The 576716-nt window shown below is 41.9% G+C and overlaps 3 protein-coding genes and 1 non-coding gene across 4 annotated transcripts; 2 read left to right on the plus strand and 2 right to left on the minus strand.

Annotated features, from left to right (window-relative positions):
- Positions 1-35935: 35935 nt before the first annotated feature.
- On the minus strand, positions 35936-36010 carry Trnat-ugu (transfer RNA threonine (anticodon UGU)). The gene has a single exon. It is a non-coding gene; the product is annotated as a tRNA-Thr (tRNA).
- An 86443-nt stretch (positions 36011-122453) lies between these two features.
- LOC126212713 (protein shuttle craft) lies at positions 122454-406176 on the plus strand. Its single transcript, XM_049940125.1, has 20 exons — positions 122454-122724; positions 130033-130384; positions 142516-142977; positions 160687-160895; positions 188113-188374; positions 202857-202974; positions 212351-212536; positions 227486-227768; positions 248298-248455; positions 254806-255023; positions 274185-274434; positions 280136-280299; positions 302088-302241; positions 313243-313442; positions 328008-328229; positions 345308-345486; positions 355502-355700; positions 366287-366439; positions 377339-377448; positions 404824-406176. Exons 2-20 carry the CDS (start codon positions 130058-130060, stop codon positions 405005-405007), a joined length of 4038 nt encoding a protein of 1345 aa, XP_049796082.1. The 5' UTR covers positions 122454-122724; positions 130033-130057; the 3' UTR covers positions 405008-406176.
- A 44068-nt stretch (positions 406177-450244) lies between these two features.
- On the minus strand, positions 450245-509757 carry LOC126213224 (synaptobrevin homolog YKT6). Its single transcript, XM_049940868.1, has 4 exons — positions 509139-509757; positions 480775-480875; positions 478359-478529; positions 450245-450867 (listed from the first exon to the last, which is right to left on the minus strand). Exons 1-4 carry the CDS (start codon positions 509323-509325, stop codon positions 450730-450732), a joined length of 597 nt encoding a protein of 198 aa, XP_049796825.1. The 5' UTR covers positions 509326-509757; the 3' UTR covers positions 450245-450729.
- A 39-nt stretch (positions 509758-509796) lies between these two features.
- On the plus strand, positions 509797-549510 carry LOC126213223 (inhibitor of growth protein 5-like). Its single transcript, XM_049940867.1, has 5 exons — positions 509797-510021; positions 515375-515613; positions 532433-532544; positions 542803-543143; positions 547128-549510. The coding sequence occupies exons 1-5, from the start codon at positions 509985-509987 to the stop codon at positions 547227-547229; spliced, it is 831 nt and encodes a 276-aa protein (XP_049796824.1). The 5' UTR covers positions 509797-509984; the 3' UTR covers positions 547230-549510.
- Positions 549511-576716: the final 27206 nt, after the last annotated feature.

Below are 576716 nucleotides of genomic sequence, written 5' to 3' on the forward strand. Positions count from 1 at the left end.
CCTTTCACAAATCACTTACCTCACAAAAATCTTGGTTACTCGAACTACTGCAATACAGCTGCGCCACTACTGCCAGATAAATAAAAGATTCAAACTATGGAAGGCACTAACTACTGATAGGGATAGTTAGCAAATGAAAGATATTAATAGAGAACAAACACTGTATTTACCTTAATAGTCATAATATATGTAGCAGTTCATGACAAATTACAAAACTCCGCCATCTCCCCCCCACATCCACCACTGCTGGCGGCTCACCTCCAACTGCCCAATGCTACGCGCTGTTCACAGCCAGCTGCCTAACACTACAATGGCGAGTATTACAACAATGCAAAGCAGCCACAGACTGCACACAGCACAGCCAGTGATTTTCATACAGAGGTGGCGTTACCAATAAAAAAACCTAAACAGCCTACTTACAAGGTGTAAAACTTTGCGTCGTGTTCCAAAAGCCCATAGCGATGATGTTTCGTTGAATGATTCGCACGCTGACGCTTGTTGATGGCCCAGCATTGAAATCTACAGCAATTTGTGGAAGGGTTGCACTTCTGTCGCGTTGAACGATTCTCTTCAGACATCGTCGGTCCCGTTCTTGCAGTATCTTTTACCGGCCGCAGCGATGTCGGAGATTTGATCTTTTATTGGATTCCTGGTATTCATGGTAGACTCGTGAAATGGTCCTACGCGAGAATCCCCACTTCATCGCTACCTTGGAGATGCTGTGTCCCATCGCTCGTGTGCCGACTATAACACTGCGTTCGAACTCAAATCTTGATAACCTGCCAGTGTAGCAGCAGTAACCGATCTAACAACTGCGCCAGACACTTGTTGTCTTACACAGGCGTTGCCGACCGACTTCTGCGTGTTCTCGGGGGCTCTACACAATGTTACGCAGGTGTACCAGTTGCTTTGGCTCTTCTGTGTAAGTGAACATGGTGAAATGGTTAGCCAGATACGACAAGAGGTACATATCCGGCATCGCATGCTTTTGAGTTTCACAAGGGTACTAATGCAACAGTTGCTACCAAAAACACCGACTTCTGCGTGTTCTCGGGGGCCCTACACAATGTTACGCAGGTGTACCAGTTGCTTTGGCTCTTCTGTGTAAGTGAACATGGTGAAATGGTTAGCCAGATACGACAAGAGGTACATATCCGGCATCGCATGCTTTTGAGTTTCACAAGGGTACTAATGCAACAGTTGCTACCAAAAACACCGACTTCTGCGTGTTCTCGGGGGCCCTACACAATGTTACGCAGGTGTACCAGTTGCTTTGGCTCTTCTGTGTAAGTGAACATGGTGAAATGGTTAGCCAGATACGACAAGAGGTACATATCCGGCATCGCATGCTTTTGAGTTTCACAAGGGTACTAATGCAACAGTTGCTACCAAAAACACCGACTTCTGCGTGTTCTCGGGGGCCCTACACAATGTTACGCAGGTGTACCAGTTGCTTTGGCTCTTCTGTGTAAGTGAACATGGTGAAATGGTTAGCCAGATACGACAAGAGGTACATATCCGGCATCGCATGCTTTTGAGTTTCACAAGGGTACTAATGCAACAGTTGCTACCAAAAACACCGACTTCTGCGTGTTCTCGGGGGCCCTACACAATGTTACGCAGGTGTACCAGTTGCTTTGGCTCTTCTGTGTAAGTGAACATGGTGAAATGGTTAGCCAGATACGACAAGAGGTACATATCCGGCATCGCATGCTTTTGAGTTTCACAAGGGTACTAATGCAACAGTTGCTACCAAAAACACCGACTTCTGCGTGTTCTCGGGGGCCCTACACAATGTTACGCAGGTGTACCAGTTGCTTTGGCTCTTCTGTGTAAGTGAACATGGTGAAATGGTTAGCCAGATACGACAAGAGGTACATATCCGGCATCGAATGCTTTTGAGTTTCACAAGGGTACTAATGCAACAGTTGCTACCAAAAACACCGACTTCTGCGTGTTCTCGGGGGCCCTACACAATGTTACGCAGGTGTACCAGTTGCTTTGGCTCTTCTGTGTAAGTGAACATGGTGAAATGGTTAGCCAGATACGACAAGAGGTACATATCCGGCATCGCATGCTTTTGAGTTTCACAAGCGTACCAATGCAACAGTTGCTACCAAAAACACCGACTTCTGCGTGTTCTCGGGGGCCCTGCACAATGTTACGCAGGTGTACCAGTTGCTTTGGCTCTTCTGTGTAAGCGAACATGGTGAAATGGTTAGCCAGATACGACAAGAGGTACATATCCGGCATCGCATGCTTTTGAGTTTCACAAGGTACTAATGTAACAGTTGCTACCAAAAACATGTTTTATGTTTATCCAAATGCGTTATACGTTCGTACATGCCAAAGGTGGTTTTCTTATCCGATAATTTTGATCTTTACTTCTCGTGTCGATCGTGTTAAGGTCGGAAGTGGAAGCAAATCCGTGTCAGACAATCGAGGAAATGTCAGGCATTCATTACAGATCCTGGCCGACCATCCAAGAACATTTGCGGTAGATTGATAAAGACAAATAAGGCTAACCGATCGACGAACATGCTGCAGCTTATTGCTTCAGCGGCACAGTACAGAAGCGTTTCTTGATCGCTCGACCACTGGAGATTAAAAATGCGTCCTCTATGATAATGCAAAACGCAAAAGGCCGTGGCTCTCTCTCTCTCAACTAATTGTTACGAAGTACAACTAAGCCAGGTTTACACCCCAAAAAGGCTTTTTCTTTATGTTAGGTTGAGGGTTCGCGGGGTCGCTCATTTTGAAGTGCCGAAACCTGGACAAACTGTGAATGGAGATCATTACTGTGAACAGTTGGATCTAGTAAATCAGTCTTTGATTCTAAAGAACCCAGAGTCTGTCAACAGAAAAGGAGTTCATATGCAATAAGATAAAGCAAGAAGGCGGACCCTGCAAAAAATTAAAGAACTGGAGTGGCAGAGATATTGTCTCACCCACCTTACTCGATTGAAAAATTTGGAAAAGCAGGGTGTCCGCAGCTCGTGGCCGTGCGGTAGCGTTCTCGCTTCCCACGCCCGGGTTCCCGGGTTCGATTCCCGGCGGGGTCAGGGATTTTCTCTGCCTCGTGATGACTGGGTGTTGTGTGCTGTCCTCAGATAGGTCTAAGTAGTTCTAAGTTCTAGGGGACTGATGACCATCGCTGTTAAGTCCCATAGTGCTCAGAGCCATTTGAACCATTTGAAAAGCAGGTGATGTCCAAAACGGCATCTCGAAACGTTTTTCTCAGAAATCGATTGATTTTTTATCGATCAGCCATTGAAAATTTACGTACTAGATGGCCAACGTAGTTGATAACGAGGGTGATTGCATCATTGATTAAAAATGAGAATTTGTTGACAATTTATCTCTTAGAATTTAATGTAAAAACGAGATGACTTTCCGGTCCCCTAACATAAACGAGCGAATTTCCTGTGTGAAGTTATATGATATATCTCTACTATCCTGCCCGGTCGAGCGAAAAATATATTTGTCCTCTCTGGCACTAGTCGTGTGGATCCAGCACAGCGTTGAGAATGTGGTGTCACCGCCAGACACCACACTTGCTAGGTGGTAGCCTTTAAATCGGCCGCGGTCCGTTAGAATACGTCGGACCCGCGTGTCGCCACTGTCAGTGATTGCAGACCGAGCGCCACCACACGGCAGGTCTAGTCTAGAGAGACTCCCTAGCACTCGGCCCAGTTGTACAGCCGACGTTAATAGCAATGGTTCACTGACTACATACGCTCTCATTTGCCGAGACGATAGTTAGCATAGCCTTCAGCTACGTCATTTGCTACGACCTAGCAAGGCGCCATTACCAGTTTATATTCAGTGTAATAATGTCTAAACAAGAGCGATGTTCTCCAATTGTGGATTAAAGTTAAGTATTCCAAGAACTACGTTCTTTTCTTTATAGGATAATTACTTTACCTTGTTCCAGACCTCGCGCCAGCCTGCGTGAGCTTAAGCGTGTGCCTTTCGGCTTCCTCTCATAGTGACTTGGCTGTCTTGCCAAGTCACAACAGAGAAGGGCCTCAAGAACCAACCAGTACCACATTCGTATGACAGTCGTGGGTTCACGACCAACGTGAGCAGCAGTACAGAGGAACCATAAACCACATCCTAGAGAGGCCGTGGTACTTCTGACACATGCTGGAGGGCGTTTCGTCTTTTTGCACAACACGTGTTAGGATTTTCTCACGAACAACCAACATTCAAATGAGATTTGTGAACGGGAAACCCGTTGTTTAATCATTCCCAATATACAAGACGTGGGTTGTGTTAGGCCTACCTTCTTTGTGCGGGCGTGCTGAAATGTTAAACCTTTAAACACTGGAGCGCCAAAGCAAGTGGTATAGACATGCGTATTCAAATACAGAGATATGTAAACAGGCAGAAAACAGCGCTACAGTCGGCAACGCCTACATAAGACAAGTGTCTGGCGCACTTGTTAGATCGGTTCCTTCTGCTACAATAGCAAGTTATCAAGATTTAAGTGAGTTTGAACGTAGTGTTACGAGGTGTGGCTAGAAAAAAACCGGACTAGTACTGGTGAAACAATAAAACGAATGCAATAAGGCTGAAAGTCGCGTGGCCTGTCACGTGACTCTCGCTCCGCCTACTGTTCGAGTTTCATCTGCCTCCTGCGCTCAGTCTGCCCGTGGCGTCTGTTTTAAGTAGATGACGTTTTGTCTGTGCGTCGGAAAATGTTGAGTGTACAGAAAGAACAGCGTGTTAACATCAAATTTTGTTTCAAACTAGGAAAATCTGCAAGTGAAACGTTTGTAATGTTACAACAAGTGTACGGCGATGATTGTTTATCGCGAACACAAGTGTTTGAGTGGTTTAAACGATTTAAAGATGGCCGCGAAGACACCAGTGATGACACTCGCACTGGCAGACCATTGTCAGCAAAAACTGATGCAAACATTGAAAAAATCGGTAAACTTGTTCGACAAGATCGCCGTTTAACAATCAGAGCAGTGTCTGAGTTAACAGGAGTTGACAAGGAAAGTGTCGAACAAGTTTACCGATGTTTTTCAATGTTTGCATCAGTTTTCGCTGACAATGGTCCGCCAGTGCGAGTGTCATCACTGGTGTCTTCGCGGCCATCTTTAAATCGTTTAAACCACTCAAACACTTGTGTTCGCGATAAACAATCATCGCCGTACACTTGTTGTAACATTACAAACGTTTCACTTGCAGATTTTCCTAGTTTGAAACAAAATTTGATGTTAACACGCTGTTCTTTCTGTACACTCAACATTTTCCGACGCACAGACAAAACGTCAACTACTTAAAACAGACGCCACGGGCAGACTGAGTGCAGGAGGCAGATGAAACTCGAGCAGTAGGCGGAGCGAGAGTCACGTGACAGGCCACGCGACTTTCAGCCTTATTGCATTTGTTTTATTGTTTCACCAGTACTAGTGCGTTTTTTTCTAGCCACACCTCGTATAGTCGGCGCACGAGTGATGGGTCACAGGATCTCCGAGGTAGCGATGAAGTGGAGGTTTTCCTGTACGAGCATTTCACGAGCGCGCCGCGATTATAGGAATCCGCTAAAACATGAAATCTCCGACATCGCTGAGGCCGGAAAAAGATCCTACAAGAACGGGACCAACGACGATTGAAAAGAATGGTTCAACGTGACAGAAGTGCTACCCTTCCACAAATTGCTGCAGATTTCAATGCTGGGCCACCAACAAGTGTCAGTGTGGGAACGAAACGTCATCGATATGGGCTTTCAGAGCTGAAGGCCCACTCCTGTACCCTTGATGACTGCACGACACGAAGCTTTATACCTCGCCTGGGCCCATCAACACCTACACTGGACTGTTGATGACTGGAAACATGTTGCCTGGTTGGACGAGTCTCATTTGAAATTGTGTCGATCAATGGACGTGTTCGGGTATGGAGACAACATAATGAATCCACGGACCCTCCATGTCAGCAGGGGACTGTTCAAGCTGGTGGTGGCTCTGTAATGGTGTGGGGTGTGTGCAGTTGGAGTGATATGGGACACCTGATACGTCTAGATACGACATGTGACATGTACGTAAGCATGATATCTGATCACCTGCATCCATTCATGTCCATTGTGCATTCTGTAGGATTTGGGCAATTCCAGCAGGACAATGCTACACCGCACACGTCCAGAATTGCTACAGAGTGGCTCCAGGAACACTCTTCAGGGTCTAAACACTTCCACTGGCCACCAAACTTCCCAGATATTAACATTATTGAGCATATCTGCGATGCCTTGTAACGTCCTGTTCAGAAGTGATCTCAACCCCAACCCTACCCTGCTTACTCTTTCCAATTTATGGACAACTCTACAGGATTCTTGGTATCAGTTCTCTCCAGCACTACTTCACACATTAGTAGAGTCCACGCCACTTCGTGTTGCCGCACTTAGGCAGGTGTATCAGTTTCTTTGGATCTTCAGTGTATTTGCAAGCACGTGCGAGGTCTGTTCAAAAATTCCCGAACTTTGTCCACAAAATTTTTCTACGCTTACCGTTTACTTGTTGTGCATGGTCTCCGAAATACTCTGCTCCACAACTGACACACCGCTTCCATCGCCGTTTCCACTTCTAGAAGCAGTCTTCATGCGCCCCTTGCTGGATCATGCGAAGCGTCGTCTGAGAATTTTCTTTTATCTCGTCTATCGTTGGAAATCTTCGGCGTTTCAACGGGGTTTCCAACTTTGGAAATAAAAAAACGTCAGCATTGACCAGATCTGGAGAGTACAATAGTCACGCAACAACGGGGATGAGTGTGTGGGTGCGATATCGTGATGCCGGTTTCTTCTCACATTTTCTCTCAGGCGTCGCAAAAAGTCCCAATAGTACCATCGGTTAACAGTTTGTCCCTGTGGCACGAATTCATGATGGACTAACTATCAGCATGGCTTTGACATTTGACATGACCTTTCCTTGGTCTTGGAGAACTTTTCCGACCCTTTGCGAAGATTGCGTCGTGGTCTCAACATCATAAGCGTAGACCCACGCCCCATCAACCAGTTATGATTCTCTTATGTTACATCTCGTTCTCATTTGCGCAATCCAAAGCATCTTGACAGATTTCGAGGCGAAGGTCTTTCTAGTCTTGACTTTGACGGACGAACTGTTATGAGCCATGGGACGAACTTGGCGGCAACATGATGCATTCCAAGTTTCTGTGTCAGGACTTCATGACATGATCCAACTGAAATGTGACATTCTTCTGCAATTTCTCGGGCAGTCGTTCTTCTATTGACAGGTACAATTTCGTCGACGTTCCTGACATGAGCGTTGTCTGTAGACGTCGAAGGGCGTCCTGAACGAGGCCATTTATAAACCGTGTGAACCATTCGTAGAACACCGACTACGGCTGAAGCACTCATGAACGTAGGCTTCCTGCATCACTTTTTGTGTCTCTGTAAAGGTTTTCCTGAGTTTCACGCAAAATGTAATGCAGACGCGTTGCTCCTCTAACCCTGCCGTCTCGAAATTCGCAGACTGAGAGACACAAAGCTCTACTCAATACAGCACTGAACAATAACTAACAGGCATACAACACTGAAACTTCTGACAGTTACTCACGAAACACAGGCGTGTCCAGGGATTCCTACCGCATTTCACTCCATCTCACCATTGGTGCGAAATTGCGAATGTTCCGGAAGTTTTTGAACAGACCTCCTAGTGTACTCCGTGGCAATTTGACGTTTTTCGCGTGCTGCCTACAAGCTGTTGCTGTTCTAGAGGTCAACAGTATAGACAGAAAGCAAGCCAGTCAAACAGAAGAATTGTTCCATCAGTGACTATTTCACTCGAAAAGACTCCCATGAAATGAGTTACTGCTTCACGCAATAATATGATTATGGCTTTGCAACCAGTACTGTACAGTAACCAGGAAAAAAGTATGTTATACATTTATCCAGTCGTAAAATGACGTCATTTAAAAAATTTGAGGTACAGACTGAAATCACGTTCATTTTTAGCTTTGTTATTAGCTTTGTGTTGATATTTCAACTCAATACCTTTCTGTCCATCTCAGTTGTACATCACAACATTATCTTTTTAAATTCTGTCAGGCAATACTTGAGTGTAACACTTTGAGGGGATATGGAATGGAATGACCACATGGGATGAATCATAGGTAAAGCAAATGATGGTCGAACTAGAGAGATAAAATGTAGACTCGAAATAGTGAGGAAAGTATACCTGAGAAAGAGAAATTTTTTCACATTGAAGGTAAATCTAAATGTTAGGAAGTCTTTTCTGAAGGCATTTGAGAGTTCAAGGAAGTATACCTGAGGAAGAGAAATCTTTTTCGCATTGAAGGTATATCTAAATGTTAGGAAGTCTTTTCTGAAGGCATTTGAGAGTGCAAGGAAGTATACCTGGGAAAGAGAAATTTTTTCACATTGAAGGTATATCTAAATGTTAGGAAGTCTTTTCTGAAGGCATTTGAGAGTGCAAGGAAGTGAATTACAGAAGATAAGTAGTTCAGACAAGAGAAAGAGAGGAGGTTTTGAAAATGTGGTAAGACAGAGGATGCTGTAGATGGGTATATCGAATAGCTAATGAGGAAGTCCTGAACCGAATTGCCGAAAAAAGAAATTTAAGAGACGAATTGACTGAAAGAAGAGATCACTTCATAGCACACGTCCTGAGGCATCAAGAAATCGCCAATTTGGCAATGAGGGAACTGTGGGAGAGGAGAGCAAAACCAAGGGCTGTGTGCAGTAACCAAGTTCTGGTAGATGGTAGGTTGCAGCAGTTATGCGGAGATGAAAAGAGCTGCACAGGAGACCAACGTGTGGAGCTGCGTCGTTCAGAAATCTAGGATCCAGTGTCCCCTCAAACTGCGATGCACTTCTGGTGCTCATGCCAGGGGAAATGCAGTTTGGCCCAAGTGGAGGAGGTTCACTGAAAGGCTCCCTCTGTCTACATGCTGTTAAAAAAAGTGTTGAATATTTTCAGAGTTGGTTTTCCGTAGTGAAATAAGAAAAACATGTCCAATAAACATGAGCCTGGAGAGGCATGCTTCTTCTCTCTCAGATCTGGACATTTGACTGTAGGAGGGACTGAAAGTCCTTTAGCTGTAGACATCACCACAGTGGTTCAATTGGCGCCCTGTCGACAGCGTCTACAGAATGTTTTGATGTCTGTATGCATGAGTGATTCAGTACATTTCCCTTCCTCTTTTCCACCACTTGTTACCAATAGAAGCCTACTGCTCCACATCAATCGCCGCGTGAATGAGACATCACTATCTAAAAACGGCTCGAGCGACGTAGCTGATTTTTTAAATTGTTGTTGTTGTTGTTGTGTTCGTGACTGTCAGGGACAGGTTTGCATGAAACTTAAATTTTTGGAAAATCTCCCGGAAAAGTCGGTAATTTGGGTGGTATTTTAGCACGAAAATCTCAGTGAAAGAAATGTGATGGTCGGTTCGAGAGTACTGCTGTAGGTATAATATTCTGCTTCATGTTCTCAATACTGGAATATGGCTGCGAGCCCATGCCTTCTACACAGAGAGTACCCATGGTGTAGAGCGCTGTCTAGCATGTTCGTGCGAGTTTTCAAGAGTCTTGAGCAAAGGTTGTGTTCTCTAGCACCCTAAAAGGTAAAGGGTGGACGATGTTTCTCTTCTGTTTGTTTCTAGAAGTACCGTCATCTCTCAAAATACTCTACGCTTTTTTTACACCCTAAGTATCTACGTATATCACTAACAGGGTGAGTCACCTAACGTTACCGCTGGATATATTTCGTAAACCACATCAAATACTGACGAACCGATTCCACAGACCGAACGTGAGGAGAGGGGCTAGTGTACTTGTTTATTACAAACCATACAAAAATCCACGGAAGTATGTTTTTTAACACAAACCTACGTTTTTTTTTTTAAATGGAACCCCGTTAGTTTTGTTAGCACATCTGAACATATAAACAAATACGTTATCAGTGCCGTTTGTTGCATTGTAAAATGTTAATTACATCCGGAGATGTTGTAACCTAAAGTTGACGCTCGAGTACCACTCCTCCGCTGTTCGATCGTGTGTATCGGAGAGCACCGAATTACGTAGGGATCCAAAGGGAACGGTGATGGACCTTAGGTACAGAAGAGACTAGAACAGCACATTACGTCCACATGCTAACACCTTTTTATTGGTCTTTTTCACTGACGCACATGTATATTACCATGAGGGGTGAGGTACACGTACACGCGTGGTTTCCGTTTTCAATTACGGAGTGGAATAGAGTGTGTCCCGACATGTCAGGCCAATAGGTGTTCAATGTGGTGGCCATCATTTGCTGCACACAATTGCAATCTCTGGCGTAATGAATGTCGTACACGCCGCAGTACATCTGGTGTAATGTCGCCGCAGGCTGCCACAATACGTTGTTTCATATCCTCTGGGGTTGTAGGCACATCACGGTACACATTGTCCTTTAACGTACCCCACAGAAAGAAGTCCAGAGCTGTAAGATTAGGAGAACGGGCTGGCCAATTTATGCGTCCTCCACGTCCTATGAAACGCCCGTCGAACATCCTGTCAAGGGTCAGCCTAGTGTTAATTGCGGAATGTGCAGGTGCACCATCATGCTGATACCACATACGTCGACGCGTTTCCAGTGGGACATTTTCGAGCAACGTTGGCAGATCATTCTGTAGAAACGCGATGTATGTTGCAGTGCTCTCCGATACACACGATCGAACAGCGGAGGAGTGGCACTCAAGCGTCAACTTTAGGTTACAATATCTCCGGATGTAATTAACATTTTACAATGCAACAAACGGCAGTGATTACGTATTTGTTTATATGTTCAGATGTGCTAACAAAGCTAACGTGGTTCCATTTAAAAAAACGTAGGTTTGTGTTAAAAAACATACTTCCGTGGATTTTTGTATGGTTTGTATTAAACAATTACACTAGCCCCTCTCCTCACGTTCGGTCTGTGGAATCGATTCGTCAGTATTTGATGTGGTTTACCAAATATATCCAGCGGTAACGTTAGGTGATTCACCATGTATAAAGAAAAGTCGTGGTTTAAAGTTGTTACCAAAAATCTCAAAAAGTTCTTTGCCAGTTTGCTTCAGATTTTTACACGTTGCTCTAATAAACGTCTGGGGGCACACAAGATATATATTTTTTTATATGAATAAATGATTTCTGTTCTTTCGGACATGTACGTGAGAACAGACACTAAGCAGAATCCGCAGCTGTGAAACATTGCATGTAAATTAAAGGGGATCACTGCTGTCAGCTGCAGCGGGACATTACGCGGAATGAGCGGAGACTAGCACCGGACCGGGATTCGAACTGGGGATCTCCTGCTTACGAAGCAGGTGCATTAACCGCTGTACCATCTGGGACATAGAGTTATTACAACTGCACGGGCTATCTTGGCAAGCCTGAAGGCTGATCCACATTCCCACAGAGTACCACCTACCTGCAGTCCCTCTCCATTGACTCAGTGTTCGCTACTCTGAGATTCTCACAGGAGGTCGGGCGTATCTGTGCGTCCGCACTGAAGGTGGGTCCATTGACCAGCTAGGCGTTCTGTTCTTTCGGGCATGTCAGTCACACAACTACGTACAATTACCATTTGCCCATCTGTTAGATCCTTGGTCGACCATTAATTACGAGGGGCGTTCAGAAAGTAAGCTCCGATCGGTCGCGAAATGGAAACGACTATGAAAATCCGATAAAGCTTTGCACAGATGTGTTGGGTAGTGTCTCTAGTATAACCCCAGTTAGCATCACGTCGCTCTTCTCATTTCTGAGCTCGCAGTGAGTGCGTAAAGATGTCTAGAAAATAGTGTCTGCCGCCAAGTACGAGGGCCTGGTGAGAAATTTCGCCTGAAGCTATGCAGCTAACATTACATAACTGTCGTGCTGTTTCTTCTTCAAGACAATTCTCAGCCGCATTCTGCAGGGGCAATGAAGATGCTCCTGCATCGTTTTCAAATGGAAATGTGAGATTACCCACAATACAGTCCGCAATTGTCTCCCCCTGAGTTTCATCTCTGGTCACATGAACCGCTGTCTTTGAAGACAACATTTTGACACAGACAACGAGGTGTAGGCCAGCGTGGAGAATTGGCGGAAAGCACTGGCGGCTGCCTTCTATGATGAGGCTATTGAAAAGTTGGTACAACGCTATGACAAAAGTCTAAGTCAGAACGGCGACTACGTAGAGAAGTACCTGAAAGGTGTAGCTAATTGTTACAAGTAAAACATTTCTGATGTTCACTGTGGTTTCAATTTGGCAATCAATCGGAGCTTACTTTCTGAACAGGCCTCGTATGTTTACCTTTGCCTATGATATTCTTTATTCCGTTACCGTTACGTCCATTATAGTACCGTAATAAAGAACAATAAAGCAAGAACGAGTTAACCCTTTCCTTATTTTTCACTGTGTGTTACTGGACATCTCTATTGTTTCCAGTCTCCTTAATAACAGCGTAAATGTCAATAAGTACAGCGTTTGTTTCGTCGTAGTACGTCAATCGATCGCGATTACAAGCAACATGCAGTTCACACTTCCATCTTGGGATGTGCAATAGTGACGTGTTCCGTTTATTTCAAGCGTCAATTTCACTTTGCAATTTCTCGGGATGTAATTGACGTATTGCGATGCAACCAAAACCATTCTTTTTGTGATTTTTTTTTTGTGTTATTGATTGTGTCATAAATAATACAACGTGTCCATTAAAAACATAAATTTGCGATGTAAATAATATTTGCATACGTTTTAAAATGTCCCGTACTATTTACTTTCACACATACACACCCACACACCCACACCCACACACACACACATATATATATATATATATATATATATATATATATATGTGTGTGTGTGTGTGTGTGTGTGTGTGTGTGTGTGTGTGTGTGTGTACAACGTTTCACTTCCATGCACTCTACACACACACACACACACACACACACACACACACACACACACACACAAACATGAAAGTAAAATGGCTCAAATGGCTCTGAGCACTATGGGACTTAATTGCTGAGGTCATTAGTCCCCTGTAATTTAGAACTAGTTAAACCTAACTAACCTACGGACATCACACACATCCATGCCCGATGCAGGATTCGAACCTGCGACCGTAGCGGTCGCGTGGTTCCAGACTGTAGCGCCTAGAACGGCTCGGCCACTCCAGCCGGGCATGAAAGTAAATATGAAAGTGTGTGTGTGTGTGTGTGTGTGTGTGTGTGTGTATACAACGTTTCTCTTCCATGCACTCTCCACACACACACACACACACACACACACACACAGGCTCACACACACACACACAAACATGAAAGTAGATAGTATGAGACATTCTAAAACATACGCAAAATTATTTTCAACGCAAACTTACTTTTTTTTTAATGGACACCTGGTATTACTTATTACAGAATCAATAACACAAAAAACTCACAAAAAGAATAGTGTTGGTTGCATCGCAATACCTCAGTCACATCCCAATAAACTGCAAAGTGAAACTGACGCTTGAAACAACTAACTATTGCTACCTATAATAAGTACGAAAGTATGATAGTAGTTGAAATTTGTGGGGCAAATGTTGCATGGGACAATGGGGCCATAATATGGCGTTGGTTTTTTGTTGCTAGGTGCGGTCGCTTCAGAGGTATGAAGGTTAATTTTGTTTTAAATGGGATGCTATAGTTTGGTACTTATTTTCTGATAGCGGCTATCAAGACGAATCCAATGATGTGTAACAGTAAGGTCTTTGAATGTCAACGAAGGTCACAAAGCTTTCATGAATGTCCATTTAAAGAAGGTGTTCGAAGTGATGACCATTGGTATCAATGCAGTGCTGCAATCTTCCTATCATGGATTGAGTGGTATTCCTTATCACATCGGCACTTATCGAAGCACATGCTCTGATAATTATCTCTCGCATATCGTGCAGATAGTAAATATTCACCGAATGCGGCAAATCCATATAACGTGCCATTGACATGTAAACACCATTCGACGGTTTCGCAATACAACACTAAAAGAAACGGTAAGACTAGTATCGTGGAATCAAGCCAATGTGAATGATGTATTCCTTCGAATAACAAGTCGGTATGCTTCTCATTTACGGAGAGTGCCAACAAAATTTAGTGAGAGCTAGAGACTTATAAGCTGAAAGATATCCTCAACGTACTCACCCTACACATTTAAATACACTCGTGGAAATTGAAATAAGAACACCGTGAATTCATTGTCCCAGGAAGGGGAAACTTTATTGACATATTCCTGGGGTCAGATACATCACATGATCACACTGACAGAACCACAGGCACATAGACACAGGCAACAGAGCATGCACAATGTCGGCACTAGTACAGTGTATATCCACCTTTCGCAGCAATGCAGGCTGCTATTCTCCCATGGAGACGATCGTAGAGATGCTGGATGTAGTCCTGTGGAACGGCTTGCCATGCCATTTCCACCTGGCGCCTCAGTTGGACCAGCGTTCGTGCTGGACGTGCAGACCGCGTGAGACGACGCTTCATCCAGTCCCAAACATGCTCAATGGGGGACAGATCCGGAGATCTTGCTGGCCAGGGTAGTTGACTTACACCTTCTAGAGCACGTTGGGTGGCACGGGATACATGCGGACGTGCATTGTCCTGTTGGAACAGCAAGTTCCCTTGCCGGTCTAGGAATGGTAGAACGATGGGTTCGATGACGGTTTGGATGTACCGTGCACTATTCAATGTCCCCTCGACGATCACCAGTGGTGTACGGCCAGTGTAGGAGATCGCTCCCCACACCATGATGCCGGGTGTTGGCCCTGTGTGCCTCGGTCGTATGCAGTCCTGATTGTGGCGCTCACCTGCACGGCGCCAAACACGCATACGACCAACATTGGCACCAAGGCAGAAGCGACTCTCATCGCTGAAGACGACACGTCTCCATTCGTCCCTCCATTCACGCCTGTCGCGACACCACTGGAGGCGGGCTGCACGATGTTGGGGCGTGAGCGGAAGACGGCCTAACGGTGTGCGGGACCGTAGCCCAGCTTCATGGAGACGGTTGCGAATGGTCCTCGCCGATACCCCAGGAGCAACAGTGTCCCTAATTTGCTGGGAAGTGGCGGTGCGGTCCCCTACGGCACTGCGTAGGATCCTACGGTCTTGGCGTGCATCCGTGCGTCGCTGCGGTCCGGTCCCAGGTCGACGGGCACGTGCACCTTCCGCCGACCACTGGCGACAACATCGATGTACTGTGGAGACCTCACGCCCCACGTGTTGAGCAATTCGGCGGTACGTCCACCCGGCCTCCCACATGCCCACTATACGCCCTCGCTCAAAGTCCGTCAACTGCACATACGGTTCACGTCCACGCTGTCGCGGCATGCTACCAGTGTTAAAGACTGCGATGGAGCTCCGTATGCCACGGCAAACTGGCTGACACTGACGGCGGCGGTGCACAAATGCTGCGCAGCTAGCGCCATTCGACGGCCAACACCGCGGTTCCTGGTGTGTCCGCTGTGCCGTGCGTGTGATCATTGCTTGTACAGCCCTCTCGCAGTGTCCGGAGCAAGTATGGTGGGTCTGACACACCGGTGTCAATGTGTTCTTTTTTCCATTTCCAGGAGGTCCATGGAGAATAAAAACGTTGAGGTTCGCCGATGACATTGTAATTCTGTGTATATATATATATATAAAATGTGTGTGTGTGTGTGTGTGTGTGTGTGTGTACAATGTTTCTCTTCCATGCACTCTCCACACACACACACACACACACACACACACACACACACACACACACACACACACACAAACATGAAAGTAAAATGGCTCAAATGGCTCTGAGCACTATGGGACTTAACATCTGTGGTCATCAGTCCCCTAGAACTTAGAACTACTTAAACCTAACTAACCTAAGGACATCACATACATCCATGCCCGAGGCAGGATTCGAACCTGCGACCGTAGCGGTCGCGTGGTTCGAGACTGTAGCGCCTAGAACGGCTCGGCCACTCCAGCCGGGCATGAAAGGAAATATGAAAGTGTGTGTGTGTGTGTGTGTGTGTGTGTGTGTGTCTGTGTCTATACAACGTTCCTCTTCCATGCACTCTCCACACACACACACACACACACACACAAACATGAAAGTAAATAGTATGAGACATTCTAAAACATACGCAAATATTATTTTCAACGCAAACTTACTTTTTTTTAATGGACACCTGGTATTACTTATTACAGAATCAATAAAACAAAAAACTCACAAAAAGAATAGTGTTGGTTGCATCGCAATACCTCAGTCACATCCCAATAAACTGAAAGTGAAACTGACGCTTGAAACAACTAACTATTGCTACCTAGAATAAGTACGAAAGTATGATAGTAGTTTGTGGGGCAAATGTTCCATGGGACAATGGGGCCATAATATGGCGTTGGTTTTTTGTTGCTAGGTGCGGTCGCTTCAGAGGTAAGAAGGTTAATTTTGTTTTAAATGGGATGCTATAGTTTGGTACTTATTTTCTGATAGCGGCTATCAAGACGAATCCAATGATGTGTAACAGTAAGGTCTTTGAATGTCAACGAAGGTCACAAAGCTTTCATGAATGTCCATTTAAAGAAGGTGTTCGAAGTGATGACCATTGGTATCAATGCAGTGCTGCAATCTTCCTATCATGGATTGAGTGGTATTCCTTATCACATCGGCACTTATCGAAGCACATGCTCTGATAATTATCTCTCGCATATCGTGCAGATAGTAAATATTCACCGAATGCGGCAAATCCATATAACGTGCCATTGACATGTAAACACCATTCGACGGTTTCGCAATACAACACTAAAAGAAACGGTAAGACTAGTATCGTGGAATCAAGCCAATGTGAATGATGTATTCCTTCGAATAACAAGTCGGTATGCTTCTCATTTACGGAGAGTGCCAACAAAATTTAGTGAGAGCTAGAGACTTATAAGCTGAAAGATATCCTCAACGTACTCACCCTACACATTTAAATACACTCGTGGAAATTGAAATAAGAACACCGTGAATTCATTGTCCCAGGAAGGGGAAACTTTATTGACATATTCCTGGGGTCAGATACATCACATGATCACACTGACAGAACCACAGGCACATAGACACAGGCAACAGAGCATGCACAATGTCGGCACTAGTACAGTGTATATCCACCTTTCGCAGCAATGCAGGCTGCTATTCTCCCATGGAGACGATCGTAGAGATGCTGGATGTAGTCCTGTGGAACGGCTTGCCATGCCATTTCCACCTGGCGCCTCAGTTGGACCAGCGTTCGTGCTGGACGTGCAGACCGCGTGAGACGACGCTTCATCCAGTCCCAAACATGCTCAATGGGGGACAGATCCGGAGATCTTGCTGGCCAGGGTAGTTGACTTACACCTTCTAGAGCACGTTGGGTGGCACGGGATACATGCGGACGTGCATTGTCCTGTTGGAACAGCAAGTTCCCTTGCCGGTCTAGGAATGGTAGAACGATGGGTTCGATGACGGTTTGGATGTACCGTGCACTATTCAGTGTCCCCTCGACGATCACCAGTGGTGTACGGCCAGTGTAGGAGATCGCTCCCCACACCGTGATGCCGGGTGTTGGCCCTGTGTGCCTCGGTCGTATGCAGTCCTGATTGTGGCGCTCACCTGCACGGCGCCAAACACGCATACGACCATCATTGGCACCGAGGCAGAAGCGACTCTCATCGCTGAAGACGACACGTCTCCATTCGTCCCTCCATTCACGCCTGTCGCGACACCACTGGAGGCGGGCTGCACGATGTTGGGGCGTGAGCGGAAGACGGCCTAACGGTGTGCGGGACCGTAGCCCAGCTTCATAGAGACGCTTGCGAATGGTCCTCGCCGATACCCCAGGAGCAACAGTGTCCCTAATTTGCTGGGAAGTGGCGGTGCGGTCCCCTACGGCACTGCGTAGGATCCTACGGTCTTGGCGTGCATCCGTGCGTCGCTGCGGTCCGGTCCCAGGTCGACGGGCACGTGCACCTTCCGCCGACCACTGGCGACAACATCGATGTACTGTGGAGACCTCACGCCCCACGTGTTGAGCAATTCGGCGGTACGTCCACCCGGCCTCCCGCATGCCCACTATACGCCCTCGCTCAAAGTCCGTCAACTGCACATACGGTTCACGTCCACGCTGTCGCGGCATGCTACCAGTGTTAAAGACTGCGATGGAGCTCCGTATGCCACGGCAAACTGGCTGACACTGACGGCGGCGGTGCACAAATGCTGCGCAGCTAGCGCCATTCGACGGCCAACACCGCGGTTCCTGGTGTGTCCGCTGTGCCGTGCGTGTGATCATTGCTTGTACAGCCCTCTCGCAGTGTCCGGAGCAAGTATGGTGGGTCTGACACACCGGTGTCAATGTGTTCTTTTTTCCATTTCCAGGAGTGTATTCACCGAATGCGGCAAATCCATATAACGTGCCATTGACATGTAAACACCATTCGACGGTTTCGCAATACAACACTAAAAGAAACGGTAAGACTAGTATCGTGGAATCAAGCCAATGTGAATGATGTATTCCTTCGAATAACAAGTCGGTATGCTTCTCATTTACGGAGAGTGCCAACAAAATTTAGTGAGAGCTACAGACTTATAAGCTGAAAGATATCCTCACCGTACTCACCCTACACATTTAAATATGTGTATGATCATTTGAGAACAAGTGAATCTTTCATGCATCGTAAACATATCCGGCAAAGGGAAGTTACTAACGAGGAAACGGAAATTGGTACTCTCGCCACTGTGGTTCGAGATCCTTGTGTTAGTTCGCCTCAATTCGGAAGGGAATCTGGCATGAGCCAGGGTAGTGTTGTTCGTGTTCTGCAACGCCATAAATATCATTCTTACCATATCAGTCTCCACCAAGAATTAGCTGGTACGGATTGTATGCGTCGCAATGAATTCTGCCGATGGACTCAACTTCAGATTCAGAGGGATGGCACATTTATTAATTTGGTTTTATTTACTGATGAGGCTACATTCACAAACCGTGTTAATTTGCATAACATGCATTACTGGGCAACTGAAAATCTACTTTGGCTGCGGCAAGTTGCACACCAAAAACCGTGGTCGGTGAATGTATGGTGTGGGATTCTGGAGGACAGAATTATAGCCCCCATTTCATCGAAGGAAAAGTTAATGGTAAGAAGTACACCATATTCCTGCAAGAAACATTAGATCAGTTATTGGAAGAAATACCTTTAGGAACAAGGAACAGAATGTGGTATCAACACGATGGGTGTCCGGCACATTTTTCGCTGATGGCCAGAAATGAGTTGCAGAGAGAATTCCCAAATCGTTGGATTGGACGCTGAGGAGATATGTCGTGGCCGGCTCGTTCGCCAGACTTGACGCCTCTGTATTTTCTTCCTGTGGGGATTCGTAAAAGACGTTGTTTATAAAGACCTTCCAAATACACCTGGAGATATGTGAGAGAGAATTGTCAGAGCATGAGCTTCGATAAGTGCCGATGTGATAAGGAATACCACTAAATCCGTGATAAGAAGATGGCAGCACTGCATTGATACCAATGGTCATCACTTCGAACACCTTCTGTGAATGGACGTTCATGCCACCTTTTTGACCTCCGCTGACCTTCAAAGACTTTACTGTTACACATCGTTGGGTTCGTCTCGATAGCCGGTTGCAGAAAATAAGTACTAAACTATAGCATCCCATTTAAAAAAGAAAGTTGACCATATCCCTGAAGCGAACCCACCTAGCAACAAAAAAACAGGCGGCCGGAGTGACCGAGCGGTTCTAGGCGCTACAGTCTGGAACCGCGCGACCGCTACGGCCGCAGGTTCGAATCCTGCCTCGGGCATGGATGTGTGTGCTGTCCTTAGGTTAGTTAGGTTTAAGTAGTTCTAAGTTCTAGGGGACTGATGACCTCAGAAGTTGAGTCCCATAGTGCTCAGAACCATTTGAACCATTTTTTTTTTACAAAAAACCAACGTCATATTATGGCCCCCGTTATCCCATGCAACTTTTGTCCGACAAACTTTTCAGCTCCTATCATACTTTCGGAGTTATTCTTGGTGGCAATAGTTAGTGACTCACCCTGTATATATAAAAGAGAAACGTTGTTGGTAAAAATCTTTTGCACAATACTCTGAAACATGTTCGGTGTACAAATATGTGCATACTACATGAAAGAGAAACGTTATTAACAAATATCGAAATGTCCTTGACTGAATTACTTGAAATTTTTAGACTATACCGGAATAATCGTTTCGGCAGATATGTCCCTCCTAAGGGTCGTCAGGCGCATTTTCTCTTGTGTTTCGACAGATATGTGCAATTCTGTCTTTGTATTGTGTATCTGACGTCAGCCAAGACAATTACTACACGTCACGTCTTTCATGCGGCGCCCAGTTTCCACAGAAACCGTCGGTTTGTTCCCATTTTCCTGTTGTGGTCTTCAGTCTAAAGACTGGATTGATGCTGCTTTCCATGCTACTCAATCCTGTGCAAGCCACTTCATCTCCCATCCTTCCGAATCTGCTTACTGTATTCATCTCTTGGTTTCCCTCTACCATTTTTAACCCCCTACACTTCCGTACAATACTAAATTAGTGATCCCTTGATGTCTCAGAACGTGTCCTGTCAACCAATAACTTCTTTTACATAAGTTGTGCTACAAATTTCTTGTCCCCCCAGTTTCATTCAGTACTTTCTCACTATTTATGTGATCTACTCATCTGATCTTCAGCATTCCTCTGTAGCCCACATTTCAAAAGCCTCCATTCTCTTCTTGTCTAAATTGTTTGCCGTCGATGTTTACTTCCATACTTTGCTACACTGCAGAGAAAACCTTCAGAAAAGACTTCCTAACACTTATGTCTATATTTTATACTAACAAATTTCTTTTCTTCATAAACGCTTTTCCTGCCATTGCAAGTGTATATTTTATGTCACCTCTACTTCAGCTATTTATTTTGTTAATCTAATTCGACTATGTTCCATTATTCTTGTTCCGTTTGTGTTGAGCCGGCCGGAATGGCCGAGCGGTTCTAGGCGCTAGAGTTTGGAACCGCACGACCGCTACGGTCGCAGGTTCGAATCCTGCCTCGGGCATGGATGTGTGTGATGTCCTTAGGTTAGTTAGGTTTAAGTAGTTCTAAGTTCTAGGGGACTGATGACCTCAGATGTTAAGTCCCATAGTGCTCAGAGCCATTTGAACCATTTGTTTGTGTTGACATTCATCTTATATCCTCCTTTGAAGACCCTCTCCAGTTCGATCAGCTACTCTTCCAAATCCTTCGTTGTCTCTGACACAATTACAGTGTGACTCGCAAATCTCAAAATTTTTGTTTGTTCTTCCTTAACTTTAATTTCTACTCCAAATTTGTCTTTGGTTTCCTTTATTGCTTGCTCAGTATACACAATAATATGGGGGATAGCTACAGCCCTGTCTCACTCTTTCTCAATCACTGCTTCCCTTTCATGCCCCTTGACTTTTAGGACTGTCCTCTGTACTAGCTGTAAGTAGCCTTTCGCTCAATGTATTTTGCCCTTGCTACCTTTCTCATTCCAAACAAAATGATTTTCAAATCGTAATTATACGTGCCCAACTTAATCCAGACGTTTTATTCAAATGTATTGACAGGGACAGTAAAACTCGAAGAATAACAAACAGTAGTGCAGTAGCGACAGCACCACACTGACTGCTACTGCCAAGCATGCAGCACTGCTCAGTCGCTACTGCAGTACTGTTTGTTATTCTTCGAGTTTTACTGTCCCTGCCCGGATTAAGTTGGAACCGCTCTATCTAATGGGCACGTGAAATTCCTGTTAGGTCGGCCCGTGTGGCCGTGCGGTTCTAGGCGCTTGAGTCTGGAACCGCGTGACCGCTGCGGTCGCAGGTTCGAATCCTGCCTCGGGCAAGGATGTGTGTGATGTCCTTAGTTAGGTTTAAGCAGTTCTAAGTTCTAGGGACTGATGGCCATAGATATTAAGTCCCATAGTGCTCAGAGCCATTTGAACCAACCAAATTCCTCTTAGAAAATCACTGTTTGTTTCGGCTGACTCCAGCTACACAATGCAGAAACAAAATTGCAATTATCTGCTGAAAGAGACACTCTCTATACCATAGGAATGCTAAAAGTTATCAGCAAAACTCTCGAAAATATCTTGAGCAGTTTACTTCAGATTTTTACTCAACAAAGGTTGGGGTGGACATAGACTACAGTTATATAAATCCATGGTATATAAATATCCTATACCTGACGTAAATGGGTAAGATTTGTACCCGTGGTGTAGAGCCAGTGTCTTTGATTCCTAATCAAAACGACGTAATTCCCGGTTCCAAACTTGCCACTACTTAAATTTTGATTAACCCATTAGGTACCAGTGTCCTATTTTGAGGACAGAGCACGTATTTATGTATAAATAGACAATAAATTATTAATTTGCAACTATTACTGTTCTATGTCATTTGTTGATGCTTTTTATAACAAATGTATGCTTACAGGAAATTGAAAGCAATAAATCCTACCATTAATTGATTATTGAATACTAAGGCACACTTTTCGTGATTATAGGTATTTACTTTATCGACAATTTAGTAATATTTGAGATATGTGGCAAAGATCTTTTTGTGATTATTTATAGTCAACAATGTGTCTTTTAAACTACTTGCATTGTTAGCTCAATTGGAGTTATATTCACTGTTTTCCATTGTTATAAAATTTGGTGTACTCGAAATAGGACACTGGGACTTGGTGTTATCATTTCAGTTATTTGTATTTGTATCTTCTGATTCACCTGACAAATTTCGGTTTTCGAGCAACTGGGACTGTCACGAGAGAATCGAGTTTGTGACTGTCCACTACTGAGCAGCAACGAACTGAAAAAGACAGTTCGAGGGAACTATGCCTACCAGTTCGACAGGAATGGTGAAGTCTTATTTGTTAGATGGCACGACAACAGATGCGTTACAATTGGTACAAATTTTGACAAAGTTGGACCTCTGGGAGCAGCTACGCGGTACAGTAGACAAGCAAGTAAGAAGACACAAGTGCAGCAACCTGCCGTTTTGAAGTCGTATAACGCGTACATGGGAGGTGTTGACCACCATGACTGGTTAGTTGGAAAATATGCGACGGTAATTAGAGGGAGAAAATGGTACTGGGTCCTATTTACACGTATGCTGGAAATGGCCCTCGTAATGCCTGGCTCTTCTACGCACTAGTACATGGGAAAAATGCACTGGATTTACTGGATTTCAGACGTGCTGTTACAGTTACATACCTGAAATTGGACACTGGATGACCGAATATTGGACGTCCAATGGAATACCCATCAAGTCAGTTGAGAGTGATACTAGACATCAGGTTTGATGGAATTGGCCATATGATTGACAAAAGAAGCACGCAAAGATGTGTAAGAGGTAAATGCAATGGGAAGCCGAAAACGTGTTAAATGCCGTGTAACACTGTGTATGAAGTGTTCTGTACCATTTCACAAGAAATAAATGGTTAAGACTTGAAAACAGTTTAGTGTGCTATACGATACTGTTAGATCCCAGCGTCCTATTTTGAGGACGGCCATTATATCAGCATGTATAAATATTCTTTGGCTACTTTTGTACTTATTGTGGTTCATACAGTATGTACATTATAATTAAGGAATAAAAAATTCAATTTTTAAAAAAAATTAATTTGGGACTTAATGGGTTAATAATCAGCTTTGGCGGCCGACCACTTCCGGCATAAGACGGCACCCACACTCTGCCAAGGGCCTTGTCAAAGATGGTGGAGGAGTGGACAGAGGTTCAGGGCACTCTCTTGTCCTTGGAATGGGAAACTGCCGCTAAAGGCGGAAGAATCATCAATGATTAACGGCATGAGGATGCAGAAGGCAATGGAAACCACTGCATCAAAGACACATAACGTGCATCCACAGGACATGTGGCCTGTAACTAAAAAAGTGTCATGATGATCTCTCCTTTAGCAAAAGATTCCCGAATGGTTCTCAGTTCTGATTTCCAGGAAGGGATTGCCAAGGGGGAGGTGACCATGAGAAAATGATTGAATAATCAACAAAAGGATATACACTCCTGGAAATTGAAATAAGAACACCGTGAATTCATTGTCCCAGGAAGGGGAAACTTCATTGACACATTCCTGGGGTCAGATACATCACATGATCACACTGACAGAACCACAGGCACATAGACACAGGCAACAGAGCATGCACAATGTCGGCACTAGTACAGTGTATATCCACCTTTCGCAGCAATGCAGGCTGCTATTCTCCCATGGAGACGATCGTAGAGATGCTCGATGTAGTCCTGTGGAACGGCTTGCCATGCCATTTCCACCTGGCGCCTCAGCTGGACCAGCGTTCGTGCTGGACGTGCAGACCGCGTGAGACGACGCTTCATCCAGTCCCAAACATGCTCAATGGGGGACAGATCCGGAGATCTTGCTGGCCAGGGTAGTTGACTTACACCTTCTAGAGCACGTTGGGTGGCACGGGATACATGCGGACGTGCATTGTCCTGTTGGAACAGCAAGTTCCCTTGCCGGTCTAGGAATGGTAGAACGATGGGTTCGATGACGGTTTGGATGTACCGTGCACTATTCAGTGTCCCCTCGACGATCACCAGTAGTGTACGGGCAGTGTAGGAGATCACTCCCCACTCCATGATGCCGGGTGTTGGCCCTGTGTGCCTCGGTCGTATGCAGTCCTGATTGTGGCGCTCACCTGCACGGCGCCAAACACGCATACGACCATCATTGGCACCGAGGCAGAAGCGACTCTCATCTCTGAAGACGACACGTCTCCATTCGTCCCTCCATTCACGCCCGTCGCGACACCACTGGAGGCGGGCTGCACGATGTTGGGGCGTGAGCGGAAGACGGCCTAACGGTGTGCGGGACCGTAGCCCAGCTTCATGGAGACGGTTGCGAATGGTCCTCGCCGATACCCCAGGAGCAACAGTGTCCCTAATTTGCTGGGAAGTGGCGGTGCGGTCCCCTACGGCACTGCGTAGGATCCTACGGTCTTGGCGTGCATCCGTGCGTCGCTGCGGTCCGGTCCCAGGTCGACGGGCACGTGCACCTTCCGCCGACCACTGGCGACAACATCGATGTACTGTGGAGACCTCACGCCCCACGTGTTGAGCAATTCGGCGGTACGTCCACCCGGCCTCCCGCATGCCCACTATACGCCCTCGCTCAAAGTCCGTCAACTGCACATACGGTTCACGTCCACGCTGTCGCGGCATGCTACCAGTGTTAAAGACTGCGATGGAGCTCCGTATGCCACGGCAAACTGGCTGACACTGACGGCGGCGGTGCACAAATGCTGCGCAGCTAGCGCCATTCGACGGCCAACACCGCGGTTCCTGGTGTGTCCGCTGTGCCGTGCGTGTGATCATTGCTTGTACAGCCCTCTCGCAGTGTCCGGAGCAAGTATGGTGGGTCTAACACACCGGTGTCAATGTGTTCTGTTTTGCATTTCCAGGAGTGTAGTTCTATGAGACGGGGCGTGGAATGTCAGAAACTTGAAAGTGGTAGGAAAGCTAGAAAATCTGAAAAGGGAAATGCAAAGGCTCAGTCTAGATATAGTTGGGATCAGTGAAGTGAAATGGAAAGAAGACAAGGATTTCTGGTGTGATGAGCACAGGGTAATATCAACAGCAGCAGAAAATGGTATAAAGGGAGTAGGATTCGCTATGAATAGGAAGGTAGGGAAGAAAGTGTGTTACTGTGAGCAATTCACTGAGAGGGTTTTCCTTATCAGAATCGACAGCAAACCGAAACTGACAGCGATAGTTCAATGCCGCCGTCGCAAGCTGAAGATGCAGAGATAGAGAAAATATATGAGGATACTTAAAGGGTAACATCGTACATAAAGGGAGATGAAAATGTAATTTTTCATGGGGGAATGGAATGCACTTGTAGTGGAAGGAGCAGAAGAAAACGTTACAGGAGAATATGGCCTTGGGACAAGGAACGAGTGAGGAGAAAGACTAATTGTGTTCTGTAATAAATTTCGGTTTGTAGTACCGAATACTCTGTTCAAGAATCACAGGAGGAGGAAGGATATCAATGATACATCTCGCTGAATACATTGCTAACCTGAGTGAAAGCGAAGAAGAATTGTGTGATCTGCTGAATGGAGCGAACAGTCTAATGAGTACAGAATATGGACTGCAAGTAAATCGGAGAAAGATGGAACTGATGAGAAGTAGGAGAAATTAGAACAGCGAGAAAATCAACATTGGGATTGATGATAATGAAGTAGATGAAGAAATTCTGCTGCCTTAGGCAGCAAAAGAACAATGACTCATGGACCAAGGAGGACATCAAAAGTGGACTGCGACTGGCAAAAAGGGCATTCCTGGTCAAGAGAAGTCTATTAGTACCAAACATAGACCTTAATTTGAGGAAGAAATTTCTGAGAATGTAGGTTTGTACAGTGATGAAGCATGGACTGTGGGAAAACCGGAACGGAAGAGAATCGAAGCATTTGAGATGTGGTGCTATAGACGAATGTTGAAAATTAGGTAGACTGATAAGGTAAGGAATGAGGAGGTTCTACGCAGAATCGGAGAGGAAAGGAATACGTGGAAAACACTGATAAGGAGAAGGGACAGGATGATAGGACATCTGCTAAGACATGAAGGAATGACTCGCATGGTACTAGAGGGAGCTGTAGAGGGCAAAAACTGTAGAGGAAGACAGAGATTGGAATACGTCAAGCAAATAATTGAGGACATAGGTTGCAAGTGCTACTCTGAGATGAAGAGGTTAGCACAGGAAAGGAATTCGTGGCGGGCCGCATCAAAACAGTCAGTAGACTGATGGCGCCAAAAAAAAAAGTACGAAGGGGTAAGAACAATAGGCAAACGTTGTTAGCAAAAATGTCGAAAAGTTCTTCACTGATTTACTTCAAACTTTTGTACAATACTCTAATAACATTCAAACTAACATAGGACATAAATTTTTTGAACAACGCTGTACAGGTTTTCTGCTGAAAATCGACTGTGAGAAAAAAATGCTGTGCTACATTTTCCTTTTTCACATTCAGTTTTAACTATGAGATCAAGGCATTTACACCATTAGACGTATTCATATTCTTTCCCCTTATAGGTAATTTTAAACAGTATTTGCATACACGACATTGTGCCGTTTTGTTTTCTTCCACACTGTCATTTTAACAATCAAAATGCAGCCACAGTATGAAAGTTGTTCTGAGGCTAGTGCAATCACCTTTCCCCGCGCGGGGGCGAACAGAGAGACACGATTGGTGGGTTCCATTTTGAACGGAGTTTCAGTTTGTTCCAGAACATTCTAGGCGCAGTAAGGCGCAGGATGTTTTAATTGGCTGGAAGGAGCCAGGAAATAATAGCGGGAGTGAACTATGCTGGTCTAGAGCCACGGGACTGGTCAGCTCGAAAAATAACGGGGGGGGGGGGGGTGTTACGGATTTTTGCAGAGGGAAGCTTTTGGAGCTGTTATCGAGGAGAAACGTGTTAGCTCCTGCAGGGAGCGGACGTCGTGCTTTCGGCTCTGCTATAGGAGAGTAAATTCTTTTCAGTGTGCTGTGCAGGACTTTGAATAAGTCTGCCAGCTGCAACTGAAACGTATTCAGTTAGGGGAACTGTCGTGTTTTACTGTTAGAGACGGGCTGATTCCGCCAGTTACGGTTGGGGGTACTGTCTCACAGGAAGCAGACAGGAGCAGAGCAATTTCCTTGAGCCACACTTTATTAAAGACGTTACTGGATTCCGCCTTTGGGCTGGTCAGTCCCGTCTGAACGAGTGCGAGACGATTGGAAAGAAAGCAGAATTAGCTTTTGAATAGGAGTTTACGAACAGGAAGCCTGTTCGCGAAAATAAATTCATTTTTTGTTGCAATTGAGGCTCCTCGACGACGCAGACGCCATCGGCAGCTTGCTGACCTGTCCACGAAGCTGCATTTGGTAACGTGATGTTCAGTTTCGGCATTTAATCCGATATTACGCACGCCTGCGATTACCGAAGCTCAGTTTTCCCGCCACGCTCTTATTGAGAATTTGTTAATTTCAGTAGGTTTGTCTGGCGTATTTTATGCCGTCTGACAAGGTAGGAGAGTAGAAAATAACAAGTACAGATGCGTCATCCGACCTTAAGAGTTAGTTTTGGAATTTAAGGCCCATTGCCATTACTAGCTTAATTTTATCACTTTTAAATGTACAGGGTGATTCAAAAAGAATACCACTACTTTAGGAATTTAAAACTCTGCAACGACAAAAGGCAGAGCTAAGCACTATCTTTCGGCGAATTAAGGGAGCTATAAAGTTTCATTTAGTTGTACATTTGTTCGCTCGAAGCGCTGTTGACTAGGCGTCAGCGTCAGTTGATGCTAATATGGCGACCGCTCAACAGAAAGCTTTTTGTGTTATTGAGTACGGCAGAAGTGAATCGACGACAGTTGTTCAGCGTGCATTTCGAACGAAGTATGGTGTTAAACCTCCTGATAGGTGGTGTATTAAACGTTGGTATAAACAGTTTACAGAGAATGGGTGTTTGTGCAAAGGGAAAAGTTCTGGACGGCCGAGAACGAAGGTGCTACTGTAACTGGACTACAGTATCTGGAGATGTTAGAGAATTGGCTGTTCCCTCAGCTCGAACAAGAAGCACAACAATTCATATTTCAGCAGGATGTAGCGCCACCACATTTGCACTTATCTGTCCGTAACTACCTGAACGTCAACTACCCGAGGCGATGGATCGGCCGCCAGGCAGCCCGTGACAGAGCACTTCATCACTGGCCTCCAAGAAGCCCTGATCTTACCCCCTGCGATTTTTTCTTATGGGGGTATGTTAAGGATATGGTGTTTCGGCCACCTCTCCCAGCCACCATTGATGATTTGAAACGAGAAATAACAGCAGCTATGCAAACTGTTACGCCTGATATGCTACAGAGAGTGTGGAACGAGTTGGAGTATCGGGTTGATATTGCTCGTGTGTCTGGAGGGGGCCATATTGAACATCTCTGAACTTGTTTTTGAGTGAAAAAAAACCTTTTTAAATACTCTTTGTAATGATGTATAACAGAAGGTTATATTATGTTTCTTTCATTAAATACACATTTTTAAAGTTGTGGTATTCTTTTTGAATCACCCTGTATATCATTGTTCAGTTTGATGTTAGGAAGATTGGCGTTCAATACATGTGTTCAACGGTATCCTTGTTTGTTTAGTACTGATCAGTTCCCTGAACACTATTTAATTATTAAATATTAATCAAAATTAGTGAAGGGGCAGTTTTAATTAACAGGTTGGGTCTCATAACAGGCCTTCAGCCAGAGCCAACGACCCGATCCAGTAGGCAAAGTGAACAAGTAAAAGCATTCTTGTTAAAACCCCCAGACATTTGGCTGACTTGCCTAGGGTCCCTAATCATCATTTTATACACTCCTGGAAATCGAAATAAGAACACCGTGAATTCATTGTCCCAGGAAGGGGAAACTTTATTGACACATTCCTGGGGTCAGATACATCACATGATCACACTGACAGAACCACAGGCACATAGACACAGGCAACAGAGCATGCACAATGTCGGCACTAGTACAGTGTATATCCACCTTTCGCAGCAATGCAGGCTGCTATTCTCCCATGGAGACGATCGTAGAGATGCTGGATGTAGTCCTGTGGAACGGCTTGCCATGCCATTTCCACCTGGCGCCTCAGTTGGACCAGCATTCGAGCTGGACGTGCAGACCGCGTGAGACGACGCTTCATCCAGTCCCAAACATGCTCAATGGGGGACAGATCCGGAGATCTTGCTGGCCAGGGTAGTTGACTTACACCTTCTAGAGCACGTTGGGTAGCACGGGATACATGCGGACGTGCATTGTCCTGTTGGAACAGCAAGTTCCCTTGCCGGTCTAGGAATGGTAGAACGATGGGTTCGATGACGGTTTGGATGTACCGTGCACTATTCAGTGTCCCCTCGACGATCACCAGTGGTGTACAGCCAGTGTAGGAGATCGCTCCCCACACCATGATGCCGGGTGTTGGCCCTGTGTGCCTCGGTCGTATGCAGTCCTGACTGTGGCGCTCACCTGCACGGCGCCAAACACGCATACGACCATCACTGGCACCAAGGCAGAAGCGACTCTCATCGCTGAAGACGACACGTCTCCATTCGTCCCTCCATTCACGCCTGTCGCGACACCACTGGAGGCGGGCTGCACGATGTTGGGGCGTGAGCGGAAGACGGCCTAACGGTGTGCGGGACCGTAGCCCAGCATCATGGAGACGGTTGCGAATGGTCCTCGCCGATACCCCAGGAGCAACAGTGTCCCTAATTTGCTGGGAAGTGGCGGTGCGGTCCCCTACGGCACTGCGTAGGATCCTACGGTCTTGGCGTGCATCCGTGCGTCGCTGCGGTCCGGTCCCAGGTCGACGGGCACGTGCACCTTCCGCCGACCACTGGCGACAACATCGATGTACTGTGGAGACCTCACGCCCCACGTGTTGAGCAATTCGGCGCTACGTCCACCCGGCCTCCCGCATGCCCACTATACGCCCTCGCTCAAAGTCCGTCAACTGCACATACGGTTCACGTCCACGCTGTCGCGGCATGCTACCAGTGTTAAAGACTGCGATGGAGCTCCGTATGCCACGGCAAACTGGCTGACACTGACGGCGGCGGTGCACAAATGCTGCGCAGCTAGCGCCATTCGACGGCCAACACCGCGGTTCCTGGTGTGTCCGCTGTGCCGTGCGTGTGATCATTGCTTGTACAGCCCTCTCGCAGTGTCCGGAGCAAGTATGGTGGGTCTGACACACCGGTGTCAATGTGTTCTTTTTTCCATTTCCAGGAGTGTAGAAAGAAACCCCTTCCAATTGTATGGCCGAAACCGGTTATGACTGTGTCATAAACATGTGATTTCGTCTATAAATAAACAAAAAAATTTTTACACGCTATAAAACAAAGCTTAGGCTATAGATAGAAAAATTCTGAATGAAACGCGTTTGGTTGTCAAGAGAGCAACATGATGCCTTCATTGACTGCCATAGCAAATATTGTCAAGTGATTTTTCACAGAACCCAAACAAATTCTAGTCATGTGCAGCAAACGAGACAGGAACTGAAATTGACCATAGGAAAGCAAAATCTGGAATGGTTAACTCCGTTTTCAAATGCTTCCTTACAAAGGTAAACCCAGGAGGATTGCCCCAATTTAATACTTGTGCCATTGAAAAGGTGAATGAAGTAAGTCTTAGTGTCCGCAGTGGCGAGAAAGCTAAAATCCTTAACATTCGACAAAGCTCAAGGCCCCAGCGGAATCCCTGTCAGATTGTATACTGAACTTGCGGCTGAGTTAGCCCCTTTCTGATTATAATTATAGAACACCATGCCCAGTAGCTGGGGCAAAGCACAGGTAACACCCGTCTACAAAAGGAGTAGCAGGAGTGGTCCACGAAGCTACCGTCCAGTACCCTTGACGTCGATATGTTGTAGAATCTTAGAACGTATTCTGAGCTCAAGCATAATGAGACACCTTGAACAGATTGACCTCCTCAGAGCCAAACAGCATGGATTTCGAAAACATCGATCATGTGAGACCCGACTCGCATTTTTCTCACATGACGTACTGAAAGTTTTGGATCAAGGTAGTCAGGTTGCGGGCTTTCAAATAAAAATGTGGAATGTGATGGTGGTGGTGGCTCCCAACTACATACCCTCCGACTCAGAGTTGAAATATTAGAAGTTTTGGCTGGTTTCGTTGTCTAGGGTCTGGGATACGTAGTTTATGTAGTTACATACTGCTGAGTCTGCAGTATACAATATGAACAGACATATGAATCGAATAGTCGAAGTTTCCTATCACTCGGCAGTTGCGAATTTTGAACGTGATGTAGACACTTATAAATGAAAGATTGCAATTAAATAAAATCTGCAAGTACTCTCTTAACGATTTTAAATGATGAGTACGATAGTAGAAGTACTTTTGAGAATGCGGTATATTTCTGCAAAACACTTATTGGTGTCGATGGTCCATCAATTAAAAAATATATAAGTTGAATAACGGGTAAACAATAGATTCCTACTTCACGTAATTAGTTATGAACAACAACATAGCTAGCGAGATATTCACTTCCAAACTCGTACTACGTCTTCACTGCAGAAGCCACGGAAATCTTACAAGTACACAAGATGGCACTCCGAAGTATTTCTATTTCTCGCGATCACGCGCAAACTGTTCCACTCCAAGACTTTCCCGCGACTGTCCGTCGCTCCTTCGCGTCCAGCACTCTCTGTGTCCTCTGTGACTGTCCCCTGCGCCGCGCTGCCCAGAACTCCCCAGAACTCCCCCGTGTCCTCTCCGGAAACCATGCTCCTCCCTAACATCCATACGTCTCTCTTAGTAACGAGCTCTGTGATTGGCTAGAGCGCTCCCTCCATGTCTCCAAGCCAACGTACACTCACAAACATGTTGAAATGTCCATTATAATTATCCGGGCTGTTATGCCGTGGTCGGTTGATGAATTCTGTGTCGATTCCCAACGTTTCGTCTCCGACTGCGGGAGACATCTTCAAGGGGGTCCGTAGCTCGATGGAAGGTCCAACACACCCACTGGCTCGCTACTGACTGCCGCTAAATTCCGTGTCCGCGCGCTCCCATGCCGCGGCGTGACGTCACGTCTTTTGAAAACGTCAGTGCAATTGGCCGCTGTCCGCTGCCATCACCCAGTGGTGGACGGGTGGTACACATCTTCTTCAACACCAGCATCCATATACCGTTTAATTTCACGTCCTCCTCCTTTCGGTTGAAATTATTTGGGTGTTTAGCGATTTCGATTGCCTCCCTGTAGAGCCTTTCGTAATATCCGCTTGTGGCCGCTAGTACTTGCGTCTCCTCGAAACGAATATGATGGTTCCTTGGCTGGAAAGCATGCTCCGCAACAGCTGATCGTTCCGTTTCCCCTCTTCTACAATTGCCCTTGTGCACTTCCAAACGTTTTGAAACAGTTCTTTTAGTGGTACCAACACAAACATCTCCACAGCTGCATGGAATCCCATGCACTCCAGCTTTTTCCAATGGTCTTGGCAGGCTTAAGGTATTCCTCTATCTTCCTGGTGGGCTTGTAAATTACGGTAATATTTTGCTTCGTCAAGATCCTCCCTATTCTTTCCGTTACATTTTTAACAAACGGCAGGAAAACCTTAGATTTAGCAGTAGCCTGTACATCACTATGATTTCTGCGTGGCTGTCTCAACTCACGTTTTATTTCGCCGGACGAATACCCGTTCTTTATTAGTGCATTGTGGAGATGTTCCATCTCAGCGTCGAGCAACTCAGGTTCACAAATATTTCTAGCTCTGTCCGCTAACGTCTTGATAACACCCCGCTTCTGTTGTGGGTGGTGGTTCGAATCCCGGTGCAAATAACGGTCTGTGTGCGTGGGTTTGCGGTATACTCCACAATGCAATGAGCTAGAAACATTTGTGAACCTGAGTTGCTCGACGCTGAGATGGAACATCTCCACAATGCACTAATGAAGAACGGATATTCGTCCGCCGAAATAAAACATGCGTTGAGACAGCCACGCAGAAATCATAGTGACGTACAGGCTACTGCTAAATCTAAGGTTTTCCTGCCGTTTGTTAAAAATGTAACGGAAAGAATAGGGAGGATCTTGACGAAGCAAAATATTACCGTAATTTACAAGCCCACCAGGAAGATAGAGGAATACCTTAAGCCTGCCAAGACCATTGGAAAAAGCTGGAGTGCATGGGATTCCATGCAGCTGTGGAGATGTTTGTGTTGGTACCACTAAAAGAACTGTTTCAAAACGTTTGGAAGTGCACAAGGGCAATTGTAGAAGAGGGGAAACGGAACGATCAGCTGTTGCGGAGCATGCTTTCCAGCCAGGGAACCATCATATTCGTTTCGAGGAGACGCAAGTACTAGCGGCCACAAGCGGATATTACGAAAGGCTCTACAGGGAGGCAATCGAAATCGCTAAACACCCAAATAATTTCAGCTGAAAGGAGGAGGGCGTGAAATTAAACGGTATATGGATGCCGGTGTTGAAGAAGATGTGTACCACCCGCCCGCTACTGGGTGATGCAACGGCGAACGACGGCGACGGACAGCGGCCAATTGCACTGACGTTTTCAAAAGACGTGACGTCACGCCGCGGCGTGGGAGCGCGCGGATACGGAATTTAGCGGCAGTCAGTAGCGAGCCAGTGGGTGTGTTGGACCTTCCATAGAGCTACGGACCCCCTTGAAGATGTCTCCCGCAGTGGGAGACGAAACGTTGGGAATCGACACAGAATTCATCAACCGACCACGGCATAACAGCCCGGATAATTATAATGGACATGATATTTCCGGCCGTGAAAGTCTACATTTTAGTAAACATGTTGAAACACATACGAAATACTGGATTTACATTTAAATAACTTGAAATTAAATAAATATTCCTATGGCTCGACCATAAACACGCTCTAACTCACATTATTAGATACATAAACAATTAAATAAACATACATCAGAAGAAGCAGAAGGTAGGCCGGGAGCCTAATGTCTCTGCGCTTTCTAACCAATATATTTTTGAATAGTGTATATCAAATATAAACAAAGACATATACGAATAGCACTCCGTCTTCAGGCCACGAGTGGCCTATCGGGACCATCCGAACGCCGTGTCATCCTCAGCTGAGGATGCGGATAGGAGGGGCGTGGGGTCAGCACACCGCTCTCCCGGTCGTTACGATGGTTTGCTTTGACCAGAGCCGCAACTAATCGGTCGAGTAGCTCCTCAATTGGCGTCACGAGGCTGAGTGCACCCCGAAAAATGGCAACAGCACATTGCGGCCTGCATGGTCACCCATCCAAGTGCCGGCCAAGCCCGACAGCGCTTAACTTCAGTGATCTTACTGGAACAGGTGTATCCACTGCAGCAAGGCCGTTGCCCATAGACGAATAAATATATTTATAAACATGCTGCTAGCGTTTTTTGTGTCACTGTGGAGTACTTATGGCCTGACACGATCGATAGTAATCGAACACTTTGACCTGCAATAACTCATGTTCTATTTAAGATAGATGCCTGTAATTCATACCAATTTAGGTTTACACTGATAGCTTTCTAAAGACACGTCAATCCACAAAATCAGATGAACCGTTTAGATTTTGGAAATTCTTTGCTGGGTGTTACTTGTATAATTTACAGTAAGATACTAAAGTATAAACTAATAAAGATATTGAAAATCTGATTATACCATCAGAATCGACGTGCAAATAATGGTAATGTACATGTTTCTTTTTGAGGTATCATGATTCTTCTGGCTACTATTAATTTCTATATGAACTGTGAAATGTCTGCCATTAAGGTCTGACAAAGTCCGCCATCTTTGGCACTCCCCACATACGAGTCTCTTTCATCAACACAGCGTCACCAAGGAATTCCCAGCCATGCGGCCGATGCACCATGTGCTGGGGCTACTCCTCTTGCAACGGCCTGCTGAGCCCCGGCTAGCCCAGCAGCACGTGCAGTCACGCCAACTGCAAACTTAGAATATTTTCAGGGTGCCACACTCGCTCGTTACAAGGTAGATACAGTATTTCTTTATTTCAGGAAAGCATTTAACTCAATACCACACTTACGCTTACTGTCAAAAGTACGATCATAATGGGTATTAAGTAAAATTTGTGACTGGACTGAGGACTTTCTGGTAGGGAAGACACATGTAATTCTGGATGGAGGCTCAATGGCAGATGTAGAAGTAACTTAGGGTGTGACTCAGGGAAGTATGTTGCGACCCTAGCTGTTCATGTTGTATATTACTGACCTCCCAGACAATATTAATAGTGAAATGATAATTAAATAGACACCCTAGCTGCAAGCAGGCGTTGATACACTTCATTGGGGACATGTTGAAAATGTGTGCCCCGACCGGGACTCGAACCCGGGATCTCCTGCTTACACGGCAGACGCTCTATCCATCTGAGCCACCGCGGGCACAGAGGATAGTGCGTCTGCAGGGACTTATCCCTTGCACGCTCCCCGTGACATCCACATTCCCAACATGTCCACACCACTACATTCGTAGTGCGCCTAATAGATGTTTGCCCATCATACTCAGTACTCGTGGCAGATTAATCTACCAAGTCCCGCACGAGTTCGGGCATAGCGTGTGCGTTCGCACAAGAAGGTCAAAGGCCGGGAACCCATATTTTTAACTATATATGACGGTAGTATCTGTTCCCGAAAGAACAGTTACCGTCGATGACCATGCAGCTTTGCTAGAAATGAAATGATAATTAAATAGACACCCTAGCTGCAAGCAGGCGTTGATACACTTCATTGGGGACATGTTGAAAATGTATGATGGGCAAACATCTATTAGGCGCACTACGAATGTAGTGTTGTGGACAGGTTGGGAATGTGGATCTCACGGGGAGCGTGCAAGGGATAAGTCCCTGCAGACGCACTATCCTCTGTACCAGCGGTGGCTCAGATGGATAGAGCGTCTGCCATGTAAGCAGGAGATCCCGGGTTCGAGTCCCAGTCGGTGCACACATTTTCAACATGTCCCCAATGAAGTGTATCAACGCCTGCTTGCAGCTAGGGTGTCTATTTAATTATCATTTCATTTCTAGCAAAGCTGCATGGTCATCGACGGTAACTGTTCTTTCGGGAACAGATACTACCGTCATATATAGTTAATATTAATAGTAATATCACACTTTTGCAGAAAATGCAGTTATTTGTAATGAAGTACTATCTAAAATAAGCTGCATAAATATTCAGCCAGATTTTGACAAGCTTTCAAAGTGGAGCAGAGGTTGGCAACTTGCTTTACCTGTTCAGAAATATAAAATTGGGGACTTCACAAAACAAACAAATGTAGTATGACCATAACATCAAAGAGTCACTGTTGGAATCGGCCAACTCATATAAATACCTGGGTGTAACACTGTGTAGGGATATGAGGTGGAATGATCACATAGTCTCGGTTGTGTGTAAAGCAGGTGGTAGACTTTGGTTTATTGGTAGAATACTCGGGAAGTGCAATCAGTCTACAAAGGAGATTGCTTACAAATCACTCATGCAATAGGTTCTAGATTATTGTTCAAGTGTGCGGTACCCACACCAGATAGGACTGACAGGGGATATCGACTGTAAATAAGATACATAAAACAGCAACCAGTCACTTTCTGAATAATTATGTTTTATTCCATGAACCAAATTCCAAACCTTTTCAGGTTTAAATTCAGATGGTTTCTGGAGGTTACATCATTATTTCTAGCATAAGATGGTTGTCACAGAGCCAGTACTCAGCATTACACTGGAAATAATAATGAAAACTCCAGAAACCATCTGAAGATGAACCTGAATAGGTTCCAAAAGTGACTGGTCCCTGTTTTATGTAATTTGTTTATATTCAATTAACAGTCACAGGTTCTAAAATATCTGCTGTAGATAAGCTAAATATATCTAATGTATACAAAAAAGGGGTAGCATGAATGGTCACAGGTTTGTTTAACTCGAGGAAGCACGTCACAGAGATAATGAAGGAACTGAATTGGAAGACTCTTCAAAGTACACATAAACTACACTGAGAAAGGCTATTAACGAAGTATTAAGCATCAACTTTAAATGACGACTCCAGGAATATATTACAACCCTGTACGTATCGCTCATGTAGGGATTGTCTGGATCAGATTAGAATAATTACTGCACACAAAGAGATATTCAAGCAATCATTCTTCCCTCACTCCATATTTGAATGGAGAAGCAGTAAACCCTAATTACTGGCATAGTGGGACATACGCATTGCCATGCACCACATGGTAAGTTGCAGAGTATAGAGGTAGATGTAGAACAGAAAACAAGAAATTTGTATTTATGGCTTACTAGTTTATGATTAGAATACTAGTGTGGCAATTGAATCTTCCAAAACTTTGTAACGTAACCCACTCGCAGATTAAAACCATGCGAAATACTACCATTGAAGCTGTTATCGTCTCATATCCAGCAGCAGGAGAGGTCTCTCTCTTACCTCCTATATCAATGATCCCAACCGATTCATCCATTCTTTTTAAGTGACTTTAATATCCAATTTGAACTGTCGTTTTCCTGAATGAGAGTCCAGTGTGCTAACCACTGCGCTACCCCACTCGGTTTTGATGATTGGATCACTTTCAAATCACCCTCATCACTGCACACACACAAACTGAGAAGAGGTCGCCATTGTCAATTCCTGTTGTAATCATGACATCACATAACACCTTCAAAGGTGCGAGAAATTGGTATGAACGAAACTGGAAAAACGTACATGTGCCATTTAAAGAAACGTAACTTTCTTTTGCAAGTGATGCTTGTTTCCACTTACGGATTGTGTGTGAGGTGCTGAGAACCATAAGGGTCCAATGGACAGAGACGAAGCTTTGAGACAAACAGATGTTTGTGAAAACCAGATCTGTAGGCAAACCACCATTCTCATAGATTTGATATTTTTTTAACCTCAGCGCCATACATTTCTTATAAAAGAAACAATGTATCAACTTAATATTATGTAATTTTAATTAATATTTAGGATTGTTCTCATTAATGTTGATTCTTAAAATTTTCATTTATGGACCAGTGTCATTAATGTCTATCATGACTGTTGTATGGTTTGTAATTAATGTGAAACAAGAAGCAGAACATAAAGAATAGAACATAAATGCACCACGCATTCAATTATGATCTACTTCATGATTCCCACTATCCTCATTTTCATTAAGCACATTCTCTGCCTTGAGGCTCAGACAAAGCTGTCTGTTCACTTCAGGCATGAAATCTAATTGTTTTGTTAAATCTATATATTTCAGATTTGATTTAGCAATCTTCCTAAGTTTTTGCGTTTGAAGGTTGATGTTTCCCTTCCTCCTACATGTTTGGCCGCTAGATTGTGCAAGGCATCTACAAAGTATGGGAACATGACAAATTGTGGTCTTTCTCAATGTGACTTAAAAAAATTGTGACCCCTGTGGCTCCAATGAAGAATATGCTACCTTAACCAATAGATCATGACAACATGTTGAAAACTTTATCACTTTAAAATTTCTGAAAAGTGCATTGGTACCATGAACACCAACTTTTGGTTTGGTAATGAGGTCCATAACACTCTTAAGGCTTTTGAAATCCTCCGCATCCATTTTAAACCCCTGAATGCTGAAAACATGGAACATGATATGGTGATGGATTCCTTCTAGATCTTACAGCTTTTATGAAGAAGTGGGCATCAATATACCCAGTGTGTGTTCCTACAGCAATGAAAATTTGTGCTTTAGACCCATATGGAAGTGAATAGCAGAGAAGATGTTCAGACAACTTTTTTGCAGATGTTCATACATTCCAGTATATGGGTACAGCACAGCAAAGCTGTTTCACCATAATATCAACAGGTCAGGCGCATGGATTCTGAAAAGCATTCAACCACACTACAGACTGTTAACGAAGGTACATTCATATGGAATAGGCTCCCAGATATGTAACTGGCTCAAAGACTTCTTAAATCATATAGCTCAGTGGTCATTGGAGATAAGGGTAACACCAGGAGTACCTCAGGGAAGTGTGATAGGACCGTTGCTATTTTCTGTGAACATACTGATCTGGCAGACTGGATTTGCAGCAATCTGCAGTTGTTCGCTGATGAAGAAAGGCAGCACATTTTGTATTATCGCGAAATATGGGAGATAGAGTCACAGAAATGATACATAATTTGGGCTGGAAATCATTAAAAGAAAGGCGTTTTTCGTTGCGACGGAATCTTCTCACAAAATTCCAATCACCAACTTTCTCCTCCGAATGCGAAAATATTGACACCGACCTACATAGGGAGGAACGATCACCACGATAAAATAAGGGAAATCAGAGCTCGTACGGAAAGATACAGGTGTTTGTTCTTCCCGTGCGCTATACGAGATTGGAATAATAGGGAATTGTGAAGGTGGTTCGATGAACCCTCTGTCAGGCACTTAAATGTGATTTGCAGAGCATCCATGTAGATGTAGATGTAGATGCTGTGGTGTACAGGAAGGTGTTGAAGGTAAGTCATTGTACGTAGATGCATAATGACCTAGACACAATTTCTAGTTGGTGTGATGAATGGCAGCTGGCTCTTCATGCAGAAAAACATAAGTTAATGCAGGAGTAGGGAAAACACATCTGTAATGTTTGGATACAGCATTAGTACTGTCCTGGTTGACACAGTCACATTGCTTAAATATTTGGGCATGACATTACGAAGCGATATGAAGTGGAATGAGTATGTGAGGAGTGTGTTAACAAGGCAAGAGGGAGAATTTTAGGAAAGTGTGGTTCAGCTGTAGAGGAGACCTTATGTAGAACATTAGTGTGACCTATTCTTGAGTACTGCTGAAGTGTTTGTGATCCACACTATGTCAGATTGAAAGAAAGCAGCTGCTAGATTTGTTACTGGTAGGTCGGTCAGCATGCAAGTATTACAGATATACTATGCTGAGCTCAAATACGAATTCCTGTAGGAAAAAAGACATTCCTTTCGAAGAACACTATTGAAAAAGTTTTGAGGCTGACTGTAGAACGATCCTACTGCCGCCGACATACATTTCACATAGCGGCTATGAAGACAAGATATGAGAAATTAGGGCTCATAAGGAGGCATATAGACAGTCCTTTTTCCCTCGTACTATCTGCTAGTGGAACAGGAAAGGAAACGACTAGTTATGATACAGGGTACCCTCCGCCACGCAGCATACAGTGGCCTGCAGAGTATGATGTAGATGTAGATCTAGATGTAGATACACTCTAAAGTCTCAAAATCGATGACGGTGTGCTTTAGACACTTATGGTTATCAGTACCTCAGGGTGATTCACAAAGATATGCAAATATTTTAGTATGGTATTCTACAAGTAAAACTAAAGAAAAAAGTGCATATGAACGTAGGTAATCAAATATTTAGTTACAGAGTTACAGCTAATAAAAGATTTTGCCTGAAATTTAGTAACTTCGGTAATATGAAGCCATCGCAAAACTGTACGAGGTTAGAGTAAAGCACAATTTCCATTTATTTTGTTGTTATTGGTCTGGTGAGTCTAATAAAACATGTCCCAGACGTGTATCTGCAGTAGTTTTCCAGAAAATCCAGAGAAGCAAAGATTATTATACAAGTAAATTTGTTTAATTTCCACTAAGAATGTAGAAGCGTTTGTGTCATTGTTCACAACCGTTACTGAGTTGTTTCAGTCTTTTCCAAACAGTAAAACGAGTTAGGTTCCTGTATTGTTCAGTGAAAGAACATAATAACTTCCATAACACTGAGATTTGTTTTGTCTGGTTTCAAACGAATTCACGTGTGCTATGGTATTAATAAAAGCAGATTATGTGACATATTAATACAGTTTCAATTAACGTTATTACCATCATTTTTCTGAAATTAAATTTTCTACAACATCTGTTGAAAGCTTTGTGCAATTCTCTGGAATTTAAAAAACAAATTGGGCCAAGTAGTTAACAAATTAAAAATTTTACGAAATTACTTCTTTGCTTCCCTGGATCTTCTGGAAAACTACTGCAGATACACGTCTGCGACATGTTTTATTAGATTCACCAGACCAGTGACAAGAAAATAACTGGAAATTGTGCTTTACCTCGTACAGTTTTGCGATGGCTTCATATTAGCAAAGTTGCTAAATTTCAGGCAAAATCTATTACTAGCCATAACTCTGTAACTAAGTATTTGACGACCTATGTTTATCTGAACTTTTTTCTTTAGTTTTACTTGTAGAATAACATATTAAAATATTTGCATATCTTTGCGAATCACCCTGAGGTACTGATAACCATAAGAGTCTAAAGCACACTGTCATAGATTTTGAGACTTTAGCATGTATCTACATCTAGATCTACATCATACTCCGCAGGCCACCGTACGATGCGTGGCGGAGGGTACCTGTACCACAACTAGTCGTTTCCTTCCCTGTTCCACTAGCAGATAGTACGAGGGAAAAAGGACTGTCTATATGCCTCCTTATGAGTCCTAATTTCTCATATCTTGTCTTCATAGTTCCTATGTGAAATGTATGTCGGCAGCAGTTGGTTCGTTCTGCAGTCAGCCTCAAAACTTTTTCAATAGTGTTCTTCGAAATGAATGTCTTTGTTCCTTCAGTAATTCGCAATTGAGCTCCCATAGTGCATCTGTAATACTTGCATGCTGACCGACCTACCAGTAACAAATCTAGCAGCTCGCCTTCTTTCAATCTGACATAGTGTGGATCACAAACACTTCAGCAGTACTCAAGAATAGGTCACACTAATGTTCTACATAAGGTCTTCTTTACAGCTGAACCACACTTTCCTAAAATTCTCCCAATAAACCGAAGTCGACCTCTTGTCTTCCTGCCACACTCCTCACATACTCATACCATTTCATATCGCTTGTAATGTCATGCCCAGATATTTAAACGATGTGAATGTGTCTAGTAGGACATAACTAATGCAGTATCCAAACATTATGGGTTCTTTCTTCCTACTCATCCGCATATCTTACATTTTTATACCTTAAGAGCCAGCTGTCATTCATCACATCAACTAGAAATTTTGTCTAGGTCGTCACCTACAATCACTTATCTTCAACACCTTTCTGTACACCGTGGCATCATCAGCAAACAACTGCAGACTGCTGCCAACCCGGTCTGCCAGATCAGTATGTTCACAGAAAATAGTAACGGTCCTATCACACTTCCCTGGAGTACTCCTGGTGTTACCGTTATCTCTAATGACCACTTGCTGTCGAGGACAACATACTGAGCTATATGATTTAAGAAGTCTTTGAGCCAGTTACATATCTGGGAGCGTATTCCAGATGAATACACCTTCATTAACAGTCTGCAGTGCAGTACTATGTCGAATGTATGTCCCTGTATAATCAGCTCTGTTGTCAATGACCTAGTGAGGAACCAATAGTACATGCTGATACAGCTTCCGCTACCTTGGCTCCAGCGGCAGCAGACCCAGTGCAGACGAAGACGGCCATGCTCAGCTCCTCGAGGTCTTGCGGGGTCTGGAGGCACAGCTTCAGGAGCGCCGTGGTGGCGGTGAGCGCATAGGCGGCAGTGATGGCGGCCGCAGCCAGACGGCGGCGCCACCCTCCTGTCGCCTGCAGAGGCGCTCCGCCCTCCCCCGGGGCTCGGGGGTTCTCCCACAAGCCGAGCGCGGACAGCCCCGAGCAGCAGGGGCCCAGCAGGCGCCGGAACTCCCGCTGCCCCACTACTGCCGGCTGCGGCTGCAGCTGCGTCACGCGTGAGACAAACGAGCAGCATTTTATTATACGGATCACACGTAATACAAAGCCTACCTGATTTCAGTCTCAGTAACACATCACAATTTTTTGTCAAGAAAATTAGTCCAGATGCCAGAATGAGATTTTCACTCTGCACATGGAGTGTGCGCTGATATGAAACTTCCTGGCAGATTAAAACTGTGTGCCCGACCGAGACTCGAACTCAGGACCTTTGCCTTTTGCGGGCAAGTGCTCTACCATCTGAGCTACCGAAGCACGACTCACGCCTGGTCCTCACAGCTTTACTTCTGCCAGTATCTCGTCTCCTACCTTCCAAACTTTACAGAAGCTCTCCTGCGAACCTTGCAGAACTAGCACTCCTGAAAGAAAGGATGCTGCGGAGACATGGCTTAGCCACAGCCTGGGGGATGTTTCCAGAATGGAGGAGAGCTTCTGTAAAGTTTGGAAGGTAGGAGACGAGATACTGGCAGAAGTAAAGCTGTGAGTACCGGGTGTGAGTCGTGCTTCGGTAGCTCAGATGGTAGAGCACTTGCCTGCAAAAGGCAAAGGTCCCGAGTTCGAGTCTCGGTCGGGCACACAGTTTTAATCTGCCAGGAAGTTTCATAGTCCAGATGCGTTTCTAACAGGTGATTTTGCATAGCAGATCTCCGACTGAAGGCGATTCTGGACTGATCCATTAAACTTTGGGAATGCAGCTGATCATTTCAGAGTGAGCCGATAGACTGAAGCTGTAGTACTCGCTCTGTACCGAGTCAGGTGGCTCTGTGGTTACCACACTGGACTCGCATTCGGGAGGACGACGGTTCAAACCCGCATCCGGCCATCCTGATTCACTTTTTCTGTGCAAAAAATGTTCAAATGTGTGTGAAATATTATGTGAGTTAACTGCTAAGGTCATCAATCCCTAAGCTTACACACTACTTAACTTAAATTATCCTAAGAACAAACACACACAGCCATGCCCGAGGGAGGAATCGAAACTCCGCCAGGATCAGCCGCACAGTCCACGACTGCAGCGCCCTAGACCGCTCGGCTAATCCCGCGCGGCACTTTTTCTGTGATATCCCTAAGTTGCTTTGGGCACTTGCTGGAATGGTTCCTTAGAAAGGGCACAGCCAGTTTCCTTCCCCACCCTTCCCTCATCTGATGGGACCGACAGCCATGCTGTTTGCTCCCCTCCCCCCAACCAACCAACCAACCAATTAATTGAATACAAATTATGATAAAACTAATTTCGATGAAGATTTAGAAGTAAATTAAAAGTTCGCTGCACCTGATGAGGAACCCACAACGTCCTGCATGTGAAGCTATTATCCTGTCCATTACACCAGAGAACGGCACTATGTAAATCAACTCTTTTAACGGTACTGAGTATCACACAAAACCCCGAACTTTCTTTTTTTCATCAGTTACTCTCAAACGAGGACCCACGAGGGTGAATGGCTGTGGTATGATAGCTGGGATCTTAACGTACATAACAGTACAGATGGTGTCAAAAAGTCGACACTGCCAGGGCCTCTCTTTGTAAGTCTATTATGATTAACATTATGTGACAAAGGAATGGAAATGAAAAATCAAATTTAAATCGGTTAAATGAAACGAGACAGGTGGCGCAGTGGTCGATACACTGCATTCGCATTCCGGAGGACGACGGTTCAGGCCTGCGTCCAGCCATCCTGATTTAGGTTCTCCATGATTTCCCTAAATCGCTTTGCCAAATGCTGGGCTGGTTCATTTGAAAGGGCACAGCCTATTTCCTTCCCCATCCTTCCCTAATCCGAAAGGACAGACGGCCTCGCCGTTTGGTCCCTTCCCCCAAATCAACCAAGCAGCGAACTCGTTTCGTTCTTAACCACAGATGTACAAGTGGCAAATGCTCTGCATAAATTGAAATTGTGCTTACACGGTTGATCCATGCTATGATGCCGGTGTATTGCCATCAGCTGCACTGTAGCAACAATTGTGCGAGCTTATCAACGAAAGCGCCGGATTCCTCGATTTGTCTAAATTGAAACCACTATCTCTGTTAACTAAATTCTTCACCAAACGAATTTCAGACGTGTTTTTCACCATCGAATCTGAAAAAAATGAAGTCGGCGCTATAATTTCTATATTTTCGTTCTGAGGAGAGTGACCCATTTCGATGCAGTGCTCAGCCCCAATCGACTTATTGGGCTTCAGACATCTGGTGTGCTACAGTGTTCCATGCATCTCTCATCTGCCTGATTTACGAAAAGCAACCCTCGCAGGCGACGTTTAAACCCTGGCCTTTCATCTTCGTCGGAATCAGGAAGAACTGATGTCCTTGGTGAAGCCTGAAAAATCACTTTGAGTTCAGCAAGGATTCCTCTTATTTTTAAGGAAATACTTCCCGCATATGGCATGAAAGCTTTGGATTTAAATTTCTTTCACAACTCACCAGGTCCAGATGGAATCTCAGTGCTGTTTTACAAACAGTACTCTACGACACTGGTCGCTTAGCTTGCATTCATCGTGAATCTCTCACTCAGCACAACTGGAAAAAAGCGCAGGTGACTCATGTATATAAAAAGTGTAAAGGAACGGACCCACAAAATTACAGACCAATATCCCTAACTTCTGTTTGCTGCAGAATCCTTGAACATATTCTCAATTCGAACACAATAAACTTTCTTGAGACTGAGAAGATTATGTGCACGAATCAGCATGGTTTTAGAAAGCAGCACTTCTGCGAAACTCAGCTTGCCCTTTTCTCACATGACATACTGAGAACGAAGGCTGAAGGGCAGTAGGCTGATTCCATATTTCTAAGTTTCCGGAAAGCATTTGACACGGCGCCCCATTACAGGCTGTTAACGAAGGCATGAGCATACAGAGTAAGTTCACCAGTATGAGAGTGGCTCGAAGACTTTTTAAGTAATAGAACCCACTGTGTTGTCCTCGACGGCGAGAGTCCATCAGAGAAAATCGTATCGTCAGGAGTGCCCCAGGGAATTGCGATAGGGCCGTTGTTGTTCTCTATGTATGAGGTGCATTCAAGTTCTAAGGCCTCCAATTTCTTTTCTCTGGACTGGAAAGAGATAGAAACATGTGCATTGTTTTAAAATGAGGCCACGTTCATTGTCAATACATCCCAGAGATGGCAGCACCGTACGGCAGATGGAATTTTACCGCCAGTGGCGAGAATGAGAACTGTTTTAAATACTTAAAATGGCGACGTTTTCCTTACTTGAACAGCGTGCAATCATTCGTTTTCTGAATTTGCGTGGTGTGAAACCAATTGAAATTCACCAACAGTTCAAGGAGACATGTGGTGACGGAGTTACGAGATGTGTCGAAAGTGCGTTCGTGGGTGCGACAGTTTAATGAAGGCAGAACATCGTGTGACAACAAACCGTAACAACGTCGGGCTCGCACAAGCCAGTCTGACGACACGATCGAGAAAGTGGAGAGAATTGTTTTGGGGGATCGCCGAATGACTGTCGAACAGATCGCCTCCAGAGTTGGCATTTCCGTGGGTTCTGTGCACACAATCCTGAATGACGACCTCAAAATGCGAAAAGTGTCATCCAAGTGGGTGCCACGAATGCTGACGGACGACCACACGGCTGCCCGTGTGGCATGTTGCCGAGCAATGTTGACATGCAACGACAGCATGAATGGGACTTTCTTTTCGTCGGTTGTGACAATGGATGAGTCGTGGATGCCATTTTTCAATCCAGAAACAAAGCGCCAGTCAGCTCAATGGAAGCACACAGATTCACAGCCACCAAAAAAATTTCGGGTAACCGCCAGTGCTGAAAAAATGATGGTGTCCATGTTCTGGGACAGCGAGGGCGTAATCCTTACCCATTGCGTTCCAAAGGGCACTACGGTAACAGGTGCATCCTACGAAAATGTTTTGAAGAACAAATTCCTTCCTGCACTGCAACAAAAACGTCCGGGAAGGGCTGCGCGTGTGCTGTTTCACCAAGACAACGCCGGCCGCGGTGGTCTAGCGGTTCTAGGCGCGCAGTCCGGAACCGCGCGACTGCTACGGTCGCAGGATCGAATCCTGCCTCGGGCATGGATGTGTGTGATGTCCTTAGGTTAGTTAGGTTTAAGTAGTTCTAAGTTCTAGGGGACTGATGACCACAGATGTTAAGTCCCATAGTGCTCAGAGCCATTTAAACCATTTTAGCTACCAAGACAACGCACCCGCACATCGAGCTAACGTTACGCAACAGTTTCTTCGTGATAACAACTTTGAAGTGATTCCTCGTGCTCCCTACTCACCTGACCTGGCTCCTAGTGACTTTTGGCTTTTTCCAACAATGAAAGACACTCTCTGTGGCCGCACATTCACCAGCCGTGCTGCTATTGCCTCGGCGATTTTCCAGTGGTCAAAACAGACTCCTAAAGAAGCCTTCGCCGCTGCCATGGAATCATGGCGTCAGCGTTGTGAAAAATGTGTACGTCTGCAGGGCGATTACGTCGAGAAGTAATGCCAGTTTCATCGATTTCGGGTGAGTAGTTAATTAGAAAAAAAATCGGAGGCCTTAGAACTTGAATGCACCTCGTACATAAATGATTTGGCATACATGGTGGACAGCAATCCGCGGTTGTTTGCTGATGACGCTGTGGTATATGGTAAGATGCCGAAGTTGAATGACTGTAGGAAGACACAAAACGACTTAGACAAAAATTCTAGTTATCGTGACGAATGGCAGCTAGTTCTAAATGTAGAAAAATGTAAGTTAATGCGGGTTGGTAGGAAGAGGAATCCTGTGATGTTCGAATACAGTATTAGTAGTGTCCTGGTTGGCGCAGTCATTTCAATATCTGCGCGTCGTGTTGCAAAGTGATATTAAATGGAACGAGTATGTGAGCGCTATGGTAGGGAAGGCAAACGGTCGACTTCAGTTTATGGGCAGAATTTTAAGGAAGTGTGGTTCACATGTAAAGAAGACCGTATGTGCAACGCTGTTATCACCTATTCTTAACTACTGCTCGAATGTTTGGGATCCACAGCAGATCAGATTGTGGGAGGACATCGAGGCAGTTCAGAAGCGGGGTGCTAGCTTGAACAACACGTATGTATTACAGAGATGCTTTGGGAATTTAAATGGGAATCCCTGGTGCAAAGGCGACGTTCTTTTCGAGAAACACTACTGAGAAAATTTAGAGAACCGGTATTTGAAGCTGACTGCGCACCGCCCCATACATTGCGGGTAAGGAACACGAAGATAAATACGAGGAATTAGAGCTCGCCCGGGAGATATACACTCATGCTAATTTTTTTTTTTTTTTTTTTTTTTTTTTTTTTTTTTTTTTTTTTTCATCAGTCTACTGATTGGTTTGATGCGGCCCGCCACGAATTCCTTTCCTGTGCTAACCTCTTCATCTCAGAGTAGCACTTGCAACCTACGTCCTCAATTATTTGCTTGACGTATTCCTCTACAGTTTTTGCCCTCTACAGCTCCCTCTAGTACCATGGAAGTCATTCCCTCATGTCTTAGCAGATGTCCTATCATCCTGTCCCTTCTCCTTATCAGTGTTTTCCACATATTCCTTTCCTCTCCGATTCTGCGTAGAACCTCCTCATTCCTTACCTTATCAGTCCACCTAATTTTCAACATTCGTCTATAGCACCACATCTCAAATGCTTCGATTCTCTTCTGTTCCGGTTTTCCCACAGTCCATGTTTCACTACCATACAATGCTGTACTCCAGACGTACATCCTCAGAAATTTCTTCCTCAAATTAAGGCCGGTATTTGATATTAGTAGACTTCTCTTGGCCAGAAATGCCTTTTTTGCCATAGCGAGTCTGCTTTTGATGTCCTCCTTGCTCCGTCCGTCATTGGTTATTTTACTGCCTGGGTAACAGAATTCCTCAACTTCATTGACTTCGTGACCATCAATCCTGATGTTAAGTTTCTCGCTGTTCCCATTTCTACTACTTCTCATTACCTTCGTCTTTCTCCGATTTACTCTCAAACCATACTCTGTCCTCATTAGACTGTTCATTCCGTTCAGCAGATCATTTAATTCTTCTTCACTTTCACTCAAGATAGCAATGTCATCAGCGAATCGTATCATTGATATCCTTTCACCTTGTATTTTAATTCCACTCCTGAACCTTTCTTTTATTTACATCATTGCTTCCTCGATGTACAGATTGAAGAGTAGGGGCGAAAGGCTACAGCCTTGTCTTACACCCTTCTTAATACGAGCACTTCGCTCTTGATCGTCCACTCTTATTATTCCCTCTTGGTTGTTGTACATATTGTATATGACCCGTCTCTCCCCATAGCTTACCCCTACTTTTTTCAGAATCTCGAACAGCTTGCACCATTTTATATTGTCTAACGCTTTTTCCAGGTCGACAGATCCTATGAAAGTGTCTTGATTTTTCTTTAGCCTTGCTTCCATTGTTAGCCGTAACGTCACAATTGCCTCTCTCGTCCCTTTACTTTTCCTAAAGCCAAACTGATCTTCACCTAGCGCATTCTCAATTTTCTTTTCCATTCTTCTGTATATTATTCTTGTAAGCGGCTTCGATGCATGAGCTGTTAAGCTGATTGTGCGATAATTCTCGCACTTGTCAGCTCTTGCCGTTTTCGGAATTGTGTGGATGATGCTTTTCCGAAAGTCAGATGGTATGTCGCCAGACTCATATATTCTACACACCAACGTGAATAGTCGGTTTGTTGCCACTTCCCCCAATGATTTTAGAAATTCTGATGGAATGTTATCTATCCCTTCTGCCTTATTTGACCGTAAGTCCTCCAAAGCTCTTTTAAATTCCGATTCTAATACTGGATCCCCTATCTCTTCTAAATCGACTCCTGTTTCTTCTTCTATCACATTAGAGAAATCTTCACTCTCATAGAGGCTTTCAATGTATTCTTTCCACCTATCTGCTCTCTCCTCTGCATTTAACAGTGGAATTCCCGTTGCACTCTTAATGTTATCACCGTTGCCTTTAATGTCACCAAAGGTTGTTTTGACGTTCCTGTATGCTGAGTCTGTCCTTCCGACAATCATATCTTTTTCGATGTCTTCACATTTTTCCTGCAGCCATTTCGTCTTAGCTTCCCTGCACTTCCTATTTATTTCATTCCTCAGCGACTTGTATTTCTGTATTCCTGATTTTCCCGGAACATGTTTGTGCTTCCTCCTTTCATCAATCAACTGAAGTATTTCTTCTGTTACCCATGGTTTCTTCGCAGCTACCTTCTTTATACCTATGTTTTCCTTCCCAACTTCTGTGATGGCCCTTTTTAGAGATGTCCATTCCTCTTCAACTGTACTGCCTACTGTGCTATTCCTTATTGCTGTATCTATAGCGCTAGAGAACTTCAAACGTATCTCGTCATTCCTTAGTAGTTCCGTATCCCACTTCTTTGCGTATTGATTCTTCCTGACTAATGTCTTGAACTTCAGCCTACTCTTCATCACTACTATATTGTGATCTGAGTCTATATCTGCTCCTGGGTACGCCTTACAATCCAGTATCTGATTTCGGAATCTCTGTCTGACCATGATGTAATCTAATTGAAATCTTCCCGTATCTCCCGGCCTTTTCCAAGTATACCTCCTCCTCTTGTGATTCTTGAACAGGGTATTCGCTATTACTAGCTGAAACTTGTTACAGAACTCAATTAGTCTTTCTCCTCTTTCATTCCTCGTCCCAAGCCCATATTCTCCTGTAACGTTTTCTTCTACTCCTTCCCCTACAACTGCATTCCAGTCGCCCATGACTATTAGATTTTCGTCCCCCTTTACATACTGCATTACCCTTTCAATATCCTCATACACTTTCTCTATCTGCTCATAAATTAAGGATAATGTTGACACATGGTGAAAAAACGCTCTGGTGGGCGGTTTGCGGGTTTAAATCGCCTCGGGGTATGACCATGTGGTGCATTTGACCTGCGGCTGTCGCACGGAGGCGCTGGCAGCAGTCCACATACTCAGATGTGTGTTGTTGCATGTCAGAGTATGGAGCAGCGAGTAAGTGTTCAGACGTTTTCAAACGTGCTAATGGCGACTGTGTGTTGAAAATGGCTCAAAGAACACATATTGATGACGTTATGAGGGGTAGAATGCTAGGGCGACTGGAGGCTGCTCAAACGCAGCAGGTCGCAGCACGGAACCTCTGTGTGACACAAAGTGTGATCTCAAGATTATGGCAACGATTCCAGCAGACAGGAAACGTGTCCAGGCGCCACAGTACGGGACGTCCACAGTGTACAACACCACAAGAAGACCGATATCTCACCATCAGTGCCCGCAGACGGCCACGGAGTACTGCAGGCAGCCTCGCTCAGGACCTTACCGCAGTCACTGGAACAGTTGTCTCCAGACACACAGCCTAGAGACGACTGAACAGACACGGTTTATTCGCCTGGAGACCTGCAAGGTGCATTCCACTGACCCCTGGCCACAAGAGAGCCCGTAAAGTCTGGTGTCAAGACCACAGTAAATGGTCATTGGAACAGTGGTCCCAGGTAATGTTCGCGGACGAGTCCAGGTATAGTCTGAACAGTGATTCTCCACCAGGTTTTCATCTGGCATGAATCAGCAACCAGATACCGACCCCCTAATGTCCTTGAAAGGGACCTGTATGGAGGTAGTGGTTTGATGGTGTGGGTTGGGATTATTATTGGTGAGCTGGCCGCGGTGGCCGTGCGGTTCTAGGCGCTTCAGTCCGGAACCGCGCTACTGCTGCGGTCGCAGGTTCGAATCCTGCCTCGAGCATGGATGTGTGTGATGTTCTTAGTTAGGTTTAATTAGTTCTGATGACCTCAGATGTCAAGTCCCATAGTGCTTAGAGCCATTTGAACCAGTTATTATTGGTGCACGTACACCCCTGCATGTCTTTGACAGAGGAAGTGTAACAGGTCAGATGTATCGGGACGTCATTTTGCACCAGTATGTCCGCCTTTTCAGGGATGAAGTGGGTCCCACCTTCCTACTGATGTATGATAACACACGACCCCACCGAGCTGCCATCGTGGTGGAGTACCTTGAAACAGAAGATATCAGGCGATTGGAGTGGCCTGCCTGTTCTCCAGACCTAAACTCCATCGAGCACGTCTGGGATGCCCTCGGTCGACGTATCGCTGCACGTCTTGAAACCCCTACGACACTTCAGGAGCTCCGACAGGCACTGGTTCAAGAATGGGAGGCTATACCGCAGCAGCTGCTCGACCACCTGATCCAGAGTATGCCAACCCGTTGTGCGGCCTGTTTACGTCTGCACGGTGATCATATCCCATATTGATGTCGGGGTACATGGTCAGGAAACAGTGGCTTTTTGTAGCACATGTGTTTCGGGACGGTTTTCTCAACTTATCACCAATACCGTGGACTTGCAGGTCTGTGTCGTGTGTGTTCCCTATGTGCCTATGCTATTAGCGCCAGTCTTGTGTAGAGCCACGTTGTGTGGCACCACATTCTGTAATTATCCTTAATTTATGAGCATGAGTGTAGATAGTCGTCTTTCCCTTGCTCTGTTTCTGATTGGAGGATTGGAGCGTATGACTCATAGTAGTATTTGGTACCCTCCTCCACTCACCTACGGTGGCCTGCGGAGTATCTATGTAAATGCAGATGTAGAGGTAGATCTATGTCTTCTTCCCTATTTTGTATGCCAAGGTTAGGTTTTATTCGTTGTGGAGAACACCCATTTACTTCGAAAACCGACTTTAAGTGCAGAAGTTCATCGTGCCGAAATATCAGAAGAAGGAGAAGAAACAAGAGTCTATATGGCTGTGCTCTTCATAATTGAATGGAAAAATTATTGTGCCGTGAAAACATCAAGATTGAGTGATTGAGAGTCAACGACTTTCTAGGTAGAGACAGGCGGCAGTGCCTGGCGAACGAATTCGTGACGTATCCGGTTGGCGACATAGGAAGCGTGATTTACACCGGAGTGAATGGAGACTGACACTAGCGAACGAGCATTCGCAGACAAGTCGGCAGCGTTCGCTAACATTCGCATGTATTTGTGAACGAGGGCTTACACACCAGACGGAACAGAAGGGTACACGACATAACGGGCACAGTCTATGGAGACTGCGTTATTGTCGTTAATAATAATTGGCGCAAGTGATACAATACTATGTAGTTAGAGGCACGACGCAAGACTCTGAGATTCAGAGAGGATCATATTGCATGGCGAGCGCACTGTTTCTGACGACGTACCAGTAAGCAGAATAGCGTAGCAGAACAAGAACTGAAGTGTCTGTATTTGTATGTAAGTCTGACACGTGTGGAGTCAGTGCACTTAATATTGAATTGCAGCTCCAGTTTTCCAAAACTCTGCACACATTTCGGCTCACGCTTTTCGCTGGCTGCTCATTACATGGAGGAGGAAATTTAAAAGCAAAAGTCCAGTTAACGACGACCAACATAACTTGAACAAACGCTGTCATTTCCACTCTGGTTATTACGAGGAGACATCAGAAAGTCCTTCCCTTCTTTTTTTGTCGAATTATGGCTGTAAAGCAGAAGTCAATATATCCATTCTCAGCGTTGGACCTTTCTTGGTTCGTGGCGGACTAATCTGCCAGTAACTGCGCCGCACAGCGCTGCTGTCAGTTGTTAAAGATGGTGGTTGTGCTTCACACGTCCACGGTGTTAGAAAAAGGAGGGTGATTCGTTTTCTATGGAGCAAGAGACGAGCACCAAACATTCCTCGCGTTGATGCAATAATGAAAGCAGTTGGGCCATGCACATCATGCCCATTTTCCGAGAGCTAAGAATATACACTCATGTTCATAAATTAAGGATAATTGCCACACAACGTGGCACCGTCCCGAAACACATGTGCTACAAAACGCCACTGTTTCCTGTGCATGTACCCCGACGTCAATATGGGATATGATCACCGTGCACACATACACAAGCCACACAACGGGTTGGCATACTCTGGATCAGGTGGTAGAGCAGCTGCTGGGGTATAGCCTCCCATCCTTGCCCCAGTGCCTGTCGGAGCTCCTGAAGTGTCGTAGGGGTTTGAAGACCAGCGATACGTCGACCGAGAGCATCCCAGACGTGCTCGATGGGGTTTAGGTCTGGAGAACAAGCAGGCCACTCCATTCGCCTGATATCTCCTGTTTCAAGGTACTCCTCCACGATGGCAGCTCGGTGGGGCCGTGTGTTATCATCCATCAGCAGGAAGGTGGGACCCACTGCACCCGTGAAACGGCGGACATACTGGTGCAAAATGACGTCCTGATTCACCTGACCTGTTACAGTTCCACTGTCAAAGACACCAATTATCTAAACACCACACACCATGAAACCTTGACCTCCATACAGGTTCCTTACGAGGACATTAAGGGGTTAGTATCTGCTACCTGGTTCATGCCAGATGAAAACGGGGCGAGAATCACTGTTCAGACTATACCTGGACTCGTCCGTGAACATAACCTGGGACCACTGTTCCAATTACCATGTACTGTGTTCTTGACACCAGGCTTTACGGGCTCTCCTGTGACCAGGGGTCAGGGAAATGCACCTTGCAAGTCTCTGGGCGAATAAAGCATGTCTGTTCAGTCGTCTCTAGGCTGTGTGTCTGGAGACAACTGTTCCAGTGGCTGCAGTAAGGTCCCGATCGAGGCTACCTGCAGTACTCCGTGGCCGTCTGCGGGTTCTGATGGTGAGATATCGGTCTTCTTGTGGTGTTGTACACTGTGGACGTCCCGTACTGTAGCGCCTGGACACGTTTCCTGTCTGCTGGAATCGATGCCATAATCGTGAGATCACACATTGTGGCACACGGAGGGCCCGTGCTACGACCTGCTGTGTTTGACCAGCCTCCAGTCGCTCTAGTATTCTGCCCCTCATAACGTCATCAATTTGTGTTCTTTGAGCCATTTTCAACACACAGTCACCATCAGCACGTCTGGAAACGTCTGCACACTTACTCGCTGCACCGTACTCTGACATGCACAAACACACCTCTGCGTATGTGGACTGCTGCCAGCGCCACCGTGCGACGACCGCAGGTCAGATGCACCGCCTGGTCATACCCCGAGGTGATTGAAACCCGCAAACCGCCCACAAGAGCATTGTTTCACCATGTATCAGCATTATCCTTAATTTATGAGCGTGAGTGTAGTTCAGTAATTGTCACCCTGTATGATGTGTAAGTAGGCTGTTTAGGTTTTGATGTTGGTAACACCACGTAGCGCTCTGTATGAAAATCAATGACTGTGCTGTGTGCAGTCTGTGGCTGGTTGGCATTGTTGAAATATTCGCTATTGTAGTGTTGGGCAGTTGGATGTGTATAGCGCGTAGCGTTGCGCAGTTGGAGGTGAGCCGCCAGCAGTGGTGGGTGGATGTGGGGATGGAGATGGCAGAATTTTAAGAGTGGACGATCTGGACGTGTGTCCGCCAGAAAGAGTAAATTTGTAATACTGGATATCATGAACTGATATATATATATATATATATATATATATATATATATATATATATATATATATATACTCCTGGAAATGGAAAAAAGAACACATTGACACCGGTGTGTCAGACCCACCATACTTGCTCCGGACACTGCAAGAGGGCTGTACAAGCAATGATCACACGCACGGCACAGCGGACACACCAGGAACCGCGGTGTTGGCCGTCGAATGGCGCTAGCTGCGCAGCATTTGTGCACCGCCGCCGTCAGTGTCAGTCAGTTTGCCGTGGCATACGGAGCTCCATCGATGTTGTCGCCAGTGGTCGGCGGAAGGTGCACGTGCCCGTCGACCTGGGACCGGACCGCAGCGACGCACGGATGCACGCCAAGACCGTAGGATCCTACGCAGTGCCGTAGGGGACCGCACCGCCACTTCCCAGCAAATTAGGGACACTGTTGCTCCTGGGGTATCGGCGAGGACCATTCGCAACCGTCTCCATGAAGCTGGGCTACGGTCCCGCACACCGTTAGGCCGTCTTCCGCTCACGCCCCTACATCGTGCAGCCCGCCTCCAGTGGTGTCGCGACAGGCGTGAATGGAGGGACGAATGGAGACGTGTCGTCTTCAGCGATGAGAGTCGCTTCTGCCTTGGTGCCAATGATGGTCGTATGCGTGTTTGGCGCCGTGCAGGTGAGCGCCACAATCAGGACTGCATACGACCGAGGCACACAGGGCCAACACCCGGCATCATGGTGTGGGGAGCGATCTCCTACACTGGCCGTACACCACTGGTGATCGTCGAGGGGACACTGAATATTGCACGGTACATCCAAACCGTCATCGAACCCATCGTTCTACCATTCCTAGACCGGCAAGGGAACTTGCTGTTCCAACAGGACAATGCACGTCCGCATGTATCCCGTGCCACCCAACGTGCTCTAGAAGGTGTAAGTCAACTACCCTGGCCAGCAAGATCTCCGGATCTGTCCCCCATTGAGCATGTTTGGGACTGGATGAAGCGTCGTCTCACGCGGTCTGCACGTCCAGCACGAACGCTGGTCCAACTGAGGCGCCAGGTGGAAATGGCATGGCAAGCCGTTCCACAGGACTACATCCAGCATCTCTACGATCGTCTCCATGGGAGAATAGCGGCCTGCATTGCTGCGAAAGGTGGATATACACTGTACTAGTGCCGACATTGTGCATGCTCTGTTGCCTGTGTCTATGTGCCTGTGGTTCTGTCAGTGTGATCATGTGATGTATCTGACCCCAGGAATGTGTCAATAAAGTTTCCCCTTCCTGGGACAATGAATTCACGGTTTTCTTATTTCAATTTCCAGGAGTATATATATATATATATATATATATATATATATATATATATATATATATATATATATATAATGAGTTATGAACACTATTAAGGTAAATACATGTTTGTTCTCTATCAAAATCTTTCATTTGATAACTATGCCTATCAGTAGTTAGTGCCTTAAGTAGTTAGAATCTTTTATTTAGCTGTCAGTACTGGCGCTCGCTGTATTGCAGTAGTTTGAGTAACGAAGATTTTTGTGAGGTAAGTGATTCATGAAAGGTATAGGCTATTGTTAGTCAGGGCTATTCTTTTGTAGGGATTATTGAAAGTCAAATTGCGTTGTGCTAAAAATATTGTGTGTCAGTTTATTGACGATCTGAATAAGTAAAGAGAGTAATGTCTGAGTACGTTCAGTTTTGCTCACCTGTTTGAAAACCAATTAAAGTAGAGGTTTACCAGCACAGTAATTCATTAATTTTTGTAAGGGGACGTTTCATATGTCGACCCTTAGCCGAGGATACCTCACTGGAATCTTCTGACTTTTTTCTTGTAGTTTGTGTAATTATTATTTATTGCTAGCGCGTAATTATAGAGAGAATTTCCTTTGTAGTTGTAGTTTTTCGTTGTTGTACTGTAAAACATTTGTGGCATGCATGTGATTTGCACCAAGTATTTCGCAGCTGCGCTTGCAGTTAACGAGATATTATTTTCAGTGCTATGCTAATGTGTTTTCTTGTTTTTGCTCTTCAAATTGTGCTTTTCTTGTTATCGTGTGAAATACGTGATAATTATGGCGCGTGAAAAACGTAACACTAGGTTCCAAAGTAAATTGAGAAATGATAGTGACGACGATTGTAGCTTATCAGCACCACCGTATGATGAATTAACAGACATTCAACGTAGTAATTTGGTAATTGTGCATAGGGAAATGGAGCGGGCGGCAAATAATGGTGTAGACAGTGAAACAATTAGTGAATAGGGAAGCATTATCGATCGATCGGTCGGCAACAGCTCGCCTCAGGAATCCGAAATGACGGGACACATTCTTGCAAATACTGTAGATTCAGGTTTTGGGTCCTCACCGTTTTCTCAAATAAGTCAAGACACATTTTCTGCTTGTCAAAATGTGAATGTTGACGGTGCAAATGTACTGCCGAAAAGCATAGAGGAACAGATTCCAGACACTAATACATTATTATTGCAATTAATGCAACAAATGAAACAAAATCAGAGAAAACCACAGCAACAGTTAGACACAATGGAACAAAATCTTCAAAAGTTAGACACAATGGAACAATACTAGAGACAAACACAGTAACAGTTAGACGCAATGGAACAAAATCAAAAACAGTCACAGCAACAAATGGAGCAAAATCAGAAACAAATTAAAGAAACACTTCAACAAACACGTCAAGGTTTAACTACAGAGTTACATAACATCGAATCAAACTTCAAAAAGTCTGTAATGACGTAAAAACACAAATTTGTGAGCATTTTCAACCTATTTTTTCACGGCATGAAAATGCATTACAGAATCACGAAGCAGCCATGAAAGAACTTCAAACTATTGTTCACGAAAATCACGAGACCTTGCAGGCTAAAATTGACTCAGTGGCATCTACTGATTCGGTTACACAACTTGCAAAAACTCAGGATAACTTGAAGGACACAGTAGATACTCTGAAAATTGGTTCAGAAAGACACATGGAGGAAATTAGTTCATTATCAGAGAAAGTAGTCGAACTTTCGCATCAGCTAAATAATTTATCTATGAAGGTAGATGATACTCTGAATGACACAAGACCGGTAGTCTTTAATGACACGGAAGAGTGTGAACAAATTAGGAAATTCAAACAAAATCAGATCAATGCACAGTACAAAAGAGAAATCCGGGAAGTACAAGATCAGCTGACACAGGTGATACAAGAATTACATATTTCAGAGGACACTCGCGCTCCAATACGGGAAGAGGGACATAGAAATACGGAACAGCCACAAAATAATAACACAGGGCACTTCGGAAATTATGAAAGAAATTGGCAAGGTACACCGACATTTGAGATGGAACCGCCGAAAAGAAGCAAAAATGACCGATATGCGACTCGCCGACATGATGATTTTGACTATAAGCTGTTTATTACTACACGTAAATTCAAAACATTTAAGGATTCCGGCAACGACATTCATCCACAAGCGTGGCTTCATCAATTCTCTCATTGTTTTCCTCCCAACTGGTCATTAGAGCACAGATTAGAATTTATGTGTAGCTATTTAGAGAATGAACCAGCTGTAAGAATGCGATCGGTCATTCACGATTGTCACAGTGAAGGAGATTTTTATCATGCCTTCCTCTCAGCATATTGGTCTCAAGCTACACAAGACCGAGTAAAACATAGCGTCATAATGATGAAACATTTCGATCAATCTGAATTTTCCAGTCTTGTGAAATATTTTGAAGACATGTTGCACAAGAATCAGTACCTGTCAAACCCATACAGCCCCTCAGAACTCATCCGTATTTGCTTAATCAAATTGCCTGAACATTTACGACATATTACTTTGACAGGACGTTGCTAAGACGACATTGAAGCTTGACACTGACAATCGCGGGACGCGAAAACAGGAACACAACAATTACAGGTCACATCCGTCACAATTCCGCGATGAAAGAAATAATAACTGGACACGACAAGGCTATCCTTACAACGTAAATCGTGACAAAAACAGACACCACCCGTATGACAACCGTTGGCACAGTAGTAACAACTACAGGAAAAGATCACCTTCCGCGGTGATGACTATCACAGAGACAATCAGAGAAACAGACAATATGGGAACCAAACCAATTATTATCAAGGGAGACAGAATAACTTAAGACGCAACGGTCCAACGCGCAGTTACGATTCCGGGAGAAATTCTCCACCACATGACCGACAAAAAAGAAACTATGTAAACAACCGACAAAACGACAGACCTGAACTTCATCAGAACTGGCGGGATCCAAACAGGGCAGGGCCCTCTCGACAAGGTGAATTTGTAGAAGTTAGATCCCCAAATCCCAATAACGACGCGCGCCAACAAAGAGACAATAGGCAATGACACACTGCTGGCAGCCACAAAACTTATGAAGCTGACGACGTAGCTGCCGTGGCTACTAATTACGTAAAAATGGAAGACATTAGGGACATCTTACTCCAGGAACACGACGTAAAACATAACAACATTGCATATCCTGTAATTCACATTACAGTGAATGACGTAAAATTTACGGCAGTACTTGACTCCGGCAGTCCCATTTCAATAATTAGTGAAACAGCCTACTTACAGATGGTGTTTACATGCGACTGATTTGACGAGCACAAACCTCCATGACCCGATTTCTGTATATATAAATCAAGATACGAGGCGTGTTTTTTAAGTAAGTAATGTTTTGAAATCAAAAAAATACGTGCTAAGATATCTCAATAATTTTAGTTTTACATGAAAGCCTGTACCTTAATCTACTTTTCTAGATAATTTCTGTCAATATTGAGACACTTGCCATAACGTTGTACCAGTTTTTGAGTACCCTCCTCATAGAAGTCTGCCGCCTGACTTGTTAACCACTGCATCACCACTGTTTTGACTTCTTGAAGACGCTGACCGCCCAGGTGTTTCTTCAAGTGCAGAAACAGATGGTAGTCACTGGGCGCAAGGTCGGGGCTGTACGGAGGATGATCTAGAGTTTCCCATCGAAAATATGTGATGAGATCTTTGGTCTGATTCGCGACATACGGACGGGCATTGTCTTGCAGCAAAACGATGCCCTTCCTCAACTTCCAGGAACTGCTGCTTTGATTCTGGTGTGACGTAGGCCACGCACGTCTCATCGCCCGTAACAATTTGGCTTAAGAAATCATCACTGTTGTTGTGGTAGCGCTCAAGGAAAGTCAATGCACTGTCTAAACGTTTGGTTTTGTGCACATCCGTCAACATCTTTGGTACCCGACGTGCGCACAGTTTTCGGTCATTCAAGTACTCGGTCACAGTGCCATACGAAACACTACGAGAAGCATTAGGAAAGTCATCCCGCAAGGAGGAAATCGTAAAGCGTCTGTTTTCTCTCGCCTTATTGTCCACTTCCTGCACCAAACTTTCAATAATGACCGAAGGACACCCACTCCGTTGTTCATCGTGCACGTTTGTGCCGCCATCTTTAAATGCTCTCACCCACTTCCTTACCATTCCACCACTCATAAAGTGTTCTCCGTAAACTGCACAGATCTCACGATGAATATCGATCGCTTTTAGGCCTTCAGCACTAAGAAATCTTATAACAGCCCGTACAGCCCATATTATGAGCAAATTGATGTAGTGCTACGGGAAGCTCTCTCTCTTTTGCGGTAGCTAATTTATTTGTGGAAAACTGAGGACAAGTCACTGGACTCGGCTAAAAATTTTACTGGCACATTTGTGTGATATATCTTAAAGTGTAACACGTGCAAAAATATCAACATTATATATGAAAACGTAGCTTCTCTTGCAGCTTATTAACCTTAGAGACCGATATTATATGTGAAAGCTTTGCATTTTTTTGTAGCAACACTATGTATATTAATTTAAAACCTTAACTTTTCCTGTTTGTGTATCTGCGCTACTTTACAGTGATGCTGGTTGACTACATCACGTGTCCTATGCTCTGAATATCCGCTGTCATGGGCTGGCGGGACCACGTGACGTGAGCTGTGACTGGCTTGCAAAAGCGCATTGCAATCTCGATTACAATGGTTCGGAAAGTAACATGCGGTGTTTGGTGGAATTCGAATTTATACCGGTGTTTGGTGGAATTCGAATTTATACTTTCGTAATACGAAAATATGCTGCACATCAAAAATCTTTCCAAAAGGAGTTTTCTTCCCTGAGTTTCGTTTTCTAAAGTGCCGTTGTAAGAGGTCCGAGCAGATGTAATTTTATGTAAGAGGTCCGAGCAGATGTAATGCAGATGTAATTTTATGTAAGAGGTCCGAGCAGATGTAATTTCGATGTATTGCTCATGCGCTGCCTGTGATATGCAAAGTATAAGAGAATCGCTGACCAGAGAGCAGTGTTGACTGCAGTAGGAACTGTGTAGCTGTAGCAGTAAGTTGTTGCTAGTCTGGAGTCTGCTCTGGTCTGGTATGGTGTATCTTGTTGGCTGGCGGGTCGCGGTGCAGCGATGCCGGAGCCTGAGTATTATTGCATAAGGTAAAAAGCAGCCTCGCGCATATCTAGTAATGTTATCTGAACTACCATGCAAATGTTTTAAAAAATGTCCTAATAATAATCTTTGTCACATAAAGTAATTTTTTTAACAAGCATTCATTTCAACTTAAAGAATTTACTAATTTCTCCAATCCATGATCATTCCGGTTGTTGCAAAAGAAAAATCAGTTGCTTCCTTTCATAAATGAAAAATCTATCGGCCAGCATTGCACAGAGCTGTGCCGGAAAAATTTATTGTAAGAGCAGATATATTCGACAATTTTATTGAGGTAAGAATTTTTCCTTTTTTTGGCTCTGAGCACTATGGGACTCAACTGCTGAGGTCATTAGTCCCCTAGAACTTAGAACTAGTTAAACCTAACTAATCTAAGGACATCACAAACATCCATGCCCGAAGCAGGATTCGAACCTGCGACCGTAGCGGTCTTGCGGTTCCAGACTGCAGCGCCTTTAACTGCACGGCCACTTCGGCCAGCTTTCTTTTTTTTTTTTTTTTTTTTTTTTTTTTTTTTTTTTTTTTTTTTTTGAGAATGATCTTACATGGCCATGACGCAGCACTGCTGTCGTCCAAAATTTACCAGGTTACTGAATTTAATTTTTATGACGAGGTTTAGGAATTTTTCTGTTTCGAGCTTACATTAGATGAGAAAAGAATTTTGTGGGTACATTAAATGGGAAACAAATTTTGTGTGGAGGTTAAATGTGAATGAATTTCTGTAGAGAGGTTATAAATGGGAACCAATTTTGTTCCGAGCTTACACAAAAAAAATTAGAATCATATTATTATTCATATTATTATTTAGACAATTTTGTGGGGAGGTTACACTAAAATTAGAATCATATTCATTATTATTAATTATTCAATTACACTCCTGGAAATTGAAATAAGAACACCGTGAATTCATTGTCCCAGGAAGGGGAAACTTTATTGACACATTCCTGGGGTCAGATACATCACATGATCACACTGACAGAACCACAGGCACATAGACACAGGCAACAGAGCATGCACAATGTTGGCACTAGTACAGTGTATATCCACCTTTCGCAGCAATGCAGGCTGCTATTCTCCCATGGAGACGATCATAGAGATGCTGGATGTAGTCCTGTGGAACGGCTTGCCATGCCATTTCCACCTGGCGCCTCAGTTGGACCAGCGTTCGTGCTGGACGTGCAGACCGCGTGAGACGACGCTTCATCCAGTCCCAAACATGCTCAATGGGGGACAGATCCGGAGATCTTGCTGGCCAGGGTAGTTGACTTACACCTTCTAGAGCACGTTGGGTGGCACGGGATACATGCGGACGTGCATTGTCCTGTTGGAACAGCAAGTTCCCTTGCCGGTCTAGGAATGGTAGAACGATGGGTTCGATGACGGTTTCGATGTACCGTGCACTATTCAGTGTCCCCTCGACGATCATCAGTGGTGTACGGCCAGTGTAGGAGATCGCTCCCCACACCATGATGCCGGGTGTTGGCCCTGTGTGCCTCGGTCGGATGCAGTCCTGATTGTGGCGCTCACCTGCACGGCGCCAAACACGCATACGACCATCATTGGCACCAAGGCAGAAGCGACTCTCATCGCTGAAGACGACACGTCTCCATTCGTCCCTCCATTCACGCCTGTCGCGACACCACTGGAGGCGGGCTGCATGATGTTGGGGCGTGAGCGGAAGACGGCCTAACGGTGTGCGGGACCGTAGCCCAGCTTCATGGAGACGGTTGCGAATGGTCCTCGCCGATACCCCAGGAGCAACAGTGTCCCTAATTTGCTGGGAAGTGGCGGTGCGGTCCCCTACGGCACTGCGTAGGATCCTACGGTCTTGGCGTGCATCCGTGCGTCGCTGCGGTCCGGTCCCAGGTCGACGGGCACGTGCACCTTCCGCCGACCACTGGCGACAACATCGATGTACTGTGGAGACCTCACGCCCCACGTGTTGAGCAATTCGGCGGTACGTCCACCCGGCCTCCCGCATGCCCACTATACGCCCTCGCTCAAAGTCCGTCAACTGCACATACGGTTCACGTCCACGCTGTCGCGGCATGCTACCAGTGTTAAAGACTGCGATGGAGCTCCGTGTGCCACGGCAAACTGGCTGACACTGACGGCGGCGGTGCACAAATGCTGCGCAGCTAGCGCCATTCGACGGCCAACACCGCGGTTCCTGGTGTGTCCGCTGTGCCGTGCGTGTGATCATTGTTTGTACAGCCCTCTCGCAGTGTCCGGAGCAAGTATGGTGGGTCTGACACACCGGTGTCAATGTGTTCTTTTTTCCATTTCCAGGAGTGTATTTTGTGGGGAGGTTACACCGTACAGTGGTCAGTCTATTGTCAGCAGCTGAGAATAATACGCGCGACAGGAATTGGGAAGCCAAATGTGCTTTGTGAGAGGAAGAGTTCACGTCATTCGGAAAAAATTGTCATGAATGTAGATCTGCCTTTGTCAGCAATACAGTTCAACAAATTAAATGTATCAAATCACCACACTCTTTCGAGATACTCATACTTTCTAAATAACGCCGAAGACTACTTTATTAGCGTAGCTTGTTGTATAATTAGTTTCTTAATAACGATAAAGTGTACGCAACCACAGAAAAGCTTTTCATTGTCACGATGAGCCAATTAAAACAGTGTCATTCGTGAGGGTTTGTCGGCTGTTTGTAGCTTGCACTGTAAATGTCCCCATCTACGTAGTGCAATGTCTCTTATTACATCCATATCCAAGTAATCAGAGTGAGACTTCAGAATGAGATTTTCACTCTGCAGAGGATTGTGCGCTGATATGAAACTTGCTGGCAGATTAAAACTGTGTCCCAGACCGAGACTGGAAATCGCGACCTTTGCCTTTCGCGGGCTAAGCCATGTCTCCGCGATATCCTTTCTTCCAGGCGGCACGGTAGCTCAGCGTGTTCGGTCAGAGAGCCGGTTGGCCTCTGTAATACAAAACTGAGTGGAAGGATCAACCACCGAACTTGAACAGGATGTCTTGCGACGTCCGCAACGACCAAACACAACGATCAATAACGAACAAAATGCAAAAAAAAAAAAAAAAAAGTTGGTAGAGCACTTGCCCGCGAAAGGCAAAGAAAGGTCCCGAGTTCAAGCCTCGGTCCAGCACACAGTTTTAATGTGCCAGGAGGTTTCAGAGTGAGACTGATGTACGAGGGGCGTTCAGAAAGTAAGCTCCGATCGGTCGCGAAATGGAAACGACTATGAAAATCCGATAAAGCTTTGCACAGATGTGTTGGGTAGTGTCTCTAGTATAACCCCAGTTAGCATCACGTCGCTCTTCTCATTTCTGAGCTCGCAGTGAGTGCGTAAAGATGTCTAGAAAATAGTGTCTGCCGCCAAGTACGAGGGCCTGGTGAGAAATTTCGCCTGAAGCTATGCAGCTAACATTACATAACTGTTGTGCTGTTTCTTCTTCAAGACAATTCTCAGCCGCATTCTGCAGGGGCAATGAAGATGCTCCTGCATCGTTTTCAAATGGAAATGTGAGATTACCCACAATACAGTCCGCAATTGTCTCCCCCTGAGTTTCATCTCTGGTCACATGAACCGCTGTCTTTGAAGACAACATTTTGACACAGACAACGAGGTGTAGGCCAGCATGGAGAATTGCCGGAAAGCACTGGCGGCTGCCTTCTATGATGAGGCTATTGAAAAGTTGGTACAACGCTATGACAAAAGTCTAAGTCAGAACGGCGACTACGTAGAGAAGTAGCTGAAAGGTGTAGCTAATTGTTACAAGTAAAACATTTCTGATGTTCACTGTGGTTTCAATTTGGCAATCAATCGGAGCTTACTTTCTGAACAGGCCTCGTACTTCATATCGTGGACGCTTTTTGCCAGGATCACAAAGGTTTCACACCTGTGGAAATTACCCCTTTTCGGCTTATTGTAACACATACACCAGCATAATACGCAGCAAGTAGATAACCTTGTTTTATTTGCTGCCTTGCTTCTTGATCACATGATTGTATAACATTCCTTACTTCCTTCTTCACTACTCTCACGACGAATCGTCTTTCCATTCTTACGATCACAAAAAATTGTGGAAGCAGAATATGTAATACCAGCGGCTAATGGCCCACCACTTATTGATGACAAAAGAAAAAACAAAACTGTACAGATACAATTAACTGAAATATATAATGTACTAAAGGAAAGAGATGGAGCTCTTAAATGGCGAAAAACGAAACCATACTCAGTGACAATAAAATTCAGTATGCTGTAAGGCTGTACTTTTCGGATGGGCAATACTTCCACTGCCCATGTGCGCCATACCATAGTGAGCACATTATGGCAGGACCGCTATCCCGCAGCTCATCTCAGCCTCCTGTAGTGTTAGCTTCGCGCGCGGCGCGAGAAAGTTTTTTTTTTTTTTATGTTATCAGTTGTTGTTGTTGTGGTCTTCAGTCCTGAGACTGGTTTGATGCAGCTCTCCATGCTACTCTATCCTGTGCAAGCTTCTTCATCTCCCAGTACCTACTGCAACCTACATCCTTCAGAATCTGCTTAGTGTATTCATCTCTTGGTCTCCCTCTACGATTTTTACCCTCCACGCTGCCCTCCAATGCTAAATTTGTGATCCCTTGATGCCTCAAAACATGTCCTACCAACCGATCCCTTCTTCTAGTCAAGTTGTGCCACAAACTTCTCTTCTCCCCAATCCTATTCAATACCTCCTCATTAGTTACGTGATCTACCCACCTTATCTTCAGCATTCTTCTGTAGCACCACATTTCGAAAGCTTCTATTCTCTTCTTGTCCAAACTGGTTATCGTCCATGTTTCACTTCCATACATGGCTACACTCCCTACAAATACTTTCAGAAACGACTTCCTGACACTTAAATCTATACTCGATGTTAACAAATTTCTCTTCTTCAGAAACGATTTCCTTGCCATTGCCAGTCTACATTTTATATCCTCTCTACTTCGACCATCATCAGTTATTTTACTCCCTAAATAGCAAAACTCCTTTCCTACTTTAAGTGTCTCATTTCCTAATCTAATCCCCTCAGCATCACCCGATTTAATTTGACTACATTCCATTATCCTCGTTTTGCTTTTGTTGATGTTCATCTTATATCCTCCTTTTAAGACACTGTCCATTCCGTTCAACTGCTCTTCCAAGTCCTTCGCTGTCTCTGACAGAACCACAATGTCATCGGCGAACCTGAAAGTTTTTACTTCTTCTCCATGAATTTTAATATTTACTCCGAATTTTTCTTTTGTTTCCTTTACTGCTTGCTCAATATACAGATTGAATAACATCGGGGAGAGGCTACAACCCTGTCTCACTCCTTTCCCAACCACTGCTTCCCTTTCATGCCCCTCGACTTTTATAACTGCCATCTGGTTTCTGTACAAATTGTAAATAGCCTTTCGCTCCCTGTATTTTGCCCCTGCCACCTTCAGAATTTGAAAGAGAGTATTCCAGTTAACGTTGTCAAAAGCTTTCTCTAAGTCTACAAATGCTAGAACGGCTGCAAAATAGTAACACGAATTCTTTACAGACGAATGGAAAAACTGGTAGAAGCTGATCTTGGGGAAGATCAGTTTGGATTCCGTAGAAATGTTGAAATACGTGACTTATCTAATTTCGTAGAAATATTGGAATACGTGAGGCAATACTGACCCTACGGCTTATCTTAGAAGACAAATTAAGAAAAGGCTAACCTACGTTCCTAGTATTTGTAGACTTAGAGAAATCTTTTAACAATGTTGACTGGAATACTCTCTTTCAAATTCTTAAGGTGCTAGGGGTAAAACACAGGGACCGAAAGGCTATTTACAATTTGCACAGAAACCAGATGGCAGTTATATGGGTTGAGGGACATGAAAGAGAAGCAGTGGTTGTAGCAGGGTTGTAGCCTCTCCCCGATGTTATTCAATCTGTATATTGAGCAAGCAGTAAAGGAAACAAAAGAAAAATTCGGAGTAGGTATTAATAAAAATGTTGAGGTTCACCGATGACATTGTAATTCTGTCAGCGAGCAAAGGACCTGGAAGAGCAGCTGAACGGAATGGACAGTGTCTTGAATGGACGTAATAAGATAAACATCAACAAAAGCAAAACGAGGATAATTGAATGTAGTCGAATGAAATCGGGAGATCCTGAGGGTATTAGATTAGGAAATGAGACGCTTAAAGTAGTAAATGAGTTTTTCTATTTGGGGAGTAAAATAACTGATGATGGTCGAAGGAGAGAGGATGTAAAATGTAGACTGGCAATGGCAAGGAAAGCGTTTCTGAAGAAGAGAAATTTGTTAACATCGGGTATAGATTTAAGTATCAGGAGTCGTTTCTGAAAGTATTTGGAGTGTAGCCATGTATAGAAATGAAACGTGGACGATAAATAGTTTAGACAAGAAGAGAATAGAAGCTTTCGAAATATGGTGCTACAGAAGAATGTTGAAGATTAGATGGGTAGATCACATAACTAATGAGGAGGTACTGAATAGAATTGGGGAGAAGAGGAGTTTGTGGCACGACTAGAAAAGAGTATCGGTTGGTAGGACATGTTCTGAGGCATCGAGGGGTCACCAATTTAGTATTGGAGGGCAGCGTGGAGGGTAAAAATCGTTAGGGGGAGACCAAGAGATGAATACACTAAGCAGATTCAGAAGGATGTAGGTTGCAGTAGGTACTGGAAGATGAAGAGGCTTGCACAGGATAGAGTAGCATGGAGAGCTGCACCAAACCAGTCTCTCGACTGAAGAGCACAACAACAACAAACACAAAAATTGAGTTATCGATTTTTAATATCATACAAGGACGCCAATGAAAATACTACATTTCGAGAGATACTTTGTCAAGGATGTGTGGAAACAAAAAATAATGTCTATTCGTAGCGGTTAAAAGTGGTAAAAGGAAGTAGATGCTTTAATATTGATAACTCTGATTATACCTTCTCTATGATGCATTAAAATCTACAATACTTGAACGTCGAAAATTGGAGTTGTACCAAATTCCGCTCTGCGTACCGATCAGGCGCTTTGGTAGAAATGACACACGAAAGTAACACCGTTTTGTGAAATCCCATTCTAGGGACATTCATGTTTAAATGCTGCAAGTAGTTCATTTGCGGTAACGTACGCATACTGGGCAGCTACAATCACGCAATTCCTGCACCGTAGATGTTGCCAGCAGTGGAAAATAAACAGGCCGTAGGGACAACAAACGATATGCATCAGCATCGTTTTTTCACCTACTTTCTTCTAAGAGTGAACTGGGCTTACTTTGTGTTTGTTTACCACCATAACCACAAAATCTGAATTGTACCCAATTTTCAATTTCTTCATTTCCCTTATTAAACAGAAGCTATATTTATTTTAGATTATACCTCGAACACTAAGGATTTGAGTGAAAGACGAAGAGCTAGATAGAGGCAATTTTTGTGTAGAGAAAGCAATAGGAATAATGTACACAATTCTATTGTTGTTTTGAAAAATAAATTTAAATGTGCATTGAACGTAATTCCAGATAATTTTGAGAGCTACAAAAACGATTTGATGAATTTATATGGCAGATTTTGTAACGCAAGTCGTTTCGCATCTGAGGTTACTTTACGCTATACGACGGCATCCACATTGTGTTGTCATGAAGGAAAACTTAGTTTGCCGCTGTTAACACAAAATTTGTTTTGCAACGCACTATATCAAAGTTTCACGTAAAATGAGTGAAGAATTAAAGGGAAATCGGAGAATTATTTCGAGAATTCTCGTAGCTGCACTGTAGCATTTGCTGTGGGTCAGTTCTGAGACTAAAATTTCAGATAGTTTCACAGGGACTGTATCACATTCAGATAAATGTGTGGTGGCAGCCCACCGAGTAAGCGCTTGGTTTCCTATGATGGAGGACTCTGCATCGAATCTCGCTCCACCTTCAGCTCATCATTCATTCTTTTCTAACATTACAGTCGCATTCCTACAGGTACGTTTCAGCCCACCATGACCCCATTTTCCCGATGTAGGAACAGGTACAGTACGAGTCAAGAGATGTTGATAAAATATCGATACATCGATAATTCTCCCAAATGATACATATATACGAGGCGTGTTTTTTAAGTAAGTACCGTTTTGAAATTAAAGACGTGCTAAGTAGCTAAGATATCTCAACAATTTTATTTTTACATGAAAGCCTGTACCTTAATCTACTTTTCTTCATAATTTCCGTCAATATTGAGGCATTTCTCATAATGTTGTACCAGTTTTTGAGTACCCTGCTCATAGAAGTCTTCCGCCTGACTTGTTAACCACTGCATCACCACTGTTTTGACTTCGTCATCGTCTTGAAGACGCTGACCACCCAGGTGTTTCTTCAAGTGCAGGAACAGATGGTAGTCACTGGGCGCAAGATCGGGGCTGTACAGAGGTCAGATTCACCCAGAAAAGTGAAGCTTAAGCAAACAATTTCTGCCCGGAAAATCACGTGCACAGATTTTTGGGACAGAAAAGGAGTATTGCTTGTGGAATTTCTGCCTCGTAATGAGACAATCAATCCAGCAGCTTACTATAAGACATTGCAGAATCCGCGCCGTTCAATTCAGAACAAAAGACGTGGCAAGTTGAGCAAGGGCATCGTTTTGCTGGAAGACAATACCCGTCCGCATGTGGCGAATCAGACCAAAGATCTCATGACATCTTTTCGACGGGAAACTCTCGATCTTCCTCCGTACAGCCCCGATCTTGCGCCCAGTGACTACCATCTGCTCCTGCACTTGAAGAAACACTTGGGCGGTTAGCGTCTTCAAGACGATGACGAAGTCAAAACAGTGGTGACGCAGTGGTTAACATGTCAGGCGGCAGACGTCTATGAGGAGGGTATACAAAAACTGGTACAATGTTATGACAAGTGCCACAGTATTGACGGAAACCATGTGGAAAAGTAGATTAAGGTACTGGCTTTCGTCTAAAAAGAAAATTATTGAGATATCTTAGCACGTCTTTTCTTCCAGAATGAGATTTTCACTCTGCAGCGGAGTGTGCGCTGATATGAAACTTGCTGGCAGACTAAAACTGTGTGCCGGACCGAGCCTCGAACTCGGGACCTATGCCTTTCGCGGGCAAGTGCTCTACCAACTGAGCTACCGAAGCATGACTCACGGCCCATCCTCACAGCTTTACTTCTGCCAGTATCTCGTCTCCTACGTTCCAAACTTAACAGAAGCTCTCCTGCCAACCTTGCACTCCTGAAAGAAAGGATATTGCGGAGACATGGCTTAGCCACAGCCTGGGGGATGTTTCCAGAATTAGATTTTCACTCTGCAGCGGAGTGTACGCTGATACGAAACTTCCTGGCAGATTAAAACTGTGTGCCGGACCGAGACTCGAACTCGGGACCTTTGCCTTCCGCGGGCAAGTGCTCTACCAGTGGTCTCGGTCCGGCACACAGTTTTAATCTGCCAGGAAGTTTCACGTCTTTTCTTAATTTCAAAACGGTACTTACTTAAAAAAAACACGCCTCGTATATTGGAGACACATTTTTCGGCGATATAGCGACATATCGATATCGAAATGGCAATTCGGGTGCCGATATTTTTATTTTACATTATATTTTTTCGCAGTTTTCGGTAAATATTGAAAGCTTTTCTTCTGAAATTGTAGTATAACATAATTTTACTTTCACTCTGTGAATAACTCTTACTACTTTCTGAGCTGCCATCACGTCCAGTTTTTCTCCCTGCGTGTGAGAAGCAAGTATAGGTGACGCAAATGATGAAGTCTTGGTGCAAATGATGAAGTCCGATTGCACTGGGGGGTGGCAGTGTGAATGGAATAACAAGATTTCCGATGTGACAAACAATTTTAACGCAACTAATATGCTGTTTCTTCACAATGGCATTCTTCAAAAACAGTTGCTGAAAAAGATTACCACAATCTAAGTGACACGATTGGTCTTTGCGGTAGGCGGTGACGTGGGCGGGGAGAGGGGGGGGGGGAATGCTGACGTAATCAGCGCTCAGTGCTACCAACAGAAACTGCAGCGTTCACCATGCAGTTTTGACACTACGACCACTAGGTCGCTTGCATTGGCAGAAAGGGGAATGTCCACGTTAAGTGTTCAAGACAAATCCGATGTGTGACGAATCCGAACGACGGACACATGAGACACCTTTTATTGTGCCACTGACACGCAGTTACCATTGTTAGCAATGGTTATCTATTCTTATTCTAAGGCGATGTTAATGTACAGAATATCTAATAATAAATCAATACTCGAAGATACAGCTCTAAAACCAGTGCAGCCGTTATTTTTATAGGCCGGTGCGTCGGTATTCTCTCGTCGATATATCGATAGATCGATAATTTTTGTATACGTCGAAGGTCAATAGTGATATTTTTTAAAAAAAATTACAACTATCGGATTCCCGATACTCTTAAAAATATCAACAGTCCTAGTATGAACCCATTTTCCCGGTAATCCTGCAGTTACTTTTCACGCACCAGGAAGATCTAATTTTGCACAAAAAGCTTTCGGTTGGTGAAGGGAGAAAGGGAACTGCGTTTACAAACACAAAGACTACTTCATTCTTTTGTTAAGCCCCGATGCTGTTACATTTGCGATGTTTTACAGAAGCTCGAAATTTAACGCGGACTTCAGAGCAAGATGCTTATAATAGTGTTCACAACGAAACTTTCTCTAGCAACCTGGCAGAAAATCCAATGAGATTGTTGTCGTATGTGAAGAATGGTAGCGGCAAGACACAATCAGTGCCTTCTCTGCGCGATAGCAGTGGAGATACTATCGACGATAGTGCTGTCAAAGCAGAGTTACTAAGCACAGTCTCCCGAAAGTCCTTCACCAAAGAATACGAACTAAATATTCCAGATTTCGAGTCAAGAACAGCTGCCAACATGGGTAACGTAGAAGATATCCTCGGAGTAGTGAAGCAACTTAAATCTCTTAATAAAAGCAAATCTTGTGGTCCAGACCATATTCCAATTAGGTTCCTTTCAGTGTATGTTCAATACTTCACAATCATATACAACCACTCGCTCGACAAAAAATCCGTACCCAAAGATTGGAAAGTTGCCCAAGTCACACGAATAATCAAGAAGGGTAGTAGGAGTAACCCACTAAATTACAAGCCCATATCATATGCAGCAGGATTTTGGAATATATATTGTGTTCGAACATTATGAATTACCTCGAAGAGAACGGTCTATTGACACAGTCAACATGGATTTAGAAAAGATTGGTCTTCTGAAACACAAATAGGGCCTACCTCCTTACGCACATGAAGTGTCCAAAAGACTTTTGACACTGTACCACACAAGTGGCTTGTTGTGAAACTCCGTGCTTTTGGAATATCATCTCACTTATGTGCATGGATTCGTAATTTCTGGCCAGAGAGGTCACAGTTCATAGCAATTGAGTGAAAGTCATCGATTAAAACAGAAGTGATTTCTAGCGTTCCCCAAGGTACTGTTATAGGCCTTTCGCTGTTCCTTATCTACAGGGCTATTACAAATGATTGAAGCGATTTCAAGAATTCACTGTAGCTCCATCCATTGACATATGGTCACGACACACTACAGATACGTAGAAAAACTCATAAAGTTTTGTTCGGCTGAAGCCGCACTTCAGGTTTCTGCCGCCAGAGCGCTCGAGAGCGCAGTGAGACAAAATGGCGACAGGAGCCGAGAAAGCGTATGTCGTGCTTGAAATGCACTCACATCAGTCAGTCATAACACTTCAGGACGAAGTTCAACAAAGATTCACCAACTGCTAACTCCATTCGGCGATGGTATGCGCAGTTTAAAGCTTCTGGATGCCTCTGTAAGGGGAAATCAACGGGTCGGCCTGCAGTGAGCGAAGAAATGGTTGAACGCGTGCGGGCAAGTTTCACGTGTAGCCCGCGGAAGTCGACGAATAAAGCAAGCAGGGAGCTAAACGTACCACAGCCGACGGTTTGGAAAATCTTACGGAAAAGGCTAAAGCAGAAGCCTTACCGTTTACAATTGCTACAAGCCCTGACACCCGATGACAAAGTCAAACGCTTTGAATTTTCGGCGCGGTTGCAACAGCTCGTGGAAGAGGATGCATTCAGTGCGAAACTTGTTTTCATTGATGAAGCAACATTTTTTCTTAATGGTGAAGTGAACAGACATAATGTGCGAATCTGGGCGGTAGAGAATCCTCAAGCATTCGTGCAGCAAATTTGCAATTCACCAAAAGTTAACGTGTTTTGTGCAATCTCACGCTTTAAAGTTTACGACCCCTTTTTCTTCTGCGGAAAAACCATTACAGGACACGTGTATCTGGACATGCTGGAAAATTGGCTCATGCCACAACTGGAGACCGACAGCGCCGACTTCATCTTTCGACAGGATGGTGCTCCACCGCACTTCCATCATGATGTTCGGCATTTCTTAAACAGGAGATTGGAAAACCGATGGATCGGTCGTGGTGGAGATCATGATCAGCAATTCATGTCACGGCCTCCACGCTCTCCCGACTTAACCCCATGGGATTTCTTTCTGTGGGGCTATGTGAAAGATTCAGTGTTTAAACCTCCTCTACCAAGAAACGTGCCAGAACTGCGAGCTCGCATCAACGATGCTTTCGAACTCATTGATGGGGACATGCTGCGCCGAGTGTGGGAGGAACTTGATTATCGGCTTGATGTCTGCCGAATCACTAAAGGGGCACATATCGAACATTTGTGAATGCCTAAAAAAACTTTTTGAGTTTTTGTATGTGTGTGCAAAGCATTGTGAAAATATCTCAAATAATACAGTTATTGTAGAGCTGTGAAATCGCTTCAATCATTTGTAATAACCCTGTATATAAAAGATGTAGGAGACAATAGGAGCAGCTGTCTTAGGTTGTTTGCAGATGACGCTGTTGTTTATCGTCTAGTAAAGTCATCAGAAGATCAAAAAAATTCCGAAACGATTTGGATAAGATATCTGTATTGCGCAAAAATTGGCAATTGACGCTAAATAATAAAAAGTGTGAGGTCACATGAGCGCTAAAAGGAATTCGTTAATCTACGGTTAGACGATAAATCAATCAAATCTAAAGGCCGTAAATTCAACTAAAAACCTAGGAATTACAATTACGAACAACTTAAATTGGAAGGAACACACAGAAAATTTCGTGGGGAAGGCTAACCAAAGACTGCGTTTTATTGACAGAAGAGAAAATGTAAAAGATTTACTAAAGAGACTGTCTACACTACACTTGTCCATCCTCTTTTAGAATACTGCTGCGCTCTGGGATTCTTACCAGAGTGGACTGACGGAGTATATCAAGAAAGTTCAAAGAAGGGCAGCACATTTTGTGTTATCGTGAAGTAGGGGAGAAAGTGGCATTGAAAAGATGTAGGATTTGGGGTGGACGTCATTAAAACAAAGGCGTTTTTCGCTGCGGCAGAATCTTCTCACGAAATTTCATTCACCAGCTTTCTCCTCCGAATGCGTAAATATTTTCTTGACGTTGAGCTGCATAGGGAGAAACGATCATCCTAGTAAAATAAGGAAACTCTAAGCTACAGGTGTTTCTTTTGTGACGGCCTTCGTAGCGACAACACTTCACTGTAGAAACGGCCTACGAAGTCACCGCCACACTTTTAATAGCGGGCCGACCGGTCCGCTGGAACAGTGAACAGAAAGATGAAAACCCCAACACTCGGATTAAATGAAAGTCGGTACTTATCTTTATTAACGACGATACAGAACACAGTGGTGAACATGGTCTACAGAAATCTGTCTAGTTCGAGTCGGAGCGGCTTGGTCAGCGTTGGCTGACGACAAACAACAACTCTGCTGCGATGAACACACAACTGACTAGCAGGTACACAATTCGGTGGCGAGTATACAACTGAGCGGCGAATCCAGAACTGCCCTAGCGCTCGCGACTCCAGCGCTTAAGAAGCCAGAAGCCAGCGGTGGCGCGCGCAGACTTGCGGTGATTTCCTGTATCGCTGGCGCTGCTTATGCGGACGGCGTCCGGACTTTGGTGCTGCCAACCTTTTTGGCAGCGGGCTCGGTTGGCATTACTGGCTAGGATATAACAGTTTCTTTTTTCCGCGCAATGTTCGAGACTGGAATAATAGAAAATTATTGTGAAGGTGATTCGATGAACTCCCTGCCAACCACTTAACTGTGATTTGAGGTGTATACATGTAGATGTAGATGTCAACGCTCTAAGACGTCCGATTTTACGAGTAACTGTATCGATGTGCCTGGTATTTCGACATCAAGAAAACGTGACTCCGTTTGTGTAGCCGAATCGCTTTGCAGTGAAGTTTTGAAAGTACGGTTAAAATGGCACTTGTGTACAGTGATCAGTTCCTTCTCCAAAACAATCTCATCGCTTTGAAACCTTCTGCAGTAGTAACGCAAGAACACGCGGAACTTCGACAAGAAATATTTCGCAGAATTCTCGAAATGATAAAGCAGGAACAACTTCTGCTACAAGACGAATTAACTGCCCACCAGGCCATCGTTGAAGACGGAGGCCATGAAGACAATGAAGAAGTCGCCTCACCTTCATCAGACGATTACAGGCTGAGGAGAAGTGGTCGAAAGTGGACAGTGATTGCGTTCCACAGTATTACAATGTTAGAGTCGTCAGCCCCCCTCCCCCCCCCACTCCATGGACCTGGCCATCGGTGGGGAGGCTTGCGTGCCTCAACGATACAGACAGCCGTACCGTAGGTGCAACCACAACGGAGGGGTATCTGTTGAGAGGCCAGACAAACGTGTGGTTCCTGAAGAGGGGCAGCAGCCTTTTCAGTAGTTGCAGGGGCAACAGTCTGGATGATTGACTGATCTGGCCTTGTAACACTAACCAAAACGGCCTTGCTTTGCTGGTACTACGGACGGCTGAAAGCAAGGAGAAACTACGGCTGTAATTTTTTCCGAGGGCATGCAGCTTTACTGTATGGTCAAATGATGGTGGCGTCCTCTTGGGTGAAATAATCCCCCATTCAGATCTACTACTCAAGAGGACGTCGTTATCAGGAGAAAGAAAACAAGCGTTCTACGGATCGGAGCTTGGAATGTCAGATCCCTTAATCGGGCAGGTAGGTTAGAAAATTTAAAAACGGAAATGAACACGTTAAAGTTAGATATAGTGGGAATTAGTGAAGTTCGGTGGCAGGAGGAACAAGACTTCTGGTCAGGTGAATAAAGGGTTATAAAGACAAAATCAAATAGGGGTAATGCAGGAGTAGGTTTAATAATGAATAGGAAAATAGGAATGTGGGTTAGCTACTACAAACAGCATAGTGAACGCATTATTGTGGCCAAGATAGATACGAAGTCCACGCCTAAGACAGTAGTACAAGTTTATACGCCAACTAGCTCCGCAGATGACGAAGAGATGGATGAAATGTATGATGAGATAAGAAAAATTATTCAGATAGTGAAGGGAGACGAAAATTTAATAGCCATGTGTGACTGGAACTCGATAGTAGGAAAAGGAAGAGAAGGAAACGTAGTAGGTGAATGTAGAATGGGAGTAAGAAATGAAAGAAGCCACCGGCTGGTAGAATTGTGCACAGAGCTTAGCTAACACTTGGTTGAAGAATCATGAAAGAAGGTTGTATACATGGAAGAAGCCTGGAGATACTAGAAGGTTTCAGGTACATAATGGTAAGACAGAGACTCAGGAACCAGGTTTTAAATTGTAAGACAATTCCAGGGCCATATGTGGACTCTGACGACAATCTGTTGGTTATGACCTGTAGATTAAAAATGAAGAAACTGCAAAAAGGTGGGAATTTGAGGAGATGGGACCTGGATAAACTGAAAGAACCAGAGGTTGTACAGAGTTTCAGGGAGAGCATAAGGGAACAATTGACAGGAATGAGGGAAAGAAATACAGTAGAAGGAGAATGGGTAGTATTTAGATTAAAGTTCAGTCTTGATCACGTTATGTCTGTTTTAATGAGTAACCGGTTTCGGTTTTTTTCTATAAAACCATCATCAGACCTATTGGCTCCCTTGGGTTGGTAGGTGAAGCTCTCCTTGCTGCTGTGCAGTTGACTGCACAGCAGCAAGGAGAGCTCCACCTACCAACCCAAGGGAGCCAATGGGTCTGATGATGGTTTTATAGAAAAAAACCGAAACCGGTTACTCATTAAAACAGACATAACGTGAACAAGACTGAACTTTAATCTAAATATAACAATTAATTGATCACTGTATTCCAAAAATGTTCACCAAAATTGTGAGAATGGGTAGCTTTGAGAGATGAAAGAGTGATGGCAGTAGAGGATCACGTAGGTAAAAAGACGAAAGGTAAAATCCTTGGGTAACAGAAGAGATATTGAATTTGTGAAAGGAGAAAATATAAAAATGCAGTAAATGAAGCAGGCAAAAAGGAATACAAACGTCTCAAAAATAAGATCGACACGAAGCGCAAAATGGCTAAACAGGGATGGCTAGAGGACAAATGTAAGGATGTAGAGGTGCATATCACTAGGGGTAAGATAGATACTGCCTAAAGGAAAATTAAAGGGACCTTTGGAGAAAAGAGAATCACTTGCATGAATATCAAGAGCTCAGATGGAAACCCAGTTCTAAGCAAAGAAGGGAAAGCAGTAAGGTGGAAAGAGTATATAGAGGGTCTACACAAGGGCGATGTCCTTGAGGACAATATTATGGAAGTGGAATAGAATGTAGATGAAGATGAAATAGGATGAAGAGTTTGACAGAGCACTGAAAGACCTAAGTCGAAACAAGGCCCCGGGAGTAGACAACATTCCATTACAACTACTGACAGCCTTGGGAGAGCCAGGCCTAACAGAGCTCTACCATCCAATGAGCAAGATGTAATGGCGAAATACCCTCAGACTTCAAGAAGAATATAATAATTCCAATCCCAAAGACAGCAGGTGCTGACAGATGTGAAAATTACGGAACTATCAGTTTAATAAGCCACAGCTGCCAAGTACTATCATGAATTCCTTACAAACGAATTGAAAAACTGGCAGAAGCCGACCTCGGGGAAGATCAGTTTGGATTCAGTAGAAATGGAACACGTGAGGCAATACTGACCCTACGACTTATCTTAAAACATAGATTAAGGAAAGGCAAACCTACGTTTCTAGCATTACAGAAAGCTTTTGACACCATTAGAGAAAACTTTTGACAATGTTGACTGGAATGCTCTCTTTCAAATTCTGAAGGTGGCGGGTTAAAATACAGGGAGTGAAAGGCTATTTACAATTTGTACAGAACCCAGAAGGCAGTTATAAGAGTCGAGGGGCATGAAAGGGAAACTGTGGTTGGGAAGGGAGTGAAACAGGGTTGTAGCCTGTTCCCGATGTTATTCAATCTGTATATTGAGCAAGCAGTAAAGGAAACAAAAGAAAATTCGGAGTAGGAATTAAAATCCATGGAGAAGAAATAAAAACTTTGAGGTTCACCAATGACATTGTAATTCTGTCAGAGACAGCAAAGGACATGGAAGAGCAGCTGAACGGAATGGACATGGTCTTGAAAGGAGGATATAAGATGAACATCAACAAAAGCAAAACGAGGAAAATGGAATTTAGTCGAATGAAATCGGGCGATGCTGAGGGAATTAGGTTAGGAAATGAGACAGTTAAAGTAGTAAATGAGTTTTGCTATTTGGGGAGCAAAATAACTGATGATGGTCGAAGTAGAGAGGATGTAAAATGTAGACTGGCAATGGCAAGGAAAGCGTTCCTGAAGAAGAGAAATTTGTTAACATCGAGTATAGATTTAAGTGTCAGGAAGCCTTTGGTGAAAGTATTTGTATGGAGTGTAGCCATGTATGGAAGTGAAACGTGGACAATAAGTATTTTGGACAAGAAGAGAGTAGAAGCTTTCGAAATGTGGTGCTACAGAAGAATGCTGAAGATTAGATGGGTAGATCACATAACTAATGAGGATGTATTGAATAGAAATGGAGAGAAGAGAAATTTGTGGCACAACTTCGCTAAAAGAAGGGATCGGTTGTTAGGACATGTTCTGAGACATCAAGGGATCACAAATTTAGCATTGGAGGGCAGCGTGGAGGGTAAAAATCGTAGAGGGAAATCAAGAGATAAATACACTAAGCAGATTCAGAAGGATGTAGGCTGCAGTAGGTACTGGGAGATGAAGAAGCTTGCACAGGATAAAGTAGCATGGAGAGCTGCATCAAACCAGTCTCAGGACTGAAGACCACAACAACAACAACAACAAGTGGTATGTTAGCCTATGGACCGATGACATCGGCAGTTTGGTCTCACAGTATAGAGGCATCGAGTATAGATCTAAGTGTCAGGAAGTCGTTTCTGGAAGTATTTGTATGGAGTGTAGCCACGTATGGAAGCGAAACGTGGACGATAAATAGCTTAGACGAGAAGAGAATAGAAGCTTTTCAAATGTGGCGCTACAGAAGAATGCTGAATATTACATGGGTCGATCACATAACTACTGAGGGGGTATTGATTAGAATTGGAGAGAGAAGAAATTTGTGGCCCAACTTGACTAGAAGAACGGATCGGTTGGTAGGACATGTTTTGAGGCATCAAGGGATCACCAATTTGGTATTGGAGGACAGCGCGGAGGGTAAAAATCGTAGAGGGAGACCAAGAGATGAATACACTAAACAGATTCAGAAGGATGTAGGCTGCAGTAGGTACTGGGAGATGAAGAAACTTGCACAGGATAGAGTAGCATGGAGAGCTGCATCAAACCAGTCTCTGGACTGAAGACTGCAACAATAAGCAGAGTCGTCAGGTTAGCGAGCGAGCATCCAGGAAGGAGGTTAGCCACTCTTTGTAGAAGTGGAGCACCATGCCCCAGAAGCATGAAATGTTTGAAAAGATTGGAAGAACGTATAAAACAGAGTGGGATAAGTTGTGGACAACTTAGAACAAATTATTCGTGGTCTTGTGACACTTTCATAGAAACTCGAGAACGTAATCAGCAGGTGACGACGAGAAACCTGGAGCAATGGAGTCTTGGTGCTGCTAGCCAATTTCCTGATTTGAATTGGCAAGTTTCTGACTCGTGGGTGGTGCTCTTCAAACGAAGACCACGGATTCGTCAGAGAAAAATCACCCTATTTGTTTCCGAGAGGGAAAGCGCTTTGCTGCAGCAAGTCGTTGATGCAGCAGCAAATCCCCGAATGCAGACTCGAACCCTCATACAAAAATACGGCAATTATTTTCATATTAACACGGATCAAAGAGGTGTTACACATAAAAGTACCTCATTCATTTACATCAGTTAAAATGCTACTTTTATAGACCATACGATGCTAATATGTAATGTTTGTTCTCCCGCAAATACACTACTGGACATTAAAATTGCTACACCAAGAAGAAATGCAGATGATAAATGGGTATTCATTGGACAAATGTAATATACTAGAACTGACATGTGATTTCATTTTCACGCAATTTGGGTACATAGATCCTGAGAAATCAGTACCCAGAACAACCACCTCTGGCCGTAATAACGGCCTTGATACGCCTGGGCATTGAGTCATACAGAGCTCGTATGGCGTGTACAGGTACAGCTGCCCGGCAGCTTCAACACGATACCACTCTTCATCAAGATACGTGACTGGCGCATTGTGACGAGCCAGTTGCTCGGCCACCATTGACCAGACGTTTTCAATTGGTGAGAGATCTGGAGAGTGTGCTGGCCAGGGCAGCAGTCGAACATTTTCTGTATCCAGAAATGCCCGTACAGGTCCTTCAATATGCGGTCGTGCATTATCCTGCTGAAATGTAGGGTTTCGCAGGGATCGAAAGAAGGGTAAGGCCACGGGTCGTAACACATCTGAAATGTAACGTCCACTGTTCAAAGTGCCGTCAGTGCGAACAAGAGGTGACCGAGACGTGTAACCAATGGCACCCCATACCATCACGCCGGGTGATACGCCAATATGGCGATGACGAATACACGCTCCCAATGTGCGTTCACCGCTATGTCGCCAAATACGGATGCGACCATCACGATGCTGTAAACAGAACCTGGATTCATCCGATAAAATGACGTTTTGCCATTCGTGCACCCACGTTCGTCGTCGAGTACACCATAGCAGGCGCTCCTGTCTGTGATGCAGCGTCAAGGGTAACCGCAGCCACGGTCTCCGAGCTGATAGACCGTGCTGCTGCAAACATCGTCGAACTGTTCGTGCAGATGGTTGTTGTCTTGCAAACGTCCCCATCTGTTGACTCGGGGATCGAGACGTGGCTGCACGATCCGTTACTGCCAGGCGGATAAGATGCCTGTCATCTCGACTGCTAGTGATACGAGGCCGTTGGGATCCAGCACGGCGTTCCGTATTACCCTCCTGAACCCACTGATTTGATATTCTGCTAACAGTCATTGGATCTCGACTGACGCGATCAGCAATGTCGCGATACGATAAACCGCAATCGCGATTGACTACAATCCGACCTTTATCAAAGTCGGAAACGTGATGGTACGCATTTCTCCTCGTTACACGAGGCATCACAACAACGTTTCACCAGGCAACGCCGGTCAACTGCTGTTTGTGTATGAGAAATCGGTTGGAAACTTTCCTCGTGTCAGCACGTTGTAGGTGTCGCCACCGGCGCCAACCTTGTGTGAATGCTCTGAAAAGCTAATCATTTGCATATCACAGCATCTTCCTCCTGTCGGTTAAATTTCACGTCATCATCGTGGTGTAGCAATTTTAATAGCCGGTAGTGTATTTAGAAAAGGTACTGTATGGTGGGAAAATTGACAAATGACCCTAAATAAGTAAATGTCTGAGGTCAGCCACATGAGTGCTAAAATGAATCCGTTAAACTTCGGTTACACGATAAATCAGTCAAATGTAAAGGCCGTAATTCAATTAAATACCTAGTAATTACAATCACCAACAACTTAAATTGGAAGGAACACATAGAAAATGGCGTGGGGAAGGCTAACCAAAGGCTGCGTTTTATTGGCAGAACACTTAGAAAATGTAACAGACCTACTAAGGAGACTGCCTACACTACGCTTGTCCGTCCTCTTTTAGAATACTGCTGCGCGATGTGGGATCCATACCAGATAGGACTGACGGAGTACATCGAAAAAGTTCGAAGAAAGGCAGCACGTTTTGTATTATCGCGAAATACGGGAGGGAGTGTTACAGAAATGATACAGGATTTGGGCTGGACATCATTAAAAGAAAGGTGTTTTTCGGTTCGACGAAATTTTCTCACGAAATTCCAATCACCAAGTTTTTTCTCCGAATGCGAAAATATTTTTTTTGACACCGACCTACATAGAGGGAGGAACGATCACCACGATAAAATAAGGGGAATCAGAGCTCGTACGGAAAGATATAGGTGTTCATTCTTTCCGCCCCGCGCCCGGGTTCCCGGGTTTGATTCCCGGCGGGATCAGGGATTTTCTCTGCCTCGTGATGACTGGGTGTTGCGTGATGTCCTTAGGTTAGGGGACTGATGACCATAGATGTTAAGTACCATAGTGCTCACAGCCATTCTTTCCGCGCGCTATATGACATTGAAATAATTGTGAAGGTGGTTCGATGAACCTTCTGCCAGGCACTTAAATGTGATTTGCAGAGTATCCATGTAGATATAAATGAATATAAATTTATGACAGAGCTATCTTCGAACTCAGAACAGAGGTGGTTCTTGTGCAGCGAAAGGTTTTTCCCAGTGTGCAGTGCACAGTGTACTGTCACCTTATCTGGAAAATCACTGCCACCCGTTTTGGTCCGCTGGTAAGAGACCACTGGCTCATTTGGACCAAGGGTGCAAAAAGCAGCTGACGAGTACGCACACAAATACAAAAAGGTTATGACAACATCTCCAGAGTAATGTAAGCTCACAACAGTACTACAAAGGAAATTTGTAACTGACGTCTTGAAGCCATATGTGGTGGAAGAAAAATTTCTTTCGCTCCCCGATTTATGGAGAGGGCAAACGAACTCGATTTCGTCCGACGAAATTTTTAAAGTCAGATGGGGTCTGCCAACGTGCAGTATTAAAATAATTCCTCCAAAATATACTCCGTTGGTGCAGCCCTGCGAGTTTATTTTTACAGGCAAGTGAAGAACCTTATAAAGCGACTAGAAAAGCGCACGTACATCATCGACCACTATAGAGAGATAGCTTCAAGAGAAGATTGCTTAAAACTTCAATTAATCAGACACCAACAGCTGCCTACAGCAATACCCGATGATATGACCTGATATGCTTGGTATGCCTCGAAACTGTGTGATGACCGAGAACCGCTTATGACTGTAAATCAAGTTTGTTTTGCAGTAGCGACACTGACAAAACCATGCTCATGGAAAAAGTTGGCGTTCGTTACATATGCACTATGCAGCAATAATTATTGTTTTACATGTTTCTACGATCAGCATCAGTCTGATTCGTGCGGTACTCCATACATGTCACAAAAGTATACTGTCAATAAAAAGACTATACCGATTTGATTCAAAATGGTCATGTATTTCCAATGCCCATACAAAAATACTTTGTTTTCCTATTTTCCAAGATAAATATTGTGCAAAAAAATAGATGCATCACTAAATACTGATAATTTGGACAGTCATGATAAATCTCTTCATAGAGTTACGTGGGAATAAAAAAACAATGGCACCAGCAACGACATTCGATTCAGAGATCTTGTGCTTATGTAACTAAAAACTAAATAACTTGGCAAAGAACAGCTTGCCTGTCAATGACCACACAATAGTATATACACTGGAGCGCCAAAGAAACTAGTATAGGCATGTGTTTATTATTATTATAGTTATTATTTATTTTATGGCCTTCATTGGACCACTCTGGTCAAAAATACAAAGTTGTAAACAAGTTGTTACACAGGGATACAATTTGGCTCAACAATAACTTAATATGATATTTAGGTAATATAATTATTAGAGTCTATTCTTATACGAACGGTGTTTTGCTCTTCTGTCTGCCCAATATTTCTTCATTCTTTTAGATATTTTCTTTCTTACTTCAACTGAGACCACTCTTCCTGTACTCCTTTTATTGATTTTCATTTGTAGTCTGGCTTGCGCGTTTTGCAGTATTCTGGTTTTCTGTGTCTTGTTTTTTAGGTCATCTACTGTAATCTGGAGTTCTTTCATATCTTCCTTAATTTCTGTGATCCATTTAATGTCGCTCTTGCTATTCCACAATTTTTGTATTATTTTTTTTACTAATTCTGTTTTCTGGAGTTCCCATCAGATGTCCAAAGAATGAGATGCGTTTCTTCCTGATCGTGCTCATGACTGGTTCTATTTTATTATATACTGTTTCATTTTATCCTATTCTCCAATGTCCATTTATTTTATACTGTTTATTTATACATGTCCTAATTATTCTTCTTTCTATTTTTAGTATTCCCGGCGGGGTCAGGGATTTTCTCTGCCTCGTGATGACTGGGTGTTGTGTGACGTCCTTAGGTTAGTTAGGTTTAAGTAGTTCTAATAGTGCGTTTACACTGCGATTTGTATCGGCACATGTATGAGATACATGTATATGCGACTTTGCGACATGCATCGCGACTTGTATGAGTTGACAAGTATCAACCTCATACATGTATGAGCGTGCGTTTACACTGGTTGATATGTATCACTGTGCGATAGCTTCCGACGACGATTTGGAAGATTTCACATTTTTATGTGCTGATACACTTGCTCTTTTGGAAGATGATAGGAAGAAAAGGCGGAGGAAGCGTAGATGGTGGCACAGAGAGTTTCTTGCGAATTAACGCTTGAGGATGGCGCATATTTTAGAAATTATGTTAGGATGAGTATGGAGGATTTCCGCGGTTTGTTATCACTTGTGGCTCCTCTTGTGTCCAAAACCAACACAAACTTTTGGGAAGCGATTCCACCAGAGGATCAGTTGGTAGTAACACTTCGTTTTTTAGCCACTGGGGATTCCTCGTAAAACGAAGATTTCATGACAAAACATTTGCATTGTCGCGCGATTGCTAATGCCAACGTCTCACACACGATTGTCGGCATCCGTTGTCAACATTATCACGCGAGGCCGCCGGAATAATAGCAAAACATTGATATACGTGCCAGATGCATGAAAAAATTATATAGTGTATTACATACACTGATATATATATATATATATATATAAAACTTTTACCTTCACTTCTTGGGATAAAACTTGCACAATGGCCTCGCAAACACGAAGAATAATGTTGCATATGGCACTTTTTGATATTCTATGCAGATACATTAACGTCGAAACGACAGTCGGCACCTTCAAAACTCAAACAGCCGCCAAAGAGCCTGGTACTACGCATGCGCTAATCGTCGAAATAAGCGGCAGTCGACGACAGGAAATGATAGTACTGCGCATGCGCGAGTTCTTCAAATGTCGCTCATACATGTCGCGTATATGGCCAAAAAGCGATATACAAAATGTATACGCGACATGTATGAGCTGGAGGGTCCGCATACAAGTTCCGTGAATTTTTGTATGAGGTGATGTATCGCGACATGTCAAATTTACATGTCGCTCATACATGTCGCGATACATGTATCCCAGTGTAAACGTACCTTAAGTTCTAGGGGACTGATGACCATAGATGTTAAGTCCCATACTGCTCAGAGCCATTTGAACCATTTTTCTATTTTTAGTATTCTGTCAATTTCTGCTGTATTAGTTGTTTCAGCTGCATACGTTAATTCTGGTTGTGTAACTGTTTTATAGTGTTTTAATTTTGCATCTATAGATAGGCTTTTTTTGTTGTATGTAGTTTTGGTAATGTAATTTGCATAGTTCAGTTTTTTTTTATTCTATTCTGCCATGATGGTTTCTCATTTAGATTGTATGTTATTATTTCGCCTAAATATTTAAATTTATCAACAATTTTGATTTCCTGTTCTCCTATTGTAATTTTGTTTGCAAGTGGTGGATCAGTTAGCATAAACTCCGTTTTTTCAAATGATATTCTAGGGCCTACTTTCTCTGCTATTTCTTGTAGTGATTTCACTTGTTGCCTGGCTTCTTGAACGGTGTTGGCTAGGAGAGCAAGATCATCAGCGAATCCCAAGCAGTTTAAGCTAATATTATCTTTTGCACTTCCAATTCTTATTATCTTTGGATTGTCCTTGTACCATTCTCTCATTATGTATTCCAGTGCACAGTTGAACAGTAATGGTGATAGGCAATCACCTTGTCTTAAGCCTGTTTTTACGGGGAATGGTTCCGAAATTTCTCCTCTAAACTTCACTTTTGATTTGGTGTTGGTTAGAGTGAATTGTATTATTTTCATTAGTTTTGGATGGAGTCCTAGATTTCTTAAAATTTTTAATACTGAAGGTCTGTGGAGACAGTCATATGCCTTCTTAAAATCTACAAATGTTATTGCCAGAGGTTTGTTCCGTTTCTTGTAGTATGCCATAATCAATTTTAAACTAATTATCTGCTCTGCACAGCTTCTCCATGGTCTGAAACCTCCCTGATTCAAATACAGAGAGATGTCAACAGGCAGAATACGACGCTGCAGTAGGCAACGCCGATTTAAGACAAGTGTCTGGCGCAGTTGTTAGATCGGTTACTGCTGCTACAATGGCAGGTTATCAAGATTTAAGTGAGTTTGAACGTGGTGTTATGGTCGGCGCATGAGCGATGGGACACAGCATCTCCGAGGTAACGATTAAGTGGGTATTTTCCCGCTCGATTGTTTCACGAGTGTACCGTGAACATCAGGAATCCGATAAAACATCACATCTGCGACGTCGCTGCGGCCAGAAAAAAGGGCCTGCAAGAACGAGACCAACGACGACTGAAGAGAATCGTTCAAGGTGACAGAAGTACAACCCTTCCGCAAATTGCTGCAGATTTCAACGTTGGGGTATCAACAAGCGTCAGCGTGCGAAACATTCAACGAAACATCACCGATATGGGCCTTCGGAGCCGAAGGCCCACTCTACTCTTGATGACTGCACGACACAAAGCTTTACGTCTCGCCTAAGTCCGTAAACACCGATATTGGACTGTTGATGACTGGAAACATGTTGCCTGGTCGGACGAGTCTCGTTTCAAATTGTATCGAGCGGATGGATGTGTACGGGTATGGAGAGAACCTCATGAATCCATGGACCCTGCATGTCAGCAGGGGACTGTTCAAGCTTGTGGAGGATCTGTAATAGTGTGGGGCGTGTGCAGTTGAAGTGATATGGGACTCCAGATATGTCTAGATACGACTCTGACAAGTGACACATGCGTAAGCATCGTGTCTGATCACCGGCATTCATTCGTGTCAACTGTGCATTCCAACGGACTTGGGCAACTCCAACAGAACAATGTGACACGCCACACATCCAGAATTGCTACAGAGTGGCTCCTCGAACACTCTTCTGGGTTTAAACACCCCCTCTGGCCACTAAACTTCTCAGACGTGAATATTATTGAGTATGTCTGAGATGCCTCGCAACGTGCTGTTCAGAAGAGACCTCCACCCCCTCGTACTGTTACGGATGTATGGACAGACCTGCAGTATTAACAATGTCAGTTTCCTCCAGCACCACTTCAGACATTAGTCGAATCCAAGCCACGCAGTGTCGCGGCATTTCTGCTTTTTTTCTGAGGCCCTACACGATATTAGGCAAGTATAAAAGTTTCTTTAGCTCTATATATAAATATATATACACTACTGGCCATTAAAATTGCTATACCAAGAAGAGATGCAGATGATAAACGGGTATTCATTGGACAAATATATTATACGAGAACTAACATTGTAATCACAATCACGCAATTTGGGTGCATAGATCCTGAGAAATCAGTACCCAGAACAACCACCTCTGGCCGCAATAACGGCCTTGATACGCCTGGGCATTGAGTCATACAGAGCTTGGATGGCGTGTACAGGTACAGTTGCCCATGCAGCTTCAACCCGATACCACGGTTCATCAAGAGAAGTGACTGGCGTATTGTGACGAGCCAGTTGCTCGGCCACCATTGACCAGACGTTTTCAGTTGGTGAGAGATATGGAGAATGTGCTGGCCAGGGCAGCAGTCGAACATTTTCTGTGTTCAGAAAGGTCCGTACAGGACCTGCAACAGGCGGTCGTGCATTATCCTGCTGAAATGTAGGGTTTCGCAGGGATCGAAAGAAGGGTAGAGCCACGGGTCGTAACACATCTGAAATGTGCCGTCAATGCGAACAAGAGGTGACCGAGACGTGTAACCGATGGCACCCCATACCTTCACGCTGGGTGATACGCCAGTATGGCGATGACGAATACACGCTTCCGATGTGCGTTCACCGCGATGTCGCCAAACACGGATGCGCCCATCATTATGCTGTACACAGAACCTGGATTCATCCGAAAAAATGACGTTTTGCCATTCGTGCACCCAGGTTCGTCGTTAACTGCACCATCGCAGGCACTCCTGTCTGTGATACAGCGTCAAAGGTAACCGCAGCCACGGTCTCCGAGCTGATAGTCCATGCTGCTGCAAACGTCGTCGAACTGTTAGTGCAGATGGTTGTTGTCTTGCAAACGTCCTCATCTGTTGACTCAGGGATCGAGACGTGGCTGCACGATCCGTTACAGCCGTGCGGATAAGATGCCTGTCATCTCGACTGTTAGTGATACGAGGCCGTTGGGAATCAGCACGGCGTTCCGTATTACCCTCCTGAACCCACCAATTCCATATTCTGCTAACAGTCATTGGATCTCGACCAATGCGACAGCAATGTCGCGATACGATAAACCGCAATCGCGATAGGCTACAATCCGACCTTTATCAAAGTCGGAAACGTGATGGTACGCATTTCTCCTCCTTACACGAGGCATTACGTTTCACCAGGCAACGCCGGTGAACTGCTGTTTGTGTATGAGAAATCATTTGGAAACTTTCTCAATGTCAGCACGTTGTAGGTGTCGGCATCGGCGCCAACTTTGGGTGAATGCTCTGAAAAGCTAATCATTTGCATATCACAGCATCTCCTCCCTGTCGGTTAAATCTCGCGTCTGTAGCACGTCATCTTCGTGGTGTAGCAATTTTAATGGCCAATAGTGTAGTTCGTCCATCCTGGGAACTGAGAATCTCAACGAATTTTGCCAGTTTTCCATGAAGACACTGGCAAAATATTAGTTTCGACAATTCCAAGAGCAAATCTAAATTTCTACAGTACTTCCTCATATTAGCCCCAACATTCAAATTGAAGATGGCACGTGGCTTCTGTTTGTACTGGTAGATATACAAGATACAATAAAATATCTTTCATTTCTACTAAAATGTGACTAAAACTTACCCTTCATGTTTGTCGGCAGTTACGTTCGTCTAGTGTGGTTTTGACGGATGATGAATGTTACATATGTTTTAAAGACAAAAAGATATTTTTTGTGTGATATTTACATTTTAACAATTTTCACATTTTTTACTGTATTCGTACTGTGGAACTTTACTTCTGGCCGAAATTCATGATTCTACGTCAACAGGAAGTACCCTTTTGTTTTGATGAGTGAGTTTGCGGGTGTCAAAATATGTGAGGTAGATGACCGAATCTTTTGATTGCACTGACTTAGAAGCTTAAATTTTTTTCACCCTTAAGGGACCTTAGACCTTTATAAGTGACTTAAATTTGAATTTGATACGCCAACCTGTTTACGAGTAAAAGGAGTGTTAATAGACGAACAGACAAGCAGACGGACGAAAAATTACAAAACATATTTTTGTTGTTATGTAATTACAAATTAAAAATTTTCGATTATTTTTCCTTTACTTGTACTATGAAACTTTGCTTCTTGCCAAATTTGATGATTCTAGGTCAACAGGAACTACCTTATAGTTTTTGATGAGTGAGTTTTCGAGTACTAAAATATGTGACACAAATGGCAGTGCCTTTTGATTGCATTGACTGAGAAGCTTAATAGTTTTTCACTGCCAAGAGACCTTAATATATGACATAAATTTGAATTTGATACGCCAATCTGTTCAAGAGGAAAAGAGCTCGTAACACAGGTACGGACAAACAGATGGACGAAAAATGAAAAAAAATATTTCTTCGTTTATACAATTACAAATATATATTATATAATTATGATATAATTACAAACTGCAAGAAGATGGGAATTTAAGGATAGGGGTCCTAGATAAACTGACTACACCAGAGGTTGCAGAGAGTTTCAGGGAGAGCATAAGAGAACAATTGACAGGAATGGGGGAAAGAAATACATTAGCAGAAGAATGGGTAGCTTTGAGAGATGAAGTAGTGAAGGCAGCAGAGGATCAAGTAGGTAAAAAGACGAGGGCTAACAGAAATCCTTGGGTAACAGAAGAAATATTGAATTTAATTGATGAAAGGAGAAAATATAAAAATGCAGTAAATGAAGCACGCAAGAAAGGAAACAAACGTCTCAAAAATGAGATCGACATGAAGTGAAAATGGCTAAGCAGGGATGGCTAGAGGTCAAATGTAAGGATGTAGAGGCTTATCTCACCAGGGGTAAGATATATACTGCCTGAGGGAAAATTAAAGAGACCTTTGGAGAAAAGAGAACCACTTGCATGAATATCAAGAGCTCAGATGGAAACCCAGTCCTAAGCAAAGAACGGAAAGCAGAAAAGTGGAAGGAGTATATAGAGGGTATATACAAGCGCGATGTACTTGAGGACAATATTATGGAAATGCAAGAGGATGTAGATGAAGATGAAATGGGTGATATGATACTGCGAGAAGAACTTGACAGAGCACTGAAAGACCTAAGTCGAAACAAGGCCCCGGGAGTAGACAACATTCCATTAGAACTACTGACAGTCTTGGGAGATCCAGTCCTGAATTAAAGAGACCTTTGGAGAAAAGAGAACCACTTGCATGAATATCAAGAGCTCAGATGGAAACCCAGTTCTAAGCAAAGAACGGAAAGTAGAAAGGTGGAAGGAGTATATAGATGGTCTATACAAAGGCGATGTACTTGAGGACAATATTATGGAAATGGAAGAGGATGTAGATGAAGATGAAATGGGAGATATAATACTGCGTGAAGAGTTTGACAGAGCACTGAAAGACCTGAGTCGAAACAAGGCCCCGGGAGCAGACAACATTCCACTAGAACTACTGACAGCCTTGGGAGATCCAGTCCTGACAAAACTCTACCATCTGGTAAGCAATATGTATGAGACAGGCGAAGTACCCTCAGACTTCAAGAAGAATATAATAATTCCAATTCCAAAGAAAGCAGGTGTTGACAGATGTGAAAATTACCGAACTATCAGTTTAATAAGTCACGGCTGCAAAATACTGACGCGAATTCTTTACAGACGAATGGAAAAACTGGTAGAAACCGACCTCGGGGAAGATCAGTTTGGATTCCGTAGAAATATTGGAACACGTGAGGCAATACTGACCCTACAACTAATCTTATAAGATAAATTAAGGAAAGGCAAACCTACGTTTCTAGCATTTCTAGACTTAGAGGAAGCTTTTGACAATGTTGACTGGAATACTCTCTTTCAAATTCTGAAGGTGGCAGGGGTAAAATACAGGGAGCGAAAGGCTATTTACAATTTGTACAGAAACCAGATGGCAGTTATAAGAGTCGAGGGACATGAAAGGGAAGCAGTGGTTGGGAGGGGTGTGAGACAGGGTTGTAGCCTCTCCCCGGTGTTATTCAGTCTGTATATTGAGGAAGAAGTAAAGGAAACAAATGAAAAATTTGGAGTAGGAATTAAAATCCATGGAGAAGAAATAAAAACTTTGATGTTCGCCGATGACATTGTAATTCTGTCTGAGACAGCAAAGGACTTGGAAGAGCAGTTGAACAGAATGGACTGTGTCTTGAAAGGAGAGTAAAGATGAACATCGACAAACCTAAAATGAGGATAATGGAATGTAGTCGAATTAAATCAGGTGATGCTGAGGGAACTAGATTAGGAAATGAGACAGTTAAAGTAGTAAATGAGTTTTGCTGTTTGGAGGGCAAAATAACTGATGATGGTCGAAGTAGAGAGGATATAAAATATAGACTGGCAATGGCAAGGAAAGCGTTTCGGAAGAAGAGAAATTTGATAACATCGGGTACAGATTTGTCAGGAAGTCGTTTCTGAAAGTTTAGTGTATGGAATGTAGCCATGTATGGAAGTGAAACATTGATGATAAATAATGTGGACATGAAGAGAATAGAAGCTTTCGAAATATGGTGCAACAGAAGAATGCTGAAGATTAGATGGGTAGATCATATAACTAATGAGGAGGTATTGAATAGAATTGGGGAGGAGTTTGTGGCACAACTTGACGAGAAGACAGTATCGGTTGGTAGGACATGTTCTGAAGCATAAAGGGATCACAAATTTAGCATTGGAGGGCAGCGTGGAGGGTAAAAATCGTAGAGGTAAACCAAGAGATTAATACACTAAGCAGATTCAGAAGGATGTAGGCTGCAGTAGGTACTGGAAGATGAAGAAGCTTGCACAGGATAGAGTAGCATGGAGAACTGCATCAGACCAATCTCAGGACTGAAGACCACAACAACAACAACAATTACAAATTAACAATTTCGGGATTTTTTCGTTTACCTGTACTGTAAAGTCTTGTTTCTTGCCAAATTTGTGATTCTAGGTCAACAGGAAGTGCCGTATAGGTTTTGACGAGTAAGTTTTTGAGTATTAAAATATGTAACATGAATGGCCCTGTCTTTTGATGGCATTGACTTAGAAGTTTAAAATTTTTGCTCTGCCGAGGAACCATAGACCTTAATATATTACATAAAGTTGAACTTGACATGTGTACCCGTTTCTGAGAAAAATAGTTATTAACATCCAGACAGCCAGGACAACAAAAGCGATCCTGCCAGGGTCGCTGTTTTACAGATTAGGTTACGGAAGCCTAAAAAGTAGCGACAGATTTCGGCATAGGCGAAGTGGCAGTAGATGAACAGCGACGAAACAGATCCAAACTAGAGGAGCGGTATTCTTCCAAAGCGTCTTGTTCTTCTTCTAAAAACATCAGATTTGATGGATCATTAAACCATGGTAACAGCAGATTACAAAAAGGTTAGTGAAGCCCTTTATTTGTGATTTATTCAGTAGCGAGCTAAAGATCCGATGATTCAGGGGAAAGTATTAGAATTAGCACTGCGCTACGTAGAACAATAGAATATAGAGACACCAATTGACGTTATGCTTCTACGAAGATGGCAGGACTATACTGCTAAGAACAGATGTTCTTCACAAAACATAACCCCACAGATTCTACGAGGTGCATTCAAGTTCTAAGGCCTCCGATTTTTTTTCTCCGGACTGGAAAGAGATAGAAACATGCGTATTGTTTTAAAATGAGGCTGCGTTCATTGTCAATACGTCCCAGAGATGGCAGCACCGTACGGCAGATGGAATTTTACCGCCAGTGGCGAGAATGAGAACTGTTTTAAATACTTAAAATGGCGACGTTTTCCTTACTTGAACAGCATGTAATCATTCGTTTTCTGAATTTGCGTGGTGTGAAAACAATTGAAATTCATCGACAGTTGAAGGAGACATATGGTGATGGAGTTACGGATGTGTCAAAAGTGCGTTCGTGGGTGTGACAGTTTAACGAAGGCAGAAAATCGTGTGACAACAAACCGAAACAACCTCGGGCTCGCACAAGCCGGTCTGACGACACAATCGAGAAAGTGGAGAGAATTGTTTTGGGGGACCGCCGAATGACTGTCGAACAGATCGGCTTCAGAGTTGGCATTTCTGTGGGTTCTGTGCACACAATCCTGCACGACGACCTGAAAATGCGAAAAGTGTCACCCAGGTGGGTGCCACGAATGCTGACGGACGACCACACGGCTGCCCGTGTGGCGTGTTGCCGAGCAATGTTGACGCGCAACGACAGCACGAATGGGACTTTCTTTTCGTCGGTTGTGACAATGGATGAGACGTGGATGCCATTTTCAATGCAGAAACAAAGCGCCAGTCAGCTCAACGGAAGCACACAGATTCACCGCCACCAATATACAAACTGAGTAGTCCATGCGGAAGATATGTCACATCAAGGAAAGTGTGAGCTCAGGAGCGCCGTGGTCCCGTGGTTAGCGTGAGCAGCTGCGGAATGTGAGGTCCTTGGTTCAAGTCTTCCCTCAAGTGTAAAGTTTAATTTCTTTATTTTCGCAAAGTTATGATCTGTCCGTTCGTTCATTGACGTCTCTGTTCACAGTAATAAGTTTAGTGTCTGTGTTTTGCGACCGCACCACAAAACGGTGCGATTAGTAGACGAAAGGACGTGCCTCTCCAATGGGAACCGAAAACATTTGATCGCAAGGTCATAGGTCAACCGATTCCTCCACAGGAAAACACGTCTGATATATTCTATACGAGACTGGTGACGGCATGTGCGTCACATTTCAGGAATATGTTGTCGACCCACCTAACTTGTACACTTGGCGAATGGGTAAAAAGGTTCTTCTACCTTGCCTGACTTAGGTTTGCTTGTGGATGTGATAATCACTCACAAAAAAAGTGATGAAAACAAACTACAACAAATGAATGCAAGTTTCACAGTAGCATAGTTTTCCCTGTGCTCTGTCAAAACATATGTTTTTAACGTTTTCAAATTTTTCCGTGTGTAGACCGTCAAATCCTGCATATGTCCAAGCAAATCTGAACATGTGCTGAAAATAAAAAATTAAACTTTTCACTCGAGGGCGGGCTTGAACCTAGGATAACTTGTTCAGCAGCTGCTCACGCTGACCACGGGACCACGGCGCTCCTGTGTTTTCATTCTCATTGATGTTGCCTATCTTCAACATGGACTACTCAGTTTGTATATTTTGCTTATTTTTTTATAGTTCCACACAACTTCTTCCTGTTTTCTTGATTGATCTGTGTTCAGTTTTTCGAGGCCTATCCACTGTACCAACTTATAACTAAATCTGAGGGGGGTGCGATGGGGAGGTTCCCTTGTGAGTATCGTCTTCACCCAACAATGCCTGCAATTCGTTGTCTTCGAATTTTTTCGGTTGTTTCCCGCGTTCGCCGTGTCTCACGTCAAAATCATCACTTTTGAATTTTTTGAACCACTCGAAACACTGTGTTTTCCGAAGAGCATGTTTGCAGAAAGCGTCGACAAGCATTCGATGCGATTCTGCAGCAGTTTTCTTCAAATGATAGAAGAAAACCAACGCTGTCCGCTCGTAGGCATAAAGCTCGACATGTTTACAAATTTGAAACAGGCACCAATGCATGTGCGAGGGTAATCCTAAAAGTAAGATCTCCTATTTTTGTATAAGTACAGAACTCTGTTCGTGTGGCAGTTGGTCACACTGTTATGAAGAGTGCTTCACGCGCTGTGTGTAAACATGCGCACGCCGCGCTAGGCGCTCACAAGGGAACCTCCCCATCGCACCCCCCTCAGATTTAGTTATAAGTTGGCACGGTGGATAGGCCTTGAAAAACTAAACACAGATCAATCGAGAAAACAGGAAGAAGTTGTGTGGAACTATGAAAAAAATAAGCAAAATATACAAACTGAGTAGTCCATGTGCAAGATAGACAACATCAGTGAGCTAGTAAGCTCAGGAGCGCCGTGGTCCCGTGCTTAGCGTGAGCAGCTGCGGAGAGGGAGGTCCTTGGTTCAAGTCTTCCCTCAAGCAAAAATTTTAAATTTTTTATTTTGAGACTATTATCTGTCCATGATCGTGTGTCAATTATCGAAGTTCAGGACCTCACACATAACCAACTTCGCTCTCCTAAATTGCAGGACATGTTCAGATTTGCTTGGACATATGCAGGATTTGACGGTCTCCACACGGAAAAATTTGAAAACGTTAAAACATATGTTTTGACAGAGCACAGGGAAAACTGTGCGACTGTCAAACTGTTGCATTCATTTGTTGCAGTTTATGTGACAAACTCTTATGTTTTCATCAATTTTTTGGGAGTGATTATCACATCCACAAGAAAACCTAAATCGGGCAAGGTAGAAGAATCTTTTTACCCATTCGCCAAGTGTGCAAGTTAGGTGGGTCGACAACATATTCCTGTCATGTGAGGCACATGCCGTCACCAGTGTCGTATAGAATATATCAGACGTGTTTTCCTGTGGAGGAACCGGTTGACCTATGACGTTGCCATCAAATGTTTTCGGTTCCCATTGGAGAGGCACGTCCTTTCGTCTATTAATCGCACGGTTTTGCGGTGCGGTCGCAAAACAGACACTAAACGTATTGCAGTGAACAGAGACGTCAATGAACGGACGGACAGATCATAACTTCGCGAAAATAAAGAAAGTAAAATTTTCACTCGAGGGAAAACTTGAACGAAGGACCTCCCGTTCCGCAGCTGCTCACGCTAACCACGGGACCACGGCGCTCCTGAGCTTACTCTGTCCTCAGATGTTGCGTATCTTGCGATTGGACTACTCAGTTTGTACATTTGGCTTATTTTTTTCGTAGTTCCACACAACTTCTTCCTGTTTTCTCGATTGATCTGTGTTCAGTTTTTCAAGGCCTATCCACTGTGCCAACTAAATCTGAGGGGGGGGGGGGGGGGGGGCGATGAGGAGGTTCCCTTGTCAGTCTTGGCTTGGCAGCCGTTGAAAATGGAGCTCACGTTGGATGTTACCAAAAAGTGCGAACTGCGCGCAGTTATTCGCTTTTTGAACGCAAAGGACACTGCGCCGATTGAAATCCATCGCCAATTGACGGAAGTGTATGGTGAGTCGTGCATGGATATGAAAAATGTTCGTCAGTGGTGTAGAGAGTTTGCAGCTGGTCGGACCGAAATTCACGACGAACAAAGGAGCGGGAGACGGTCAATTTCTGAGGAGACAGTGTTGAAGGTTGAGCAAAGCATGCGTGAAGATCGGCGGATCACCCCGGATGATCTCTGCACGTTGGTTCCTGAGGTTTCCCGAAGCACCGCTCACAGAATTTTTACGGAAACATTGAACCACCGGGAGGTGTGCAAAAGATGGGTGCCACGCATGCTGACTGAGGACCAAATGCGGCAACGAGTTGATGCTTCCCGCGCATTTCCTCACCGCCTTGCAGCCGAACAGGACAACTTTCTGGACTCAACTGTCACGGGTGACGAAACCTGGGCATACACCTGGGACTAAGCAACAATCACGCCAGTTAATAACTTTCTGAACGGCATGGCGGCGAGCTGGTATGGCATGGGCATACAAAAACTTCCACAGCGTCTACAAAAATGCATCGACAGAAATGGTGATTATGTCGAAAAATTGCTAAATGTTCAAGCTGTAAACTGATGTAAACAAAAAAATGTTCAAATGTGTGTGAAATCTTATGGCACTTAACTGCTAAGGTCATCAGTCCCTAAGTCCGCGGCTCGTGGTCTTGTGGTAGCGTTCTCGCTTCCCGCGCACGGGGACCCGGGATCGGTCCCCGGCGGGGTCAAGGATTTTCTCTGCTTCGAGATGAGTGTGTCTTGTGTGTCTTTCATCATGTCATCCTCATTCACTCGCAAGTCGCCGTAGTGGCGTTAAAGAACTTGTGGCGCGGCGGCCGAACCGCCCCACGAGGGGTCTCCCGGCCACCAATGCCATTCGCTCATTATTATTATCAGTCCGAAAGCTTACACACTACTTAATCTAAATTATCCTAAAGACAAACACACGCACCCATGCCTGATGGAGAACTCGAACCTCCGCCGGGACCAGCCGCACAGTCCATGACTGCAGCGCCTGAGACCGCTCGGCCAATCCCGCGCGGCAAACTGATGTAAACCATTGTAGAAATAAACAGGTCTGTGTACTTATAAAGAAATAGGAGACCTTACTTTCGGGATTACCCTCGTAACTTGGGTTACTGTGTGTTGACATTCCTCGTCAGCCGTTATAGGGAGCAGATGGCGCTGCAGATGCGGTCACGGAGATGGCGTTGCAGATGCGGTCAAACGGGCCGTATGCTTACGGCTAGCACCATCGATAGGGAAATTCCTCTTTCATACTTTTTCTAGCATTTGTAGACTTAGAGAAAGCTTTTGACAATGTTGACTGGAATACTCTCTTTCAAATTCTAAAGGTGGCAGGGGTAAAATACAGGGAGCGAAAGGCAATTTACAATTTGTACAGAAACCAGATGGCAGTTACAGAGAGTCGAGGGGCATGAAAGGGAAGCAGTGGTTGGAAAGGGAGTGAGACAGTGTTGTAGCCTCTCCCCGATGTTATTCAATCTGTATATTGAGCGAGCAGTAAAGGAAACAAAAGAAACATTCGGAGTAGGTATTAAAATCCATGGAGAAGAAATAAAAACTTTGAGGTTCGCCGATGACATTGTAATTCTGTCAGAGACAGCAAAGGACTTGGAAGAGCAGTTGAACGGAATGGACAGTGTCTTGAAAGGAGGATATAAGATGAACATCAACAAAAGCAAAACGAGGATAATTGAATGTAGTCGAATTAAGTCGGGTGATGCTGAGGGAATTAGGAAATGAGACACTTAAAGTAGTAAAGGAGTTTTGCTATTTGGGGAGCAAAATAACTGCTGATGGTCGAAGTAGAGAAGATATAAAATGTAGACTGGCAATGGCAAGGAAAGCGTTTCTGAAGAAGAGAAATTTGTTAACATCGAGTATGGATTTAAGTGTCAGTAACTCGTTTCTGAAAGTATTTGTATGGAGTGTAGCCATGTATGGAAGTGAAACATGGACAATAAATAGTGTGGACAGGAAGAGAATAGAAGTTTTCGAAATGTGATGCTACAGAAGAATGCTGAAGATTAGATGGGTAGATCACATAACTAGTGAGCAGGTATTGAATAGAATTGGGGAGAAGAGGAGTTTGTGGCACAACTTGACAAGTAGAAGGGACTGGTTGGTAGGACATGTTGTGAGGCATCAAGGGATCACAAATTTAGCATTGGAGGGCAGCGTGGAGGGTAAAAATCGTAGAGGGAGACCAAGAGATGAATACACTAAGCAGATTCAGAAGGATTTAGGTTGCAGTAAGTACTGGGAGATGAAGAAGCTTGCACAGGATAGGGTAGCATGGAGAGCTGCATCAAACCAGTCTCAGGACTGAAGACCACAACAACAACTTCCACACCTGGTAACTTTGTTTTCTGTAATAACACTGTGAACACCACGTTCTGAATCTATTTTTAAATAAAAGGTCTCTAAAACTGGCACTCTCGGGTACTTCGAGATTTTGCAAATTCGAGCTCTACTCGGTCCTAGTTACCTCGAATACCAGGTCTTACTATCTAGACCACTGTCCCTCCTACCCTCCGCCTCACTCCTCCCCTTCCTGCTGTACAAAGATTAGATTAGAGATTAGATTAGATTAGTATTTGTTCCATAGATCATGAATACGACACTTCATAATGATGTGGAACGAGTCAGGTTAATAAAAGGTGTCTATACAAGATATTACATTACACGAAATATTACATGACACTTAAAAAAAATTGTTGGGTTTGGGGAAATTACCCACTTACTATATCCAAAAATTCATCTAATGAGTAGAAGGAGTTGCTATTAAGAAATTCCTTTAATTTCCTTTTAAATGCTATATGGCTATCTGTCAGACTTTTGATCTATTAGGTAAGTGACCAAAGACTTTTGCGGCAGCATAATTTACCCCCTTCTGAGCCAGATCATCCTTTCTCCTAGTGTTGTAGCCATGTACTCTGGTATTACTTTTGAATTCGTTTGGATTGTTAATAACAAATGTCATAAGTGAATATATATATTGTGAGGATGAGCTCCAGCAATTATTCTGATTACACTCTTTTGTGCAATGAACACTCTTTTATTCAATGATGAGTTACCCCAGAATATGATGCCATACGAAAGCAGAGAATGAAAATAGGCGTGGTAAGCTAATTTACTCAGATGTATATCGCCAAAATTTGCAATGACCCTAATAGCATAAGTAGCTGAACTCGAACGTTTCAGCAGATCCTCAGTATGTTTTTTCCAGTTCAACCCCTCATCAATGCATACACCTAGAAATTTTGAATATTCTACCTTAGCTACCGATTTCTGATCGAAGTCTATATTTATTAATGGTTTCAGTCCATTTACTGTGTGGAACTGTATATACTGTGTTTTGTCAAAGTTTAATGAGAGCCCGTTTGCAGAGAACCACTTAATGATTTTCTGAAAAACATTGTTTAAAATTTCACCACAAACTTGCCGCACCCGCGTCCAAGATTTCTGAAAACGCCAAGTGACTGATATGATGGTAAAATGACTGCCAAACCTACCTCAACCATAGAAGCCATTGCCCGTGTGCGCTTAATCTATTACGAAGAACGTGCGTGGATAAAGAGGGACCCGTCGGACACGTTGAAATTTATAGCGAGTGTATCATGCGTCAGGCGAGCAAAAGAACTTCCAGCCGACGAAACTTATTTCTACTGTTGTTGCGGGAATTTTAACAGCATCGGAGTTACACGGTGAATAATTCCCGCGCAAAGGCCGCTATATGTAATACCGTGGCGTGAATAATTGACGTGTGAAGCCGTCAGGCCGTGTCCACAGGTGGTCACATACTGACGCACCGCTCGGTGCAGCTTTGTTCATCGAGACAGCTGCTGAGAACTTGGCTACTCCGTTCACCGTTCAAACGTGTGCAAAATAGTACATTAAAGACTTTGCCAAAACTTTATAATGATAAGACATCTACATCCACGTCCATGTTACATTCGTCCATTCAATACTTTTGTGTCTATGCCTCTGTTCTTGATCAACATTTTTACCCTGTTTGGCACTGTGTTTATCAGCTTTTCATATCATATTTTAATGTCATTATCGTCGCAGAAAGGTGCAAGGAGTACATAGAGGGTCTATACATGGGCGGTGTACTTGAGGACAATATTATGGAAACGGAAGATGATGTAGATGAAGATGAAATGGGAGATACGATACTCCATGAAGAGTTTGACAGACCTGAGTCGTAACAAGGCCCCGGGAGTGGACAATATTCCATTAGAACTACTGACGGCCTTAGGAGAGCCAGTCCTGACAAAACTCTACCGTCTGGTGAGCAAGATGTATGAGACACGCGAAATACCCTCACACTTAAAGAAGAATGTAATAATTCCAATCCCAAATAAAGCAGGTGTTGACAGATGTGAAAATTACCGAACTATCAGTTTAATAAGTCACAGCTGCAAAATCCTAACGCGAATTCTTTACACACGAATGGAAAAACTGGTAGAAGCCGACCTCGGGGAAGATCCGTTTGGAATCCGTAGAAATATTGGAACACGTGAGGCTATACTGACTCTACCACTAATCTTAGAAAAAAGATTAAGGAAAGGCAAACCTACGGTTCTAGCATTTGTAGACTTAGAGGAAGCTTTTGACAATGTTGACTGGAATACTCTCTTTCAAATTCTGAAGGTGGCAGAGGTAAAATACAGGGAATGAAAGGCTATTTACAATTTGTACAGAAACTGGATGGCAGTCATAAGAGTCGAGGGGCATGAAAGGGAAGCAGTGGTTGGGAAGGGAGTGAGACAGGGTTGTAGCCTCTCCCCGGTGTTATTCAATCTGTATATTGAGCAAGCAGTAAAGGAAACAAAAGAAAATTTCGGAGTAGGTATTAAAATCCATGGAGAAGAAATAAAACCTTTGATGTTTGCCGATGACATTGTAATTCTGTCAGAGACAGCAAAGGACCTGGAAGAGCAGTTGAACGGAATGGACACAGTCATGAAAGGAGGATATAAGATGAACATCAACAAAAGAAAAACGAGAATAATGGAATGTAGACAAGTTAAGTCAGGTGATGCTGAGGAAATAAGATTAGGAAATGAGACACTTAAAGTAGTAAAGGAGTTTTGCTGTTTGGGAAGCAAAATAACTGATGATGGTCGAAGTAGAGAGAATATAAAATGTAGACTGGCAATGGCAAGGAGAGCGTTTCTGAAGAAGAGAAATTTGTTAACATCTAGTATAGATTTAAGTGTCAGGAATTCGTTTCTGAAAGTATTTGTATGGAGTGTAGCCATGTATGGAAGTGAAACATGGACAATAAATAGTTTGTACAAGAAGAGACTAGAAGCTTTCGTAATGTGGTGCTACAGAAGAATGCTGAAGATTAGATGGGTAGATCACATAACTAATGAGGAGGTATTGAATAGAATTGGGGAGAAGAGGAGTTTGTGGCACAACTTGACAAGAAGAAGGGACCGGTTGGTAGGACATGTTGTGAGGCATCAAGGGATTACAAATTTAGCATTGGAGGGCAGGGTAAAAATCGTAGAGGGAGACCAAGAGATGAATACACTAAGCAGATTCATAAGGATGTAGGTTGCAGTAGGTACTGGGAGATGAAGAAGTTTGCACAGGATAGAGTAGCATAGAGAGCTGCATTAAACCAGTCTCAGAACTGAAGACCACAACAACAACAATCGTGGACCAGATGTCTTGTACGACAGTTGTCCAGAAAGTAAGCTCCCATCGGTCGTGAAATGGGAACCACAGTGTAAATCAGAAATGTTTTATCTGCAACTGTTAGCTACAGCTTCCAGTCACTGCTCTACATAGCCACCACTCCGACTTAGACAGCGTTGGAGCAACTTTCCAATACCCTCGTCATAGAAGGCAGCCACCTGTGCTTTCCACCAATTCTCTACTCTCATCTATAACTCGCTGGCTGTGCGAAAATATTGTCTTCATAGCCAAAATTTAATGTGAACAGAGATGAAACGCAGAGGGAGCCAATTACGGGCTATAGTGCGGGTAATCAAACACTTCCCATCGAAAACGCTGCAGGAGTATTTTCATTGCCCCTGCAGATTGCGACCGAGAATTGTCACGAAGTAGGAACCGTATGACAGTTCTGTAATGTGTGCTGCATAACATCAGGCGAAGTCTCTCAGCAGGACTTCATACTTGGCGGGAGACACTACAGGGTTATTACAAATGACTGAAGCGATTTCACAGCTCTACAATAACTTTATTATTTGAGATATTTTCACAATGCTTTGCACACACATACAAAAACTCAAAAAGTTTTTTTAGGCATTCACAAATGTGCGATATGTGCCCCTTTAGTGATTCGGCAGACATCAAGCCGATAATCAAGTTCCTCCCACACTCGGCGCAGCATGTCCCCATCAGTGAGTTCGAAAGCATCGTTGATGCGAGCTCGCAGTTCTGGCACGTTTCTTGGTAGAGGAGGTTTAAACACTGAATCTTTCACATAACCCCACAGAAAGAAATCGCATGGGGTTAAGTCAGGAGAGCGTGGAGGCCATGACATGAATTGCTGATCATGATCTCCACCGCGCCGAAAATTCAAAGCGTTTGACTTTGTCATCGGGTGTCAGGGCTTGTAGCAATTGTAAACGGTAAGGCTTCTGCTTTAGCCTTTTCCGTAAGGTTTTCCAAACCGTCGGCTGTGGTACGTTTAGCTCCCTGCTTGCTTGATTCGTCGACTTCCGCGGGCTACGCGTGAAACTTGCCCGCACGCGTTCAACCGTTTCTTCGCTCACTGCAGGCCGACCCGTTGATTTCCCCTTACAGAGGCATCCAGAAGCTTTAAACGGCGCATACCATCGCCGAATGGAGTTAGCAGTTGGTGGATCTTTGTCGAACTTCGTCCTGAAGTGTCGTTGCACTGTTATGACTGACTGATGTGAGTGCATTTCAAGCACGATATACGCTTTCTCGGCTCCTGTCGCCATTTTGTCTCACTGCGCTCTCGAGCGCTCTGGCGGCAGAAACCTGAAGTGCGGCTTCAGCCGAACAAAACTTTATGAGTTTTTGTACGTATCTGTAGTGTGCCGTGACCATATGTCAATGAAAGGAGCTACAGTGAATTTATGAAATCGCTTCAATCATTTGTAATAGCCCTGTATTTTCTACGCATCTTTATGTGCTCACCATGCGCTCAGAACTGAAAAGAGAGAAGTGATGCAACCGACAGGCATACTAGAGGCACTGTCCAACACGTATGTACAAAGCTTTATTAGATTATCACAGTGCTTTCCATTTCTTGACCGATCGGAACTTACTTTCTGGATAACCCCAGTGGTTTGTCCATGAGATCTTGTTTGGTGATTACTGTAAATCTCCTCATCCTCAGCTTGACAGTAACCCATAAATGTTCAATGGGATTCATATCAGGGCTATTGTCTAGACAGGGCACCACTTTCAGTTGCTTTTCTTCCAAACACCTGGAAGCACTTTTTGCTTTGTGGCAACGTGCCCAAACATGCATAAAAATAGCATCTTTATTAGGGAACCACTCATTTATCTGGCATAAAAGTTCCTTTCCTGCATCTGCATGAATACTCAGCAAATCACACTGAAGTGCTTGACAGAGGGTTCACTGAACCACTTTCACAATAATTCTCTACTGTTCCAACTTACAAACAGCGCGAGAAAAGAACGAACACCTGTATCTGTCAGTGCGAGCTCTGATTTCCCTTATTTTATTGTGGTGATCGTTTCTCGCTTTGTAGGTCGGCGTCAACAAAATAGAGGGTGTATCAAAAATAACCACCCGATTTTTAAAAAATCATAACTATTACACTCCTGGAAATGGAAAAAAGAACACATTGACACCGGTGTGTCAGACCCACCATACTTGCTCCGGACACTGCGAGAGGGCTGCACAAGCAATGATCACACGCACGGCACAGCGGACACACCAGGAACCGCGGTGTTGGCCGTCGAATGGCGCTAGCTGCGCAGCATTTGCGCACTGCCGCCGTCAGTGTCAGCCAGTTTGCCGTGGCATACGGAGCTCCATCGCAGTCTTTAACACTGGTAGCATGCCGCGACAGCGTGGACGTGAACCGTATGTGCAGTTGACGGACTTTGAGCGAGGGCGTATAGTGGGCATGCGGGAGGCCGGGTGGACGTACCGCCGAATTGCTCAACACGTGGGGCGTGAGGTCTCCACAGTACATCGATGTTGTCGCCAGTGGTCGGCGGAAGGTGCACGTGCCCGTCGACCTGGGACCGGACCGCAGCGACGCACGGATGCACGCCAAGACCGTAGGATCCTACGCAGTGCCGTAGGGGACCGCACCGCCACTTCCCAGCAAATTAGGGACACTGTTGCTCCTGGGGTATCGGCGAGGACCATTCGCAACCGTCTCCATGGAGCTGGGCTACGGTCCCGCACACCGTTAGGCCGTCTTCCGCTCACGCCCCAGCATCGTGCAGCCCGCCTCCAGTGGTGTCGCGACAGGCGTGAATGGAGGGACGAATGGAGACGTGTCGTCTTCAGCGATGAGAGTCGCTTCGGCCTTGGTGCCAATGATGGTCGTATGCGTGCTTGGCGCCGTGCAGGTGAGCGCCACAATCAGGACTGCATACGACCGAGGCACACAGGGCCAACACCCGGCATCATGGAGTGGGGAGCGATCTCCTACACTGGCCGTACACCACTGGTGATCGTCGAGGGGACACTGAATAGTGCACGGTACATCCAAACCGTCATCGAACCCATCGTTCTACCATTCCTAGACCGGCAAGGGAACTTGCTGTTCCAACAGGACAATGCACGTCCGCATGTATCCCGTGCCACCCAACGTGCTCTAGAAGGTGTAAGTCAACTACCCTGGCCAGCAAGATCTCCGGATCTGTCCCCCATTGAGCATGTTTGGGACTGGATGAAGCGTCGTCTCACGCGGTCTGCACGTCCAGCACGAACGCTGGTCCAACTGAGGCGCCAGGTGGAAATGGCATGGCAAGCCGTTCCACAGGACTACATCCAGCATCTCTACGATCGTCTCCATGGGAGAATAGCAGCCTGCATTGCTGCGAAAGGTGGATATACACTGTACTAGTGCCGACATTGTGCATGCTCTGTTGCCTGTGTCTATGTGCCTGTGGTTCTGTCAGTGTGATCATGTGATGTATCTGACCCCAGGAATGTGTCAATAAAGTTTCCCCTTCCTGGGACAATGAATTCACAGTGTTCTTATTTCAATTTCCAGGAGTGCTCCTAGAAATGGAAAAAAGAACACATTGACACCGGTGTGTCAGACCCACCATACTTGCTCCGGACACTGCGAGAGGGCTGTACAAGCAATGATCACACGCACGGCACAGCAGACACACCAGGAACCGCGGTGTTGGCCGTCGAATGGCGCTAGCTGCGCAGCATTTGTGCACCGCCACCGTCAGTGTCAGCCAGTTTGCCGTGGCATACGGAGCTCCATCGCAGTCTTTAACACTGGTAGCGTGCCGCGACAGCGTGGACGTGAACCGTATGTGCAGTTGACGGACTTTGAGCGAGGGCGTATAGTGGGCATGCGGGAGGCCGGGTGGACGTACCGCCGAATTGCTCAACACGTGGGGCGTGAGGTCTCCACAGTACATCGATGTTGTCGCCAGTGGTCGGCGGAAGGTGCACGTGCCCGTCGACCTGGGACCGGACCGCAGCGACGCACGGATGCACGCCAAGACCGTAGGATCCTACGCAGTGCCGTAGGGGACCGCACCGCCACTTCCCAGCAAATTAGGGACACTGTTGCTCCTGGGGTATCGGCGAGGACCATTCGCAACCGTCTCCATGAAGCTGGGCTACGGTCCCGCACACCGTTAGGCCGTCTTCCGCTCACGCCCCAACATCGTGCAGCCCGCCTCCAGTGGCGTCGCGACAGGCGTGAATGGAGGGACGAATGAAGACGTGTCGTCTTCAGCGATGAGAGTCGCTTCTGCCTTGGTGCCGATGATGGTCGTATGCGTGTTTGGCGCCGTGCAGGTGAGCGCCACAATCAGGACTGCATACGACCGAGGCACACAGGGCCAACACCCGGCATCATGGTGTGGGGAGCGATCTCCTACACTGGCCGTACACCACTGGTGATCGTCGAGGGGACACTGAATAGTGCACGGTACATCCAAACCGTCATCGAACCCATCGTTCTACCATTCGTAGACCGGCAAGGGAAATTGCTGTTCCAACAGGAAAATGCACGTCCGCATGTATCTCGTGCCACCCAACGTGCTCTAGAAGGTGTAAGTCAACTACCCTGGCCAGCAAGATCTCCGGATCTGTCCCCCATTGAGCATGTTTGGGACTGGATGAAGCGTCGTCTCACGCGGTCTGCACGTCCAGCACGAACGCTGGTCCAACTGAGGCGCCAGGTGGAAATGGCATGGCAAGCCGTTCCACAGGACTACATCCAGCATCTCTACGATCGTCTCCATGGGAGAATAGCAGCCTGCATTGCTGCGAAAGGTGGATATACACTGTACTAGTGCCGACATTGTGCATGCTCTGTTGCCTGTGTCTATGTGCCTGTGGTTCTGTCAGTGTGATCATGTGATGTATCTGACCCCAGGAATGTGTCAATAAAGTTTCCCCTTCCTGGGACAATGAATTCACGGTGTTCTTATTTCAATTTCCAGGAGTGTATAATGGATAGGTACTTCAGTAGCTCAATGCATAGATATCTGCTCTTGCCCATGCTCCTCCACACGCACGATTGACAACCGTGCTGTGTGTGCTGCTGCATTATGCATTGGGACAGTTGGGGATGTCAGGGTAGGAGCACACATCACGATCTGTGCTTAAGTGAACAGGCAGACACATGAGGGCAACTGGCATTATTGCTCACACAGCAGTTTACTTACTATCATTCACTTTAACAAAACTACTGATATGAAAGTTTAGCAAGTAATAGCTAGTGTAATATATAAAAATTAACATTTGTTTGTTCATCTTCCATGCATTTATCATGCCTACACCATTTATACAACGGCAATTAATTTTGGTGTGTTGTCATGCACACACCTGTGAAGGCTTCTGTGGAGAAAAAAACACCTACCACCCATAGGAGTCAGAGTGAAAAGGAGGTGATATGTAGAAGTTTAATTCTGTAAATTTCAGTCAGATTCTGTGTATACAGGATGGCTCCATGGTGATGTTACAACTTTCAGGAGTGAAACAATGGAAAATCCAGATAGAATGTAACAATATTATGAAATGGATGGTTGCTACTCACCATATAGCACAGATGCTGAGTCAGCATGTGGTGAGTAGCAACAATCCTTTTCATAATATTGAAACTTTCAGCGGTGATGCAGAAGGCCAAAGAAATCAATTTGAGGTAAGGGACACTGGTTCAAAAATGACCGAGTCCAAAGTGAAAATCGTTCTGATACCTCTGACAGTGGATACACGTACTGCTAGTGTTGTTGCTAACATTATAGGGTATGCAACTTTCCGAGGTGGTAGATGGACCGTGCAAGGAAAAAAATTCTTGTAGACATGGTCTCTAAAATACATAACTTAAGCGCTATGAACACTTGATCATCTCTACTATTGTGAAACACATCTTTTCTACTTAACAAGTACCCATAGCTCCTAAGGTATGCATTGTTTATTCATTTTTTGATCCATACTACCTCCATCAAAAATATGGGGATTGCACTACAAGAGATGTTGTTCACAGTATTGAAGATGAGCAAGTGCTCATGGCTCTTAAGGTACACATTAGGGAGCCTATTATTTTTTCCTTCTTTTAGTCCATGCTACCACCTGTGAAAGTTGACTACCTACTTGTTTGGCAACAACAGTACCGGTACATGTGTTCTACTGTCAGAGATATCAGAATGGCTTTCACTTGCAACTTTTGACTCTCTTATGAAACTTCCTGGCAGATTAAAACTGTATGCCGGACCGAAACTCGAAGTCAGGACCTTTGCCTTATGCATGCAACTGCTCCACCATCTGAGCTATCCAAGCACTGCTCATACTCACAGCTTTACTTCTGCCAATACCTCTGTCTCCTTCACAGAAGCTCATCTACGAACATTGCAATATCCTTTCTTCTGGGAGTGCTAGTTCTGAAAGGTTCGCAGGGGAGCTTCTTGGAAGTTTGGAAGGCAGGAGACGGAGGTACTGGCAGAAGCAAAGCTGTGGGTAAAGGGTGTGAGTCGTGCTTGGGTAGCTCAGATGGTAGAGCACTTGCCCGCGAAAGGCAAAGGTCCCGAGTTCGAGTCTCCGTCCGGCACACAGTTTTAATCTGCCAGGAAGTTTCATATCAGTGCACACTCCGCTGCAGAGTGAAAATCTCATTCTGGAAACATCCCCTAGGCTGTGGCTAAGCCATGTCTCCGCAATATCCTTTCTTTCAGGAGTGCTAGTTCTGCAGGGTTCGCAGGAGAGCCTCTGTAAAGTTTGGAAGATAGGAGACGAGGTACTGGCAGAAGTAGAGCTGTGAGGACGGGGTGTGAGTCGTGCTTGGGTAGCTCAGATGGTAGAGCACTTGCCCGTGAAAAGCAAAGGTCCCAAGTTCGAGTCTCAGTCCGGTACACAGTTTTAATCTGCTGGGAAGATTCATATCAGTGCAAACTCCGGTGCAGAGTGAAAATCTCATTCTGGAAACATCCCCCAGACTGTGGCTAAGTCATGTCTCCGCAATATCCTTTTCCCAGGAGTGCTAGTTACGCAAGACTCGCAGAAGAGCTTCTGTGAAGTTTGGAAGGTAGGAGACGAAGTATTGGCAGAAGTAAAGCTGTGAGTATGGGGCGTGAGTTTTGCTTGGTTAGCTCAAATGGTAGAGCACTTGCCCGTGAAAGGCATAGGTCCTGAGTAAAAGTTTCGGTGGGGCACACAGTTTTAACCTTTTGACTCTGTTGTTTCTTGAGCAGGGCCCTTCACCTCAGATTGATACATTTGCCCTTCTCCACCACCCTTGAAAGCTTAACATCATCGTGGAATCGTCCTGTATATGTGATTCATTATTTACATAATTATTTACATAAAAATACATACAAACAATCCACTCGTAATGGTGGAAATGGGAATGAGAACACATACAATGTAAAAGTATTTGATAACAACCGATATTAGACAATGACGTATCAGCATATCTTTGTAAGCCTGAAGGAATTTCTACAATAACATGTGTCATTTGTTACCTGGAAAAATTTACATTGACATTAATTTTGGGATGAAATGATGTGACACCATTGTGCAATGGAGCCAGGCTCTCTGTCAAAAATCTTATGCCTGATTTCATCAAAGTGACAGTTCTAAATGGCAAGTCAGAATGAGAAGATATGGTGATTCCACATATTCTCACCATTCACAGTAGCATACCATTTGATTTCAAATGACTTCAGTTCCTCAGCTGCCTTTCATTCTCAATGACCATCAACAAGATGCAACATCAATTGGTTCAAGTGTGTGCATTAAATGTGTAATATCCATGCTTGCCAGTTGATTTCTGCAGAAGACAGAAAGACCAAAAATTCCGTATATCCCAAAGCGCTTGAATATTTTTTTTTTTTGAGATCACATGTAATGCAGAAAAAATCATTGCCTTTCATTTATTTTCTGCATGCGAATGTGTCTGCTTTGTATATGTGTATCCACTTAAAAACAAAAACAAGCACTGCAATGCATGCCAGGCACAGCTAATACTGTTATAAAGTAGTCTGTTGTTTATTTATTGTTCATTCCCATAAAAAGAATGTGGGTCATTTATTACACACTCATGGACCTCCTGAAATTAAAATCCTTTACTTTTCATCCATTGCACAAGACTAGTTTTAAATTTGTTTACTGGCACTGTGTTCACAATTTCAGGTAACTTCTTGAAGTCGACAAAATCAAGATATTGGTAGCTGTTATGAGTCTTTGGCAGCCTAGTACATGGCATGTTAATTGATGTCTATTTATTGTGTTATGGTCATATTGTCCCCCATATGTCATATTTCCTTAGGTTTTCTTTAACAAAGGTATACAGACTATGTATGTCTATATTTAACTTCTTGAAATAATCTCTGCTTGATTCAAGTGTGCTAAGATTCTGCAGTGAATTGATAGCTTTCTTTTGCCATTTATACATTAATTTTGAGCCTAAGCAATTATCCCATAACAGCATCTCACAACTCAGGTGGCTGTGCAAGAATGCGAAATATGAGTATAACAGAAGTTCTTTACTGGCACTGCTCCTCAACTTGAACTGGGTTTGCCTTCCAAATGAGGAGTCTTTAACATCCCATTGACAATGAGGTCATTACAGATGGAGTACAATCTCGGATTAGGGAAGGATGGAAAAGGAAAGCAACTTAGCGCTTTCAAAGGAATCATCCCAGAATTTGTCTTAAGCAATTTAGGGAAAGCAAAGAAAACCTAAATCTCGGTGGCCGGAAGAGTATTTGAACCTTTGTCGTCCTGAATGCAAATTCAGTATAATAACCATTGTTTTCCCTCCTGATGAGAATAAATGAATAGCAGAACTGTTATTGTTTGTAGGCTACATTTTGCAGTAACAAATACACCGCACTGTAATCTCAGTCAGTACTACCCACAGAAACTGCTCAACACAAAAGCAATAATTCTTTCCTTAAACAAGTGAGAACATTGTTCATTTTTCAGCTTATACATTGTCACGTAGAAGAAGGTGTAAGTAGATGAATGATGAACACTAACTTCACTTAACGAAGGTTTATTCAGCACTTGCACACAGAAGAGCGCAGAGAGAACTGACTCCAGCCGGAACACATACGGTATACAAGGTGCATTCAAGTTCTAAGGCCTCCGATTTTTTTTCTCCGGACTGGAAAGAGATAGAAACATGCGCATTGTTTTAAAATGAGGCCGCGTTCATTCTCAATATCCCAGAGATGGCAGCACTGTACGGCAGATGGAATTTTACCGCCAGCGGCGAGAATGAGAACTGTTTTAAATACTTAAAATGGCGACGTTTTCCTTACTTGAACAGCGTGCAATCATTCGTTTTCTGAATTTGCATGGTGTGAAACCAATTGAAATTCATCGACAGTTGAAGGAGACATGTGGTGACGGAGTTATGGATGTGTCGAAAGTGCGTTCGTGGGTGCGACAGTTTAATGAAGGCAGAACATCGTGTGACAACAAACCGAAACTACCTCGGGCTCGCACAAGCCCGTCTGACGACACGATCGAGAAAGTGGAGAGAATTGTTTTGGGGGATCGCCGAATGACTGTCGAACAGATCGCCTCCAGGGTTGGCATTTCTGTGGGTTCTGTGCACACAATCCTGCATGACGACCTGAAAATGCGAAAAGGGTCATCCAGGTGGGTGCCACGAATGCTGACGGATGACCACACGGATGCCCATGTGGCATGTTGCCGAGTAATGTTGACGCGCAACGACAGCACGAATGGGACTTTCTTTTCGTCGGTTGTGACAATGGATGAGACGTGGATGCCATTTTTCAATCCAGAAACAAAGTGCCAGTCAGCTCAATGGAAGCACACAGATTCACTGCCACCAAAAAAAATTCGGGTAACCGCCAGTGCTGAAAAAATGATGGTGTCCACGTTCTGGGACAGCGAGGGCGTAATCCTTACCCATTGCATTCCAAAGGGCACTATGGTAACAGGTGCATCCTACGAAAATGTTTTGAAGAACAAATTCCTTCCCGCACTGCAACAAAGACGTCCGGGAAGGGCTGCGCGTGTGCTGTTTCACTGAGACAACGCACTCGCACATCGAGCTAACGTTACGCAACAGTTTCTTCGTGATAACATCTTTGAAGTGATTCCTCATGCTCCCTACTCACCTGACCTGGCTCCTAGTGACTTTTGGCTTTTTCCAACAATGAAAGACACTCTCCGTGGCCGCACATTCACCAGCCGCGCTGCTATTGCCTCAGCGCTTTTCCAGTGGTCAAAACAGACTCCTAAAGAAGCCTTCGCCGCTGCCATGGAATCGTGGCGTCAGCGTTGTGAAAATTGTGTACGTCTGCAGGGCGATTACGTCGAGAAGTAACGCCAGTTTCATCGATTTCGGGTGAGTAGTTAATTAGAAAAAAAATCGGAGGCCTTAGAGCTTGAATGCACCTCGTATATACAGCGACAGAACATTCCAGTACAATGGTTCTAGAATCTACTCGAACCGAATATAGAACTTAAAATGTTCAGTTCAGAGGAGTTTTGAAGTCACGGCCCTCCATGCAACAGTCTAGTACCATAACCACTACACTAAGGTGACTGTGCTAGTCAGGTTCTTCTGCGACATTGCTCCCTCCTTAAGAGAACAGAGTCTCAGTGTTACGTCCTCCTAGTCCAGGAACGTCATCCGTCCTGCGTACTCCGACTCCTGATGACTGATGTTCGCCCTGGCGGTGATCTTAGAACTTCCCTTGCCGCTAAGTTCTTCGTCACCTTTCTGCTTGCTGCCTGTCGCTGGAGCTTCGAATTTACCCTGGGTTGCAGGATCCTTATAGGGCTTCATCCGAAGGACGTGGACCGTATCTTTCGTCGTTTTGTGTCGGGGTCGAAATCTTCAACTTCATAAGTAACATCAGACAACTGTCTTACAACCTTATAAGGTCCAAAGTAGCGCCTGAGGAGTTTCTCAGAGATAACAATCTTCCGAACAGGAGTGAAGATGGTTCAGAATGGTTCAAATGGCTCTGAGCCTGCCCGCGGCAGGATTCGAACCTGCGACCGTAGCGGTCGCTCGGTTCCAGACTGTAGCGCCTAGAACCGCACGGCCACTCCGGCCGGCAGGAGTGAAAAAATCCAGACGAGATCACCAGTCTGGTGGACAACAGGGCGGTGGCTCACGTCCTTGGACGATCGTTTCCTCGAGCCTTCAGCGTGCAGAGTCGAGCTAACTGCCGAGCTTCCTCAGCTCTGGCCGATGTAGTCGTCGTCCAAGTCATCAGGATGTAACGGAAACACAGTGTCCATCGTCGTAGTCGCCTCACACCCACGCACCAGGAAAAATGGCGTAAATCCTGTGGTGTCTTGTTTGGCGGTGTTGTAGGCAAACGCCACGAAAGGTAGCACCTCATCCCAGTTGCTCTGCTCAACATTGACGAACAATGATAGCACGTCGGCCACGGTCTTATTAAGGAGTTCAGGAAGCCCGTTAGTTTGTGGATGGTAGGCAGTCGTCATATGATGAGTAATGTTCCATCGACGGTTTTTCTCTTTCACAAGATTCGATTGGAAAACTTTCCCTAGATCCGTAATTAGCGACCTTGGGCCACCGTGTTTTAATACAATGTCTTCTATGATGAATTTGGCTACCTCGAATGCTTCGTCTGTTCTCACGGCTTTTGTAACAGCATACCGCGTCAAATAATCAGTGCAAACAATAATCCATCTATTGCCACCAGCAGACGTTGGAAATCGTCCGAGGAGGTCGTCCCAACACGCTGGAAAGGCGGTTCGGCTGGTGGAATTGGTATGAGTCGGCCAGGTGGTTTCTGAGGACCTGCCTTTCTCCTCTGCCACTCTCGACAGTGCGACACATAGTGACGGACACTCGTAAATAAATCTGGCCAGAAAAATCTCTTGCAGATCCTGTCGTATGTCTTAATAAATCCTAAATGTCCGGCCTCAGGTGTGTCATGGAATTTCTGTAGAACATCTAAGCGCATGTGTTTAGGAATAACTGGTAGCCACCTCTTGCCATATGGATCAAATTTTTTCTTGCAAAGTAATCCATAAACTACCTTAAATAGTCCTTTCCCATCCTCTGACCGATTTAAGGCAACCATAATTTGAGATATCTTGGCGTCCTTCTTCTACTCAGCAGAGAGATACTGGAGTGCAGCGAGACAGTCACTATCTTCAGCAAAGTTTAATGGTCTTGCACAGGGTTTCTTGAGAGACAGTCGGCATCTTGGTGTTTTCTTTCACTTCTGTACACTATGGTAATGTCATACTCTTAAAGACGTAGTGCCAACTGGCGAGTCTTCCTGTTGGATCCTTAAGACCTGTCAACCAACAAAGTGAATGATGGTCTGCAACAACTGTGAATGGCCTTCCATAGAGATACTGTCGAAATTTGCACATGGTCCAGATCACAGCAAGACTTTCTCTTTCTGTAGTTGAGTAGTTTCTCTCGGCTTTTGTAAGTGTCCTAGATGCATAAGTTGTAACCTCTTTTCCATCCGAAATCTGCACCAGAACAGCACCGATCCCGTACCCACTGGCATCTGTGAGTAGTTCTGTAGGTGCTCTCTCATCATACAGACCAAGTACAGGGTCAGTCGTCAGAGCTTGTCGCAGTACATCGAAAGAATCTCGTTGAGCACCACCCCAGATAAATGTAGCATCAGCTTTTAACAATTCTTGGAGTGGCCTGGCTTTGATACAAAAGTCTTTGATAAAACGACAGTAATAAGATCACAATACGAGGAAGCTTCTCACATCTCTTATACTTTTAGGAATAGGAAATTCCGTTATAGCTTTCGCCTTTTCCGGGTCTGGCCGCACACCTTCGTTTGACCCAAGGTGCCCAAGTATTTTGATTTCTTTTGCTCCAAAAAGATACATTCTTGGATTAAGTTTCAGTCCAGCTTCTTGGAGACACCTAAGAACGGCCCTCAGTCTTTTTATATGTTCATCAAATGTCTCTGAGAAGCCGGCCGCGGTGGTCCCGCGGTTCTAGGCGCGCAGTCCGGAACCGTGCGACTGCTACGGTCGCAGGTTCGAATCCTGCCTCGGGCATGGACGTGTGTGATGTCCTTAGGTTAGTTAGGTTTAAGTAGTTCTAAGTTCTAGGGGACTGATGACCACAGCAGTTGAGTCCCATAGTGCTCAGAGCCATTTGAATTTATCTCTGAGAACACTATAATGTCATCTAAATAACAAAGACATCGTCCACTTCGGGTGCATTAGAAGATTATCCATCATTTGTTCAAAAGTTGCTGGTGCATTACACAAGCCAAACGGCTTTACCTTAAACTTATACAGGCTCTCAGGGGTGATGAATGCAGTTTTCTCACGATCATCCTCATCTACTTCGATTTGCCAGTATCCCGAGTACATGTCCGTGGTTGAGAAAAACTTAGCCCGCTTCAGACAATCTAGTGCATCGTCAATTCGTGGAAAAGCGTAAATGTCCTTTTTAGTTATCTTATTAAGCTTCCTGTAATCAGCACAAAAGTGCCAACTGCCATCCTTCTTCCTGACGAGGACCACTGGTGACGACCGTGGGCTCTGCGAAGGCTGAATGCTGTCATTCTTCATCATTTTCTCTACCTCGTCGCGAAATATTCGACGTTCCGTTGCTGACACACGGTATGCTCTCTGGCTTATTGGTTGATGGTCTCCAGTGCTAATAGGGGGCTTCACCGTCGATTTGTCTAATTTTCTCTTCACCTGTGGATTGAAGCATTCAGAGAACTCTTGAAAAATGGCAAGTAGCTTCTTCTGTTGTTCCTTAGTGAGATCTGGTGATAATCGAGCTAGAAGATCTGATTTCAGAGTGGTAGCGCTAATTTCGCCCACAGACTCGGCATAGGAGGTTTGTATGTTGTTCAGCTGTTCCGCAATTAACAGCTGAACGTTTGCAACGCACATGCGTCTTGGAAGCATCAGCGGTTGTCGGCGACAGTTGACTATCCACAGTTCACCGAATCCGTTCTTAGACGAGACGTCAGAGGCTGCGATGACCAAGTTATTCTTCAGTGGTATGCTTCTCTTACATTCCACTACGAGATCCATGGGTTGATGCATGGCATGACACATGACAGTTACCTTTCTAATGCTGTCTGCTGGAATGCTCACCTCATCCGGCACATATAGTCTCCACACACTCGGATGCGCATCTTCCTGTCCGCAGTATCTCATCTCGTCTAGCATAATCTTCGAGTGACCACAACCTACAGGGTGGTCCATTGATCGTGACTGGGTCAAATATTTCACGAAATAAGCGTCAAACGAAAAAACTACAAAGAACGAAACTTGTCTAGCTTGAAGAGAGAAACCAGATGGCGCTATGGTTGGCCCGCTAGACGGCGCTGCCATAGGTCAAACGGATATCAACTGCCAATTATCCTTCCTCCCATAATGCCGCACCATACATTAACCCACCAAGGTCGCTGATGTTCCACTTGTCGCAGCCATAGTGGACTTTCCGTTGCCCAATAGTGCATATTATGCCGGTTTACGTTACCGCTGTTGGTGAATGACGCTTCGTCGCTAAATAGAACGCGTGCAAAATAATCTGTCATTGTCCCGTAATTTCTCTTGTGGCCAGTGGCAGAACTGTACACGACGTTCAAAGTCGTCGCCATGCAATTCCTGATGCATAGAAATATGGTACGGGACAATCGATGTTGATGTAGCATTCTCAACACCGACGTCTTTGAGATTCCCGATTCTCGCGCAATTTGTCTGCTACTGATGAACGGATTAGCCGCGACAGCAGCTAAAACACCTACTTGGTCATCATCATTTGTTGCAGGTCATGGATGATGTTTCACACGTGGCTGAACACTTCTTGTTTCCTTAAATAACGTAATTAACCGGCGAACGGTCTGGACACTTGGATGATGTCGTCCAGGATACTGAGCAGCATACATAACACACGCCCGTTGGGCATTTTGATCTTTTTTTTTTTTTTTTTTTTAGAGGTTGAGCCCCTCCACGCCCACCACACCGGCATGATGGCCAACACAAAAGGTCTACTGCCATCTCTGCATAAGGGTTAGTATTCACTAAAGTGAGGTGTCGCAGGATGTGCGTACGTCTGGTTAGGATTAACCATTAATACGCGCTCATCTGGAGATAGATTGGTCGAAATCTGACGAAGGGTAGCGGTTTGAAGGGCAGAGGAAAAAAAGTTCCAAAGCAAGAGCCAAGGGAAAAAAACCTCTGCGAAAGTTAGGTCGGGCGGCAAGAGCAGTAGCGGTTGTCTTGCTGCCTGCGATAGGTTGTGCAAGGATAGGCTTTGTTAGTAGTGGGAATCATGCATGCCGATACCTTGACGTGCGTTTGTGCTGCTCGGCGGCTGGCGCTGGGTGCTGGTACAGAGTCCTCGTTCAGCGTCCTGCAACCTGCAACAGTTAGGTTTGTTATCGGTCTTGTGTCCGATAGGTCATATACCGGAGGCACAGTGTGAGGGAGTGTTGGCAGATTGTTCGTGCGTCTGTGGGCGAGCTCGTCGGTGTCCCTGCTGTGGCCTGTTGGTCGGCTCTAATAGCAGCTGGTAGTTGCCAGTCAGTGTTGCTGATATGCAGGGGCTTACCGACGTTTGTCGCTGTTTGCGTATGTTAGTTTACCATAGGTGGTTATGCCCTAGCTAGCAGTGTCTTTGGCCGCTTGTGTTTCCACCTGTGGTTGTGATCGTAGTTTCCCAGAGTGAGGATGAAAGGATTGTTCGAGTGTCTCGATTTCCTGTATAGTCGTGTGGCGTGTTTCTTGAATACTTCCTTGAGGGTATCAAGGCGGTATTCATGGTGAAGATCCACGGTGCGTGTGTAGCGTGGAGCATTGCTAATGATTCGTAGCACCTTGTTCTGTATGATCTGCAGGCGGCGCAGTCGTGTGGGAGCTGCATATCCCCAGACGGGAGCTGCGTACGTCATCAGAGGTCTAATCAGTGTCATGTATAAGGACCTCGACACCCTCCTATTCAGTGTGCTTTCCCTGTTGAGCATTGGGTAGAGCTGTTTGAGCCTCGCGTGCGCTCGGTTGGCAACGTATTCGATGTGGTCCCCCCATGTAAGTTTCCGGTCCAGCCAGACACCAAGGTATCTGACTTTCTCTCGGAAACGTATTGGGCGTGTATGTAGTGTTATCGGTCTACAGTGTTGGTGTTTGCGCAGTAGTTTCGGTCTGCGTGTGAACCGAACTGCTTCGCACTTGTCGACGTTTACTTTAATACGTCATCGCTCCAGCCAAGGCTCAGCTGTTCTGAGTGCTGTCTGTATTCGTGAGTTGATGTTCGACGGTTTCCAGTCTTGCGCGAGGATGGCTGTGTCAACCGCGTAGACGGCTAACGTCGTGTTTCGTGTCGCTGGGAAGTCATTAATGTACAGGTTAAACAAGATGGGCCCTAGGATGCTTCCTTGGGGTACTCCAGCTTGGATACCGTGTTGTGTTGATTGTTTATCCTGCACGCTAGTGTTGAAACATCTGTTCGTGAGATATGAGTGTATGAGACGTAGGAGTCCGTCCGGGAAACCAGCTTCGCTTAGTTTGCGTATGAGTCCGTTGTGCCAGAGACGATCGAAAGCCTTTTCGATGTCTAGGAACACGGCCCCTGTGGCTTTGTTCATGTTGTAGCCGAGTGTTATATGTTCGACTACGCGGAGGAGTTGTTGTGTTGTCGAGTGGTGATTCCTAAAGCCGAATTGCTCCGGTCTTAGGGTGTCTTTGGCGATGCAATGCCTAGTGATACGTTTTAGTATTACCTTCTCAACAATCTTGCTGAGCGAGCACAGCAGACTGATGGGTCGGTAATTTTGTGGGAGGGAGTGGTCTTTCCCTGGCTTCCTGAACATCAGGACCTTGGCCGCCTTCCAAAAGTCAGGGAAGTGTTGGTGTGTCAGGATAGCATTCGTTAAGTGTGTGAGGTCTTTTTCGCAATTGGTAAACGGTCCATTTTTAAACGGGTAATGTATCACGAAGCAAATACCGTCCGCCGGCCGGAGTTCGCAGGCACGATAGCTTAGCGTGTTCGGTCAGAGGGCTAGCTGCCCTCTGTAATAAAAAAACTGAGTTAATGGATCAACAACGAACTACTTCGGGTGTCTTTCGACGTCCGCCCAGAGCAGATACAACGAACGAAAACAAACAAAATGAGATTAAAAAAAAAAAAAAAGTTGCCGTGCGATTCTAGGCGCTACAGTCTGGAGCCGAGCGACCGCTACGGTCGCAGGATCGAATCCTGCCTCACGCATGGATGTGTGTGATGTCCTTAGGTTAGTTAGGTTTAATTAGTTCCAAGTTCTAGGCGACTGATGACCTCAGAAATTAAGTCGCATAGTGCTCAGAGCCATTTTTGAAATACCGTCCGCACTGGTGGAATGTTACGTGATACCACGTACTTATATACGTTTATGACTATTACAGCGCCATCTGTCACAAAGCGAATAAAGTGGTCCAACTAAAACATTCATATTTCTTTACGTCCTACACGAATATGTAATAAAAAATGGGGGTTCCTATTTTTTAAAAAACGCAGTTGATATCTGTTTGACCTATAAAGCAGAGTCAACTAATGCAGAGGTATTTTGTGACAATATTTTGTCCAGGGTTTCAAAAATGGTCATCTTCCATTTCGTCATCACCTTCCTCATACATTTGTTTCATTAAATTATCGACGTCTGCATCTGGACCACCAAACCGATGTGCCTTTCGAACTTTAACTGACTAGCTATCTTCTGAGTTTGGGTCGGCTGGGGCTATATAATACCACGAAAGTTTTAGTACGAAAACCAACACGTTGTGACTTTTATCATCCAGCAGAAATCTTCAACAATCATTTCTACAACAAACTATTAATTTTTGCTATAAAGTCTTTCACTTTCACGATGCTTGAAAATTCAGTACAAATGCACTGAATATTTGTTAGACGCGACTTAGTTTTGAATGTGAGACATATATTAACAGAATTATGTGATTGGCCGTATGCATTGTTTCTGAAGCTTATAACATCGGATAACTGTATTTTTCCTTCAACGACAAATATGTCTCCGTTTTCGTGATTTCAAGTAAGATAAAATCTTTCACTTTTTTCTAATCTGTCTAATTACAAGGTCCCTTTAGCGTATCAACTAAGGGCCGATCGTACAAACTCCGGTTATCAGCCGTTTAACTCTATTCTTGGAATAGGGCAGGAAACGCAGTATGTCAACTCGGAACAACGCGTAAATGGAGTGTAAACTTGGGATAATTTAACCGGTGATTTCGGCCCAGGTTAGCTAGTTTATCTGAAAAATAGGTTTTGACGATGGCAGGAATAGTTATAGAATCAGGCAGTGATCGCGAGATCTTGGCAGAATTGTTTGTTATACTGAAAAATAAGAAGAAAGTGAGACATCGTCTCAATTATTTCGAAAAATACGATTCCGAATTTATATCTGGATTTCGTCTGTCGAAGGAAGTCGTACTTCGTCTTAAGATCTCGTAAGTGAGAAACTGGAGCATATGACTGACAGGTGAGGCTATTTCTCTGTTTCCCAACATAAACAGTTTGTAGCAATACGCATTTCTGTTTTCGCTAAAAGTGACATCTCGTCATTGTGCTTAATCTCAGGTAACACTCAAATAAAATAGCGGAAATAGATAAACTGACATGATCCTATAAGCCCCGGAGCTCTGGGTACTCCATTTCTGGTCGTTACAAAACCGTCTCCACTTTACCATTTTGAAGATCCTGCCTATTGAGCCAACTGTAACAACGTGTCAAAGACAAATAAATTTGACTGTTATTCTAGGCAAAAATGTTTCACGAAAATTGAAAGCTATTTGTTCTTTCGGTTGACTTGAAGCTTCGACAGTTGCTCTTTTTATTTCGACGTAGAATTTTTCCTTTAAATATCGCAACGTGGCGACTTTTCAAAGCCTACCAAAACTTGTAGCATCTTTCTGCAGTCTGTACCCCGGGGTTTCATTTGTCGTCGATGGCACATGGTTGCCAACACTTGTATTTTATTCTATTGTCAACAACGGATGCCGAAATGATGGTAGCGATTTGAAAATGTGGTCATATGAAAATTCTGTACCTTGGTCTGTTAGATGATGACTAGTGTTATTGACCTAGTCATGGCTAATCCAAAAAGACGTGCAATTTTATCTTATTTTGTGACGTCATAATAATTGTTTCATCGAACTTGTGAAATTGCCTTTGAGCCGAAGTAACCTGTGACATCAATTCCAGCTGTTGAAAGGTTAGGAAACGTGTATTCTTTCGAAACTCATAATTTCGAGCACTGTTTTAAAGGTGAGCCAATTCCATATATCTGCCTAATTTAACATTATTTTCCTTCTGCCCTGTTGTGACATATAGGGTATTAATGTAGCTTTCACCATATAGTACATCTGCATGATACTTTATTTGACAAATCTCGGTGTTGTTTTGCTGCTTCGAAATTTTCTTTCTTGATAGTTATATTTAAAAGAGTGAAAGCGCTTATTTGGCTTGCTGTACGTTTTGGGTGGCTTCTAGGTTTTCGCAATCCCGCCTTAATAAAGTTCGTTACAGTATGTGTAGCATTCTGTTAATCCAAATTTGTATCAGTGAAGTGAATGTCGGCACGCCAGTGCCAGAGCGAAATAAAAAACGAAACCATCAATTGTCGCAAAAGTAGCATCTTAATACAGTGGTGTTGCCGACATTTAGTAAATATTGCAATCTACAGAACTTGTTTTCAGAACTACATTAGTAGGTTTCCAGTGTGTTATGAAGTTGAATCTGGTGGAGGGGGGGGGGGGGAAGAGGGAGAGATTACATAAAAAATTATTGTAGTAAAAGTATGTATTTGTTCTGTGTGTTATTCGGGGCACAAACCAATCTGTGGTGACATTTGTAACTTACGTTGTGTTGTTCTTGGGCATCCTAGTGATCCTTGACCCACTTTGGTGGTACAATCTGCTGACAAAAAGACAATAAGTGAATTGGTAACATTTCAGTATTTCATCTCACTCATTTTGAATGTTTCTCACGTATGAGAGTTCAGTGAGAGCTGTCAGCAGATTATAATTTGACATCCACTGTTTATTAGAGCCCTCCTTTAGACTTATCTATGCATTTTGGTCTAGCAGTGTGCATATGCTTATTGCTCATACATTTTTTCCAATGTCATGTACCCACCTTCCACCTGATCATTGTTTTGGTCTGTTTGTATCTTGCGAAATCAAGAAAAACAGACCATTCATTTACCTAACTGCATGCCCCCACTCACCATTATTTCACTCTCTATACAGTTATATCTTCCTCCACAATGCAATGTTTGTGTGGTTAAAGAGACGTATCAGATATGCATAGAAAATTCAGTAAGGCACATTGTATGCACATAACTGTGTGGTGCAACTGGTATCTAAGATCACATGCTCTCTTCACAGTGAAAGTTACGTAGTGGACCCCTTGCATTTTTTGTAGTTCTTGTATGATAGATGTGCATAATATGCATTGAAGTACTCATTGGAGACTTGTTCATATCATTTTCTGAATTTCCTTTTGCAATTTTAATGCCTTCAAATGTGGTGTGAACGTAAACATTTAGCTACACCACACATCAGTCTGACACAACAACCTTTACTTGGAACTCACATTTGTTGACTTTGCCAAATCACAACCAGATCATTTCATTGTAACCTAGATCTTGGGTTATATTATAGACCTGTCAGTTACCACAACTGAGATTTCAGAGGAGGTCCAGTGACACCCTTGAGCCCTCGACACTTGCAGATGTTTGAAATTCAAATACTGTGCTGAAGAACCATAGTAGTTACATGACTGCAAGACCATAAATCCGAATGTGTCGTGTATGAATACCTGAGTGTTCTGGGGTGGATTTTTTCCACTGGGAGCAGGATTTGACTTCTATATTGCCCTATGCTTGGCCTAGACGAAAAATGCCTGTTTTCGAATGTGCTACTGAAACGTTTTAATTGTTCTGGATTCCATGAGAACATTGCCAAACATTTTGATCACCAGTGAAAACTGAATAAACAACTAAATAGGCTTCTAGATATGTTATCACCCATTCTGTTTTGCTAGTGTTAAATTTATAGTAAGGGGAGCACACCAGCTCAAAAGGGTAAAGCCAAATAAAAATTAGTTTAAAATGTGAAATTGTCTGTTCTCTGGTTCATCAAGATCATGTATCTGTAGAACTCTGTGTTTGTGTGCAACCAGTGTTCGAAATTCAACAAATATAGAGACTAGGGAAACACAAGCTGATGAAGATAATAGCCTTGCGCAACAAAAAATTGATTTTTGTATCTTATTTATTGATAGAAAGACCATTCAGTACAACAGCATGGGACATGGAACTTAATAGCAAAATATATACATATATAAAACATAAACAAATTAGGAAAGGATTTGGTGAGGATAGGGCAGAAAGTTGGCCATGGCCTAATCAATAGAATCAACCAAGTATTCATCTTAGCAATTTGCAAAAAGTCAAGTCTGGATGGCCGGATGGGGAATAAAACCCACTCCTCGTGAATACTAGTCCAGGGTGTTAAGACTGGCATAGCCACACGATTTGAAGGGAAATTACAAATACGTAATCTACACCGAGATTGTGACATGCACAAGAAGTCAAATCACTGACATAAGTATATCCGAATTAAAAGTACTTTGTGAATGACATTTCAGCAAGTTGAGTGGTGGAGGACAGCTGCCATCCAATCCTAGTTCTTTCTCAGATGCTGTACGCGTGCTGTGTTGCATGTTTTGTGTTACGTGCAGTAATTTTAATGTGAGAGTTTTGATATTAAACACTTACAAAAACTAAAAACACATGAACATTTTATACATCACTGCTGCAAAATATAACACGCAAGAAACGTGGTGCCACTCTATCCATCTAGCATCAGATCTCCTCTCGGAGGTGGTGTATTGCACAGCATCTGAAGCAGAGGAAACAGAAAACCAACTGTAGAAACAATTCTTTTGCAAAGAAAAATGCCGCATAGATGTTACCTCAGCTAACAAAACTCGACAGTGAATAAGGACTTAGTATTCTTGCGAACTAACTTACTTAGATTGTAAAAATGCTTCTCAATAAGAAATAATTTTAACTCTTCACTAAAAGCTGTTTCTGTCTCCAACATCTTTATGTAAGTTCGCAGTGCATTTGCAAGTCATAAACAGGGTATCTGACAAAAATCTAAATCTTTGTTTCAGAGTGAAAATGTTAACACATTGAGTAATTAGTCATATTTACCAAGTTCTCGTCAGGTGTGCAGAGTGTGCCATCTGCTGTTTTTTACTCACTTCTCTGAAACTTCACATTTGCACTTTGTTGACAAATAAAGGGAAGAACATACAATAAGACACTAATTTCTCTGGGTCGACAGAAGCGTCCGATCCCACGCGTCGGCTTTGACCCGTGGCGTAAGGGTGTTGTCGTGTGTGACGTCATGACGGCGCGGAGTTTGGTTTGAGTGTGGCTGTCTCCAGTTCTGTTTTATCTTATTTTATTTACTTTTATGATCTGTTCGTTCTATCTCGTGAGATTTTTTTTCTAAAAAAGACAAAAAACACTAATCAGCTACTGAAGCATCTTTATCTTCTATGGGTTGCAGGGGTTACGACCCCTGGGGAGGTGGGTGGGTATTCATGCATGGCTGTCTTCACTTACACGTTGTAGCTACGCAAGGCATCTAAATTTGTTTATATTTAGTTTGCCCCCCACCCAAAACACCCCATTTCCCGCGCTTGTCCCGTTAGTGTCATTAGGCTTCTTGTGGAAAGTGTGTGTGTTTGTTTTTTGTTTCCGCCATATTTGTGACGTCATGGGTCAAAGCAGACGGGTGGGATCGGACGCTTCCGTATTTCCATTTCTCTTTTGCAATGTGTGAGTATTACATGTGTTTATGTATATTATTTGAAAACAGTGTTTAAAGTGTTATGCTATGCAGTTTGATGCTGCTGTGTTGATTGGGCAGATAAAAAGGTAGGACTCTTCTGTTTTGTGCTGGCCTCTTTGTCTCTTTGTGACTATCTGCTGCAAAGTGTTTTCACAATTTGATTTCTTTCAAAACTTTTTCAGTGAGTGTCCAGTCATTGTCATTAGCCGCTTCAAAGCCACATTTCCGTCCCTTCTTAGCCCTTTCTTTCTGTTTGCAACAATGTCCAAATTTCACAGTCATACATACAGTGAGTCAAGATTAAAATCTAGATGATTTCCTTTCTCTTTTATATGAAACCACTTTTTCACTAATATCTGTCTTCTGTCATCATGGTGCCTAAATAACAAAATTCCTTAACTTTTCCCATTTAATTTTGTTCGATTTTATCCGTTATCCTTCTTATCTTTGATTTGCTTTAATCACTTGTTTGAGTTTTTCCTGTAAATGTTAGGTTCTACCTATCTCAGGCTGGCAGAAAATTGCAAAGTATATTCTGCATATGTTTTTTACGGAAATACGGAAGCATCCGATTCCACCTGTCTGCTTTGACCCATGACGTCAGGAATATGCCAGAAACGACCATCCACTAAGACTCCAATATGGCACCTATGATGTGATTACGTAAACATAAACACAAAAATACATCGAAAAACCAACACACACACCTTCCACAAAAAACCTAATCAAACTAACGGGACAAGCATGGGAGGTTTTTTGGTTGGGGACAAACTAAATATAAACACACACCATTACACAAACGACAAAAAACACTAAAATAACAAGACCCCACAACCTTCCCAAATTCCACTACACACAAAATCCACTGGAATCGATCACTTACCTTGACCTATATAGGTCAACAAGAACTACCAATACCACACCATAAATCTCAAAACATTCACCACCACCCCACTTAATACTACCCCAAAAATACACCCAGAAAATCAAAATTACAATCGAACACTTCCCTTGACCTGTTATTTTTAACATCATCTCCACATATAGCTGTCCCTGGTCAGAGACGCCGGAATTTTAGTAAGCCTCATTTCTTCACGACACACTGAACACTTCATGACTTCAGCCAACAGGCCGAATAGCTGAAGAAATTTTATTAGACACAACGCACTGTCCCCCATCATCGCCGACACCCAAAAACTGTTGACCTTGTCAGTCATATCCATACATACCAAAGACATAAACAATTCAATTTACCAAAATTCACACACGATGAACAGAAAAAAAACTACAATAACGTCGACATAACAAAACCAAAATCGTTAACTCACTGAAAAATATTCCGCTGAAAGCACAGTCACCACCGATACCACACAGTGCAATGCTACCACGCAAGTGAACCCCATAGGCCACATAACACGCTACCCATAAACATACCACCAGAGAGAACCACCGACCACAACAGTACGCCACGTATAAACATGCCACATACGCAAACTAAACCAAAAACATCACCTAACACACAACACACCACCAGAGAGCACCACCGATCACATCAAAATGACACCTACAAACACGCCACTCTCACAAACTAAACTCTGCGCCGTTACAACGTCACACACCACAACAGCCTCACGTCACTGGTCAAAGCCGTCAGGTGGGATCGGACGCTTCTGTCAACCTTTTTTTACTATCAGATGTTTGGGCAATATCGTCCTGAGTTTGTATGCAGTGAATGAGAATTCCTTCACTATAATTTCAGACATTTTAGCTTTGAAGGTGTTTATAGATTCTTTTCTGGAATGCTGAAACATATGTGGTGCTAATGAGCACATTGTTTTGTTGCTTCTTTTAAAAAAAGTCTGTACCCTCCAAGTTAGTTGGTTATTTGCATGCCAGTGGACCATAATGGCAAACTCTTGCCATAATATGCCAACAGTCAGTTTTACACTTTCTCGCAGCTAAAAATGTGGCAACATGCTGACTGATTATGTGATTTCTTAACTTGCCTTTTTCCCCTCTCACACCTACTGTGATTTATTTCTGTGTAACAGGAGTTATCAAGGAGATAGGATTTCAACTTGTGTTTCAAGTTACTTTTTTTTATCTTCTTGGCTATTTATATTACTGGGTATTTGGGCAATGATTTTTGTGGCCGAAAACATCACTTCTTTCTCTGTTTCACTAAGACTGTCTGATAAATAGTATACATCATTTTTGCTTCCAGTGCTGTATTTATGAATTCACTGTTGTTTTCAAACTATGATTGGTTATTGACAGCAAACTTTCTAAGGATATACATACATTGTGAGGCTGGTGTTATGTCCAACCGTTTAAAGAGCTGTCTACAAGAGATGGTTAGAACCAGTTGTTACACATTTCATCAGTGACAAGTCACTAATGACTGAAAATAGGAAGGTTACCTCTCCAGATTTTCATCTACAAGATCTGATATTTCAAATGTAGTACTCCAGAGCTTAGATATTTAAGATGCTCAGTAACATGCGATGTTTAGTTAAGGTTGTTACCAAGAATTTAAAATATTCTGTTTTATTTATTAGTTTACTCTCCTGCATTATTACTAATGGTGTAATCAGGCATTGTGCAATTGTGTTGCATGCGTTATGTTTTATCTAAACTTAGTGACATACCATATGCAAAGAAACAGTTATTAATTTTCAAGATTATTATTATTATTATTATTATTATTAATGTTTCATATTGTTGTTGTTGTTTCTTTTCGTTCTAATAATGGGACCATAGGGACAGGCCCTCTTTGGTTATTTTCTTCGTGCTTACAGAACCTGAAATTCATCACCCAGACCTGAATTTCCTAAAGCAGTAGAACACAATTATCAAAAACGTATGAAAAAAATACCTTCAATGATCAGTAGATTTCAGAGTGCTGTTAAGCAGAACACACTTGTAATTTATAAACACTGTTGTCTGTAGCCGACTGGTAGCATAATTCTTGCGGATGTAGTGTTGCTGGTTTGACTCTCACTAGCAGCTTTATTACTTTCTTAGATTTCCATACTTATTAATAAATAGAAACATTAATCAACAAGTGTTGACAAATAACTTTTATATAAAAAAAATCTTTATATTTTTAGTAACAGATCACTTGAAAATGCCAGTATTCACAACACAATTAAAATTTGGGGGAAAATATCAAATAGAAAATAAAATATTTTTTTAATTTTTGGAGATTGAGCAGTGTTACTAATGTATGTAATTACTTTGCATCATTTTTGCATGTCTACACCAGATTGTTATTTTCTTTTCATGTTACCAGTGATGAAAACCAAAACAAGAAAAAGCATTAAAAGTTATGAGTCTTTGTCGACAAACATAGATTTTTTAAAAAAAAAAAAGCCATGCTATTAGCAAGATTGTGCCATGATAACAAGACTTTTATGCCACACAATTAGGTGATGGCAACCAAGTTAATAAATTACAAATGTCTGATACTTTCCAGCACTTGAAAAACCAAAATTGTCCACAATTTGAATTCTTTGATCTCTTGGTAGATGTCAGCCACCAAATTTTGGTTCTTATGTCCACTTAACAGTCTTTACAAGCTGTCTTTGAGTCAAAATCATGCAGTTTGTCACCAGTTTTCCATAAAGCTGACCTAGATTTAAATCTGTTTGTAGGGAGCAGCCCACTGAACTATCAGCTATGGACAACTGGAACAACTCGACATCGTGGCAGCAACAGTACCAGCGCGGCGGGCAGGCTTCGGCAAATGAGTACGCTAGTGGCGGCGGTGGAGATTCGCCAGTGACGAGACAGGACCGCCCAGCCCGGGACTTCCGCTCGTCGGGGGAGGCGTATGGCGGGGGACGGGGCACACGGGGGCGGCACCGTGGAGGTCCACCACCTCGCGGTGCATTCCCTGGCCGTCGTGGCAGGGGGAGGCAGGCACCCGCCCCCTTCTCTGTCGATGCCGAGGAGTTCGTTCCGCGCAGCCAGCAGAGTGGCCAAGTCAATGGCACCAACTGGGAGGTGAGACTGCAGTGTTTCCTCTTTTCTGATGCTTATCCAGGGTGTATACGACCCGGGACAGCTGGGAGATCTGGGAAAGACCCGGGAATGTTTTCATCCGGGAGAAAGCCAGGATAAACCTGGGAATTGTTTAGAATTCCGGGAATTTTTTTGTTTTGTTTTAATTTTCAGTTAAATTTTTGAAATTTTGAGTGGTAAGAAACAATTATCTAACAAAGGATTTTGTGTATCCCACTACTTCAGAGTAATACTGCAGCAATAAAACATGAATGAGAGAGAAAAAAAAAGAACGAAAATGAAACTTAAGTTGCAAAGGAAATGTGCCATATACCGTATTTACTCGAATCTAAGCCGTACATTTTTCTGGTTTTTGTAATCCAATAAACTGCCTGCGGCTTAGAATCGAGTGCAAAGTAAGCGGAAGTTCTGAAAAATGTTGGTAGGTGCCGCCACAACTAACTTCTGCCGTCGAATATATGTAGCGCTACACAGGGATGCTTTGCAGGCACGAAGATAAATACTGGCACCAAAACCTCTGCATTAGCAAATAAATTAAAAGAAAAGGTAGAAGAATGTAAACATTATGCCGCGTATTCTTTCGTGTTTGCTGCTATCTCATTTAAATCCTGTCTGCCTAATAAACTACAAAACTAGAGTGAGACAACAGCAAACACGGAAGAATATACATGTCATATCATGTCATGTTTATATTCGTATTATTCTTATGCTGAATAGTGATGGTCAGAAATGAAGCACGGCAACTGACTAGATTTTTAAATCTAAAATATTTCTAATTTCTGTGCAGAATGTAATGTACTAAAGAGGCATCTGCAAAGATTTTCAAATGGAGAAAAATGTTCACTAAACTCTCGTTCAGAACATCTTCTATCATACGCCGTCTATCATTTGGTTCTTGTTGATCATTATCAAAGAAAGCAGCAGTGTAAGTAATAACAAATTGCAGTCTATTGCTTTTGTTTCGCTTATGAGAACATTCCTCTCTCTCTCTCTCTCTCTCTCTCTCTCTCTCTCTTTTTATTTAAAAAAACAGCGGTAGAGAGCCATGCCGCGAGCAGCTACAGGTCGTAAACACTCATTATCAAAATGCGACAAACAATGTATGACACAGTACAATAATGCATTTTCAGCTTAGAGTGACGTAAACACCTATAACAAGAGAAAGGCACTTATCAGATCAAAGCAAAATAAGCAATTGATTCAAACCAGATGAAGCACGTGAAAAAGGAAGGGTACCCGTATGAATACGGATGGAGCGCCTGACACATAGCAATGGCTACTTGGTAAATCTTAACTGTTAAGCTTACGACTCGAACCAAACTACTGTAGCTGTATCTTCATCCTTTCTACCTAAATTTTGTGTCGTGCTACAATGGATCAACTTTGCTTCAGTTTGGAGATGCGGTCTACAATTTTTCTCTACCCTTGAATTTTGAGTCTCAGATTTCAGGTGCGGCTTAGATTCGGGATTTCGAGTCTCATTTTTCAGGTGCAGCTTAGATTCGAGTAAATACGGTACAACAACGAAACACTGTGCTCATACAAGCGTCTGCCAACAGCAAAATGTGTCAAAGACCTCAGGAAGGCTGTGCAGTGCTTCATAACAACAAATTGCCTCCAATGAGCGTGACATCTTAACTGTTTATATTAGATTCGTTTGAGCAGTTGCTGGCGGGCTCATATGCATGCACAGTTGAGTCACGCATGTGTAGTACGTTCTCCTGCTAGTGGCTACAGAAATGTAGCTGTTACCTGTATAAGCAGCAGCAATATCATGCAAGCTGCCAGATTCATTGCGCAAAAACCGGGGTATCTACCACAGGCGGCAATTTCAGGGAAAGAGAGGGGGGCCACCAAATTCATATTCTTGAGGGGGGAAAAAACAGTGTTTCACAAAGCACCAGTATGCAGCACACGTTGGTCTGTTGATTAGTCATATGATTTTGAAACGCATCCATGTTGGTTTCTGAACGTATTAAATTTATTTCTGAATGAATCATAAGTTGATTTTTTAATGTGTGCATATTGTACATCATGTCTCTGCCAAGGGAATCCCCGTCTCATCTAAAAATAAACTTTCCTGCAGACAGAAGAGGACAGGGCTATACAAGCTGAGCAGAATAAAGCTGAACGGGTGAATGGCAGTCGCTGTTTGTTTATGTGATTGACTGGGTTTGCGAATGATCAGCGTTGTTATAATTACCAGCGAAATCCACAGATTCAGACTATCAGAGTGGAAATGAATGATTAACAGGAATAATAGGTAAGAAAGATTATGCATGATCTTCTTGGTGTATCCAAAAAAAATGAGATTTCGATTGAAAATTTTAGGCCAGACCGCTACACAAGTAAGGGCCAGTTGTACTGTCCCCGGTAGCAGCCGCCTGAACTCTTTTCTGGGAGTAACATACGTTGTATGAGCACTTAATAATGCCTAACTGGAGAATAAACCATTGATTGTGGCAGGGATAGTGAAGTTAACCGCAGTATAAGTTACAGAATTAGTGATAAGATTGTTAGTTAGAACAAGGAAGAAGAAGAAATGGGGACATCATACAAATTATGGGAGAATAAGGTGATTCCAAATTTATATAAAAATTTCATACTACTACTTATCAATCTCATGCTTGAGAAGTTGGAGCATATGGATGAAATGTGAAACTATTTCCGAACATAAAGCTTTTTGCTTATAATAGGCCTAATAGGCATTTGATATTGGTACTTCATGAATTATATTCTGTCTTGTTATAAAAATGATGATTTGTGCCAAAAGAATGTCATTTATTTGGTGTGTTTTACAGTTGCTGCAATACTAGACAGACCTATTTCGTTTTATCTAGCGGACAGTGACAAAATACAGATAATCAGATTGAGAAACCAAACAAGTCTTGGGTACTGTTTGTATTAAGAGCTCTTTCAGTGTTAGACAACATTTCGTTTTTTCATTTAGCAAAACATTTGATGAACTTTGATGAGGTAATAGGTTCTTTTGCAGAAAGGAGAGCACACCATGGAAAGCTGAGCAAAGTTAGAGAAAAAAAAAAAATGCTAGGACTTAAGGATTTCAGAAATCTGTATTGTGTTGCTTTTCTCTTCTACTAGTTTCATGTATCCTATATTTAATTTTATGTCACACGGAAAAGAAAGTTATTAGCTATAGGAAATAAGGAATGCAAATTTTCTGAAGAGTTCTTGTTATCACGGTATGGTTGTTTTAGAAGGGCTACTTTCAAAGTAAATTTCCTGTCGTGCAAGATTAACTATGTCTGAGAATGTACCATGAATTTTGTAAATCACAGAGCATTTGACTCTCATTTAAAAATCAGCTCTTTGAGGATGACCATTTGAAAAATTTCGAGCCCAGAATTTCAGACATTTATGTCTTTATTAAAAATTTTACTGTCACATTTGTGTGCTGTTCTTAAAGTGTAACAAGCACAAAAAAGATCAACATAATATATGAAAGCTTTGCTTCTGCTGCAGCTTATTAATCTTGGGGACCAATATTATATGTTAAAGCTTTGCTTTTCTTGTAGCAACCCTATGTATATTAATTTAAACCATTAACTTTCCCTATTTGTGTTTACACGCTACTTAACAGTGATGTTGCTATTAGCTGACTACATCTCGTGTCCTGTGCTCTGAATATCCGTTTGGTGGAAATTTAAATTTACACTTTTGTTATATGTTATATGAAAATATGCAAGCGTACATGTTGCTGCATATCAAAGATCTTTCCTTAATGCTTTTTTTTTTTTTTTTTTTTTTTTTTTTTTTTTTTTTTTTTTTTTTTCCCACTGAGTTTGGTTTTCTAAAGGGCTGGGATGTTAAATGCTAGTGTATAAAACTATAACCATTCAGAGGATTGATAAGTTTTACAGTTCCAAGGAAGAGTATACTGTCACTTAACAAGGAAAATGTGTATTTTCACCCAGGAGAAAGTTAATTTTAGCTGAGAAAAATCCGGGAATTATTTTTTTCTTGTCTGCGTAGCTTTGTGGCTGGAGTCCTTCCTATTGTCTAGTAAGCGAAGGGAGGGAAGATGTGCGCACCATCTGTCTGTGATGGGTTAACTGTCGCCAGTGTGCAGCAGTCTTTGACTTTTCAGTGTTACCGTATTTACTCGAATCTAAGCCGCACTTTTTTCCGGTTTTTGTAATCCAAAAAACCGCCTGCGGCTTAGAATCGAGTGCAAAGCAAGCGGAAGTTCTGAAAAATGTTGGTATGTGCCGCCACAACTAACTTCCGCCGTCGAATATATGTATTATGTAGCGCTACACAAGCATGCTCTGTGGGCACAAAGATAAATACTGGCGCCAAAACCTCTGCATCAGTAAATAAATTTAAAAAAAAAGGTAGAAGACGAGCCTTTTTTTTTCTCCGCCCCGAGTTTCGACCACTGCATTTTCATACATTATCCAACGAAGTAAATACAAATTCCGTATTGTTCATCTTCGAATGTAGCAGAATTTCAATGTACTAAGAAAATCCGACTGGCAAAGACTGTTAGGGATGTTTGTCAATATGGCCAACTCTACATTCCGAGTTTTTTCCTACCTGTGAGAAGAGATGGTTGCTAATAGGAACCTGATGAAATGTGAATCACATGCAGTATTCTTTTCACCATAAGAATAATACGAATATAAACATTTTGACACGTATTCTTCCGTGTTTGCTGCTATCTCATTTAAATCCTGTCTTCCTAATAAACTACGAAACTTGAGTGAGACAACAGCAAACGCGGAAGAATATACGTATCGTGTCATGTTTATATTCGTATTATTCTTATGCCTAATAGTGATACAGTCAGAAATGAAGCACGGCAACTGACTAGATTTTAAATGTAAGATGACTAATTTCTGTGCAGAATTTGATGTAGTAAAGAAGCGGCCGCAAAGATTTTCAAATGGAGAAAAATTTTCGCTAAACTCTCGTTCAGAACATGTTCTATCATACGCGGTCTATTATTTGGTTCTTGTTAATCATTATCAAAGAAAGCAGCAGTGTAAGTAACAACAAATAGCAGTCTCTTGCCATTGTTTCGCTAATGAGACGATTCCTCTTTTTTTTTTAAGCGGCGGTAGCGCGCACAAAAGCAAGTCATGCCGCGAGGGGCGACAGGCCGTAAACACGCACAATCAAAATGCGACAAACAATGCATGACACAGTACAGTAATGTACTTTCAGCTTAGTGACGTAAACACCTATAACAAAGAAAACGGCACTTATCAGATCAAAGCAAAATAAGCAATCGATTCAAACCAGACGAAGCACGTGAAAAAGGAAGGGTACCCTTATAAATACGGACGGAGCGCCTGACGCATAGCAATGGCTACCTGGTAAAGCTTAACTGCTAAGCTTACGACTCGAACCAAACTACTGTAGCTGTATCGTCTTTAATTCGACCTAAATTGTGTGTCATATTACAATGGACCAACTTTGTTTCGATTTGGAGGTGCGGCCTAAAACTTTTCTCTCCCTTGAATTTCGAGTATCAAATTTCAGGTGCGGCTTAGATTCGGGAATTTTTTTCTCCTTTATTTCGAGTCTCATTTTTCAGGTGCGGCTTAGATTCGAGTGCGGCTTAGATTCGAGTAAATACGGTACCTAGATATTGGGCTAAGCTACTCAGCAGTGCAGCACTATATCAAAGGATTCTATTCACATTTGTTAACTTTACCATCTCACAATGAAAATGTCTTTTTCTTACAAAACCTGACCAGTGAACTATGCCACAGGTCAGTATGTCACATCAACCAACATTCCAAAAACTAATTCAGGCAGAAAATAAACTATGGTAATATCTAATCAGGTGAGTTGTGGCACCACCAACAGAACGGATCACTCCTGTCATTTTTGTGATTGCAAAATCCCACATTGTGCTGAGTTGAATACTGCTGTCCCAGTTATTTCTACTGCCTCTATGCCGATAGTCCCAGAACCCGTTGGTACTGTATAGTTCCTCACTGATGCTCCATTCTGCCACTGTGGACTCGTCTGTCTTCTCTAGTCGAACATTCCTGCTGTGCTCCGTACAGCACTGTGAGGTGCACAACTGAGTCTATCCCGTGTACTGCTTCCCACATTCACACTCATTACTGTAAACGTCCAGCATCTGCAGACCTAACCTGTCATTGGTCACACCAAGCATCTTAATTTTCTGCGTTACGTGCAGAATGGTCTTTATTTGATGTTTCTCCATTATTCTCGCAAAATAATATTCTGTTAAACTTTCTTTTTGTTTTTGTGTACGTGTCACATCAGCATTACATTATGAGAGAAACCTAACAACTGACATTCAGTTGACCTCTGTGAATCGTTTGTCTGGTATCCCCGTCCGACAATTTGGACAGCCTGCCAGAAGGCGTGGACGTAGAGGACAGCCGCTAGGCAGTGCCCCTATAATCTGAAAGCTGTTGCTGTTACTGCTGCGGCACTCTGCACGGGCCACGCCCACCGTGACGGCCTGTCTGCGCTCACGGGGGCTGTATAAAGCAGGCACGCAGAGGCTCAGAAGCCAGCCTTGTTCTGACAGCACTCTTGTATCGTATGTCGTACGCATTGTTGTTCAGTTCCTGATCTTGCTGTGTCTAGGTTCTCAGTTTGGTTCACTCTTCAGACTTGCCATTCTGCTGTATCCATCCACAACTGTCGTCGTCGTCTTCACTGTTGTCCACAGCTGTTGTCTTTCTGTGGTTTTTGGTGACTCACCGTCAACACATTCGGCCGTTTAGCCTGTCTCTCGTAGTTGTCAGATTCTGGTTACTAGAGTTTAAACTTTGTTGTGTGTTGTTGTTGTTGTTGTTGTTGTGTTCTTCAGTCCTGAGATTGGCTTGATGCAGCTCTCCATGCTACTCTATCCTGTGCAAGCTTCTTCATCTCCCAGTATCTACTGCAGCCTACATCCTTCTGAATCTGCTTAGTGTATTCATCTCTTGGTCTCCCTCTAAGATTTTTACCCTCCACACTGCCCTCCAATACTAAATTAGTGATCCCTCGATGCCTCAGAACATGTCCTACCAACCGATCCCTTCTTTTAGTCAAGTTGTGCCACAAACTCCTCTTCTCTCCAATTCTATTCAATACCTCCTCATTAGCTACGTGATCTACCCATCTAATCTTCAGCATTCTTCTGTAGCACCACATTTCGAAAGCTTCTATTCTCTTTTTGTCTAAACTATTTATCGTCCACATTTCACTTCCATACATGGCTACACTCCATACAAATACTTTCAGAAACGACTTCCTGACACTTAAATCAATACTCGACGGTAACAAATTTCTCTTCTTCAGAAACGCTTTCCTTGCCATTGTCAGTCTACATTTTATATCCTCTCTACTTTGACCATCATCAGTTATTTTGCTCCCCAAATAGCAAAACTCCTTTACTGTTTTAAGTGTCTCATTTCCTAATCTAATTCCCTCAGCATCACCCGACTTAATTCGACTTCATTCCATTATCCTCGTTTTGCTTTCATTGATGTTCATCTTATATCTTCCTTTCAAGACACTGTCCATTCCATTCAACTGCTCTTCAAAGTCCTTTGCTGTCTGACAGAATTACAATGTCATCGGCGAACCTCAAAGTTTTTTTTTCTTCTCCATGGATTTTGTTGTGTGTATCACAATTTAACTGTTAGTGTATCATGCTTTGTGAAGTGGGGATTGGGGAACAACTCAGCATTTGCCTTAATGAGTGTGGAAAAGTGCCTAAAAGACATAATTACAAATTAAAAACTTTTGTAATTTTTTTTACTTGTACTACAAAACTTTGCTTCTTGTCAAATTTCACGATTCTAGGTCAATGGGAAGCACACTACAGGTTTCATTAAGTGAGTTTGTGAGTATCAAAATATGGCATAAATGATCATATCTTTTGATTGCATTGACTTTGAAGCTTAAATTTTTTGCTCTGGCGAAGGACAACAGACCTTAGGGCATGATTCACACTGGTTCAAAGTTATGACACCGTGACTCATCTCCAGCCACCACTCGTGCCAGATACGCATTCCCTTCCCGAGCATAGCACTGCAGGTGAGTAATAAGACAGTAGGCCATTTGACATGCTTCCTGGTGTGGTTGAAGACTGTCGGGCAACACATTGGGTACACACTTTGCTCACGGGCAGTCGTCCCTTCGTGGTGGTGTGAAGACTTCAGACACTCAATCCGACCACGGCGGCTGTGGCTTTCACTGTCACTCGGAGGTCCCGGGTAATGAGTGCATCCACCAGCTGGATGATGTCATCGGTAATGCAGTGTGGTGCTCCATCATCGGCTAATGACACCCTTCCTTCCCTGAAGCACTTGTGCCACTCCTTGACCCTTACGAGGGACATGCAGTGTTCGCCGTACACTTGTGACGCTTGTCGATGAATGTCCATTCCTCCTTATCCTTCCGCTGTCAGAAAATGAACGACACCTCTTTGTTCTTCTTTCGTGACGCCTCCGTGTCACTGTTTGCAATGCTACTGGCAGCGTCGGACGATCGATGTGTGCTGCTGCTCGCTCTCTGTAGTCACGTGATGTGCACACGTGGCCTCTAGCGACAGGCTGTGAACTTCCACCCTCTGGTCGGAACCACACCTCGTCACACGCGCCACGATATTACCCTCCTGTCACTGGATTGTGCATTCCAGACTCCGGTTTGTTTCTTTTTGTACATCCATTATAATTAAAAATAGAGGCCTTACCGTATTTACTCGAATCTAAGCCGCACTTTTTTTCCGGTTTATGTAATCCATAAAGCCGCCTGCGGCTTAGAATCGAGTGCAAAGTAAGCGGAAGTTCTGAAAAATGTTGGTAGATGCCGCCACAACTAACTTCTGTCGTCGAATATATGTAGCTCTACGCATGCATGCACAAAGATAAATACTGGCGCCAAAACCTCTGCGTCAGTAAATAAATTTAAAAAAAAGGTGGAAGATGAGCTTTTTTTCTTCGCCCCGAGTTTCGACCACTGCATTTTCATACATTATCCAACGAAGTAAATACAAATTCCGTATTGTTCATCTTGGAATGTAGCAGTGTTGCAATGTACTAAGAAAATCCGACTGGAAAGACTGTTTGGGATGTGTGTCAATATGGCCAACTCTGCGTTCTGAATTTTTTCCCACCTGTGAGAAGAGATTGTTGCTAATAGGAACTTTTACGAATTGTGAATCACCGGCAGTATTCTCTTCACCATAAGAATAATACGAATATAAACATTTTGCCATGTATTCTTTCGTGTTTGCTGCTCTCTCATTTAAATCCTGTCTGCCTAATAACCTACGAAACTAGAGTGAGACAACAGCAAACGTGGAAGAATGTACGTATGATGTCATGTTTGTATTCGTCTTATTCTTATGCCTAATAGTGATACAGTCAGAAATGAAGCACGGCAATTGACTAGTTTTTTAAATCTAAGATAACTCTAATTTCTGTGCTGAATTTAATTTACTAAAGAGGCGTCTGCAAAGATTTCCAAACGGAGAAAAATTTTCGCTAAACTCTCGTTCACATCTCATACGCAGTCTATTATTTGGTTCTTGTTGATCATTATCAAAGAAAGCAGCAGTGTAAGTAACAACAAATAGCAGTCTCTTGCCACTGTTTCGCTAATGAGACGATTTCTCTCTCTTTTTTTTAATTGTAAGTGGCGGTAGCGCGCACAAAAGCAATCCATGCCGTGAATGCATTATCAGAATGCGACAAACAATGCATGACACAGTAAAGTAATGCATTTTCAGCTTAGAGTGACGTAAACACCTATAACAAAGAAAACGGCACTTATCAGATCAAAGCAAAATAAGCAATCAATTCAAACCAGACGAAGCACGTGAAAAAGGGAGGGTACCCGTATAAATACGGACGGAGCGCCTGACGCATAGCAATGGCTACCTGGTAAAACTTAACTGCTAAGCTTACGACTCGAACCAAACTACTGTAGCTGTATCGTCATTCATTCGACCTAAATTGTGCCTCATATTACAATGGACCAACTTTGTTTCGATTTGGAGGTGCAGCCTAAATCTTCTCTCTCCCCTTGAATTTCGAGTCTCAAATTTCAGGTGCGGCTTGGAATCGGGAAAATTTTTTTCCTCGATTTCGAGTCTCATTTTTCGGGTGTGGCTTAGATTCGAGTGCGGTTTAGATTCGAGTAAGTACGGTATTTTATTATTTTGCAGTTAGCCAATTTCATACACGCAGGCATTATCGAGGTACATCACGTTAAAAATTGTTACGGTTATAGCGTATTCAATGCAAGTGTGTGGCGGGTGAAGCAACGTGTGACGGCGCCCTCGTGACAGTTTTGCACAACTGTAGTAGGCAGGGCACAATTCACACGTGTGAACCCCTTGTGCAATAAAGGAAAAGTGCAACCCTCGTGCAGGTGTTGTCACTGTGCCAGCATACAGAAAACATTAAAAGATGTTAGTGTAAGTATTTGAGTGTAAACAGACATCTGTGGTAGTGCTGTCTGTACCACCTACAGTTATGCAAAACTATTATTTGGTCACCATAACGCGTTGCTTTATCTACCTGCATAGACGAGGATGCTAATGCGTGCTCTCAACTCTAAGGGAAGCTGATTCGGATGCTGGTGACAGATGAAATTTTCACTGCTGCTATTTGGCCAGTAGGGGGAGAACAGGTTTTGGTTTCAAGTTCCTGACCACCATTCTTTGTGCACGTCACCTGGACTAAATTCCAAACCTCTCTGCAGTCTCTCTTGAAGACATGTGATACTGTTTATGGTGATCTGTCCATCAGATGGAGACATTAAGTTGGCCGCCACCGTGGTCGTGTTCATGAGAACTAAGCTGTGTGTTAGCAACAGGTTTTACTCTCTTCCTTCTCTCATCACCACCATCACCACCACCATCATCATTATCTTTATACAACAATGTAACACTACACTGTACATGCAGCCATTACTCTCACACTCCACAAATACAAATATGACACAAGTCTTGCGTACCCACAAGGACAGGGGCCAGTCTGCATGGAGGAAGAACACCCTTTTTGACAGCTAACAGTGTCATATGACTCTTACATTATTTTTGCTTGTTGCTTTTTATCCTATGCTTCTGTGTGGATTATAACATGTCGTAAGCATAACAAGAGGGCTAAAATTAGCTAACTGCTAAGTGATAAAATAAAGTGAAACTTTCTGGCAGATTAAAACTAAATGCTTCACCAGGACTCGGATCAGTGACTTTTGCATTTTGTGGACAAACATTTCACCGTCCGAGCAATACTCAGAATCTGAGAGTAGAGATTGTGTGAAGTTTGGAAGGTACGAGAAAAGGACTGGCACAAGTAAATTGTGAGTGCAGGTTGTGAATCGTGTGTGGGCAGCATCACAGAGCTCTTGCTCCGAAAAGACAAAGGTCCTAGGTTCGATTCCTAGTGTGGCACCCAGTCGTAATCTGCCAGTAAGTTGCAAACGAGTGCACTCTCTGCTGTAGAGTGAAAAGTCATTCTCAAAGTCAAAATAACCCCATACTTCCGGAACTGAACATACGGTGGCAAATATAAAGATCCTGGTTCGCTGTTGTAGGTGGGGTCCTAGTCGAGATGGTTTGTCATTGCCTTCCTCTGTTCTGTTATGAAGTTTCATACAGTGTAGCGTTGGGTTTGTCTTATGAATGAAGGGAAGGGTGAGGATGAAACTTGGTGCTGGCACCCTTACTCCTCTCAAATAGCACCGAGGAGCCGCCGAGATTAACTATCTCATTCGCTGTGTAGATCACCGTCGACAGTTTCACATCCGCTCACTTAATGAGGCACTGCAATGTGGTTTGGAATTTAATCCAAGACACTGGAATAAAGGCAGGCGTTCAGGAGTTTCACACCACACCCTCGACCACTCACCAACCGGATACAGGTAATGAAGATTTTTCGCAAATGATATTCAGACAGACTTAACTAAGAGTCGAGTGCCATCACACAGATATGGTTTAATGTCCTTGGCTACGAGGGTGGGTAAAAGTCCTTCTGGAAGGAAATGAATATATATTTCAAAACAAAAGAACAACAACATGCAGGAAAATATTTTTTAAGAAATTTACAGCAGCTGGAGAACTATACGTAAAAAAGTGTAGTTGCTAACTTCTGTTTCTCACTCAGGATGCTCCTGAATTCGTCCCAGCAGCCCAACAGCAGCAGGGGGCAGGCTCAACACAAGACAAGTCTGCTGGCAGGGCCGACGTGTCAACTGAGAACTGTAGCTGTGTGAATGGGATCGTCAGTGAGAGCAACACCACAGACAACAACAGCAGCAGCAGCAACAACAACAACAACAGCAGCAGCAAGGGTAATGGTGACAGCGAGAAGGGCGGAGACGGTGACGGCGGGCTCGCGCCACGCCGTGCCCCTTTCGGGCAGGGTGCCAAGAGGCGGCCGGACACGCAGTGGCGCGGCTCGGCCAGGGGCCGGGGGAGGGGCGGGGGTGGGAGGGGCGGCTGGCAGCCGCAGCAGCGCCGGCAGCCCGCGGGGGCGGACGACGCCCGCAACCGCAACTGGCGGGAGCCGGCGCCCGAGTACGACCGGCCACCGTCACCGGCGCGCCGTCCCACCTCGGATTCGCCGGTGAGTACCGCCGATGTACGGTGTGGAGTGAAATTTTCATTCTGTGGTGGAGTGACTGTTTCTGTAAGTGGGTCATCAGTTACATAATTTCTATTAGCCGCCAAGGCAAACTGGCTTGAAGCACCGTCACATTTCACCCGAGAAGTAGCGTGGGGAGGTGGTAATGGCGTGCTCTCCATCACTCCTACAAGTGTAGTACTATCACACACTGCTGAATGAAGTGCCCATTTGGAGTATACAGTACATCTCACCGTGGGCGCTCGCAGTACTTCACTGCCATTGTCCATAAAACTATTTTCTCTAGTGGTGTAGCTGTTTTCCTCAGCGGTGCCTGTTGATTCGGCATCTGCTGTTTGTTCCTGATGATAATGGTGACTCTTTGTTCAAATCTGACTGATCTTGCTGTGCGGGGGTAGACAAAAATATGGGAACACCAAAACTAAAACAAATTACCGTGACTAACACGTGTGTAGGAAAACCGTCGGCTGTCAAAACAGCATCCAGTTGTCCTTCAAATGAATAAATACAGGTCGTGTATGGTTTCCAGGGTATGAAAGGGAAGCAGTGGTTGGGAAGGGAGTGAGAGAGGGTTGTAGCCTATCCCCGATGTTATTCAATCTGTATATTGAGCAAGCAGTAAAAGAAACAAAAGAAAAGTTCGGAGTAGGTATTAAAATCCACGGAGAAGAAATAAAAACTTTGAGGTTCGCCGATGGCATTGTAATTCTGACAGAGACAGCAAAGGACTTGGAAGAGCAGTTGAACGGAATGGACAGTGTCTTGAAAGGAGGGTATAAGATGAACATCAACAAAAGCAAAATGAGGATAATGGAATGTAGTCAAATTAAATTGGTTGATGCTAAGGGAGCCGGCCGAAGTGGCCGCGCGGTTCTGGCGCTGCAGTCTGGAGCCGCGAGACCGCTACGGTCGCAGGTTCGAATCCTGCCTCGGGCATGGATGTGTGTGATGTCCTTAGGTTAGTTAGGTTTAACTAGTTCTAAGTTCTAGGGGACTAATGACCTCAGCAGTTGAGTCCCATAGTGCTCTGAGCCATTTTTTGATGCTAAGGGAATCGGATTAGGAAATGAGACACTTAAAGTAGTAAATGAGTTTTGCTATTTGGGGAGCAAAATAACTGATGATGGTCGAAGTAGAGAGGATATAAAGTGTAGACTGGCAGTGGCAAGGAAAGCGTTTCTGAAGAGGAGAAGTTTGTTAACATCGAGTATACATTTCAGCGTCAGTAAGTCGTTTCTGAAAGTATTTGTATGGATTGTAGCCATGTATGGAAGTGCAACATGGACGATAAATAGTTTGGACAAGAAGAGAATAGAAGCTTTCGAAATGTGGTGCTACAGAAGAATGCTGAAGATTAGATGGGTAGATCACGTAACTAATGAGGAGGTATTGAATAGGATTGGGGAGAAGAGAAGTTTGTGGCACAACTTGATTAGAAGAAGGGATCGGTTGGTAGGACATGTTCTGAGGCATCAAGGGATCACAAATTTAGCATTGGAGGGCAGCGTGGAGGGTAAAAATCGTAGAGGGAGACCAAGAGATGAATACACTAAGCAGATTCAGAAGGATGTAAGTAGGTACTGGGAGATGAAGGAGCTTGCACAGGATAGAGTAGCATGGAGAGCTGCATCAAACCAGTCTCAGGGCTTAAGACCACAACAACAACAACACAACATTATTTCCAAGGGAGTCTTACACAATTCTTGCAAAACAGTAGATGCGGGTAGCAATCACACACCCTTCTCTCCTAAGTAGACCACAAAGGGTCAATAATATTGAGATCTGGTGACTGTGGTGCCCAGGCAAGATGTGACAATTCACCCTCTTACTAAACCAGCCGTGGACATTGTGAGCTGTGTGAATGGGGCCTGTCATCTCGGAACATAGCATCGCTGTTGGAAGACAAACAGTGTAGCATGGGATGGACCTGACAGCAAAAATGGTCACATAATCTGTGGTAGCTGACTACGGGGCTTACGGAATACCGTGATATGGCTGCCCAAATTATCATCAAACATACAATACTTCGATCTCATGATACGAAATCAATCAGAGGTTGTTAACACTGTAAAACAAGATTAAGCCAATTAAATTACACTCTTTCACTGCTCTGTAATCAAAGATTTATGGCTGTGGCACCAAGTTTTCTTATTACAGGTATTTGCAACACTTAGGAGTGGTTGCAGAATTCTAACTTGCGCTGAAATTTCCTGCTTGTGGAGCTCCCATCACTTTGTCTTTTTAAAGGCTGAGCGGCGTCGATGCGATTGCGTAACCACATGCAATGTGAGAGGCCCCTGAGGGGGGGGGGGGGGCGGCAGAGAGCATCCCAGGGTGCCCCAGGGAGCTACAACACTAAGAAGAATCGCTTCTCGGCTTTTGGCAAGATCAATGTGTAGTTTTTATTAATGATAATATATCACACAATCACCAACAAATTTACGATCTTCCATATTAGATGTACCACTTATCTTAGACCAAATATAAATCTTTTCATCACAATTAACCTTACGCCTAGTCCTACAATTAAGAGACAATGGACCATAAGGTACTAGATAAGAACCTTCACTCAATACAAGAATTTCAGCCAAATGTACAGTACGAAATGCCAAAACTTCACGTGACGTAAAACCTTCCAAACCAGTCCTAGAAGCATCATGACACACAACAACAGCAAAGGTAATCCAACCATTACCTATAGTACTTGATTCAGATGCTTTTGAAATGCAAAAATTCAATTTTAGTCCTAAAAAGTAATTAGGACCTGACAATACAGGTAAAGAAGCAATTTTCTTGAGATTAGTTATCTTCTTACTCGTACCAGGAGCTGGAACAGTACCATACGTGCCAGATATATTCACCAATTGTTTGTAGACCAGCATTCGCGAGTACAACATTCAATTCTGTAGTGACTTTTGCAGGTGTCATTAATTTTTCGTCTCAATCCTTTTCAATAACTGTCTTTTGTGTTCACTCGACTCACACTTTCATCCGTGTTGTGACTTGTGGATAATGATTTCCTGCTTTCCCTGTGTGCAGTTTAAATCTTTGATACGATGCCTTTTGAAACACCAAACATTTTGACTACCTTGGTTACGGAAACACCCGCTTTACGAGCACTGACGGTTTGCCCGTGTTTGAATTCGCTTAGCTCCGACTTAGTGCACAGCTACGAGAACACTGTTCGGATCACGACTGACACTTGCAATGTATCGAGGACATTGCACAGGTGTCATTCGTGATCAAATACAGCAGAAAGACCTGCAGGCTTGGGTAGTAGAGATGGGAAAAGTCGTTCATCCTTGGGAACTAGTTCACTGGTGATCGCTCTTTTTTTGGGAACCGTTCATTTTTACTTGTTCACCGTTCATTGTACTCGGTATATGGTTCTTATGAAAAATTGAAAATTAGTAGCATAGGTGACTGAAGGTTGGAAGGCGCCAAGAGGGGGCACTTTAACAGAATTCTCTCACTCTTTTAAGTTTCGAGATTCTGCGAAACATCTCGTTTAGCGGACTGTAGCGTTATGTCTCTGATAGCAGTGAAATAATATAAGGTAGCGCACAAAAAGTCGGCACCGAGTACAGACTGTTGCCAATTATGCACGATCTGTTAACCCTGAAACTTCCCCTTTGAATGTAAAAAATGACGTTATTAGATTTTCAAACAGCTGAGCAAAACTGAATGTATTCAGACATTTCTCTCTTTACTTATTCTGATCAACACTAAACTGACACACAATATTTTTTAGCGCATCGCAATCTAACTTTCAATAATCCCTAAAAAGGAATGGCCCTGACTAACAAAAACCTATACCTTTCATGAATCACTTACCTCACAAAAATCTTCGTTTCTTGAATTACTGCAATACAGCATGTACCAATACTGCCAGCTAAATAAAAGATCCTAACTACTGAAGGCACTAACTACTGATAGGCATAGTTACCAAATGAAAGATTTTGATGGAGAACAAACAATGTATTTACCTTAATAGTGTTCAAAAGTCATAATATATATATCAGTTCATGACATCCAGTTTTACAGACGTCTAGATCATCCGCTCTCAAAACTCCGCCATCTCTCTCCCCACATTCACCACTGCTGGCGACTCACCTCCAACTGCGCAACGCTATGCGCTTTTCACATCCAACTGCCCAACACTACAATAGCAAATATTCCAACAACGCAAACCAACCACAGACTGCACACAGCACAGTCAGTGATTTTCATACAGAGCGCTACGTGGCGTTACCAACATAAAAACCTAAACAGCCTATTTACAACTGCTACGAGCAGAATAGATAAACATGTAATAATTAGGCAGTGAAGAAATAACAAATAAGCTAATGAAACAACTTTGAAACAATAGATGAGGATTGGTAAGCGACAATGAGCAGTCTAGTACTCAGGGCCGACTTTTCGTGCTCCACTGAAATAATATTGTAGGAGTTATATTCTCTTTACAAAATGTGACACCAGACACTCGATTATGGAACACGGGCTTCATTCGATTGTAAGTCCGTCTACCTTCCATAGCAATGAACATGCTCTTTTACCTTGGATCGAAAAAAGATGGAAAATGGCCACTGGTGTGTGCTGTGCCTACTTCCTTTGCATGTGTAACAACAAAAATTCTTGCCTTTTTACAAGAATTTCTTCTGCTGTTTATCGAAATAGTGAAGTAAGCTCATACGCCATTTTGTTACCAGGAAAGACGTATGTATTACTTACCACGTAGTTGTAAAATTAATTATGTAATTTTAATTATCGGTCTTGGGCGCTGAATAGAATACGAAAAGAACCAGAAGTTTAGAGTTCAAAAAAGGTTTGACACAGATCTAGAATGGGCGTGCAAAGAGAACGAAACAAACAACTACTACTCTATACTGAACTACGAGCAGTCGGCAGTGGAACTGCGACAAGCGGGCACCCGAAGGGGGACTAGTCCGGCCGAGCAAGACAGAGACCGAGACAGAGAGGCAAATGGGACCAAGGCTGGAACGAGACCGGCTGACATGCCGTTTGGAAACGAGACCGACCGTTTCCCGTTCCTGGGAACTATTAAGTAGAAAGCCGCGACCGAAGTGAACTATGAAAGACGGTTCCTTAGAATTCGTTCCTCGCTCATTCCGTTCATCTTGGTGAACCGTTCCTTTAGACCTGTTAGTTCGCGAACGAACCATCTCTGTTGGGTAGCATCTGCATTTACTCTGTATGATCAAAAGTATCTGGACACCTGGCTGAAAATGACATAAAAGTTCATGGTGCCCTCCATCGGTAATGCTGGAATTCAGTTTGGTGTTGGCCCAGCCTTAGCTTTGATAACAGCTTCCACTCTCGCAGGCATACGTTCAATCAGGTGCTGGAATGTTTCTTGGGGAATGGCAGCCCATTCTTCATGAAGTGCTGCACTGAGGAGAGGTATCGATGTCGGTCGGTGAGGCCTGACACGAAGTCGCCGTTCCAAAACATCCTAAAAGTATTTTATAGGATTCAGGTTGGGACTTTGTGCAGGCCAGTCCATTAGAGGGATATAACATGTAACCACTCTGCCACAGGCCGTGCATTATGAACAGGTGCTCGATTGTGCTGAAAGATGCAGTTGCCATCCCCGAATTGCTCTTCAACAGTGGGAAGCAAGAAGGTATTTAAAACATCAGTGTAGGCCTGTGCTGTGATAATGCTGTGCCAAACAACAAGGGGTGCAAGCCCATTCCACGAAAAACACAACCACGCCATAACACCACTGCCCATACCCACACCCTGCCTTCGGATTGCCACATTGTGTACCGTGATTCGTCACTCCACACGATGTTTTTCCACTGTTCGGTTGTCCAATATTTACGCTCCTGACACCTAGCGAGGCATCTTTGGGAATTTACCAGCGTGATGTGTGGCTTACGAGCAGCTGCTTGACCATGAAATCCAAGTTTTCTCACCTCCCGCTTAACTGTTATAGTACTTGCAGTGGATCCTGATGCAGTTTGGAATTCCTTTGTGACGGTGTGGATAGATGTCTGCCTATTACACATTATAACCCTCTTCAGCTGTCGGCGGTCTGTCAGTCAACAGATGAGGTCGGCTTGTACGCTTTTGTGCTGTACATGTCCTTTCATGTTTCCACTTCACTATCACATCAGAAACAGTGGACCTAGCGATGTTTAGAAGTGTGGAAATCTCATGTACAGACGTATGACACAAGTGACACCCAATCACCTGACCAGGTTTGAAGTCCGAAAGTTCTGCAGAGCTCCCCATTCTGCTCTCTCACGATGTCAAATGACTACTGAGGTCACCGGTATGGAGTACCTGGCAGTAGGTGGCAGCACAATGCACCTAATTTGAAAAATGTATGTCTTTGGTTGTGTCCGGATATTTTCGATGACGTAGTGTATTAGAATTTTGGGACATGTACTGTGTTCCAGCATAATGAAACACCTCAAAGAAAATGATCCATTGACGTAGAAAGTGGACTCAGAAAATACAGTTCTCGTGAAACACAACTGCCTCTTTATTCGCACGATGTAATGAGTGCTGTCGACAGGGGAATTAAAGTTGGTTTCATATTTCTAGATTTCCAGAAGGCTTTTGACAATGTTTCTCACAAGCAGCTTGTAATGAAATTGTGGGTCTACAGTGTGTTGCCTCAGTTCTGTCACTGGATCAGTGATTTCCTGGTGGAATGCTCGCAGTTCAGACTAATTAGTGTGAAGTTGTCTGCTGTATATTAAATACCTTACAGGCAATATTAACAGTAACTTCAGACTTTTTGCAGATGCTGCACTTATCTATAGCAAAGTACCATCTTAAAGAAGCTACGTAAATGTTCAGTCAAATCTCGATAAGGTTTCAAAGTGGTACAGAGATAGAAATGTAGAATTGTGCACTTGACAAAACAGAAAACCTCATGTCCTATAACCATATTGTCAGTGAATTGCTTAGGAATAAAGAGACAACTCACCGAAAGGTAGAAGTGCTGTGTCGTCAACAGACACACAAACAAAAGATACAGAGCTTTGCTAACTTTCAGAATGAAATTCCTTTCTCAAGCTGTAGAAGAAATGTGTGCGTGCACGCACACACACACACACACACACACACACACACACACACACACACAGTAGATTAAAGTCACCACCAACTAGTATTGCATAATCTAGGTATTTATGAACAACTGACCATGGAGTTTCTTTGAATGACTCTATAACAGTCACAGCTGGGTCAGGTGGTCAGTAAAAACATTCAACAATTAACTTGGTTTCACCTGGACCTATTATGCATGCAATGTAATTTCACTATCGCACTCAATGTCAACCTCAGCAAAGACAATATTTTTGTCAACTGCAATGAACACCCCCGTAATCTGTCAGTCTGATAAACATTCCATGATTCGCAAAATATCTCAGAGCTTTACTGTGGGTTTTAGTCAGCTCCCAGTCCTGAGACTACATTGAGGTTGAGAACTTTTCTGGAGGGCAGTAAACTCGGGAAATCTGCTGTGCATACTTTGACAGTTTACTGATAAAGTTTTTACAGTCAAACAGTCTTTACTCTGAAGACAGTCTGATTTCGCTATGTGCGTATCGACTGGTGAGTGTTCGTGAGAGTACCTCAAACTACTGCGTAGCCTGAAAACCCTCCATGTGCACTCCACAAGTACTCTTTCCTTTGTGTAGTGCTCCCCTGATCTATCAAAGGGAGTCCTAGAAATCCACACCAGATAACGCATATCCAGAATTTGCGTCCGACACCATTACACAGACGATTAATCATTTGGCTGAGACATTTCACACAGCTCCAAACCAAAGGACCCCAGTCGACTCTTGGAATGATCCTGCAAATAGCAAGCTCAGTTTGCGCCCTGCGTGTGAGGCCAACAATCTTTACCACCCCTGCCAGCTGCTTGTAACATCTGAAGATGGCCTCAGAACCTGTGCAAAAGGCATCGTCGGTGCCGATGTGAGCAGAAGACTGCAGCCTGCGTGCTCGACAGCCTCGGGCGAGGCCACCTCCACATCTCGGGTGAGGCCGCCCTGGCAGACGTACTGAGTGTGCATTGGCTATCTTTCCAGCCCCGAAAGCTATCTCCCTGAGGGGCTCTATAACCGCATCTAATTGCTCACTGTGTGTTCGTATGTCAATTGGACCTCCACCCCCTTTCTTGTGTATAACCATGATTTTTGTCTTCTTGATATTTATTTTTAGTTGAAGACCCCAACCATTTTATTTAGTTCCTTCTCTGAGTGTGCCAATGCTGCAAATCAGCAGCAAATCTGATGCAGTAAATATGCACACCATTAATTTTGATTCCAGTCATCTTTTCTTTCATTGTTGTTAGGATATCCTTTATGAGTGTACGACATAACGTAATAAAGGGCATCCCTGTCTCACTCTCCTCATATTTTTTTCTTTCTTTTTTACCATTAATATCCAGACCCTTAGGGGTCCGCCGGCTCTTTCTAGGGGATCCGCGGTCACCTTTCACCAAATCGTTTAAAATAATGAGTAAAATTATTGAATAAAAATGTGAAAATTAAATTCATCACAACTCCCCCCCCCCCCCCCCCCCATGTGAAAAACGTGTGCTTTCACCTCAGGTCGTATCCCCAAGCAGCCACCATTGCGGTTCCTAAGTGAGAACGTATACACTGTTTAATGCCGGAGAATGCGGCTTCTCTGATAGACTGTTTAGCAACAATACGGGGGTCGTTTGTGCGCTGGCCCACGGCGCTAGATGCGTTGAAACCTTTTACGCATGCGCGGAGCGAGCTTTGTCGACCAATCACAGCGCTCGCTGGCACGTATGCAGCCCCAGGCATCATTAAATGTTAAACTTGCCTTGTCAGTGCACTACCTGTTTCATAAGTCGATTTTTGACCAGTTTATTACTTCTAACATGGATCGGTGGCTGAAGTCAGGATCATTGAAGAAGGCTGCAGTTTCTCCATCGCCTTCACAGCAAGGGAAGTTTCCAGTTGAAATGAATGAGGAGGGAGGACGACCGAAGGAAGACTTTACATACATTTGAACATTTTTCTTTGGATTTCACAAAAAATCACACACACACACACACACACACACACACACACACACACACACACACACACACACACACACACACACACGACTGTTACGAAATATGCATGCTCCTTACACAAGAGTAGCCAAATAGTGGAAGTGAACAGACCATAAGCGACAGCTTGTCAACAGCGAACAGTTTGGACGTGATGTTGATTGCTCTTGGAAGAAGACAGCTCCAGCGTGTGAAATGTTAATTACCAAAGGGAGTAAATCCACTAGTGTGTGTCTGGATACAGTGGGAATTAAAATTGGATCGTTAATTTCAAGTTGTTTTCATTCATCTCTGAACCAAAGACTATCGATACTTGGTGGGGGGGGGGGGGGGGGGCATTGGGAACATTGCACCTGCATTAAGAAGCTTTCAGTTCCCATGGGTTTCGTTCTGAAATTTGAAGTTACTGTGCTCTTGACTGACTAGGGGTCTGCCATGGATTTTCGACTGAAGAAGGGGTCCACCAGCTGAAAAGGTTGGGAAGCCCTGCTCTAAGTAATAACTTCCATTCAACCGTATCATATGTCTTTTCTACATCAATAAATTATGTACTTTTTTGTCTACTTCTAATCTTCTCCCCAAAATTTAACATAGTGCCAATATTGCTTCTCTTGTTCGTTTCCCAAATCTAAAACTGATAAGATTTAAAAAATTACAACATGGAAAATAATTCGGATATTTCATATGTGTATGGTGTACATGCCAAAGTAAAGCAATCGTCAATATGAAAATTGTTTTGAACACCACAGTGCTATACTAGTCATGGTCATTTTGGAAGGGGTATGCAGTTACCTTCTTCCAACCTTTGAACTAACTTACCCTGCCATTTATATGGGGGCCTGCAGTTTAATGCGGATTCAGAACTGTGGGGCAACTCAATATTTTCCACAACTAAACATTGTCAGAAGTAAAGGAAGTGATAAATGACAGATAAAAATTCTAGGATTTGACCAGGGATTGAACCCAAGACCTTTGTGTTTGTAGTGTGGCACTTTACGACCGAGCAACACATGGTGTATAAGTCAATTAAATAAAACACGAAAGAGAAGCAAAAATAGTATTTATATTAGGAGTGTTATCAGAGCAAGTGGATCAGTTCCGGATTGCTACATTTCAAGGACCGTGCCTAATGTAGCACTGTGCTGTCTGAACCAGTCTCTGGCTTTAAGGACAATTTACTTTTTGAAGAAATTTGTGTTAGCACCATGAGCTGCTTTTAGTGAATAGTGCTTTATTGATAACTACACTGTCCAGTCACATTGTGACCACCTGTCAAAGCCATATTTTGCAGTGTAGACATGTAGGGAGAGAACTGGGATGTGCCAGATGCGCTAGGTTTTTCGATTGAGGATACGTGCCACGAACAGCTCATTTTGAGGTGGTCCCACAGATTCTCAGTTGTTTAAAATCTGGGGAGTTTGTTGACAAGAGGAGTATGGTAAATACATTCTAATGCCCTTAGTCATGCATGTACACAATGAGCTGTGTTACACGATGCAGCCGGTAACTGCCATTGTATTGAGGAAAAACAAACTGCATGTAATGGTGGACATGATCTGCAAGGATAAATCCATACTTGTGTTGATCCGTTGCACCTTTCAGAACGACAGGAATCACCCAGGGAATGCCTTCTGGCTTGGAACCTTCTGTAGATGGTTGCAGGGTGTTTGCTTTCAGGCGTTTCATGCCGTACACGCCAACAGCCGTGCGTCCAGTGAGGGCTAAAACCTGATTTGTCTGAAAAAGCCACCTTTCGCCACTCGGTAGATGTCCAGCTGCGGCACTGGTGTACGAATTCCGGCCTTCATCGGTGATGAACACCAGTCAGCACGGGTGCGTGAGCAGGTACCTGCTGCAGAGGCCCATAAGCAGCAGTGTTTGCTGAACAGTAGTTGAGGAGGCACTCATAGTAGCCTCTTGGTTTGTATGGGCCGTCAATTGCTCAACAGTTGCATTTCTATTTGCCCATATATGGATCTGCAGCCATTGTTCATTCCTGTCATCTGTGTCCCATGGTGCAACTGCTTGCTTAGACACTTGTTTTGGAGAGTGCTGTTTTGTCATACGCAGTGAACTTTAAACAGGATGGCGTGCAAACAATTTAAAAACTTGTCGTTTCGGAAATGCTTCCACCCTAGGCTTGGAATCCAATGATCATTCCCTATTGGACGTCAGATAAATAGCTCTATTTTTGCATTATGAGAATGATTACACTGTTGTATGTGTTCTCCAGACATGCTTTATATAGCCTCCACAACTAGTATTGCCACTTGCCATCTGTAAGTAGTTATTGCACGGTCATGTTGAACATGCAGGGTGTACATAGAGTCTGGAAACACTTTCAATTATTTATTACATAAGAACCAAACATTGTACAGATATCATACAAATGTCATTTTGAAGAGAAACCCTTAAAGGGTTTTTTTTTTCTCATGTATACCGCTACAGCGTACTTTGGTAACCTGCCGATAGTCAGCGCTAGGTGCAAACATGGCGAGTTCAGGTGCGGAGCGAGCTTTCTGTGTGTTGGAGTTCGACAAAAACAAGTGTGCTACAGCTGTTAAACGGATGTTTAGAGCCAAGTACAGTAAGAAGCCACCAACAAGGAAGGCCAATTATCACTGGCACAACAAATTCATTACAACGGGTTGCTTGTGCCCGGCAAAGAGAAGCGGACGTCCCAGTGTGAGTGAAGCGAATGTGGAGCGCGTACGAGAGACATATGTAAGGAGTCCAAAAAAAAAACGGTGTGTCCTGTATCCCACGAACTTGAAATGGCTCCATTGATAGTGTGGAAAGTCCTGCGACGGGAGTTGTTTGTGATACCATTCAAATTGGAGCTAGTGCAGAAGCTCAGTGACAATGACAAAGAGAACTGTTTTGAGTTTTGTTCGCAGTTGCAATAATTCAATGGGGATGGGGATGGCATTGTTGATCGATTAATTTTTAGCGACGAAGCCACTTTTCACACTAATGGGAAAGTGAACAGGCACAATGCTCAAATCTGGGGTGCAAAGCATCCACACGATTGCACTGAATTTGAGCGTGATTCCCCAAACGTAAATGTTTTTTGTGCCTCGTCACATCGAAAACTGTACGGGCCATTCTTCTTTGCGGAGAGCATTGTCACTGGATATTCCTACATGTTGCAGCAATGGCTGATGCCTCAAACGCAATCAGACTCTCCATTCATCTTTCAGCAGGATGGGGCTGCACCCCATTTTCATCATGAAGTTTGAGGGTACCCGAACACGGAGCTGCCGCATCGATGGATCAGCCCTGCTACAGAAGGGGACAGCTGTTTCACGTAATGGCCTCCCCAATCACCAGATCCCACTCCGTGTCGCTTTTATCTGTGGGGATACATTAAGGATCTGGTGGATGTACCGCCTCTACCACGTGATGTAGCAGAGCTCCGGGAGAGAATACGGGAAGTGACTGCCACAAGTCGACGATGCCATGCTGGGATGGGAATGGCAAGAATTCGATTACCATATTGACATCTGCCGGATCACTCGTGGTTGGCCTATCAAATGTTTGTAAAAAAAAAAAAAAAAACTTCCAGAGTTTCTCTTCAAAATACAATATGTATGACGTCTGTACAATGTTTAGTTCTTGTGCAATAAATAATTGAAAGTGTTCCCGGACTTCATGTGCACCCTGTAGGTGGTAGCGACATTAATGTGGCTGGGCCATGTAGTTTCACTGGCAAGTACCATTTTGAAGTTGACATAAAAATAAATTGTAATAAAGCGTATTGGTTTTTATAGATTAACATGTGAATCATCATATCCAAGTTAACGGTTGTCTTGTCTCCACACTTGATGAGTTTCAGCTTCTTCCTACGGTGTGCAAATATAGCTCATTGTGCCTGGCCTGGCAAAGACCAACATCTTTTTTGTAAAACATGCTCCACACTATTTGATGTTTTGGGGAAGTCTGCAGCTGTGTAATTCATGATTTAAATAATGAAAACTACACCAGTCACTTATTTTTTCATGCTTAACCCAACATGTATTGAGAATTTATTCTCATTTTAAAAGCATTTCTTTACATGAATATTTTTGGCATTGTTTGTATGTGTAATTTTCTGCCTCTTTTACATCTTCTTGAGGTTATGCCGCAATCGGAAAATTAGACAAAATGAATCTGAGTATTTTTGATGGTAATGTTAGAAGTGGTATTTTTTGCTGCTTACAGATATTGTGCCTCCTCTGTTATATAGAATGTCACACACGTAAAATGTACTTTTATGACTGGATTATTGATTAGGTTTTTTTTCTAATGAGGAAATGTACACATTTATGAAAATTACTACACTTATCATATGCAGGAGAAACATTTGAAAAAATTACCTGATTCACTACCTAGTTTATCATTGAGAATTTTTTTCTCCTTGCTTTTTGTGTTCTAAAAAAATTCCAAGCTCCTCCCTTAAATCCATTGTATATGATCTTTGGAAGTAGTGGAGTATTTTAAGATCTTCTATGTTTTCGATTGGGTGTCTAGTGTTTCTTACGTGTGTTTCTTTTGCTGATTTTGTTAATTTGTTATGTGTGTAACAGTTGATGTGTTCAGTGTATTTAATTTGAAAATTCCTACCAGTTTGTCCTATGCAGTAGCTACCACATAGGGCAAACTGGAAGGAATTTTCAATATATACTATTTCTAACTTTGGCATTTAAAAACACTGAAATATTCATTTTGTCAGATTTTCAGATTGCAGTATAACAATATCAAATAGTGTCAAGAGAGGCAGAAAATAACACATGAAAACACCACCAAAAATATTCATGTAAACAAATTCACTTGAAAATGAGAATAAATTCTTGAAACGCTCTGTGCTAAGCCTGAAAAAACAAGTAACTGGTGTAGTATTCATTATTTAAACCGTGCTCCACAGCCTTAATGTATTCGAAGAATTTCGTGTTACTGGTGACTAGTGCTGTATTGACGACTAGATTTGGTATGACAAAAAATTTTCAACTAAAGTCATTTTAGCAGTATCATATGTTGGAGTAACACAATATGTTGACACTGTTTATTAGGCCTGCACATTTGATGATGGGCTCCCACAAGGTAGTGTTTTGTCCCCTCCACTTTTCAAACTGTACACAAATGACCAACCAGTTGGGCCAACGACAAGAAGTTTTATCTACGTTGATGATGTAGCCATTGCCTGCCTATCCAGATCAATCAAACATATTGAGAGAAACCTAGCAGATGCCTTAGAAGTATTAACTAAATATTAGAATGGGAACCAGCTTCGACTGAATCCGGCAAAGACACAGACTTGTTTATTTCATCTGAACAATAAGGAAGCAAACAGGGAGTTACAATTGGAATGGCACTCAGTTAAACTTAAACACTGCCCAAACCCAGTTTATCTTGGAATCACATTAGGCTGAACATTGTCTTACAAGAAACATGTAGAAAAAACTAGAGCGAAAGCCAACTCAGTGAACAGTATAATCCGCAAACTTATCAACTCACACTGGGGAGCAAATCCTGAAATTCTACGTGCATCATCACTGGCATTGTGCTTTGCTCCAGCTGAATATGCATGCTCCGTATGGAGAAGATCGACACATGCCCCGAAACAAGATGCAGCACTGAATGACTCTTGTCTATTAATTATGGGATGCCTGAAGTCTACAAACTGCGATCTCCATTATATGTGTTCTGGAATAGCCCCCCGCCCCCCCTCCCCCCACAGATCAGACGACAAACGTTGGTGATGGCTGAATGAAGCAGGCAGTGCGAAGATAGAAGACATCTACTGTACGCACGCCAGCCAGCGGTGGAGAGATTTAAATCTAAGAAAGATTTGATAAAAGTTGAACATCCACTAAATGAAAGTCAACCTACAACCAGAGAACCAATGTGGAAACAGAAATTGAATAAAGGCAGCCTGAAAAGTTGGAACATTAAATAAAAACTTCCTGCTGGATCACAGTTGGAATGGAGAGTGTGGAGGAGCCTAAATAGACTTACGTGTCAAATGGTAAGATCAAAGGATAACGCTTTAAAGTGGAATAACCAAAGAAGAGTCCTGCCAATGTGGAAAAAACAAACGATGACACACCTGTTGACCTGTCCATCCTTGCTGGCCGCATACACTTTCTAAGACCCATGGTTGGCCAACAATGCTGCAGTGAAGTGTGCCGAGCACTGGAGAGAGATATGAGCCTTGCTATAGACAATAATGATGACTTAAGATATGTGAAGATCATGACTGTATATATGAAAGCGTTGGTATGTTGATAGAGACACTAACAGACACAAACACACACACAAAATTCAAGCTTTCGCAACCCACGGTTGCTTCATCAGGAAAGAGGGAAGGAGAGGGAAAGACAAAAGGATGTGGGTTTTAAGGGAGAGGGTAAGGAGTCATTCCAATCACGGGAGCGGAAAGACTTACCTTAGTGGGAAAAAAGGACAGGTATACACTCGCGCACACACACGCACATATCCATCCGCACATATACAGACACAAGCAGACATATATAAAGGCAAAGAGTTTGGGCAGAGATGTCAGTCGAGGCGAAAGTACAGAGGGAAAGATGTCGAATGACAGGTGAGGTATGAGCGGTGGCAACTTGAAATTAGCGGAGGTTGAGGCTTGGTGGGTAACGGGAAGAGAGGATATATTGAAGGGCAAGTTCCCATCTCCAGAGTTCTGACCAGCAACAAACTGTCCATTCGCATGAACGGACACAGGCAGACGTGTTTGTTGGTAATGAGGATCACCCTGTGGCTAAACATGCCTCGGTGCACGGCCAGCACATCTTGGCACAGTGTTACACCGTCCGGGTTATCTGGATACTTCCCACCGACACCAACCTATCAGAACTCCGGAGATGGGAACTTGCGCTTCAATATATCCTCTCCTCCCGTTACCCACCAGGCCTCAACTTCCGCTAATTTCAAGTTGCCGCCGCTCATACCTCACCTGTCATTTGACAACGTCTTTGCCTCTGTACTTCCGCCTCGACTGACATCTCTGCCCAAACTCTTTGCCTTTACATATGTCTGCCTGTGTCTGTATATGTGCAGATGGATGGATGCTTGCGTGCGCGCGTGCGTGCACGAGTGCGAGTGTATACCTGTCCCTTTTTCCCCCTTAGGTAAGATTTCTGCTCCCGGGATTGGAATGACTCCTTACCCTCTCCCTTAAAACCGACATCCTTCCCTCTTTCCCTCTCCTTCCCTCTTTCCTGATGAAGCAACCGTGGGTTGCGAAAGCTTGAATTTTGTGTGTGTGTTTGTGTCTCTATCAACATACCAACACTTTCGTTTGGTAAGTTACATCATCTTTGTTTTTAGATATAACTATTATTTAGTTGTATTTGTAACCTAGTACAGGGTGATTCAAAAAGAATACCACAACTTTAGGAATTTAAAACTCTGCAATGACAAAAGGCAGAGCTAAGCACTATCTGTCGGCGAATTAAGGGAGCTATAAAGTTTCATTTAGTTGTACATTTGTTCACTTGAGGCGCTGTTGACTAGGCGTCAGCGTCAGTTGATGCTAAGATGGCGACCGCTCAACAGAAAGCTTTTTGTGTTATTGAGTACGGCAGAAGTGAATCGACGACAGTTGTTCGGTGTGCATTTCGAACGAAGTATGGTGTTAAACCTCCTGATAGGTGGTGTATTAAACGTTGGTATAAACAGTTTACAGAGAATGGGTGTTTGTGCAAAGGGAAAAGTTATGGACAGCCGAGAACGAGTGATGAAAATCTAGCACGCATCCAGCAAGCATTTGCTCGCAGCCCGGGAAAAATTGGCTGTTCCCTCAGCTCGAACAAGAAGCACAACAATTCATATTTCAGCAGGATGGAGCGCCACCACATTGGCACTTATCTGTCCGTAACTACCTGAACGTCAACTACCCGAGGCGATGGATCGGCCGCCAGGCAGCCCGTGACAGAGCACTTCATCACTGGCCTCCAAGAAGCTCTGATCTTACCCCCTGCAATTTTTTTCTTATGGGGGTATGTTAAGGATATGGTGTTTCGGCCACCTCTCCCAGCCACCATTGACGATTTGAAACGAGAAATAACAGCAGCTATCCAAACTGTTACGCCTGATATGCTACAGAGAGTGTGGAACGAGTTGGAGTATCGGGTTGATATTTCTCGTGTGTCTGGAGGGGGCCATATTGAACATCTCTGAACTTGTTTTTAAATGAAAAAAAAACCTTTTTAAATACTCTTTGTAATGATGTATAACAGAAGGTTATATTATGTTTCTTTCATTAAATACACATTTTTAAAGTTGTGGTATTCTTTTTGAATCGCCCTGTATATATAGCCTATTAATTAATTACAAATGTAACTCAGAGATAATTAAATAAATGAATAAATTTGCTGATTATCAACAGTTTAATGTGACTTGGTCACATGCCACCATTACAATAAGAGTTTACTCGTAAATGGTACTGTCTGCCAAAACTAGTTATAATAAAGCAGCTTATGGTGGTAACATGAATTTCTTCAGATATACTATAAATGTGAAGCATGCTTTTAGACAATGAAAAATTAAATCTGTTTGTTTTGTGATTAATTTTGAAGTGTCTTTTAAGATCAGTTACATACTTGTTTGCACCACAGGTGATAAACGGGGAAGATGCAGACAACACACACGGTTCGCCAGCTTACGGTGGCGGTAGCCGCGGCGGCAGGGTGAGGGAGCGGCAGTGGAGAGGAGGAGGCGGCGACCGACCCCGACAGGTGGGCAGCGGGCGGTTCACGGACAGTGGAGGGCGGCGGGTGCAGGACGGCGGCCGCTACAGCGACTGGCAGGCCGGGGAGGGCAGCAGGTGAGGCGGGTGTGTGTGTGTGGGGGGGGGGGGGGGGTGTAAATGCAACATCCTTGGTGTAGTGCTCAATTTTCAGTGATGTAAAATATGACAGATGTATCTCGTTTTACCTACTCCGTGTTAACTCGGTCGTGCGTAATTGTGTGTGTTGGACAGGTTGCAGAACATCATATCTAGCACATCGGTAGTTACACAACAAGTAATCTGTTTGTTTACTGTTGTAATTTTTGCTTTTTTGCCATCTTTATGTAGTATTTTCACATATAACAACAGATTATTAAAAACAGTAAAAATCTAGCAACTGTATATTCAGATTTTTTAACATGTAAGTAATAAATTTCACTGCAATATTCTAATTATAATATATTTTTCCAAAATTTTGCATTTTGTCGCACCTTGAAATCAACCGAAAACATGGTGCTCTATACCCAGGTATTGTTGGAATAACCATTTTTTACACTTTGGAAACATTTTGCATTTTTAGAATGTGGGTATTGCACGTAGCTCTACTTAAGGGTCACTGATTTTGCTCATGTCTTGTGCAACTTCAGTACATGCAATGCCTAAAAAAATATGAAACACTCACAAGGGGAGGATAAAATGGAATGGAACTTTACAGGTTGAGTGGGAATTTGTTCTTATTTCAGTGATCAAAAAATCAAGTCAAATTTACAAAGAACATAGCAGACGGTAGAGCACTTGCTCATGAAAGGCAAAGGTCCCAAGTGTGAGTGTCGGTCCGGCACACAGTTTGAATCTGCCAGGAAGTTTGATATCAGCACACACTGGGCCACAAAGTGAAAATCTCATCTGGAAACATCCCCCAGGCTGTGGCTAAGCCATGTCTCCGCAATATCCTTTCTTCCAGAAGTGCTAGTTCTGCAAGGTTTGCAGGAGAGCTTTTGTTAAGTTTGGAAGGCAGGAGTCGAGGTACTGGCAGAGGTAAAGCTGTGAGGACGGGGCATGAGTTGTGCTTCGGTAGCTCACATGGTATAGCACTTGCCCGTGAAAGGTAAAGGTCTCGAGTTCGAGTCTCTGTCTGGCACACAGTTTTAATCAGCCAGGAAGTTTCATATCAGGGCACGCTCCGCTGTAGAGTGAAAATCTCATTCCGAATATAATTCCACTAATCAGTATGACACTGCACCTCCTGCAACCTAGTAGGTTTATGCACTGATTCATTTGGGAAAGGTGTTATAAATGAATTGTGGATTCATTGCTGGACACAATATTGTGCCACTAATCAGCAGTCCTTGCTTCCCAGTCATGGCACCACCCTGAAAACAGTGTTTCCTGGAGTGTTAACAGCAGCCTACATGTAGGACTGGTAATTCCTCAGGGTTGCCGTTAGTGATCAGACACGATTGATTGGAACCTTGATAACATGAATGCCTGCCCCCATATTCACATGCCAGCATTGGGCCACTGTTGCATCCAAATACTCCACCAATGTGGATATTGCACGATTTCACCAGCCGGCCAAATGGATACCCACAACGAAGTTCCTTTCAAACTCCTTGAGGGAGCTGGTAATTCTGTGTCTCACGAGTACCGTATTTACTCGAATCTAAGCTGCACTTTTTTTCCGGTTTTTGTAATCCAAAAAACCACCTGCGGCTTAGAATCGAGTGCAAAGCCAGCGGAAATTCTGAAAAAAGTTGGTGGGTGCCGCCACAACTTACTTCTACCGTCGAATATATGTAGCGCTACACAGGCATGCTTTGTAGGCACAAAGATAAATCCTGGCGCCAAAACCTCTGCGTCAGTAAATAAATTAAAAAAAAAAAGGTGGAAGACGAGCTATTTTCAATGTACTACGGAAATCCGACTGGCAAGACTGTTTGGGATGTTTGTCAATATGGCCAACTCTACGTTCTGAATTTTTTTCCTATCTGTGAGAAGAGATGGTTGCTATAATAGGAACTTTTATAAATTGTGAATCACATGCAGTATTCTCGTCACCATAAGAATAATACGTATATAAGCATTTTGCCATGTATTGTTTCATGTTTGCTGCTATCTCATTTAAATCCGGTCTGTCTCATAAACTATGAAACTAGAGTGAGACAACAGCAAACGCAGAAGAATATAAGTATCATGTCATGTTTATATTCATATTATTCTTATGCTTAATAGTGATACAGTCAGAAATGAAGCACGGCAATTGACTAGATTTTTAAATCTAAGATGACTCTAATTTCTGTGTAGAATGTAATGTACTAAAGAGGCGCCTGCAAAGATTTTCAAACGGAGAAAAATTTTCGCTAAACTCTCGTTCAGAACATCATCTATCATACGCAGTCTATTATTTGGCTCTTGTTGATCATTATCAAAGAAGGCAGCAGTGTAAGTAACAACAAATAGCAGTCTCTTGCCATTGTTTCGCTAATGTGACGATTCCTCTCTCTCTCTCTCTCTCTCTCTCTCTCTCTCTCTCTCTCTCTCTCTCCCCCCCCCCCCCCCCCCCCTTCTCAATCTTTTAAATTGGAAACGGCAGTAGCGGGCACAAAAGCAAGACATGCCGCGAGCGGCGACAGGCCGTAAACACGCACTATCAAAATGCGACAAACAATGCATGACACAGTACAGTAACACATTTTCAGCTTAGAGTGACGTAAACACCTACAACAAAGAAAACGGCACTTATCAGATCAAAGAAAAATAATATATCAATTCAAACCAGACGAAGCGCGTGGAAAAGGAAGGGTACCCGTATAAATACGGACGGAGCGCCTGACGCATAGCAATGGCTACCTGGTAAAGCTTAATTGCTAACTTAAGACTCGAACCAAACTACTGTAGCTGTATCGTCATTCATTCGACCTAATTGTGTCTCATATTACAATGGACCAACTTTGTTTCGATTTGGAGATGCGGCCTATAATTTTTCTCACCCCTTGAATTTCGAGTTTCAAATTTCAGGTGTGGCTTAGATTCGGGAAAATATTTTTTCCTTGATTTCGGGTCTCATTTTTCAGGTGCGGCTTAGGTTAGAGTGCGGCTTAGATTCGAGTAAATACGGTACCCTCATTTTCGTGTCCTTGAAGTTGTCGCATGACGTCAGACACTGTGCGTGCCCCTTATATACCCTACGACAGGGCTGGCCACGGCACACCAAACTTCGTGTGTGCAGGGTGTACGGGCCACAGGTGGGTCGAGGCTCTGCCTACGTCACATTTGTTCCGTCCTTCCAGGAAATACTAGGTACAGTGTGACATGTAATTTAGTAGTGCAGTGTGGCATTTTTCAGCCAGCTCAACTCCCTTCATTTCTGCAGAGTTGTGATATCAGCACTTTTTACCAAGTGCTACTTGCTCGTTGTATGAAGAGCATTTACAGGTTCAGAGGGTGTTGGCACAAAAAGAGGCAGTCTAGCAATCTATCATTACAAGCCTGTACAAGTAAATGTGTATGACAGATGAGAATTCTCAGTATATATTATGCACTCACATAAGTGACAGGTGCTACAAATTTACTATGAAATGCTTTTACAATACAGTGCGGAAAGAATTTAAACTTATAGTTGACAATGAAAGTGCTAACACTTAGAGTGATTGTCAGACACGATTCATTGTCAAGTAATAGGGGGGAGTTGGAAAACAAGATTCTCCTGTTGAATGTGGGCAGAGTTGTGTGATACAGGTGAAAGACGACGTGGCAGGTGAATGTGAACGTGCGAGACACCGATACACCATTTTGGGTAGAGGTCGAGCGTGATCAAACAGAGGGCGCTGTCACAGTGCCTGCGCAAAGCGGAGGCCAGCCGCTCAGTCTTTTCCCGGAGCTATGGAGAGGAGGTGTGTTTTGGAGTTGTGGTCAAAGGTGGCAGTGAGAGCTGTTATCCGTTATGAATGGGCACATGGAGTATCAGACACAGAAATTCATAACTGCCTTGTTGAGGTGTACGGGTCAGGTGTGAAGTCGATGCAAATGGCGTGGAGATTGTGCCAGCAATTTAGTGACGGACGTCAGCTAGTGCAGGACAAACAGACCTGGATGGACGCACAGGGCCACTACAGATGCAATGTCAGGAATGTGGATGACATGATTAAAGCGAACTGGCATTCAATGTTTCTTCCATATGCAACGCCCAGATTTTTTCCTGGAAGGCTTGTTGAAGCTTATAAAGCGGTATGGCAAATTTCTCAATGTACTTGGAAATTAGGTAGAAAAATAAAGGTATATCTTATCTTTAATGTCTCTCTCTCTCTCTCTCTCTCTCTCTCTCTCTCTCTCTCTCCCTCCCTCTCTCCCTCTCTCTCTCTCTCTCTCTCTCTCTCTCTCTTTTCCCCATTTCACACACAACTCTGACCACAGTCGACAGGGGAAACTTATTTTCCAACTCCCCCACGTACATCAAGAACAACTTAGGCCGAGTCCTACGTGAGCGACAGAAGTAAGCGACTTCTTGATACGCAACACTCCAGTGACAAGCAGCAGCATCAGGCGGAAAGCTCGGGTGTCCTGCGTGCGAGCGACCTCTCGCGTTACATGGCTGCTTAGAGCCAACCAGCTGTATCTGTAAGACGGCACCCCTAAACTGTAGAGTACTGTAGCTGGAGGGTAAGGCTACAAAATTAGTTTTACTTAAGAAAACAAAGTGAAAAGGAATGGTGTGCGTGAAATTTACAAAGGGAGGAATCTCCATGGATAATTTCATAATTTATATCATCAACTACGAAGATCACCAGACAAATTCCTCGAATACACGTGAATGCGTGAAAGATCAGAGGAGCATTTGACTATCTCATCAATAAATTAAAGACGAATGTTTTTTACATGATCAAGAACTTTTAACAGCCAATATAGGCAGAAGAATGACTGACTACGTAAATAAATACATTGATACCAGTGAGCATCAGTGAACTGTGGTGTAGCAGTAGTGTTACAGGCAGTAATTAGGGTTACCCGAAGGTCCTAGGTTCGATCCCAGTTACTTTCTTCTACTTTAAGCGACTTTTTATATTTTAATTGACTCAGTTACAGTTCTGTGTACTAAGTTTTATGTATATTGTTTACACTGCACTGCTAAGTATATGTTAAAGGTCTTGCCAAAGTACTTGATCTCTAAGTGTATACACTCCTACCCCAGTGTATCACACACATTAAATTCCTAATAAATGTCAGTGAACCATGAAATTTTACAGATGTTTGATGTTGCGAACGTAATTCATCAGCAGTCAGTGTTAAGGCCAAGCGTTTCAATTAATCCAAATAGTCTGTAAAAGCAAAGCATGCAAAATTTTGAAAAGAAAGTGAAAAGTTTTCTGAAATGATTTGTCTAGAAGTATGAAATAAAAAATATTGGGAAAAAGTTTGGTGCACCTCATTTTCTGCTCATCATTTCATAAAATATTAAGAACCGATTTCTTTCATTCTTTTTATTTTCAAGTTTCATTCAAAAAGCATGATCCTACTGTCTGCTTGTTTGCCTTTATAACGTCTTCTGTTCTCAAAAATCCTAACTTTATACTTGATTTGAAGGAAGCCTTTTAGACATTTAAATACCACACCAATCTATCTTTTTATGTGCAAAATAGCTAGGCCTTGAACAGATGAAATTTTTGACATTTCATTTACATAGCTTGGCAGCAGCTTTTTGTGGAATATTTCAATTTTTCCTCAACTCATTAATTAAGTTTTCATTAATTACCCTGATTACTTTCAAGCAGTTAAACATTTTCATGCAAAACTAGACCCCACGCTGGTCACTTTGATACCTTGTTTAATTGTTTCTCTCTCTTTGTTTGGCTATGAAAATTTGGACAAAACCTCATGGTGTAATTTATAGGGAGTTTTGTTTCCGCTCTGCTCATGTGTTTAAAAAAATGTATGGAGTGTTAATCATATGATAAAATAGTCCTTTCTGCATGCTGTCATTTCCAAAAATCGACACTTCGATATCATGAATGGTTTATGAGAAAAGATGGTTTTTACGACCACTTGATTCCCGAAGCACAAGAAAGGTTTGGACATGCCATGAGCAGCCCGTTAGCGCATATAACAACCAATATCTCAAGAATGAAAAGAGATATCATTCTGGTCTCTAAAATTTAGATATATCGGTTTCATTTCATACGCAATAATGTATGGTCTCAACTGAACTATACGGAAAGTCTACGCAGTGTGATTTTCCCCTCTGCAAATTCTTAAAAATTTCGTGCCGCCATGTACTCAATTTTGTGCATCACAGTCACTATGACGAATAATGAAAATAAATTCAGACCTTTATCGAGTAAAGATGTCAAAAATACTTTTCTTAAAATTGAATGATAAGTATTTCATAGCTGCCACCATGTCCGCTCCACTGCTTTGCTGAGAAGACATGTGGCTGTCATGCGAGCTGCAGCGACAAGATTCAAAAACTTTTGAATTCAAACGTCCACAGTTGCAGTGGAAGATTAGCAGCGACACAGATGTTGCTCACGTAGGACACTTCCATAACTACACCTGCTTTGTGTTTTGTCACCTGAAGCTGTCGCTCGCTTCCTTCACTTACGAAGGACGCGGCCTTAGTCCTAAATTTTCAGGCACATGGCATGCGAAGAGATTGATGGTATGAATAGTGAAATTTATGAAGTTATGTGCAATATTCCACTGCCATTTGCATTAGGTTTCGACAGAGTTGAATGGAGAGTATGAGCCCCTTATATATTACTGCCAAGTATGTTGGTTAAGTTGAGGTGTATGTCTGGAACAATTTTTCGATTTAAAATGTGCTGGATAACATGCTTTTCCTCCCTATCAAAAAGTCCTCAATCCAGTCAAAAATTTCGCTTGATATCCCCCCATATGGTCATACTTTTGACAATAAGCATAAGTGTGGTTCTGAGTCAAATGCTTTCCAGAAATCAAGAAATACAGCATCTACCAGGTTGCCTTGATGCAAAGCTTTCAGTATGTCATGTGAGAAAAGTGCAATTTGGGTTTCATGTGATCAGTATCCTTGCTGGTTGGCATTGAGAATGTCATTTTGCTCAATATACCTCATTATGCTTGAGCTCACAAGGGAACCTCCCCATCGCACCCCCCTCAGATTTAGTTATAGGTTGGCACAGTGGATAGGCCTGGAAAAACTGAACACAGATCAATCGAGAAAACAGGAAGAAGTTGTGTGGAACTATGAAAAAAATAAGCAAAATATACAAACTGAGTAGTCCATGATCAACATATATAACATTAAGGATAATACTACATCAGTAGCGCCGTGGTCCTGTGGTTAGCGTGAGCAGCTGTGGAATGAAATGTCCTTGGTTCGAATCTTCCCCCGAGTGAAAATTGTAATTTTTTTATTTTCAGACAATTATCAAAGTTCAGGCACACACACACACAATCAACTTCGCTCTCCAAAATTCCAGGACATCTTCAGATTTGCTTGGACATATGCAGGATTTCACGGTCTACACACGGAAAAATTTCAAAATGTTAAAAACATATGTTTTGACAGAGGACAGGGAAAACTGTACGACTGTTGCAGTCATTTGTTGCAGTTTGTGTGGCAAACTCTTTATGTTTTCATCACTTTTTTGGGAGTGATTATCACATCCACAAGAAAACCTAAATCGGGCAAGGTAGAAGAATATTTTTACCCATTCGCCAAGTGTTCAAGTTACGTGGGTCGACAACATATTCCTGTCATGTGACGCACATGCCGTCACCAGTGTCGTATAGAATATATCAGACGTGTTTTCCTGTGGAGGAATCGGTTGACCTATGACCTTGCGATCAAATGTTTTTGGTCCCCATTGGAGAGGCACGTCCTTTCGTCTACTAATCGCTCGGTTTTGCGGTGCGGTCGCAAAACACAGACACTAAACTTATTACAATGAACAAAGACGTCAATGAACGAACGGACAGATCATAACTGCGAAAATAAAGAAATTAAATTTTTCACTCGAGGGAGGACTTGAACCAAGGATCTCTCGTTCTGCAGCTGCTCACGCTAACCACGGGACTATGGCGCTCCTGGTCTCACACTGTCCTTGATGTTGCATATGTTGCACATAGACTACTCAGTTTGTATATTTTGCTTATTTTTTTCATAGTTCCACACAACTTCTTCCTGTTTTCTTGATTGATCTGTGTTCAGTTTTTCAAGGCGTATCCACTGTGCCAACTTATAACTAAATCTGAGGGGGTGCGATGGGGAGGTTCCCTTGTCAGAATATGTTCAAAGATTCTGCAACAAATCTGTCAAGGATATTGGACAGTAATTTTGTGAATTATTTCTTCTACCGTTCTTGCAGACGAGTGTGACCTTGTGCTTTTTTTGTGTAGGGATTGACGATAGATTATAGTGAGAAAGAGGCTAACTTAGCAGCAAATTCAATATAGAATCTGACAGGGATTTCATCAGGGCCTGGAGCTTTGTTCAGTTGTAACAATTTCAGCAGTTTCTCAACACCAGTGACACTAATACTAATTTCATATGTCTTTTTAGTGGTACAAGCATTACATTGGGACTATTCTCATGGGTTTTCCTTTGTAAAGGAACATTTGGAATGGAGTGAAGTATTTCAGATTTTGCTTTACTACCCTCAAATTCAGTTCCTGCTCATTCGTGAGTGACTAGATACTAACTTTGGTGCCACTAACAGCCTTTACATCCAACCAGAATTTCTTTGAGTTTTGTGGAAGATCATCTGATAGTATTCTGCTACAGTAGTCAGTGGAGGCTTCATACATTACTCTCTTGACAGCTAAACACATTTCATTCAACATCTCTCTATAGCCCATGCTTTGTTTTACACCTATTATGCAGTAATCTCTGTTCCTTTAGAAGTTTCTTCACAGTAACCATATACCATGGGGGGTACCTCCCATTATGAGTCGGTTATGGCAGCTTTTCAAATTCTTATTGGTCCTGGATACTGTTAGACAAGTAAACTGGAACTGGGACTGTGCTCTACGAAACATTTTAACCATTTAGTACTAATAAATGCCGTAGTTCATTTAATTTACACTGGTCTGAAATATTTTCAATATTGAACTGTTATTAATGTGTAAATATGTTTTAGATCTATAATGAATTTTACTAGCGACGAAGTTATGCAAAATTTTAGCAAATGCACGAAAAGCGTGTGAACACACTGGGAGTTATGGCCTGGAACCAAAAAGCCACACAGTTTCATCTGCAATAAATGCGGCAGTTGAAAAAGTCAGAGGGAAACTGCAGTTTGCTATTTTATGAGGCCAGTGACAGTATTCGCAAGATATGCTCCATTACCGTATTTACTCGAATCTAAGCCGCACTCGAATCTAAGCCGCACCTGAAAAATGAGACTCGAAATAAAGGAAAAAAAAAATTCTCGAATGTAAGCCGCACCTGAAATTTGAGATTCGAAATTCAAGGAGAGAGAAAAGTTGTAGGCCGCACCTCCAAATCGAAACAAAGTTGGTACATTGTAATATGAGACACAATTTAGGTTGAATGAATGACGATACAGCTACAGTAGTTCGGTTCGAGTCGTAAGCTTAGCAGTTAACCTTTACCAGGTAGCCATTGCTATGCGTCAGGCGCTCCGTACGTATTTATACGGATACCCTTCCTTTTTGACGTGCTTCGTCTGATTTGAATCGATTCCTTATTTTGCTTTGATCTGATAAGTGCCGTTTTCTTTGTTATAGGTGTTTACGTCACTCTAAGCTGAAAATGCATTACTGTACTGAAATGCATTGTTTGTCGCATTCTGATAGTGCGTGTTTACGGCCTGTCGCCGCTCGCGGCATGGCTTGCTTTTGTGCGCGCTACCGCCACTTACCATTTAAAAATAAAAAAAAAGAGAAAGAGAGAGGAATCTTATCATTAGTGAAACAATGGCAAGAGACTGATATTTGTTGTTACTTACACTGCTGCTTTCTTTGATAATGATCAACAAGAACCAAATAATAGAGTGCGTATGATAGAACATGTTCTGAACGAGAGTTAGGAGAAAATTTTTCTCCATTTGAAAATCTTTGTGGCCGCTTTTTTAGTACATCAAATTCTGCACAGAAATTAGTCATCTTAGATTTAAAAATCTAGTCAGTTGCCGTGCTTCATTTCTGACTGTATCACTATTAGGCATAAGAACAATACGAATATAAACATGACATGATACGTATATTCTTCCGCGTTTGCTGTTGTCTCACTCTAGTTTCGTAGTTTATTAGGCAGACAGGATTTAAATGAGATAGCAGCAAATGCAGTGGTCGAAACTCGGGGCGGAGAAAAAAAGCTCGTCTCCCACCTTACTTTCTTTCTTTCTTTTTTTCTTTCTTTCTTTTTTTTTTCTTTTTTTTTACTGATGCAGAAGTTTTGGCGCCAGTATTTATCTTTCTTTGTGCCTACAAATCATGCCTGTGCAGCGCTACATGTATTCGACGGCAGAAGTTAGTTGTGGCAGCACCTACCAACATTTTTCCGAACTTCCGCTTCCTTTGCACTCGATTCTAAGCCGCAGGCGGTTTTTTGGATTACAAAAACGGGAAAAAAAGTGCGGCTTAGATTCGAGTAAATACGGTACTTGTGCACAGTACGCTGTCCGCTACACATCTGCAAATATTTCCAGTGCAGGCATTGCAGAAATGAACATGTCCTACAGAAATTGTTCTTTAGGCACACTGTAGGTCAATCCCATTAACGGTGCTTGAAGTAAAGCTCGAGCTGGTGCAAAACATGGCCATTAACATTAAAATCCCCTAAATGGGATGTTTGACTTCAGCCTGGAAACTGTAAGCCAATAAATTGCAGAACAGGTGTCAAGTCGGTCATAAGCAGTAAGCAACAGCAGCAGCACACACATAAAAGAAGGTTATAATTATGCATACTATCAGAGCCTGTGGCAGCTCTTTCCAGCAGTAGGCTGAAGATGAAGGAAGAGGGGTGAAGGAAAAAGACTGGAGGGGTCAAGGAAAAAGGGTAGATTTCGGAAAAGTCACCCAGAACAGCATGTCTGGGGAGACTTACCAGGTTATCGAGTTATATTATATTGTCAAAAATTGATTGTTCTCGTTGTTATATAAGCAGTACGAAGGTACTCGTAGTTGTGTTCAAATTGAAGTCTGAGTTCACAGTGAGTAGATTGACACAATACTATAATCTACATCCACATATACGTAGGTACTTCGCAAGTCACCATATGGTGCATGGCGGATGGTATCCGGTAACCTGTACCACGTGTAATGGTGTGTTTCTCGTATAGTATGAGAACTGGTTTCCCAGGTATGGTGCACACTTAATTTAAAGCAGCTGATAAGCCGAGGAGTTTATCCACCTAACAACAAACCATCAGTTTTCTTCATAAGTAGAGAGGGGTTGAATTGTGTGGGGGAGGAGACCAGACAGCGAGGTCATTGGTCTCGTCGGCTTAGGGAAGGACAGGGAAGGAAGTCGGCCCTGCCCTTTCAAAGGAACCATCCTGGCATTTGCCTGGAGCAATTTAGGGAAATCACGGAAAACCTAAATCAGGATGGCCGGATGCGGGATTGAACCGTTGTCCTCCCAAATGCCCTAAGTAGAGAATTGGTAGCTGAATACCCAAATGTAAATTTCCTAAGCAGTACGATGCAATTCTTAAACACTCTTTATAACTGCCTTTAAAGATCAAATTTCCGACCACTGTTAATTACATAACTTTTGACACATTGTCAGACTTGCTCGTTGATGAATGCAGAGTATGAAAGTTTGGCAGTCTACAGCTGCTGGTTTGAATATCTCGCGTACCAAATTCTTTTCTGTACTCCTATTTAAATTGAATATTTTAATATGTGGAGATTTTAATTCACAGATATTGGATCAAATTTTTTTAATAAAAATAAAACTGGTTTATTTTAATTACCAATTGCCTGAAAATGCTAGTACCAACAATAAATTAAAATTGGTGCAAAAATGAAATATGTCAAATAGAAAATAAAATACTTTCTTCTTTCTGGAGAATGAGCATGGTTGTTCAGTGTATAATTTTCATTTAACAATAAAGCATTTTGCACATCTGTATCAAAGTTTGATTTATTTTTAAATGAATAATAATTAAAATACTGAAATGATATTTTTATTAAAAACTGTGATTCAGCATGTGTTAATTAAATTTATCAATGAAAAAGTTTCCAACTTTTGCTGTATTGGGGCACTGAGACAAATAAAAATTTGTGCCGGCCCTGTATTTGAACCCGGATTTCCTGCTGCATACGAGCAGTCACCTTAACCATTTCAATTATCAGAATATGTCCCCTGTCTGAGTAATGGCTGCGGATTGGCACAATGGTGTGTCTTCTTTTGCCATACCTGTGTAATTAAGTTCTATTTGTTAGCCCTTTTACTGCTGTGGGTGTGTATACACATCCTGCTTTGCTGTTTCCCAGTTGCTGCACGCATGTATACATGTACTGCTTGGGTTTTTTTTACTTGTTGTGGACATCCATAAAAGTCCTGAGCTGTCAATCTCTCACTATTGTGGACGAGTTACTTCTATATCTCGGTGAATAAAAAAGTTTAGAGTATTTATCATATGACATATTTGTGTCATTGCATGCTACCATTTGCAAAATACCTTGTATTGATATCTTGAATTGTTTATCAGGTATGATGGTTGTTATAGCCACACGATTCACTGCACACAAGGACGCGAGTGGGCAAATAGCGTGTGAACCTCCTACGGATTTAAAATCCAATTACTGAAGAAAGAAATAAGATAGCATTCTGGTCTCAGTTTTAAATAATATTTTGATACATTATCGTCATTTTATTCACTGGTAATATACGAGCTAAAATCAATTGTACACAACGTTGATACACTGTGTTTTTACCTCTGCAAAATCTTTAAAATTCTGTGTAATGTTTTACTTAATTTACTTCAGTGCAGTAACTGTGGCATATAATGAAAAGAAATTTAGCGCTTTATAGAGTGAAGGCATCGGACTGTAAAACGTGCAAAAATGAAATTTTTTGTTTTAATAGTTTTCAGACAATTGGATGACAAGTATTTCATTCTGAGCAGAACACTGCCTCTTGGCACAGGCACCAGCATTTGGCGAGCAGTACAGTTGTAAAAAAAAGCTGTCTGAGTATGGAGTGCAGAGAGTACGTCCATGACAGCAAAAGGCTTAGTAAATATTGAATCTTAAAAAAATTGTACTGCTAGTGGCATTCAAACTAACACAATTACCATACTGTTTGAGAATTGCAGATGGGTACAACAAAAAGATTTTCACACTTAAAGCTTTGGCCAGTGGCCTTTGTCAACAACAATAACAACAACAACAAAAATAAAACACACACACCTCTGGAGTCTCAGGCAACTGAAACCACTGCCTGAAACTGCAGTGTGTGTGTGTGTGTGTGTGTGTGTGTGTGTGTGTGTGTGTGTGTGTTGACAAAGGCCATTGGCCGAAAGCTATAAGTGTGAAAATCTTTTTGTTGTGCCTATCTGCGACTCAACATCTGCGCTATTTGGTGAGTAGTAACTTTCCTTCTCAGAATATTGTTACATTCCAACCTGGATTTTCCATTGTTTAATACTGTTACAGAACATACTCAGCTACTGATGATCATTTTAATAGATTGTAAATAAACTGCCTGACGAAAAAAGTGAAGCCCCCAATACGGGAGGGAGATACGTATCACGAGTTGAGAGGGTATGTAATGTTGTTTCAGCGATTACAAAATTGAGTCAAATTTACAAAGAACTTGTCAGTATAAGTCCAATTATCAGTATTATGTTGCACGTTCTCTGGTCCGGGTGCACTCACTGATGCAGTTAGCAAGGATGCTAAAAAGGCATTGTATCATTCCGTAAGCAAGTTGACCCCCAACTGTTGTAACTGATCCTCAGTATCTTGGGTACTAGCACGAGGCGGTCCCACACTCTTTTTGTCAGAGACAGACCTGGGTACCTTGCTGGCCACAGGAGTACCTTGACATCAAGTATGTAGTTCATAGAAACACTTGCCATGTGTGGACAAGCTCTGCCCTGTTGAAAACTGGTACCACAATACTTTTGCACGAGAGGTGACACATGAGGATGCAGGATGGCTGTAACATACCAGTGTTCTGTCAGTTTCCTGAATAACTACTGGCCGTGCCCTGAGGTTGTACCCGACAGCTGCCTCACAGTGGTGTCAGGACTCGCACTGCCGTGCCTCTCCAAAATGTTGTACGGATGGATTTCTCCCCAGATAGCTGCCGTACTAGCCGACGGTGGTCATCTGTGGTAGTGCCAGACCGCAAGCATTCGCCGGACACAGTACGGTGCCATTTATTGGCAGTCGGTGCTTCCCGGTCGAGGTGACACTTCGAACACAGCCATTTGTGTTGTGACTGCGGATGAGAATTTCCTAGTGCTGCTGCCGCTAGTCTCCAACCGCTGGTGTGGGATGACACAGAATGTAGCTGAGAGCACACTCCTTATTCTCATGTGGCAGGTACCGAGCGAGGTGATGCAGTGGTTAGCACGCTGGACTCTCATTTGGGAGGATGACTGTTCAAATCCGTGTTCAGCCATCCAGGTTTAGGTTTTTCATGATTTCCCTAGATTGCTCCAGGCAAATGCCGGGATGGTTCCTTTGAAAGGGGACGGCGAATTTCCTCCCCTATCCGTGACAGAATCCGTGTTTGTTCTCTGTCTCTGGTGACCGCATTGTCGACAAGACGTTAAGTCCAGTCTTCCTTCAGACGGCAAGTACACAGATGGAGTAGTTACAGTGTTCTCGGTGGGCAATAAAGTGATCTTCCCTTAAAGTGGTTGACGAGAAACTTTGACGATGAGAAGGCTTACATTCATGTTCCCATGCAGTCCGACTGTGGATCTGCAGCTCGTGATCTAGTGTCTAGCATTGCTGACTCTGGATGGCAGTTAGATTCCTGACCAGCTCGAGGATTTTGTCCACCCGGGGACTGTGTGTTTGTGTTGTCCTCATCATTTCATAATCATTCAGAAAAAGTGGCGGGATTGGACAGTGAAAAGATTGGAAATTTGTACCGGTGCTAATAACCGTGCAGTTGAGTGCCCCACAAGCTAAATATCACTACCTTCATCATAAATATGGATATTGCTCAATTCAGCTTATCCGGTGGAAGAACCACAAAGATGTCTTTTACCGAGTGGGGTAACACAGTGGTTAGCACGCTGGACTCTCATTTGGGAGGACAGTCATTGGAACTTGTGTCCGGACTTCCCGATTTACATTTTCCATGTTTTTCCTAAATTTCTTAAGGTAAATGGCGGGGTGGTCCCTTCGAAAGGGCACAAACACTTTCCTTCTCCATCTTTCCCTAACCTTACCTGGAGCTCTGTCTCCAATGGCCTCATTGTCAACGAGACGTTAAATGCTAATCTCCTCCTCCTCCCCCCCCCCCCCTTCTCCTCCAAAGAGGCCTCTTTCAAAATTTGTCAGTTGCTGATAACTCTGTCTCAGTTCAGTATGCAGCATCTCTGTGCTCTTAGAGTGATCACTTGACATGTGACACCATTTACGGCCCTTACCTCTCTCACCGGTCCTCGTAACGACCCTAAACGCGAACAGCGCTAGTGCACTCTGGTGGCGGTTCTTCCTGTCACTGGTAGCTGAACTCTAATTAAATATCCGCTGGTAGTGGATACGTGTAAGAATTTACATTAACATCATACTCAGACTTTTGTCAGGCAGTATATTTTGCACTTAAAAATTCTTGGAAATCTTCGAATCTGCGAAGACAATTGTGTAGAGTTTGTTTGAAAACTACGTCGTCTCGCTTGAGGGAACGGATGTCCGAGCAATAATCTTTAAATCGTATAAGTATGAAGAAAATTGACAGTTAGTAAGATCCTTTTGTAAGTTGCGCTCCCTGCTCTGCCACGCGGCTCGTGTCCCTGTTCCTCCCCCCTAAGGAAGCGACTAATCGATTCTACTTCCGCATCGCTATCTGTGGGTGTGATATCGTCACCGCTCCTCGGAAGAGCTACAGTATATTGTACGTGTCTTAATTGGCTGGCAATTACCTTTGTGGATTTCCTTAAGTCTCTGTACATATGTCAGTATGTATTGTTCCTTTCAGGTGGTTTTGTTTACAATCTTCTGTCTGAATGCCTTACCAGAGGTGAGTTGTATGGTAATGATGTGTGCTTTGTGGGGTGCTCCACTGCACAGTTATCAGCGCCCGTACAAATTCCCAACCTTTGCTCACCCCAATCTCACTACTTTCGTGAATGGTGATGAAATGATATCCCACCAAATTTACATTTCAAGGGGGAACAGTGTTTAAAATTTTGTTTTGTAGTAATAGTAAAATGCTTCCATCTGCTTATGAATGCAAATATAGAAGCTGTATCCGTAACGAATAAGATCTGTCTTAACTGCCACACAGCATGTCAGCCAGCACGGATCCTAAAAATGTTGCTCGTTTGGTACTACCTCGTGCTTTTCTCGCGTGACATCCTGAAAGCCGCGGGCTGGCCACAGTGGCCGAGCGGTTCTAGGCGCTACAGTCCGGAACCGCGCGACCGCTACGGTCGTAGGTTCGAATCTTGCCTCAGGCATGGATGTGTGTGATGTACTTAGGTTGGTTAGGTTTAAGTAGTTCTAAGTTCTAGGGGACTGATGACATTAGAAGTTAAGTCCCATGGTGCTCAGAGCCATTTCAACCTGAAAGCCGTGGATTGAGGCAATCACATAGCTGCAGTATTTCTTGACTTCCAGATGGCATTTGACAAAATATCATACCAAATCTTGTTGCAATGAAGTACAGTTAAATGGGGCAGCAAACAAAATTTGTGACTCAGTTGAGGGTTTCTCGGTAGGGGGAATGTAGTAGTTTGTTTTGGATGCAGAGATGTCTGTGGACGAAGTAACTTTTGATGTGCCTCAGTAACCTCAAATATTTTGCAAGTGATGCAGGTATCTATTAAAAAAAAATTAGACACCTCAAAATATAGCGTCTATTTTCTATGAAATTTGCACTTTTTTATGATAAAATGTACACGTTAAAAAAGTTGTTACATTATGCCTGAATATAAGCCTTAATTCTATGAAATAACTTTCTGGTAATTGGTGAGCTTTGTGACTGGAATCTTTGCTTTTTCGAAAACCTCCATATTTTTTTTTCAAAATTCTCTTTGCTTGTTTTCTTGTTTTGCATTTATTTAAGTATTCAAAAAAGGTAGTTTCTGTTGAGAAGCAGCACCATTTTCCCATCAGTGAACAGAGTACTTCTCTGATGTATGGTGTATCCTGACTTTTTTTTTCTTTTTCAACCAATTCAGTAATTATGCAATCAGCAGAATATTAATTTCTACTTTTTCTGGGCATTCATAGCCGTGTGATCCACACTTGACAGTGCTACATATAAAGCAGACAAGCCAATTACTGTAGAAGTAACTGAACATAATTTTTATTTGAAAGCTAGGGTAAGAATTCTGATGCAGTTCAGATACGTGGAAAGCTCTTGTTCTTCATTTGCTATTGCACTTTACGTAGTCACCAATGTTCTCATCCCATTTCTCCCGTCGTGCTAGCAGTTTCAATATGCACGGTCAGTAGAAATCCCTTTGGTCGGAGTATAGCCATCTGAGGATTGCCAATTTCAATTCCGTACTGTCGCAAAGCATTGGCTGCCCAGGAATTTCTTCATAGAGTCAAACATATGAATCGGATGGTGCAAGGTACGGACTATACAGTGGATGCTGCAGCACCTCCCATCCAAATTTGACAATTTTCTCATGTAAAGGAGCAACAGCATGGGGCCAAGCATTGTCGCATAGAAATTTGACACCATCAACGTTAATGTTGTGCAGTTTGTCACAAAGCGTACGGCACAACTTAACCAAAAGTTTTAATGTAGGCTGCAGCATTTCACAATGGTTCCGTGTTCAGTAAAGTCCATCAATAACACACCGTGCATAACATCATGGATACCCCAAAACAATGTCACAAGCTCTTTCCTACTAGATTGAATCACTTTGAATTTATTTTATACTGGGGAACAATTATGTTTCCACTCCATAGAGGCCTGCTCAGTTTTAGGCCTGTGGTGGTATGTGCATAACCTCTCAGAATGTCACACACTTCTGCAGTGTAACACGTTAAGTGACCTGAGCGTATCATTACTTGCTGGCCCTTGTGGTTATCTGTCAGGTTGTCCGACACTCGGCGAACACCAACCTCACAAAATTTCAACGTGTCGCGAACAGTATTGTACACCACACCATAGATAACGTCGAACTGCTGTGGTAAGGTTTGCAGTTGCACACACTGGCCACTCAAAATTGCTGCTTCAGTCGCTCCAGCATTCTGTGGGGTTGCAGCTGTTACTGGCTGGCTGGAGCATGGCGAATCCCTGTGGTCCACATGGCCCTCTAGGAAGAATGCACACACCACCTGGACATATACAGTTCTCCATATACATGCCACCAGTGCCCTCTGAATTCCACTCAGTTTATACTCTTAGCCCACAAATATCAATCTACAATTTGCTGCCCTTTACAAGTTGACAATAGTAATGTGCGTGCCATGTTTGTTTCTCAGTTCAGACTTCTCTTGCGAGAGTCAACAAAATACCACTTATTGTACGAACTTCAAGCTGTTCCGTCAAGCAATTTCAACATTCCAGCTGCAATACCAGAGTAGAAACTTTACAGTCCTCCCTCGTATAATTATGACAACCAGAGAGGAGAAGAGTGGTCCCAGCCAACCTTCACCCGTGTTCTGCATTTCTACGAAAGCAGCATTGACACGGGCCTGCTGAGATCACCGATACCCTCTGGAATGTGAGGGTTGTATTTAGAATCCTGATGAGAAAAGACAACAACTAGTAATCCACAACATAAAACATTCAGTAGTATCTACTGTGCTGTTACTTGCTGGGGTTGGGAGTTCTGTACATGAGATAATTCAGACTCAACGTCTATTGGTATACAGCCACACTTCAAAACACCTACTCCCTACAACTGAAATGTTAAAAGTGGCCATGTTATACCAATTTTTGAACTTTATCTAGTAGACAGACATATGCATTTCTTTCTTCTAACAAGGGAACCTCCCCATCGCACCCCCCTCAGATTTAGTTATAAGTTGGCACAGGGATAGGCCTTGAAAAACTGAACACGGATCAATCGAGAAAAGAGGAAGAAGTTGTGTTGAACTATGAAAAAAATAAGCAAAATATACAAACTGAGTAGTCCATGGGCAAGGTAGGCAACATCAAGGAGAGTGTTAGCTTACGAGCGCCGTGGTCCCGTGGTTAGCGTGAGCAGCTGTTGAACGACAGGTCCTTGGTTCAAATCTTCTATAAGGGGAAAATTTTAATTTTTTATTTTCAGATAATTATCAAAATCAGGCACTCACACATAATCAACTTTGCTCTCCAAAATTCCAGGACATGTTCAGATTTGCTTTGACATATACAGAATTTGACGGTCTACGCACGGAAACATTTGAAAACGTAAAAAAAACATATGTTTTGACAGAGCACAGGGAAAATTGTGCGACTCTGAAACTGTTGCATTCATTTGATGCAGTTTATGTGACAAACTCTTATGTTTTCATCACTTTTTTTGGAGTGATTATCACATCCACAAGAAAACCTAAATCGGGCAAGGTAGAAGAATCTTTTTACCCATTCGCCAAGTGTGCAAGTTAGGTGGGTCGACAACATATTCCTGTCATGTGACGCACATGCCCTCACCAGTGTCATAAAGAATATATCAGACGTGTTTTCCTGTGGAGGAATCGGTTGACCTATGACCTTGCGATCAAATGTTTTCGGTTCCTATTGGAGAGGCACGTCCTTTCGTCTACTAATCGCACGGTTTTGCAGTGCGGTCGCAAAACACAGACACTAAACTTATTATAGTGAACAGATACGTCAATGAATGAACGGACAGATCGTAACTCTGCGAAAATAAAGAAAGTAACATTTTCGCTCGAGGGAGGAGTCGAACCAAGGACCTTTCATTCTGCAGTTGCTCACTCTAACCACGAGACCATGGCGCTCATCAGCTATCATTGTCCTTTATGTTGCCTATCTTGCACATGGACTACTCAGTTTGTGTATTTTGCTTATTTTTTCATAGTTCCACACAACTTCTTCCTGTTTTCTCGATTGATCTGTGTTCAGTTTTTCAAGGCCTATCCACTGTGTCAATTTATAACTAAATCTGAAGGGGATGCGATGGGGAGGTTCCCTTGTAAGATGCCAGATCACTTGGCTAAGTAGTATGTTTGACCACTTGGTATGTATTTTATACAGATCATCCAACCACTCAGAGCTAGTGTGGCACCAGAGCATCGAGTGCACATTATCTTTCCAAATTGGGCATTGCCAAAATGATGTGGAACATAAAGTACCTTAGCACGTGTTGCAGAAGTATGGTTTACCACAGAAGATTTTAAACATCACCAAAGATCTGTACGAAGGCTATTAATATGTGCTCCGCAAAGGAAATCTCACAGATCCAGTAGAATAACAGCCGAAGTCCAGCAGGGTTGTATTTTGTCACCAACGCTCTTCCTATGTGTCCTCGACTCGATTATGAGGAGAGTCGTAGCCAGCAGTAGATGAGGAATCCAGTGGGGGATCCGTGAACATCTGAAGGATTTGGATTTCGCAGATGACATAGGTTTACTAGCTCAAAGGCTGACAGATATGGAGGCTAAATTAAACATACTGGAAGAAGAAGCTGAGGCTGGGCTCAAGATAAATGTAGGTAAAACAAAGGAAATAAGGATAAATTCTGGGAATGTGAAAGTGCCACTGCTTGTAAGGCAGCAGCAAGTCGAGATTGTCAATTCATTCTTTTATAGGGGTAGTGTGATGATATAAGATGGTGGAGCCAGAGATGATTGAAGAACCACATAAAGGAGACAGATGGTGGCTTGCACAACCGTGTCCAATATGGTAAAACAGAAACGTCACCTGCAAAAGATTTGTATTTTTAATGCAAATGTGAAGGCTGTGCTTTTGTATGCCAGTGAAAATTGGAAACTGTTTTCCAAGTTCAGCCGCTCAATGAAGCTCTAACATCACTGTTACAGAGCTTCATAAATAGGTCCCTCCTGCACATAATGAATATCTGGTGGCCAGAAAAAATAATGAGGATCTCTCAAGACAAACAAACTAGTAGCACCTACTGAAGAACAGATACACGATAGAAAGCGGAGATCGCTGGGGCACACACTGAGAAAGCCAGATGGAGCAGTCGAAAAGAAGACATTGCAATGCAATCGCCAAGGTACGAGGAAGAGAGGCAGACCTAGAGGTACATGGAAGAGGATGGTGGAAGGGGAAGTGGGTAGAGTTGGCAAGAGCTGGGCATAATTGAGGGAAATGGCCGAAGGCAGAGATGGGTGGCAAGTTCTCCTGGATGTGCTATGCCCCCATAGGTACCAAAGGAATTAAGTAAGTCAAATAAATGACTTGCGGTACCAGTAACCAAAAATTGGTTACATTTGCTATATTTGTATGTAGAAAATAAAGCTGTTCCAAACTATCTCTGATGAAATAATTCGCCTGGTTACAGTCTGCTATGAATTATTATCTGTTATATAATTTTGTGTTTTGAGGCATAATTCACCTCTACATTTGCATTTATCACAAAATGCAAATTTTTTTAGTCCCTGTTTGCAATGCACTGTTTGAAAGATGCTGCTCAAATGTTCATTCAGATCTTGATAATATTTCAAAGTGATGCAAAGACTGGCATATTGATTTAAATGTTCAGAAGTATATCTCAAAACAGAGAAAAGCCACATTTTGTGATAACACTGAATACTACTCACTGTGAAGATGACATGTGGAGTTGGAGACAAGCAAAACGAAAAGACTTGTACCATTAAGTTTTCTTAAAAACTCATCAGAAAACACACACACACACACACACACACACACACACACACACACACACACACCAGCTATCTCTGGCTGCTCAGGCCAGATTCTGCTTTAATCAGAAGGTAATTTTTCATGCATATAAAGCTTCATGTTGTCATATCTCCTGAACAGTGTGCTGTATAATAATATAATTTTGCATATGCACTCACTAGTATGTGCAGATACTCTCTACAAAACCATGTGGCGAATAGTCGGTAGTGAAGAAGCAATAAATTAAAATGTCATGCCTTGCTCTGAAGTATGGCTGCGTGGACAGTGAAAATGTAATAACTGATAAACTTTTTTCTTTTGTCATTTTGTGGTTAGTCAGCAAGGAGTAGTTTCGTGAAGGTTTGAAATTGTGAAGGTTTGGAATTGTATGTAAATTTTTTTGTAAGTCGCCGAGTGCTGTTAGTGTCAAATACTTAACATAGTCCGGTTATTTGCACACCATCAGCTACATTGTATCAAGATACACACAGTTTCTAACCATAATATGCATCTTATTGTATCAAACTTTTACCATAGGATATACTCCTTAATGAGTACATTATGACAGCATTTCAAATTTGTAACTTAAGGCAGTAAAATACTACAGACCAAACATTTGTTGCCCCTGGAAGCCATTACATAAGCTGCTAGATTTTTAGTAATGTATACGCTCTTTCCATTTGTTCCTCTACTTCCCTGTTTCTTTTATCAGATTAAATGTTTATGATATCTTTATTTCTCTATTATGTACCATGCAGCCAGGTAGCGCGCCCAGAAATCTCACCTATGCACTTCATCATATTTTAAGTTTCAAGCATTCAGATTTGTGCAGCATTGGTACTGCTGTTACTTCAATGTAGTTTGAGGAATTTATCTCTACTGCTGTTTGTAAATGCTGTTTGATTGTGTGTCATAGATGCTGGAGGTTCTCCATGGTGATACTTCTAAATGGGGACAAACGACAGGAAACAGTCCCTGAGACGATAAGGAAACAGACATATATGGTTTAAAATGTTCAATGGCAGATACACCCCAACTTAGAGGTGGAGATAAAAGGTCTATCACAGCGTTGGTTTCAGTCATTGAAAGAGTATGTGAGAACATGCCGGGCGAGTGGGAATGCTGTCGCTGTACTAGTGTTTTAGCTCCACTCTCGAGAGGGCAGTAATGTTGTTGGTGACCAGAGTGAGTAACAGTGAATCGATACCCTCCTGCCCAGTACCAGTGTGTGAGCATGTTGCTATCGTGGGAACGTTAGTGCCCTCTTGAATGTGGAACTAAAACACTAGTACAAGAACAACTTATCTGGATGCCTGGTATGTTTCCATATTGACATCTACACTATCAAAGATCTCTTAGCTCCACCTTCAAGTGGGTTTACCTTTCCTGGAATCCATTTCCACCCATAAGTCTCTATGACCTTTTTAGCTTGTTACCCTCTCAGGGATTATGTACATGTGGTGCCTGTTGTTTTGGACATGTCCAAAAGAACAGACACCATTTTTGATCCCGCACCTGTCCATATACATGATGAAATAAATTATAACATGAGCCGCAGTTGGGCATTGAAATTACCGTATTTACTCGAATCTAAGCCGCACCTGAAAAATGAGATTCGAAATAAAGGAAAAAAAAAATTTCCCAACTCTAAGCCACACCTGAAATTTGAGACTCAAAATTCAAGGGTAGAGAAAAGTTTTAGGCCGCACCTCCAAATCGAAACAAAGTTGGTCCATTGTAATATGAGACACAATTTAGGTCGAATGAATGACGATACAGCTACAGTAGTTTGGTTCGAGTCGTAAGTTAGCAGTTAAGCTTTACCAGGTAGCCATTGCTATGCATCAGGCACTCCGTCCGTATTTATAAGGGTACCCTTCCTTTTTCACGTGCTTCGTCTGGTTTGAATCGATTGCTTATTTTGCTTTGATCTGATAAGTGCAGTTTTCTTTGTTATAGGTGTTTAACGTCACTCTAAGCTGAAAGTACATTACTGTACTGTGTCATGCATTGTTTGTCGCATTCTGATAGTGCGTGTTTACGGCCTGTCGCCGCTAGTGGAATGGCTTGCTTTTGTGCACGCTACCGCCGCTTACAATTTAAAAAAAAAAAAAAAAGAAGAGAGGAATCGTCTCATTAGTGAAACAATGGCAAGAGACTGCTATTTGTTGTTACTTACACTGCTGCTTTCTTTGATAATGATCAACAAGAACCAAATAATAGACTGCGTATGATAGAACATGTTCTGAACGAGAGTTAGGCGAAAATTTTTCTCCGTTTGAAAATCTTTGCGGCCGCTTCTTTAGTACATCAAATTCTGCACAGAAATTAGTCATCTTAGATTTAAAAATCTAGTCAGTTGCCGTGCTTCATTTCTGACTATCACTATTAGGCATAAGAATAATACGAATATAAACATGACACGATACGTATATTCTTCCGCGTTTGCTGTTGTCAATCTAGTTTCGTAGTTTATTAAGCAAACAGGATTTAAATGAGATAGCAGCAAACATGAAAGAAAACATGGCAAAATGTTTATATTTGTATTATTCTTATGGTGAAGAGAATACTGCATGTGATTCACATTTCATCAGGTTTCTATTAGCAACAATCTCTTCTCACAGGCAGAAAAAATTCAGAACGTAGAGTTGGCCATATTGACAAACATCCCAAACAGTCTTACCAGTCGGATTTTCGTAGTATATTGAAATTCTGCTACATTCGAAGATGAACAATACGGAATTTGTATTTACTTCGTTGGATAATGTATGAAAATGCAGTGGTCGAAACTTGGGCGGAGAAAAAAAGCTCGTCTTCGACATTTTTGTAAAATTTTTTTACTGACGCAGACGTTTCGGCACCAGTATTTATCTGTGTGCCTACAAAGCATGCCTGTGTAGCGCTACATATATTCGACGGCAGAAGTTAGTTGTGGCGGCACCTACCAACATTTTTCAGAACTTCCGCTTACTTTGCACTCGATTCTAAGCCGCAGGCGGTTTTTTGGATTACAAAAACCGGAAAAAAAGTGCGGCTTAGATTCGAGTAAATACGGTAATTCATTGGTGACAAGTGAAAATTTGTGCCGGACTGGGACTTGAACCCGGATTTCCTGTTTTACACGAGCAGTTGCGTGAACCACTTTGGACATCTGAACACGCTCTCCGTCCGATCCGAACTCTTGCGCAGGCAATGAGTACGGTAAACAGGGGATGCTATGTAGGTAGAGTGCACCAAGTTGTGAATTTGAGTGAGACGGAAAGCATGCTCAGATAATCAGAGCAGTTACAGTGACCACTTGCACAGAGTTGGAAATCTGGGTTCAAGTCACAGTCAAGTATAAATTTTCACTTGTCACTATTGAATTACTTTCAGTGCTCAGTTGCAGCTGATGTCAGAATTCATTTAATTTCGTCTCATCTCTCAGTAGTCCCCATTTAACAAAATCGCCTGTATAGCTTTGTCTTCACATTGTCATTTTAAGTGTAAGCAACATCACAGCCAATATAGAGGAATTCGTGAACTTGCTCTAATGCTTCATTATCAATGACTGTTTTGGTTCTAACTGGATCATATTCTGTAAGTGCCACAACTTCTGTTTTAGACATGGAGATATTTAAATTAACCTGTGCTGCACGATTTTCATCGCAGTGGACAGTTTTTAACGGTCCCTTCTCTGGCGTCTTCAGTCAGTTGTGAGGTTGCAAACGCGTGCACGGCACAACACTGGTAGGGAGTGGACTTTCTACTAGGGCTATCCACAAAGTACATTATGTTTTGGAATTAAAAATAAATAAAGTATTGTAAATTTTTTTTATTATATACAGATGAAAGCCACACTTAAATACTATTTTTCTACATAGTTTCCATTTAAATTAAGGCACTTATCGTAGCGATGGACGAGCTTGGAAATTCCTTCGTCGTAAAATTCGGCCGCCTGCGCCTTCAACCACGTGGTTACCTCTTCTTGAAGCTGTGCGTCGTCATCAAAACGCTGCGTAGCCAACCACTTCTTCATTGCTGGGAATAAGTGGAAGTCGCTCGGTGCCAGGTCGGGACTGTACGGCGGATGAGGAAACAACTCCCACTTAAAAGATTCGAGAACTTCACGAGTGGCATTTGCCGTGTGGGCCCGGGCGTTGTCGTGAATCGACGAGATCTTTGAGCCCAACTTTCCCCTGCGCTTGTTTTGTATTGCTCTTCTGAGGTTGTGCAGAGTTTGGCAATACCTTTGAGAGTTTATTGTAGTGCCTATTTCCAGGAAATCCACAAAAATCACACCTTTTCTGTCCCAAAAGACAGTCGCCATCACCTTCCTTGCCGACATTGTCTGCATGCATTTCTTGGGTTTTTGGGGGGAAGTTGTGTGCCCCCCACTGCATTGACTGCAATTTTGTCTCGCAGTTCACATGCTTAACCCGTGTTTCGTCACCACTAACGATGCGATCGAGTAATGAGTCGCCATCTTTCTCGTAAGCGTCCAAAAACGTTAACGCTGCAGCCATTCGCTGATTTTTGTGAATCTCTGTCAAGACTTGTGGTATCCATCTTGCACAAAACTTGTGGTAACCGAGCTTTTCGGTAATGATTTCGTGCAACAAACTTCATGAAATTTGTGGAAAACTCATAGAGAGTTCCGTTATTGTGAAATTATGGTTTTCACGGACCGCGGCATCGACTTTTTCGACAAGTTCGGCAGTCACTATGCTGGGTCTTCCACTTTGCTCTTCGTCGTGAACGCTAGTTTGGCCATTTTTAAATTTTATGACCCATTGACGCACTCCACCTTCAGTGATTACGTTGTCCCCACACACTTCACAAAGCTGCCGTTAGATTTCTATCAGTGTACAGTTTTTTGCAGTCAGAAACCTTATTACAGCAAGCACTTCACACTTCGCGGCATTTTCAGTTAACGCTGACGTTTCAAACTGTCACAGTAACTCAACGGAGTACAGCACGAACCTCTCACTAGCACGGCAAGATGCCGACTGAGCGGCGGAATGCCATGACACCAAGATGGCCGCACTAGCCCCGCCCCTAACGGACACAAACGAAAACGTAACCTACTTTGTGGATAGCCCTCGTATATTTGTAAATTCAGGAGTGATTGAAAACGCAAAAAAAAAAGAAGACCATTAAGACAAGTCCACTGAAATGGACATTACATGCCACAGGGTTAATTTTAAAAGCTGGTAAAGCCCAGTCTGTAAATCATCTTCAGTTTCAGCTAAAATATTGAATAATAAATATTACAAATACAAAAATTACTTGTCATTCAGGTGCAAAAGAGCTCAGTATCACCGCCTCAGATTTGTGATACTACAGTCATACCATTCCTTACCCCCTTTCTCCCAGACCACCTTCCTTTTCTGTGTTCAAAGTGTCACTCGAGATCTGCTCGAATAGGGACAGAGGCAGAACGGCACCGGACGGTGGGGGGTCCGGCCCAGTCGAGCGAGAAGCCGAAAACGGCGAGACGGAAGTACGAAGAGATGCGCCAGACGGCAGGCGGAAGACGGCGCCCGCTCAGCACGGGAGGTCTGACTCGAAGATGTGGAGGGGCGTTACTGGCGGGAGCAGCAGGGGCCACGCGGAACAGCCGGCTGCAGCCAGCGGGGAGGAGGCGGAGGCGGCGGTGGCAGTAGACGCGGCAGCAGCTCAGGGCCCGGTAAGGCAGCTCTTCCTACTACTCTCTTCATTTATTTTTATTTCCACTATGAATCTTTCATTTTGCAGTGAAGTGTGCACCAGTTTGAAACTTCCTGATTGATTTAAACTGTGTTGCTGGGACAGAACTTGTCATGGGCAGCACTCTTGCTGACTGCGTTATCAAGCTGCAACTCATGGTTGTCACCCCCCCTCCCGCCCCATCCCTCTCTCCCTCCCCTCCCCCCCCACTCTCTTTATTGGCCCCCCTCCATCCACCACCTACTCCCCCTCCATGTCTTTGGCAACCACTTTATACCCCAGAATGAGATTTTCACTCTGCAGCAGAGTGTGCACTGATATGAAACTTCCTGGCAGATTAAAACTGTGTGCCGGACCGAGACTCGAACTCTGCACCTTTGCCTAATGCAGGCAAATGCTCTACCATCTGAGCTACCCAAGCACGACTCACGCCCCGTCCTCACAGCTTTACTTCTGCCAGTATCTGGTCTCGTACTTTCCAAACTTCACAGAAGCTCTCCTGCAAACCTTGCAGAACTAGCATTCCTGGAAGAACGGATGTATCCGTTCGTCCAGGAGTGCTAGTTCTGCAAGGCTTGCAGGAGACCTTCTGTGAAGTGTGGAAAGTAGGAGACGAGGTACTGGCAGAAGTAAAGCTGTGAGGACGGGGCGTGAGTCGTGCTTGGGTAGCTCAGATGGTAGAGCACTTTCCCGTGAAAGGCAAAGGTCCCATGTTCGAGTCTCGGTCCGGCACACAGTTTTAATCTGCCAGGAAGTTTCTCTTTATACCCGCTAGGATTACTCAGGTGGGGTAGGATTGAGGCACACACATCACTTAAGTGGTATCCAATTGAGAGACCTGCACTAGGCCATCATAGCATGGGGAATCTTTTCTCTCTAAATTTGGGCCTCTTGTGGAAAAGATATAATAATTACTTATGATTTAAACTTCCGCCTTTTCTAATTTTCCATTCAGCACAGTGCTGTTGTTTCCAAACATCAGACTGCTTTGGTCCATTGTTGACTCTCTCTCTCTCTCTCTCTCTCTCTCTCTCTCTCTCTCTCTTTCTTTCTCTTTCTCTTTTTCCAGGAGATGAAAGTCTAAGGCATTCTTTCGCAACATTATCTCTGTTTAGAATTTCATATTATTTAATCCTCATCTCTTTTAGGTCACTTCTGATTTCTTGGAGCCACTTGCCATGAGGACATTCTTTTGCAATTGACATGTTCAAAAATTCTCTTTCGTATCCTGTTTTCATTCATCTAAACCAAATGCCTGTGAAACATCAGTCTGTTTTCTCATTGTTACATTTAGTTGCTCAGTTTTCTTGTGTAAATTTTCATTATTGCTTGTAAGTGTTCCTTCTCGTGTTACACTTACACCTCTGTTCGTGACTCTGTATACAGTGTGTTTGCTCATTAAAGGTAGAAACAAAAGAGGCAAGTAGAGAGGGTATTGAAACAAACTATTGTAATAAACGTAGGTCCAGAAACCAACAGCTCCCTCAGTAAGACAAATGTGCAAGTGTCCGTAATGCCAGTGTTAAAACACATAATGTCTAGGTATATGTTGATTTCAAAACAACACAAGCAAGGCATAAGTAAAGATGTGATAAACTGCCCACGTTTTATTTTATCATCATACCAGATACCGCCCAGGGGGTCCACAACTCTTTTTGTGGATACGTACATGGCGAGCATGGGACCCTGAGCTTGTGCGGCTCTTCCCTTTCCGGGCTGCATTACTTCCTTTTCCACATACTTCCCCATCCCCCATCCTCCTCCCCCCACTCACCTTCATCTCTTCCCTTCCCCTTCTCCCCCTTATGGGAGTATGTTTCGTGCCTACATCCGGAGACGGACGCTTGTAACTGTAAGACATAGTCTGTCTTCTTTGCTTTCTATGCTGGAACGTCTCTGTCCTTCCTTTGTCCTTATCTTTTCCTTGCCTCTTCTCTTTACCCTCTTCTCCACTGCAGCATTTGAGACCTCTCTTCTTTCCTTTCCGTTTCTTTGTTCCTCCCTGTGCGTGTCTGAAGGCCAACCCATGCATTCCCACGCGTAGCCGGTGACAGGCTAACGCGTAATTCCCCGCCCCAGGTAGACAGGTAGGACACGTACGCAAACTGGTAACTGCCAGGCCCAGGGAGGGGTGATTGCCCGAGCTCGTACCTTCCGAACATGCCGATTGTTCCCTCCGTCCGTTTCTCGTGTGGTGTGACCTGACCTAAGGCGGGAGTGCCCTCAGAGAGGGCCCCCGCAAGGAAGGAGCGTGCCATCGGACACGCCAATAATCATGGGGGATACTTTCGCAATGGTTTCCTCTACGTCTACAATTTCTGCTCACAAGCGAAAGTTAGACGAGTCTCAGCCACGGACAATTCTTCAGTCAGTGCCACAGTTCCTTGTTGTTTCTCGGTCGGACAAAGGTCCAAGACTTCTCTACAGTCAACCCTTTCATTATTCAGAAAGGTGTCGATGCAATTGCAGGTCCTGTAAAGTCTTGTTCCCGATTACGAAATGGCACCTAGTTGTTAGAAACAGTCGGTGCTCTCCAGGCACAAAAATTGCTGCGAACTCCACTGCTACACACCTTCCCTGTTAGGGTGGAAGCACACCGCACTTTAAGTTCATCACGCAGGGTGGTTTATACACGCTCACTCGACGGCTTGTCTGACGAGGTAATTCAAAACTACCTGTCTGACCAGGGCGTAATGGCTGTTCATAGAGTCATGAAAAGGGTTGACAAGGACTTGGTACCAACCCATACTATCTTCTTGACATTTGACATAGTTCAACTTCCATCGAACATTAAAGTGGGCTGTGAGATAATTTCAGTTCGCCCTTACATCCCTAACCCTGCGCGTTGCTATCAGTGTCAGCAGTTTAATCGTACCAGCCAGTCGTGTTCCAATCTGGCCAAATGTGTTACGTGTGTCAAGGATGCCCATGAGGGTTCTTGTCCACCTCCATCCCCTCGTTGCATCAACTGTATGGGTGACCACTCTGCTTCCTCTAGAGATTGCCCCATTTTCAAAGATGAACGGCTTATTCAGGAAATCAGAGTGAAGGAAATGGTGTCTACACTTGCTGCGCGTAAGTTATTCACCAGTCGAAAGCCCACTGTACCTCCAGCAGGTAAATATAGCACTTTCCTTGCATCTCCTCAGCCTACTAAGGAGGCAGCCACGCAGACTTGTGATCTCAGCTTTAGTGCCACGGTCGTCAGATCGGCCAGCGCAAAGATCACCTGTTCGACCTCCCCACTATCGCCAGCTCACCCTTCATCGGTTCCTGCTAAATCACGAGCCCCAAAATCAGACACCCGGACTTCCAAAAAAGTGTCTACTTGCGAAGATTTTTTATGTACCCCGACTTTACAACCGTCAATTCCTCCCTCATCTCAACGTCCTGTTTCCAAGAAGGCTCATAAGAAACCAAGTTCCTCTCCTTCTCCGCCACGGCGTGTCTCATCTACAGTGCCACCTGGCGGTAACCGCCCTCGGCCGTCTTCCGTGTCACCTTGGCGCACTGCTGGCAGACGATCACTGGTGGCAGGAGATGCCCCCTAACAACCTATGGATCAGGATCCTCTGCCTTTGGCTGACTGCCATTCCACACTGTCAGCCACCGGCTCTCAGCAGTTGTTGAGTTGAGAGCAACCGTGGTAAGATTCTTCCCTGTTCTGTCCACCCTATGTCCATTATCCGTTGGAATATCTGCAGCATTAGAGCCAATCGAAATGAATTGTCAATCCTCTTACGATCCTACTCGCTGGTCATCTTCTGTCTTCAGGAAACAACGCTGCATCCCCACGATCGCCTTGTTTTTCCTCATTTCCAGTCAGTCCGGTTTGATCTCCCCTCTGCCGCTCCACGTTGTCAGCCACCGGCTCTCAGCAGTTGTTGAGTTGAGAGCAACTCGGGACTTATGATTCTTCTCCATGATACTGTCCATTATCACCCAATCCCCTTAAACAGTTCTTTCCCAGCTGTTTCTGTCCATCTTTCTGTTTCTGGATACACCTTCTCTCTTTGTACCGTATACATTCCAACATCCACACCGATGGCAAGAGCTGATCTCCTTCATCTCCTTGGTCAGCTCCCGTTCCCTGTTTGCTGGTTGGGGACTTCAACGCCCCCCACCCGCTTTGGGGATCTCCGCGTCCTTGTCCACGAGGCCGTCTGTTGATTGACCTCTTCCACCAAGTGGATCTTGTGTGCCTCAACACTGGGTAACCAACATTTTCGTCTGCCTCCACGACAAATTTCTGTAATTTGGACCTTTCGGTCGGTACTGTTCTGCTAGCTCGGCGCTTCGAATGGTTCGCTTTTGCCGATAGAAACTCGAGTGACCAGTTTCCGTGTGTCCTTCGATTGCGGCCACAACTGCCATCTATGCACCCAAGGTGCTGGAAGTTTGCACAGGCTGATTGGACACTTTTTTCGTCTCTAGCGACATTCGATGACCGTCACTTTCCTAGCGTCGACGATCATGTCACTCGTGTCACAGAAGTTATTCTTACAGCCGCAGAATGTTCAATACCTCGCACCTCCGATTCTGATATTGAGAAGGCTATCTACACTTACAGTGAAAATGTGCTTAATTCATTAGACAAAAAATTGCAGGCAACTGGTATATTTTGTGATCTGTCAAAGGCATTTGACTGTGTAAATCACAATATCCTTTTAAGTAAACTAGAATATTATAGTATAACAGGAAATGCTGCAAAATGGTTCAAATCTTATATCTCTGGCAGGAAACAAAGGGTGTTATTAGGAAAGAGACATGTATCAAGCTATCAGGCCTCATCCAACTGGGAACTAATTACATGTGGGGTCCCACAAGGTTCCATTTTGGGGCCCTTACTTTTTCTTGTGTATATCAATGACCTTTCATCAGTAACATTACCAGATGCCAAGTTTGTTTTGTTTGCCGATGATACAAACATTGCAATAAATAGCAAGTCAAATGTAGTCTTAGAAAGATCAGCCAATAAAATATTTGTGGACATTAATCACTGGTTCCTAGCCAATTCTTTGTCACTAAACTTTGAAAAAACACACTACATGCAGTTCAGAACTTGTAAGGGGTGTCCCAAGAGTATATGTCTAACATACGATGACAAGAAGATAGAAGAAGTGGACAGTGTTAAATTCTTGGGATTACAGCTTGATAATAAATTCAACTGGGAGGAGCACACCACAGAACTGCTGAAGCGTCTTAACAAATCTCTGTTTGCAGTGCGAATTTTGTCAGACATAGGGGATATAAAAATGAAAAAGCTGGCATACTATGCTTACTTTCATTCCTTAATGTCATATGGGATTATTTTTTGGGGTAATTCATCAAGCCAAGCTAAAGTTTTCTGGGCACAAAAACGTGCAGTGAGAGTTATATGTGGTGTGAACTCAAGAACATCCTGCAGAAGCCTGTTTAGGGAACTAGGGATACTAACTACTGCTTCCCAATATATTTATTCCTTAATGAAATTTGTCATTAAAAATATATCACTTTTTCAAACCAACAGCTCAATTCATGGAATCAATACTAGAAATAAGAATAATCTTCACAAGGATTTAAAGTCACTTAGTCTTGTACAAAAAGGTGTGCATTATTCAGGAACACACATTTTCAATAACTTGCCAGCAGCCATAAAAAGCTTAACAACCAATGAAATTCAGTTTAAGAGAAGCCTAAAGGATTTATTGGTGGCCAACTCCTTCTACTCCATTGATGAATTTCTTAGTAAAACCAACTGATTTGTATATAAGTACAACATAACTTCTGCACAATTTCAGTGCAGTAATGTGTTCATTGAAAATTTGTGTGTGTGTGTGTGTGTGTGTTAGTATAATCTAACTTCTGCACCATTTCAGTGCAGTAATGTGTTCATTGTAAATAAGTATTACAGTAGTTGTATTACCTTATAAATAAATAAAAAACTTTTTTATTTTAAATTCAGTGCATTAGTATTTGTAAAATGACTCTTAGTGTTCATTAAAAAATGACGATCATTCCACTTGGGACCTGTGGAATGGTACATTAGCTTATTTGTTTTAGTTGTAAATATTTGTCATGTATTGTTGTTTTTCTGACATGTTCCACATCCTGGAGGACCTCCTCACTACGGATCAATTGGAATGAAAGTAAATCTAATCTAATCTAAAATCCCCAGCGCTCCCCAGTTCCTTGGTGAAACGAGGCGTGCCGTGAGGCGATATGTGAGCAGAGACATGCTCTTCGCGTTTTCTGCCACCATCCTACTTCGGCCAACTGTATCCGCTATAAGCAGTTACGTTCGTGATGTTGTTGTGTCATCCGCAATAGCAAGAAGGCAAGCTGGGACTTCTTTACTAGTTCTTTTAAAACCTTCACTGCCTCCTTAGAAGTTTGGAGTCGAATTCGACGGTTCTCAGGCGCGCCTAGTTGCTCCCCGGTCTCTGGGCTCACTGTCGCGCATGACACATTCGTGGACCCAGTCGCAATTTCTATCTCATTGGGTCAACACTTTGCTGCGATTTTAAGCTCTTCAAATTATCCACCAGCCTTTCTCCCGAAGAAACGTGCAGCGGAAGTGCGACCACTTCCTTTCTCCTCTCAAAATAGCAAAAGCTATTACTCTGTTTTCTCCATGTGGGAACTCCAACACGCACACTCTTCTTCTCACTCTTCCGCCCCAGGACCAGATGGTGTCCATGTCCAAATGTTGCTGCATTTATCATACCATAGTCTGCGTTACCTCCTTCGTCTTTATAATCCATTTTGGACCGACAGTACTTTTCCCAGAAGATGGCAGGAAGCTATCGTCGTTCCTGTTCCGAAACCTGGAAAGGACAAACATCTCCCCTCTAGCTATCGCCCCATTTCTCACACAAGTAGCGTATGTAAGGTTTTGGAGCATATGGTGAATTGCCGTTTAGCCTGAGGCCTCGAGTCCCGAGGCCTTTTTAACACCTGCGCAATGCGGTTTCTGAAAGCATCGTTCTGCAGTTGGCCATCTTGTTGCTCTCTCCACTTATATCATGAACAGTTTTCTCAGGAACCACCAAACAGTAGCAATATTTTTTGATCTGGAGAGAGCATCCAATACCTGTTGGAGGACAGGCATCCTCTGCACACTCTTCTCTTAGGGCTCTTGAGGTCGCCTACCCCTTTTTATTCATGAATTTATGACAGCACGCACATTTAAAGTGCAGGTGGACACTACTTTCTCTCGTACTTTCTCCCAAGAAAACGGGGTCCCCCAGGGATCCGTGCTGAGTGTTGTACTGTTTGCCATCGCAATAAATCCAATTATAGATTGTCTCCTTCCCAATGTCTCATGCTCCCTCTTTGTGGACGATTTTTCGATCTTCTACAGCTCTCCACGGACCAGCCTTCTTGAACGGCATCATCAAGGATGTCTCGATCGCCTCGTCTCTTGGAGCATCGAAACCGGCTTCCGCTTTTCTCGTAGTAAGACCGTTTGTGTCATTTTTTGGCGTTGTATGTAGTTTCCTCTGCCTTCCCTACATCTAGGCCCTGTCGACCTTCCGTTCGCGGACGTCGTTTAATTCTTGGGACTTACGTTTGACAGAAAACTGTGCTGGTCCTCCCACGTATCGTATCTTTCGGCTCGCTGTCTGCGATCCGTCAACACCCTCTGTGTTCTGAATGGTACCTCCTGGGGAGCAGACCAAGTGGTCCTTCTCCGCCTCTGTCGCGCCTTAGTGCACTCGACATTGGACTATGGAAACATAGTTTACTCCTCTGCTTGGCCGTCTGTTCTTTGGCGTCTCGACTCAGTCCACCATCGTGGATTGCGTTTAGTGTCTGGAGCTTTTTACACCAGCCCTGTGGAAAGCCTTTATGCTGAGACTGCTGAACCTCCGCTGTCTCAACGGCAAGCTGTCCTCCTGAGTCGTTATGCTAGCCAACTGTCTTCCACGCTTGCTAATCCGGCCCATGACCTTTTTTGCGCCGCCTCCTTGGATTTAGTGTATGCAGGCCGCCCTTCCTCTCTACTACCCTTGGGAGTCTGCTTCTGTCAACTGCCACGTTCTCTTTCTTTCCACTTTCCTAAAACTTTCTTGACAACCGGGGGTACAGCACTGCCTTGGCTCCGCCCCCGGATCTGCCTGCTCTGTGACCTTTGTCAACTTCCCAAGGATGGTACCCCTTCTCTCGTTTATCGTTGGGCATCTGCTGCTCTATGCGCACAAATGAAGGGTGCCACATTTATTTACACTGACAGTTCAGAAACATCATTTGGTGTTGGGAGTGCCTATATTGTTGGCAATACCCCTAATAGATTTCTGCTTCCCGACCAGTGTTCGGTTTTTACTGCGGAGCTTTATGCTGTTCTCCAGGCTGTCCAATACATCCATTGCCATCAGCGGATACAGTATATTATATGCTTAGATTTGCTCAGCTCTCTCCTCAGTCTCGAAGCTCTTTACCCTGTCCACACTCTGGTCAACCAGATTCAGGACTGCCTCCACTTGCTCCACTTGGGGGCGTCTCTGTGGCATTCCTCTGGATTCCAGGACATGTTGGTATCCGTGGAAATGAGGCGGCCGATATAGCGGCCAAGGCTGCAATCTCTCTTCTTCAACCTGCTGTTTGCATGTTTCCCTTCGCCAATCTACAGAGTGTTTTATGTCGTCGTGTTGCTCCTTTATGGCACGCACATTGGTCTACACCTCCAATAATAAATTGTGGGACTTGATAGCTCTTCCCTGTGCTTGGACCTCTTCCTCCTGAACTCGTAATTGGGAGGAGGTAATTTTAACTAGACTCCAGATAGGGCACTGTCTTTTTAGCCATAGACATCTTTTAAAGTGGCAATTCTCACCCGCTTTGTCCCCACTGCTCTCAACTGTGGAGGGTGAGACACCTTTTACTTCAGTGCGTCCGTTTACAGCTGTCACCTGATAAATCTTCCATTTAGCAGATCACATCCTCGAGTTTATCAGTGTCCGTGTGATGACGTCGGTCGTTTAAAGTTCTTTTTTTGGTTTTCTAAGCTTTCCTTCTGTTTTTTAGTTTCCCCACTTTTTGAGTTTAGCTCCCATTGCTGCTGATTTACCCTTCCGTAAGCCATAGAATGGGTGCTAATGGCCGTAGCAGTTTTGTGCCCTAAAGCCATAACAAATAAAAATTAAAAAAAAAATCACATCAGATACCTAACTACAGGTAAACAGCGTTTTGACAAGTGTATCAGTTGTGGCTTACCGATACTTTGGCCTCATAGATCCGCTGATGTTAACCTGTTGGTGGTGGTTTTCTTGTGTAACGGGGAGGGGGAATATTTAAAAGCTTTGGTGTATTCCAGCCCTGGTGATGGTATTGACCAATTCCAGCATGAGTGGTTGTCAGAGCATTCAGAACACACCTGGGATATTTGAATGTGTGCAAGCATCATTGAGAAGACATGCTGAAGCCTGCCTTCACATGATCGGTGGCATGGGGAACACTTGTTGTAATGCGTTAGTCATTAAGTGCACATCTGCAGTTTGGATCCTCAGGGACTCTGGTAAAAGATGCTCATGTACTCTGAAGGAGAGCTCCCCAGTGGTGTGATGTACTTTTTGAAACTATCTATATGGTCATATAGGTTAAGATCCCATGTACCACACATTTCAGCCATTCACCCTGGTGCACCCTCGCTCATCAGTAATTGATTAAAAAAAATTCTGAAATTTGTGTGGCACTCAGTAGTGTTAAATAAGTTGAATTAAATAGCTTCATTTGCTCTCATTTTCCTTTGTATCTTGTTCATGTGTTTTAATTAATTTTGGTTAAATTTATTTTGTTTTATGACCCTTTTTTTCATCTACATTATTGTGTTTATTATATCTAATTCTCATTATGTTTGAATTTCGTTTCATTTGTAAACCTGTCTTTCGATAAAATTTTCATCTGCATTTTTTGTCCATAGTACAGTAGATATTTAGGTTGTGTTTTAAATGTTTCTATGGTATTTACCATAAACAATCCACATCTGGTAACAAAACTACATTTTTCACTCCATTGCACAAATGTAAATAGATTATTTCATCTTTTATCAATATAATAGAGGGAAACATTCCACATGGAAAAATATATCTAAAAACAAAGATGATGTGACTTACCGAACGAAAGCGCTGGCAGGTCGATAGACACACAAACAAACACAAACACACACACAAAATTCAAGATTTTGCAACAAACTGTTGCCTCATCAGGAAAGAGGGAAGGAGAGGGAAAGACAAAAGGATGTGGGTTTTAAGGGAGAGGGTAAGGAGTCATTCCAATCCCAGGAGCGGAAAGACTTACCTTAGGGGGGAAAAAAGGACGGGTATACACTCGCGCGCGCGCACACACACACATATCCATTCACACATATACAGACACAAGCAGACATCTCACAAGCAGACATATTTATTTCATCTTTTGTTTTTTTAAATGACATATCGAAATTTTCATATAATTGAATATTATAATAGTTAAATATAATGAAATTCATATTCACAAATGAAAGGGTTCATTTGGTGTTTAAAATTGTCATAAAGGAATAGAAACAAAAAAATACATTTAAACCAGTTAATTGAATAAAAATATCGATCAAAATTATTTTGATGAAGATTTTTAAAAAAATTAAAATTTAATACATCTGATGGAATTCAAACTCACAACCTCCTGAATGTGAAGCTATTTCCTATCAATTACACCATGCAACCAGACTATATAATGCAACTTATTTAACACTATTGAGTGTCACACAAAATTCAAATATTTTTAAAAAAAATTTTACCAATTATCTGCAAAGGGGAAGGCACCAGGGCAAATCACTGCAGTGTGCTGTATGTGGGATCTTGTCTCCATCATCGTATAGATTGTTTCAAAATGCCGATCACACCATTAGGAACCTTGTCAGGTGTGATAGTCATATCAGGGAAACTATTGCTTTCCAAATCTATATTAGGATTATTAGCTTCTTTCAGTGTCTTCTATTGCCTCTCTCACTTGTATTTATAATAGTCAAACATCCTGTATTTTTGATGAAATACAGTTTTGTCTGAAACACTGTTAATTAATGAAGGATGCTACTTCCATTGTCACATAAATAAAAAATACATCGTGACTAGTACTATGTGCCATGATTGCACTCAAATGGTTAATTGGGAATAAAGCTACATTTCGAACATTGCCAGCCTGTGGCTCACACAGAGGTGATGCATTTGCTGTGCTTCCTGGAAAACCTTGCTGGCATCAGTGGTAAACTAAATGTTACAGGATATGTTACACTCATATCCTGTACAATAGTCATGAAACATGAGAGTACTATATACTTAGATGCTCTTCGTCTATTTTTCTTTGTATTTTACTAGTGAACCTAGCAACGCTTCGCAATTGGTAAATAATATACAAATTGGATGTACATTCTAAACTCCTGACCCTCTCTTTGTCCGTCTGCTCCTCTTCCTCCTCCCTCTCTGTGTGCATCACCTGCTCCTCTCTCCGTTTCCCTCGACCCCCACCTGCCGTTTCCCTCGACCCCCACCTGCCGTTTCCCTCGACCCCCACCTGCCGTTTCCCTCGACCCCCACCTGCCGTTTCCCTCGACCCCCACCTGCCGTTTCCCTCGACCCCCACCTGCCGTTTCCCTCGACCCCCACCTGCCGTTTCCCTCGACCCCCCACCTCCCGTTTCCCTCGACCCCCCACCTCCCGTTCCCCTCGACCCCCCACCTCCCGTTCCCCTCGACCCCCCACCTCCCGTTCCCCTCGACCCCCCACCTCCCGTTCCCCTCGACCCCCCACCTCCCGTTCCCCTCGACCCCCCACCTCCCGTTCCCCTCGACCCCCCACCTCCCGTTCCCCTCGACCCCCCACCTCCCGTTCCCCTCGACCCCCCACCTCCCGTTCCCCTCGACCCCCCACCTCCCGTTCCCCTCGACCCCCCACCTCCCGTTCCCCTCGACCCCCCACCTCCCGTTCCGCCCGACGCCCCCCCCTCCCATTCACCTCGACACCCCCCACCCGTTCCCCACGACGCCCACCCCCTCCCGTTACCCTCGACCACCCCTCCGGTTCCCCACGACCCTCCCTCCCGTTCCCCTCGACACCCCCCCTCCCGTTCCCCTCGACACCCCCCTCCCGTTCCCCTCAACACCCCCCCACCCCTATCCCTTGACTCGACTCCCCCCCTTCCCGCATCCCTCGACTCCCCCCCCCCCCCAATCCCGTTTCCCTCAACACCCCACCCATTTCCCTCGACACCCCCCCCCCCCCCCCCCCGTCACGTATCCCTCGACTCCCGCCCTCCCGTCACGTATCGCTCGACACCCCCCCCCCCACACACACACACACACGGATCGTTCGACACCACCACACCCCCCGTCACGTATCGCTTGACACCCCACCTGTCACGAATCGCTTGACACCACCCCCCCCCAGTCACGAATCGCTTGACACCACCCTCCCAGTCACGAATCGCTTGATACCACCCCCCCCAGTCACGAATCGCTCGACACCACCCCCCCAGTCACGTACCGCTCGACACCACCCCCCCAGTCACGTACCGCTCGACACCCCCCCCAAGTCACGTACCGCTCGACACCCCCCCCCCCCCCCCCCGTCACGTACCGCTCGAACCCCCCCCCCCAGTCACGTACCGCTCGACACCCCCCCCCAATCACGTACCGCTCGACACCCCCCCCCCCCAGTCACGTACCGCTCGACACCCCCCCCGCCCCAGTCACGTACCGCTCGACACCCCCCCCTCCCCAGTCACGTACCGCTCGACACCCCCCCCTCCCCAGTCACGTACCGCTCGACACACACACCCCCCAGTCACGTATCGCTCAACACACACACACACACACACACACACACACACACACACACACCAGTCACGTATCCCTCGACACACACACACACACACACACCAGTCACGTATCCCTCGACTCCCCCCGCCACCGTCACGTATCCCTCGACTCCCCCCGCCACCGTCACGTATCCCTCGACTCCCCCCCGCCACCGTCACGTATCCCTCGACTCCCCCCCCCCCCCGCGCCACCGTCACGTATCCCTCGACTCCCCCCGCCACCGTCACGTATCCCTCGACTCCCCCCGCCACCGTCACGTATCCCTCGACTCCCCCCCGCCACCGTCACGTATCCCTCGACTCCCCCCCCCCCCCCCCCGCGCCACCGTCACGTATCCCTCGACTCCCCCCCCCCCGCGCCACCGTCACGTATCCCTCGACTCCCCCCCCCCCCGCGCCACCGTCACGTATCCCTCGACTCCCCCCCCGCCCCGCGCGCCACCGTCTCGTATCTCTCGACTCCCCCCCCCCCCGCGCGCCACCGTCTCGTATCTCTCGACTCCCCCCCCCCGCGCGCCACCGTCTCGTATCTCTCGTCTCCCCCCCCCCCGCCCCGTCACGTTTCCCTCGACTCCCCCACCGCCCCGTCACGTATCCCTCGACTCACCCCCCCTCCGCCCCGTCACGTTTCCCTCGACTCACCCCCACCCCACCGCCCCGTCACGTATCCCTCGACTCACCCCCACCCCACCCCTGTCACGTATCCCTCGACATACCCCCCCCCCCCGCAACGTTACCCTCGACTCCGCCCCCCCTTCTTCGACTGTCCCCCCCCCACCCGCCTTCTTCGACTGTCCCCCCCCACCCGCCTTCTTCGACTGTCCCCCCCCACCCGCCTTCTTCGACTGTCCCCCTCCCCACCCGCCTTCTTCGACTGTCCCCCTCCCCACCCGCCTTCTTCGACTGTCCCCCTCCCCACCCGCCTTCTTCGACTGTCCCCCTCCCCACCCGCCTTACACGACTGTCCCCCCCCCTCCTTCTTCGACTGTCCCCCCCGTCTTCTTCGAATGTCGACTGTCCCCCCCCCCCCCTTCTTCGACTGTATCCTCGTCTCCTCCCACCAGCATGATGAAGAAGGTATCAGGATTCATGAGACAATGTAGCACTCTGCCACTGCCCCAATGTCCAGTGCCAGTGATCATTGCACATTTCAGTCATAGTTACCAATGTCATGGTATTAACATTGGCACATGCATGGGTCATTGACTAGGTGATGCTGCTGTCGCCTGGATGGGTTTATATCAATAGTAGGTCATTGGTGGTCATAATTTCTGACTGATCAGTGTAATATGGCAGTGATGTTTCTTCTACATTTGGTTGGGTATATATGACATAAATGTATTTTTGATCCATTGATGTACACTGTTTTTCTCCTGTGAAGATGATTGTACCGGCAATACTCGATATCGGTAGGGAATGTGCGTACAACTGTACTGCTGGTGGCAGAAATACGTTTTGTTCAAAAATATTTGACTCCTACCGACATTTGGGGAAATGACCAACAGGAAACAGCTTACCAAATACATTTGTGTGTAGTTTCTGCCTTCTTTTTTTAAAAATAAATAACTGCATGTGCTTCTATGGAGCCATTGACAAAGGTTTACATTGTGTCATAAGATGTTGTTATGCAGGTGCCAGCTGATAGACAACCTGAAGAAGACAGCCGGAGTAGGAGGGGGCAGCCAGCCGACAGCGGTGGAAACCGCAGTGTGGGCAGCCCACGGAACCGCGCCCACCAGCCCTACCGAGGTGAGCCTCTGGGATACAACTGATCATTGAGGGACTTCAGTGTAGGAGCAAATGTTTGAACAAATCTCTCTTCGACAGACTTTGACCTGAGTACCTTTCTACGGCCAATGAAATTATTACTATAAATAACTCAACGTTTGGCACAGCCCTTGTAGCAAACTTTGCTTCACATTCAATTACAGACCTTAAACTTACAGTTTACTCCAGACCACAAAAAGGAGACCCAAGTCTTCATACAACTCGAGGTTACTAACGCTTTCACTGCTCTGCTCTGCGTGCACGTGTGTGTGTGTGTGTGTGTGTGTGTGTGTGTGTGTGTGTGTGTGGAGGGGGGGGGGAGGAGATACACGTCCTGCTGTGCTATTTCCCAGGTGCCGTGGCACCGCTTGTGTTTTCCTACAATGATACGGACATCTGTATGCGTTCTGAGCTGCCGACTTCTCACTGCTGTGGACATGTTACTTCCGTACTTTCGAGAGTAAAAAAGTTTCAAGTTTTATCGTACACCATAATTATGTGCCTCATTTCACGCTATCAATTGCAAAAAAAAACCTTGATTAGTTATATAGGATCATTTATAAGATATGACGACTCAATTGACAATGTGCAGGAACGTAGACACACATGCTTTCATGAGCGTCTGTCAAAGAGAAAACCCATTAATTCAAGAATCAAATGGGCATATACCAAAATAAATGCCCAGGTAAGGTATGTAAACTAATGCGTACTTCCACTCTATTTGCCAATTAAGCTATAAATAGGACTTTGACATGATGTTATAAACAGCACACAGTGCATACATATCTAAACTGTGAACTATGAACAAATGATGTATAATATTTTACAACAATTACCCATTCACAATTCTAAATATTATGTACCAAACGTTTTGCTAAATGTTAATATGTAACAACAGTTTTACATAGAAGATACGAAATAACCCACTGAAGATAGCACAAAAAGTGTTGAAACATGTCTTGGTGAACCAAAACAGAAAAAGGTGTCTTGCATAAGGCTGAATTCCTTGTCCTATTTTCATAGCAAGCACAGACTTAAGAAGAAGAACTGCAAGATGATTAATGTAGGGGTACATTGTGTGCAAAGCAGCAGTGCACGGTACTGTTGAGTATTACAGCTGACGAACGAAAATTTCCACTGTATGTGGTTTTTAATTGTAAAACTGTCCCCGAGGCAGAAAGCTTCCCAGCTGGTTTTATTATAAGAGCTTCTGACATTATGCTGCAGTGATGTGTAATGACATTAAGTTGAACCGCCAAGATGTGTACATGTCATTTTGAAATTGACAATTTATGATCTGATGGGAAAAGATCTCCATTATAGGCTGCACCATGACTTTTCCGGCCGAAATTTAGGAACCCGCCTACACTCGCACAAATACGATAACTTGAGTATTGTTGACTCTTTTTCTACACGAGCCTGTTCCATAGAGTATATATGTCATTAAATAATTATCTGAATATACCGTATTTACTCAAATCTAAGCCGCACTTTTTTTCCGGTTTTTGTAATTAAAAAAAAAAAAAACTTCTGCGGCTTAGAATCGAGTGCAAAGTAAGTTGAAGTTCTGAAAAATGTTGGTAGATGTCGCCACAACTTAACTTCTGCCGTCAAATATATGTCTCGCTATACAGGTATGCTTTGCAGGCACAAAGATAAATATTGGCGCCAAAACCTCTGCGTCAGTAAATAAATTAAAAGGTAGAAGAATGTTAACATTATGCCATGTATTCTTTCGTGTTTGCTGCTTTTTCATTTAAATCGTGTCTGCCTAATAAACTACGAAACTAGAACAGCAAACGTGGAAGAATATACGTATCATGTCATGTTTATATTCGTATTATTCTTATGCTGAATAGTGATGCAGTCAGAAACTAAGCACGACAACGGACTACATTTTTAAATCTAAGATGACCCTAATTTCTGTGCAGAATGTAATGTACTGAAAAGTTGTCTGCAAAGATTTTCAAACGGAGAAAATTTTTCGCTAAAGTCACGTTCAGAACATCTTCTATCGTACGTAGTCTATTATTTGGTTCTTGTTGATCATTATCAAAGAAAGCAGCAGTTTAAGTAACAACAAATAGCAGACTCTCGCCATTGTTTCGCGTATTAGACAATTCCTCTCTTTTTTTCTTTTCTTTTTAATTGTAAGCCACAGTAGCGCGCACAAAAGCAAGACATGCCGCGAGCGGCGACAGGTCGTAAACACGCACTATCAGAATGCGACAAACAATGCATGACACAGTACAGTAATGCATTTTCAGCTTAGAGTGACATAAATACCTATAACAAAGAGAACGGCACTTATCAGATCAAAGCAAAATAAGCAATCGATTCAAACCAGACGAAGCACGCGAAAAAGGAAGGGTACCCGTATAAATACGGACGGAGCACCTGACACATAGCAATGGCTACCTGGTAAAGCTTAACTGTTAAGCTTACGACTCGAACCAAACTACTGTAGCTGTATCTTCATCCATTCGACCTCAATTGTGTTTCATGTTACAATGGACCAACTGTTTTTCAATTTGGAGGGGCGATCTAAAACTTTTCTCTCACCTTGAATTTAGAGTCTCAAATTTCAGGAGCGGCTTAGATTCGGGAAATTTTTTTTTCCTTGATTTCGAGTCTCATTTTTCGGGTGCGGCTTAGATTCGAATAAATACGGTAAGGTCCGTAGTTGGAGGTCTTCGGTCACGATTCCACAGTGGCTGGCCCAAAGCCAGGATATTACGATATGAGTCAGCCTGTCTGTAAATGCTACCTCCGCCACTCACTGTCACTCTCCAACTCCCAGGGACCTTTGAAGTATCATCGAAACTAACTACCAGCAGTAGCTGTTCCAAAATAAAATCATCGTACAGATAATTACTCAAAATAACTCTGTGATAGTATCAAGCCCCACTTGATTATACCTTGCTCTGGTGTCATATGTGGTGGCATTTGCAGCATAAATTGTGTGTGCAAATACATGCCCTCACATGGTCTTACAGTGGTGTGTATGTGAGAGAGCACATGGTAGCCCAATTTACGTAGTAGCAAGAACCAGTGTTCCACAGTGCTAAAGCCAATAGCATCATTCTGCCACGTCTATCTGGCTGCGTGGTGTTTCGGTTTTTGATGATAAATCTCAGCAGCGAAGATTACATCTTGGAGATATATATCACACCAGCCCTGTTCAACAAGATGCATAACTTTCATCTTCTGTGGATGCACGCAGGGCTATGTACAGAGAGTTGCTTTGTTTCCACTCAACCATTCCTTTCTTTTCCTTACATTAGCATAAAGACACCATTCCCCATCACCAGTAATGATACCTGGATAGGAATGGTCAGTGCTGTACACGAGCCAACTGCTGAAGAGCAAGCAGAGATGTGCATATGGCCACCTGCTGATTTTTGTGATTTTGACTTAGACCATACATCCAATCTTTATAACTTTCCCCGTTGGATGCAGTTGTAGCACAATGGTGTAATGATCACAGTTCATTACATTTGCCAGTTCTTGAGTACAAAGTGTAGTGGTTAATAAAAAAGAAAAAGTGAAGAAAAGAAAAGGTTAAAAATGTGGGAAGAAATGGTGAATAAAAAGGTGTTTTAAAATCGTAAATGACCGTAAAAGGGAAAGAATGAAATGCAAATTGGACTTCGTATTACAGAAAAGCTAACGGACTTCGTGATTCGAAAAAGCTATTGTTGGGGTGGTCCTTGTGGTGTTTCTGAGCAAAAGTCAAACCAATTTCCACTACAAAAATTATTTGAAAGGAACAGAGAATAACGAAATGTAACTGACAGTGGGAAATTGTGTAGATAAGAGTTCATTCTTTACCATGTTAACATGTCTTCTTTTTTCGTGCAGCGTCCAGGTCTTCAAAAATCTCCTACTTCATTTCTGCATGAAAAGTCTGCTCCGAAATCTTGCAATAAGTTTCATTGTCCAGGAATTTCTAATGTACACAAAACCGTCTTGATATTAAATGCAATTTATTTTACGTTGCTTCCCTCCTCCAAATTTCATAACAACTTCCTCAATATGTCTACACATTAAAATCAGATCAAGACTAGCTAATAAGTTTTTTTACGTCAGCATTAAGCTTCCGCTCTTGAGAGACAAGAGAAACAGATAGAAAAAAAAAGAGTTACAATTTTATTATTTTCTCTGCCGTCGAGCGCTCATACCGCTGCGACGGTATAATTTATGTCTGAGGGAACGAGTGTCGGTGAAATTCAGAGTCCCGTTACAAAAGACATGAATCATTGTGGATTAATGCAATTAAACGTTCATCAAACCCCGAAGGTCCTCCTGAACAGGGAGAGTCAGTAATGACAAAATTATCCTCCTTAAAAAAAAAATCTTGCCATGCTCTGTCCAATGGCATTATCCCCATACATAACACAAATGTTTCTTGCTACCTGTGCTGCTGTCACCCCCGATTGAATTGGAACAGAAGACTGTGAAGGAAAATATTCAAATTTCTGCACTTAGTACTCCATTTTCTAGCATCCACAGCTCCACTCAGTATTTTCGAATGACAATATGTTAACTCAAATAGCAACAGTGAACTACAAATAAAACAGGACAATCGATAAATAAGCCCATAGCAACCAGAATAGCTTGCAAAAGAAGAACGCTATGAACTTATTCACCAGCCTAATATTTTAGCTTATGTTAATATGTTAACGAATTTATGGCAGCGTATTTGACAGTTGCACCAGCGATGCTGTATGGTTACAAAGTTGCATAAGTGTGTGAAGTTAGTTGATTAATCATTTAATCTTTGCTGCTAATTTTATCTTTGACCAAGAAATGTCTGTTTAATCCTTTATTGTAATACAAGATTTCAATAAAATTTCACAATCAAAGATAAAATTAGCAGCAAAGATTAAACGATTAATCAACTAAGTTCATAGACTATGTAAAGCAAATTTGTAATGACACAGCATCACTGTGCAACTTCCAAATATGCTCTTAGAAATTCATCAACATATAAACTAAAATACGTTGGACAGCATCTACTGATGCTGAAAAGGACCAACAAGCTGTCACAAACATACACCACTGGCCATTACAATTGCTACACCATGAAGATGACGTGCTACAGACGCGAAATTTAACTGAGAGGAAGAAGATGCTATGATTTGCAAATGATTAGCTTTTCAGAGCATTCACACAGGGTTGGCGCCGGTGGTGACACCTACAACGTGCTGACATCAGGAAAGTTACCAACCGATTTCTCATACACAAACAGCAGTTGACTGGCGTTGCCTGGTGAAATGTTGAAATGTTGTTGTGATGCCTCGTGTAAGGAGGACAAATGCGTACCATCACATTTCCGACTTTGATACAGGTCGGATTGTAGCCTATTGCAATTGTGGTTTATTGTATTGCGACATTGCTGCTCGCGCTGGTCGAGATCCAATAACTGTTAGCAGAATATGGAATCGGTGGGTTCAGGAGGGTAATACAGAACGCCGTGCTGGATCCCAACGGCCTCGTATCAGTAGCAGTCGAGATGACAGGCATCTTATGCGCACGGCTGTAACGGATCGTGCAGCCACATCTCGATCCTTGAGTCAACAGATGGGGACGTTTGCAAGACAACAACCACCACCACAAACAGTTCGACGACGTTTGCAGCAGCACGGACTATCACTCGGAGACCGTGGCTGCGGTTACCCTTGACGCTGCATCACAGACAGGAGCGCCTGCGATGGTGTACTCGACGACGAATCTGGGTGCACGAAAGGCAAAACGTTGTTTTTTGGGATGAATCCAGGTTCTGTTTACAGCATCATTATGGTCGCATCCGTGTTTGGCGACATCGCGGTGAACGCACATTGGAAGCGTGTATTCGTCATCGCCATACTGGCGTATCACCCGGCGTGATGTTATGGAGTGCTATCGGTTACACGTCTCGGTCACCTCTTGTTCGCATTGACGGCACTTTGAACAGTGGACGTTACATTTCAGATGTGTTATGACCCGTGGCTCTACTCTTCATTCGTTCCCTGTGAAACCCTACATTTGAGCAGGATAATGCACGACCGCATGTTGCAGGTTCTGTACGGGCCTTGCTGGATACAGAAAATGTTCGACTGCTGCCCTGGTCAGCACATTCTCCAGATTTCTCACCAAATCAAAACGTGTGGTCAATGGTGGCCGAGCAACTGGCTCGTCACAATACGCCAGTCAGTACTCTTGATGAACTGTGGTATCGTGTTGAGGCTGCATGGGCAGCTGTACCTGTACACACCATCCAAGCTCTGTTTGACTCAATGCCCAGACGTATCAACGCCATTATTACGGCCAGAGGTGGTTGTTCCGGGTACTGATTTCTCAGGATCTATGCACCCAAATTGCGTGAAAATGTAATCACATGTCAGTTCTAGTATAATATATTTGTCCAATGAATACCCGTTTATCATCTGCATTTCTTCTTGGTGTAGCAATTTTAATGGCCAGTAGAGTAGATCACAAATTCATAGACAGCAATTTAACAGACAGCAGTACCTACCAAGAATAACTACACATAAGTACCAATGTATACACACACACCAAATAGCCATAACATGTAACTGCTAAAAATTTTAGCAAATAATGATAAAATTCTGTGTATTATTCACACGTAGCTTGACATTCGCAGCTGTATCCAAAATAGGCCTATTGCAATAAAGACATATACTGATGAGCCAAAACATTATGACCACCAGCTTAATAGCTCATTTTTCTCTGTATCAAGAATCCAATAGTTTGTGGAAGTATGTGACATTGGATGTCTATGCACAGGTCATGTAATTCACATAAATAACAGGCTGCTGATTTGCATACGTGATGGTGGCAACCTATATGGGCTCTGTAGAATTTACGTCAGGTGAATTTATTCACTGAGACATCAACATGAGTTCACTATAATTCTCCTCAGAACACTGTAGGATGCCAAATGTTGAAAATACTGCTACGGTTGTAAGGTTCATCTTCAGGTGTCGTACTGAAAATAGCAATCTGTTTTCAGTACGACACCTAAAGATGGTCATATAAGGGCCTGAAATTGGTCGTGTTCCAAATAAGAGAACCTTACACTGTTGCGATATTTTCGACCTCTGGTATAGTGCTTAGTTGCGGATATTCCTACAACAGGATTCATAGCTGTCTGCTTGTCATCGATTACTACCACAGGTCTCGTGCAAGTGCAGGAGAATGTCTCCCATAGCATAATACTTTCCTCACCGGCCTGTATCCGTGGCATGCTGCATGTTTCGGGCCACTGTTCACCTCGATGACAGCATTTGTGGAGACAACCGTCGACCTTGTGTAGCAAAAATATGATTCATCCGAAGAGTAGACATGTTTCCGTTGATTGGTGGTCAAATCCCGACATTTGCACGACCACTGTAATCATAACTGACAATGTCGTCGGATCGACCTGTGAACACTTAGGGGTAGTCCACCGCAGAGCTCCGTGTTCGGCAATGTACGATGAACGGAGTGCCCCGAAATGCTTCTGTGTGCACCAACATTGTGCTCTTTCGGCAGAGATGCCACAGGTCACCATCTGTTCCACTTTACATAACAGACAAGCCTCTGAACCCCACGTTCTATGGAGAGTCGTGGACATCTAACCATTTAGCACGTACTGGTAGTTTCACTGTCCTCCTTACATACTTTTGTCACCGCGTCACATGCCCTCAGTGCCACCAGGCGGCATCCAGCGTCTCGGTGGGCAGTGGTCATAAAGTTTTCAGTTGAAACATCGGACTTCGATTGATATCAAATGTTAAAAGTTTGAGACTGATGGATTTTCTTTTTGAAATCGAAAAAAAATTAAATTTGAATTTTTACAGTTTTCAAATAAATCACAATATTCAACAATGGCTTAATATATGAGGGTAAGTCAATTAGTATCCACAATTTAGGTATATTTTTGCTTATTTTAGTAGTACTGTTGTTTTGTGGTGATGATACATGCTTTGTTTATTTGTTGTTATATCTTCACAATTTTCAAGCTACTAGGTTAGTTTAGTTATTGCTGCCATGCTGTTAATCATGGCTGTCTATTTGCACCAAAGAAGAGCAACGTTCAGTGGTCCATTTTTTGTAGTCGGAAGGTGTATTGGGCCAAAATTCATTGAAGACTTTGGGTACAGTACGGGAATAGTGTTTTGCCTCAACGTAGTGTCTACGAGTGGATTGAAAAAATTTCTAAATGGTCGCACAAGTGTTACGCACGACGAAGGAGCAGCACAACCGTTTACAACCACAGATGAAGAAACCATTGAGCATTCATGTGAAATGATCCTCTTAGACAGATGATTAACTATTGACAAAGTGGCACATGGTCATGGTTCTGCCTACAAATTCATTCACAACAGAATTGGGTTTCATAAAGTTTGTGCAAGATAGGTCCCAAAACAACTCACACAGTTGCATAAACAGACGCACTTGGACGTCTGCAAAAAACATTTGGATCACTATGGTAACAAAGGGGACAACTTCTTAGACAGGATCATTACTGGTGACGAGAAACATGGATCCATCATTAAGAGCTGGAGAGTAAATGCCACAGTACGGAATGGAAACCTCCAAATTTGCCGTGCGAGAAAAAGTTCAAGAACCAACCGTCCCCAGGAAAACTGATGCTTACGGTTTTTTGGGATGCACAAGGTCCAGTACTGGAACATTATGGGGAAAGGGGCACAACAATAAACAGTGTACGTTGCAATGAAATGCTTACTGCCAGGCTAGAGCCTGCAATTCGAAGCAGTCGCCAAGGATTGTTGTCAGAATGTGTTGCGTTATTGAATGACAATGCCCGTCCGTATACTGCTGCCCACACTGCCGAAATGCTCCAGAAACTCAAGTTTGAAGTACTGGATCATCCTCCATATAGTCCCGATCTTGTCCCTTCTGACTATCACCCGTTTGGTCCACTCAAACAGGCATTAAGGGGCCGTCGATTTGTCTCGGTCGAAGCAGTGAGAGAAGCGGTGCATTCCTGGCTCGTAGCTCAACCGAGAACCTCCTTTTATGAGGGCATCGGGAAGCTTGTAAAACATGGACCAAGTGCGTTGAAACGCAAGGAGACTATGTCGAAAAATGATGTTCCTGTAAGTTTCCTATTTGCTTACAATAAAATTTTATAACTATATAGCGGATAATAATTGACTTACCCTTGTATGTCAGAATAAAGTGGTATTCTCATCATAAGCAGATGTAGAACTCCCTGTCCACCTCCCAGACAGATGTCCTGCAGAACACAAAGTGAAATGATGTTCTCATCTAGGTGCTAAGTAAATATCCTTCACTCGTAATATTACACTCGTACTGAGGTGAGCGTCGGTTTCGCTGATGTCTGCAGGTGAGGATGGGGCCTCGGACTCGGGGCACCGCGAGCGGCTCTCGGTCCAGCTGATGCGCAGCACGCTGGAGTGCCTGGTGTGCTGCGAGCGACTGCGGCCGCGGGACCCCGTCTGGAGCTGCGCAGCCTGCCACCACGTGCTGCACCTGGGCTGCACGCGCCGCTGGGCCCGCTCCGGCCGCACCGGTCAGTGTGTTACATACTATGGCTGTTCAAAAAGTATCTGACTTTTATTTATAAAATTGATCTTTATTTAGATAAAGTTGTAGTCTGATCCGCAAAGAGCGCCGCTTCCCGCAAGTTTAGGAACGGACGGGGGTCGAATTGTTGACTCTTCAGAGTGACAGTAGCAGTATGCGAGTTCACGAGCTCTGCACTTGGAAAAAGTGTGGATCCTGTAAACCGTGTCTCTCAGCTGCCTGTGTAGATTTCTTCACTTAGCACCACCCTCAGCTATGACACTCGTAACAGATGAAATAAAAATTTACGAAGTAACTCGCTACGATCCCATGTAATACTCGTATTGGTTATGACATTTACAGCAGTGCACTCAGAATACTATTGATCACCCATCGGTTGTCAGAAAATGCGTGTCACAGGTGTTCAGAATGAGCCTAAATTGGACTACAGTCATCTGTGACTCCATCTGATCACCTTCAAAGTATGAAACTTCCTGGCAGTTTGTGCCAGACCGAGACTCGAACTCGGGACCTTTGCCTTTCGCGGGCAAGTGCTCTACCATCTGAGCTACCCAAGAATGACTCCCGCCCTGCCCTCACAGCTTTACTTCTGCCAGTACCTCGTCTCCTACCTTCCAAACTTCACAGAAGCTCTCCAGCCAGAAGGGTTTGTATAAGCATACATTCCGCTGCAGAGTGAAAATCTCATTCTGGGAACATCCCCCTGGCTGTGGCTAAGCCATGTCTCCACAAAATACTTTCTTCCAGTAGTGCTAGGTTTTCAGGAGAGCTTCTTTGAAATTTGAAACATAGGAGACAAAGTACCGGCGGGAGTAAAGCTGTGAGGACGGGGCGTGAATCGTGCTTGGATAGCTTAGATAGTAGAGTACTTGACCGTGAAAGGCAAAGGTCCAGAGTTCGAGTCTCGGTCCGGCACACAGTTTTAATCTGCCAGGAAGTTTCATATCAGCGCACACTCCGCTGCAGAGTGAAAATCTCATTCTGGGAACCTTCAGAGTAGTCCCCAACGCTGTTGCTTCTGCTGGAAGCATAACAGAAAAGCCTGTTTTGGTACGGTGTTAGTTCTCACAACTGTCGTTGTAAACCATAGTGTCACTTTACTGACCTGTTACTGAGTCTCATAGGTCTTGTGAATGTCCATTTCCCCAGTCTTCTTTCTCTAAGTAATAGGATCTTTCAAAGTAAATAACAACATAATTTCACCACACACAGAGCTTGCTTGTTTCATTCATTGCCTTTATTGCTTTAAACTTAAAGTGAGCAGCTTGTATTTAGTAATTTGAACTGTTAATTAAGAGGGTTTGCCTTTCCTTAATTTATTTTCTAAGATAAGTCGTAGCGTCAGTATTGCCTCACGTGTTCCAACATTCCTACGGAATCCAAACTGATCTTCCCCAAGGTTGGCTTCTACCAGTTTTTCCATTTGTCTGTAAAGAATTTGTGTTAGTATTTTTCAGCTGTGGCTCATTAAACTGATAGTTCGGTAATTTTCACATCGGTCAACACCTGCTTTCTTTGGGATTGAAATTATTATATTCTTCTTGAAGTCTGTGGGTATTTCGCCTGTCTCATACATCTTGCTCACCAGATGGTAAAGTTTTGTCAGGACTGGCTCCCCCAAGGCTGTCAGTAGTTCTAATGGAATGTTGTCTACTCCCGGGGCCTTGTTTCGACTTCGGTCTTTCCGTGCTCTGTCAAACTCTTCACGCAGTATCATGTCTCCTATTTCATCTTCATCTACATTCTCTTCCATTTCTGTAATATTGTCCTCAAGAACATCGCTCTTGTATAGACCCTCTATGTACTCATTTCCCTAGATTTGTAGATTTAGAGAAAGCTTTTGACAATGTTGACTGGAATACTCTCTTTCAAATTCTGAAGGTGGCAGGGGTAAAGTACAGGGAGGGAAAGGCTATTTACAATTTGTACAGAAACCAGATGGCAGTTACAAGAGTCAAGGGGCATGAAAGGGAAACAGTGGTTGGGAAGGGCGTGAGACAGGGTTGTAGCCTCTCCCCGATGTTATTCAATCTGTATATTGAGCAAGCACTAAAGGAAACAAAAGAAAAATTTGGAATAGGAATTAAAACCCACAGAGAAGAAATCAAAACTTTGAGGTTCGCCAGTGACGACGTAATTCTGTCAGAGATAGCAAAGGACCTGGAAGAGCAGCTGAACGGAATGGACCGTGTCTTGAAAGGACGATATAAGATGAACATCAACAAAAGCAAAATGAGGATAATGGAATCTAGTCGAACTAAATCGGGTTATGCTGCGGGAATTAGCTTAGGAAATGATACACTGTAGTAGAAAACGAGTTTTGCTATTTGGGGAGCAAAATAACTGATGATGGTCGAAGTAGAGACGATATAAAATGTAGACTGGCAATGGCAAGGAGAGCGTTTCTGAAGAAGAGAAATTTGTTAACATCGAGTATAGGTTTAAGTGTCAGGAAGTAGTTTCTGAAAGTATTTGTATGGAGTGTAGCCATGTAAGGAAGTGAAACGTGGATGATAAATAGTTTACAAAAGAAAAGAATGGAAGATTTAGAAATGTGGTTCTACAGAAGAATGCTGAAGTTAGATGGGTAGATGACATAACTAATGAGGAGGTACTGAATAGGATTGGGGAGAAGAGGAGTTTGTGGCACAACTTGACTCGAAGAAGGGATCGGTTGGTAGGGCATATTCTGAGGCATCAAGGGATCACCAATTTAGTATTGGAGGGCAGTGTGGAGGGTAAATATCATAGGGGGAGACCAAGAGATGAATACACTAAGCAGATTCAGAAGGATGTAGGTTGCAGTAAGTACTGGGAGATGAAGAAGCTTGCACAGAATAGAGTAGCATGGAGAGCTGCAGCAAACCAGTCTCGGGACTGAAGACCACAACAACAATAATTAAGAGGGTAGGGTGGAAAGTTACACATACATGCTTGTAGAATGCAGCGCAAATGACATCGAGAAATGTGACGGGTGCTCTGCAGTTTGAATGTGTTGTGTTCATCCGGTGTGCTTTGAGTGACGGATATATGAAAACGTGTTCTGGCACTATGTCGGTGGGAGTTAAACAGTATGCTATTATCGAATTTTTAACTGCTGAAAAAGTGACTCGTAGTAAGATTCATTGTCATTTGAAGGCTGTTTGTGGTGATGATCCTGTTGGTAGGTCTACTGTAAATCGATGGGTGACAAAATTTTGTGATTGCAAGCCAGGAAAAGTCATAATTATCTATGAAACGTGCAGCAGATATCCGATCACTGCCACAGATGATAAAAATCACTAACTTGTCAACAAATCGATTTAAAATCACTGGCGAATCGCTCGAAAGTTTATTGCAAACCGTATTGTAGTATTTGAGGAATGTGTCAGTTTCATTATTGAACAATTAGGGTACTGTATATTCTGGGTACAATATAGTCTCGAGGACAGTGACAGACAGTGTCCATTGGAATGCTTCGAGCAACTTTTTGAGCACTACTGCAACAAAGGAGGCAACTTCCTTTTGAATATTGTAACAGGGTACAAGTCGTGGGTCCTCCAGTGTGACACAAAAGAAAAAAGAGAGCACTGTATATTGACATCCATCTTCTTTTCAGGTGAAAAAATGGAAAACACAATCATCTGCAAAAAAATCGTTTCGATCATGTTTTGGGAAGGTCACCTAATTTGAGACTGATTAAATGGCATGAGGTGCAATGGTAAACTATTCTCAGTACATAGAGACTCTAAAACATCTACAACATAAAGTTTGTCATGTTAGAGGCAATCTGGTGCCAATCATCTAGCAACATAACAATGCTCGTCCACCATCTTACACGCAACTCGAGAGACTCTGTAAAACGTGAAGTTAGAGCTGATCCCACACCCTTCTTATTCCTCCAATCTTGCGCCTTACTATATTTTTCCCTCTACTCAGTAGAGACTGCAAGTATTATAATTACACCTCAGACGATGAGGTGAAGGCAGCTGTCAAGCCGTGGATTTGAGACAAGTGAGAAAAATTTTTCAGTGACAGAATGGAAAAACTTGTTACACGTTGGGAGAAATGTCTTACTCGTAATGGTGACTGTGCTGAAAAATAAATATGATGTCATAGCTTAAGAATTGTACTTTACTTTCTGCCTGATCGTCCTAATTGTTTTTGTTCATGTTCTACAAGCATGTGTGCATTAGTTTGCAGTCTATGCTTGTATATCACAAGTTGACATGTCACGTAATCTACAAGTGTTTTAACAGATTTTCTTAAGTAGTAACACAAATAAATGAATGTACTAACTTCCCAGATTATCTTCCGTACTCTAATGACATAATGTCGCATAGATATTGGGCCTCTGACTACATACTTGTGAAGTGGACAGACAAAAAATAAATATACAATTTAACTCGATATCGAGTATGTCATATTTTACATAATGAATGCTAGGATCTGATGGCCTCAGGCTTTGTGCACAGCTCTTTATAGAAAATTACAGTTTGGTAAAATACTAAGCTGTTTCATTTCGGATGTTAATATAACAGGCAGGAAAATTAAAAGGTATCAGTAGTTGCTGGAGTAAGTTTTTTAATTAAAAGCTGTATAATTAGAAAATGGTAAAATTATGAGCACTACTATATGGTAGAGCAGTTTAATGTGCATGAAGATACTCAAAGATCACCAAGAAGTTTCCAACTGAAATTTGAATAATTAATGATCTAATAGGTTATTTTAATGACTGTATGCATTTTTTGAAACAAAAATAATACTGAATTTTTGTAAAAGTGTTTTTTGATACAAATATTCTGGAACACAAAAATTTTGATTATGGATAAGTTGTGAAATATAATGTTCTCGGAAAAAATAAAATGTTTGTTGAAAAGTGAAGAATGAAGGCTTTTAAATGGGCTAGATCAGTCTTCAAAAAAAATTTTTTTTTTTTAGCTACATTGTATTCTGAAGTGCACACACATCAATATTTCTTTAAAAGGCCCACCCATATTGGGGCAAGTGCAGGTTGTGTAAGATACTGGTAGAGGTCAGGACTGCATTGCTTTGTTTATGACACTCCCAATGTTAGCAAAGCATTACCAAATGCATTGGGTATTTTTCTGTGCTTTGCGTTACCTCGTTTTTTGCATTGTCTGATGCTAATTATTTTGGAAAGTGCGAAGATGCTATCTGAAGACCATCACACGGTTCAAGAACAACTCCCATCACACTGAGAAGAATCGGCAGTTGCTGTCACAGTGTCAGCTTTTATTTGTCATTAGCCTTGCGAGAGGGAGGCAGGGCTACCGTGCCTCTGCTTATACTGTGGTGGTCAAAGTCTGCGTCCATTTTACATTCACAATAGACTGCCACGTTAATGTGTCGGCATCTTATTTTGAAATACAGGATGTCCATAAATTATCTTTATAATTTTATACTTTAATAACTTAAAACTATTTATTTATTTTTTGTTGGTCAGCCAGTTTAACCTTTCCAAGGTGTAGCCTCTTTAATTTTAATCTAACAAACTCGGTTTCAATCACCGGTCCCACGCCTCACTGTCTCCTGCTGTCCCCTGCCAGTTGAAGCCTGCGACTTTCTTCAGTTCTGTATCCCACTGGTTTTACGGACTCCTTGTGGTCGTCTTCTTTCTCTAGAGCTGCACTTCGGTGCTTGCCTATGTCCATCTCCATTATTTCTTTGAGCCATATGTCCTACCAATTTCCATTTTAAGAGTCTTTACCCTTTCCACAACACCCTTCACTCCTGTTATTGCTCTGGTTCTTTTTTTATTTACTGATTGTTCTTACAAGGGAACCTCCCCATCGCTCCCCCCTCAGATTTAGTTATAAGTTGGCACAGTAGATAGGCCTTGAAATACTGAACACAGATCAATCGAGAAAACAGGAAGAAGTTGTGTGGAACTATGAAAAAATAAGCAAAATATACAAACTGAGTAGTCCATGTGCAAGATAGGCAACATAAAGGACAATGATAGCTGATGAGCGCCGTGGTCTCGTGGTTAGAGTGAGCAACTGCGGAACGAAAGGTCCTTGGTTCGAGTCCTCCCTCGAGTGAAAATTTTACTTTCTTTATTTTCGCAAAGTTACGATCTGTCTGGTCATTCATTGACGTCTCTATTCACTGTAATAAGTTTAATGTCTGTGTTTTGCGACCGCACCGCAAAACCGTGCGATTAGTAGACGAAAGGACGTGCCTCTCCAATAGGAACAGAAAACATTTGATCGCAAGGTCATAGGTCAACCGATTCCTCCACAGGAAAACACGTCTGATATATTCTATACGACACTGGTTACGGCATGTGCGTCACATGACAGGAATGTGTTGTCGACCCACCTAACTTGCACACTTGGCGAATGGGTAAAAAGATTCTTCTACCTTGCCCGATTTAGGTTTTCTTGTGGATGTGATAATCACTCCAAAAAAAGTGATGAAAACATAAGAGTTTGTCACATAAACTGCATCAAATGAATGCAACAGTTTCAGAGTCACACAGTTTTCCCTGTGCTCTGTCAAAACATATGTTTTTTACGTTTTCAAATGTTTCAGTGCGTAGACCGTCAAATTCTGTATATGTCCAAGCAAATCTGAACATGTCCTGGAATTTTGGAGAGCGAAGTTGATTATGTGTGAGAGCCTGAACTTTGATAATTATCTGAAAATAAAAAACAAAAATTTTCACCCGAGAGAAGATTTGAACCAACGACCTGTTGTTCCACAGCTGCTCACGCTGACCACGGGACCACGGCGCTCGTAAGCTAACACCCTCCTCGGTGTTGCCTACCTTGCGCATGGACTACTCAGTTTGTATATTTTGCTTATTTTTTTTTTCATAGTTCCACACAACTTCTTCCTGTTTTCTCGACTGATCTGTGTTCAGTTTTTCAAGGCCTATCCCTGTGCCAACTTATAACTAAATCTGAGGGGGGTGCGATGGGGAGGTTCCCTTGTTAGTGAGAACTTTCTATGGCTCCCTGAGAAAATAAATAATAATAATAAGTGCTTTATTTGTCCATAATAAGAGGGCTATTCAGAAAGTAGGGAACATTTTGGCATTAAGTCCAAGAAATACATTTTATTATATACAGTGGCGGTCGAAATAATAGAGCCACCTCTATTGACGAGATTAAGAACTAGGATATCTATTAGTTCGCGAAATCGCCACGAGTGCCGTGTTGTCAGTCCCTTGTAGACAACATCAGGGAAGACGTTGCTGCTATCTTTAGTCGTCCGAAAGGAAGCGTTTGAGCTAGACGTGTGAAAAGAGGCATAAAGGTAAGAATCTTATGGGTCAAAATAATAGAGCCGCTTTACACATGTGCCTTTAAATTGATTTTTATGCAGTTGTTTTGTATGTAAATTGACGTGTGGTTTTGTTTACATTCGTCTAGATGGGCAGAGCAAAGCATACCAGTGAAGATGAGCGTATAGTAATGTTCCGGATGTTCAAAAGTGGGATGTCCATGAATAAAATAGCCAATGTCTTGCACGTTTCGCGAAAACGAGTCCAGAACGCCATGAGACGGTCAAAACAAACAAAGCCGCAGGTGGAGAACAGGGGGCGACCTCGTGTAACTACTCCTCGCGTAGACAGACTCATCACTAGGGAAGTGAAGAAAGACCCATTTTTGTCAACACCACGACTGAAAGCCATTTTGTTTAGCGACGAACATGATGTTCAACCATCAACCTCAACGATTCAAAGACGACTGAGATCTGCAAAATTGAATGGGCGCATTGCAAGAAAGAAGCCACATGTTTCACAAGCTAATGTTCGGAAAAGGTTAGCCTTTGCCCGGAGAAATGAACAAAAACCTAATACTTGGTGGAGGAACATCCTTTGGTCCGATGAATCCAAGTTTAATAGGTTTGCCTCAGACGGAAAAGTCTATGTGCGCCGCCCACCAAACCAGGAATTTAATCCCAAGTACACTTTAAAAACTGTGAAATACGGTGGCGGGAGTGTTATGGTATGGGGATGTTTTTCGTGGTACGGCATTGGTCCAATACACCGTATCAACGGCATAATGAACGCAGAAATGTACAAAGACATCTTGGCAAATGTGATGCTGCCTTATGCTGAAGAGGAAATGCCGCTGAAATGGAAATTTCAGGACGATAACGATCCAAAGCATACTGCAAGGATCATAAGGCAGTTTGTTCAAGAGCACAATATCGAAGTATTAGAGTGGCCACCTCAGTCCCCTGACGCATCACCCATTGAGAACTTGGGAGATCTTAGACAAGAGAATTGACTGCTCAAAAGCTACATCTTCAGAAAAACTGTGGGAAGAAATCCAGAGAGCCTGGTATGCGATCAGTAGTGACGAATGCAGGCGTTTAGTAGACTCTATGGGTAAGAGGTGCAGGGCAATCCTCAAAAATAAGGGTTACCCCACAAAGTACTAATGCAGTCCTATGCAAAAAAGACTGTTCCTGTACGTTTCATAAGACTGAGATCAAGTACAATATATTTGTTTCAATTGGCTCTATTTTTTTGACCCTGTGGTCTGGTATTCTTTTGAATATTATTGATTATTACTGATTATTTTGTGTTGTGTTATCTATATAACTGACTATAGTACAATGTGACTCGGTTGTAATGGTTTCCATCATAGTTCAAACATGTCTAGTAATAAATGTGCACTTTATTCCAAACCTTTGCCAGGTGGCTCTATTATTTTGACCGCCACTGTAAGTCTGAAAGAGTGATTAACATACTATGTTTCCACATAGTCGCCAAACACATTGAGGCACTTATCACAGCAGTGGGCAAGCTTTGTACTGCCACCTGAGACTTCAGTCAGTGAGTCGTGCCCGCCTGGAGTTCAGAGTCGTCATCAAATCGCTGTGTTGTAAGCCATTTCTTCGTCTTGGGAAACAAGTGGAAGTCACTTGGTGCACGATCAGGTCTGTAGGGCAGATGAAGGAAAATTTCCCATCTGAATAAATTAAGGAGTTCTTTAGTGTGGTTTGCCGTGTGAGGTCAGGTATTGTCATGCAGAAACAAAATTTTGGACATCAGTTTTCCTCGGCGTTTGTTTTGAACTGCTCTCATAAGGTTGTGCAAAGTTTGGCAGTACCGCTCAGAATTTATGGTTGCCCCACATTTGAGAAAATCAATAAGAAGCAAACTTTGCCTATCCCAAAACACTGTCGCCATCAACTTCATTGCTGACTAGGTTTGCAAACATTTTCTTGGTTTTGGGGGGGATCTTGTGTGCCCCACTCCAAGGACTGTATTTTGTCTCACAATTGGCGTGTTTCACCCGAGTCTCGTTACCGGTTAAGATTCGATCCAGTAATGAATCACCATGTTTGTGGTAGGCCTCCAGAAATGTCAACATTGCCCCCATTTGCTGCTCTTTATGGTGCTCTGTAAGCATTTTGGGCAGCCATTGTGCACAACATTTGTGGTAGCCTAGCTTTTGAGTGACAATTTCAAACAACAAAGTCCGTGAAACTTGTGGAAAAGGCAGCAAAAGCTCCGTTATTGTGAAGTGACTGTTTTCACGAATTGTTTCATCAACTTTAGCGACAAGATCGTCAGTCACAGTGCTTGGGCGTCCACTCTTCTTTTCGTCATGAATGTTTGTTCGGCCATTTTTAAACCGAATGCACGATTTCCAGGCGGAACGTACACTCGATCATTGTTTTTGTACACTTCCCACAGTTCAAGATAAATTTCTGTAGGTTTTAGGTTTTTTGCCAACAAAAACAGTATCACAGACCGCACCTCACAACTGGCAGGATTTTTTATTGCAGCACACATTTCAAATTCGAATATCGAAAAAACCAGACACACTGTCACGGATGGATGCCGACTGAGTTGCCGAGCACGTACATACCAAAATACACGCAATCGGTGCATGCATAGTGGCATCAGACGGAAACAGTCCCTACTTTCTAAAATGCCCTCGTAACTTAACAGTTGTGGAGATAGTCACTTTACAAACACAACAACATTAAAAAAAGTTTAGAAGTAAAGATAAAATACACAATAACATTAAAAATCCTTGACAAAGTACAAACATTTATCAATGAACATTTGCTTTAATTTTGTCTTAACTATGTTTCCTTTTAACAATTTTCTATTATTTGGCAATCTGTTATAAAAACGTCTTCCAGCAGAAAATGGACAATGATCTGTTGTTCTTTTATTACTAAATGTTATGTGGTAATCCTCTCTTTTTTTCTTATAGGATAATTGTGGATTTCACTATTGCTTACACTATGCTCCATATTTTCTTTTACTAACAGTATAGTTCTGAGAACATACAATGACTACACTGTTAGTATGTTACACTTAAATATTTTCTGTGCGACTGACACTTATTAATATTAGCTATTATCTTAATTGCTCTTTTCTGGGCTCTAAAACCCTTATCCATGTATACCATTGGTGCACCACCCCAGATCTCAATACCATATTGGAGGTGGGAGTATATAATTCCAAAATAGATTTGTCTTAGAACGAGTTGTGCTATTATGCTAGAAGGGCGTTTTAGCAGGTAGGTGTTACAGGAGATCTTTTTACACGTGTATCTGATGTGCTCCTTCCATATAAAAAGTTCGTCTACTATAATACCCAGGAATTTATGTTTATCAGTTGTTTCAGCTGATAGCTCTGGCTCTGTATCCACTTGTCTTGGTTTGTAATTTAGCAGAAACTCCATCAGAATTGTCTTGTCCTTGTTTAGTGCCAATTTGTTTTTGGTGAAATATTCTGTGATGAGGCCAATGTTCTCTGCATTATTTTCACTGCTAACTATTTCGTAGAGCTCTAACTTATAAAGGAGGTATCATCAGCATAATTTACTAGGTCTGAATTTTGTGACTTATTATATCATTGATATACACAATGAACAAAAAGGCCCGATAATGCTTCCCTGAGGGACTCCACGGTTAAGAATTTTATAAGATTATTTTACTGTTTGTGTGTGTGTCTCTCTGTTTGTGTGTTTCTCCCAGTCGTATAATGCAGTTTTACACATTGTCTCCTGTCAGCAAGGTAAGATATTAACAAATCTGATGCTGCTCCTCTGACACCATTAGTTTATAATTTATGTACAAGAACAGAATGATTTACAGAGCCAAAAGCCTTGGATAGCTCCAAAAAGGTGCCAATAACTTTGTTTCAATCATCAAATTTATTCAGTGCCACTTGCAAAAATGTAGCTACAGATGTTATTGTTGACTGGCCATTCCTGAAACCATGCTGGCAGTTTTTTAATAGATTGTACTTACAGAAAAATGATAAAAGTTGATCAAGAAGTAGCCTTTCCAACAGCTTACCTAGTATTTATGTCAGTGAAATAGCCCTATAATTTTGTATATTGTCGGTTATTCCTCTTTTTATGCACCAGTGTTATTTCGGTGACTTTTAACAAGTCTGACTGAAAGAGCTGTTTAATAAATGCTGTAGTGGCTTTATTAATTCATTACTGCATTCTTTCACATATTTAGCTGAGATGTCATCCCAGCCACTGGATGTATTTGCTTTTAAGTTGGAAGTGGTTTTCAGGATTTCCAATTCTGTAACACACCTCAGAAAGACTGAATTACTGACATTACTGGGATTTACAACCTGTGTTGGGTCGATCACATCTTCCCTATTCATCTTACTAAACTGGTCTATGAATCTCTCGCATACCTCCTTTGGGTCACTCAGCAATTTTTCATTGTCACTTACTATTGTTATTGCACACTGCATTGTCGCTCCCTCCTCGTTCCTTATTTATTATACTCCACTCTGGTTTGGTAATATTACTAGATTGCCTCATCTGTTCAGTATACATCTGTGCTTTTAATGTCTTAAGTGCTTCCCTGGAGGTTTTTGTACAGGCTTTGTATTTAGATTGGAAGTACTGCAGTTTGGGAGTCTCTAAAAAGAATATATAAATTCTCCTCTAATTTTATCATGTTGGGGAAAGTTTGAGATTACTGGAACTGTCAGTTTTCTTTAGTATTTTGACCACTGGGCATACTTGATTAAGACAATAGGTTAATGTTATATAAAATTCGTCCCGCTTTTCATTAATATCTTTTATTTCGTATAGGCCTGCCTGATGCCAATTTGTGTGTGCCAGGGTTTCCTTTAATGTACGATAGTCAAGCTTTCTTTTATAGGTAAATAGGTCCCCATCAGATACTATTTCTTTGTCTATAAGAAGCTCTAGGACTAATGCACTATGATTTAAAATGAGAGTCTCAGCAGTTCTAACTACAAGGTCTTCCTTTCTTAAATTCATAATAACATGGTCAATACATGTCTGAGAGTCACATGTAATTCTTGTTGACGTTAAACTCACATGGGTGTAATTATAGGACTGTAAAACATCAATATATCTAATGTAATGTATACTATTAGTTCAGGAGTCTATGCCCCCTACTATTATAGTCTGTTTTTTATGTGGCTGATAGTCAACAAGTTCCTCCAAATGACAGAAAAATTCTTACTTGTTACTGTTAGGAAATCTGTACAAGGTAGTTATTATTAAACTGCTATTTCTAAGCTTTATTCTTATTGCAGCTATTTCAAAAACCATCTCACATGCAAGTTTATCTACCCAATCAATTTTTTTGCACTGAAAATTATTTTTGACGTAAATACCAACACTCCCACCTTTATTATTGTTTCCTGTAACACACCTTTATTATTGTTTTCTGTAACAGACATTGATTGTTTCTTAATTATTTAAATTAATGCTACACATTTCTTCAATTTTGCACCCTAGTTCATTCAAAAGATAAATATGACTACTACTAACGCTTAAAAATTCGTCAATTTGTTCTGTTTCGTTGGTAATATATTAACGTTGTGTGATATTATTTTGAGTTTACTGTCATTTATGATGTTGTCAAGTACTTCACCTTCACGTATACATGGTGAAGGCTGTTTTACTCTAAAAAAGTTTCTGTTGGACTACTTTCACTTGTGAACGAACTGTTTTTATAAATAAGGCTTTTCTGTTTGATCCTTTCTTTGATTTAATTTTTCACACAAATAACATTTACCTGCATAGTTCAAATGAAATCCGTGGTTAGTATGTTGACCTCTATCCAACTTTCCTGTATCTAGAATTGAACAATTTCCATAGTTTGAACATAGTGCCTTAATTCTAATATTTGTTTTTCCTGATTTCCTTGTTTACACACGAGTCATTGGTCAAATCAAAGTTTGCTTTGAAAAATTCATTTAAAATCCAAATTTCACAGACATATTTTGGCATGTGAAGAACACACTGTTGAAAACAACCTTTTTTTGTTGGCTATTTAAAAACAGTTGTGTTTGTTCCATAAGGCCTCCACTCTAGCTTAATTCAGTGGAAAATTTCACTTTTTAAGTTTCCTTAGATATCGATTGACTGCCCGCAGATAAACATATTCATTAATATTTGAAACTATTGTTACTCAGTATTATTTGCAGTTGTATAGCCAGGCAACTTGCCTGACATACGGATAGCAGTAATAGATTGAAGCACTGAGAACCATAAGGGACCAGAGCACGGACACAGTTTTCAGAAAAATTTGTGTTTGTGAAAATAAAATTTTAGACAACCTACTGTAAGTCTAAACTGTTTCTTAACCAAGTTTCAGCGTCCTGTATTTTCTGTGAAAAAATAATTTACCCACTGTATGTTATGAAATGTCAATTAATGTTTATGATCATGTTTATTAGTAATGTTAGTTCAGAAAGTTTCATTTATATCATGTCATGACAAAGGTGTCTTAGGACAGAATGAAATTTTCACTCTGCAGAGGAGTGTGCGCTGATATGAAACTTCCCGGCAGATTAAAACTGTGTGCCAGACCGAGACTCGAACTCTGTACCGTTGCCTTTTGTCGGAAAGTGCTCTACCGTCTGAGCTACCCAAACACAACTCACGACACGTCCTCACAGCTTCAGTTCCGCCAGTAACTTGTCTCGTACTTTCCAAACTTCACAGAAGCTCTCCTGTGAACCTAGCAGAACTAGCACCCCTGGAAGAAAGGATATTGCGGAGACATGGCTTAGACACAGCCTGGGGGATGTTTCCAGAATGAGATTTTCAATCTGCAGCGGAGTGTGCACTGATATGAAACTTCTGTGAAGTTAGAAAGGTAGGAGACAAGGTACTGGAGGAAAGGAAGCTGTCAGGGTGGGTCATGAGTCGTTCTTGGGGAGCTCAGATGGTAGAGCACTTGCCCGTGAAAGGCAAAGGTTCAGAGTTCGAGTCTCGGTCCAGCACACAGTTTCAATCTGCCAGGAAGATTTGTGTCTTAGGACAATTGTAAAGATTGCAATTAATGTGAAACTGGAATCAGAACATAAACTAAATGCACCACATACACAATGATGACCAATTCCAACACTAGTATTACTACTATGTACATGATGTGAACACTAAATTATGTTGCCAACCCTAGATAACAATTGAGCAGCAGAGAGCAAAAAGCAATGTTCTATTCTTTGTGCCCATATGGAAATCAGTATCCGAAAAATTGACGAGGCAGCTTTCCACGAATGTTCATATAAACAATATTGGCCAACAGATATAAATAAAACTGATCGACCATAAGATTAACAGATGTCAGGGGCACACGTACCTGCTACAGTCTCAAAATAAATGACTTTGTTCTTTAGGGTCTTATTGTTCTCAGCACATCAGTTATACAACAAACCTTCCTCGTGATTCAGTTTATCTATTGACAACCACATCAAACTCCCTATATTAAGTGGTTCCTGATATTAGTCACAACATACAAACAAAAACTCTGGTAAAGGCTTTAATTTATAATATGTATAGATATTACAAGCAGTGCCGTAGCACCTTCTTATGTTTCGGTGGATGTCAGTCAGGTAGAGAGAAAAGACTAGCACAATACAGGGAACGACGGGATTCGACATCGGACCCGTCGAAAGGCCGCTGCCTCGAATAAAACTACTTCCCGTTCTCCCCGGCAGCAGATTCCGGAGGCTGGCCGTGCCCGGCTTGCCGGCACGAGGTGCCCCGCGTGCCCACGGAGTACCGCTGCTGGTGCGGGAAGCGGCGCGACCCCGAATGGACCCCGTACGAGGTGCCGCACAGCTGCGGAGAGATGTGCGGCAAGCCGCGCGGAGGCACTCCCGTGACTGGCCAGGAGGAGCAGCACGGCAGAGTGGATAGTGGAGGTGACGGCTGCACCCACCGCTGTACACTGCTCTGCCACCCGGGGCCGTGTCCTCCCTGCACCGTCCAGGTCAACAGGTGAGCGGCTGTGCTGAGCGAGCTGGCAGCTCTGTGCACCTCCTCGTTTATTTGTCGGATGTGTTCCAGTCTCTATCTCACCCTAATGCTTTTAACCTCTACTGGTTCTTCTAGCAGGGTTTCAGTTTCATATGGAAAACCTGAAATTCTCCGGGAATGACAGTTTAACTGGAAAAATCAGGGAATTTCTAGAATTTCATAAAATCTCAGGGAATTCTGCATTTTTAACCTAGCATTGAAACTGAATTTTATTGAGTTTTATAAACCACAAAGTTTAAAATACGTAATGTTTCAAAGTATTTTAAGTATATGAGTATTATTCCTTATAAATTATCAATGTGTAAAAGAGCTGTGATTAAGTTACTGCTTGCTCAGCTGAGAAGAAAGAAAAGTCATTATGGTAGTATGCTGCCTCCTCCCCACTCACCATTAATTTATCAGGAGCTCCTTAACACCATTTTCTCCTCACACCTGGAATTCCCGTGGAATTTTTTTTTAAAACCCTTTCATGAGCTGTGGGAAACATGCTTCCCACTACAATGAACTCGCTTCTAGTCCCGTGGGATTCACAGTTCCCACTTCTGTGTGGTGCTAACACATAGTGAACAGTATATGGTACTACTTCCAATCGGAAGTTCCCACCGTTTTTGCTGTACCTTGGCACAGAGGCATTGTATAGCCGAGTGTTGCTCTGTAGCTGTTAGCGTGACACTTTGTGATTTTTTCCTCAAAGCAATAGCATAAGGTAAATACTTTTGATTTTTGCTATGGTGTCTTATTATTTGGTTTTCCCTGTTTGTTGTAAAATGTGTTTTACTTACATTACATGTGGACTTTACTTGTAGTATCCTTCCGACCGCCTCTTTGGTAGCCCATTGTTTTACGTCTCTAGAACGAATATTTCTATATTTTACCACATTTATTTGACATTTTTGACGTAGTGGGTTTCAGAAATAATGCACAGATCATTATGTTACCAAAGAATGTCAAGTTTACCATACCAAACCAAGTGCTTGCTTCCGTTGAATCTCTCATAGTATTTTTTACACTCTCCAGTTCTCTATTTCGTGGCATTGCTTTCCTTTCGGATGTCTCATTCCCTAGACCTCACCAATCTCAAACATGTTGAAATTTACAATATATTATTTTCATTACCTGATAAATGTGATTCAGAAACTGAAGGAGATGAAGGTGCTGCAGATGAACTGAATGTTCTTGATAACACAGTCACCAGTGCTTCAAGGTGTGTTTCTGTGAAACGAGATATATGGTGATGAAGATGACAGTGAATCATTTGTGCTTCCGACTGTTGCCAGTAGTGACATGTTGGACAGTGAAAGTGAAGAGGAACAGAACGGCGACAGTCCTTACTTCAACAATGTAAAAACAGCTTTGAAACACAAATGGAAGGAAAACAAAAATTTCTCTGTGGTGCCAATGATCAGGAGCTCACTTATTTTTCTAATTTCTTTGATGATGATGTTTTTACTCTCATTGTAAATAAAACAAACCTGTATGCAAAACAAAATCGTGGTAGTAAATATCCATCAAAAACCTGGGTGGACACAACTACTCAAGAAATGAGAGCTTACATAGCTTGTCTTATTGTAATGAGAATTCAAAAAATTCCTTCTCTCTCTGACTTCTGGACTTTGATCCTATAGTAAAAGTAGAGCCAATTGCTAATATAATGACAAGTAAAAGATTTAAAAAGGTTGTAGAGAATGTTCACTGTAATAACAAAGAAACTGCAAAGCCAAGAAATCATCCAGAATATGATAAATGTATAAATTACGGCCATTGATTGAAAAGCTTTTGCAGAGCTGTAAGAATAATTGTGAGCCCTCATCATTTATGTCAGTGGATGAATCGATGATTCGTTTCAAAGGACGATCGTCTATGAAACAGTATATGTCAATGAAGCTGGTGAAACAAGGCTACAAAGTGTGGTGCTTGTCAGATCCACTCACTGAATATATAATGAACTTTGATGTTTACACAGGCAAGTATAGACAGATAGTGACTTGACATTGGGCAAAAGGGTTGTAGTAGATCTAACAAAGGAAAAAAATAATAAAAATAATGTAGTTGCAGTTGACAGATTCTTCACCACCATGAAATTGATGTCAACATTTTTGAAGAAGGGTGTGTATGGATGTGCAACAGTGAAGACCAACAGGAAAGATTTACCCAAATTTATGAAGGAAAACATAAAATTGGAACGAGGACAATTCCAGTTTGAAACAAAAGAAGCCATTTCTGCAGTAAAATGGATGGATAACAGTCTAGCCGCTTTCCTGTCCTCAATTCATGACGCGAGAGAAACAGCCACAGTGAAAAGGAAAAACAAAGATGGTACTAGTACAGAGATTTCTTGTCCTGAAGTTGTTGCAGAATACAACAAAATAATGGGTGGTGTCGATAAGTTTGATCAAATACGAGAAAGGTATGCTATTGGCAGACGTTCTGTAAAATGGTGGCACAGAATATTTTATTTCCTGGTGGACATTGCTGTAGTGAACAGTTTTATCTTGTGGAAAATAAGTAAAAGAGAAAGTGGACAGCATGATCAGCTCACATACAGGATCCATCTAGCCAGAAAATTGATCGCTGGCTTCTCATCGCGAAAAAGGCGTGGACAAAAACCTGTCTTTCTGGCAAAAAGGGGTAAAGTACCTGAAGATGTTCGTCATGTGGCTGTAGGGGAGCATCAACCAATTTTAGGAGAAACCTACTGGAGGTGCCGTCAGTGTAGTACCAAAGCTGCGGAAAAGAGCACTCGCTGTTTTTGTACATGTTGTCAAGTACCACTTTGCATAGACCCATGTTTCAGAAAATTTCATGGCAAGTAATTGTGAACAATCATTGTAACAAGAGAAGTAAATTTATCAAATAAATATGACATATATTGAAAAAGTTGTTTTGTCATTTAACTCCAAGGAAGGGCAGTGGGAAGAATACTTCCCTCATTGTTGTGTGACCTCACTTTCACAGTTGGAGCAAATTTGATATTCTGTAGGAGAGATATACCTATCTGTTAACTACTGTCTGCTCTCTATTCATTAAAAAAAAATTGCTGAATAATTTTGCCCACAAAAGGGTTAAGTTTGAGTAACCAACCTGTTGTAGTACGAGGTGCATTGAAGTTCTAAGGCCTCCGATTTTTTTTTTTTTTTCTAATTAACTACTTACCCGAAATCGATGAAATTGGCGTTACGTCTCGACATGATCGCCCTGCAGACGTACACATTTTTCACAACGCTGACACCATGATTCCATGGCAGCGGCAAAGGCATCTTTAGGAGTCTGTTTTGACCACTGGAAAATCGCTGAGGCAATAGCAGCACGGCTGGTGAATGTGCGGCCACGGAGAGTGTCTTTCATTGTTGGAAAAAGCCAAAAGTCACTAGGAGCCAGGTCAGCTGAGTAGGAAGCATGAGGAATCACTTCAAAGTTGTTATCACGAAGAAACTGTTGCGTAACGTTAGCTTGATGTGCGGGTGCGTTGTCTCGGTGAAACAGCACATGCGCAGCCAATCCCGGACGTTTTTGTTGCAGTGCAGGAAGGAATTTGTTCTTCAAAACATTTTCGTAGGATGCACCTGTTACCGTAGTGCCCTTTGGAACGCAATGGGTAAGGATTATGCCCTCACTGTCCCAGAACACGGACACCATCATTTTCTCAGCACTGGCGGTTACCGGAAATTTTTTTGGTGGCGGTGAATCTGTGTGCTTCCATTGAGCTGACTGGTGCTTTGTTTCTGGATTGAAAAACGGCATCCACGTCTCATCCATTGTCACAACCAACGAAAAGAAAGTCCCATTCGTGCTGTCGTTGCGCGTCAACATTGCTCGGCAACGTGCCACACTGGCAGCCGTGTGGTCGTCCGTCAGCATTCGTGGCACCCACCTGGATGACACTTTTCGCATTTCCAGGTCGTCATGCAGGATTGTGTGCACAGAACCCACAGAAATGCCAACTCTGGAGGCGATCTGTTCAACAGTCATTCGGCGATCCCCCAAAACAGTTCTCTCCACTTTCTCGATCGTGTCGTCAGGCCGGCTTGTGCGAGCCCGAGGTTGTTTCGGTTTGTTGTCACACGATGTTCTGCCTTCATTAAACTGTCGCACCCACGAACGCACTTTTGACACATCCATAACTCCATCACCACATGTCTCCTTCAACTGTCGATGAATTTAAATTGGTTTCACACCACGCAAATTCAGAAAACAAATGATTGCATGCTGTTCAAGTAAGGAAAATGTCGCCATTTTAAGTATTTAAAACAGTTCTCATTCTTGCCGCTGGTGGTAAAATTCCATCTGCCGTACGGTGCTGCCATCTCTGGGACGTATTGACAATGAACGCGGCCTCATTTTAAAACAATGCGCATGTTTCTATCTCTTTCCAGTCCAGAAAAAAAAAAAAAAATTGAGCCCTTAGAACTTGAATGCACCTCGTACAGTGGGAGTTAACCGAAGTTGAAAGACAAATTTCTGGCTGCATCAGAGCCAAAACTGATTAGCAGATGGTGGAAATGCAGCTGTATATGATACACATTTATAAATAAAATGTCTCTCTTATTATTATGTGATCAGTTTCAGGGATTCCATTCTCATCTTCAGATGTGCCTCAAGTACAGATCTGGTCAATGTTAGACATTATTATTGCAATCACAGCTGGCTGTCAACTGAATGCAAACGTGCAAGCCCCATTTTAGTGACACAACCAGATGGCTTCATTGATGTGGCGCTTGCACACTTGCATTCGGTTGACAGGCAGCACAACTTGAATAGGTTCGGCTACAGATGACAGACGAATTGCAATGTGATAGCTGTGGTGGGAGATGCACATTAAACCAATTGTACTGTGTATGCACATGATCACACAAGTTTGGTATTCGACAGTTGTCGCACTGTTAGGCAAGCACATCCGCCACACCGATGGATGAGAAAATCTGTGATGATAAAACCTTCTTGGGTTGACAGCCGAGTCGATGCGTTGTTCTCCAACAACATTTCAGCAAATTTCTTACATGTCAATAAAGAACTGTTAAAATGGTGAACGATCAAAAACTTTTGTGGTCTATTAATCAAAACAAAATTAAAACACCAAGTTCTTCATTTGTGTGGTCATAATGTCCGTAGCTGCTTTGTAATTCTTGAGCGTATTTTTGTTCGGTCGTTGCAACTATAGAAATGCGTGATATATATAATTTTTTCCCCCCACCAGACTCATTTCGCTTTATTCAGGTAAATCGTCATCAATCTGTAATTAAGTTATCTACATTCTGATTTGCTTTTAGATTGAGAAACAGTTCGTTAAAAATAAGTGGATTTGTACTTACAGTGATTTTCGGTTGAATTCTTGCTTACATTGGGAAATGCTATTTGCTAGCACATTGTTCTTTTTTCTGTGTTAGGCACTCACAATTTTGGTCTAATTTTTAGTTGTTCTGCAGCTCTATGCATTTTTATGTTTTTTTCACAACACGCAGTGGTGTGCATAAAAGTGTGTTGTGAAAAACATAAGAAATGCATAGAGCTGCAGAACAACTAAAAATTAGACCAAAATTATGAGTGTCTAACACAGAAAACAACAATGTGCTAGCAAATGGCATTTCCCCATGTAAGCGAGAAATCAACCAAAAATCACCGTAAGTACAAATCGACTTATTCTTAACGAACTGTTTCATGATCTAGAAGCAAATCAGAACATAAATAACTTAATTACAGACGGATGATGATGCTTTACCCCAATAAATTGAAACGCATCTGGTGAAAAAAAAAATCATGGATTTTTGTAGTTGCAACGACAGAACAAAAATACCCTCAAGAAAGTAAACACTAAGAGACGGCGTTTAGGTCAGCGGTAACATACACTTGTGTATCTCTTTGTAAAGTCACACAGTCAACAAAATCCTAAAAGTAGAGAGAGTAATAGCTGTAACATGCATTTAAAAAAGGTCAAAAAGGGGAGCAGGGAGAATAGTGGCAAATGAAGTGATGTATAGGGAGCTGGAGAGTATTACACATCAGAATAAGATTTCTTTTTTGGCTACATCATGAGGACACTAGAAACCAGATTAACAAGAATTATTATAGAAAACTCTGGAATGTGAAGTAACAAGTAGGATGGCTCCAGGAAATTAGAGATGATATGGAAGAACTAAAAATAACCATGGATTATCTGCAAAACAAAACTGAAAATCTCAGGATCTGAAAAAAAGAAAATTAAATTTAAACAAAAAGTAGAAAAATGACATGCAGTTAAAAGGGTATTTACAGATGAGAAAAGATGGAAGAACATATGAAGAGATAATGGGCAGTTCAGAAGTAATAAGACATGCACTTATCAGAGATGACAACCAGCTAATGATTGACTAAAGTGGTTCATTGAGGTTATAAAAGTAATAAATGAACACCAATACGTAATAAAAACGTAAAACCATTGTGTCTGTCTGTCTGAAGACATTAATAACCAAAGCTGCTAGACGAATTTTCGTGTGGTTTTCACAGATGTCTTGAGCATAGCTTGGAGCAGCACACAGGTTTTATTTCATCTAAATTGGACCAGGGGGAAAATACTGTAATTTAAATTTTCAGGGTGACACCATAGTACGCAAAAGACCCAATAGATGGGGCTGTTAGTTACATTAGCATTTTAGGAAGTTTACATCAGTGACAGAATTAAGTGCCACAATCTTTTTTTCAGTTTACGAATACAAACTGACATTGAATTTTTCTTGATAGGATATGTGGGTTTACTGACTTCACTTTGTGTATTAAAAACTTAATGAAATTGGTGTTCTTCTTTTGATCGGTTGCATTTATATTTGGCTTCTTGCCTAGGAAAGAGTAATTTATTGACAAAATGATCCTAAGAGGGTTCCATTTTTACTGAATGCCACATGCAAAGGTCCTTCTTTAGCTTCCGTTGTGAAGCATGGATGTATAGCTAGTAAACAAATAAAATCACCACAGGCCAGTTTGGTTCCACTGCTTCAGTTTTTTCTGAAAACCTAGTCTGTAGCATTGTTTTTCTGAGACTGTGTTGCCTCATTCGCATGTGACAACTCGTTTATTCTGACACATTTTACTCCTGTGTGTTGAAAGCTGTAAGGGTTTCACAAAGTTGATATTTGTCTTAATGTTCATAATACTGCAGAAACTGCACTCTTCCTACTAAGTTTATCCCTGTTATCAGTGCAATATTTACTGTGTAAACTTTACTCCTTCATCAGGGGCAAATATGTTTGAATCTCACTGTTCTGTGCATTGTCTCTCTCCTTGCTTAAATTACACTCCTTTCACCTGCTTAACATGCTTCTCATTCAATCACCTTTTCTTTCATAACTGCCATTGCTTTCTCCTTCCCATCATCAATAAATTTAATGACATTGACAGCAAGCCACTGTGTTTGGCAATACTCTCTCTCTCCCTCCCTCCCTCCTCTCCCCTCCCCCTCCCAACCCCAATTTTTTGCTGTCTTGCATTCTTTTTATCCTGTTAGTGTTTTCCATGTATGTCTCTTCCTTCTCTTGGCTGATTAAATGCCTTTGTGTGCACTGTAATTCATCTAACCTTGCGTTCACAGTCCCTATGGTACTGATATACAGGGGATCATAGTACCGGGTGATCAAAAAGTCAGTATAAATTTGAAAACTGAATAAATTACAGTATAATGTAGATAGAGGGGTACAAATTGACACACATGCTTGGAATGACATGGGGTTTTATTAGAACCAAAAAAATACAAAAGTTCAAAAAGTGGCCGGCAGATGGCGCTTCATCTGATCAGAATAGCAATAATTAGCATAACAAAGTAAGACAAAGCAAAGATGATGTTCTGTACAGGAAATGCTCAATATGTCCACCATCGTTCCTCAACAGTAGCTGTAGTCGAGGAATAATGTTGTGAACGCATGTCCGGAGTTATGGTGAGGCATTGGCGTCAGATGTTGTCTTTCAGCATCCCTAGAGATGTCGGTCGATCACGATACACTTGCGACTTCAGGTAACCCCAAAGCCAATAATCACACGGACTGTGGTCTGGGGACCTGGGAGGCCAAGCGTGACGAAAGTAGCGGCTGAGCACACGATTGTCACCAAACGACGCGCGCAAGAGATGTTTCACACGTCAAGCAATATGGGGTGGAGCGCCATCCTGCATAAACATCGTATGTTCCAGCAGGTGTTCCTCAGCCAGGCTGGGGATGATGCGATTCTGTAACATATCGGCATACCTCTCACCCGTCACGCTAGCAGTTACAAAACCAGAATCATGCATTTCTTCGAAGAAAAAAGGCCCAATAACGGTAGATGTGGTAAATCCAACCCATACCGTGATTTCTCGTCGAGCAATGGAGTTTCCACGACAGTTCTAGGATTTTCGGTAGCCCACATTCTGCAGTTGTGGGCGTTGACAGACCCTCGGAGCGTGAAATGAGCTTCGTCGGCCCACAAAACGTTACTCAACCAATCATCATCTTCTGCTATCTTTTGAAATGCCCACACTGCAAATGCCTTCCGCTTCACTAAATCGCCAGGTAACAGTTCACGATGCCGACGGATTTTGTATGGATAGCATCGGAGGGTACGCCTAAGTGCCAACCAAACAGTAGTGTATGGAATGCTGGTGCGACGTGCGACTGCACGAGCGCTGACTTCCCTGGGCACAGACGAACCCGCTACAGTCTCTGTTTCTTTCTGAACTGTCTCAGCAGCATTACGCCTTGTGCTCGGTCGGCCACTACGGGGTCTATTGTCTAAACAACCCGTGGCTTCGAACTTCGAAATCCTTCTCGCCACAGCTGCATTTGTCAATGGACCTTTATCCTTTTGAACCCCCTTCCTTTGGCGATAGGATCGTAATGCTGAACTAACACATTCCCCATTCTGATAATACGGCTTCACTAAAAGCGCCTTTTCAGGTAACATCAACATGCTGCGACTGCTGGCGCATCTGATGATCTCTCTCATTACATTTCTTTTTAGACACGATTGTCATGCGCAGTCACTGAGATTTTGCTGTCCAGCGCCATCTGTCAGACATTTTGTGAACTTTTTTGTTGTAATAAAACCCCATGTCAATCCAAGCATGTGAGTCAATTTTTACCTCTCTATCTACATTATTCCATGGTTTATTAAGTTTTCAAATTTATACCGACTTTTTGATCACACGGTATATACCTAGATTCCATGCCTAAATCTAGGTTTTGAACGTTTGTAAGTACCTGTTCCTCATAAACATCTGCAGTTAAGGTTTTTGACGCTAGTAAACATGTGACTGTATATCCTGCCCTTCTTTTTATACACGGTGAGTCAAAAATAACTTTATAACAATATGTCTTATAGAAATTTATTGAGATAATTACAGAATACATAGATGTCATTTTCCAGTAAGTTTAACATAGAAGTTTCAAGTCATTTTGGCTTGATCTGACTGCCATTTGTAATGTGGCAAACATGCCAATGGTAATAAATTTCTTCCCACACTTGTTGCAGCAAATCGGGCATAACTTGTGCTACAGATGCATAAATTCAATTTTCAGGTCAGCTAAATTGTTTGTTAGGGGAGGAACATACACCTGGTCTGTAATGCAATCCCAGAGAAAGAAATTCAGTGGCGTCTAAAGTCTGGGAAGCAAGGTGGCCGTGCAATTAGCCCATCACGGCCATCCACCCTCCTGGGAAGCAATTATTGAGGAAACCTCGAAATTCCATCAGGAAATAAGGTGGTGCACTGTCTTTCTGGTAGTAAACCACCCTATTTTGGTCATCTTCATCGATCTATGGAATTCAACAGCTGTCAAGTATATCCAGATACACAATACCAGTGAGAGTTTTCTCTGTGAAGAAGAAAGGGGCTAACACTTTCAATTTGCTAATAGCACAAAACGCATTAACTTTGGGGCTGTCACGATTGTGTTGCAGGATTGCATATGGATTTTTGCTGCCCCATATGCTGCAGTTGTGTGTGTTCATCATGCCACTGATAAGAAATGCTGACTCATCACTGAAGATTATTATGTTCAGGAATGTCTTGTCATCCTCTATCCGATGCAACATTTCCACACAGAATTCCCCACGAGCAACCTTATCTGCATCACTGACGTGCTGTGCCAGTGTGAATCTGTACGATTTCAAGTGTAAACATCTATGCAGTACTCGGCAAATTGTCTTTTGCAGAATGCCAGTCTCGCAAGATGCACGTTGCACTGATTTTTGTCGACCGTGGGCAAAGCTCTCCGTAACCTGTTCAGCTTATTCATCAACACACGGGTGCTTGGGTGATTTATCGTATCACAGTGAACAATCCGTCTCAATGAAGTTCTTTTGCCAACACTAAATTGTAGGCCTGCTTTGAGGTTATTTAGTGTATACAGTGTATAATCTACAATGAACAGTTGTTGCAGAGTTCGTTCTATGAAATCAAAACACACATCTAACACGCTCTGCACCAGTGAAAGTAGTGATTTTAACTGTGCAGTACACTGGTGGAATGGGGTACTGGTGCACTACATGAATCAAACTTGAGATTGTTTGCTACAAAATGACACGTCGACCGATTCTGTAAGTTACCTCAATAAATTTCTGTATCATTCCAAAGTTGTAACATCCTTTTTGACTCACCCTAAGTATTATGTTAAACCTGTTACCCCTGTTTCATACGGGTCCCACACGCTTGAACAGTTTACCACATTTGGTTGCACAAATGTTTTGTGAGCAGTCTCCTTTATGCTCTTTTGTAGACTGATTGCATTTCCCTGTTCTGTGATGAGCTGAAGTCAGTTGTCTGCATTACTTAAGACTGATACTGTTGTGATCATTCCATATCATACCCCTGCAAACTGTTACAGCCAGGTTTTAGTAGGAGTTGACAAATTCCAGTGTGACACATTTATACTGCAGTCTCAGAATACCGTATGTTTTCACATTTCTGATAATTTACAACAAACTGGCAATCTTTACACCAGTTTGAAATCTTACCAAGATTGCTTGAATATTTGTGCTGCTTTTTTCATGCAGTACATCATTATAGGTAAATGCATCATCAGTGAAAAGTCTCAGGTTAATATTAATATTGTCTTCAAGGCCATTAATATAAAACAGTAGCTGTACCCAGCCACACATCACTGATACCCAGCCACACATCACTGAGGCTCAGTCTGAATAAATGGAAAAGAAGGAAAAGAGAAAGCACATGTTTGTAATATGTTCAGTTTCACAGTGCTTGTGAGTGTACAATATTGTTGGTTGTTCCTTGGTCTGTACAGATTTAGAGATTGTCCAATCCCCCCCACTCTTTCCTTGCGAAAGACCTCTCCAGCGGCAAGATCTGTCGGGACAGTAGCTTCAATGACAGTTTTGTGCGTAGTTGTAATCCGGGAATGGGCAGGCTTACAAAGTTTCGGGTGATAGCCTATGTGCATTAGAATTTCATGTAAAAATTTAAAATAAATTGGTAAAAAACTTTTGAGATTTTTAGTAATGTTTTCCCCCTTTATACACTGTGTTAGATGTCTGTCAGCAGGTGTTACTCCAGTAGGTATATAAAAACACCTGAATATTTTAATGCTAAGTTGTGTCAAAACTTCAAATCAATCAGCCAATCACTTTTCAGGTTTTGCAAGCACAAACATACACAGGCTGAATCCATACATAAGTGTGAGAGTGCGAGTGAGAGAGAGAGTCAGTCAGTCAGTCACAGTGAGTGAGTGTGTGTGTTTCCACATTTCCTCCTAAACCACTGGATCAATTTAAAGTGAACTTGGTACACACCTTACTGTCAGGCAACAATTGCTATGGAGATAAGAGTTACCTGCCTGTTACTGTGGCTGCAAGTGGAAAAGAAGCATTACCCACAACACATGAATTCATAGACTTTATTTAACCAGCACTTGAATATGAGAACACTTAATGACTTGGAACAAACTTCACATATAATTTCAAACATTTTTTTTTCTTGCTGGCAACCCCTACAAGGATGATAAGAAAAGTGTTGTATTGCTTACGGCCTTTCTGATGTTCATATAGTAAACGTATTGCACAAGGTATGGTGTTACAGTTTGTTGCTTTTTCACTACAAACTATATTTGTGGCACATTTTAGGTACAGTATGCACATATACCACTGAAATTATTGCAAAATTGTTTCATTGTACGACATGTAGTTCAGGAGATTAACCACAAGGCCAGATGCTGCGTGGTCCGTCCGTGAATGCACAATTGTAAATAAATACCTGTGAAATGCCGGGTTTCTTGGATAACAAGGATGTTCACACAGCAGTTCTGGAATGGTCTTATAACCGAGGAGAGGATCTCTACTGTCAAAGGAATTTAACAGTTGTTAGAATTTTCAAACTGTTGTTTATAGAGACTTGGTGATTGTGTTAGAAATTATTGTCATATAAATGTGGATCTGCTTTTGTTATATCTATTTTTAATGCTGCTGTGAAGTTAATTGATTAAGGGAGAGCTAGAAGCATTATTGTGACCTATCACTTTAATTGTGTTTAGTTTCATGTTGGGTGCAGCATGTTGTTCAGTGAAATACAGTGTGTACCATTTGTCCATGCTAAGGGTACTCGTCCCCTTTCTAGTTAGCACTTTTAATAACTTTTCTTATGTCTTGGCCACAGTTTTATTTTTCAACAACATTACGCGTTTCGACTTCGTCATTTTCAAAGGCAGTATTATGTCAGTCATATAAAACCGGTAGATACATTGCGTCACATCAACATTCTCGAGCACATGACAAGCCAAACTGCTACAGCAGGGTAACAGTTTGCACTTGTCACTTGCTCGAGAATGTTGACGTGATACAATGTATCTAACGGTTTTATGTGACTGACATAACGCTGGCTTAGAAAATGACGAAGTCAAAATGCGTAAGGTTGCCTAAAAATAAAACTGCGGTCAAGACATAAGTTATTAAAAGTGCATCCAAATGGCCGTGTCATCCCACAGCATTTTCATGCAAATTGCAGCAGTTGCTGGTTAGCATTGCTGCCTCTGGATCACAGGGTCCCAGGTTTGATTTCTAGAGAGGTCGGGGATTTTCTCCACCTGGGGACTGGGTGTTTGTGTTGTCATCATCATTCACGAACATGGCGAGACTGCACAGTGAAAAGATCGGGAAATTGTACAGGTGCTGATAACCTCGCCGTTGAGTGTCCCGCAAACCAAAATTGTCACCCCCACGCCGGACGTGAACAATGTGCTCTCTGCAGAGTTCCTCCGCCTACTCCAGTAGTGCTAAACCTGCCTTCAACCACAGTAAAAGGAAAGTCATGATGATACAATTTTTAATCAAGGCTTCCCTTTACTGTATTCAACATATTGTTTGAAAGTATTACATGCACCTCTATTGTAAATAAGAAAACATTATTGCTGTTACTGTTCTACTAACTTACATTCTCCATAGATGAGTACCATTTCTATCTTCAGTTCATTAGTGTACATTCTACTCGCACACATCTTCATATGAAGACAGTTGACTAAATTGGCAGTATGCAGTTTCTGTGTGCTTTTATTTGTTTACTGTCAACTCCAGAAGGTGGAGTAGTTAACCCCGGTTGTTCTCAACCATTCTTACACTACTACAACTGAGTGCAACTGGACATTAACTAGTACCCCGCCCTTCACCCCTGCCGCCTGTTTCCCACTTTCCCCCTTAATTATCACCAAATTTAGCACCTAAGTAAATTGCAGAATGAAAGAGTTTTCTTGGAACACATTTATTTTCAAAATGATAAATGATTCTCTCTCTCTCTCTCTCTCTCTCTCTCTCTCTCTCTCTCTGTGTGTGTGTGTGTGTGTGTGTGTGTGTGTGTGTGTGTGTGTGAGAGAGAGAGAGAGAGAGAGAGAGAGAGAGAGAGAGAGAGAGAGAGAGAGAGAGAGTGTTAGAATGAAGGGGAATTCGTGGTGCATCGCAAGTGCTACCCACAACAGCTTCTCAGATAAGCAAGAAGCTAACTATCCACACAGTTAGGGTAGACACTTGTTTTAAAACACGCTTCCCCTCCATTACTCTTCTCCATTGCAGCACTTGCCTGACCTGCATCCGACAACCCCATATAAAATCAAACAAGTTAAAATATGTGCACTATACTGACTGTTTGTAAATCACTTGATTGCTGCACTGCTTACTTCTGAACTGGCACAAATTTGAAGACTTAAGGCTGTTGATGCTTTGTGTCTAAATACAGCCACTAATAGTAGTGTAGTTACTACTGTGTCGTGCTGTCAATTAATTCATGTATTTGTTTCGAAGCAACTAATGAACCAATTTCTGGACTACTCAAGGTACTATCTACAACTCGTATAAGACATTTTCTTGAGGAATTTAGCATTTGTGACATAAATGCCCCAGTTTTATCATCAGCAATTTGAGACAGCGCACAAGGTAAGTGTGTAATTGGAAGACCATGTGAGGAACCTGTAACCTCCACCACATTACTGCTACTAATTGAGAAAAAGTAATTATTGATAATTTATATAATCAGTTTTAGAGTCTTACAAAATTGTGATAATAGTAATGATCTTTTGAAAATAATTTATTTGCGTGACTGAAACAAAATCAAATTGTTTAGTTTTTACTCCTCAGAAAGTTTCATTTCACTCCTCAGGGGGTAATTATCCGCAGTTTAGGAACCACTGAGTTAACATTTCCCTGGATACCTGCACTGTGTGCTGATTCAGAAGACACATTCGATGTTTTGATCTGGACTCACTTTTGAGATGACGACGGTTCAAACCTATGTCCGGCCGTCCAAATTTAGGTTTTCCGCAACTTCCCTAAATCGGCCCATGCAGATGCCAGGTGGTTCCTTTGAATGGGCAAAGCGAATTTCCTTCCCCCATCCTTGACGCAATCTGAGTGAGCTGTGCTCTGTCTGTAATAACCTCGATGTCAAACGGACATTACACCCAGTCTTGTTTCCTTCCGTACGTGTATTCAATAAAATTGTATTTATGTGAATGTTGTGTTGCAATATGCTTCTGAATAAGTCTTGAGGAGATGGAGTGGATTACCTAATAAAAAATATAGGGTTCTGTTTAAAAAAGATGAACAGCTGGCCTTATATTTCTGAGAAGCAGTGTTGCAAAAAATAAAATAATGCTGCTTGGTGGCCCCCAGGTAACAAAGCAACATTTGATTGACGCATTTTTTATTTTGTGTCTGGGCAAAAAGTGGCTCGGAGTGGTCAAGATAAAATAGACACACAGTATATTGGAGTTCAGAAATGAGCTCTATATACTCATTTTAAACTCACCAGCAAGCCCTGGGATTCCGTCTCCAAAACTGCTGTCTCTGCGTAGACTCAGCTCGTAGAACTCCACTGCAGTCCACTCGTCACGTGAGCCTGTTGTCAGGTACGATTGGACTTGTTCCACTCAGAAAGAAGAGAAAGTACAAGAGTTTGCAAGTATAACTGCAGACTTGTGATATTGCCACTACATACACTGTTGTTGTTGTTGTTGTTGTTGTTGTTGTCTTCAGTCCAAAGACTAGTTTTATCCAGCTGTCCATGCTACTCTATCCTTTGCAAGCCTCTTCATCTCCAAGTAACTAGTGCTAGCTACATTTCTCTCAATCTGCTTATTGTATTCATCTCTTGGTCTCCCTCTACGATTTTTACCCCCCAAGCTACCCTCCGGTACTAAATTGGAGACCCCTTGATGCTTCAGAATGTGTCCTACCAACCGATCCCTTCTTCTAGTCAGATTGTACCACAAATTTCTCTTCTCCCCAATTCTATTCAGTACGTCCTCATTAGTTATGTGACCTACCCATCTAATCTTCAGTACTCTTCTACTCTCTTCTTGTCTACACTGTTTATCGTCCGTGTTTCACTTCCATACATGGCTACACTCCATACAAATACTTTTAGAAAATACTTCCTGCCACTTAGTTCTGTACTCGATATTAACAAATTTCTCTTCTTCTGAAACACTTCCCTTGCCATTGCCAGTCTGTTTTTTATCCTTCCTACTTCGGCCACCATCAGTTATTTTGCTGCCCAAATAGGAAAACTCATCTATTACTTTAATGCCCTCATTTCCTAATCTAATTCCGTGAGCAACACCTAATTTAATTTGACTGCGTTCCATTATCCTTGCTGTGCTTTTGTTGGTGTTCGTCATATATCCTCCTTTCAAGATACTGTCCATTCTGTTAAACTGCTCCTGCAAGTCCTTTTCTGTCTCTGACAAAGTTACAATGTCATTGGCAAACCTCAGAGTTTTTACTACTTCTCCCTGAACTTTAATTCCTGCTCCAAATTTTTCTTTGGTTCCCATTACTGGTTGTTCAATGTACATATTGAATAACATCAGGTATAGGCTACAAACCTGTCTCACTTCCTCCTCAACCACCCCTTCCCTTTAGTGCTATTCAATTCTTATAACTGCCATCTGGTTTCTGTACAAATTGTAACTAGCTTTTTGCTCCCTGTATTTTACCCCTGCCACCTTTAGAATTTGAAAGAGAATATTCCAGTCAACATTGTCAAAAGCTTTCTCCAAGTCTAAAAAATCCTATTAGTGTAGGTTTCTCTTTCCTTAACCTATCCTTTGTGAGTATTGTCTCGTGTGTTCCTACGTTTCTCCGAAATCCAAACTGATCTTCCCCGAGGTCTGCTCCTACCAGTTTTTCCATTCTTCTGTAAAGGATTCATGTTAGTATTTTGCAACCGTGACTTCTTAAACTGATAGTTCGGTAATTTTTACAGTCATGATTTTGGCTTTATAGCCATTCTCAAAATGCAAGTTGAATGTCTAATGTACCTAAATGACGCAAGCAACCATTGGGCAAGATGATTATTATATACCATTAAAATGACTAACTGGTTAGTGGTGAGTATTGTTCTGTTTATACATAAATTTATATAGAAAAACATTTTCAGACACTGTTGTAAGCTTATTTTGATATTTAATATCCATTCAGAGAATATTCTAAGAATTACATTGACAGATACAAAGTTTGACCTGTTACCAAACACTACGAAAAATCGTGACGTAAGGATGAAATGCAATCTAAATGGTAAGTAATTACGAAAATAAATTACAGAAATGAATGATAAGCTACACAACTCGCTATTAGCCCATAAATGCAAGTTGCCATTACCAAACGAATACAGAAAAATTGCCCTTTCTTGTTGTAGGGACATGACAGTGACGTTGCTCTGTGCCCAGTTTTCATTTGCTGCAGCACACGTGTCTTCTCACGGTGGACGTGGAATGGAATAAACAAGGATACAACCATTTTGTTTGCATTGGACGAAATTTGTTTGTTTTTTTTGTCTTATACATGGACTGTAGTGTGAAACTTGTTCCAGTTATCGCTCCTCCTGTAGTGGAACATATTTGCAATTGTGTACATTGCACAATAAATTTTCGTCTTACACCCTCCACAGTTCCACAAAATGCAGCTTTGTTAAAGCCCATCTGATTCCGACAGTCAGTTATTACGCCTCCTTGTCAGTGCTACTTTACAGCAGCAAGGTTGTTTGCTCCTCTTCCATTCTAACAATGTCACAACTTGCTTTACACTCTTGCACACTTGAGTAAGAGAGAACACGCCGATGAGTGTGAAGAGAGTGCAGCACCACAGTTTTGAAACTCGTCATACTCGTAAAACTACAGTGGGAACGAAGGAAGCCCATTAGCACTAATCTACATCTACATCTACATTTATACTCCGCAAGCCACCCAACAGTGTGTGGCGGAGGGCACTTTACGTGCCACTGTCATTACCTCCCTTTCCTGTTCCAGTCACATATGGTTCGCGGGAATAACGACTGCTGGAAAGCCTCTGTGCGCGCTCGGATCTCTCTAATTTTACATTCGTGATCTCCTTGGGAGGTATAAGTAGGGGAAAGCAATATATTCGATACCTCATCCAGAAACGCACCCTCTCGAAACCTGGACAGCAAGCTACACCGCGATGCAGAGCGCCTCTCTTGCAGAGTCTGCCACTCGAGTTTGCTAAACATCTCCGTAACGCCATCACGCTTACCAAATAACCCTGTGACGAAATGCACCGATCTTCTATCTCCGATCTGGTACGGATCCCACACTGATGAGCAATACTCAAGTATAGGGCGAACGAGTGTTTTGTAAGCCACCTCCTTTGTTGATGGACTACATTTTCTAAGGACTCTCCCAATGAATCTCAACCTGGTTCCCGCAATACCGACAGTTAATTTTATATGATCATTCCACTTCAAATCTTTCGGCACGCATACTCCCAGATATTTTACAGAAGTAACTGCTACCAGTGTTTGTTCCGCTATCATATAATCATACAATAAAGGATCCTTCTTTCTATGTATTCGCAGTACATTACATTTGTCTATGTTAAGGGTCAGTTGCCACTCCCTGCACCAAGTGCATATCAGCTTAGATCTTCCTGCATTTCGCTACAGTTTTCTAATGCTGCAACTTCTATGTATATTACAGCATCATCCGCGTCAAGCCGCACGGAACTTCCGACACTATCTAGTAGGTCATTTATATATATTGTGAAAAGCAATGGTCCCGTAACACTCCCCTGTGGCACGCCAGAGGTTACTCTAACGTCTGTAGACGTCTCTCCATTGAGAACAACATGCTGTGTTCTGTTTGCTAAAAACTCTTCAATCCAGCCACACAGCTGGTCTGATATTCCGTAGGCTCTTATTTTGTTTATCAGGCGACAGTGCGGAACTGTATCGAATGCCTTCCAGAAGTCAAGAAAATAGCATCTACCTGGGAGCCTGTATCTAATCTTTTCTGGGTCTCATGAACAAATAAAACGAGTTGGGTCTCACACGATCGCTGTTTCTGGAATCCATGTTGATTCCTACAGAGTAGATTCTGGGTTTTCAGAAACGACATGGTACGCGAGCAAAAAATGTCCTAAAATTCTACAACAGATCGACGTCAGAGATATAGGTCTATAGTTTTGCGCATCTGCTCGACGACCCTTTTTGAAGACTGGGACTACCTGTGCTCTTTTCCAATCATTTGGAACCTTCCATTCCTCTTGAGACTTGCGGTACACGGCCGTTAGAAGGGGGGCAAGTTCTTTCGCGTACTCTGTGTAGAATCAAATTGGTATCCTGTCAGGTCCAGTGAACTTTCCTCTGTTGAGTGATTCCAGTTGCTTTTCTATTCCTTGGACACTTATTTCAATGTCAGCCATTTTTTCGTTTGTGCGAGGATTTAGAGAAGGAACTGCAGTGCGGTCTTCCTCTGTAAAACAGCTTTGGAAAAAGGTGTTTAGTATTTCAGCTTTGCGCATGTCATTCTCTGTTTCAATGCCATAATCATCCCGGAGTGTCTGGATATGCTGTTTCGAGCCACTTACTGATTTAACATAATCCAGAACTTCCTAGGATTTTCTGTCAAGTCGGTACATAGAATTTTACTTTCGAATTCACCGAACGCTTCACGCATAGCCCTCCTTATGCTAACTTTGACATTGTTTAGCTTCTGTTTGTCTGAGAGGTTTTGGCTGCATTTATACTTGCAGTGAAGCTCTCTTTGCTTTCGCAGTAGTTTTCCTAACTTCGTTGTTGAACCACGGTGGGTTTTTCCCGAACCTCACAGTTTTACTCGGGCACATACCTGTCTAAAATGCATTTTACGATTGCCTTGAACTTTTCTCATAAACACTCAACATTGTCAGTGTCGGAACAAATTTTCGTTTCGATCTGTTAGGTAGTCTGAAATCTGCCTTCTATTACTCTTGCTAAACAGATAAACCTTCCTCCCTTTTTTTATATTCCTATTAACTTCCATATTCAGGGATGCTGCAACGGCCTTGTGATCACTTATTCCCTGTTCTGCACTTACAAAGTCGAAAACCTTGGGTCTGTTTGTTATCAATAGGTCCAAGATGTTATCTCCACGAGTCGGTTCTCTGTTTAATTGGTCGAGGTAATTTTTGGGTAGTGCACTCAGTATAATGTCACTCGATGCTCTGTCCCTACCACCCGTCCTAAACATCTGAGTGTCCCAGTCTATATGTGGTAAATTGAAATCTCCACCTAAGACTATAACATGCTGAGAAAATTTATGTGAAATGTATTCCAGATTTTCTCTCAGTTGTTCTGCCACTAATGCTGCTGAGTCAGGAGGTCGGTAAAAGTAGCCAATTATTAACCTAGCTCGGTTGTTGAGTGTAACCTCCACCATAATAATTCACGGGAAGTATCCACTTCTATTTCACTACAGGATAAACTACTACTAAGAGCAACAAATACGCCACCACCGGTTGCATGCAATCTATCCTTTCTAAACACCGTCTGTGCCTTTGTAAAAATTTCGGCAGAATTTATCTCTGTAATGTAACAGAGGTGCTTCGATTTGTGAAGAGTTCAACCTGCAACATTAGACTTGTACTTGCTACGTTTCTGACATCCACTCTACGTGCAGCTGTGATGTTCTTGAACTATCTCGTATACAATAGTATGTGATATCACTGTATAACAACATGGGATGTAGGGAAGATTGACATGTGTGTGGCCGGATGCTGCAGGTCATGTGGCTGCGGCCGGGAGAGCCGGCTGGTGGTGTGCGGGCAGCAGGTGCTGTGCGGCGCGACGTGCGGCCGCTCCCTGTCCTGCGGACGGCACCGCTGCGAGCGGACGTGCCACCCGGGACCGTGCGGCAAGTGCCAGCTGGTAGAAACCAAAGGTAGGGTAGGGTAGCGGCAAACCCTCTCCCTCTCTCCTGCACCAGGCACACTCCCAAACTCTCTTTTTCATTATGTGCCTCCATAGCCGAAAGTCATCGTTATCATCAGAAAGTAAAGGCAACGTCTTGTTGGTAGATCCATTCTTCCATCTCTCACCATTGTTGCCATTTTGTTCTCGTTGCAGCTCATCTCTCTCCCCCCTCCCCCTCTCTCCCCCTCCCTCCTCCCCCCTCCTCCCCCCTCCCCCTCTCTCCCCCTCCCCCTCTCTCCCCCTCCCCCTCTCTCCCCCTCCCCCTCTCTCCCCCTCCCCTCTCTCCCCCTCCCCTCTCTCCCCCTCCCCTCTCTCCCCCTCCCCTCTCTCCCCCTCCCCTCTCTCCCCCTCCCCTCTCTCCCCCTCCCCTCTCTCCCCCTCCCCCTCTCTCCCCCCTCCCCCTCTCTCCCCCTCCCCCTCTCTCCCCCTTCTCCCTCTCTCCCCCCTCTCCCTCCCTCCCCCTCTCCCTCCCTCCCCCTCTATCGCTCCCCCCCTCTCGTCCCCCGTCTCGCTCCCCCCTCTCCCCTGTGTGTGTGTGATTTAATTTCTCTTCTCTATCATGTTAATCAGGGATTTTTTTTCTCTTTACTTACTTTTATCATTTGTTCATTGAAATTTCTTTACAGAGGGGTCCCCAGCTGCGGGATCAACTTATTGAAATAATCTATACAGTGGTGTAGGCTAAGCTCCCAAGTTTCACACGTTGCAGGCATCCACCCTGGTGAGAATTCATTTGGAAGCTATTAACGAAAAATATTTTGGAATTTCGTGTGATGCTCTTCGGCTTTAAAAATAGTGGTTGAACAGCATAACGATTAAGGTACAGGCCTCCCGTGCAAGAGGTTGTGGGTAGAAATCTCATCAGGTTCTTTCAAAAAAAAATTAAAATCATTTTTTGAAATGACTTTGATCATTACTTTTATTCAATTAATTGAGTTAAACTTTTTTATGTCATTTTAAGCAACATATTAACATTTTCAAATTGCTCTCTCTGTTTTCTTCCTATTGTTCTGTGTGATTTTAATGATTTTTATATACTAGTTTCAATTTAATTTCTTTTATTTTTATCAACCTATAATTTTGTCCATGTTATTCTATTTATTATTTCCATTCCTCATTTCACTTGAATTTAATTTATCTATAATCTCTTATTTTGTTTAAATGTTCATCTGCATTACTTTGTCCATAGAAGAATAAGAATTAATGTTTCCTTGAAATTAATCATACAAAAAATGTACATTTTATAACAAAAGCTACATTTTTGACACAACTGCTCAATTAATATAAATAGTAAATTAATATAAATAGTAAACAATTGAAAATCCTGGATTGAATGTAACAGTATTATGCAAAGGAAAGTTGCCATTCCCCATATAGCGGAGACGCTGAGTCACAGATAGGCACAACAAAAAGACTGTCACAAATAAAGCTTTCGGCAAGTAGGACCTTCGTCAAAAATAAATACACACACACACGAACAAACGCAACTCACACACTCGACTGCAGTGTCAGCCAACTGTAGCCACACTTCAGTTACTGTGTGGCTACATTTGCCTGAGATTGCAGTCGTGTGAGTTAGTTCTGTTTGCGCACACGTGTGTGTGTGTGTGTGTGTGTGTGTGTTTATTTTTGACAAAGGTCCTACTTGTCAAAAGCTTTATTTGTGACAGTCTTTTTGTTGTGCCTATCTGCGACTCAGCATCTCTGCTATATGATGAGTGGCAACTTTCCTTTTCATAATATTATTAATATAAATAGAGTATTTTGGATTTTAGCCAATACATTGGCACTTTCAAATCTTTAAATATTATGATAGATGAATAAAAGTAGTTAAATTCACGGTCACTAAGATCCCAAGTGGAAAAAGAATGATAGGAGCAAAAAATGAAAGCAGTTATGAAACTTAATACATTGATTAATAGGATGAACAAAGTAATATAAAAAAATTTACATTTAATCCAATTACCCGAATGAAAATAATGAGCAAAATCATTTAGATAAAGATTTAAAAATAAAATTTTCCAAAGCACCTGATGTGATTTGAATCTGCAACCTCATGCACATGAAGCCTGTACCGTAAATGTTACACTGTAGAACCATTCATTGAATGACCCTATTTTAGAACTGTAGAGTATCTTGCAAAATTCTGATTTTTACTAGCATATGAGAGCCTACCAGGGTGGATGACAGCAGGGTTTGACACCTGGACCTTAACCTACGTCTCCATATACGAGATTTCATAAAGTCTATCCACCACTCGGGAACTCTCCTTGTCAGTGGAGGGTGTCAGCGAGAAAAAGTTTTGTAAATATTTGAAACTATGTGTAAACTTTGTCAGAAGTTGTTAAATATCCTCATTCTCGTATACTGAATGAATGAATTGTGTCTACTTGTGGGCTGTCAGTTTTTCTGCCTCAAGACAAATGTACAGCTTCTAACAGTAATAATTATCTTATTGTGTTGAACTTTTAACAGAAGGCTATACTTCGTAATCAGTAGATTGTGACAGCATTTTAAATTTTTAAAATTGACCAATAAGTACTTGAAATATTGAAAATCTAATCTTTGTTGCCTCCTATGCTGTAACTGGTACCGTGTTTGAGGATAGCGTTTTTGTAATATAGAGGAGTTAACTCCATTTCCACTTGTTATCCATCTGGACCCCTATGAGTTGGTGCACAGTGTGCTGAATTTACTGTAGTATCATTAATGTCTACGTCTGGAGCTGAAACGTCATCATTACTTCTTTGACATTACAAAATGAGACCCTGTGAGACACAAACTTTAACTGTCAGCCAAATATGTCTACAGGCGGTTCACAGCTATCATTGGAGCTGTGTTGCTAAGATTGACTTTGTATCCATTCGAGTTCTTGTCATCAGCAAACATTAAAGTTTTTGAAGTGTCCTTTGGTATCTAGCAGAATAATAAAACACTATGCTGCATACATTAGCACAATATTTAGCCATTTTACTTTCATAAATCTTCAGTTTCCTGAACAATTAAAGTACTCAATAGCGAAACTGCTTTAGAAAAATAAGAAATGGATAATGTAGACAATTTTACACCTATGTCTATGCCATCAGTGTCTGCTAAAGTTATTGAAAAGGCTATACATGTGAGGGTAATTGGTCATTCCACTTCACATAATGTACTGTCAAATGTAAAGATTGGTTTTAGACGTGGTTTAAAAACTGAAAATGCTATATTCTCTTTTTCACTGTGAAGTATCGGACAGATTAAAGAAAAAATTGTAAACACTAGACGTTGTCTTTGACTTAACCATAGGGATTTGTTGTGTTGATCGTAAAATATTACTGCAGAAATTGGACCATTGTGGAATAAGAATAGCAGCCGACAGTTGTTTGGTTCTTTTCATACTTTTAAGGGCAGTCAGCAGAAGGTCATTCTCCACAGTATGAGGGTCAGTGCTGGGACTGCTTCTGGTAAGTGACTGCAAGATATTTCTCTTTTCTGATGACATTAGCATGGTTGTGAAGAGTATTGACTGCAACATAGGCAGTGTCTCAGGTAGTGCAATTCAAGACAAAGTTTCTTGGCTTGTTGGAAATAAATTGATGCTAAATCACAATAAGACTCAGATTTAGTTGCTGAGTAACAATTCAAAAGTCATATTTTGATTATTCAGAACGGAAATACGATTAGTGAGTCTGCCAAACCCAAATTCCCAGGTGTTTAGATAGATGGTAAGCTGTGATGGAAAGCCCATCCATGTTCAGGATCATGTTCAAAAACTTAATGCTGCTTTATGTACCATTAGAACAGCATCTGAAATAAGTGATATTCCAACAGGAAAATTAGTCTGCTTTGCTTATTTTTATTCACTTATAGCATACAGTTTGGGGCAATTTTTCCCTTTTGCAAAGGGTATATTTTGGTTCGGAAAAGGGCAGTTCGAGCAGTATGTGGCGTAAGTCCACGAACCTCTCGTTGGCCCATTTTCAGCAGTCTGGGAATTCTGATAGTAGCTTCTCAATACTTTTTTTTTTTTTTCAATCGTGTTTTGTTGTTAACGGTATGAGCTTATTCCCAAGAATAATGGAACATGTTTTATGTTCTCGTATTATGACGTTCTTAGATAATACAAATCTCCTTCATCATAACCAACATGGATTCCGCAAACAGAGATCATGTGAAACTCAGCTCGCCCTATTTGTCCAAGAAATTCACAGTGCCGTAGACACTGGCGAGCAGATTGATGCCGTATTCCTGGACTTCAGGAAGGCATTTGATACGGTTCCGCACTTACGTTTAGTAAAAAAAATACGAGCTTACGGAATATCGGACCAGGTTTGTGATTGGATTCAGGATTTCCTAGAAGAAAGAACACAACATGTCATTCTTAACGGTTCAAAATCTGCAGATGTAGAGGTAATTTCGGGAGTACCGCAAGGAAGCGTGATAGGACCTTTATTGTTTACAATATACATAAATGACTTAGTTGACAACATCGGTAGCTCCGTGAGGCTATTTGCAGATGACACGGTTGTCTACAAGAAAGTAGCAACATCAGAAGACTCGTATGTACTCCAGGAAGACCTGCAGAGGATTAATGAATGGTGCGACAGCTGGCAGCTTTCCCTAAACGTAGATAAATGTAATATAATGCGCATACATAGGGGCAGAAATCCATTCCAGTACGATTATGCCATAGGTGGTAAATCATTGGAAGCGGTAACGACCGTAAAATACTTAGGAGTTACTATCCGGAGCGATCTGAAGTGGAATGATCACATAAAACAAATAGTGGGAAAAGCAGGCGCCAGGTTGAGATTCATAGGAAGAATTCTAAGAAAATGTGACTCATCGACGAAAGAAGTAGCTTACAAAACGCTTGTTCGTCCGATTCTTGAGTATTGCTCATCAGTATGGGACCCTTACCAGGTTAGATTAATAGAAGAGATAGACATGATCCAGCGAAAAGCAGCGCGATTCGTCATGGGGACATTTAGTCAGCGCGAGAGCGTTACGGATATGCTGAACAAGCTCCAGTGGCGGACACTTCAAGAAAGGCGTTACGCAATACGGAGAGGTTTATTATCTAAATTACGAGAGAGTACATTCCGGGAAGAGATGGGCAACATATTACTACCGCCCACATATATCTCGCGTAATGATCACAACGAAAAGATCCGAGAAATTAGAGCAAATACGGAGACTTACAAGCAGTCGTTCTTCCCACGCACAATTCGTGAATGGAACAGGGAAGGGGGGATCAGATAGTGGTACAATAAGTACCCTCCGCCACACACCGTAAGGTGGCTCGCGGAGTATAGATGTAGATGTAGATGTAGAATTAGCAGCTTTCACTCATTTAATACCAGGCAGGCATTTGGTTCACATCTTCTTGACTCTTGTGAGATAAGGTGTATAGTATTGCGTTGCATCCATATTCAGTAAACTAGTAGAATAATTAAAAAATATTAGCAGTAATTCATAAACTTTACAGGCAGAACTGAAGAATTTCCTCATGGCCCACTCATTCTGTTTCTTTGGGGAGTTCCTGGATAAAAATTAACCAAATAGATATGTTATATTGTTGATTGTGCAACTTTTTACTTGGCAGGGTGTCACCTGCGACTCGTGTAGATTTTAACTTACCTCGTATTAATGTTTGTGATGTTAATTTTATATACTGTCTCATTCCGCAACTGTGGAGATTTTCTCCTCGGTTTAGTCCTAGAAAACTAGATGTGTGCAATAAAACCATAAAATAAAGCAAGTCATTAGAAGATAATTTACATAATTCATGTTCCATAAATAACAAGGAAGAGTGGGCCCAATACAAATCCCTGTGGCTCTCCACATGTTATGTTGCCCCATTGTGAGGGTATTTTCAGGCCAGAGATACAGTTGATTAGTGAGACACTCTGCTTTTTATTATAGAGATAAGATTCCATCCGTGCAAGAGGGGTGCTATTAATACCATAATCCACTTTCCCAAGTGGAATTTTATGATCCATGCAGTAAAAAAAAAATTTTTTTTTTAATTTTTTTGCCAGCACTTCACTTGTGACTCCTTTATTGTTTTCTCTGTGGAGAATCCTTAATGACAACTAAATTCAAAGGCAGTTAACAAGATCTGCTCTGTTAAATGAGTAAGTATTGTATCATACACCCCTATCTTACTAATTTCTCAAAAAGTTAGTGTTTTTCATTTAACGTATTGCTATAAATATCAACTTCTGTTGCTAACAGGGCTTTTCCTCTTGTGTTGACATTATAAGTCTTTCTGCATCAAAGTTGTTAAACTTGAAGTGTAAGACACAGTACAAAGTTAGGATGCAACCTTCGCAGTGTGCTGGTGCGGCAAAACAACTCGAGAGGTACCCTGCGACTCGGACGAGGCCCGGGCCAACAGCTTCGCATGCGGCGAGGTGTGTGGACGCGCGCTGGCGTGCGGCAACCACCGGTGCGAGGCGGCGTGCCACGAGGGGCGGTGTGCCCCCTGCGCGCTCTCGCCGGACGTCGTCACCCACTGCCCCTGTGGCAAGGTGGCTCTGCGGGACATGCAGGTGAGGAACGCCACGGCTCGGTCTGGAGTTCTCAGAATTTTAAGACTGTCAGTTGGAGGTTCCAGCCGTGTCAAGCAGTTCAGCCTCTGAGTTTTCAACGAGATTACTGCCACTTTGTTTAGCGAATGGTTGTGACGTCCTCGTACAGTTTCATTACCACTTGCAACTGCACTGTCACCGTATGTAGCAATATACACAGATTTTTATATTGCTTAATAGTGTGTTTGTCCACCTTTGGAATGCAGTACAGTATAAATTCTCCGTGGCACGGTTCTAACAAGTCCTTGGTAGGTTTCTATATGTAATGGGAGCTTTTGTTATTCCTAAAGAATCTTTTTTTTATTAATTTATTATTTTTATTACTTTTTTTATGGAGTTCTGTTTCTTCAGCGATTCTGTTTTCATATCATCAGCGGAATGTCCTTTCGTGGTTCTCTTCAGCCTCGGGAATATAAAGAAGTTGCAGGGACCCATGTCCATTGAATAGGGTGGCTGAGGCAACACAATTATTTTGTTTTTTTTCCAAAAAAAATCACGAACAAGCATAGACGTGTGAGCAGGAGCATTATCGTGATGCAATTTCTGCGAGTGGTTTTGTTTCAGTTCTTGTTGTTTTCTTCAGATTGCCTCACGCGAACTGTGCATAACTTCCAGGAAGTATTTCTTATTGACCATACAACCATAAGGCAGGAACTCACGATGCACTATCCCAGTCTAATTGAAGAACACAGTGTGAAGAACCTTCACATGTGATCGAACGTGTCGAATATTTTTCAGTCTTAGCTCTTCAGGCAGTTTCCATTGGGATATTGGAGCCTCAGTTTTGACATCTTACCCACATATCCATGTTTCGTCACCTGTTATAAACTCCTTTAGGAGTTCTCGGTTGTTGTTGACTTCCTTCAGCAGTCCTCCGAGTGATTTCTACGCGATATTGGTTTTGGTCAAAATTCAACAATTTTAAAACACTTTGCTGATAAATGTTTCATGACCTAAATATCCGAATAGAATTGCATGGCATGAGCCAAGGGATATGTTAACATCAGCAGCACCCTCCCTGATGGTGATTTGGTGATTTTCCAGAACAATTTTCTTCACTTCTTCCACATTGTCATCAGTAATTCGTGTGCTAGGGCATCCAGGACCGCCATCTTCAACATCCTTTTTGACCACTTGTAAACTCTTGTCTTACACATTGTAGATTCACCAAAAGCCACAGTCAACATTTCATATGCTGTGCTGCACTTCATTCCAGTTTTTTGGCAAAATTTAATGCATTTTCTTTGATTGATCTTTTTCAAAAACATATATATCATTTTCGACTGTCAACAATGAACTATATATTCATAAAAGCTGAAAATGTAAACATATGTCAGGAACATATGTACCGAAAACATCTTTTTAAAAACAAATTGAAAATCAGATGTAGAAAGCCTGCGAAATTAGAAATTTCCATTATATTTTTATCACATCTCCTGTTTGGCTTCAGATGTTTATGCTCACGTCAAGCAATTCCCATAAATTGTGGTCTGATGGTTTGTGAAAGCAGAGCTGCCATGCAATAGTATCCCATATAACTTCCATCACTTTCAGACCGAGCGAATTTGATGGCCAAGATGTCAGTGTTTGTTGATTCTCGTGTTCCTCAAACACCAGAGCACAATCCTCACCACATGACATGGACAGTTATTGGGCTGAAAGATGCTATTGCCATCAGTGAAGACATCAAGAAATAAGGCATGCATGCTGTTGGCAATAATGTTCATGAGTCCATGACTGACATGGTGCTTTTGATTACTATAACAGGACCCTAGCAAGGCCTGTTGAATGTCGCCTGTAGCATAATATCCCCTCTAGTGGCAAATGTTCAGCTTGGATGGTGGTACAATCATCAACCTGGTGTAAGACGAGGGAAAGTCAAAAATTTATCCGCAACATAGCTATACCTTTTCTTGCAATACAGATAAGACACACATGTTAACATCATTTTTCTTTCAATATGGCGCCCTTGCCTTTCAATCCACTTTATGCATCATTGCACAAGCTTCCTGACGCACTAAGAAAAGAAGCTTCCCGGCTGAGCAGTGAGCCACAGATGCACCGCATGCTTCAGTTCTCAGTCCGAGGTGAATCAATGGCCTGTTAACACACCTTGAGTGAAACTGACAAGTTGCAGTTGAAAGGGGGGAAAGATCAGGACTGTACGGTGGGTGGGCTGTTACTTGAAACTCGTGTTCCCGCAGTGTGGGCAGAGGTATGTAGATGGGCATTGTCGTCCAACAACACACCACCTTTTGACAGTAGACCTCTGCGTTTTCTTGGAATTCCAGACTTTAGCCTCTCAGTAAGCACCTCATTGTAACATGCACTGTTTATTGTTGTCACTCTCCTGATAATGTTCCAGTACTGGACTTTGTGCATCCCAGAAAAGGGTAATCGTAAGTTTTCCTGCAGACAGTTTAGTTTGAACTCTTGCTGGGCAGTTGTGGAGGTTTCTCTGCCATTCGCACTCTAGCTCGCAATGATGGATCCGTGTTTCATCACCAGTGGTGATTCTGTCTAAGAAGCCACCAAGTTCGTTACCAAAGTGATCCAGATGCTTTTGACAGATGTTTGAGCACATTCGTTCATGCAATGCTGTGAGTTGTTTGAGAACACATCTCGTACAGACTTTATGAAACTCCTGTCTGTTGTGGACGATTTTGCAGGCAGAACCGTGACTAATTTGCAAATGTTGTTCCATGTCATCAATTCACTTGTCTACCAGAACTGTGTCGTGTGCACACTAAATGTTGTTGTCATCATTTGTGGCCGTGGATCATTGCCCGGCTTCTTTCTCACACGTAGCACTTATGCGATCATTTCTGAATTTTGTAATCCATTCGTAGACACTCCATTGTGGTATGATACTGTTCCCGTATTGTGCTGGAAGTCTCTGATGAATTTCAGCACCCGATACACCTTCCAATCACCACTCATTGTACCTATTGGTTGCAAACTTCTAATGGAACAGCCGTGGTCAATCTGCAACAAAAGGAAGACAGATGGAGGAATTAGACTCAAACTTCCATAGCGGGATCACAACAGCGTAACAATAAAATAAATGAGGACAGAAATCAGTATGAACAGTGTAAAAAGTGTTGTCACAGTATCGTGGAAAATTTTTGTACTTGCCCTCGTAGGACACGTGATTCGTCTAAGCAGGTGACACATTACCATTGATCTGTGTTCTAATCTCAATGAACCTGTGTGCACTGCCGTTGTAATTGGCGATGTCATTGAGTCGGTATAGGAACACGTAGGGGTTATCTGGTGTGGAGCTGCACGTTCAGCAGTATGTGCCAAATGGTGTGCTCCTAGCCATTTGTGCCTGCACCGGCCTCATATTCTGTCATCAGATGTGCCGCAGATCTCCCCCTATCCCGCTTTACAGGCGGTCGAGCCTCTGACATCCACATTGTACGGTGAGGGGTGGACATCTGACACCTCGTCTCGTCGTGGTTTCGCCATCCTTCGACAACTTTCCACAGCTGTTCACAATAGTAGCAAGCAAACAGCTGACAGTGCCGTTTCCTAGATATCTGTTTGCAAACACTGGGCCAAAACAATCTGCCCTTCGTCAAGGTAGCCTAATCTGTGGATTTACGCATTCGCTCCCCATTCGTCCCTGCTCTGGTCATTTCCATTTCTTGGTGTATTGTGTGCCTGCAGAGTTACCAGACAGTATTCAGTCCTGCAGTGGGCAGTGCTCACGGAGTTTTCACTCATTTGTGTATGGAGTCTCAACAAATTACGAGACAGACTGGCCAGTACTTACCTTCAAGGCGTGAAATGTGTAGCACTGCTTGTAGTTAAAATTTTGTATTTTTGGTGATCCACAGCCTCCGTATGCTTAATAAACATAAACGTGGTCCTTAGTAGGCTGTAATGGGATGTTTATTTAATCGTGTGATTAGCTAATTTTGAGTAAGCGTCATTGTCAAAGCACCTGTAAAAGCGACATGGAAAAGTACAAGAGAATAACACAAAAAAAAGCTTTAGTTGCAAAGGAAGTGCACCATTTGCGACGACAAAATGCAGTGCGCATATGGTGTCTGCTGACAGCAAAATGTGGCAGAGGCTCTTGGATGAAGTATTCGAACCATTAACTTTCCCTGCTTGTGTGTTCACACAAATTAAGTGATGTAGCTGTTGGCTGGCTACATCACGCGTCCTCTGCTCTTGAACCGCTGCTGTTATTGGCTGACGAGATCGTGTAATGTGAGCCTTGATTGGCTGACAAAAGCGCGTCGCGCAGCACAATCTCAATTTCAGTGCTTCTGAAGCTACCATACTGCATTCGGTGGAATTCATATTTATACTTCCGTAATACCAAACTATGCAGTGTACACATTGCTGCGCATCAAAGATTTTTCCAGAATACTTTGTCTTTTGCCGTGTTTTTCCTACAGTATTGGGAAATTGCACCATTCGAAGGATTGATATGTTCTACAGCTCTGAGGAAAAGTACATTGTGACTAGTGTACTAAAGCAATTTTTTTACTGGGAAATACAGGAATATTTTTTCTTGTCTGCATATACAACCTATCTACCCTTTATCCCCCCCACAACTAATTAAAAAAAAAAAAAAAAACCACCTGTGAAACTAGTCTCTTCTTGACCTCATGTCCCTGCAGCCTTACGCATTATTCACAGTGTTGTTGCCACGATTCTGTGGCTGCTGCAAACGCTTCTTTAGAAGTCTGGTTTGACCACTAGAACATCACATCCGTGTCTCATCCATTGACAAGACTGATAAAAAGGAAGTCCCACTCAGACCAGGTGTACCGGTATGAAATGAGCATTTTTTTTGTGAAAATGAAACACTAATTTTGAATTGAAAAGTAAAATCATTTTATTCAAAGTACTGACCATTGCTTTCTATACATTTTTGACCACCTTTCTGGCAATTTGTGGACACCACGCCAATAGAAATGTTCGTCTTTTGAAGCAAACCAATCAGACACCCAATTTTCGACTTCTTCGTAGGAATCGAAGTCTTTCTCACCCAGTGCATGTTCCATTGATGAAAACAAATGGTAGTCAGAAGGGGCCAAGTCTGCTGAATATGAATATGGCGGGTGGGGTAGCAGCTCCCAGCCAAGTGTTTTGATTGTACCCTGAACCAGTTTTGCTTTCTGTGCAGGTGCATTGTCGTGTAAAAAAATTACTTTGTCATGTCTTCTGGCCCATTCTGGTCTTTTTTTTATCAATGCACAGTTCAAATTGATAATTTGTTGTTTGTAGCGATTAGTATTCACAGTTTCACCGGGTTTTAGAAGCTCATGATACACCACACCTTTCTGATCCCACCAAACGCAGAGCATTGTCTTCTTGCCGAATCGATCTGATTTTGCAGTCGATGTTGACGGTTGTCCCGGATTAACCCACGATTTTTTCTGTTTAGGATTCTTAAAATAAATCCATTTTTCATCGCCGGTAACAATTCAATGCAAAATTGATTTTCTTTCATGTCTTTCAAGCAAAATTTGACAAATGGTTTTTCGGTTTTCCATGTGTCTTTCATTCAATTCATGTGGCACCCATTTTCCACACTTTTGGATCTTTCCTGTAGCTTTCAAACGGTCAGAAATTGTTTTTTGTGCAACATTCAGCATTGCTGCCATTGTCTTCTGACTCAAAGTATCACCTTCATCCAATATTGCTTGCAATTCGGCGTCTTTGAACTTTTTTGGTGGTCTTCCATTCATTTCTTACATCAAAATCATTATTTCTGAACTGTTGAAACCATCTTTTGCATGTTGCTTCTGATAGAGCACGATCACCATATGCCTCTACAAGCATTCGATGTGACTCCGCAGCACACCTTCTTTCCTTTTTTTTTTTTTTTTTTTAAACGAAAACAAAAAATTAATATTTTCTGCAGATCATTACTTTCTGGTACAAAATTCGACATTGTTAACACAATGAAAACATATGATGTTGTTTGTTCCATGACTTGATGTATACTAAATATCTTTGACAAATGTCATACCAACCAAACAAAAAAAAATTAAGGCTCTTTCACAACAAATGTTCCCTATCGACACATTTGTATCTTAACGCTCATTTCGTACCGGTACGCCTGGTACTGTTATCAAACATCAACATTACCTAGCAATATGCTGTGCGTACACCCTTGCAGTTGTGTCTCAGCATTTCTGGCACCCATCTGGAAGAGACTTTTTGCCATTTTAAGTATCGAGATCAGTCCTCACTCTCACCACTGCCTCTACAGTCGTGTGTGCTGTACAGTGCTGCCATATCTGTTGCACATTCACGACGAGTGCTCACGTATTTTAAAACAAACTCCATGTTTCTATCTCTTTGCAGTCCTGAGAAAAATAATTGGAGGTGGCCTAACTAGAATGCACCTCGTGCAAAATACAGTGGACATTACATGTAGATCTATTCATATTGATTAACAGCAATTTCCTTTTACAAAATTATTAAGACTTTCGTGGCCACTTGTTGAGTCACTGCCTGTTGGCTTCTGTCTCGGGTTCTTCAGCCAATGTGTGTTGAAAGGTCTCTGTTGGATTCCTTTCATGTTAATTTCTTAAATCTGTTGTCATTTACGGCATAAATTCCTCTTCTAAATTTACTGTGGTATTTCTGACTATCTGGGAGGAGACTGAGCAGTGAAACGTGTTACTTTTACACATAAACAAGAACGATCTGTCACACTACTACACTTTAAAACACAGTTTATATGTAATTCATGTCACACAGTCTCATACGGAACCTACATCCGCTTTCTTCTATATACTGTATATGATAAGATACTGTCATCCCCTTCCCTTCTGTGAGAGAGGATGAATGAGCAAATGCATTTCTAGTTGCATGCTTGATGGTAGCAAAGAAGCCTGTCTGCTAGAGAACAGTAGGACCAATGTCAGAACAGGTAGCTACGCTTTCTAAAAGCAGAGAGGTTTCTACTCTTAGTGTGGTCCTGTCTGTCCCTTGTCACATTGGTATAGGAAGCTGCCTCTCCGGTCACTTCCGTTTGTATCTGTTAAACACGCTCAGTAGGGGCCCGGGTCAGTCTGTCCGCGGCGAGCGTCTGAAGTGGTAACATCTCCGGCTAAGCGCGTGTCTGCTAAGTCCGTAGGACAATGGATTTCTTAAGTTCAGCCTAACTGAAAATTTAATCACCTTTATTTCAGGTTTAGCTCTAAAATATCTAATGTTATCTTAAATTGCAACACAGTGTGATTCGGGTGTACAGCTCAGAATATCTTCTGGTAGTTGCTTTGTCACTACTTTGTGAGTAAAGTGGAACCACGTGTTGATCAGTAACTCTAACTAAGATCATCAATCTTAAATGCGAATGTGCGTGAGATTATAACGTCTCGTCTTGACAATATTTTTCAATATAGCAACTTTTCTTTATGTTCAACCCACGTGGGGTGTACTTTGTGAGATTAGTACCACATGCTTATACAATTGCTTGACCCATCACATTAATAGTAAGACGTTAGTAACCAGTTCGAGGTTTTTCTTTTGTAAATTGCTTTTCGATCTAATTTATTTTAATTATCAAAATTATTGTGGAGTTACACTCTTTGTGTAAACCAAGTTGACCACGTGAAGCATGTGGTATAATCATCAAAGTAGCCCTCAGCTATTCTTTTCGGGAGAATTTCACAGAGAGTTAGTATGAATTTAGTATGCCAGTGTGTGGTAATTACATGACGGACAGGATTGTGCTACGAACGTAACTTCTTTGGGTGAAAATTGAATCGGTTGGTTGTGGTTAATTTCCTCTTGCATATGTTTCAACATTCTTCGTGTGTTATTTTATGAATGCAGTGTTGTATGCAGTCTCCCAATCTTGGCTCCATATTTGATGTGTTCCGTAAGATTACAAACTCACATTTTCACAGTCCTAAATAAGGCACCAGCTTAGTTACGACTCACGTTTAATACACTCCTGGAAATTGAAATAAGAACACCGTGAATTCATTGTCCCAGGAAGGGGAAACTTTATTGACACATTCCTGGGGTCAGATACATCACATGATCACACTGACAGAACCACAGGCACATAGACACAGGCAACAGAGCATGCACAATGTCGGCACTAGTACAGTGTATATCCACCTTTCGCAGCAATGCAAGCTGCTATTCTCCCATGGAGACGATCGTAGAGATGCTGGATGTAGTCCTGTGGAACGGCTTGCCATGCCATTTCCACCTGGCGCCTCAGTTGGACCAGCGTTCGTGCCGGACGTGCAGACCGCGTGAGACGACGCTTCATCCAGTCCCAAACATGCTCAATGGGGGACAGATCCGGAGATCTTGCTGGCCAGGGTAGTTGACTTACACCTTCTAGAGCACGTTGGGTGGCACAGGATACATGCGGACGTGCATTGTCCTGTTGGAACAGCAAGTTCCCTTGCCGGTCTAGGAATGGTAGAACGATGGGTTCGATGACGGTTTGGATGTACCGTGCACTATTCAGTGTCCCCTCGACGATTACCAGTGGTGTACGGCCAGTGTAGGAGATCGCTCCCCACACCATGATGCCAGGTGTTGGCCCTGTGTGCCTCGGTCGTATGCAGTCCTGATTGTGGCGCTCACCTGCACGGCGCCAAACACGCATACGACCATCATTGGCACCAAGGCAGAAGCGACTCTCATCGCTGAAGACGACACGTCTCCATTCGTCCCTCCATTCACGCCTGTCGCGACACCACTGGAGGCGGGCTGCACGATGTTGGGGCGTGAGCGGAAGACGGCCTAACGGTGTGCGGGACCGTAGCCCAGCTTCATGGAGACGGTTGCGAATGGTCCTCGCCGATACCCCAGGAGCAACAGTGTCCCTAATTTGCTGGGAAGTGGCGGTGCGGTCCCCTACGGCACTGCGTAGGATCCTACGGTCTTGGCGTGCATCCGTGCGTCGCTGCGGTCCGGTCCCAGGTCGACGGGCACGTGCACCTTCCGCCGACCACTGGCGACAACATCGATGTACTGTGGAGACCTCACGCCCCACGTGTTGAGCGATTCGGCGGTACGTCCACCCGGCCTCCCGCATGCCCACTATACGCCCTCGCTCAAAGTCCATCAACTGTACATACGGTTCACGTCCACGCTGTCGCGGCATGCTACCAGTGTTAAAGACTGCGATGGAGCTCCGTATGCCACGGCAAACTGGCTGACACTGACGGCGGCGGTGCACAAATGCTGCGCAGCTAGCGCCATTCGACGGCCAACACCGCGGTTCCTGGTGTGTCCGCTGTGCCGTGCGTGTGATCATTGCTTGTACAGCCCTCTCGCAGTGTCCGGAGCAAGTATGGGGGGTCTGACACACCGGTGTCAATGTGTTCTTTTTTCCATTTCCAGGAGTGTATGCTCAAATTTCAATGATCAATGTTAAAATAAATTTCGAAATATAAACTGATTTATTTCTTGTTATTTAAATTCTCATATATATATATATATATCACCAGTTGTCGTATGACTATTAAAAGATTATAATTAATGTTAGTCTGGTTGGGAATTTGGTAAGCTAGACTGGATACCTGGTGAAACAGTTGCGCAGTAATGCAAGGTTAACTTCCCCAGACAGCTCACAGCTTTTAACCTGCTTTTATTGTCTATCAGCACCGCTTTCATAGCAAATTAAAGTAACAACGTTACATTGTTTGACGATTTTTCTGACAAGTCATCAGCACAAGTGGTTGTCATTGTCAAAGCTTCACTCTCCATTGCTCGTGGTGGACTGGAATCGCACTCATGGCCACAGATTGTATGTACCTAGTGAACTGACATCCAGAGACTTTACCCTGGTCATTACCACTGTGGTTCTCCTCTTGCTGCCTGCTACGGTTGTTCGGTGCAGCACAGGAATCCAGATTCTGTTCGCTTTGAGGCTTTCTTCTTTCTTGTTAAAGGTGTTGTCGTGTTTATGTATTTCTATAGCTTTCCGGAACTATCAGGTGTGATAGCTCTTCTCTGCAGCAAGAATATGAGTGTCAGAGAAATGTACTGTGTGCTCATTGTTACACATTGTGTTCTCTGCCATGGTGAATTTCTCCACCTGCCCCAACCTGCAATGCTGCTTATTTTTTGTGATCTTGGTGTTGATTGATTGTCCACTCATTCCAACATAGACTTTTCCATATGTACATGGTGTTCGGTGTATTTCCAACATTGCAAGTGGCTCCCTTTTCTCCTTTGCTGATCTGAAACACCCTTTAGTCTCTTTTTTTCGGTTTAAATTAGTCTTAATGCCATGTTTCCACAATGTACAGCTGATTCTGTTGCAACTCGGGGAATATATGGCAGACATCTCTCTTTCCAGTGTGTCACCTTGCTGAGGGTTTGGTCCTGTGATACTTATTATACAGGGTGATCAAAAAGTCAGTATAAATTTGAAAACTGAATAAATCACTGAATAATGTAGATAGAGAGGTACAAATTGACACACATGCTTGGAATGACATGGGGTTTTATTAGAAGCAAAAAAATACAAAAGTTAAAAAAATGTCCGACAGATGGTGCTTAATCTGATCAGAATAGCAATAATTAGCATAACAAAGTAAGACAAAGTGAAGATGATGTTCTTTACAGGAAATGCTGAATATGTCCATCATTCCTCAACAATAGCTGTAGTCGAGGAATAATGTTGTGAACAGCACTGTAAAGCATGTCCGGAGTTACGGTGAGGCATTGGCGTCAGATGTTGTCTTTCAGCATCCCTAGAGATGTTGGTCGATCACGATACACTTGCGACTTCAGGTATCCCCGAAGCCAATAGTCGCTCGGACTGAGGTCTGGGGACGTGGAAGGCCAAGCATGACGAAAGTGGCGGCTGAGCACATTATCACCACCAAACGACGTGCGCAAGAGATCTTTCACGGGTCTAGCAATACTTTGGGTTTTTTTTTTGGAGGGGGGGGGGGGGATCTAATAAAACCCCATGTCATTGTAAGCATGTGTGTCAATTTTTACCTCTCTATCTACATTATTCCGTGGTTTATTAAGTTTTCAAATTTATACTGACTTTTTGATCACCCGGTAGATTATTGGTGTAGTACCCATTGGTCCTCAGAACCATTTGTAGGTGTTGTCTCTCGCATCTGAAGTGCTGCAGTCCACATATTTGTCTTGCTCGTGTTAAGAGCGTGTTAATCGTGCCTCTTTTCAGGCTTGTGTGGTGATTTCACAGTCTGTGCAGTTATTGGTCCTTGTGTGCGGTTTTTGATACATACTGTGTCCCATATTTTTACCTACCCTCCTGAGCAGCACATCTAGAAAGGGGAGCTGTTTGCCCTTTTCTACCTCCGTGCTAAATTTGACGTTGGCATGGAGACTGTTCAGGTGTCTTAGGAAGCCTCTGAAATGTTCCTCATCCTGACTCGACACAATGAAGGCAATGTCAACATATCTGCACCATACCTTAAGTTTATGAGGTGCCAAGACCAGCACCTGTGCTTCGAAATGCTCCGTGAAGAAGGTGGCCACCACTGTATTCGTGGTGATGCCTTCCAGCTTTTCATAGATGTTGCCATTTTGCGTGAAGTAGCTTGTAGTGAGACATGCAGGAAAGAGCTTGGTAATTTGCTTTTCATTAATGAGGCTTTGTAAAATATGAGACCCCCTCAATATTTTAAGAGAGATTAACAAGCTACACTAATTAACAGAAGATTTACACAGTTATCTAATGACAAAGATTAACACGTTACCTTACATGACAATGACTAACTGACATAGTGTCGCTTGAAAACTTGTTCACACTGAGTGAAGCCAGATGTGTATTGCCTCTTTATATATGGGCGTAGTATAGAAAATACAAAACGGTGAAGTACAGGATCATTATATTTTAAATATTGAAATAAAAGATGTAATTGGACAGATAAAAAATCTACTCACCTTGTGGCTGCATGAGGAAAACGCACAAAAATTAAGGAAATCTGCAAGTTTTTGGAGCCAATGGGTCCTTCTCCTGGCAGAAGAATAGAAGGGGAAGGAAGAGGGTTGAAGGAAAAGTACTGGCAAGGTTTAAGAAATGTGGAGAGCTACAGAAAAGTCGCCCGGAATTGTGGGTCAAGGAATATTTACAGGATGCGATGAGGAGGAGAAACTTCCCTTTTCCTTCATTCATCTTCCTTCCCCTTCAGTACTTTTATCAGAAGCAGCAGTCAGTGACTCCGAAAGCTTGCACATCTCCTTAACTCTTATGTTTTTTGTCCTGTTGCCACTTGGTGAATAGATTTTTATGTAACCAATTATACTTGGAAAAACATAAAATGTACAGATATACAATAAATTGTTAAGTAAATTTAATTAAAAGCTGTATAATTAAAAATTTACAAAATAATAGTACTACATTGTAATACAGAAGTTTTAATGTGCACGGATTCTCAAAGTTTTCAAAGAATTTTTAAGAATGCGAAGTTCAGTATTTTGAGTAATTAAAAAACATGTTATTTTAGTGAAATGGTTAATATCCAACTTCAGAAAGAATTACATTTCAAGATTGAAACTCTGAAACACAAAAAAAAAATTAATGTAAATAACTTATGAAATATAAAGTTTTTGAGAAAAATGAATCATTTTTGGGTAGTGCAAAATGAGGGCTTTAAAATAAGCCGAGTCAATCCAGAAACAAACAGTTTTTAGTAGAATTGAATTTTGATGTGCACATTTTATTAATATTTCTATAAAGAAATTGTTTCCAAGTGAAATATTTGCACTATAGTGATCAGCAGATTATGAATAATGAGTTTTATTTAAATACTGCATCGATAAGAATTTAGTAACTACAGTATATGCAGTATTTGACCAGAAGTATCCGGACACCTGGTAGTGGGCACTGATGTGGATTTGTGTCCTGCCTCTGCCTTTATGACGGCTGGGACTTCGCAGGGGACACATTCAGTGAGGTGTCAGAACGTCTAAAGAGGAATGACAGCCCAGCCGAAACCAGTAGATCTAGTTATGGTGGACCACGAGTTATCCCAGCAAAGTTGACATTCTGAGTTATCACAGTGGTGGTCTGTCGAGTGCAGGTGGAGACTGGGAGGCCAGTCCATTTCTGAGATGTTACTCTCAACAAAGTATTGGCTCACAGATGCTGCATTAAAACAGAGTACATTATCATTCTGCTACATTCAGCCTTCATTTCTGTACTGTTCCTGTACTGAATTCAGTCCAGAATGCTGTAAAATGTGGTCGTATCCTTCTGCATATAGCATATTCTTAAGCGCAATAAGGGGACCACAGCCTAACTGCTAAAAATACCCACATACCGTAACACCGTATCCTCCGTACGTCACTGCTGTGACCTTCTGCAGGCATTTGCCAAACCCGGACCCTTCCATAACATTACTACAGAATACAGAGTGATTCCTCACTCCGAGTCACTTGTTTCCAGTCATCCACTCTCCAGTGCTGTCACTCTTTACACCATCTTCAGGGTCACTTAGCAGTGACTACAGAAATGTGTAGCTCGTGAGGAACTGCCTGACTATTATACCCCATTCTTTTTAACTCAGCACGCAGAGTCATTGTGGTAGCTGGACTGCTCATAGCACTTCAGAATTCACGAGTGGTTCCTTCTGCTGATTTAATGCAATGTTTCATAACCAGCTCTGCCTGCTCTATGGTTGTTCCTTCACATTTCCATTTCACAGTCATACCACCAACAGTTGACGTGGGTAGTGTTAGAAGGGTTGAAATATTCCTAATGCATTTATTACTCAGGCAACATCCAAGACTAGATTGTGTTCGAAATCACTGACAACACAGTACTACCCATCTCATATCACACTTTTGGGTCTCCCTCTCGTAACATTCTAGTGGCCAATTCATTGTTACATAGATGTGTCCAGATACTTCTGATCAGGTAGTGTGCATTAGATGTATCATCATCATCATCATCATCATCATTTAAGACTGATTATGCCTTTCAGCGTTCAGTCTGGAGCATAGCCCCCCTTATACAGTTCCTCCATGATCCCCTATTCAGTGCTAACATTGGTGCCTATTCTGATGTTAAACCTATTACTTCAAAATCATTCCTAACCGAATCGAGGTACCTTCTCCTCGGTCTGCCCCGACTCCTCCTACCCTCTACTGCTGAATCCATGAGTCTCTTGGGTAACCTTGCTTCTCCCATGCGTGTAACATGACCCCACCATCTAAGCCTGTTCGCCCTGACTGCTGCATCTATAGAGTTCATTCCCAGTTTCTCTTTGATTTCCTCATTGTGGACACCCTCCTGCCATTGTTCCCATCTACTAGTACCTGCAATCATCCTAGCTACTTTCATATCCGTAACCTCAACCTTGTTGATAAGGTAACCTGAATCCACCCAGCTTTCGCTCCCATACAACAAAGTTGGTCGAAAGATTGAACGGTGCACAGATAACTTAGTCTTGGTACTGACTTCCTTCTTGCAGAAGAGAGTAGATCGTAGCTGAGCGCTCACTGCATTAGCTTTGCTACACCTCGCTTCCAGTTCTTTCACTATGTTGCCATCCTGTGAGAATATGCATCTTAAGTACTTGAAACCGTCCACCTGTTCTAACTTTGTTCCTCCTATTTGGCACTCAATCCGTTTATATTTCTTTCCCACTGAAATTACTTTCGTTTTGGAGATGCTAATCTTCATACCATAGTCCTTACATTTCTGATCTAGCTCTGAAATATTACTTTGCAAACTTTCAATCGAATCTGCCATCACAACTAAGTCATCCCCATATGCGAGACTGCTTATTTTGTGTTCACATATCTTAATCTCACCCAGCCAGTCTATTGTTTTCAACATATGATCTATAAATAATATGAACAACAGTGGAGACAGGTTGCAGCCTTGTCTTACCCCTGAAACTACTCTGAACCATGAACTCAATTTACCGTCAACTCTAACTGCTGCCTGACTATCTAAGTAAAGACCTTTAATTGCTTGAAAAAGTTTGCCACCTATTCCATAATCTTGTAGAACAGACAATAACTTCCTCCTAGGAACCCGGTCATATGCCTTTTCTAGATCTATAAAGCATAGATACAATTCCCTGTTCCACTCATAACACTTCTCCATTATTTGCCGTAAGCTAAAGATCTGGTCCTGACAACCTCTAAGAGGCCTAAACCCACACTGATTTTCGTCCAATTGGTCCTCAACTAATTAGATGTATAATGGAAAGAAATATTATTTAATTAAGGATTGGAATTTTAGCATAGCATGCTATCTCTCTTGATGATGACATGAAAGTACGAGGGTTGACTGAAAAGTAATGCCTCCACCTTCGTAACTCTTCAACAGTTGGCAGCATTGGTAGGTACTGGCTTCTTTTGTAGCCGTTCTCTACAGCTCCAGTTAGCAGGAAGCCTTAGCATTGAACGGATGTGTTGTTACAGTTTAAAGTATGGAACCCTGCGCAGACGGTCACTCAGTGCGATTTAAGCAATGTGCAGTCATTGAATTCTTGACAGCAGAAGGTGTCACCCCAAAGGAGATTCATCAGAGAATGAAAGCAGTTTATGGTGATTGTGTTGATGTGAGTACTGTACGTCATTGGGTGAGTAAGTTTGAAGATGTTGAGGCGGGAACATGTGACCTGCCTGACAAACAGAGTTGGATGTTCTGTGACAGCAACCACAGAGTTTCACAAGCAAGATGTTGACAGATTGATTCAGGACGATCGTCGTATCACTCGCAGAGAAACTGCAAGCACAGTCGGCATTTCACAAGAATGTGTGGGTCACATTATTGGTTTGATTGGCTTTCGGAAGATCTGTGCACGGTGGGTATCCCAGATGCTGACTCCGGAAATGAAAGCACACAGACTTGAAATTTGCCAGGAACTCCTCTCACGTTACAAGAATGAAGGTGATGTCTTTCTCCATTCAATTGTGACAGGAGACGAAACTTGGATACACCATTACAACCTAGAGACGAAACATCAGTCTGTGGAATGTCGACACAAAGACTCACCCCAGAAAAAGAAATACCAGATACAGCCCTCAGCTGGAAAAATCATGGCCACAGTGTTCTGGGATGCAGATGGTGTTATCCATGTTGATTTCCTCGCTCATGGAACAACAGTAAATTCAGAGTGTTACATCACAATGCTGTGAACTCTGGAATGACAGCTAACAAGGGTCCGAAAGGAAAAGGGATTTTTCCCCCCCTCTCTGCAGCATCACAATGCCAAATCACACACTTCACATGCCACCACAACAGAACTTCAGACACCGATTCTCACTACCATACGGTCCAGATTGAGCACCGTCTGACTTCCATCTGTTCCCGATAATGAAAGACGATCTGCGGGGACATCATTATGCTTCTGATGATGATGAAGACGTTGAGAGAACAGTGTGACTGTGGTTGCGGAAATAGTGTGTCGACTCCTTCCGCGACAGCTTCAGTAAATGTGTTCATTGTTGGCAGAAATGTATCCAATTGACTGGCGATTATGTGGAAAAGTGAATATTGGTAATTAAAGATCACATTCTAAGGATTATTTCTGCATTTGATTTATTAAAAAATTCCCATCCAAACCCAATTAACAAAGGTGGAGGCATTACTTTATCATTCAACCCTCACTGAACAGAAAATCTTAAAATATACAGACGCAGGTGGGCTGATGCCGTGTTCCCTCTGGTGTGTGTGTGTGTGTGTGTGTGTGTGTGTGTGTGTGTGTTATTATTAACACTATGCCGTCCGGCTACACCACAGTGGTGTCGTGGGCATGGTATTGTGCAGTGGCCGGCAGCAGCACTTCAGTATCTTTTACTTTTTGTTGATGTTTTGTTTGGGTAACAATACGTTACATGCGTCAACAAGTTTTTCGTTTTTATAAGTACTTGTGCCCTTTCATCATGGCGGACGAAAGAGACAATAGGATTATTTACGATGAATGCGCAGACGTCTTTTCTGACGTTCCAGACGATTTTCCCGATTGGGAAGAAGACTTTGTATACCAAAAAATGAAAGTGAAGCAGAATCGTAGGAAGATAGTGAAATATGTCCAACAAGAATTTGGTGAATGCTACAGTTGCCAACTGATTCGGATGAATCAGACGAAGAAGACAGTGCACAGTGGTCAGACTTTGATTTACCGGGGGCCAATAATAAATTTGAAGGATCCTCGGGTCCAAACATATTTCCCAAAGGTACACAGAGCTTTGAGGATATCGTAGAATTATATATTGGGAACGATCTATTTGAATGTATTAGCAACAAAACCAACAAGTACTACAGTCAAAATTGCAACAGAAGGAAACTGGATTCAAAAAATGCCAAATTTGTCAACGTTACAGGACCCGAACTTAGAGCATTTGTGCGAAAATGTGCAGAAGAAAAGGCCTAAATTGTGTAAAGACAGGAGTTGGGTGCCGCATCGTGACAGTGCTCCGGCTCATCGCACCTTCTCCGTCATTGAATTTTTGACCAAATTCAAAATTCATGTGCTTCCACAACCACCAATTTTCCCTGATTTGGCCCCAGTGGACTTCTATCTGTTTCCTAAAATGAAATTTTCACTGAAAGGGAAGCAATTTACTCAATTGAAGACATCCAGGCAAATATGGGTATCGTCCTTAACACACTTCAGTAAAAAAGGTCCAGGAATGTTTCCAAAAGTGGAAACACCATTGGAGTCGGTGTGTTCAGTCAGAAGGGGACTATTTTGAAGGAGATGCATCAGAGTAGCATGTAAGTATCACCATTGTACAATCACAAGCCCATTCTTAAAACTTTCCAGTCACACCTTGTATGACGATTACCGAGCAGAACAGAAGACAATTTACATCTAGCAGCTATTAATACAAACTAGATTATGTATTCGTTTCTCCAGTAGCCGAGCCGAGGCGCAGCGATGTATAATTTGGACAACATACGTATATTGCTTTTGAAACACCCTGTATATTGTATATATGTGTTTATATACTGTATGTACATCTACATCTACATCCATTCTCTGCAAGCCACCTGACGGTGTGTGACGGTGTGTACCTTGAGTACCTCTATCGGTTCTCCCTTCTATTCCAGTCTCATATTGTTCGTGGAAAGGAGGATTGTCGGTATGCCTCTGTGTGGGCTCTAATCTCTGATTTTATCCTCACGGTCTCATCGCGAGATATACGTAGGAGGGAGCAATATACTGCTCGACTCCTCTGTGAAGGTATGTTCTCGAAACTTTAACAAAAGCCCGTACCGAGCTACTGAGCGTCTCTCTTGCAGTCTTCCACTGGAGTTTATCTATCATCTCCGTAACGCTTTCGCCATTACTAAATGATCCTGTAACGAAGCGCGGTGCACTCCGTTGGATCTTCTCTATCTCTTCTATCAACCCTATCTGGTACGGATCCCACACTGGTAAGCAGTATTCGAGCAGTGGGCGACGAAGTGTACTGTAACCTACTTCCTTTTGTTTTCGGATTGCATTTCCTTAGGATTCTTCCAATGAATCTCAGTCTGGCATCTGCTTTACCGACGATCAACTTTATATGATCATTCAATTTTAAATCACTCCTAATGCGTACTCCCAGATAATTTATGGAATTAACTGCTTCCAGTTGCTGACCTGCTATATTGTATCTAAATGATAAAGGATATTTCTTTCTACGTATTTGCAGCACATTACACTTTTCTACATTGAGATTGAATTGCCATTCCCTGCACCATGCGTCAATTCGCTGCAGATCCTCCTGCATTTCAGTACAATTTTCCATTGTTACAACCTCTTGATATACCACAGCATCATCCGCAAAAAGCCTCACTGAACTTCCGAGGTCATTTATGTATATTGTGAATAGCAACGGTCCTACGACACTCCCCTGCGGCACACCTGAAATTACTCTTACTTCGGAAGACTTCTCTCCATTGAGAATGACATGCTGCGTTCTGTTGTCTAGGAACTCTTCAATCCAATCACACAATTGGTCCGATATGTATCGAAAGTATGTAACCTCGTCCAATTGTTTATTAGAGTATCATGTAAAAAAATCTGAAAAAATGGAAATTTTTGATATAGTCTTTGGGCAAGAAAGGTGACACTGTCATCAGAACTGACCCTGCACTGCAGCAGAATATTTGTTACAGTTTCATTTAGGCAGCTGTCAAACTGCTTAGCAGCTATGACCTACTAAGTGTAACATTTGCAGGGCACTGCAGGAGAAGTGGGAGGTGCGACTGTGGCGACGGCAGAGTCTGGAGGTGCCTCAGACGCCGCAGAGTCCAGTCCGGAGGAGACCGGCGGGCCGGCTCCAGATACGGGTTCAACTGGGGCATCACAAGAGGAGGACTGTGAGGAAAAAGCCTCTGGAGAAGTAGGTTACGTGAGAACTTCGTGCCTCGATCCAGTACCGACGTGTGGCCAAGTTTGCGGCAAGCTGCTGCCGTGTGGCCAGCCCTGTAAGTATGAGGCGGCTCACCTCCACCACCACTGATGACTGTAACTTTAGACAAAATAGCTCTTTTATGGAGGCTTAGTGACATTCTTTTTCGTATCCAAAGACTTTGATTTGTAGACTTAATTTTCTGTTTTCTTGAGTCGAGACATCCAGTACTTTCAGAAATAACAATGTTTGTCAACCTAGACTGTTGTTTTCAAATAACTTCCGGGAATTCAGCCAGGTAACACTTTCAGCAACCGCCGATATTTCGGCGGGAGAACACCCCTCCATTTTCAAGGCAAACTGCAACGGACAGGCGGCGTACACACACATTTAAAACCTCGGTTCTCAGACGGAAGCAGGAAAGATAACACACACACTGAACACTAGTGCCACCATAGATGACCAAAGTCGGAGCTATCAGTAGTGAGACTATGAATTCGCAGGTGAGGTAGCATTGACTCTGTCCCTCTGTTTTTTGACAAGGGAGAGAGCCGGATTCCAAACAGAGTATAAACAAAAACCTCCATCCCTGTTAACGAGTTTGCTCACTAATTTAATCTCAACTGCCTCCCTAATAACACTGTCCCAATAGCTGGACGTACACGCCGATATCTCGGTGTTATATAATAACATGGGGTGACAAGTATCCAAGCAATGTTTGGGAATAGCAGATCTACTTGGCTGCTGTAATTGTGTGTGCCGTTTATGCTCAGTACATCGGTCCTCCACAGTCCTGATAGTTTGACCAATACATGCCATGCCGCAGCTACAAGGAATACGATATACACCCGCCTTACGCAGTCCAAGATCATCCTTAACGGAACTCAAAAGTGCTCTAATTTTTTATGGAGGTCGGAAAACACATTTCACATCATATTTCCGTAAAATACGACCGATTTTATTGGACGTGTTTCCTACGTAAGGCAAAAAGGCAGTAGACTTAGGTGTTGACTCAGAATTATCATCAATCACCCGATGTACAGTTGGTCGATAGCGCAACGCACGTTCAATCTGTCTATCACTATAACCATTTTGACGAAATGTAACTTCAAGATGGGACAGCTCAGCTGGCAAAGTCTCAGCGTCAGAAACGACATGTGCCCTGTGTACCAAGGTACGAAGTACCCCTTCACGCTGAGCCGGATGGTGACAACTATTAGCTTGTAAGTACAAGTCGGTGTGAGTACATTTCCTGTAGACTGCATGTCCCAATGATCCATCATCCTTCCTCCTAACCAACACGTCGAGAAAGGGAAGGCAACCATCCTCTTCCACCTCCATCGTAAACTGAATGTTCGGGTGGATCGAGTTCAGATGTTCTAGAAAGACATTCAAATTCTCCCTACCAAGAGACCAAACAACGAAGGTATTGTCAACGTATCTAAAGAAACAGGCGGGTTTCAAAGGCGCCGACTCCAATGCGTGCTCCTCGAAGTCTTCCGTAAACAAATTTGCGATCACAGGAGACAACGGACTACCCATCGCAACTCCACCTGTCTGCTCGTAATACTGGTCATTGAATAAAAAGTAAGTGGATGTCAACAACAGACTGTTATTAAATGCACTTACTCTGTCACAATTTCAGTGTGTTGTGCCATTGTCAATAACTGGCAGATCACTACGAAATGCATCACTGTGTGATCACTCCTTTTAAGAGCACAGTGTCCTGGTTTCAACCATACTTAACTGTTTCATGTGCATAATAGGACATGAGGACCAGAGCATATCACTCCCATATGTGACATTCTGTCATGTAAATGTTTATGGTGATACTATGCTAGTAACTTACTGAGTGTGAGCTCATTGGTGCTGCAGTAAGTAAGCATCTGTCCTACTTTCTGTAACACTTTCTTTGCACTGAAATCCATAACTTACCACAAATCCATAACTTACCACTTACTTTCATGTTTTTAAAGTGAGGCCTACAAGCCAAATTGCTCTAACACATAGTAACTTGATGTATAGCGTTCTTTGTTGGCCAGATTTTTCTGTTATTGTCACTTTCTGTACATGTACAAAATATTAATCACAAATAAGGAATGTATATACGTCAAGTTGTCATGTTTTAGTACAGCATGCTGTGTAGTCTCGACTGTAAAAAGATTGCGTAATGTGAAAAGTGATTAAAAACATTGGAAAAAGTGTTGCAGAAGTGAGGACACATGCTTGCTCACAACAGCAACAAATGGACCTACATTCAGTAAATCATCAGTGTAGTATTGCCATAAACATTTATGTGAAAGCACACCTTTTGTCCAGAACTGCATCACACATTTTCTGTTTGTACATAGTTATATGCCTCGCACCCAATGAAGACTTTGAGCACCACTGATGTTAGTGATAATCTCACTTATGATATTAGTAGGATAATACGTGTTTAAATAATTTGTGTGTCTTGATGCTTGGTGATGGGCACTAGAGGCTTGAAACACATTGCTAACCATTGTCATAAGTTCAGCCAACTTAAACATTGTGATAGGTTGCATGTGGCGTAAGTATATCCTTTATTATAATATAACTGCGGAAAAGTAATCTGCCAGTTCGGTTAGTGACTATCCTGATGTACAGTATTACAACTGTGTAACACATACAGTCATGACATTTGCTGGTGTGAGACAGCTGTTTTTGTTATAAGATTAATGTTCATGTATAATTATTTTTCTATTTAATTTACAAAATTGGTTATACTTTTTGCACTTCAAGAGTTACAAAAAGACAAGGGACCTGAATAATTGTAAAATTAATATAAACAGAGCTAAATTTCACAAATAAAATGTCATGAGCTACAATGCTTCCACGAAGACATACCCTTGAAATTTCATATAATTGCAGCTTATCCCAATGAAACAATACTATAAAAAGGAAAGTTGCTACTCACCATATATCAGAGATGTCACGGATAGGCACAAGACAGTGACAAAGCTTTCATCAAACACACACACACACACACACACACACACACACACACACACGCACGCACGCGCAACTTACATTCCATTCTGGATTTTCCATTGTTTGGTTTTATCCCAATGAAAGCAAGACAATACAAATTCAGTATTTCATCCATAAGAAACAAGTTTCTCCTGCAGGACATTCTTATCATTGGCACTTTCTGTAGCACACAACGGTTTTGCAGAGATTCAAAAAATTTGCTCATTGTTGCATTTATCTCTACTTTCCCATTTTTTAGCATTTATTGAATACAATTACCTCTTCATAAGAATATGACTATGTTTAAAAATTGTGACATTTATGGCCCTGGTGTAGCACCAGTCTCGGAATTGGTTTCTTTTGTTCCGAAAAACAGTTTTATTATTATTATTATTATTATTATTATTATTATTTTATCATCATGCCTGTGGTAGCTTTCTCTTCAGCTACAGTTACGGTGGCTTATTGGTATGTTAACTAATGTAGCTATACCAGTACTATTATAAACTTGAACTTTCTGATTGTTTAAATAGTGTGGGTATTGCATTCCATATCAGTTTTCTACTTTACAAATCTGTAAACTGGTTTGTGCCACAGTGTGGTGAACAAAACTTGAAATTATTGTGTAAATATATATCATATTTCTAAAATTCTTCATGTGTTCTGCTGTTTACTGTCTGTTTCTTGTTCTTAAAATGTTACTAGGAAATCTTAACTAAACAGTACTGTTTCATAACTCTTACAGTCCTTGGGACACCTATAGAATGACAAAAATTGGTCTGCGTTTCATTATTTATGCAACTTACTGCACCATGTATGCGCACTTTTGTACAAATCATTATAAATGATACTACAGTAGGACCTTGCTAATACGTCCTCTACGGACCAGATTGGAACCAAAAAACATTGGATTATCAGAGGAACACGTCTGTTGACCCGTAACATCACAAAACAGAACAGCACCACTTTAATGTCCAATTGGAAATGCTGTCTGAAATATCTTTCCATGTTAAAACAGTAAGAAAATGAAAAGAATACACTAACACACTAAAAAATCTCACAAAAGTCTAATGTACAATTTTATATAATCCATTATGGAGTCAAGGTAGCAGTTGTCGTTATACTGATTATCACTGCTAGCATTCACCCGCGATTCTTATACATAATATGTATAAGAATCGCGGTTGAATGCTAGCAGTGATAATCACTAATGTACAATAGCACATGTACCATAAAATACATCTGTATCTACGGAAACCAGATGGCATTTATAAGAGTTGAGGGGCATGAAAGGGAAGCAGTGGTTGGGAAGGGAGTGAGACAGGGTTGTAGCCTCTCCCCGATGTTATTCAATCTGTATGTTGAGCAAGCAGTAAAGGAAACAAAAGAAAAATTTGGAGTAGGTATTAAAATCCATGGAGAAGAAAAAAAACTTTGAGGTTCGCCGATGACATTGTAATTCTGTCAGACACAGCAAAGGGCTTGGAAGAGCATTTGAACTGAAATAACAGTGTCTTGCAAGAAGGATATAAGATGAACATATACAAAAGCAAAATGAGGCTAATGGAATGTAGTCGAATTAAGTCAGGTGATGCTGAGGGAGTTAGATTAGGAACTGAGACTCTTAAAATAGTACAGGAGTTTTGCTATTTGAGGATCAAAATAACTGATGATGGTCGAAGTAGAGAAGATATAAAATGTAGACTGGCAATGGCAAGGAAAGCGTTTCTGAAGAAGAGAAATTTGTTAACATCGAGTATAGATTTAAGTGTCAGGAAGTCGTTTCTGAATGTATTTGTATGGAGTGAAGCCATGTATGGAAGTGAAACAGGGACGATAACTAGTTTGGACAAGAAGAGAATAGAAGCTTTCGAAATGTGGTGCTACAGAAGAATGCTGAAGATTAGATGGGTAGATCACATAACTAATGAGGAGGTATTGAATAGAATTGGAGAGAAGAGGAGTTTGTGGCTTAACTTGACAAGAAGAAGGGACCGGTTGGGAGGACATGTTCTGAGGCATTAAGGGGTCACAAATTTAGCATTGGAGGGAAGCAAGGAGGTTAAAAATTCTAGAGGGAGACCAGGAGATGAATACACTAGGCAGATTCAGATGGATGTAAGTTGCAGTAAGTACTGGGAGATGCAGAAGCTTGCACAGGATAGGGTAGCATGGAGAGCTGCATCAAACCAGTCTCTGGACTGAAGACCACAACAGCAACAACAACATCTGTACAGTAATATATTGTTACTGGTACCTGAAGTTTAACATCTATACATACCTTTTTACAGTACTGCATTGACATGCAGCTGATTTGCACTAAATGGTTTAAAACATGAGAAAGCATGCGGTTAAAAAAAATTGTTCTGGTCTTAAGCAGGACAAAAAACGTGTGTTGCTTAACAGACAACAACTTTGCTTTTGCTACTATGCCCTGCCCTTTCTTAATCTGTGAAATTACTGTTGGAGTAGACCTAGAGCTTTGTTCAATATGCTGAAGGGCTACATCAAACACATTTTTAGCATCTGTATGTGATACGTGAGCCGTAGGTTCATTGCCATCATCTTGTTTCTGTTGTCATATGTTGCTAAATTTGCACTGCCCACTCTGAGATGTTAAGTCATTCATCTAAAAGTTAGCAAAGTTGTAATTCTTTTTTGTGTACCTGTTGACTCAACACTTTGACTGTGTCCTTCCCATTGTCACACACTATTGCCACATTATCAACTTCAGTTCTCGGCTAATGTGTAGTTCAGGGGAATGCTTTCTTTTTCTGGGTCTGCAGCACAGCCACACGAGTGTGCGGCTCCGTGCCACACGGGGCCGTGCCCGCCGTGTCCACTGGTGACGAGCGTCAAGTGCCGCTGTGGCAGCCTTGACAAGGAGCTGCCCTGCTGCGAGCTGACCACGCGCGCCGATGACGCCCGCTGCAGCCGCCGTTGCACCAAGGTTAGCTGCTCTGTACAAACAGAATTATGAGCACAGACAGTTCATCTGAGCCAGGAATCGAGAATATTGACAATTTGTGCCTGTTATTGCCATTGATACTGGTAAGCTATAGGTCCCGGGAATTCTGAGACCTTCAAGAATGTTTTAATTTTGAACTTCAATAAAAATGACAGTAGAAATGTTTTTCGCCGTAGAGCGAAGATGCTGAGTCGCGATAGGCACAATAAAAAGATTCACACAATCAAAGCTTTCGGCCATTAAGGCCTTTGTCGGCAGTACACTCACACTCATGCAAACGCAACTTGCACACACATCTGCAGTCTCAGAGAAAGACACTCAGTGTAATTTCAGCTCTCTGAGACTGCAGACATGTGTGCAAGTTGCATTGTGTGTGTGTGTGTGTGTGTGTGTGCTGCCAACAAAGGCCTTAATAGCCGAAAGCTTTGATTGTGTGTATCTTTTTACTGTGCCTATCGCGACTCAGCATCTCCGCTATATGGTGAGTAGCAACTTTCCTTCTCTGGTATTGTTACATTCCATCCTGGATTACCCATTGTTTGTTTTAGTAGAAATGTTTTTGTGTGATATAATTACAAATTAAACAATTTTCAGACTTTCTCCTTTATTTGTACTGTGAAACCTTACCTCTTGCCAAATTTCATTATTCTAAGCCAGTGAGAAGCACCTTATAGGTTTTGATGAGTAGTTCACGAATATGAAAACAGACATGCCAACTCTCCTGATTTAAGCAGGAGACTCCCGATTTTTCCTTCCTCCTCCTGATTTCCCGACCGTGAAGACCGATCTCCCAATTTTCAGAGCAGTTTCAGTACTGTCCTTAGTATTTGAAAATCCTACCCCTTCGATATATTTGTGGATGACAATGTATGGCTGCTACTTGTCTATGTTAACTTGGAAGATTCGTGCGGTGGCTGTTGGGAACGGCAGTAGGCGTAGCTCGAGCTTCGTATCTGCGAGAAAGTAAGGAACTTGTCGTTGGCAGCATTCGGAGACAAATGAATATCCTTCAACCAGTGCCAATTTCCTCCACTTCTGGTAGCATCAGTGCAATTGTAAAGTTATTGTGGACAAGGAGTAGTCGATAGTCGTTCCAAGCGACATGATTAGCGTTGTTCTTTCTACGAGGAAGTATTGCCAAGTTGGGGATTTCCTCCTAAATTTAGGGGGAATTAAGCTGCCTGGGGGAAATCAGAGGGATAAATGTTTCGGGGGGGGGGGGGGGGTAAAATATTTAGGGTTACTACCCTCCCCTCCCCTCCCTGCCCCTCCACTCGACAATTTCATTGTTGACTCTCCCTTTTACCCCCCTCCCCCCTCGCTCGCTTACCCGACAGTGTGACAAATTATTTAGGGGAATTTGAAGTGCAATATAGGGGGAAATGGTGCACCAGGGTTGGCATCATTGCTACATGACCATTGTCTAGAATGTAGGACCATTGTGTTCTCGGTTCTGCTGTGTGATTTGTGTACCCTGTAGTAGTTGTTGGCTGCGTATCCTGGAGGTGTTGATTATTTTTTGTGCAGGATGACGAAGAAATACGATGCAGTGTTCAGAAACGTGTATAAGGAAGAGTTTCCATGTTGTAAGTGAGTCGAGGAAGGGACAAACTTGTGCATTTTGTAGTGTATGTGGATGTGACTTTTAAGTGGCTCATGGCAGGAAATGCGGCATTCTTAAACATGTGCAAACTAAAAAACACAAGGAGAGTGTCCATTGTGTAGAATGGAACCAGACACTTAACTTCTCGTGTGAACCCCAAAATGTAGATTCTGTGACGAATGCCGAGGCTTCATTTACCTCATTTATTGTAGAGCATAACTTGACTATAAACTGTGCCGACCACACTGGGCCTTTGCATTGCAAAATATTTCCTGATTCTGAAATTGTGCTAACAATATGGGTGTGCCAGCTACAGGTACTGAATTATTGCAACTTTTTGAGGGATGTATTGTAATTCACAATAGCAGAGTGCTAAAATTCTCCTGATTTTTCACTTTTGAAAGTTGGCATGTCTGTGAAAATATGTGACGTAAATGGGAATTCTTTTGATTTAGTTGGCTTAGAAGCTACAATGTTTTACACTGCTTATGGGCCATGGCACTTAGTGTTTGACATAAATTTCAACTTGATGCCTGTACCCATCCTAAGAAAATGGATTTTTAACAGCTGGACAGACAGACAGGCGGACAACGAAGTTATTCTGTAAGGGTTCCGCTCTTGTGGATTGAGATACAGAACCCTTAAAATACGTTAGTAGTGTTTCCTCAGCCACCCTTCCAATTTATTTGCTTCCTATGTCTGACTTATTGCACCACTTCTCACTCCCCTCCCCGATTTTGCCATCACTAGAGAACTGTGCAGATTAGAGAAACGGGACCTACATCTGCACTGCATCCCCAAGGCCTTAATCCACATCTGCAGCTCTGGATATCTATGTTTTGAAAACCAATGTAATCCATTTAGTATGCTAGTAATCTGAAGTTAGATTTGCTCTTGGCCTACTATTTGTATTCAATAAAGTAAGAATATAGAGGCTGATAATGACCACGTATTAATACATCATAGCCTGTCGTATAAACTGAGACAGGATTTCTCTACATTACCATACACACTCTGTAAGCCACTGTACAGTCCATTGCAGAGGGTAACCTGTACTGCTTCTGGGCATTCCCTTTCCTGTTCCACTTGCAAATGCAGCCAAAGAAAAATGACAGTATGCTTTCATACGAGTCCCGATACTTCTAGCTTGTCTTCGCAGTTCGTGTATGGTACGAGATGTGTGAGAAAAGTAATGAGATTGATATTTTATTTACCAAAGGTTTTGTTTTATTCAAACAGCAATATTGGTCCTTTCAAAGTAGTTCCATTCAGCAGCTATAAACTTGGAGAGTGTTGTTCCCTGTCAGGCAGCACTGAAAGGCTTCAGGTAGGGCCTTTAGCATACCGTTCCCATTACTTTGAATTGTCTCCACCATCCCAACATTACATCCTTCTAAGCCATATTTTAATTTTGGGAAAAGAAAAAAAGTCACAAGGCATAAGATCAGGTGAATAGTGGGAGTGTGGAATAACAAGAAGGCCTTGTGAGGTCAAACACTCTGTTATGGAAGTGGCTGCGTGACATGGGGTGTTCTCATGATGCAGCATTCAATTGTCAGCAATGTCCATTCTCACTCGATTTATCCTTTTCCTGAGCCTTTCAAGGACATCTTCATAAAATACTTGGTTGACAGTTTCTACTGGAGGAACGAATTCTTTATACACGATCCCCTTACTGTCAAAAAGGCAAATCTGCAATTTTTGATTTGCACATTTGAGCTTTATTTCATCAAGGAGATGACTCGGTGTGCCACTCCTCACTTTGCCGCTTAGTCACAGGATCATACTCGGAAATCCAGGATTTCATCACCTGCGATCACACGACTGAACCATTCGTCGTCGTTGGCAATCCTCTCGAGATGATCAATGCACACATTTCTTTTATTGCCCTTCCATCCAGTTGTGAGGTTTTTCCGCTCCAGTTTAGCACAAACCCTTCACGTATACAAAACTTTGGTCAAAATTTGATTTATGGTGAAAGTGCATAAGTTTAACAGGTGACACATCATCCTTACTGTTAAACATCAGTCTGATTTCACAAGAGCAGGTACACACTTGACTTTTGCATCAGTTTTTGAAGCTGAATGTCTCCCTGACAAGGGAACCTCCCCATCGCACCCCCCTCAAATTTAGTTATAAGTTGGCACAGTGGATAGGCCTTGAAAAACTGAATGCAGATCAATCGAGAAAACAGGAAGAAGTTGTGTGGAACTATGAAAAAATAAGCAAAATATACAAACCAAGTAGTCAATGTGCAAGATATGCAACATCAACGATTAATTGAACTCAGGAGCGCCATGGTCCCGTGGTTAGCGTGAGCAGCTGCAGAACGAGAGGTCCTAGGTTCAAGTCTCCCTTCCAGCGAAAAGTTTAATTTTTTTATTTTCAGACAGTTATCAACGTTCAGGCACTGACACATAATCAACTTCGCTCTCCAAAATTCCAGGACATGTTCAGATTTGCTTGGCCATAGGCAGGATTTGACGGTCTACACACGGAAAAATTTGAAACATATGTTTTGACAGAGCACAGGGAAAAGTGAGCGACTGCGAAACTGTTGGATTCATTTGTTGCAGTTTATGTGACAAACTCTTATGTTTTCATCACTTTTTTGGGAGTGATTACCACATCCACAAGAAAACCTAAATCGGGCAAGGTAGAAGAATCTTTTTACCCATTCGCCAAGTGTACAAGTTAGATGGGTTGACAACATATTCCTGTCATGTGACGCACATGCCGTCACCAGTGTCGTATAGAATATATCAGGCGTGTTTTCCTGTGGAGGAATTGGTTGACCTATGACCTTGCGATCAAATGTTTTACGGTTCCCACTGGAGAGGCACGTCCTTTCGTCTACTAATCGCACGGTTTTGCGGTGCGGTCGCAAAACACAGACACTAAACTTATTACAGTGAACAGAGACGTCAATGAACGAACGGACAGATCATAACTTTGCGAAAATAAAGAAAGTAAACTTTTCACTCGAAGGAAGACTTGAACAAAGGACCTCTCGTTTCTCATCTCCTCACGCTAACCACGGGACCACGACGCTCCTGATCTCAGACTATCCTTGATGTTGGCTATCTTGCGCATCGACTACTCAGTTTGTATATTTTGCTTATTTTTTTCATAGTTCCACACAACTTCTTCCTGTTTTCTCGATTGATCTGTGTTCAGTTTTTCAAGGCCTATCCACTGTGCCAACTTATAACTAAATCTGAGGGGGGTGCGATGGAGAGGTTCCCTTGTGAGTGAGGTTCATCGTCATTGTGTTCTTGGCCTTCCAAAAATGATTTGTGCTAGCAAAAAACTTATGCTCATGATAAGGAATGTTCCCCATAGGCACCTTTCAACTTTTCAAAGGTAACACACTCATATTCTCCAAGTATAACACGAAACTAGATGGCACAGCATTGCTTTAAATTCCGGTGTTCCATTTTCACAATGCACAACAAAAACACACGTCACTGATGGCACTCCCAAAACTCGTGTGATGGCTGTACGGAGCTGACACTTGGACTGAGCATCTGGAAGATCTAGACAGAGTAAAACAACACAGTGCTGCCAGATTGTTCGCAGTGCTGTCAGTCTCACTACACTTCTCACACACTTCGTATGTAAATTCATTGAATTAGATTCATTCTGCAGCCTGTTGCAAATGCCTGTTCTGTAAACTTTCTCAATAATGTACCGCAACAAGAGCGTCTCCTTCCTTCCAGATATTCCCACTTGAATTCATGTAGCATGTCTGTAATACTTGTTTGTTGGCAGTGCCTACACGGGACAAATCCAGCAATGGACCTGTGTATTGATTCGATGTTCTCAGTTAATCTGACACGGTGGGGATCCCAAACATTTCAGCGGTACTAAAGGAAGGGTCAGACAAGTGTTCTGTACACAATCTCCTTAATAGGTGAACTAAAATTTCCTATAATTCTCCCAACAGTCTGAAGTCGTCCTGTTGTCTTCCCTACTATTGACCTTAGGGCTCATTCCATTTTGTGCCAATTTGCAGTGTCTTGCCTATATGTTGAATAGATGTTATTCTGTCAGGCAGCACTCCACTGGTACTGTACAATCATCCTGCATGTCCCTTCAGTCACTCAACGGTGACAAATTCCCCTGCACTGCACTATTGTCATCAAACAGTTGTAGATCGCTCCCCAACCTTTTTATCAGATCATTTATGTACGAGATCTGTTCGAAAAATTCCGGAAGTTTGTAATTTCGTACCAGTGGTGTGTTCGAGCAAAATGCGGTTGGCATCCGTGCACCCTCCTGTGTTCAATGTGTAACTGCTGGAAATTTCAGTGTTCTGTGTCTCCTAGTTATTGTTCAGTGCTCTGTTGAGTAGAACTTTGTCGCACAGTTTGGGAATTTCGAGATGGCAGAGTTAGAGAAGCAATGCGTCTACAGTAAATTTTGTGTGAAACTCAAGAAAACGTTTACAGAAACACACCAAAATCGTGCAGGAAGCCTATGGTGATGAATGCTTAAGCCCTACTCAGTGTTACAAATGGTTCACACAGTTTAAAAATAGTCAGATGAAAGTTAAAGATGGCCATCATTTGTGATGCCCTTCCACATCTACCACCAGGTCACATGCTAAACAAGCAACTCTACCAAGGAATTTTAGCACATTAGAAGGATGCTGTACACAGGAAGAAGTGTGAATTTTAAAAAGAACAATTGGGTGTCACATCATGACGATGTGCTGGCTCACGCATCGCTCCTTGTCCGCAGCTATCTGGCAAAACTTCTGACTCCCATTGTGACCCATCAATTCAATTCTCCAGACTTACCCCCAGAAGACTTTCTCCTGTTTCCCAAACTTAATACTACATTGAAAGGACATCGTTTCCAAACCTTAGAAGAGACTTTGGACAATGTGATAAGGCCTACTCATTATCCCAGACATGTGTTCCAGGAGCTTTCCAAAAATAGAAGAAATGGAAGTAACTGTGTATTGCTGGTAGAGGTAAATATTTTGAGAGGGACAGTGCTTAAAATGTAGTCCAATGAGTAATAAAGATACAAGCAAAGTTCACTTTTTAACACACCTTGTACTTGTAAAACTAACCCGGGCAGCGTCGTTAATTATATGCTGAACATTATCTATGTCTTTTGTGATTCACACGAAAGAGTCAGAATGTGAAGAGAAGATTTCAGCAGATTGAGTGTCCTAGAACAGCCTTTGCATCAATATCACAATGTTGCTCTGTTTAGCCCTAGCTTAAGTCAGCAACCCATCTACCATCTCCAAGAACCTGCACATTGCAGCCAGTATAGTGGTCCTTGATACCAAATGCACATTAATCTTCTTCTTCATCATCAGTCTTTCAATTAGTTGTTAGCTCTCCATCTGGCTATATTAGAAGCTTGTGAGATGGGATCACTATGCCAGAGCTTGTAGGTGGAGTAGTCAGACAGTGGCTTTCTGTCAGGTGGTCACTGTGACGTATCACGATAGTGGTATAATCATTGTCTGCAGGGCAGATGATTGCTCAAGATCTATTCTGATGATGTGAATGACTATCCTCTCTTCTGAGAGGTAAGTGTCCTTAGGAAGTGCAACATAACCTCCAGACCCTACTGTAATCATTAGGCCAATCCCAGAACCTGTCCCCCGAGTCCGTCTCCCTTCTCACCCCGAAGACAACCTGTACGTAAGCCTTTTGCTTGGTCCCCAAAAACCTCAAACTGACAATCTCGGACACCTGACTGTTGCTGGTTGTTGTGCTCCTACAGAAAGACCAATACCTCCAACAAATTGCGTGAAGCCTAATGCCTCACATCAGTGATCAGAAAGTGTCCGGACACCTGGCTGAAAATAACTTAAAAGTTCGTGGCGCCCTCCATCGGTAATGATGAATTCAGTATGGTGTTGGCCCACCCTTAGCCCTGATGACAGCTTCCACTCTCACAGGCATATGTTCAATCAGGTCCTGGAAGGTTCCTTGTGGAATGGCAACTCATTCGTCACGGAGTGCTGCCCTGAGGAGAGGTATCGATGTCAGTGAGTGAGGCCAGGCACGAAGTCAGTGTTCCAAAACATCCCAAAGGTGTTGTATAGGATTCAGGTCAGGACTCTGTGCAGGCCAGTCCATTACAGGGATGTTAATGTCGTGTAACCATTCTGCCACAGGCCACTCCTTATGAACAGGTGCTCGATCGTGTAGGAAGACGCAGGTGCCATCCCAGAATTTCTCTTCAACTGTGGGAAGCAAGAAGGTGCTTAAAACATCAATGTAGGCCTGGGCCGTGATAGTGCCACCAAAACAACAAGGGGTGCAAGCCCCCTTCAAGAAAAACTCGACCACACCATAACATCGCTGCTTCCGAATTTTACTGTTGGCACTACAACCACTGGCAGATGACGTTCACCAGGTGTTCGTCATACCCATACCAAGCCATCGGATCTCCACATTGTGTGCTGTAATTCGTCACTTCTCACATAGTTTTTCCATTGTTCAATCATCCAATGTTTATGCCCCTTACACCAGGCGAGGCGTCGTTTGGCACTCAGCAGTGTGATGTGTGGCTTATGAGCAGCCGCTCGACTATGAACTCAAAGTTTACTCACCCCCCTCCCCTAACTGTCATAGTACTTGCAGTGGATCCTGACGTAGTCTGGAATTCCTGTGAGATGGTTGGGATAGGTGTCTGCCTATTACACATTATGACCCTCTTCAACTGTCAGCGGTCTCTGTCAGTCAACAGACAAGGTCGGCCTGTGCGCTTTTGTGCTGTACGTGCCCCTTCATGTTTCCAGTTCACTATCACACCGGAAATAGTGGACCCAGGGATGTTTAGGAGTGTGGAAATATCGCGTACAGCCGTATGACACAAGTGACACCCACTCACCTGACCCCGTTCGAAGATCCACGAGTTCCTTGGGTGCCCCATTCTGCACTCTTACAATGTCTAATGGCTGCTGAGGTCACTGATATGGAATACCTGGCAGTAGGTGGCAGCAGAATGCACTTAATAGGAAAAATGTATGTTTTTGGGAGTGTCTGGATACTTTTGATCACATATTGTATGTTCCTGGAAGTGCTAAAGAGCTTTTACACCGTGTGGCCAAACCATAAGTGTGTCATTAGCATAACGATAAAATGATGGATGAAGGGAGCCAAATTTAAAGTGCATTCTTCAGAATGTTTCATAAAACAGTTTTCCATTGCTGGAGACAACAAGAGAACCCATAGCCATTCCGTCTGTCATTTCATAAAATTTACCGCTATACAAGAAATAAGTGGTCATAATAACATGTTGGAACAACTTTATTGTTTCAGGAGGAAAATGCTCTGCCAGCAGTTTGTGTGTCCTCCATAGAAACTTTTGTAAATAGTGAGACCACATCCAGACTGACTAAAATATCATTTGGGCCAACTCTGATCTGTTTAATTTTCTCAATGAACATTAGAGAGTTTTTGATGTGATGTTCACAGTGGCCCACTGACAAAGTCGTCAACCGAGTCAAATATTTAGTCAGCCTGTAGGTAGAACAACCAATGATGGTAACATTTGGCCTCATTGAAATACCTTTGTTGTGGACTTCAGGTGATCCGTGCAGCCTAGGTGTTCTCGGAGCTCGTGCTCTTATAATTTTTGATGACGTCCTCTGGTAGACTAGAATTCTTCAGTAGCTGCACCACTTTCCGGCTGTACAGCAGAGTTGCATCCTATTTTAGGCATTTGTACATGCTATCTTACAACAATAATGTCACTTTGCTGTTATATTCAGTGGTATTAAGAACAGCCATCGCATTTTCCTTGTCGGCCACAAAATCTTCGTCTTTCTGCAGTACACGGAGGCCCCCCCCCCCCCCCCCCTCTCTCTCTCTCTCTCTCACTCTCTCTCTCTCTCTCTCTCTCTCTGTCTCTCTCTCTCTGTCTCAGTTTCAGATGTCCTGGTACAACAAAAGTCGGATGGATGTCTCGGCCACTCGGTGCACCCCAAGCCAATGCACACTGATTTGTATCTTAGCAACCAGAGTTTTTACCACACAGTCCAGAAGAGAACAGCTTTAAATGCACTGAAACTTCCTGGCAGATATCAGCGCACACTCCCCTACAGAGCGAAAATCTCATTGTTTAAATATACTGTTCCACAGAGCAAATACTGTTTCTGATGAGCACCACTTGGATGCCAAAATTAATCATCTGAAGTGTGTGTTCCACAAGAATGGCTATGGGTCATACAATATCAGTTCAGCATTCTCCAAGAAAAGGAAACATGAAGATGGTGAACATTCACGTGATAAGCCACCGATTGCATTCCTTCACTTTTGTGGCACTACAGGCAGCAAAATAATCAGAGTTCTAGAAAGAAGAGGTATCAGATCTGTTTTCTGATCTCCTAAGAAGATAAAGCAGGTACTATGCCCTGTTAAGTACAATCTTTGCCTCAGGATTCCTGGAATTTAAAACATCCCATGTAAGTGCAGAAGTAATTACATTGGTCAGTCCATCCACACCGTTTTTGACCACTGTGTGGAACATAAGTGGCATATTAAAACCCGAGCCCTGGAGAAATCTGCATCTGTTGAACACAGCCTCACTGTTCGACGAAACAAAAGTTTTGTCCCAGGCTCCCACATACTGGGACTTTGTAGAAATAAGAATTTTGAGAAAACCTTCATCTATGATGGTAGATGTAATTTTAGCGGTGCGTGGAAGGGAGCTCTCAGTGCAGAGAAGAGCCAGAGATATTCGTCACAACATTTATGCTACGGTGGGAGCGGTGTGCCACAGTGTAGACATTGACACCATCTGGGACAGCATGACATAACTACTGACCAATCAGAATCTGTCTTTGGGCTATATAAGGCTAACACAGCAGCAGTTTTGACAGTCAGTTGCTCCTGATGAAGACGACGGTGGAAATTGTCGAAAGCGTGAGGATTTACTCTGAACTTATGGGGAAAGAAGTTCGAGACTGTTTTGTACAACAGTCCCATCGCGAAAGACGTTGTGCTCGAGTGCACTGTTTTCCACATCCCTCCAACACACTTTATACACTGTCCACGGCTAGTGCTGCCAGCTGCTGTCTGATTGGTTGTTGCAGATAAACATCAAACCTAGTTTCATCTACATCTACATACATACTCCGCAATCCTCCATACGGTGCGTGGCGGAGGGTACCTCGTACCGCAACTAGCACCTTCTCTCCCTGTTCCACTCCCAAAGAGAACGAGTGAAAAATGACTGCCTATATGCCTCTGTACGAGCCCTAATCTCTCTTACCTTTTCTTTGTGATCTTTCCGCAAAATGTAAGTTGGCTGCAATAAAGTTGTACTGCAGTCAGCCTCAAATGCTGGTTCTCTAAATTTCCTCAGTAGCGATTCACGAAAAGAACGCCTCCTTTCCTCTAGAGACTCCCACCCGAGTTCCTGAAGCATTTCCGTAACACTCGCGTGATGATCAGTAACAAATCAAGCAGCCCGCCTCTGAATTGCTTCTATGTCCTCCCTCAATCCGACCTGATCGGGATCCCAAACGTTCGAGCAGTAATCGAGAATACGTCGTATTAGTGTTTTATAAGCGGTCTCCTTTACAGACGAACCACATCTTCCCAAAATTCTACTAATGAACCGAAGACGACTATCCGCCTTCCCCACAACTGCCATTACGTGCTTGTCCCACTTCATATCGCCCTGCAATGTTACGCCCAAATATTTAATCGACGTGACTGTGTCAAACGCTGCACTACTAATGGAGTATTCAAACATTACGGGATTTCCTATTCATCTGCATTAATTTACATTTATCTATATCAAGAGTTAGCTGCCATTCTTTACACCAATCACAAGTCCTGTCCAAGTCATCTTGTATCCTCCTACAGTCACTCAATGACGACACCTTCCCGTACACCACAGCATCATCAGCAAACAGCCGCACAGTGCTATCCACCCTATCCAAAAGACCATTTATGTAGATAGGAAACAACAGCGGACCTACCACACTTCCCTGGGGCACTCCAGATGACACCCTCACCTCCGATGAACACTCACCATCGAGGATAATGTACTGGGTTCTATTACTTAAGAAGTCTTCGAGCCACTCACATACTTGGGAACCAATCCCATATGCTCGTACGTTAGTTAGGAATCTGCAGCGGGTCACAGAGTCAAACGCTTTCCGGAAGTCAAGGAATATGGCATCCGTCTGATACCCTTCATCCACGGTCGCAAGATTTCATGTGAAAAAAGGGCTAGTTGCGTTTTGCAGGAGCGATGCTTTCTAAAGCCGTGCTGATGCGTGGACAGCAACTTCTGTCTCAAGGAAATTCATTATATTCGAACTGAGAATATGTTCGAGAATCCTGCAACAAACCGATTTTAAGGAAATCATCGGTCTGTAATTTTGAGGCTCCATCCTTCTACCCTTCTTATATACAGGCGTCACCTGCGCTTTTTTCCAGTCGCTCGGGACTTTACGTTGGACAAGAGATCGCGATAAATGCAAGCTAAGTAAGGAGGCAATGCAGTAGGGGCAAGAGATTCGCGATAAATGCAAGCTAAGTAAGGAGGCAATGCAGTAGAGTACTCTCTGTAAAACCGAATTGGAGTCCCATCAGGACCTGGCGATTTATTTATTTTCAACCCATTCAGCTGCTTCACAACCCCAGGGATGTCTATCACTATGTCCTCCATACGGGAATCTGTACGAGACTCAAATGGCGGTATGTTTGTACGATCCTCCTGCGTGAAAAATTTCTCAAATGCTAAATTTAAAATTTCAGCTTTCATTTTGCTGTCTTCCGTTGCCAGGCCAGACTGATCAGTGAGTGACTGGATGGAAGCCTTCGACCCACTTACCAATTTTACGTGAGACCAGAATTTCCTTGGGTTTTCAGCAAGATCTTTTTGCTAAGGTATGACGGTGGTAGTGGTCGTACGCTTCACGCATCGCTCTTTTTACAGCACCACGAATCTCTACCAACTTTTGCCTGTCCTCATTCTCCCGATCTTTCCTGTACCGCGAGTGCAACTGCCTTTGCTTCCTGAGCATTCTCCGAATTCTGCTGTTAAACCACGGTGAGTCTTTTCCGTCCGTAATCCACTTTTTCAGCACATACTTCTCCAATGTGTGATTTACAATGTGTTTAAAATTTGCCCATAATTAATAATTAGTTTGGTAGACACTTTAATGAGACTGGATAGTGTGTTTCTCCTTTGACAGTAAGATACATTAAAAAAATCTGCAGCACAGCATAGCAACCCGAGGGAACCTACCTAGCATCCCAGACCTATTTTCTGGTTCTGGTTCAGTGATAATATCTTCATGATTTGGACTGAGGGCCAAGACACCCTGCCCCCACCGTCCACAACCCAAACACCTTATCTCCTGTCCTCTTCACCTAGCTCTTATCAACCCAATATGCTATCTTCCTGGACACTTACCTCCAACTCTTCAATGGGTCCTCCCACAACTCTGTCCACCCATTAAGCCACCAACAGTACTTTCATTTCAACAGCTGTCATTGTGAATTGTGGTTTATTAGTCTCATAACGTACATAATCTAAATCATTTGATTCAGGTACAGGAGACACATCAAAATTTTGGTAAAGTTTTACCGTATACATACAACACCTGATTATAGCAAATGGTACCGTAACAATAATACAATATAAAAATACACATACAATTAAAAAAAACTAACAATTAATTACAACTGATTTTAACAAATGGTATCATAATAATAATACAGTTTTACCAAACGAAACCGCTGGCACCTCGATAGGTAAGTCTTTCCGCTCCCGGGATTGGAATGACTCCTTACCCTCTCCCTTAAAACCCACATCCTTTCGTCTTTCTCTCTCCTTCCCTCTTTCCTGATGAGGCAACAGTTTGTTGTGAAAGCTTGAATTTTGTGTGTATGTTTGTGTATGTTTGTGTTTGTTTGTGTGTCTATCGACGTGCCAGCGGTTTCGTTTGGTAAGTCACATCATCTTTGTTTTTAGATATATTTTTCCCACGTGGAATGTTTCCCTCTATTAATTTATAATAATACAGTTTTGTTACACATACAATAAAAGGTTAACAATTAATTACCCTTTGCTCAAATTATCATCTCATCCTCTATGAATTATTCTACTGAATAGTAGCATTTCTCCCACAGAATCTGCTGTAGCCTTATTTTTAGACTCTGTGGCTTTATATTAAATATATTTTTGCCCATTAGCTTGTTATGTATTGTCATCCCCATATACTGTGGAGTTCATGCATATAATTTCAAATGGTGTGTGGGTAACATAAAATTATTTTTATTTCTTGTGTTGTATGTGTGGTTAAAATGATTTTCCTCAAATAATTTTTGTCTGCTGTGTACAAAGATTATAATTTCATAAATGTATATGGTGGGAACTGTTAGGATTTGCAAGTTCCGAAATAATGGGCGACAAGATTCTGTTTGTTGTGCACTACACATGTATCTTATAATTTTCTGTTGCAGTTTCAGTATTCGAGATACACTACTTGAATTTCCCCAGAAAATGATACCATACCTAATGACAGATTCAAAATAACTATGATATGCTATTTTTCGTGTACTCGTGTCAGTAGAGTTTGCTAGTATTTGCATTGTAAATGCAAAGCTGCTTAGTTTATTTGATAGGAACTCAGTATGTGTACTCCAGTTTAAGTTGTTGTCCACATTTAGTCCTAGGAATTTGACCGTGTTAACTTCTTCCATAAGATGATTGTGATGATGTATTTTAAGATCCACACATTTCAAATGTTTGGTTTTGAAATGTACCATATTGGTTTTTGCAATGTTCAGTTTCAAGCCATACCTTACACACAAAAAAATTGCTTCCATAAAACCTGGCCACCTGTGGACAGTGTATCTGCAGTGAAGAGAACTCCATCCCCAGTGTACTGAAGGTCTCATAAGGACCTTCACATAGGAGCTTACCCTCGAAACCTAGTTTGCAAACAGATTTCCCGTGCCTTATTTTCACACACACTTAATCCTCCCATCAGTCCCAAGAATCAGCCTCAAAGGAGCATCTCGCTCATCACCTGTGACATCTCTCACATAACTGAGCCTCATGTGACAAAACAGGACCTCCCCCCTCCCCTCCCTCCAATATTAATCCCACTAGAAATGACCGTGCTTGTGTAATGAAAGTGGAGGTAGCCTGGTATGTATGCCCTGATACCTCGTGTGCGTATGTTTGTGGGTGTAACGGAAACCAAGAATATTTTTCACCAGATTAATTGAATCAGGTTGAAATAACTAAAACACACAAACACACACACACACACACACACACACACACACACACACACACAAAAGCAAGGCTCAGAAAACCAGAACATGATGAGCACTGACATTTTCATAAATGTAAATTGTCATGCTTCCAAATCACAAGTTTCTCCCTACCAAACATACACTGGCTATTCATGATAGTCTGCTGCTTGCTATCTTAATCACAGACATCTACATCTACACTCATGGTGGAGGGTACATCGCCTTGTACCAGTTATTAGGGTTTCTTCCTATTCCATTCATGTTGTGTACATAGTTCCGCATAGTCAGTGCGTACACAACTTTTCCACTAGAGCACGCCCCACTAAGCACAACAGCGCAGGCGCAGCACTCGTCCGTCTCCGCACTATGAGATAGCGCTGCCATAGAGACGGACCAAATTCTGCTTCCGCCGATCCGTGTATTAATATGTAACGCAGCCAATGAGATTGCTGCTAACGTAGAACCTTTTCTCCTCGCGGATCACAATCGCACAGTGATACATGAACGCGCGAGGTATTATGACGAGTGTACAGACCTCAGATTCGTCAGTCTGCATTTGTCTGCACCAGTCTGTGCGAGTCTACATTAGTCTGTACCAGTCTGCATTTGTCTGCCCCAGTCTGTTCCAATTTATAGTCAAGTTTCAGTCTGCGCCTAATAAGATTACCATATTCCTCTACATAGCCATGAAGATAAATGTATAGACACTTTTGTCAAGTATCAGAGATATATGTGAGAAGAAGATTAACGTACCAATACCAAAGGAACTTCAGATTGTCAATTTTGGTCACCATCAATCTGCTACTCTAAGCATGCAAGTGGCATTTGTAACGTCTGACCTAACGGCAGAAGATAAACACGCCACGATAAGACCACGAGACATATTGCTGACACTCTCTTACTTCGTTAGAGCGACGAGTCAAATAATCTGATGGTGTGTGTATTGAAGGTCTTACAGTACACATACCACAATTCATGTTTGGAGCTTGTGAAGGGAGATTGTTTAAATGCCTTTGTGCGTGCAGTAATTGTTCTAATCTTATCTTCATGATCCCTGTGTGAGCGATATGTAGGGGGTTTTAGTATATCGCTAGCTTAATTGTTTAAAGCCGGTTCTTGAACCTTCGTTAACAGACTTCCTCAGGATAGTTTATGTCTATTCAAGAGTATCTGATTTCAGTTCCTTCAGTATCTCTGTGACACTCTCCCATAGATTAAACAAACCTGTCACCATTTGTGTATATGTTCCATATCCACTGTTAGTCCTATCTGGTATGGGTCCAACACACTTGAGCAATGTTTTAGGGTGGGTTGCAAGAGTGATTTGTAAGCAACCTCTTTAGTAGGCTGATGATTGCACTTTTCCAGCATTCTGCCAGTAAAGTGTTACACGCAAATATTTGTATGAGTTGCCCAATTCCAACAGTGACTGACTGATATTATAGACATAGGATACTATTATTATTTTCAGCCAAAATGGCTATGTTTTTGCACCGTGACTGTGTGGGATAGTTGTTTATTTCAAGTTTCTGCTACCAGTATATTGTAAATAAGCTTCCTACTTAGGTGGTTGTTGGTGGTGAAGCTGATTTTTACTTCTGCGTTTTGGAATAGTCTTGCTAATTTGTCAGATAGTATTCCAAGATATGGCATTTTTACATATTTGACTGCTGGGGCACTGTCAGTTGTAAGTGTAGTTTGAAAGTGACTGGTAGCAGAAACTTGAAATAAATAATAGGATACTATGTTTTTTTCATTTTGTGAATTGCAAAATTTTACATTTCTGAACATTTAGAGCAAGTTGTACAGTGCAACAAATGTATTTTCCCAACATACAGCAATAATCCACAGAAGAATTGGCACAAAAACAAGGCAGTGTGCAAGTACAGAAAATAATACTAGCAAACTCCACAAATTATTCACATTTGTGCAATAAGAGCGAATAAAAAAAATAGACTGTAGACATTATATATACAATGAGGATTAGAACAGGATAGTGGGCTTGCAAAATGTAACATATGCATTAGCAATTCATTTAATGAATGAAACTGATTTTAATTCTGAAAGTTACTGGAAAATGCTGTTGAAGTTAAGTGCAATTTCAAGTACTTGATACACAGTGTCAATTAAAAATTTTCACAACTTTAACACAAATAATAATTTTTATCCAAAAGTCTCTCCAGTTATGGTTCGAATGGGTCAAGCTTTCCTAGCCTGTATAAAGTCATTTTTCACTGAACAGATGCTTTTGGCTTGTTGTCATCGGCATTTTTGGTCCATAATCCATGAGCGTGCAGTCCAGAAATTATCATAGTCGTGCTAATCTTGATCATAGGGGCCATTTGTTGATGCAGCAGAAACACAGTGTTTGTAGAATCTTCTCAAGTAGTGTATTTGCTACTGGCTAGATAGGTAAGACATCTTTAATGCAGTTAAGACCTTGTTAGACATTCAGTCACACTTTTGAATTAGCTATTTATCATTTGATCTCAGTTCTGGACATTTCAGAGTAAATGTACGTTAATAGATTTATAATTTTTATTTCACAATCTGTGGTAGGCTCCAAACATTCCATAATGTTCACAGTAGTTACCATACGCTCACTGTAGTCGTGCAGTGATCAGCACTTCGTACATTGTAGATCAATGTCCTGAATATCAGTTTGTGGTGAGAAAATGCATTAATATATTTGTAGTTTAGTCTGACAGTCTGCAGTACACCATATGGTCCTTGCGGTTCACATTGGATACCGCACACACGTAGCATTCCCACAGCTCGGTGACATTCACATTGTAGTTTTAAGATAAATGTTCTGAATATCAGTTCACAATGTGAGAGCTTCGGTATTCGTTTCATTGCCCATGGTACACACAAAAATCGAAATACACCACTGATAGAACAGTCTTTTAACATTGGCAAGGAGACAGTACACTCACACTCCAGCAGCAAGACAATCATCACCCATTCTCACTCTATAGAGACTGTTGTTGTTTAACTATTAATGTATCAATATGTTTCTTCAGTTGTACGATTCTCACTTACTGTAACACTGAGTACAGCAATCTACAGTTTCATACCTAACTAAAATGTCACATTATCATGTTCACGGAAAATAATTTTAAATAACATGTTAATAAATGAGCAAGCATGCGGCAGGAAAAAAAAAACTGAAATAACAATTCCAGGCATAGCAGCTCTATGATGTAAACAGAAACCAAGTTGCACAAAAAATATAAAGTTACAAAATCAATACTAAAATAAATTTTCCAGTGGAAGAAAAAAAAACATGAAACAAGAAAAGAAGAACCACCAAGAGAAAGGAAAAAAAATTGTACTGTGTCATAGTGTTACCTTCACACACTCAGTATCACTGTGGACTGGAACAGCTGAACCATCTCCTTTACCATGGGTTTGATTATCTATCATTGTGGCCAGAAATGAGGGACATCCTACCCAAGAACCTTCCCGCTCCACGTAGGGTGGCATTCCTTCACCCATCCGATCCAAACAACATCCTGGTCCGTCCCTATGCTGCTCGCTCTCAGCCTCTTACCACAGGGATCATATTCTCATCCGTTGCCCTATCCTTCCTAGTTTTCTGGTTCATTGGTTCATAGTACAGGTTGATACTTGCAAAGAAGAAATAGCAACCAGCCACTGTTAATAATGCTATTTACTTACACAAATAGTACTGTCACTGGTTTCGGAACAACAGTTTCTTCTTCAGATGGCTGTTCATGTTTTGATAAATATTTGTTGTTGTTTACATTAGTTTTCGGCTGATTATTCCCCCTAGAGGTGAAAGTTCCACCCCGTAAGTTCCCTGGGGTGGCACAGCCCTACTGAACTGTAACTCTGTCTAGTAATTAATGAAAACAATGTGAACAAGTCTTTAAGGTAGAAGTCTCTATCGTGACAACTGTCCGACCAACTCGCCCAACTTTAATCCTCTAGAAAGGTCAGGTGGTGATTGAAACAGTGGGACAAGTGTAGCAATCAGCATCCCCACAATTTTGTAGCTCCAAGTGTTCTAATCAAATGGCTGCACTCATCCTCATCAAATTGAGGCCAGGCTACAGGTGGTATTACACAGTATTAGCTTGATGTCTTCCAGGGGTGCCAAATTTTTTTGCCCAGTGTACTTATTTAATGTAATCTAGGTATTTATGGCTCCTCTTCATTTTAGTCAGTACTCCCTTTGCACTACATTCGTACGTCTCATCTGCTTTAATATACTGGGTTTCAGCATTAGTCATTCCGTATAATATAATTACCATATTTACTCGAATCTAAGCCGCACTTTTTTTCCGGTTTTTGTAATCCAAAAAACCGCCTGCAGCTTAGAATCGAGTGCAAAGTAAGCGGAAGTTCTGAAAAATGTCGGTAGGTGTCGCCACAACTAACTTCTGCCATCAAATTCATGTAGCACACCACAGGTATGCTTTGCTGGCACAAAGATAAATACTGGCGCCAAAACCTCTGTGTCAGTAAATAAATTAAAAGAAAAGGTAGAAGAATGTAAACATTATGCCATGTATTCTTTCGTGTTTGCTGCTATCTCATTTAAATTCTATCTGCCTAATAAACTACGAAACTAGGGTGAGACAACAGCAAACACGGAAGAATATATGTATCATGTCATGTTTACATTCGTATTATTCTTATGCTGAATAGTGATAGTCAGAAATGAAGCACGGTAACTGACTAGATTTTTAAATCTAAGATGACTCTAATTTCTGTGCAGAATGTAATGTACTAAAGACGCGTCTGCAAAGATTTTCAAACGGAGAAAATTTTTCGCTAAACTCTCGTTCAGAACATCATCTATCATATGCAGTCTATTATTTGGTTCTTGTTGATCATTATCAAAGAAAGCAGCAGCGTAAGTAACAACAAATAGCAGTCTCTTGCCATTGTTTCGCTTATGAGACAATTCCTCTTTTTTTATTGTAAGCAGCGGTAGCGCGCACAAAAGCAAGCCATGCTGCGAGCGGCGACAGGCCGTAAACACTCATTATCAGAATGCGACAAACAATGCACGACACAGTACAGTAATGCATTTTCAGCTTAGAATGACATAAACACCTATAACAAAGAGAACAGCACTTATCAGATCAAAGCAAAATAAGCAATCGATTCAAACCAGACGAAGCACGTGAAAAAGGACAGACGGAGCGCCTGACACATAGCAATGGCTACTTGGTAAAGCTTAACTGTTAAGCTTACTACTCGAACCAAATTTACTGGAGCTGTATCTTCATCCATTCGACTTCAATTGTGTTTCACGTTACAATGGACCAATTTTTTTTTTCAATTTGGAGGGGCGGTCTAAAACTTTTTTCTCGCCTTGAATTTCGAGTCTAAAATTTCAGGAGCGGCTTAGATTCGGGAAAAAATTTTTTTTTTCCTTGATTTCGAGCCTCATTTGTCAGGTGCGGCTTAGATTCGAGTGCGGCTTAGATTTGAGTAAATACGGTAAACACTCTTGAGCATGTACACCTCGAATAATTTGTCGTGGCCATGTTTGCTACATTTGGAAACCTGGACCCCGTGTGATGTGCATATAGTGGGTTGGTGCATAAGTTTGTAGCGTTTTTCCATAAGTTTAGTAAACACGAGAGATACACATGACAGGGACTTTAGTCACCAATAATATAGTCTGCTTAACTATTTACAAGAGTCTGCCAACAGTGGAGTAACTTTTCAGTTTTGCGACTGTAGAAATCACACGATTTTGAGGTGAAGTAGTAGTGGAGCCATGTTCAGAGTGTATTTTCATCCGGAGAGGGAGCCCCTTGAAGTTTGTTTGATAGAGAGTGTAAAAGGCGACAATCTGACAGCATAATATCAGGTGAATAAGCTGGGTGCAAAATGACTTCCCAACCCAACTCCTGTATATAGTTTTTTGTCAGTCTGGCAGATTACGGGTGGGCTTTATCGCAGAGTAGCATCACGTCACGCAATCTTCCTGGTCATTGTTCTTGAATTGCATCTGCAAGATGTCTCAGTTGTCAACAATAAATGCCAGCAGTGATGGTTACACCTCGGGGAAGCAATTCGTAGTACACTACACCATCGCTGTTCCGTCAGGTGCATAACATTGTGTCTTGTGGATGTCCACGGCTCTTTCTACAGGTAGTTGCTGCTTTGTTTGGGCTCAGTCATTCCTTTCTTGTCCTTATTTTGACAGACACCATTTCTCATCACCAGTAATGATATTGGGTAGGAATGATCAGCATTGTTGACGACCCAATTCATCACGAATAAGCAGAAAAGCACATATGGCTGCATGCTGATTTCTGTGATTTTGGCTTAGAACATGAAATAGCCATAAACCCTATTTTTGAACCTTCCACATTGCGTGCAAATGTCATAAGATGGGACATGATTGTGAAATGATCACAGTTCATCACATTTGCCCTTTCTCGAGTACACTGACACGGATGATTGTGAATTAATACGTTTAAACGAACGTCATCAAACCCTGAAGGTCGTCCTGAATGTGGAGAGTCATTAATATCAAAATGATCTTCTTTAAAGCAAGAAAACCATTTTCTTTCCTTACTCTGTCCAACATCATTATTTCCATACATGTCCTGTGTTAAGTTAGTTTCGCATTTTACTTTTAAGTAACAGTTTTCTGTATGTATAAATGCCTGAAGATGAGTAGAACATACTCAGAATGCATGTTTAATTTAACATAAGTAAAAGTTACTGGAAGCAGAAAAATACAAATAAGTAATTACATCTCGAATAGTTTACTGTTGTCCTGGATAATATAATGCAACTTGAGACTTTTTACTGCAATATTAAAATGACTTTTTTAAAATTGTTTTTGTAAATTTTAAGGGCCGGCCATCGTATTCCACCCGGAAACTGAGAGAGTCGTGTGGTTTTGTTCGCAGAAGCGCGCCTGCGGCAAGCACAAGTGCGGGCAGGAGTGCTGTATCGAGCAGGACCACACGTGCCCGCTGGTGTGCAACCACGTGCTGAGCTGCGGCAAGCACCGCTGCGAGGAGCTGTGCCACCGCGGCAACTGCAAGCCCTGCCTGCAGTCCAGTGAGTAGCCCCGGGGCCTCGGGTTGTTCAGGGAGTGGAGGTTAGGGTTTCTCAGTAGGTTGGGTGTCACCTCCAATGGACAGGTATTGACAGAAGTGGCACTAACCTTAAGCACACGCTGGTGAAGTGTGTTCGGACAGCGGATCATGTTCTGTTTTACTGACCTGGGCAGACAGTCTTAGTAGTAACCTCAGACTTTTTGCAGATGTAGTTATCAGTGAGAGCTGTCTGAAAAGTTTGCAGCCTCGCCTAGAGATGACGGCACTACTCGCATGATTTCCCCCCCATCATCACGGTATGGGATCCTTACCAGGTAGGCTTGACGGAGGACATTGAAAAAGTGCAAAGGAGGGCAGCCCGTTTCGTGTTATCGCACCACAGGGGTGAGAGGGGAGAGGGTTTTGGAGCGTATACTGTATTCAAACATTATGAATCACCTCGAAGGGAATGATCTATTGATACGTAATCAGCACGGTTTCAGAAAACATCGTTCTTGTGCAACGCAGCTGGCTCTTTATTCGCACGAAGTAATGGCCACTATCGACAGGGGATCACAAGTTGATTCCGTGTTTCTGGATTTCCGGAAGGCTTTTGACACCGTTCCTCACAAGCGACTTCTAATCAAGCTCCGGGCCTATGGGGTATCGTCTCAGTTGTGTGACTGGATTCGTGATTTCCTGTCAGGAAGGTCGCAGTTCGTAGTAATAGACAGCAAATCATCGAGTAAAACTGAAGTGATATCAGGTGTTCCCCAGGGAAGCGTCCTGGGACCTCTGCTGTTCCTGATCTATATAAATGACCTGGGTGACAATCTGAGCAGTTCTCTTAGGTTGTTCGCAGATGATGCTGTAATTTACCGTCTAGTAAGGTCATCCGAAGACCAGTATCAGTTGCAAAGTGATTTAGAAGCTGTATGGTGTGGTAGGTGGCAGTTGGCGCTAAATAATGAAAAGTGTGAGGTGATCCACGTGAGTTCCAAACGAAATCCATTGGAATTCGATTACTCGATAAAAAAGTACAATTTTCAAGGCTGTCAATTCAACTAAGTACCTGGGTGTTAAAATTACGAACAACTTCAGTTGGAAAGACCACATAGATTATATTGTGGGGAAGGCGAGCCAAAGGTTGCGTTTCATTGGCAGGACACTTAGAAGATGCAACAAGTCCACTAAGGAGACAGCTTACACTACACTCGTTAGTCCTCTGTTAGAATATTGCTGCGCAGTGTGGGATCCTTACCAGGTGGGATTGACGGAGGACATCGAAAGGGTGCAAAGAAAGGTAGCTCGTTTTGTATTATCACGTAATAGGGGAGAGAGTGTGGCAGATATGATACGCGAGTTGGGATGGAAGTCATTAAAGCAAAGACGTTTTTCGCCACAGCGAGATCTATTTACGAAATTTCAGTCACCAACTTTCTGTTCCGAATGCGAAAATATTTTGTTGAGCCCAACCTACATAGGTAGGAATGATCATCAAAATAAAATAAGAGAAATCAGAGCTCGAACAGAAAGGTTTAGGTGTTCGTTTTTCCCGCGTGCTGTTCGGGAGTGGAGTGGTAGAGAGATAGTGTGATTGTGGTTCAATGAACGCTCTGCCAAGCACGTAAATGTGAATTGCAGAGTAATCATGTAGATGTAGAGTGTCACTGATTTGATACGCAAGTTGGGGTGGCACTCACTGAAACAAAGGCAGTTTTCTTTGCAGTGAAATCTATTTACGAAATTTCAATCGCCAACTTTCCCTTCCGAATGTGTAAATATTTTGTTGACACCCACCTACGTAGGGAGAAATGATCATCATAATAAAATAAGAGAAATCAGAGCTTGAACAGAAAGATTTAGGTATTCCTTTTCCTCACAAGCCATTCGAGAGTGGAATGTTAGAGAAGTAATATGAAAATGGTTCGATGAACACTCTGCCAGGCACTTGCAGAGTAACAATATAGATGTAGATGTATTCCAGCCAGCAGACTGTAGGCAGTTGTTTGAAGCTGTGGTGTGTGTGATGTTGAAAATGGAAAAATCAAGTATCATGCAGTGATTAAATTCTTGATAAAAGAAGTTGTAACACTGACCAAAATTCGTTTGCAGCTTGTAAATTTGTGTGGAGGCTATTCACCTTCAATTTCACTAAAAAGAAATGGGTGGCAGAGTTTAAACGTGGCTGTCGAGGACGATCCGCGCAAAGGATGTCCAAACAATGCAAGCAGATCAAAAATTGTCAGCAAAGTGCACGATATGATTTCGGAAGATCGGCATGTAAAGATGCGTGAAATTGCTGTTGCTATAGACATATCAAAGGAACGTGTTGGTCACATCTTGCACTATCTTTGAGCAAGATAGGTGGCACGTTTTCTCACTGCGGTCACTAATAAGTTCACACAACACTTTCTCAAAAGTGCTTGGCACTTTTTTAAGAAAAACAGAAGAAACTCTATGTGTTGATACGTGATAGTGGATGAAACATGGAGTCAATGCTACACTCCCGAATCCAAGCAGTACTCTATGCAGTGGATAGAAGCCAGTTCTTCAGCTGCAAAGGAGGCAAGGACAGTGCCATCGGTGTTTTGGGATGTGGATGGTCGATTGTTGTTCAACTGTCCTGAAAAAGGTAAAATCGTAATGGAAGAATATTGTTCTCAACTTCTAACAAAACTAGATGCAAGCATTAATGAAAACAGACCTGACATAAAGAAGAAAAAAAATTATCTTCCATCAGAACAATGCACCTGTCCACAAAAGCTGTCGGCAATGGGAAAACTGAGGAATTTGCACTATGAAGTGCTGGAACTCCCACCCTATCCTCCAGATTTTTGTGCCAGGGACCTCCGTCTATCCTCAGAACAGAAGAAATTCCTTGTGGGTCAGTGTTTTTCATTCCAGTCAAGAAGCCATTGCAGCTGTGGGTGGGTACTTGGCACCACTTCTGGAGGAACGCTACAGAGAGGGGATCTACATCTACATCTATACTCTGCAAACCATCATGAGGTGCATGGCAGAGGGTATGTCCCACCCTACCAGTTATTGGGCTTTCTTCCCTTTCCAACCACGTGTGGAGTGCAGGGAGAATGATTCTTTGAATGCCTCTGTGGATACAGTAATTATTCTAATACATAGGGGGTTGTAGTAAATTCATAGAGTAATCATTCAAGGTCAGTTCTTGAAACTTTTGATTTTCTCAGGATATTTCACGTCTGTCTTGAAGAGTCTCCCAGTTCAGTTCCTTCAGTATCTCTGTGACACTCTCCCATGGATCATAAAAACCTGTGACAATTTGTGCTTCCCTTCTGTGTGTTCATTCGATATCCCCTGTTAGTCCTATCTGGTATGGGTCCCACACACTTGAGCAACATTGTAGAGTGGGTCTCGTGAGTGATTTGTAAGCAATTGTAACCAATCTCTTTTGTAGACTGATTGCCCTTCCCCTCTATTCCACCAATAAACCGAAGTCTACCTCATGCTTTACCCACAACTGAACCTATGTGATCATTCCATTCCATTTCATATCCCTACAAAGTGTTACACCGAGATATTTGCATGAGTTGGCCAATTCCAGCAGTGACTCATTAATATTATAGTCATAAGACACTACAGTTTTTTTAGTTTTGTGAAGTGTAAAATTTTACATTTCTGAACATTTAGCGCAAGTTGTCAATCTCTGCACTATGTTGAAATCTTGTCAGGAGTTGGTTAAATATTTATGCAGCTTCTCTCTTCATTATAGGTAATTGCATCATCTTCAAAAAGCCTGATTTTACTATTAATATACAACATGGACAGCAAGGAACCCAACACACTTCCCTGGGGCTGAAGTTACTTCTCAATCTGACAGTGACACTCATCCAAGATAACATGCTGTCGTCAATACAAAAAGTCCTCAGTTCTGTCACAAATTTCACTTGATACCTCATATGATCATACTTTTGACAATAAGCATAGGTGTGGTACTGAATCAGATGCTTTTGGGAAACCGGGAAATACTGCATCTACCTGGTTGACTTGATCCTTAGCTTTTAGTATGTCATGCGAGAAAAGTGAGAGTTGCATTTCACATGATTGATGTTTTCGGAATCTATGCTGGTTGGCATTGAGGAGGTCATTCTGTTGAAGATATCTCATTATGCTTGAGCTCGGAATATGTTCTAAGATTATGCAACAAATTGGTATCAGGGATATTGGATGGTAGTTATGTGGATCACTTCTGCCACCCTAGATGGCAATGATCTGTGCTTTTTTTCCTCCCCCAAGAGCTGGGCACAGTTCATTGTTTGAGGGATCTACGATAAATTATTGTTAGAAGAGGGGCTAACTCAGCTCCAAATTCACTAAAAAACTTATAGGGATTCCATAGGGCTACGATGTTTTCAGCTGTTTCTCAACATATCTGACACTAATACTCATTTTGTTCAGCTTTCCGATGGTATGAGGATTAAATTGGGGCAATTCTCATGGGTTTCCCTTTGGAAAAAATTGAGGTATGCATTTCAGCTTTTTCTTTGTTTCCCTCACTTTCAGTTCATGTCTCATTCATTACATTCAATCAGAATGTCTTTGGGTTCTGAGAAAGGTCACGTGACAATATTCTGCTGTGGTAGTCATTGAAGGCATCATGCATGGCTCTCTTGACAGCCAAACACGTTTCATTCAGCATTTCTGTGTCTATAGTTCCGTGCTTTGTTTTACGTGTATTACGGAGTAATCAATGTGACGATGGCATTGGAACACTACCCCTGTATAATGGAGTACTGTATCTGGAGAAATATCCATGTATTTTATTTAGCATATGGCATCTAAGTACGAGGGTTGAATGAAAAGTAATGCCTCCACCTTCATTAATTGGATTTGAATGGGAATATTTTAATAAATCAAATGCAGAAATAATCCTTAGAATGTGATCTTTAATTACCAATATTCACTTTTCTACATAACCACAGGCCAATTGGATAAATTTTTGCCAACGATGAACAACTTTTCTGAAGCTGTCAAGGAAGAAGTCGACACTCTGTTTCCACAACCACAGTCTTTACAGTTCTCTCGACGTCTTCATCAGAAGCAAAATGATATCCCTGCAGATCGTCTTTCATTATATCGGAAATCAGGCGGTGCTAAATCAGGACTGTGTGGAAGATGCCTTACGGTGGTGAGATTCGGTCTCCGAAGTTCTGGTGCAGTGGCACCCATCTGCTGTGGGACCCATGCGCAGATCTTCTGATAGCCAAGCAAAACAATAATGTGATGACACGTTCTTGTGAAATGCCGATTGTGCTCGCAATTTCTATTTGCGTGATACAACAATCGTCCTGAATCGATCTGTCAACATTTTGTTAGTGAAACTCTGTGGTTGCTGTCACAGGACGTGCACTTCTTTGTTTGTCATGCAGGTCAGATGTTCCCGCCTCAACATCTTTAAACTTACTCGCCCAGTGATGCACAGTACTCACACCTACACAATCACCATAAACTGTTTTCATTCTCTGATGAATCTCCTTTGGGGTGACACCTTCTGCTGTCAAGAATTCAGTGACTGCACATTGCATTGACCAACCTTCTGCGCAGGGTTCCATACTTCACACTGTAACAACACAACCTTTCAATTCTAAGGCTTTCCACCAACTGGAGCTGTAGAGAAGAGGCTATGGAACAAGCCAGTACATGCTGCATACCAATGCTGCCAACTGTTAAAAAAAGAAGGTGGAGGAATTACTTTTCAGTCAACCCTCATACATTTCGTTGTTGGATTACATTACATTAAATTATTACCAATCACATACAAACATCTAGTGCTTGTATAAATTTGGTGGAATTTTGGGGTTGCCATCAGGAATTCCTCATAGCTCCCTCTGTATGTCCTGGCACTATCTTTTTCCCTATTATGTTGGATAGTCTGCCTCAGTGCAACAGTGTCACATTTTGGCGTTCCCCATTTGAAAAGTAAATCTGCAAGTCGTCCTTATCTGCTCTCATTCGGTGGAGAGTTGACCATATCTTGTAGTGTTGGTGAAAATGATGGACAGCCTCAGTATTACAAGATAATATTTGGCATGGTGCCGGTCATTTTGGAGCTATTCTCTCTTCCAATAATTGACACTAATCCCTGTGAGGTTATTTGCAAGTGCAAGAGAGGGATGCCTTGAACATAGCCTGTGGATTCCGAAATCAGGAATGTCAGAAGTCCAGAGTTTGCTATGATCTTGTTGTATTCTCTGATCGAGGCATCTTTCTTTCACAGATTTTGAAGTGGTTTGTGGCTCGGGACAGATGAGATTAGACCTAATTTTTCGCAAAATTATATTCATAGTAATATCGGCTCATTGACGTTCAATGAGGGGCATACCCGTCACCGTGACATGTGTGTTTACATAGAATGACAGATACAGTCGTCACTGTGCAATTGCCTTGTTGTATAGTACTTAGGAATGTACTGCACTGACGATGGCTCCATTTTTAGTCCAGTTGTTAACACTTTGCCACCCGCACGTCTCTTACAAATTTATTCGCTTGGTGCCAGTAGCTCTAAATCGAATTACTTGGATTGTCGCCGGCCGCTTGTCACCTTTCCGTTGATGACAAGCTTCACACACATTGACTTTTGCGTGCTTTAATTTTCCGGAAATCCTTTATTTTGCTGTATTGTTCCACAAACTCGAATTTTCTTTTCAAGTAACTTCTCTTGCAAGTTCTACACTGTTATAATAATTATCCATGCAGAGATGATGCCACTTTCCATCGGAAGAAGTCAATAGTTCCATCGCTGTTTTTGCTAAAGGCTGTCTAGCGCCGGAATATATCTTGAATGAGTTAACGTATCCTGTACTCGAATCACACATCATCTGAATGAGTATGCTGTATTTCGTAATTTTTGACAGATTGTAAACTTTAAAATTTAACCGGCGACGCCACCATATCATTCCTTCATCAGTTGAGATGTTTTGACTTAGATTAAACATTTCTTTAAACTTTTTGGAAAAATAACCAATTATGAATTGCATTGTGAGAAGCCGGTCAGCATTATCCAGTTTATAGTTGCTGTCGGAAAAATGTAAAAATTATAATATTTGTCTGAATCGGTTGCAGGACATCGTTTTGCAAAATATCGGTGTGTCTGTCAATGGATTCGTTGACCAATAATCATTGATCTTTGCTTTTCTTACAATTCCCATAAGGATAGCAAGTCCAAACCATTTTCTAAGTTTGGGTCCTATAACGTCGACAAATTTGGCATTTTTTAAAATCCAGTTTCCTTCTATTGCAGTTTTTGACTGTAGTACTTTTTGGTATCATTGTTAATATATTCAAATAGTTCGTTCCCAATATATAACTGTACAATATCCTCGACACTATGTGTATCTTTGGGAAATATGTTTGGACCTGGGGATCCTTTAGATTTATTATTGGTCCTCGTTAAATCAAAGTCTGACCACTGTGCACTGTCTTCTTCGTGTGATTCATCCCAATCAGTTGGCAACCGTAGCATTCGCCGAATTCTTCTTGGACATATTTCACTATCTTCCTACGATTCTGCTTCACTTTTTTTTTTTTTTTTTTTTTTTTTAAATCCAGTGTCTTCTTCCCAATCGGCCAAGACGTCCGGAACATCAGACAAGACATCTGCGCATTCATCGTAAATAATCCTATTGGCTCTTTAATCTGCCATGATGAAAGGGCACAAGTACTTATAAAAACAAAACACTTGTTGACATGTGTATCTTATTGTTACCTAAACAAAACACCAACAGAATGCAAAAGATACTAACGTGCTGTTGCCGGCCACTGCGCGATACTGTGCTCACAACACCACTGTGGTGTCGCCGGATGGCATAGTCTGCCTTAAAATTGACCAGAAATACTCAACTTGTGAGCTTGTAGTTCGGCAGCGGCAACTATCACGGTGAAAAATGTGCTGTAAATATGGGTGGGTACAGCACTATCTACAACCAATAATGTGGTCGAAACACACACACACATTTGGTTTCATAAGTTTTACTTCCATAAATGTCAGACTCCGTCACAGAATTAGTTATGGCCAGTGCGTGTTTTAATTACATAATTAAGTCTCTCTTACCAGATATGCACATACTGAACCTTTCAATTATACAACAATACTCACTGAGCAGTATAATCTAACCAACCAACAACAGTCTCTCTCAGATGAACAATACGTGTCACACTTTAATGTAAAAGTTAATCAGCAATAATTCTTAACTGTTCTACTTCACTGTCCGTCGTCTTATTCACAACAGCACATCATTGTACCATTACATTATCATTCCTTCATCAATTGAGATGTTTTGACTTAGATTAAACATTTCTTTAAACTTTACAAATCCAGATTTCGGCTAGTGCCTAGCCATTATCAATGCGCTATTTTTTTAATCCCGATGCATGTTAGTCCCCAGTTGTTCGGGTGTCAGTCACCGTTCTTTGAATACTCGAGAAACTGTGACTGATGCCCAAACAACAGGGAACCAACATGCATAGAGATTAAAAAAATGGTGCATTGATAATAGCTAGGAACTAGCTGAAATCTTGATTTGCATAATAAAACCCGCAAAAAAAAGGACAACTGATTGCTGCGTGCTCTCATTTATAAATTTCTTTGTATTTCTTCACTTTCCAGTCTGGTCACATCACTACCCATCATACAAGTGTATAGACTGTTTCATGTTGGAACATTTTGCTGTCCTGACAAATCGTCATCACCTGACACTCTCTATGCCTGGCTTGTATCTCCTTCAGTGACATCTCCCAGCAAAAGCTTGTAATGGTAACATCGACCACCTTAAAAGTCTGTCGAGGCTAACATTAAAACTCTGTGAGCAATTTTTGAGAAAGTTGTGACCATGAGATAACCTAATGGGAACAGAACAATCGGAATGGGCTTTGTTTCTGAAACACTCCAGCAGAGTATAGCCAACAGTAAAGAGGTGGGACAGGAACAGACGTTCTCCCAGCACAAAAGCAAGTTGTAATATTACGTATTAATATCGGTACCCAGCCTAATTAGGCATTATTGCATCAAGCAGTATAATAAAGCAAAAAGCAGTGCTAAGGCTAATGGCCAGTGAGATAGCAAACAGTAACATATGCCCCTCAACAACAGTACTTTAAATGAACTAGATGCAGCAGTTTATAGAACCAATCATCAATGCACATGAAACTAATAGCAATACTAAACAGAGAAGAGCACAAAATGTTTCCTACTTAAATCAAGAACTTTAATTCTGTATTGCAATTAAATAAGGTAAATTAAAAATTTACTAACAGTTGAGTTTTTGGATGTGGCAGGATGACACAAATCATTGTAACCTACCAATTCTGCACCGTGAAGTAAAATGAATAGACCAATCTCCCACTGAACCTAAGTCCCATATCTCAGATATACCGGGTGATCAAAAAGTAAGTATAAATTTGAAAACTTAATAAACCATGGAATAATGTAGATAGAGAGGTAAAAATTGACACACAAGCTTGGAATGACATGGGGTTTTATTAGAACAAAAAAGTTCACAAAATGTCCGACAGATGGCGCTGGACAGCAAAATCTCAGTGACTGGGCATGACAATTGTGTATAAAAAGAAATGTAATGAGAGAGAGAGAATCAGATGCGCCAGCAGTCACAGCATGTTGATTTGACCTGAAAAGGTGCTTTTAGTGAAGTTGCATTATCAGAATGGGGAATGTGCTAGTTCAGCGTTACGATCCTATCAACATAGGAAGGGGATTCGAACTGGTGAAGGTCCATTGACAAATGCAGCTGTGGCGAGAATGATTTCGAAGTTCGAAGCCACGGGTTGTTTAGACGATAGACCCCGTAGTGGCTGACCGAGCACAAGACGTAATGTTGCAGAGACAATTCAGGAAGAAATGGAGACTGTAGTGGGGTCGTCTATGCACGGGGAAGTCAGTGCTCGTGCAGTTGCACGTTGCACCGGCATTCCACACACTACTGTTTGGTTGGCACTTAGGCTTACCCTCCGATGCTATCCGTACAAAATCCATCGGCATGTTACCTGGCGATTTTGTGAAGCGGAGGGCATTTGCGGTGTGGGCGTTTCAGAAGATGGCGGAAAATGACGATTGGTTGAGTAACGTGTCGTGGACCGATGAAGTTCATTTCATGCTCCGAGGGTCTGTCAACACCCACAATTGCAGAATTTAGGCTACTGAAATTCCTAAAACTGTCGTGGAAACTCCATTGCACGACGAGAGAGTCACGGTATGGGTTGGATTTACCACATCTACCATTATAGGGCCTTTTTTCTTCGAGGAAATGAGTGATTCTGGTTTTGTAACTGCTACCGTGATGGGTGAGAGGCACGCCGATATGTTACAGAATTGCATCATCCCCAGCCTGGCTGAGAAACACCTGCTGGAACGTACAATGTTTATGCAGGATGGCACTCCAGCCCATATTGCTAGATGCGTGAAAGATCTCTGGCACACGTCGTTTGGTGACGATCGTGTGCTCAGCTGCCACTTTCGTCACGCTTGGCCTCCCATGTCCCCAAATCTCAATCCGTGCGGTTATTGGCTTTGGGGTTACCTGAAGTCGCAAGTGTATCGTGATCGACCGACATCTCTAGGGATGCTGAAAGACAACATCCGATGCCAATGCCTCACCATAACTCCGGACATGTTTTACAGTGCTGTTCACAACATTATTCCTCGACTACAGCTATTGTTGAGGAATGATGGTGGACATATTGAGCATTTCCTGTAAAGGACATCATCTTTGCTTTGTCTTACTTTGTTATGCTAATGATTGCTATTCTGATCAGATGAAGCGCCATCTGTCAGACATTTTTTGAACTTTTGTATTTTTTTGGTTCTAATAAAACCCCATGTCATTCCAAGCATGTGTGTCAATTTGTACCTCTCTATCTACATTATTCCGTGATTTATTCAGTTTTCAAATTTATACTGACTTTTTGATCACCCAGTATTACAAGCTACACTGGAGCATCTCCACATTCTGCAGGCTTTCTCCTCATTTTGCAGGCTTCGACGAGCTGACGTGCGAGTGCGGGGCGCAGGTGATCGAGCCGCCGGTCCCGTGCGGCACGCGGCGCCCCACCTGCGACCGGCCGTGCCCGCGCGAGCACCCCTGCGGTCACGCGCCGCTTCACAGCTGCCACTCCGAGCCCACCTGCCCGCCCTGCACGGTGCTCGTGCAGCGCTGGTGCTACGGTGGACACGAGGTACGTCTGGACGGGGGCGAGTAGTACTGGCTCTAGGCTTCCCAGTTCTGAAGTTTGTAGCCTAGACCTTGCAGGCCCTTCCCTTCTGTGATATTCCTTTACATCATTATTTACTAGGGATGACACCTTCAGCTATATTTATAGGTCTAATCTTATTAGCAGTTGACTTTGGTGTTATGTTACTCTGTCTGTGTTATGTTACTCTGTCTTCAGGCCCCTCTATGATATCAGACTATCTTTTGTGTAATGGATAATTATCATTATTCATCTCATATTTCGTTGTTGTGGTCTTCAGTCCGAAGACTGATTTGATGCAGCTCTCCGAGGGTGCGTCAAAAAAATGTATACGCACTTTGAAGCGTCATAAAAAATTTATTTCCTGTTCTACAATGTTAAATTTCTGTAAATGGAAAGCTTAAAAGTCCAATTGGAAAAAATAAATGTACTTTTCAAATGTGATAAATGTTCAGACTGGCGGCCTTCAGCTTCAATACATTTCTGAGTACGAGTCACCACTGATTCCGTACATCGTACCAAACTGTCCGATGAGATTTCTGCGCACACCGCCTGAATCTCATTCCACAGTGTGTCCAGGTTACGTGGTTTACGTTTGTACACCTCATCTTTTACTGTGCCCCATAAGAAGAAATCCAGCTGCGTGAGGTCTGGAGAGCGTGAAGGAAATTAGATTGATCCCCTGCGTCCTATTCACTTGCCCGGGACATTGTGATCCGGGTATGCTCGTACGTCCCTATGATAGTGCGGCGGGGCGCCATCTTGTTGGAAATAAAACTCATCGTTATCGTATAATGCACGAATGGCATGGAATATGGACTCAGCAAATGTTGTTAGGTACGTTTCTCCAGCAACAGTACCTTCAAAGTGGAAAGGCCCAATGAGTCCCCTTGCAGACAAACCACACCACACATTTCCACCAGGCAAATTCACAGCATTTTCAACTGGAATGTGTCGATTATCTTCAGCCCAGTACACACAATTGTGCCTATTGACAGTTCCATTGAGTTTGAATTGGGCTTCATCCGACCAAATTATGCTACCCATAAATCCCGGTTCATGTCTCACCATCTCCTGAACCCATTCACAAAATTCTAACCTTTGATCTGGATTGTCGTCACTTAGCTGTTGCACCAGCTTGGAATGTACACATGAAACTTGCCTTTCTTCAGAAAGCGTAGCACGCTACTAGCACTTACATTACTCTCACGTGCCGCTTGCCTCGAAGATTTTTGAGGCGAACGCAATCATCAGTTATTTTGGTGCCCAAATAGCAAAGCTCATCTAGTACTTTAAGTGTTCTGTTTCCTTCCATTATCCTTGTTTTACTTTTGTTGATGTTCATCTAATATCCTCCTTTGAAGACATTGCCCTTTCTATTCAAGTGCTCTTCCAAGTCCTTCACTATCTCTGACAGAATTTCAATGTCCCTGGCAAACCTGAAAGTTTTTACTTCTTCTCTTTGAACTTTAATTTACACTCCAAATTTCTCTTTCGTTTCTTTTACTGCTTGCTCAACGAAAAGATTAAACATCATGAGGGATACGCGACAACCCTGTCTCACTCCCTTTTCAATCACTACTTCCCTTTCATGAACCTCAACTCTTATAACTGCTGTCTGGTTTCTGGACAAGTTGTACGAGGGAAGATCGGAAAGTAACATGCAGTAATTTTGTTACCAGAAAATTTAATACGTAACAAAACAAAAACAAAAAATCACAAATGAACTTACATATTTTACTTACTTGTTCTACACAGTCACCAATATTGTCAATACATTTCCTCGTCACGGTACTGATTTGAATATGCCCTGTTCGTAGGATGTTTAGTTGAAGTATAGCCATCTGCAGAATGTTGATTTTACTTCCACATCTGTCACAAAGCAGTGGTCAGCCAGGAATTTCTTCATAGCACCAAACGGATGAAAGTCTGACGGTGCAAAGTTTGAACTGTATGGTGAATACTCAGAGCACCTCCCATCCAAATTTGGCGATTTTTCTCACAAACGAGCAGCGACATGGGGGCAAGGACAGTCATGAAAAAGTTCAACCACCAAAGTTTTAATGTAGGCTGCAGCATTCAAAGTGGTTCTGTGTTCAGCAAAGTCCACCAATACCACACTTTATATATACCAGAACACTGTCACATGCACTTTCCTAGAAGATTGAGTCACTTTGAATTTTTTTCATACTGGGGAACCAGCATGTTTTCTTTCCACAGAGGACCGCTTGGTTTCGGGCATATATTTGTATGCTCATAACTCGTCACCAGTGACAATTTCTCTCAGAAAGTCATTCCCTTCTTTAAAGTAAAGCATTGTTCGGCGATTGTTATCATTCGCTGGCCTTTGTGGTTGTCTGTCAGGTTCTTAGGCACCCAGCAAGTAGTAACATTAATAAATTTCGTGTCGTGAGTAGTATCGTACACCACACCATACGTAGTGTTGAAGTGCCGTGATAAGATTCACAGTTGCGCACACTGGTCGTTCAAAATTGCTGTCTCAATGGCTCCAACATTCTGTAGGGCTACAGCTGTTACTGGCCATCTGGAATATGGCGAATCACTAATTTTTACACAATCCTCTTGGAAGAATGCACGCCAATGGACACATCCGTGCAGTTGTCCCCATACATGTCGTGCATGTGAATTTCACCCAGCTTATGCCCCTTGGCCCACAAATATCGAACTACGCTTCGCTGCTCTTCACAAATTGGCAACAGTAACATGCAAACCATATTTGTTGTTCTGGCTTCTCTTGCTGGTGCTGCACACGAAAACATAATACCCACTGTAGTACAAGCTTCAAACTGTGTCTTTGTGAAGTTTCAATGTTCGATCTGCAATAAGAGAGGAGAAAAAAATTATTGTACGTTAATTTCTGAACCCCCCCCCCTCCCACTTTTGTAAATAGCCTCTTACTCCCTGTATTTTACTCCTGCTATCCTCAGAATTTCAAAGAGAGTGTTGCAGTCAACGTTGTCAAAACCTTTCCCTAAGTCTCTGAATGCCATAAACCTAGGTTTTCCTTTCCTTACCCTGTGACTCACTGTAAGATGAATATACGAAGATACTTCAGCTACTCCCGTAGTTGGACACACTGACAGCAACCATCAATACTGCAATACTGAATGCAATGACTTACATTAGAAGATAAATTAAAGCAAGTCAGACCTACATTTTTAGTTTCTGGAACTGTTGACTGGAATATATTCTTTGATTTTCAGAATGTAGTAGGTGAAAATAGTCTACGTGAAATGTTATCTACAACTTGTACAGAAAACAAACTGCAGTTAGAATCTAAGAACATGAAAGGAAAGCAATGGTTGAGAAGGGAATGAGATAGGATGTAGCCTCTCCCCTCTGTTATTAAGTCTGCACCCTGATTTTTGAATGATCTTCCTCCACATTTCTCTGTTGTTTCCTGCTCTTTTCCACCACCAGACTCCCATACTGCTGAGATCCACTATTGCGTCATCAATCCATCTTCCTCTTTTCGCCTAGCTGAATCTCTCTCTGTTCATCATTTTCTTTGGAATTTTATCCCATGCCTTTCTCTCCACATGTCCTAGCCATCATATTCATTGTGATTTCACAAATTTTACTATGTCCCTACCTTCCATTAACACTTGTAATTTGACATTGTAGTGTGTTCTCCAGCATTCTTCCTCCCTTATTGGACCATAGATTTTGCGTAGTATTTTCCACTCAAATGTTCTTAGTGCACCTTTTTGTCATGTTCTGTCAGCAACCACACCTCTGACCAGTATGTGATAACCGGGCGGTCTAGGGAGTTATATATTGGCAGTTTTGTTTTTCCTGTAACAAGGTTGTTTGTGAAAAGGTACATATTTGCAAAGTAAGCTCTGTTTCCTGCTTATATTCTTTCCCTTATAGCCTCTCCAATGCTGTTATCATTTGTTATTAGAGCTCCCAAGTAGTTGAAAGAGGACACTCCTTTGAAGATTTCCCATTGATGTTCAGGTCTTATGGGTTCTTCTGGCCTCACCGTACATTTTGTTTTGTTTTTCATTTACTGTGAGGCCAATTTTTAAGCCTTTTGTTTCCATTGCCCGGTATGTTTCTTGGAGTGTATTGATATTTCTTCTTACTATAGCAATCAGTGTCATCAGCGTATGCACATATCTGGCTAGTTTTCATGAATATGGTGCCTCTTTTGTTGATTTTATTTACTGCACTATAACGGCTATATTGAATAGGACAATGGGGAGACTATCACCATGCTTCACACCTTTATTAAAGTCAAAGCTTTCACTGTTCTGCAAAGGACCTTCACTTTTGCTCTTGTCTCTGTCATTGTCACTCTGATTAGTCTTATTTGTTTAGCACATGTACCAACTACTTCCAGTGCTCTGTATAGTTCTTGCCAGTTTATACTGTCGAAGGCTTGATTGAAGTCGACGAATAGGAAATGCAGATCTATATCACATTTGTAGAACTTTTCCATAATTTGTCTTATCACAAATATTTGATCAGTGGTTCCTCTGACTGGTCGAAAGCCACACTGATATTCCCCTAGTATGTGTTCTGTGCACTTCTGTATCCTTTTGTTTAATATACTTGTGAAGATCTTATAAGCTGTGCTTAGGAGTGTTACACCTCTAGAGTTTTCACATGCAGTTCTGTCCCCTTTCTTATAAATGGGGATTATTATTCCAGTTTTTCCAATTATCTGACATAGTTTCTGTTTCGTACATATTTGATATTAATGTGGGTAGTTCCTTTATTACTGCCTCACCACCAGTTTTTATTAACTCGAGGATTGTGCCATCTTCCCCAGGGGCTCAATTGTTCATTCATATTATTATGGCCTGTTCTTTCTTCTGGTTCACTAAGTACTAGTGAGTGTGCAGGTTTATCTATCTGCCCATTTCCTTGCTATCTTATTTTCTGTAGCCCTACGACATTATATTTAAGTTTCAAAATTACATTGGCTATTTCTTTCATTTTTCCAGGCTGAAGTATTGTTCTCACATTCTATGATGCTGCTGTCAGATCCTTTATCCATTTCCTGTGCCAGAGTTGTGATACATGCTTTCCATCCAGTATCTGAGGCTTCTGTGGAATATCGGTAATATCCTCTTTTTTTTTACAGTAGGGGGTTACTAGTTCTATGCCCGACACACATCCTGGAGGTCCAGGATATGTATTAGGTTTACCGTATTTACTCGAATCTGAGCCGCATCTGAAAAATGAGACTCGAAAGCAAGGAAAAAAAATTTCCTGAATGTAAGTCGCACCTGAAATTTGAGACTCGAAATTCAAGGGGAGAGAAAAGGTTTAGGCCGCACCTCCAAATCGAAACAAAGTTGATCCGTTGTAACATGAGACACAATTTAGGTCGAATGGATGAAGATACAACTACAGTAGTTTGGTTCGAGTTGTAAGCTTAAAATTTAAGCTTTACCAAGTAGCCATTGCTATGTGTCAGGCGCTCCGTCCGTATTTATACAGGTACCCTTCCTTTTTCACGTGCTTTGTCTGGTTTGAATCGATTGCTTGTTTTGCTTTGATGTGATAAGTGCCGTTCTCTTTGTTATAGGTGTTTACATCACTCTAAGCTGAAAATGCATTATTGTACTGTGTCATGCATTGTTTGTCGCATTCTGATAATGAGTGTTTACGACCTGTTGCCGCTCACGGCACGGCTTGCTTTTGTGCGCCCTTCCGCCACTTACAATAAAAAAAGGGAGGAATTGTCTCATAAGTGAAACAATGGCAAGAGACTGCTATTTGTTGTTACTTACACTACAGCTTTCTTTGATAATGATCAACAAGAACCATGCATATGATAGAAGATGTTCTGAACGAGAGTTGAGCGAAAATTTTTCTCCGTTTGAAAAGTTTTGCAGACGCCTCTTCAGTACATTACATTCTGCACAGAAATTAGTCATCTTAGATTTAAAAATCCAGTCAGTTGCCGTGCTTCATTTCTGACTGTATCAATATACAGCATAAGAATAATATGAATATAAAAATGACGTGATACGTATATTCTTCAGAGTTTGCTGTTGTCTCACTCTAGTTTCCTAGTTTACTGGGCAGACAGGATTTAAACGAGATAGCAGCAAACACGAAAGAATATATGGGATAAAGTTTACATTCTTCTACCTTTTCTTTTAATTTATTTACTGACTTTGTGCCTGCAAAGCATGCCTGTGTAGCGCTACATATATTTGACGGCATAAGTTGTGGCGGCACCTACCAACATTTTTCAGAACTTCCGTTTACTCTGCACTCGATTCTAAGCTGCAAGCGGCGGTTTTTGGACTACAAAAACCGGAAAAAAAGTGCGGCTTAGATTTGAGTAAATACGGTACTCCTGCAGGGAAGCTGGTTTCACTACGTCTCTAGAGCCCTCCCTGTCCTATGTTGTGGGACACGTCATCTGGTTCCTCAGTAGAGACCAATCAGGCTTGGGTAACCCTGCCTGTAGCTACGCTACCACTTGGCACAGCTCTCGATTTCAACAAAATACGCAAACTCTCCTGCCCGGCATTGAAGGTGCCTACTGTAAGGTTGTGTCCCCTCGCAGGATCAAACAAGTGCTAAAGGAAACAAAAGAGAAATTCTGAAAGGAATTAAAGTCCAGAGAGAAGAAATGAAAACTTTGACCCTCTGAGCCCTTCGCCATCAGATACAACTACTATGTCATTAGCTAACCTCAGTCAGTCAAACCAAACAAAGAGCACAGTGTCTTTAGCACACTGACTCGTGTTGCGGTGGACAGTAAGTCAAACCTTCGTTTGTCCATTTCGATATAGGTTTCCCGTGATTTTCCTAAATACAAATGCCAGCTCGATTGCTTTGACAGTGCATAGCCGATTTCCTTCACCTTCTTTGAATCAATCTAATGGCTTTGATGTTGATGGGACGTTAAATTCCAATCTTCGTTCTTTTTCCTTATCGGAAGATTAATTGAACAGAATAATGTATAGTGTTTTAAAAAGAGCAGTAATAAGATGAATATCAACAAAAGCAGTGAGATGTAGTTGAATTAAAGTAAGCTATTCTGAAGGAAAGGAAACACTAAAAGTCATACGCAAGTTCTGCTATTTGGGCAGCAAAATAACTTGTGACTGAAAAGAGAAATTCGAGTGTCAGGAAGTCTTTCTGAAGTTATTTCTCTAGACTGCAGCCTTTAACATAATTTTTTCAATCATCAGTTAGAAATATATTTTTATTACACTTTACCAATTGCAACAAATCAATCGGTCATCTTCAGAAGCCTACAAAATTAGGGACATTGTAAATCTTTATACCTTGGCTATACATTTATGTGTACCGGAGTTGAGACCTGAGTCGAAACAAGGCTCCGGGAGTAGACAGCATTCCATTAGAACTACTGACAGCCTTGGGAAAGCCATTCCTGACAAAACTCTACCATCTGGTGAGCAAGATGTATGAGACAGGCGAAATACCCTCAGACTTCAAGAAGAATATAATAATTCCAATCCCATAGAAAGCAGGTGTTGACAGATGTGAAAATTACTGAACTATCAGTTTAATAAGTCACGACTGCAAAATACTAACGTGAATTCTTTACAGACGAATGGAAAAACTGGTAGAAGCCGACCTCGGGGAAGATCAGTTTGGATTCCGTAGAAATGTTGGAAAATGTGAGGCAACACTGACACTACGACTTACCTCAGGAGAGATTAAGGAAAGGCAAACCTACATTTCTAGCATTTGTAGATGTAGAGAAAGCTTTTGACAATGTTGACTGGAATACTCTCTTTCAAATTCTGAAGGTGGCAGGGGTAAAATACAGGGAGCGAAAGGCTATTTACAATTTGTACAGAAACCAGATGGCAGTTACAAGAGTCGAGGGGCATGAAAGGGAAGCAGTGGTTGGGAAGGGAGTGAGACAGGGTTGTAGCCTCTCCCTGATGTTATTCAATTGTATATTGAGCAAGCAGTAAAGGAAACAAAAGAAAAATTTGGAAGAGGAATTAAAATCCATGGAGAAGAAACAAAAACTTTGAGGTTTGCCGATGACATTGTAATTCTGTCAGAGACAGCAAAGGGTTTGGAAGAGCAGTTGAACAGAATGGACTGTGTCTTGAAAGGAGGGTAAAGATGAACATCGACAAACCTAAAATGAGGATAATGGAATGTAGTCGAATTAAGTTGGGTGATGCTGAGGGAATTAGATTAGGAAATGAGACACTCAAAGTAGTAAAGGAGTTTTGCTATTTGGGGAGCAAAATAACTGATGATGGTCGAAGTAGAGAGGATATAAAATGTAGACTGGCAATGGCAAGGAAAGCGTTTCTGAAGAAGAGAAATTTTTTAACATCGAGTATAGATTTAAGTGTCAGGAAGTCGTTTCTGAAAGTATTTGTATGGAGTGTAGCCACGTATGGAACTGAAATGTGGACGATAAATAGTTTGGACAAGAAGAGAATAGAAGCTTTCGAAATGTGGTGTTACAGAAGAATGCTGAAGATTAGATGGGTAGACCACATAACTAATGAGGAGGTATTGAATGTAATTGGGGAGAAGAGGGGTTTGTGGCACAACTTGACTAGAAGAAGGGATCGGTTGGTAGGGCATATTCTGAGGTATCAAGGGATCACCAATTCAGTATTAGAGGGCAGCGTGGAGGGTAAAAACTGTAGAGGGAGACCAAGAGATGAATACACTAAGCAGATTCAGAGGGATGTAGGCTGCAGTAGGTACTGAGAGATGAAGAAGCTTGCACAGGGTAGAGTAGCATGGAGAGCTGCATCAAACCAGTCTCAGGACTGAAGACCACAACAACAAGTATATTACCGAAACTTGCGTAGTATTGGTTTAGCATACTTCAACATCATCTTCACAGAAGTATAGTGCCGTGATATGTCCAGAAATGTACATATTGTGTGTGATTATTGTAAACACTGATTGACAATTTATGGTAATTGAATCACAGCTATGTACATGTCAAGACGCTAGCAGCTAGGAGCATATATACGAGGGCGGTTCAGAGAGTAACCTCCGATTGGTCACAGTGCGGGTTGTGGGGGGAGTAGCGACGCCATCTGTGCGTTCACGCACTCAACAGGTCAGTCGGCATCAAGCCGTGGTCGAGTGAACGTCGTACCTGCGCTAGTTTAGTTTTTGTGGCAGTTTGAAATGTGTGCTGCAATAGAAAACCCCGCCAAATGTGAAGTGCGTGCTGTCATAAGGTTTTTTACAGCCAAAGGATATTCTGCAGCAGCTATTCATCGTGAGCTTTGTGCCGTGTACGGACCGAGAGTTATGAGTGAAGGAATTGTCCGTGAATGGGTACGTTTATTTAAAAGTGGACGAGAAAACGTTCGTGATGAAGAGAGGAGTGGTAGACCATCATTGGTGACTGACGAACTCGTTCAGACAGTTGATGCAAAAGTTCGTGAAAATCGACGTTTCTCAATGTCGGAGTTGTCTACTGGTTTTCCACAGATTTCTAAGACACTCTTGTACGAGATAGTGACAGCAAGATTGGGTTACCGTAAGTTCTGTGCACGATGGGTGCCCAAAATTCTTGCCGACCACCACAAAACTCAAAGAACGGCCTCTGCATTAGACTTTCTGTCACGTTATGAGGACGAAGGAGAACCATTGTTAAACAGAATCGTGACGGGTGACGAAACCTGGATTAAGTACGTGAACCCTGAGACAAAAGAACAATCAAAGATGTGGGCACATTCAAATTCGCTTACCAAACCAAGAAAAGCCTCGCAAGATTTTTCTGCCGGAAAACTGATGGCAACGGTGTTTTGGGATGCCAAAGGGGTGTTGTTGGTTGAATTCATGGAACGTGGTACGACCATTAATTAAGACGTGTACTGTGAAACAATAAAAAAGTTACGATGGGCTTTACAGAACAAACGCCGTGGTATGCTGACTTCCGGTATCGTTTTTTTGCACGATAACGCCCGTCCTCACTCTGCTCGCAGAACAACGGCCCTTCTTGAGTCCTTCAAGTGGGACGTTATCAACCGTCCACCTTACAGCCCAGACCTGGCGCCAAGTGATTATCACCTCTTCATGCATTTGAAGAAATGGCTCGGGTCACAGCGGTTTGATGACGACGAAGAGCTCAAAGATGCGGTCACAGGCTGGCTCCAGGCACAAGCGGGTGATTTTTATGCAGAAGGAATTTCAAAGCTTGTGAAGAGATACGATAAGTGCCTCAATCGCTATGGAGACTATGTAGAAAAATAGTGCAAAGATGTAGTTGTAAGATGTATATATTAAAATATTTTTATTTAACTTGGTGTATTTTTTTAAATCAACCGGAGGTTACTTTCTGAACGGCCCTCGTATAAAAGCATATGAAATATAACTGGAGTATATAAAGAAAGCGCATATCATACATTTGAGAATAAATGGCACATAGCTCTGATATATTAAAGGAATAGGCTAGTTGTCATATTTTAGAAGAGAGAATGTGCAGTCAAAATAGTGACTGTTTTTTAATGCAAATTGATTATTAAACTAATTTTTGAATTTTGGTGGGAATGTTTTTACATTTCAAATTCTGCTAAAAGATTCATTTTGTAGCCCTTATCAACTATTTGAAAACTTTTACGTAAGTGAACAGGGATCAGTAACAGTACAGACATGAAAAAAGTGGAAGCTTATGCAACATGGTGCTACGGAAGAATGTTGAAGTTCAGGTAGGTAGAACAGATAACTAATGAAGAGGTACTGAATGCAGTTGGAAGAAAAAAGCAATTTATTGTGCAACTTGACTAATAGAACGGATCGGTTGATAGGACAGAATCTGAGGCATCGAGGAATTGTGAATTGGTAATGGGGTAAAATGTGGAGGTGGTAAAGGTTGTAGAGGGAGGCCAAGGCTTGTACTCAGTAAGGAGATTCAGTTTGATGTAGGTTGCAGTAGTTACACAGAGATGAAGCAGTTTGCACAGGCCAGACTAGTGCGGAGAGCTGCATCAAACCAGTCTTTGGACTGAATACTGCAACAGAAACCACCACCACCACTGTGTTTGCAAAATAATTTGGAATTGATTCCTCCTGTTTATGGGAACAACTAGTCCTCTATTATAAATGTTCTCAGTACGCTTTTCACATTAATTTTCAAGAAAAATCTGTGGTCCTGATGGTACTCGCCATTTTTTTTGTCAGGATATAACTGGTAGATAAAGAAATGATGGAACCACAGAGATGTAAATGATGCGACGGTGCCTGCTTTGGCCAGAGGATACCTGGGTACCGTCAACAAAATGTCATCCGTTTCATCTTTGTTTCCATCACAGTTTGCAATATCTCGTGATGGTTCTGTGAATTTTGATAATGTTATTCCAAGTAATATTAAATTTGGTTGCCTTACGAGGAGAGGTCCCCAGGTGTGGAATCAACTTTCTGAAATCGTGTATATGGGGGTGTGGGCATGACACCCTGCAGTCAGTCACAGTGGAGGGCCCTCATTTTTGAGTAATCAACAAAATGTAATTTCAGAATTTCTTGTGATCCACTACAACCTTGAAAACAGCAGTCATTTCATAACAGCACTGTAGCCTAGTAAGTAATTTGTCTGGTACAGTGAAGTTTGTGGGTACAGATCCTGTTTAGTGTTACTTACATTTTTACATCATAGTTGAAATGACTGCAATCAATATTTTTATTCAATGAATTGGTTTAAATATAATGTTTTCAGTTCTAATCCTTTGCTATGTCATTTAACTTTTTTTGTAGCTCTCCTTTTTTGTTCCTTTTATTGCGTTCTCTCTCACACACTCCACAGCGCTCTCTCTCGCACACTCGCTGCCTCGCTCAGCGGCTAAGTCCCACTCAAGGTCACGCGCCACACACAGAAACACAACTGCAATACACACAGCCATGGAAAACTGTCTGAAAGCCTCCGTGCGCGCTCTAATCTCTCTAATTTTACATTCGTGATCTCCTCGGGAGGTATAGGTAGGGGGAAGCAATATACTCGATACCTCATCCAGAAACGCACCCTCCGTCAACCCGATCTGGTACGGATCCCACACTGATGAGCAATACTCAAGTATAGGTCGAACGAGTGTTTTGTAAGCCACCTCCTTTGTTGATGGACTACATTTTCTAAGCACTCTCCCAATGAATCTCAACCTGGCACCCGCCTTACCAACAATTAATTTTATATGATCATTCCACTTCAAATCGTTCCGCACGCATACTCCCAGATATTTTACAGAAGTAACTGCTACCAGTGTTTGTTCCGCTATCATATAATCATACAATAAAGGATCCTTCTTTCTATGTATTCGCAATACATTACATTTGTCTATGTTAAGGGACAGTTGCCACTCCCTGCACCAAGTGCCTATCCGCTGCAGATCTTCCTGCATTTCGCTACAATTTTCTAATGCTGCAACTTCTCTGTATACTACAGCATCATCCGCGAAAAGCCGCATGGAACTTCCGACACTATCTACTAGGTCATTTATGTATATTGTGAAAAGCAATGGTCCCATAACACTCCCCTGTGGCACGCCAGAGGTTATTTTAACATCTGTAGATGTCTCTCGATTGATAACAACATGCTGTGTTCTGTTTGCTAAAAACTCTTCAATCCAGCCACACAGCTGGTCTGATATTCCGTAGGCTCTTACTTTGTTTATCAGGCGACAGTGCGGAACTGTATCGAACGCCTTCCGGAAGTCAAGAAAAATAGCATCTACCTGGGAGCCTGTATCTAATATTTTCTGGGTCTCATGAACAAATAACGCGAGTTGGGTCTCACACGATCGCTGTTTCCGGAATCCATGTTGATTCCTACATAGTAGATTCTGGGTTTCCAAAAACGACATGATACTCGAGCAAAAAACATGTTCTAAAATTCTACAACAGATCGACGTCAGAGATATAGGTCTATAGTTTTGCGCATCTGCTCGACGACCCTTCTTGAAGACTGGGACTACCTGTGCTCTTTTTCAATCATTTGGAACCCTCCGTTCCTCTAGAGACTTGCGGTACACGGCTGTTAGAAGGGGGGCAAGTTCTTTCGCGTACTCTGTGTAGAATCGAATTGGTATCCCGTCAGGTCCAGTGGACTTTCCTCTGTTGACTGATTTCAGTTGCTTTTCTATTCCTTGGACACTTATTTCGATGTCAGCCATTTTTTCGTTTGTGCGAGGATTTAGAGAAGGAACTGCAGTGCGGTCTTCCTCTGTGAAACAGCTTTGGAAAAAGGTGTTTAGTATTTCAGCTTTACGCGTGTCGTCCTCTGTTTCAATGCCATCATCATCCCGGAGTGTCTGGATATGCTGTTTCGAGCCACTTACTGATTTAACGTAAGACCAGAACTTCCTAGGATTTTCTGTCAAGTCTGTACATAGAATTTTACTTTCGAATTCACTGAACGCTTCTCGCATAGCCCTCCTTACGCTAACTTTGACATCGCTTAGCTTCTGTTTGTCTGAGAGGTTTTGGCTGCGTTTAAACTTGGAGTGAAGCTCTCTTTGCTTTCGCAGTAGTTTCCTAACTTTGTTGTTGTACCACGGTGGGTTTTTCCCGTCCCTCACAGTTTTACTCGGCACGTACCTGTCTAAAACGCATTTTACGATTGCCTTGAACTTTTTCCATAAACACTCAACATTGTCAGTGTCGGAACAGAAATTTTCGTTTTGATCTGTTAGGTAGTCTGAAATCTGCCTTCTATTACTCTTGCTAAACAGATAAACCTTCCTCCCTTTTTTTATATTCCTATTAACTTCCATATTCAGGGATGCTACAACGGCCTTATGATCACTGATTCCCTGTTCTGCACTTACGGAGTCGAAAAGTTCGGGTCTATTTGTTATCAGTAGGTCCAAGATGTTATCTCCACGAGTCGGTTCTCTGTTTAATTGCTCGAGGTAATTTTCGGATAGTGCACTCAGTATAATGTCACTCGATGCTCTGTCCCTACCACCCGTCCTAAACATCTGAGTGTCCCAGTCTATATCTGGTAAATTGAAATCTCCACCTAAGACTATAACATGCTGAGGAAATTTATGTGAAATGTATTCCAAGTTTTCTCTCAGTTGTTCTGCCACTAACGCTGCTGAGTCGGGAGGTCGGTAAAAGGAGCCAATTATTAACCCAGCTCGGTTGTTGAGTGTAACCTCCACCCATAATAATTCACAGGAACTATCCACTTCTACTTCTCTACAGGATAAACTACTACTAACAGCGACGAACACTCCACCACCGGTTGCATGCAATCTATCTTTCCTAAACACCGTCTGTACCTTTGTAAAAATTTCGGCAGAATTTATCTCTGGCTTAAGCCAGCTCTCTGTACCTATAACGATTTCAGCTTCGGTGCTTTCTATCAGCGCTTGAAGTTCCGGTACTTTACCAACGCAGCTTTGACAGTTTACAATTACAATACCGATTGCTGCTTGGTCCCCGCATGTCCTGACTTTGCTCCGCACCCTTTGAGGCTGTTGCCCTTTCTGTACTTGCCCGAGGCCATCTAACCTAAAAAACCGCCCAGTCCACGCCACACAACCCCTGCTACTGATTACACGTGTCACAATGCTCTTGAGGTGACCACTGTCGTCATTGCAGCTGCGGAAGGCAGTGCCGTGCCACCAGACGGAGCTGTCGTGTGGCCGGCCGTGTGGGAAGGACCTCCCGTGCGGGCGGCACACGTGCGCGACGGCCTGCCACGCGGGGCCGTGCCCGCAGACGTGCACGCAGCCCTGCACCAAGCAGCGCCAGCTCTGCGGACACCCGTGTGCGGCACCTTGCCACGACGGGCCCTGTCCTGACACGCCGTGCCGCGAGATGGTGAGAACCCACGAGTGTGCATGCTGTCTGATCAATCTGTCTTATTTATTTATGCATTTATTTACCTTGTCAGTATAAGGGTCTTTGAGTTTTCCCTTATGTCTAACGAAATGTGCTTTGTAACCCAACATTTCAGTTATTTGGCTATGTGTATAGTTCAATTCTTTTATCTTGGCGGCTCGCACATGCCCGCCCAGACGCGGGAGATTGCGGTGTTGCCAGTTGCAAACGACGCACGCGCCAATAGAAGCAGCGCCATAGTATAGTATAGTTTGCAAACTTACGTTTAGGGGGGAGCGCGCAGTTTATGAAGTAAACCCACCACGGCAGCATTAACCCTTTCACTGCTACAGAGACGTGCTCCCCGCATTCCGAGCTGTGTGCGATTTTGTCAACACTGCACTGCTCGCATGTGCAGACACATGGTGTTTAGACTGCTTTGACACACTTTATCATTCGATTTCACAAAAACTATTTGGCCCAATAATTTGATTTTTACACAATTTCTGGACTGATACCTTTCTCCCATAAATGACTTAATTTTGTTTCGATGTTCAACGCAGTTATTGTGCAGCATTATATGTAGTAAACCATTGCACAAAATTTTGAAGAGTTTGCAGAGGTAAAAGTCCATAGCGTATAGTTTCCGTATAGTCGATTTTAGTTGCCACTAGAAATTTCAAAAAATTACATTCAAACTAATAAAATTCATGAAGTAAGACACTTCGATATTGTTTTTAAATAAAGAAAATGTTAAGCACCGAACAAGGTTTGAACTCAGAACCTTTTGCTTTGCAGCCAAACACTACAACCATTATGCTAACGCAGCTCGTCATTCAATACATATTCCGAAGGACTTCAATATAGCGTGCAAAATACTGACAAACACTGTTGGTATGACTATGAATTACTCATGTTTCGTCGAAGTACAATAGGAAATAAACAATTACCGCTGTTCTTTATTGCGAAAAAGCGGTTAGTGAGAATGATACAAACACCTTTCCTTGCTATCGTCTTAATTAGGAAGCTTATTGCTTGTTTGGATTAATTAATTAATAGAATATGAAGCAATTGGTATAAAGAATGCTTTTTCCAAACTTTCTAGAAAAGAAAGTCTGCTATCGAGACATTGCTTGTGTTCAATTAATTTATTTATGACTGAACGTTTCTAAAACTGAAGACACTCATCCGTGCTCTGCACTGCGGTCGAGATCTGGCAGCGTCGTTCTCTGTTCATTGGCTGACTGTGTTTTGTGACGTCAGATGCGCATAATGAACCTAAACTCGGCCGCCATCGTAAATGACGAGCACTTTAGTGCATGAGTAATACGTAACAATATACAGGGCAAGTCACATAAGAGGCAACATCCCTTTTCTTTGTTAACTGTTAAAAATATGAAACCAAAATCGCAATATTACAAAAAGGATAGATTACTACTAACCATATAGCAGAGATGATAGGCACAACAAAAAGACTGTCAACAAGTAAGCTTCCGGCCGTAAAGGCCTTCATCGGAATTACACGTCGTACACACACATGCCCATGCAAACACACACACTCACACAAACGCAGTTCACACACGCATGATTGCAGTTTCTGGCTGCCGAGACCAGACTTGAGATTTTAAGGATTGATAGAAAGTGGGGAGGCGCACAGTCTTGTTCTATGTATAACACTTTGTTGCCCAGCAAATTAGAAAAATTTTGACCCCCAGAATGAGCCGCTAATGTCGTTATTCAAAATGTTGCTGCTGCATTTTTGCTTCAGATACCTTAAAATCCAAAACACATTTAAAAACTGACCAAGCTCCAACGGTAGTTTCATTTTCTATTTTGCACATCTGATCCTGTAGGACCAAGTTGAGGAGCATAGCTACATCTACACTCCTGGAAATTGAAATAAGAACACCGTGAATTCATTGTCCCAGGAAGGGGAAACTTTATTGACACATTCCTGGGGTCAGATACATCACATGATCACACTGACAGGACCACAGGCACATAGACACAGGCTACAGAGCATGCACAATGTCGGCACTAGTACAGTGTATATCCACCTTTCGCAGCAATGCAGGCTGCTATTCTCCCATGGAGACGATCGTAGAGATGCTGGATGTAGTCCTGTGGAACGGCTTGCCATGCCATTTCCACCTGGCGCCTCAGTTGGACCAGCGTTCGTGCCGGACGTGCAGACCGCGTGAGACGACGCTTCATCCAGTCCCAAACATGCTCAATGGGGGACACATCCGGAGATCTTGCTGGCCAGGGTAGTTGACTTACACCTTCTAGAGCACGTTGGGTGGCACGGGATACATGCGGACGTGCACTGTCCTGTTGGAACAGCAAGTTCCCTTGCCGGTCTATGAATGGTAGAACGATGGGTTCGATGACGGTTTGGATGTACCGTGCACTATTCAGTGTCCCCTCGACGATCACCAGTGGTGTACGGCCAGTGTAGGAGATCGCTCCCCACACCATGATGCCGGGTGTTGGCCCTGTGTGCCTCAGTCGTATGCAGTCCCGATTGTGGCGGTCACCTGCACGGCGCCAAACACGCATACGACCATCATTGGCACCAAGGCAGAAGCGACTCTCATCGCTGAAGACGACACGTCTCCATTCGTCCCTCCATTCACGCCTGTCGCGACACCACTGGAGGCGGGCTGCACGATGTTGGGGCGTGAGCGGAAGACGGCCTAACGGTGTGCGGGACCGTAGCCCAGCTTCATGGAGACGGTTGCAAATGGTCCTCGCCGATACCCCAGGAGCAACAGTGTCCCTAATTTGCTGGGAAGTGGCGGTGCGGTCCCCTACGGCACTGCGTAGGATCCTACGGTCTTGGCGTGCATCCGTGCGTCGCTGCGGTCCGGTCCCAAGTCGACGGGCACGTGCACCTTCCGCCGACCACTGGCGACAACATCGATGTACTGTGGAGACCTCACGCCCCACGTGTTGAGCAATTCGGCGGTACGTCCACCCGGCCTCCCGCATGCCCACTATACGCCCTCGCTCAAAGTCCGTCAACTGCACATACGGTTCACGTCCACGCTGTCGCGGCATGCTACCAGTGTTAAAGACTGCGATGGAGCTCCGTATGCCACGGCAAACTGGCTGACACTGATGGCGGCGGTGCACAAATGCTGCGCAGCTAGCGCCATTCGACGGCCAACACCGCGGTTCCTGGTGTGTCCGCTGTGCCGTGCGTGTGATCATTGCTTGTAAAGCCCTCTCGCAGTGTCCGGAGCAAGTATGGTGGGTCTGACACACCGGTGTCAATGTGTTCTTTTTTCCATTTCCAAGAGTCTATGTACATACTCTGTAAGCTGCCATACAGTGCATGGCAGCAGTTATCTTGTACCGCGAGCAGTTATTTCCTTTCATGTTCCACTCGCGGATAGAGTGAGGAAAAGACAACTGTCTATATGTGTCTGCATTAGCTCTATCAATTTCTCGTATCTTATCTTCGTGGTCCTTACGTGAAACATGTTGGTCGCAGTAGAATCATCTTGAGTCGACTTTAAATGCTGCCGCTCTAAATTTTCTCAGTGGAGTTCGTCGAAAAGAATGTCACCCTCTCCCAGGCATTCCCATTTGAGTTTCTGAACCATCTCTGTAACACCAGAGTTGTACAAACTTACCAGTAACAAATCTAGCAACCTGCCTCTGAATTGCTTCGATGTCTTCCCTTAATATGACCTGATACGAATTCCAAACACTCGAGCTGTACTCAAGACTAGGTTTCACTAACATCCTATATGTGGTCTCCTTGACAGGTGAACTGCCCTTTCCTAAATTTGTCCGAAGTCGATCATTTGCCCTCCCTACCACGATCCTCATGTGCATGTTCCATTTAATATTGCTTTGCAATGTTACATCCAGGTATTTAAATGGTGTGACTATGTCAAGTAACACACTACTAATGCTGTATCCAAACATTACAAGTTTATTTTTCCTGCTCATCCACAATGACTTTTCATGTTCAAGGAAAAATTTCAGTACGTGAAATTAACAGAGACAAAATAATGTGTAGGCTAAATAATGTTTAGATGAATCCTATCCAGATGACAAACTCTCAGTATATATTACCGTAATCAACAATACAACACAGGAATTAGCTTAATTTTTCCCTAACAGAACAAGAGTCAGCCATATGGAAATTCTTCAGTTTAGAATTAAATGTGCGATGATTACTGCCAAGATTTTTCGTTTCTAGTGGTAGTGTATTGAAAATGGCTTTCAGGAAATATTGCATGCCTTCCTGAACAAGAGTCAAGTAGGTGTGATCCAGATTCACTTTCTGCCTAGTATAAATTCATTGAAAGGTACTATTTCTTGGGAATTAGTTCATATTGTTAATAACAAACAATGTTGAACAAAATATACAATGATCCAGATTCACTTTCTGCCTAGTATAAATTTGTTGAAAGGTACTATTTCTTGGAAATTAGCTCATATTGTTAACAACAAACAATGTTAAACAAAATATACAGTGAGAGACCAATGTCAGAACTCCCCTACTCCTGAACCAGGGTCTACAAGAACAACATAGACCTCATATTGCTTGAACTGCCCATTTTGGAGTCAAGAATACCCTTTGTGAATGGGATGAGTTCCTCCACAATATAATCCTGTATGTCATAAGCAAATGAAAATAAACGATGTGGACTAATTTTCATGATCGACCCTCACTTATTGAAGATACCATTGTATTAGCAAATATAACAGCATTCAGTTTTTGAACAAGATCCTGAACATGGGCTTTCCTTTACATTTTACTATCTATCTGAGCAACTAGAAATTTTAACTGTTCAGACTCATTAATCATATGCCCATTTTGTGTAATCAAAATATCAGTTTTAGTGGAATTGTGTGTTATAAACAGTAAAAACTGAATCTTACTGCCATTTAGTACCAGTTTATATTCTATAAGCTTTACTTGAACTGCTTTATTTGATACATTGCCTATGTTGCACTCAACATCCATCACTGCCAAGCTAGTCCTGAGTTACAAATTTTACAGTAGCGATGACAGGAACAAGTCTTGCAAACCCATATTGCTGCTTCATTTCAGTTGCAGGAATTGTGTCAGGAAAGTGTCCTCGTATAAGCCTATTGCTTACAGCTAGAATATAAACAATTTCTTGTGCAGTGTTGTGCTTTTCTGGAACAGTCCTTCACCAGTTCCTTCAGACTGTTCCCACTGAGAGATTTCTTCCTCCAGTCCATATACTTGTTTAACAACATTCAAAAGATCTCAAAATGATAAGTATATTTGCATAACACTTGTTAATGTTGACGATGAAATGTTTCGCAAAAGTGTCTGAGAAAAGTATTAAAATTGAAAGACCAGTGTCAGATAGTGTGATGTGAACATCACCAATTGATGTTCTCATGCCAAGCTCTGCCATCGTATCAAGCCTTTCAACTGTTACTTGTTTTTATAAAAGCTGTTTATTTAAACATGAGTACGTATGTAGATTTGACACAGTTTTCCTAAGCCAATTGTGACACAGTAGAAGTTAGTATATATACATTATCTCATCGAAAGTATCTGGACATGTTATGGTGGACGTCAGCATGGGGTCTGTCCAACACGTTTATGATGACTTTTAACTCTCCTGGGGTCACTTTCAATGATATGTCAGAACGTCAGTGGGATCAGGTGCAAAAGATCCCAAAGGTATTCCCATTGTGTTCGGATTGGGACTTTGCACAGGCTAGTCCATTTCAGGAATATTGTTGTCTACCAACTATTGCCTCATTGACGCTGCTTTATGACAAGGTGTATTTTAATGCTGATACAGTCAGTTATCATCTCCAATCTATTCTGCTACTGTACACTGTAGACAACACTGTGAAATGTGTTTGTATCCTTCTGCATCTAGTATTTTCTTAAATGCAGTAAGGGGACCAGATTCTGGTCACGAAAAACACTGCCCACCGTAACACCACCTCCCCCGTACTCCACCGGATTGCTACAGGGTATAGTGTGATTACACCACAAGTGTCACCTAGCATTAACTACAGAAAAGTGTGTGTTGTGAGGAGCTGTTCAACCATTGCACCTCATTGTTTGTAGGTCACTATATAGAGTCACTGTGCTCGCTGGACTTCTGGTAACATTTTGTGACTTGTGAGTGATTCCTTCTGCTGATTTCATGCTATTTTTTACCACCACTTTTAGCAGCACTTGATGTTTGCTGTCCATCATTACACAAAGTCTGCCCGATATCGGTTTAGTCGTAGTTGTTCCTTCACATTTCCACTTCACACTCGTGTCATTGACAAGTCTACATGGGCAACTTGAGAAAGGTAGTAATATCCCTGACGGATTTCTTACTCAGATGAAATACAGTGACTAGTCCACATCAAGTCTCTTAGCTTTCCTCAGAGATCCAGTCTGCTGTTTTGCAACTCTACTGATAGCAAAATACTCCTCGCCTCCTTTTATACCGGCGGGTCCACCTCTTGGGGCATCTGATGATCTGATCGTCAATTCTGCATTGTATAGGTATATCCGCATACTTTTGGTCAGATAGTGTTGTTCCATTTACAACAGTTTTTGGCCGTGCTGTATCTGTGTCATATAAAGTAAGACCGAGGTGAAATACATTTTTTCTCAGTAGGATATGTCCGTTTGTTTGTCACATGTAATGATGGAGAGCTCCTCATGGCAGTGTTTGCACGACATCATAGTATTGCAACCACCTTGCCTTTCAGTTTTAGCACACCTCTCAGATACTTTTGTGAAGAATTTCAACACCAACATTAAGAAATGTTACACCCTATAGCCACTATTTTGAGATCTTTCAAATTGCATTTAAAAAGTATAAAAAAGCATACTTGGTTCAGTATCTCTGGTGGTCCGAGAATTAGTTTTAAACATACTATAAAGTGATGTGCCCATCTGCCTACTATCATTTGTCAAAACCCTCATTTCAGTACTTTGAACAGTTCACTAAATAAGAGGTGCAAGTTTTAGGGGATTAACACTGTAAAGACAATGTAAACGTTAATGGTGTTTACACTGTACTGCAATTTTGTACAGGAAAGTGAGATGAACAGTCAATTTGATGTAGGATACATGCAGTCTATCAAGTAGGGAAACAATTTCAAATTTGTCTAAAAAAGCTAGAACACATGCTTGCTGTGTGATTTTGTCAACTCATCTTGTCCTCTTATGCCACTGGCATGGGTGGCTATTTTGTTAATATTAGTAATTTAATCCTTCTTTACGCAATTTTTTTTCTCGGTAACTATAATTTGGTACACATTTAGAACTGGTTATGGAACATTAGAAAAATGTTGTAAAAAATTTTCCACTTACAGTTTTTGAGAAAAGTTGATTTTTTGGTACTTCACACATACGCAAAGCCGCACATGCATGGTCAATGCATAGGTTGTAAAGTAAGCTCAATAGGAAAAAGCTGAAACATTTCAAAACTATAGAATTAACAAAAACAGTGGAAAAAACTTAAATGTTATCTTCATTTAGAGTATATTTGCATGCAACTAAGTGACTTTACATCCGAGAAATGAGGTGAAACATATTTTCCTTATTCACACAAATATTTGTTTTATATTTTTCTTATAAAACAAAATTTTGAAACAAAACTATCAAAATTACAACAATAGAGAAAAAACGTAAATGCATTGTAATCAAAATACGTATAAGTTATTTAATTTTTTTGTGGAATGAGGTGAAATAGTTATTTGTCTTATTCAAGTACAAATTTACTTTACGTTTTTCACATGAAATAAATGTCTTTCCTTTGTACTTGATTTTTTGCACATTGTTCTTTCCTCATTCCAAATCGGCCAGTGGTTTACTGGATCCAATCGTACATCTTCTGGTGGTAGCGAAGATCCCTTGACTTTTATTTTCTTGTTGTCTGTTGGGTCGAAGCTGCTCGGTCTTCCACGCTTTCTGGGATTCTGGCCTACCTGGTATAGAGTTTGGGCTAACTCAGCCCTAAACTTCGTGATTCGCGCGCATGTCTGTTGATTGTGTTTCAAGAAGCATTCTTTGGTACAGTATGCATGAATTTATCATCATTGTATCAAGTAGGTGAAAAAGTAGATGAAGATACCATCTCTTTGATCTTATCTTGATGTGATGTCTTCCTATGTTGCTGTCAAGCAAATCAACATTTCCCATATGAGAATTGTATATGGAGATAACTGCTGGACTATACACCATTACATGCTCCTTTTTCTTCCTGCCAAATCTTCTCACTTCTGATTTTAGAAGTTCCCCAACAAAAGTGGATGGGAAACTGACATTGTTGTTTTCCTTGTACAAAACAGTAGAAACATCAACTGACTCAAAATTCCTGTGCGATTCCTTTTTGTGTTCTTTTTCATCACTGAACTTGCAGTTAGGATTTCTATTGCATTGAATTGTACCAACGCACTGAATTCCTTTCTTGAACAAATACATGGCTAAATCCAGAGAAGTATAATATATGTCAAAATATAACTTGTAATTCTGGTGTCTTGGCACTTCTCTTGACAGTCAAATAACATTTCCACTAACTCCGATATCAGGTTCCTCGTCAGCCCGAAATTTTACGGTCCACTGTAAATTTCGACTTTGTGGCAAACCGAAGTCATCGCAAACCGTAAAGAGTTTGTAACCCCATTTGTGTGGTTTATCTTTCGTATACATTTCGTGTGGTGTCTTGCCTTGATAGCACACATCTGTTCATCAATTAAAAGACATTCACCCGTGAGTACTGAAAGACATACTCGGTTCAGGTAGTCTAGTATTGGCCCTAAATTGTATAGTTTGTCACTTTCAGGACCTCGGATGTCTGGCCGCTTCAGGTTGTCATTGAAATGCGAGGTACTGTGCAATCTCTCAAAGTACTTCTGTGACAAAGTCTCGACTCCAAACACATCACTCCATAGATCACATATGTTGGCTGCTGGCACCAAAGCACTGATGATGCATATTCCAAAAAATTTCTGAATGTCATAATTTGTACAATCAAATGGCTTGTTTGGATGTTGTTGAATAGCACATAAATTTGTTTCATCCATAATTTTTTATGTAATTTCATCAGTGAGGAAATATTTAGAAAATTTGTACGGTGTAGATAGCTCTAGAACTGATTGCTGTAATTTGTTCTATGCTGTGAATTGGAACTAGTCAGGAGAGAAGGAAAACTTCGCTTTTATTTGGATGTCAGTTCCAGGATCACTATCGCTATCTGGAGATTCGAGGCCTTGGACATTTATTGTCGGACCTTCGTCAGAATCGTCGAATTCTGGCCCATCGTCACTCTCTGAAGGGCAAACCGTCACCGTCAGTTCGTGTGCTGTCAAAACCTTGTGTTTTCCATTGTCCCAGTACACAAGGGAATCCATCACAGTAATGTTTTATCAACAAGTGTACAGCAAACTGAAACAAAAACAAAAAAAAACCATGTAGTTGCAATTTGTATAATGTAATAGCTGAAAATAACACTACAACTATATCATGCACTTTTGCAGCTGTGCAAACAGAATAATATTACTTATTACTTACTTGTTAGGTAGCAGAAATTTGCATGAACACAAAGGCATATTCACCACTGTTATTGAATTACGAAAATATATATATATATATATATATCACTCACTCACCCTTCACAACCTTTCCAGCAAACCTCAACCTCCTCTCATTGCACACAAACCCAGTCTCTCCCATCTACTCAATCTCCCACTTCCAGCTCCACTCCCTCCAAAACCTCAAAATTCCAATCAACACAACCTGGAACCACAACACCCTAATTCAGTAGTTAACCTTTCCTCCAAACCTCTCTCCCAATCTGAAACCTCTGTCCTATCCAAAGGCCTCACCTTCAGCCCCACTTTCAGATTCAACCAAACAGCCCTCGTCAAAGATTTACTGTCCTACACTCGTACTCTCTGGTGGAAATATCACTTTGCCACGAAGAAAAATGATCCTAATCCTACTCCTAATGATCCAACTCCCCAAGACACCATCCAAATTGAACCCTGCCTGGAACAGTTCCGTCCTCCGTCGCAGCGGGACCCACCTCCTCTTCCTCAAAATCACCCTCTCCAAACCTTCCAGGACTTTCTGACTTCCAGCCTTGCATCTCAATCCTTCTTAAAAAACCTTAATCCTACTCCCAACATCACCACTGCTGAAGCCCAGGCTATCCGTGAGCTGAAGGCTGACCGATTCATCGTCATTCTTCCGGCGGACAAGGGTTCCACGACCGTGGTACTTGATAGTCGGGAGTATGTGGCTGAGGGACTGCGTCAGCTTTCAGACAACACCACATACAAAGTTTGCCAAGGTAACCCCATTCCCGATGTCCAGGTGGAGCTTCAAGGAATCCTCAGAACCTTAGGCCCCCTACAAAACCTTTCACCTGACTCATCAACCTCCTGACCCCACCGACACCCCGCACCCCTACCTTCTACCTTCTTCCTAAAATACACAAACCCAATCATCCCGGCCGCCCCGTTGTAGCTGGTTACCAAGCCCCCACAGAATGTATCTCTGCCTACGTAGATCAACACCTTCAACCCATTACATGCAGTCTCCCATCCTTCATCAAAGACACCAACCACTTTCTCGAACGCCTGGAATCCTTACCCAATCTGTTACCCCCGGAAACCATCCATGTAACCATTGATGCCACTTCCTTATACACAAATATTCCGCACGTCCAGGGCCTCGCTGCGATGGAGCACTTCCTTTCACGCCGATCACCTGCCACCCTACCTAAAACCTCTTTCCTCATCACCTTAGCCAGCTTCATCCTGACCCACAACTTCTTCACTTTTGAAGGCCAGACATACCAACAATTAAAGGGAACAGCCATGGGCACCAGGATGGCCCCCTCGTACGCCAACCTATTCAGGGGTCGCTTAGAGGAAGCCTTCTTGGTTACCCAGGCCTGCCAACCCAAAGTTTGGTACAGATTTATTGATGACATCTTCACGATCTGGACTCACAGTGAAGAAGCACTTCAGAATTTCCTCTCCAACCTCAACTCCTTTGGTTCCATCAGATTCACCTGGTCCTACTCCAAATCCCATGCCACTTTCCTTGACGTTGACCTCCACCTGTCCAATGGCCAGCTTCACACGTCCGTCCACATCAAACCCACCAACAAGCAACAGTACCTCCATTATGACAGCTGCCACCCATTCCACATCAAACGGTCCCTTCCCTACAGCCTAGGTCTTCGTGGCAAACGAATCTGCTCCAGTCCGGAATCCCTGAACCATTACACCAACAACCTGACAACAGCTTTTGCATCTCGCAACTACCCTCCCAACCTGGTAGAGAAGCAAATAACCAGAGCCACTTCCCCATCCCCACGAACCCAGAATCCCCCACAGAAGAACCACAAAAGTGCCCCACTTGTGACAGGATACTTTCCGGGACTGGACCAGACTCTGAATGTGGCTCTCCAGCAGGGATACGACTTCCTCAAATCCTGCCCTGAAATGAGATCCATCCTTCATGAAATCCTCCCCACTCCACCAAGAGTGTCTTTCCGCCGTCCACCTAACCTTCGTAACCTGTTAGTTCATCCCTATGAAATCCCCAAACCACCTTCCCTACCCTCTGGCTCCTACCCTTGTAACCGCCCCTGGTGTAAAACCTGTCCCATGCACCCTCCCACCACCACCTACTCCAGTCCTGTAACCCGGAAGGTGTACACGATCAAAGGCAGAGCCACGTGTGAAAGCACCCACGTGATCTACCAACTGACCTGCCTACACTGTGATGCATTCTATGTGGGAATGACCAGCAACAAACTGTCCATTCGCATGAATGGACACAGGCAGACAGTGTTTGTTGGTAATGAGGATCACCCTGTGGCTAAACATGCCTTAGTGCACGGCCAGCACATCTTGGCACAGTGTTACACCGTCCGGGTTATCTGGATACTTCCCACCAACACCAACCTATCTGAACTCCGGAGATGGGAACTTGCTCTTCAATATATCCTCTCTTCCCGTTACCCACCAGGCCTCAATCTCCACTAATTTCAAGTTGCCGCCACTCATACCTCACCTGTCATTCAACATCATCTTTGCCTCTGCACTTCCGCCTCGACTGACATCTCTGCCCAAACTCTTTGTCTTTAAATATGTCTGCTTGTGTCTGTATATGTGTGGATGGATATGTGTGTGTGTGCGAGTGTATACCTGTCCTTTTTTCCACCTAAGGTAAGTCTTTCCGCTCCCGGGATTGGAATGACTCCTTACCCTCTCCCTTAAAACCCACATCCTTTCGTCTTTCCCTCTCCTTCCCTCTTTCCTGATGAGGCAACAGTTTGTTGCGAAAGCTTGAATTTTGTGTGTGTGTTTGTTTGTGTGTGTATCGACCTGCCAGCGCTTTCGTTCGGTAGGTCTCATCATCTTTGTTTATATATATATATATATATATATATATATATATATATATATATATATATATTGTTTTCACCACACATACAGACTCTCACAAGATGGTGCTTTATGCCAAACTGAAGTTTCTGTGTATGTGATGAATATAAGTCACCAGTCATCATTCCCATCATGCACAGCTGCTTGCAATGTGATTTCAGTTGCCTCAGACTGCAGCCATGTGTGCAAGTTGCGTTTGTGTGTGTGTGTGTGTGTGTGTGTGTGTGTGTGTGTTCTATTATTGATGAAAGCCTTAACGGCCGAAAGCTTTAATTGTGAGAGTCTTTTTGTTGTGCCTATCTGCAACTCAGCATATCCGCTAAATAATGAGTAGCAACTTTTCTTTTCATAATATTGTTACATTCCATGCTGTATTTCCCATTGTTTGATTTCTTATATGAAGTAGATATAGGATCAGCTATGATTTTTTTATATGGAACTATAGCATATACTAGCTTCTGGCACATAGATGGGGCTTAAAAAGCTATTTCAAATGTGCATATGTTTCCTGATTGTAGAAACAACTAAAAATTCCCCAGGTAGTTTTACATTACCATTTTGACAGCATTTGTTTGACATTCACCATATAACAGTAGCATGTCTAACATCTTCTCATTGGTGTGCATGTCTGCATACAAGAAATGCTCACACAATAACGACCCACCCATTGACAACAACTTCCTGCTAGTTCTGCATTGTCGACAAGTAAAAAGTCAAAAGGCTGGTTACGACGGAGTAGCATCCCGTAAGTGTGTTTACAACACAATAGCCGATTTTGGCTACCTTGGTTTTCAACTTTAGAATATTTCTTGGATTCTTTTGCAAAGAGTTTCAACCTCAAAATTAACAAGCATTACATTGCTGTACTCATCATTCCAAACACTTTTAGACAGCATTCAAAAAAGAATATCATTCTATTAAAAATTATTATGTTCTAAAGTATGTGCCCCTTAGCATACTATCATTTGCCAAAAATCTCGTTTCAATATCTGTAACTATTCACAAAATAAAGGGGATGTTATGTCTTAGTTGACTCACCTTGTATAGCAGCTACTAAAATGGGAAGCAGTGACTAATGCAAATGTCTTTGGTTACTAATAACCAGAATGTAAATGCTAGAGTTTTTTCAGGTAATGTGATTGTTGGTAATTAATGTTCCACTTTTAAATTTCCTCCTCAATTGTAATGAGAGTACCGCAAAAAATGTCAACTGGCATATGTTCAAAGCTTTGGGATGATGCTAAGGAATGCTGGAGCTGCAATCCAGTGTGGCAGCCGTGCCGCAAAAATGTGTGAACAGACCTGAACCACTCTCGGCTGGTCCAAGTTAGTTGCATCAGATATCTTATCAGTGTGTGTACCTGCTGATAGGCAAAATTTTGGCAATTTGTAGTACGCACGAATGCCCGTCAGCAAAGAAAAAGCAATGGCACGGAGAACTGAGCTGCCGTACAGTAGAGTTGCATTTTTCCAGAGTTTCTAACTTCAGTGTACGAATCACGTGGGTCAAGCTTAACAGGAGCTCCCCACAGATATGTACAGAAGTTTGTTTGATGCTCTCTGTTCGTTTCCACCTTTGTTTCATCACATCCGTGAAATACACTGTGCCCTACTGTTGCAAGAAAAAGGTTTGATTTATGCCGGACACACGTCCACTGTTCTCCTGGGTTCACATGATTGGAAGACACACTTGTCTTCACGAAGTGTAGTCCCTCCGGGATCAGTGTTTGAGTGGAACTGTTATGCAAAGACAGTTATTGCGATCAGCGGTTAATGGACATTGTTGTCCAATTTCATTGTTGTCACTTGTCTATTTACTCATTTGGCAGAATAAATACATTTTTAGCAACTGTACTTAATTCCCATTACCACACCGTCACCATAGCCTACATCCTGAACAAAGTGCGTGGGTGCGACAGTAAAGTCAGCTTACTCCGTGACTGTCATGTAAGTGGCGGTATCCACACTTTCCTGCTTCAAAAGTTTTGCAGTATGACTCCAACTATATAGTGTTATGCCCTGTGTGGTGATTATTAGCACCAAAATACAATAATCTAGTGTTCATAGGCTGTGTTCATTATCTCACATTCTCTTCTGTTCCCTCCTGCATAAATGCTCGTTTACAGATACGAGTTAATGCTAGTGAACACTGGCAAATTGCCTGCGAAAACACATTTGCTTTTGTTTGCTTCCATTCACTCTGGTGTGAAAGGGGCTTTATATTTCACATTTAATATACTGCAGAATTAACTCCTTCTGTAGTTGGTATTTTTCTAGCTTCACCTGCGCGGCAAATAGTTCCTCCTGACTACTAAAGAGTGCAGGTCACTCCTGTTTACAAAAAGAGGTGAAAGATGAGGTTGGCAGCATTGCACAAAAATATTGCTGGCAACTGTGTGTTGCAGGATCCTATAGTGTACTCTGAGCTCACAAAGAGTGATGATGGGAGGAGGAGGGGGGGGGGGGGGGGGGGGGGGGGAGCTGCTCTGAAAGAATCAGATTGTTCCTATCCAATCACTCGTGTGCAACATAGCTAAGGTTGCAAGGTCAGTATTCCTGGGGTTTCATCTGTTACAGAGAAGTTTGTTGTGTGTGGTAATTTTGATAATACAGTTGAAAACAGTGCACAGTTTCAGCCACCTAACACTTACAGTGCTGGATGTAGGTAAACACAAATGATGATTCGTTTGGAAAATGGGTCAAGCGAAGAAATCTGCTCATGTATTAGATTTCTTTGGAGAAATATGTAACCGTGGCTGAAACTCACCATCAGCTGGTAGAGGTTTATGTAGATATTGTAATGTCTCGTCATTGCATTGCAGAATGATGTCGAAAGACTGCGGGCGGTAGAGAAAAGTCGCCGACGAGGATCGCAGTGGGTGACCTAGCACGGCATTGACAGATCTGAACACAGCTTGCGTGGAGGAGCTAAGTCAGAATAAGAGGAAGATCATGTCATGCAGTAGAACTTGAGAATTTCATTCTGAAGAGTTTTGTCACTTTGTTCGCGATATTTTGCTGTACCGGAAAGTTTGTTCCTGTTGTGTTCCAAGAATTCTAACCAACTCGAAGTGAATGGCACATGTGCAAGTCTGCAGCTTTTACATTGGCTCTCTACAAAAGGAAGCTGTTGTCTTCACCACATTGTCACAGGCGACAAGACATTGATCCACCACTATACCCCCGGCAGTAAGCATCTGTGAGTTGTGTGGAAACATCTCTCCTCTCCAAATCCAAGGTGGCGGGAGGTGATGGCGGGATAGTGCAAGTGTCAGACTCTTGGAGTTTTTGAAAGAGGAAAGACAGTGGCCACACTCCCTGCAGCCTGAACCTTGATCCGAGCGACTTCCATCTTTTTCGCACTTCAAGGAGCATCTAGGAGGCTAACGATCCTCTTAAGATGAAGAGGTGAAATATTTTGTGAAAGCGTGGCTCAAAATGCAGGGACAGGATTTTTACCAGGAGGGTACATTCATACTCTTGCCACAAAGTAACAAGTGCCTAAACCAGTACAGAGACACTGTCAAAAAATAACATAATTTGTGCACTATCAGTTGGCTGTATTGGTTGTATAAAATACACACATTCCACTGTAGGCTTTGTAAACTTAAGTTTGTGTTATCCCATTGTATATACTAAGCATGCTGCAAGAGATAGATGCATGTGAAATGATACATTGCATCTTGATAGATTTCTGCTAGGCATTACACTGTAGCAGACCATCGACTACTAACGGTGATTTAGTTGTATAGAATGTCTTCAGAGATGTGTGATTGGTTCTACAAATATTTGGCTTATATGACCGATAGCATTTGCTGGACAGTGGAAAGACGAGCGGAAATTAAAGAAACATTAGCTTTTCCCCAGACAAATATAACAGGACCTTTAATGTTCTCAGTGTAGGTAGATGATTTGTTAGCAGCACTATAATGCAGTTGTTTACAGGAAAGTACCATCACTGTTGGATGATCGTAAGGAAATGCAGAAAGATTTGAATAGAATTTCTTGTTTAATGAATGAAAGATCACTTTAAATGTCAATGAAAATCAAGATAATGCCTATAACTGATAATATGTAATTCCAAGGCCAGTGGTAAACATTAAATTCATAGTGTTGCAGGGTGGTGATTCTTCTAGAAAACCTGTAGTTCTCAGGAAATTAAATTTTACCAGGGAAAGCTTGGGGAATTTCAGGAATTTTGTAAAATCTCACTGAATTCTGCATTTTCAACCTAGCATTGAAATCAAATTCTATAAATCACAATTTTGAAGGTACTTAAAAATATTTGAAAGTGTGTTAATTATATGAATATTATTCCAATTAAATTATCAATGTTTATAAACAGTGGTTAAACCACTGCTCATGGTTGGCTCAGCTGATTGGAAATAAGTCATAACTGTGGTATGCTGCCCCCACTCGTCATTAAACCGGGAGCTTCTGGACACCCTCTTCCTCCTCACACCTGGAATCATGGAATCATGAGAGAATTTTTTTCCAAGTTTGAGTAGCCACACTTTGGTTGAGTTGCATTATAGATAACGATTTTTCTCTCTCCAATACACTAGTTAAATAATACAAGGAATGACTAGTACAGGTTTTAGGCACCATCTGTCATGCACTGTTACAATATAATTGTAACTTCTTGTGGGTGCCTGCAGGTGGTGGTGACCTGCGAGTGCGGACACCGCTCCACCACGCGCCCCTGTGCAGAGAATGTCAACGAATACCGCCGCATCGCCATGTCGCTGCTCGCTGCCAAGATGACGGACGTGCGTGCGGGCCGCACAGTCGACCTTACGGACCTGGCTGGCACACCGCGAGGCATAACTCTAAAAACGTGAGTCAGCTGCACTGTGGGAACTCTACTCCCTGTCTCTCATAGATATTGTCAGTGTTGCTTTAATTATAATATCAGAATTATAAATGTACAGCACACTTGTGGTGGTGGTGGTGGTGGTGGTTGTTGTTGTTGTTGTTGTTGTATGTAGAAAGTAGTTTACTTCAGTGTCATTAGTTAGTTACATGCTTCATAGCTCGTACACAATAAACATTATGATGTAGAAAGTGTCAACAGAACACACATAGAGAAAGGAATACCTCATTACTGGTAAATAGTGCTTCAACAAAAAGTGTATCACCCAGGTCTCCCAATGTGAATTTATTTATTTATATATATATACTTTTTTTTTCGGGGTGGGGTGGGGTGGGGGGGGGGGTTAAAAACTTTGGTGTATTCCAGCCCTGTTGATAGTGTCAATGAACTCCTGTAATGCATTGTGGATGGGGTTATCAGTGCGTTCGGAACATGCCTGAAATTGTTGAACACCTACAGACATGAATAAGGAGGCATGCTGAAGCGCGCGCGCGCGCGCGCGCACACACACACACACACACACACACACACGTTCATTTTTTATATTTTGAAACAAATCCGTTCTACTGCAGGCTTATTGCTTTCCATATTTGGCGAGGAGGTACTTTTCTCATTTTGGTCCATACTACTTCCTCACAAAATATGGAAAGTGAAGAGTGTGCAGTAGAAGAGAGTTGTTCTATATCACCAAAGATGAAGTAGTGGTCATAGCTCTTATGGTAGGCATTTTAGAGCCCATATTTACTAGACTTTTTTGCTTCAAATCATTGTTCCTGTGATATCCCTGAATATTAACAATTCATCCCGGGGCATCCTGTACTGTGTGATGAGAAAAGATGTTTATATGGCTACATGGTGGTCATTTACAGGGTTTTTATGTAAAAAATCATTATTTCTATTCAGGAATTCCTGTGTGGTATAGAATGAGTTGTGTTGTTAACGAGAAACAAGCTGAGAACTCCAGCATATTTATTTATAGCTGTTTCTGAAACTTTCTATGTGGGAGATGTATTTTTGACTTGTAAAGCTTCTTTGCGTACACTGTTTGAAGTACAATGATTTGGGACAAGAACAAGGAGCTTGTTTTGTCCACTAAAATGAGGTGAGAGCCACGTAGAGCTGGCAGTGCTAAAAGTAACTTAGACTAAGGTTCACACCCGCAACACACAGTGTCTGGCCTTGTGCTTTGTTTGTGGCCATGCCATAACATAACCTCACTGGAAATTGTACGTGTTTAAAGTGAAATTGTTAGAAATAAGTGGTATTCATGGTATAAAAACACGCTTGTCTGTGCAACTTCCCTGAACATTTGCTTTTCTCTGATGTTACATTGCAGTGAGGTAACATTAAGACTTGTACCATTATACAATTTTGTCGGACTTAAATTTTGCGGCAGAATAATTTGGATGCCGGGTTTCAAATTAATTTTTTGTGACGGAGGACCAGGTGCGCTAAAAGAGTTTAAACATTCAGCTTGATAATGTGCAGAGTCATCTTGTTCTATAACTCCATTAATAGAGTTATACTCAACATTTCTCCCTCAACGTGAGTAAGTATGTCAGAGTGGCTTGGTCACTGCCGTTGTTCACTTGCTTGCAAATATATTTCATAGATTAAATGCTGTTGCATATTTCAACATTAATGTGAGCTGGAAATGTTTTAGATGATATTGCCAAATAGAGCACAACCCATCTTTTGTCTGAAACAGTTTCTCGGCCACGTGATGTCATCGTACAGGGTGCAGCAGAACCGACTGTGCAGTTTCTTGCGATCACCGCTAGGGCTGTGGTGGGGGTAGGCAGTTGCACGTGGTCTGCCTTTGTTCAGTCGTTGACCCCCATTTCACTAGCCAACATGATCTGGACCGGTGCACATTTTAGTTTTGCCGTTAGACTTATTATGAAAATAACAAATCTGTGATCACAACACAAGGAGCTTTTCAGCGACAGTTTGACATTCTGCACAACAATGCCGTTCCTAATGCAAACACAATTTGGTCCTGGGTTCGGTAGTTGGAGGATACTGCTAGCACACTAAGAATAGATACCGTATTTACTCGAATCTAAGCTGCACTCGAATCTAAGCCGCACCCGAAAAATGATACTCGAAATCGAGGAAAAAAAATTTTCCCGAATCTAAGCCGCACCTAAAATTTGAGATTCGAAGTCCAAGGGGAGATAAAAGTTTTAGGCCGCACCCCCAAATCGAAACAAAGTTGGTCCATTGTAATATGAGACACAATGTAGGTCGAATGAATGGCGATACAGCTACAGTTGTTTGGTTCGAGTCGTAAGCTTAGAAGTTAAGCTTTACCAGGTAGCCACTGCTATGCGTCAGGTGCTCCGTCCGTATTTATACGGGTACCCTTCCTTTTTCACGTGCTTCGTCTAGTTTGAATTCATTGCTTATTTTTCTTTGATCTGATAAGTGCCGTTAAATTTGTTACAGGTGTTTAGGTCACTCTAAACTGAAAATGCATTACTGTACTGTGTCATGCATTGTTTGTCGCATTCTGATAATGAGTGTTTACGGCCTGTCGCCGCTCGCGGCATGACTTGCTTTTGTGCGTGCTACCGCCGCTTAAAATAAAAAAAAGAAAATAGAGAGAGAGAGGAATCGTCTCATTAGCGAAACAATGGGAAGAGACTGCTATTTGTTGTTACTTACACTGCTGCTTTCCATGATAATGATCTACAAGAACCAAATAATAGACTGCGTATGATAGAAGATGTTCTGAACGAGAGTTTAGCGAAAATTTTTCTCCGTTGAAAATCTTTGCAGACGCCTCTTTGGTACATTACATTCTGCACAGAAATTAGTCATCGTAGATTTAAAAATCTAGTCAATTGGCGTGCTTCATTTCTGACTGTAGCACTATTAGGCATACGAATAATATGAATATAAACATGACATGATATGTATATTCCTCCGCGTTTGGTGTTGTCTCACTCTAGTTTCTTAGTTTATTAGGCAGACAGGATTTAAATGAGATAGCAGCAATCATGAAACAAATGCATGGCAAAATGTTTATATTCGTATTATTCTTATGGTGAAGAACATACTGTATGTGATCCACATTTCATCAGGTTCCTATTAGCAACCATCTCTTTTCACAGGTAGGAAAACATTCAGAACGTAGAGTTGGCCATATTGACAAACATCCCAAACAGTCTTGCCAGTAGGATTTTCATAGTACATTGAAATGCTGCTACATTCGAAGATGAACAATACGGAATTTGTATTTACTTCGTTGTATAATGTATGAAAATGTAGTGGTCGAAACTCGGGGCGGAGAAAAAAGCTCGTCTTTCACCTATTTTTAATTTATTTAATGATGCAGAGGTTTTGGCGCCAGAATTTATCTTTGTGCCTGCAAAGCATGCCTGTGTAGCGCTACATATATTCGACGGCGGAAGTTAGTTGTGGCGGCACCTACAAAATTTTTCGGAACTTCCGCTTACTTTGCAGTCGATTCTAAGCCACAGGCGGTTTCTTGGATTACAAAATGCGAAAAAAAAAGTGCGGCTTAGATTTGAGTAAATACGGTACACGTGGACACGCAGATCCACGAGAACGCCAGAAAATGTGCAGTGGGTGCGAACAGCAGTTCCACAATCACCGCATTGTTCTGCTCGACGACACGCTGTTGCATTGGGGATTTCAGACCGCAGTTTGAAGAGGATTGTGCGATGCGATTTGAAGTTCCGTCCTTTCAAAAAAATGATTGCTCGAGAATTACGCCCAGCAGACTATGCCAACCGTCAAAATCTGTGTGAGCAAATGCTTGCTCAGATGCCTCCGATTGCAGCTTTCTTCAGTAGTGATGAAGAACATTTTCATCTTAGTGGGTGCGTGAATAAGCAAAACTTTCACTACTGGGCTGAAAATAGTCCCCGAATTATTCGTGAAAGACCGCAACATTCTCCTAAAGTGACAGTGTGGTGTGCCATATCACAATTTGGCGTTGTAGTCCCTTACATTTTTTGAGGAGGAAGGAGTGACTGTGGCAGTGAATTCCACACATTATGTTTCAATGTTGCAAAATTTTCTGCGACCCAGAATGGACAAGATTGTTGAAGAACATGGACTGGGGAACTTGTGGTTCCAACAGAATGGAGCTACTGCTCACACATCTCGAATTTCACTTGATGTTTTGAGAGAAATGTTTCTGGGATGCCTCGTCTCTCTGAGGTGTGATGTCATGTGGCCTGTGCGGTCAGCAGATTTGAGCATTTGTGACTACTTTCTTTTGGGATATCTGAAGGAAAATGTTTTCAAAAGCCGCCCTCACACCTTACCAGAGTTAAAAGAGGGATTGTTGACGAAGTGAATGCCGTACACCACGATATGTTTGCAAGAGCTGCTTGAAACTTCGTGGATCGTCTACAACAGTGTATTGATACTAACGGCTGCCATCTTTAGGACATTATTTTCAAAACTAAATTAATGTAAAATGGTATATTGTACTGATTTAGAAAATAAAAGCATTTTTTTCTCTATATATCCAGATTTACTTTTTATTGCTCCTTAAAACTGCTTAGTCAGTTCAGACACACTCTGTACTCGTAAATCCGTCTGCTGAGGTGAACACCAATAATAGGACAGTTATCCATCTTCTCCCAGTGATTTTGGATATCTTTTAGAGCACCGGCTGACATGCACACGAGGAGAGTTTCTGTTTGATGCCCTGCAAGACCTTGAACCATTTGTGTCTTTATAATGTTAAACAGTGCGGCATTTAGGTAACGGTCCAGGAATTCATTTCACTTTGGATGTGTTGTGAATGTAATAAAAAGATGAAGCCTTCCGTGTTTTTGGATGTAACAGAAAAGTCCTGCATATGCTCGTGCACATGGTGTGGGCAGAGAGTAAAACTGGACAGAAGGATCACCAATTAGCCCAAGTTGTCCATGCTGCCATCCTTCTGCACATAATCTTCAGCACTTAACTGTCTTTGTGGTATGTATGTACATTAATTGTTAGTGTCAATTTTGGTCGCCTGGTTAAATAGTCAACAAAATCTGTGCAAGTAGACAATAGGATTTCCTCATATCTGTAGGAGGTGAACATATAATTGTTGGATGGACTTCATACTATGCAAAATTATATCGATTTTCTCCATGCTATTGAATTGGGGATATTGTAAGGCACCCTAAGGCCAGCACGTCTTGTATAGCGTTGAAGGCAATGGTCTCAACTATGCAACAACATATTGTTTCATTCACATTCCTTATCAATTGATAGGGATATTGTACCCACTGCAATTTCCAGCAGCAAGTCATTTATCTGCACTAATGACAAATTTATAATTGTTATTTTGCCCTTGCAGAATAGTCTAGTGTAGCTATAAAACTGTGAATATATGCATTCACATTATGCAGCATGTTTTGAAACAGAGCACTCAGATCATTTTTCACTTGTAGAAAGTTGTAGTTTGTAATAATTGCCTGTTCTTCGTAATTAGAAACAAAGTATATCCAAAGAAACTTGGACTCATTTTCAGGCAGCATAATACCAGTAAGGTAGTAAACTGTGCCCTGAACATAAGCAGTAGGCGTGAATGTTCTTCCATTATTTGTTTTTGTTTTGTACATAGTTCCGCGTAGTCAGCGCGTACACAACTTTCCCAATAGAGCGTTCCCCGCTAAGCACAACAGCGCAGGCGCATAGCTCGTCCATCTCCGCACTACAAGATGGTGCTGTCTTAGAGACGGACCAAATTCTGCTTCCGCCGATCCGCGTATTAATATGTAACGCAGCCAATGAGATTGCTGCTTACGTAGAACCTTTTCTCCTCGCGGATCACACTCGCGCAGTGATACCTGAATGCACGAGGTATTATAACGAGTGTACAGACCTCCGATTAGTTAGTCTGCATTAGTCTGTGCCAGTCTATAGTCAAGTTTCAGTCTGCACCTAATAAGATTACCATATTCCTGTCCATAGCCATGAAGATAAATGTATAGACAATTTTGTCAAGTATCAGAGATATGTGAGAATAAGATTAACGTACCAAGACCAAAGGAACTTCAGATTGTCAATGGTAAATAGCCTCCAGAACCAAGTTAAGTTATTTTTATGCTTGTTATTATTTTAATAAATGTGTGTGAAAATTAATCAAGTTCTGTTTAAAGTTGGTCACCGTCAGTCTGCTACTCTAAGCGTGCAAGTGACATTTCTATCGTCTGACCTAACGGCAGAAGATAAACACGCCACAATAAGACCACGAGACATATTGTTGACACTCGCCTACTTCGTTAGAGCGACAAGTCAAATAATCTGATGGTGTGTGTACCGAAGGTCTTACAGTACGCACACCACAGTTTCGCACCAAAAAATGTCATTTATGTTGTGCGCACAGGTGTTATCCAAAAAGTGTTTTGATTGTGGATGATAACCATTCAGCCAAGATTTTAAAATCTCAGGGTTTCATAAAATTTTCAGTATGCTCTTTTCCACTTGAGTAATACATTCCTCTCTTTCTTTCTTTCTCTGGTATTGGCACTAGTGAATAAAATATTTTTTATACATGCAAGTGGTCAATGTGATATGATTTACATAAATATGACATGTATCATGCAAGACCAGAAGCTGTTGGCTACACATTGATGTCCAGGTCTTGGATCCTCTTCATAACTCGAGGTGTGGCTTCTATGGAGTGCTCTTCCGATCCACTGAATTTCCTTGTAGGGCACACTAGTGTGATGTGGTCCAGAGCCTGCCGTGGTGCTCCACAGTCACAGCTTGGGTTATCTACAAATCCCCATTTATAGAGCATGGCCTTGCATTTAGTGTGGCCACTTCGGATACGATTGAGCCTAACTCAGTCTTTCCTAGCAAAGTTGAATCCTTTTAGTGCTTTTGAGTGGTCAGTTATAAGGTGATAATTACTGACGGAGTTTTCCCATTCCTTTTTCCCAGGTTGAAGCTATGCTCTCCTCTTATGTAGCTGTTATTCCATATCGGGTTTCATGGCTTCACTTGGCGATTTGGTAAATTTCTAATGACGTCTTGAATAGGTAGGCATTGTGCATCGTCTATTTGTGTTATTTTTTTCCCATTCTTTGATAAATGTTGTTTGCATCTTAATGCTGGCGGGGCTATGTTGGCAATGACGGAGAGGTAGATTTTAATGTCCCAGTAGTAATGCTCATGGTATCGTGGAGCTGCACATCTACCATGTTTGTAAGTTGACTTCTCTGGCAGACAGAAGAACAGTATTCTGCAGTGGTGTAGACTATTACTGCAGCTGCACCCCCAGGAACTACCCGCCAATTTTCTAATATTAATTCCTTGTTTTGGGCTTCTGACCAACATTTTTTAGGTGTTCTTTGTAGGTTAGTGTCCTGTCCAGTGTTACGCCCAAATATTTACGATGGAAGTTGTTTCACCCTCTGTTGGTCAAATAACACGGTCAGCCTTTCATTGGCAGCTTTATTGTTGAGGTGAAAAGCTCACCTCAGCTGTTACTTCTAGTGGTGACAGTTGTGATTGGTTACAAACAGTTGCTTTTGCCACTATTAATTCAAAGCAGTACAGGGTCAGTACCATTCGATAGGTGTACGAAGACTAACAAGTATGCTGACAATGAATAAATATTTTTCTCATTTAATTTTTATAATAAAGGCTAGAACATATGTAGACAGAGTGTCATCTTTTTACAGTCGCTGGGCATCAGCTAAAAAGATCGTGTTGTCTGGCACAGTGAAGGTCTCCTTTAAATGAAAACCACGATGTTGTGTGATGACTGTTCCCACTCACTCCACAGGAAACAATTTAAAAATGTATTTTTGTGAATATATTGACACTTAAACATTGTAAATACTCCAAAGTACTAAGATGCAAGTATTTACTTGTATCTCAGATGAGAAAGGCTGCAGAGTTCAAGACCCCTATAAAGTGATCTGTGTGTGTTGGGAACCAAACAGGCTAACATCTTCTCAGTAGGCACCAAAGCTTCAATAAATTAAAAAAAAAATTATGAATTCCACTGTGCTGCTTGTGTAAATGGATGCTTTACTATCTATTACCAGACATTGTTGTCATAAGTGTGTAGCAAAAATCACATGCTATGTATGGTAGCACACGGCACAGTCGTCATTGGGCACAACCTCGGAATACGTAGCTATAAAGCATACGTATATCACAGAACGCAGTTGAGCCATGTGTGTTTAAAAAGTATTTGTAGGAAATTTTAAAACTGTCTACACAGCATGCAATTTTTGTTATATTCTCACCTCTGCTTGCGCACTTGGAATGAGGACACACTCAAAATTGTCTGGTAGTGTTTAATAAACCAGTCATTTGAACTAATGGCCTGGTGGCAATGATTTCATTCTTTAACACTCAGTATATGACATAATATTACAGGAAATTGATCATGTCATATCAGTTGTGGTGTTCTTCTGTGATATCATATGTATATTCATGACTCCCTCAAACACCTGTGGTGTCTGCAGACTTCATAGCTTCTTCTGGGACCATTAGGTATTAGCAGAACCTAGCAGCAGCATAATATAATCAGTATAATGAAACATTTGTTACTGTCACCTCATAGGCAGTGCACATGTTGTTCTGCACATTTTGTGTTGATCTCGTGTGTTTGTCTGCATTTTAAGTTTCATTCTTACTTATTTAATTGCAAAAATTGCTTTTCAGTTTTCTTTTACAATAAATAGTAGTGAATGGAAGTACTTCATTTTAAGTATCAAGTTTCAACACTATCCATACCATTATTGCTAATTGTTGGTGTGGGAGGGGGGGGGGGGGGTGTATGTGTTACAAAGAAGTGCGCACCCACACACACACACACACACACACACACACGGAGGGGAGTAGGAAGTCCGCACTGGTCTACCCTGTGCAAGCCTCTTCATCTCCTAATAACTACTGCAACATACTTCCATTTTGAGCTTGCCTGCTGTATTCATCTCTTGGTCTCCCTCTACAATTTTTACCCCACACACTTCCCTGTGTCCTCAGATTAATTGTTCATTAGTGGCTCAAGATGTCCTCCATCAACTGATACCTTCTTTGAGTCAGGTTGTACCATAAATTCCCCCCCCCCCTTTTTTTCTAACGTTGTGCATTCTTCTGCAGCACCACATTTCTAAAGCTTCCTATTCTCTTCTTGTGTCAAGCTGTTTACTGTCCAAATTTCACTTACACACAGATGACCTCAGAAAATACGTAAATTATATTTGTTGTTAACAAATTCCTGTTCTTCAGAAATGCATTACTTGCAGATGGCAGTATGCATTTTCTATCCTCTCTATTTTGGCCGTCATCAGTTATTTTGCTGCCCAAGTAGGGAATCTCGTCAACTACTCTTAGTGTCCAATTTCCTAATCTTGCTTGATTTAATTCACCTTCATTCCATTACCCTTGTTTTTACTTTCATTGATGTTCATCTCATAACCTCTTTTCGAGACCGTATCATTTCTGTTCGACTGTTCTTCTAAGTCATTCACTATCTGTCAGAGATTAACAGTATCGTCGGCAAATCTCGAAGATTTCACTTCTGCTCCCTGGACTGTAATTCCCCTTCCAGATTTCTCTTTAGTTTCCTTTACAACTGGCTCAGTGTACAGATTGAATAAAATGGGGGCTAGGTTACAATTGTGTCTCGTTCACGTCTCAACTTCTGCCTCACTTTCATCTCCTTCAACTTTTACAGCTGCTCTCTGGTTTCTGTACAAGCTGTAAGTAGCTGTTGACTCCCTGTAGTTTGTCCGTGCTACCTTCAGAATTTCAGAATGTATAGATTTCTACAAACGAGCTATAACTTACACTTTCATATGAGGCTAGCACCGTAAGTGGTAGATTTAATGGGTTAGTTGCTCAGAAGTGTAGCCTTACTTCTTATCAATCTGGAGCCAGTCCTTTACCATCAAAGTGTAAATATCGCACTTAGTTTGGAGAAAAGAAGAGAAAAGACCCAAACGCTTAAGCCCACTTTTCTGCCTGCTCTTTCCTGCAGCCTGGATTGCAACGACGAGTGCAAGATCGTGGAGCGCAGCCGGAGGTTGGCCATCGCCCTGCAGATCCGCAATCCGGATCTGTCCGCCAAGCTGACCCCGCGCTACTCGGACTACATGCGGCAGTGGGCCAAGAAGGACCCCGCATTCTGTGCCACGGTCCACGACAAGCTGACGGAGCTCGTCAAGCTGGCCAAGGAGGTGAGGGAAAGTGTGAAAGCAGCTGTAGCACTCTGCACTGGGGTGTTAACATTGTGAGCTTTTGAAGTTAATTACTTAGTAATTACTCATTCTGCAGATAATAATTATGATGTGTCTCTGTGATGTGTATGAGTTATTTCTACTATTATAGTACAATTTCGCAACAAAAAATGGGCAAGAAACTACCTGTCCTGGTTTCACACTGTTAGAACTAACAAGGAGAGGACTCCAGCAGTGGCATCACCTACACAGTGATGTAGGTTAAGGTCCCATCTATAACACCGAGCACCTATTCACCCTGGGAGGCCCTCGTTTGCGAGTAATCAACAATAAATAAAGAAATAAAAAAGTCAGAATTTCACATGATGCTCTATAGCTTTGAAAAGGCGAAGTTTAATACACTGGTAGCACAGTGTAAGTTCAGCTACAGGATTCATACGAAAAATGTTGTGGATTGAGTCTCATCAGGTGCTTTAAATATTTTCACTTTAAATATTTATTGAAATTACATTGCTCATTATTTTTATTCAATTAATTGGGTTAATTGTACAGGCTGTACATAAAGTCCGGGAACACTTTCAATTATTTATTGCACAAGAACTAAACATTGTACAGATGTCATACATATTGCATTTTGAAGTGAAACTCTGACTTTTTTTTTTACAAGCAACCACGAGTGATCCGGCAGACGTCAATACGGTAATCGAATTCTTGCCATACCCGTCCCAGCATGGCACCGTCGACTGTGGCAGTCACTTCCCGTATTCTCTCCCGGAGCTTTGCTACATCACGTGGTAGAGGCGGTACATGCACCAGATCTTTAATGTGTCCCCACAGAAAAAAGTCACACGAAGTGAGATCTGGTGACTGGGGAGGCCATTTCATAAAACAGCTGTCCCCTTCTGCAGCACAGTCGATCCATCGATGCAGTAGCTCCGTGTTCAGGTACCCACAAATTTCACGATGAAAATGGGACGGAGCCCCATCCTGCTGAAAGATGAATGGAGAGTCCCATTGCAGTTAAGGGATCAGCCATTGCTGCAACTTGTCAAAGTAGGAATATCCAGTGACAGTGCTCTCGGCGAAGAAGAATCACGTGAAGAGGCACAAAAACATTTACCTTTGGGGAATCACACTGAAATTCAATGCATTAGTGTGGATGCTTTATACCCAAGATTTGACAAACTATGCCTGTCCACTTTCCCATTAGTGTGAAAAGTGGCTTCGTGGCTAAAAATTAAGTGCTCAATAATGCCAGCCCCATTCTCATTCAGTTGTTACAACTGCGAACAAGATTCAAAACGCTTGTCTTTGTTGTCGTCATTGAGCTTCTGCACTAGCTCCAATTTTAATGATTTTATAGACAGCCTATGTCGCAGGACTTTCCACACCATCATTGGAGCTGTTTCGAGTTCACGGGATGTACAACGCGCTCCACATTAACTTCACTCACACTGGGACATCCGCTTCTCTTTGCGGGGCACAAGCAAGCAGCGTGTTGTAACGAATTTGTTGTGCCAGTGGTAAATGGCCTTCCTTGTTGGTGGCTTCTTACCATACTTGGTTTTAAATATCCATTGAACAGCTGTAGCACACTTGATTTTGTCGAACTCCAATACACAGAAAGCTGAAAGCTCGCTCTGCACCTGAACTCACCACGTTTGCGACTAGCACTGACTGTCGGCAAATTACCAAACTAAGGTGTGGCGGTATACGGGAAAAAAAACTTTCAGGGTTTCTCTTCAAAATGGGGTATGCATGATATCTGTACAATATTTGCTCCTTGTGCAATAAATAATTGAAAGTGTTCCCGAACTTTATGTACACCCTGTATTCTTTTTTGTTTCTGTTACTTTGCCATGTCACTGTAATCACTGTACCAATTTTTTTCCTTCTCTCTTATTTTTTCCCTATCAGTATTTTTCTGTTTGAAAACTTTGTTCATGTAATTTTAATTATTTTTATGTAACTTACTAATCTCAATTTCATTCCTTCAGTTTTATCAACCTATATTTTCCTTCGTTTCTTGCATTCATTATTTCATTATTTGAATTTTCTTAACTTTATAATCCCTTCCTTCATTTCAATCTGTATCCGTGTTGCTTTGTCCTTAGTGAAGAATTTGTTTAAAATGTTTCAAACAGTGGAAACTCCAGGTAGGAATGTTAACAGTGTATGAAAAGATAGATTGCTACTTACCATAAAGATGACAAGTTGCAGACAGGCACATTTAAAAGTCACTTACACGGGCTTTCAGCCACACCCTTCATCGGCAAAAGAGGAACACAGCATTCATATACACAAGCAAGCACACCTCACGCTCACACAACCGTCAACTCCAGTGTCTCGGACTGGAATGAAACTATCGTGTGGGATGCAAGCAGCAATCTGGAGGGGTCGAGGAAGGAGAACGGATAGTAGTGTACTGCTGGGGAAGAGACGAACGCTGTCTGGTGGAGTGTACAGTGACTAGAACACCAACAGGTGCAGTCTCAGGAGGTTGTGGAGCAGGGGGGTGGGGAAAATGGGAGCGGAAAAGGAGAGTAGTGGGGAAAGATAGAAGGATGCAATGCCAGAGAGCTGTAAGTAAACAGGGTGGGAGATGAGAACGGAGAGGAGATGATAGGACAGAGGGGGTGGGAACTGTCGGGTGAAGCGTGTGGGGCCAGTGTGTTGCCATAGATTGAGGCCAGGATAATTACAGGAGCGGAGAATGTGTTGTAAGGATAACTCCTGTTTGCGAAGTTCAGAAAAGCTGGTGGTGGAGGGAAGGATCCAGATGGCTCAGGTAGTGAAGTAGCCATTGAATTCAAGTGTGTTATGTTCAGCTACGTGCCGTGCCCCAGTGTAGTTTGCTTTGCTCTCAGTCACAGTCTGGTCGTGGCCATTCATCCTGGTGGACAGCTGGTTAGTAGTCGTGCCAGTATAAAAGATGTGTAATGATTACAGCAGAGCTGGTAAATGACATGGCTGTTTCACAGGTGGCCTGCCCCTGATAGGGTAGGATAAACCTGTGAGAGGACTGAAATAGTGAGTGCTGGGTGGGTGGATTGGGCAGGTCTTGCACCTGGGTCTTCAACAGGGATACGGTCCTTATGGCAACAAGTTGGGATTGAGAGTGGCATAAGGATGGACGAGGATGTTACGGAGGTTGGGTGGGCGACGGAACACTTTAGGAGGGTTAGAAAGTATCTTGGGCAGGATGTCCCGTTTCATGGCACGATGGTAGGGAATCGAAGGCCTGGCGAAAGATGTGGTTCAGTTGTTTCAGTCTGGGATGGTGCTGGGTTATGAAGGGGACACCCTTTGTGACGGTTCTTGAGGGTGGCGGGAGGCTTGTGGGTGTGAGGGGTAAAGGCACACGAGATCTTTTTGCGGACTAGGCCTGGGGGATAGTGCCTGTCTGTGAAGGCCGCAGTTAGACCCTCAGCATAGTGAGCAAGGGAGTTTTTGTCACTGCAGGTATGCCACCCCAGGAGGCCAGGCTGTATGGGAGGAATTTTTTGGTGTGAAGGGAATGACAGCTGTCAAAATTCAGGTACTGTTAGTGATTGGCATGTTCAAAGTGGACAGATGTGCAGATCTCTGCCAACGCATCCACCCGTCTTTCCCCGCTCCACTCCTTCCTTCCCCACCTCGCTGCCCCACAACCTAGTCCCTGCACACTCCACCAGACAGCGTTCGTCTATCTGCCCACTTGTGCACTACTATCCCTTCTCCTTTCCCCTTCCGCACCCCCTCCAGACTGCTGCTCGCTTCCCACGTGATAGTGGCATTCTGGCCAGAATGCTGGAGTTGGCAGTCGTGTGTGAGGTGTGTTTTCTTGTGTGTGTGTGTGTGTGTGTGTGTGTGTGTGTGTGTGTGTGTGTGTGTCTCTCTTACTGATTAAGGCTGTGGCCGATAGCTTTAGGTAAGTGTCTTTTAATTGTGCCTGTCTGCAACTTGACGTGTCTTCTTTACAGTAAGTAGTAATCTGTCATTTCCTACGTATTTGATATTGCTACCTGGAGTTTCCATTGTTTGAAATAAAGAGAATTAAATTGATGTGCACAAAGATTCCAAGTGGAAAAAGGATAATACAAAGAGAAAAGTCTGAGCAATTGAAAAAGTTAATACAGTGAATAAAGTGAAGTGGCAAAGCAATAGAAATAAAAAAAACTGCATTTAATCCAATTAACTGAGTGAAAGTAATGAGCAAAGCCATTTCAGTAAAGATTTAAAAATTATATTTTCAGGCACATGATGACATTCAAACCCACAACATTTTACGTGTGAGATCTGTGTCTTAACTATTACACTGTGTAGCCTGTCGATTACACATATCTCTTTCAAAGCTGTAAAACTTCACATGATATTCCAATCTTCTTCATCATCTTTTTTTTTTTAATTACTCACAAACAATGGTGAGTAGCTGCAGTGTGCAGTGTGTCACACCTGCTACCTTAACCTACAGCGGTGATTTAAAAAACTCAATCCCACTGCTTGGGTCCTCTCCTTATATGTATCTATGGTCAGCAAACTTGTCTAGTGTAGCAGTAATAAATTATGTATGCAAACCTTCCTCATGGTTCATTTTGTCTATTAGTGAAAACTGTCACAATCCCTACAGTACTTCCTCCAATTAGCCTTCACATATGCTTGTTCGCCCACTGCTTGAATACTGCTCAGCAGTGTGGGATCCGTACCAGATAGGGTTGATAGAAGAGATAGAGAAGATCCAACGGAGAGCAGCGCGCTTCGTTACAGGATCATTTAGTAATCACGAAAGTGTTACGGAGATGATAGATAAACTCCAGTGGAAGACTCTGCAGGAGAGACGCTCAGTAGCTCGGTACGGGCTTTTGTCGAAGTTTCGAGAACATACCTTCACCGAGGAGTCGAGCAGTATATTGCTCCCTCCTATGTATATATCGCGAAGAGACCATGAGGATAAAATCAGAGAGATTAGACCCCACACAGAGGCATACCGACTATCCTTCTTTCCACGAACAATACGAGACTGGAATAGAAGGGAGAACTGATAGAGGTACTCAAGGTACCCTCCACCACACACCGTCAGGTGGCTTGCGGAGTGTGGATGTAGATGTAGAAAAATTAGGCAGGAACTTAAATTTATGATACTTATAAATATATTGACTTTTTAATGATTTCTTAAGTAAGGACCAAGGAAAGGGCCAAGGAAACTGGTACACCTGCCTAATATTGTGTAGGGCTCCCACGAGGACACAAAAGTGCTGTAACACGATGTGGCATGCACTTGACTAATGTCTGAAGTAGTGCTGGAGGCAACTGACGTCATTAATCCTGCAGGGCCGTCCATAAATCTGTAAGAGTACGAGGGGGTGGAGATCTCTTCTGAACAGCATGTTACAAGGCATCCCAGATATGCTCAGTAACATTCATGTCTGGGGAGTTTGGTAGTCAGCAGAAGTGTTTAAACTCAGAAGAGTGTTCCTCGAGACACTCTGTAGCAATTCTGGAAGTGTGGGGGCGTCGCACTGTCCTCCTGGAATTGCCCAAGTCCATCGGAATGCACAATGGACATGAATGGATGAGTCTTTGTTGATCCATTATGGACTGTGGGACAACGGCTAGCATGTATTTCTTGATACAATAATTTACCAACAGCCGTGTGTATTGTAGAAATTTATTTTATGAATTTCTTATATGCTACCAGTTTCGGCGTTACATTGATGCCATCTTCAGGCCCCTGTACAATGAGTAGAACAAATGTACTATTATAAAAATATATAGAACATACGTTGACAGGTATCTATGTTATCTATGTAAGTGGCTCAAAAGGACATATTGTATATCATTAAAACTACATGTAACATTAGGGCAAATATGCTTCTGCCTATGTCATGCTGTTGTTAATAGTTTTCACTGTTTTACTCGAACATAGCATAATAGGTGAACATGTGTATACACTATTATTCATAAATCCGTACCACACAGTTGTAATAGGCCATGCATCACAATAATCAAATGTACTGCATACAATCATATGCCCAGTGGAAGAATTTTTTTAAAAAAATTAACTAATATAAATGAATAATAAAATAAAATACAATAAAATGTGACATAACCATATCAGAATACTTAAGTTACGTATGTGTAGCCTAGGTCGTGTTATGTGTGGTACGATAAATAGCTGCCGCAATATTAACGATAAGAAGCATAAAAATTTACCTTAAAACCCAATTGCATTCACGAAGTAAACCATTGCAATCGTACTATAAAAATCATTAAACACCTGGTCCCGTAGGCACCACATTGGAACCCCTATGTAAGACCACCCCGCACTGTGCTGAGTGGATTAATGCAATGACAGAAGCCGACTCATCTAGTCATAGTGACAAAGAAGATTCTCGATCTCTGTATATCAAAAAATGTCTACCTCCATACATATAAGTCCTATTCAATAATGTAGGATTAAACCAAGTGGAATTGAACAAATAAAAAGGAAAAGAAGAAAAAGAAAAATATAGGAGGTCACCTGTAAGTCTGAACGTAAACCTCAAAATGAAAGGTATACCATCCATATGACTGAGGGTACCACCAATAACCATGTCAAACCATTCTCAACGTTGCAAATATCAACGTGGCAAATATCAAAATAGCATCTAAGTATAGTACGCAGAATTTCAAAGTATTATACTAGAGTCCTCATGATCATCAGTATTAAAGTATTATAGGTATCTCATTTGAAGATGTATGGCAATATTGACCTAACAATATCTATGAGGGTATAAGTCATTTTGCTGGTACAACACTGATGACCTGCACCAACATGTTAAAATATAAGTCACTGCCTATTTATGCATACCGATATCATTAAATCTTGACAGGGTGACACCTATAACGCTGTGTCTAGCCACATAGTCACTGTGTTAAACACCTCCTTATACTGTAATTGTAGTAAGGTTATACAAACAACTAACAGGAAAATGTTATCAGAAGTAAGTCTTAAACATCATCTCTCACGTTACCATATAGGTATAAAGACTCACTGGCCTCAAATGTATCAGAGGCCAAGAAATTCGATGGGGACACAGTGGTTTGATTAAGTTAAAATAATGTGGATCTTATGCAAACTAGGCACAAACACTCAACATATATGTGTCAAAACTAAAAACTAACGACCCCCTAACTTAAGTGTCGATGTTTACCTAAAACCTTAGTCTAAACTACTAAATATTGTCCATCCTGTCACTTATATCCACATCAGGCATTGCCGTGATTTTAAAAAGTTAATACACACATCTACTACGATTCATATAGAAAGAGGTTGACAGATGAAATGCAAATATTGCCTAACCCTGCTGTCCAATATGCCAGAGAAGTGTCGGAAGTAATTGGACATGGTAAACATTATGAAAAAGCTGTATGAAGAATCACTGCCTATAATTTTTTTTTTTGTATCAGGTGAGATATTTATACACCAGAAAGGTTATAGATAGCGTGAGAGTTAGATTCTGGTATATAAACATCTCACCCGATACACAACATTTGAAAACATCTTATAGGCAGTTCTTTACCCCTTTGACTGACTATCCCGAGGTGAGCCACTTTGTCCACAAAGTACTATCCTGATTTAACTTGTGAGCACACCTTTCTCTTTGTTTCTTGCTGCTTGTACAGCACTTTTTTGCCTACAGTTTATCCTCATTATGTATGTGACCTGTAGAAGTTGTTTGCATCAATGTCTGTGAGCTGTTGTTTCGTATCAAGTGAATAGGTGTGTGTTGACTGAACCCTTCGGGGTTTTTTCAGAAATATTCCTCTACTCTCAGATTCAACAGGTTTTTTTCATACGGGCTTAAATGTTTAAGGCATGTGAAGGGAAATGTAGGAAATGATCACACAGAACATGTAGCTCACACTGGACTCTCGTTGCAGTTGGGCGGACACGGTGGCAGGATAACTTGCAGCTCTCGTCATTAGCGTGACATCACTCCAAACACCAATTAAATATGGAACAGATGACATTGATACTTTTTGAGAACTTTCCTGTCAAACACTTCTTCATTTGTTTAATTATACAAAATTGATGATTTTCAGTTACTTAATGTTGTTCCTGAATTTTAACCATTACTCTATTCATTGATCTGTAAATAAAATTACTGCTATGCCAGACAAGTTGTCCACGCGTAGGTGATTAGTGACACCTGTGTGAAGCCGGGGTGGGTTATTAATTCATACCAAAATTGACTTCAGACACAAAGTGAAATTGTATCTGCTTGGAAATTTCTCCTACCCTGAAAAGATTTCCTGAACCTTTAATAATATATATATATATATATATATATATATATATATATATATATATATATATATATATATGAATATGAATATAACAGAGGGAAACATTCCACGTGGAAAAAATATATCTAAAAAGAAAGATGATGAGACTTACCAAACAAAAGCGCTGGCAGGTCGATAGACACACAAACAAACACAAATATACACACAAAATTCAAGCTTTCGCAACAAACTGTTGCCTCATCAGGAAAGAGGGAAGGAGAGGGAAAGACGAAAGGATGTGGGTTTTAAGGGAGAGGGTAAGGAGTCATTCCAATCCCGGGAGCGGAAAGACTTAACTTAGGGGGAAAAAAGGACAGGTATACACTCGCACACACACACATATCCATCCACACATACAGACACAAGCAGATATATATATAACAGAGGGAAACATTCCACGTGGAAAAAATATATCTAAAAAGAAAGATGATGAGACTTACCAAACAAAAGCGCTGGCAGGTCGATAGACACACAAACAAACACAAATATACACACAAAATTCAAGCTTTCGCAACAAACTGTTGCCTCATCAGGAAAGAGGGAAGGAGAGGGAAAGACGAAAGGATGTGGGTTTTAAGGGAGAGGGTAAGGAGTCATTCCAATCCCGGGAGCGGAAAGACTTACCTTAGGGGGAAAAAAGGACAGGTGTACACTCGCACACACACACATATCCATCCACACATACAGACACAAGCAGACATGTCTGCTTGTGTCTGTATGTGTGGATGGATATGTGTGTGTGTGCGAGTGTATACCTGTCCTTTTTTCCCCCTAAGGTAAGTCTTTCCGCTCCCGGGATTGGAATGACTCCTTACCCTCTCCCTTAAAACCCACATCCTTTCGTCTTTCCCTCTCCTTCCCTCTTTCCTGATGAGGCAACAGTTTGTTGCGAAAGCTTGAATTTTGTGTGTATATTTGTGTTTGTTTGTGTGTCTATCGACCTGCCAGCGCTTTTGTTTGGTAAGTCTCATCATCTTTCTTTTTATATATATATATATATATATATATATATATATATATATATATATATATATATATATATATCTGTGTGCGTGGGGGGGGGGGGGGGGTTATATAGTAAGTTTCCTAGCTGCATCCAACACAAATGATGTCCATTTTAAGAACAAATATTTCACTGTGCAGTTCCATTTTTGAAAGTTCCTGGCATATTGAAACTGTGTGACATCCAGTCCAGAATCTTGCCTTTCTCAAGCACTGTTGTTACAGTAGCCCCGGCACCCCCCTTGAGAGAGAGAGAGAGAGAGAGAGAGACACACACACACACACACACACACACACACACACACACACACACACACACACACACACACACACACACACACCTCCCTCTCTTGTGTCAACAACTGACACACATACCTCTGTGAGCAACTATTTTCCACAGTAAAGAGAATGAAATCTGCACACAGAAGCTTGCTTGTAATTCCAACATAACAGTTTGTCTTAGAATTAGCAGTGCTCGGTGTGTGGCAACAGACATTGATGCTTCAGTGAAAAGCACTCGATTCATTGACACCCAGTGTTTTTATGTTTAAGGTGTGAATAGAACTGTCTCTGAATACAAGTTGAGGTCAGTTTTAACTTTGTCAGAAAACGACATTCATCATAAGCCTGCATCAGTCATAATAAATATTGTGTTTCTTACTTAGCTGCCTCATATTCTCCTCTTCATCAACTAAAATAAATGTAAGTTTCATTTCATTGTCACTTCTCATCAGTGCAACAGCCTTAGAAATTAAATTTCCACAAATTGCATTATCAGCCACAAGGAGCAATACACCTCTGTTGAACTAACGTTAGTGGCCACAGAATAGACTCATTGTCAACAGTTTGTCACGCAGATCTACCTCTTTCTCATTCCTCCCTCTCCTCGCCTTGTCTGCCTCCACCATTAGTAGCTGTGAGTGGCCGGTCACTCACTGCTGTGGCGAGTTAGCTCACGTAAGTAGATTGGCGAACAAGCATATTGTACAGTGTGGCCGAGCCATATCTCCACCGTATCTGTTCTTCCAAGAGTACTGGTGCCAAAAGGTATGTAGGAGAACCTCTGTGAAATTTGGAAAGTAGGAGCACAGGTATTGGCAGAAAAAATGCCGCGAGTGTGGGTCGCGAGGTGTGCCCGATAGCTCAGTCGTTAAGCGCAGTTCCTGTAACGACGGAGGTTCTGGTTTCAACTTTTGGTGTGTCACAAAGTTTTAACCTGCCAGGAAGTTCTGTGCTCATTTTAATTTCCACATTAACCACAAACATTTCATTTGCAGTCCAAGCAGAAGAGTCGCAGTTACTCGTTCGACCCGATGAACCGTGAGAAGCGCCACTTCGTACACGAGTACTGCGAGCACTTCGGCTGCGAATCTGTCGCCTATGACCAGGAGCCCAAGAGGAACATCGTGGCCACTGCATCCCGGGATAAGGTAAGAGTGCAGAGTGGGAGAACTAGTCAGAAGTGTTGTTCTAATTGCTTTCACCTTACATGGTTAAATACAGTTGAAAAATCGGTTTCTTTTGTGGGCATGTTGGCCTTAATTTTAATAAGGCATCTTTAGTGGCCAGAAGTATGTCCACATTTTCGCCTAAACATAGTACTTTAAATTTACAAGCAGTGCCATTCCTTTTTTAATCTGACTTGAGTGACTTGTTTTACAAGAGCTAGTTATATAGTTTTAATTGTCACCTTAATAAAAAATGAGGCCGTGATCAATAAATATGGTGATGGTGTTCATACTTCTCCACACATTCTTCCTTCAGTGCAACATACGTTTCGCTACAGCGAATTAGTCGATTCAGACCTCAATTGTACTAGTCTGCATTTTGGCTGTTCAGAAAAGGTTTCATCTTGAAAATCGTGTTTTGCTCATTACGGAAATGCCTGCCGAATAATGGTTTCTTGGTCCAAGGAAGAAGTCGTGGTGTGTCATTTCAGGGAAATACGGTGGTTGTGGCAAAATCTGATAATGAAAAGTAGCAGCGTGTGTGAGTGACCACTGTAGCAGAAAAAGCTGGGTCATTATCATGGAGAGAAATCACCCCCTGGGACAGCTCCTGTAATGGTTTGACTTGATGGCCTCACATAAGCTCTGCAGGAGATTTCGGTACTATTTTGATGCTCCAGTTTGGCTCTTTCAGAGACAGTGTATTAGCGTCACACTGCAGAAGTCCCAACTTTCCTTGATGATAGTTCACTTTTGGTCATTTTCAATGATGGTGAACCATTGTGTTTCCACTGCTCACTTTGCTCTTTGCTTTGGAATTTTAGTGATACACCCAGGATTTTTCCACAGTGAATAGGCAGCTAAAAAAGTCGCGCTGATTGACGTGGTGCAGCTACAACGTTTCTGCTGCTGGCTCAGCTTTCCAGGCTTTCTGAACAGCTGTGGGCATTTGTGGAGCCCAGCAGGTGGCGACCTTTGCCACATTCCATGTAAAGGTCGGTTATAATGAAACTTTTAACTATTTGAGCCAGCGCAGATGGAAAACTATTTACTGTACAGGTACCGATCTTAATAGAAATGGTGTTCGAACTATCTGCTGCTCAATTTGCACTGTCTGTAGTTTTAGTACCACGACTTGCAATTAGGCGCCAGTACTGGTATGGCGAAGTAGAGTTGAAAAACGAGCATCAGTGTACATTACGGTTGCAGTCAGTCAACATGGACATGAACAATGTGAGCTGGGCTTTGCTCATAAAGCTGTTTTATTAAAACAATAGCAGTAGCGTGGATGCTGTCCACGAGTATCGACACATTAGAGGAATACAGAGGTATCCTGTTTCTGCACCACTGATGAACAACACGATTCAGAAGTTTGAATTAACTGGCTATTTGCGAATTGATCCTGGGAGAGGCCGGCAGTCAGTTGCGCCACAAATTGTTGAATACGCTACGCTTGCCATGGCTGAGAATGCTGGACTTAATGTTCGGCCTTTGATCAGTGCCCGAACTGTGTCACGACAGCTGAACGTTCTCTGGTCCACTGTTCGTGCTCTGAACAACAGTGAAATGGATCCTTAGTGCAGTTCCAAGCTGTCATGGATGCAGATGATCATCCTGTTGAACATTATTTGTAACCTGGGACATAAGCATAGTACACGATTAACAGTTGTTACCATTCATGCAACAAATAAAAATGTGTGTCGGAGATAGGCACAAGAAAAATACTGTCACAAATAAATAAAGCTTTTGACCATTAGGGCCTGTCAGCAATAGACATTTGTGTGTGTGTGTGTGTGTGTGTGTGTGTGTGTGTGTGTGTCTACGTCTACTGTTGACGAAGGCCTTAATGGCCAAAAGCTTTTATTTCTTTGTGACAGTCTTACTGTTATGCCTATCTGTGACTCAGCATCTCCGCTATTTGGTCAGTAGCAACTTTCCTTTTCATGATGATGTACATTCCATCTTGGATTTTCCATTCTTAAATTAAAATCTGTTTCTTTCAATGGTTTATTCGTTATTCCTCTTCTGCGTGTCTTCCAATAGTTTCCACAAAGTTCCATTGTCCTACAATCAATTGTTTTTCATGGAGCCCCTGTCAAGTGGCGAAAGTTTAATTATTACCATTCAGCATTCTGTAAGATGGTGAAACTGCTTCCTGACTGGATTTCACTTTTTCTACTATTACCACGAGTGTGACATGCTGGTCTTCGGGCATGAAGGCCTCCACTTCTCTTGTGATTCCTGATTTTTCACAAAGTGGTAGTCTACTATTTCATGTATCGTCTTTCAGACTTGTTTGTCATCACTGGAAACATCCGTGCCACCTGAGTACTGTGCTATACAGGAGTATATTTTTGCTGAATACTTCCCCCAACTCAGCACTGAACTCTTGCAACATTGATCCACTTGAAATGCAGAAAAAGAATAATTTCATGATTTTCCACTTTATCGATGCTTGCATCATTTTGTTTTGGCTCATCTAGCGCAGTAATACAGTATCATGGCTCAGGAACTTCGTTGTATAGCAGGATTGGGGATATGTACCTGAAAACAGACAAAATGTTAATTAGTGACAAAGTAATTTAATTGGATAGATCAAAAATCTACTCACCAAGCGGTGGCAGAACACACACATAAGACTGTTGTAATTGGCAAGCTTTCGAAGCCAGTGGCTCCCCCTTTACCCGTCTTCCTTCCCCTCCAACCCTTCTGCCTGAAGAAGGAGCCACTGGCTCTGAAAGCTTGCCAGTTACAACAGTCTTTTATGTGTGTGTTCTGCAACCGCTCGGTGAGTAGATTTTTTATCTATCCAATTAAAATATGAATTGGGTAACTTCTTGGGGGAGGGGGGGGGGGGTATTAACCCTCAAACGGATATGGCTGTGAATAAAGTGCACCAACCACAAATACCATTGTCTTATACCGTTCCATCGTTGTTTTAAAATTATGAGCCTGGATCTATCCCTTCATTATTGCTTCAGCTAACAGTGTGATAAGTTGTTTTGTCATACGTTCAGGAGAGCAGTAGTGTATAAAATAAACAGTGTGCTAATGAGAAAAATTTTTCGATCCGTGTGTGAAAACACCCCAGATTCTACGCTAGTAGTGCAGATCCACAAAGAGGCAGTTGTCTTCGAGATAATTAGCAAACAATTGAGCAGTTGGCTGGGATGTGAAGCAATTGCACTGTTTAATGCTCCGAGTGGGTCGTTACTATGGGGAAATAGACTGATATAGTGAAAGTTTATTTTATTATTGTTTGATTAAACACTGATTTAGCTCATATAATGCAAGTTTCTTTGTCGAATTAAACGAAGATGAAACTGTTATATTGCTCATGCATGCTCACCTTACAAGGAAACCTCCCCATCGCACCCCCCACAGATTTAGTTATAAGTTGGCACAGTGGATAGGCCTTGAAAAACTGAACACAGATCAATCGAGAAAACAGGAAGAAGTTGTGTGGAACTATGAAAAAAATAACCAAAATATACAAACTGAGTAGTCCATGCCAAGATAGACAACATCATGGATAGTGTGAGCTCAGGAGCGCCGTGGTCCCGTAGTTAGCGTGAGCAGCAGCGAAACGAGAGATCCTTGGTTCGAGTCTTCCCTCGAGTGAAAAGTTTAATTTTTTATTTTCAGACAATTGTTATCTGACAAACTCTTATGTTTTCATCACTTTTTTGTGAGTGATTATCACATCCACAAGAAAACCTAAATCGGGCAAGGTAGAAGAATCTTTTTACCCATTCACCAAGTGTACAAGTTAGGTGGGTCGACAACATATTCCTGTCACGTGACGCACATGCCGTCACCAGTGTCGTATAGAATATACCAGACGTGTTTTCCTGTGGAGGAATCGGTTGACCTATGACCTTGCGATCAAATGTTTTCGGTTCCGATTGGAGAGGCGCGTGCTTTCGTCTACTAATCGCACGGTTTTGCGGTGCGGTCGCAAAACACAGACACTAAACTTATTACAGTGAACAGAGACGTCAACGAACGAATGGACAGATCATAACTTTGCGTAAATAAAGACAGTAAAATTTTCAGTGAATGGAAGACTTGAACCAATGACCTCACATTCCGCAGCTACTCACGCTAACCACGGGACCACGGCGCTCCTGTGCTCACGTTCTGCTTGATATTGTATATCTTGCACATGGACTACTCAGTTTGTATATTTTGCTTATTTTATTCATAGTTCCACATAACTTCTTCCTGTTTTTTCGATTGATCTGTGTTCAGTTTTTCAAGGCCTATCCACTGTGCCAACTTATAACTAAATCTTAGGGGGGTGCGATGGGGGGCTTCCCTTGTTAGTAACGTAGACAGCTATTTTTGACACGTGTAGAAAATACACGGTGTGTCCAATCGTGTTGTAAAAAAAAAAACAGCGCTCCCACTTGAAGGTTAAAACTTTGACTGTTTGTTGTATATAAAGTAAGTAGAATCCCGATCAGAAAGAGATTCTATAAGACGCCCAGATGATAAAAGTGCAATTGAGAGTATTTACAACTCGCAGGCAGTAGTGAGGTTAATTTATTATTGTTGTTATGGGCTGTTTTTGTTTCAAAGGAACCGTCTATGCATTTGCAGTAACCTTTTTAGTGGAATCGCAGGAAATTTTAGACCCAGTGTATAGAGGATGATTTGAATGTCTGTCGTCCTGTGTGTGATAGTTTGATACGGCATTCCTAATTACTTGAAGCTATTTGTTACTTGACGTGTTAAGATTTTCATTACATTTCTTTCATTCTTGAGTGCTGTTCCTTTAATGTCAGTTGTGTTTCTTTGTGTATATTTTTGCATCTATTTCATCTTCCAACTTTTGTTCTCTGTTCTGCGCAGTTCACTGCTCTCTTTGTGAGTCCTATTGTTATATGTCTTTGTTTCTTTCACTGCTTCTGTTCTTTCTCAGCCACTTTGATCCTCAGGTTTTTCACAATTACCGCTGTAACACAGGCGGCCCTTTGACATTGCGTAGCTTTGTTCGTTCTGGCGTTTCATTAACTACTCAAAGCTGTAGCTGTCGCCTCACAGATGGCTCCACAGTAAGAAGCTGGACTTGGATTACAGTAGATTAGACTCAGTTTCCATTCCAGGGACCCAAAATGAGATGATTCTCATGGACACGGAACACGTCAGAAAATATAATGTAAAAAACATAGAACATAGATGGATAGAGCGTCTGCCATGTAAGCAGGAGATCCCGGGTTCGAGTCCCGGTCGGGGCACACATTTTCAATATGTCCCCAATGAAGTACATCAACGCCTGTTTGCAGCTAGGGTGTCCATTTAATTATCATTTCATTTCTAGCAAAGCTGCATGGTCATCCACGGTAACTGTTCTTTCGGGAACAGATACTACCGTCACATATACATTTGAATATAATACACTCTCCGCTTATCATTTGTCAGGAGATTGTTAAGATATTCATCTGTGGAGTAGAAGGAGTTACCTACCAAGAAGTCTTTCAAACTCTGTTTAAACTGTGCTTTATCTGAAAGCGAGTTTTTAATAGTTGCTGGCTATTTATTGAATACTGGACCCCTTTTTGGATCAAGGTAAGTGATTTTTGTCATGTAAATTGTTCTTATTCCTAGTATTGATACTGTGTATTGAGCTATTGAGTGGAAACAGACATATTATTTGCAACAAATTTCATTAAGGAATAAATACGTTGGGAAGCACTGTTTAGAATACCCAATTCCTTGAACTGGTTTTTACATGATGTTCTTGAATTTACACCACAAATGAGTATTACATGCTTTTGCACTCACTTTTGCTTGGTTTGACAGGTTACCCAAAAATATGATCCCGTATGACATAATAGACCAAAATCATGAAAGTTTTTAGATTTATATCTCCTATAGCTGACATCTTTCACATTGCAAATACAGACTTGTTTAGGCAATTCAACAATTCTGTGGTGTGCCCTTCCCAACTGAATTTTTTATCAAATAGTAATCCCTGAAATTTAACATTGTCAACCTCTTCTATATGCATATCTTCATATGTTATATGTGTGCCAGAAGGAAATCTCATACAGATTCTGAACTGCATATAGTTGGCCTTTTCAGAGTTTACTCACAGTGAATTAGCTTTAAACCATTTATTGATGTCAGCTAAAATTTGATTAACAGCCATTCCTAAATCTGTACTTGCTTGCTATTTATTGCAATGTTTGTATCATCTGCAAACAAAATAAACTTAGCACCTGGCACTGTAATAGACGAGTGATCATTAATGTACACAAGAAAAACCAATGGACCCAAGATGGAACCTTGAGGAACACCACTTGTAATTAATTTTCTATCAGATGAAGACTGATTACTTACTACACAGGTATTTTGCAATGACATCCTTTATTTCCTGTTAGTTAAGGAAGACTCGAACCATTTTGCAGTGCTGCCAGTTACATCATAATATTCTAATTTACTTAAGAGAATGTTGTAATTCACACAGTCAAAGGCTTTTGACAGGTCACGGAAAATGCCAGTAGCCTCTAATTTGTTATCTATTCAATTAAGTACATTGTCACTGTACATGTAAATAGCCTTCTCTGTATGAGAACCTTCAGGGAACGCTTTGGTTCAATTCTCCGTCTGGCCGTCCGCATTTAAGTTTCTCCCCATTTCTGAAGCTGTACAATGGATATTGTAGACTGTGACTGTGTGCTTATTGAATGTAAAAACAGATAACTGTAACCAGTTAAGTAGGAATTACTTGTTTATCTCCATAAAGCAGTTTTCAAGACATGTCAATCTCAGCATCAGATGAGTTTGCAGAATTTACACATTTACATTTATAGTATGATGCTGAGTACTAGCTCTGTGACAGAATACAGGTAACACTTCAATTTATCACCTTGAGTGCTAGCTATGTGGCAGCTTGTGTGGAGAAACAAACTACTGATGTTTGTTATGTGAATCCTGTGCAGTAAATTTAATATTTGAATATAACAGAGGGAAACATTCCACGTGGAAAAAATATATCTAAAAAGAAAGATGATGAGACTTACCAAACAAAAGCGCTGGCAGGTCGATAGACACACAAAAACACAAATATACACACAAAATTCTAGCTTTCGCAACCAACGGTTGCTTCGTCAGGAAAGAGGGAAGGAGAGGGAAAGATGAAAGGATGTGGGTTTTAAGGGAGAGGGTAAGGAGTCATTCCAATCCCGGGAGCGGAAAGACTTACCTTAGGGGGAAAAAAGGAAAGGTATACACTCGCACACACACACATATCCATCCACACATACAGACACAAGCAGACATATTTAAAGACCAATATGTCTGCTTGTGTCTGTATGTGTGGATGGATATGTGTGTGTGTGCGAGTGTATACCTTTCCTTTTTTCCCCCTAAGGTAAGTCTTTCCGCTCCCGGGATTGGAATGACTCCTTACCCTCTCCCTTAAAACCCACATCCTTTCATCTTTCCCTCTCCTTCCCTCTTTCCTGACGAAGCAACCGTTGGTTGCGAAAGCTAGAATTTTGTGTGTATATTTGTGTTTTTGTGTGTCTATCGACCTGCCAGCGCTTTTGTTTGGTAAGTCTCATCATCTTTCTTTTTAGATAAATTTAATATTTGTGTACAAATAATCATAATGGCTGCAATAAACTGAATCTCTGTTTACCATAAGACAATAATTGAAGGCCATGTTAAAATAAGACTAGAGGCAAAGAAGCAGATGTGTGTGTGTGTGTGTGTGTGTGTGTGTGTGTGTGTGTGTGTGTGTGGGCGCGCATGCATGTGTATGTGTGCGGGCACTTTACTTCTTCACACCGAAATGTCTGGATGGATTTTGATGCAATTTGGAATGGACATGGCATATACCCTGAATTAACAGATAGGCTACCTTATATATACCTACTTATCAAAGGGGTGGGGCTGGGGGTGGAAAAGAAGTGTATTGCATGAAACACACACCCATTATTTTATTCATCCAGTGTTTGAGAATGACAGCACTTGTTGAATTGCAACAAACTTTACACATAATTTCAAACCTTTATGAAACTTTTCTTGCTGACAGTCCCCACAAAATGATGAAAGGAAAAAACTATATAGTGCCACTTGTAGCCTGATGTTTTAATTTATAACTTCTTTACGGCTAACTCTGTTGACAACACATTTTGCAGACAGTAGCTACATATACCATTGGATGTACTTGCAAAACAATCCCATTGTATGACACACACTTCAGCAGATATGATGTCAAAAATTGAGATGCCTGAAAATAAAACTGCAGGACGAAATTTGTTAGAGATACAGATGAAATGTATGTACAAATACATGTGAAATACATTTGGCTTGGGCGCACAAAGACAAAGCTGTGGGTGAAAAGCTCATGCTAAGCACCTGGAATAATTTGAACCAAATTTGGTACACACATTATTTATTATTTTTAAGAAATACTGTGGGGGTAAGAACACCAGCGTCCTATTGTGGTGGGAGTAATTACATTTAGAGAGAAAGGGAGAATGTGGGATGGACAGAGAGTGGTTAAAGGTTAAAGCTCCACATGTGAGAGGCAGTCGGCAGTAGTCCCTACCCTCACACTGGGGCCAAACTAGTGTTGACAGTTCACCGTCACCATACTGTGGGGATTCTCCGTAGCCCAGGGGTATGTGTTGCGAAGGTTGACGATACTTCCTCTTGCAAAGGTAGCCTCACCCGTGAGTGGGACAATTGGCAGAAATCCCAGCAAGATTATGGCCAGTGGGACAGACCAGTGACAAAACAGTCATCCTGAACAGAAGTCTATAGGTAATAAGGCCTGCACGTATTGTGAGAATGGATAGTGGCAGTTGTGGAGAATGTTTCACACGGTCGTCTGGCTTTCCCAATGATGGCGGGCCACCACCGTGGTGCTGATATCAGGACCACTCTTGAAGATATTTTGTCACCACGTACCCTGGGAACACATTTCCAGCCATATGCTCTGCGAGCTTTTTTGCTCCTTATCCTTTCAGTCATAATTTCCTGCAGTTTGTCCCTATTTAGCAAAATCACCCTATGGTGTGTGTGTGTGTGGGGGGGGGGGGGCTATTTAGGACCCATATAAGTAGTTTCACATTTTGAGCTCTGTAAGTGTAATTTTCAACAATTTCATGTCAAAGTACTCTCTATTACTTCCATCCAGTGGTAGGAAGATGTATTGTCAATTTGTTTAACTGCAATTAGGGCTTTTTATTTAAGAACAATTGGGTAACAAAAGAGATACCAAATATACTGTAATTATAAAATGAAACCAGATTAACAATGTAAGTAATGTGTTTATTTGGGCTGCTGTATTGTCTGTCGGGAAAAGACATTGAGAGACAGTGAATATCACAGTGTGCAACAAATGGAGCACATGTGGATGTGTATCTGTATGAAACTAAGAGTTAAGCTATCATTTGCAATAAACCCCATAGTAGTGTTTAGCACAGTTCCTAAGAAATAATTTATTGTACTCAGACAAGGACTTCATGCTAACCCTGTATAAATTTATAAACTCAGATCAGATGTAGCTCACAATGAGAGCTGTCAAGCATTTAGATTCTCTTTTTGAAACTGTTTATATAATGATGTAGGTTGAGATCCCAGGTATCATACACTGCAGCCATTCAACCTGGTGGGCCCCAGTTTCTGAGTGATTGATGATTAATAATTAATAATAATAATAATAACAACAATAAAAGAATTTGTGTGACACTAAACAGCATTAAAAATGTTGCATGTTGTGATCTGGTTGCATGGTACAATGGATAGCTTAAAAACATCACATGCAAGAGGTTGTGGGTTTGAATCTTGTCACATGCACCTTTTTTATTTAAAATTTGTATCAGATGACTTTGATCATTATTGTTATACAGATTATTGGTTGAAATGTAATTTTTCAATTCCATTCCTTTGTCTCATAATTTTAATCATAATATCAGCATTTTCATTTGCTGTCATTTTTCTTCCTTTCATTCTTTCTCCACTTAAAATCTTTGTTCACCTGTTTTTAATTAATTTTCTGTTTTAATCCCCCCCCACCCCTTCCGCACTACTGATTCATTATATCTATTTCTCATTGTGCTCGAATTTCGTTTTACTTATAAATCCATCTTTCATTTAAATTTTCATCTGGATTATTTTGTCCATAGTGCAATAGATAGGGTATATTTTAAATGTTTGTATGACTAGCACCGCGCACAAAAAAAAAAAAAAAAAAAAAAAAAAAATTTGCACATCTGGTAACAAAAACACATTTCTCACTGTTGTATAAATACAAATAATTTGTCTTTTGTTTTGTAACCAATAAACAGAATTTTCAAGTAATGGAACAGTATAATAGATAAATATAATTAAATTCATATTCGCAGAAATTCTGATAGGCAAAAGAATGTTATAAAGAAAATATGAGAAAGTTCATATGGTGATTAAAATGTTGTGACAAAGGAATAGAAATAAATAATTACATTTAAACCAGTTAATTGAATAAAAATAATAATTGAAGTCATTTCAGTAAATTTTAAAAATAAAAATAAATTTAATACAGTTGACAAGATTTGAACCCATAACCTCCTGCATGGGAAGCTGTTATCCTGTCTGTTATACCACACAACCACACTATGTAATGTGACTTTTTTAATGTATTGATTGTCATACAAAATTCCAAAATTATTTTTTCGTGAATTACTCGCAAACGAGGGCCCAGCAGGGTGAATGGCTGCAGTGTGTGATACCAGAGACACTAACCTACATCAACATATAGATAGTTTCAAAAAGTCGATCGCAACACTGAAGACCTGCCCTTGTCAGTTGGGAAATACTTGTAACGAGACTGCACTTTTCTGCTGCCAGCCTCTGAACCTCTGTCTGTCTCCGTCCCACCTACAGGCGTGGCTGCCCAGCATGAGCCTGCTGGAGGTGATACAGCGGGAGAGCGGCCAGCGCAAGATCCCCAAGCCCGTCATCTCGTCGACCGGCCGAGTGCAGCCTGCTGCCAGGTGAGTCGGCGCCTCGCAGCCTGCTGCGGCACGACACTGCTCGCTACAGTTACTGCCGCTGGCAGCACCGGGGAGGACAGCGAGTAGTGAAATTTTACTTGTGTGACTCCAGCATAGTGGGAATAATACGTGGATAGGTCTAAAGGTGATTTGTGGACAACCAGTGACACACAGGTCGCATCTATCCTTCAATTGTCTTCAATATTACCTTCAGATCATCCAGACAACAAAACAGTATTTTCCAAAACAGCATGTAAATGACTTCAAGACTATACATATATGCATGAAAAAGTCAAGCTTAACTGCAAAAGATACATAATGTGGTATCTTGAACAGAATGACCTCCTCAGTGTCAACCAGCACAGGTTCCAAAAACATCGACCGTGTGAAACCCAGCTCGCACTTTTCTCACATGACATACTGAATGATTTGGATTGAGGCAGTTGGGTAGATGCAGTATTTCTCGATTTCCGAAAAGCATTTGACTCAGTACCGTACCTATGCTTATTGTCAGAATTACAATCGTATGAGGTATCGAGTGAAATTTGTGACTGGATTGTGAACTTTTTTATAGAAATGACACAGTATGTTATCTTGGATGGTGAGTCCTCTTCAGATGTAGAAGTAACTTCAGGTGTGCCCCATAGATGTGTGTTGGGACCCTTGCTGTTTCTATTGTTTATTAATGACCTTGTAGACAATATTAATAGTAACCAAAGACTTTTTTATATGATACAGTTATTGTGTGAAAGGAGCTGCATAACTATTCAGTCAGATCCTGATAAAATTTCAAAGTGGTGCAGAGATTGGCAACTTGCTTTACATGTTCAGAAATTTAAAATTGTGCATGCCACAAAATGAAAAAATATAGTATCCTATGACTATAATATCAGTAAGTCACTACTGGAATGGGCCAACTCGTACACTTTGTGTGGATATTAAATGGAATGATCACGTAGGCTCAATTGGGGGTAACACAGGTAGTAGACTTTCATTTATTTGTTGAATACTAGGTAAGTGCAATCAGTCTACAAAAGAGAGTAGTCTTGCAGACTACTCACGTGACCCATCCTACAACATTGCTCAAGTGTGTGGGACCCATACCAAATTGGACTCTTGAAGATAGACGTAAACTGTCCAGAGAAAATCTGTTAACAAAACCAGAGATTGCACCTCAGACCTTTGGATCTGTGGACCGGTACTTAACCACTGAGCCATACAAGCACACAAGCCTTGTGAAACTGGACACGTCAGACCGAATAAAACTGTTACTGCCATCAGCAAATGAACTGTCACATTTCATAACAGTTTAGTAGCTCAGTGTTAAAAACTGTATAGTACAAGGTCTACACATGTTGCTGATAACACTTTCAACAGTCCCTGACAAAGTGCCTACAGTTATATAAATGTTATTAACTGGCCACAATGGGAAAATTATTTGAATGCCAGGCATCACCTGGGGTACACTTAACCCTTTTCACGGCATGTAGACCTCTGTGGCACACGCAGGAAGTTAAAGGGGTTGTATTGTCAACACTGGAGGTCACGAGAGCCTCGAGAGCCAACATTAATACATTTCAATTACTTGTTGAGTTACTGGTGTAACTGTTGCAGCCTCAGCTGTTTAAAGGTATGATAAAACTTTGTTTTTCCTCTGAATAAGAGGCTCAGGCAGTTCTGTGACTGTAGGCTGCAGATTCCTTGACTTGCGCCATCGGGTGGTGAGTTTCCAGGTTCCACTTAACAGGTCACATTGCTTACATAGGGATTGTGAGCATAAAATCAGAATAATTACAACACCCATGCACTCATTCAATCTGTCAATCTTCCCGTGCTCTGTACGTGAATGGAATTGGAAGAGAGCCTAATTAATGCTGTTGTGGAATGTACCATCTACCATGCACATCACAGTGGGTTGCACAGTATAGATGTAGATGAACGGTGATACAACAATGTTTGTTATATATAATCTTGACGTGGTTTATATGCTAGTTTGCAAACTACTGTTTTGTCCATCCAGAAATTGGGTTCAGGTAACATATCAATAAAATGAAAAAGTGAACCTTTGAAATTTGACTGTTTCCATATCACACTGTACTTTTGATTTTATGCGCTAGGAGTGGTGCTGTGACATCAGTCACAAGATGGTGTGGCCCGCAACCTGAAGTAAGTATATGAATGAGGCCTGTGGGTCACCAAAGGTTGCCCACAGCTGGCATAGAGAGTGGTGGGAGAGCTGGACATTTGTAAGAAAAGAGGAGAGTTGAGTCCAAGCTAGTGAAATAAAATTCCTAAGAATTATGTTACGGGAAACTAAGAGTAAGTTAATATGGATATGACACGTAAAGACAATGGAAGATAAAAGAATAAAAATAGGATACTATGTGTTTTTCATTTTGTGGCATGCACAATTTTAAATTTCTGAACATTTAAAGCAAGTTGCCAATCTCTGTGCCACTTTGAAATTCTATCAGGACCTGACTGAATATTTATGCAGATCCTTTCACGCAATAACTGAATCATCTGCAAAAGTCTTTGGTTACTATTAAGGGGGTAGGACATCAAACGGGACGACTTGGAGCAGGAGAGACACCACAGGAATTTTTAACTTCCACTGTCTATACTTTTAAAAATAAATTCATAAAACTTTCTCAGAATGACCAGAAAGGATTCAGGATTTACACTTATAGTGGTGGAAGTTCAAAAATATAAGAAAATAATTTATTTTTTTACATTTGTATTTCACCTTTTTTTCACTTACCATTGGCTGCATTTGTTGCTATAGGTACACTTTTCTTCATAAGTAGGAGAGGTTCTTCGATTAATTTTGCACAGCATACAAACCATACTTACAGGTGTATGAAACTCTAGAATTTTCCAAATATATTAAAAACTGTGGTAAAAATTGAGATAATTAACTATAGTATTTGAGTTTTTTCTAAACATAAAGTTTAAAATGTAACAGCACATTCATTTTTTCATAAATTAAATAATTTCTAGAGTTTCATACGCCTGTAAGTATGGTTTGTATGCTGTGCAAAATTCATCGAAGAATCTGTCTTACTTATGAAGAAACGTGTACCTATAGCAACAAACGCAGCCAATAGACGATGAACTTTCACATGTAAAAAAATTTATTTGTTTATTTATTTATTTTTATTTTTTAACTTCCACTGCTATGATTGTGAATCCTGAATCCTTCCTGGTCGTGCTGACAAAGTTTTATGAATTTATTCGTAAAAGTATAGACACTGGAAATTAAAATGTCCTGTGGTGTCTCTCCTGCTCCAAGACGGCCCGTTTGACGTCCTACCCCCCTTAATATTGTCTACCTAGTTTCAGAGCAAGAGGGAGAGCCAGAGTTAGATGGATTGACTCGATCCAGACTACTATTAGAAGAGTGAATCTGGACTGGAACAAAACAGTTCTAGAGAAGAATAGTGGGAAGATGGAGGAAAGTGGAGAAGTACCATAAATGTCCCAACTTTGCCCGATGCTGAATAAAAGGAAATGGACACTGATGAGAGAGTGCGTAATTTAGTGTGCGAAACTGCCACACCTGACAAAGTGGGTCTAACCCGGCAGCGTGACGAGTCAAAATGAACTCGGATGACAGACAGCAGTACATAATTTCATGTTGCATCAAATCTGTGCCAGAGTTCATCAGTCGTAGCGGTCGGCAAATCGTGGTACGTCAGTCTTTCGACAACCCCGGACCAGATGTTTTCAGCATTTGAGAGACCTGCAGTAAGTGCTGTGCAGGGCAACTGTCAAACACTTTCTGTGTCGACGTAGTCAGGACAGCACGGGCAATGTGCAATCTCGCACTATCTTGTGGACAGATAAAGTCACAGAGACTTCGAACACTAGGCACGGCCTCCAGTCCTAAGGTGTCAGACATAAGGTAACAAATCCAGTCTGACAATGTTCTTTCTCTTTGAAGTCTCCACATGTGGAGATGTACAGCATAATGCTCTGCACTGAACCGGAACTTGTCTGAAAAGAAGACAACGTGTCTCTGCCCCCACTGCCAGGGGAAGCCACAACAGACCCTGTGCAGACATGATGTGATGCTCTGGATGGACACTGTCACTCTGTGGGGTGATTACAAAAATGGACTGGGTCCTTTGGTCCAACTAAACCTATCATTGACTGGAAATGGTTACGTTTAGCTACTTGGAGACCATTTGCAGCCAATCATGGACTTGATGTTCCTGAACGGCGATGGAATTTTTGCGGATTGCAATACACCGTGTCACCAGCCCACAATTGTTCACCACTGGTTTGAAGAATGCTGTGGCCAATCCAAGCTAATGATTTATTCACCCAGAGTGTCCGACATGAATACATCCGACATTTATGGGATATAATGTAGAGGTCAGTTCCTGCACAATATCCAGCACCAGCAACACTTCAGCAGTTACGCACAGCTTTAGACGTAGCATGACTTAATATTTCTGCAAGGGACTTCCAGTGATTTATCAAGTCCATGCCACGTCAAGTTGCTCCACTGGTGGTGGTCTGACATGATATTAGTAGCTATTCCATGACTTTTATTGCCTTAGTGTATGTCCGTCCACTTGAGCTTTCTGAACAGTGCTACCAGAGGCTCCTCCTTGTGGTATGTGGGGATAGATTGCTACATCTCTTGTTGAAGGGTAGGCTGCAGCCCTGCACTGTATGCATGCCTCTGATGCGCCTATTATGGAATGGAGAAACGTGTGTTCGTTGCTTAGTAATTGGACAACAAAGAGAATGGAGGATACAGTGTGAAATGCTTGGATTAAAAAGACATTCAGACAGAGGTGTAGTCTTTTGCCTTTATTACTCAATCTATACATTTAAGAATCAATGAACCGAAATAAAATAAAGGTTCAGGAGTTGGATTAAAATTCAGGATGAAAGTATACACACTATGTGATCAAAAGTATCTAGACACCTGGCTGAAAATGACTTAAAAGTTCGTGACGCTCTCCATCGGCAATCCTGGAATTCGATGTGGTGTTGGCCCCACGCTTAGCCTTGATGACAGCTTCCATTCTCGCAGGCATACTTTCGATCAGGTGCTTGAAGGTTTCTTGGAGAATGGCAGCCCATTCTTCACGGAGTGCTGTCCTGAGGAGAGGTATTGATGTCGGTCGGGGAGGCTTGGCAAAAAATGGGTGTTCCAAAACATGCCAAAGGTGTTCTGTAGGATTCAGGTGAGGACTCTGTGCAGGCCAGTCAATTACAGGGATGTTACTGTCGTGTAACCACTCCGCCACAGGCCGTGCATTATGAACAGGTGCTCGATCGTGTTGAAAGATGCAATCGCCATCGCTGAATTGCTGTTCAACAGTGGGAAGAAAGAAGGTGCTTAAAACATAAATGAAGCCTGTGCTCTGATACTATCACACAAAACAACATGGGGTGCAAGCCTCTCCGTGAAAACACGATGACACCGTAATACCACCACCTCCGAAATTTTACTGTTGGCACTACACACACTGGCAGATGACGTTCACCGGGCATTCGCCATAACCACACCTTGCCATCGGATCGCCACATTGTGTACCGTGATTCGTCACTCCACACAACGCTTTTCCATTGCTCAGTCATCAATTTTTACGCTCCTTACACCAAGTAGGGCATCGTTTGGCATTTACTGGCGCGTTGTGTGCCTTATGAGCAGCCGCTCGACCGTGAAATCAAAGTTGTATCACCTCCCACCTAACTGTCGTAGTACTTGCAGTGGATCCTGATGCAGTTTGGAATTCCTGTGTGATGGTCTGGAGAGATGTCTGCCTATTACACATTACGACCCTCTTCAACTGTCGGTGGTCTCTGCCAGTCAACAGACGATGTCGGCCTGTAGTTTTTGTACTGTACGTGTCCCTTCACGTTTCCACTTCACTATCACATCCAACACAGTGAACCTAGGGATATTTAGGAGTGTGGAAATCTCGTGTACAGACGTATGACACAAGTGATACCCAATCACCTGACCACATTTGAAGTTGTGAGTTCCGCCGGGCACCCAATTCTGCTCCCTCATGATGTCTAATGACTACTGAGGTCTCTGATATGCAGTGCCTGGCAGCAGGCGCAGCACAAGGCACCTAATATGAAAAACGTATGTTTTTGGGGGTGTCCTGATACTTTTGATCACATAGTGTATGTCAGTGATGAGACTCAATGGTGAGATATCTACCCTCAGTGAAAGTGAAGAGGAATTGCAGGACCAGCTGAATGGAATGAGCAGTCTAGTGAGCACCTGCCATGAATTGAGAGTAAACTGAAGAATGAGGAAAGTAAAAAGTATTAGCGATTATCTTAACATCCACGTTGTTGTTATTGTTGTTGTGGTCTTCAGTCCTGAGACTGGTTTGATGCAGCTCTCCGTGCTACTCTATCCTGTGCAAGCTTCTTCCTCTCACAGTACCTACTGCAGCCTACATCCTTCTGAATCTGCTTAGTGTATTCATCTCTTGGTCTCCCTCTACAATTTTTACCCTCCACGCTGCCCTCCAGTACTAAATTGGTGATCCCTTGATGCCTCAGAACATGTCCTACCAACCGATCCCTTTTTCTAGTCAAGTTGTGCCACAAACTCCTCTTCTCCCCAATTCTATTCAATACCTCCTCATTAGTTATGTGATCTACCCATCTAATCTTCAGCATTCTTCTGTAGCACCACATTTCGAAAGCTTCTATTCTCTTCTTGTACAAACTATTTATCGTCCATGTTTCACTTCCATGCATGGCTACACTCCATACAATCGACGTTGTGGACAGCAAAATTGACAGAGTGGAAGAATTCTGCTACCTTGGAAACAAATAACACATGATGGGCACATGGACATCAAAAGCAGATTGGCAGAAGCAAAGCAGGCATTGCTGACTGAGAGAGGTCTGCTAGTACCAGACTTCGGTGGTTAACTGAGGGAAAAACTTTTGAAAATGTATGTTAGGAGTGCAGCATCGTACAGTAGTGAATCACGGATTGTGAGAAAATCAGAAATGAAGAGAATCAAAGCATTTGAAATGTAGTACTATAGTAGGATGTTGAAAATTAGGTGGACTAGTAGGATAAATAATCAGGAAGTTCCCTTCAGAACTGTGGAAGAAAGTTAAAAATGGTAAACACTGACAAGAAGACAGAACAGGAGGATAGAACATTTGTTAAGAACATGTAGAATAACTTCTGTTGTACTTAAGGGAGCTCTACAGAGGGAAAAACTGTAGGGGAAGGCAGAGAGTGGACTACATCCAACAAATAATTAAGGACATATGGTGAAGTACTATTTTGAGGTGAGTGAGTTGACATGAGAGGAATTCATGGCAGGTCGCTTTGAACCAGTCGGAAGACTGACGACTCGAGAAAAATACAGGTAAGTAAATGCGAGTAGGGCTTGTGCATTGATGGTTCTATACAAACTTAATTACCTATATAGGTAGTTTGTCCATCCTGCGAATGTAGAATCTCAAAGATTTTTGCCTATTATCGATATCAATACTGGCATGATATTGGTCCTGGGAATTCCAGTACTTTCTAAATCAATTCCTAGATAATTTTCAGGTTTTCTTTTTCCCCTCACTTGTACAGTAGAACCTTACTTCTTGCCAAATTTCATGATCCTATGTCAACAAGAAGTACCCTATATGTTTTGATGAGTGAGTCTGCAAATATCAAAAGATGACATAAATGGTTGTGTCTTTTAATTGCATTCACTTAGAAGCTTAAAGGGACCATAGACCGTAGTATCTGGCATGAATTTCAACTTGATAAGTCCACCAGTTCCTGAGAAAAAGGGGACTATGGAGTCAGACCAACCTGTAAGTACTTTGTTTTTACTGAGTGACGTACGGCACGATAAAAAAAAAATAAAAATAAATAAAAATAAAAATAAAAAAAAAAACAGAGAAAAGTCTGACTCAGGCTTGTTCTGACAGTGGAGGCAGCTGCTCTCAATTGGTGAGTAGTTTGGGGTAGAGTGATGGTCTGGCACAAATTCTGAATTGTCACAAGACACAGTGTATGTCCAGCATTTACAACTGGTTCTCACAGCTATCATTTAATTGCAGTATGTTTAATTCTATGCGTATAAATTATACGAGCTGTAATGAAGAGGTACAACCAAGAGAATTTCAATGCGGACCTCTGTGTATCAAAATGCGCACAGAATAAAGGATTAAAGCTTAATCCATCAAAACCCAAGCTGTCCTTGTTGTCCATTGTAGGCTCATTAGCCACAAATATCAGGAATGAGGCACACACAAATTCCACTCCCTCAGTAAAGAGTCTTTGAATAATAATAGATGAGAACCTAAAATGAGATGAGCACTTAGCTGCAATTTTCAAGAAGTTATTAGCAACCGTCCAAACCCTACAAAGATGCAAAAAGATCATCCCTTTCGACCTGAAAAAGAAACTTATACACATACTTGTACTTCAAGTTGCCAGTTACAACGATGTTACTGTACAAGATCTTTTAATAATAATAATAATAATAATAATAATAATAATAATAATAAGGAACACTTCTGGAGCAACATACGGTCAAACCCGATACAACATAACAGGCATGCACGGTGGATACAAGCAGAAACAGACACATACAAGATGATACCACAAATGCCTGAAGTAGTAATTTTGCAACATGAAGTCACCCAAGCAATTAATTCTACTCACAATTTGAAAGCCCCTGGAAAAGATAAAATAGCAAATTTCTGGCTAAAGAAGTTCACCTCAACACATTCACATCTAACTAAATTATTTAACAGTTACATTGCAGACCCATACACATTCCCTGATACACTTACACAAGGAATAACTTATCTGAAACCTAAAGATCAAGCAGACACAGCAAATCCAGCTAAATATCGCCCCATAACATGCCTACCAACGATATACAAAATATTAACTTCAGTCATTACACAGAAATTAATGACACATACAACACAGAACAAAATTATAAATGAAGAACAAAAAGGCTGTTGCAAAGGAGCACAAGGATGTAAAGAGCAACTGATAATAGATGCAGAGGTGACATATCAAGCTAAAACTAAACAAAGGTCACTACACTATGCATACATTGATTACCAAAAGCTTTTGATAGTGTACCCCACTCATGGTTACTACAAATATTGGAAATATACAAAGTAGATCCTAAATTGATACAGTTCCTAAACATAGTAATGAAAAATTGGAAAACCACACTTAATATCCAAACAAATTTAAATATCACATCACAGCCAATACAGATTAAGTGTGGAATATACCAAGGAGACTCATTAAGTCCTTTCCGGTTCTGCCTTGCTCTGAACCCACTATCCAACATGCTAAATAATACAAATTGTTGTTGTTGTTGTGGTCTTCAGTCCTGAGACTGGTTTGATGCAGCTCTCCATGCTACTCTATCCTGTGCAAGCTTCTTCATCTCCCAGTACCTACTGCAACCAACATCCTTCTGAATCTGCTTAGTGTATTCATCTCTTGGTCTCCCTCTACGATTTTTACCCTCCACGCTGCCCTCCAATGCTAAATTTGTGATCCCTTGATGCCTCAAAACATGTCCTACCAACCGATCCCTTCTTCTAGTCAAGTTGTGCCACAAACTTCTATTCTCCCCAATCTTATTCAATACCTCCTCATTAGTTACGTGATCTACCCACCTTATCTTCAGCATTCTTCTGTAGCACCACATTTCGAAAGCTTCTATTCTCTTCTTGTCCAAACTGGTTATCGTCCATGTTTCACTTCCATACATGGCTACACTCCATACAAATACTTTCAGAAACGACTTCCTGACACTTAAATCTATACTCGATGTTAACAAATTTCTCTTCTTCAGAAACGATTTCCTTGCCATTGCCAGTCTACATTTTATATCCTCTCTACTTCGACCATCATCAGTTATTTTACTCCCTAAATAGCAAAACTCCTTTACTACTTTAAGTGTCTCATTTCCTAATCTAATCCCCTCAGCATCACCCGATTTAATTTGACTACATTCCATTATCCTCGTTTTGCTTTTGTTTATGTTCATCTTATATCCTCCTTTCAAGACACTGTCCATTCCGTTCAACTGCTCTTCCAAGTCCTTTGCTGTCTCTGACAGAATTACAATGTCATCGGCGAACCTCAAAGTTTTTACTTCTTCTCCATGAATTTTAATACCTACTCTGAATTTTTCTTTTGTTTCCTTTACTGCTTGCTCAATATACAGATTGAATAACATCGAGGAGAGGCTACAACCCTGTCTCACTCCTTTCCCAACCACTGCTTCCCTTTCATACCCCTCGACTCTTATAACTGCCATCTGGTTTCTGTACAAATTGTAAATAGCCTTTCGTTCCCTGTATTTTACCCCTGCCACCTTCAGAATTTGAAAGAGAGTATTCCAGTTAACGTTGTCAAAAGCTTTCTCTAAGTCTACAAATGCTAGAAACGTAGGTTTGCCTTTTCTTAATCTTTCTTCTAAGATAAGTCATAAGGTTAGTATTGCCTCACGTGTTCCAACATTTCTACGGAATCCAAACTGATCTTCCCCGAGGTCCGCTTCTACCAGTTTTTCCATTCATCTGTATTATGGATACAATATTACTGGAACATACCCTCACAAAATCACACATTTACTATACATGGATGATCTAAAACTACTGGCAGCAACAAATCAGCAACTCAACCAATTACTAAAGATAACAGAAGTATTCAGCAATGATATAAATATGGCTTTTGGAACAGACAAATGTAAGAAGAATAGCATAGTCAAGGGAAAACACACTAAACAGGAAGATTACATACTGGATAACCACAGCAACTGCATAGAAGCGATGGAAAAAACAGATGCCTATAAATATCTAGGATACAGACAAAAAATAGGAATAGACAATACAAATATTAAAGAAGAACTAAAAGAAAAATATAGACAAAGACTACCAAAAATACTGAAAACAGAATTGACAGCAAGAAACAAGACAAAAGCTATAAATACTTACGCTATACCAATATTGACCTACTCATTTGGAGTAGTGAAATGGAGTAGCACAGACCTACAAGCACTCAATACACTTACACGATCACAATGCCACAAATATAGAATACATCACATACATTCAGCAACAGAAAGATTCACATTAAGCAGAAAGGAAGGAGGAAGGGGATTTATCGACATAAAAAACCTACGTTATGGACAGGTAGACAATTTAAGAAAATTCTTTATAGAACGAGCAGAAACTAGCAAAATACACAAAGCAATCACTCATATAAATACATCGGCTACACCACTACAATTTCATAACCACCTCTACAACCCTTTAGATCACATAACATCAACAGATACGAAGAAAGTAAATTGGAAGGGGAAGGCACTACATGGCAAGCACCCGTATCATCTAACACAGCCACACATCGATCAAGACGCATCCAGCACATGGCTAAGAAAAGGCAATACACACTCCTGGAAATGTAAAAAAGAACACATTGACACCGGTGTGTCAGACCCACCATACTTGCTCCGGACACTGCGAGAGGGCTGTACAAGCAATGATCACACGCACGGCACAGCGGACACACCAGGAACCGCGGTGTTGGTCGTCGAATGGCGCTAGCTGCGCAGCATTTGTGCACCGCCGCCGTCAGTGTCAGCCAGTTTGCCGTGGCATACGGAGCTCCATCGCAGTCTGTAACACTGGTAGCATGCCGCGACAGCGTGGACGTGAACCATATGTGCAGTTGACGGACTTTGAGCGAGGGCGTATAGTGGGCATGCGGGAGGCCGGGTGGACGTACCGCCGAATTGCTCAACACGTGGGGCGTGAGGTCTCCACAGTACATCGATGTTGTCGCCAGTGGTCGGCGGAAGGTGCACGTGCCCGTCGACCTGGGACCGGACCGCAGCGACGCACGGATGCACGCCAAGACCGTAGGATCCTACGCAGTGCTGTAGGGGACCGCACCGCCACTTCCCAGCAAATTAGGGACACTATTGCTCCTGGGGTATCGGCGAGGACCATTCGCAACCGTCTCCATGAAGCTGGGCTACGGTCCCACACACTGTTAGGCCGTCTTCCGCTCACGCCCCAACATCGTGCAGCCCGCCTCCAGTGGTGCCGCGACAGGCGTGAATGGAGGGACGAATGGAGACGTGTCGTCTTCAGCGATGAGAGTCGCTTCTGCCTTGGTGCCAATGATGGTCGTACGCGTGTTTGGCGCCGTGCAGGTGAGCGCCACAATCAGGACTGCATACGACCGAGGCACACAGGGCCAACACCCGGCATCATGGTGTGGGGAGCGATCTCCTACACTGGCCGTACACCACTGGTGATCGTCGAGGGGACACTGAATAGTGCACGGTACATCCAAACTGTCATCGAACCCATCGTTCTACCATTCCTAGACCGGCAAGGGAACTTGCTGTTCCAACAGGACAATGCACGTCCGCATGTATCCCGTGCCACCCAACGTGCTCTAGAAGGTGTAAGTCAACTACCCTGGCCAGCAAGATCTCCGGATCTGTCCCCCATTGAGCATGTTTGGGACTGGATGAAGCGTCGTCTCAAGCGGTCTCCACGTCCAGCACGAACGCTGGTCCAACTGAGGCGAAAGGTGGAAATGGCATGGCAAGCCGTTCCACAGGACTACATCCAGCATCTCTACGATCGTCTCCATGGGAGAATAGCAGCCTGCATTGCTGCGAAAGGTGGATATACACTGTACTAGTGCCGACATTGTGCATGCTCTGTTGCCTGTGTCTATGTGCCTGTGGTTCTGTCAGTGTGATCATGTGATGTATCTGACCCCAGGAATGTGTCAATAAAGTTTCCCCTTCCTGGGACAATGAATTCACGGTGTTCTTATTTCAATTTCCAGGAGTGTATACAGTGAGACGGAAGGATTCATGATTGCAATACAGGATCAAACAATAAACACCAGATATTACAGCAAGCATATTATTAAAGATCCCAATACCACAACAGGTAAATGCAGACTTTGCAAACAACAAATAGAAACAGTAGATCACATCACAAGCGGATGTACAATACTAGCAAATACCGAATACCCCAGAAGACATGACAATGTAGAAAAAATTATACATCAACAGCTTGCCTTACAACATAAACTTATAAAACAACACGTTCCCACATACAAGTATGCACCACAAAATGTACTGGAGAATGATGTATACAAATTATACTGGAACAGAACCATTATAACAGATAAAACAACACCACATAACAAACCTGACATCATACTCACCAATAAAAAGAAGAAATTAACACAACTATTCGAAATATCCATACCCGATACAACAAATATACAGGAGAAAAAATTGAAAAATACATCCAACTGGCTGAGGAAGTCAAGGACATGTGGCATCAGGATAAAGTTGACATTGTTGTTGTTGTTGTGGTCTTCAGTCCTGAGACTGGTTTGATGCAGCTCTCCATGATACTCTATCCTGTGCAAGCTTCTTCATCTCCCAGTACCTACTGCAACCTACATCCTTCTGAATCTGCTTAGTGTATTCATCTCTTGGTCTCCCTCTACGATTTTTACCCTCCACGCTGCCCTCCAATGCTAAATTTGTGATCCCTTGATGCCTCAAAACATGTCCTACCAACCGATCCCTTCTTCTAGTCAAGTTGTGCCACAAACTTCTATTCTCCCCAATCCTATTCAATACCTCATCATTAGTTACGTGATCTACCCACCGTATCTTCAGCATTCTTCTGTAGCACCACATTTCAAAAGCTTCTATTCTCTTCTTGTCCAAACTGGTTATCGTCCATGTTTCACTTCCATACATGGCTACACTCCATACAAATACTTTCAGAAACGACTCCCTGACACTTAAATCTATACTCGATGTTAACAAATTTCTCTTCTTCAGAAACGATTTCCTTGCCATTGCCAGTCTACATTTTATATCCTCTCTACTTTGACCACCATCAGTTATTTTGCTCCCCAAATAGCAAAACTCCTTTACTACTTTAAGTGTCTCATTTCCTAATCTAATCCCCTCAGCATCACCCGATTTAATTCGACTACATTCCATTATCCTCGTTTTGCTTTTGTTGATGTTCATCTTATATCCACCCTTCAAGACACCGTCCATTCCGTTCAACTGCTCTTCCAAGTCCTTTGCTGTCTCTGACAGAATTACAATGTCATCGGCGAACCTCAAAGTTTTTACTTCTTCTCCATGAATTTTAATACCTACTCCGAATTTTTCTTTTGTTTCCTTTACTGCTTGCTCAATATACAGATTGAATAACATCAGGGAGAGGCTACAACCCTGTCTCACTCCTTTCCCAACCACTGCTTCCCTTTCATGCCCCTCGACTCTTATAACTGCCATCTGGTTTCTGTACAAATTGTAAATAGCCTTTCGCTCCCTGTATTTTACCCCTGCCACCTTCAGAATTTGAAAGAGAGTATTCCAGTTAACGTTGTCAAAAGCTTTCTCTAAGTCTACAAATGCTAGAAACGTAGGTTTGCCTTTTCTTAATCTTTCTTCTAAGATAAGTCATAAGGTTAGTATTGCCTCACGTGTTCCAACATTTCTACGGAATCCAAACTGATCTTCCCCGAGGTCCGCTTCTACCAGTTTTTCCATTCGTCTGTAAAGAATTCGCATTAGTATTTTGCAGCTGTGACTTATTAAACTGATAGTTCGGTAATTTTCACATCTGTCAACACCTGCTTTCTTTGGGATTGGAATTATTATATTCTTCTTGAAGTCTGAGGGTATTTCGCCTGTCTCGTACATCTTGCTCACCAGATGGTAGAGTTTTGTCAGGAATGGCTTTCTCAAGGCTGTCAGTAGTTCTAATGGAATGTTGTCTACTCCCGGGGCCTTGTTTCGACTCAGGTCTTTCAGTGCTCTGTCAAACACTTCACGCAGTATCTTATCTCCCATTTCGTCTTCATCTACATCCTCTTCCATTTCTATAATATTGTCCTCAAGTACATCGCCCTTGTATAATCCCTCTATATACTCCTTCCACCTTTCTGCCTTCCCTTCTTTGCTTAGAACTGGGTTGCCATCTGAGCCCTTGATATTCATAAAAGTGGTTACCTTCTCTCCAAAGGTCTCTTTAATTTTCCTGTAGGCAGTACCTATCTTACCCCTAGTGAGACAAGCCTCTACATCCTTACATTTGTCCTCTAGCCATCCCTGCTTAGCCATTTTGCACTTCCTGTCGATCTCATTTTTGAGACCTTTGTATTCCTTTTTGCCTGCTTCATTTACTGCATTTTTATATTTTCTCCTTTCATCAATTAAATTCAATATTTCTTCTGTTACCCAGGGATTTCTATTAGCCCTCGTCTTTTTACGTACTTGATCCTCTGCTGCCTTCACTGCTTCATCCCTCAGAGCTACCCATTCTTCTTCTACTGTATTTCTTTCTCCCATTCCTGTCAATTGTTCCCTTATGCTCTCCCTGAAACTCTCTACAACCTCTGGTTCTTTCAGTTTATCGAGGTCCCATCTCCTTAAATTCCCACCTTTTTTCAGTTTCTTCAGTTTCAATCTGCAGTTCATAACCAATAGATTGTGGTCAGAATCCACGTCTGCCCCTGGAAATGTCTTACAATTTAAAACCTGATTCCTAAATCTCTGTCTTACCATTATATAATCTATCTGATACCTTTTAGTATCTCCAGGATTCTTCCAGGTATACAACCTTCTTTTATGATTCTTGAACCAAGTGTTAGCTATGATTAAGTTATGCTCTGTGCAAAATTCTACAAGGCGGCTTCCTCTTTCATTTCTTCCCCCCAATCCATATTCACCTACTATGTTTCCTTCTCTCCCTTTTCCTACTGACGATTTCCAGTCACCCATGACTATTAAATTTTCGTCTCCCTTCACTACCTGAATAATTTCTTTTATCTCGTCATACATTTCATCAATTTCTTCATCATCTGCAGAGCTAGTTGGCATATAAACTTGTACTACTGTAGTAGGCATGGGCTTTGTGTCTATCTTGGCCACAATAATGCGTTCACTATGCTGTTTGTAGTAGCTAACCCGCACTCCTATTTGTTTATTCATTATTAAACCTACTCCTGCACTACCCCTATTTGATTTTGTATTTATAACCCTGTAATCACCTGACCAAAAGTATTGTTCCTCCTGCCACCGAACTTCACTAATTCCCACTATATCTAACTTTAACCTATCCATTTCCCTTTTTAAATTTTCTAACCTACCTGCCCGATTAAGGGATCTGACATTCCACGCTCCAATCCGTAGAATGCCAGTTTTCTTTCTCCTGATAACGACGTCCTCTTGAGTAGTCCCCGCCCGGAGATCCGAATGGGGGACTATTTTACCTCCGGAATATTTTACCCAAGAGGACGCCATCATCATTTAATCATACAGTAAAGCTGCATGTCCTCGGGAAAAATTACGGCTGTAGTTTCCCCTTGCTTTCAGCCGTTCGCAGTACCAGCACAGCAAGGCCGTTTTGGTTATTGTTACAAGGCCAGATCAGTCAATCATCCAGACTGTTGCCCCTGCAACTACTGAAAAGGCTGCTGCCCCTCTTCAGGAACCACACGTTTGTCTGGCCTCTGAACAGATAGCCCTCCGTTGTGGTTGCACCTACGGTACGGCCATCTGTATCGCTGAGGCACGCAAGCCTCCCCACCAACGGCAAGGTTCATGGTTCATTATACCAATTATACTATCAACTACAGGAGTCATACCACACAATATCCACCAGTACATCAATGCCATACAGCTACATCCAAACTTATATATACATCTACAGAAATCCGTAATTATTGATACATTTTCAATTACCCGAAAGTTCCTAAATGCAATATAACATATACCGTACAGTTAAAAGGAAGTCACGCTTGATCAAGGTCTGCGTCACTTTCCATTTTTAACCAGACCTAAGGTCTGAGAAAGAAAGAAGATGATAATAATAGTAGTAGTAGTAGTAGTAGTAGTAGTGTGTAGTAGTAGTAGTAGTAGTAGTAGTAGTAGTAGTAGTAGTAGAAGTACAGGTAACATTAACCTTATTAGTTCTTAGTATTGATGTTTACATTGTTAGTAGATAGTGATATAACTTTTAATTCTACTTACCAAACAATGGAAAATCCAGGATGAAATGTAACAATACCAGAGAAGGGAAGTTGCTACTCACCATACAGCGGAGAGGAGATACTGATTCGCGATAGGCACAATAAAAAGATTCACACAATCGTAGCTTTCGGCCATTAAGGCCTTTGTCAGCAGTAGACACACATACGCGTGTGTGTATCTGTGTCTACTGCTGCCAAAGGCCTTAATGGCCGAAAGCTATGATTGTGTGAATCTTTTTATTGTGCTTATCATGACTCAGCATCTCTGCTATATGGTGAGTAGCAACTTAGCTTCTCTGGTATTGTTAATTCTACTTACGCTATTTTACACTATTTATCATGTAAAAATTGTCACTTCTTAAGTAACTATATTATGAAAAGGGTAGTTGCTACTCACCATATAGCGGACATGCTGAACCACAGATACGCACCCAAAAAGACCTTTTGGCAAACAAGGCCTTTATCAAAAGTAGACCACACACACACACACACACACACACACACACAGTGTCTGGCAGCTAAAGCCAGACTATGAGCAGCTGCACATGATGGGAGAGGCAACCAGGTGGGGTAAGGAGGAGGCTGGGGCGGAAAGGGGGAGGGATAGGAGGTGGAGGTAGCAGACAGTAAAGTGCTGCTAGTGGAAACGTGCAGGGATGAGGTGGAGAGAGGCTAGGGTAGCTGGTGCAATTGGGTGGTTAGATGGAGGGTGGGGTAGTGAGGTTAGCGGTGGTGTAGAGGAGAGAAGTAAAAAGACTTGCTGCATTGGTGGAATAGAGGACTGTGTAGTGCTGGAATGGGAACAGGGAGGGGGCTAGATGGGGAAGGACAATGACATATGAAGGTTGAGGCCAGAAGGGTTAGGGGAGTGTAAGATACTTTGTAGGGAGAGTTTCCGTCTGCACAGTTCAGGAAAATTGGTGAGGGCGAGAAGGATCTAGATGGCACAGGCTGTGAAGTAGTCATTGAAATGAAGAATGTCACTTTGGGCGATATGCTCAGCAACAGGGTGGTCCAGTTATCCCTCGGCCGCAATTTGTTAGTGGCCATTGATGTGGACAGACAGCTCGTTGGTTGTCATGCGTATGTAGAATGCAGCACAGTGGTTACAGCTTAGCTTGTAGATCACATGACTGTTTCCACAGGTAACCCTGCCTCTGACAGGATAGGTGATGTCTGCGACCAGACTGGAGTAGGTGACGGTGGGAGGATGTATGAGAGAGGTCTTGCATCTAGGTCTATTACAAGGATATGAGCCACGAGGCAAGGGCTCGAGAGCAGGGGCTATGTAGGGATGGACGAGGATATTGTGTAGGTTTGGCGGGTGGTTGGAATACCGCTGTGGGAGGGGTGGGGAGGATAGTGGGTAGGACATTCCTCATTTCGGGGCACGACAAGAGGTAGTCGAAACCCTGGCGGAGAATGTAATGCAGTTGCTCCAGTCCCGGACGGTAGTGGGTCGAGAGGGGAATTCTCCTCTGTGGCCAGGTAGTGGGTCATTGGGAGGTGGTGGATGACTGGGAAGATAAGGCACGGAAGATCTGTTTTTGTACAAGGTTCGGAGGGTAATTACGATCTGTACAAGTCCTCAGTGAGACCTGTCCCACACGTCCTCCTACCATCACCACCTACTCCAGTCCAGTCACAAACATCACCTATCCTATCAATTGCAGGGCTACCTGTGGAAGCAGTCGTGATCTACAAGCTAAGCTGTAACCACTGTGCTGCATTCTGTGTGGGCATGACAACCGACAAGCTGTCTGTTCCCTTGAACAGCCACCGACTAATTACGGTGGAGGAACAACTGGACTACCTAGCTGCTGAGCATACTGACCAACACAGTGTTCTTCATTTCAATGACTGCTTCACAGCCTGTGTCATCAGGATCCTTCCCACCAACACCAGCTTTTCTGAGTTGTGCAGGTGGGAACTCTCGCTGCAATATATCCTGCATTCCTGTAACCCTCCTGACCTCAACCTTCGTAAGTCATTGTCCTTATCCATCTGGCTCCTTTCCCATTTGCATTCCAGCACTACACAGCCCTCTATTCCACTAACACAGCCAGTCTTTTTACTTCTCTCCTTTCCGCTACCGCCCCCCTCAATCGCCCGCCTGCCTGCCATCTAACCACCCAACTGCACCAGCTGCCCTACCCTCTCTCCACCTCGTCCCTGCACACTCCCTACTCCCACTAGCAGCACTTTACTGTCCCCCACCCCTACCCTGCTATCTCTCCCCCTTTCTGTCCCAACCTCCTCCTTAACCCACCTGGTTGCATCTTCCATCATGTCCAGCTGCTTGTAGTCTGGCTTCAGCTGCCAGAGACTGTGTGTGTGTGGGGGGGGGGGGGGGGAGGGGCGGCTTCTATCTGTCTGTTATCTCATTTTTAACAAAGGCCTTGTTGGCCAAAAGCTCATTTTGTGAGTCTTTCATTGTGTGACTCGGCATCTCCGCTGTATGGTTGAGTACCAGCTGTCCTTTTCATAATATTGTTACATTCCATCTACAGTTCTCCATTGTTCACTTCTTAAATAACTATGATGTAAAAAAACTGTAAGTTTAAAACCTTGGTCCAATGTACGAGAAGGACTGGTTAATTTAAATAAATAAATAGCTGTAATAAGTATCACTATAACTCCACAACTCAACCTGCAGCCCTATAGGGTTAGATGTTATGGTAATCCTCCATCCACAGAGGTGGTTTCAGTTTGCAACTGTACGGTTTGGGTTCAGAGAATCTGTGCCAAGAGAGGCATCACACCAATAGACTTCTTACAGGAGTTCAGTGAAGCGGCTGGGAATGCTGAATGCCGAAGTGGCAGAGATTTCCTTTAGAATATTTCAGATTGTTGTGGAATGTTCCAGAATGTTATAAAATATTCCAAAAACGTTAGAGAATGATCTCAAATGTTCCAGTATCATGTTGTCATAGGGATAAGTTGCAGGTGAGAGTGGTATATTTAGGCAGTGGTGAAGTGAACTTGACAGTATACTTTTGGAAACTGATTAGAGCAGATCAAAGAGAAGTGAAATAAATTAGTGAATCAATTAAGGTAGTGAACAGTATATTAAAGAGAACTTTACTGTGTTGTACAATATTAAAATTTAAGAGGCTGCCAAGATGTAAAATAGGAGATCTTGCCAATGATGAAATGAAAATTATCAGAAAGAACAATGAAGAAATGAAAGAGATGAGGAGCAAGAAGCATATTTAACTTTATCACAGAAGAGAATAAACAGATTGAGAGCAAACTTAACAGATGAACAACAAGATGAAATTGAGGAATTAGAGGAAAGGACCGAGTGGGTCACTCAGCAAGCACACATGGAGAGACTGTTGATGAAGTAAGTAGAGTTACAGTGAAGGAAGTTCGTGAAACATAACAATTGTAAGCATGTGAACAAAACATTAGTATACAGTAAGTGCAATGCAGAAGTAGTAGAAATTTCAGTTTGGCAGGCGAAGCATTCATTTTTAGTCCCACAAAATAGTACAACAAACACAGATGCTTTGTCCTTGGCAAAATAGATCAAGTGTGTCAGTTCTGCAGTGCCACGAAATTCAACAGAGAAACACCAAAAATGTGTTGCACGAGTCATAAAAATTTGATATGTACTATTGAAAGTGCCTCCACCAGAATTATTTCTTTACGTGACTGGAGAAATTCCAGAATCAAAATATTATATACAGAATATGAGACTGTAAAACACTTGCTTTTAAGACTTTTGGTGCTACTACGACAAGCAATGAATGGTATCAGTTCAAAGAGGAGGTCACCAGGGGTGCGATCAAAGTTTTGAAATCATCGATATGGTAAGATAGATTAGGGTCCCAGGTATATTACCCTACTGAGCTCTCGTTTGCAAGTAATCGACGAAAAGGCTTTTGTAATTTTGTGTTAATGTTCTAGACCCTTAAAATTGACAATGATTATATGGGCATTGTGGTGCAATAGTTCGCATACCAGCATGACATGTAGACGGTCAAGAGTTCGAATCTCATCAGATGCTTGAAAATGTTTTATTTTTAAAACATTATTGAAATCTTCTTTCAATTAATTGGTTTAAATGTAACTTTTCTCCTATTTCTAATTGTTTGTCACACCATTCTAATCATTGTGTTAACTTTTTCATTTGCTCTTATTTTTTTCTTCCTATCTTCTTTTCTTTCTTTCTTTTTGATTATTTTAAAAAAATAAAAGTTGAAATACTGTATTTACATTGGTTGTGCAACAGTGTCAAAAATGTATTTTTCGTTACGTTCAGAATGAAATTTTCTCTCTACAGCCGTATGTGTACTTCCTGGCAGATTAAAAATGTGCGCTGGACTGTGACTCGAACTCAGGATCTTTGCCTTTTGCTGGCAAATGCTGTAATGACTGAACTACCTTATGACAACTCACGACCCATCATCACATCTCTACTTCTGTCAGTGTCTTGTCTCGTACCTTCGTAACTTCACAGAAGTTCTGCAAATCTAAGGCCCCAACTTGGAGTCTCAGTCTGGCACACAGTTTTAGTTTGCCAGGAAGTTTTAAGATGTTTATTTTTTGGATGGTAATTGTCATACAAACAGTTAAAACATAAATTCATGTTGCACTGTGACAAAATAGCGCAGATGAAGATGTAAATGAAAGAAGGGATTATAAATAAAATGATATTAAAGCAAAATAAGGCATAGAAATAATAAATACAATAAAATGGATAAAAATCTAAGACAATGAAGTGGGGGAAACCAAATGGAAGTCAGTACAAAAAATAATTAAAACCACATCCATAATGATCCCAAATGAAAAAAAGAGATAGGAAGAAAAAATGAGAGCAATTAAAAAGGCTAATATGGTGGTTGAAGTGATGTGACAAACTTAAACCAGTTAGTTGAATAAAAATAATGATCAGAGAGAATTCAATAAAGATTTAAAAATAAAAAAAAAATTTGAAGCTCCCAATGAGATTTGAACCCATGACCTAGATATCAGGTTCATATACTAACCACTACACTATGATGCCCATATAATTATCACCATAATTTTAAGGCTCTAGAACATTCACACAAAATTCCTAACTTTTTTTGGTCAGTTACTTGCAAACAAGAGATTACCAGGAGGAATTGTTGCAGGGTGAGATACCAGGGACCCAAAGCTACATCCACATGTAGATGATTTCAAAAACTCTAACCCACCTCTGGGGACACCTCATTGTTAGAGCTCATTTTCTACAAGTCTTCACAGTACATTTGTCTTGGGCAACATATGGGGGCAGAACATACCATCACAGCACATGAAACAAGTTGACTGAAACATTGTCCAACAAGAAAACAGTTGTTCTGTCCTTCAGGTTGAAGACTGGTTTGATGCAACACTGCACACTAGTCTTACATTGTGCATGCCTCTTCCTCTCTGCATAACTACTGCAACCTATATCTGTTTGAACCTGCTTACTGCTTTCAAATCTTAGACTCCCCCTACAATTTATGCTCCCTGCACTTCCCTCCATTATGAATTTTAACGATTTCTTGATGCCCCGGGATGTGTCCCTCCTACTGACCCCTTCTTTTTCTCAAGTTATGTCGTAAATGCATTCCATACGCTTCATTATTCATTACTTACTTAATCTATCCACCTAATCTTCAGCAGTCTTCTGCAGCACCACGTTACAAAAGCTTTTATTCACTTCTTCTCCATTCTGTTTGTCACTCCAGTTTCACTTTTCTACACTGCTACATACCAGACGAATACTTTCAAAAAAGACTTACCAACACTTAAATTTATTTTAGATGTTAGGAGATTAAGATCATCTATATCTCCATATGAATTTTGTCTCATTTACACAGTCTCCAACATTCACTCATGGACAGACCTGTGTGCACTCCAAAGACTCTCAACTTCCAAAGACACTCTACGTGTCCTCTCAAGGCCCTCAACCAAAGACATACACATCGGTGCTACCCTTTGTCGATGGTGTGTGGCAGTACGAACTGAGGAATATTCATTGGAAGCTGACCCCTTGAAACTGGCAGTAAAGCAGATATAGTGCAGACTATGTTTGTTTTATTCCAGCACATGTTCACAAAACTTTTTTTTGTTGGACTATCTATTTTGCTCAGTGGTGGCTATCTTCAGATCTGCAGAAAAAAGTGGAAACTGAGTGCAACTATTAGGCAGTTTACATCTCGTAAACAATATATTATAATGCAATGAAAAGTATTACTTTCATACGTATAGTATGTGTGGGCCTAAAAAGGTTATGAAGTACCTGATTAGAAAATGTCTTGGTATAATAATCACCAAGAGAGAGGAAAAAAAATTCAGTTTGGCTTTGTCGAACATAACAAAAAATATGATACGAACTAGGTCATAGTGGCAGCAAAGACATAATGTAAATGGCGCTACTGTTGACGACAAAAAATACATTTGTGTTGCAAACTCGTTGGGTGTCACTACTGTATGCATATTTAACGTATATACAGGGCTGCTATAAATTATTCATTCATTTTTCAGAGCTATCTATTTTCCAAAGTATTACATGTACAAATATGGTTGATGATGCATGAATAGAGCTGTAAACTCGCTAAGTTTGTGGTTTGTACACTAAGAATGTTCTAAGAGTGCCCCCTCTGGTCACACGTCACATGTCCGAGTGGTAGTCATGTTCGTTCCGTACTTTATGTAGTGACATCCTGTCAGTGGCCATCGTTGTAACACTGATGCATTCTCTGAGCTGTTTGTGTTCTCGGCAATCGGGGTATGTAAACACAATCCTTAATGTACCCCCAAAGTCACGAGGTATTAGGTCAGGTGACCTAGGAGGATGAGGGAAAAGAGCCGCATCATCTTCAGCCCTATGCCCAATCCAGCGATACAAAAGTTCATCATTTTGGTACTCTGTGCTCCAGTGAGGTGGTGCCTCATCTTGTTGGAAGTTGAAATTCTCTTTTGTAGCAGTGAACATCTTGCATATTCCAACACAAAAACTCTCTCCTTACTTTGTCACCATTTTCTCAAAGCACTGCACTCATAACACCAACTGTTGGCACGATGGAGACTGTGTGTGTTTACAGTTCTATTCGTAAACCAATCATACTTGTACGTGCAATACCTTGGGAAATATAGAAGTCTGAAAACGAATTGATCACTTACAGTGGCCCTGTACAGTCATATAAAATGCAATCAAGTAAAAACTTGCAATTATGCAGAAACTGGTAAGGTCTGAAATTATGAGATGAGATGTTATACGTTTTTACAGCAATATGATGAAATATGTTAAAAGTGCAAAAGAAATTAAATTTTGAATTTATTAAAAATGAAATAAGTGGCGACATGTGATCTGAAGATGGTCACCACTGACAACAATAAATTATCTGAGTACAAATTCCCCCCCCCCCCCCAATCATAGACTCGAATAAAAGAAACAAATTTCACGTTTCGTGGATTGCTGTTTTTATTCATGACTGTCAGCTCGGGAAGGCAGAAATGTGCAATTTAAAAATAAGATGGAAACAGTACTGAAAAATGTTGACTTCGTACTTGAAATATACAGGCAGAGAAAAACAACCTGATAATAAGGTCAGAGGAGAGGGTGAGTGATCTCGAATTGAGCAAATTTTTCCAAACATTCATAGATTGGAAATGCATGTGATGGAGCTACAGCTAGTTAGTGATGAGCACATGGCAGATTCATGTTTAAACTAACTTGCCCCAGCTCGTGCCTTTTATGCTAAATAGCACAGTTACTATTTAAAAGGTAATGGTTCCACTGGACAGTGAAAGCTAGGCTGGATGTCAATTGCCTGTGGGGGTTACTCTGTTATCCTGTTGATTTAAAAAGGAAATAAGCTGTACTGCAGTAAGCAGACATACACAAACATGTTTGCACATTGGAAAAATTTTACCCATTCTATTTTTAAACAGACAAAAGGACTTAATGCAGGGAACTGAAGTGTTTCCAAGTGTGAGGTGACAATATTGTGGAAAGTGTTAGTCAACTGTTATAACCATATCACCTATAGTCTTAATTACAATGTCGTGTCCACTTGAGAAAAGCATTTTCAAAGAGGAGCATTTTGTGATCTGGTTTTTACTTTTGCAAAGTACACAACCATCAGAAATAATCTCTCAAATGAGCAAATAACACACCAGTTGTTGCACAAACTGTGCAAGTTTTTACACATGAATGAAAACGCTTAAGTGTCCACAAAAACGCGAGTTATGAGCACCGCTTGGAGTGTCCATTAGCAGTATTGACCTCAGTGTCAGCTTGTATTGATTCAATTATCTGAGAAGACTGATTCCTTACAGGTAAACAAACCGAAATACAGCAAAACTTCTGCAAGTTGGGTTTCCAGAGAGCATTCTGCCCGTCACAAAGAACACAGATTTTATATTTGCACTGAGCTCCAAAATCATTCCAGTAATGGAGGTGATATATTTTTGGACAGGATGCTAACCTGTGATGAAACTGGGATGCATCATTTCTAGCCAGAATCAAAGCATGGGGTGGAAACACCTTGAATTGCCTGTCTGTAAGAAATTTGAAACTCTACAATCACCTGGAACAGTTATGGTTATCCAGAGTGTCTACGGTTAATTTTCTGTGACTGACTGTTTTGTAGAAACAACTGTCTATCAATACTGTATACCACTCTGGCACAATTGGGAATGAAGTCAAGCCCACGCCAAAGATTGAGTGTCTGGGAGGGCAGTTCGGAAGACGGGGCTCAATCACGTATGGTGCAGCTAAATGAATAATCGGGGAAAAAAGAATGGAAAGGAAGCAGCATGGGAAAGAGAGAGGAAGGAACTGTTAACTTCCAGCCGCAAAGGGCATTGGAGCAATGCACCAGTGGGAGTTGAAAATCTGAACGGTTGCCTGCACTGTCTCGGCCATGTGAACAAACTTCCCATCGGACCCAAATTCCCATTTTCCCACTCACCCTGCCACAAAGACAGCCAAGCATTAAGTCTTTACTTGCACATTTCTGATTCCCGTAGGAGTTCAGAGATTGGTTGTGCACCTGCACTAAAACTTTCTCATCAAACAGCCATCACGACAATTAAATTATAGATATGAGTCGTGTCTGACAGGACATACACCCCTCATATACTGGGCGAGCCAAAAAGTGCTTTACAACTTTGCAATGGCATAGAAATTTATTGACATAACTTACGAATTGGTAGAGGAGTCGTTTCGTAGCAGTCAGTCTCAGGTATCACATAAAAGTTTAAAATCTCATTTTGGTTACGTGGTTAACATTTATGATTTGGCAAGCATCCCACCGGTTATCAGTTTCTTCCCACACTCCTTGCAGCAGTTGGGCATAACTTGTGCAACGGCAGTGTAATTTGATTTTTCAGGTTGGCTAAATTGTTTGGTAAAGGAGGAACATACACACGGTCTTTAATAAAAGCCCAGAGAAAGAAATCCAGTGGTGTCAAGTCTGAGGAGTGAGGTGGCCATGCGATTGACCCTTCACTGCCAATCCGACGATCAGGGAAACGATTGAGGAACACACAATACCAGTGACTGTTTTCTCCATGAAGAAGAATTTGCTAAGAGCACAAAAGACGTTAACTTTTGGGGGTGTCATGAACTTGTTCCAGGATTGGACACAGAATTTTGCTGTCCCATATTTACGCCAAAAAGTTGTTGCAGAGTTCGTTTCACGAAGCCGAAACACACAGCAAGCGCACTAGTGAAAGTAGCCGTTTTAACTGTGCACTACATGAATCAAACTTGAGGTTGTTTGCTACAAAACGATACATCTACCAATTCTGTAAGTTATCCCAGTAAATTTCTATAGCACTCCAAAGTTGTAAAGTCTTTCTTGATTCACTCTGTATATAATTCTAAGACACTTTTGCTGGAAACTGTTGGCAGAGTGGTTTGGGAGCTCCTGCTTCGTCCTTCTCAGAGTCGTGACCTCAACCCTTCAGATTTTCATCTGTTCAGTTCAAGAAAAGAAGCCTCGTATGGCGTAAAGATCAATAGCAATGAAGGGGAAAGGAAAAAAATGTACAGAAAGGTTTTGAGATCGAGGCAAAGAATGCTCTGCTGAGGAATTAAAAGACATAGTCAGTGGGACAGGAGCGTGGAAGGTGGTGAGGATTATGTGAAAAAATAGACAAAAACTGTACTGATTAAATAAATCATTTTTCCGGTACAGTTATTTGCTTAATTATTGAAAATACTTGTATCAGGTTGTCCCTATGTTAGTTGTGTAACACACAGAGGTTCAATTGCATGTGTCCTTAGTTTGTTTTTTACTGATACCGACCGTTTGTACTTTCCAAAGGCCGATGGAAGTTCTCAGTGCGAGCAGCCCTTCACAGCAACAGCAGCCGCTATCTGAAAGAGAGTCTTCCAGCTGGGTGACCACGGTGGGCCCCAGCACCGGTACTGTGCCGACAGCGAGCTCGTCCACTGCGGCCGCCGCCACACAGCCCCGACAGCAGTCGGAGTTCGGCGGCGAGTCCTAGCGGCCACTGGGGGATGACTGCACCACGGCAGAACTCCTCCGCTGCTGCCAGACGCGGCCCACGAGGAAGTTTCACGGCGTGGCTTACGGTACCAGATTCTCCGCCATCACGAGACGTGACGTTTGTGACGAAGGGAGCCGTACGCTTCCGGACGGCTGCACTGTCGTCCCGACAGGTTACTCCTGCCGAGTCTGCAAATTACTGGTTGTCTGTTGTTAAGAGCACTGTTTGCCTTACAGAGGAAATTTCCACTTTGAGAGAAGTTGCTTTTATTGAGTTCTAGTAATACCTATTTTATCGTGCCGCTAGTTGGTATTGGGTATTTTGTTGCTGACAAGTTCATTAAATAATATTGTTACAGTCTTTATGTGGAAAATAAGCCACAGTAAGTGTATTTTAACTTTACTACATATTATGCAAGAGATAGGCCATTTACATAATTTGAAATTTTTTGAGGGGGGGGGGGGGGGAGGTGAAGCAGAGACTGGGAGAGAAATAACATGCAATTTATTGTGCCTGTGCAGAATTCTTTGTTTTGATAATATCTGTATAGCGTGTGCCTCTTGTTGCCTGGTAATTGTTGAACCAGTAGATTGAATCCAAGTTTTGAGCCAGCACGTGACTTTGTCAGTTACCTAACCGAGCTTCTCCAGGGTCAGGTATTGTTGTTCAGGCTATTGCTGTAATATTTGGTAATTAAAAAGAAAGAGAAAAAAAAAACAGATTTGGGCCTGTTGTCCTAGATTTGTGTAAATGGGCATATATGTAATGTTATCACTGCATTAGCTCGATATTGTTAATCTATACTCTTAAGGTTGATGAATTATTCAAACTTTGTGAACTTATTTTATAAAAATCCAGCAAGTGTGAGACGACCATGATATAAGTGGATTGACCTACAGTCCCTAGATTAATTCTACTGTTTCATTCCTGTTATGGACGATTCCACAGAAGTTTGAAGACAAACTTGTTATTTATATGATTACTATATTTACAATTATGAGTATTGCTAATAGATTAATTTTATTTGACTGTGTGTGTGATAGCCAGACACCACCATCCTTCATTGTTACATTCTGTTGTATACATAATTTAGTGAGAGATTAAAAATGTGGGCAGGATATGGAATCAAATTTTGACTTCTGTCTTGTGCTGCAACGCTTTCTGAATTGTAAATTTCTTTTGTCGTGTACCCATTTTCTTGTCATTTGTTTTTGCCCGTGACACCAAAATCTTCAGGTTAGAAAATTGAGTGGAGCCAATTCTGTCCAGGATGCCTTTGCTCTAAAAGTTGTCTCCCAGCATTACATTGATATTTGTTTGCAATTAATTGCCTGGGCAATGCCTTTATATTTATGTGCAGACATTCATCACAGCATTCAGGGACTTATGTTTTTGGAGCTTTCACTGTTAAACACCAGTGAAATGGCACACATTGCTGTAATCCGATCAAAATGGACAAGCTTTGAACTCTGCCTGCAGAAATTGCACATCTTCTGACACCAGTCACTGACAGCTTGGCATCACAGGACAGTTTGTAGAATAGACAAATAACTGTTTCAGATGAGTGTCAATTCCCCCTTGCACGTGTCTGAAACAGGGAGGGGCATCTGCGTTACTATATGTCTAAAACAGTAACCTGTTCCAATTACAAGTCACCTGTCTAACTGCTTTTAAGGGCAACAAAAAATTAATGTTAAGTATTTCCTATAATTATTGACCAAATTTAAAATACTGTGATAATCTACTCAGTAAGAGATAAGACCTAATGTTAAAGGTTTAATGCTGTCTGATATTACATGTACATTATTTATTTTGTGTAAGGAAACAAGGACGAGCCTGATTACTAGGAAGTCATGATGCAGGTTTTGTTTACTTTACTTGTCCATAAGGTGGCTATTGTATCGTATTTATGAGGTTCCGTTTGGTTATATTAAACAAACGTGTACAGATACAGAAAAATGTTTATTGTACAAAAATCTACAACTGTTAAACTACTTTTCTACACAGCTTCCGAAATTTTGTAGGCACTTTTCACAGCGTGGCACAAGTTTTTGTATGTCTTCTTCATAGAAGGTTGCCGCCTGTGTATTCAGCCGTGTGTTAACATGTTCTTTCAGCTCGTCATCATTTTTCAGTAGCAATTTCATGAATTTGTGAACGTGAGATTTGCGGAACTTCCATAGCAAGGGCACTAAGTGTAAACTTACGGTTGTGCTTAATCTTATCTTCAGTTGTGTGAACCAGTTCATAAGTAACCACAGACGGGCATCCACTTCGTTCCTCATCGTGCACTCGACCACGTCCTTCATTGAACAGTCTGACCCACCTTTTAACCATTGGATCACTCATAGCATTTTGTCCGTAAACCTCTCAGATTTGCCAATGAATTTCCTTTGGTTTAACTTTCTTTGCATTTAGAAAACGAATCAAAAGATCTGATTTCACATGCGGTGGCATTTTCAATTACAGCTGACATTATAAAGAAGCACTACAAAGCACACGTTGGCAGCAGAACGATCTGAAAATGGCGTACACGTCTTCTCCTCGAGTCAGAGTAACTTCCGTGCACGATCGGAACTGAGATCGTAGCGCTGCTGCGGATAGAAACAGAAACTTTGTGGACGATCCTCGTACATTGTCCCGTGCCAGAACATGCTACGAATCGACGACAGACCCATTCGTTACTCAGTGCTATTCAGAGACGTACAGTACAATGCGATGGAGCATTACCAGTACAGATTTGAAGAACTCGCTGATATACACCTTGCGTATGGGGAAGTACGTTACAATGCTCTCTCTGCTGAAGGACTGTAAAGGGAACGATTTCCTGACAGGCATTGTCCATCGTGATGAGTGTTTATTTCCCTCGATAACCGAATGCGGGAAACTGGTTCGTTGGAAAGGAGAAACGAAGAACCTGGCAACATGAGGACAACTCGCACTCCTGATTTTGAAGAGGAGGTGCTGGACCCCACTACAAGTACTCGTCATATTGCATGCGAAACGGGTGCTGCACATACTAGCGTGTGTCGAGTACTCTGCGAACAATTATTACTCCCGTATCGCCCACGAGTTCGTGCAGTGCTTGTGACTGATCTGTACACAAAGTGTCAATAGTCGCTCCAACAATGAATTGATTGAGCAGATTTCCTCCAAATCGTGCTGTTTACCCACGAGGTCTCACTTGATCATGACGATATTTCGAACGGCAGTAACAGTCGTGTGTAGGATGAGGAAAACCTCGTGCTGTAGGACAGTCACACGATTGGACATTTTACTGTGAATATCTGGGCCAGCATTGTAGGCGACAACCTCATTGGGCCATATCTCCTACGTGGCCATCTGATTGGCCAGCTGTGCTCACGGTTCATCCAAAGAATTCTACCAGAGTTGTTGAACGTACCCTTGGCTGTTCGTGAGAGGATGTGCATACAACGTGATGCTGCACTACCTCACTTCAATGTGGATGTCCACAAACATCTCAGTGCTGTATTTTCTGGTCACCGGATTGAAAGGGGAGGTCCTATTTCGTGGTCTGCGAGTCCACCTGACTTGAATCCCCTTTATTATTTCCTATTGGGATATCTAAAGTCATTTGTGTGTGAGACCTCTGTGGACACAGAGATCGAATTAGTTGCCAGAATTGTAGCTGCCTGTGATGTAATTCAAAATACACCAGGGATATTTGTCAGGGTGCACCAGAATCTTGTTCGCCACTGTCACGATTGCATCGAGGTTGATGGCTCTCAGTTTCAGCGCGTTTTGTAAGATACAGGACAAATAGTACGGGTCATTGTATCAATGATGGTATCTGTAGTTAACTGTAAATAATGTAAATAAACAAGCAGAGTGTGATACAATTTTATTACTATTAGCTCCGTAACCTGCCTTCTCCGGCCCCAGGTTCCCTACCTCAAATTTTTCAGTGGAGATCCTCTGTCCTGTTACATTTTTGCACACTGTTGCAGAAACAGTCTGTATGTCTAATCCAGCATACATTGTGGTGCGCAAATTATCCAGACTGTTCTTCCAGTGTTTCGTAATGAGAGCACTTAGCAACTTCTAACAAACTTTAAACATCATTTTAAACCTTTTCAAAAGCTTTTATTGCTTGCAGCTCTACAAAATATCACTTAATAGATATTGTTTATGGTGCAAAACATATGTGTGGGGGTGGGGGTGGGGGCGCCCGCCCGCGCGGTGTTTATGTTGTTTTAAAAACGTTTACCACTAAATATATTTTGCTGACAGTTTCCACATGTACCACTGAAGATATAACTGTACAACACATAGCTTAGGAGGAAACTAGCTTTTCTGAAAAATGTTAGTAGTTCTGAATATTGGTTGTAGAAATGTTTATATAATTTTGAAAAACAATTGTTGGAAGATAGTTCTCATATGGCTCTACCATATATGGTCTACAATTACTGAATTCAAAAAAATTAAATCTGAGTGTCAATATTAAGAAAACAAAAGATTCCTGCTCACCATATTGTGGAGATGTTGAACTACAGACAGACACAACAAAAGACAAATAAACAAGTAAGCTTTTGGTCAATAGGTCTTCTTCTGGGGTAGACAACGCACACAGTCACGCGAAGGCAACTTGTGGTTTTTTTTTTTTTTGTTTTTTTTTTTTTTTTTTTTTTTTTTTTTTTTTTTGCATAAATGTGTGTCAGTATTATTTTTCTTCAGAAGATGGCCTTTTGGCCAAAAGCTTGCTTGTTTTGCAGTCTTTCTGTTGTGCCTGTCTGCAATTCAGTATATCCACTATATAGTGTGCTTTTCATAATATTGTCCTCATTCCACCCTGGATGAACCTGAGTGTCATAAGTGATGTTGAACTATGTGGTTATAATTAAACTGACAGTGCTGCAGTGTGGGCTGTGTGCTGTAAGCAGTCAGAATGTGGTGTGGGTGCAGGAAAAGGGGAAGAATGATCAAAAACATCATAATGGTGATTTTGGCACGTTTATTAGGATATAACTCATGAGACTGATTAGGTGTGTTCAATATGGTCTAAAGGCTGGGCGACATGGTGTGTCTGTAATACAGCACGGCCAACAATTGCTCACAGGATATGCTATGTAATCAAATCAATATGTTGTCGAGTGCTAGCGTTCAGATCAGGAAGAGCCGGGTACATCCCTGACAGACACGATGTATCAGATACGCAGACAACCAGAAGTCGTACAGATTTCGGTCGAAATGTATAAATGGCTGCACGTATTGAAAGTGTTTAGCGATGATGTGGTCGTTGGCGAAGTTTTCTCAAAGCAAATCTTTCAACTGGCAAGCTATGAGGGCTGTTCATTAAAGAATGATAATAATTTTTTTATGGTCATAATTTCTCACACTAAAATTTAATCTTATAATATTCTGTTAGCTTATTGTGCAACACACACACACACACACACACACACACACACAGTAGTAGTTTCATTGTTGGGACTCCTGGTTCCGGCCTGTGAGAGGCAGGTGAGGTCAGACATGTTTAGTACCGCCTACCGCTGCGATGGAGGTAACACGCGAGGAACAAAGTGCGGCTTTGAAATTCTGCTTTTGTCTCAACAAATCTTCAGCTGAGGCCTATACAATGTTACAGGAGCCCTATGGAGAGTCTGTTCTTCCCTACAGCACAGTTCGAAGGTGGTTTAAAATGTTTTAAAGAGGGGAGACAGTCAATTTCAAAGGAAGATGGACCCGGTGCTCCAGTTACTGCTCTTATGGAAGAAAACATCAACACTGCTGCTGTCATAATGAGATAGGATCAATTACCTTAAGATCACTTTCTGACATACTGAATGTTTCATTAGGTGTCACCCACACATTGGTGACAGAAAACTTACACGACACTTGTTTGTCCGCGATGGATTCCAAGACTGTCGATTCCCTACCAAAATGACATTCGCGTGCATGTCTGCATGCTGTTAAAGTTGATGTTAGAGGAAGATCCAAAGTTTCTTTCAAATGTAATCACTGCTGATGAAACTTGGCTACATCATTTTGATCCTGAGAGCAAACAGCAAAGCTCAGTGTGGAAATCTCCTTCATCACTGACCCCCAAAAAAGCAAAAGTGGTTGCTTCTGCTGGGAAAGTTATGGTCGTCTCATTTTTTTTTTTTTTTTTTTTTTTTTATATTCATGGAATGGTTTGTCAGCATGTTGTACCTACACACACACATCAGTAACTGGACAATACTACAGGGATGTCCTGGAAACATTGCAAGTCCATATCAGGCGCAAAATACCACATTGCCGTGAAGCAGGCTGGATGCTGCACCACGATAAAGCGCAGCCGCACATTGCCAATGTTGTTGCTGAATATCTTGCAAAAATCAATGTGAAGTGCATGCCTCACCCTCCCTAAGTCCGGATTTAGCCCCATGTGACCTTTTTTTATTCCCTAACATGAAGAAACGCTTTATTGGGAGACATTATCAATCGTCGGAAGCAGTGGTGAAGGCTGCGAAGGCGGTTTTGAAGGACCTCTCAAGAAATGGTTTCCAGTATGTATTTGAAGACTGGCAGAAATGGTGGGACAAGTGCGTCACATTCATGAGAGACTACTTCGGAAAGAACCATCAAAATTATGAGGATGAGTAAAGGTACACTGTCAAAAAAAATTATGATCATTCTTTATAGAACAGTCAAATACTAACAAAGGGATAGAGGGGCTGGCCAGTACTTAGCTCAGTACAGCCGATAGATACACAAAAAACAGAACGGAAAATTTATGTTCCTAGCTTTCGCAACAAATGTTCCTTCATCAGGGACTCACTCCAACACATCCTTTCATCCCGCCATCCCCCTGGACTGAACCTACGTTAAACAACCTCACTCCCATTTGCTCTTCAGTCTTCTCCTCTTTCCCTTTCCTCTTTAGCCATTCACGCATCTTTTCATCCTACATAGTTGTGTTTATCTTTATACTGTATACCTCTTTACTTCTGTGTGCATCCTCTTTGGTTTGAAGCTGGCACAGTACTTACAGTAGAATATCTTTGGCTTCCCTCTGACAACCATGCCTCCATCCTTGCTACCCTCCCTGTTTTCCTTTCCCTGTTGCTTCATAACCTGGGTTGTGAGTAACTGAATCTGCTTTCCCTTTCTTTCCCCCCCTCTCCTCTCTGATGAAGGAACATTTGTTCCGAAAGCTAGGAACGTAAATTTTCGGTTCCGTTTTTTTGTGTATCTATCGGCTGTACTGAGCTGAGGTAAGTCCTGGCCAGCCCCTCTATCCCTTTGTTAGTATTTGTTTCACATCTTTATATGAGATTTTCCGCCGGCCGTGGTGGCCAAGCGGTTAAAGGCGCTACAGTCTGGAACCGCGCGACCGCTACGGTCACAGGTTCGAATCCTGCCTCGGGCATGGATGTGTGTGATGTCCTTAGGTTAGTTAGGTTTAAGCAGTTCTAAGTTCTAGGGGACTGATGACCTTAGAAGTTAAGTCCCATAGTGCTCAGAGCCATTTTGAGATTTTCCATTAATCATTTATAGAACAGTCCTCATATATGTGGTGGTGTCCCATCTTGCTTGAAAATAGTGGTGTGGACATAGTTATGTTCTTGCAAAGCTGGAACTGCATGTTGCATGAGAAGACCCTTATAACGTGCTGGTGTCACTGTACACTTAACAGGCCCTCAATGAGAAACAAACTGAGAATGATGGAGCTGTGAAACTACACCACACAGTCCCATAAGCACCTGCCTCCGTGGCTGAGGTCGCTAACGCGCGCTCGTGCAGGACGCTCGTCCTAGGAATGAGCCGGTTCGAATCCTGGTGGTGTAAACAATTTTCACTGCCAGTATTTGGCCAGCAAGGGGAGGAGAAGTGATGACAAAGTTCCTCATCACCAGACTTGCGCCAATGTCTCGGTTTAAATACCAAACCTCTCCGCAATGTCACGTGAAGTGAGGGCACGTGACACTGCTGATACACCAACAGCCACTTCACGAAAGAAATAAACACGTGTCGCCGAATGACAAACAGCATACTGATGTTAAAACTGGAAACATTTCACATTCTGACTACTTACAATGCCATATTTTCACCTGGTGGCAGAAAATTAAACCGTTATTTTTTCAGTATACTACAAAAGCGCTCCAATTAATGAACATGCCTACGGTGTTTCATCATCCCGCAATATATACGGCCCACACTGCAGCACTCGCAATTCCATCAGTTTAATTATAACCATCCAATACTTTTAAAAACAAAGATGATGTGACTTACCAAATGAAAGTGCTGGCAGGTCGACAGACACACAAACAAACACAAACATACACACAGAATTCAAGCTTTCGCAACAAACTGTTGCCTCATCAGGAAAGAGGGAAGGAGAGGGAAAGACGAAAGGATGTGGGTTTTAAGGGAGAGGGTAAGGAGTCATTCCAATCCCGGGAGCGGAAAGACTTACCTTAGGGGGAAAAAAGGACAGGTATACACTCGCACACACACACATATCCATCCACACATATACAGACACAAGCAGACATATTTAAAGACCTTATAAATATGTCTGCTTGTGTCTTTCTGTGTGTGGATGGATATGTGTGTGTGTGTGCGCGCGAGTGTATACCCGTCCTTTTTTCCCCCTAAGGTAAGTCTTTCCGCTCCCGGGATTGGAATGACTCCTTACCCTCTCCCTTAAAACCCACATCCTTTCGTCTTTCCCTCTCCTTCCCTCTTTCCTGATGAGGCAACAGTTTGTTGCGAAAGCTTGAATTTTGTGTGTATGTTTGTGTGTCTGTCGACCTGCCAGCACTTTCATTTGGTAAGTCACATCATCTTTGTTTTTAGATATATTTTTCCTACGTGGAATGTTTCCCTCTATTATAACCATCCAATACTTTGTAAGAAATGATAAGTGTGACTAAGAGATTTCATAACTGATTGTTTGTTACACAATTGTTTAATACACAGGAATCTGATTATTTCAAGATTGGGGGGATTACTACTTGCACAGAGCTAAAAGGATGGGGAAAGGGGAGATTGGCTGTGAAAACTGAAGGGAAGTAAGTATGATGCGAAATGGCTGTGAGGGAGGCTAATGCATGAACAGGGAGTGGGGGCCGGTCTCTGCTTGAAATAGGTTGTGTAACTCACCCACGATATAAGAAAATCGAGGGAAAGCTGAAATGGAGAGAGTTGCTGATGCTAGCATTTTTCCAAATCTTAATTATTCGGAATTCAAGATGAGTCACAGTGACAGCCACAAGAATAGAGTACAAAAATCAGAGTTGAACCATGACAGTGCATCACAATTTCTCCTGAGAATAGCCCATTATAATTAATTAATTCTTTTTTTTTCTTTTGATTTGCTGGTGATCAGGTACTGAACTATTGTTCGTGAGCAGGTAAGTTTAGTGACTGCAGACTATTTTGGTATTAAATGTGATGCAACAAATAATTTTGAATTACACAGGATACGAGGGCAGTTCAATAAGTAATGCAACACATTTTTTTTCTGAAACAGGGGTTGTTTTATTCAGCATTGAAATACACCAGGTTATTCCCCAATCTTTTAGCTACACAACACTATTTTTCAACGTAATCTCCATTCAATGCTACGGCCTTATGCCACCTTGAAATGAGGGCCTGTATGCCTGCACGGTACCATTCCACTGGTCGATGTCGGAGCCAACGTCGTACTGCATCAATAACTTCTTCATCATCCGCGTAGTGCCTCCCACGGATTGCGTCCCTCATTGGGCCAAACATGTGGAAATCCGACGGTGCGAGATCGGGGCTGTAGGGTGCACGAGGAAGAACAGTCCACTGAAGTTTTGTGAGCTCCTCTCGGGTGCGAAGACTTGTGTGAGGTCTTGCGTTGTCAGGAAGAAGGAGAAGTTCGTTCAGATTTTTGTGCATACGAACACGCTGAAGTCGTTTCTTCAATTTCTGAAGAGTAGCACGATACACTTCAGAGTTGATCGTTTGACCACGGGGAAGGACATCGAACAGAATAACCCCTTCAGCGTCCCAGAAGACTGTAACCATGACTTTACCGGCTGAGGGTATGGCTTTAAACTTTTTCTTGGTAGGGGAGTGGGTGTGGCGCCACTCCACTGATTGCCGTTTTGTTTCAGGTTCGAAGTGATGAACCCACGTTTCATCGCCTGTAACAATCTTTGACAAGAAATTGTCACCCTCAGCCACATGACGAGCAAGCAATTCCGCACAGATGGTTCTCCTTTGCTCTTTACGGTGTTCGGTTAGACAACGAGGGACCCAGCGGGAACAAACCTTTGAATATCCCAACTGGTGAACAATTGTGACAGCACTACCAACAGAGATGTCAAGTCGAGCAGTGAGTTGTTTGACGGTGATCCGTCGATCATCTCGAACGAGTGTGTTCGCACGCTCCGCCATTGCAGGAGTCACAGCTGTGCACGGCCGGCCCGCACGCGGGAGATCAGACAGTCTCGCTTGACCTTGCGGCGATGATGACACACGCTTTGCCCAACGACTCACCGTGCATTTGTCCACTGCCAGATCACCGTAGACATTCTGCAAGCGCCTACGAATATCTGAGATGCCCTGGTTTTCCGCCAAAAGAAACTCGATCACTGCCCGTTGTTTGCAACGCACATCCGTTACAGACGCCATTTTAACAGCTCCGTACAGCGCTGCCACCTGTCGGAAGTCAATGAAACTATACGAGACGAAGCGGGAATGTTTGAAAATATTCCACAAGAAATTTCCGATTTTTTCAACCAAAATTGGCCGAGAAAAAAAATGTGTTGCATTACTTATTGAACTGCCCTCGTAGAATAGATCAGACATCATGTAGTACATTTAAACTGCAAAGGTCCGACTCTTCTGGAGTGTGCAAATCTGCAGGTAATGGTATGTGGTGGTGCACAAGTCGACACTTCATCAAACTGATGTTCTTCCAACTTCAGTTAAGATGAGATCACACCCCCTGTGCCATCAATGCTAAATTCTTTCAACTTTTAAGCTATTATTTCTAAAACTACTGAAGATATCGCCACCAAAATTTTGCCGATCGATTATCTGAATGTATTTAGTTCACCGATCTAGAATGGAAAAATTACACGTAGTCTAACCTGAGATACAATTTTTTATAAATTTGTCTGTTTATTTGAACGAATTATTGTGTTTTATACAACATGGCATCAATTATATAACTCTCAAAACACTGCTGTAGGCCCATATAATCACCTCATCTGTACAAACAATCCCCATAAATTTATGTTTATTGGTTCATGAGAAAATGGATCTTTTGCATGAAAATTTACAGTTTTGAGAAAATTCAAGTTTAAAATAAGTAATAAGTCTCTAGAAACACACCTTTCTTGTTTTTTAAAAAATGAAACTGGCTAAAAGCAGCCCTGTCCATAATCTGATCCTCCTCCTTCACCTAAATTCTTCGTTCTTCTTTTCTTTCTTGCGTCCTCGGTCATTTGCTGAGCAGAAATTTCAATTTTACGTATTCTTAATCGGTCCATGGCTTGCAATGTAGTTGCCATATTCTGCCCCATATTTATTCGCAGCTGATCCAGGACTTTTAATCTCTCACAATTCCCACATCATTGAAAGAAATAACTGTATCACACACACCTAATCTAGACTAATGTAGACATCATGATGTGCCAAGTAAAAGTTAAAAAAACTTTAAAAATACTTTTAAACAGATTTTTTTCAAAAATTATGCATCTGTGTCCAGAAAAGTGCAAATATTTATACAGCAGAAAAAAACTTTTTTTTGGGGGTTCACCTTAAACTGAATAACAAAAATCTTGTCATTGTTAAGACAAGGGTTAGCAACAGTGCTTTCTAAATGAAGCATAGTCAAAAGTAATTGTTGTTATCCAACTCCTTAACTTCAAGTATGGAGATGTTTACATGCTAAGCTACTGCGTGTGAGAAGGGTTCTGGAGAAGAAAAAGAAGTGACAGAAGGTAGGAGGCAAATCGCGCCACTCTAAATTACAAAAGAAAACCGTAATTCACATCAGCGATTGCTATAGGAATATCAGAGAAATATTTGAGTGTGATGGTGAAATATGTACTTGCAGTTGGGAAGATGTGTGAAGGGAGGGGGGGGGGGGGGGGGTTTGAAGGTGTCTGGGAGCACTGTTAACTTGTGAAATTGTTTGAGATCGGGTTACTATGAGGAGCATTCAGTAAGTAATGCAACACATACATTTTCTGAAAGGATGTTGGCTTTATTCAGAACTCCCATACATCATATTGTTTCCCCACTCCTTTGGCTACAAAGCTCTAGCTTTCAACATAGTCTCCATTCAATGCGATGGCCGTACGCCTACATGGTACCATTCTACTGGTCAATGTCGGATCACCAATCCTTCAGTCTGAGAAGACCGTCACCATGACTTTAGCAGCTGCAGGTGCTGCTTTGAACATTTCTTCGGAGGAGAAGTGGTGTGGCACCAGTGCTTGCTGTTTTGTTTCCAGTTCGAGGAGGAGGAGGAGATTAGTGTTTAATGTCCCGTCGACAACGAGGTTATTAGAGACCGTGCACAAGCTCGGATTATGGAAGGATGGAGAAGGAAAGAGGCCACGCCCTCTCAAAGGAACCATTCCGGCATTTGCCTGAAATGATTTAGGGATATCACAGAAAACCTTATTCAGGACGGCTGGAGAAGAGTTTGAACCGTCGTCCTTCCGAATGCGAGTCCAGTGTGCTAACCACTGCGCCACCTCGCTCGGTTTTCCAGTTTGAAGTGACGAACATATGTTTCATCGACTGTGACGATGTTTGACAAAAAATTGTGGCGATGAGCGCACAAGCAATATGGCACAGATGGTCCTTCATTGCTCTTTGCAGTCTTCTTTTGGCAGCAAGTAAAGCAGTGGGCACATACCTTTGCGTACCCCAACTGGTGGACAAGTGTGCTATCACAACCGACAGTGACGTCCGGTTGAACAGCGAGGCTTTTGATTGCGGTGAGAGTCTCTGCCTGCGGTTGTACGTGAGAGATCGGACTAGTTTGCGCAATCTTCTTGCGATGATGACAGATGCCTCACTCAATGATTCACTGTGCTTTTGTTCACTGCCAGGTCCCTGTAGACATTCTGCAAGTACCTACGAATATCAGCAGTGGTCTAGTTTTCTGCCAACAGAAACTCAATGACGGCTCTGTGCTTGGAATGCACCTCATTACAGACACTTTGTATAATGTGCCACATGTTGGAACTTCCTGAAACTACAGGGACTGAAGCACCACAACAGATTCCACATTTTGTCAACTGCAATTGGGTGAGAAAAAATGTTTTTCATTGCTTGTTGAATGCTCCTCATACATGAAATGGTTTGGGGAAGGTTACTATGGGAAATGAAGTGGGAGTAGGTTCCTGGATGGAGTGCAGGTAGTTAAATGAAATAGGAGTGGAGGAAGGCCAGTTACTGTGTGAGTTGGGTGGCAGGCAGGTTACTGCATCAAATGGATTAGACAGGCATGCTACTACAAGACATTAGTTGAGTTGGATTACTGTGTGAAATGGGGTGGCCAGTTGATCACTACGTGGAGGTTGCTGTGTGAAATGGCTCGATGGGAAGTTGAGTGCTTCCGGTGGCTTGTTGGGCAGGTTAATTCCTCAGATCGGTTGGGAAGCCAGGTTACTGTGTCAAAAGGGTGAAGGTACATGTTATAGAGTGAAATAGGACTGAGGGAAGGGCATTTACAGTGTAAAATGTGCGCAGGCAGGTTCCTGCGCTGAATGACTTAAATGAGGCAGGTTACTGTTTAAATGGGTGGTAATTATGCGAAGAGTGGGGACACTGTGTTTGGTGAGGCAAAATGGAAGACTACACTACATTCAGATCTACTATTCTCAGTTTACTAGATTCAAAAACACAGATGGCCGCGCGGGATTAACCGAGCAGTCTAAGGCGCTGCAGTCATGGGCTGTGTGGCTGGTCCCAGCGGAGGTTCAAGTCCTCCCTTGGGCGAGTGTGTGTGTGTGTGTGTGTGTAAGTACTGTGTAAGCTAGGTTTTTCAATTTACATTTCTCCTGCATTGGCAAATTGAGGAAGGTTGAGAGAATTGATTAATACTCAGGAGGGATGTGCGAAATGGCAGCGCACTATAGCAGCCATTTAATCTGCACACTATAATGCACTGCGTGTCTAAACTACTAATCATAATGTGAATGGTTGGTTAGGAATTACAATTTCATTTGCACAACTTTTACTATATGAGCTAAACATGTTGATCTGTTCGTTGTTCCACAGTGAAAATATCAGTATCACACCCATAAAAGTTTGGACGGAATATTACAGGTTCCATCTACGAACCTCCATCCACTATCGAGGGACTTCGAGGCGTCCTGTGCCATTTGCCACTACTTGCTCAGATATGTCAGAGTTTTTTCTGCAAGTAACTGTAACTAAGAGAGATGCTGTTGTCATTAAACCACTGCCCTTAAGCTCTGCTAAGATATCTTGCTCCTAACTAGTAGCCGAGAATACAGGGTGATTCAAAAAGAATACCACAACTTTAAAAATGTGTATTTAATGAAAGAAACATAATATAACCTTCTGTTATACATCATTACAAAGAGTATTTAAAAAGGTTTTTTTTTCACTCAAAAACAAGTTCAGAGATGTTCAATATGGCCCCCTCCAGACACACGAGCAATATCAACCCGATACTCCAACTCGTTCCACACTCTCTCTAGCATATCAGGCGTAACAGTTTGGATAGTTGCTGTTATTTCTCATTTCAAATCATCAATGGTGGCTGGGAGAGGTGGCCGAAACACCATATCCTTAACATAACCCCATAAGAAAAAATCGCAGGGGGTAAGATCAGGGCTTCTTGGAGGCCAGTGATGAAGTGCTCTGTCACGGGCTGCCTGGCGGCCGATCCGTCGCCTCGGGTAGTTGACGTTCAGGTAGTTACGGACAGATAAGTGCCAATGTGGTGGCGCTCCATCCTGCTGAAATATGAATTGTTGTGCTTCTTGTTCGAGCTGAGGGAACAGCCAATTCTCTAACATCTCCAGATACTGTAGTCCAGTTACAGTAGCACCTTCGAAGAAAAAGGGACTGAAAACTTTATTGGCTGAAATGAAACAGAAAACGTTCACCTTATGCGAGTCACGTTCATACTGAGTTGTTTCCCGCGGATTCTCAGTGCCCCGTATACAGACATTGTGACGGTTGACTTTCCCGTTAGTGTGGAAAGTTGCTTCATCACTAAACACAATCTTTGAAACGAAAGATTCATCTGTTTCCATTTGAGCAAGGATAAAATCACAGAAATCGATTCTTTTAATCTTATCAGCTGCAGACAGTGCTTGAACCAATTTCAGACGATAAGGTTTCATAACTAACCTTTTTCGTAGGACTCTCCATACAGTCGATTGTGGAATTTGCAGCTCTCTGCTAGCTCTGCGAGTCGATTTTCCTGGGCTGCGAACAAATGCTTGCTGGATGCGTGCTACATTTTCATCACTCGTTCTCGGCCGTCCAGAACTTTTCCCTTTGCACAAACACCCATTCTCTGTAAACTGTTTATACCGACGTTTAATACACCACCTATCAGGAGGTTTAACACCATACTTCGTTCGAAATGCACGCCGAACAACTGTCGTCGATTCACTTCTGCCGTGCTCAATAACACAAAAAGCTTTCTGTCGAGTGGTCGCCATCTCAGCATCAACTGACGCTGACGCCTAGTCAACAGCGCCTCAAGCGAACAAATGTACAACTAAATGAAACTTTATAGCTCCCTTAATTCGCCGACAGATAGTGCTTAGCTCTGCCTTTTGTCGTTGCAGAGTTTTAAATTCCTAAAGTTGTGGTATTCTTTTTGAATCACCCTGTATTTTGAGTCAAGTTCTGGTACTCTCTATTTATATGGCTTTTGCCATATGTATCCAAAATACTTCCATTTATATTTCAAGTTTTAAAGTCAGTGGTTGTCAAACTGTAGCCTGAATCAAGTATTTGGGCAGCCTGCTGTTCTGAGCCATATTTTATAATGCTGTAGTACCTGTATAGCAGCTAACAGCTGAACTTCCGAAGAATGTAGTTTTTCTGCTCGGTAACAAACAAATAATTACAGAAACAGTAATAGTGTACGATGTGCTCAATTTTAATTTTTGGTGAATTTGGTCTCAGGCTAATTGAAGCTGTCGAATTCAGCGGCAGAGAGGTCAGCAGTGAGAGCACTGCTGGGGCCAGGGGACGTGTGAGGGGAATGTTTTATTTGCTGTCTTCCAGTCTGCTTCATATCTGAGCAGGTACGAATTTCAGACAGAAGTAACGTGGATTCGCATTACCACCTCTCACAGTTCCACCGTCCGGCCACAACGAGCAGTACCCTTGTGACTCGATACCGACCAGGAATAGAGCAACTGAATCGCATATTCGTAGCGAGGGACATGAAATTAAATTAATGGCATTCAAAATGTTTAGTAGACATTTGTGACACTGTCTCTTATTTCATAAGCTGTTTAAATGCAAGTGCAGTATATTACTGTTATTAATCAATCTTCCCCTCACACAGACAACACAATACTTCATGAAGCAATTACAGTGCCAACCTTGGGATCCCCGAGAGTGGCAGAAATCAAACAGAACAGTCGATACAAAGTGTTTTGAACACACCTAACTTTTAACAGTCAGTACCTGGGGGCCAGCTTATTGCACCCTTACTATAGTTAGTCTGTTGGGGGCTCACAACATGCTAATCTATTATGATTACCAACTAATAATAAGACTGGTACACATGCAGGTGCCGCCTCACAATATCAGTATTGAATCTTTTCGAACAAAAAAGTTTGACAACCTCTAAGTTGTATGCCCATGTTTTCCACTATCTATTTTCATGTGACACCAACACTCGGCCTTGGAAGCCTTGTTTCTGTAATCTGGATTCAACTTTTGTCACTAACTTTCAATGTCCACAGTTGGTATATTAATTTTTATGGTGTTTCATTAGCTATTTATTTATCTGCTTGTAGCAAGTTATACCATATTATTTTCCAGTTGGTTATCCCACCACATCCAACATAATCCTAGACAAGAAGTATTAGTATTATAATAATACACACACACACACACACACACACACATTCAACTTTATACATCATTGTGAGACAGCATTCATATCGTACAGCATCTGTAATGGTAAGTGTAAAAATTGCTACATTTGCTTAATCAACTGACACACATACCTTAGTTCTCATCTTGCCACCATATCCTCAGCTGGATACCAGAGGTATTTTTTTCTTTGTCGTTTTTCTACAAATTTGTCTAACGGTTAAGTACATAAATTTGTCAACAAAAATAATCAATTTTTGAAAACATATTTCCTTCTAATCCCATTCGCTAAATCTCCCCCAACCTGGGGTTTTGGGCGACTTCGACTTTTTCCATAATCCTCCCCATTTCCTAAACCCCCTTCCCCTTCAGCCCTCCTGCAAGGAGTAGGAGCCACTGGCTCCGAAAGCTTCACATATCCTTAACTTTTGTATGTGTTTGCTCATACCACTGTTTGTTGAGTAATTTTTTATTGTATTGTACATGAATTTGTAGTGTTTATGATGGCTATCCGCTTCTTGCAGTCCCAAAACACACAGTGATGATCTCATTTGTGACACTGCTTCTGAGGACTTGCATTTTGTTGTTCAGGATTATATCAGAAACATTACTCCATCTTCGTAACTTTGGCATTTTGAGATTACACATTTTCATAATCCTTTAAATTCGTGTAGTGTTTGTTGTCAGACTGTTGCTGTGATTGAATATGTTAATTTTATCATCAGCAAACATGAGGGCTAAACAACATTTATAGTAGAGTCCTTTTTGCATTTGTCAGTAAACAAAGATTCATCATATTAATATGTAGAGAAAACTTCATTTTTCTTTTAAATTAGGAAAATCATTTTTGTTGTAAATTAGAAAATCTAAGTAAAGTAATTAACCCTTTGCCTGACACGGAACCAGAATGGCCTGTAGTACTATATGAAAAGTAAAGTTTCACCTCACCTGGAAACAGCTGAGGCTGCAACTGTGACATAGTGGTGGTGCTGGGGTTTACAGTCATATGTAATGACATTCCAATGAACAAAGTTTCATGCTTTTATTACATACACATATATAAGGAAAAATTCTTTCAAGAGGTGAACCCCCAGTTAGCCTTGCAAGAGAATTGATACAACAAATTTAATCACACAATTTTTTTAAATACAATTTTTAAGAACAGGGAAAATTACAATTGAAACTTTCATTCCCCTTTTACCTTTAAGAAATGACTATTATTAAGGCAGCAGCTAATGAACTAGCTTGACATAAGCGTACTTAGAATCAACCAGAACAACTTTCAAATTATATATCAGGTCACCTTCCTGCATTTAGAAAAACAATTTTAAAAGGGCCCACAGGTTATCTGTAAATAAAAATCAAATCCCCTCAACTAACATGACAGACAGAAATCGACTCACAAGAAAGGATTTAAATTTATGCACTGAGTTCACCATCCTGCATTTCAGAATAAATAACATTAAAATGACCAGAGGTAGTCCTTACACAATAGACAAGTCCATTAGTACATCAAATTGATAGCTCACACGTTAACATTTCCCATATACAGTGTTCTTTCAACAATAATCAAATAAATAACAGGATACAAAGTAATCAACTGAGTAGCACATATGATTCTTGTGAAGGCAAGCACGCCCATCCAAAACCATGTGGACTCAATATAACAATCATGATGCGCTACAATAACATACTTCAATACAAGCAATCAAGTTATTCAGTCATCTGAGCAGTGAATTTACAAGCTGTAACGGCCACTCGAATCCACATAGGCTTAAAAGTTGCAAACGGACATCTCGACCAACATCACTTATTTTTTGTGTGGCTGTTTAACGGATCACTCAGAGTCCACGATTCTGTAAACGGCGGTATGCAGCAGTTCCAGTGGGCCCCTTCGTAAAACTCTTCGTCCCCACTCGATCTGACGACGACTTGGAACCTCCGGTTGACCGACCGTGTGCTCTGACCAGTACAATGGAACATCGGGACAGAAACCGCATCCACTCTTTATCAGATTTCTCTGTTGCAGCGAGAAGTTTCCGTTGTCCACCTCCGGTAGGTTCTGCCCACACGCTGCCCAGCAGCTCAGGCGCAACCGATCCCAGAGGGCTGTCTCAGTTATTGTGGCCACCAGAGGTGCCACTCGTCCCGGAATCAAACCGTCACAGCAACCACTACACCAGACACTCGACAACTAACTGAAACATATTTAGATTGGTGCCCCAGGCTCTCATTGTCTCCAGTGTTGACAACATAGCCCCCCTTTAACTTCTTGTATGAGACACAGAGGCCTATGTGCCATGCAAAGGTTTAAGATCTAGTATTACAACTCCTTAACACTCTAACTGCTGATATTTGGCCATACCTCGAACAGCAGCTGGGTCACGTATCAGCTAGGTATCTTCCCCTTTTATTATCCTGGTTCACTGGGTTATTGTGGCTGCCAATGAATCTGTTCTTTGAAGTGCTGGACATTTTGTTACAAAATCAACAAAAATGAAATAGCTTTTCTCAATTTATCAACTGTTGCTAAGAAAACTGACACACATTTTCTGGGTGTCATAATGAACAAAAATAATAGCATTTTTGCTCTGCATTTATTGCAGACAGTTTGCTAACACATATGACACTTCACAAATGATTTGCTTCCAGTGCAGTCAGACTTTGCAAAACAACGTGTTCGCTTTTCTCATCTCTCGGGAATATCTTTGGGAGTGACACAGGTACAGTTTGTTCACAAAGAGAATAATGAGGCATCTCTAGTCCTGAATCGGCAGAAGTCGGTAAGAGTCAGTCAACTTCAGTCCACTCACGTATTGCATCAGCCACCACCAACACTTCGACAGCTGCCACCCCTTCTCTCTATTTATGCCAAGGATCTCACCGAGGGCTTCACAGACCATAATTACCTTCCTAACCTTGTACAGAAATAGATCTCCTGAGCCTTACCCCTCTAGTCAACCACCACCTCTCACAGTTCCACCATCCAGCCACAACGAGCATTCCCCTTGTGACTCAATACTACCCAGGAATAGAGCAACTGAATCACATTCTCCACCAGGGTTTCAACTACCTCTCATCGTGCCCTGAAATGAGAAATATCCTACCCACTCTCCTCCCCACTCCTTCCACAACGGTATTCCACCACCCACCAAACCTACACAGTATCCTCGTCCATCACGACACGACCCCTGCTCCCAACCCTTTACCTCATGGCTCAGACCCCTGTAATAGACCGAGATGCACTCCCACCACCACCTACTCCAGTTCAGTCACAAGCACCATCTATCTCTTCAAAGGCAGGGCTACCTGTGAAACCAGTCAAGTGATCTACAAGCTAAGCTGCAACCACTGTGCTTTGTTCTACGTGGGCACGACAACCGCCACATGAATGGTCCCTGACAAACTGTAGCCAAAAAACAGCTGGACCACCGAATTGCTGAGCACGCAGCTCAACACGATATCTTATTTTCAATGACTGCTTCACAGCCTGTGCCATCTGGATCCTTCCTACCAACACCAGATTTTCTGAATTGTGCAGGTGGCAACCCTCCCTGCAATATATCCTGTGTTCCCGTAACTGTCCCGGGCTCAACCTTTGTTAGTCATTCACCTACCCATTCCCTTCCCTTTTCCCACTTCACAGCCTTCTCTTCCACTAGTGCACCCATAGTCTTTTTACTTCCCTCCTTTTCCACACCCCCACCCTCCCTCTCTTTAACCCCTCGATTGCATCTAACTGCCCTACCCTCACTCCGCCCTCTGCCCCAGCTACCACCAGATTGCTTCTCCCATCATCCACATTTGCTCACAGTCTGGCCCCGGCAGTCATAGACAATGGTCATATGTGTGTGAGCTGCATTTGCACGAATGCGTGCCTGTACGTTGTCCATTTTGGCAGAAAGCCTTACATGTTTAGTAGGTGTAGACTCAGCATCTCTGCCATATGGTGAGTAGCAATCTGTCCTTTTGATGATATTTCATTATTCCATCCTGGTTTCTCCACTCCTCAGAAAAAAGAAAACCTTTTCAGTTATACGAAAATCCTTTTAAAACACGGTGGAATATTTTGTCGTCCATGGGACTCGTAGGGAAAGAAGTGCAGACTAGAGGTCTTCACTGCTATCGCATCGAGACATTATTCATTGGCAGTCACGTTTCATTGGAGAAATGAAATAAATTAGTGGAGCAGCTACAGAAATACTCTATCTGGATGAAAGTTGGACAGACAGCAATATGATGGTTAGTAAATGTTGGCAGAAGGATGATGATGTTGGTGTTACGGGGTGGGGAATCTCCTCTAAAAGAGTTATTATTGGGTTGAGGAAGGTGTTTTAGGGAAGCCCAACTAAATCCTGGTATAAATCTACAAAAAGTGATTTCCATGGTCAAATAAACTCTGGAAGCTTTGAAAGGTGACATACAAATGATGGTTCTCCCAAATCTTCCTCCAAAGTCAGTCACTGGATGGACAGTTCTCTATACCATAATACACAGGTGGACAAAACACCCACATGGTGTGATACCAAAGTGAGGATGTCGGAAAATGGCAAAAAATAAAGGCCACACAGTTGTCCATTTGCCACCATTTGTGATTTGAGTGCAGTTAAACTGGCATGGACAAAAGTAAAGCAGTTGTTTAAGGGGTACAGCAATTCAAGGAGCACATCCAGAGACTATTTAAGACTGCAAGTGAATCCCTTTTGTTGCTAACTGCTGATAACTGAGAGGGTACTGCAGGAAGGTCCAGCAACTGGAAGATTGCTGGAGTTACAATGGTGTCGTCGAAATCGCAGTAGACCTATTGTTCCCTACCTTGGTGTAATTGCCACCTGAGGGATAAAAACTAAATAATTCAATTTTTGTTGTTGTCGTGAAACTAAATTATTTTCAAAAGATTATTACTATTATCACAATTTTGTAAGACTCTAATATATATTGTATAAGTTATCAATAATTACTTTTTCTCTGTTAGTAGCATTAGTGTGGCCTCACATAGTCCACCCACTACACACACACGTTGTGCTTTGTCCCGTACATTGCTGATGAAAAGTTAGACATACACTATGTGATCAAAAGTATCCTGACACCTGGCTAAAAATGACTTACAAGTTCGTGGGACCCTCCATCGGTAATGCTGGAATGGCGGGGGGGGGGGGGGGGCTAGCTAATGTCTGATTGCACTAAGGGATAATGGTCTAAGAAAGGCTGGGAACCACTGCAATAGACCAAGTCATTATCAATACTGATACAGTTGAATTAGACAGTAGCAACAATAATGCATTGTGCACAGATGAGGAACTTACTGAATCTGACTCAGAGGGATTTGTGTGTATATACATTTCACGTGTGAATAAATGTTCAACATTTTATTCATTCTCTTTTTATTTCCCACAGTGAATGTTTTTCTACTGGTTCTTTTCAATTCCGAATTGCCTTTGAGAGTTGATGCAGCCACGAGTACTGTCGTTCAGTACGAAACTACCAACTTCGATTTCACAAATCCTGTAAATTTTTTGTTACGGCCTTCTCAATTTTTCCTTTTGTAGGTGCGCAATATGTAGCAGCTGACAGCTGTTGCGGCAGCAGCGGCACTGGGTTATAGGCGGCACTATCAGTGCTGCTTAGAGCACAAATTTTGTGTGAATGCAAGCACGTTGCCGGCACTGCACGATGTACTGTCTGTCACCCCTCGGCGCCTTTGCACTGTGAGAGGAGCTCACTTACTCCGTTTCCCGCACCCCTCTCGGAGCGTGCTCTTCTTCTTGTGGCCAAACTGTACTAGTCTCCCTGGTTGCTCTGTGCTTCTCAGCAAGCTCCTCCCCAGCTGCGTTTCGGCACTGTACAGTAGCCAGGTATTCGTCACAAACAGATCCAGCAAGTTGTAAATTGTGTGGACAGGCCAATATCTGGATGGTTCTTTGACTGTTTATTTATGACACCTGTTCCCTACCTAGAGCAGTTATAATGTAACTATAAATGGCTTCTTTTTCAAATCAGCCTCAATTTTCACATAAGTATGCAGAGTGCTTGAAATCGGGTTATTCTCGCAGCTCTTTCCCCTGATAAAGTCGATGTCGTATCATTCTTCTTCAACACCACCTCTTCTTTTCTCTCCTTGACAGAGACTGGTATTTCCCCACGAGATCAAATACTTGTGACAGTTCTTTCCTTATTTGAGTATGGCTGCAACATATAAACATAATTTATGAATGGTCAGCTGCGTGTGGTTCCCAAGTTGTGCAGTAACCGTAAACCATAAAATTACCAAATAAGCACAACCGGTCACAAAATCGTGTTTTATTCGATTTCAACTGATTAACAGCCATCGTCAGTGCTTTCAACGAATATGTGCCCTGAGTAGTAATACTAACTTAAGCAGAGGTCAAACTTTTCAATTTGCAAAACTGAATAAATAAAATATAATTTTGCGATTGATTGCTGCTTACTTGGTAATTTTATAACATAATTGTTGCAACTGAGAAGTGTGTGTGTGTGTGTGTGTGTGCGCAGCACATATATTAACAATTATAAAATAAACTTACAAAAATGCATACCTCCTTCGTCAGTACTCAGTAAATCATCACGTAGAGTCATGCCATCTTGTCACGAAGAATCTGAAACTACAGGTTGTGGCAATTCTTCCTCAGATGAAAACTCCAGTGGCACACCCACAGATTCATAAGCCAAAATCTCTCTTATGGCATTTGCACTGCCCTCTACTGTTCTTAGGGGCCTGGCCGTAATACGTGTGTATGTTTCAAGCACTATTTATACAGTTAGAATCCACTGCTAACACCGTATCTCGTGGAACAAAGCACTGGCCGTGCGATACTAGTGTATACCTTCAGATGTTTTCCAACCTGATCTCCCTCATTTCCAACGCTGGAGAACTGCAACACCATCAGGTAACATAAGAGTGAGTTTTGAGATAGTTGAGCAAAGACAATCTAAAACTAAACACGAAGTGGTACAAGATGCGAGATTACTGTAATGGCTGCAGCAGTTGGCTCAGAACTAACCCTTCTGTGGTTCTACCTGAATCTCGATTTACCTCTCTTAATGTTTCCTGATAAAAAGAAAATAACTAGTGTGATCGTTAATTACCTTATTCGATACAAAGTCTCAGAAATTCAGCAGTGCAAGCAATAATGCAAAAAATAGTGACCAACGAAAGAATTAAGAAACAGGTCACGAGCAATACAGCAGCATTTCTATTGTAAAAGCAATACTGATATAATGGTCTTCAGTCCGAAAAATGGTTTCATTCAGCTCTCAACACTACTCTATCATGTGCGAGCCTCATCATCTCTGAATAACTACTGCAACCCACATCCTTTCGAACCTCCTTAGTGTACTGATGCCTTAATCTGCCTCTACAATTCCCCCCCCCCCCCTCTCTCTCTCTCTCTCTCTCTCTCTCTCTCTCTCTCTCTCTCTCTCTCTCTCTCTCGCACGCGCACGCACGCACGCACGCACGCACACACACACACACACACACACACACACACACACACACCTCCACTCCATTACCAAATTTACAATTCCTTGATGTCTCAGGATGTGCTGCCCAAATCGCAACATTTGTCTAAAACTCTTAGTGTCTCATTTCATAATGTAATTCCTGAGTATCACCCGATTTCAACATTTTCTCTTTTCACCTGCCTGTGCAAGCCCTAAATGTTAAAAATTCAAATTTGGCATCACACAGAAAACTTTAAACAAAAAGAAAAAATAGCATTGGGTATTACGTACACCGTGCTCTTTCTGATGAGTTTTATTCAAGCACCATAAATAAATTCAACTTCTCCTGACATAATTCACAGGTGAACAATTTTCCAGTGATAAACAAATATTGCAATATGAAGAACTAGAATTTTTTAGTATACAATAACCATTGTCAATTAAAACTGGCAATCCATGACAGTTTATTAATAATTCAATAAAGCAAGTGTTGTACTGTTGCCATTAACTGTGGTAAGTTACGCATTTCTCAGTGTATGTACACACACTTCATGTAATATGAGGAAAATGAATTCCCTCTGTAGTAAAATGAATTTGATAAAATGACAGGAGACTGCAGAATGTGTGTCCGGCAAGTTTAGAATGATTCAGTGCATTCCCTTTCTTGAAATATTACCAGTGTGTTTAAAGTGAGCTAAAAATATGATAGAAAAACCTTTAGTGAAAGAACTAGTTATCTTAGAATTTCCATCATTGTATAATCTTCATTATGTCTGGGTCCACAGCTGTGATGAACTTAAATGATACTGTGAAGTCTTCGGCTGCCATTTTCTTTATTTGATGTACGAGGTCCCAAAATCCGAGAATTTCATCTTACCGTTCAAATCAGTAGTAGTACGACATTCTGCCGCTAGATGTTTCAAAGTACACTTTTTACCTACTGCAGCACAAATTTCCAGCAACTTTGGCGCATGCCGTTGTGAGTTGTTTTTGCTGCGTGTCAGGACGAGTTCAGTTCTGCAACTTGGAGGAGCATTGGATTTGCATCACACTATATTTCAAGTTGAAGAACTGCAGGTGAAACCCGGCATTTGGTGAGAGTGCACTGAGTCAAGCAAGGACATTTGAGTGGTTCAGGTGATACAAAGAAAAACAAGAATCTTGGAAGATGACAAACATTCTGGTCGACCATCAATAAGCACATCAGAAATGGTCATGGAAGAGCAGGCGATTCACGACGAGCGGAGGCAGACATTTCACGATTTTTTTTAACAGACTTGGGCTGTTGTACAGTACATATCATCGAATTCTAACCAATGAACTGAATACAAGATAAACTGCAACAAAGTTTGTCCCTCGCCTTATCAGTACTGATCGATGAAACCTCATGATTCAGACCGCTCCGAGCTGCTACAAAAAGTTTGAATGCGTCCAAAATTCTTATCCAGATTCATAACAAGTGATTTATATTGGGTCTACAGATATGACCCTGAAGCAATGAAGCAGTCATTATGATGGAAAACACCGTCTTCTCCAAGCCCGAAAAAAGGTCAACAAGTTCGCAGAAATGTGATGTCGAACCCAATCTCCTTCTTCTTCTCCCCCCCCCCCCCCCCCCTCTCTCTCTCTCTCTCTCTCTCTCTCTCTCTCTCTCTCTCTCTCTGTCTCTCTCTCTCTTTTTCTCTCCAGACTGTCAACGGCAGTTTTACTCTGAGGTTTTGAGATGACTGAGGGAAAATGCTTGACCCAAACAGCCAGAGTTGTGGGAAAAATAAAGACTGTGACAATGCACCCATACACACCTCACATGTGAATGAATTTCTGGCCAAAAATAACATGGCAAGTCTCCCACCCTCTCTACTCACCAGACCTTGTCCCGTGAAACTTCCCCCCGGTCTTGAAAATGAAAATTGTTGACAGGGCGATGTTTTGACTCAGTTTAATACATCAAAGTGGAATTGCAACAGGTCCTGAACACCCTTTCCCTGTGGACTTCCAGGAATGGTTCCTAAAATGGGGACAATGCTGGGATCATTGCATACATGCTTTGAGGTGACTACTTTGAAGCTGATGGAGGACTTTAGGACGTTTTCTGATCTGTACAAAGTGATTTGTACAGCGAAATTCTCCGATTTTTGGTAGTACCTTGTATGACATATGATGGTATACCTAAAATGGAAGAACTGAACATTGAATGCATTAGTATCACTTTCAAATTTGACATAAGAACAAGTTATATCCCAAGGTATACTAGGATGATTATAACTTACTTTATAGAAGGTTTGTTACTGGTACATTAATGCCGTATAAATTTTTGCTCATATGTTGTAATTATGACTTCATATAATTGTCATGAAATAAATTGGAAATATTTTGTCATTGGGAGTATATTAATTTTGGACAGTTGTTGCAAAACTCTTATAAAGTCAATGTTTTTAATGTACATATATTAGGAAAATTAAAAACTTAGTTTACAATTTGTTTATGGCACATTACACCATAGTGGTCTTTGTTCTTATGTTTATTTAATTACCATTCATTGTTGTAAATATGACTGCCTGTAATTTCCATAAACTAAGATGGAAATTTTTCCTGTGTTGTTATGAGTGCACGTCACCTTTGAACAGTTATTACAAAGCTCACAAACTTTGAAGGCCTTGTTATTTGCCTCAGTTAGGTCCTTTGTCGTGCAGGTTTATTCTACTAGAGATCAAAAAAGAAAGTGGCCCAAGTCTCGCATTGTTCTGTACTCGCAGGATATGTCTCCATCAGGTGGAAGAATATCCTATTTTTGCACGGTTGTCCTGCAACGGGGAACGCCCACCCTAAGATGTTTTGGTGATCCCAGATGGTGTAGGGCAGACTGTTTCCTGGGATTCTATTCTATTTCTTTGCAAGGATATCTGATGGCAGCTTACGATTGTCTGGTGACACAGTCTCCGTTGTTCCTTCCAGTGGGTAAGTCCTAATAATGAAGCTCTTTCTATATTTCAACTGGGAGATTAGGCTCGACAACTGTACAGTAGATGTCGGCAAATCTGCTTCACCTCCACATCTGTATCGACAGCACTTCTGACAGTGGCGTGGAGCTTTTCTGACAGTCAGGTAGTGTTTGTCGACTGCAGTCAGCTTCACGTGTCCCGATCACACACACATTGTGCTCCACTCGTTGGGAAGTCAGCATGGCTGAGACGGCGTCCACTGGCTGCAGCACTCGGTCACCTGGCTACCAGCAACAGAGAGACAAGTTGCACTGCATAGTTGCACCAGACTCTCTCACATTTCCTGACAGGGAGCTAATTACGAGGGCAGTTCAATAAGTAATACAACACATTTTTTTTCTGAAACAGGGGTTGTTTTATTCAGCATTGAAATACACCTGGTTATTCCCCAATCTTTTAGCTACACAACACTATTTTTCAACGTAATCTCCATTCAATGCTACGGCATTACGCCACCCTGAAATGAGGGCCTGTATGCCTGCACGGTACCATTCCACTGGTCGATGTCGGAGCCAACGTCGTACTGCATCAATAACTTCTTCATCATCCGCGTAGTGCGTCCCACGGATTGCGTCCTTCATTGGGCCAAACATATGGAAATCCGACGGTGCGAGATCGGGGCTGTCGGGTGCATGAGGAAGAACAGTCCACTGAAGTTTTGTGAGCTCCTCTCAGGTGCGAAGACTTGTGTGAGGTCTTGCGTTGTCAGGAAGAAGGAGAAGTTCGTTCTGATTTTTGTGCCTACGAACACGCTGAAGTCGTTTCTTCAATTTCTGAAGAGTAGCACAATACACTTCAGAGTTGATCGTTTGACCATGGGGAAGGACATCGAACAGAATAACCCCTTCAGTGTCCCAGAAGACTGTAACCGTGACTTTACCGGCTGAGGGTATGGCTTTCAACTTTTTCTTGGTAGGGAAGTGGGTGTGGCGCCACTCCATTGATTGCCGTTTTGTTTCAGGTTCGAAGTGATGAACCCATGTTTCATCGCCTGTAACAATCTTTGACAAGAAATTGTCACCCTCAGCCACATGACGAGCAAGCAATTCCGCACAGATAGTTCTCCTTTGCTCTTTACGGTGTTCGGTTAGATGACGAGGGACCCAGTGGGAACAAACCTTTGAATATCCCAACTGGTGAACCATTGTGACAGCACTACCAACAGAGATGTCAAGTTGAGCACTGAGTTGTTTGATGGTGATCTGTCGGTCATCTCGAACGAGTGTGTTCGCACGCTCCGCCATTGCAGGAGTCACAGCTGTGCACGGCCGGCCCGCACGCGGGAGATCAGACAGTCTCGCTTGACCTTGCGGCGATGATGACACACGCTTTGCCCAACGACTCACCGTGCTTTTGTCCACTGCCAGATCACCGTAGACATTCTGCAAGCACCTACGAATATCTGAGATGCCCTGGTTTTCCGCCAAAAGAAACTCGATCACTGCCCGTTGTTTGCAACGCACATCCGTTACAGACGCGATTTTAACAGCTCCGTACAGTGCTGCCACCTGTCGGAAGTCAATGAAACTATACGAGACGAAGCGGGAATGTTTGAAAATATTCCACAAGAAATTTCCGGTTTTTTCAACCAAAATTGGCCGAGAAAAAAAATGTGTTGCATTACTTATTGAACTGCCCTCGTATGTTGGACAGGCTGACCTGTCCAGTTGCTAAAAGCACCACTCGAGTGGCAAGAGTGAGTGAAAGAACTTGGCTGCAGCCGAGTGTGATCAGCTTCTTTACAGAGTGTAGTCAAATTTAATAGTGTTTTGTAGAAAGTTTCAGAGCTCGGCACCCCATTTCTTTTCTTTAATTTGTGATTTATTGCTCAGTTTTTTATTATACAACCATTCCTTATGTTTTTGCTATCCGACTCAACAACACAAATGTACAACAGCCCCACTGCAAACTTGGAATGAACACTAATTGGAGTTGCACATAAATACGTCTGATAAATGTATCTGGATTCTCAATAGTTGGTTACTGTTTTGCACAGTAACATTCTTTTTGTACATCTGAAGGCTGTAAAGGGAAAAAATTAGTGTAAAGTTTTCTCTCACAGATTTCAATATATATATATATATATATATATATATATATATATATATATATATATATATATATATATATATATATATATATATATATATATTGGTGTAACACACTCATAAATATTCCTAAAGCTTTTTTTATGGGTATATATGCACCCTTAGGCATTCCACAGAAATCTCAATACAGCAGCATACATTTTGCTCCAACATTCCATTTAGGGGAGTGAATTACTGGAACAATATAAAAACTTCATTATAGGCGGATTAAATAATCCATACACAGAACGTGGTTCTCTAACAGATTATCTTAATAAAAATTTGAGAACAGAAAATTAAATACATAGATGTTAAAAAGTATCTGAAACAAAGTACATCCTTGTAAAATTCTAAATTTGTTGTTACTCTAAGACAAATACTTCTTTTGTCTCAGGTTTTATAATCACTTGGGCTGGGTAAGTAACATGTTTTTTAAACGGGCATTTCAACAATTGTTGACATGTGCCGTACAGCTGAAATGATGTTCTTTACAAAGGCTCTTCCAGTTTATTAGTTTCTTCAGTTGAGATAAATCTTTGAGACAATAGCTAAAAATAAGTAGGCACTCTTAATTTCAACCAGCTGATAACCAACTTCTTATATGCAGCAGTGAGGATGCCCTTCAGAAGCACTTTAAAAATTAAATATTACTGACAAAAGCTGTAACTTAACAATCGTGACACAAGAGACAAGTTGTGGCTTTCAAAGGTTAAGACTCAGTCCCACGAAAAATTGTAACAAACGATCAGAAAATAGAGAGTGAATAAATTCAATTTCTTGAGAAATACAATCTCAAACTAATGAGACCTACTGAAAGATTGGAATATATTAATGGGACCATTTATGAGGGATGTTCAAAACAACACTGGGTATAACTGAAGTCTGTATTCAAAAGTAATCACCAGAGGCCGAGCACCACTATCCCACTGTTTCACGAGCAAAATAATTCCCTGTTCCCAGAACTCCTGGGCCTGTGACGAGAGCCATTCCTCCACCGAGTCCTTCAGTTGTCAGAGATGAAGCACTTCCCGTTGAGAAGTGTTTTTTAGGGAACCGAACACACGGAATTCACAGGGTGACACGTCTGAGCTGCAGGGTGGATGCTCAACCTGCTCCCACTCGAACTCGACTCTTACACTTTGTGTGACCTCGGAGACGTGTGTAATCGCGGAGCAGAATCACCCCCAGTGAGCATCCCACGCTGTTTGCTCTCGATGGACTTGTGTAGGCCACAGTACCCATAACTGTTAACGGTTTTTCCGTGCTCGAGGAATTTGATGAGTATTATACCTCGGTTATCAGAAAAAAAGATGGTGTCACCTTGCCTGCTGAGGGCAAAGGCTTTAGTTTGCTAGGGGCAGGTGACGATTGCGTGCTTCCATTGCCGAGATATCTCATTACGTTATCCCGAAGTGACATAAGAAAATTTCAACCGGTTTGGTTGTTATGACATTTTCTATCTTTTGTTTGAATATTCCTTGTTTATGACACTGAATAAATGCCTACCACGTGAAGGAAGAAGAAGAAGAAAGACATTTTGATTCCAGAATGAGATTTTCACTCTGCAGCGGAGTGTGCACTGATACGAAACTTTCTGGCACATTAAAACTGTGTGCCAGAACGAGACTCGAACTCGGGACCTTTGCCCGCGAAAGGCAAAGGTCCCGAGTTCGAGTCTCGGTCCGGCACACAGTTTTAATCTGCCAGAAAGTTTAGACATTTTGATTGTTCAATGCTTGTTCTTAAAAAATTGTCAAGTAATTATACAACCTTACTGGAAAGCGAGTAATGTTTTTAGTGTTTCCTTCATTGCTTTGGAAAGAAGAGGTCCTCCAGTTCAGCCTCAAATATACTTGTTATGATTCATCCTCAAGATGACTTTTTCATATCAACTCGTTCTCAGTGGCTGGAGGGAAATACTGCGTCCATACTATTATCTGAAGATGATCGGTGACATCGAAACCTGGTTATTTGTATAGTGTACGGTTATATCACAAAAAATTAATATGTATTTACAATTACCTCAGATTTATCAGGCCACAAATGTAGTCTATCGATTCATCAGTCATCACCAGGAACTCTGTTGGATCGCCAGGGAGAGCTCTTGGAGAATGTTCTCAAACTACATGATGAGCAGCTTCTCAGCACCACAGTATAAATTGTGCAGAGAATTGATGCACCTGCCAGTGCTGTTCTTATTCAGCTAAGGACTGACCAGCTCTTGTGGGCAATTTGAAACCAGGTGGCTTGGTTGATAGGCACGGCATATTACGTTGTGCTGGCGTAGCATTTGTCTGCCACCTCTGCCTCCAGCAATTATTAGTGTTGCCATGCAGAATGGCTGTGCGGTTAGAGGCACCATGTCAAAGATTGCGCGGCCCCCAGCCCCTCCTCGGACGTGTGTGTGTGTGTGTGTGTGTGTGTGTGTGTGTGTGTGTGTGTTCTTAGCACAAGTTTAGTTTAAGTAGTCTGTAAGTCTAGAGACCCAAGACCTCAGCAGTTTGGTTCCTTAAGAATTCACACACACAATCATTAGTATTAAAGCTGTTGCCTGCACTGGGTGACAAGACCAAAGTCTTCCTTTGCTGACGGCTGGAATGTCTCTGAACAGGATGGAGAGGATTTTCCTGTAGTTTTTTTATTCCTGTACAAGTGCCACCTCCTGAAGGTGGTATGTGCCTAAGTACGAGCAGCCAGGAAGTAGAGACCGTGTCGGATACGGTGCTCGATACACAGTGACCAGTTTTCATCCAAAGTGCTGGGTGAGATCATTTGTTTGTTCGGAAGGGGAGGCCGACGGTGTTTGCAACCTTTCAGCCGGTCAGCAATGACGGACTCTAGGCACATGCCCTGCAATCTTTCTCAAATGATATTACACAACTTTGTGGTAAAAAACTTTCATTTTTGCATTACTTATAGCTATAAATGTCAGGTTCAGGTGATGTGCCCATCACTTCATTAATGGTCATAGTTATTGCAATATTTATGTGGAAGTAAGATACTGAACCAAAAAGTTTGCAATGGAAAACAGAGGTCGCTATGATTTTGCGCTTGGTGCATATTACATAATGAGTTGCTGCATTAGAAATTTAGCTAACATACTGAATTTTTCTTTTAGACTCGGATGGTCTCTGTCACAAGACTCATTTGTGATCGCAACACGCCTGTGATAAAGCCAGACTGAAATATCCACAACATTGCTCATTTCAGAATTCTGTCACAATTGTCGTGTTAGTGAGGCGACACTGTTTCAACTCTGCTATATTTTGGCAGAAGCGGCAAACTTTAACATGGCAACAAGAGAAATGTGTAGGTTCCACTCACAATTCACAACTCGTCATGCTTCTCTGAAAGTTAAAAATGGTTAGCAAGCGAGGGGAAAATAAATTGCTGCTTTTGTTGAAGTTTCAGTGCAGCAATTTGTTTTGGAGGCTAATCAAATCAGAGGTGAGAGATAGTTTTTGAATAGCCACCATGCAAGTATGGGTGTGGAAGGGCCCATTTAGTATTTACAAAAAAGTGAGCATAGGCTTCAGTGTAGAACAGCACCTGCTCATAGCCTGTACACCCCCCCCCCCCCCCCCCCTCCACGCACTGCTGACTGTGCACGTACCGGCCACGTTATTCTGAGTGGACTATAGGTGTAGGTGTGACTGTACTAATTATAAGCTGCATAATATGGCTGAGGCGTGTGTCAACAAGTCTTGTGAGAGTACTATTCGTACAAGTGGGCAGTAATATTCTGCAACAGGGTAAATCAGTCACAGAGCTGAAGTACAGAGCATTGACTCAGTGGATACCCACGCTGTGCCACACAATTTCTGCAGAAGTTTTGACTTTGGCTTGTGTTAATAGAAGGGATTTGTAACTGAGTGTTCTATCAAGCATGACTTCTAGATTTTGATTCTCATTAAGTGTTTAAGGACACCTATCAGCTAAGGTCATCAGTCTCTCCTATTCACCACCCAGGACAGAAGTGCACCCAATCTCTCTGCATGTAGAGCACGTTCAGTGAGCAAGTGTTCTAAATGTTTGTGTAGATTGTATCTGAGGCATAACTTGGGAACCAGATTGGTATACACTTAGTGGGATGTGGGAAACCACATCCAGGCTGGCCGCCACACTATTTAGTTTACATTTTGGGGCAATCTATAGGTTATAAACAGTTCCAGTGGTTGGTTTTTTGCTATCACGTAATATTTTAAATTCTACTTACAGGTTGCATGGATGCTTTTATACATGTTACGTTTATGTTCCATTTTTGGTGCTATTCCTCTTCCTATAATTGGCACTTAGGGATTTTGTTTTCCACATTTTACAGCACTAGGAACTGAACACTTGTTTTGATGAATGTTTTGGTCTGTGTTGCCAACTGTCAATGTCATTGCCACCAATCAAATATTATTGCCAACTTTCAAGTGTAATTTTTGAGATATCTGTGATCCGTTTGTGTGTTTTCATTTCTTGTTCCATGTTTGTTGGATGGTGGTTGTGGTGTTTCAGATGTTTTGCAAATGTGGAATGGTTTGTTTCATAATTCCAGCACCTGATACGTTCTGTATACTGTGTTTTAAAATTCCTGCATGTTGTGCCTATATATACTGCATCACAACTTTGACATTCAAGTTTATATATTCCTGATCCCTGGACTTAATCCCTCTTGGTAGTTGATTGGTTTAAGTGTGATTGGAGGGTTTGCACGGTCTTATATGCTATTTGGAAGCCCCATCTCTTTATTAAGTTTGCCAATCTGTGTGCTAATTTATGTGGGTAAATCATAGTGTACTGTCTGCTCCTTTTCTATGTGATGTTGTCACTGCGTGTGTTTGCAGCTTGTGATTTATCTTGTATTCTGGGAGTGTTGTGTTTGTTTTGTATTTGTGTTTGTGATTTCATTTTTTGATTGAGTGTGTACTACATGTGTTTCATACGCATTATTCCTAGCTATTTGTATGATTGTATTCATTTCTTTTTCATAGTTTCTCTCGTTGAGTCGGATTTTGTTGGATCTATATAAGTCTTACTTCTGCAAGCTTCTGGCTGTGGGGATGATTAGATGTGAAATGTATTATTATGTCTGTGGCTGTTGGTTTTCTAAAGATGTTATATGTATGTTTGCCATTTTGTTTTATTATTGTTATGTCAAGAAAGTTTATTTGATTTTCTTTTTCAAGTGTGAATTTTACATTCTGATGTGTTTTGTTAATTTCCGAACGGGGATCATTACTTTTTTCATTTGGTTCATATACCAGACAAATAATGCCATCCGCATATCTGAACCAGTAGTCATTAGTGGTCATCTTTCTAAATATCTGATTTTCTAGATGACTGATAAAAATATTTGCTAATGTTCCTGATATTGGGGCTCCCATAGGCAGTCCATCACTTTGAACATAATATTCATTCTCGAACTGAAAGTAGTTTTGTTCGGTTGTGAGTCTACGTGTATTTGTTACTTCTGTTGTTGCTTGTGTGGTCAGGTTGCTGTGGCATGTCAGATTTTGTTCTGTGATTTTTATTTTTCTGAACTGTTTGTAACCTACAGGTACATTGCCCCAAAATGCAAATTAAATAATAAAAATATGTACATATTCCAGGTCACAGAAGATGCCTCGACGAGAATAAAGGCGAAACACGTACAGCACGAAAATTGTGTTTCATTTAGCTGTAGTTCGAAGGCCCAAAAGTAAAAAAAATTATCAATATAATGTAGCTTCCCTTGTGCACTTTACAGTTTCAGGGACAATTCTACTTTCACACTTTTAAAAACACAAAATGGTTAATTTTTTTGGCAGCAAGTCCTCGCATGTTTCAGCAAATTTAGTGTCATGAGGAATGAGAAATATAGTCCAAAGGTATTATACAACATATACGTATATATATAATATATATAAAATTTGTTTACATTCTTACAGCTGACACATATGAATTAACAATATTACATGCAGTACAACCAGTTTACATACAACACCCCGCAGGAGCTGTCTCTGGAGACTCTATACAATATTCAAACCACAGATATATCAGAGCCTTATTTGCTAGGAATGCTTCAGACAAGTATAACAGATATTGACATAAAAACTGAAACAAATATACATACAGATTTAACAGCTCGACAGTTTAGCACTTCATTTGGTATTCAGTATGTGTAACACATTTTATGAAATTGGCTGAATCCCACCCTCTGTTGTCCATAGATTTACTCCTAAATTTTCTATGCGAAAGTTTAAAATGCAGACCGCAGCTATGCACTTTTAGGCATAGACAAGCAGCTCTGAACACTGGATGGCATCATATATTCATATTACTAACTTAAGAGAGCATGTTATTGTTGAACTTCTACAAATATCTCCAAGTTTTGTTGTTAAAAATAATGCCTCCCAAATTGGCGTATCATGTAAGTTTGAACATACCAGGCTTATAGCCCAGTGTATTATGATGATCATTGCAGTACACAAAAGCAACATTCTTTCTGATGTATCCATCCTTGATTTGTTCCACATAATATGCACTGTAACTTTGGTGTAATATTTTATCCTTATGTATACATTTCATCTCTATTAAACACCACCCACACAGAGTCACAATTTCTGAGCAGAAAATTAGAAAAAGGAAATTGGAGGGATTTCATTAATTCTTTGGTTGTCTGACATTAATTTTTTTTAAAAATGCATTTGGCACAATCAGAAATATATATCTCAGCCTATTTGCAGAGTAATGGTGAACTAGGAAGTGCTGATTAACTGCAGATATCCCTACAAATTTCCTCACCGAGATCACTGACAAAATGTGTGGAGGAACTGCATTCACCCGATATAAAACCACAACCATCATTAGACAGCATAGCTACAATGAAGCAAATTTTTATTGTTACGCCATTACTTCAATGTGTTCAAATTGTGCAACCATGGTGTAATAAAAATTGAGTTATCTATACAGACATTTGTAGGATACCAGTTGAAACAGATTGCTGCAACCAGTCACTTTTGTTGATCATATTTACATGGTATCCCAAGTGATGATGTGGCATAAATATGGCCAGAAAATTATGTGCTTCTGGCCACTGGAAGACAGTGCAGCAGATTACCCTAAAAGTCATGCATAGTAAATCTATGCCTTCTTAACTGACATGAAACCAGCTTATGACAGATATAATACTCCAGAAGTGTTGTGCAAAAATAATAAAAGTTAATGGTTAAAGTAATTTGTTGTTTCAGTTGATGTTAAGATAGTGAAGCCTAACCTATATTTGCATGTAAAGGTAACTAAGATTTTCATTTTAGTTTTTGTTATTAAATATCAATAGAAGGAACTACACAATTGTAAAGAAAGATATTAAAAAAAAAAAATAAGTTGGTCCTAATAAATTAAACTAATACAACATACAAATATGAGGTCTAAATGTACACAAAAATAAAACAAAATACATGGTAATTAGTGGAACAGATGAAAGCATTGGAAGGCAGATTAAGAATGACAGCAGACAATGACAAATGTAAATACTGAGAGCTGAAACTTATAAATGATAGCAAACAAGACAATGAAATTAGATCAAGAATAAATCCAGAAAGTATGACTATTCTTTATTAAATGGAATTTTCTGTAATAAGCACAGAAAAACTGATAGTTATGAGCTTTATTATATATGGTTCAGAAGTCCACATAATGAAATGACAACCAAATTCAAAATTATTGGCTGCAGAGACAGATTTCTGGATATATTAACCAATGATACCACAAAACTACAATGTTGTGAGCACGCTGAGAGAGAGAGAGAGAGAGAGAGAGAGAGAGAACTACACGTTTGAAAATGTATTGTGGATTGCATATCGAACAAAACAAAGGGGGGTGTCCATCTAATGCTTGGGTTCAGTTGTTACTGAGGGATAAAATTGTTTCTGAAGAGTTACAGAGAAACAGATAACAGCAGAGGAAAAGCACTGACACCACTAATTGTAGGTACTGGTAAAAGGTGTAGACATTGCTAAACAAGTGACAATGACAACAACAAATTTCTACATATGTTATATGCACAATGTAATTAGGCTCTTTTCTGGGAGCAAAGGAATCTGTGGAAGTCTCCAGAAAGATATGGAATGTTTGTCTGTTGCCAACCTTTGCTTCCAAACAAAATGACACACTGTACTGCTTTGACTACAATGTTGATTCCTGTACGCTGCCTACAATATGACAAAAAGGTGGGGCTCATTTCCCCCACATCCCCACCTGCCTGCCAAAGCCAATAAACTCACTCCATCGCCTATAAGGGCCAAGTTATACTTTGTGTTAAGTGCTACACCTTCCACACTATGTAAACACAAAGCTGTGTTTATGAAATAACCAAATTTCTACCCCCGACTACAATATTATTGCATTTGGCCTCAAATATTACAACACGCAGTGGCATTACAGTAAACAAGCACAGCTGTGAGTAAGGAAAGAGCATCACACTGTGAAAGATTCCGAGACACTTGTGCATACACTATCAAGTGTTTCAGTGTGTCCTCGTGAAATATCACGAAAACTTACGATAAGCCAACTGAAGCACCCTCACTCTCAGGTGCTGTAATATTGTTGTTGACTAATAGGTCTGGTCTTTAACATTTATAAATAAATAAAATTTGGCCCCAGTGATCTAACAGGTAGAGAAATAGACTACACACCTTATGTTCAGCACCAAACACATCTCACGATTTTTCCTCGTTTCAGTCCCCCCACCCTGAGGTCCACTTAATCTACTATTAGACAAGTTCTGAGAGACCTTTCCTGGGGGTAAAAGGCAGCTACAATTATGTGCTCGCCACACTCTGCTATGAAGAAAGGCTGCACTCTGTTTACAATCGGACCAAAAGCCTGTTCGCACAGTTTGTACCACAGACTTGATTTTACTTTAAATAAATAAAATATGCACCCCCTACTACCTATTTCTGAGATCCAAATTAGTGTTCTGGTAAATCTCAACAATTGTCTGAAATGTTAAGGAGAAAATCGCAGGATTACTTCAATGGAGGAACACTCATTTGTAAGCAGTAGCAGACTCGAGAGCCTATTTTCATAACACTGAACGGGCAGAAATATATATCCGGCCTCTAGCAGTTGACAGTCTGCAATCTTCCAGGATATGTCTAAGAGAAATTGCCAAGCTGACGAATTTTCACTCGTCCCGAAGCTCTCCGATTGTCCACCATTGTCCGAAGTACCATTTTGGAGGTGACACTCTGCAGTGTGGGTAATGAATAAATTCTGCTACCATTAATCTCACCTTTTCTGGAGATAGCTTTTGTGCCCAGTAAAATTGTTCTAGTATGTGCAACAAACACAACTGCCTGTTGTCTCAGTGTTCCTATTTATGAAAAGATGGAATAAATACATAAACTACACTGGGAGGGGTATTAAGAGGGCAGAAGAAATTCCATTGAGAAAATTAGTTTGAAAGAAAACTGATGTACTTTATCTCCAACAAGAAGACATTAAACATGGAAAAGTGTCACCCACAGATGACTCTTGTGATTCATACCTGTGGTTCAATAGTCATAATTCAATTTTAACTGTATCAAACTACTAGCAACAGACAAGTCTGTGCCCATCTCAAACTATCCACATGAATGTTTTAAGAGTATATGGCTTCTACATACCTGTGCCATTTCTACAGTTACAAGAGAATCTGAAAGTTTTCAACTGGAAAGATGTAGATAAGCACCATTTCTGAATAAATTGCACGATACGAAGGCACACAAACAGCTTTGGTTGATTAAGAATGAGAGATCCATACATGATAAACTAGCACTTCGTCACATTCACTACATTAGTGCAAACTGCGATGTGGACACCAGCAATCCTGAGCACACAATGTGAACCTGCCCTATTGCTTTTAGGTCACGCAGTCACTGTCTAGAAATAGTATTGTAGTCACCCCCCCCCCCCCCCTCACACACACACACACACACACACACACACACACACACACACACACACACACACACTGAAAAGACCAATTCCATTGATATGTGGTTTTTTGCTTTCCTCTCTCTCTCTCTCTCTCTCTCTCTCTCTCTCTCTCTCTCTCCTATTTCTAGACTGCTGTTTGATACTGAAATGAGCCAATAAAATTATTGTTACAATAGAGGATCATAGAAGAGTGTGTGTGTGTGTGTGTGTGTGTGTGTGTGTGTGTGTGTGTGTGTGTGTCAAACACTCATCATTTAATATAGAAAAGCATTAGTGAGGAGAGCTGATATTCCTTCTCAGACTCAAGATGCAGTAACATGTACTCACCACTTTTTAAGTAAAATTAATTCTAAACTTACAATTAAATGAATACCCCTAGCTGCATACAGGTGTTGATATAAGTCAACGGGGACTCGAGCCCGGGATCTCCTGCTTACGTGGCAGACGCTCTGTCCATGTGAGCCACCGAGGACACAGGATAGTGCGACTGCAGGGACTTATCTCTGGCGCTCCTCTCGTGAGACCCACATTCACCACTCATTGTCTTGCACTATATTCATAGTGTCCCTGCCCATTATACTCATTACTCGCAGCTTTACTGCCGATTCCCGTAAGAGTTCAGGCACTGTTTGTGCATCCGCACAGAAGAAGATAAGAAGATGCTCAAATGCCCAGTGAGCCTTACATATATATACTCCCGTGTGAAAATTAATAATATGCAATAATTTATAACTTAACACACCAACTAACCAAAATATATACCTTCAACATTGCCAACGACAGTCAAAATCCACAAGACATGTCGCGCATCTGTTTCTACAGACACATTATTTCTACGTGCAGTGGAGTTTGTTCGTACGGGCAATGCCGTACCACGCGGCCATTGCCAGCATTAAAGAGTTCATAATTAGGTACCGAATGGTGCCTATTGCGCACGTGTTGGCCTGCAGCATTTGTTAAGTGCTCTCCTCAAGTGCCACGCCATCGTAGTCAGCTCGTCCAACGTAGCAAAAATGTGACATACCTGCAAATATCTGATACCTGTCATTTCCATAGATTTCCATCTTTACAACTTCTGCCCCACTATCTGAAGCTGTAGGTATGCAGTTCTCCATATTTGGTTTCGTTAGCAATCCTGTGTTCAGAGATGTAGCAATTCCGTCACGAAGAAATGATAGAAACTACTACTTTGTAGGGTATTAAAAAAAATAAAAATAGAAGAAAAGTTCCTATAACTATATGTCTTTAAACAAACACCTGGTGAGATACGGACTGTTTTTACTTGTGACGAGTATTGTGTAGTATTCGGTGGTGTAGGTCATCTCGTTGGACGACGGATTGGTCAAGGATGTAGTATGGTCTTCCCAATGACTGGACCTGTAACTGTCTGATTTCTGGCAATGGGGTCATTTAAATGCATCGGTTTACGCCACCAACAGTGTGCAGGCATTGCAGTAGCACGTGAGTAATGCATGTGACACAATGTGAACGGAACAAGGTATATTTGAAAGCGTGCGTGATTTACTGCGAAGGAGCCACACGCAGCACGAGCGGACAGAGTGGCTTTCATTTCGACAGATTTATTCCGGGACATGTTATAGAAGCTTTCCTTCTACTTTTTACCAACACTGCCTCTTGTATGAACGTGTGACAATTTCTGAACACTTTCAAGAGGAAAAATACAAGTAAGTGAGCAACGTGATGTGTGGAAAAGTGCACTGTTTTTGATGGTTTATGATACTGTCTCAGAATACCAGGCGGAAGAACCCAACAGAGACCAGCATTCTAACTTGAAGCACTCGATGATGACTTAATTTTATTTCTTCTTCGTTCTTACACTATACTGTGTTCACCCGAGCTGCAGAAAAGAATTAATTTCACTGGAGTTTCACAATATTTTTAAAACTGAGCTGACGAGACAGGTCATACCGAGTGTTCTCAAACGTAAGACTCAGAACAGAAACCACCCTGTGGGGATAGTGCCCTTTCCTGAGAATGGAAGGTGAAGGATGCTACATTTTTTCAGCTGATCTACACAATAGTGTGAAAACATTAACAAAAATGGAATGTTACCGAGTGCCACACAATGAAAGCTGTGTATCGAGCAGATAACTAGCTGTTTATGCCTATCCATTGAGTCTGAACATCATTTCCAATATTGTATGAAAGTGGTTGGTGGAACACAAGCAAAGAAAGGCGGTTGAAAGGTGCGCAAAGAAGGCCGAAATGTTTTTGGAATTTTGCACATTGTCTTACAGAGCTAAAGCCTGTTTTACACAAGCAACTTGTTTTGACAATGTAATATTTTGTGCCGACATTCTTAAATGCCTATGTGACCAACTGAAGTGCTTAACAGCCTACCAAAATCTCCTGCTGATGGCACCAGAGGAAGTAGTCAAAAGCTCAAGACACAAATCTCACACGGCAAGAACTCCTCGAATCATTTATTCGAGTGACTTACTTCCTTAAATTGACTACAGGTAGCAGGTACATGTAATATGCCCACACATAAATCAACTGCCAACCACACCTCGAGTGGTACAGAGAAGTCAACAATTAACTGACTGTGCCAAATGCAGGGTTCCAAAATCTGAACAATGCCAGAGACAGAGCGCACAGCAGAAACAGAGAATGGTGATAACGTCGAGTAACATCACAACGTAACCTATTCTCACTGTGCTGAATCATATATAGCAACATATTATACACTTTTGTTTCGTTTTTCGTATGGAACTCTACAAAGGCTGTGCAGGGGCCTGACTTTTTTTTTTTTCATATTAGTTTTCTGTTCTCCCACGAAACAGACCAATTATCTGAAAGGAAACGCTATTTAGTTTTCATAATACCTGGAAAAAGAAAAAGCCTACATAAGAGCATACATAATAAATGTTTCTTAGTGAAAATTGTTTGAACAGTAAAAATAAAATATAAAATTCACTGTATGAGGAAAACTATTTTTGACAATATTTGGCAAGATATTACGGATAAAGTAAAAAGGTGCTATTTGCTGTGTTATAAACACTGACGTGTTTGTATGCATATATTTTCTCTAGTAAGTAAATTCTTGTATTAGAAAGAGTTTGATTGACACTTTCCTATTCTTTCAGTTCTCAGCAGTGTGGAGAATTTCCATACACCTTCGTCTAGAAAATTTACAATGAATTTTGCTTTGGTCACTAATATACTATATTATTATTGCTAGTTCCTTAAGTCTGTTACTATATTTTGCATTTCTGTAAGGAGAATGGTCCCTCATAACCCCTCCTTCACCCTTTAGGTGCCAAACTGCTCAGGAAATTTGTAACAACAATGACCATTAGTTAATGGCGAGACTCTCCTCACTCAATCTCACACACACACACACACACACACACACACACACACACACACACACAAAATGCTTGTTTATATTCCTCTCGGTCACCCAACTGTACAGTGATACAACGTTCAGTAATTCCCCTATCAGAACATCATTTGTAATTTACAAGCAAACACGCATCAATAATATCAGTTCTGAGATTCATTAAGTACTCTTGCACAACAGAAACCATAAATATGAGGTACACACCATCGCTGCCACACTGCTCTTTCAGCACAGATTCCACCGCCAGGGAAGAAATCTAACCTTCTGTGTATAACAACTTGCGAGAGAAACTGACGGGAAAAGTGTAGGAAAAGGAAAATGATGTTGCTGGTATTCCTTTCAGTTTAACAGCTCATTTTAGAAACTCCTTCATAATGAAAACTTCTATAACAAAGATTGGCAAGAGAAGTGAAAATCTTGTTTTCTAGAGGCCCAAGATATCAACATTATGTTAACATTTGATTTTGTAATACTTTTTAAATTATTTACATATTAGTTTTATTTCAACCGAGTTATTTTTCTTTGCAGTCAAAATGTCATCTGAAATCTGTATATCCCATAAAACATTTTGGATGAATGTTTCTCGTAAATTCAGATGGAGAGACTATTAAAAATATTTTAGTATTTGACCTTCCCCTCAGGTGCAATTAACAACTGTGGGATCTTGTATCAACAGTCTTTGTTAGTAACAGACATTTGTCAAAAGAGTATCATATTACAGTGCCTTTGAGAATGATGAAGTTTACAGATTTATCTTAAAAGTTTAATGATATTTAAAGAGTCCTGTTGTAGTGACAAAGTTATTTGCACAGGAAACACCTACAATCAAGTAGAATACACAACCTTCCAACAATGCACATATTTTCGTCAGCATTATAGAGAACTTTCTGTGTCTGCTACAGGAAAGTGTAATGTTAATGTAAACGTAAAATAAAGCCTTCAATAACCCATCATTGTTGTAGGAAATGTTCACAGTAAACTGGTTGCCTCAAACTGATATGGAGGTAATAGTATGTGTTCGTCTATGAGAGCTTCATAATAATATGCAAACTGACTAAACACTAGTGTAATAAAATGTGTATACTTGAAACAAACAATTTAGAAGTAAAACGAAATTGTATTTTCATACATATTTTGTCTAGTCTGAGTAAACTGTAAATTTTTTGCAATTATTTTAACTTCAATAACAAAAACGACCACATCTTAAATGCAGGTAACTCCAATCTCTACCCATTGACAATAGAGCGCAATCAAAAATTATATAGCTCCCTCAAGATTTTCCACTGTTCTAGAGGATAAATATACCGGCACGGTGTAGTTCAAATATTCTCGAAGGCTGAGGGAAATCTCTTAAGTAGTCACATTTATTTAATTGTAGTACCTGTTCATTCACAATTTAAACCAATTGAATTTCAAGTACGTAATTTTTTTTTCCATTAATGTTTCTTTCCATCTGTGATGTCCACATATACATATAAACAGAATAGTTGTTTCTTACAATTTCTCACAAGTTAGTTGACAATACTCAATGGAATGAATGTGAAAAATGCATTTCAATCTCCATCACATAAATAAATTCAAGAGATCAAACAGTTTTGCACGATAATACAAATAACAAACATCCACGAAAACGAAACTATTGTAACTCCTGTAGCTGTAGAAATACCCACAGTTTAACACACATTCTCACTCACACAGGAGACATACTTATCAAACACATTCATAAAAATTGCATACTTCGGAAGCAGCTCAATTATGCACCTACATGCACCATCCAAACTGCTTTTACAATTTTTAACACAACCAGTGATGCCTTCACAGTTCGCACACTTTATAAAATAAAGCCTAAACTCCACTTACATGGGGAGATAAATATATTTCATATTTGTTTCTGACATACACTGTCAGCTAAGGTATTGTACTATGTATCTAGCCTAACACCAATGAAGGAAGAACACCAATAAAATTAAATCTTTTAAGAGACAGTCGACAGTAGCCAAGAGAGAAATGACACGAAGGGGAACACACACTGCATCGGCCGCCGTGTTTCGAGACCGGTGGTCAGTAATTGCTTCCGGATGGTTCCGGAACCAGTGGTCGGGGACCAATTCCAGAACAGCTTAGAGCGGCTCTTATATGATTTTTGCAGTCCAAAGGACAACTAGTGCTTCAAAACACAGCAGCAGCAATGCAAGGAAAGGAGAACACAATACACTGAACTGCAGGCAACAACAGTCTAGCTCTTTTCTTGACAGGGGCTATATACTACAGGCAAAAAAGAAAATTGTTTCTAGAGAAGGTTAGGGGGGAGGAGGAGGGAGGGGGGGGGGGGGGGAGCTCGGGAACTCTCACAGTCACACTGCATTCCCACAAGAAGTTGAGAAGTATTTGGAATTCAGTAAGAAATCTTATACACGACTACACATCGAATGACAGAGACATTTCAGAAATAAACTGGCTGCACCTGACAACTATCATACAGGAAGAGATTAAATAATTTAAAACATGGTAACTTAAATGCTACATAAAATAACAAGCTTTTAGGCAATGAGGTGCACAAGAAGGGGGAGGGGGGGGGGCAGACATCTCTCAATGGGGGCAAATGTCAGCACATTATCAATGTCACGACTCTCCACTCACAGCTTTCGAGTCGCTTTCGCAAATCGTGCCGGCGGCAGACTCGCTTCCGTTACGTGGGGGAAAGGGGAGGATCGAGGAGCGGGTGCACCGGCAGGGACAGACAGCGGCACGCCTCCGCCCCCGGTGCAGCCTTCCCGAAGTCCGTGTGCCGCGCCACGGCCGAGCGCGCCCCGCCTAGCCGAAGCTGCAGCAGGAGTTGGTCTTGCGCGCCGTCTTGTAGAACGCCTTGCTCTGGATGCTCAGCCCCTCCGACTTGGCGACCAGGTCGTCCAGCTTTTCCCCGCGCTGCAGCACCGCTTCGATTGTGTTGTGCTGGAATGTGAAATGAACCCCTTTATGTAATCTAACACTGGAAACTCCGAGCAGGTAGCAACTTTGTGCACTCGATACGAACAGACGTATTTATGGAGCCGTCTAAGACGTGGTGATTGACATCTAGGAAGGTGGCTCACAAAGTTGAGAAGGATCAGATGAAATGAATTTGGGAGTAGGTGTTGAGGTTATGGAGGAAAGAGCGAAGGTTATCCCTGTCCCAAGTCCAAATCTCCCCTCCCCCCTTTTTAAAAAAAATTATGGGAAAGGTGCTATGGAATTATAATATAAGCCCCGTACAGGTATTAGAGCAGTTAACAGACTGTGGTTCACCGGCAAAGTGCAATCTGTCTACAAAGTAGGTTGCTTTTCTGTCAGTACAAAGGAGAACTGTCGGATTTTTGCAGAGCACTATCGCGACCTGCTGAACTGTGAACCATGTGAAGAAGAGCTGGAATTGGGGACAGACACAAAAGAGAGAGAGCCACACCCTCCAACCGGGTATGAAGTCGCACATTATTCTTCAGATCGCTTATGGCATAAGGCAACTGGAGAAGATGGTATAGCAGCCGAGATGATAAAGTGGAGAGGCAACAAAGCAATAGACAACATGACCAACATAATCCACTGGATCTGGAGAACAAAGAAGTTGCCAGAAGGATATAAGAATGCAATTTTAGTAACAAAACACAAGAAGGGGGACAAGAGAGATGCAAACAACTACAGAGGAATACTGCTACTAGACGTCGGATACACGGTGCTGTCAAAACTATTGCTCAAGAGAGTAGAAGAACACGTAGAAAGTACAGCTGGTGACTACCAAGTGGGATTCAGGAAGGGAAGAAGTTGTGTAGAACAGATATTTATGCTGAAGCAACTGATAGAACATAGGGCCTTAAAAAACAAAAAGGCAGTAATAACCATAGTGGACTTCACAAAGGCAGACAGACTCTTGTTAGAATCCTGAGGAACAGAGGACTTGATGGAACTACACAAGAACTCATAAAAGAAATTCTGACACACACAAAAGCAAGGGCGAGATTCAGAGGAGCACTGTCAGAAGAATTTGAGATCAAGACTGGTGTTAAACAGGGAACAGGGAGATGGATTGTCACCATTGTTGTTCAGTATAGCACTGGACGAAGTGATCCGGCAGTGGAGAGCAATAAACGAGGAAATGTGAATACCAAAGACCCGTGTGGGGGACAAAAAGGACAACACGGCTCAAGTGGACTGCCTAACCTTTGCAGATGACATAGCAATAGTAAGTAAGATGAAGAAGACACGACGACACAACTCGACAACTTATGAGGTAGCCAGAAAGGTGGGACTGAGGATCGCCTATAACACCACTGCAGACTGGAAAACACCAGAAGGCACTGTGCAAATGGTGGACAAATTTAAATACCTGGGAGAATTTATAACAGGAAGGAACATGAGCAAGGAGGGAATAACAGAGAGGATAAAGAAGAAGATGAGGTCAGCCTTCTGCACGACGAAGAGAGATACAATAAAAAGAATATATCCACAGAGGCAAAGATAAGCCACTACAAGGCAACAGTGAGGAATGCAGTATTATATGCTGCTGAGGTGATGACACTAGGAAGAAATGAGGCAGAACAACTAGAGAAAGAAGAGAGAAAAATACTGAGATAAATACTAGGTCCCAAAAGAGGTGGAGAGAGGTGGACGCGAAGACCTAGGGAAGAATTGTACCGGAACACGAGAACAATATCCGGGGAAATCAGACTGAAAAGGGCAAGGTTTGCTGGGCATGTAGTTAGGATGAGTATGGACAGAATGACGAAGAGTGTGGGAAACAACAGGGAGGACAAGGGGAAAGACAGGAACCAAGTGGATTGTTGAATTTCGGAAGGACTGGTTGGAATCGGGGATCGAGGTCGAAGGAAAGGAAAATTGGAGGAACAAATATACACTGACAAATATGCACGAGATCAATGACAGAGAAGAATACAGGAAAAGATTAGAGTGTCACTAGTGGAGCCACCAGCAGTAATGGAAACTGAAGATCTTGGAAGAAGAGCGGGAGAGAAGAAGAGGAAAATGCAGTCCACGAAGTGGCTACCCATGGTCCTACAGAGGCCATAACGCAAGAAGAAGAAGAAGAAGAAGAAGAAGAAGAAGAAAGTAGGTTGCTTACAAATTTCTCATATGAACCATCCTAGAATATTGCTCAGGTTTGTGGTACCTATAGCAAATTAGACTCACAAGGGGCAGTGTACATATACTAAGGTTACAGTTTTAGTTGCCCCACTGTAGGACTTCATGGGAATGGTAAAACCTGTAGTTTCAGACGATTTAAGATAAATGCTAACCATCTGTGAAAGCTTACTAACAAAAGTTTGCAAGCAGCATTGAAGGTGGTTAGTACAGAAAAAAAATTTTTTTTTTTACATTCAGTTTTTATCTCATAAAATTTGCAATTTTCCGAATAAAATGATATATATAAACTCACATGGGAAGTATTTTATTTTATTTTTTTAAATATAATCTACACTGGTTGAAAATGTTAAAATTTTTTTAATGCGTGTTACTTCAAGATGTAATAAAATCGGCAATTTTTTATATTGAAGGCTGTAGATTGCTGTGTTGTAAAGGTTAAATTACGTGTTTGTATTGGTGGCATTGTCAAAAACAGTATCATATTGTTTCATAGTATAAACACGCATTGTATGTTGAAGTGCTAATGTTTTTCCAAGGAAAAGGGACTAATTGATTGGCAAATCTCTCAAAAAGTAAAGTATGACACCAAAACAAACTGTTTTAAGAAACTTGGGTTTCACGGTAATAGATTTTCGAATAAAGAGAAACATTGCATTCAACATTTGACGTGTGAACTTACAGATGATGAAATAGAGGCAAACTCGTCAGTATCTAGAGAAACGCCCATTAGTGCTTTGAAGGTTAAAATAAAACATTGTGATACACAGTTTTCTCAAAAGGGAAGTGATGTAAATGGTAGGTTAGGTTATATTCTGATAGATTGACACATCATAACAAGGATGTTAAGTGTGTGTTGCAAAATATATGGAGGGCCAGTTAGTTTACATGAAGACAGTGAGGTATCAAATGGACTAGCCAGGGAACTTATCATTAATTGTGCAAGTTGTAAATATACTCATTCATTCTGGAATTCTGATAAGTGTAAAGATAATTATTTTGAAGTAAATGTTAGGTGGTTTTACGGATCGAGAGCTATCGGCAAAGGACACACTGCAGCAGAAACCACGTGTGCCGTGGAAAAATACGCCAGGCCCACCTCGTAAAATCGACAAGTATGCAGGATTTATTGGAGCTGCTGTGGAACCTGTTGAATGTGAGTCAATGAAAGGTGCTGCAAATTGAAGCTGTCGAAATAAATGATGGTACGAGTGACATACCAGTAGCTTTTGACGGCACTTGGCAGAAGTGCGGCTGCAGTCCTAAGAATTCTGTTGCTACGGTGACCAGTGTGGATACAGTAAAGGTAACAGATTCCCAGATTTTAACCAAACATTGTTATAAGTGTAAATCAGGGAATGAAGAAGGCCATATCTGTGGCAGAAATTATGAAGGAACAGGTGACGGTATGGAGGCCTCTGCAGCTATTTAAATTTTTAGTCAATCTGTGAATGAAAGGGGAGTGTGTTCAGCCGTCGGCACACGGACCGTGCTGTCGAACGTTAACGTGGAGCGCGGCAAGTTTAACGTGCTACTGAACGCTCAGGAACGATGCGACTTGTGCATACGGTACGTGGGCCCCAACGTGGTATACGCGATCGCAACGCACTCCAGCGGCAGTTGAGGGACGTTTCTAGCTCGTAAATCACACTGTTTACTCAATTACCACGTTAGCTCTATTAAAACGCACATTTCCTCCATCGTCCACAAAAAGGAAGGTACTATGTCCAATCAATAAGGACACAGGCTTATAAAACTTCCATTACAAACAGTGCGGTACAAATTTGGAATACTTCTCCGCAAAAGAATAATAAATAATGTTTATTATTTCATCATTCCCACATTTTAGTAAAACCCCAAGGTCAGTCTTACTTGATCACTGTTCCTACTCACTTGCAGAATCCTTGCAACATGTGAATTACGAAGTGTAAAAGAAAAAGGAGCAAAATACCTTTATACAAGTAGCGCAAGCTGTCTAGTAGATTAAGTCAATCGAACAGTCACCCCTCAAAAAAAAAAAGTATCAGAACCTAATAAAAACGCGAATGTTAGGAAAAAAAAATCTGGAAGTGTCTAGACGCGAACTACCGTCCCGACAGTGAATTCACTATCAGTCGGTGATTCTACACATTACGCTAAACGCACAACAAATTTCTTGTTCTACTGGTAGTATCTTATTGCATGCTGAAACCTTAATCGTAGATAATTACTAATAGAAATTTAATTTTAACAAATTGTACCAAGAACAATGCGTTTTGGGTGGATCTTCAGCATGTTGCTGCTCTCAAATAGCCTACTCTCATAATATGCAAGTTACAATAATTCGTTCGCCACGAATATGATGTTTCTCATTATTTTATTGGAACGGATCACACAGTTGACAACGGGTTTTCCAGCGATTCTCAATTTTCTGGTGCTCAGAAACGGCATATATACATATAGACTTGAAATGAATGCCAATATGGCGCCTCACAACTCTGTACTGAAGAGAGACGGCGTGCGTGTGACGTAGGTGGCGATGTGCCACCTCATTGGTCAACGCTCAGACGCACGCTCAGAATATCTGACATGCCAGATATTGCTCTGCACGTTCGGAAAGACTCCCGAACGTGCTATTCCACGCTATGACGTCAGAAACTGGGCACGCTCAACGTTCGGATGCACGGTCCGTGTGCCGGCGGCTCTAGGCTAAGTTCTTAGGTGATGGAGACTCGAAAGCATATAACAGTGTAGTAGATAATCAGTCTTATGGCGAGAAGATTATCACAAAACTGGAATGTGTTGGTCATGTCGAGAAGAGGGTGGGCACCAGACTGAGAAAGTTGAAACAAAGTTTGAGAGACAAGAAAATTTCTGATAGCAAAACCGTAAGAGGCAGGCTGACAGACAAAATGATCGATGAACTACAGCAGTATTATGGGACGGCCATTAGAAATAATACTGAGGATTTGTCGAAAATGAAGCAGGCATTATAGGCTAACTTCTTTCACAGACTGTCAACTGATGAAAAACCAGTACATCACCTTTTCCCTCCTGGACCTGATTCGTGGTGCAATTAGCACAATGCCCAGTACTCCCACAGTTCATACAGCCACAAACATTCCATCCCAGCAGCAGGTACTCGGCAAATTCTGAATTACTGAAGAAGTGAAACTTCCTGGCAGATTAAAACTGTGTGCCCGACCGAGACTCGAACTCGGGACCTTTGCCTTTCGCGGGCAAGTGCTCTACTATCTGAGCTACCGAAGCACGACTCACGCCCGGTACTCACAGCTTTACTTCTGCCAGTATCTCGTCTCCTACCTTCCAAACTTTACAGAAGCTCTCCTGCAAACCTAGGAGTGCTAGTTCTGCAAGGTTTGCAGGAGAGCTTCTGTAAAGTTTGGAAGGTAGGAGACGAGATACTGGCAGAAGTAAAGCTGTGAGTACCGGGCGTGAGTCGTGCTTCGGTAGCTCAGATCGTAGAGCACTTGCCCGCGAAAGGCAAAGGTCCCGAGTTCGAGTCTCGGTCGGGCACACAGTTTTAATCTGCCAGGAAGTTTCATATCAGCGCACACTCCACTGCAGAGTGAAAATCTCATTCTGAAGAAGTGTCTGCATGGTCAGACTCAAAATCCCAACGAGTCATTCACTAATCTTATATGGCCTAGCTTACCAAAAAATGTTTTTATTGGAATGAAGACACTTAAGTGGGGGTCAGTGATGCTGTTACTGCTTTTAATGATGGCAACATTCGTAGGGTGAAAGTGCTACGGCATACGGGAATTAATCGTGGAGCAAACTGCATCATCAGAGAACTTGAACGGATGAACAAGGTTCACACCGATAAGGCAGAGTATGCAGCACAGTTGGCCCAGAAAGAAGAAAAGAAGAAAAAAATGGAAAAAGATCGAGAGGACGATATACAGTATGGTGAGGGTGCTTCTGAGTGACTAAAAATAAAAAAATTAAGCATATATTAACAGAGTTAAAGTCTTCTGAAACTTTAGAAGCCGTTCCTGAAAATTTACATTTTCTTTTGCATTTTTCCCTAAATCTCAGAAACCACTTCAAGTAGAGTATTCAAATTTTCAGGGAGTAATAACATACATATCCTGAGTCTACTGAACTAAAAGCAGAACATAATGTTATGTATAATTAGAATTATTTAGGATAATGTACAGAAAATTACACAAAACTTTAACCGCGTAGTTAAAAAATTGTATTTCTGAAAGAAGTGGCTGAAATGCAATGATTGTGGTTAAGTAGATTCAGAACACACAGTTTAATGTCCTGTAAAAGTTTCATGTCAATGGCTACAGTGGTTGCTGAAATACAGGGAAACCAAGTCACTAAATTAACACAGTCAGGACAGGGCATTCAAACTCCCCTTAAGGGGCTCCGGAAAGGCTCAAAATCATGAAAAGTTCAATTTTTACTTTTTTGCGTTTTCTGAATCTGCAGACTATTACCTTTTAATAGATATATAATTTATTCAATTCCGAAGACTACAACTATTTTTAAATTTTTTTTGAAATGTGTTCTACATGGGCGTGACCCACTGTGGCGCTGTTAAACTGCTGTCAAATGGTGTTATTATTAACGTCCGTGTTCATCAGGTACATTTTATTGATGTGAGATAAAGTATGTGTTGTGGCTAACCTGTGATGGTTCAATATATATCACTGGTGTGATTGTCGATTGTTTCATGTTTATTTACTCTGTCGTTATCTCGAAAATATTCGTAATTAATTCTGTTTCTTGAGTCTCTGTTTTGTTGAAGTATAATAATGAGTAAAAGTAAAGTTATTAGAAATCCTCTGAAGGCTTTTAAGAAAAGGAGAAATGTTGGAAAGCCAAAGGTATGTGTTAATACTGTAAACAATAAAGACGATGAAAATCCCCAACATAGCTTGTGTCCCAAAGAAGAAGACAGTTGGTGTAAATATAACAAAGGATTACTAACTGGTGAAGTGTACACTCATAAGCATAGTCTGCCTCATGCAATAATAGAGGTGATAAAACCTATTTTCAGAGACTTAGCAGCACCTGAACTGTTGAAAAAGTGTATTCACGGAAAAACTCAAAACCCCAATGAAAGTGTAAATAGTGTTATATGGTCGAGAATCCCCAAGACTGTATTTGTTGGAATAGAAACACTTCACTTTGGTGTGTATGATGCTGTTGCGACTTTCAATGATGGCAACATTGTAAGGTGCAAGGTATTTAGAAATATGAGAATGAAGATAGGTTCTAACATGGTACGAGCGATGCTTGCTTTAGACGAGGAACGCCTTCGGGCTGCAGACAGGGCTGTAAAGAGTCTAGAAATACAAGCAAGAGTAAACAGGAGGAGGAACAAGAGGAAGCTGGAGGAGGAGTTTGCAGAGGATGAAGATAATCCATCCTATGGACCTGGAATGCACTAAAAAGTTAATCCAATCTTTGTCGCTCGATTCCCAAAACTTTTATTTTCTCATACTAATTACATGTTTTCTAAGGATCTTCCAAACATATTTGTTTCAAACTTTCAGTAAATGTTACACAGTACCTTCTGCATAATTTAACACAGCCTTTTTCCAAAAAACTGTATATTTTTAAATATATAAATAAAAAATTGCAAAAAAATGTTGTGAATTTTCACTACAATTGAAAAAAAAATCATCTTTAATAACTGAACTAAAATTTTGTAAAATCCCTGTGTTAAGTTGTAGCCCATATTCCAATAAATAATCTGTAAAAAGTTCAACTTCCTACCTCAAATACTTTGTGAGGAAAGATGTAATTTATAAGCGTTATTTTAACATTGCAAGTGTAGGGCGTTCTGGAGCCCCTTAATTGAGGAATATAGTAATATACTACAGCCACCTATTGTTACTCCCATAGGAATTGTGATGACAAGTTTAGACACTTTACTCTACACACAAAGGCATCTAAGCATCTATCTATTTACGTATCTGAGTCCAAAGAACACTAAAATACAATATAATAAAAACTACAATCCAATATTATTACAGAGAATTTTATGCTTCACGACTCAAATGTTCGGCAACCAGAATGGCACAGTTATTTGCTGCAAACAACTCTTCCACATCACAGCGTTCGTTCAGGATACTGCAGACCGACATATGTTCAGAGTCCCACTTGCCCCACATTCACAACATTCGTCATCACTAACACCCCACTTCAAATTAGTCTCTCATCTTGTCACTTCTGTTCTCAACCTGCTGACCGTTTCTCAGCCTGATGCTAGCTTCTCTTTTGCTGTCCGTAATCATCCAGGAGACTGTTCTCCACAGCTAAGTACGGTGGGCTTTTGCTGAGCTCAGAATTGGTGCAATTGTAAGTAGGAAGCTGCTTCTGGATTTCAGTCGTGATGGACAGGTGAGAGTTCCGAACAGTGGATGCTCGAGGTACGTTTCTCGCTTCTTGTTCTCATTATCTGCTGCCGCCTTTCTTATATCTGGAGGTGCTACTCCCACGAGTGGAAATGTCTTAGAACATTTATCTGTTACAGACGAGGATCACCCGACTGTGACGAATAAAGGTTTATTGGCATTACCGCAACCAAATGCCTTTTGTTTTGTTCTTCAATTTTTTATTATCCTGTTACTGGTTTCGTACCACCTAGAGATTCATCACCAGATGTTCATTGATTGTCTGTTGCAGTGTTGGGTCGTGTAGCTATGGCAAGATGCATAAACAAAACGTAAGCACTAAGTGGGGCGAGAATTATTCATGTTATGAGGTAGATTTTGTTGCATTACTTACAGTCCATTGGTTGGATGTTGGTGTACACAGTATTCTGGAAAACATAATTAATGTTTTCTTTATTATTTATTATTTTTGAGCTTTTCCTCAATACAGAGGCTTATCTCCAACATAATAATTTACTTGGAAATTACAATACAAACAATAAATGTTCTTAAACTATACTCTCAAAATATTTCTCCAGGTGTTTCGATCTTGCGTGTCCTCTTCCTCTGCGCTCATTCTCCTCATTGTGTGCTGTACATTTTGGAGCCAGGTGGTCACAGGTCGTCGTCGTCTTCTCCCCTCCGGTTCCCACTCCAGTATCAGTTTTGGTATTCTGGCTTCCTCCATTTGTCGTACATGCCCGTACCACTGTAATTTCTTCCTATCAATTACGTCATATATTCTTTCTTTTATTTCCATTCTCCTTATTACTTTGATGTTCCTTATCTTTTCTTTCCTGGAGATTCTTGCCGATCTTCTCCAAAAGTCCATCTCTAGAGCTTGTAATTTTTTAATGTGCTTCATGTTAATTGTCCAGGTCTCCATTCCACACAGAAACACACTCTCTAATATGGATTTGTATATTAATTTTTTAGTTCTTCTCATTACATTCATGCTCCATAAGACTGAGTTAAGCATCCCAATCACCCTCCGCCCGCTACTAATTCTTTTATTGATTTCTGACTCTGATTTTCCCTCGATTTCTAAAATGGATCCCAAATAACAGAAAGTGTTTATCTTTTTGATTTTCTTTCCTTCAATGTATAGCTCATCTGAATCATTAGTCAAGTATTCTGTTTTTTGGTAATTAATCTTCAAACCCCAAGTTTTGTATGCTACTGCTAGTTGATTGCACATATAGTTAACATCCTCCCCATCTTGTGCTACGACTACTTGATCATCAGCAAATAATAAATGATGTAGGTAAACTCCATCTCTTATTTCTAATCCCATACTATTACATTTACAAGACCATGTTCTAAGGCTAATATCTATATAGATTTTAAATAATGACGGTGACATGGGACAGCCCTGTAAAAGGCCTTTGCTTGTTCTAAATTTCTGTGAAAGTTTTTACCAACTTTCACCTGGCAAATGTTATCTTTATACATCTGTTGTATTATTTTAATCAAGGAAGGGTTTATGTTTGCCATATGTAGTGCTTTCCAAAGTAATTTTCTTGGAACAGTATCATACGCTTTTTCTAGCTCTATGAAAATTAATCCTATATTTTTTGGTTTTTCCCTATGTTTCTCCAAAATCTGTCTTAATGTGAAAATATGGTCTACACATGATCTCCCAGCCGTGAATCCACATTGTTCTTCTTGGGTTCTAAAATTTTTTTCCAGTTTGTTTTTAATTACTTTTGCAAAAATTCTCATTAATGTGTTTGTAACACAAATTCCTCGAAAGTTTGAACAAATTTTGCGATCCCATTTCTTAAATATTGTATTAATGTAACCTAGCTTCATCTCATTGGGTATTGAATCTCCATGTATCATTTTGTTGAAGAGCTGTCTTATCAGTTTCACAATTTTGTCACCACCATATTTGAGACACTCCAGATTGATATTGCCTGGTCCCGGTGATTTACCATTCTTTCCTGTTCTCAACGCCTGAAGTACTTCACTTTCTAAAATCTGGATCTCATCATCTTCATTGTCCTTTATCTTCCCCTGTTCCTTCTTCTAGATATTCTTCTCTGTCCTCATTTAATAATTTTTGGAAATACTCTTCCCATTCCTTTTGTGTTATCAGTTGGAGATTAGTTTTGCTTTTTGTATCCTGTCGAAGCCCTTTCAATACTGACCATGCTTCTTTTGCTCTCCCAAATCCTAATTTGCTATTCACCGTGACACATGTTCTTTCCCATGCTTCATTTTTTGCCATCCTTATTTTTTTCATCACTTCATTCTTCTTTTCCTTGTATATTGACCTTGTTTCTTCTGATTTATCATTCAACCACTGAAGGAACGCATTCCGTTTTTCTCTAACGAGGACCTCCAGTTCCTCTGACCACCACTCTGCTGCACGGTTGTGGTTGCTATCTTTTTTACCCAACACCTCTGTTGCTATGATTTTTACATTAGCTTTTATATAGCCATATATTTCCTCTGTACTTCCTTCAAATGATTCAACCAGTTTCCTTTCCATCCTGGCCGCAAAGAGTGTTCCGATACTTTTGTCTTGTAGGCTGTCAATATTAAAAGGTAAATTTTCATCTTTCTCAGTCTGGTTCGTTTTATTTACGTCACTTGTATCACTCCTTGCATTCTTCCATGGCCAGAAAGACTTCATTTTAACTAGATAGTGGTCTGATCCACACTGGGCTCCTCTATAAGATCTGACGTCTACTGCCTTGAAACTACTTGTTTGCCTAATGATAATATAATCTATTATAGAACGAAGTTCTTTGGTGTTCTGTTGCCAAGTATATTTATGAATGTCCTTATGTTTGAAAAATGTGTTGGTAATTTTTAGATCAAATTGTTCACAAATTGCAATCAATAGTTCCCCATTGTCATTATATTCGTCCTCTCCATGTTTTCCTACTATTCTACAAGATTCTCTAATTCCTACCCTTCCATTCAGTTCTCCCATGATAATCAGTTCCTTTCTTCTTGGGATTTTTTCAATAGTCTCCCTGAGGGTGTCCCAAAATGGATCTTTCTCCTCATCTTTTGTGTCGTTCGTGGGTGCATATACGCCAATAATCACAACTTCCCTAGCAAATAATGTCATTCCAACAGTTATAATACGTCCAATTTGTGATTCTTTCTTTCCTTGATTTCTTTATCATAATGGAGACTCCTGCTTTGGCTCTTACTGCTTTTGATACTCCACTCCAGATATGTACATAATTATCCAGTTCTTCTTCTCCTTGGCCTTTCTTCTTTGTTTCAGAGAGTACGACAACATCCATGTTGAACATGTCAAGTTCTGCAGGGAGTAAATTTATTTTAGTGGAAATACCTTGCACATTCCAGCATCCAAACATAATTTCCCGTTTCTCATTGCCAGTCCGTCGTCCAAAGTTCCAATTTTTCCGAGGCATATTATTAGGTTTTTTAGCATTTTTATGTGAGTGAGGAGCTGGCCCACCGGAAAACCCCCAACCCGGAGGACCAGGTAATTTTTACTCAAGGTTTTCTTCCTTTAGCCTTTGATAAGCCAATATCATACTACAAGGCAGCAGTTGCTAGTTTTGGTCCACCCCGGGTATTTTATTTCCCCGGTACCCACAATATCTGGTGAGCATTCCCCTATCCGCCACCTGGGGAGGCGCCCGCTGATGACGTTAATTGTAGTGCACTTTACACACTTATTCACAGGTACCATGTTCCATATTCTTTAAAAATGCAAACAACACAAGGAGTACAGCTAAAGTTATGTCGAAGAGTTTTTGTTATGGTAGAGTGTCTCCTTCTTCAGTCTTGTAATACACACTGGCATCAGTAAGTATACAGGATGAAAAGTATTTAAACCGACAAACTCTGGGAGGCTGTAGGGGACATCAAAACAAATATTTTTCCCTAATGTCATTTTTTCCTATGAGGACTATTTAAACTGGTGGAGGCCATATTACGCTCTTCAGTTATTAGAGGGCTTATTACGCTCTTCAATTGTAGGCAACTGCTGTCCACCAATGTAGTAGGGTATTGGCTCTGTTTACTAATGGAGCGATACACCTGGAGTGAGTACACAATATGGTTGGTGCGTACCATGTAGTGCACCACAACGGATGAGCTGCACAGCGGGTTTATCAACAACAATATCCTAATCGCCGTATCCCGCATCGTACGACCTTTGCTGCTGTGTTCCAACGTCTGCATTAGACCGGGTCATTTAGCAGATTACTTGGACAGGGACGCCATCACACGGTAAGAACGCTGCAATTTGAGGAAGGTGTCTTGCAGCACGTGGAGCGGGCTCCTTCAATCAGCATTCGTGCAACTGCACATAACATGGGGAAGAATCAGACGAATGTAAGAACAGTCCTTCAAGAGAAATTGTTACATCCATTTCACTTACAGTGTGTCCACAACCTGGAACCAGTTGATTATCCACCTACAGCATAGTTTTCGCAGTGGTACCTGGAACAGTGTGAAATGCATCCTACACTTCCGTCCTCTGTGTTTTTTACCGATAAAGCAACGTTCGGGCGTGATGGAGTCTTCAACATGCACAATTCACATGTTTGGAGTGAGGATAACCCACAGGCCACAGTTACTAGTGCACATCAAGTGCGGTTCTTCGTTAATGTGCGGGTCAGTGTTGTTGGAGACTGTTTAATTGGGCTGTATCTGCTACCTAGGCCATTAAATGGCAGGCACTGTTACAATTTCCTCGCCAGAGCATTGCCAGAATTGCTGGAAGACGTCCCGCTCCCTACAAGCATGTGGTTCCAACATAACGGGGCGCCGGCACATTTCAGTCGTCGTGTGCATCAATTCCTGTCGTGATGGGTCCCAGAAACGTGGATTGGCAGAGGTGGTCCTGAACTGTCGCCTGCTCGATCCCCAGATATGTCCCCTCTGGACTTTTTTGTGATGGGAGAGATGTGTAACCTTGTTTACGCAACTCTTGTTGCATCAGAAGAGGATCTGGCTGCCCGGATAGTAGCAGCAGCAGTAACAATTCGGGATACTCCTGGGGTTTTTGCCCGTGTCGAACAGAACACGGTCCAACAATGTAACCTTTGTTTATGTGTCAACAGAGGAATTTTTGAAAATCTACTGTAAATGAAATTGGGTTGCGTTAATGTCTCGGTCATAAAAATTGGAAAAGTGTTTGTCGGTTTAATTAATTTGCCGCCGGAGAAATCTTCCTCTCCGGGTTTAAATACTCGTCATAGGAAAAAATGACATTAGGGAAAAATATTTGTTTTGATGTCCCCTACAACCTCCCAGAGTTTGTCGGTTTAAATACTTTTCACCCAGTATATGTATATCTCTGTTGCAAAAATAATATGTAGCAATATGGTAAAACTGACAAGTACAATTTATAAAATCTAATCTCTTTATAACATCTCATAATGTGAACAATTTTCGCCACACTCAGTGTTTACACGTTTCATTTAAACATCTTGCCAAAAATGGTTCAAATGGCTCTGAGCACTATGGGACTTAACATCTGAGGTCATCAGTCCCCTAGACTTATAACTACTTAAACCTAACTAACCTAAGGACATCACACACATCCGTGCCCGAGGCAGGATTCGAACCTGCGACCGTAGCAGTCACGCGGTTCCAGACCGAAGTGCCTGGAACCGCTCGGCCACTGCGGCTGGCACATCTTGCCAAAGCTACACACGACTCCCATACTGCTGCAGACAATCAATAAATACGTACTATCTGACGAATTGCTATACGTTCTGAAATTGGTAATGGGATAATAAAAAAAGGCGCTCAGTTGCAGTAATTTCGAGAAACCTTTGGAAATATCTTGTCGACTGGGGCTGGTCACAGACACCCTGTGACTATGTGGCAGCCTGTCTCGTACGGAGCCACATCGACACGGTTAGCACGCGCAGAGTTCCTCCAGATTGAAGCAGCATACTCCCCAGCAGAGAAACAGAGAGTGAGCACAGAAGTGCAGAGGACGCTGGGCTGCGCTTCGTGTGTGGTGCTGGTCAGCTTGCAGGTAAGGTCGTTACCGGTCCGTACCTTCTGTCCGGTCACTATACATCGTTGTTTGTAGGTTAAGGCACAATACAACTCAAACCGAGGTACAGGAAGTGGACACGGCAATTCAGAGTGCGTGCTTTCCAGGTGATGTTCAACTTTCTACCCTTATCCTTATTGTGTACGTAAAATGCACAAACTTGAGTTTCATCTGGGTTTCAAGCAGTCTTCTTCACGGTAGTCATTCTTCCCGTGGTCAGTAAGCAAAGGCAATGGGAAGTGCCAATTCCTGCAACAATGGGCACAGCCCTCTGCTACAATTTCGCCTCGGTAGGCAGAGTATGGCTGCAAACAGCAGGTAGGCAGACGGTACATATCCTGAAACTTCCTGGCAGATTAAAACTGTGTGCCCGACCGACACTCGAACTCGGGACCTTTGCCTTTTGCGGGCAAGTGCTCTACCATCTGACTTACCGAAGCACGACTCACGCCCGGTCCTCACAGCTTTACTTGTGCCAGTATCTCGTCTCCTACCTTCCAAACTTTACAGAAGCTCTCCTGCGAGTTCGAGTCTCGGTCGGACACACAGTTGTGATCTGCCAGGAAGTTTCATATCAGCGCACACTCCGCTGCAGAGTGAAAATCTCATTCTGGAAACATCCCCCAGGCTGTGGCTAAGCCATGTCTCCGCAATATACTTTCTTCCAGGAGTGCTAGTTCTGCAAGGTTCGCAGGAGAGCTTAGGTGTGTAGGAGACGACGTACTGGCAGAAGTAAAGCTGTGAGTACCGGGCGTGAGTCGTGCTTCGGTAGCTCAGATGGTAGAGCACTTGCCTGCGAAAGGCAAAGGTCCCGAGTTCGGGTCTCAGTCGCGCACACAGTTTTAATCTGCCAGGAAGTTTCATATCAGCGCACACTCCGCTGCAGAGTGAAAATCTCATTCTGGAAACATCCCCCAGGCTGTGGCTAATATACTTTCTTCCAGGAGTGCTAGTTCTGCAAGGTTCGCAGGAGAGGTTCTGTAAAGTTTGGAAGGTAGGAGATGAGATACTGGCAGAAGTAAGGCTGTGAGGCCGGGCGTGAGTCGTGCTTCGGTAGCTCAGATGGTAGAGCACTTGCCCACGAAAGGCAAGGTCCGGAGTTCGAGTCTCGGTCAGGCACACAGTTTTAATCTGCCAGGAAGTTTCATATAAGCGCACACTCCGCTGCAGAGTGAAAATCTCATTCTGGTACATATCCTGACACAGCAAGTGATAATTAATTTGATAATTGAGGTAAGTGTGGTGGGGGAGGGGGGGGGGGGGAGTTTAAAACTGTAGAGGGAGACCGAGTCATCAAAGAGTAAAGGGAATTTTTGTTTTTCTTAAAGAATCTTTCTTTATTCATTAACACCTAATTTGTTCCCCTCAAAGCAACCCCCCTCAAATATAATACACATGTGCCAGCAAATTTTCCAATCTTGGAAGCACTTCTGGAACTCAGTTTTCATGACAGTTTTCAGCTCCTTCGGCAATTCTGTTTTTACCTCATCAATTGTGGTGAACTGACATCCTTTCACGGCTCTCTTTAGAATCGGGAACAGAAAGAAGTCACAAGGGACCACATGCACTGAATATGGTTTTGTTTTTTGCCAAAAAATCTTGCACAAGCACTGAGGTGTGAGGTTTTGAATGTTTTCTTCAGATTGCTTCAGCAAATGGTGCATAACTTCCAGATAGTATTCTTTATTAACCATACAACCACAAAACGGAACTCACCTTGCTTGGTTGGTAAATAGTTTTATTTCGTTTGCAACGGGTGTTGCGGTAGAAAAGTATGTAGAAAACATCACATGTTAAGAACAAATAACACAGTTCACTTCTTTAATTTGTAAATAGTTGTTGTTGTGGATTACAGGTCTTTGCTGCCATGAATGAACACCTGGTTCCTTGAAATGTTCACCAGAAGCATTTCAAACTTGTTTTGTCAATTCTGCGCAATATCCACTTTTGTTTTCCCAGGCAAGCAACACGGTCACCACAGACACTAGTTCCACATCACAGAGTGCTGACCTGTTTGCTATGGAGGCAGAGCTCTAACTGATGCTTCCTGGACATAAATATTGTGCAGTACTTGGCTTCACACACCTGTGCAATACATTGACACAGTAGTGTTATGTCAATAACAATGAGCATGTGAGGTCCACTTTTCTGCATATACCATACTGCGGTTGTCTGTTGGCGTAGCACTGCCCACCGAGGGTTTAAATTCCCTTGCACAGCACACACTCGTAGCTGTTGTACCTTGAAAATGATGTGATGTTGACCTTTTGAAATATCAGGTCGTGTCAAAGATGTCACCCGGCTGCATTCCTGTAAGCTGTTTGGACATTTGTCTTCTTTATTCCTCCAGATAGTTAGGATATCATCCTCTCTAATTCTTTCTGCTACGCTGTGCATTATATTACCCGTGGCGAGATAAAAGTACACTTTGTTGCAGGACCAACCTTACGATGTTTGTCTCGTAAGCATGTCGGTGGTGACCTTAGGTCTGTAGATGATGTGAAGCTGCAGAAGTGTTAGTGGCTATCGGAAGGTTTCCACTCGATCGTGTACAGAACTCATCAATTTTAGTTTCACTGATTAACACTTTTCATCATCTTTAATAGACTTCATTGGGTCGATGATCAGTTCAGTAGATACAGGGTGTTTCAAAAATGACCGGTATATTTGAAACGGCAATGAAAACTAAACGAGCAGCGATAGAAATACACCGTTTGTTGCAATATGCTTGGGACAACAGTACATTTTCAGGCGGACAAACTTTCGAAATTACAGTAGTTACAATTTTCAACAACAGATGGCGCTGCAAGTGATGTGAAAGATATAGAAGACAACGCAGTCTGTGGGTGCGCCATTCTGTACGTCGTCTTTCTGCTGTAAGCGTGTGCTGTTCACAACGTGCACGTGTGCTGTAGACAAAATGGTTTATTCCTTAGAACACAGGATTTTTCTGGTGTTGGAATTCCACCGCCTAGAACACAGTGTTGTTGCAACAAGACGAAGTTTTCAACGGAGGTTTAATGTAACCAAAGGACCGAAAAGCGATACAATAAAGGATCTGTTTGAAAAATTTCAACGGACTGGGAACGTGACGGATGAACGTGCTGGAAAGGTAGGGCGACCGCGTACGGCAACCACAGAGGGCAACGCGCAGCTAGTGCAGCAGGTGATCCGACAGCGGCCTCGGGTTTCCGTTCGCCGTGTTGCAGCTGCAGTCCAAATGACGCCAACGTCCACGTATCGTCTCATGCGCCAGAGTTTACACCTCTATCCATACAAAATTCAAACGCGGCAACCCCTCAGCGCCGCTACCATTGCTGCACGAGAGACATTCGCTAACGATATAGTGCACAGGATTGATGACGGCGATATGCATGTGGGCAGCATTTGGTTTACTGACGAAGCTTATTTTTACCTGGACGGCTTCGTCAATAAACAGAACTGGCGCATATGGGGAACCGAAAAGCCCCACGTTGCAGTCCCATCGTCCCTGCATCCTCAAAAAGTACTGGTCTGGGCCGCCATTTCTTCCAAAGGAATCATCGGCCCATTTTTCAGATCCGAAACGATTACTGCATCACGCTATCTGGACATTCTTCGTGAATTTGTGGCGGTACAAACTGCCTTAGACGACACTGCGAACACCTCGTGGTTTATGCAAGATGGTGCCCGGCCACATCGCACGGCCGACGTCTTTAATTTCCTGAATGAATATTTTGATTATCGTGTGATTGCTTTGGGCTGTCCGAAACATACAGGAGGCGGCGTGGATTGGCCTCGCTATTCGCCAGACGTGAACCCCTGTGACTTCTTTCTGTGGGGACACTTGAAAGACCAGGTGTACTGCCGGAATCCAGAAACAATTGAACAGCTGAAGCAGTACATCTCATCTGCATGTGAAGCCATTCCGCCAGACACGTTGTCAAAGGTTTCGGGTAATTTCATTCAGAGACTACGCCATATTATTGCTACGCATGGTGGATATGTGGAAAATATCGTACTATGGAGTTTCCCAGACCGCAGCGCCATCTGTTGTTGAAAATTGTAACTACTGTAATTTCGAAAGTTTGTCTGCCTGAAAATGTACTGTTGTCCCAAGCATATTGCAACAAACGGTGTATTTCTATCGCTGCTCGTTTAGTTTTTATTGCCGTTTCAAATATACCGGTCATTTTTTAAACACCCTGTATAAGGGGAATAATCAGCTTTCACATAAGGCTAGACCCTACAGTACTTAACATTTGTACTTCATTGGCAAAGTTAATTGTTTTGGTGTGGCACTGAATACATACGAGGGGGCCGTCAAAGGAGAAAACCGAACATCCACCACAATGGGACCGTGGAATAGTTCCATTCAAAAGTAATCACCACACACGTTAAGATGTTTATCCCACTTGGAGAAAAGATGATCAGTTCGTGTTTTCTGTCTACAGCTCGTGGACTAGTGGCTAGCGTTGCTGCCTCTGGATCACAGGGTCCCGGGTTCGATTCCCGGCCAGGTTGGTGATTTTTTTTCTGCCCAGAGACTGGGTGTTTGTGTTGTCTTCTTCATCAGCATCATTTGTGACAGTGGCTGGATTGTATTGTGTAAAACAAATTGGACTGTGCCAAAAATTGGAATTTGTACGGGTGCTGATGACTGCGCAGTTGAGCCACACACAAACCTATCGTCATCATCATTATGTTTTTTAGAATGCAGTCAGCCACTGATGAATCGACAACCTCACGAACACTTGCATTGCCGTGTCCAACTGAAATAGATGTCCGCATGTGTCTTCCATCAGGCCACCAAAGATAAGAAAATCACACAGTGAAAGATCTGGATTATATGGAATTTGGTGTAGTGTTTCTCAACCAAATCGCTGAAGCGTAGCATGTACCTGATAGGCAGTTTGGCGACGATTGTGCAATGGAATTATTCCGTCAGACAGCATTCTGACAGCCCGAGGGTAAATGACAGAGCAGACAGCAGAAACATCGCACATCTTCCACTCCAAAGAAACCAAAGGCTCTACACACAAGTTCCAGTAAGGTCACTATGACCTCCGACTGTAGAGGCCTCCTCCTTGTCGAGTTCTCGAGCCTGGAACTGGAATCGATGCGCAGCACTACGAAGACACTGTGGTGCACCATAAAGTCAGAATGCACGGGAATGCTGCTGGACGAAATCGGCTTGTTGCATGATAATGAATGCCCTCACACTGCCAATTGGACGAAAGCTACGCTTCAGAGATTTGTTTAAGAAGCATTAGAGCATCATCTGTACAGCTGTGTGTTTTTCGCATCTTTGGCAACCTGAAGAAAGACGTGCGTGGACTTTGATTTCAGTCGGACAAAGAAGTAAAAGAGGGTGTGGGGTTGTGGATCTGCTAGCAGCTCAACACCATTTAAGGAAACAAACTGATCATTTTTTTCCCTCCCAGTAGGATAAATGATTAACACGTGTGGTGACTACTTTCGAATGGAACCATTCCACTGTCGCATTGTGGTGGGTGTTTGGTTTTCATTGGTCTAACTCTTTTAGTTCACATTTACACAAAAGCAAAACAGTTTGTATTAGGCAGTGTCCTATGGTAATTTGTTCCAGTAGATTATTCTTCTGTAGTTCAATTAATCTAGTCTATAATGAACTCCAAAGAGTCTAACAATCACTGGTTTTGATGACAATTACATTTTACACATATGTAAATCACAAGACAGTCCATCTAAAATGTCCATTAATTTAGTTTACAGAATTCACTCGAAAGTTATTAAACATTCGAGTTCTTGAGTTTTGTACTGTCTACTGTGAATATTTTTGCTTGCAACGAACATCCGTGTGATGTGAGGTCAGTACTTCTCTCCTACTTTAGCGTAGTCTTACTCTCGTAGTATGTTACATCTACATGGTTATTCTGCAAATCACATTTAAGTGCCTGGCAGAGGGTTCATCAAACCACCTTCACAACAATTCTCTGTTATTCCAATCTCGTATAGTGACCAGAAAGGATGAACACCTATTATCTTTCTGTACGAGCTCTGATTTCCCTTATTTTATAGTGGTGATCATTTCTCCATATGTAGGTCGGTGTCAAAAAATATTTTCGCATTTGGAGGAGAAAGTTGGTGATTGCAATTTCGTGAGAAAATTCTGCCACACTGAAAAACACCTTCATTTTAATGATGTCCAGCCCAAATCCTGTATCATTTCAGTGACACTCTCCCCCATATTTCGTGATAATACAAAACTTGCTGCCCTTCTTTGAACTATTTCGCTGTACTCAGTCAATCTTATCTAGTAAAGATCCCACATTGCACAGCAGTATCTAAAAGAGGACAGACAAGTGTAGTGTAGGCAGTCTCCTTAGTAGATCTGTTAAATTTTCTAGGTGTCCTGCCAATAAAAGGCAGTCTTTGGTTAGCCTTCCCCACAACATTTTCTCTGTGTTCCTTCCAATTTAAGTTGTTCTTGATTGTAATTCGTAGGTATTTAGTTGAAGTTATGGCCTTTAGATTTGACTGGTTTATCGTGTAGCCGAAGTTTAATGGATTCCTTTTTGCACTCATATGGATGATCTCACACTTTTCGTTATTTGGGGCAATTGCCAATTTTTGCACCATACAGATATATTTTCTAAATCGTTTTGCAATTTGTTTTGATCTTCTGATGACTTTACTAGTCGATATACGACAGCATCATCTGCAAACAACCTAAGACAGTTGCTCAGATTGCCTCCCAAATTGTTTACATAGATAAGAAACAGGAAAGGCCCTATAACACTAACTTGGTGAACTCCAGAAATCACTTCGGTTTCACTCGGTGACTTTCCGTCAATTACTACGAACTGTGGCCTTTCTGACAGGGAATCACAATTCCAGCCACATAACTGAGACAATATTCCATAAGGATGCAATTTCACTAAAAGCCTCTTGTGCGGTACAGTGTCAAAAACCTTCCAGAAATCTAGAAATACGGAATTGATCTGTAATCCCTTGTCAATAGCCCTCAACACTTCATGCGAATAGAGCTAGTTGTGTTTCACAAGAATGATGTTTTCTAAATCCATGTTGACTGTGTGTCAATAGACCATTTTCTTCGAGGTGATTCATAATGTTCAAATACAATATACGTTCCAAAATCCTGCCGAATATCGACGTTAATGATATGGGCCTGTAATTTAGTGGATTACTTTTGTCTGAAAACTGCGTACTTAACACCTTTGTTCTCCAGAGCTCACATTTCTTACTGTGCCACTCACTCGTATGCCTTCTTGAGATCCAGCAAGGATATCGGTAAATCTAGCCTGTATGCCACACTCTGAAGCTCTGCTGCTGTTCCTTAATTTTCATTTTGGTTCTGTAGTTCGTTTTCTTAATAGACATCTTGGATAATTTGCAGAGCAGGAAAGTCGGTAACCCCCCCCCCCCTCTCTCTCTCTATCTATCTATCTATCTATCTATCTATCTATCTCTCACCCTCGCCCATCCATGACCACTCCATCCCGTTCTCCTCTTTAATCTCCTTTTCCTGTACCAAACTACACAGACTTAGTTCACAGAGCAAGCCCATTTGCTCCAAATTTCTGAAGTCCGAAGACTGGTCTGATGCAGCTTTCCACATTAGTCTATTCTGCAACCTACATACAGGTACGAGGTGTGATCAAAAGGTAACAGCAATTTTTTTTTTTTAATTTTGTGGGCTTCAAGCATTCGATTTTCAAAATTTTTTATCTTATTGATACACATGTTCCTGATGTGTGTTTGCAGTTTGAGCTGTTTTGAATATTTAGTTTATTGCTAACAACCGAAAATGTTGTATGTGTTTTTGTGTGCTTGGTGAATTTTTACTTTTGAAAAGGATGGATCAAAAAATTTGCATTAAATTTTGCTTGAAGAATGGCATAAAGTTGTAAGACAATGGGTTTACGAGTGGTCTAAAAGTTTCAAAGAGGGTTGTGAAGGTGACGTCTGCAGTGCGTGCTCTGGCACATAAATTAGTAGTGACAATGTGGAAGTAGTAAAGAAAATGATTCTGGAAAATCGCTGAATCACCATAAGAAAGGTTTCTGCTGATTTTGGCATAGCCTGTGGCTCATGCCAAGTAATTTTTTCGCATGTTTTGGGCAGAAATGTGTAGAAGCAAAGTTTGTTCCGAACTGGTTGAATCTTGACAAAAAAAAGACGTCACATAGACATAACTTAGGAATTGCTGAATAACATTGACAACAATCCAGAAGGTTAAACCATTGACTAAATATGGGTATACAGGTATGACGTCAAAACTGAGGCCCTATTGCCGTGATGGAAACTGCCTGAATAGCCAAACTGAAAAAAATTAGAGAAGTATGTAGCGGTTCCGCCTGCTTTATTTCTTCGTTTTGTATGTCGTCCTCAGTGTCTATGTACTGCGTTGCTACACTGGCTGAAAAATGGGGTTTGTAATTTGGACACTGACTATTGTAAATAGTCTAGCACAGTTGCATTTCACAGATGTTTACTTTCACTTTTCACAACCCCCATATACACATTTAATATATGGCCAGTGCACTATTGTTTAAACTTTCCATAAGCCTCATTAATAGTTCGCAGGCGAACCTCCACATACTGCTACAGTAGTTTACTGTTGAACACCTACGAGCAGTAATAAGATAACCACATAGTTCAGTCCTTCAAATAAATTGAACAGTCACTGTCATAGCTTTAACACATGACCTATTGTTGTAACACTTACTTCACGGTTAAGTCGATGCATTGTTTCATTCTAAGCAAGACAGGTTCCTCGTCTGAAACTCTGCCGTGGACTGAGTATCTTTTAAACAAAAATCGGGCCTTTATATATCCTCACAATAATAAGTGCTGAAACTACACATTGTTCGAAGTTTAACTTACAGAAATTTCAATTAAAACTTAACTCATTAAATTAACTGAATATATCGAAAAATTCGTTCTTTTTAACAGTTAATTCTTTTACAAGGGTTAGGCCGAATTATTTGTTTAAATCATGAAATCGACCTGTATAGTTATGCAGACAATACTCCTGACAAAACTGTTAATTACTTTGAAATTGATTAAGGGCTGGCTTTGCTAACATGTTTCTAATAGATCCAAATAGATCCTTTAATTTACTATTAATTGTTCCTCTAAATGTTTGTACTTAGTGCAGAATTTACATTTGTTTATATGTCAACAGGATCTAAGTTAGGAAACAATTACTGATTTCGCCCTATAATGAAAGATACTAACCTAGTAATAGTCAAAATAAATTGGAAAATCAATTGCATACATTAAACTTAACACAAAATTAGATCTGGTGTTATGTTCTTTAAAACTAAGGGCCAATCTTTCTCTTTTATGAAAATGCAGATTATACTCATGTATGTTAATGTTAATTAAGTCAAAATGAAAAATTGAATTTTAAGGAGGCAGAGAGAGGAATTAAAATTATCCCAGCTTGCTTCGTCAGAAGTTTGATCACACGTGAAGGTTCTTCTCACTGTTTCCTTCGATTACACTGGGACAGTGTATCGTGAGTTCCGTTTTGTGGTTGTATGGTAGCACACTGGACTCGCATTCGAGAGAATGACGGCTCAATCCTGTGTCCGGCCATCCTGATTTAGGTTTTCCATTATTTCCCTAAATCGCTTCAGGCAAATGCCAGGACGGTTCCTCTGAAAGGGCACGGCCGACTTCCTTCCCCGTCCTTCCCAAATACGATGAGACCGATGACCTCGCAGTTTGGTCTCCTGTCCCAAATCAACCCCAACTGCTAATTATTTACTAATTACTAATCGAAAACTTACATTACAAGAACAGTCGACCTTATCTCATCTAGCAAGACAGAACTGCTACAAGCAAAACTCACATTTCTGCTAACTGTTATGACACCATTATTTTTAGCCTCCTTTGATATTGCGGACAATGATGAATCCAATGTTTTCGGATCAACCAAGAATTTCACTTCTCAAAGTACCATATGGTAACTCTCATATGCATTTTTCAGCCCACTTCCTGATCTTGTGTCATTTGCTTTTTGCAGAATTTCGTTCACAACAAAATGAATTTTTCTTGGTCTAGTCAAGAACTGCCACGCATAGTGCAACACACAGTAAATATATTGCGCAGTATATTGGGGGAGCATTAATATTTTTAAAGGTCTGAAGGCTTTTTCAGTATGCTGCGCAAACTATCAATACAAACTGTGATGGTCTGTATATTGTTTTTCCACAATATTCATTACTGTGCAATAAATATTGTGCATGTTAATGCAACACACACACACACACACACACACACACACACACACACACTAGAGAGAGAGAGAGAGAGAGAGAGAGAGAGAGAGAGAGAGATATCAGTTATCAGGGGATGATTAAAAAAACATTAATTCTATCTCTCTAGCAGGGAGAGAACAGGATTCCTAGGTGACTAAGCAGAAAAGTTCATCTTTATTTCCAAAGTCAGTCGTTAGTTTATTCTCAACACTATCTCAAAAGCTGGAAGTACAGGAACCTCTGTGTTATTATACTCCACCAGATGACTATTATCGAGGCAATGTATTACAATCATTTTTATGTATGTCTGACAATTATGCTCTGTACACTGGTCCTGCACGGTCCTGTCGGTCTCACCGATCTATAAAACGTGCCACAACTGCGAGGGACGTGGCAGACAACTGAGAAACAGAAGAGGAAAAAGCTAGGAGCGGCACTGGTGGGGTAGAAGATGTACGCGCTGCTGGAGTGGGAGCACAGAAGGGGATAGGAGGGTAGAGGACGGGGACGAGCGAAGGCTGAGGCCTCGTGGGTTACACAAATGAAGAATTTGTTATTGGGAGAGTTCCAGCAGTGCAATCCAGAAAAGTTGGTGTCGGCAGGAAAAATACATACGGTGCAGGCTGTGAAGTAGTCACTGTTTGTCAGTGGCCATTTGTGCGGGCTGACCGAGTGTTAATTTGTCGTGCCCACAGAGAGTGCAACACGGAGGTTGCAGCTTAGCTTTTAGATCATATGGCTGCTTTCACAGGTGGCCCTACATTTAATGGGGACAGGAGAGGACTGGGGTAGGTGGCGGTGAAAGAATATACGGGGCAGTTTTTGCACCTAGGTCTACTGCAAGGATACGAGCCGTGGTGCAAGGGGTGCAGTAGAGAGATACGAAAATTGCATCGGTTAGAGAAGCAGTTGTAACGTTCCCTGGCAAACTCACGCTATTAATAAACTAAAATTTATTTGTATCATAGACGCCGCTCTGAGCAATCTGTATATATTGTAATTATTTAACAAAAAATATTATTGAATTTTGTGTAAAAGACATTTGTTATTATTGTAATATTTTTTGTAGTAATATTCTCTCTGTATTTAGGATGGTAATATTTCTATATTAATAATGTAATTGCGAAATTTGTCAATATCTGCGATAACAGAGATGTGAAATTCAGCCAGTGGAAAATAATGTCGTGAGATTACAAAGAAATGTTAATAGTCAGCAGCAGTATAAAAGCACAATGCACTATGTATTCTTTGGTCTTCCTCCTTTAGAGCTGAAAGCGATAGGAAGCTGTGACGAAGCGTATTATGAATGGGTAGATTTCATTTGTCTGTATCTAGATTTAGCCGCCATTGAAGGAGAAATTACGAACTAATGTGAGTTGAATATTTGTTGTGGTCTAAATATATTGAAATTTATAAAAAGTGTGTATTATTAATGTAAATTAGCTTGCCCATGTCATCCATAATATTTCTTTAAAGAATTTTCAGCATTTTTAGCGGTGTTGCTGGGCTGTGCCGCGACCGATCGATTTGCAGCGGCGGCACATTTAAAAAAATTGTTCCGCTAAAGAAAAATTAACCAAACCCGTAAATCGGGAACAGATGATAAAAAAATTAGCAGTGAATTCAGAGAATGTTCTTCTTTTGCAGCGATCCTGAGACTGACGGATTTTAAAAATAGTTACACATTTGTGCATTCATAGGCGGATAGTCAATGTTGAAATTTAACAATTTTGGTTCTTTCAAATAACTTAAATGTATAGCGATGTGTGATTTATCAGTGATAATTAAACGTCGGCTTGGCAATATTTTACCATTTTCTGCTAATAGAGACAGTCTTGTGTTCCATAGCTAACGCCGGGAAAAAATTCAGTAAAATATTTAAAAAAACCCACTGCAGTTAGAAAATGTGTGCCAAGGCCGAATTATGTAAAGGATTTAATTCTCAGATAAATATTCTTAATAATCAGTTAATATGAGATCACGTAATTTTAAATGTACGTAAATTCTTTTGCAAATGCATTTTTTTGTATTACCACACGTAAATAAGAGAGAGGTTCTACAACAAAGTTTGTTCGTTCGCACGCAAAGAAAGTAAGGTAAAGAAAATTAACTCAAAAGCAAATTTAATAAAGATAACTGATGATTATTTAATTTTTAACTCTTTTTCTTTAATGAAATTATATTTTTTTTTCGTAAATTTCATTAAACAGTGGAATACCACGTGGGAGGGGTGGAGAGAATATTGGGGACGATATTCCTATTTCGGGACTCGACAAGAAGTAGGTAATACCCTGATGGGGAGTGTGATTCAGTTGGATGATACTGTGACGGAAGAGGAGTGCTCCTGTGTGCATATAGGAGGTGCTAGGTGACTGGAGAGATCTGTTTCTGGGCAAGACTGGAAGGGTAATATCTGTTTCGTGAAGGCGTTTGGGAGACCCTCTGTACATTTAGTGAGGGACTGACCATCACTACAGATGCGACAATCGTGGGTGGCTGGACATCCCTCTCGTGGAAGTCTCTCTCTTTGCACACTATCAACAATTTCAACTGTACAGCTCTTATTTCTACACCTTTCGTACCAACCTCTGTGCTCACACTGAGAAAGAAATGGGAAAACTACCTTCACGTACATAAATGGACAGCCTTTCAAGTACTCACCAGAATTATCTTCGTCTCGTCCAGCTCCTCCTGAATTTTTGTCATCGGGTCCGCCTCACGAGGGTTCTGGTAGCGTGCCAGGTACGTGTTTATCTGTGGAAATGCCACCGCCTGTTCATCCGCCGTCGGCCATGACGAAGCAGGAATCTTTGTGGCGAATTCATCCAGCACCTGTGTAATGTGCATTAGTCAGCACTTTAACTCCAATGCCTACTATAGCTAATGAAAATAAGTAGCAGATTTTTATAATGAAAGAGAAAAGAAAAAAAATACAGCTAAAATAAAATTTTTAAAAAATTGAAATTCGAGCATGGACGAAAACAACATTTCATCTACGCGATGAGTAGCAATCTACCATAATTCATACAGGTTTTTAATAATAATAATAATAATAATAATAATAATAATAACAACAATAATAACAATAATGTGGCTGGAAGCATAGAATGCCATTAACCAATAAAATGCTGCTACAATGACTCTTTATAGTTAGCTTTTGAATCACATATTCAGTAGCTTCACTCACAAGGTGTTTTTTTTTTTTTTTTTTAAATCTGTTTCCTAATAATCTTATAAACCACTTCAATATCAATTATGGAAATCTAATTCCAAATCACATGCTCATATTATTAATTATGTTTCAAGTATGTTATGAAGCAGAATGTACTGAAATCTGTATCAAATTTCAATTCATTAGATTATTTACTTTAGCTAATATTGGGTGGTAGGTAATGCTCAATTGTAATGTACTACTTCCGAAGACGCACATTATAATAGCAACACTTAGCAGTACCCTCATATGCTCAAAACCTATTACACAGATGTAACAAGTAGGTGCCACATTACAAGTGTTTACCCCTTGTTGTGGAGTAAACTGAACCCACCAATATCTGATGTCGGCTTCGCCAAATAGCATAATGGTGTTCAGGCATGCGATACATGCAAACAGAAAGGTATAGAACACTGATGGTATTTCTGCTATTTTGTCTAAAGCTGACATATTGAGCCCATGGCTGTGTACAAAATATGGTTGAATTTTACACAGAAGATTACAGCAACCGCCCAATTTTTACAATGCTATTTATTTATTTATTTATCTATTTAAACAGTGCCACTACCAGTTTCGAACTGCTAGGTTTATCTTCAGACTGCTAGTTCACGTTTTACATTACATTTCATGTTTTGTTTCCCCACCTGACGAAACGTCCTTTGCATGGCGATGCTAAAACAAGATGTGAGATAACGTCTTTTAATTGTAATTTGTGCCTCACTATGATTTTAAGTGATGTAAACAAATCATAATAATAATAATAATAATAATAATATGGAAGATGTTTCGGTTGCTTACATGTAAGTAACCAAAACATCTTCCATTTAATAACAATTACAATTAAAAAGACGTTGTCAAATGGTTCAAATGGCTGTAAACACTATGGGACTTAATATCTGAGGTCATCAGTCCCCTAGACTTAGAACTACTTAAACCTAACTAACCTAAGGACATCACACACATCCATGCCTGAGGCAGGGTTCGAACCAGTGACTGTATCAGCAGCGCAGTTCGGGACTGAAGCGCCTAGAACCGCTCGGCCACAACAGCCAGCAAAGACGTTGTCTCACATCTTGTTTTGGTTGTAGGGCATCACCACCCCAGTGAAGTTTCGTCAGGTGGAGAAACAGAACACGAAATGTAATGTAAAACATGAACTAGCCATCTGAAGATGAACATATCGGTTCGAAACAGGTAACTGTGCTGTTTAAATAAATAAATAGCATTGTAAAAAGTGGCTGGTTGCTGTAGTATTCTGTGTAAGAGTCAACCTATAAGATGATATTTCTTTTGCGCATATATTAGTTTTTGGAATGTAGGTCGGTCATCAGCAGATTCAAGCATCAGTTTTGTTGCGACTATCAGGGTCAGTACACATCTGACAGATTTTATTTGTATTTGCTGCCATTACAATGCACACACACAAGACAGCAAGCATGATACTTCCAACAAACCTTCCTTGTAAGCATTTGCTGCAACAATCATTTCTGTAAGTATTCCTGGTATTGAGACCTCATTTGTATAGTATACGAATCGTGCTACCTTGTATGCTTTTGTATGTGAATAGAACCACTGAAGACTGTCGTCTCATGCACACTAGTTTCAGCAATAAGAAAGAGTCTTGAGTAACTCTTTGGTAGTTAACAACGACAGTCTGCCAACATTTTGAAGATGTGAAAGACTGCTTACAGAAAAGATTTGGGGAGCATTCTACTTGAAATAGCAAACAAATCAGAAATGGACTGCACATATTTGTGACAAATACATAACAAATTGAGATTTTGCTCATACAAATAAATCTGCAGCTTTCCGTCAGTGCAGAGAAATGGTAGACATTACTAACAGGCGACAATAGTGCAATATTACCTTTGTGATGAGCGTGTGCGCTACGCGATGTGGGTACTCTTGGTCTGAGATCAGCACACCAGCCAGGTTATCCGCACGAACGTAGACGTGGCACATGTATTCTGTAACACATTGCGTTTATATTCAGTTACCTAATGTTGTGCTCTGAACTTTAATCATATCTCTACACATTGCCCAATAAACAAAATCACCACTAAACCAGACAAGTTGTTAAGCAGTAGATACTTAAGTGCTACCCATGCAAACCCTGGGCAGATTGCTACTTCTGAGAGTCAATTTTCTGAGTTTCCACGCAGTCCTCATTTCTCCTCCATTAAGGGGACCACAGGCAAAAAAAATTCGATTTTCAGTTTTCATCATATTTTGACAGATTAAGGTTTTATTTAAGTACTCTGAACAGGGTTTTGCCGAAAATAATTTTTCGAGCATTTAAAGAGCATTTTCCTACCACGTGTGTTTATGTGCCACGCCCGCTTTTCTGTCACCGACTTTTCTGCATATATTTTAGATCTTTATATCCCCTACATTGCACATTAGGGATTTTTTTTCCCTTACTCCCAAGTGTGTTGACTATCCTTGGAATGCAACGGTCGGTATTCTTTTGTTTCTGCTGCTTGTAACAACATGCTTTCAAACACTTGGTTAGTTTTGTTCAAGTGTGATTGCGAGTAGTGGTTATAGAAAACTTGCAGGTATACTATGGGCAGGCAATTAGGAGAAATAAAGAAAATCTAGAGACAATGAAGAGAGATGTTTGGGCCATATTCTTCCATAAGTCCTCTACTGATAAGCCATGTATTGTGTCCATCAGGAGAAAATTTGTCACGCAAATACAATAGGGCTCAGGCAAGTGGAGAATCTTATTCTCACCAGCATCCTCTTCCTGCTGCTGTTATTACAGCAATTAAACCTATTTTGAGATATTTGTCTCATCCTGATCTTCTAAGGACATGTCTGCATGGGCAGATATAGAACCCAAATGAATGTTTCAAGAGCATAATTTGGAACCGCCTTCCCAAAACAGTATTTGTAGGCATGCATACATGAAACTAGAAGTTCATGATGCTGTTATTACATTCAATTGTGTTAATATTGGAAAGTATTTGGTACTGAAAAAGATGGGAATTAATCCTGGTGAAAATATGACCACTGGGCTGCAACACTGCGATAAAATGATGATAGCCGATGCAGACAGGTCTGCATCTAATATAGACAAGAAAGCAAGACAAACATCCAGGAAGGAGAAAAAGAAGCTGGAAGATTTGCTAGAGGCCAAAGAAGGGCCATCATATGCAGCACGACAGTTTTAATGAACTGTAAGTAACAAATTTCAAAAGTTTAGTCAAAGTCAATTTCCCACAAACTAAAATTTTCAGTACATATGCCCCATTAAATCAGAAACTATCATAGATAAATGAATGAAAATTTCAGAGACTCTGCATAACATAAAAAGCCACCTCTGGTACTACATTCATTAATATTCCCCCATTAGAAAGTTCACAAAAAAATATTTTCTGCAGAAAAACTTAATATTTTTGTTAATAAATTTAAAAAAGTATTTCTTAAAACCTATAAAATGGATAAAGTAGATTTTAGTACAGTTGACTATTATCATCATGTAACACACAGTAAAAATATTAAGGTCCCGCATCAAATAGTTTTTTCAGAAATGGGTCAAATATTTGCCTAAATTGACATATTTTAGATAGGCAGGGTGTGGTCCCCTTAATTATCAGTTCATTTTGTTCTCTTTTTTCCCCAATTTTGTTCTCCAACTGCACTTCCATTTCCCAATTATTTGTCTGCACGAGTTTCTGTCTGCAACTTCTACAGAATTTATTTGGGCTCTTTCTAGACATTTTCTCTGTCTTCTTGTGTATTTTAAAATTGTTTAAGCATCTCTTGTTGCTGGGAGACTGGATGTGATCATAAAATTTTAATCTCCTTTTTCACGTTTGCTGCAAGGTTGGTTAATTTTTCTGTTTTCCAGAATTTTAATCTACAACCAGTACAATTCTGTTTGGCCTGAGAATCTGTCCCATAATACTGCTTCCCCTTTTTTGCATGTTTCCCATCTTGTCTTCTATGAGCAGTTAATGGTTTCAGCGGCGTCCACGGTTTCTGGCTTGATGTGTGGAGAAAAACGTTTTGTTGTAGACACTGTGACTTCTTCCGGAGACCCTCTTGACTTTCAGTACACAAATTTTCTGTAGTATTATTTCTTCCCCAGTAGGTTTAAAGAGATCTAGACCAAGTCTTTTAAAAACAGTACCTGCCGCTAGGCCATTGACAGACACAGGCAGAATGTCTCGCAATGTTGTTTGTTATTCAGTGAGCACAATTGATTGCCATGGTTACCAGTGGAGAAATGCCTCATCTCCTATGAATGCAATGCTCTGTTGCCTCGGTAGATGACAGTTTTGGACACAGGTTTATATCTGCTGTTTATCTTTCTCTTGGAACCCTCTAAAATCTCCAATGTTTCTTGGTACGAGGGCTGTAGATTTGGATCTAATACTGTTCATTTCAATAAACTACTATGTTATCTACCTGTGAACCCGTGTCTATGGCCCTCTGAGTCTCGTGGACAAATAGTGCGAGCTGGGTTTCACACGACCGTCTTTTTCGAAACCCATGCTGATTCCTACAGAGTAGATTAATAGTCTCCAGAAAAGTCGTTATACTCTAACATAATACGTGTTCCAAAATTCTACAACTGATCGACGTTAGAGATATAGGTCTATAGTTCTCCACATCTGTTCGACGTCCCTTCTTGAAAACGGGGATGACCTATGCTCTTTTCCAATCCTTTGGAACGCTACGCTCTTCTAGAGACCTACGGTACACTGCTGCAAGAAGGGGGGCAAGTTCTCTCTGTGTAAAATCGAACTGGTATCCCATCAGGTCCAGCGGCCTTCCCTCTTTTGAGCGATTTTAATTGTTTCTCTATCCCTCTGTCGTCTATTTCGATATCTACCATTTTGTCATCTGTGCAACAATCTAGAGAAGGAACTACAGTGCAGTCTTCTTCTGTGAAACAGCTTTGGAAAAAGACATTTAGTATTTCGGCCTTTAGTCTGTCATCCTCTGTTTCAGTACCATTTTGGTCACAGAGTGTCTGGACATTTTGTTTTGATCCACCTACCGCTTTGACATAAGACCAGAATTTCTTAGGATTTTCTGCCAAGTCAGTACATAGAACTTTACTTTCAAATTCATTGAACACCTCTCGCATAGCCCTCCTCACACTACATTTTGCTTCACGTAATTTTCGTTTTCTGCAAGGCTTTGGCTATGTTTATGCTTGCTGTGAAGTTCCCTTTGCTTCCGCAGCAGTTTTCTAACTCGGTTGTTGTACCACGGTGGCTCTTTTCCATCTCTTACGTTCTTGCTTGGCATATACTCATCTAACGCATATTGTACGATGGTTTTGAACTTTGTCCACTGATCCTCAACACTATCTGTACTCGAGACAAAACTTTTGTGTTGAGCCGCCAGGTACTCTGTTATCTGCTTTTTCTCACTTTTGCTAAAAAGAAAAATCTCCCCACCTTTTTTAATATTTCTATTTACGGCTGAAATCATCGATGCAGTAACCGCTTTATGATCGCTGATTCCCTGTTCTGCATTAACTGTTTCAAATAGTTCGAGTCTGTTTGTCACCAGAAGGTCTAATATGTTATCGCCACGAGTCGGTTCTCTGTTTAACTGCTCAAGGTAGTTTTCAGATAAAGCACTTAAAAAAATTTGACTGGATTCTTTGTCCCTGCCACCCGTTATGAACATTTGAGTCTCCCAGTCTATATCCGGAAAATTAAAATTATGAAAAGGATAGATTGCTACTCGCCATAAAGAGATGTTCGCTCGCAGACAGGCACAACAAAAGGACCCTCTTGTCTGAACTGTGCTTGTGTGAATGCGTTTCTCTTTTAGAAGAAGGCTTTTTGGCTCAGCTGTATAGCAGTCTTTTTGTTGTGTCCGTCTGTCACTTAACATCTCTATAGGGTGAGTAGCAACATACCCTTTTCATAATATTCGTGCTTTTCCATTCTGGATTTTTCCCTCGTTTGATTTTGCCTAGCGGCTATTCCTATTTCTAGTATTCATTCCATGAACTGATCCTGTTGGTCTGAAAGAGAGACCCATTTCAGTCTCTGCTCCCAGTTACAGTTTCACAGTCCCTATTCATTCAAGAGCATGGCTGGTTGATTGTCAAGCCCACATAAATGGCTGTGCAAAAATATAGCAGAGCTGATGTTATGGCTGGAGTAGGACTTTTCTTGTGAATAAAGACATCTAGATTGCTTAATTTATTTCTTTACTTATAATTAGGGCTCTATTTGTAAAAAGAGAGGTTCTGGTACCGTGAGCTTCCAGGTGGTGTTTCGAAATTTAGACTTTCTTCAAATGCTATTTTAACACTTTTCTTACCATTTCCAAAGTATGAATGTAACATCTATTTTACATTTTTTCAACTGCAGCAAAATTCCGTTGTACCACACCTCAAAATCAGCACTTTTTTTTTGGCACACCAGTCCGTAGTGTCACAAATTGAGCACTTCTTATAACTATGTTTCAGCTATTGCAATAAAAGTTCTGCATGGACACAGGTCGTCTTACAGACACTGAACTTTGCTTTAAAATTTCAATGACAGTACTTAGCTAATGCATCACAACAAATGAAGAACTATATTCAGTGTCTAATGTGCATTTACTGTGTCTGTGGCTCTTAGCATTACTTGCTGATGATGGCAGTTTGTCGATATTGACTGTAGCCAAACGTGATAGTATACAATAGCCGATGACAATTTCTGCATCTAATAATTTCTTTCGAGAGAAGATATCAATTTATCACATTTGGTTCAACATGAAGAGCAGGAAGGAAACTAAATGTGTTTAAAGTCTGACCACCAGTGAAGCAAGAGGATTAAGTTAGGATGGAATGCGACAGTTTGCTTGCGATTTGGCAAAGCTAATGAATCTCTACACGAAAATATGATTGCTGTAATACACCGAATTGTAGCATAGCCTGAGACGCTTGTCACTGCAGAAACCTATTTGTATGTGCTATTTCCGATTTTACCAAAAAATCGGACTTGTGGTTAAACTCTAACCTAATAGAACGAAATTGCAATTAACTTTGTTTATCAGCCATATGATATTGTGAACAAGCAATCCAACTGGCTATGCTGAATAACTTTTCTTTTTTGAAGCAGCGTCCAGCCTCATTTCCTTCTCTTTCTGGTCTCTGCTTACTGTAAGCCATACATGTATACATGTTAATTGGGTCAGTTCTTTTTTTGGCATTATTTTTGTGGCCTTCAATAACCTTAACGAATGTATGGCATATGACTGTTTCCTGTAGAGAAGTCTGCAAGGTCCACCCAGTTCATTTCACACAGCTGTAAAATTATTGTTGTGGTCTTCACTCCAGAAACTAGTTTGATGCAGCTCTCCATGCTACTCTATCCTGTGCAAGCTGCTTCATCTCCCAGTACCTACTGCAGCCTACATCCTTCTGAATCTGCTTGGTGTATTCATCTCTTGGTCTCCCTCTACGATTTTTACCCTCCACGCTGCCCTCCAATGCTAAATTGGTGATCCCTTGATGCCTCAGAACGTGTCCTACCAACCGATCCCTTCTTCTCGTCAAGTTGTGCCATAAACTCCTCTTCTCCCCAATTCTATTCAATACCTCCTCATTAGTTATGTGATCCACCCATCTAATCTTAAGCATTCTTCTGTAGCACCACATTTCGAAAGCTTCTATTCTCTTCTTGTCCAAACTATTTATCGTCCATGTTTCACATCCATACATAGCCACACTCCATACAAATACTTTCAGAAACGACTTCCTGACACTTAAACCTATACTCGATGTTAACAAATTTCTCTTGTGCAGAAACACTTTCCTTTCCACTGCCAGTCTACATTTTATATCCTCTCTACTTCGACCATCATCACTTATTTTGCTCCCCAAATAGCAAAACTCATTTACTACTTTATGTGTTTCATTTCCTAATCTAATTCCCTCAGCATCACCCGACTTAATTCGACTACATTCCATTATCCTCGTTTTGCTTTTGTTGATGTTCATTTTATATCCTCCCTTCAAGACACTATCCATTCCGTTCAACTGCTTTTCCAAGTCCTTTGCTGTCTCTGACAGAATTACAATGTCATCGGCGAACCTCAAAGTTTTTATTTCTTCTCCATGGATTTTAATACCTACTCCGAATGTTTCTTTTGTTTTCTTCACTGCTTGCTCAATATACAGATTGAATAACATCGGGGAGAGGCCACAACCCTGTCTCACTCCCTTCCCAACGACTGCTTCCCTTTCATGCCCCTCGACTCTTATAACTGCCATCTGGTTTCTGTACAAATTGTAAATAGCCTTTGGCTCCCTGTATTTTACCCCTGCCACCTTCAGAATTTGAAAGAGAGTATTCCAGTCAACATTGTCAATAGCTTTCTCTAAGTCTACTAATGCTTGAAACATAGGTTTGCCTTTCCTTAATCTTCCTTCTAAGATAAGTCGTAGGTTCAGTATTGCCTCACGTGTTCCAATATTTCTACGGAACCCAAACTGATCTTCCCCGAGGTCAGCTTCTACCAGTTTTTCCATTCGTCTGCAAACAATTCGCATTAGTATTTTGCAGCTGTGACTTATTAAACTGATAGTTCAGTAATTTTCACATCTGCCAACACCTGCTTTCGTTGGGATTGGAATTATTATATTCTTCTTGAAGTCTGAGGGAATTTCGCCTGTCACATACATCTTGTTCACCAGATGGTAGAGTTTTGTCAGGACTGGCTCTCCCAAGGCTATCAGTAGTTCTAATGGAATGTTGTCTACTCCCTGGGCCTTGTTTCGACTCAGGTCTTTCAGTGCTCTGTCAAACTCTTCACGCAGTATCGTATCTCCCATTTCATCTTCACGTACCTCCTCTTCCATTTCCATAATATTGTCCTCAAGTACATCACCCTTGTATAGACCCTCTATATACTCCTTCCACCTTTCTGCTTTCCCTTCTCTGCTTAGAACTGGGTTTCCATCTGAGCTCTTGATATTCATACAAGTGGTTCTCTTTTCTTCAGAGGTCTCTTTAATTTTCCTGTACTGTATCTAACTTACCCCTAGTGAGATAAGACTCTACATCCTTACATTTGTCTTCTAGCCATCCCTGCTTAGCCATTTTGCACTTCCTGTCAATCTCATTTTTGAGACTTTTGTATTCCTTTTTGCCTGCTGTAAAATTATCCTCTCTTAATATAAGTTTGCACGTTTTCCATTTTATCCTATGACTACGGCGCATTATTGTGCTGCGAAATTATCTGTGCCCTCACTAATCAAAAATTCACCTGTCTGATGTAAAATGCGTCTCAGGTAAGCCTCAATTAGTTGTCAACTGTTGGTCAGCAGATTTTAAATTGACCCCACTTTTAATGTGACCGCAGTGACGGGGGCTACAGCACCAAGTTGCGATGCCTGCAGATGGGCTTGTAGGTTGCGTGATAATAAAAGAACTTTACAACTGAAGCGGTATTTTCAACTTCTGGTCTAATGGTCAGTTGCGGATGTTGCCCCAACGGGATTGTTTGTCGTCACATTTAGTTCTTACCATTCACAAGAATTGTTTAACATCAGCACACAACAAAACAGCTGTGGGCATTGTAAGTGCACTTTCACATTATCTGGGCAGCTTTATTCACTAAAGTCCTTAAAGACTGTAGAATCACTTAGGAAATTTATTTCCTTTATGAATACGCAATAGGTGCATGGGACAGACCTTGCATCCAGGGCGGTAGCAAAGAGATCGTGAGACACGCTGCACCAAGGACACATGCAAACAAAGAGGTGGCACAAAACTAATTGGACTGAGAAGTGAGGAGAGGGAGGGGGGGGGGGGGGGAGCAAATGATTTAACAATTAACTGGGAGAGAGATGCAACTTCTCCTGCTCATCATCATCATCATCTCATCATCATCTGCCCTCAAGAAGAAATCTTTCCCTCGATCTGCTGTGACAATGTCATTTCTACAGTACGATTTCATCCAAGTGAGATCATATGGAAACAAGTACCACCAAACAGATATCTATGCCCAACACAGTTTATGTGGCAACAGTGTTCATAATTCCCACAGCTGCAACAGAGGCAACAGATCCTAAGAGAGTAGCAATTAACACCCAAAATGAGGACCAGACTTAATTCTCATCCAACAAAACTGAACAGAATTAACCGCCAGAATTGTGCAAAGTAGGAGGGAGCACTCAAATCTCACTACAAAACTACTGGATGAGACCACCGTAACAGTTAATTTTCCCACCTGCAGGTACGCAAAACCTGCATCAATCATAGAGGAAAGCAAGCAGAACGTTTCTTCAGAGCACGACACAAATAGCAATAACAATGATGTACAGTTTCTGCAGTAGCTCAAAGAAGGAAACGTAGATGGTGAATGGGTCATTCCACGTCAAAATGTGCAAAATTCAAGGATTTGTAACCCTCTATCTCAGATTTTCACAAAATTTTGCACATTTGATTATACTTATAACATAGGAACTTCTGTAAAATCTTTTTGGTCTCAGATTACAACTTTATTTTATATAGAATTTTAAATGTAGTGATATTCTGGTAACTGTCAATGTCAAATGGTGCTTATCTATATAAATGCCCGTAACTCAGGTGTTTATGAAGCTATTGTTTTGGAATTTTTTTTAATAAGGCATATAATTAACAGATATCCAGTTATTGAAGTAGCAAAGTTACAAATAAAATTTAAAAAATATTAAAGTTATGTCAATTTTCAATTTCAGACAAATTGGCAGGATGTGGAAAAATGCTTATGTCACTATTCTCCAACCTGCTGGGAACCTGATTTTGGCCTTAAACAATCCCCTGGACTATAAGATTTCTAATAAAATAAAAACTTGAATGGGTCTTCTGCTACTTGACACATGCATCTGAAACTAGAATACTTTCTGTTGTAATATAAAACGGTAATTTTAAGTAAGTTCATTCACTCACTGTCTCAGATGCAAGGGTATCAAACTGTCACATTTAAGTACAACTCATTCTAGGCAGGCAAGTTAACTTTAAGTATGAACATTTATTTCCATTCATTTGACTAATTCAGTAATTTTTTAAATACTGTAATATACAGGGCAGAGAAAAATTGTGTCACAAAATTTTAACCCTGGATAGATAGCTGATGCCAGTGGGAACCAAAATTACTAGTGTTGTGTAGGTCAACAACACACCATTTTTAAACTACGGAAAGTTGGAGCGACGCGCTGCAATTGGCGGCACGATTGCCCTGTTGCCGGATGCTCTGGAGAACGCATGACCGCAATGTATCCAAAGCGGCCCACATGCTCGGTGGTTGCGTGCCAGCCTTCCAATCCGGGGACGAAGCCACCGGGATACGGACACATCCATTATAGATTCATGATAAGACGTACAGGGGAAAAAACCTGTCAACAACTGTTCGATCGCTTACAGAAAGTCTTTTACAGATTTTTTGTAGTTAGGACATTGTTTACTTAAAGCAGGTGCTCGGATTGGCAACCCTCTGAGGCGACAAGCTCGATAGTGTCGAACAGTGTTTTGCCGAACTCTTTCAAAGATTCCTGGCATTGCCTTTATGTTACTGGCGGCATGTTGACTGCGATCCATTACTTCCTCTTGTTACTAGGTGAATCACATCCAAGTGGGTGAACTAGAACCTTGAAGAATCCCCACAGGAAAAAGTCCTGTGGCGTGAGGTCTGGTGATCGCGGGGGCTGTGTCCTACAAGCATCTCTGCCAATTATCCAGCCGTACTTCGTTTAAATATCTGCGCACAGCACGACTTGTGTGCGGGCACCCCATAATGCTTCAACCACATGTGTAGCCGTATGCCCAAGGGAACATCTTCCAGCAGGCCAGTTAGTGTTTATTGCAAAAAGTGAAGGTAATTTGCCCTGGAAAGTCGAGGAGGTAGACAAACCGGCCCAATCAGATGGTCACCCACAATGCCTGCCCAAATGTTGAGCGAAAATTGTTCCTGGTGTCCGTGGATGTACATGACGTGAGGATTTCCCCTGGCCGAGTAATGAACGTTTTGAGTATTGTAAAGGCCATCCCAATGGAAGGCACGCACACACAATGGCAGAGAAGCTGGGATCTCATGCAACACGTCGCAGAAACCACTGGTAAAACCTTAACCTGTGTTCATAGTCCGCTATAGGATTTAGGTCTTTGACAGAGTGGAAAGTAAATGGATGCTGGCCATCATCCCTCAAAACCTCCTAGACTAAAGTTCGCGGCTGCGCGTCATTTACGACGGCGGCCGAGTTTAGGTTCGTTCTGAGCATCTGACGTCACAAAACACAGTCAGCCAATGAACAGAGAACGACGTTGCCAGAGCTCGACTGCAGTACAGCTTTAGAAACGTTCAGTCATAAATAAAGTAACTGAAAGAAAGCAATGTCTTGATAGCAGAATTTCTTTTATAGAAAGTTTGGAAAAAGCATTCTTTATACCAATTGCTTCATATTCTATTAATTAATTAAACCAAACAAGCAATAAGCCTCCTAATTCAGGCAATAGCAAGGAAAGGTGTTTGTATCATTCTCACTAACCACTTTTTCGCAATAAAGAACAGCGGTCATTGTTTATTTCCTATTGTACTTCGACGAAACTTGAGTAATTCGTAATCATATCAACAGTGTTTGTCAGTATTCTGCGTCCTAGTTTAAAGTCCTCCAGGAACCATATTGAATGATCAGCTGCGTTAACGTAATGGTTAAATAAAAATGTTTGGCTGCTAGGCGAAAGGTTCCGAGTTCAAACCTTGTTCTATGCTTAATATTTTCTTTATTTAAAAACAATATTGAAGTGCCTTACCTCTTGAATTTTACTCGTTTGAATGGTATTTTTTGAAATTTCTAGTGGCAACTGAAATCAACCATACGGAAAGTATACGCTGTTGACTTTTACCTCTGTAAACTCTTCAAAATTTCGTGCAGTGGTTTACTACATTTAATGCTGCACAATAACTGCGTTGAACATCGAAACAAAATTAAGTCATTTATGGGGGGAAGGTATCAGTCAAAGAAGATGTGTAAAAATCAAATTTTTGGGCGAAATAGTTTTTGTGAAATCGAATGACAAGTGTGTCAAAGCAGTCGGAACACCATGTGTCTGCAAAGGCGAGCAGTGCAGTGATGACAAAATCGCGCACAGCGCGGAATGCGGGGAGCACGTCTCTGTAGCGGCGAAAGGGTTAATGCGGCCGTGGTGGCTTTACTTCATAAACTGCGCGCTCCCCCCTAAACGTAAGTTTGCTTGGCGCGTGCAAACTGGCAACGCAGCAATCTCCCGCGTCTGGGCGGTTGTGCGCGAACCGTCAAGATAAAAGAATTGAACTATAGCTGATGAGTGACCCCCCCCCCCATGTTGTGTACAACTGCTCGAGTACTTGTCATAGGTGCTGCCTCGAAGCGCTCAAGAAGTCTCTTCAAATGCAGCATCCTGTCATGTTAGAGGTCTACCAGCATCACCACGATATCTCGCTAACAAGCCTGTTTCGCCAAGTCGCCGGTGAATTGCTGTAAACGTTGCGGGTGTAGGTGGCGACTTGTTGGGTACCCTTCCTCATAAAACTATGGAGGTACATGCGCATTACCGTCTGCTAGTCCATAAACAAAAAGCATATCTCGTTCTTCAAGTGAATACTGTGCCACCATGCTTATTGTATGATTAAAAAATGTGTGTGTTTGTGAATGCCTCTGATGTGAGGTAGAGAAACAGCAAGACCTGTTCAACAAGCGTGCGTGGGGCAGTGACGGGGCAAGGTATGTTTGTATGTGTGGACCGACAAACACAGCACTGCCCATCAACCAACTAACGGCAAGAGGAAAATCCCACAGCCAATCTGAGCGCATGGCGCCAAGATTCCATAGTTTAAAAATTGCGCATTGTCGACCTACACAACATTAGTAATTTTGGTTCCTACTGGCATCAACTACCCAGGGTTAAAATTTCATGACAATTTTTCTCCACCCTGTATATGACTCGTGTGTTCACCCTATCACCTGCTCACAGTGATAAAAAAGTGTTCTTAGGAGTCGCTTGTTTTAAACCTTTATACGCATGAAAACAATTGCTGAAATTCATGGTTGAGAATAACTGGCATGCAACAATTAGTCAGTTGCTCTTTGTCTTTTTGTGAGACAGGTCATATCTGTTTGTGGTGCGGCCCTGTCATTCCACTTGTATAAAGTATGTTTTAAGTTAATTTGTGCTCAGATAATTGCAACTGAAAATGTGAATTCATGCATTGTTGGAAAATTACAAAACACACCATGTCATTTGGCAAACTATACCTTAGTGAAAACTCTACAAAAGATAGAAGAGCTGAGTGAAGACCAAAGAGATTTGATATTGCTACAATCCAATATAAGCTTTCCACAAGATCAAGAAAATGCTACTATATGTGGGCATCAGCGATAGTATTCCTTAAAAGGCTTTGAAAGTTATCATAGAACTTGTTGTGGTCCTTTCAAAAACACAGGAATGCAATTTAAAAATCTATTGAGGTCAGTTTGCTTATCTTTGCCTGCACATTAAGTGCTAAAAGAATCTACGTAAAACCAAGCCAAAAACTGTGCACAAAGTGTTGTAAGATTTGTGAACAGAAAATTGACATCAGTGATCAAAATGAAAGTGATGCAGACGAGCCACTGATATTTCAAGAATCAGTACTGAAAAGTATCGAGGATGCAAATAAAACTTTACACGATTTGGGGTGCTCTCCCTTAAAATTTCACTCCATTGCAAATTACAGCAAGGCTTCATATGGCAAAAAGAAGCTAGGAAAAGTGAAGCATGTTTGGGAAAGGAAAGTGTGCCAGACGTTACACTGCAGTATTGCAGATTCTGACCATAGAGAACAAAAATTTAACAATGAAATTGTAAAGAAAGCAGAAGATTTTCCTGACATGATATTGTTAATGAAAGAAAAAGTGGCTAGTGTACGAGTACCTGAAAAAAATTCAAATTTAAAATTTAGCTCCACCCACCCTTTTGGTCAAAAGAAAACAGTGTTAGAATTCAATGTTAATGAGCATATGGTTCAACAAGCAAGGGTATTTTATCAGTTCCTAAACAAAAAAAATTAGGAGAAACAGAACATTAACATTAGTCTTTCTAAATTTTGTTCGCTAATACTGAAGTATGTTGACTGGAATACTCTCTTTCAAATTCTAAAGGTGGCAGGGGTAAAATACAGGGAGCGAAAGGCTATTTACAATTTGTACAGAAACCGGATGGCAGTTATAAGAGTCATGAAAGGGAAGCAGCGGTTGGGAAGGGAGTAAGACCCGATGTTATTCAATCTGTATATTGAGCAAGCAGTAAAGTAAACAAAAGAAACATTCGGAGTAGGTATTAAAATCCATGGAGAAGAAATAAAAACTTTGAGGTTCGCCGATGACATTGTAATTCTGTCAGAGACAGCAAAGGACTTGGAAGAGCAGTTGAACGAAATGGATGGTGTCTTGAAGGGAGGATGTAAGATGAACATCAACAAAAGCAAAACGAGGATAATGGAATATAGTCGAATTAAGTCGGGTGATGCTGAGGGAATTAGATTAGGAAATGAGACACTTAAAGTAGTAAAGGAGTTTTGTTATTTGGGGAGCAAAATAACCGATGATGGTCGAAGTAGAGAGGATATAAAATGTAGACTGGCAATGGCAAGGAAAGCGTTTCTGAACAAGAGAAATTTGTTAACATCGAGTATAGATTTAAGTGTCAGGAAGTCATTTTTGAAAGTATTTGTATGGAGTGTAGCCATGTATGGAAGTGAAACATGGACGGCTAATAGTTTGGACAAGAAGAGAATAGAAGCTTTCGAAATGTGGTGCTACAGAAGAATGCTGAAGATTAGATGGGTAGATCACATAACTAATGAGGAGGTACTGAATAGGATTGGGGAGAAGAGAAGTTTGTGGCACAACTTGACCAGAAGAAGGGATCGGTTGGTAGGACATGTTCTGAGGCATCGAGGGATCACCAATTTAGTATTGGAGGGCATCGTGGAGGGTAAAAATCGTAGGGGGAGACCAAGAGATGAATACACTAAGCAGATTCAGAAGGATGTAGGTTGCAGTAGGTACTGGGAGATGAAGAAGCTTGCACAGGATAGAGTAGCATGGAGAGCTGCATCAAACCAGTCTCTGGACTGAAGACCACCACAACAACAACAACAATACTGAAGTGGTGTATTTTAGCTGGTGCTGCCAGCACTCATTCAGAGAGAGAGAGAGAGAGAGAGAGAGAGAGAGAGTGTGCATGCGTATTTGGGGGGAGGGGGTCCACCAAAAATGTAAAACTGCTTTTGGATGCAGAACACACTGAATCAATATACAAAGAACTTAAAAAAAAATTTATGTGACTCTGAAAACTATGACTGCCTGACTGTGATAATGGTCCCAGTGACTGTCAGAATTATTAAAACAGAAATTGGCGTACAAGAATGCTGATACTGAAACTGAGTTCTGCCAGTGGGTAAAAACAGATCATTGGGCAGAACTTGTAAAGCAGTCTGCAACTGTTGGTGAACATATAGACTTGTTGGTAACAAAATTACTGGCACTTAAACCACACTCAGTTATATCTAACAAGGGAACCTCCCCATCGCACCCCCCTCAGATTTAGTTATAACTTGGCACAGTGGATAGGCCTTGAAAAACTTAACACAGATCAATCGAGAAAACAGGAAGAAGTTATGTGGAACTATGAAAAAAATTAGTAAAATATACAAACTGAGTAGTCCATGCGCAACATAGGCAACATCTCAAGGATAGTGTGAGCTCACGAGCGCCGTGGTCCCGTGGTTAGCGTGAGCAGCTGCAGTACGAGAGGTCCTTGGTTCAAGTCTTCCGTCGACTTATAATTTTACTTTCTTTATTTTCGCAAAGTTATAATTTGTCCGTTCGTTCATTGACGTCGCTGTTCACTGTAATAAGTTTAGTGTCTGTGTTTTGCGACCGCACCGCAAAACCGTGCGATCAGTAGACGAAAGGACGTGCCTCTCCAAAGGGAACCGAAAACATTAGATCGCAAGGTCATAGGTCGACCGATTCCTCCACAGGAAAATACGTCTGATATATTCTATACGACACTGGTGACGGCATGTGCGTCACATGACAGGAATATGTTTTCGACCCACCTAACTTGTACACTTGGCGAATGGGTAAAACGATTCTTCTACCTTGCCCGATTTAGGTTTTCTTGTGGATGTGATAATCACTCCCAAAAAAGTGATGAAAACATAAGAGTCTGACACAAACTGAAAATAAAAAATTAAAATTTTCACTTGGTGGAAGACTTGAACCGAGGACCTCTCGTTCCGCAGCTGCTCACGCTAACCACGGGACCACGTCGCTACTGAACTCTAATTGGCCTTGATGTTGCTTATCTAGCACGTGGACTACTCAGTTTGTATATTTTGCTTATTTTTTCATAGTTCCACACAACTTCTTCCTGTTTTCTCGATTGATCTGTGTTCAGTTTTTCAAGGCCTTTCCACTGTGCCAACTTATAACTAAATCTTAGGGGGGTGCGATGGGGAGGTTCCCTTGTAAGTATCAGTCAAACTTACTGAAAAAATTGAAATAAAATCTAATGCCGAAAAAAGCAATTCTGTTAACAGACTTTGCTGAAAACAGTTTTTCAATTCAGAATGAAATTCATAGTTACCACAGGACAAGAAGGAGCTGTAAAACCCATACTGTGCGTGTTTATGTGGCAAATGAAGAAAGTAAACTGGTAATGAACCACTGCTTTATAAGTGATGATATGGAACATGATGTAGCATTTGTGAAAGCTGTCCAAAAAGAAATGGCTAAGTGGCTGGCAGAGCATTACCCATAAGTCAAGAAAGTGCATTATTTTACTGATAAATGTGCTGCTCAATATAAGAATATAAAAAAAGCTTTAAAAGTTTGTGTGACCACAAAAATGATTTTTCTAGTGATGCTGGACATTCCTTTTTTGCTACTAGCCACAGTAAATCTGTATGTAATGGTTTGGGAGGGACTGTGGAATGTATAATGCAGATTATGCACGAACAACAAATGCATCTGGTGTTTAAGATTCAATTTCTTGAAAGCTCTTATTGACAAATGTGTGTTTCCGCTCGGCCACAACGGCCGGCTGACAAACTTCAAATGCACCATTTACGTTTGTACAGATTTCCATCCCCCCCTCAAACTACATGATGTATGTGGAGAAACTTTGCACTGACTATTGCCATGCAGAAAGTAACAAGTAGAAAAAGGTTTATGATAATCTGAAGCAGTGGGTGTCAGGTATGGATGATCTTTCTTAGAATTTTTTTTCCATCACAACACAAAGTATTGTTATTTCAGATTTATTTGTGTGTCCATTCATAGAAAACCCATTAATAATTTTATTTTATTACGGTGTGTACTGTCTTTGGAATTATTTAAGACCAATTATAAGTTCCCATCAAACTGGAGAAATGTGGTACGACATTTTTCAATGTGTCTTTGTGTCTCTACTTTTTCCGGAAATTCGGAAGTGACTTTTTTTTTTTAACTTGACTGCTTAAATAATTACGTCTGTTAAGTAGGTGCTTCTCTTAACTTATGAAAAGTTTCCAAGTCAAAGCTTCATAAACACCTGAGTTATGGGCATTTATATAAATAAGCACCATTTTGTACGGACATTCTTCGAGAACCCAGTTATCAGAATATCACTACGTTTAAAATTTGATATAAAAAAAGTTTCAGTCTGAGAGCAAAAAGAGTTTGCATCAGTTCTTATGTTGTAAGTATACGCAAATGTGCAAAGTTTTATGAAAATCTGAGATGACAGGTGACATGAGCCACATGATTTGATATGGAATGACCCCAAAACAATCGTATTTAGCATCAAAAATAGGAATGTAATTAACATAAGAAAGTAAACATAAGACATGAGCCTGGCTGAGGTTTTAGGCAGTTTTCCCTCGGTTCAGTGGGTGAAATGTCAGGGTCAATATGAAGAGTAGTAGTTGATGGTTTTGTTGGGTGCTCAACTGCGCGGTCATCAGCACCCGTACAAAGTCCCATTTATTAACACAGTCCAATTTTTTTACCGAGTCCAATTTAGCCACTGTCACAAATGAAGAATAAGATGATGATATAATGAGGACAACACAAACACCCCGGGCAGAGCAAATCCCCGATCCAGAGGCAGCAACGCTAGCCACTAGAAAAAAAAATTCCTCTGAGAATTACAGGTAAAGAAGCTCCAGGTAAATTAATGGTGAGCGGAAGGTGGAACAGGCAGGGGGGGGGGGGGGGGGTGAGGCACACAACAATGACGACTTACCTTTCCTCTACGCTGAGCTATGAACCAGCCATGAGCAGTGGTTTCAACACAGTTTATAAACAAAGGTAATTTATATGGAATAATATTCATACAATTATCAAGCTTTGATATATTAAGTGTTTCAAAATATGTAATTTACAATAGTCAATTTCACTGCCCAGTTAAAAATACAGAATTACCTGAGATTTTGTGAAATTCTGGAATTCCCTGAGAATTCCAAATTTTTCAGAGAAATCACGACCCTGATATAAGTTACAAGTAAGAATAAGAAGCAATTTGTAATGAAACATGGAATGTATGAAATGAAGACCCTACCCAAACTTCCAAGTAAATGGTGACACAACATGAACACCTGTGACGGACTAAGGCAAAGTATGGCAGCAGTAGGCTCTCCAAGTGGCCACCCTCTTCCTTCCGGAGAAGGATAAATAAATAGTAATGAGTTGTCCCTTATTAGTCGACCACAATAATATTGCATGCTGGAGTAAGGTAGCTTCGTTCAGCTTATCACAAGTCACTTGTCATTGGGGTTGATAGTATATGCACAACTGACATGAAGGCATGGACAATGCAATGTGTTGAGGTGTTCCTTAGTCGCCACTATACTTTTTTACTGTAACATCACCCCGCATTTCTAACAACGTCCAAGTGCAATGATATTGTGGTTGAGTAGTACACACCTTGCTTCTGTTCAACAATGGAGTTATTGCTGCCACTTTGCTACGATACTGTAGGATCGCAAATGGCAACAAGTGGGCTTTCTACTTTTGGCAATGGAGGACTATTAATATTTTATAAGGAGCAAATAAAATCTGTACTCTATTAGACATCATACTTAAACCAATTTCCTTTAGCTCCCATAAAGAATGAGATAAATATTTTGCTTTATTTTCAGTTTGTTAGAAAGTTTACATAATGTGTAATTTGATTACTACAATGATACATGCTCTTCATCACTGTCTTGGGCAATGTCATGAAGAGTATAAAGAAGCGGTATGGACCTGAATTTAAAGCAATTGCGCCTGCTCACAATATAATCTTGAGAGGTATAAATTAAGTCCAAGAAAACTGGAATATATGCACAATCACTTTGAGAAGGTTGGTCTTAAAGTCAGTGAATGAAAGACTGTGGCCATGAAGCTAAGCAGGCGCACAAGAAGATCAGCCCAAGTTACAGATGAATGGAACATCTGAGGAGGATGTGCAACATTCGCCAAAATTGGACAGTGTGATGGACTGAAATAACTCGAAATTAAGTTCTAAACTGTACATATAAAGCTGCTTACTTTTCCATCCCCCCCCTTCCCCTCCGTCCCACGCACACAAGCACGCGTGCGCGCAGAGACAGAGAGAGGGGGGTCGGGGGATGGGGTTTGTTGCTGCATACTGAACTCCTTTTTGAGCCACTGACATATTCAACAAAGTGCAGTAATGGTAATTTCTTCCTCTACTGTCATAGGTATGTATGTCACCAGTTTTCTCATACTGAAATGGATTATTTATAATGAACCACATCACATACGTATTGTGATGGTGCACTTTAAATGCCCATCTCCTTGAAGAGGTACCTACATGACCACCATAGGTGAATACCACATATTATTCTTACTGCTCGCTTTTGTGCAATCAATACTTTCGTTTAATGATTTATCCCAGAAAATTATTCCACAAGAATAACTGAAAGTAAACATGCAAAATATGAAAGGAGGCTGATTTGTTAGTATCCAAGACTACCAATTATACTAAAAGCAACAGTAGTTCAATTAATGTTTAAGAAGCTCAATAATATGCTTCTTCCACTGCAGGTTTTCAACAGTATACATCCCGCACACTCAAACAAATTTGGAGCATTCTACATCACTGATTCCTGTTCATGTGCTATATTATTTGTTGGAATGATTATTTCATGTACAAAATTGAATGTACTGTTTTTCTCAAAATTTTAGAGATAGTCCATTTCCAGAGAACCACTTTCAATAATACTCAGTAGAACAACATTAAAAATTCCTTCTGTTGCTTCTCTCTAATGGTATTTATTACAACACTAGTATCATGTGCAGAAAGTGCTTCTTCTGCTTGTTGAACGTTAAGTGAAGAAAGATCACCGACATCTACAGGGCGTCCCAGGGGAATGGTCATTTTTCAGGAATATACTGGGAGACAAATACCTGCTACTGCAAGTTCTTTGCTTCCCATATTTTGGGACGAGGTAGTATCAACCAAAACAAGAAAATACTGCCCAGCAAGCATGGACTGAAACACATACCTTAAGAGCTATCAGCAGTTGTTCAATAAGAGGTGTGTTTCACAGTTCTACATAGCAAAGATGAACAAGAGCTCATAGTTCCTTAGGTAAGCATTGCAGAGTCCATGTTTATTAGACTATTTTTGCTTCAAAGTTCCTGTTATATCCCTGAATACTGACCATTCCTGGAAGCCCAATGGACTCCCTTTGTGATTTCTCATCAGTTACTAAAATTTTCTACCCTTCTGACACTGAAATATTCAGACAACAATTTGCATTCCCTTTGTTAAGTATGATTCAAAACAGTTGTGTGTAAAGCCATCAATTTCATTTTTCTAATGTAACATGATCTACATAATTAAATGTCTTGGAAAGATCACAAAAAATAACAATTTGTGATGTGTTATTATTTAAGGCTTGCAATATCGGTGGCTGAATGTTTGGTGGTGCTTTGGCAATTCTACCAGGGACAAAGGATCCCCTTAGTACAGTTCTGCTTGCAACAGTCTTCCCCGTGGGTATAACCCATGTAGCAAGGGATAGTCGACAGTTGTGCTCCATCACCAATCCAACTTATTCAACTATCTTAGTCCAGTACATCCCTACACCACACTTATTCCTGACCCCTTGCCATATGGGTTGTACCCTGCAGCAAATCCTGGTGCAACAACTGTCCGATACACCCACTCTAGTCCCATCACAGGCTTATCCACTTATCAAATGAAATGCCTCTTGTGAATGCAATCACATCATTTGCAAGCTCTGCTGTAACGTCTGCAGAACATATCACCAACCAGTTTGAAACTTAGCGAGACCGAGATATCTACATCTATGCTCTGCAAACCACTGAAGAGCATGGCAGAGGGTACATCCCATTGTGCCAGTTACTAGGGTTTCTCCTCATTCTGTTCACACACAGAGTGCGGAAGGAATGATTGTTTAAATCCTTCTGTGTGTGCTGTAATTAGTCAAATATTGTCCTCCCTATCTCTTTGTGAGCTACACATACATGGTTGTAGACACTCTTAGAGTCATCAAATAAAGTCGGTTCTTGAAACTTTGTAAGTAGGCTTACTTGGGATAGATTACGTCAGTCTTCAAGAGTCTGCCAGTTTGGTTTCTTCAGCATCTCTCCGACACTGTCCCACAGACTGAACATGTGACAACTCGTGCTGCCCTTCTTCGCATATGTTCAGTGTCCACTGATAGTCCTATTTGGTACGGGTCCCACACATTTGAACAATATTCTAGAAACAACTGCATAAGTGACTTATAAGCTATCTCCTTTGTAAACTAATTTCTTTTCCCTGGTATTCTACCAATAAACTGAAGTCTACCACCTGCTTCATCCAAAACTGAGCCCATGTGATCATTCCATTTCATATCCATACAATGTTTTACACCCAGGTATTTGTATAAGTTAGCCAATTCTAACTATGATTCATTGATATTACAATCAAGGATACTATGTTTTTTCGTTTTGTGAAATACATAATTTTATGGCTCTGAATATTTAAAGCAATTTGCCAATTTTTGCATCACTACGAAGCAGAATATCTTAACTTAAAAATGTAATGCTCTTTGTTGCAGTGACAAATAAGGCAATTTTCATCAACAAAAAGCCCGATTACTTGATGAAATTTAAACTGAGAAATGAGTGCTCAAACAATCAGACTGACTGACTTGCTATTTTGAAGCCTCGATAGTAATGAACACTAACACTAAAAGAACATCACATTCTCTGAGGAATCCAAACCATCACAACAGCTTAGTTGATGAAAGAGGAAACAAGATAAAGATATGACAATGTTGCAAAAGAATAACTGGGTTATAGACTTCACGTGGGTTAAAGCTTGCACATGCACAAAAATGAACTTGCAGACCAGCTTGCAAAAAGAGACATCCAAAGAACAAAATCAAGTTAGCTGTATCAAATGTCCCATAACCTTAATGAAACAATGGTGTCAAATAGCAACTCTGGAAGAATGGGAGAAATAATGGCAATAATACAAAAAGAAATAATTATAAAAGGATATTTTCCAACAGTGCAATCAGATTATCAACCTCTCCTAACAGCAATGTTACTGGGATGTGGAAAACTGAATGCTTGCTAGCATCAGTTCATAATAACTAACAATGCCATGTGTCTATGTACTGTTAAACCAAACAGTTGAACACACAGCTCTGACAGGCATAGAAACGTACTACTGAAAAATGCAATAATGAAAGACAGAAACTAGGCAACTAGCAAGAACCTCTTTTAAAAACACTTGTATAATTTCCATACTTCAATGGAGTTTCCAAATTTAAGAATCTCACTCATAAATTTCAAAGCAAACTCTGCACTAATTTTAAGACAGTAACCAATTCAAGAGAAAGTCGCAACATTTAAAATAGCTTCTTTAAGTCTACAACAAAAGTTATAATTATGTAAAGCAACAAATGTAGCAGTACTCATGTAATGGAGCATATAAATAAAAATAACATGGCAACATGCTGACTATTTACATGAACATTTTTTTTTACATCAAGCTAAAGCCACATTTTATTTATACTGAACTCCATGTCAAATATCTCTCTCTAAGGGGGTGGGGTGGGGGGAGAGGGGGGGGGGGAAGAGAGAGAGAGAGAGAGAGATATATATATTTTTTGGAGAGGGGGGGGGGGGGTTTCAAAGAGGAATATTCGATACCAGTCGTCAACTTTGCCTACTGACGTTATGTTCATGGCTCCTGTGATGTCACCTTTCAGTGCATATTCGCAGTTTTGTTGTAAGTTGGCGGGTTGCCCACCGAATCACATTTCCATATGACCTAACTGTTCCTACTGTGCAGTCAGTATCATCGTGATGGAGCAGTGTGATACTTTTATGGCCACATTACTTACTGCAGTCCTACCCTCATCTAATCCTATCCTGCTTTGCAGGTGAGTTTTATATGTATCTGACATCATATACTATGGTGCCACATGGTCAAAGGATGACTTAACAAATAATCTTTATTAGTGGAGTTTGTTTTCATTCTTATAAGGTAAGTGTTTACAACTGATTTAGAAATATGGAGATGTATGTGTCTTCTACCATTCATCAATTTCATTTACCTGTAAAACTGTATTTTTCTATAATCCACATTTGAGGCCAAAAAGCAGATAGAGTATGGTGGCACAAACTGTTGATGAAACAGTATCATGCAACAGCCAATCAGAATAAACAGTTTTTTTAAAAAAAGGTCATAAATGACGTGTCATTTAAGCAAAAAGCTAAATATTTGCTTGAATCAATATTAGTTGTGGCATGCAGGCTTTATAAATAATATTTCCCAAAATTTTTCTATCAGGAATAATAATACCACCAATGCTGCTGCTGTTGCTGCCACCGCCACCAACACCAATGTGTGCAAAAGTGGAATTCCAATGAAGTGATTAAAACACAGCAGAATGGAACAGCTCATGGCAAGATCTGAATGACATTATTGTGGCTTTAGATATTTGACTGCTGTGGTGGCAATATACTGAAAATGATGCAACTCATGTCCGCATGTTGATCTCTTGAACTCTGCATACTGAACGATTAATTTCTAAAGCCCAATATACCCATTCTCTTACGTTCTCACCTTCAGAACCTTAAGTAAGTACTCCTTTTCTGGTCAACTTCCTTATTTTGATTACTTCGGTGGTATGTCTAATAGAATGTTGGAGGCATTTGGACAGAAAACATGAGGCTAGGCAGGGCACAACACATTATCTTTGATGTATAGTCACCAACAAAAAAACCAGCTCTGAGCACTATGGGACTTAACATCTGAGGTCATCAGTCCCCTAGAACTTAGAACTGGGCATTTCCACAGTTACGGGTGTTACATGTACACACCTTAAAATCAGGAGAAATAATGTAAGGAAGTATATTTATTGAATTTAATATTGAAAACTTTTAAGGCTTACAATATATTTCATCTTAGAAATGTTGATACTGGAATTGTTTTATTGTTCTCCTGGCTATTAATCAAAAAAGTAGTGTTACGGGTGTTACCAAAAGTAGACCTGGCCCCTGTTATGAGTTAGGGAATTCTCTAATTTCTGCAAACTTGATGAAGCTTTTATTCTTGTAAAACACCTGTTAAGAGGTATTGCCCCAAATTTTATTTTGAAATATAAATTTTTATTTTTTTGGACATCATAACTTTATATATATATATATATATATATATATATATATATATATATATATATATATATATATATATATTTTTTTTTTTTTTTTTTTTTTGCTGTTACGGGTGTTACATTAAATGTTACGGGTGTTACATAGATGCATCAGATTTTATTCTCGGAGGAATAAATTTACATCTTACAATTGCATAAAAAGAAAAGAAGTATTGTAGTTTATTTGGAATAAAAGTATGTACTTAGGAAACATATTTGAAGGATAAAGCTATTTATTACACAAAAAATTTTTGAACTGCCCAGCACAGTTGTTAGAAAATATAAAAACTTTTTTAACTTTAGGAAACGCTTTTTTAATGTCCGTTATAACAGTTTTAAGAGAAGTCCACACAAAATATTTTGTGTGTGAAAGTCATTACTGATGACTGCATAGGACCTGACTTCATGGTTTGCAAACTAAATGCAGAAAGCGCACTCTGTACCTCATCTTGTGAAATTAGAGCATAATTCTCTGCAAAGTCCATTTGAAGAACACATTCTTCAGCGTCAAGGCTGTTTTTTCTTTTCTTTGATGAAATCACTCTGCTTTATCTTCACGTAGCAATGTTTTTTAAACTGCGGCAATTTGTCAACCAGGCATCATCGCAGCTCCCTGAATGTTCACTAAGACAAGGACAATGTTTCGCATCATTTTCCCATTGCTGCCAGACAATCTTTTTAGTTACGTCAAAGCCTTCTGGGATAAATTTGCTCAATTTAATTTGACATTCCTGGCATGACCCAAAAACACAGTCTTCGTTCTGTGAATTACAACTTAATTCCTTGTGATTGCTTGGAACAGCTTTGCTCAAAGACTCAAGTATGCTTATGAAATTGTAGGCTCTTATGAATGACTAGAATTTGCCTCAATAAGCAGTTTACTGGGCCTATATAAAATTTAAAATTGAGGTTAGCAATATTGTTGTCCTTGGGAAAGTTAGAATGGAAAACATAAACTATATGTAATCTAAAGAATTTTGGGCTTAATTAACTTTTTAGGAGAACATCAGTTGATTCAGGTTAATGCCCCAATTAACTTTTATAATGTAGGTGCAGTGCTTAAACAAGTGTATGCAGAGGAATAAAAATTTTTGCTTTCAAGCTTAAAACTGTTTTCATATGTAATAAACATAGTTAAAAAACTTTTTCCGTTCATAATAATACCCTTTGGTTATAATTTAAATGTAGGGCCTAGGCCTACTAAAGCTGAAGGTGGCATTAAACCTTCCAATTCAAGTTACGGGTGTTACGCATGTGTTAAGTAACACCCGAAACAAAAATTAGTAACACCCGTAACAGCTCTAAGAGTGTTAAATAAGACTTCAAAATGCCATGTAATGGTATGATATTGTGAAACATGTGCATAACCTCACTTTTACAGAAAGGTATTGTACACAACAAATTTACTAGATTACAAATTAAACTTTTGTATCTTTTTTGTTACGGGTGTTACAAGCTGCACATATATTATAAAACTAACAAAATAAAGAAATGCAATTAGCTTAGCTCAACAAAATGAATTATTGTGAGCTATAACAATGTTGACTTCAATATTCTTTGCAACAATAGAACAATCAGCCACAGATAACACAACTAATACGCATCTGGAAATAGCATAAAACATACCTCTCTGTGGTGCCATAGAGTAGTGCACTTTAAACACTTAGTGAAGGTAGAAATTTAATTTTTTCATAGTCATGATTATTTTGCAATGAACAAATGTACTTTTAACTTGGCATTTTTAAGATTATATTTGAAATATTGTCATTTTAATTTTTTTGTCACAAAGTCTCTTTAACATGGAATGACCCAACTACTTAAACCTAACTAACCTAAGGACATCACACACAGCCATGCCCGAGGCAGGATTCGAACCTTCGACCGTAGCGGTCGCGCGGTTCCAGACTGAAGCGCCTAGAACCACTCGGCCACACCGGCCGGCATAGTCACCAACAGATCTAGGAGTAACTTTTTAGGTGCCCTCCACAATAGTTTTGGTATCCTTGTAGTTGATGTTGTATATCAGTGGTATAGCAGGTAATATTAACAGCACCCTCATACTTGCCACACAGTTATCTATAGTGAAGCTGCAAAAAGCTGCAGAAATATTCAATCAGATCTTGATAAGATCTGAAGGTGGTGCAAAGATGGGTCACTTAATTTAACCATGAACTCAAGAGGTGCAGTCTCTCAGGCCGTACAAAAGTTTTCGAGCTCACTCTCTCCAAGGTCAATTCTGGCAGAATTGTTTCTGTATCTCCCCCCTCCCTTCATCCTCCTCAAATTGGCTGCATTATCACCTCTTTGTTTACAGCTGACAAATGTTGGAGATTCTTAGAACCCCCCTCCCCAACAAGGTACAAAATTTTAATGGTCCAAGTTTGATGAAATTGTTAGATGGTGGATGGAGGAGGATATCTGTGATCAAGAAGCAGATGCAAAAGACAACAATTTTACAATAGTCAGTTATCAAAATCCTGATAGCAAACAAGAGGATCATTCAGAGGAAGACCTTCAGGACAATGTTGATGGGAATATTGCTTAAATTACACTGTAGGAAATACTGTAACGAGCAGTGTAATTTATAAAAACAGCTGTCTAGTTCTCAAATAAAAATAGGAATGTTTCCGATTGTCCATTAAAATAATTAAAGTGTATGTTAACATCAAATATGTTCCGAGTGTTAGTAAAGGAAGAGGTAGCACTGAATGTCAGTTTTGCAGACTTAGGTTTTGTACCTATCTACTTCAGTTTTGTACAAATTTAGACTCTGGAATTTAATTACATGTGAAAATTTACTTGCTACAGAGATACCATAGTTTTTAGAGGGTAAAATTCAGTTCTCCAACAGAACATTTACATGTACAATTTAAAAATCATTCAAAAGTATATTAATTTGTGTGATAAAACATAAAATACTGCATGCTTTATTTAGTGCCATTAAATCAACAAGGCATATTTTAAAAAACACTTAATCATTAAAATAAATGTTGTATAACTAAAATTTTCAAATGATTTATGCCTTAAATCATTGCTTTAAACAGCAGGACCCCATATGCCACACTTCGCAATATATGCTACAGAAAAGTCACATCATGAGATAATGGTTAAATGAATAGAAATGTAAAGTTAAGCACTTCACGGAACAAAAAGATGTGTCATACCTACAGTATCAACAATTCATCATTATAATCAGCCCCCACACACACAAATAACCGTATCTAACAATTTATGGGCATATGAAATGGAATGATCATAGTCTCAGTTACATAAGGCAGTAGGAGGACTTTGATTGATTGGTAGAATACTGGGAAAATGCAGTCAATCTACCAAGGAGAGTGCTAACAAATCACAGACATTAAAAAACTGGACTGGCAGACCCTAAGACAAAAAAATCAGACTAATTACAAAAAACACACACACAGCCAGTTAAGAAGTCATTCTTCCTCCACTCTGAATGGGAAGAACCCTTACATGTGGTGCCATGAAAAAAAAAAAACAGTGGCCATGCATTTCACAGTGGTTTGTAGTGTATGTGTGTACATGCAGAGGTTTTGTAAATACTAACCCTTTATCGAAACTGTGTTTTAACAATGCACAGAACATGAAGAAAAAAGAATAAGTCGCTGTGGATCACAGAATAAACAACAAGCACAGAGTAAACCAGGTGTACAGATTTTGTAATTATACTAGAGAAATTAAATATTATGGGCAAAACACATTAATCCCAAACATACTGGGCCCACAGTTAAAAGATGCTGACAAAAAGTAAAGATGAATGGGAAAAAAATCAACAGCATTGAATTGTACATCTTCAAGTATACATGTGGGTTAGTTGGTCTATTTTTAAGCACACTGGATTGGTTAAATTTTACTGAGCAACATCCTGGGCTGTGCTTGAGCAACTATTATAAGCAGTGACCTACTTGTATTTGATGGTGCTGTAATTTCCAAACACTGTGAAACCATTAGCTGCGAATTATTGATTAAAACTCTCAAATAATATATGGCTTTATACCATACCAATTGTGTCTCACTATCACATATCTGAGAGTAAAATTTAAGTACACTGTCTATGTATCCACTGGTGACGAATTTTTAGTGCTATGCTCAGTTTCGAATTTTTCTGCTCCTATGGTGGCCAAGTTATGACATCACCACATGTATAAAATGACAGAATAATTACCAATCGTTTACAAAGTTTTCTGTAGGCCTAATTTTCTCTTATGTAGAACAAAATATGGTCAACTCTTGCACGTTTTACGATTTTTAAGCCGACTACTGTACACCAAATAATTAGTTTCAACTGTGATGGTTAACTTAAATTGTAATTCTTGGTATCAGTATAAGCCGTTACTGTGTCTCTCTTTCCACAGAACTGAATGTGTCCACCGAAACGTGTTGGCGTGTGATCAGCACGCTAATCGCTCTCCTCCTCCCCCCCCCCCCGCCCCATTTTCCCACGTACGGGTTACAGAACAAACGTCAACCAATCTTATGTTAAATATAACAACGTTGAATATTCTTACCTTTCTCACGAACCGACTGCCTAGCTGGCGTGTGTGTCCTCTCAACTATAGTTTTACTCGCAAACGCCATAAATTCTTGGATGCTGCTTCTCTGAAAGTAACTGAAGCTGGCCAGCTCGTATGATGTTTTCAGCCAAACTGCACCGTTTGGTCCTTTATAAAGGATATTCAGCGCGTACAACTTCATATTTAACAATTTTATACACTTTGTCAACTTTTAACCCTTCGATATCGATTAACTGTCGAAAGAACGCACAGATGTCAGCTAGATTAATCAGAAGTTCAACAGGTTGATATCTCTATAGCGGGAGATAATTTTCACTTCCCTAACAAGCACTTGTGGAAGACACAGAAGAGAGTGACTGAAATGAGTATATGCCTTGATGTAAATATAGGAACTAGCTCCACCATAGGGGAAACAAAGCTGAAATAATCACTCAGCTGCTAATGAAAACACCCTTTCGTTTCTTTCTCTATATAACAACTGTTCATCAACCAATAAACGTCACGGAATTTCACGCACAAACTTTTTGACACATTGCCCCTCACTTATTTGATCGTCTTCCAGTTTGTCCAAATTAAAAGGACACATGTATGTGTCACATCTGTGATGTTGGCAACCAGTTAACGTTGTTCAGTTGGCTGTGTTCCAGAGACCACGTAATAAGGTATCGACTGTGAAGTGGAAGCTGTGTGGAATTAACCGTCTGGTTGATAAAATTTGCTGTAATGAAATGAAAAACGGAAGAGGCCAGTGAAGTGGACAGGAAGATGGACATTTTGATGTGATAAGGATAAATGATGCTCATTTATATTTGTCTATAGGATTTTCTTCCAATCGCAACAATGACGTGTGCACTGTATTTGGAACATTATTTAGACAGTAAGTAATTACTGTGTCTCTGAATATGACGTAAGAGGGAAAATTGAAGTAAGAAGTTTGACACGAATAATACCTATCCCATATTTTTGGTATTTACGGGTAAAAATGCCACTGTATAGGCAATTAAAGGTTACCCTCTCGAAACTTCCAGAACGGTTAATGTTGTCACTTTATACATGAATCAATTGATCGAAATAAAAACCACCAACAAATAGTTTTGAAACAATAGGTTGTAATGATATTCTCACCCTTTGCAATTGCATTTTCATTATTTTAAATGACCCAGCTGCGTTATCGGGCCCTGCTGAAATGAAACTTAAGGAGCTAGAAAAACTAGCGGTAATTTTTTTTTTAGCTATAAGATGCATTATATTGAACTGGTATTAATTCGTCTTAACAATTGGTGCGCAATAACTAGGGTCTTTATTGTTAGAGGAGTGTTTATATTATTTTATTTTTTAAAAGCATTGTATTGATTCCTTGCAGTCATTTACTCAGAATTTGTAGAATTGCTGGTTTTGAGTGCGTTATCGAAATGGAAGTTACAATCATTCTTTGAGCAAATTGATCGCATATATATCTCGGCCAAATAGGTTGCAACCGTAAGTAATGCCTGATTTTTAAAATACTGAATCGGCTGTGAACGAATCTGATCGATGTGGAAGCGTAATGCGTATGGATTGATCGAGAGTTGTATCCTACTTCGCACATCTTCATAATACCAGTGAGAGACTGTTACATCAATATTATCTCACACTGTTCTATATGAATCACTGAAATCTAACAGAAAGTTTGGTTTTACTGTATTGATGTAATTCGTATTTCCGGCTGTTTTGTTTCTGAAGAGTGCATCAATCATACACATGAATTTTCTATTGTCAGTAAATTTTCATCACCAAATAGCCTTGAAAAGTCAGGTCAATACGAACTATTGATTGTCCAGGTGGTATGTGGGATGTTTTTGTTTTTATGCTGCAGTTGTAAATGCCAGTAGGCCTAGTATGTTTTGTTTATAATATGTTGTTTATTTCTCGCGGAAGTGGCTCAGATCGTCTTGTTTACTAGATCTACACATATGTCTAGTGGGAAAGGCAATCAACTGAGGGAAAATGTTTTGGGTTGTGTTGTTTATTATAACTACTATTTTTCTCTTAAATTTATGAGAATGTCGTGATGGACTTGACTGAAGCTTAGCCCAAAGTCTCGATTAGGTTGGATGGTGACCATTCAGTTGTGATTTGGCAAAGCCAACAAATGTGTCCTGTCTTCTTTTTAAATACATATGGTATTTTATAGCTTATGTTTAGGTCCTTGTGAAAATCCCTGTTTTTCCACTGCGGTCTAATATTTCCAAGTTTTTAATGTGTTTGAATGCGTTAATAACAAGAACATTCCATGCCCAAAACTCCTATTTCCTTGAAAGTGCCATCAGTTTCTTTAATTTTATTTTGCTGATGATTTCACATTGTTCAATGTCAACTGTTGATGGGTTTTTATCTTTGCCATATTAGAGCCATCATCAGTGTATCGGTGTGACATCACATTGTTAGCTAATTCTAAAAAACTATAAACCGAAAACTACAACCACGTCCAGAATCACCACTACCTCAAAAAACACAACAAAATTGGAATCGAACACTTCCCTTGACCTATATAGGTCAACAGCAACTACTGATACCACACTATAAATCTCAAAACTTTCACCGCCACCACACTTAATCCTACCACATAAATAAATAAATATTGGAATCAAACCCGTCCTGTGACCTGTTATCCTTACGACATCTCCACACATAGCCGTCCCTGGTCTGAGACGCCGGACTTTTAGTAAGCCTCATTTCTTCACGACACACTGAACACTTCACAACTTAAGCCAACAGGCCGAATAGCTGAAGAAATTTTATTAGAGACAACCCACTGTCCCCCATCATCGTCGACAACGGAAAACTGTTGACCTTGTCAGTCATATCCATACCTACCAAAGACATAAACAATGCAATTTACCAAAATTCACACACGACAACCAGAAAAAAACTACAATAACAAAACCAAAAATCGTTAACGCGCTGAAAAATATTCCGCTGAAAGCACAGTCACCACCGATACCACACACGTGCAATGTTACCACGCAAATTAACCCTATACACCACATAACATGCTGCCCATAAACTAACACCACCAGATAGAACCACCGACTGCAACAATACGCCCCCTGTAAACATGCCACACACTCAAACTAAACCAAAAATATTGCCTAACACACAACCAGAGAGCACCAGAGATCGCATCAAAATGACGCCTACAAACACGCGACTCACAAACTAAACTCCGCGCCATCGTGACGTCACACACAACAACAGCCTTATGTCACGGGTCAAAGCCGATGTGTGGAATCGGACGCTTCTGTTGACCCAATTTCTTTTCTACCGAATTAACAACAATTTCAAAAGGATAGATTGCTATCCACCATATAGAGACAGTGTTGACTCCCAGACAACCACAGGGGAAAAGTGTGCAAAAAAAAAAAAAAAAAAAGTCAACTTTTGAATTTTTGAATAAAGACATCTAGAAGTAGAAAACACACATATTTGTGACTCAATGCCTGTGTTCCATCCCGGATTTGTCATTGTTTTATTTTATCCTTGATATGTTTACAGTAACATTCCAAACTATCAAAATGAGATTTTCAATATAAATAATTGGATGCAGAGTGACACGAAATTTGTTTCAAAAAGTATCTGACAAATGTACTAAAACTGGAATGCATTTTGACTATTTACATGTTTCCACAAAAGCTGCTCACTTAAATCTGAATCCATACACACAGTTGAAATAGCAAGTATCAAAATACTCGTCAAAGACTTGTCCATTATCTAAGATAGGCCTACTTTTCTGAATTCACCTTGCAGTTTTAGTTTTTATGATGAAATGTTTGTTAAATGTGGCAGGAATGTAATAATGTGTTTGGTGGATATTGTGAAGTTCATTTTAGCTGTACAGGAAAGTGGAAATAACAGTGTCAGTCATACATCATAAATGAACAGTGAAAAATCCAGGCTGGAGTGACAACAACAACTTGAAAAAGCTAGATTCTTACTCACCGCAGAAAGTAGCTGTTAAGTCACATTCATATACATTGCAAAAAGGCTGCTAGATACCAGCCATCTAAGTCCTTGTGGCTGGCCGTCTGTGACTGGACTGAGGACTTTTTGGTAGGGAGGACACAGCACTGTATCTTGGATGGAGAGTCATCCTCAGACGTAGAAGTAATTACAGGTGTGCCCCAGGGAAGTGCGTCAGGACCTTTGCTGTGCATGTTGTATATTAATGATCTTGCAGACAACCTTAATAGTAACATCAGGCTTTTTGCAAATTATGCAGTCATCTATAATGAAGTAATATCTGAACAAAGCTTCATAAATATTCAGTCAGGCATGGATAAGATTTCAAAGTGGTGCGAATATTAGCAACTTGCTTTATATGTTCAGAAATGTAAAATTGTGCATGTCACAATATGAAAAAATGTGGTTTCCTATGACTAATATCATTAAGTAACTGTTGGAATCGGCCAACACTTAACAAATACCTGGGTGTAACACTTCGTAAGGAAATAAAATGGAATGATCATATAGTCTATTGTGGGTAAATTAGGTCGTAGAGTTCGGTTTATTGGTAGAAAACTGGGAAAGTGAAATCAGTCTACAAAGGAGATTGCTTACAAATCACTTGTGTGACTGGTTCCAGGATATTGTTAAAGTGTGTGGAATCCATACCTAATAGGACATATAGGGGATATTGAATGTATACAGAAAAGTGCAGAATGAATCGTCATGGGTTTGTTTAATTCATAGGAGATAGTCACAGAGATACTGAAGGAATTAAACTGGAAGACTTCTGAAGATAGGCATAAACCATCCTGAGAAAGTCAATTAAGAGTTTCGGAAACAGCTTTAAATGATGACTCTAGGAATATATTACAGTCCCCTATGTATCACTCTCGTAGTGATCGTGAGGATAAGATTAGAATAATTACTACATGCACAGAGGCATCCAAACAATCATTCTCCCCATAGTCCATATGTGAATGGAACAGGAAGAAACTCTAATAACAGGTACGATGGGATGTTCCCTCTGCCATGCACCTCACGGTGGTTTGCAGAGTATAGATGTAGATGTGGTTCAGTTGTGGGCAAAACACACACACATATGGAATAGTTTTTTTCCAGAGTGCCTTGCCTGCCAGACAGCACTACTCTAGGCCTATGTGTTGAGTAGCAATCTAACCATCTCATAGATCATAAATGGCTTATGTTTTAGATGTTGTTTGCGGGAGGTAATTATTGTGGTGTAAATTTTGTACCCCAGCTACTCTAACATCGTATAAGCGAGTCTGTGAGACTTGAAAGCGTTAAATTTCCACTGACCAATTTGAATGGGCTGCATGCATTACAGTCACAAGCCGGAGACGTGAAACATAATTGTGATTACCACATGTTTTCCTGAATGAAAGAGGACAGTTCTGTTGATTGATCAGAGCAGTATAGACATAAGTTGTGCTCAGACCGATTAATAATTCTCAAGCTGTTATGGATGCTAATAACTGAATGAATGCTTGACCAAAGCAAACTTCGCGTGTTCATTATTTAAAACACACCCCTCCCAACACTGAGAATACTGTTGTTCTATGGTTAGTCAGCTCTGTGTAGTTTGGTGTAGGTTAATTGGGGCCATTTTTCATTTATTTTAAAGATTCTTCTTTTAGCTTCAAGGATATCTCCCCCCCTCCCTCCCTCCTCCCTTGGTTTCCTGCTCAGAAACCCTCAAATTCTCATTGGAATGCTGGTATTTCTGCATAATTCATGTACATTAAAAAACAGACAATGTGACTAAGATTGACAGTATTTTGAAAAGAGTAATATAAGCAAAAATGCAGTTACCGTGAACCTGTGTCTTCCGTTGCAATGAATTATTGAATGTGAACATGGCGAACCATATTTTTGTGTAGAGATTTGTTGGCATTGCCAGCTCACAATCACGTTGTCACATTCCAACCTAACCTCATCCTCTTGCTTCGCTACAGGTCATTCTCTCATCACATAAAGTTACCTTCCCATTCTCCATATCAAATATAAATGCAGTCATCCACTTCCTGTTATGCAGCGCGCAATAAAAAGACACACACACCATTACAACATTTTGCCGTAATGTGGCAGAAAGTTTTCTCTGTTGGCTTTCTCTCTTTGCCCCCCCCCCCCCTCCCAGAAAATTAGGGGTGCGCCTTGTATTTGTCCCGATACAGTAGTTCTCAATTTTGCAGGGACATTGCATTATGGACGGTCGGTTAACATTTCAGGCCTGGAGCACCTGCCAATCGAGCTGCAGCGGAACTTCATGCTGATGCGGGACTTGGACAAGCGGGCACAGGACCTGATGCGCAACATCGATAAGCTGGCCGGGGAGTATCTGCAGCAGGTGCGCACGATGCCAGCGGAACGCCGCCGCGAGCAGATGAACAACATACAGAACCTGTTTGACAAGGCCAAGGAGTACGGGGATGACAAGGTGCAACTGGCTATCCAGACCTACGAGCTGGTACGTACGCTCTGCCCCTCACCTCTGCCTTGTTCTTTTTTAATATGTTTGTGTTAGTATGGATTGATGGATACCTGAAGATTTTGTGACCACATAATTTCTACCTTTCAAAGTTCACATACACTCCTGGAAATTGAAATAAGAACACCGTGAATTCATTGTCCCAGGAAGGGGAAACTTTATTGACACATTCCTGGGGTCAGATACATCACATGATCACACTGACAGAACCACAGGCACATAGACACAGGCAACAGAGCATGCACAATGTCGGCACTAGTACAGTGTATATCCACCTTTCGCAGCAATGCAGGCTGCTATTCTCCCATGGAGACGATCGTAGAGATGCTGGATGTAGTCCTGTGGAACGGCTTGCCATGCTATTTCCACCTGGCGCCTCAGTTGGACCAGCGTTCGTGCAGGACGTGCAGACCGCGTGAGACGACGCTTCATCCAGTCCCAAACATGCTCAATGGGGGACAGATCCGGAGATCTTGCTGGCCAGGGTAGTTGACTTACACCTTCTAGAGCACGTTGGGTGGCACGGGATACATGCGGACGTGCATTGTCCTGTTGGAACAGCAAGTTCCCTTGCCGGTCTAGGAATGGTAGAACGATGGGTTCGATGACGGTTTGGATGTACCGTGCACCATTCAGTGTCCCCTCGACGATCACCAGTGGTGTACGGCCAGTGTAGGAGATCGCTTCCCACACCATGATGCCGGGTGTTGGCCCTGTGTGCCTCGGTCGTATGCAGTCCTGATTGTGGCGCTCACCTGCACGGTGCCAAACACGCATACGACCATCATTGGCACCGAGGAAGAAGCGACTCTCATCGCTGAAGACGACACGTCTCCATTCGTCCCTCCATTCACGCCTGTCGCGACACCACTGGAGGCGGGCTGCACGATGTTGGGGCGTGAGCGGAAGACGGCCTAACGGTGTGCGGGACCGTAGCCCAGCTTCATGGAGACGGTTGCGAATGGTCCTCGCCGATACCCCAGGAGCAACAGTGTCCCTAATTTGCTGGGAAGTGGCGGTGCGGTCCCCTACGGCACTGCGTAGGATCCTACGGTCTTGGCGTGCATCCGTGCGTCGCTGCGGTCCGGTCCCAGGTCGACGGGCACGTGCACCTTCCGCTGACCACTGGCGACAACATCGATGTACTGTGGAGACCTCACGCCCCACGTGTTGAGCAATTCGGCGGTACGTCCACCCGGCCTCCCGCATGCCCACTATACGCCCTCGCTCAAAGTCCGTCAACTGCACATACGGTTCACGTCCACACTGTCGCGGCATGCTACCAGTGTTAAAGACTGCGATGGAGCTCCGTATGCCACGGCAAACTGGCTGACACTGACAGCGGCGGTGCACAAATGCTGCGCAGCTAGCGCCATTCGACGGCCAACACCACGGTTTCTTGTGTGTCCGCTGTGCCATGCGTGTGATCATTGCTTGTACAGCCCTCTCGCAGTGTCCGGAGCAAGTATGGTGGGTCTGACACACCGGTGTCAATGTGTTCTTTTTTCCATTTCCAGGAGTGTATATTACTTTCTATTTAGTTGTTCACAGGTAGTCTTTTTAAGGGATACAACTTCCGACGGACCATGTCCGACACGGAAATAAACTGTCTGTCTTTTGTTTGTGACATGTCTGTAATTAATGGCCATCAGCTTGGTAATTACATGATCATGATATGTTATAAATGATGATGCAATGCACTGGGCATACATAAAGTCTGGGAACACTTTCAATTATTTATTGCACAAGAACTAAACATTGTAAGGATGTCGTACATATTGCATTTTGAAGAGAAACTGTGTAAGTTTTTTTACATACATTCGATATGCGAACCATGAGTGACCCGGCAGACGTCAATACACTTCCATATTTACTCAAATCTAAGCCGCACTTTTTTTCCAGTTTTTGTAATTCAGAAAACCCCTGTGGCTTAGAATCTAGTGCAAATTAAGCGGAAGCTCTGAAAAATGTTGGAAGGTGCCGCCACAACTAATTTCTGCCGTCGAATATATGTAGCACTACATAGGCATGCTTTGCAGGCACAAAGAAAAATACCGTGCCAAAACCTCTGCGTCAGTAAATAAATTAAAAGAAAAGGTAGAAGAATCTAAACATTATGCCATGTATTCTTTCGTGTTTGCTGCTATCTCATTTAAATTCTGTCTGCCTAACGAACTACGAAACTAGAGTGAGACAACAGCAAATGCGGAAGAATATACATATCGTATCATGTTTATATTCGTATTATTCTTATGCTGAATAGTGATACAATCAGAAATGAAGCACGGCAACTGACTGGATTTTTAAATCTAAGATGACTATAATTTCTGTGCAGAATGTAATGTATTAAAGAGGTGTCTGCAAAGATTTTCAAACCGAGAAAATTTTTCGCTAAACTCTCGTTCAGAACATCTTATATCATAACGCAGACTATTATTTGGTTCATGTTGGTCATTATCAAAGAAAGCAGCAGTGTAAGTAACAACATATAGCAGTCTCTTGCCATTGTTTCTCTAATGAGACAATCTCTCTTTTTTGTAAGCCGCGGTAGCACATACAAAAGCAGGCCCTGCCGCAAGCGGCGACTGGTCGTAAACACTCATTATCGGAATGCGACGAACAGTGCATGACACAGTACAATAATGCATTTTCAGCTTAGAGTGATTTAAACACCTATAACAAAGAGAACGTCACTTATCAGATCAAAGTAAAATAAGCAAGCTATTCAAACCAGACAAAGCACGTGAAAAAGGAAGGGTACCTGTATAAATGTGGACGGAGCATTTGACACATAGCAATGAATTTTTAGACAACATAGTTGCGTGGAGATAGCAGCGATTGCTTGTACATGATTACTTACTAATATTATAACTTTACAGTGTAAATTGCCCTAAAGATGACCCATCACAGGTTGAAACCTGTTGGCGACAAAATAAATAATGCGATTGTGACTGTCATTTTGATTAATTGACATAGCAATGGCTACTTGGTAAAGCTTAACTGTTAAGCTTACGGCTCGGGCCAAACTACTGTAGCTGTATCTTCATCCATTCGACCTCAATTGTGTTATGTTAGGGTGGTCTAAAACTTTTCTCTCCCCTTGAATTTTGAGTCTCATATTTCAGGTGCGGCTTAGAATCAAGTGCGGCTTAGATTCGAGTAAATACGGTACTCGAATTCTTGCCATACCCGTCCCAGCAATGCATCGTCAACTATGGCAATCGCCTCCCGTGTTCTCTCCCGGAGTTCTGCTACATCACATGGTAGAGGCAATACATACACCAGATCTTTAATGTGTCCCCACTGAAAAAAGACACACGGAGTGAGATCTGGTGATCAGGGAGGTCATTTCATGAAACAGCTGTCCCCTTCTGTTGCACAGCTGCCATGTTTGCTACTAGTGGTGACTATCAGCAAATTACCAAACTACGCTGTGGCGGTATACATAAAAAAAAACTTTCAGTGTTACTCATCAATATGAGATGTGTATGATATCTGTACAATGTTTGGTTCTTGTGCAATAAATATTTGAAAGTGTTCCCTGGCTTTATGTACACCCTGTATATAAACTTAGTTGCTTAGAGTGCACTTAAGCTGTCCCTGACTCTACTGTTACATGCTGCAAATGGCAGTTTGTTATCATTGATCATAACCAGTCAGGTGATAGTATATGATAGCCTGAGACTCCCATGAAATTTGTAATTGTGCTTGTCACAAAGATTTGACTTTCTTGTTTCCAAATATGTCGCAATTTCCAGGGATGTGGCTGTGGTTCGACCTGAGAGTCCTGCCTATCAAAGATATTCACAGTCTTTTTATCAGAAACATTTTGCTGGTTTTCTGTAACATACCATGATTTCTGAGGTGGTGAATAGGATGATAATCCATGGGTGGCTATGAAAATTCCAGGTGGTTCTTTTTAATATTATTATTATTATTATTATTATTATTAAAAAGGATTGAAGCTGTTGGACAGCATACATTCCACATCGAGTCGTGAGCATTCAAAATTATTCAACATTGTATGTCCTTTACAAGCTTCTTATTAACTGGTGAAAAGTGTTTCTTTCAGTATCAGTCATGTGTTAAAGCCTTAAACTAGCTGAGAGAGAGTTGTAAGTGTGAAAGTATCAGTAAGAATTGTGCTTACCTTCATTTCTGGAACTACGTGCTAGCATGGATGTGGTAGCAAAGGGGTGTAAACAGAGTTACAGAACAGGATAGATGTTTTGAGGCAAGGACTTTTCTTCATTCAGTAGTGTCACCCTGAGGAGGTAAAATAAACGATCTTCAGCAGTATAATACAATATATGAGGACTGATCAACAAAAAGTGAGACTGCCTTGTTTTTCCTGCAAGTTCCATGATAATTCCCTATCTGCCCAAGAATATTTGATTAGAGCGGGTTTTTGTGTGTAATGTCCTGAGGCAGCAGCACTCACATATTGGTAGTTTGGCAGTAATGCTATATTTTGTAGACACTCTTTGCATTTCACATAGCAGAACAGGTGACAAGAGAGGAGCAGTATGGTGCAATAAAATTCTGTGCTCATTTAAAGTGTATGGCCACTGGAACTTAAATAATTGCAACAAGCATACACTGAAGATGAGCTACCTCGTGCAACAGTGTTCTGGAGGTAGTTTGTGGACTTCAAAGAAGGCCAACTTCTGTGTTGGGCCGGGTGTTTCGGCTTCTGCTGTGACTAAAGTCAACATCAACACAGCTGCTGTGATTGTCCGTGAGGATCGGCGGATAACATTATGTAGCCTCAGTGAAGTGTTGAGAATTTCGTATGTCAATACCTTTATCATTATGCGCGATCATCTCCGTGTGATCTGTGTTTGTGCCCTACAGATTCCACGTCTGTTGATTCTCTGAACAAAATGCTGTGCAAATGGAGACGAGCTGTGAGGTGTTGGGTTTCTCTCCTGATGGCGGGAAATGCATTTTTGGAATCGATTATCACCCGTTCCCAGGTTCGATTCCCGCGGGGTCAGGGATTTTCTCTGCCTCGTGATGACTGGGTGTTGTGTGCTGTCCTTAGGTTAGTTAGGTTTAAGTAGTTCTAAGTTCTAGGGGACTTCTGACCATAGATGTTAAGTCCCATGGTGCTGAGAGCCATTTTTATCACCCGTGATGATTCATGGCTGCATCATTATGATCCTGAAGGAAAATGAGTGAGCACCTTGTTCTTCAACACAAAAAAAGGAGAAAGTTGTTCCATCTGCAGGGAAAGTGGTGGTGATCACATTTTTTTACTGTCATGGAATGATTGATCAGCCCACAGCTCCCCCTCACACTACTGTTACAGCAGTGTACTATACACCAGAATAGGCTAAACTGAGGAAGCACATTGCAAGGAAACAACCAGAACTTTCTTGCACTGGGTGGTGGCTTCATCATGCCAATGTGTGGCCAATCAAGTCATGCAATTTTTTGGCTGAATTCAATATTACATGTGTATGTCTTGTGTCTTATAGCTCCAATCTTGCACCCTGTGATTTTTTTTATCCTCATCACTAAAGGCAAAGCTCCGAAGCATTCGATTACAGAATTCTGAAGCAGTGCCCAGGAAAATTGAGGTAAAGGACCTGACAAAGAATGGCCTGCACCATGTTTTCAAGGACTGGCAGGATGCCATAAAAAGTGCATTCAAATAGAAGGGGAGTACTTTGAAGAAGCTCATGTAAACATCAAAGTGGAGTAATAAAACATCTGAAATAAAGAAAAAAAGGCAGTCTCAGCCTTTGTTGATCAGGCCTTGTATGTATACTCTCTGTTGACACATATAGTGCAGCTAATTTTTTACAGCTTTTCGTAGCTGACCAATATTATACACCCATCAATGCAGACCATACTTCTTCAGAACTCCCTAAGGAAACTGCTTTTGGTGTTAGTAAAAAGATAGAATATACGAGGGGGGACCCAAAAGAAACCGGGTTGTTGTCATAAAAAATTTATTGATGAACCTTTTTACAAAATTACTTCAGTCACCTTCAAAATACTCTCCATTACATGCGATGCACTTTTCAAGTCTCTTTTTCCCACTGTTGGAAGCATGTTTGGAACTCTTCAAGTTTGATATTGTCCAGTGCCCTTTGCGAAGCTGTTTTTACCGCCTCCACATCATCATAACACTCCCCTTTTAGCGTTTTTTCATTTGTGGAAATAGGAAAAAGTCGCATGGGGCTAGGTCCGTCGAATATGGAGCGTGGGAAACGACAGACCACCTCTGAGATGCCAAATAGTGGGTCACTCGTAAGGCCGTGTGTGCTGGAGCGTTGTCGTGATGCAGGAACCGGTCACCTGATCGCCAAAGTTCCGGGCGTTTCCTCCTCACATCCTCTTGCAGACGCCTTAAAACATCCAAGTAAAAGTGCTGGTTAACGGTCTGGCCAGGGGGTACGAATTCCCGATGCGCAATTCCACGAACATAAAAAAAGACGATGGTCGTCGTCTTCACATTTGACCTCACTTGCCTTACCTTTTTTTGGTCTGGGAGAGTTGGGAGTCCTCCACTGGCTTGACGCTTGCTCGGATTCTGGGTCATACCCGTAACACCAACTCTCATCCCCTGTAATGACTTTGTTCAAGAAGTTTGGATCACGTGCAATCTCTGTTTTCCAGTCCTGACACACATTCATGCGGATGGTTTTTTGCTCCCGTGTGAGAAGGTGCGGAACAAATTTAGCAGCAACACGTCTCGTGTGCAAATCCTCACTCTAAATCGGCTGGCACGAGCTCCAACTGATTCCTGTCTCTGCTGAAATTCGGTCGATCGTTTGGCGACGATCCTCGTCGATCTTTTGGCAGACCTTTTCAATGTTCTCCTAATTTTGCGATGTCGAAGTGCGTCCAGAACGAGCTCGGTCTTCAACACACATCTCACCACGTTAAAGCACCCAAACCGATCGAAAACCTGTGCGGCTCATAGCGTCCTCCTGGAAAGCTTCCTGAAGCATTTGGTGTGTCTCCATTGCAGTTTTTTTTAAGCAGGAAACAAAATTTCACACACACTCTTTGTTCTTTTGAAGTTGCCATAACGACTTCACAGAGGTAACCCGCCAACAGTCAGAGAAACACAATACCACACTTGCACATTCAGCTCTACACTGGCACCATCTGCACAGCTGTTTCGTGGAGGTCTCTACTAAAACCGTCTAGCGTGAGAACCCTGCACTACGTCTACGAGTGGCAGCGCCCTCGGAGTCCGGTTTCTTTTGGGTCCCCCCTCGTAAATTGTGCCACTGCACATTTGTCATTTCAATCACGTTCAAAACTTTCAAGAGGAATAACTGTATACACAGTGACTGAACAATTTACAGGGTGATTCAAAAAGAATACCACAACTTTAAAAATGTGTATTTAATGAAAGAAACATAATATAACCTTCTGTTATACATCATTACAAAGAGTATTTAAAAAGGTTTTTTTTCACTCAAAAACAAGTTCAGAGATGTTCAATATGGCCCCCTCCAGACACACGAGCAATATCAACCCGATATTCCAACTCGTTCCACACTCTCTGTAGCATATCAGGCGTAACAGTTTGGATAGCTGCTGTTATTTCTCGTTTCAAATCATCAATGGTGGCTGGGAGAGGTGGCCGAAACACCATATCCTTAACATACCCCCATAAGAAAAAATCGCAGGGGGTAAGATCAGGGCTTCTTGGAGGCCAGTGATGAAGTGCTCTGTCACGGGCTGCCTGGCGGCCGATCCATCGCCTCGGGTAGTTGACGTTCAGGTGTAGTTACGGACAGATAAGTGCCAATGTGGTGGCGCTCCATCCTGCTGAAATATGAATTGTTGTGCTTCTTGTTCGAGCTGAGGGAACAGCCAATTCTCTAACATCTCCAGATACTGTAGTCCAGTTACAGTAGCACCTTCAAAGAAGAAGGGACCAAAAACGTTATTGGCCGAAAAGGCACAGAAAACGTTCACCTTAGGCGAGTCACGTTCATACCGAGTTGTTTCCCGCGGATTCTCAGTGCCCCATATACAAACATTGTGACGGTCGACTTTCCCGTTAGTGTGGAAAGTTGCTTCATCACTAAACACAATCTTTGAAACGAAAGATTCATCTGTTTCCATTTGAGCAAGGATAAAATTACAGAAATCGATTCTTTTAATCTTATCAGCTGCAGACAGTGCTCGAACCAATTTCAGACGATAAGGTTTCATAACTAACCTTTTTCGTAGCACTCTCCATACAGTCGATTGTGGAATTTGCAGCTCTCTGCTAGCTCTGCAAGTCGATTTTCCCGGGCTGCGAACAAATGCTTGCTGGATGCGTGCTACATTTTCATCACTCGTTCTCTGCCGTCCAGAACTTTTCCCTTTGCACAAACACCCATTCTCTGTAAACTGTTTATACCGACGTTTAATACACCACCTATCAGGAGGTTTAACACCGTACTTCGTTCGAAATGCACGCCGAACGACTGTCGTCGATTCACTTCTGCCGTACTCAATAACACGAAAAGCTTTCTGTCGAGCGGTCGCCATCTCAGCACCAACTGACGCTGACGCCTAGTCGACAGCGCCTCGAGCGAACAAATGTACAACTAAACGAAACTTTATAGCTCCCTTAATTCGCCAACAGATAGTGCTTAGCTCTGCCTTTTGTCGTTGCAGAGTTTTAAATTCCTAAAGTTGTGGTATTCTTTTTGAATCACCCTGTATATCAATGTACAAAGCAGAAGCACAAATGCCAGTGAGAGGAATAATGTAAGCAGCAGTGATGTCATAGAAGTGTCACATAAATGAGTGGCCACATCCTCATGCTACAGTTGTGTGTGCACCATTTTAAGATGAGCCAGAGTTGGGGTGCACACCATCCCTCTCCTGCATTTTACAGACAGCCCACAGCTACACCCGAATCGGGAAGGGTAAGCGGTATCGACGTACCCTCCGGTATAGTTAAAAGTGCAACATGGCCACACATCTGTGTGCCGGTGTCCTGCAGAGCACAGCAGTTACCGTATTTACTCGAATCTAAGCCGCACTTTTTTTCCAGTTTTTGTAATCCAAAAACCCGCCTGCGGCTTAGAATCGAGTGCGAAGTAAGCGGAAGCTCTGAAAAATGTTGGTTGGTGCCGCCACAACTAACTTCTCGTGTCGAATATATGTAGCGCTATACGGGCATACTTTGCAGGCACAAAGATAAATACTGGCGCCAAAACCTCTGCGTCAGTAAATAAATTTTTTTTAAAAAAAGGTGGAAGACGAGCTTTTTTCTCTGCCCCGAGTTTTGACCACGGCATTTTCGTACATTATGCAACGAAGTAAATACAAATTCCGTGTTGTTCATCTTCGAATGTAGCAGCCTTTCAATATACTACGAAAATCCGACTGGCAAGACTTTGGGATGGTTATCAATATGGCCAACTCTAAATTCTGAATTTTTTCCTACCTGTGACGAGAGATGGTTGCTAATAGGAACTTTTATGAATTGTGAATCACATGCAGTATTCTCTTCACCATAAGAATAATACGAATGTAAACATTTTTCCATGTATTCCTTCATGTTTCATGCTATCTCATTTAAATCCTGCCTGCCGAATAAACTACGAAACTAGAGTGAGAAAACATCAAACGCGGAAGAAAATGTCGTGTCATGTTTATATTCGTATTATTCTTATGCTGAATAGTGATACAGTCAGAAATGAAGCACGGTAGCTGACTAGATTTTTAAATCTAAGATGACTCTAATTTCTGTGCAGAATGTAATGTACGAAAGAGGCGTCTGCAAAGATTTTCAAACAGAAAAATTTTCGCTAAACTTTCATTCAGAACTTCTATCATACGCAGTCTATTATTTGGTTCTTGTTGATCACTATCAAAGAAAGCAGCAGTGTAAGTAACAACAAATAGCAGTCTCTTGGCATTGTTTTGCTAATGAGACGATTCCTCTCCCTCTTTTTTTTTTTTTAACGGCGGTAGCGTGCACAAAAGCAAGCCGGCGACAGGTCGTAAACACTCATTATCAGAAAGCGACAAACAATGCACGACACAGTACAATAATGCATTTTGAGCTTAGAGTGATGGAAACAACTATAACACAGAGAACGGTACTTATCAGATCAAAGAAAAATAAGCAGTCAATTCAAACCAGACAAAGCATATGAAAAAGGAAGCATACCCATATAAATACGGACGGAGCGCCTGACGCATAGCAATGACTACCTGGTAAAGCTTTACTGCTAAGTGCTAAGCTTACCACACAAACCAAACTACTGTAGCTGTATCATCATTCATTCCAACTAAATTGTGTCTCATATTACAATGAACCAACTTTGTTTCAGTTTGGAGGTGCAGTCTAAAACATTTCTCTCCCCTTGAATTTTGAGTCTCAAATTTCAGGTGCGGCTTAGATTCGGGAAATTTTGTTTTCCTTGATTACGAGTCTCATTTTTCAGGTGCGGCTTAGATTCGAGTGCTGCTTAGATTCGAGTAAATACGGTAAATGTTGACCGGCACTTTTGTTTGACAGTACCCCTGTCACACTCTGACAACTTGTATCCACAGTGTGGTGTATACCAATTGACATCTCATCTTAATAAACCACTGGCCACTTCTGTTCTGAAGTTCGTATTTCTCGTAAGGAATTAATGGCTTTCTTGAAATGACACTGCTGGGTATTGAAGCTACAACACCACAAAGGCGGCATGCTACAGGTGTCAGATTGCTGTGAAATGTACAAAACTCTCGGATACGCAAACAGTTAGAATTTCAGTGTGATCTCGTAAAGTAGGTAGGACCGACACCATCTGCACTCTGTATACAAACAAAGGTACACAGCAAAATTCTCGTTTAGGAATTGCAGTTCAGTGTTGTTTTTAACAGAGATGACGGTGTTACCCTCCGTGCGAGAAGGGGAAATGTTTACCGGCGCCTGATGGCTTGTGCAGACTGCAGTTTATCGTTCCACAACGTTACAACTTGGGACTCCACAACTGCAAATACAGAATCTACGGGTTCGGGAGGATTGTGCCGTGCGAGGTCTCGGTAATCCCACACGACTAGTGCACGAGAGGCCAGAAATACGGTTTGCTCGATCGCATACCCTTTGTGACAAAACGGGCTCATTTCCAGTGCGAGTCGAGTATCCGCAGGGGCATTGCAGCAAGACTTGGAGCACCGAGAACTGCCAGCACGGAGACCGTCGTCGCAGCTTCGCTTGACGCGGCAGCAGAGAGAGGCGTGCACTGTCATTGCTACACCCGGTGAGAAAACTAGACACGTGAGTGGAACTGTGTCATCTTTTCTGACAGTCCCAGTGTTGCGTAAATCACAATGGATATATCTGTATACACTTTGAAATTGCATTTGTTATCCTAATATCGGTCCGGCACCTGGTGTGTCGGTACGGGGTGCCAATTTGAGAGTATAGTCTGTGCCATTTCTTCAAGGCTTCCACGTTCTTATGTTTCAACAAGATAACACACAATTGTATATTGCTTGTGCCGTACTGACTTAGGTCGATACAGAAGGGAGCTAGACTATTACTCTCATGCCACATCCTTAATTGTGTAAGTGATGCCGGTACAGGATTTTGCACACAAGCTGACACCTCGATTATGTTCGACGGGATTCGTGTCGGGTTTGCATAAAAAGGGGGATAGATCTGATGTCAACAATTACCGTCCAATCTCCCTTCTAACAGCTTTATCCAAAATTTTTGAGAAAGTAATGTATTCAAGAGTAGCTTCACATATCTGTAAAAATGAAGTACTAACAAAATGTCAGTTTGGTTTTCAGAAAGGTTTTTCAACAGAAAATGCCATATATGCTTTCACCAGTAAAATTTTGAATGATCTGAATAACCGAACACCACCCATTGGGATTTTTTGTGATCTCTCAAAGGCTTTTGATTGTGTAAATCATGAAATTCTGCTAGACAAGCTCAAGTATTGTGGCATGAGTGGGACAGTGCACAAATGGTTTAATTCGTACCTAACTGGAAGAGTGCAGAAAGTTGAAATAAGTAGTTCTCGTAACATGCAAAGATCAGCACATTCCTCAAACTGGGGAACTATCAAGAATGGGGTTCCACAAGGGTCAGTCTTGGGTCCTTTGTTGTTCTTATTATATATTAATGACTTGCCATTCTATATTCATGAAGAGGCAAAGTTAGTTCTCTTTGCTGATGATACAAGTATAGTAATCACACCTGACAAACAAGAATTAACTGATGAAATTGTCAATACTGTCTTTCAGAAAATTACTAAGTGGTTCCTTGTAAACGGACTCTCACTGAATTTTGATAAGACACAGTACATACAGTTCCGTACAGTGAATGGTATGACGCCATTAATAAATATAGACCTTAATCAGAAGCATATAGCTAAGGTAGAATATTCCAAATTTTTAGGTGTGTCCATTGATGAGAGATTAAATTGGAAGAAACACATTGATGATCTGCTGAAACGTTTGAGTTCAGCTACTTATGCAATAAGGGTCATTGCAAATTTTGGTGATAAACATCTTAGTAAATTAGCTTACTACGCCTATTTTCACTCATTGCTTTCATATGGCATCATATTTTGGGGTAATTCATCACTGAGGAATAAAGTATTTATTGCACAAAAGCGTGTAATCAGAATAATAGCTGGAGTCCACCCAAGATCATCCTGCAGACATTTATTTAAGGATCTAGGGATATTCACAGTAGCTTCTCAGTATATATACTCTCTTATGAAATTTGTTATTAACAACCAAACCCAATTCAAAAGTAATAGCAGTGTGCATAACTACAATACTAGGAGAAAGGATGATCTTCACTATTCAAGATTAAATCTAACTTTGGCACAGAAAGGGGTGAATTATACTGGCACTAAAGTCTTTGGTCACTTACCAAATAGTATCAAAAGTCTGACAGATAACCAACAAGTATTTAAGAAGAAATTAAAAGAATTTCTGAATGACAACTCCTTCTACTCCATAGAGGAATTTTTAGATATAAATTAAGAAAAAAAAGAAAAAAATATTAAAAAAAAAAATAAAAAATAAAGAAAAACAAAAAACACAAAAAAAATAAAGTTGTTATATTAACTTAAGTATGTTGTTAAATTAACCTAATTATGTCATGTATTGGAAAATTCGACTCGTTCCACATCATTACGAAATATCGTATTCATGATCCATGGAACTAGTATTAATCTAATCTAATCTGACCTAGGTGGCTAGATCATTCGCTCAAATTGTCCAGAATGTTCTTCGAACCAATTGCTAACAATTGTGGCCCATTGACACGGCACGTTTCATCCATAAAAATTTTATCGTCGTTTGGGAACACGAAGTCCGTGACGGCTGAAGATGGTCTCCAGATGGCCGGATGTAACCATTGACTCACCTGGATCCCAGGACCCATTCCATTCCACACCATTGTGGAGCCACTACTAGCTTGCACAGTGCCTTTTGATAACTCGGGTCCACAGTTTCGTGAGGTCTGTGCCACACTCGAACCCCACCGTCATCTCTTAGGCCGGTATTACACTATCAAATTTCTTTGTCCAATATCTTTGTCAAAGATTTTTGATAGTGTAATAGGGACTTTGTCAAATGTCGTCCAATATTTGATCAAATCTAGGGCCTCGCTGTATATTTGATCAAAGAAACCGCTTGTCTTCTGTTCACTGCAATGTGACATGTTACCACATGGAGCGCTAGCATCGCTGCAGCGTTCTGTCGTCTGTAGTGTTTTTATAACCATTGCCGGTAAATACAATTGGTGTGTGCCGACAACTACAAAATTAATAGAGATGTCTGAAGCTGATGAGGCGCTTTATAACGTGAGGCACCCTGAATACAAAATAGATTAAGAAGATTGGAGACCTGACCTGACCTGACCTAACCTAACATAACATAACCCTCTCCTGTGTCAAGGAATCGGAGTGTTACAGTGAGCCTGTCTTCTGAAGATGTAGCAGTTCTTAAATGAATATTGTGCTTTGTTATATGAGGATACACTTCACTGAGCACATACAGAAATGTGTGCTCATCCATTCTTAAGTAATTGATGTACGACTTGACGTCTTCCACTGTAAGCTCACGTAACAAGTTTTGTTTAATGCTTTTATCGTGTCGTCGTAAAACCCACGGCTTCACCCAGATTAGATTAGTTTTTCGTTCCATAAATCCGTGCTGAGGAGATCCTCCTGGATGTGGAACATGTTGATTTTTTTAAAGCTGAAATAACAATACTAATAGTATGAATAAATACATCATTTGTTTCTATTAAAAATTTCGCCAATGGAGTAGCAGGAGTTGGCCAGTACTAAGTCTTTCAGGCTCCTTTTAAACTGATCTTTATTTCTAACTAAATTTATGTTTCCTGGCAAATTATTGAAGATGAGTGTTCCTGAGTAGTGGACCCCTTTTTGAACTAAAGTAAGTGCTTTTAAGTCCTTGTGCAGATCATTTTTGTTCCTGGTATCGTGTGTATGAACTGAGCTGTTTGTTGGAAAAAGAGATATATTATTTACAACAAATTTCATTAAGAAGTAAATATACTGAGAGGCAGTAGTTAGTATACCCAGTTCTTTGAAGAGGTTTCTGCAGGACGTCCCTGAATTTACTCCACAAATAATATGTATTACACACTTTTGGAGTCTGAAAACTTTTGTTTGACTTCAAGATTTATCCCAAAATATTATCCCATATGACATTATGGAATGAAAGAAGGCAAAGTATCCAAGCTTTTTCATTTTTATGTTGCCTATGTCTGCTAACACTCGAATTGCAAATACAGATTTGTTAAGGCCTTTCTGCAGTTCTGTGGTGTGCTCCTCCCAACAGAATTTATTATCAAGTTGTAATCCCAGGACTTTTAAGACTGTCAACCTCGTATGTACGGTTCCATTTTTCCCCCCACTTCTTTTCCGCATGTGCACACAGTGCAATTGCCGTACGTACAACTGCTGCGGTTAATAACAAGTTGTTGTCAGCCATCTTGAACTTTGACGAAAAATTTGATGACAGTGTAATACCCCTTCTAGCGCTACGTCAAAGATCTTTGTCAAATATATTGGACGGAATATTGGATCACATCTTTGATCAAATCTTTGACAAAGACATTTGTTAGTGTAATACCGGCCTTACCGACTGAAATAGGGACTTACCTGAGCAGATCAACGTTTTCCAGTCGTTTAGGGTCCGACCTATACGGTCACGAGCCCAGGAGAGGTGCAGCAGTTGCTGTTAGCAGAGGCAGTCACATCAGTTGTGTGCTGCCACAGCCCGTTAACACCAAATTTCGTCACACCTAACGGATGTGTTTGCCGTACACCCCACATTCATTTCTGTGGTTATTTCACACGGTGTTGCTTGTCTGTTAGCACTGACGACTCTCCGTTAAGTGAAGGCCGTTGGCCACTGCATTGTCCACGGTGAGAGGTAATGCGTGAAATTTGATATTCTTGGCACACTCTTGACACTGTACCGAGCGAGGTGGCGCAGTGGTTAGCGCACTGGACTCGCCTTCGGGAGGACGACGGTTCAATCCCGTCTCCGGCCATCCTGATTTAGGTTTTCCGTGATTTCCCTAAATCGCTTCAGGCAAATGCCGGGATGGTTCCTTTGAAAGGGCACGGCCGATTTCCTTCCCCATCCTTCCCTCACCCGAGCTTGCGCTCCGTCTCTAATGACCTCGTTGTCGACGGGACATTAAACACTAATCTCCTCCTCCTCCTCCTCTTGACACTGTGGATCTCAGATATTGAATTCCCTAATAGTTTTTGAAACAGAATGTCTAACTACCACTCCCCGTTCAAACTTTATTAATTCTCGTAGTGCGGCCGTAATCACTTTGGAAACTTTTTCACACGACTCACCTGAGTGCAGTGGCAGCTCGACCGATGCACCGCACTGCTCTTTTATACCTCGTGTGCACGATACTACCACCGTCTGTGTATGTGCATATTGCTATCCTGTGACTATCACATCAAATGTAATGATAGTTTCAGACACTTTACTGGTCTCATACAGGTGTGATTTTATGTGTACAGACTGAAGTAGCGAGTGAAAATGTATACCTGCTATACCTTAAATGCAGAATAAGTTAACTCTCGTTATTTGCTGTCCTTACTGGTGTTGCTGTTTTATTGGACAACAGTGTGTGTCACCTTGTTCACATGTGTAGACCTGTTTGTTACGGCACCTTTTAAAATCAAATTTATCTCAGAGTTTGCTTGCCAGTGTTGAAGCACATCTCTGTGCAGAGAAACCTTTGAAGTCTTCACAAAGTTGATTTTTCTTTGTGGTCCCTAGTCATGTGACTAAGTCAGTGCCAGCAGCAGCTGTGTGTAAGCTGTACTTTGTCATCTGGCAAATTTTCTTAACAGAAAGTGTATGACATTTTTAAAATTTTGATTACCAGTTGGTGCAAATTAGGCAGTCTTCAGGCCTAAAATACGGGAGGACTGGTGTGCATTGCTTACTTTTGACAAAGCTAGATGTATCTGTCAATGTCCTCCTTTATTTTGGATCTGTAGATTTGGCTGAAGTTGGTAATTACGGTACATTGTGGTCTACACTGTTTTATAATCACAAGATTGCATTTTGTTAGGTGAACAGTTTTACATTTCTGTACATTTAAAGGAAGTTACCAATTTTTGTGCCATAACAGGGACGGTACTGTGATGATCCTGCAACTGACTACGTTGTATCTGTATACACGGTACTGAACTAGACTAATTTTCTGCCTTCAGTTTTCCTGTGTCTGTCATTTTAAGCTTAACCGTACGATGCGTCAGTGCTTTGGCTACGATGCGTCAATGCTTTGGCTCGGTTTCAGGTCGATAAACACATCCGGCGGCTCGACTCTGACTTGGCCAGGTTTGAGGCAGAGATACAGGACAAGGCAGTCAGCAACTCTCGCAATCAGGACGATGGCACCTCTTCAAAGAGTGAGTACTGCCCTTTACAACTAGTGTGTGTGTGTGTGTGTGTGTGTGTGTGTGTGTGTGTGTGTGTGTTTATATATATCTAAAAACAGATGATGTGACTTACCAAACACAAGCGCTGGCAGGTCGATAGACACACAAACATACACACAAAATTCTAGCTTACGCAACCAACGGCTGATTCGTCAGGAAAGAGGGAAGGAGAGGGAAAGACGAAAGGATGTGGGTTTTAAGGGAGAGGGTAAGGAGTCATTCCGGGATTGGAATGACTCCTTACCGTGTCCCTTAAAACCCACATCCTTTCGTCTTTCCCTCTCCTTCCCTCTTTCCTGACGAAGCAACCGTTGGTTGCGAAAGCTTGAATTTTGTGTGTATGTTTGTGTTTGTTTGTGTGTCTATCGACCTGCCAGCGCTTTCATTTGGTAAGTCACCGTGTGTGTGTGTTTTTTCGTTTTGAGTTGTAATGTTTAAAATAATTTGGCTCTTTGTTACCTATTATTAGCCTTTTGCTCCATTTTGGACTTACGATCTGCTTTTTCTTGGGTTGCTGTTAAGAATTGTTACACCACATTTCGAATCCCTGCCAAATTACCTCTGAGATTTTAGTGGATTAATAACATGTGTATTCTCTTCATCAGACATACACAAACTCATTTACATCTGTTAATTCATGACTCAGTATGCCATGACTAGGGACCAAAAAATGTAGCGTCTTTTTGGCAACATTTGCACCAAAAGTGAAGACAAACAAAGCCTTAGTTATTTGAAACTGATTGTTAAAAATAGTGCCAATTGGTAACTTTGTGACTGGAATTCTCGCTTTTGCAAAAACTTCAGCACTTCTTTCATGCAAAATGGCTTTTTTTTTCTAGATTTAGCTGTATGTGAGCTTAAAAAAATGATTGTTCTGCTGAAAAGCAGCAAACTTATCTGCATACAATTAATTTTGACCTTTCGTGGGCATTCATTGCCGTGCAACCCATGCTTGACAACGTTACAGACAGAACACACCAGCAGTTAGTGTAGAAGTAGAACTGAATGTGCGATAACTCTTATTTTAACATCAGGGGAAGAATTTCGGCACAGTCATAAAAGTTACATATATACTAAGATGGTATCTGTTCCTTCGGACATGTCCGAAAGAACGGATACCATCGGTGACCATGCAGCTCGTTAGTATGAAATTACAATGAAATGAGCACCATTAGCTGCTTACAGGCATTGACGTACGTCTACGGGGACAGATGAAAATGCGTGCCCCAGCCGGGACTCCTCTATCCATCTGAGTCACCAAGGACACGGAGGATAGCGTGTCTGCAGGGATTTATCTCTGGCACGCCTCCTGCGAAACCCACATTCTCAGCTTATTGTCCCGCACTACATTTGTAGTGCCCCTGCCCATTATACTCATTACTCGCGGCGCGTTGCCGATTCCCGTAAGAGTTCGGACACTGTTTGTGCATTGGCACAGAAGAAGAAGATGGTCAAGTGGCCAGTGAGCCTGAACTATACATATATACTAATATTGTATCTGTTCTTCTGGACATGTCCGAATGGGCGGGGGTACTACGAATTTAGTGCGGGACAATACGTTGAGAATGTGGGTTTCGCGGGAGGCGTGCCTGAGATAAATCCCTGCAGTCACGCTATCCTCTGTGTCCTCGGTGGCTCAGATGGAAGGAGCGTCTGCCATGTAAGCAAGAGATCCCGGGTTCGAGTCCCGGTCGGGGCACACATTTTCATCTGTCCCCGTTGACGTATGTCACCACCCTTAAGCAGCTAACGGTGTTCATTTCATTGTAATTTCAAAAAAGTTACAGATTTTGTGTTCCGCACTATAGCACAATGTAGGCTATAGTGGCAGATGGCCACAAGCATAAAAAAATCTATAATTTTTACAGCCAGAGGGGAGAGGAGTGATGCGGGGAAACGAGCCTGTCCTCCCTTTCTCAAGGCAGCAGCCTACAGCAGAACCGACACATTGTCACAGGGATCGCTGATCTCTTCTGGTTTTTAATTCATAATCGAATATGTGACAGACCAGGATTACTCGCGTCAATTATTTCAAAATAAGAATAGAAAATGAGTGACGTACAACACAAAGCACTCGGGAATTTCCCATACGATTGCTGTCCAGGTTACCAGAGTACTGTTAACAACAGAGTCCAGGCCCGACCTCTGATTGTATTCGGTGCAGCGACAGTTCGAGATGTCCGCTAGCTAATTTGCCACATTTAAAGTGCCACATTATACCAACTTTCAAGCTTTAGCTAACAAACAAACATACACGGTTCTTTCTTATAAAATGCTAGGTCTCACAGCTGAGTACTGCATTGGACTATGCGGCATGTATCTTAGATGGGCCATTCGACTGCCCACAGTTGGCATGGTGCCAGATCATTGATCGCATTGATATGTCATTGTGTTTGTACACTTTTTATTTTGCAAACAGGTTCTGATGCACATTATATTTACAGTGGACTTCGCCAGGTGATGTAAATGACCAGTAACTGAAATTTGGTTACCTTTTTGATGTTTCTATGTAGAAAATAAAGCTATGAGGATTGACTGAAAAGTAATGCCCCCACCTTTGTAACTCTTCCACAGTTGGCAGCATTGGTAAGCGGCAGGTACTGGCTTGCTCCGTAGCCTCTTCTCTACAGCTCCAGTTGGCGGGAAGCCTTAGCATTGAACGATTGTGTTGTTACAGTGTAAAGTATGGAACCCTGCGCAGACGGTCGGTCAATGCGATTTAAGCAATGTGCAGGCATTGAATTCTTGAGAGCAGAAGGTGTCACCGCATTGGAGATTCATCAGAGAATGAAAGCAGTTTATGGTGATAGTGTTGATGTGAGTACTGGGTGTCATTGGGCGAGTAAGTTTAGTGTCCATGATGCATTTCAACCTTTAGGGGCATCATAAGATTGTCTGTAAGAACAAAAAACCAATGAATATTCGGCATGAGTGCACAGGTAAAATGAACTTAAAGCAGTAGCAACATACTTAAAAGTAGCTGAATATCAATCTCATCCATCATAAACACATAAAAAGCAAGGTGGACCTTGTTAAATGAAAAGAAAACAGCCAGTATATCATCATGAAGGTACAGAAAGACGGTGGACAAATTTCAGACAATGGAAATTCCAGGTAGGAATATCAACAATGTAGGAAAAGTTAGATTGCTACTTGCCCTAAAGAAGACACATCAAATTGCAGACAGGCAGTGACAGTGTGTGAGGTGTGCTTTCTCTCTCTCTCTCTCTCTCTCTTTGTGTGTGTGTGTGTGTGTGTGTGTTTGTTTGTTTCACTGACGAAAGCTATGTGAGTGTCTTTTAATCATGCCTGTCTGCAACTTGATTTGTCTTCTTTATGGTAAGTAACAATCTCATCTTTTCCTACATTGTTGATGAAAAAATTTCATAGACATATCGCATGTTATCTTGCACACACCAGCTGACATAGTAGTACAAAATAGGGCCGTACTTCCAAAAATAAAGGCAGTATGAGTAACGCACAGCACAGTGTCCTTTTCGCATGCAACAAATTCTACTGTGGGAGAACAAGATGCCAACACCACATTTCGTGTGGCAATAGTTGCCCAGGTGCCGCACATAACCATCGCAATGCACGTTTACAAAATATAGAAACCGTGTAAATGTAATAAATATGATACATATAAGCAAACCATGGCAACGCGAAGAAGTCTAAATGTGCATTAAGGTGGTAAAATGAAGTAATTAGTTATAACAACAACAAAACAATCAAAATTTGACAAAATTATGTAATGAGATATATAAAAAAAACTCACCAAGCAGCGGCAAAACACACACATACGAAAGAAAGTTATAATTAGGCAAGCTTTCGGAGTCAGTGGCTCCTCCTTCTGGCAGAAGAGTGAAGGGGAAGGAATAGGGGTGAAGAAAAAGGACTCTAGACGTCTAGGAAAAGTGGTAAGTTTCAGGAAAATCACCCAGAACTGCGGGGACAGGATGAGAAGGAAAGACTCTTGTACTTCTCCTCCTGTCCAGTAAGTCTTCCCTGACCCGTGGTTCTGGGTGACTTTCCAGAATCTGCCCCCTCTCCCTAGATCTCTTGAATCCTCTTCCTTCACCCCTCTTCCTCCCTCTTCAACCCTTCTGCCTGAAGGAGGAGTCACTTGCTGTAAAAGCTTGCCTAATTACAACTTTCTGCTGTGTGTGCATTCTGCCGCTGCTTGGTGAGTCATTTTTTTATCAATTCAATTAGAATAATTATTTAAAAAGAAGACAAAACATAGGAAATCAAAATTTGTCATTAAAACTGTCATATGGAGTAAAGAAGCTAAATTTTAGAGTGCTTGCACAGTGTATGCATACAAAACCAACAACCCAAACATCAAGGCATTAGGAAAACGGGCAGTTGTAAGCATTGCAGACTGTTGACAAGTACGTATTTCTAGTCATTAGAATAAAAGTATAAGTTGCAGAACATAAAAAGTAAAGTCACCTATGATAAAATAAAGTCATTAATAAGCACCTATTTGAAGTACAACTCCCCTAACTTCATACACAACAAAACAAGTTAAAAACTAGGCAGTTGACAAAAAAAAGGTATCACTGTAGCAGTATTTCAAACACTGGAAGCGCTGTATCATAATATAATTGTTTCCTGCTAATCAGCTGATCGTTCAACAATTTGTCTTTATCGAGATATAGTTTAACAATTTTCAACTTCTCGAGTAGATTCAACTTTTGTATGAAGTTAGGGGAGTTGTACATCAACGGGGGGCTTATTAATGACTCTTTTTATCGTAGGTGACTTTACTTTATGTTCTGTGACTGCGTTTTTGTTCTAATAACTAGAAATAGTTAATTGTCAGTAGTCTGCTCATTCCTGATGCCTTGATGTTTGGATTGTTGGTTTTGTATGCATACACTGTGCAAGCACTAAAATTAAGCTATTTTACTCCATATGACAGTTGTAATGACATACTTTGATTTCTTTTCTTGTCGTCATTTAAAGCAATTATTCTGTTTTATGACCTTGTACTTCTGGCTTCTTGTGGTTGCCATGGTTTGCTTATACAGTGAAACCCGCATTTACACTTTTCAAGGGACTTCAAAAAATGGTGTAAAATGCGGGAAAATGTGAAATGTGGGAAATAACGTTTTAAGCTGCAAAAGTTATGTATAGGATACCCCCTTGAACTTTATATATGATGTAATGTACATAACAGGCATCAGAAGACTTGTCAGGGACTTGTTTATTATCTAATGAAGGTTTATTATTGAATAAAAACCGTTTGTGTAACTGGAACTGATAACTGTCTAGGAAGTAGAAATGTTTGACCCAATTTCATATGTCATAATCGATGTTTATTTAAATAATGAAATACTGCACTATTTACGTATTTTTTCATTCTTAGCGCAAGGCTTTTCGAGAATTTTGTTTCGTTGTCAAGTGCAATTATGTAAATTAGTATATTGTACGGTGGTTGAATGTGTGTTATTCTGTGTCTCTTACACTGTAGTCGTCTTTTATTGAATGACGGTGTCAACTAGTGCTCCAAGTGAACGTACGCCAAAACACGCTAAATAAGGTTCGACAAAGGTGCCACAACTATCACGAAACTGCGTTTGTGCAGTAGAGATAGTTTGGAAATGGTTGTGATTGATCACAATATCTTCATTCGAATGAATCAAGTTACTCGTATCAGCCACCGTGCCAAGTAGAGCTTGGCAGCAGCGGGAGATATGGCACAAATTGTTCCAACTTTTACATGTTTGCCAGTTCAAATCCGCTGAGTAGAGTGCCTTGTTGTCAAGAAACTTAACCACATAATATTTGTAAACATTACTGGACAGCCAACATCATGCCAGTGTCATTTTTTCTCTGCAAAAAATTTTTCATAATGCTTAAATCACAAGAAAATTACAAATATGTTGACGCAGAATCAGGTGCAAATTAACATTGAAGGCATAGGAAATTTGACGGGGCTGATAAAAAATGTAGTAAACGGTGGGAAAACGTTAATTCCGGGAACGTAAAAGTGGGGTTATACTGTATGTTTCTTAATTTATTAAACACAGTGTTTGTATTTCCTTCTCTCACAGTAGTATATGTGTGCTTGCCAAAAGGACACTGTGCTGTGTGCGGCTCATACTGCCTTTATTTTTGTAAGTGTGGCCCTATTTTGTACTATTATGGCTGTGTCAGGTGGTGTGAGGTAAAATGCAGTACATCTGTGAAATTTGTCTGCCACCTTTCTGTACCATTTTGATGATAAACGGGGTGGTTTCTTTTCTTTGAACTAGGTCGACCTTATGTGTTCTTATAATGGATCGATTATATATCCGCTGCAGAGTGAAAATCTCATTCTGGTATCCAGTTAATGTTGCATCCATTTTCCATTTTATATGGCTATATGATGATGGGTTTCATATTCAGCTACTTTTACATACGTCTCCTTCGCTTTCCGTTCATTTTACGACCAAGATAGGACTATGCCCTTCTTCTATCTGTTACTAATTCTTTGGTTTCTTGCTTTTATAGATCATAGACAATTTGATGATAACCATAAAGAGTGAAACGAGTCATTGACATTAAATAATTTTGCAACAAAGGTTTTTTTAACTCACAAATAGATTTGAAACTGGTTGCTGCAATATCCTACAACAATGAAATGGAATAATTTTTGCTACTAAAAATAATCCTACTTTTGAATCCAGTCACAGGCAGCCTCCAGTCTGGCAGTATGGTGGGTGTTTTTAGTCTAAAATTACTGAATAATTTAGCCTGTAAGCGGTTGTGAGTTGTCACAGTGGAGTGACCAAGTCATTTGTTCACTAACAGAAAGTGACATTTTCCACCTTTGCCGCGCTAATTTATTTTGTTCAAAACTAGTTTCAGTCTTACAGACCATTCTCAAGAGATTGTGGTTCTGTACAAAACAGAATATATTATATTACCTCCAGGAATAGAAATGTAATAATGTGAATGTAGACATATTTGAAATGCATTTACCTGCAAGAGAAAACTATGCTTTATGTACTGAAATGACAGTATCATTATAGTTGTGTTTTCTATTTGGATTGGTTCTTAAATGTTGTCTCATTGGTTTAACAGCTTTGACATTTACAAAGGTTTTATATTGATAAAGAGTAAAGCTAAGTGTGGAAGAAATTTAATAATAATTTCAAATACTATGACTGTATATTTGTATGTGTATTTGAGGAAAGCCTAGAAGGCACTATTTGTGAACAAATGATATTAATACAGCAAATGTGGAAAATGTCACTTTCTTTAGTTAATTCATTGCTGTGGTAGACACTGTGAAAAAAAAATCTACATTATTTCTGTACACATGTTCTTAACTGGAATACTCTCTTTCAAATTCAGAAGGTGGTAGGGGTAAAATACAGGGAGCGAAAGGCTATTTACAATTTGTACAGAAACCAGATGGCAGTTATAAGAGTCGAGGGACATGAAAGGGAAGCAGTGGTTGGGAAAGGAGTGAGACAGGGTTGTAGCCTCTCCCCGATGTTATTCAATCTGTATATTGAGCAAGCAGTAAAGGAAGCAAAAGAAACATTCGGAGTAGGTATTAAAATTCATGGAGAATAAGTAAAAACTTTGAGGTTCGCCGATGACATTGTAATTCTGTCAGAGACAGCAAAGGACTTGGAAGAGCAGTTGAACGGAATGGACAGTGTCTTGAAAGGAGGATGTAAGATGAACATCAACAAAAGCAAAACGAGGATAATGGAATGTTGTCAAATTAAATCAGGTGATGCTGAGGGAATTAGATTAGGAAATGAGACACTTTAAGTAGTAAAGGAGTTTTGCTATTTAGGGAGTAAAATAACTGATGATGGTCGAAGTAGAGAGGATATAAAATGTAGACTGGCAATGGCAAGGAAAGCGTTTCTGAAGAAGAGAAATTTGTTAACATCGAGTATAGATTTAAGTGTCAGGAAGTCATTTCTGAAAGAATTTGTATGGAGTGTAGCCATGTACGGAAGTGAAACATGGACGGTAAATAGTTTGGACAAGAAGAGAATAGAAGCTTTCGAAATGTGGTGCTACAGAAGAATGCTGAAGATTAGATGGGTAGATCACATAACTAATGAGGAGGTGTTGAATAGGATTGGGGAGAAGAGAAGTTTGTGGCACAACTTGACTAGAAGAAGGGATCGGTTGGTAGGACATGTTCTGAGGCATCAAGGGATCACAAATTTAGCATTGGAGGGCAGCGTGGAGGGTAAAAATCGTAGAGGGAGACCAAGAGATGAATACACTAAGCAGATTCAGAAGGATGTAGGTTGCAGTAAGTACTGGGAGATGATGAAGCTTGCACAGGATAGAGTAGCATGGAGAGCTGCATCAAACCAGTCTCAGGACTGAAGACCACAACAACAACAACAACAACAACAACATGTTCTTCTCATGTACGTCGCCCTTAACATTGCAGTAGAACACATTGACCAAATAACAAAAAGCAACAAGTTCTTTATCAACATTCTCTCTCTCTCTCTCTCTCTCTCTCTCTCTCTCTCTCTCTCTCTCTCTCTCTCACACACACACACACACACACACACACACACACAGAGAGAGAGAGAGAGAGAGAGAGAGAGAGAGAGAGAGAGAGAGATCCATGTGGACTTACTATTATACTCTTGATTTGTTGAGCTTTATTTGGCCAAAGTGAAACGAAGGCTCTTCTATTGTGATGCTTGCTGCTTAGTTCCACTGTCATAGTCATAAGACCAACTTTTTACTTGTCTTGAATCAATTGGTTAAGTTCCCTGCAGACTTGAACATGTTATATTTAGTCATCAGCAAGCAGTCACGGCATTAACTTCAGCATAGTCTTGTTATGTTAAAATCCTCTGACTCAGTATATTTGCATGTGCCCAAGGTGTTGCAGAGGTGTCTAGCAGTCTGTCTGTGACCTTGCAGAATCGCATTTCTTACTTTCTCAACATATTACGGTTAGATGCCAGTTGAGTGCTGACAGAAATGGCATCCAACAATCAATGTTTGTCCATTTCTGAAATGCTTTAACCAGTCATAATTCTGTAACTGACTTCGTCTCATAAAGCTTGGTTCAATGGTTGGTGTGTTCCCACAGCAGTTTGCTCAAGTTTAAAACGAAATTTTATACAGGTATGCTGCTCTTAACAACCATTGCAAAACCACAAACTGACAGAAACGTGACAATAGAAATGTGCTCACCAATAACAGGTTGGATCATTCAGGGCATGACCATTTTCCTTCTGGATTCGAGTAGGAGTTACGGGAAGACACGTAGTGGTACTTCTACATCCACACGACTGCTATGCAATTGACAGTTAAGTGTTTGGTAGAAGATTCATTGAAACACTTTTCAGACTGAAACTTTCTGGCATTTTAAAACTGTGTGCCAAACCGGGACTCGAACCCAGGACCGTTGCCTTTCGTGGGCAAGTGCTCTACCAACAGAGCTACCCAAGCACTACTGACGACCCATCCTCACAGCTTTACTTCTGCCAGTACCGTATCTCCTACCTTTCGAAAGTCACAGAATTTCTCCTGTGTACCTCGGGGGACAAGCACTCCTGGAAGAAATGATATAATGCGAAGATGTGCTTAGCCACTGCCTGAGAGAGATTGGTTCCGGGATGAATTTTCACTCTGGAGCAGGGCAGGTACTGGTATGAACCTTCCTGGCAGATTAAACAGTTTGCCTTTGTTTTAATGATTGCCATTGGAACTTGTGTATCATGGCCATGAAACTCTCCCTCCTATATCATGATATTTTTTGATGTCTTTTGTCAGTCCTATCTGATCGGGATTCCGTATCGTACAGCAGTACTCCAGAAGAGGACGGGCAAGCATAGCGTACAGTCCCTAGTAGACTGCACCGTCAGAGTTTTCTGCCAATAAAACCGAGTCTATAGATCACCCTTCCCACAACATTTTCTGTGTGATGGTTCCAATTTAAGTTGTTCTTAATTTTCAACCCTAGGTATTTAGTTTAATTGACAATCTTTAAAATTGTGTGTTTTATTGTGTAACAAAATTCATTTGGAGGACACCACTCTTTGCACTTGTAACTATTTGCACACAATTGAACACGACTTCTTAACTGGCACAAACTTGTAATATTGAACATCACTTTCTTTCAGCAACCGTATATACGTTTCAGTGGAGAAATAACACAGCCAACCTGTTTATTTGACACAAACTGTTGGTGAAATGTCAACTGTCTCAGTTGCCCTAACCGTGTACCTCGTTTCGACAGAAGGCCGGAAGAAGCTGAGGGACAAGGAGCGCAGCAAGAAGCGTGGCGGCGTATCCTCGGAAGACGACGGCGGGTCCGGCACGGTCAAGTCGTCCCGTAAGAAGCAGAAGAAGGGCGGAGGTGGCGGTGCGGGCGGCGGTGCCGGTAGCGGAGGAGGGTCAGGGGGTGCGGGCAGCGGCGACAGCGGGGACTTGGGCGGCGGTGCGGCAGTGGCGGCAGCATTGGCGGGCATCGCACACCCGTCTGACGTGCTGGACATGCCGGTGGATCCCAATGAGCCCACCTACTGCCTCTGCCACCAGGTCTCCTACGGTGAGATGATCGGCTGCGACAACCCCGATGTGAGTACCGCTTCTGCTTTCTCGACGTGTGCCAGATGGGTATTCGGACCTGAAACCTCTCGCCTTTCTCGGGGTGCCCCACTACCGATGTCACGTACTTTGCTGACCGATTTGAATTTTCAGTTATTGTGTTAGATTCTGCACAAGCGACACTGTCAGTCTAGTGTGCTCTTCGTATTAAATCCGTGTCCTTCGATTTAACCTGTAGTCCAATTTAAAGTAGCAGGTACTAGACAGGTAGTGTGCTGACCGTTTCAGCCAACGCTACACCAATGACGTCCTTATACTACTGGCATGAGAGCTCTCACTGTGTTGACACTTCTGTTGTGCAAATCATTTTGCTTGCCAGTTCTCAAGTAGGAAACTTGTTAAGGCATGGAAATTTTGCCCCTTTAAAAAATAAATGCATCTCCAGTCCCAAATGAAATTAATAAGATATTTGACGTGCTAGAGTCCCATAGAATTCTATACCATATGTGAATTTCATAATTTTTGGAATAAATTGAAAAAATCAGCCAACCAGTTGTAAATAAAGGTTTATTTTCCCTTGACCATGGTTTCAATGTTTGTATAAATATCTTCTTCAGAAGGGATCAAGTGATGTAAAAAGGCCAATACTTCTGAAGAAGATATTTTTATAAATATCAAAACCATGGTCAAGGGAAAATAAACCTCAATTTGCAACTGGTTGGTTTTTTTTTTTTAATTACAGAATTGCTGTTTCACAGCCATTTTTAAGACTTTTCATAATTTTCATTTGATTTTTTTTGTGGAATATAGACTTCAGACTTCACAGTTACTATGACTCAGATTTTTTTTTTCGGGGGGGGGGGGGTTGAGACAATAAATAACTAGATGCTCTGTTGCTGAGTGAGCTATCTCGGTAACCAAAAAGGAAAAAGTACTTAAATGAGCTCAGTTGTTTGTGAAATATGGTGTGTCAATGATCAAAAGCATCCTGGGTTCCAGATTCGAACAACGCCATTGCTTAAGTTTTTAATAAAAATTGTCAGCAATGGCAGCCAAACACTTCCAGCACAAGAAGTCACCCTTGTTCTGCCATTGGCCTCTTTGAAAAGGGCGGAGGAGCAGACACAGGAGCAGGACACACCCTTGCCCTCCCAGTGGGAAACTGCCCCTAAAAGGCGGAATAATCGGCAGTGATCGATGGTATGAGACTGCAGAAGGCAGTGGGAACCACTGTATTACAGACACATGATGTGTATCCACAGGACTTGTGGCCAGTAATTGAAAAAGTATCACAATGATCTCTCCACTGCAGAATATTCTAGATTAGTCTCCTAATGAGGTCTCCAAGAGGGGACTGCCGAAAGGATGGTGTCAAAGAGAAGAATATTGAACAACCGACAAAAGATTAACATTCTAAGAGTCAGGGTGTGGAATGTTGGAGATATGAGTGTGTCAGGGAAGCTAGAAAGTCTGGAAAGGGGAATGCAAAGGCCCATTGAAGATATAGTCAAGCTCAGAGAAGTGAAATGGATAGGAATGAGGATTTCTGGTCAGACAAATGTAGGGTAATATCAGCAGCAGCATTCACAATTCTCACACACACATGGTCACTGTCTCTTGCTGCTGAGGCTGGACTGTGACCAACAGCACATGATTGGAGAAGAAATCAGAGTGGCGGGCGTGAGAAGGTGGTTGGGAAGGGCTTGTGGGAGCATTCAGACACATTGTTGGGACAGGGTAGGGCAGCTAGGTGCAGTCGGGAGGGTTAGGCGGGAGAGGGAAAGGGGAAAAAAGAGATAGAAGAGGAGGGGAAAGAAACTGTGGGTGCATTGGTGCATAAAAGGTTGTGTAGTATTGGGGCGGGAGCAGGGTGAAGGACAGCGACTAAGCAAGGTTGAGGCCAGGGGAGTTAAGAGAATGTAGGACATCTTGCAATCAGAAAAGCTGGTGTTGCTAGGAAGGATCCAGATGGTGCAGGTTGCGGAGCAATCATTGAAGCGAAGAACATTGTGTCGGGCAGCGTGTTCAGCAACTGGATGATCCTGCACTCTCTCGGGCACAATTTGGCGTTGGCCATTCGTGCAGACAGGCAGCTTGTCAGTTGTTGTGCCCACGTGTAATGCAGCACAGAGGTTGCAGCTTAGCTTGTAGATGATATGACTGGTTTCACAGGTAGCCCTGCCTTTGATGGGATAGGTGATGCTTGTGACCGGACTGTAGTAGGTAGTGGTGGGAGGATGTATGGGACAGGTCTTGCATCTAGGTCATATTGCAGGGATATGAGCCATGTGTTGAGGGCTGTGGGAGAATAGAGACGGGTGAGGATATTGTGTGGGTTCAGTAGCCAGCGGAATACCACTGCGAGAGGGGTGGGAGGAATAGTGGGTAGGAGAAGCACTGTACTGTCCCCCACCCCACCCCAAACCTCCTCCGTACCCCACTCACACAGATTGCTTTTCCCATCACGCACAGTTGCTCACAGTCTGGCCTCGGCAGCCAGAGACAGTGGTCATGTGTGTGCAAGTTGGGCTTTATGGTGTGTGTGTGTGTGTGTGTGTGTGTGTGTGTGTGTGTGTGTGTGTGTGTGTTTAGCATCCTCGGGAACATTTTCGAGAAGTGCTTCACATGAGTTCCTCCAAGAATCGGGGTCACCTTCAGAGAGCTTCCACACATTTGCCAACTTGTACGGACGGTAGTGAAAATTTGCCTTATTCAGCAATCGGAAAGTGCAGTGACAGACACTTGACTGCACACAGAATGCTGTGGGGATTGCGAGATTGAAACTCTCACTGTCTCAATGCTATCACATGATGTGATGGGCTGAGGGACTCCAGTGCTTCTCATTGTCATACTCGCGGTTTGTCTGAATGTGATTGCCCGTGTAAGAATTGATTTCCAGTCCAGAACGTGGACCGACGGGATTGCGTTGAAGCGATTTCAAAAGATGTGCCGGGTTGCGTGACACAGCATCTGTTCAAAAAGTAGGCTACTCTGTGTTCCGACGCATGATATTGACTGATCTGGAAGAGGACAACACTTCAGAACTGCACCTGTCGAACAAGACCACTCCTGCCCCGCTGTGACTGCTGCAACCTGAATGGTGCCCGTGTTAAAACAAGGAAATTACGTTGACAGTATAAGGAAAAGGTAGATTACTACTCACCGGTGAGTAGTAATCTGTCTTTTTCTTATATTATACTGCTTGCAGTGTGCATGCAGGGCTGTCTTCACTTAGCCGCTACAGCTGTGTAAGGCGGGTGACCTCGAACGGGACTTAGCCGCTGCACGAGGCGCCAGGCGGATCGCGCTAGAGTTTTAACTTAGCGCGATCCGCAGAATTGCTCGACTTCCGGTGCCACCATTGCGGTTTATCGGGGCGCTACTTCCTGCCGCGCCCTTCTTAGCAGTGATTACGTCACTGCTACTGAGGCAGCTGCACGCTCATTCCATTCGAGGCAGCCGCACAGTACAGACAGCCGTGCCGTTCCGGAGGAGAAGATATGCGAGAAGAAGCAGATTACCTGTCTGCAAGAATGATACATTCAATCTTACTCCTAAGAATACTGTTCAGCAACAGTTATTAGGAGGGCCTATTGTTTTTGTAGGTTGCAAGATTAATTTTTCTTGTAGTACTACTGAAGTCGTTGCTGGTAACTCTTGGTTGACTGTTGCTATAATTAGAGGAGGTGATTCAGCTCTTGGAGGACTGGAGTATGATTTTCAAAACTGTGTAAAACAAAACATTAAATATGTACTTACAGTATTAAAAATAAATATAAAAATTCTGATTTATAAAGGGGATTTTATTGCATTTTGAAATCGGGAAGTTGTATTGCTACACCCTGTGTTACTTGAGTGTTTATGTAGGCAAAAATTTGTGTGCTGCATGGAAACAAGTCTTACAACTGAAAAAATGTGATGTCATTAATTTAAATATATCCCTAATTTTTGCACTGTTCGTATTTTCAGTAGCCCTTGTTCACTATTATAGTAAATGTGTCTGTGTGGTTGCAGTGTCCGATAGAGTGGTTCCACTTTGCGTGCGTGGGTCTGGTGACAAAACCAAAGGGCAAGTGGTTCTGTCCAAAATGCACAGCGGACCGCAAGAAGAAATGAGCAGAGTGGAATGCAGTGGAGTCTGGATGCCCAGGCGTATACATTTCTGGCAGCAGAAATCCGTCTGTGTTCATTCAGCAGTGTGGAACAGTTGCTTAGAATGGTCAGTTATCTTCATCTTCTACAATCACTGTGTGAAAATTACTCAAAAATTGTGGTACTTCATAATGACAAAACATATTAGAGGATTGCAAGGGACAACACACACTTACAGATTCTCACTAAGTTCGTCTTTGCCACAGAAGCTAGGTAACATCACAAGAATAAATGTCATTAAGAAGTTAAAAGGACATTGTGGTTCTTATTATTTTAAACGAAGGAAACATGACAGAATCACAATACTGTTTATATTTTACAATATATATGTTCCTTATTAGTCTAGCAAGAAAAATTTTGTCAGTTCAAGGCCCATCACATCTTCAATGTTTTACACAGTTATAGAAATTATTCTATGGGGAGGGTTGTGTGGGTGAAGATTGTCCTCACTTCGGTTGGGAATCTGCCAACAGTTATTGGAGTGAGGGCCACACCTCTGTTGTATCAGCTGTGGATCTTTGAGTTCTGAAGTCCAGCTGCTTGTATGTTAGTGTTTACAGATATAAAAACAACGTGAAGGTCACAGCTGCAAAAAAGTGCGTTGAATTGTCTGAGGCTGTAAAATATAGACACTAATGCCAACTGACACCAAAGTTTTGGTGTTTCTATCAAAAAGTTTTGGTGTTTCTATCAAAACTGTTAAAATTTCCTGCCCCACAGTAATGTTTTGAGCATTTAACACAGCTGTGGAATAGCCTCAAAAGTCCTGAGCCATAGGTTGCTGTGGCAAATTAGTCACATGTTCTCATCAAACTGAGTGTAAGATATGAGCCGGAGCCATCTTTATATTAATTCTTCACATTTCATCTGCAAATAATTCAACCACTAACTGCAATTGTTCTGTAATAAGAACTTTCATCACTAAACTAAGGAACAGTATTAATTAGTGGGAAGTTGTGTGTATATCCAAAGGAAAATGCGCTTAAGAAAAATGTACAGTTCTGGGAAGATAGAATGGCTGGTAGTGCTTAATTTCCCTTTCAGCAGTTCTGTCTCCTGTGGATTTATATGAGTTGTAGACACTATGGATGACTTTCCTGCAATCTTTCACTATGGGACATCACAGTTTGAAATTAATTTTGTGGCTTGTATGTTCACCCCCAGGAGGCAGAAGTGAAGGATGATTAATTTATTTTAAGAAAGAGTTTGACACTAGTGAGGGAATATAGGAGCTACGAAAGAATGTCCACAGTGAACATTGTATCTACAAAGATTTTCAAAGACTAACTGACAGGAATTGTCATAATTTGTTAACATTGCCATTCTTATTGGAAAATTTTAGGGTATGTTAAGACTAGGAATTTTAAATTATTACAGCTGATGGTGGAATGATATATATCGTAAAATTTACTCTGCAGTGCATGTTGTGAAAAACTGAGATGGTGTGAAGTGTATCGGGTGGAGAAATATTTTTTTGTTCAGACCACACATCTGGCTACAATGGCAAAGTTTAGACAAAGTGCACATTTAGGTGCCTGATGATGTTTATGAAAGAAATGTGTTACATATTATAGATATTCTAATCCATGAATAAGGTTTAAAGAACAAAATTGTCAATTTTTATGCAACTGTGGATAACTTTTTAATCTGTTTTTCTCTTCCACATCCTCCTGTTGATTTTTTCCTCTTCTTTTTTAGGTAACTGAAAAGTATTATGTTATTTGTTTATATTTTTATATTGCATATATGTATGTAAGTGTATATACAACATAATTTAATGTGTTCTTTTGACAATTAACTGCATAGATTTTTTAAGAGATAGATCTGTATTTATAAAAAAATTTTAGTGTATGCTCAGTTTTAGGTATTCTATGTCAAACTCCTTATGAATCCCTTCCTGTTTAAAATATTTTTATGGCAATATACTCTGGGTTAATCGGCTTTAATGACTAAGATTCCACTTCAAGTGTGGTTCCTGCTATCTTCTTTGGCTTACAGAATTAAGGTCAACATGATAAGATTAGTTTGTTTGCATGTTGAATACTTTAAATAACTGTAATTGTGATATAACATTCAGATATCCTTTGATGTGTTTCATGTATAAAAAATATTGTGTCAGTAATGATTGCAAATGATCAAATTGTTGTTAAGTATAAGCCTCTGTGTTTCACTTAGCATACACAGTTCTGTACTAGAACCTGTTGTAAAGTATTATGTCAAAAGAACATTAAATTACATTTTCGTATATGGCTGCTACATTTCTTTTATCTTTTAAGCTCACTACACCTCAGCTCATTTGCACACAGTTGCTTGGTAGTAATCTACATACATTGTATGCAGGAAATGTAAATGATCGGAATGAGATGACAAGGTGGGCCCGAAATATTTCCTATTTCAAAGGCTGGAATTCAGACCTAAAACATGAATCCTTCTGTCTCTCAAAGGAGGAGGAGAAAGCTGCCAAAGTTTCCATGGGCAGTAACTGTATCCATTGTAACAGGAAAAAAAATCTAAGTAAAATATAAATAATTATGTTTGGAAAGATTCTCTCTTCCACTACAGAAATAGTTACAAAATGTGGGTATAGACAAGTTATTTGATTCGATAGTGAGCTTGCAAACTTTGCACTTCCCAAGCCATCTTAACTGTGTGTGACACAGTGCTTTTGTTGTTACTGCCACCTCGCCCACCCCCCTCTCCTTTTCCAGTCCCAAATAGCCTGCAGGAAGAATGATTGTTGATAAGCCCCCATGTGAGTTCGAATCTCTGTAAGTATACCTTCATGGTCTGTTTGTGAGATACATGTAGGAGGAAGTGATACATTGGTTGAGTATTCTGTGAACCTACACTTGCAGAATTTTAAAGTAAACTGCACCATTTTGGAGAAAGCTTCTTTTATAGCACCTGCCACTGGTGTGCCTGATCATCTATGTGACATTTCCACACTAACAAATGAACCTCTGACAAAATGTATTTTATCTTCTTTTGATGCTCTCTATTTCCTCTATCAGTTCTTTCTGGTATGGGTGTCAGACCAAAGAGATTTTTGTAACGTATCTCCTGGAGAGTCTTCCAGTGACTCTCTGTCTGGCATCTGCCTTTTATATGTTTAGTTTTATGGGGTCGTTGTACTTTAGATTGCTGCAGTTGCACACTCCTATATATGTAGTGGATGTGTCTGACGTCAGTGATTGATTGGAACTGTGTATACAAACAAGAATGAGTCTTTCCACCTATTTGCAAGGGGACTTTGAAAAGTAAGTTACACATTATTATGGCAGACCAAGTAACTTTCATTGAATGCTGCACTACATTCAGAGGTGACACAGATACATGACACTACTTTTCAACTTAGTCATGAAGTCTTTGTAAACATTGGTTGGAACATTCTACCTACTCTCAGTTCCTTGCTGATCAGTTGCAGATCCATTCAAGAATCACTGATGGTGTAACTGACTGATGGATGATACGATATCTAACCAAAAGAATGCAGAATGTTGTGCTTAGTAACTCAACCAACGTAATCAGCAGAGATTCCTCTGAATGGTGAGAAATCGCATAGGGAGTTCCCCAAGGCTCACTCTCAGCTCCCTCATTGTTCGTTATACAGCTAAACCATTTTCCGTGTAATATACAAGCAGAATTAGTTCCTTTTGCGGATGAAACTGGTATTGTAATTGATGCAAACATAAATACAGCAACAGAAGAAATAGTAAACAATGTTCTTAAGTGTCATTGGTTTTCTACGAATGGTCTCACCTTCAATTTTTATTCAGTTCTGCATATCTAGGGCATAACAATAAGTGTAACATATGGTGAGGAATTAATGAATATGGTGGAAAGTTCAAAAATTGTAGGTTTCCAAAATTGAGAATTTAAACTGGGAAAAGCATATTTTAGAACTCCTAAAACAACTTAGTTTAGTCACATTTGGAATTTTTGCAAATCCACTTGGAATCATTACAAACCCTGGGGAGAGACAAATCAGTAAGTTGAAATATTTTGCAAATTTCCTTCAATAATGTCGTATGGAATAATAATTGGAGTAACTCACCTTTTTTAAAAAGCCTTCATTGCCCAAAAATGTGGTGATGCTCAGCCATGACCATATTGTAAATAACTGGTTAAGGAATTTGGCATTCTGACTACTACTATATTATTCCCTAATGAAGATTGTTGTAAATAATACACTGCAGTTCAAGAGGAACAACGATGTATATAATTACAATATCAGAATGACATTCATTACTCCTAATTAAAAGGATTGCACAATGCTGCAACTAAAAAATTTGGTCATTTATCAGTGATATAAAATGTCTGAACAAACAGTACAGTAAAATTTGAAAACTGGAAAAGTTTCACTTGACAACTCCATCTATTATGTAGACGTATTTCTGTTATTGCAGTGTGTAAAAGTTGGTGGATAGGACTTACTCACATCTTTATATTTAATAATAATAATAAAACTTATAAATGTTCAGCACGTAGCTGTATTTACAGATTAATTTGTGATGTGAATGTAATATGACGCATTCCACATCATTATGATCTAAAAGGGAAGTCATCCATGGATCAAGACTAAAGCTGTCGGCACATGGGACGAGGCAGGTAACACTGACGTCCATGCAAACGGTATATCCCACATCAGGAGAGACAGTGCTGTAGGCACACACCACAAACTGCTTGACGTGATTTTGTGCTCTCCATCGGTGGTTGTGGATATATTTGGCTTGCAAACCATACAGTTTGTTCACCAAAATAGATGTGTATAAGGGGGTAGATTGTGTTGTTGCCCTGGATGATGATTTACACAAATATTTTGTCAGGATTTGTAAGCGGTGAGTCCTTGAGGTACGGCAATATGCGAACACGAGAAGTAAGTTTAAAACAGTTTTATTAACAAAGACGGATTATAAAACATGCACGCTACGTGCACCCTTCATCACTATGTCTGACATCCTAATTACGGTCGTATCGAAAGGCTCCATGGTGAGCTAAGAAAAGAGACATCTACATCTACATTCATATTCCGCAAGCCACCCAACGGTGTGTGGCGGAGGGCACTTTACGTGCCACTGTCATTACCTCCCTTTCCTGTTCCAGTCGCGTATGGTTCGCGGGAAGAACGACTGTCTGAAAGCCTCCGTGCGCGCTCTAATCTCTCTAATTTTACATTCGTGATCTCCTCGGGAGGTATAAGTAGGGGGAAGCAATATACTCGATACCTCATCCAGAAACGCACCCTCTCGAAACCTGGCGAGCAAGCTACACCGCGATGCAGAGCGCCTCTCTTGCAGAGTCTGCCACTTGAGTTTATTAAACATCTCCGTAACGCTATCACGGTTACCAAATAACCCTGTGACGAAACGCGCCGCTCTTCTTTGGATCTTCTCTATCTCCTCCGTCAACCCGATCTGGTACGGATCCCACACTGATGAGCAATACTCAAGTATAGGTCGAACGAGTGTTTTGTAAGCCACCTCCTTTGTTGATGGACTACATTTTCTAAGCACTCTCCCAATGAATCTCAACCTGGTACCCGCCTTACCAACAATTAATTTTATATGATCATTCCACTTCAAATCATTCCGCACGCATACTCCCAGATATTTTACAGAAGTAACTGCTACCAGTGTTTGTTCCGCTATCATATAATCATACAATAAAGGATCCTTCTTTCTATGAATTCGCAATACATTACATTTGTCTATGTTAAGGGACAGTTGCCACTCTCTGCACCAAGTGCCTATCCGCTGCAGATCTTCCTGCATTTCGCTACAATTTTCTAATGCTGCAACTTCTCTGTATACTACAGCATCATCCGCGAAAAGCCGCATGGAACTTCCGACACTATCTACTAGGTCATTTATATATTCGCGCCCGAGGCCACGCTAGTTAATACGGCGGCCGGTGGCGCACTTGGCTGCGTCACACTCTGCCCGGATGCACGTGTACTGACCAAGCAAATTGTGGGCGTTCCAGATAGGCCGGCTGGCGAGCGCGTGTTACGTACCGTACGGCTGCGTGCAACCCGTAGACCCTTACGTCACTCTCCCCAGAGAAAAAGAGCAATGACCTCCGGGGCGTTATGAACCTATTTCGCCTTTTTTTGCCTCAGAAGGCATTGCAACATATATTTAATTTGCAGACACAGTAACGTTCGGTACAGAGAAGCGTGCCTTCGAGAAGACAGTTTCATACATGACAAATGCTGTTGACAAAAGACAAATTAATAAAAGCAATAAAAACACAATACTGACAATCAAGTATGCATCAACATTACTGGATGAATCAAAGGATTTAATTTTATTTGCTGCTTCAATGAAGTTTAACTCATTATTGGAAGAAATCAAATTTTCATAAATATCCTTAAATAAATTTTGTCTTCAGAAAAACTGGATAAGGAATGCTTTCCTTACGTTAATATGTATGAATCACTGTAATAAACAGATAACATTCTCATTAATATCAAATGTCCAGTTGCATGAAATGTAGTGGCATTCAAGATTAATCCACTATTATTCAATTTGAGTGTAAAGGGTAGCTCAGGTGTACACAATTTTTACATGTAAATCTGACATCAAGGGTGGAGTTAAATGAGAAAATTATACCTTCAGAACATCTTTGAAGACATGGATGATAAAGATGCGTTAAAATTCTAGGGCAATCGTCTCTTGGGGGATGATTCGTAAACAATTCTTTCTCGCAGCTGTACACTCTACTGTCTAAGAATACTGCCTGTTCAGGGCAAATTAACTTATTACTACATTTACACATATGCAAATCTTTTCATTTAGGAACACAAAATATCTTTGATCCTTGCTGATCAGTAGATAATCATTCAGTACATACTTTACATGAATACTTGCCTGTCTCCATTTCACAGGGCAAGTATAAATCTTATATATTTCAAAATTATGCTTTGATCTAGCAATGGGAATAGAAACAATAACAGTTAATTCATCTTCAGTCATTAAAGAGTGTGTGCTGGTTAACTTGTAGTAAGCGTATAGACTGTAAGAGTTAACAGGGTAAATCATAGTATAGGTTGCATCTAGCTTTCATTCAATTGATAGGATCTGTAAAAATTGTCCTGGATGCAGTAGTACACTGCTCAGACAATCATTTCAACTACTTTCTAAGGCTGTTCTTAAGTTAAGGGCATCAATTCTAGCATTTGATAAATTATCAGTAATCCTTAACAAAAGAGTGTTTAAATCTAAGTGTGCACTCACAGCATTTAATCCTTGGCATAGTTCTTGGATATTTGTGTTCGTTTCATTACGAGTTATGTGGAAATGTGAGCTAAATTGCTTCACATTAGAGAGGTTAGTTGAATCTGTACTGGACTGTTGTTCAAGAGCTAATATTTTGCCTTTAACTTCCAGTAGATCTCGACTAGTTAAAGTACCAAATACAGTATGAAGGATACTCCTTCCAAAATCAAACCAGGCACGTTTACGCGTAATTAAAGTTTTGTGTGGCAAAAGCTTTAAAAAAAAAGTAAGTCTCTTGATCATAATTAGCTAATGTAAACTCTACCTGCATTTTGACTGTGATCCTGTTATTACACCATGATGTACCCATTTCCAAAATTGTATCATTACCCTTAAAAGAACAAATTAGATCAATTTGCTTCTTTACAGAATTGAACTGTTGCTGGATTTCACTCAAATTGTACCTGAGGACAACTTTTGCATTACTTGTTGAAACTACAATGTCTGATCGTGGTTCAAGCAAAACACCTATACTCTGTGGTACTATTACTACAGCATTAGTAGAATACACTATCACAGCAAACATTAGAATAAAAATGAACATGGTTAGTTAGTTCTAAATACTAGAGTTAACAATGACCATAAAATAAATAAGTTTTGTGTGGTAACCTGTGGAATAAAAGGTTTAGTTTCAGTTGTGCACTCGTGTAATAACTTCAGTATTAAATTTTCACAACACATTCACATAAGCACATGGCTGAAATAAACACACACATCGCTCTCACATGCACTACACACGTTTACGCAGATTTTAGGGGTGTCTGGAACAGGATCGCTCGGAACGTGGCGATGCCTCGGCCTCGAAGTCTGGAGTGTGACCTCGCGATTCTCACTTCCTGGGTTTGAGAACAGCAGGTCTGCCTCTCGGTCGGTCCTCATCGTCTTGCGATACTACGGGAAATCTACCCAGAAATGGCTTTACACGATTGCATGAACAACAATTAAACGAAAGGGTAGTTGGAGCTTAAGAGTGACTGGCGACAACACCTCCGAGATTGTATATGGTCCTTTCCAAAACTTCTTAAACTTTTTGACTTGACTCTTCTTTGACACCACGTTGCTCAGATACACAAGACCTCCAACTCGATACTGTGGCACTGCTGCTTGGCAGTCGTGTTGTCTTGCTTGTTGAAGAAAGGACTGATGGTTTCGCTGTTTCACTCCCCTCCACGCTTCCTTTAGCTTGTGTGCTAGATCCCTTACGTGTTCATTGCTGATTCCGGCAGTTGATCGTGCAAAGTCCGAGGGCGAATGCATTCTTCTTCCGTAGACGATCTCATATGGACTTAGGCCAGTTGCGCTGTGCATTTTGGCATTGTAACAATTTACCAAATATGGTAAATGGACACCCCAATTGTCATGTTTGCTGCTCACATAATGGCTACCGTATTTACTCGAATCTAAGCCACACTTTTTTTCCGGTTTTCGTAATCCAAAAAACCGCCTGCGGCTTATAATCGAGTGCAAACCAAGCGGAAGTTCTGATAAATGTTGGTAGGTGCTGCCACAACTAACTCCTGCCGTCGAATATATGTAGCGCTACACAGGCATGCTTTGTAGGCACAAAGATAAATACTGGTGCCAAAACCTCTGCGTCAGTAAATAAAATAAAAAAAAAAAAAGGTGGAAGACGAGCTTTTTTTTTCTCCGCCCCGAGTTTCGACCACTGCATTTTCATACATTATCCAACGAAGTAAATACAAATTCCGTATTGTTCATCTTCGAATGTAGCAGAAATGGCCAAATCTACTTTCTGAATTTTTTCCTACCTGTGGGAAGAGATGGTTTCTAATAGGAACCTGATGAAATGTGAATCACATGCAGTATTCTCTTCACCATAAGAATAATACTAATATAAACATTTTGCCATGCATTCTTTCGTGTTTGCTGCTATCTCATTTAAATCCTGTCTGCCTAATAAACTACAAAACTAGAGTGAGACAACAGCAAACGCGGAAGAATATACGTAATGTGTCATGTTTATATTCGTATTCTTATGCCTGATAGTGATACAGTCAGAAATGAAGCAAGGCAACTGACTAGATTTTTAAATCTAAGATGACTCAAATTTCTGTGCAGAATTTGATGTACTAAAGAAGCGGCCGCAAAGATTTTCAAATGAAGAAAAATTTTCACCTAACTCTCGTTCAGAACATGTTCTATCATAGGCAGTCTATTATTTGGTTCTTGTTGATCATTATCAAAGAAAGCAGCAGTGTAAGTAACAACAAATAGCAGTCTCTTGCCATTGTTTCGCTGATGAGACGATTCCACTCTTTTTTTTTTTTTTTTAATTGTAAGCGGCGGTAGCGCGCGAAAAAGCAAGCCATGCCGCGAGCGGCGACAGGCCGTAAACACGCACTATCAGAATGCGACAAACAATGCATGACACAGTACAGTAATGCATTTTCAGTTTATAGTGACGTAAACACCTATAGCAAAGAAAACAGCACTTATCAGATCAAAGCAAAATAAGCAATCGATTCAAACCAGACGAAGCACGTGAAAAAGGAAGGGTACCCGTATAAATACGAACGGAGTGCCCGACGCATAGCAATGGCTACCTGGTAAAGCTTAACTGCTAAGCTTACGACTCAAACCAAACTACTGTAGCTGTATCGTCATTCATTCGACCTAAATTGTGTCTTATATTACAATGCACGAACTTTGTTTCGATTTGAAGGTGCGGCCTAAAACTTTTCTCTCCCCTTGAATTTTGAGTCTCATATTTCAGGTGCGGCTTAGATTCGGGAATTTTTTTTCCTTTATTTCGAGCCTCATTTTTCAGGTGCAGCTTATATTCGAGTAAATACGGTAACCATTTTAATAATTGTTCTGTGGACTCGCTTGACTCTTCCATTTCCTTCAGGGTGTGCTGGTGTAGTCCTTAACTGAGTTATTTGCATGAGCTTAAAAGTCTGTTTAAGTAATTCGCTCATAAAATTCGTTCCTTGATCACTAATTATACTTCATGGTGATTCAAACTTAAGAATCCATTCTTTTATAAAAACTTTAGCTATAGTCTCAGTGCTCTAATAAGGTATTGCTATCATGAGAAGGTATCTAGGAAATGATCTAACATTGTCAATATGCATTTCTTTCCATCTTTAGTCTTAGGCAACGGTGCTACGACATCTAGTCCTACTCGTCCAAATGGTTCACTTGTCTCTGGCAGTTCTTGCAATGGTGCTCTACTTTTTCCTACATTATTTCGTCTGTTACAGGAATCACATTGTGAAACAAACTCAAAAACGTCAACTTTGCCGCTCAGCCACCAAAACATTTGAGCTATTTTAATGTTTGTTGCTTCTTTACTGCAATGTCCTGATAATAAAGGAACGTGTTGTTCTCTCATGATTTGCTCTTTCATGCTTTTTGGAATAATTAGGCGGTTTCCTTTACTAGGATTTTGTACAACAATCCTATTTCAACAAAACGTTGAGCATTTTTCCATAATTTGCATTGTGGATCATTTTCTCGAGCTGCCTTTAACTCTTCTTCTCGACTTATTGTAATACAAACATTGACTTCTCGACTCATTGCATCAGCATTCACATGTTTACCAGGTCGGTGAATAACCTTAAATTTGGTACTCACTCAGTCTTAATGTGCATCTTGTTAATCTGTAACTTGGATCCTTTAAGCTCAATAACCATTTAAATGTGGCATGATCTGTAATAACTGTAAATTCTCTTCCTGTTAAGAAACATCTGTTATGTGTTATACCAAAAACCAAAGCACAAAGCTCCTTCTCAGTAATAGTACAGGGTGATGCACGAAATGTGTTACCATTTTGTTTTTGAATATAAACTTTATTGTCAATACTATCTGAAAAGAACATATACTACAATGAAGAGCCGTCCGTGGAGATTTGTTCTAACTCAGCACATGCTCAATATGTCCACCATTTCGTTTCCTAACTTCCTTCAAACGAACACTGAAGTTAGTTATTACCCTACGGCACATGTCTTCCGTAATTTCACTGCAAGCTTGAAGAGTAAGTCTTCTGACCTCCATTAAATCACGTGGACGTTTCGGGAAATTTTTTTCCTTTAGGTACCCCCAAAGAAAAAAGTCACATGGATTGAGGTCTGGACTACTGGGGGGCCAATTTCGTCTGTCATTAAAGCGACCTGGAAACCTGAATGAAATGATCCGCATGTCGAAATGCTCGTGTAAAAACTCCAACACAGTGTTTGCAGTATATGGCCTTGCTCCATCTTGCACGAACCACTGCGTGTTGAAGGGCAAGGCAGTAGCAAGAAGCTGTGGAATGAAGCTATTGCGAAGCATGCTCAAATAACGCTCGCAGTTCACAGTTTTCTTGTCCAATAAGTCCGTGACTGGAAATTGCTGCCCACGCTGTAATCCTCGGAGCATAATGTTGTCGTTCATGAAGCACTTGTGGGTTTTCAGTGCCCCAAAAGTGTACATTTTGTTTGTTAACCACACCGTCTAAATGAAAATGCACCTCGTCTGAAAACCAAACGTTGTTGAGAGTTTCTTCCCTATTCTCCGCCCACTGAGCAAACAGTAGTCTCTGCAGCTTGTGTTCTTCAGTGAGTTTCTGTGCACAGGTCATCTTGTATGGGTACATATGGAGGTCACTTTTAAGAATGCATTGAACGGAGCATCATGGATATTCCCAGTTGCACTACTGCCTTTCTACACGATTTCCTGGGACTTCTCTGTACAGCAACTCGTACCGCTTCAATATTCTCCGGCGAACAAACGGGCTTATGCCGAGGTCACTTCGCTTCCAATACTGTTCCTTACTGTACAAATTTATCGTACAACCTGTGGATGGTCTTCTTGCAAGGGACCCATTGTGTGTTAAACTGTTGTCGAAAACACCTCTGAGTGACAACAAGGCTTTTTGGTTCGTGAAAAAGTAACACAATTGCCGATCGTCGCTGTGCTGTCAGCTATTGTTGCTTACTAGTCTCCTAGTGGCAGTATCGTGAATTACACATCATTTTGTAACTCATTTGTTTTTCCAAGCTCTGCTGGTACTGCTGTAGAGATCCCAGCGGGATATCTAATGTGCGTCGTAAATTGTGAAAGAAACAATTGGTAACACATTTCGTGGGCCACCCTGTATGGTTACATTCTCCTTTGTGTAATTGTCTGGAAGCAAATGAGATTGGATGTTCATGACCATCAACTTCTTGAGACAAGATTGCACCTCTGGCAAAATTGGATGCATCTGTTGAAAGAATAAAAGGTTTACTGAAGTCCGGATAGGCTAACACTGGGGCTGTGGTTTGAGCAATTTTAAGTTCTTCCATTGCCTTTTTGCATTCTGATGACCAATTAAATGTCGCCTCTTTCTTCAGTAGCTGTGTCATTGGACATGATATTTTTGTATAACCAGCCATACATTGTCCGTAGAAATTTGACAATCCAAAGAATGATTATAGTTCTTTCAAATTCTGTGGTTCAGGAAAATACTTTACATCTTCAATTAACTTTGGATCAGGTCGAACACCTTTACTAGTTATAACATGACCAAGATAGTTAACTTTACTTTGTGCAAAATGACATTTATCTATTGATAAAGACAGGTTTGCACTTCTTATATGCTCGAAAACAGCTCTCTCAGTATGCTGCTTCATGTTTTCACCAAAAATTGTTACATCATCAAGGTAAACAAGTGCTTGTGTTGGGGTGAGCCCTCGTAAAACTGAATGCATCAGGTGTTGAAATGTAGCTGGAGCATTACGAAGTCCAAACGGCATACGAAGATACTTGTATACTCCTGCTGCAGTTACAAATGAAGTTTTTGCTTGATCATCTGGACGCACTTTTAACTGGTGATAACCACATGTTAAATCACATACTGAAAATATTCGACATCTGCCCAAGTAACCCAAGGTTTCCACTAAAGTTGGTAAGGGGTAAATGTTGGGTGTGGTCACAGCATTCAAAGATTGGTAATGAACACAAAAACGGAACTGTGGTTCTCCAGAATTTGATTTCTTCTATACAATTACAACAGGCGAACACCACGGTGGGTCTGAAGGATCTCTTGGTTTTATAATTCCGGCTTCTAATTGTTCTTTAACCATGTGTTCTACCACCACTCTTTGACTGAATGGTATTCGGTAAGGTTTCTGTGTGGTTGGGGCTGCATTCCCTGTTTGAATATAATGCTGAACTAAATGAGTGACAGGTAAATTTGCATGTTCTTGGAATAAATCTGCATACTCCAACAAAACAGGTGCTAAAAACTTCTGTTCATCAGTTGTCAAATGTTCTATCTTCTTCCAAATCTCGCACTTCAGTTCATTATTAGCTTCGTCTCCTCGTTGCAATTTTGCGGTACTGTTACAAAAATCTGTGTTTATAACTGCAGCATTTGTTACCTCATCTGGAATCTGTATTACGTCACTTTTACTTCGCTCGACACTTCAGCAACTTTCATTCCTCGTGGCAAAACAACATCCTCATTGCTCATATTCATTGTTGTAACTGGGACTTTTACGACATTCTGTCTCACCTACACTTCTAGCATCATAACAATACATTGTATCCAGTAACTCACTTTTCTCGGATCGCTCAATTTATAACAAAGTTCCTTCCTTGCATCGGGGTGACTTAACTTCAACGTAGATTGCCTTTCCTGCTCCCTTGGGAATTTGCTGAGGCTGATTAATTTGAACATTGACTGGGATGGTTTGAACTGCTGCATCGTTTGGGCAGTCCATTCCCATGGCGTCAGTATAGCTGCTACTTTGAGTACGATCTGAAGAACGATTTCCTAGGTTGTAGTTGCTACGGCCTAGTCTGATCTTTCTCTCTGTGACAAATATCTCTGCCTCGTTAGCAGACAAGAAATCAAATCCAAGTACACCGTTGTAACGCGTTTCGTTATTTGAAACTACTTGCACCCTTGCTGTGTATTTATCTTTATTTTCACCTTCATCTTGGTCTTGGCCAAGAATTAATTTTACATCAACTTCTCCAAAGTTACGTAGCTTTCCTCCGTATAACCCTCACACTTTTAATAGCGGCGGTTTCAGTTTATCCCATTTATCTATGCCACACCACATTAATGAGGTCTGTGCTCCTGTGTCAATAAGTAATTTGATGTTTCTCCCACGATATACAGCCCCTACAACAAAGTCATTTTTGGTCTGATTTTCGCTGGAACTAACAGGAATCACTGTCTGGCAGATTGTCAGTTGTTCGCACTACTTTTCTTCTTGTTGCAAAAATCTCTCGAAACATCACCCTGCATCCCGCAGGGATAGCAGATTCCATTCTCTTTACAATCCTTACACTTGTGAGCCAGCTTATTGCATCAGTAGCATTGTATTGTTGTGTTGAAAACTCTGCGTTCTTGTTTCTGCATCTCATTCAGTCGTCTTAGTGCTTCAGTAAAACCAACAGCTGATTCTACTGCTTCCTGAAACGTTTTACATCATGCCAATCATATAGCTTTGCTTGCTTCCCCTCCATGCAACCAATGAATGAATGTGTCCAAGGCTTTCTGGTCGGCTGAATGCGATTTTCATTTTCGTCTTCTGCTGACTCGTACGTTTGATGTTTCGAATTCTGTCGGCAAACTGCTCGATAGATTTGTCTCATCACATTCGCAAACTGTGAAGCTGCTCTCTGTAAAATCTGATCGCAGTTTTTACATTTAAATCTCTTAACAACAATCATTCTAAACTCATTGTAATCTTGTGTTTTCACGCAAGTAGGCTCCGCGCTAATGAAATCTTGTGCTGCTCCCTGAATTCTTAATTTAGCATCCACTAGCTTATCAGAATCTGTCCATGATCCTAACAGGGCAGCACCTTCAAGTTTACAGAAAAACACTTTCACATCATCTTCTGGTTTCCCGCTAAACACTGGTACTGATGGCAATAATGAAAAATTCTTTATTGTAGTTGTACCTGTACTGCATGAACTATGATTTGACAAGTCTTTCGGAATGTACGCTCACTTCTTTCTGCTTTTAACTGCCGAATCTCTTCTTGCAGTTCATTAATAACAGTTTGTAGATCGACAACGATACTCTGACTGAAATGTGACATTTTGTCTAATTTAACGCCAATGAGTCACTCTAATGTAAAATAAAAATCCATTACCGCCTTTCGTATTCTAGCCATAATGGTGCAGACCAACCTGAATTCCAGTGCTGGATGTCTCCGCTTAGTCGGAAGATGTTCATGCTGCTGCTGCTCGAAGTTCACATTGTGCTGCATCTCTTCAGGAATGTACATTTTCCATAATTATGCCCATGCCGACACCACTTCTATAAGGGGGTAGTTTGTGTTGTTGCCCCGGATGATGATTTACACGAATATTTTGTCAGGATTTGTAAGCTGTTGGTCGTTGAGGTACGGCAATACGCTAACACGAGAAGTAAGTTTAAACAGTTTTATTAACAAAGGCGGATTATAAAACACGCACGCTACATGCACCCATAATCTTTGTGTCTGACATCCTAATTACGGTCATATCGAAAGGCTCCATGGTGTGATAAGAAAAGAGACATAATCGCGCCCAAGGCCACGCTAGTTAATATGGCGTGCTGCGGACAGCGGCTAGTGGCGTACTCGCACTGCGACCAGACACACGTGTACTGACCAAGCAAATTGTCAGCATTCCAGATAAGCCAGTTGGCGAGCGCATGTTACGTACCGTACGGCAGCGTGCAACCCGTGTACCCTTACATGTGCATACAAATGTAATGTATTGCGAATACATAGAAAGAAGGATCCTTTATTGTACGATTATATGATAGCAGAACAAACACTGGTAGCAGTTACTTCTGTAAAATATCTGGGAGTAGGTGTATGGAATGATTTGAAATGGAATGATCATATCAAATTAATTGTTGGTAAGGTGGGTGCCAGGTCGAGATTCATTGGGAGAGTCCTAAGAAAATGTAGTCCATCAACAAAGGAGGTGGCTTACAAAACACTCGTTCGACCTATACTTGAGTATTGCTCATCAGTGTGGGATCCGTACCAGGTCGGGTTGACAGAGGAGATAGAGAAGATCCGAAGAAGAGCGGCGCGTTTCGTCACAGGGTTATTTGGTAAGCGCGATAGCGTTACGGAGATGTTCAGCAAACTCGAGTGGCAGACTCTGCAAGAGAGGCGCTCTGCATCGCGGTGTAGCTCGCTGTCCAGGTTTCGAGAGGGTGCGTTTCTGGATGAGGTATCAAATATATTGCTTCCCCCTACTTATACCTCCCGAGGAGATCACGAATGTAAAATTAGAGAGATTAGAGCGCGCACGGAGGCTTTCCGGCAGTCGTTCTTCCCGCAAACCATACGCGACTGGAACAGGAAAGGGAGGTAATGACAGTGGCATGTAAAGTGCCCTCCGCCACACACCATTGGGTGGCTTGCAGAGTATAAATGTAGATGTAGATGTATACTTCCTACCTTAGCTCTATTAAAATGAGCATTTCCTTTCCTGGCCATAAGCTAGTCATATTGTTCTCTCTGTCGTATACATACCAGGTGATCAAAAAGTCAGTATAAATTTGAAAACTGAATAAATCATGGAATAATGTAGATAGAGAGGTACAAATTGACACACATGCTTGGAATGACATGGGGTTTTATTAGAACCAAAAACATACAAAAGTTAAAAAAATGTCCGACAGATGGCGCTTCATCTGATCAGAATAGCAATAATTAGCATAACAAAGTAAGACAAAGCAAAGATTATGATCTTTACAGGAAATGCTCAATATGTCCACCATCATTCCTCAACAATAGCTGTAGTCGAGGAATAATGTTGTGAACAGCAACTGTGTAGCTGCTGCTTCAAAATGATTTTCCACACTCAATGATTCAGCTTCACACCTTCTTTTGTACCTGATACTTGATTTAGTAAAGATACATACACCTCCGTTTTTTGCATTTGTTCCACAATACTGACTTGCCAGCTTATATGGATGAATATTAAGGCTACTTCATTCAAAACTTCTGCACCAATGCTCCGTGGTGCACATGCAGTCAATGTTTGCACCATTCATTGCTACCTCAAGTTATAGTGATTTATTTCTAAGGCACTGAATAATTAGGGTTAAACTCTGCAACTGACTAGGATGAGAACTGGTTACAGTTTAATTTACATTTTGTGCTGCCGTTGTCTCCTTCGCTCTTTTTATACCTCAACCACTGTCTGCTATTTTCCATTATTTATTACTTTTCCGTCTCTTTCCTACTACCACTGTCTCCTTTCTCCTTCTCTCTCATTATACAAAAGCGCAAATATATTTGCTTGCTAAAATTTTTAAGTGCAGAGAAAGGTAGAATGAGGCAACTGGTACTCCACTTTTCAGTCAGTTTTTTTAAATTAACAGGAACATATTTGGATTTTTCCACTGGTTCCCTTCTTTTCCCTCTTGGAGCAAGGCATGTCACTAATATGAAAAGAAATATACTGATAAGTAAAATTTTGATAGCTTACTTATGTGAAATTGAAATAATGCAAAACTAATTTTATACCTCAGATTTTACATGCTTAAAAATTTTGGATGTGTCTCAGTCCTACAAAATGAGGTTTCCAGAATCCTTATGATTGTAACAGACACTTTACAGCATATTTCTCCATGCTATGCCAATAAACTACATTTCACGTCACATTGGATTTTACATGTGTATTGTACATATACAAGTAGGATAACCTTGAAACTTTGTCATCTTAAGAAGGGATAAAGATATCAAGAAAATTTTTAAGGTGGTTCAAGATTGGTGTCTTAGGAATATATCATAAAAATTACAGCCATCTGCTGCAATAGCTTTCTTGGAATCCACAGCTCAGTTTTGGCACCCATAACCAAAGTTTTTGTGACGTTTATTGATAATGGATTAAGATTTTTGTAAACAGTAATATGGTACTTTTAGAAAGAAGCTTACACAATGTTGTTGTTGGTCCTGTGCAAGCTTCTTCATCTCCCAGTACCTACTGCAACCTACATCCTTCTGAATATGTTCAGTGTATTCATCTCTCGGTCTCCCTCTACGATTTTTACCCTCCACGCTGCCCTCCAATACTAAATTGGTGATCCCTTGATGCCTCAGAACATGTCCTGCCAACCAATCCCTTCTTCTAGTCAAGTTGTGCCACAAACTTCTCTTCTCCCCAATCCTATTCAATATTTCCTCATTAGTTATGTGATCTACCCATCTAATCTTCAGCATTCTTCTGTAGCACCACATTTCGAAAGCTTCTATTCTCTTCTTGTCCAAACTAGTTACAGCTATGCTCCATACAAATACTTTCAGAAACGACTTCCTGACACTTAAAGCTGTACTCAATGTTAACAAATTTCTCTTCTTCAGAAACGCTTTCCTTGCCATTGCCAGTCTACATTTTATATCCTCTCTTAGACAATATACTGTTAAAATTTGTGCAAATTGCTGGAGTTATTTATTATTCAGATTTAGCCCCATACCATATTTTACGTGTTGAAGTAGCGTAACTTTGAACCTCTGTATCTTAAAAAAGGATAAAGATATCAAGAAAATTTTCAAGGTTATTTGAGATTGGGATCTTAGGGACATACTGTACAGATTTTAGCCATTTGCTGTGAGTAGCCGTCTTGGAATCTGCAGCTCGGTTTTGGTTTGAAAAAATGGTAAAAAAACGCTTTTTTTTGGGGGGGGGGGGGGCTGTTTATAAGGAACTGCCCACCAACTAATGCCCACAGTAGATCACATCAAATGGCGAAAGAACCAACTGATTTGCTCTATTACCTAAGCAGGAGGAAGTGTGTAATGTTCATACTTTGACCCTGTACTGTAGCTTAGTGAGACTAAGACAATGCTTCTGTTGGGTTTACAAATGATTCCTAGCACAAGAGCTATCCAAAACACCTGAGTCACCAACAGAATCTGAGGTATGAGTTAAGCAAAATACCATTTTTATGTGTAGTGTTTCAGGACTTATTGGTAAGCATGCCGTGACATGGTTACTGATAAAGTACTCTCAAAGTAATTACCATTATCAACAACTGGAGTAGATTAGCATAGTCATAATTTGTTCCCAATATAGTTTACACAGGTAGCCAGCAGTGGTTCTTCTTCCTGTTACTCTATTACCCGACTTGCGTCACATCGCTGAAAGCTCTCCTTCATGATGGGGTTTGCAGAACACGATGTGTGAATGAATGAATAATATGAAAGTGAAATTACAGCAGTGCTGTCCCAGCTGTTGGAATGGCCACTTTAGATTTAAAATCTGAATCTTTTGGAATATACCATTTAAAGCACTACAGTTATGCATTTTAAGTATACATTGTTCCACATTTGCTGTCATCGTTCATAATTTCAGGTTAATTGGTTTAATTTAAAATCACATGTAACAATAGTTGATTCTGAAAATAGTAATGATTTTGTATCATGATACATTCATGTTTAACTGAAGTAAATGCCTGTGATGGGTGTTTTGAGTTTGAACACACATTTTTATGCACAATTAGTGCTTCCATCCGTCCTGATTTTTCCGAGATAGTCTTTTCACAAATTGCCCTGCTGTCCCCAAACACTCCTTGTGGGATGTGAAATGTCCCAGAGTTTTGTCTTCCGTATCATACCATTTATTTTTAACCTAGTCACTTAAAGTTTATGTTGCTTTCTTTCCAATTATAAAACAGTTTTCCCTTCCATTATTTCAAATGTTGCACAAATTTGACAAATAATAGCATTACCCTTTTTCCTCTTGAAAAATTAAGCTTAGTTAAGCCACGATGCCAGTCCATGTCTTATTGGGCACTCATAGATGTTACAGCGTCACCAATAATGTGATATTTTTAGTTTCTATAGTTGAGGCCAAGGATGAGCATGAGGTGGCGAAATGCTGGAGTGATACAGTCTGCCTGTAAAGTGAAAAGCAAACAGCACTCATGGTGCAAGGAAGTCACCTTTGCCAGAAGAATGCACCAACTGCTGCAAAAGATGACTAATAATCTACTTCCTGTGACTCTTGAAGTTTTCCCGGCGTATCGAATATTCCACAAGATTTCGGGATTGCAGCCGGATCTCATCGACTTCTTTCCACGATATTTCGGCTGACAACCTTACAGCCATCTTCAGGCGAGTGTTTGACACTGGAGATTGCTAGTGCAATTCGCTCTATTTGTACGTAAAAGTGCCGCAGGCGCGCATGCGCAAGTTACCGTAGCATGCGCGCCACCTGTCGATTCCAAGGCCCTCTACAATATTACTGCATCTATGGAGCACAATCGAATGCGTGAAAAAAGTAAAACATGCACGCAGACGTGTCGAAAACAATAAAATGCAAAATTTCAATATTAAAATTACTTGTCGCTCGACGTGTCAGAAGCCATAAAAAGTTTTCTTTTGGTTGAAATTAAAGAAATCAACGGGTCCCAGGCCTTATTCAATAAAAAGCCGCCATCACGATTAATGAGATTATCCGCTAAACGTATTTCCACGGATTCCTTCACAACTGAATCCCAGAAGGATCTCGATGGGGCCAAGATTTTCGTGGCCGAATAATCCATAGTATATCCTGTGGACATACAATGTTCGGCTATAGTTCCCGACATATGGGAGAAATGCTCTGGACTTAAACACCTCCTTATCCTGTTGATCTTGTTGGTGGTCACATTTTTTCCTCCTTAAAGCAGTACTGACCTGATGTGCAGAATATCCATTATGTTGAAATACCGATTTCAAGTGCTCTAATTCGTCTGCAAGGCTGTCTTTATCAGACACGACATGTGCCCTATGCACCAACGTTCGAAGGGCGCCCATAGTTTGTGATGGGTGATGACAGCTTGACGCCTGCAGGTACAGATCCGTATGCATTGGTTTTCGATAGACCGAATGCCCCAATCACCCGTCCACCCTGCGTTTAACCGTGACGTCCAGAAATGGTAGGCAACCATCTTTTTCAACTTCCATCGTAAACTGAATGTTTGTGTGGATGGAATTCAGATGTTGTAAAAACCGTGAAAGCTCTTCTTCACCGTGAGGCCACACTACAAAGGTATCGTCCACGTACCGCCAGAAGACTGTTGGTTTCAACATCGCCGAATCGAGAGCCCTCTCCTCAAAGTCTTCCATATAAAGGTTTGCTACCAGAGGGGACAGAGGGCTGCCCATGGCAACACCGTCAAGTTGCTCAAAATATTCATTATTAAATAGAAAGTAAGTAGAGGACAGGGCATGGTGAAACAGCGCCGTTATATCGGCCGTAAACTTATTGCCGGTAAGTGACAATGAATCCAAAAGAGGGACCCTCGTAAAGAGTGAAACGATATCGAAACTTACTAACAAGTCCGAATCCTTCAGCTGTAGTGTTCTCAGTCTATTGATAAAGTCCGCAGAGTTACGAATATGGTGCGTACATTTGCCAACAAAAGGTCTCAGTAGCGAAGCCAAATGACTAGATAAATCATATGTCGGAGCACCGACATTGCTCACTATGGGGCGTAAGGGCACATTATCCTTATGGATCTTTGGAAGACCATATAACCTCGGTGGAACAGAACTGTGAGGTCTCAATCTTTTCACAACTTCTTGCGGCAGAGAAGAGGAGTTTAGCAACTCTGATGTTTTCCTTTCTACTTTCCGAGTAGGGTCTTTATCAAGCTTCCTGTACGTTGTCTCACTCAACAAACTATATATCTTCTGATCATACATATCACGTGGCAACAGCACAGTAGCATTCCCCTTATCCGCCGGAAAGGTCTGAACTTCGCACCGACACCTAGGAACTTACCTTTAACAGATTTTATTAGTGCTGTTGAAGAAGCTGTCAGGCCTCTATCCAGTGAAGCAGCAAAAGAAATCAGGCGGGAAACATGTCGCGCCCTTACGAGAACTCGGCCTCAGAAGAGCAACATTTCTTCAATGGAAAGGGCTGTGCTGTGCAAGTTACGGGAAGATACTCAGACGGTGGTCCTTCCGGCGGAAATACGTTTAGCGGATAATCTCATTAATCGTGATGGTGGCTTTTTATTGAATAAGGCCTGGGACCTGTTGATTTCTTTAATTTCAACCAAAAGAAAACTTTTTATGGCTTCTGACACGTCGAGCGACAAGTAATTTTAATATTGAAATTTTGCATTTTATTGTTTTGGACACGTCTGCGTGCATGTTTTACTTTTTTCACGCATTCGATTGTGCTCCATAGATGCAGTAATATTGTAGAGGGCCTTGGAATCGACAGGTGGCGCGCATGCTACGGTAACTTGCGCATGCGCGCCTGCGGCACTTTTACGTATAAATAGAGCGACTTGCACTAGCAATCTCCAGTGTCAAACACTCGCCTGAAGATGGCTGTAAGGTTGTCAGCCGAAATATCGTGGAAAGAAGTCGATGAGATCCAGCTGCAATCCCGAAATCTTGTGGAATAATCTACTTCCTGTATACAGTGTAGAACAGTGTGCAGAGATTTATGTAGAATCTGTCCACACACTTTTCTTATGATTGCACTATTACCATTACCCCCTCCCCCCAGGATTGTCTGCACACTCCATCACAAGTGATTCATAGTTTGCAATGCATCAGAGTTTGTGTAATACCCTGTAGTTACTTTTTGTGGCATAGTGCAGTAGAGAGAACGTGGAACTGCGTGCTCACCCTTCATTTTGCAGACTTATGTAGAAGGTTTGAACACAATATGGCTACCTACTTTCCCTCACACTTCTAACGTCCACCCTCACATTCCCACATCAACACCCCCAAGACACAACTTAATCCTTAATATGGTTCTACTGCATTTATATGTTGCAATACATTTAATATTTGTTCTTAATCCACTGCATCAACAATAAACACCAATTTTATATGATCAAAACACTGTTTTTAATAATTGCAATTTTTCCATCCCCTGCAATGTGGAATCTATTAATCCTAAGAAAAAATGAACTGGACTTTTTTACAGGATTTCTAATGTGGTTTAATTTTGTACTGGGAAACATTTTCGTTTGATGCTGTGGTTTTTTGGATATTCAAGAAAAATGTAAAAAAGTTATCTTTAAATGCCACCCCTTTCCCCATCCCAACACTTATGCTCCCCCCCCCCCTCCCCCCCCCCCCCCCACCACCACCACCACTGGCCAAGATTTTGACTATACTGTTAATGGCACCCCATCCTACCACTGTACAAAAAATTGTGATAAAATTAATTTTTTCCTCCAGTCGACATTGTTTTGGTCTTCATTGACTGTGCTATATAGCAGGACTTCCCATTCTTAAAGGACCAGGTAAGAAAGTTGTTAGCGCTGGACATGGATTGTGAACTCATGTGAAATCAAATAAATGTGAAGCTGCTGTTCAGAATAAATTACTGAGGCTAACTACATCAGTGAGAACAGTTCTAGAAATAGAAAATCAACATGCAAGGCAAGCACATACCAAAATGCTGAACCAGTGTTTCAAGTTGATGGACTGTGCCACAGAGACAATTAAAAAACCGTGCAAGCAGCAATTTTCATGCTCTCAAACTAACCAAAATCAGTGCAATTGTGCCATGTGCTATGGAGCAACTCATTAGTAATCTTAAAAAATAATTTCCTTCAGTAATTATTGAGTCTCCCAGGCATGTAGATTTCCTTTTCTGTCGTCTGTTCACATAAAGGTGCCACAGTTCTTGTCATGCACTTACTACTTCAACTTCAGTTCAGAATTTGTAATGTTTGTGTTACATTAGTGTTGTATTGTTGTAGCCTAATAATGTTGTTAATCTCCTGTTCTGTTCAGACAAATTAATAAAATGACTACTAACCGAAAATTTAGTCTTGCTTTAATTTTTATTCAGTTGCCCCGGATTTTTGTGTAATATTTTGAAAAGTCCTGGTTTTGGTTAAAATTAAAATCACAGTACAATAACTTTCTATAATGCACTGGCTGTGGTAAGATAATGTACATCAAGCACAAAAATTACAGGTTCCAGAATATCTAATACCTTAGGTCTTCAAGACTGAATACTTGACAAATGGCAGTGGGATTGGGACAGTGGAAATGCAGCATGCTGGTTATACAGTCTCCTTCCAAAGAGGGAGCATGAAAGTATCGTATTCTCCCTAGCTGGGGTATGGTCCACTTTAACACAGGATATGGCCCTACCCCCAATACGTACACAGTATAAAAAAAGAGGCTGTCAGCACTGTGTGATTTAGAACAGTCTGAGCATGTGGTGTCCTCGTGTCCACTCCAAAGTGGATGCTAAGAGACATGACGCATCCCCCCCCCCCCCCCCCCGACACATTAGAGTTATTGAAGATAGTCACAAACAGTACACCTGGCAATACACTATAAAGTTCAGATTATCCATTGTAGACAGAAATACTTGTGTAAGGGACATTAACAGAAGAGAGGAGAGAGACAGAATGTGTGAATGATGAGGAAGTATTGAAGGACAGCAGTAGGGCTGATAGGGAATGATAAGCTCGCAAGTAGTGTAAGAACACCGTCGGATCAGTGTAACGTTGTGTCAGTCTATAGGAGCATATGTAATTGTAATTAATTTGAATATAAATATGAGGCCATGCTGACATGCAGTGCCTCTGAATTTTGTACGTGGAAACTCTTAAAGCTTCTTAAATAAAATAAACATTATTAACATTCTACATATTTATTCTTCATGTCTACGTATTTATTTCTCGAGGTACTCAGCCTGGCAATGAACACATTTCCCCCAACAAGAGACCAGTTTGTTGATACCATCACTGTATAATGTTTGACTTTCTGGACAGAGCCACAACCCGAGGCCTACGAGAAAGACAGGCCGCGGCGTGTACGTCACAAATGTAGGCCGAGCTCACTCGCTCAACTCGGTGGGAAAACTGCGTTTCTACACACATTAACTCATAACTGCATCTGTATAGACAAACAAGAGTTGCATCTTCTACTACAATCAATTATTATGGAATCTTACTGTCATTAGTCCTACAATGGCAGAAAGTGCATAGGCCTACTAATAATTTGTTATGGCTGTACTGAGGTACAATAAAATTAAAATCATGTCGAAATGATTATCAGTTGCACAAGGCACCACATCTTGTGTGAAATGAGGATTGTTACACAGAAGAGATTAATTCTACAAACAAGCTGTTATACACTACTGGCGATTGAAATTGCTACACCAAGAAATGCAGATGATAAATGGGCATTCATTGGACAAATATATTATACTAGAACTGATATGTGATTACATTTTCACGCAATTTTGGTGCATAGATCCTGAGAAATCACTTCCCAGAACAACTACCTCTGGCCGTAATAACAGCCTTAATACGCCTGGGCATTGAGTCAAACGGAGCTCAGATGGTGTGTACAGGTACAGATGCCCATGCAGCTTCAAAATGATACCACAGTTCATCAAGAGTAATGACTGGCGTATTTTGATGAGCCAGCTGCTTGACCACCATTGACCAGACGTTTACAATTGGTGAAAGATCTGGAGAATGTGCTGGCCAGGGCAGCAGTCGAACATTTTCTGTATTCAGAAAGGCCCCTACAGGACCTGCAACATGCGGTCATGCATTATCCTGCTGAAATGTAGGGTTTTGCAGGGATTGAATGAAGGGTAGAGCCACGGGCCGTAACACATCTGAAATGTAATGTCCACTGTTCAGAGTGCCGTCAATATGAACAAGAGGTGACCGAGACGTGTAACCAATGACACCCCATGTCATCGTGCCGGGTGATACGCCAGTATGGCGATGACGAATACACGCTTCCAATGTGCATTCACCGCGATGTCGCCAAACACGGATGCAATCATCATGATGCTGTAAACAGAACCTGGATTCATCCGAAAAAAATGACGTTTTGCCATTCGTGCACCCAGGTTTGTCATCGAGTACACCATCGCAGGTGCTCCTGTTTGTGATGCAGCTTCAAGGGTAACCGCAGCCACGGTCTCTGAGCTGATAGTCCATGCTGCTGCAAATGTCATCAAACTGTTCGTGCATATGGTTGTTGTCTTCCAAATGTCCCCATCTGTTGACTCAGGGATCGAGATGTGGCTGCATGATCCATTACAGCCGTGCGGATAAGATGCCTGTCATCTTGACTGCTAATGATACGAGGCCATTGGGATCCAGCACAGCATTCCGTACTACCCTCCTGAACCCACAGATTCCTTTTTTTTCTAACAGTCATTGGATCTCGACTAACGTGAGCAGCAATGTCGCGATTCGATAAACCGCAATTGCGATAGACTACAATCTGACCTTTATCAAAGTCGGAAACGTGATGGTTCACATTTCTCTGCCTTACACAAGGCATCACAACAACGTTTCACCAGGCAATGCCAGTCAACTGCTGTTTGTGTATGGAAACTTTCCTCATGTCAGCACGTTGTAGGTGTCGCCACCGGCGCCAACCTCATGTGAATGCTCTGAAAAGCTAATCATTTGCATATCACAGTGTCTTCTTCCTGTCAGTTAAATTTCGCGTCTGTAGCACGTCATCCTCATGGTGTGGCAATTTTAATGGCCAGTAGTGTATGGTTTATGTTGAGAATTGATCTTAAACTTTGTTGTACAACTAGTAATCAGTAAGATTTCATAACACTAGCTCACAGTAGAAGATACAGTCCTCATTAGTACGTACATGCCAGTTGTGAGTTAACAAATTGAGAAACACATTTTGTCTGCAGAGTTAAGTGAGCAAGCAAGCTCAAGCCTACCTCAGTGACGTACACGCTGCGACCTGTCTTTCTCGTGGGCCTCGCCACAACCTCGCCTCTGCTTGTACCACTTCACCACTGTCAAAGTGATGTTATCCAACATGTTCTTTACATTTTGGAAACAGATGAAAATCGGATGGGGCCAAATTGGGATTGCGTGCAGCATTATCGACAACAGTGAACGTGAAGCATCAGATTGTTGCAGTGCCAGTGTGTGGTCCAGCATTGTCACGCTGAAGGAGGCGGTGCTCCATGTATGGACAAACTCCTTGAACTTGCAGTGCTATTACAGTATACTGTTCCTCACACACTGACATAGTTATGTTACAGACTGCCATGGTACACACCACGGTGACAGAGGGCTGCAAATATGTAGACATGACGTACAAAGATGTATAGTGTCAATAATGTTTGTTGCATTCAAACAGCTTTTGAGAGTTTTCACGTGAAAAATTCGGGGCTTACTTTTCAGCACACCCTCACACATGAGTTATTAACAACAGTATAGTATTACCATTTACAAATAACTGTGAGTGCAATGCTTTTTGCTAACTCTTGCAACAACCGATCAGTAAATTATAATTACAATTTTAAATGTTCCCGATGAGATCTATAAGTGCAATATATGTAGGAAATGAACACATGGCTGAACTGTAGTCTGTTTTCCCATTCAGCAGAGGCAAAACTTTATGTACCGAAGTGGCTGCAAACCAAATGTCAGCTGGAGAAATTTACATAATAAGTAACATAATACATGAAACTTCCTGGCAGATTAAAACTGTGTGCCGGACTGAGTCTCGAACTCGGGACCCGAGTTCGAGTCTCGGTCCGGCACACAGTTTTAATCTGCCAGGAAGTTTCATATCAGCGCACACTCCGCTGCAGAGTGAAAATCTCATTCTGGAAACATCCCCCAGGCTGTGGCTAAGCCATGTCTCCGCAATATCCTTTCTTTCAGGAGTGCTAGTTCTGCTCGGTTCGCAGGAGAGCTTCTGTAAAGTTTGGAAACTAGGAGACGAGATACTGGCAGAAGTAAAGCTGTGAGACCGGGCGTGAGTCGTGCTTCAGTAGCTCAGATGGTAGAGCGCTTGCCCGCGAAAGGCAAAGGTCCCGAGTTCGAGTCTCGGTCGGGCAAACAGTTTTAATCTGCCAGGAAGTTTCATACCAGCGCACACTCCGCTGCAGAGTGAAAATCTCATTCTACAGTTACTTTTGTTTATGATAAAGTGCAGTGGACAAAATAGGCATCAGTTCCTTTAGTTTGCATGTTTAATAGTTATTCTAATTTTTAATTCATTTGTCACACTGTGTGTAATGTTATATACAGGGTGATTCAAAAAGAATACCACAACTTTAAATAAAAATGTGTATTTAATGAAAGAAACATAATATAACCTTCTGTTATACATCATTACAAAGAGTATTTAAAAAGGTTTTTTTTTTCACTCAAAAACAAGTTCAGAGATGTTCAATATGGCCCCCTCCAGACACACGAGCAATATCAACCCGATACTCCAACTCGTTCCACACTCTCTGTAGCATATCAGGCGTAACAGTTTGGATAGCTGCTGTTATTTCTCGTTTCAAATCATCAATGGTGGCTGGGAGAGGTGGCCGAAACACCATATCCTTAACATACCCCCATAAGAAAAAATCGCAGGGGGTAAGATCGGGGCTTCTTGGAGGCCAGTGATGAAGTGCTCTGTCACGGGCTGCCTGGCGGCCGATCCATCGCATCGGGTAGTTGACGTTCAGGTAGTTACGGACAGATAAGTGCCAATGTGGTGGCGCTCCATCCTGCTGGAATATGAATTGTTGTGCTTCTTGTTCGAGCTGAGGGAACAGCCAATTCTCTAACATCTCCAGATACTGTAGTCCAGTTACAGTAGCACCTTCGAAGAAAAAGGGACCGAAAACTTTATTGGCCGAAATGGCACAGAAAACGTTCACCTTAGGCGAGTCACGTTCATACTGAGTTGTTTCCCGCGGATTCTCAGTGCCCCATATACAGACATTGTGACAGTTGACTTTCCCGTTAGTGTGGAAAGTTGCTTCATCACTAAACACAATCTTTGAAACGAAAGATTCATCTGTTTCCATTTGAGCGAGGATAAAATCACAGAAATCGATTCTTTTAATCTTATCAGCTGCAGACAGTGCTTGAACCAATTTCAGACGATAAGGTATCATAACTAACCTTTTTCGTAGGACTCTCCATACAGTCGATTGTGGAATTTGCAGCTCTCTGCTAGCTCTGCGAGTCGATTTTCCTGGGCTGCGAACAAATGCTTGCTGGATGCGTGCTACATTTTCATCACTCGTTCTCGGCCGTCCAGAACTTTTCCCTTTGCACAAACAGCCATTCTCTGTAAACTGTTTATACCAACATTTAATACACCACCCATCAGGAGGTTTAACACCATACTTCGTTCGAAATGCACGCCGAACAACTGTCGTCGATTCACTTCTGCCGTACTCAATAACACAAAAAGCTTTCTGTCGAGCGGTCGCCATCTTACCATCAACTGACACT

Source organism: Schistocerca nitens, chromosome 11, assembly GCF_023898315.1.
Source record: "Schistocerca nitens isolate TAMUIC-IGC-003100 chromosome 11, iqSchNite1.1, whole genome shotgun sequence".
In the NCBI taxonomy this organism is placed as follows: domain Eukaryota; kingdom Metazoa; phylum Arthropoda; class Insecta; order Orthoptera; family Acrididae; genus Schistocerca; species Schistocerca nitens.

Bases quoted from the DNA above. Each gene is read 5' to 3' on its own strand.
- LOC126212713 (XM_049940125.1), top strand. From the start codon at position 130,058: ATGGACAACTGGAACAACTCGACATCGTGGCAGCAACAGTACCAGCGC. The intron at 202,975-212,350 runs GTGAGCCTCTGG...TGATGTCTGCAG, and splicing joins CGCCCACCAGCCCTACCGAG to GTGAGGATGGGGCCTCGGAC. The intron at 345,487-355,501 runs GTGAGTCAGCTG...TCTTTCCTGCAG, and splicing joins CGAGGCATAACTCTAAAAAC to CCTGGATTGCAACGACGAGT.
- LOC126213224 (XM_049940868.1), bottom strand. From the start codon at position 509,325: ATGAAGTTGTACGCGCTGAATATCCTTTATAAAGGACCAAACGGTGCA. The intron at 478,530-480,774 runs GTAATATTGCAC...CACATTACACAG, and splicing joins CGCACACGCTCATCACAAAG to GTGCTGGATGAATTCGCCAC. The intron at 450,868-478,358 runs GTGAGTACTTGA...TTCACATTCCAG, and splicing joins ACGAGACGAAGATAATTCTG to CACAACACAATCGAAGCGGT.
- LOC126213223 (XM_049940867.1), top strand. From the start codon at position 509,985: ATGACGTGTGCACTGTATTTGGAACATTATTTAGACA. The intron at 510,022-515,374 runs GTAAGTAATTAC...TTAACATTTCAG, and splicing joins TTTGGAACATTATTTAGACA to GCCTGGAGCACCTGCCAATC. The intron at 515,614-532,432 runs GTACGTACGCTC...GCTCGGTTTCAG, and splicing joins CTATCCAGACCTACGAGCTG to GTCGATAAACACATCCGGCG.